Below are 507,032 nucleotides of genomic sequence, written 5' to 3'. Positions count from 1 at the left end.
GATTATGTATAAAATGGCACGAATGGTGACAATCTTTTGAAGAACACTTCAATAAAGAAATTGTTAAGGGATCAGCTTTGAATCTGGTTCGATTTCTCCATTTTGAACCTCTGCGATGGCATGGTAAACCAACTGTGTACCATTCTGGTAAATGGCCTTCATTGGTGTAGGTCTTCTGTTTCTTTTGGAGCACTTTAAAAGCTCCGAAATCTTTTTGCACAGACGAATACGTCGAGCTCGATGATTATGTATAAAATGGCACGAATGGTGACGATCTTTTGAAGAACACTTCAATAGAGAAATTGTTAAGGGATCAGCTTTGAATCTGGTTCGATTTCTCCATTTTGAACCTGTGCGATGGCATGGCAAACCAACTGTGTACCATTCTGGTAAATGGCCGTATTCCTGTAGGTCTTCTGTTTCTTTTGGAATAGTTTAGTTTAGAGGGTTTGGAATGCTTTCGAACAAGCGAATACGTCGAGTGGATTGACAAAGCCGTACAGGTAAAAATGGCAGAAAGCGCCGGCGGTCCTTCGAAGAACCCGTTAATAGATAAATTGTTCAGCGAACCAGCGGACGCTTGATAGCCACAATATTTCCCGTGGCCGTTATCAGCTCACGCCCGAGCGTTCTAGCAGTCGCGTTTACAGCGTGAAACACCGGAAGCGAACGCGATCACGAATAGAGCGGTGTTGGCTAGTCCAACTGTTCTGCGTGCATCGGCTTGGGTTTCGGGACTTAATTTCCAGTCGTGACCGGAGATATTAAAGCGGGCCGTGTGTGACGTCGTATGTATGCAAATTCGGCCCTCTGGAAATAGGATGGCGAGGGGGAACAGGGGCAGTTTCCGTCTGAACCTTCGCGTAACTTTGGTAACCGCGGATATCGTTCGCGCATGTGCGTACAATGCATGCGTCCTTAGGACCACGTATGCGTGTACGCAGGCTCGCGGGAAAGGACCACGCTCACGGTCAAACAGAATGGTGTGTACATCATGTATATTGATGGCGTGGCACACGTTCGATTCCCATGCCCTCTAAATATTGCGCCCCCTCCATCGTACACGCGATCGCTCAAAAGTTGACTCCGCGCGCTCGCCGCAATACCTATTCCCCGATTTTATAGAAATTCCAAAATCGAACGAAGTATTTAACACGCGACCAACGTCGTAAACACGTGACGCCCACGATCTCGTACGGAACGGTTCCAAATTTTTCATTTTCCGTGCATCGAATTCGCGAAGACGCATTCAGCGAATATTATTTGACAAATTTCTTCGTGCGAGCTCAGACTATGGTAAAAATTGTGCACAGTCTAGATAAATTTACACCAGTCGCTTTTAACACTAGGTTTACGGGACCCGTCAAAACGACGAGTTAAACATTTTTAATTTACAATTATTAAGATTCTACAGATACATCCGCGAGGAATTATTCAACTTCTTGCTATTTTTATAATGTAAAATAGTAGGCTTAGTATTAGGGATAGATTCTCGGTAGACGAAGTGGAAATTGCAAATCAACCCTGATAGTAATTCATCAAGTGCAATATGCTGTTTGAAAGCCACACCCCCCCTTTTTTGGTGTCGTGGCGTTAATTGTTTATCCAGCAGGTTCACCGTTTCCGTGCAATGCATAACAGTTTCCATTTCCTCAGCGCCCGAAAACGGAACAGAATGATCGGTTAGTTTCCTGTCGGCGTCGCACAATGGTTTGCTTTAACCGAGTTTAATTCGTTCCTTCGCCGCATGCGCCTTGCCGAAGAAAGAGGAAATTGCGTGCGTGCATGATATTTTATAACGGTACTCCAAATATTTTGTATTGCTCGCTGCGGAAGGAATTCTGCGGTCGCAGTGCGAACAAATTCTTTTCAGACAGGCTTATCCTTCTCCGGGGCCAAAAAGCGAAAGCCTGACGCACCTGTAACTGCAGTCGTTCGTTGCTTACTTTCATATTCGCGTGGCTGCGGTGTATACGTACGTACGCGTCCACAAACACACACACGCACGCGCGCGCATGTATATATCTGCTCCCTTGAGCAACGACAATCTGTATCAGCCAAGTTATTTTCCATTTCTGCCTTGTCGCATTTGTTTATCCCGAATTTGTCATGACGTTCCTGCGTTGGCGTTCCGCATCGCTGGTTTTTCAAAGGCGCCATCTTCCGCATGCATGTAATCATGTGTACGCGAAAACAAAAATGGAGGTAACTAAAATAAAAGGTGTAGCGTCTACAGCCTACAAAGTTACGAGAATTTTGTTCCAGCAGTTTGACAAAGCTTCGTATGAAAAAAAATGTTATTCTATAGTTTTGCTTATTTTATTTTACGTAAAATCACCCTCTTTCCAGTTGTGCCGCCGGTTACGTATCGCTCTGTATGACGACGCGAATGACGAGGAGCAAATGGGTGTTTGCAAGGTGTTAAGAGGAGGAAAAGTTGTAAGTAGTCAATTAACCCTTAGCACTCGAGTGGTGACTCTGAAGCACCACTAGAAATTGTTGTGGCATTACTTCAGAGAAATTACAAAAAATATTGCAAAATATTTGTTACATTACAAAATTTGTATTTAATAGACTACTAAACATTTAAATATTATACGTAGAAATCTGATCAGTTTCGTACGAATAAAATCAAAATATTGTAGGACGGAAGAAATATTTAGTTTTAGAATAAAAATAGCGCCGAGTGCAAAGTGTTAAAATTGTGAAAATCGTCGTTTTCAGAAATTGCTTCATTTTGAACGCGTTGCGTGAGTGATCCTCCTCGAGTTTCGTTCGAATATTCAACTTGTGAATGAATTTCAAGTGGAATCCGATTAAAGAAAGTCCGTTTCGCACGTTCTTCCAACGCGTCTCCGCTATTCGAGATATGTCATAGAGAATTTTCTGGTGTAAAGTAGCTATAGATCTTGCGTGTCTTTTGAAATCGAGTCTCGGACGCGTCCCGATCGTCTACTGGTCGACATGGATAAGTAAGGGGATGACAGCTACGGGTGTAACCGTGTAAGGGGTTGGCCAGCGTCAAAGAGAGATGATCTTCTATACATATATATATCCATACACATATATGTATATAGGAGTAGGAACGTGATTTGCGGTTCGGGACTTCTGAGTCCCGGATTTGAATTTATCTTGTCTCCTTCCCCATTCCTGCACCTGCTACTTCGATTCGATGTCCCCTTTGCTAACACCCATCTAGATCAGTCCTCAGTGTCCAGGAGGACAGTCAGATGTACTAGGAGATCGTCTTTCGGTGTGCACATACACACACACACATACACTCTTAGAAGGTGATTCATAAGGAGGTCAACGGGGAGAGGATTACGATTTGTGCGCAAATCGTTCCCTTCTGCGAAAATTGCTAGCTCCTCCACTTTCTTTAGTCGTAAAAATCGCTCCGCGAATATTTCTGGACTCTCGAATCTTTTATTCTCTCCATTCGAAGCACGTCGATTCGCTTTTAATTATACTCCTCTTCGGGGAATTGCTCGCTGGATGATGATTAAAGCAGCGGAGAGAAAAAGAGAAAACGTAACAGGGATGCGCGAGCGTGTGGCACAGGGAATGAACAACGAGGATCGCTAACGAAATCACGTGATTATGGTGGTACAATGGAGCCGAACTGTGTAAAATCATGCACGATCGTAATGCGCATCACAGCGCGACCTCGCCATTATACTCGAAACAAGCGACTAACGACCTGCCGCTGGGTACCGATTGGCCGAATTAGGCGCGATATGCGCGTACATAGTCGTGCATAACCTGCGGGGATGATAATTAACCCCGCATGAATGAGGTTTAATTGGATTCAAGAATCGACCCCTTTCGCAGCGCGCCGGGCACGGAAGCTTCCGCGGAATTCTGGCAGCCTTTTGACTTTCAAAGACAAAGTGTGCGAACTGGGGGAGTCCTCCGCATTATTACCCTCTCCGCTTCATGCTCCGGTATAGCAATAAATGGACCGTGCCATCAGGAGCTCGTAATAATTGTCAATTGTAACGTGTCACATTCCCGATGCTTACATTGCGAGCGCAATGCAACACACAGCATTTTTAAATTCGTTAAATGTTCTCACCATTTTGACCATAACCATAAATTCAATCCTTGTTATTAACGAATTCGAGTACTCTTTTTCTTAAAAGAGTAAAGTACTCTTTTTCTTAAGAGTTTTGCTTTGCGATTTCGGTCAAATTCAAAATATTTGCAAACATTCTCTTACACGCCATCTAGCAAAACTAGTCCTTACAGTAGCTTAAAAAAGCCTCGAGTCGTTCGGGCCAATTTAAAAAAAATCATTCTCTTTTAAAGGGCAGTTGATAAATTGAATTCAAAACTTGATTTATTCTACGAACAGTAAGGCAGCTTGTAACAAACGCTGCTTATGGAAAGTTAAAATTGCTGAAGTATTTATTTTTGACTTCTGTGTCCGCGCGTGCAGACAAGTCGAGTAGCATGATTTCTCGTCATTTAACAAAGTGAACAAGCTCCGTTCTCTCATAGCGAACGGCAGCGAAGGGGTTCTCTTCTATCTCGCCGCCTCTCCGAGTTATTATTAGCATTGTTAACCAACTAACTCAAGCGATACTACCCTCTGATGCGTGAGCCAGTGCCCTGCAGCTTGTTCACCCCTAATTGGCGTTCTAACGTAATGGTGATCCCGTCAAGTGATCACGGAACCCTCGTCTTCGTAGGACCTTCTAACCCTTTCACAATTGATGAGGATCTCTTGCCATTCCTGCTACAGTGTTTCCGAAAGCCGGTTATGTTCTTCGACGATCTGTCCATTGTTATGCATAAAATATTTCTCGCATAATAGAAATGAATAATACGATGCATATATGCATCAGTGTGTAAAATTGTAGTCTCAATCAAGTCACAATTACTATACGAGTTAATGTAATTACTGAACTAAGGACCTCTACGCAAGATCAAAATTGTTTGCATCAATTACAAGACGCGAGGACCGAATAGAAATTTATAATTATTTTTAGTACCGAGCGCGTGTAGCTCCCGTAAAATATATAAAATTACACGTGCCTTTTGAATCGAATTTCTGCTTTAAATTAAGGATTTCGAGTATCCGATTAAATAAATGAAATAATTCGAAGAGATACAATTTCAACGAAATAAATAGTGGTGCTTACAGTCTGATTCTTTTCGTTACGTTGCAATTATTTCACAAAATGTCGAGATTAAGCGGCGTTGGGTGAGTTCCTCCTACGTTTTATTATAAGGCCTGAGTTTTTTAGTAAGTGGTCGAAACGGCACAGTCGTCACGGTAAACGGGCGAATAAAGGATAGTTCCATCGAGCACGGATAGAAATGGGGGAACCGTGCGGATGAAAGTCGTTCGAAAGGACGAAAGCACGAGGCTAGCATGACGAGTCTCGGGTTGACGTTTCATTCCCAGCGAACTCCCGCACTATGCATACTAACTAGCCGTCGTCGCTGCGTTATACATGTCTTGCGTCTTTCTTCCCGGAACGTTTAAACCGCAGTTGATCCTACTTTCCTCGTTGTTGTTTGTTAGATCGCTGTGTTTGCCCGGTCTCCTCGAGGGTAGGCAGAAACAACGACAACGCCAAAGAATTGGTCGAACGCGGCCAACCCCTCGTTGTTTGCACGGAGGGTGCCGGCCACTGGTTAGTTCCCGCATTCGCCGATAGATGTGCTCAGTTGTTCTTCGTCCAATTTTATTCCCTCATCATCCCCTTTCGACCCCTACAAATTATTCCTCATTCTCTGCGATCGACTCGACAAAATTCTAAACAATACCACCTCCGGCCTGCCGTTTCGTTCGAAGACGATAGAACACGCTGGAAAATTTATTCGAATCTCGTGTGATACTTAGAGCGGTTCGAACGTCTTTTCTCCGCGGAAAGTTTCGGTATCGCCTGACAGAAGCAATACAAACTTCGGTGGACAATTTCACCCGCGAACTAAATGAAAAGCCAATGAAAGAGACCGGGTATCACAGGGTTGTTAGACGTAAGTATGGACACGTAAGGATAACACATAAAACATGTGAATTCTAGCATAACGGTAGCAGTCACGGAACCACGCTCGAATCGGCCGCCGAAAGTCCTATTTTTAAACGGTTTATTCCCATTACCCCTGGCAACTATCTCTCCGAACGGATCTAACCATTATTTTGGTCTAGTCTTGTTTTTAACCACACGCTCTCCGCCGCTAGGCGAACCCCGTCCATCCCACTCAGACGACTTTCCACCACCCCCCGCACCCCGACCTTCCCTTTCAGAAAGGATTTTATTTGCTTTTATTCGGATGTAATTGTTGGGGCCAGTCACCACTATCGCCACTGCCTAGCGATGCCTAACCATCCAATTCGCGAATGTTTCTCAGCCACGCGACCCTTTTATAGGATCCACCGGGCTTACTTTTCGTGTAGACTACCCCGGGGTCTCTTCGTTCGCCGACTCGAAGAAGCTATCCTCTCTCTCTCTCTCTCTCTCTAAGTTCCTATTAAAACTACGATGATTACTTTACGGGGCAACAAGCACAAACTGTTTTAGAGAGCTTTTGTTGTCCCACCGGGTCCTGAAGTGGTGTAATTCGACCCCGAGATTTGTTTAGAGTGTTAAGGCGAAACTTTCGAATACGTGCCCGGCGAGATTGAACTTCGTAAACTGCGACGCAGACCGAAACGTTGCATTTTGTGTGTATGCTAAATACAGTACGATGTGACGACATGAAAAATATCTTGTGTCATTATAAATACTGTGAACTACCTGTGATCCTACCATGTTTCCATCTTTCAACAACAATCACTGCGAATTGTGATATTAGGTGATCCAAATATTATAAAACAGTCAGTATCAATGAAATTTGGCATGCTCGCGTACACAGATTGCGCGTGGTTGCAGATTTACGAATTTTATGAAGGTGTCCCTGATAGTCCGTGCCTCTGTTTAAGTCTGCAAGCGACGTAATCAAATAAATGCTGCAACCAAAAGGAAGTCGTTATGAATGCTGACGAAAATAGATCGTTTCTGTCTTAAATAATGTTCAACACGCTTCGTAAACCTTGTTTTCAACGTTTCGGTAAAAAATAATTCACATTACAACCACCAAATCGGTCAGAGTTTCTTGATTTCTGATTTTACAATTATATCTTTTATAATTACTGAAATTGTGAAGTCTGTTTGAAATTTTTACTGTTCGCGTGAGTCAATAATAGTGTGCTGTGGATCCGACGTAGGAACAGATGATTCTGAAAAATTTGTAAGTGTACTTTACATTAGTATTTCACAATGTAGGTTTAGTATTCGTATGAATAACATTGGATACAAGGTTTTCTTTCATATTTTGCAACTTCACATTTATGTATGATTAATGATTTGCTACGGGCACAGCGACGAATGTCCCTTTAAATTTCGTTTGCCTCGAGGCACGCACACGATTATGTTCCGTTTCATCGACACGGTCAGGTGAACTGTACTAGTAGGCTTTTGTCTATACGTATAACTCCACACAATCAAATTTTGCAAAGACTTTAACGGCATATATCTCGATAACTATTTGTATGCGACGAATGGTTCCTTTCAAACTTTTTCTTTTCTCGATGTATAGCTGTTGATGTAAAAAACACTTCAACAACAATTTTCTTTGTTACAAACAATTTTGCGGCAAGTTTCTTTGATAAATGTCCACCGATCCAGAGGTGTAGATTCACCCCCAGGACGGATGACCATCGCTTTCTATACACCCTGTACACAGAACGCTAATAATTATGATCATGCCCCGATAGGATGATCTGATACTTGAAGCGTATACATTAAAAATCGGATTTTATCGTTACAGTGAAAAGTTTTGGTTCGTCGAACGGCACCGTCTTAAATCGACCATCGACGATTCCCATTCCGCGTATCCGGTTACAGGGTAATATTCAGGATTTAATGCCTCGCACCTAATTCCACGGTAATCAGAGAATAATCGACACTGTGTAACCATCATCCCCCGTGGCGCGGTGGCGTCGCGCCCCTCGAATAATGAATCACAAGTGACGCGAAGTGACTACCGTAGAAATAATCCGGATTAGAGACGCGGACACGTCCGCTCGCCGATGAAAACGAAATCTGTGAATGCAAATTCCGGACCGCACGATTTCCCTCGTCGAAACGGTCCGAGTGAGCACGGTGAAAGGGACAGAGGGACACTGGAACAGAGACAGAAAGGGTTTCTCTCTCTCTCTCTGTCTCCCGATGGAACGAGCCAGGAGGGTGGCGGCGAGTTTAATTATCGGGTTAAACGTAGCGAGCGCTGATTCTGATGAGAGTTCCGGATTCGAATGCTCTCTCTAGTACGTGACTGTCATCATGGCGGGCCAGTTAACTAACTAACAGTCCCGGACAGTTAGCAAGTACCGGGCAGGAGTCGATCTGTGGGGGAGATACGGCACGTATAAACCCCCTGCCATCCCACCCCGTTCCCTCCCCCCCTCCCTCCCAGAACCATCCTCGCGATGACATTGTTCGCACTTGGATTCATATTCAAATTGGCTCGCGCTCCGGTGCGATTGTGATTATTGCGATTATTACTACCGTCTATGTTCCGGCAATGTTTCGCCAGTGGCGCGGGGAGGATAGGGGTTGCCTGCTGCCGATTTTCATTCTGTTCTTAACCTGTTCCACCAACCCCATGCTGCTCCTCTTCCGAAGAGCGTGATCGAAGTAAATCGGTTTCAACGGGGCACAATGGATTCCCGTTGGAATTGTCGCGATATAATGAGAAACTAGGTGGGGGAAATTTAATCGCTGCTCGGCGAAATTTAACCAAAATCTGCTCGGCTAAATCTGAACGAGTTGCCCCCCACGAAATTATGACAACATCGAGCAAGTGAAAATGGTAGGAATGATTAAAGAACACAAGAATGTGATTATTCTCAATCTATCAAAATTATTAAAGAAGAAATGGATTCTTGCGATTCGCAATCTACTGGCAACTCGAACAAACGAGGTGAGAGTTACACTTTAAAAATTGAAACCGCAATAAAAAACAGTTGAAGCTGAACACTTGTGTAAATTACGGACCTCCATAGGAGAAATTGATCTCCCTTTTAAAAAATTATTTTATAAAAACCGGTACACAGAGGAAGATATATAAAACCGTTGAACGAACGTTTACAGTGAGAATAACGTGAAAACATTCTTAATTAATCTTTGTTGAATGTATCCTTCCGCTACGGAAACCGTAAAAGCGGAGAACTTCGCAGTCAGCCGGCGTGATTTCGCGAGCACGCGCGAAATCGACTGCGAAAGATGCCTGGGCGCATTAATGACAATAAATACGGACGGAGATGGCTGGGGGAGGGAGGGGGGGGGGAGGCGTTTAATGTAGCGCAAATCGCACCAATTAAGAATCCGATTAAAGGAGTTGGCAGGTACAGCGTTAAAGATTTGAAAGAGGAAATGGTCGGGATCAGAATCGCTTCCGGCCGATAAAGCAAGGCGTTCATTTATTAACGGTTGTCCCTCTCTTGAAATTCTTTTCGTCAGCCTCCTAAGTATTTGCTTTCGTTCTCTTTTGCCCCTGGTCGGATCGGTCGATTCTCCCGCGTTCTCCCAGGTGTTAGTTTTATGGCTCGTCATTTTTTTAAGTGCAAATGAGTTCCGTCGTCGCCTCGTACCTTCCATCACGCCCGGGATCTTTCCTTTATTTCTTTAATTTAAAAACGGAATGATTACACGGAGGGGCGGTGCGGGGGGTGGGGCGGCGGCTCGCCGGATTAAAAACTCTACCCCTGGAATCTGACCCACCCCCAGCTTCCTTTCATTCGCCTCGAACCCTCCTCGCCTCCTCGGTTTCTCTTATCCTCACTTCGCAGAACGACTTTTCTTATACAAAGCGAACGCGTAACCGTGGACGCGTTTCTTTCCCCAGATTGATTGCGAAGTTAAGTTTAATTTCTCTAGCCTCCGATCCCTCCCCCCCCTCCACCCCCGACCACCGGATGATACAATTAATCCCTGGCAAAAGCGTGCAATTTGGCCGCGGCTGTGTAAACCGGGCGCGATAGACAATAGATTCGTCATGCCGGCTGCACGCGAGAAACCAGAAGCTTGAAAGATTTTATCGTTCTGGTTTCGGAGGTACTAATTGCATCGATACACGCTGAAACTGTGCACGCTCCGTTGCCTAGTGGTCGCCGACACGTCCACTAGTGGATGGAGCTCCGCGGTAATCATCTGAATGATGTGCCATAACGGATGTTTGCTTCGCCCATAGTACAATCATTAAACAATGTAATTATCCACATCCTTTGTATCTTTCTCTCACCCTGCGATTAGTTGGATCCCTGCTGCCGGCACAAGCAACGCCACGGCAACCGTTATCTTCTTGTATCTCTGCTTTTATTGAAAAGCGGCTGTTTATTCGGGCATAGCTTGCAATGAACAGCTTTAGTTAAAAATACTTAAAAAAATTGTTCATCGAGCTAAGAGGAAACATTGATGAAATTTAGCAGCCGGAGTGACCGTGTTAACCCAATACACTACGATTTGTTTTACGGTATCAGTGACTAGAACTTTTTTGTAATTCGTAATTTCCTAAAAAAAGAGATATCTACTGTATGCCTACATGTTCTTCAATAGCTGTACATTAACGACGCCATAATAGAATTTGATTTCGGTTTAAAGGAAATTAATAACATACGTGTTTATTAGACTCTGTTCAGAATCTTCATCGCGAGTATGACTGGATGTTGTAGGGCAGGGGTTAATTAGATTTTGTGCAATCGATGTAGAAAGGCACGCGCGGGAGGAACGCGTAGAGGGTTGAGGCACGGGTCTAGCGTAGCCGGCGCAAAACTTCATTTTTATCGGAATCCGACATATGCATGCGTGTCGGCGCAATTCCTATCTCTTTCGGTGAATTCAAGTCGATGCACGAGGTGGCCTGTCGAAGCGAGAGGTACGCTCGTTATTAGACATTCCTGCGTTACCGACAGATAGGTTCATCCGACGTCCCACCCTATCACTCCTGAGCATGTGGACCTCCTGCCTAATCGGGTGTGAACGCGCCTTTGTAGGGTGGCACAGTCTGGTCGAGATATTGCAGGTTGTTTAATTTCGGTGCGCTCTCCACTATTCCTTTGTTTCGAACGTTTCAATTTAAATCGAAGCGCCGTCTGGTCAACGGGACCTAACTGTGTAAGAGCACGAGGCCAGAGGGGGTAGGGGAGGGGGCATGGCAAAAGAGGTGGAAGGAGCCCGGGACAGGAGGCAAGGGATCAGGCGCCGATCCGTTATTAATTAGATCGGCATCGGGCGGAAAAGAGCGGCTTTCAGAAAAGGGCCAGATCCGATATCGCCTCTCGGTTTCAGGAATCCCTTCGACGATTCTTCTTCTAGCCCGTTCGCCGAAACCCCGCGAAATTAATTGCCGGACAGCGTCGATGTTCCGTTCCGCTGTCGACACCACTCGACACACTTGCCGCAGCCTCTGCGATTCTTTGTTGTCAGCCTACGGACCGATTTCAGGCTCGAAACGCTCCCCTTTTCTCCACACACGAATTATATTATCTTCCAGCATCGATTATTTATACGACCACTAATGTGATACTGTATTACATCACTGTTTTCACAGAAATTCTCTTTACACGATTTTAATTCAAGATGAACTTCGAAAAATATTATTTCGTATAGATAAACGTATATAATGTATTTCCTCTACGATAATTGTACACTCTATCAGCTAAAAACTGACAGCTTCAAAACCGTCAACTCGTGCAAGTATTTCTAACATTTCGATCGCCCACAGTACACGTCGATTATTTCCACAATTACTTATTAGTGTAATATTTTATTACACTGCTGTTTTCACAGAAACTCTCTTTACACGATTTTAATTCAAGATGAACTTCGAAAAATATTATTTCGTATATATAAACGTATATAATGTATTTCCTCTACGATAATTGTACACTCTATAAGCTAAAAATTAACAGCTTCAAAACCATCAACTCGTGCAAGTATTTCTAACATTTCGATCGCCCACAGTACACGTCGATTATTTCCACAATTACTTATTAGTGTAATACTTTATTACACTACTGTTTTTACAGAAACTCTCTTTACACGATTTTAATTCAAGATGAACTTCGAAAAATATTATTTCGTATAGATAAACGTATATAATGTATTTCCTCTACGATAATTGTACACTCTATCAGCTAAAAACTGACAGCTTCAAAACCGTCAACTCGTGCAAGTATTTCTAACATTTCGATCGCCCACAGTACACGTCGATTATTTCCACAATTACTTATTAGTGTAATATTTTATTACACTACTGTTTTCACAGAAACTCTCTTTACACGATTTTAATTCAAGATGAACTTCGAAAAATATTATTTCGTATAGATAAACGTATATAATGTATTTCCTCTACGATAATTGTACACTCTATCAGCTAAAAACTGACAGCTTCAAAACCGTCAACTCGTGCAAGTATTTCTAACATTTCGATCGCCCACAGTACACGTCGATTATTTTCACAATTACTTATTAGTGTAATACTTTATTACACTATTGTTTTCACAGAAACTCTCTTTACACGATTTGAATTCAATATAAACTTTAATAAATATTACTTCATATTACAAGGTATATAAATAAACGTATATAATGTATTTCCTCTACGATAATTGTACACTCTATAAACTAAAAATTGACAGCTTCTAAACCATCAGCTCGTGCAAGTATTTCTAACATTTCGGTCACCCACAGTACATGTCGGCAAATATCAAACGTGCTAAAATCGACTAATAATGATCAGGTTCGCCAATAAATCGGAATACCTCATGAACATAAATTTCGAGAAGAAAAACGCGAGTTATTCAATATAGTACGTAATGTTTGACATGAAGCTGGAAGTCGTCAGGACACGTCCAGGTATGAAACTGTAGAAGACCATAAGTAACGAGATCTTGTGAGTGTATTACGTGCATCGCAAAGATACTGCCTACATCCCTCAAATATGATTTATCCTTAATGATAACGCTGCACCTGGTTTTAAACGATCAGCAAGGAATGCGCATAGGTCGCGAGGCGGGTGAAGTCAAAAACGAACAGCGCGGAAAGACTCGTGGGTACAGTAATGAAGAGGAAAAGTGACTATACCGTAACACACAAAAAAAAAATGTTTGCATCGTTCAATCCGTTTGTACTCAATTGCTAAAGATTTCAACATGCTATGCGCAAATACAGGCAACTTTGCATGCGCGAAAAGGAAAATGTGCACGATAAAAATGTTCCAGATAGGATTTTGAGTCCAGATAACTTCGAGCGGAAATGATTAAGCCATGAAGTAATTAAGCAGAGAGAACACAATGTGTATATTCTTTGATCGCATTGTGACTTGCGTTGCTTAGAAATACGCGCATACGCGCGACGCACATCTTTTTCTAGAATGCAGAATGTCTGGCAAAAAGCTGGAAGTCGTCAGGGAACGTGTGGAGCCGTGGCATGAAACTGTGGAAGGCCATAAGTAACGAGATCTTGTAAGTGCATTACGTTCATCGCAAACATTCGGCCGTTACATCCCTCAAATATGATTTATCCTTAATGATAGCGCTGCACCTGGTTTTAAACGATCAACAAAGAATGCGCGTAGGGCCCATAAAGTCGCGAGGCGGGTGAAGTCAAAAACGAACAGCGCAGAAAAACTCGTCGGTACAGTAATGAAGAGGAAAAAGGGCTTATCGCTAATGAAGCGAAACGCCTTCTTCAACGCCGAGCACGGCCACTGTCTTGTAAGAAGCCTCGGTACACCGGCCGTCGTGTAACGAGTTTTGTAACAGCGAATCGAATCGGAACTCTCGTGGAACCAAAGGCCTCCGCCAAGAATCGACGTCCTTCGGTATTAGAGTTCCACGCGGCTTCTTGCAACACGTGTTAATTAAAATTACTACCACGATACGCGCAATCAATGTTTGATATTCGCCGCTCGGGTTCGTTACGAATCGATATTATCCGACAGAGCAAGAACTATTAAGACCCTACAAAGTTGCTCCCTCCACCAGAACTTAATTAACTTCGTCGTTGTTGTTTTCTCCCACGCGGAAAGAACTCAAAAGGAACGCTGTGCGCGCTAATGCACGGTTTATCGAATTTCGCTTTCGCACTGCGGATTTTATGCAAAACGTCCGAAAATAAAATTAACCGATACCTGTAATTACATATCCGTAATTGTTCATTTTTTCAAACCGTTACATACTGTTTAAAATTCGTGTTGATATATTTTACATATTTTTCCAAAAGTTTTCAATATTTTTAGGAGCGACCCGAGGAATTTATATACGATATATCGAACGAGATTTTCAGTTTCTTCGAATGAAATTCAAGAAAAAATTTCTCAAATCGATTGCTCTCATTACTGATTATCTGGATATCGCAGAGATTTTTGAAAAAATCGCAAAACGAATTCGCGGTGTACGAATGGCTCTGGTTCTGTGCAAGTAGAATCGCGGACGCGTTTATCGATACGATTAAAGTGGATTAAGGTCAACGCTGGCTAATAAATAAAATATGATAAGAATAATAGTGGCAATTTCGCCGAAGGTAGTCAGCGGAGGAAGTCTGATATTACAGTGTAGCGTAATGCAATCTGAGTATTTGAATACCTAATAGTTTTCAATGCATACATTAAACCTTAAATGCCTATTACCCGGACGGTGTTGTCCTATAGCATTCGTCGATGCTAATTTTAGCTGTGTCGAATTCGAGGCCCACATACGTATATGTACATATGTACGTACGGTCCCGCCGTAATACCGTTTGCGCATTTACTTTCGGGTATATGCTGCATCGGGGCATGCATATCAACATCTCGAGAAATGAAAAAGTGTGCGCCGAGCACGACAACGTCCGCCGAGAGCTAATAGATGGTTTCGGCGATGTATTAAATATTCGGCGTGCATCGGGTATCGTGTAATGACGAGACTTCCCGACATTCTTACTGAACAATGTCATGTTAACATGAATCCGGGTTGACTAAAACGAGATGAAGTATATCCACGGGTTTTTTTTTCGGCCGACTTTCGCATTCAATTGACGTAAGAATCTTCGGATTACACGACTGCAACGATGCATAATTCCTTCATAAACTGCCAGGACGTTATTACGATGTATTCCGTGAAGCGATATATTTATATGAATGACTTTAAATAAATGACGCTAAATAGAATTATATTCTAATATATCGGATCGCTGCACCAGTGCTTGTGGTTTAAGTATAGTTCTATCCTGGGAATAAATTTTTGTTACGCACGCGTCTCACATTCTTTACAGTCTCAATTCTTTAATTTGGTTGAACGTGTCCTTTGTTTCAGGTCAAAGACTATTCTGTATCAACTTGAAGAGGCGATGAAACAAGGTCAGGAATTTGTTGAATTAATTGTGGTATAGGTAATTTTTATAACAATTTTATTGAGCAAGATAGTGCGTTGCATGTGTTTGGTCTGAATATTAGGTTTAAATAATTTTTGATCGATTATATTATGAGAGATGCAGGTAATTCAATAATATGGAACGTACGCATTCTGAAATCGATTGCACGTTGTTCTACTGAATGAAAATGTCAAATTTACAGTTTGGAATTCGACGCATTATGCAGCTGAAGTGGAAAGAGTGAATTTTATTCGTGAAATGATAGCAAGAAAGATTAGTTTACATGAGGAACAGCATGAACGTAGCGCAAAGTCTACATGTCTTTGTATTGCCGACTAATTCTACTTACAAGAATCATCGATAATGATACTAAGGGAGTTCAAAACGTGGCAATACGAGTAAAAATGTTAGCAGTAAATTAATATACGAGTAATACCTGAGAGAAACATTTAATGAATAGACTTTAGATTGGAAACGTTTCTGAAAGTGGCTATTTAGAGGAGGGTGATTACGGGGAACATTGAAAATTCAAGAATGAAAGCTCAGCGAACTAATTTCCTACGCTCGAATCAGTTTCAAAGACTGTGATCATGTCTCGCCGCGCGAAAGGAGAATTCTAAGTCCTCGATATGAGTCGTGTAATCCTTCGTAATGAACCTCTCAAGACTGTCAGGGAACGTTTCAAATATTTATCTGGCTAAAACGTCTTTCGCGTCCTAGCTTTTAATGGCAGACTACCATTCCTCGCGGTTTTAAGGAATTATTCAGAAACGTCACTGGTTCTTTTTATGTCCGAGAGCCTTAAAAACTCGAAAGAAATAGCTGTCGTCGAAAGAAATAGCTTTCAACAGACTTCGTAATATTTCCCCCCTTAATGAAGAGCTTTTATACGCTAAGAGCTGCTTAAATATTGCTAAGACTCAATGCGCCAAGAACGAGGATGAACTGAGTACACACTTTATTAACAGATCGTAATAAAAGGACAGTAAACGCGAAATTAAATTCGCAAATCGAACTTTGCATATCATTCAGCTATAGGATAATAAATATTTATATTTCATTTATAACTTAACGAACTGCAATATGTTTTTAAGTACTAAATTACTATTAATTATGAAATAACTGATTTCAATAAATGAATCTACCAAACATGAAATAAATTCCACGTAGTAGTAAAAAAATCATGTACTTTTTGATTGACATTATCTGTTTGTGTAGGGTATTGTTATTTAAACATACTGTCAGACATATATAGAACGTTTTCAAAATATTGTAACAACATTATTGATACATATATTTGGTAAAAAGAAGTTAATATTGATATGACATTTCGACCGGTTAATTTGTTATATTAAATTTGATTGAAATTGTGAACATTAAGATATGTGTAAGCAATTGTAAAAGTGTTTTCAAATGTTTTTTATTCAGCAACATAGTCATTCGGGAGACCGTGTAAACGAAACTATAAACATTGTAGGAATATATGAAAACTTATTTAACAGTTTTGACTATTTTTAATTGTATGTTTGCAGAGTGTGCTTTTTATTTCTTGCCATAAAATGTGCGCGTGGTAAATGTGAAGGTTTTTCTACGGAAGAAACTAGTTAATAAATCTCCCCATAGATGGCAGGCGGTACACTACTGCGTCCAAAATTATAGCGCCAGGTATACATTTACATTTGCAGTATAAGAACAAGCTGCATTGATTAATATAAATTTTCTAATAGCACCTACCCTTTAATTTTTGTGCCTCTAAGAATAAAAACTAATTAAAGATTGAATTTAATACCGCTTGAAAGAACGGGAAAGTTTATCGATAAACGAATAAACCGAAGCAACTCTAAAGGAAAATAAACTTTATCGTGATTCTCCCGAAGAGCAATTATGCTTTAATATAATTACGTAACGTCATAAAGTTCTAGCTAACATGGCTAATAGGTATGAAATGGCGGGAACAGGATAACGACCATTAATTAAGAAGTCATTTGTACGCAACGACGATTCTAATATATTCACCATTAATTCTATGCTGATTAGCTAAAAATTGGTAGATGCAACTGTCCGGCTGAATATAATGACAAACGATTATCTGTCATCGGAAAAGTGCAATTTTATGGAAGCTGAACTCCGGCATCGTTAGGTTGTATAACTGCCAGAGTATGCAGTATTAAAAACTTACTCTATTATGATACATGAAACAGATCTGATGTAATACTATGCATCCTTTATTTATTTTTCCTTTGGAGATATAAATCGTAAAATAAATTTTACGAAATATTGAATATAGTAACACTAAATTTTGTAGAAGTTTACACAAAGTTTTATTACATAATTAAATTACATTAATGTTGAAAACTAGCTTTTATTGAAAATTCACAGTTAATGTTATAGGAAATACATTGGAAAACATATTTTTTCCTATTAAAAAATGGAATTTATGACAATAGTCATATTTTGAAGATATGTTACGCAAATGGTCGTTAGTCCATTGTGAACAAGTCTCGTTTCGATCAATTTACTGTTCTTTATTTGTTATTTCAAGAACATGACGCAAAGTTAGGAGTAATTTAGCATTAAATAAATATTATGTATATTCTTTTACGTGATCATTGATCACAGTAATATGTGTAATGGTGACCTCTTTGAGCTTGTCAAGGAACGGCTTGTCAGAACGACAATGTTAATTACGAGCGTCTAGTGCAAATGACACGTAGGCTGCTGCATAATGATTCGAATTGTATCAATCACCTGAGGAATATTAACAATACCGCTCGTGATTAAATTTAATCAATGGTCAACTGACAGTCGTGTGAATGCGAGATACGAGCTGTCTTCACATTAAGATCAAGCAGAGAAATATTATAGAATATTCATACGTTTCATTGTAAATCAATTGTTTCCCAGTCCACTCATATTGATTGATTTTTGAATTAACAAAAATTAATTTTCTACGAAAAGTGAAATCTAAGGATTTTAGATATACTTAATAAAAATAATCCAAATTAATAATGAATAATGCAGTGTTCTCTGTATAAAAACTCGAATTTTATAATTAAATGGCTTATTTGCATTGCAAAGGAAAGTGTCCCTGTGATTTAATAAATTTTTAAAAATATTATTACTAGAAGTTGTTTATAAATTATTACTTTGAAGAAGAATGTCTGAAAATACTTTAAGGCTTAATATTTTAAGATATATTTAATTTATCAAAATGCTGTTAATGCATAGTACAAAATGGTTTCTTATAGAATTGTATATGTATATCGATGACTGTTGGAAATGTTATTGGAACAAAGATAAATATAGCAATAAATAATCCAAATGATAATTTGGGATGTGCATGGTTGAGGTTTGGTCTCGAGGCAACAGGAGAAAAAGGATAATGATGCGCGAATGCGATGGAACAAGACAGCAGCGAACCGTCACTCAACGAAACCATCACAGACCGTGTCCATTGCTATCTGCAATCACGTTACTAATTTCAAGCTGTGCAACTATGGAGACGAATTCTGTATCCGCTAACAATATTCGTGTCTGTCCACGATTAATTTTCGGATGTTGCAGCGAAACAAGCATAATCAAAAGTCTTATTTAATACCAAACACTTCGAACGTACAATTGTTATTCCAATAAAAAAGAAAAGTAGACGATTCCTATCATTTCTATAATTCTTCAATTTTTAATCTTTATTCGAGTAGAATTTAACAATCTTAAATTCATTTTCATAAAAATTCAGTAAATAGATCAATTCCGTACCAAATATAACTTTCATATTTCACTGATTCTGCTTCTTTAGAAGGCAAAATTTTTTTGTTGCTGAATAAAAAGCGTTCAATTATATTAACGTTTTTAATTATATAGGATTGGTAGAAATTCGTTTCTTCGGAAAAATGATATCAAACGCGAACCATTTTTGGAACGTAGCAACGAGGACGACGAAGAATAATTTTACAAAATCCTGCTTCTCTAAATCGCCGCACCGAGCACATAACTTGATCCAGTGGTACAGCGATCACGTTGGAAATTACTGTGATTTGATGCAATCGGTAGAACAAATCACGTGCAAAATGTATGTGCAACACGATCGCGGCATAATTCACGTAGGAATGAGTCTTACGAGCACGATTCTAAATAACGCGACAAATAAAGGCAGCTTGTTGTAAGGGTGGCTATCGTTTCGCGTGGTAAAAACAAACGTTCCGCGACTGAATTGTCAATGACAATGACTGACTGACTGAAAGAGAAGGAGAGAGAGAAAGAGAGAGAACGAAGGGGAGAGGGAAAAGGAGAGGGAGAGAGAGAGAGAGAGAGTGAGGAGGGAACTGGTTTAAATATTTTCTGGGCACGTGTTTTACATAGGTAGAGATATACTCGCTCCTCCGGCACGCTTGAATGTATAAGGCCCGGCCAACTATCTCGGGTCAGATCTCGACGGTGATCTTCAGCTCTCATTTTTTCGTATGGTCGCTATTATGCTCGTCCACGAAGGCCTCTCGGAAACTCGTTCGTGTGTACAAAGGATCTTCCGACGATTATTAATTATCACGAGAGAGAGAGAGAGAGAAAGAGAGAAAGAGGGAGCATCACTCGTACACGGAACAGAGGCGGATTTATTTCTAAGTAGCTGTTTATTTCATTGGCCGAGCAGTGCTGCGTACGCGTTTGGACGGTTTCGTTGAAAAATTCGATTCCCCTTGCGGGAAGGAATTTCGGCGGGACCGTGATCGGTTGATATACCGAAATCGGCCGGGCCGCGTCAGAGGGCTCGAATTTCACGAAACGATGTAATTAGTCCGGCCGGAGGTTGGTTCTTTTTGAAACAAAGTGTTCGCAGACGAAGAAGATTAATGCCCGGCCAATTGAGGCGATTTCGACTGGCGAAACGACGAGCTGCGTGCTCCCAATATAGGACTCGCCAGAGGCACGGGTAATAATTAGAATTAATTTAGGTGGAACGTTAAATCTAGGCGAGCGGTCCCTCGGGACGAGAATAACCCAACTGGCTCTGATTAGTCTTAATGTGTTAATTAGGGAAGATTACACTCTGCCAATTCCTCCACTCTCTGCCCGACGCGACGCGATGCTCGCGGTCCACGCACGGGTTTGTTCGACTGTCGCCAAACTGGACGGTAGATGGCCAAAGTCGGTTCTGCCAATGAGAAAGAGCAGGCGAAAGCAATAGCGGTGGGGCGCGGACGGTGTAGAGTTTAGCAAGTATCATATTTTACCGGGCATCAACGTACCGACAAGCGCACACAGCCCGGCGTACACACACAGCCGTGTCCACGCACACGCGCGTGGCAGGAGATCATTAATCACTATTATCTCGGGGTAATTTTTCTTCGATATAATTTCGTCTGTTTACCCTCGCGAGTTGGCGCGCGAGCTTGCACACCACGAAGACGAAGACAAGGCTCCGTTTCGAAGGGTGGCACCGGTTCTCCTCTTCTTCGTCTTCTTCGTCCCTCGTCCTCCTCCTCTTCTTCTTCTTCTTCTTCTTCCTCCTCTACGCCTTCTCTCCTCCGCTTTCTGCCCTGTCCCGCTCGTACCCGTCTCCTCTTCTTCCTCCTCTGATTCACGGTTCGCGATCTCTCAACATCGACTTTATGTGTACACATGCCTGCAGCTTCGTTAGCCTCAAACTCGACGTGTTTCCCACACCGATGACTGTGAAATCAGGCCTCTCTGCCTTTTCCTACGTGAAACGACCTTCTCGAACGTTTACGCGAACTACGTTCGCGTAGTTCTGAAAAACGGTCTTTAAAACCTGGCGCCTTAGAACCTGACGTCGACCGGAAAAGCTGTCTCTCATTTTTGAGAAAATTCTACTAACACGCTTCATTTAACTGTCTCCAATTTTACGATACTGTCCCTGACGAAAATTATTTGATTGAACAACTCAAGTGCCTATCACAGCAACTATCCATATGTTCAATGTGGAAAATATTCCCATTAACGATAAAGGCAAATGCAGTGACAAATCTCGTCGTATATGAAAAAAAATACACAAAAATTAATGTATTTGATATTTCATAATGTACAGAATGAGCTAATTAGACACTGATTTGAAGGAGAGTTTAATCACCCCGATGCATTCAGAAACATGCTTTAGGAACATTAAAATGTGTTCTATTGCTTTCTTATGCTATTTCAATTTTTTTTATAATTTTCACATAAAGGTAGACAGTCCGTCATTATTTGCTATAAGACAAAATAATTCATCATTTTAATATTCTTCTAAAATATCATTGACTCGCACTCCATATTTGTTTAATATACACAGTACAATTTTTCTAATATAAACTCAGATAATTCTATACAAAACTGTAGATTAATTTACAATATTGCAAACATAGAATGTAACTATGATTTGCATTGTAGCATATCTTATGCACTTTCTGAGATATGGAAATAACGAAGAGTTTGTAATAATTCGTATAAATATCATTTCATAATCTTGTCGAGTATGTAATTTTCGAATGTTTAATAACGATAGAAATCTGATGTTATAGATCTATTTTCCCGAGATAACGATTAGATTTGCATATAACGATGATAGATCGAGGGCAGTTACCCATGGACCAAGCATTAGGAGCTTGTATTATGCTCTATTGATTTAAAACTCCATTAATCACTAGGTAAATTAGACAGCGATAAAATGTTTATAGCCTTATCGCAAACACGGTACGAACTGCGAAAGAGCTGAAATTAATAATCAATGATGCGTGCAGCCAATACGCGAGATCCTAACCGCAGAACGATTTTCCTCTAATTTCTCGTAACTTTCTCAAGAACTTTCACGAATTATCACGGAAGCATGTCCGCTGGCGAAAAATGATCACAAATCGAGCGTAAAGATTTATGGTTTTTAAACTTTCATAATGCAAGATATTGTCACTTTCGCAATCTATATAATTTACGGACGACTTTATACTCTAGTAAACATCCGCTTTCTATAATTTCAACATTCGTCCACAATATTCTGTAATTTACACCCATCCGATGCATTCTCAAGCAGGCGAACTGCAATTGGAGAAATTGATTAGCTCCTTGAGAGGTATTCGCGTCAATATCGATTTCTGAATTTCACGTTTATCGCAAATTGATGAAAAACAATGCGTACGCAGGAATCACGTACGCTCGATGATGAGCGCAGCGCAAACACGAGGACGAGGAGCACGCATATATATTCCTTGACGCGGCGAGCGAATTAGTACAGCAATTTGTACATGGTTTCAACTGCTAGCACGGTGACAATGCTAAGTGCATATTCGTCGACGCAAATAATGTTGAAAATAGCACGGGGAATACACTGGTATTAGCTCGGTGCTACTTTTCCCATTCCACCGCGAGGGTAAAGTGCACGCGCGAGCATTCGCATTAACTGTGTAAATAGCTACTCGACTTACAAGTGGTTGGATAGGGATTAGTGTTTTAACGCCAGGAAGTAGACGGGAAGAGAAATAAACGGAAGTGGCGTCGCTAGTCTCGAGTAGCGCCGACCGGATTTTTGCCACTTCCCTTCGAGCCCTCGTGGGACACTTTTTCGACGACTCCGCGTGCCGCGATATACGTCGGCTAATTTTCCACTGGAATATTTCATTTTACCGAAACCGCGGCCGATGAAAATTAAATCTTACCTGAACATCGTCGCAGCGTCAATTATCTGAAAAGCGTCGCAGACTACTAATTAAAAATATGTGACTCTAACCAGGCTCGGGGACTCGGAGTCATAAACCCCGGAATGATCATCGACGCTTAACCGAACGATAGCGTTAGCTGCAAATAACGAAAGCACCACACGGAATTATATGTTTCGCGTTACATAAGGCGCCCATTACGCGTCGAGGCTCTCTTGTATCCTACTCTTTTACGCCGTCCTAGGAGCTAACTATCCTTCGGCCAAAGTCTAACTAAGCGACTCCGGGAGAGATCCTGTAGATCTTTCCACGAGATGATGGTCATTCGACCAACGAGTATAAATCACCTAAGAGAAGTGTCATCCCGGGGTCCCACCTATCCTCCCCCTCCTGCACCCCGCCGCCGCCCCCGGCATTCCTTCATTTGAATGCAACTCTCTTTCATCTGTCTCTTTTTGCTCGCTTTCCACCGTGACATTATGAAACATAGGCGCACGTACCAGTAAATGAATATTGTATCAGTTGTCTTCGTCGTCGCCCCTTTTTTCCGAGTCATTGTATCAAGGTCCCCGTGCGGCTGAACTCTCCGACGGGATGCAACCGTGGAGCACAAGGTCCTCGCTATCATTCCGCAAACACCTTCCCCGTCACGAGGGCCCGTGACCATAAGCGACGCGAGTTTGCCTTAGTTCTTGCGCGTCTCGTCTTTAACTGGCCGTAATGTCTCCACGTACGCGAACATTTCGGCACCGAAACGTGTCATCTCCCTGACCCCTTGCGCGCTGGAAAAGAATAGAAAACTACTTTTTTTCTCATTTTTATGAAACTTTCGCCAACATAATTGTGACGTTTTTCTGGTTGAAACGAGACCAAACACGGTACAATTCGTAAAATACTCGTTTCATTCACGATCGAGCGGAAGCTTCGTTAACAGCGTTGTGATAACGGAGAGTTTAGGCGTCATTGGTTCGGATAATCGAGGTCCTACTGAATCGTGAATCGAGCAAGCAAACGTACTCCGAATTGTGTGACGTTTGGTACCATTTTAATCAGAAAAACGTCAGAAATATTACTTTGTCTGTGTGTGTACAATTTCCTGCATGATCTTTTATCATTAAATGATCGAATGCAATTAATCACTATGAAGTCTTCCATTTCCGTGGTGCGCCTTGTATTTTACGCATAATAGGAATCGATTAATTATCCGACGAGAAAAGCAACAGACAAATGGGAAATTGTGTCTGAAATAGTATCGGAGCAAGCGAGTAAGAAGGATATATTGGATTGATCATTAGTTTGACGGTGTCATTAAAGAGCAGAGGAATATCGTTAGGAGGGACGATGTAGGTCATCTCGTACAGAGTACGATTTCGCTTCTCTTCGTTTAGAAATATGAGGAAGGTGCCCTCCCAAGTAGTGATGACGGTGTCGCGTCTCCGAATTTATCTTCGGCTCATTAATAAGGGACGACAACCATCGATAAGGAAGTAAGGACTCGGCTAGAATGGTCGAAAATGAAAGGCACGACGGACGAGTATCGGCGGAAACCCTGCGGCAGGTAGCTTCTTTTACGAGGAGGATATCCTAATCGCGTTCGTTGGACATCAGTCATTATCGTGCTACCGGGTGTGCCCGAGAAAATCTTCGACTGTCCGACGAATATCGAAATTGCTGATACAGGGGAACAGCTGATGTATAAATCCATACAAAATACGTAGGTTTAATTTTCTTTATAATCCAAATACAGTAGCTATGATTTAAGGAGTATTTTACCAAAGGGAGGAGAAAAAGAGGATGAGTTATAAAAATCAATAGAAGTATTTTAAAGTTCCGAGGAAACGTTCTCAGGGTTCGATCATGTTGGGAAGATTTTGGTCCGAGGACAAAATAAAAATTTGATCGCATCTTCAGGGACGTACAATGAAATATTTGTATTGTTTGATCACGTCGTCCTGGAAAGAATGTTACGCGGCAGAAGATAGCACGGGGGAAAAGAGAAAGAAGCCCGGGGAGGTTCATTGTATCCCCGGTCCCTAGTCAGATAAGTCATAATAGTGACTCGCCCGACGTTGTTAATAGTCAACGGAGGATCACGGCGAGATAGCGCGCTAATGCACGCATTTATTTGAAATATTAAACCACGAGAAAAAGAGAGAAGGAAGGGGGCAGATTCTCTTCTTGTTCTTCCCCTTCCCTCGAGATCCACGACAGCGGGAAGAGAGGCCGCGGGAAGGGAAAATTATAAATGACGATAATTAACGAAGATCTTAACCGCTCACTCCGTGACTACACGGCCCGTAACTGTGTGCATTCAGGAGTACATTGAAAGTTTACCGTGCAATTCTTTACTCTACCGAGTTCCAAGACCTCTGGCATCAAATGCTAGCCCTATTGTTACAATTACGGTGGGAATTGAAACAGTTTCGTGTTGCATAAAATTGACAAAAATTAATAATAATATCAGACGAGCTGTGTCAGGGGGAAACAATTTCGTTGTAATCCTAGCTGGATGACCTTTCCTGTCTAATAAAAGCGATGGTTACCGGTTGCCCTGATATTTCTCACAGTTCGCTCGGCGTGTTCCTAGAACGCTTTGATAAAAATACTTTGTCTGTTAAATATAAATCTTTAACAAGCTCTGCAAGTACCAAAAAATGTCTCTTCGCTTTAAAAGGACAGAAAATGATTTATATTCACCGTGCTAAGCTTTCCTGATCAGGCAAAATCTTTGCAAAACAGCGAGAAGAGTACAAACGTGCCTAATGAGCCATAAGCAATTGATAAGCAATAACAAAAGGAAATCCTGTGCGCGTACCTGTCACGCGCGTTAACAAGCGCATAAAACAATCGGCGGGCATTTCGTAAAAATTTCTTCCAGCAATTTTCTGTAGTTCCGAAGCGCACGAAGCCCGTCGATAATTGTTTCCCTTCGTCTGCGACGCGTATCTTGGCCTAAGAGACGAATCTCAGACGGGCTGATCAAATCAACGCTGAATAACAGCGACGCCACTAACTCATTCTTCCTCTCTGTCCTTCTATCTCTTCCCTCCTAATTATTAATGTGCTCGGACGAACGGATAATCCTCACAATCATCGTCGATGCATTCAAGTCCCTCTCTCTCTCTCGTTCTCTCTTTTCTCGCTCTATCTCTCGTTATTGAGCGTGAGTGATTAATTAAGAACATCTCACGACCTGATGATTCGCCATTCAATCCCTCCTACGCTGAAAACAAACTTTGAATACGGAGCTCGGGGGCCTGAATGTGTACAGCCAATGAAATTACTGTTTACCGAAGGCGCGTTGTTTGATCCGTTATCAATCACAGACGCGATCGATGCGGCACGAAACGTTACGGAAACGGTATCACTATACTTCCTGTCATCAGAGTCCGTGGCGGTTTCGTTCGTCCTACCGCCGGTATCTCGACTCCCAGTCTTTCGCCCAGTTCCTACAACGTCGAATGTCTCGTTGCACTTCGCGGAGTCCTCTCCCGGTATCGCTTTTGCAAAACGGGAGCACTTTATGCAAGTAATTTATTTTTTTTTCTATCGCACCTTTGTCAACGTATTCCTCAGAATTTTCTGATCAAAACGAGACCAAACACGACACAGTTCGGTTCATAGTTGCTCGTACAATTCACGATAAAGTGGAACCTCTATTATCCGAACTGATCGGGGTTAGTGTTTCGATAATAGTTACTAGAATGCCAAATTTAATGATTTATGTAGTGAATCGTGAGTGTATGCTTCAGTTTGAACTGCTTGCGTGTGAAAGATAATTTAGGTATCATTGGTTCGGATAATCGAGGTTCCACCGAATCGTGAATTGACCGAGCAAATGTGCTCCGACTTGTGCGATGTTTGGTATCGTTTTAATCAGAAAAATGTCACGAATGTCCTAGCAAGAGTTTCACAAAGAAATAATTAAAAATAGTTTAAAGAGTACACATCGCGGAAATTTCTTGCACAAATGTCACGACACTTACGGAAATGTGAGAGGCGACTTGAAAAATAATAACTGTAACGACGAGCCGTTCAAACGGAAAGGTTCGCGAGTCGTACACGTGTCCGACCGCTTTAATTCCGCGAAATCATGATTAATTTCGGATCGGCTCGAGCCATTGACGCGAGAAACGAGGCGCTGGTCGCGCCGAGAAAAAAAAAGCGTCATTAAGAGTCATGTTCGATCAGGAGTTTGGTACCATCGTTGGACCGCACCCTTCGCCGACGAATACTTGCTCGCTCTCTTGAAAAAATACCACACCCCCCGCCGCGAGGTGTTCCCCTCCCCCGGCCGTTCTCTCGCTCCTAATATATATTTAATCAGGCCCAAAAATACGCTCACGCGCGCATATAGAAGACGTTAAAGGCTGGACTCACACTTGAGCCGTTCGATGGCCACAAACACAGCCGGGCCGAGAACATTAAGCTGACACCCACACAAACGAGCGCCGCGCCGCGTAGCCATCTCCCTTTTTCTTTCGGCCCCTCTCTCTCTCTCTCTCTCTCTCTCTCTATCCGACCGAATTGTTCTATTTCTCTCTTTCGTTGCGGAGTGGATTCGAACACCTTTTTTGAATCAGAGAGGGTCAAGCGACTTGGCCGTAGATCATCTTAATGCCTCCATTGTTGTTTTAGGACGCCCGCGACTATACTGGGTGTTCGCCGCGACAATGTCGACGTCTCGCGCACCGGAGAACGAAGGAAATATTGGACGAGCGCGAAAGTTCGTTCCCCTGTTTCAAGATAAAAAAAATGCTGAAACGTGCACCATCTTTCGCTAGACAACGCCGACACAAAGATCTGTGCCAAATTTTGATAGGACGCCCGCCACCTCCGAGAATCGGGCACGAACTTTTGCACCCGTCCAGCAAACGAAAAACAAAAACCGGAGATTTTTATCGACGAAATTTTTAACCGTGCCCCTATCGTTTAATGTCGATTTACGTCCGGCCATCGCATCCGCGGCATCGAGCCTCGAACTTCCACTACATCTGCGACTTTATTGCGGCCGAAAGTGAAATTTCATTTTATGCTCGATAATCTCTCGCGATGGACCTACCCGAAACGGTTGCCCGTATACTCCGAGCGACATCAAATCGGCTATTTTTCACGGGACCGGTGCCGTATCTATTAAAGTTTCATACCATTCCCTGTAAAACCCTGGCATAGCTCACACTTTGTATCATGCCTCGCAAGCGGGAGCAGGTTTTATTTATTTTGCAGAATTCTCAAGCATTTCCGCGACCACAGAGAACGTCTTTGACGTCTTTCTTCTTTTCGTTGAAAACCTCTTACAAATATATTCCCTCTATCCCTCATTTTCAACCCTTTACTTTTAACATACCGTCAAGCTCGTGGCGAAGATTCTGAATATGATAATTAAAAAAAAAAAAACAAGGAAATAGAATTTAAAAGTGGACAATATCCAATTGAAAAATATTTAAATCCTCGGAAGAAAAGATGATAAAGCCTTCACGCAGGAGCGAACCTGTAAATGATACGTTGTTATATAGTAATCATTCTGAAGCATTTCTCGAAGCATCTCTTCCGTGAAGACATTGAAGCGCAGCATTTGAAAAAACGAAACAATGAAATTCGTTATTAATGTCTTGCGTCGTGTTGGCTTAATGGTGCCCGCACGTTCGGCGTTTACAAAATTACAATAACCTCGGAGATAAAGTGAGCCATTACAGTGGTCGTGTTTTACTCGCTGCGATGTAATTTTTATGGGGTAACAGTCGTTTATTAAAAAAGAAATCGCGCCGCTCCGTGTAGAAAGATGCTTGTGGCGTGCGCGCGCGCGGCAAGATTTTCGTGAGGCCTCTGAGATTCTGTTCAATTCAGATTTAATTGGTGCTCGCTGCGTTCCCGCGTTGTTCGTTCGCGTTCGTCGGTCTCGAATTACAATAATCACGACAATAAATTGAGCAATTACGGGGTCAGCATTGTACTCACTTTCGCCGAGACGAAACGGAACTCTTAAACGGGTATCGTGATCCAGAATCGCGTTTTCGGGGCGTCGTATGAAACCTTTCGGTTGAACAATTAAATAAACCTGCTTAAACAACTTGATTTTCAATGTTCCTCTTTTATGTATTTAATTTTTCTTCGAGTATCTTCGACGTTACGAAAATAGCGATAGCATGTTCTAGTAGACTTTTTTGACTATTACAAATTAATTTTGTAGAAAGATGTTCTTAACACGGTTGACCGGTGACGCCATTTAGCGTCCTTTATTTTTCGAATGTTATTAATGCTATATCTTTACCAATTTTCAATTCATTATTTTTTCATGCTATAAGTAATACAGGAGTCAATCACATTAGAAGTCAATCACAGTAAGTCCAATGTCCAATTAAATTATTTGTTACATTAAACTGTTAAGAATTATATTCTTCTAAACCTGTATATGCACTGGAATTTTTACAACTAACTTTTAAAAGAGTTATATCATTATTTCAGTTTTCATGTTCAGAGACATTGATCGGCTTCTAAGCCCTCCGCACCTAACATATAATAATGACAGTAAAACTGATAAAAATAATAATCGTAATAGTAATTCACGCAATTCCTAAAAGTGTCGAGGAACACAGTCCATTAACACCTGTGTGCAATCTTGGTCACGCGACCTGTATTTACCTGAACGTCCACAGTGATAATGTGACTTTCTTGCATTTCGAAAGGTCGTTCCGCAGCAACGTTTTCGAAGGCACAAAGCGGAGAGCGGCGAGCAAACGCGTGCGAGCAAAGTGGGAAAATTCATCATTTCGAAACCGGCGGTTAGGGTGGCGTTCGCGGGCGCGACTTTTGTATCTTAGCGCGGCGCCGGACGTGTTCGAAATAATCGGAGCCGTTTCTTTCGGGCTGTGCTCTGCCGCGGTCTGCTTTTTCGGTACTTTCCAACGATTTCAGGGCTCGGTGCCGGGCATCGGCGAACAGGAAAGGCCACTCTTGGCCGGCTTGTAAATTCGCCGCTCCTTGTAAATCCGCCTGTAATTCCGGGCAGGGACGCGAGTGCGAGAGCACCGCTAAGGAGAAAGAGAAGGAAGAGTTACGGCCGACATGAATCGCGAATTATCCTTGGAAACAGGCCGCGGTAGACGCCGGAGGTCGCAGTCGTTGACATCGGAAACTACTTCGATCTTCGATTGCCGATTCCGTGGTCCACCTGGCCGGAGATCGGCATCCGAAACGGTCCCAGAATCGAGGCAGACTTTCGCGCCCGAAAAACGTTACCGCCGAGCCCGGACTTACCACGCGTCGATTGCTCGCACCTGATCATTCGCGATCCCCCATCGAGATTCCTAGATCCATTCCAACTTCATCGAACGATCATCTGTGTAGGGTGGGCGTCTATTAGGTGTACGCAAACGTTTTAGTCTTCTTTTCAATTTTCTATTTATTTGGACGCAATAGCAAGTAAACCGTTAGATAAAAAGGCGGGAGATTATAATTAAAAAACTTTGCATAGGCCTAATAGTTGAAAATTGTAACTCGGTGGTTATAGAAAATAGTAATAAATTGTAGAGAAATGGTTTGCATAGTTTAGCAAGCTGTGTGATCTTATAATGCTGCTTTTTATGCGAGAGCATAAGCACTGTAAATAATATTTTAAATACTAAAAGTTCAGTACTAAAAGCTGTTTAAAATTAGTATGAACGAGGGAACTGTCTTTCGAAGCGCATTTCGAATAAACCACTTAAGAGGAGAGAGAGAGTTGTTGGGCAGAAAAATTGGAAAGAAACTGTCGGTGCAAAGGGTCGAAAGTTGCAGGTTATTTCGAGGAGTTCGACCCAATTTGCGATTTTCCTCCGTAGGATTTTCCGGCGGTCGTGATAAAGTTCGCGGTCCGGGGCCCGGTAATATAAATTATTTCGAGCAGAACTTATGCGATAGCCGCTATTGTGTGAAACATAACCAGCCATATTTTACGCGACGAAGTTGAGATATATGCCTCGATAAATAAACGTACGGGCGCTATCGTAGATAAACTTTAAGCATGACTCGATTCCATAGACTTCCTTCAGGAGTATACACTCGAAATTTAAGACCCCCGTTACATGCCGACGAATTTCATGCTGTAGGGTGTTATATGTGGCGACCGACATAAACCCGGCTCGCAACGACGTTTGCTATAGAGATTTCTCTGTTCTGCTCTTCTCACCCCATGTAGACTCGGATGAAGGAGGTTAAAGCGACGGTGTGTAGGGAAGTAGAAGCAGCGGAGTGGGTGGAAAGGGACCCTGGGCATATGCATAAGGGAACCATACTGGTCCTCCGACACCTTCGAACTCGCTAAACCCCTTGGCCCGGGGGTACTCTTTTTATTCCTCTCCCGAGCCTTTTTGGCTTTCACCCAGACACAGTTCTTTCGCTGGTTAATTAGATTTTGATGGCTGGCATGAGCATTTGCATCCTTTATCTCAGGAACTCGCCGTTCCTCTCGCATACACGCTCCGTCCCTCTTTCGGTATTTCTCCGTTTAACACTATGCCGAGGGAGAGGAAGAGGAACCACGGGGCTATCTCCTCTTGCTCGTCCCTCTGTCCTCCCTTCGTCTCTTTTCCGCGTTGTTCTCTCGCTCTCGGCAGGGGGAGTCGTTTAGGCCTTCGGATGCTTAACTCCAAAGCGATTTAGCGATCCAGGGGCCAAGTGTCAACAAGCCGGCATTGCTCAGGTACGTATCGTTTAACCGCGATATCCTGGGACAGGCCCCTTTGCTAATTTTTTGCATCTTCTTCTCGACGACGGTGGTTTCATGTTCGATTATGTGAACGTAATTCATTGTGCACGCTAATACAGTGGTTCCGGAAGGTCTATACAGAGAATTCTCGATATATGTCAACAACACGGGTCTTGCCAGCGTCATGTACCGTCCAGGAGACATACCCCAGCAGTGTTATGTTTATAAGCCTCTCGAGCTTCGTGGGCATACCCCACGGTGGTGGGGATAATTCCGCGACATTTGTCATCCAGGTCTTGGCGTCATATATAGAGAAATCACTGTACTTGGGTACCCATGACTTCTAATTTGTTTTTTAAATTGTTCGAATGCTCCTTCTTCTTTCGGTCTGTGGTGTCACGTATTAGAGGAAAATTTTAAAAAATTGTGGTGACTGCATAACTGATTGATGAAAATTATTTTCAAATGTCTTTTGAAATTTCAATCGTCTAACACACTTCTGAACTTTGATCTTTTCATCCCACAGTTCTCTATAAGTACCATAATGGATCGAATCCTGTTGTATCGGTGTAGTCGATCAATTTATGTCATTTACTAGAAAAAAAAAAAAAAAACAGAATGTGAATAACTTGATTTCTATTCTGATTGAATAGGTTCAGTCAATGGCATACTATAAAATGAAACGAAATGTTTCGCGTTGCCCTACACGACAGTTCCAGCTACAATTAAGCCGAACATATCGCGTCTAATTGATTTCCGTTCGGCGTTGCTGCTCATTTCCGTGGGCGAACAGGGCGAAACAACGAGGGGCCGTTCGAAGAAGGATTGATCGTACAGAATTAAACGATCGATTTTGAATCATTGAGCATTCAAAACAGATTACTCATGTCCTTTCTTGAACTAGATGAAATCCTCGGATGAGACTGATGAGGAGAGCGTTCCGCACCCCACAAATTCCGACACGACAGGGTCGGGGAACGAGAATACCTGGCATGAAACGTCAAAACACACCTCGTCCACCCACACGCTTATAGCCGATCGTTCGAACGCGTGCACACTAACGACGAAGATTCCTATGGAGCAACCAATGACTGGAATGACTTGCACTCGATGTCGAACCGAAGATCCCTCTCGGTCTTCGTTTCCCCCCCTGCGCCGGCACCGTAGCTCTCGCTCTCTCTCTCTATTTTTCTCCTTCCTCCGATCAGCCCGGGGAATCGTCATCTTTGTCAGCCGGGTTATCTTCTTCGAGGGAGGTGCAGGCTTAATTTAATTAATTCCATGCGCCATCTTGACAAGTGTGCGCCTCGTACGCGCATCCAAAGAATAATTTTCATACTCATCCACCTTCCTTTCCCTTCTTTCAGACCGTGGTCCACCACCACCACCACCACCCCACCCCAGAGAGAGCGCCTCGCTTCTTCACCTTCTCGTCTTTCTCAACTGCCCCCATACTCTCCCCTGGACTCGCTCGAACCGTTTCTTCGGTTATCAGATCCCCGATTCATACTCGTCAAGCGCGCGAGCGAGCTGGAAGAAAAAGAGGGGCACTGAAAAAAGAACGCATTTATCCGCTCCCATCTCTCCGGGGTCATTTGTCTTTTTGATGTCGCGCCGTATCTGATTCGTTAATTGCGAGACCTTGCGTGTGATCGACTCTCTTCAGCAACGGATGAGAAGTGGAGGGGGGGGGGGAGTAGGGGGGAGGGCAGATAGGCCGGGCACCCAGCGGATATTTGGAATGGAAAAGATATTTCGGACGATACCGAACGCCGACGAAGATTTATTGTAAAACTGTCGTGCGACTTTATCGGCACCGGATCTCTTGAATATTGAAAACTTCGAATCGCTTTAGCGGTCGTTAGAAGCTATTGACGTCTAATGTCGAAGTTTCTGGTACACCTCGTGGACGTCGTTCGGAATTATCCCGTGTAATACTGTTCTCTGTGACTTATGGTTACACGCCGGATCTTTGTAATAATTGACTTGACCGTGGTTCAGAGGAATTGGAAAAACAGGGAAATTTTTCAGTCGGTAGAACCTGTCTTTATAGAGGTATATCATTTTAATGAATCGCGTGTGTCTGTGTGCTGGACGTATATGAAATTTTTAGTTTGTTCGTACTTAAATCATTTGTGTGTTAATACGTTGCTTGTGGGCAATTATTTAATCCCTAATTCGATTTAACATTTTTTTTTTTTTGAAATTGTCATAGTTTGACAACGACACGTTCAAACGAATTAACACTTTCAAACTAGAAACCTCAAAAAATTCCAAGAAATCAAAGTAAGTTATTTAATGAAATAAAAATTGGAAAAAATTAAATGTATGCTATTGAGTAGTCCTCCAACTTTCTTGCGATTTACAGATCCTAATCAAAATTGGTACAATGGATATATTAACGTAAAAATTAATTTTGAAACCTGGACAAATAATTCCGTCGCCCAACAGCTGGTCAAAATAACAGCATTACTAAAATTTTATTCATAATAGACAGAAAAGTGTTAGCCACATCGCTGCCGACCATTTTTTTTTAAAATCAGTGGCAATTTGATCGCGTTCCGGACACCCTAATACGTCGTGCGCCACGAAAAACGAGTGAAAAAAATCCGGGTCCATTTTAGCGGCAGTAATCAGGTCAGTTAACACACAGCTACCCGTCACCTGATTACTTCCAAATGAGCGATCGCACGATTCGACCAGTTCGCAGGGCGCGATTATCTTCGACACCTGCGTGCCGTCACTGTCGTTACTTTGCAAATCACTTTCAATAATATCGTCGTGAGTGTTCAATCTTCGCGCCCGGTCGATGTCACTTTCTTCAATGGCGGGTCTTCAACGCGTCAGCGCGCGTTTTAAATTTGTCGCGTCTCTCGTTCGCTCTTTCCTCCCCCCACCCCCGAACCCCTCCCCTCGGCCGACTCTTCGCGAGCGTGCCCATTCAACGTTGTGGCCCCGTCGCCTCGCGTATCCCTATAAAAACGATATAATTTATTTATTACGGCGGGGGACGAGCGGGATTCGATTTTACGTGATTTAGTACGGACGCCTCGGAAATGATTGGCGTTTAAAGAATACCGGTAATTACCGACAGAGTCGGGGGAACCCGTAAAAGCGCACGGATAGGTCGAGGCATTTTGCGTTCCATTCCGCGGGTCGCTCAAGGTGATCCTGCCGTCGAGCATCACCCGAAGGAAGGAAAGGAAGAAAGACGGTCCATCATTTAAGTCGCTGGTCTCAAAACCTTTAGCCCAGATTTATGGGTAATCGAGGGGCTGCGGCCCGGAGAGGAGCGTCGTCTCCTCCGTCGAGACCGACGCACCTTCACGCTCGTCAATTCGCGCACGGAACGGGACGAGCGTACACGAGGGCCAGTTAAAGTCAAAAACTCTGGACACCGTGCACGGAACGGAATTTCTCTCTGCGTACACCGTGCTCGCGTAACCGTCGCTCGGCCAACAAAGAAAACGTCGAAGTCGCCGGTTCCACGCCGCTGGCTCGATTACGATCTCCATTCGAACGTGTCATGGCCCCGGGGTGGTATTTAAAGTCCCTAATTTCCGATCAATCAAAGAACTTTTTCGTGGAAGGAAAAAATGAATCATGTCGCGCTGGCCGGATCACTGTTAACTAGACGTACAATGCCCCGCATTAGAGAGAACTTCGCTCTCTCGTCAAGCGATGCTTAAGCTGGTGACCGCGGTTAGCAGGGGGTGGCACTCAGACCCCGGGAAAAGAAATCGACGATCAAGATTCTCCCCGTGTCGAAGGGAGACAGAGGTTACCAAACCAAGCAGGCTGCCGAAGAAGAAGATGAGGTATAACTTCTCTCTTCATCGGGGCACCGGGAGAAATAGAAAACGAAGACCGGCTTGTTGAGATTGGGTCGCTGTACGGGGTGTCAAGGGGGGTCCGCCGGGGTGAGAGATCCCGACGGTCGATAACTAACTCGGCGTGATCACTGAAAAATGGCTGTCAAACATTCTTGTCCTTTTAACTCGCGGGAGCACCCCACCCACGGGGGCCGACGCCTGTTTCTACGTGGTTCCTTCTCTTTTACCATTTCTCGTCGTTCGGCCCCGAGAGAAGGAAGTTCCTGGGCCTGGCTAATGGCTCATGAGCATGATAGATCGTCGCTACCATACAGAACGCCCGCTCGCCAATTTGCAGGAAACGACGAACACCGAAATTCTTTTCGTCGATGCCCGGACTCCAACGTAAATTCGTATGGTCGTCCTCAATGTCTTCTTTTCATTTATTAAGAAATTATGGAATACAATCGATTCTATCAATCCTGATTGACAACACTTTCCAACCACAAGTATGCACATTTACAGTGAGTCGTGACTGGACTGAAGACTTCCGTGCAAAATGAAAATTGTATTACAGTATTATCTCACCATTCTTATATACAGATTTTTGGAACCATTCTCTATTTTATTTATCAATATTTCAAGTCTTGGAGGGATTTATCGTAGAAATGAACAGATGGCCCGATGAAATAAATGGAAGCGTAGAAAGTAATCGATCACTGATAAAATAATGATCACCCTGTGTTTGTATATACTCGTGTTGGCTAATAACTTATAAGGCAACCTAATACTTTCTAACGTGCACAGTGTTTTACATAGTGTGTTATATTTTCGTCTTTCGATCGATCTGTTTCGCGCGAACAAAATGTTTAATGCTAATTGGAAGAACAGTTATTGATGTCGCTGATGGCGTTGGTTTTATAGGTGCTTGTCGCGAGACATTAATTGTTGTTTGGCGAGGAGGGCACGCGTCTAGCTGCCTGCGGTTGTCATTCTTTAATAGAAACGCCGTTTCGAGTGCTCTGTCTGTTTCGTCGGAATTTCACGCACGTATCCACACGCTGTTACAGACGATAGAACACAGAGACGTTGCTCGGTTAAAGTCACCAACAGCTACCGGCAAGATTATGAACGAGCACAACTTAAGAAAGGATCGCCATGTGCAAGGGTTACTCCCGTTATATATTTATTTTTCACCCCTTCTGTACTCGATCTTCTCTACCCTAACGGCCGGTATAAATTCTCCTATAAATGGCTCCTTAGCGACAACGTTGCTGCCAGTTTTCCGCGAGACAGAAAGAAATCCTGGCGACTAAACGAGGAAAATTCGCCCGCTAATTCCCCGTATTCCTTTCTTCTTTGGCGTCCCTTTGTCTATTGAAAATTCTGATCTAAAGAGCACGATGTATTCTCGACAGTGGTCCCTTAACAATATCGTCAAGTATTATAGACGAATATCAATTAGGTGTAATAACGAGACGTTGTGCTTGGATTGGAGAAGTTGTTCTTTAGTGATTTCTGAATAACAAGCCAAAAGATCTTATTATTTCTTGGCTTCTTTACGGTCTTCTCTTTTCACAATCTGCTCTCTGTGATGAACTAGAATTTTTAATATTGTTCCTTATACAATTACTCCAATAATTGAAGTTTGTCAGAGCTGATTTCCTGAGATCGACCTGGCTTCGAGTGTTTTAGTTTTCTCAAGTTTTATGGTCGAACAAATAATACACGACATCTTATCTTTAAATATTAGGTTTGCGATGAATTCATATAAATTATTTTCTTATTAAACAAACTGTATTCTGTTAATACGAGTTCTCTTCAGGGGAGAATATACAATTTATCGTGTATTTTTAAATATCTTTCTTTTTGTTATGAATTGTTGTTATACCTTAGCGCTAATTCCTATAATTCCTGTTTTTACCGACAAAAATTGGTAATGTAACATTGATCTCACGATCGAATTGAAACTTAATACGAAGGAATTATTAAAGGAACTTATTTCTTTTATTACTTAAAAAATGGCTAAAAATTTGGATGAGCACATTCTTGTTATCTTTTCTTAAATGACGTAAAATAATCAATTTTAGTGCCCCGTAAACCTATCATTAAACACTGCTAAACCGAGAGACTAAATATTTCCAGAACCGAACAAAAGAAGTCTCGCGCGCCTCGCACGAACTGAATTCCTCGATCGGGTGTCGTTTTACCAATAATTTTTGCTGAATCGAGTATCACAGAGTTCGAAACTCGCATCGATCGACAGCAACCCGTAATAGAAAATAATCGTCGTTAGCGGTTGGTAGATCTGGCGTGTTAATGAATTTAGAATGATCTCGATCGTTCACGAAGAGCGGAGATCTTTCTCGACAGCGGTACGTGGCATCTCATCCGCGAGTCAACGAGGATCGACGAGAGCCGGATGGAAAGATGGTCGTGGAAAGAGGGGGAAGGAAGAATAAAGAGTAGAGAGTATACGCGGAGAACATGGCGAACGAGGCCGAGAGAGGAGAGAGAGAGAGAAGCGGAGGCCAGGCTGGTCCCGCGTGTTGCCCGGGGGTGCCAACCGCAGGATAATAATTTTATAATTGGGGGAATTACTCCGGCTCGCCGTGGTATAGTCCCTGTACGTGGCGTGGGAGGGTCCACCGACATTGTTTCCATCCGGACGGACAGGATGGCGATCTCCTCAACGGTTGTATCTCCCTTGGGACGAAGCCGTGGGTGAGATATGGCCGCATAATCATCGAATCATTATATCCACTCTCGAAATACCACGGGGCCGAGCGAGGCAGCCACGGCCGAATTATAAAATTACGCGCAGCTTACTCGTTAAAAACATTATGAGCACTTTATCACAGGAACCGAAGCCCCTCGAAGTGTGTGTATACGAACGGCCGCCACGCCGCGCCGCATCCTGTTCTTCAAGAACGCATCCTGAGGGCCTTGTCGCGGGAAGGCCCGTTTAACCCATGACCCGCGGGCTTTTCAGGTCCTTCGCAGCAAGGAAAAAACAAAACACGATATTGGCAATCAAACTTTTCGACGTCGGATCGCGAGAAATTATTGGCGAGAAAGCTGTTACATTATTATATAATTTTCATTTCTCATCCTTAATAACACACATCGGGCACAATGAAACTTTGGTCGCAACATTCTCAGGCTAAAGCTACGTCCTCACTGGGCGGCTCTACTTTCGTAGCTGCGTGCTCCAATACCAACAGACGCTGATTTATTGAAATATTTGATCCCTCACGTCAATAATCGGGCACCCTGTTCTAATTTCTCTTTAAAACTTCTTTCATATTTTTGTGGACAAAAACAGCAAATTTTTATGTTCTTGGATGACCACAAACTAATTCAGAAACATAAAAATATGCATTGAAACTGTAGAGTACAACGTCATTGGGTATCGTAGAAAATTTTGGTTATTAGTATTTATTGTTACCAGTACACATACATAATATTAGAGAGTGTAAACGGATTAAAAAATTTTTGGCTCGCTAGAATGATTAGAGACAGAAAAATATTTCTGTTTGGCTTCTGATTTGTTTTACATAAACAGACAGTTTTATATAAATATTTGCAGTCTACTTGTCAGCGATAGAAACGAATGTTCAGTATTTTATTCGCCGGAGCTTCTACCGTTAATATTTTATTTCCGGCTGCTCCCCTCGTTTATGCATCTCCACGGGGTCTTCTTCATTCCAATGCCTTATTTCTGTTCACAATGACGAGATATCGAGCCCCTATCTTTCTATTCTAATATATCCAACGTAGAAATGCAATACTCCAGAAGAATATATTCCTCTCGATAGAGTCGTTATGCGCAAAGATTGCATACAGCTCCAGCAGGTGCAGCCTCTCCACCGGCAGGTCTGTATTCCAGTGTCTTCGTGGAAGGACGATACCTTTGCGAGTTGCGCGTTGTTATAGTTACGCCTAACCGAGCCTTGATGCCGCGCCGATGCAATTATCTTGAGTATCCTTAAATCTCGGTGTAATTTCGGCGTTAGTCTAAAAAAGCAACGGAGCTGAACCGATGATTATTCCTCCAAACATGTTCTTTGCAGCCTGACCTTTGCTTATACATTTTTTCAAAAAAAAAAAAAAAGTATACGCATTTACCGCGTCTCATCTTTGTTTGCCGTTCGTTACCGGAGTTATAAACGGAGTTCCACTTACATTTCAATTATGCAGTATGCTGTGTTCGAGAATTTATTGGCTGTAAAGAATTATATTTTCAAAAATAACCTATTTTCTATCCATTTGAGAAAATCAATGGCAATCTCAAAGAAATAGTTTTAAAAATAAAAGATTGTGATTGGTAAGAGTTCGAATGGATCTAGTCGTGGCTGCCATAAAATCGTCAAAAGTCTCAAAATCTGGCTCGCGAGGATTGAGTAAACGTTATTTGTGACCAACCCGATTAGGTTATTGGATACAAATCGACGACAATTTATCCCACGAAATTTACATTGCCCCGAGAAGACGGCTAGCTGTCAGAAGAATCGCGAAATTTGAATATCAACACTTTAATCGACAATCACGTCCGGACTCGTGTCAGTTTCGGCATCGACTCCGGGTGGAGCAATTTTCTGCGAGGCTCGTCTCGAATTAGATTCTACGAGTTCCCTTGTAGAATCAATTCCGAGTGTTCCGTCGTTAAGCTCGCAATTATAACATCTGATTCTTGAGCCGTAAGATATTTGAGGTTGAATGCATCAAGGGTGTAGAGATCGGCCGGGACGAATGATTGGGTTCGCACGAAGAATGAAGATGATGACGAAGAGAGAAGGAAGAGAAAGAAGGAAAGGGCGAGGGGGTGGGGCGGGGAAGAGAGAGAGAGAGAGAGAGAGATGAGGAAGAGGGGAGAGGTGGGGCACGAGGCGTTCGTATTTCGTGAGGCTGCTAAGGTCGCTGGTTAGTTGCTCGGAAATCGAAATAATGAGGCATCGCCTCCTGGGCATAGTCATTGGATCACGTGCCACTGCGGTCGCGATCATTTCCCATTATTATTGTTATCGATCGCCGGTGCCCTACCCCGCCCCCTCCCTGCCCGCCCGGCCCCTCTTATAGCGATGTTCCCCCCTTCGGCCGAGATATTGCGACGACTCGTGGTATGCCCACCGGCCGGCCAATGGAAATAACTCGAATAAATTTAACTCTCGATCTCGTTTCGGAATGTGCGTTCGCCGACGCGTCGGTCATCGCGGAGATCCTACGCGGACCGATCGCCGGCCACCCCGGGTGATTACAAAATTTTACACGATCTCTTTACCTCGATCCGTTCAGCACGAACGAACCGGGCCAGGCCACGTTCTGATCTCTCGCGGCTGCCAATCCACGGGGTTGGCAAATTGAATTACTATACACGAAAGAATACATCGTTGTTATTTAACGGCGAGCGCGGCCATCGCCGACCGATCGAACCGATCCCTCGGAGGAACGAAGTTGAAGCACGGGTTTGTACCACATCGAGGAGACGTGAAACCTGAAAAATGAGCTTCTCGTTTCGAGCATTTTGATCAGGATACCGGGAGAGATTTTAACGCTTTACTCACCGGAAACGTTGCAGTCCAAAGAGCTCTCTTTGCTTCAGAATTTGTTAGAACAGTTGCGGAATACAGTGTTTACTCGATATGATGTCCGAAACACGGGTCTAGCCAGGGACATACATCGAGCAGGAAATGCTATTCTCACGGGGTATACCCCGCGGCAGTGGGGATAGTTCGGGGACTTTTATCGGCTAGGCATTTGGGACATATATACAGCTGTACTACAATTGCTCTTATATACTGCAGTAGAACTCCATTTATATGAACTTATCGGCTGGGTTCACATAATCAGGTGGGTCATATAATAGGAGTCCACCTGTCTCCCACCACTGACTATGATTTTTCGTTTAGTTAATAGGAGTGTAGAAATCAATGTCGAGTCTGGTTCGACATAGGTTTAATAAATTTCTGAATGACTATGCACCATCAAAAAATAATAAATCTGACAGAAAATTGTCTGTATAAATTCCAAGATATAGGACCCACTGGAACATTTATAATTTTTTAAAAATAATTTTAGAGTTAAAACCAGAGCAACGGTATTTTTGAATTCTCTAAATTATTTCACTGTTTTGCGTGGGATCTATTAATTTTCGTGATAAGTGCGCAAAATCCGCACTCTGGTAATAAATAGTGGTTCGTGTAAAAATCGTGGTGTTTCATTGCTTGGGACAGTTGGCCGCGTTATGGCGATACAGAACGCCTCAGGATGCTTCCTAGTTTTCACTCGAGACGCGGAACCTGCCAATAAATTTTTCATCTGTTACTGCTGTATGCCGATCGTTACATTCAGAGTGTAGATCGAAACTTTGGCAATAAAGAAGTTCTTGGAACTCGTACGGTCCGTTCATTACAGCGAAACGAATCGACCGGGCGATCTTCCTCGTTGGTTTCATCCACTTAGGCAGATTCTTGAGCGAATTCCAGTGGACAGCTGGCCCATCGGTGAACGGAGTCTAATCTAATCACCAAAAACTCACTCCATGCAGGGAAACTCCCTTTATTTCGTTCGGCCATACACCACCCCTAGTCCTCTTCCTCCTCGAGCGGCGAGCTTACGAGAGTTAACAAACTTCAGGAACGCGAACCACAGCATGAGGAAGCCTCGAGAAATGGCGTTTCATCTGAAGTTATTAGCAAAGTTCTCATTGCGCGGAGCATCTTCTTAATTATAACTGTTAGACTCCAGCCCCGGAAGTTTCCAGGATTTCAGATTCCGCCCGGCTCTTTTTGATTCTCTTGTGATTGTTATCTTGCATGAGAAAAAAAGAAAGAGAGAGAGAGAGAGAGAGAGGGAGAGAACGGCGGTTGAACCTCTTCTTATCTTGGCAATCAAACTTAAAGTACTGCGCCCTGTTTGGAACGCTATATGCTCTCCAACAATTCAAGTTTTATGAGATCAATTTACATTTCGCTCCGCAACTTTTCGTAACGGTTCTCCCTCCTTGGAAGATGTAATTGTACGGTTCCTGTTATTAATGTTACTTTCCTACGGTTCGTTAGTTAAGAGAACTTTATAGACAACGAATTGAATAAATAAAAAGTATACTATCCCCTGAAACTATGAAAGCATATATAATAATTTTGATGTAAATAAAAAGCTTATAAACCAGTTAAAACATAAAATAATAGCACACGTAAAAGCAATATTTTTCTCACAGCGAAACTATAGTCTTCACAAATACATCGCGCTGCTAGTGTACGTGTTAACTCTTTCCCTTCCGGAAGTCTATTAATATATCACAGAGGAGCTTAACAATTCACTTTGAACTGGTTACTTATAACCTCGAATACCAGGCACGTGGTGTAGATTTCAAACTGAAATATTCATGTTATTAAGTAGAAATGCCATGCTACTTTTAATGAGCTCGCAATCCGTTTCTCGTGTACCACATTATTAACGAGACGGTAGCTTCGTTGTGCATAGCAGCAAAAGAATACAAAGGAAAAGGTTGAACCATAAGTTCAAAGAAACGATTCGATTATGTAGCTAAAGACGACCTAGTGGTTCAGTATTGCTATTGAAAAATCGATTTACACTTTGGCCGTTGGATGAAAGAATATAAAAAATATTAGAAAATTAAAGCGCAGGCACAGAGTACAATACAATCTTCACACATCATTGTTCACAAATTGTAGAGACACTTGCATAACAGGAACTGCAGTTCCTTGTGAAACAGCACGTAGCCATGTGAACGCATACTCACAAAAGTATGAAATAGGGGAAGTGGCAATTTGGTGTCTTGCTGCACAACGTGTCAGAGAATAGAGACGTATTTTCCTCGTACATCCTACAGAATGTATATTATGCCGGTTTTGTATTGTTCTAGCGTCGTTTCTTCTGCGACTATAGTAGAATGATTAAAGTATGCAATTACATATTTCTAATTTTATTAATTTCTTTACTTTTCTCGCAAGTTAAATAGCAATTTCTGGGTCAGATAGAAATATATATTCCACCTAAAAGCATAATTTGTGAAACACAAATAAATAAATAAATTCTTGCAACGCAGTGCTTCTCCCGAAGCGAACTCCTGTATTGTGTGACGATTATTTACAGATTGTTTAACACGTTCACTGGTACCCTAATTTTGGCGAGGGTGGCCACAATCTCTAGGTGGTCGCGGTTCTGCATCTCTTGCTCTCCGAGAGAAATGAGCTATAAATGAATGGCGGAGGCGAAATGTTTAGGCGGTCTGGTTGAAGGCAATTGGAGGACGGGGTGCAACGTCCGCGGAACGTCCGCGGATCTTCGCCGCAGAATCCGATGCATCGGAAAATTCTCACACATTATATCGGCGATCGCTCACGATCGGCATTGTGGCCGGTTGTTCGCGGAACCGTTGCGCATGGACACGCGATCATCGATGCGAACACGATCGAAAGTATCGATACAAGAGCTCGGATAGAGGAGACCTCTCCCGGCTGGCTGGCAGCGACGTCCTCTTCTTCATCATCGGCACCAGGCAACAACCACCGCGCGGCGCAGGTATGCGCGCGGCGAAACAGCTAAGTGCACCTCTCTGTTAGAGGGTTCGCGAGCATGAGCTAAGAGAACGTTGTATAATGACCGGTAAGAGGTCGCGTCCAGCCCAGGCCGAGGATGCGGGGACGCAGGGAAAGGAGGGAAAGTCGAAGATAGCCGATAAGTAGAAAATCGATGATTCGGAGGCATGCTAATTCCAGGTATACTGCCTACCTGATTATCATGCCCTCTCATGACGGTGCCTGCGCGCTGCGCCGTTGGCATTAATACAACAAGATATCGCGATCCCCGAGTCAACTATACGCGCGCACGGTTGATGACACTGTATTCGATCGCGTTACCGGAAAAAATCCTCATCGCTTAAATTGGCATGGGTGAAGTTAAACTTTATAATACCGGCGAGCCAGGGCTAGGCACACACCGTGGTGTGTAGGCTCCTACGTTCCGGAGCGGAAAAGAACGAACCATCGGCTTTTGCCTCGCGTTACAGATACCGGGTAAGTGTCCCTATTCGCGGCTACGTTCTTATTACTGACCGGTTGCCTCTTTCACGTTACTAACCACTGCCTTGTGATTTACTTCTTCGACGGGCTTGCATGAGTTACTTTGTCGTTAATAACTTCCTACCAGCTATAGAAATCACCGGAATGATAAAGGGGGAATGGAACTTTCCGAACAGATGGTAATCGACGAGCGGAGGAAGGTTGTTCTAGTTTCTAATACGAATTCTACGTAATTCTATAGGTGAGAAATTAACCCCTGGCGGACCAGAACTTCTTCCATCGTACTTCGCGATGGGTACAACGAATCCATTTTCTCTACTGGAGTAGATTGCGCGCTGAAGAGCTCGTTCTAAAAGTTAACAGAAGCTTTTGCACGGAAAATTTAGTTGATTTCAATTCGGGATAATTATTCTTTTCAATGGGTCGATATATCAAAACTCGGTTAACATCCCAACTAGTGAATTTACACAAACAAGTCTAATTACTGCGGATATTTATGCAAAATAAAAATGTTATTTTCGTTCGCAAAGAATTGGAACTGCATAGGTACTTATTATAGTAGAATCGATTTTTTAAGATCGTCGAATATTCCTCCAGTCTTCGTGTTCCATTTACTCAGTTTTGTCGTAAATGCAAAAATTAATCTACTAATTACAACTACGAACACATTATGCACCGCGACGTATAATGACGATTCGTTTCACAGCAGAGTATATGAAATTTCTCACAATTTGTGATAAATTTTACCGCGAAATGATACGTTTCGAGGCTGGCGGCAGCCGATTTGCTTCTCGAGGCACGTGAAACGATCACGCACCGAGCTGCGAAAAAGTCGTCGGAGCGCGTGCATTAAAATCGGTCTCACCCCATTCGGGGCAGACGTGTCATTAAATTCATGAACCGCGGACGCGCGCGCGCGCGCGCGGATGAAACAGTTCGGACGGGGCCGAGGAATCAAAGGAAGAAAAGAACTATAGAGGCCTAGGCGGCCTGCGCTGTATCCATCGTGGCGACTAAATACCGGATTTAATCGACACCAGGGACGAATCGACAGTTGGCGGTAATCGCGGCCAAGCTACCGTGGCAGAAGAGGGTCAGCCCGGGCCAGCTATACACTACACGTAGGAGGAGGGTGGACGGATGATTGTGCGGAGCGCGCACCGCGTATAATTAGCGTAATAAGTAGTTTTTTAAGGCGGAGCCCGCGCAAAGAGAAAACAAAGCGATGGCTGGAAGGCAGCTAATTTTGATCCAGGATCGGAGGACAAAAGGAGTTAAAGCGGGTGTGTACGCCGCGATAGGGGGCAGCTAGAGGGTTGGCGGGGGGGGGGCAGGGTAGGAGGGAGGGACAGAGGAGGAGGATGCCAAAAAGAGAAAGCGCCGGCCGACGCGCACATCCTCCCTCGTCCATTCATTCTTTTTCACCGGGTCCGCTCGGTTTCGAATCAAAAGGCGGGGGCACCCTTTGGGCCCGCAACAGCCGACTTTTTTTCTCTTTCTATCTCGCTTCGGCCCGCTCTATTCGATCCCCTTTAGACAAGCCAGCGCCGACAAAAGATCTCGGGGTGCGCGCGTGCACATCAAGACAAGGGACCGATTGGTGGGGGGACACCCGGCAAATCACGACAATGAGCCAACCGGTGTACGCGCTGCTCAAAAACGGATTAATTACAGTCTGCCTTGGTAATTAGCCCCGCGGGAACGACCTCTTGCTGGGCGTACCATTTTTTTCTGCCATCGAGATCCAACCGCCCTGCCGCCGCTGCTGCACGCGCATGCGCTCTCGGAAGGTTTTCGCTTTACAGCCGGACACTTAACTGTTCAGTTGCGACTAGACTGCGGACTTTTCTGCAGAATAGAAATTTTGCAAATCGCTTGTTTAGAAAGGGGAATTAAATAAAAGTGTTTCTCTTTTGATAATTTTAATGATAAGGAAATAGTGTGCCGATACATTCACCTTTTGAATTTTCATTTGCATCGCGAACGCATAAAATCATGCAACAGTACGTCGCGTTGTACCGAAATTCATTAGCAGCGCTCGGCAGTAGGTACAACCCTCGTTCGCCGGACCACATTTCCTTCGAACAATTTCCTACACGCATAAGCGCTCATTATTTCCGTAGAATTAATTCGTACGTACGACCTGTCGTGACTTTCAATGCCGTTCCTTTTCTCCACCGCAAAGCTTGTCTTCGCGTATAATCAGAACCTCAACTGTAATGGCCGTGATGAGGGGTTAAAGAAGGGTAAAAACGCTGGCGCGACACCCCCGAACTCGTCCCACGGCCGTTAATTACTGTGTTTAGGGATAATTACGACGTTCGCCGGGTCGTGCACTGCTTATTCGTCGTATTCTGTGTCTCCATTACGTACTATGAAATCGGCGCATACACGAGTACGTTCCGACATTAACCGTGTAGCTACGTGCACGCGTTTACCGCTCGAGCACGCGTGATCACCAGTGATCTACAAGCTACAAGCACCGCTGCAGATGTCGGCTTTGTGATGCTAATACACGGGTCTAATAAGTCTGCATTATTTTACCTTCTACATTCGACGGATACCTTTTTCGTTGGACTCTGTTCGTTATCTCTTCCTCGCTGATTCTGCACATGTTTAAAATATTACAATATTCTGCAATACTTACTTACTTATTAGTCAATTCATACTACGCTAATGAAAATGATTGTTTAAGACACATTATGTATATTCAAATGTCCTAATCTTTTGAATCGCTCATGCGAAATAAATTACTAGGGTGAATTATTAATTCTTATGAGAATATTTAATAATTACAGGGAACTCAAGCGTCAAGATAACAGCACACAATATTTATATAGAGTCTATACTCTAACAGTATAATTATCCAAAAAGTTGGATAGTAGTTGGCAAGCTCAAATAAATTTCTTAAGCTTGCCTATTACCGTAATTATTACTTAGAAGGATATCAAACAATTGCCGGGAGCTAAGGCGTCAAGATAAAAATTCAGCAAGATGATTTTCCAGGTCAGAAGCAACCCGGGCTTCGCTTCCGGTACCGTTGTGACACCGCTAAACATTAGCAGAACGAGATAAACGCATAAATTACCCGTCGCCTCGACAGGAAGACCCTCCGGCAAACCGTAAGCGCGTTATACTGTTTGCGGTATCGTTCACGCACGCTGATCCGAGCAATCCGATACAAGTCGGTGGCAGAAAGGTGCCTAGGACTGCCGCCGCTTTCCTTTTGTAATTTCTTCTTTCTTTTTCGCGCAGCTGCTCGTTCGACGGAGACATGCTTCCTCGAAATCTCGTATCAATTACCCGGTGTACGTACCGGCGCAAGGATAACTGGCCGGTGGTATAATTATGAACTTGTTAATGGTCCGTGTTCGACGATAGCCGCGTCGCGGGCACACGAAAGACACCCACCCATATAATTACACGTTAGCCTCGCATCTTTTTGGTCGGGCAACGCAAGCATATGTACACGATACGATCGCGCCGCGTCTATTTTGTCCAATTAAACGTTGCGTCCGGCTCCGAAAGAAACACGACGATCGCACGCACAACCGCAGTAAATTGAAACTTCGGATAATAGAAAATCCCCTGTAACTGCGCATAATGCGAGGTTATTACCCGCCGATGGAGTTGACTGCTCTGTTCACGCGAGATCGTTACGAAACCGTTCAAACGAATATATTTTATGATTCACCCCTAAAGTAATCTTTCCTTTCTTCAATGGTCAGATACAGTTTTATACCAATGCGTGCGAACCTGGTATGTATTTCAGCCTTTCGGCCTCCTTGTTCTTCTTCTTGCTTGCCACAATTTGCCAGAAAATATAATTACTCGTTTTTCAAAAGAAATTACACCATACAACAACCTTTACCCTAACTAGAATTTAGTTAGCATAGCGTAATAAATATTGACTTACCAAAACGAACTACGGGTGATTTATGTATATATGTCGCCAAGGCCTGGGTGATAAACGTCGCGGAACTGTCCCCACTACCGCGGGGTATACCTCGTGAGGAGTGTGAAACATAACGCGGTTATGTCTGCTGGATGATATAAGTCGCTGGAAAGACCCGTGTTGTTGACATATATCGAGACTTTACTGTAGATCGATTTAAGAATGGCAATAAATTATTTTCAGCTTCTTAACACGTTGACTGCTACGTCAGTCACAAATGACTGACAGTGAATTTTGACTGGGTTTAGAAATTCATTTTTATTACAAGATATCCAGATAAACCGAATTTTATTGGAGTCTTTCGAATTCAAAAGGGTTAAGACAGCATCCCGTATAACACATTTTAAATTTCTAGTTGTGGTTTCATTAATTAAATTACTCCGATTTTGTAGGAATCTCTGGGGTTGATATTTAGCACGTGTTAAAATTATCAAAGAAAGAAAGAGTCTTCTGTGTGGCTACTGTTTCTTGCGATCGATGCAGACAATTTTTATTTTGCGTGAAGATCCGAAGTCTACTGATCAGGTTCGGGTTCGATTAAAAAATGTATTAGATTTCTTGGAGCGTTGGTACGCGCTGTTAACGTAATCGAGAACAATTCTGACGTTTCGAGCGAGTCGAAGTTGTCCGGAATAATCCTTGCGTCGAGTGAGACGGGGAGGTTTGCTCGGGGGCACTCAGGAAATCGTGAACGAACTCGCGAGCACGTTGGAGCGGATTGATCAGGAATCTCGCATATAATCTAGCCGAAGCATGTCCTCTGGTGACGAGGTGCCAAGCACACTCTCCCGCCGATGCTCGGTCAGCTGTGAAAATATTTCTGTTCCCGGTGGCAAAAAGGGCCGGCGCGATGCGCCGTCTATACAAGCCGGTTAAAGCAAAGAACGTATGCGATTCGGCCGACCAACAGGTGCTTTATACGTGCCTGTCCGGCAAGAAGGATCGAGGAGAATCGTCCTGGGGTTCCCCGAGCGACTTACAGGAACCTTTTACACTCTTGACGCAGCCCTGTATAGACGTGTACATACGCAGCCCAGTCACGGTGACTCCCAAGCGGCGAGAATCCACGCGTGTCTTCGACCGTTTATTGGACTTCGAACACCTCTTGTCTTCGGCCGCCCCGTACGTGGCAGAACGTACGCGGCGACCCGACCCAACGTACACGTGTAATTACTTTGGACAAAGCGTCGCCGTAAAAACCTAAACCGAGTCGTATATATCCGAAAGCCTAAGGCCCCGATTCTTGGCGCGGCTCACTTTGAGACCCGGGGGTCACCCGTTCCACCGATCAAATCCAACGTGGATTTATGATCTCTATTGTCTGACAGATTCGCACCGATTCCCGATTCGATTCACGCCGAACTTGCCACCGGCCCCACGACCGGTTTCGGAAAATTCCGATTGCGATTTTTGAAATGCTACTTGCCCTGGAATCACCCGGAATTTTTCTCCGAATTCTCAATTTGCTTTTCTGTCTTTTCGTGAAATAAATTTTGTTGGCGAAACGTTCCAAAGAAGCGAAAGAAACTTCCTACTCGCAATTGTCGTGCAATACGTAGACATACAGAGTAGAGGTAGAACATGGTAATCTAATTATTAGGTAGAACGTTCTTTTTCACGTATCGAGTTTGAAGTACAGTGGTTTACTAGTTTCTGTGGTTCGCGTCTTTCGCCGTAAATTTTGTTGATTCGCCTTGAACAGTCTGGTATGCGAAATACGCAGCACTTCCTCTACTCGCGTCTCGAAGGAGTGAATCGTCGGTGGGATGGTGGCCTTGCCGAGCGAGACGGATTTAATCGAGGTATACGCTATTGCTTCGATGGCACCAGCCGTGTTAGTACCAACCAGGTCTCCTCGCCAGGTGTGCTGAAATCACCAGCAGCGACACAGGCACTAACATCAACAACAGAAACATCAGCAGCGGCAGTACCAGGAGCAGCAGCCTCGCTAACGACCCCGTAGAACATGGATGAGGGTGGCTGAAGGGAGAGGGAGGGGAGGGGGGAATCATGGGTGGGTTAAACTCAAGCTTAAATATCAATCAGCGGAAGCGAGAGCAAAGAAAACAGGAAGAGGGCGAAAGACCGTTGCGGAGGCGAGCCAAGAGAAAGAGAAGGAGAGAAAGGATGGAAACGGAGAGGAACGCGACAGCTAGTAAGACAAAGCCGGTGTGTGATTTGTGTGCCTGTGTATCGGGGTCTTCCTCGCGAGTGTTTAATTAGCAGCTTGGCAAACCAGACGCCATATACTCAGAACTCAATCAGATCCCTTCATAAGCGCACGTCTCTAGAGGTCTCGTATACATAATGTACCGACGTTCGGTGTTCGGCCTGGCAAAAACGAGATATCGGGATGCTGGGTATGGCGAGAGGGGCCAACGAACGCACGGGATAATTAAAGCCCACCACGGGAAATTTCGTTAGTAACATTATATGCCTCGTTAAACAATTTACCGTCCCACTACAAGTTAACCCTCGCGCCAATACCCGCTGCTTCCGAATTGTTTTTAACACTAGGGACACCCGTCAATGTGACGGGTTCTAATGTTTTTTAATTTAAAATTATTGAGATTCTAAGGATGCACACGGGAGAAATTATTTAGTAACTTTATTTCTTTGGGAATATATTATTTTTACAATTTTGCCAAAAATGTGGGTAGCACGTTCTTTTTATAAAGTAATGCAATGTTCCACTTGGGTAATAGCAACATTGCTGTAGATTTCTGTTTTCTTGGATAATTATTACAACTTTACGCATCTGTGAGAAAATGGGTGGATGCAATTTAATGCTATTTTAGTTGTACCCATTTTTAATTATAAGCATCTGGAATGATACAAATTTTTGCACCGTTATTTACAAGTATTGTGAGCAATAAAGACTAGCACGAATTGATTTTCGGAACAGAACAGCTAACTGTAAATCACGTTTGTGTAAGGAGCACAGTAAGACAATGCCGGGTGGCAAGCATTTTTTCTCGGAACATACAAATTAATTTGAAGAAGCTTTCACTCCCGGCCGTTCGTATCGCGGCAAGACGATGTCGGGGACGAAGGCCCGTATACATTGTGGGTGTTTAATTAGCAGCTCGGCTAACCAGATGCCATTTACTCAGAACTCAATCAGATCCTTCATAAGTCCTGCTCTCAGGTTGCCCGTATGCATAATGCACCGACGCCCGATATTCGTCGTGGCCGAGATGAGCAACGTGAGCGAAAGAGCAATTAAATTCGGGCACTGGGCCTGTAAAACGACCAGCAAAAACGCGTAAACAATTTATTTTCAAGCACTTCAGCTACAGTTCGCTTACGCCTCAACCGGCACCTATAAATTTACTTCGAATTCTCCTACCTTGGTAACGAACAAACGCTCTGATCACCTTGAAAGGGCCTTGAAAAAATCTATGTTTCTTTTCTTGCAATTTCTTGAAACACATCTTCAAAAATATATAGGTAAAAATTGGAATTCAAAACTGTGTCATTTCGTTAAGTAATTAGATATTTTATTTAATTAAAATGCTGCATCATTTTTTTTTTGTTTTGAAGCCAGTACCACTTTTTCTACATGGTCCTCTTGAAGGAACTATAAACTCTACGATTGTAGATATTTCGACTTAAAAAAATCAAGTTGCATAGTTCAAATAATAAAAAATATGTATGCAAAACCTCAACTCAAAACAGTCGTCTGATTTGTTTACGAAAATTTCCAAACGAGGCCTACAAAACGACGATCTAGACCAGAAGACCTCTTCCATACATTTCCATAATTTGCTATTATTCACAGTAATACGTATGCAAGTGTGACCATCTGCGTAACAAATATGTACCGGAACACGAAGTTCTGTTTTACTTGTTGAGATACTTCTATTTGAACATAATGAAAGAAATTGATGGCATTATTTTTGGTTCGTCCTTATGATGCAAATGGGTTAAGCAGAGGTAAACGATAAGGCGGGTTTTTCTTTTTAATTTGCATTGACAAATGTGCCTGTCGTAATAAGCTGGCAAGGCGAGAAATCAAAGGCGAAGGAGTCGGCCGTTGATGGGCAGTCCGTGAAGCTTCAACTAACTGTGTGACCACTCGAAATCGTTTTATCAATGATCGGTGGTTTTGACCCGTAATTACCATTTCAAATGCTTAGCTCGGCTCACCTGAGCCCACTTGTTGGCTCGGCGCAACTTCTCGTTCCCTCGCGTTACACCGGGTGGTCTTTTCGAGTTTCGGAGGACGGCTGGCGGTGGGTAAAGAAGTGGGGGTTATTATTTAGTTTGCTCGGTTCTATCTCTCATCTCTTCGTTCTCTTTCTCAATATCTCCTTCGCCCCCCCCCTCTCTCCCTTCTCCCCCCTCCTCTGCTTCTCTTTCTTTCTGTTTCTGTGGCTCTCTCTTTTTTTTCTCTTCTCCGAGTCTCTTCGTTTAGCTTTAACACGCATCCACACCCACGTTTATTCTCATTCTAATCAGCTCCGACGCCTTTTCTTCGGGCCTAAGCACGCATCTCGCCTCTTCGCGCCTTCTCCTGTGGTCGGCGAGCCCCGGAGGGCCGTATAGTTGCCGGCATTATTATTTTAGTGCTCTCCTCGCGTACCGAACTCCTCGCTGGAACGCTTCACATCGTTATACATCCTCCCCGCTAATGTGTCGGTGGTGAATACAATATAAACCAAGCCGGTACTCCCAAGCGGATGCACTATCGATACCAGGCAACACTACTAGTTTCCCGCAACGGGCCGCGACGAACCAGCACGATTTTCACCGAATCCGAAAAGTGCTCCAACACTTCTCCCATTCTCCAAACATTGTGCACACTTAAACAACAATAGTTTCCTTGAGAAAGAAATGGTACAATGAACCTGGAATCATGCTAACGTTCGAATCCTAGAAAAATATCACAGGTGAAAAAATGCCACAAGTTCAAATCTCTGTAAAAATATTAAACAATCTTTTTCGCGAGTGGCTGTACCACAAATTTGAAAATTGAAGCTTCCCCTTTGCAACGAGTCGTTGACGAAGAAATTGTTGATTCCAGACGTTCCAATTTTTGTCGGTAATGGCGACGGTCCACCGGTGTACCGATAATATAGGCTGTTTCAAAAACGGCGTATTACTCTGCCATTTTTTAATATTTTGTTCTGAGAATAATGGAGGACGAAGTTGAGAGTCACGTTAATATCTCCTGCAAAACAAGCGGAATTTTTCACTTATTAGTTACTGTTGAAACAAATTCCCAATAGCACATTTTGGGACCATCAAGGTAAGTAAAATGGTACGTGGTGCACGCCAACTCGGGACGACTGTGCAATTGTATTAGGCTGTCCGGAAAGTTCTTTTCGTAGTGCAACGAAAGCGCGTACAGACAACGTGACCATCGGTCGCTGCACTTGCCGAAGAAACTATTCTGAACTGACATCGTGCGCATTGATCGGAAATGAAGCGAACCTAATGCAATACAAAGGTTAACAGAGCCTGGTATCTACGCAGCCATCCGCTACTTTATTTTAATATTCGCGGCCGTGTCCCCGCGAAGAATCGCTTCGCCCCGTTCGCCGAAGGTGATATATTCGCCGTTTGTAATTTACGGGAATATTTATCGTATTCATAACAAGCCCCGGCCGCGGCTCGGCGGCGGCGGCAGCGGCGCTTAAATTAATCTGCGCGGAATGCCCGGTTAAATTATCGCCGAATCCGGCAAAAATTTATTAACTCGGAAATGATAAGTTATTGCCTTTAATAAATTAAGTTTGGCAGCGCGCGTCCGCCGCGGCGCGCTGCCGTGGGAAAGGAAAAGTACCGGTGCGCGTTGTTATCAATCACGTCCACGTGCTTCGAACGAAATCAGTATACCGGCGTCGTAGCGCTTGATTCATGGGGGAAGCACGCACCGTAATGAAAATTACGATGACAACGGATTGAACTTGCTAATCGCCTTTCGGATCGCTTGAAAGAAATCCGATCGATTTCGCAGCCCTAGCACGGCAAACCATTCCTCATGCATAGCTCTCCTGCCCCGGCCGGGATCGATTAGCATGCAGGCTACCTCGATCTGATGACTATACAGAGAAGCCGAGACCGAGGCCTAGTCGCACGCGAAAAATCGTAAAATGCGTATCAAATGAAAAATCCTGGAACGTGCCGGGGCTCGTACGAATAACAAGCGATAGCCACCTCACGGCAGCGCCTATAAATGGCGCTTTCTTCGGCTCTCGTCCATCTTACGCGGAAAACTCTCTTCGTTCCGCCGACACACCGGCGAGCTTTCAATGGTCCAAGCCATATTTACGTATTCGAGGCTACGAATCGGACGAGTAACTCGCGGTAAATCCAATGCTAATGACCGCCGCGGGAAATTTATACGATGCCTCCCTTCAACGAGATACACATTCGTGAGACAATGCACGACGATGAAATAGCGCCGCTTGTGACTGATACACTGCGCGGCGTTATCGTTCCTTCCTCCGCTGACGGTCAATTTATTCGGCTAAATAGATTTCCATCAATCTTCGACGGATAATTTTGGAGAACTGTTCGAAATAAAAAAGTACGTAGTAACCGGACACCAGATTCTTATATTTAATTGGATTTCAATCATTTCAATGGGTAGAAAATAGTGCAACAGTATTTCTTAACTCTTCAAATCCTTTCACCGTTTCACGTATTCATTTTTGTTATGAACGCAGGAAATCTAGTCTAGCAGTGAGTTTTCTATTGCAACATGTGCTTCAATAATGTGTCCAATCACTTCCCATAGCATCCTTATAATTTTAATAGCTGGAAACTATGGTATTGGAGGTATGTCTAAAATCAAATAAATATTTCAGATAGTATGAATTTGGAGGTAAACAATGATTGAAAATTAACCAACGTCCTACAATTTATAAATCGATCTGTGAAGATGCTTGAGCCCAATTTATCCACCGCTGACAGAACAAGCAACGCCATAGGGATACCTGCACACAGGGGTATCAACAATGATAAACTGAACAATATTAATTTACCCAGCCCTGAACGTTTCACAGTGCTCGCCGAGTATCCGCCGTAATGTCCATCAATATCTGGTAAACGTACGATGCGTCATGCGCTCGCTCGCGAGGAACACCGTGTGTCACATTCGCAAATTTATAACTCCGCGAACGAAATGGAACTCGGCGGTTGCCGGGCTAGCGCGGCGGTAATACCGAGAGGCATCGAGTATAGGCTCGCACAGTGCCATACGCTACCTCCCCCTCCCCCTCATCCCCCCCTCCATTCCGTATCATTTAAGTAGTTATTGTCGACCTGAAAGTATCGATGCATTCGCATGTCGAATGCCCATCACGCGCGCAAACGAATGGATAAATAGATCGGCGAGAGGACGTAGCACGGTAATATATGAGCCTGTAGAAACCGAGGAGAGCCGAGGGAAGATTCTTCGGTCGTATATATGCGCGCAGGGTGTATATAACGTGGCACCGTTTGTGTGCCCAGTTAATTACTCGCGTAGTAAATTATCGGGTAATGAGGTGCCGGGTTCGAGCCTGGGGCCCTCTCATCTTCCCTCTTACTCGGCCACGGGTCCCTCTCGCGAGGATCTACCTCGCACCTCTGCGGACAAACCCTAAAGGAAAGAAAGAGAACTAATAAATCCTCGAGGGCCGTAAGGAGGGATATTGTTAGTTGTAAGGTAAATCATCTCCGCGGCTCAAAAACGGCCTCCTCACCTCGAAAGAACCCTTTGCCACGGACCCCCACCTCTACCGCTCGACCTCCCCCTCCTCCTTCTCCTTCGTCTCTCTCCACCGAGACACCATCACCTTCTACTCAGCGTCCGAAGCCTCGAGGAGACGTTTCTTACCTCCGTTACCTCCGTGCACCAGTCTACATGGTACTGCAAAGCATCGCCACCTTCTCGTCTCTTCTGCTGCCATCCCCCCTCCCCCCCCACCCCCTCCCCGACCCTGCCTCCCCCACACACATACACCTTTTATCTTCGTCCCTTTCGTATCCTTCTTGCTTTCCTTCTTCGCGGTCAGTCCAGTTAGCGTCAATATGCGGACACATGGCCGCGTCATTAGCGTCATTGGATCCCCTAACGCCTGCACGATCGGCCCTTGTTGGGTTTCGCACCGAGATTCTTGTACCGGACGTTGATTTCTTGGTACGCGGGCGTGCGGGTATTTTGGTTCCGCGTAATCTTACGACTCTGTCGGTATGTATTCCGCCGGCAATATTACGAACATGCGCCACCGGGCACAAGTATGAAACCCGGTCCCGCCGAACCATTATTCCGGCGAGATTCAATGAACCCGATGGACCGACACTCGACACGACTCACTGTGCTCGACAAAATAATAAGACGCTTCACATACTCAGAGATTTCGTGTGATCCGACTGTCCCCGCAGAGCCACCACTAAAAATTACTATACCACAACATTCGGGTCCGTTCTACTTGACCGACTGTCACTTTCTCTGCTATGCTCTCGTCGACGCTGTTTTCCCAATACAGAGAATTCTCGATATATGTCAACAACGCGGGTCTTCCCAGCGACATATATAGTCCAGGACACATACCCGAGCCCTGTTATGTTTACACTCCTCTGCGTCCGAGGCCTCACGGGGTATACCCCGCGGTAGTGGGGATAATTCCGCGACGTCTATCATCCAGGCCTTGGCGACATATATAGCGAAATCACTATATATGTTTTCATCGACATTCTGTTCGCGCCGACTGATTATGACATAATCATGTACATTCGATTCGCGTGATTTTGCGACATTACCGGAAACTTCAAAATGCCCGAAGCGGCGAGGAAAATATACAATGTGCTGCATTATCATTGGACAGCGGATTCTGGCAGACATGGATGGGTTCAGAAGAAAATTGTAAAAACGTTAGAAGAACTTCAAATATACCTTCTTTCCAACTTAAAAAACATTTAAAAAGTATATTGAAAGAAGGAATACATTTTCGTGCTGGAAAAAATGTCTCTGTCTGTAACAAGATCTGCATCCTTTAATTGCTCTGCTATGAATTCAATATACTTGTGGCTGTCCGTACGGCCTGGTAAAAATTGATCTAATAATACGAATCTTTAATGTTTTAAATTTTATGTACTCATTCTTGTAATAAGTGCATAAAAGTCAATTGTGACTATACCGCAGATCCACATGTAGAAAAGGAATATTGTCAAACAAAAAATATATTTTGTTTGAAATGTTCAGCTTGACTGGACATTGTGGAGGTTAATTAAAGCCTCTCCGACCGAGTTGAATATTTTGAGTTGCAGCACGTATCGCGCGAAGGTGCTCGGCTATTTATCAAATCGACGGGATGACACAGCGAATCGTTGACACTTCTTCCAGGTTCTTTTCGTGATCAGTTAGTGTCAACACACGAACACCAAACTTCGTCATTAGTGGCATCAGATCTTTAACGCCTGCACGACCGTGGTTACCGGGGCCGTTGTGTTCCGCGAAACGTTGTATGGTTCCTGAAACAGAAACTCGGTACGTCACACTGCACAGGCATACGTTCCGTGAATGCATTAACACGTACGATCCGCCGGTCCTTTCTAGAGAGTACAATAATTTTCGTGACTAATGAACACACTGTATGCGTACGTTCCGAATCGTTTGCATAATGTGCAGTATTTCAGCGCGTTATGGAAATGAACGATATTACGTAACGTTAACACGTTGACCAGGCCCAGGCCCAGGCCGCTCCGCGCTCATAAAGATTTCATGCAGTTTGATCCTTCGGTTTTTAATAGAACCGGGAACTCGCCGGCACAGATTTATCACTGTAATAATACTTTTAACTTTCTGGAACATCGTCGATCCCCGACAAAGTTTTCGAACTAATCAGGATTTTTATATTCAGATAATAAATTGCATCTATTACACGCGGATCACCCGACGGGCCAAATGTTGGACGCTGCTTTCGAATACTTGATTAGCGGACTGCGGATCCTTATGCAAAATGAAAAGTTTCTTCGTCGATTGCGACAAATAGGATGGAAACTTACGGACGAAGATTGTCTAAGACATTAAAAATGTTTTACTTGGTCAACCATATATACCTAGCGGTTCAACCATATAACCTAGTGGTTAAATACTATAATCTGTCTGTGAGACTGATCCCAGTTTTCTGATTGATATCTCTTTCGATTTTGAGAATAGTAGATTATCATAAGTACCTAATTGGGTAAGTTTATCTACGGTAATTAAGTATTATGTGTTTGCAGCTTTTAAGACTAGACACGTGAGCCTATTGTTACCAATCAATCAATCAATCGGGCCTATTGTCATGATTCCTCAAAGGGTTAATAATTCTAACGAGTTCGAAATAATATATCCTAAAATTCTTTTAATTTTTCCACTGTTTCGAATTTCACCTAATTACTTTTATCACAAGTGCATGCAAATCGCAGTCTATTAATTAGTTGTTAGGTGAACAGTAATCCTTCAGTGAAATACGAATCAAAATTTTTGTTAAAATGTTAAAACGTAGAACTAAATAAACGTTCCTAGAATAGTACACATTTTTTTATTGAGATTGCGTAACGTATTTTATAAGGAAGGAAGCAGTTGTTAACAACGGAATGAAAGTCACTGCGAATAACGGTGAAATATATATTCTGCTTTCCAATTAGAATGCACGGACAGTCGCAAGAACAATATTCTGCGTAGCAATTAGCGATTTGACGCATCGTACCTTACTCAGCTTCGAGTTTTCACGGTTATAACGCTGATTGCTAATTACATTTCACTTGTAACAAGTCTAATTGAATAGTTTCTTCATCGTACTTTTGCACTATGCTACCAGACAGGAGTTGGTATATACGACTTCACCTCTGAAGGAATATTCATAAAAAATGTCGATTTTTCGATCTCTGCATAACTGACCAACAGCCAATGCATTAAAAACGTATGTTTTATGATAATCTACTATTGTCAAAATCGAAAGAGATGTTAACGAACACTGGGATTAGTCTCACAGGATCAGTCTCACATAAGGTTTATAGTATTTAATTATTAATATAATTATTTACATATCCAAAGCTCAGTACATATTTTACAATGCTAGATCATACTTTCTTTATCTACAAATTTACCTCTGCTTGAATGTTAAACAGATATTGGGCAAATACCTGATGGGTTCAACCAATAATTTTCAAATCTTACGGCTATTTTACTACACTACTGAAGTAACTAACATTTCATTAAATCAAGAAAAATTATACATAAATGTGTTGTAATTGTTTTCGCATGCAGCCCATTGTCAAAATGAAAGTTTCACGCTGTGCAATTTAGCATCAGCTGCATTAATCTTAACCTCACAAAGCGAATACATTAATTTACCTTACGAGTATGCCACCAGCATATTTTTCAGTCCAAAGAAGAAAAATTTAAGAAACGGCGTCACTTTGAACGAACAATTCATGTTCGCGAAAAGTTGTGCAATAATCGATCGGAATCGATCTCGCCGATGATTGGCAGGACACCGAGAGGTCACGCCGATCGTTTCGAACATCTGGGAAGTGGGGACGAGCGTTCTCGCTGGAAGCCGAAGGGTGTGGTTACAAAAATACAAAAAACAAAAAACAAAAAAAATACACAATAATGCAAACGGGAGACACGGCTTTCGACGGCAATCAGATTTATGGCGTATCCGCGTAAATCACGGCCGCGAATCGGCCGTTAGCCGTTGGTGGTTATTCGATGTTCGTTGACTCACAGTATATCCCGGCGTGTACACGTTATAATGATTGGCTAAACTGGCAATTACCCAGCGCTTCGAATCCGGCGAATTGTCATGCAGCCCGCGGATGCCGATGCCCGTTGTACAGCCGCAAGTCTGACTAGAATATTATACGATCCTCATAACAAAACTGTGCTCTCACCGCTTCGCTGGTCTCTGGGCTGATCCCTGTCCCCTGGCCGTCTACCCAGTCATCGCCGTACGTGGATATACTTATAGTCGCATGCGAGCACGACGCCGGCGACGGCGACGGCGTCGGGACACGGACGCGTGTTGCCCTAGGATGCGCTCTCCTCGAAAACTTGGCTTATGGTCGTCTCCGCGAAAGGTACGCTATCTCGGACGCGTTCGCACTCGCGAGCTCGGACGACGACGGGACGAGAGCCAATACGATTGTGCTTCGCCTACTAGTGGCTGACGTTATGGATTTTTCCAACAACGAGCCCATGGCATCCATGAGAACAAGGTGACTCGGTGCGATATGCCACATTCGGGAACGCGCCACTTTTCCATAATTTCCCACACCGCCAGACCAAAAAAGAAAAAAAAATACTGCGGGGCGTTCCTCTAATAATCGGTGTCCCCTTTACAACATAACAATTTTATTTCTTTTCTAACCGGTGGCTTCGAATGATCCATATTTAACCCTTAGCACTCGGGTGGCGAGTGTAAGGCGCCACTAAAAATTGCTGTATCATTATGCAAAATATTTTGTACATTATTAAATTTGTTCGTATTTAATAAATTACTAAACATTTCAGTACTCTACGAGTAACTGGCACCATTTTCGTATGTATAGTATGAAAAGTTATACAGGGTCATCCGTTTTTAAACGGTCAAACGTCAACGAGCTATAGAGGATCCCAAATGAAACAACTTTCACCCCTAACACTTTTTCTGATTCGGTCTTGATTTTTAGATAATTGCAAAAACCCGTCATTTTTTGCGTTCACTTAAGATTAAATATATTAGGACTGCAATTATGTATCTTGATGATTTTTCATTTGTTTGGCTTAAAATAAATAGGGGCACCATTTTTATTAAGTCAACTTTTTTGTATGACCTTTGGATCTTGGTTTTTTTTACATGGGGCACGCCGTGGAGACTGAATGAAATAACTTCGAATCAAAAAAAGTGTTAGGGGTGAAAGTTGTTCCATTTGGAGTCCTCTATAGCTGGTTCACGTTTGGCCGTTTAAAAACGGATGACCCTGTATAGAGAAGGGAAATATTCTAGGTCGGAAGAAATGTTTCGTTTCAGAGCTAAAATGGCTTCGAGTGCAAAGTGTTAAAAATGAATTACAGTGATTTCTCTATATATACGTCGCCAAGGCCTGGATGATAACTGTCGCGGAATTATCCCCACTACCGCGGGAAGCTCGAGAGGCCTCGGACGCCGAGGAGTGTAAACATAACACGGCTCGGGTATGTCTCCTGGACGATACATGACGCTGGCAGGACCCGTTTTGTTGACATAGTATATCCAGAACTCCCGTGGGATGCAACAGACGAATCTTTCCCCGTTCAGTTTCAATTTTTTCATCAATAGAAACAGCCGCGAGTGTATCAATCGGCGCGTTAATACTCGCAGGAGATTCGATCTCGCGATTCCTGCGGCACGTAGAACGCGGAGTGCTCGTTTCGCGAATTCCATCGGCGCGGGAAGGAATAATCACGCGGCACTCGCGATTCGTCGGAAGCATCGGGCGATCGTACGATGATCCGAGCGTTCCACGGGAGACACGTAAACATCGGTGCGCCCCGGCATCATCTAGCTTCCACGAAAGATAGCGAAACAAGGAAGTGAATCTCGCGGCCATTCCGGTTCCCTGGCACGGCTACGGAACAACAGAACAATACGACGCGAAAACGAGGGAGAAGGAATTGCTTCCTGGATGATCTAGTCGAAACTTAACCGGCGGCCGGGAATCTCTCGCGTTTTCCGGATCCGTGCTCGTAATCGAAAACGATCGGAAAAGCAAATCGTTCGGTGTAAAACGTTTCGGTTTCGGCTCGGGCGCCGCGCCGGTGAGAATCGGCTCTCGCGACCGGTTCACGAAGTACAGTTGGTTGTCGAACCGGTGCAAAAATCTCGTGCCCGATTTTCAGACGTGGCGGGGTACCCCGTCGCAATTTTGTCAGTGATGATACTTAGTATCGATTCCTAATAGCAACGTATGACTGCAATCAATCTTGAATTACAGTGATTTCTCTGTATATGTCATCAAGACCTGGATGATAAATGTCGCGGAATTATCCCCACTACTGCGAGGTATACCATGGAGATAACATGGCTCGGGTATGTCTCCTAAACGATACAAGCTGCCAAGACCAGAGTTGTTGACATACATCGAGAATTCGTTGTATTCCACGAGTGTTACAGATTTTTGCTGGAAGTTGAGACACGACCGATGGCACAAGTTACCTGACGGTGTCATTATTTCCTGATAGCGTACCGATCGAGGTTGCAACGCTTACGATCATAAAAACCGTCCACCGATTCGAGTGTCGTAAAAGTCTTTATAATCGACGAGCAAAAAGCTCGGTAGACGATTCGTTCTCGCCAGGTCGAGTATTTAGCTGTTACAGGAAAGACCATTAAAGCGAAGCTGGAGCGAGAGCTGCAGAATTGCTCTGACGGCAGCCTATAAAATTCAAAGGATAAATGTAGATTTCAGGGCGGCGTATCGTTTGACCCCCTCTGTTCTTTGGCTTTGAGACCTGTACCCGTACAAAATATTACGTTAGAACTGCAACGTGCACTTAACCGTGAAGAGCGGTACCTACCCGGCCGCGCCGCCTTTGCTTTCCTTCAAACGTATGGCCGCCGTCGACATTTCGCACGTACTCGAATACCTACTTCGAAATGCAACAATTATTGTAATCCCGAGGCACACATTCGCGAAACTGTTTGATGAAAGCGTAACGCGATTACTTGCGTCTCTCTGATAGAACCTTCTCAACACTTACGCCGATAGCCGGGTAGCCTAATAGGTGCCTATTTGTTTCTAAAATTGTTCGAATCTTCTCACCGAAATTACTATAGGCCTCTGCTTTCTTGGATAATTATTTGATTGCGGGGTTTATGCGATTATGACAAAAACGAGTCGGTGCAATTTGAAACATTCGAAGAATCTAAGAGCGACGATAACTTATCTTCCAGTTATTAAGATTGTTAAACCGTTTCGGGCAATTAATGCCAACACTTTTTACTTTGCACGAAGGCCCACGGTCTAATAATTAGAAATCGATTTACAATTTGAATACGTGTTGAAAGTGTAAAGTTCAATGTCGTAGAACATTTTTGCCACAAATTATAGTTGGATTTTCTAAGTTTCTAAAATATCTGTTCCATGAGAACCCTAAGCTTACTCGATATATGTCCAAAACACGGGTCTATCCAGGGACATATATCGGCGAGAAGATATTCTTTGATCCACGCCGAACATAGTGAAAATAAGAAATAATGAAAAATAAGGAAGTTTTGTTATTGGACTAGTAGTGATCTCCTGGTGTCACACCGACATACCCGATCCGTATTATGTTACCGAGGTGTCTCGAGCTTCATGGTCCCTCACGGGGTATACTCCGCGGCAGTGGGGATAGTTGTGGGACTTTTATCGGCTAGGAATTTGTGACGGATACAGAGTAAACACGGTACAGAATATTTTTCTAAGTGCAATTTCGAATAGAATTATTTAAGAAACGAGCGACAGCTGTCCGTTTCGCTCGCTGGGTAGAATAAACGGTTGGGCAGCGTTCGAATATTCTCGCGAGGCACGTCCGAATTTCGGCGCGGTCCGGCAACAAAGCTCGCGGCGCGAACGAAAATCCGGAGAGAGAGGAGCAACAATCCGAAATAACCGAGAGTAATAATAACGCTCTACGGTATTCTCTGTATTAGGGATAATTGGAGGATGAACCGCAAACGGCAGCGAGGGTATCTCGCGCGATAAAACTGCAGAACGGGGCAAAGCGTCGGGCAGGGAAGGCAGACGGAGAAGGAAAAACGCGAATTCCACGGTGGTGGCGCGTCCGGGTGCAACGAGTGGAACTTTGAAAGCGAGTTGTACAATAAGATCCTCCAGAAAGAGGGAGATAGGCGGCGCAGATAGAAAAGATAGAGAGAGCTCGGCAGGCGCTGGGGTCCAAACTACAAAGCCTTCAACCACCAGCCACAAAACTACCATGCGAAACGGCGACGGGCAGAAAAGGAGGATCGAGAAATAGGAGGACGAAGGAGATGGAGTACGGGGGATCCTGGGTGCGTAGGCAAGGAGCACCGTCGAGGCATTATCCACTTACAGGGAATTATCCTCTTTCTAGTGGGCTCTGCCAGAGGTGAGGTGCGCAGCTAGCACTCTTCCCCCTCCCTCCCTCCCATCTTTCTTTCCCCCTCGGTTCCCCACTTTATTCGGCAGCCGGAAAAATCGTGCCGCGGAATAGCCATCGCCATTGTCTACCGGAGAAACAGAGAGAAGATCCAGAAACGTTTCAACAAAGGACGAAAGCAGCGGGGCCAGCGTCTCGGCGAAAGGGCAAGGACTCTCCGGGGCAAACCGCGGGCAGTTCATTTGAGTGTTAATCGCCAGCCATTGGGCATAACGCCGAGCAGGTAATACGCGAAGGAGAACAACAGGCGTGGGTTCTTTCTACCCCTCCACCCCCCTCCTGCCCACCCCTGCTCGAGCCATCGCGTTTGTTGGTTCCGTTCCGAAACCCTCTAATTTCTTCTTGTCGTGTTCTCCTGCTCGAACTATTTGCCGTGTGAGTCTCGGCTCGAAACGGTCACCTCTCTCGCCTCTGCTTTGTTGGAGCGAGCACACACCACTTCGCGGCATTAACTCGAGCCCGAGAAACCACCACCGGCCACTGTAACTCAAACAAACGGAAAATTCGAGCTGCCCTTGCGACCGGTAATCGCTCGCAATTCGACCAAATTGCAAGGTCTACTCGAACGAGCCTCTCCGCCTGTCGTTTCGAATACGCTCTTTTCTGTAGCCCCTGCCCGTTTTCACGTTATTCGTAATCGCGGCCGGCCCCGATTTATTGCGTTCGCCTTCGAACGCGCCGATTTCGCGAGGATCGGTCTCCTAACGAAACGATCGGTGTTTGCTGCCCGGGCAGACTGACGGGCCGCCATTACACGGTAGTTGAGCTCCGGCAGACGCAGTTTCATTTTTCTCGCCGCGCGAACGCGAGAGAAGAGCTAATGTCGATTCGGTGTCTTTTCTTTCGACGAACAAATGAAACGTTTGGTACGACAACGGGCGCGCGCGAGCTCGCGGCCCCGCGCTGCGCTGCGACTGATTTACATACATATAGATGCGCACAAATGGATATTGTTTATGACTGCCGTTAAATTAACGCGAGCTCGAACGCGCATTTATGGCGCGAAACTTTACCAGCCGGCGACGCAGCTTAAAAGAGGTCATCGAAAGGACTCCTCGAAGTAATTAGAAACACTTAGCATTTTGAGGGTACGCCGATTTCGGAGCTCGTGGTAAATCGAAATTCTTTGTATGCGTGCGGGAAACTTGTATCGCCTCTTACAGTAGTTCTAGAAATTAAGTAATATTATATATCAAATAACCACGTTAAATATTTTCAAAATATATTTGCCTCACTTCAGCACTGTGTTAGTATTGTATATTTGAAAAGAGTATGAAATATCTCTTAACCGAGACAAGTTTAGGCACATCAACAGATGCACAACCTGTTAATCTAAATAAATTGTTCACTTAAATTTGAAAATTCGCGGGATAAGTTAATACGGTGTCTGTAACGAATTTACGAAATTGTCATTAAAAAGAAATGCTGACATCATCAAATAGTAGACTGACTTCGACGGAAATTGTGTGGGATTTTATCACCACCGTAAATAGTCCAATTAATTAACAGCGATAATAATTGCGGTGAGCTCGCCAACAAACGTAATCCAGTTCGCACAGTTTCACTTACCATAAAATTAAATTTATAGTCTACTTTCCACCATCGTGCAAAGAAGTTTCTCCATAACAACAAGAATCGGTTGTAACCGTCTAAAATCAAACTATAAATTATACGACGCCTTTTGCGGAACCAATCGCTGTTTATTAGACGCGTACTTTATAGAGCTGCACGTCACCGTAATTAGCGGAACAGCGCGTCCCGTAATATTTTTATCTCGATCGTCATTGGTCCCGATATCCGGCCGTTGATTCGGTAACGCGCAGCATGATGCAGAACGCGGGATCGTGACGCGAATTTTCAACGGTTTATCCATGATAGATAACGGAGTCGATTGGGATCGAATTCGAGGCGACCGTGTCGGGAGCTCGTCGGATAATTCTTCCAGATCGGACAGGTATACTCGCAATCGTGGCCACGGACAATGTAAACCTAATTCAGATTGAATACATTACAGTTTTCAATTATTTCTCGGAGGGGAACGTACCTTCAATCTGATCGTGTTTAGAAGTGACGAGAATGGTAGCTCAAACTGCCTATACTACTTTTCTAGTAAACTTGATTATACATATATATCGATATAATTAATAAACATTACTCTACTTTTAAGTAGGGTATTATTAAAATCTCTCCAACGTTTCCAGATGTATCATTTTCCCGCAATGTGGAACTGCTTGTTAGAACAATAGAAGTTCAAATTGACGTGATACGCCCTCAAAATACAATGAATTCTCGATATATGTCAACAACACGTGTCTTGCCAACGTCGTGTATCGTCCAGGAGACATACCCGAGTTATGTTTACACTGCTCCTCGGCGTCTGAGACCTTTCGAGCTTCCCGCGGTCGTTTATCATCCAGGCCTTGGCGACATATATAGAGAAATCATTGTATTCATTGTTCACCGGTAGAATACAATACGTCGAGTGATACGATGCATACAAGGCGCTCGTCACACTTTGCATTTTAATTTTGAAAGAGTGCTAATCAGGCTAATGAAACGATTTGCACGGAGCCAGAGATAGTTTCAGAGATTCCGAAGTGGAAATTTCAATTTCTCGGATGACGAGTACCCAGGAGCGTTCGAAAAAATGTCGTTTAAGTTCAACCAATTTTGTAGCATGAAGCAGCGGCGACGCGGAGTGCGGGATCGTGACACGAATTTTCAACGGTTTCTCCGTGATAGATAACGGAGTCGATTGGGACCGAATTCGAGGCGACCGTATCGGGAGCTCGTCGCGAGTGGACACGGATAATTCTTCCAGGCCGGACAGGTATACGCGCAATCGTGGGCACGGACAATCTCCCGTGGTATACCGTCACGGCGTGGGAGTTAAAATCCACGCACGCATAAATTATTCCCCCGTGTATACGCGCGATCGAAGGCGCGTCTCGTCGGTCCTGCGGGCAACCGGCGCATGGGTCTCCGGGACTCGGGCCGAAACGCGCGATAGGTTAAGCAGTTCACGTACCGGCTGGTAATTATGGATGCGTTTAAGCCGCGGCAGTTTAGGAAACTAAATAAAATAATATACGTGAGCCGGGGTTTTTATTGCCGGATTAGGGGTGCCGCTGCGTGTCACGGGCTTATCCGCCCGCTCGATCTCGTCTTCGAGACCGAACAGAAACCGAGAGACGCGGCCACATAATTCTGTCGGAAGTGGTCATCGCCTCCCGACATGCTCTGCATCACAGAATATTTAATAAACGACTGTGTGATAAACAGGTTCGACCGCGATCACCGTTCCCGCGATTTAAATCGTAGCTTACCCACGAGAACGCCAACACTCAGCTTTTGGCTTTTCGTTATTTTATTTTCTTTAATTCTATCTGCTTTTGTGCACACGAGTACGGCTTGACATTTTGGTGACGAGCATAGTGCCGAACAAGTGTACTTTGAGGAAAGGTATGTGAACTAGAAAGGATTGGGAAATTGATTTAAACAATTCAGCGTCGTGATCAACGCTATCTCCAAATCGTTAGGTGTGATACACTTCCATCTAATACTATTTGCTTCCTTGAAGCGGAGGATAGGCATGAAAAGTATTAAAAAGGCTATAATTAATCAGCGTATTATGGTAACATTTGCGACACTGGACACTTAATATTTGACAGATCCTCGAATAACCGTTTGGAACGCTTAGGTTGTACCAGAAGTTCGTTTTACTTTCGATTACAGTGACTTCTCTATATATGTCGCCGAGGCCTGGATGATAAACGTCGCGGAACTATCCCCACTACCGCGGGAAGCTAAGAGGCCTCGGACACCGAGGAGTGTAAACATAATAGGGCTCGGGCATGTCTCCTGGACGATACATGACGCTGGCAGGACTCGTTTTGTTGACATATATCGAGGATTCACTGTAATGCGCACGTGTCATGTAATGATATTAACCCTTTGCACTCGAGTGGTGACTCTGAAGCACCACTAGAAATTGTTGTGGCATTATTTCAAAGAAATTACAAAAAATATTACAATGTATTTGCTACATTACAAAATTTGTATTTAACAGATTACGGAACATTTAGATATTATATGTGGAAATCGGATCAGTTTCGTATGAATAAAATGAAAATATTCTAAGACGAAAGAAAAATTTAGTTTTAGAATGACAAAGGGTTAACACTAGGTTTAAGGGACCCGTCAATATGACGATTATTGAGATTGTGAAGATCCATCTACGTGGAATTACTCAACAAATTTATTTCTTTGGGTATATATTATTTAGAAAATGGCTAAAACTTAGTCACATTCTTCTTATTTTCATAAAGTAATGTAAACTACTCACTTTTAGTGCTCCGCGAACCTAGTGTTGCACGGGCACATCGGACTTTCGGGACAGTGTAATGTATTCAGGAGTGTTTGAAGTCCTGGCACCGTGCGACTAGCATTACGTGGACGAATGTGTCCAGAATCTGAAGGACAATAGTCAAAACGAAGGTTCCGGGGCCGGTCACTTGCAATTTATCGCGATGAACCCCTTACCCCCTACCCCTCACCCCATTCTTTCGCTCGAGCTTTTCTCTTTTCAGTAGTTGTCGAGTGCTGGTGCCCCGGTATTGCAAAAGGAGCTGCGAGAACGCCGCGACCGCAGCCATGGCGGTTATTATAAAACAAAAGACGATGCTTGATGCCGATAATAAAGAAGAGGTACGCGCGTCGAGCAGAGCAACGACGACGAGAAGAGGAGAGAGGAGTCGGTAGGAGGACGTTGGCGGTCGAAAGAGGGCAGAGGAGGGAAAGGATGAAAGAAAAGCGATATTCTCGAAGGTAGCGGGCGCGAAGGATGTGGTTCCACGCACTGCGATCGACTTAATTCGCGCGCTCCCGACTCTTTTTCCTTCCAGTGGTCTCTCTTCCCCTCCAGTTAGGTTGGATGTCCTCCTCCGGCTTCCATCACCCCCTCGTGGCTTTCTTATTTAGTACTCCTCGCCTCTCTTTCTCTCTCCGGCCTCGGCCGCCTCTCTCTCTCTCTCTCTCTCTCTCTCTCTCTCTCTCTCTCATCTACTCCTCCATCACTGCTGGCAGTCCGCTTACCGCCAATCATCATTTTCAATTCTCCGTGGTGGAGCGCCTTCGCCGTCTCCTATCTTCTTCCCCTTCTTCTGCTCGTGCCCCGGTGTACCTCTCCTCGGTCTCTCTCTTCTTCTTCTTCTTCTTCCTCCTCCTTCACCTCCTCCTCATCCTCCTCCTCAGCTTCTTCTTCCTCTTCCCCTGAATACATCGCCGCCTGTAAAAAACTTGGGAATATTATTCCGGGAGATCGAGGAATGGACGGACGCGGCCCGGGGGAGGCACAACCTTCGCGTCCTGCAGTCTGCGTGCTACGATTCGATGCTGAGACAACACGTTTCACCATTTTGCTATCCACGTCCTCTTCGGCTAGTATGAACGCGAACCCGTTCGTTCGGCTAGCCGAACTGCCCGGGCGGGATGCCAGGTCCCGGTGCCTTACGATTTCCGGCTGGAACAGGTCGCCGTGATTTCATTGATTTTGGTATTTCCACCGGACAAGTGCTTTCTTCTTGATTGTACCTTCTTAATCAGCTTAATGGCCGAGTTACTCAACGCGGGCGAACGGTGAACGATGCTCCTTTGGACCTGATAACTTTCTCACGCGTCTCTGCTTGCGCGCAATAAGAATAAATATTCTTGAGCAGCGAACGGGATTATTCGATTTGCATTCATTTAGGGAGAAATGTTTGTCTTGTTCTACTTAGCTTGGAAGAATACTTTTATAAATTCACTGCTTTCAGCAAAATCACTCGTTAACGGTATTTGTACGTTCTCGCTCTTCATAAATCATATTGATAAAACGTGGATTTCTGATTTTGAAGAGTAATTTGGTACTAAAATAAAGTTAAGCATATGTATACATGCTGTGTTAGAACAACGTATAAAATAATTCAATGAGGCATCGTCCCTGGACATTTCTAGTCATTTATAAGCGACTGCGTTGGATCATCAAGTAAAATCTTGCAAAACAATATTACTTAATATATCTACCCTGTGATTAATAATCGTTTCTGTACATTTTTAACCATTTCTAAGTGCCTCCTTCAAATCACGTAAAACAGTACTTTTCGAGATATCAACTCTTTAATGAATAATCGTTTCTATACATCCCTAGTCATTGCAAAGTCCTTCATATCACCAGACAAGCTGTAAAATACTATTACTAAAGATGTCGACCCTTTAGTCTAGCAAAGTCTAAAGGATGTACCCGAGCCTGTTAACTTCCAAATATGGAAAATATATTATTCATCTAACCCAAACTATTTCCATCACCTTTTAATAAAATGTCTAAAGTAGAAACACATTGCCACTTTTACTCCAACGAACAAACTGTTCCCAAAAAGTGATAATAAACAAATGAGCAAGTTGCTTCACGTCGAGACACCCATCCTTTCCGAGATTAAGGGATGCACACTTTGACCTTGAGAGTCTGACACTTCGAGCAGGCCGTTCCCCGGTGGTATGATGTGGCTCGCGGTGATTTCTTTTCAAGATTGGTCCTTTATGCCCGATTCACACTCGCACGGAAACACAAAGTCACCGTCATCGACCAGGCGATCGGCGGGTCTCGAGGAAGGTGTTCGTTAATATTCTCGTTCGCTCGATCTTTTTATTTTTCCTCGTTTTGCCCTCGCGTTTCCTTTTTTCCGTGCCCACGAAGCCCCCTCCCCTCTGTCCGTTGGTACAGACTGTTAAGAGTAAGGTGCTCCGACCGTTGCGGACTGGTCGCTCGGACGGTTCGATGGTTCACCGGTTGGTTGAACGACCTAGCCCGGATCCGCCGGCGCGTCCATACCGATCGCCTCCTTCTGTCTCCTTCTCCTTTCTGACTGGGCTCTCATGCCCATAAATACGTCCCGCGTACATATATCTGTCTCTTTTCGATACATTTTAACGCGGCAGGGTCGTACTTCCAGTCGGGCACACGCGGGGCGCCCACCTTTCAAACCGCGAACCCGTCTCGTTGATGGCTGGGATAACTGTGGACGCGACTTGCCGAGTTTGCCCGTGGTTCCTCGGTAATCCCTTACCGAATACGGAACTTGAATCGCGATCGAGCGGTTTCCGTCTGCCCGCCGCGATACTCCAATTTTTACCTAACCGACATTTTTTTTTTCTGAAAAATACGGGCACGTTTGTTGATCCCGGATAATCCGCCCCGTGCGATCCTTTTGCTTCTATTAATTGATCGAACAGGGAGTGAAAAGGGGACTCAGGCTCGGTGTAAGTCTGCGTCGAAATCGAGGCAATTAACACTTAAGTACTGCTGACCGTCTGTAATTATATTTGGAATTCTTTAATATTTGCTGATATATAAAACAAGAGTAATTCAATTTGTTCTTTATTCAGGAACAGCATTTACTTGACAACGCAATAAATATTGGTGATCTTATAAGATTAATTTTAGTCAATAATGTTAATTTCACAGTAGCAATTGATACTAAATGTACTCATGTTCGAATTCAGCTAAATATTGAGGTTTCAGAATACTACCGTTCCATTGCGAATATTATTTCATATTTAATCAAATATGATTATCCCTTTTGTAATTTTTGTTAGTATAAAGTACTGCTGAATTTTGAAAATTTCGTGCAGCTTCTGCAAAATGTACCCATTACGTGTGTTGATATCGCCAATAATTTTCATTTCAAACAGCAATGTGTTCATAAAAGTGTCTAACATTATAATAATAACGTTCACGAGGTATTGGAACTTTTAATTCATGTGTAGAACGTTCGAAAGCATAAATATTATGAAAAGCAGTGAACAAGTACGTTTCAAAGGGAACGCCACCGCAATTTTAGAAATCTCCGACCAACAATTACCGGAGATAATAAAAGGAACATAAACTGCTAAAGCGGCAGAAAAGAAATTGACATAAAATCAGCACGAATTTATGGAACCGACGAATACCATGGAGATTCACCTGAATACGTTTCCTTTCCGCGAACAGCCCTTTCAAAGGATCCAGCGATGAAAGCTAGTTCGTTAATTATGCTTGTGTCATGCAAAATACTATTTATCACGGCGCAAGCCTTCGAGTACACCGTTGAAAAGGCTCAAAAGTTGAGTGGAACAGTAAAATAACGGAATGAACGATCGGGAGAAAGAGCGAGGCCCGTGCTATTAATGACTATAGCTTCGAAGAAAAGGCTTTATAGAAACTATTGTACGATCGTCATACCAAGTCACCCTTGCCAACTCGTACGGCCCTTTGTCTCTTGACTGGCACGTACCTCGTCGCGCGAAAAGCTCAAGAGTGTTTCAGATGAAGGGCAAGCCTCCTCGATGGCTAACAATACCGCTAACAAGATCAAAACATTATTGTCTCGCTTTCTTCCGGGATTGCATGCTCACTAAATAGTCGGCGCGAGAGAATACAGGTGTCATTCGACATTTTTCCTATGCAATTGTATCATAATTACCTACACGGCGCAATTCTTTTAACGCTAGGTTCACGGGCCACTAAAACAGACTATTTGCATTACTTTATAAAAATAACAAGCGCGTGCTACCTGCATTTTTAGGAATATTTTTAAAATAATATACCCAAAGAAATAAATTTGCTAAATAATTTCTCACGTACGCATCCTTAGAATCTTAATAATTTTAAATTAAAAATATCAGAACCCGTCATTTTCACGGGTCCCGTGAGCCTAGCATTAAAATATAATAGTATTAAACACAGCATTAAAATAGTATTAAAATCGCGAGGACGGTAGAACCATCAAGTTCCTCGATTAAAAATAATAATTCAGTACGAAACCTCTGAGAGATACGACTGGAGAAGACGAGCAGAGAAATGCGATCGCGTCGGAAGTAAGATTCGAATGTCGGCCGGGAGTATGTAGAGATTTTTTAACGACGAGTTGAGCCAGGCAGCCGCGATACGATGGAAACCATCCCGAAATCGATTGCTCGTTCTTGCCAGCTTAGTCGTTCAATTCTTCATGCCTATTTGGTCCTCCTCCCATCCCTAACGGAACGATTGTCCTCCACAATGGCTCATTTGTTTCTAGATCACGACTTATAAACCACCGTCGTCATCGTCGTACGAAACGGCAGCTGCATCGCAGGCCAACTTGCCCGGGCATTATAACAGACAATAATGATCACGCGAATCGGTCCACCGTCTTATTTCATCGGAGGTCCTTCTCTCCTGTTCCTCTCCTGCGGGCGTGTTCCGGGACCGGCCGATTTACAAGAAACAGCGTTTCCGGTTCGAGGTATCGGTATTCGGTGTTCGTTTTCACGATCGGCCGGGCCACGCTCGAACGATCGACGACGATCGGAGCCCGGGGATCTCGAAATGTCTCCGATCCATTCCCATTACTCGCGGTTACGACTCGCAATTATTATCGCGATGGCACCGATCTTCATCAACCTCAACGACTGCCCACTACGTTCCTGACGTAATTCCGCCACCGTCTCTCTTCTCGTCTTTCGTCCGTCACGAGACACAAGATCCAAGTGTAGGTACTCCTTCCTTCTTTCTTCAGCGGCGGCCGGCCGGCCGAGGTCCTTCCTTCTCGCTCCCTCTCTCCTGCTGTTTTCTCTCTTCCTTCCCCTCTCCCTCGGTCTCTCGTTGATTGTATAATTGGGAGGCAACAACGAGCTACGTGCGTCACTCCGATGATTTAGCCTCCCCCTCGGCGTCTCTTCACCCTCGGCCAGCGGGCCCTCGGTCAATCACGTCGTAATTACTTTTAATGCTGGACGACTCGGCTGACACAATATCTAACCCGACGACGAATCGTTTCTCTCTTTCTTTCTCTTTCTCTCGCGATGCCTTCCCCCTACCCCCTCTCTCTCGCCGTCTTTCTCTTTTCGTCAATCTCCATCTCCTAACACTTGTCCTGTCTCTCTCTCTTTCTTCGTCTATCTCTTGTTCCGTTATTTTTATGTTCCCGTGTCTCTCTTTCTTTCTCTCTCTCTCTCTCTCTCTCTCCCTCTCTCTGGCCCTCCCCTCCACCCCCCCCCCGCAAGCCCCCTTCGTTACGTTATGGCCTATCTGCTTGTTCGCAGCATACTTCGCACGATCGGATTAATTGGTAATAGAGAGTGCGACGAAGACCACGCCGGGCAAATATTGCGATTAATATTGATAGGGCCACTTTGCTGGTGCCATGACTGCGCGCAAACATTGCGCGGACGAGAGAGGTGAACGGGGATAGAGCGATGACGGAGGGTGGAGCCCGTCGGAATCATCGGAAGGTGATGAGAGAGTTTCTGGACCAGAAACCATTCGGCAATTACGGGTTCGGTCTGTCGGGGTTTTGAAACGCTGCGATCCCGCAGCTCGGGTTTCTTTGCTCCTGTTCGGCTCACTTCGCAAACCCTCGCACACTCCTCGATAATAGTCGCGCGAAAGATTCTTGATGCTTGTCCGGTTCCGTTTCGAACGCGATAAACTTAACCGGGGAACATGCGTTTAACGAAAATTCGAACGATATTAATAACCGATTAATGCGTCGAAGCACTGCACAAGTTTTGAACGACGCGTAAATAAAAACCACGGAGACACGTCGGGTTTCTATGGGACAGATTACGCGAGAGCATCGGTAAATCGTTGCAACAAAATTGTATGTAAACATTGGTCGTTATCTCTAATACACCAATCGAGGCTGCAATTTTCTGGTATCGTCGTAAAGCGAAATAATTGCATGGTACACAATAATTCCCTGTTGTTTATTCGAACGAATTGGAATAACAGTCGCGGCATGATTATCATAAAAATGAGGATTCCTCATTAGGCGGACCCGGGGAAATCGTGGAACACGGTGAATGCAAGAAGGAGTCGCCGTAAGTACTGAAAAAGCGAATCACCGTCGATGTCTCATCGCGTTTATTGGGATTATAAAGCGTGCAGAGGAAGGAGGACAGGAAGGAGAGATTTGTTTGAATTATTCAAATTAGATACGAAATTGAATGCGTGCTCTGCTCGTGTGCAGGTAATGACGGCACTTGCATATAAATGGTAATTATTGTCATTATTCTGCCCCAGTCGTTGTGTCCTCTCTCTCTCTCTCCCTCTTTCTCTCTCTCTCTCTCTCTCGCTCTCACTCTCTCTCCTCGTCCGCCTCGCCCCAACTCTCTTTCTCCGTTGTTCCTCTCTCTTTCCGTTTCTAGAACCGTGCTCGCCATAATGTCGTGTGTTCCCATACACTAGTTGAGATAATTATCAAAATTGTTTTATTGTTGGTATAATTACGGGGGACATGCCATGGTTCCCCCTCCTTTCGGGCTCCACTCGTCTCCCCCGAACTGGCGAATATCTTCCTCCTTCGTCCACCTCGAACCTAACCACCTATCCGTCCACGTTACAGCCCTTCTCTGTTTACATCTCGCCACCCTTCGTTCGCGCAAACCATAACGCCGCTCGCCAATCATTCGCTTTTTCAAATTGTTTCGCGGAAAATCGGTCATACCTTCCGCCAGAACCGTAATTTCCAGATTGCGAATTTTTACGCATTTCCGGTCATGTGCAGATCCGTAATGCACGGATACGTGTTGGCTAAACCTTCGTTGCACGATTCTCCTCACGACCAACAATTATTAGAACTTCTCTTCAATCGTTTCCTAAAAGAAACAGAAAATTTACGATTACTATATCTCCACGTTTTCTTTCATGCTGAAGTATCGACAATAATAGAATAACATTTTATTTCGATTTGAAGGAAAGAAATATTATTACGAGGCTGACTGGGTGTGGCAAAGGATTAACAAAAATTAGTTTTATTCCATTTTTATGAACTGATCCTTGCAACTGAGAATTTACATATTCCGCGATGAATGGTGACCGAGTATCCTTTACAAGCACAACAATTGACAACATGACAATTCCCAACGAAATTGTTTCTTTTGATCACTGTGTTGGGCTAACTCTTTCAATGCGTGTTCTATGCAAAACAGAAATTCAATAGAAATTGTCGGCATAAAAATTGTGAAAACATTTATATACAAAAATTTATTTTACTGAATAGAACATCGTAAAAGTACATTAGAACCAATTGCACTAAAGGACTTGAACGATGCTTTCCAGTATTGCCATTCAGTGCAGAATTAAAAAATATGTTAAGCTTGATGAAAACCTCGAAACAGCCAAGTGCATCTACCTTATAAATATTTGGTATTCTAGGTGAAAAAAATTAAGGTTTCTCGAAAATAACCAATAGAAACATAAAATAATATTTGCACAAATGTATTCTGTAACGTATCATGAAATGAGCCGTCCGAAAACAGTCTAATAAAATTCGGTTACATAAAATTGTTTAAAAATGGGAACGTTATCTAATGACAACTGAACGGGACGAACTGTCCTCTCAATCCAATCAATTCAAAATAATGTATTCAACATCTTCACGCGACATGCAGATATTATTGTTACGAAACTTCGACGGCCCTCCAGCAACGCGCGGCCATTCTTGGTCGCAGAAGTATAGAGGCCGCGCGAAACAAAAGAAGTGTACATTCTCGACTTAACAAGGTATGTACAATAAAATGCTAAATGACACCGTCGAATCGAGGCCTTGTGCATCGACTTCGGTATCCCTTTCATCAGTCACCCTCGAATCGTTTTCAAAGCGCATGCACGAGAGGGTTAATCGGCACGCGTGACCTTGACGGAACAAAGCGAGAGTGTCGATGGTCGGTGGGCCCCTTCGAAATTAATAATGAAGTCGGCCGATCGGTCAACGTTCTTCTCGGGCATGGTTTTAATAACCGTCAGTGGGAGAAGGAGGCGGAAGAAGACGGAAAAGGAAACGAAACGTATTGTCGTCGCGAACGCGTCTTTCTTCTCTCAATTTCTTGCCCCCTCCTTTCTTCTTCCCTCGTTCACTGTCCCAGCGACATGATAACCGCTGGAGAGCAAGCTCTCTGGCGAGAAGGACAAAATCATAATAAAGCCAATAATTAAGCTACAATACATATATATATATATATATGTGTGTATATATATACACATGTGTGGGGTAGAAAAGAAACCGGAGTGGCTCTTCTTCTCATTGTTCGGCTCGGTTGAAAAGAAATGGAAGCAGCATGAGAGGAGAGGTCTGTGGCGCGACTGCGAGGCCCCGCAGGGAAACAATAACGTCGGTAAGGATCGCACAATACCGGAATTATTAACTTTCCACCGAATTAAAACCGTCTATCACATTGCCGGATCTTTTCTCTACTGATCACCCGGGCTTCCCTCGTTCCGCACTTTCTTTTTCTTTCGTTATCGCCCCGCCACCCCCCCCCCCCACCCCGCCCACTCTCTTTTCTGCTTTGTTCATCTCCTTCGTTTACCGAGACCCGCAACGCTCGCCCCCGTAAATCTAATAGGACTTATGAACAACAATATCGTACGTACGCTACTTTCTTCCTTATAATTCGAAATGATTTCGGGAGACCCGGGAAGAATGAATTATTCAAGACCGCCGCGCCCGGCTCCGTGGAAACTAATAAATGGACTGAGGGTATTTATGCGAGTTCAGGTTTTTAAAAAGATAGCGATCGAAACTTTATTACATTAATAAACATTTTTGTTAGGCGAGTTTTTCTCCGCTAATGTTCGTCGCGAATCACTTAAAAGCCGCAGTCCAATGCTAACCTTTGGGCAAGCATTAGATCACTCGAACAAATAAAAGAAGGACAACAGATGGAAAAATCACGGCTTTTTGCAATAGTGTATTCTATAGTCGTGTTGTCGTAACAGTAGTTTGTTTTAGCTTGCAATTCTTTTTATCCTCTCAGCCCACGTTCGCAATATCGGCGACCAACAATTAAACTCATAATATGAAGCAGATCAACAACGTCGAGTCATTAAAAACACATTAGACACCTTGCAATTACAATTGTTGAAGATTTCGCGGAACATTGCTAACGCTGCAAATGATTTCATCGGCCTATTGATTAACACACCGGTACAGTCATTCGATCCTTTGATGAAGCAGCTACATACGTATATTGTGGAAAATGTATGATGCGGAACAGTAGATTAAACTGCTTTCAATTTTAACTCTGTTAATATTAGAAAGAAATTTTTATAAGTAAATCATCTTGCAAGACAGTACAGTGAATTCTCGATATATGTCAACAACACGGGTCTTGCCAGCGTCGTGTATCGTACAGTTTATACTCCTCGGCGTCCGAGGCCTCACGCTTCCGCGGTAGTGGGGATAATTCCGCGACATTTATCATCCAGGCCTTGGCGACATATATAGAGAAATCACGGAAACGACGGATTCTATTTTTAATTTACGAATATTGAGATCGTAAAGATGCATCCACGAGGAATTATTTAACAAATTGATTTCTTTGGGTATATATTATTAAAAGAAAAATGGTTACAAATTTTACCCAGAGGTAATGTCATTTTTGCAATAAATGCATACAGTTTTACTTCTCAAAAACAGCCTGTCTATCGGATACACGGGACTCGACTCCGATCACGCGTCCCGATTTGTCATTAATTTGCTCGCGGCATCCGGCCGAAAGGAAAGAAAGCTTGTCATTCAGCGAGCTGGTTCAGTCGATCGTCGAATCGTCTCACGTTCGATCGTTGCTCGGCAGCATCGCTAGACCGGACCTTGCATCGGGATCGATCGTCGGATCTAATCGGGTATGATCGATCCGCGCGCGATAAGGTCATTCTAGTTACGCGATTCTGCATCGGTCTGGTCAAAGGCTGTCGGCGGTAGGGGGAGGGGAGGGGATGTTGGACAGAGGGTGGGCGCAATTACCGTGAGCTGAAAAGCGATAAGAAGAGGAAGAAACACGGAGCGAGGTTATCGAGGCGTTAAGGCGTTTAAACGATCCTCTGCCCCCTCTCCCTCGCCTCGGTGTTGAACGCACCGGGCACTTTCTCTTGTTGAGGGAAACGCGTCGGGAAAGGCGAGAGAGGCGGAATCGCGTTAAGACGGAAAGTCAACGGGAAAGGCGAAGACGTCGGGTTTGAACGGGCCTCGGGACGAAGGGAGGCACGGAGGAACGGGAGAGCACGAGGATGACAAAAAGCGATCGTTTCCCAGCAGAAGGAAGACGGAATGACAAGTTGAGCGTGGTGTTCGGGACAGGGACCGAATGAGCGAGAGAGAGAGAGAGTGAGAGAGAGGGGGGGAGAGGGCTGGTGTAAAAAGGAGGTATGACTCAGCCCCCCTCGTTCGCGGTCGACGAGGACACAAAGTGGACACAGCAAAGGTGGTAAGAGGGATCGAGAGAAGAAAAGGTGGCAAAAGGAGGAAACAAAAGGCGATCGCGTATGAGCGGCAATTAGCCCCTCTAATGGCGCGCGAAACAAAACAAAAGAGTCGAGCGTTGAGCTCAAACACAATAAAGCCACGGTACGCGAGGACAGAAGAAAAAGACGAGGAGGTGGAGGAGAAATAAAGAACCACGGGAACAATGGCGAGCGCGGGCTACCGCGCCGTGCTGTTGCTGTGTTGCTGTACCCGTCTCCTTCTTCCAGCCTTCCTTTATTTTACTCGCCTTTACGCTTTTTATGCCAAGGTGACAACGCCTACTGCTCGTTTCCGACCGGTTCGAAAGGGTTTCGCTTAGGAAAATTAAAAGTCGCTAATGAACCGCTGACACACTATGGTCCCCCGGCTCTTCTTGGGCCTCGTTGGGCCCTATCCACTCTTCGGTGGATATTTGAGCGACATTGTTCAGCATCAGCGAACTAAAACGCTCTGGGATAACTCAAGTCGAATGCGTCGAACTGTGCTAAACTAAAAATGTGGAGATACTTTTTGCTTGTCAAAGTGTTCGAGCAGAATGTATAAAATTGGTACAAGTTTTGGTTGCTTTTTATCGATTAAAAGTGAACTCGTGTCAGCGAGGAATAAAACGGAAAAAATGAAATTGTGGTTAATTCCATTTTTAGAAAATTTGTTCATTTTACGCGAACACCTACGCGTGTGTATCGGTTTCACCCAGCAACGTGCAATATGCTCTTTGCCATAGGTGCGCTCTGGATTGACACTGGGGGCAATGCTTCGGGGCATGTGACGAAAGAAGACACTTTCGTAGATGACAACATCTCGCAATTCCAAAACATGATTATTGCGCGCACTTTTATTAAGGCTTCGCCGGCTGTGTGCGCAGAATACCTAATTGCACCTGTAGGCTAATCTAGACTCCGTATCATGTACAATTTCTGTTCCAGAATATTCAAAATAGTTAGTTGCTCCTACAGTGTATTTGCCAACTGCTATTTCCACCGTTTTATCCAGCCGCGTGTCGTTCTTCGCTATCATACTCAAAATTGTGTAACAACGTTGTGCTCTGAAGAAGCAGATTATGTTTTGTCTTTTACACATACTTCCGTATTTTAAAAAAGCTTCAACCTCAATAATCGTAAGCCTCGTTGGTTGTGCCAGCAAATGGGTTCGGTGTATTATAAAATAAATGTGACGAAAGCAATCGATGACAAAAGAGGAAGCATAAATTGTAGACTTGTTGGAACAATAATGTAAAATGGAAGGTCTTATGTGACCGGCTGATTTCCTCATTAATTACATAAAGCTTAATAGTTGCGTGCAGACGATGCTCCCAAGTTCTACTGTTATATGATCTGACTGTAGCTCACGGAATTGTAGACTAGCGAGCTATTTTGGCCATAATACGCCAATCAGCCTGATATTAAATTCATTTTATCGACACAGTATCCTATTTTCAGCAATTTAAGATATTCAAGCGCTGTTAGACTATACCTTGAGTACACTTGAATTTCATTAACACTACGTTTACGGGGCACTAAATATTCTACATTACTTCATACAAATAACGAAAATGTATCTATTCAAATTATTAGCCATTTCTTTCACAACGTATATACCCAAGGAAATAAATCTGTTCAATACTTTCTCATTCGTGCATCTGTACAATTTCGACAATTGTGAATCTAGAATACTATAACCCGTTACACTTGCAGGAAAATTTTTGTTGTTACCTTCCACGTTGTCAGGCTGCTTTTCGAATCGTTGCATTGACGAAGAATGAAAATGTTGTTAAGACGTTAACAGGCCGGCGCGGTAGACACCAACGAACATTACGTACCGGACTAAATAAACACCGGCATGGTAAAACGATTTATTCATGCATCCGCAATGTTGACATCACTTTACCATCAACCCGATACATATTAGCAACGATAGGAAATGGTTTCTAGGGCAAGGAGCGGTCGGGTAAGTTTGTCATTAAATTCCGCGTCTAATGGCGTGGCTCGTCCACGTTGCCGCTGATTAGACATTCCTTCTGCTCCAATTCTTAAGGTACACTTTGCCTCCCCGTGGCAGCGGCAATCCTCCGTTCGTAACGCAAGAATGTTGGAAGTAATTATTCTCGTACCTGCGCCTCCAATTACACACGTATCCCGTGCCCGGCGCGCAGACCGATGCCTAATTGAACTGTACGTTTACCTCGTCATTACCGAGTCAATTACGTCTACTTTCCATAGGCCGGCACCGCCGGTACTTCATTCTGCTGCCCGCGACATGTTTGGCTGGCCGGCTAGTTCGTAAGTTCGCGGCATAACGGATTATATTATCTCTGTCCGGAGTCCTGAAGAATTCACCGTGTCCGCCTCATAAGGTCACTGGTACGACCCATAAAACGTTACGTCTATGATGTAGTACACGCTTTCGCGGAGCACATCCGCTCGAATAATAAAAACAGTGTATATCGAGTCTACGCCTGGCCCCGGGCACGTGTCCCCTTACAAATGTTCCTCGCCGTGGGTAAGCACCAAATGATCGATCCCGCCGTTATACTGCGCCTTCGTTCCCGTCGGTCGCTCGAGCGATTGATTTACATGACGAAATTTCATATCTCCAACTCGAATTTCTTAGATCGAACAACTCGACAATTATCCTCGAACGCTCCGGACTTACTATTCCACATTTCCCGAAGGTTGTTCCGTTTCGACTCATCGCCGACACCTTGTTCTCGCGCCGACCACCGACTGCATAAAGCAACCGCGTTCACAGGCCGCATCACATTTGAACGATATCAATTTACGAGTTACCCGCGCGCGGAGAATGTTAATTATACGTTAGCACACCGACTCGTAAATCAGTCAAGCTACGTTTTATTTATACAACGACCCGCGCACAAAATTGAGTTATAGCGATCTCGTGGTTATCAATGGACTCGTGCATCTCGTCTGCGCACGCTTATTCGCGAATCCCTCTCTCTCTTTCTCTCTCTTTCTCTCTTTCTCGGTGGCGATTTTTCCCGGATTTTTTCATTCCGACCGTGAGTTGTACGACACATATGTAGGCGATATCGGTCGCAATGCACAGAAGGAGAGAGAGAGGAAAAAAAAGGAAAAGAAGGGAAACCAGCGAGCCGTTGGCAGGGAGCAGCTGACGCCTCGAGTTCTTTAATTAAAACTGACCGCCTGCTTTTCCTCCTCGACCGAGCAATAACGAGATTTATTTCATAATACCTCCGAACTCGTTCACCACGTGGACGAGCCTTTGCAATTTCTCGCGAGACACTTCTTCCTTCCTCCGGGAAACTAAACTACACTTTGTGCCGCCAATTATACACTCGAACAGCCCCCATCAGGCAGAATCCTTCGAGAAATTCTCGTTCGACTAGCAGTGGTTTTGCGCACTGTAGCAACAGTGGAATTATGGGGGAAAAAGAGCTGGCAGTTTCTGAGAGAGGCGTCAACGAAAAAATGAATAATTTTGACCCGTGCCCTGGAAGGGTGAATATACAATTAAAAATTATTATATCGTAGATATCCGTGAGAATATTCTATTTCATGTACCTACCGCGATTAATCCGACCGACTTGCTCAGGAAATTCGTAATATGCACATAGGTCCTCCAATAATATTTAAGTAACATTCTCCAGCGACATTCGAGCATTATTGATTCGCAGCACAACGTATGCACACCAATTTCGTCTGGAGACACATATACCGAAGCGATGCGCGGGTAAATGCTTCAATCAGAATTCAACTATACCGACGATTATTATTCTTGTAGAATGTAGACCATCAAGTTTTAATGTTGCTTGAAATCCACTCGACATTCTCTTCTGATTAATCGCGAGGAGGGGAGCTGCAATCATTATTTTACAATGGAACAGTGATTAAAGGTACGTAATATTAAACATTGCGATTTACGGCCTCCCGGTAAATGTATGAAAATATGCTGTAAATTCATTTCGCGATTGATATGTTTTCTCGCTTGGAGCGATCGCTAACGAAAGCTGTCAGGTAGGAGGTCCGTGGCAAACGAATTCTAAAGAGGAGGCGTGAGAGTTTCGAGTGTTGCGAGGCGAGCTGGCAGCCAATTAGGGAAACCTCGTGAGATATGTAGAAAATATTGATTTGTATAGTCGCGCGTGCCCGTGGCCGGCACCGTGTTACAACAGCTCCGAGCTCGTCGCGAGCGTCGCGACGCGGAAATCAGCGGCACTATTGCTGGCTGCGCGAGAAGCCAAACACCTTCGGCTTCGCGTGCATCTTACAACATTCCTTCTACAATGTAGAACATCGCAAATTCCCTTGGTTAACGAAGAACCGGCTCGTAAGCTTCTGCTCGGCTGATTAAGTCCCCCGCTTAGATAATAAAGCTTCCCTGTAAACAACTAAGCAGAAACAATCGGTTCACCGTGGCGCTCCGATTTCGCGGAAATTGCCATTTTGTGGACAACGGAACGAACATAAAATTAAATATATCTAGATTTAGACGTTAATTCTCCAGTTATGAATTTATATGTGCAATATCAAATTTAGTTCATGAAATTGAAGCCTTTGTTAAGCATTTTGGATCCTGTATATTTCGGTCCACGCAACTATAGTACGTCAAAAATTGCACACGAGTATTCGTAGGACTCCCGCCAGGGAACGGTCACAAAATAAAGGGAACCATAAATTACCCTACCACGTTGATTACCTGGTAGCCGTGTATCACGTTATCACAATATTAAAACCTATCTTTTAAAGAAACGGGATAAATCAAGATTTGCTTTGATTTATCATTTTAGATTTTTATTACCAGCGCAAGAACGTTCGACTATGGCTGAAAAGTTCAACGACGAGGAAGTCGAAGTGTTAGATCCAATGAATTGAACTAGCTCCGTAATAGACTAAATCAGATCGGTATGCATCGGTATTCCTTCCATCGCAGATCGAACGTCAGTGATCTTTGAGATCTGTACAAATTATCCGTACCAGAAAAGGGGATGGTTTTATATACAAAAATAAGTCGAAAAAGTAAATTAAAATGTTTTCGTAGGAGGCTTTGTTTTCGAGAAAATCGACTTTGCGAGAAGTAGAATCGGTATGCGATGCGTCAGACGATTCTTGTCCAATTTGAAATTGGATTTTCTCGAAACCAGAGCGTCGTATGAAAAAAATTTATTCGACATTTCCGGCTAATTTTTGTTACGCGGTATCGCCCCCCCCCCCCTTTTCGGTTGTAGCCGCCGGTTACCGATCACCCTTGAGCGATTGAATAAAATAAGAGGGGCGTCTGTACGATGATGGTAACTTTCACCGACAACGTGATTTTCTTTCAATTGCTTTACCGTCCGGAATCTCGCAAAATCTGTTTACCGGTTCCGGTTTACTTGCGAGGAGATGTCGTGCCCGAGCCTTTTATTTTTTTTTCTGGTTTTGTTCTTTTTTTTTCTCTCTCTCTCCCTTTCTCGTTCGCGCGGAGGCCGGCCAAGCAATCGATGATAGTGGGGAGGAAGCACAATAAATTTTATTACGCTTAAAGCGTATCTCGTAAAATAATGATAGCACGGTACAGAGACTGCGTTCACGTTCACGCGAATGCGCCATTTATCGACACTTGCACCAGAGATTATCTCGACTCCATGGTACATGGGTGATGGCGTTGGTCAATTATCGTCGCCGCGCAGGAAATTTAATTGATCGTTATAAATGATCAAATTGCAGAGGAGGTGGAACTCGCCTGCTGCAGTGTATACCGTTTTCCGTTTTTCCTTTTTTTTCTCTCTCTCTCTTCTCTTCTACACGTCGCGTAGTATGAAAGTAATTTGAACTAAGGCACTTAGGGTATTAACGTTAATAGAACCACCAGAGTGTAGAGGATCAGCAGAAATATTGAAAAATTTACTTCTCGCTTGGTGGAACAGGTGTACGCGTGATAGCAATGCGGGGAAAAAACGTTAATCGACGTTTTTAATTGCACATTTAGTGCTACTCTAATGTATTGGCGCGATACAATATTTGCGAAATGAATATTCGTGGCTATGAACCACGAAGGAGGTGGTTGCACCACAAGTTTCAAAAATATATTTTTCAGGTGTACTAGTACATTGTATAGCAGAATATAATATGTTACATCATATCGGCGGTAGTAACAAGGATATTAATTATTAATAATGTTCATAGACAATTGGGACCAGAATATTATTATCATTATTTTACTAGAGACCCTTTCTTGAAAAAGAACCTCTTTCAAATACACCAAGAAATTATATTTTTCACCTTGCTGAAATGACCGGCAACGCAATCGTAATTTCCCTTGCCATTGAACTTTTGATACAACATTGCCGCAGCCAGGTGAGATCATAGAATTCTTCCGATTCCCCAGCGAGCCTAGAGCTTCTCTTTCTTGCAGCGAATTATAACCGATAAAGTAGCTCTGATGAGTGCAATTACGAAAGCCATCATAAGGCAGGGGTTTTATTAATCCTGTACGCCATTCGGCTCCGGCGCGAAGTGCTTGAAAAAGGAACGCGCGTGTACGATCAAAACGAAAATCGTCACCGCGGCCCCGGACCGTGGACGTCAATAACGAAACACGGTTGAGCTGATATCTACTAATACGCTGGTCAACGCACTCGTTATCCTTGTTCGCGAATTTGCATATTCATAGTGTTCGCGCGCCGCGGTATGTCGTAAGAATGCAGAAAAGCAAGCAACTCGGTTGACTGGGCTGCTTTCTGCGTTACGGCCCCAGGTTCCCGGGTTCGAAGCATCGTAAAACCATTTCGCTCTTCCCGGTTATGGTCGCGCGTTCCGTACGCACGGGATTTTTCGGTTCCCTCGGCGCGGCGCGGCGCGGTGAGGCGCAAACGGGTTCGCCCCGTTGCAACGCGTTCGCAACATTCTGTCCGGCTGCAATCCTGCAACGTCCCCTGAAAATGAGATCACGCCGGCGCTCGTCACACTGTTGCCGAAGATCGTCCGGGTGCCAAGCATCGATCCCGAGCACGATCTAATTAAACGCGAACCCCGGAGGAACGCCGAGCAGTCTCGCGAGCAGTTTTCGTAGCAGACCGCCGCCGTCCCTATAATTTAGATCTTTGATTTACGTTGCGTGGGATTTTTACACGACACTTCGGTGTCCTTAACGATGCCCCGGACAACTTCGGATAACACTGCGGGACAAAGTTCCCCGGCGAGGTCGTAACTTCGGCCGCGGTATTGTCATACAAGATAAAGGAATGAGCAGCAACTTTCCGAGGCGACGTCGGCCAATCGAACTTTCTCTACACCGTGATCAGTTTTATTCCCAGAAACGTATCGGCACCGGGCGGACTACTCGTATACCCGATTCCGTAACACTTGACGCCGGGAGATTGGTCGCCGGGTTCGAGCACGGGGGACGCGTGAACGACAATTAATCTGTAGGACGGAGAAATTGCTTTTTTTAAGATTCATCGATAGACTCCGCGGATCTTTGTGCGAAATAAAAATTGTTCAAGCCGACTGTGAGACGCTGAAGTTAACCCCTTGGCTGTAGTCAGTTCTTCGCGGTTACATAATAAGCACGAAATTCTTTATTTCGGACAGATTCTTAGTGGGAAGAACATTTACATTTACTTTAATGCTTAGGGATTGATTAAAATATGATTTCGTTTCGATCTGAAAGAGATCACTGACATTCATACTTGCTAGAGTCAGGTAACAGGTTTTATATTTGGGAAAAGTATGAGTCTTTTGCATTATGCTCTAGGAGAAATTTCACCTAAAAGTGAAAAAGCTGATGGAAGGTGTGCGAAACTCACCAGTCACGTGTGTAGTGTTAAAAATACGTTTTAGCAGCTCTAGTTTAAAGTCCGAAATAAATGACTAGCTTGGTGGACATTTATGTCAATGGGTTTATTAATAATGGGCATTAATTTGCACTGGCAAGATAAGTTTTATTAGTGTAACGGAACGCAGTAAAAATAACACCTTCATTACACCATAGCAAAGTGAAAATAAAAAAATTGAGCGGTAATTGCACGAACATAAAAGCAACGCAAATGAAAATACCAAGCTATAAATTACAGTATCTATAAATGTATATAATAAACTTAAACATGAGATCTGAGCTAAACAAAAAGTATCTATAAGGAGCAAATAGGATAAAAAATGTTTAATTTTGTAAAAGTAGTGAGAGAGATCTGACTGACACACATGAAATATTATTTTACAGGTATTTTACTCCATCGAGAAGAAATATTTATGGTCCATTGTTAATTGTTTCCATTCTTACGAAGCCCTTTTACAGAAAGAAAGAGCAGTTATTCTTTTACAAAAATTAATACCGCAACCAGTGGATTATAAATGATCTTCGCGCATCTGTAAAATACGCCAGGAGCTTCGCAGAGTTAATAAAGAAATTTTTAATAAAGAAAAGGTTGGAACTGAATGTCTTTTAGAAGGAAATACATTTTAATAACAGGGTGCGATATTGTATAAAAACGGGCCCTAGAATATAGTAGTATAACGTGTAGCAAGTCGTAGGAGGTTTTTATGTATTTGTTATTTTCCTCAATTATTCTCTACATTTTATAGTAGTCAAACATACAACGTATGAAATTTTAGACCTTCAACGGAGTGCATATTATTCATAAATTTTATTGGTCTGAAAAAATGTGGTTTTACTTGTTAAATACGACATTTATTCCCACACTTGAAAATATATTTTTATTACAACATAGATAAATAAGACTTTATTGTGAGTTTAGAGCGGCTTCATAATATTGAATAAATTTACCGACACAAACTTCTAAACTTGAACGACAAAGTAGAGTAAAAGAGACTATTTCATGGTTGAGGTAAGCGTCAATCGATTTTGCTTCATAACGCAACAAAAGTGACAAACGATGTCATCTTTTCTTATGCTTGGGACGCTCTACCTCGTGCTGTTTATTCTCCTGATTTTTACATGGCTCCAGCTGTTTACGTATTTTGTACTAGTTGACAATGTCCGAAGACGACTGTCGACTCGTTTACAACAATTGAAGACCCTCGTGCAAAAACCGGGTGAGTCAAGATTTTGAAAATTATGTCACGGAATGATCGCGAATATACAAAAGTATCTACAACTTCAACACGACACAGTTTCATTGAAATATAAACTCACCTAGTTCCACAAAAGCATCCTTACAGTCTGCGTAATTTTACAATAAAAATCTGAACGCACACTGTGATTCTAGTGTTAAAGTACAACAATGTAGATCAAACTTTTAATAAGTTCAAACGCATACTTTGGACTACTTGTGTTAAGATGACACAATAAATTTCGCTTTATGTACATAAAAAATTCTAAATATTGTAACGCCTACATCACAGGCATGGTTATCTAAAACGTGAACCATATTCGACCCCCGCGGTTTGAACGCAGAGTACCCAGAAACAATTCCAGCAACAAATACATTACCAAATTGACTTTTGTGCATTTCACACAAGTCTTGTCCAATTTAGTTGCATAAACTAAACTGACATTTAGTTGTATATTTGATAATGAAATTTGCCCCTTACTCTATAATTTACAGTTCATTTTAGAGCAAATAAATCAATCCCCTCAGCGACACTAAATTCGTGATAATCGTTTTTAACACTAAACCTACCACGGCCAGTCAAATTGACCTTTTCAAACTTGTTCGTACAATTTCCTACACACAACATTATCACATCGCTATTTATCTTTACGACTTTTGTTAAAGTATGTATACAATGTATTTTCCAGTATTTATTTCTTTTTTTTTCAAGAAATATATGTATCTTGTCCTACCTGCCGCGGCCGGTCAATTTGACCGCACGAGATAATATGGTATTTACTCTTCTAAACCTAAACAATCGGTATAAAAGAAAGGCTATTCTCAATGTGGCATGGCCAACTCAAAATAAATGAGCCGCCTTATTGAATGAGACGCTATCAAGTTAATCACGTGCCTGGTTGATAATACTGTTTCATGGCAAATGCATCGAAACCGCAAAGATGGACGACACAGTACAATTTTGTAAATTGAGAAGAGAGCATCGCAGTATTTTTTGTATAATTGAAATTATATGAAACTAAATTTGTATCGTCATTTTATGGAAGTTATTCATCTACTAATTCATTCAGCAACGAATTGACTATTATCTACGTTCAATTATATGAACAATAACTGTGTTTAAGGACCGGTCATTTTGACCACGCACGGTAGGAATGGGTATACAAGAAGTGTCGGTAGGTTTAGTGTTAAGCAAAACCAATAGCGGCGATCACCGATTACCACCGTTGCAGGCAACGTGTTAACCCTTTGCACTCGGCACTATTTTCATTCTAAAACTAAATTTTTCTTCCGTTTTAGAATATTTTCATTTTATTCGTGCGAAACTAATCCGATTACCACATATAATAATTAAATGTTTAGTAATCTATTAAATAGAAATTTTTGTAATGTAACAAATATTTCGTAATATTTTTTGTAATTTCTTTGAAATAATGCCATAATAGTTTCTAGTGGTGCATCAGAGTCACCACTCGAGTGCAAAGGGTTAACAAACGTGCCACAAGCGTCCCAAAAACAATCGCGGTCACTTTCCATCAGTCTTTCTCGGTCAAGACTGACGCCACCCCGCACAGTATGCGGCAGCGAAAGTGAAAGCGACCCTATCGCATCGCGCAACCCTCGGCACGAGCGAGCCTCAGGAAAAAATTTCGAAAGCGTGCTGCAGCACCGGAGAATCGACAAATATTTCCAGCACTAGTCCAGCCGAGGATAGCCGGTCGACAGGTTCAAGCGTTCGCGATTCCGCCGAAAAATCGGAAACCCGGTCGAAGTTGGCGAAAGCACGAAACGAAACGAAACGAAAGGAAAGGAAAAGAAAGGAGAGAAAGAAACAAGCAAGTTCCCTCACGCTCAGCTGTTCTGCGCGCAGACACGTGCGCGCGTGGCCTGGCGGGGGCGAAGTCGGATTGCGTGTGCGTGCATGCACCTACATGGCTAAGTACGGCTGTACCACAGCGAATCGTTCTATATACGTGTATCGGCGAGACGCGTCGCGCGTGTGCGCCCCCGACGCGACGTACGTGTACCATCGGCGGCGTACACGTACGCGCACGTACAGGCGGGCGGACGTACACACGCGTGCCACCGCGGGCGTCTGTCTGTGTGGAGACCCAAACGAAGGGAGGCAAGCCAGTAAGCTCAGGCGCGCCGCAGCGGCGAGAGCAGCCATTTTACTCGAATCCCGGTGGAAAACGTCGTGTGGCCCGACGTGGTTCGAGTGTGGCCGACGTGCGACGGACGTGTTGTCGTCGTCGTCGTCGTCTTCGTCGTCGTCCTCGTTGTCGTCTTCGTCGTCGTCGTCCTCGTTTCCTCCTTCAAAACAGCCTACAACAACAGAGAGCCTTCCTGGATAGAACTCTCGGGGATCGTCGCGAGTGCCCGCGTGTTCACCTGGACACGCTCGGACTTTCTTTCGTACCGAGAGGACCTTTTGTACGCGCGCATCGGCAGTTCTGGTGACAGGAGAACGTAGTTCCGCTGCGTGCACGTGTGCCACGGGGAGACAAGTGAGAGAACGGGTGAGGAAACGTGAGAGAGAGCCAGAGAGCGGTCACTCTCTCTGTCTTTGTCCGCGTCTCTCTTTCTCTCTTTCTCTCTCTCTCCTTTCTCTTTCTCTCTATTCTCCATTCGGTGTTGCTTTTACTCTTTTTCCGCGGGCCACGCGATCTCTCTCTCTCTCTCTCTCTCTCTCTCTCTTTCTCTTTTTCTCTATCTCTAACCCCCCACCCACCCACCCTCGCTTCCCTCTAGCGCCCCATCCATCCCCCACCCTCCCCCCTTTTTCTTTCCCCTTTTTCTCTCTCGGGTGACGCGTGCATACCTGTGTGGATGCTCGGAGTCGCTTCCAGAGACATGCCGCACGAGTGTGCTGCGGACACGAGGGAGAGAATGAGAAAGGAAATGGGAGAGCGTAGCACGAGGTGAGGCCATTCGTTCTGCGCAGGACCGTTTAAATTCGCCGCCTGCTTTGCATACCGCGTTTTCGCCGGCCCTACTCCGCCACCATCCTCTCCTGCCCCTCCCCCTTGACCCCCTCCGACACACACACCACCCCCTTCACTCGCTCTCTCATCTCTCCGTCTCTCTTTCTATCTCATTCCGCCCCCTCCCCCCTCCGCCGATACCTATGCTTCGCCGGCGACCCGCCCTTCGCGATTTTTCGCGACCAACCCCTTCTGGCCATTCGACGAATTTCACTGTTTCCGAATTTCCTCGCTGCGACCATTATCTTCTCCACGCGGATCCTCTTAGCGCCACCGCCAGACTGGCTGGTCTGCAACCCCCTTCGGTCTTCTTGGTGCGCCATGCATCACACGCTTCCAAAACATCGGGGTTCGAGTCACCTAAGCGGGACAAAATTTCTGCCCCCTCGTTGCCACTACACTACCGATCTTTAGGGAGAATCCGAGACCATAATTTGAGGCTCTTACGGCACGGTATCGTATAGTTATCGCTGCTACGGCTTTGCCGGTCATCAGTATCAGGGTGTCTTCAACCCCCTGACGATGTACCCCCAGCTGCAATGCTTGCGAAACGGTAGGAAAATAATTCCACCCGACAGAGAGACCATAATTGTTACTACCAAAATTCTAAACGTCCTGTCGTTAGAATTAACCCTCCTATGGCGGGAGTTGGGTCCACTTTTACCCAGTATGTTTCTAGCAGCCGATCTAACTTGATTGCTACTTATATCGACTGACAATGGAAATTTTCTTTATGCAAATCTTGTTTTGTGTTTTTTTTTCCATAAAACGATTCCTTCGATGTTTGCATTTCCAAATTAATTAATAAAGATGTAGTACGTTTGGCACGTTCAGTACACACCCTCTTCAGGGGTTGATAGATTCATATTGAAGGAAACAATATCAATTTTTTATTGTACCTCGTATTTGACATACATTAAAATTTTCGTAACAATTACTGCTTTGAAGCCAGTTTTATGAAACTGCGCTGTACATTGTTTTCGCGAACTATGCTTGCAACGTACAGTAACATCGAACAGCATCAGCGAAAGAAGGGATGGAATTTTCTTTTTGGAATCACGCTTGCAACATGTGTTTCAACACATTCGGCAGCGGCGACATGATTATTGACAGTAAATAAGGTACCGCCGCGAACGTGTCCGACTAATTAATAGAATCTTTCGCGAGGACAGGCCGAGATAAATCGCGTGTAACATGATATTTCTAAATTAACGAAGCGACGCGCATTCAAAAAGATCCGGGGACGATAAAACGTGTCTCGCGCAAGACCGTTCGCCAGCTAATTGCATAAAATTTTGAGTTCCGCCCGTGTGCGTTGCACCGATTTACTGCGCAGATTGCTAACTATATATATTTTGACACGAGTATACGATGCTCAAAAGTCGCCGGTTGTACGGCAACATTAATGCTGTCCCGCGTAATGAGCGACTTGGCTCCAACGGGCGCATATTTTCTTTTACGATGCCTAAATATAATCTTAACGATGTCCTTATGGCCTAGACCAGTCGGCGCTTCGAGAAATCTGAAATTCACCGAGGCCTCGATTCACGTTCATCTCTCCGATCTGATCCAGTTTTTTTCCCGCTTCAACCAAAATCCCCCCTCCCTCCCACCCTCCCCCGCTCCATCGAAAACTGTCGTTCGTCAGTCTGTTTTGTACGTTTGCTTGATCGTGATCATTGTTATGTATGCTCCGTGTACGCCGAACAAGCAGATGTCTTTCTCGCAACAATAATTAGACACGTCGCATCCTATTTTAACCCCTGGTCTTATAACAACGTGCCAGATTCGCGACAAAGATTTCAAAAGATGCTACACGTATCGTCCAATTTCACTACAATATTAGCGGACTGCGGATCTTCGCGCAAAATACGAACTGTCTAAATTGATCCTGAAACACAGAAGCTGAATTCAAATGTATTTCATCTTTCACTAATTTTAACGAAAATGGTAGGACAATGCTCTTGCACCAGCGTCCTACGGTTTTCCGTTTAACCTACTCGTTTTTCTCATGAACGCATAAAATCTGCAGTCCAAATATTATTCATACAATGTTTCTGTTATTAATCCTCATACGTCCTCCAAAAGCAGAATATTCATCCTTTTTCGTTTTACAATTTAATCTCACATTTGAAAGAAATGTATCAAACAACATGGTCGCATAAATGAAAACTTGACGATGTCCGAAAAATCGATGAATTTGCGCTCGATGAGAGTATGAGGTTTAACGCGTGGTCTTCAGAGTAATTGTATATTTTTTATTGCAAACCGTCAAGGATGAAACGGTTCGATGAATCGCAAGGCGAGGGGTTAACGTTCACGGCAAGAAGGTAATCGCTTGTTCGCCGATAGATTGCGTTGTACGTCTCGTTCTTTTTTTTTTTTTTTTGGTTCGTAAATGAATCTTAATAGTCTCTGGTCTGTCTTATAACCTGTCTGATTATATGCTAGAAATATCTACTTAAACCTGCACCGATTTCGGTGGGCCTGTAGCGTTGTGTTTCGCAAGAGAAAAAAAAAGAATAAATTTGTTTAAATGGTTTTACACCTGTGCCCTTGTCTGTTTTCTGTTTATTTAACCCATCCCCACCACCCACTATTTTTGCGCATCCGCTTTGAATTTTTGCAACGCAACCGCGCGACACGTCCGCCACCGATTAGCGTAGCTTGTGTCCGCTGCGAGCACGGATAAGTGGAAGTTTTCAATCGCGACGGACAATTATGTTCGGTCGCGCGTTTGAATGCTTAACGGGTCGGGGACACAACGAGACGGATTTACGTTTCGCTATTCGCGACTTGCCCCCCCCCCCTGCCACCGTGCAAATGTGTATCGCGTTACAAGAAACCGGATTCGGGATTAATAATCGACGGTGAAACTAAATTTGCGGATAGTCGTCCCCCCCGTTCCCCCTCCACCCGCCGCCAAGCTAGGGACACACGGCCGACCGCTTTCATCCCAAACGAATTATCGTTTTATCCGCGTTTTCCTGCCCGGATAAATTTCCTAGTCATTCCTCTTTTTCTAACGCTCGTCGCGATTAAGGATCGAAGTCACGTACCCGGCGAGCCGACTGTCGATCGTTCAACAATCGTCACGTGTCAGCCGATTTTCCCATAGAACCCGCGGAACGACTTTCGATCGATGCCAATCAGCGATTATTATCCGCATGCCCGGTGATCTTCGCCGGCATCGAGCCAGGATCTACCCGGGATCGAGCTAGATCGTGCTACCTTGCGAACCTGCGATTATCCCGAGAGCGGTTTTGATCGCATTGTGAAAAACTTACGCTCGCGCGGGGCTCGACTGCCCCGTTCCCATTCCGGTGTTGCTCTCTTTTCTTATGACATTGATAGAGCCTGATCGCCGGGTTGGCAATAAACATTTGGCGTAGAAATTAACTTGGTAACGTTCTCAAATTTCAGTTGATTTCATTGAAATGATTTTATTGATGGATTATATTGCTATTATGGAGTTATTATTATCTTCAAATCATTGAAATTATTTAGAAGAGGAACAAAGTGTCTGTGTGTAGATTCTGTGTCTTGAATGGACAACGTCGGATGAATTAATAGCATCAAGACAAAGAACAGATTAACGTACAAATTGCTTCTGTAACTGCGAAAAAGTCATTGTCACCTGCTTTGCCAAGGTATGTAGCTATTAAACTATTAAACTCACTATTGAGAAATTCGAGAATGAAACATTTAAATATAAAATGGTTTCGTAATTCGTTCAATCAAAAGACACCGAATTAATTTCTACGTCTACTAGAACGATTATTTAAAAATAAATAAATCCAATTGCTCGTCACGTTTTCGAGACAATATATTAAATATCATTTAATACGGACAGCGAGGATAATTCCAAAATGTATTCAAACTATTGAAGACCTTATAATCACTGCAAAAACGGTTTTAAAAATTCGTCAAATGAAAAATATTACCCCATTTTTAGGAATATAAACATACATATTTAAGATGCATATAAAGATGTTTAATTGAAAAATAATTTTTTTCCCCCCGAGAAAAGTGATTAATTTTTACTCAATTTAAAGAAAAAATCGTATGACACGCCTAGACATAAAAGCCCTAAGAAGTATTTAATTTATATGTTTCCACATTGCTTGTACAAATACGCATAAACATTGCTAACTGCACAGCGTAACATTTTAATTGTATTTGCTTTTGTTCGCCGTTTATTTGTTTAGTATAATAGTATAATGTAGGATGATACGTGGTAAAAGATGCGTGAAAAAGAGGTGAACTGCATTATCGCGTATTTCAAGTAGAAATGGTCTGTAGTAGACAGACGTCACAGGTAGACTACGTTTAGTACAATAGATCTCTGCATAACACGGTCGAAAAATTGTTTTCAAAGAACTGTATATATGCATTATATTCAGCAATAAATGTACAGTAAATATAGAAGACATTGTTTTATACATTTACTGTACATTTACTACCACAGGAGGAACATTTACGTTGCTAAACAATTTTTTGATCGCATTATAGGTTCTACTGTAACTACGTTCCTTACAGTACCTATACTGATGTCAACGATTAGAAACTAACATTTCAGAGAGAGAATATTTCTTTAACTCATTTACAAACAAATGTCAAATATTCAATTTATTATTGCAATTTTCCAGTACAGTGAATTCTCGATATATGTCAACAACACAGGTCGTGTCTCGTCCAGGAGACATACCCCAGCCGTGTTATGTTTACACTCCTATCCCCGTAGTGGGGATAATTCCGCGACATTTATCATCCAGGTCCTGGCGACATATATAGAGACATCACTGTAGTTTCTTTACATAAAGGGACCTCTATCTCTTAGTAATGATGTCAACCCCTGTATACCTACTGCAATACGAAGCCTGTAGTGTAACAACATTAGGAATTGTTGCAATTCGAATAATTCGTCGATCGATCAAGCGGAGGAAATAACAGCTCGGACATCAATTAGCGCGAAACCATGCTTCTTTATCGTCAATCCGCAATGGTTCTCCGAAGCATCGCAATTTCGCTGACGAAACACAGCCAGTCTACTTTTCCCTTTAATTGTCGTAGGAGCTCGACGAGGAACTTTCTTTTTTTTTCCTCGTGCCTCGCAGTGACATTTGCGTGTGGCCAAACGGGGGTACGTTCGGATCGACACGCTAGACGACAATTAACTCGACAAACCGTGCAACCGCCATCCTCTCACTCCGCTGTCGTTGTATCGGGTCCCTTCTTTGCAGCCAAAGAGGGTGTAAACCCGTCATTATCCTGATTATTCTTCCATGCCGCCTAATCACAACCTGTCACTCGTGTCATTGTTTCACTATGGATCATTACCGTTTTTTTTTTCTTTCTCTCTTTCTTTCTATTTTCGCAGTCGCGTCTCCGAATAGAGTCGTGATAGGCGATGGTACTGTTTTGTCGCGCCCCCCTCCCCACCTCCCCCTCACCATCAATATCATCGACCGTTCGTACCGAATTATTTAGCATTACATGCATGCTTTTTAGCTCGAGCGATCAAGTCCATTAAGCGGAACAGGGGAATAAATTAAAACTTTGCTCGCGTACACAATGTGTTGACTAAACGTTTCTTCTGTTTTTTTTCCTCTCTACAGTTTCCAACTTCGAGTTGCTTCTTCAACAGGGAGGGACGCTTATTAAAATAACTGTCGCGTTATTGTCCGTTCGCTGTAATTACAAGTTTTGAATTTTTTAAACGACTTCGGCAATTCTATGACACGCCGCGTTTCAAACTGTGGCGCCGCTATTTATAGACGTTCGTCAAATACTCTTATTAATAACTGCAGTAAATGTTCGTCGGAGCGAACCAGGCATGTCTTATTATAAATATACTCGTGAACGTTCAAATCGCTTGAAATATTCGTCTTCTACGTGCATAAAAATTTTAATTCTTTTTGGGATATTTCCTGTTCAGCCTTTTTCTTTTCGAGCGAACAAATCCGACTCGCAAATGAGCAAACGCGCGCATAACGTATATACAACACTCGATCACATCCGAAGTTAGCACTACATCATGTCCATCACGGAATCTATTTTTGTCCCCGCTGTCGGAGGAATATCTGGGGTCCTCGCTCGAGCCGATAACATCAACGAAATAATCGATGATCACCGTCGTAATGAAACACTACTGTATTTGGGGTTCCGGTGGTCGATGCTGTTGGTTCGGTTCGAATGACTTCTGTAAAGTTTTAATGAGAGTGACTGGGCGTTTTCGGGAAGACTAGAAGGTGCCGGTAGCTGGTCGATGATGGAGGGGAGAGAGAGAGAGAGAGAGAGAGAGACTATAAAACGGTTACCAGGATGAACGACTAGTCGCGACGCTGTTGCTGGTAGAGGAGGAAAAAGGGGGTGGCGGGAAGGAGCAAATGAACAAACGCGTTGATCGCGGAGAGCGAAAGAGACGGTAAAATATAAAATAGCGGGCGACGTGTACCAGTTAGACTATATGCTCTAATTTTAGGCGATTGCCTCGCTCCCTCACCCGAGGATTATAATTAGATACAAAAATACCCGACCGCCACCCACCCACCCAACCGACAAGCCGGCATGTCGAGCGAAAGCGCGGGTGCGTTCACGAATCCCGGATCCGAAAGCTGTACGAAGCGCCATTCGCGTTGTTGTACTCACATTCGTTCTGTTCCATTTGGTTGTCGTCGTCGTCGTCGTAGTCGTCGTAGTCGTCGTAGTCGTCGTAGTCGTCGTAGTCGTCGTCGTGCAAGCTAGCTTGTCTCTCGCGGATCGTCCAAGAAAAGGGGGTTCCGCTCCACTTCATCTTGTCTGGTTAATTATTCAGCCCGGCATTCTCTGTGACTAATTGTTAATTTTTAACCACTAATTCTCGTTTATTTCACCTGCGAGAAATCCTCAGTATATTATACAAGTATATATATATATGTATATTTCTCTACCCTTCGTCGGGTTGGGTTTCGCAGCTGTTCGTTGAACTGGACATGCAAATCTTCTAGCTGTTTCTTTTTTACATACTATACTGTTGCATATTATTAATATAAATACAGCTCTATTTTATAATATTTCTAATGTTCCACATTGTCCCAAAAAGTTCTTTCGCAATTTGTACGGTTTTAATTGTCAAATATCACGAGCATGAACATTTCACAAACGTGATCTTATCATATCACAAACGTGAACATTTGTTTTGTAATATTTTATTATTTTGCAAGCTTCCTCTTGCTTAATCGTGCAATTTGCAACCTTAAAAAGCTCTTTGAATTTGCACATTAATTGAAGAGAAAAAGAACTTCTCGGACAATTTAATGTATACAGGATGTCCCAGAAATGTTGTTCTATTTGGAAGGGATTCCTGAGGTCATTCGAAGTAACTTTTTCCTTTGCGAAAATGTTCTCCGCGGCTTTGTTGTCGAGTTATTAACGAAAAACGCGGACCAATCAGAGCCCCGGTTGCAGCGGACTTATTCCGGCTCGGCTATAGGTCCCGCTGAGCGTGACGTTGCCATTGGCCGAGCCGGAATCTGCCCGCTGTAGCCGCGCTCTGATTGGTCCGTGTATTTCTTGGATAATTCATTAACAAGGCCGCGGAGAATATTTTCGCAAAGGAAAAAGTTACGTCAAATGACACCAGGACTCAAGTACAACATTTTTTGAATATCCTGTATATTTTATTGTACATAGATGTGCATATACAGTGATGGTATTCGCTTTAATACTTGAGCTGCCATCAAAATGGCTGGTTCGTGACTGGTCTCAGTGTTCGTTGCAATGCGTGAGTACGAAAGCGTAAGGTGCCAGCGAAAATAATTATTTTGGCTTACAAATCACCTCCGCTACTTTATTCACACAAAAATCATTTACATCATACAACGTGTGCTCTTGTGCCAAACAATTTTTGCAGGAATTCTTTTTTGGTGGCTTCGAACTCTAGAACATTTTGATCGTAGCATATGCATGTATAAATAAATCTATTTATATCTCCCGATCAGAAGCATTTGTAAGGTTTCAAAGAATCGAGAACCGGTCATTTTGATACGTCCAGTAATTTTATCATTAATCAGATTTCCTTCGCGATTATTCCTAAAATAAACGACGGTTGAGAATGCGTTTGCACTTACTGCTGGGAAATTAGTGAATGGTTTTCGAGTTCGTAGGCAGAGTAGTTTGTTGTTAACAATATTTCCGTCTGAGGTAATGTCTTTTATAGTCTAGATGGATTTTCGTAGATCGTCGGCATGCGGTGGTAAAGCGATTCCTGGAAGTCTCGGATTGATTAGTCGGTAGAACTGGTTGTTAGTTTCTGAGAAACGAACGTGTACATGCAGCTGGTTAGTCCCGCTATGAGCGGTTAATACTTATTCACGAGGTGGATAAATAATTAATTAACGTGGCTGGAAAGGATTGGTCAAAGAATGTAGCAGCTGGTATCAGGAAACAACGCGTTTATTTACCCCTCGTAGAGTCTAGTCTAATATAAGACAGGCTCGTTTAGGATAGCAGAGGGGGTAACCGTCCCTAATGCAGAGGGGATAATTATTATACGAACCAATCGATACTTCGATGAACGACTTGGTTTTTCGTCGAAGGAAAAAAGCACATTCAGTTTCTTACGTCGAGTTCAATCGCACCGACTGCATTTTCTTCTGTTTTCAAATGGAATTTCTTATGCGAGTACTTGAAATTTCCAATACGGAAACAATAAAATACAGTTTTCTTTTATTACGGTTCTGAAACATATTGTACGCTGTTTACTAAAATTCATTTATTTTATTTTCTTGGAAATATGTAGATGGACAAATGATATTTCAATAGTATGGTAAACGATCATTAACTTCGCTGCCGTCCATAAAAACCATTTCTGAATCTAACGAGCAATAGTCACGTTTAATCGACGCGCGATCGACAAAAATTACTGTTGACGCAATAATGTCACGCTTTAAAACGTTTCGTCATGTTACTAATAAATTCATGCTTATTTACATACTTCCACGTATCGCCGGCTCAGCCCGGTCGAACTATTAATAATTCCGATAATTACCAATTATTTTTAAATGCCAAGAGTCTAGAGTTAATTTTGGTACGTGAGCTCACGCCCTCCCGCGCTGGCATCTTGCGTGTATGCACAATACTTAACTATGCACTGGCCAGTTAATATTGCAAATACTGTTTTAATCGTTTCCTATGTTCGATCATTTGACAAATTCCTCTGCAATATACCAGCAATTTTAATATACATTTTACACTTGTTCGCATCTCCTGAAACTACAAAGTATTCATATTGTGAATAATTTTACAAATATTAGAATGAGAAAACATTGGAATAAAAAATACAATAGACATTTCTAAAAATATACTAAAAAGCAACGACATTGGGCGCAACATAGAAATATGAATATTAAATGCTCTATACCAGAAACTGTATTGTAAATTTGAAGGAACTTTCTGTGCGGTAATATTTTACAATAGAGACAAAATGGAAAACGGAAAATGAAATTAAAAATATAGGTTAGGAATAAATACACCTAAACTGCGGTATAATGAGTTTAGAAAAAGCACACGGTTTTCACAAAAGCTTTCCGTAAATGTAGAATAAGACAGACTATACTAGACTGGAAACAATCGTGAACATTTTCAGATTTTTATGTGCTAGGAATGCATAATGTTCGAAAATTGATTACACACTCTAACCTACAAATTAAGAATCGTGCAGAAAAGCATCCCTCGCCTGAACAGCAAAAAGGGCGTCCATTTAAAAGACATCCTACCAAACAGCTTTAAAATAAATAGAAGATCAACTGATAAAAAACAAAATTGTGCAAAAATTTGCTAATTGCAGTGACCGAGATGTCCTCCGCAGTTTCCAGAAAGCCTACGTCCTCGTCGAATAGGTTTGGCCACTTGGCGTCTAAGGACACGCAAACAAGCGATTTGAAAGTTGGACTATAGAGCCGGTTAATCGCAAAAATAGTGATTTAGGTAGATCCTGGTGGCGGTAACGCGGCCTGAAAGTTTAACGAGGTCTGAATCAGGCGTTTCAGCCCCCGAAAAATTCTCCGGACTAGAATCGTGTGTTTCCCGGTGGGGTATTCCCGAGTAAAGGGAATGGCTGATGCGTCGGGGCATAGTTGTCGGTTGGTATCGGTTGGAAAGTGACTCTGCTGGTGAATAGTCGCGCGTATCTACGTCAGGTTAGGTTTGTTACAATACCAAGTTGGTCGATCCCACAGCCCTAGTTGATTGCTGGTTAAAAGATCACCGGAGTGTGACAGGGCCGTTTCTCTCTGGCCGGAGCACACGCGTGTAGACCGCGCACCGGTGACACACGGAGGACGAAGGAGACCGAGCAGCAAGAAGGTGCAGGGGGAAGGAAGGTAGGCTAGCAGGAGGAGAGAGAAGGTAGGAGTGCACCGAGGAATCATGGTCTCTAATTTTTACGGTGTACCCACATGCGCGTCCGATGTCCCTCTGTATATTTACAAGTACAAGTAGCCGGTCATTAAATCCGATAATTAATCACAATCGTCTCTATTAACGGGGAAGGCTTAATTGCTGTTATCCACGCCGCGATCCGCTACGAACCGGGCCGGCCGGCGTGGAAGACGAAGCCGGAGGTGGGTCCGGCCCAGGATGTGACTGAAGAATGGGCCCGTCGATCGTTCCGACCGCCTTTTCATTTCTTCGTGACGGCCGGCCTGTGTCTTTCGCCGGTTTGCCGGTCGCCGTGCGAAACCAACGACCAAATTTCACGGTTTAGAATTTAACGCCCAACTCCGGACGGATGTGTCGCGCGATCCCGTCTGCCTCTCCGTTCCCATGTCGGGGTAACTTCTACCCTCCTCGATCCTCGGCCTTCCTGCCTGCGTAACATTCCTTAGTTGATGCCCGAACTGAGTCGATGCTTTTCGTTTTTCTATTCATTAAGCTTCTCAGACCCCTACGCGGGTCCATTATCACAATCTTTGAGCAAGGAGCGAATGCAGGCTTCAACTCTAGGTTTTGAATCAGTCAAATGTACGTGCTTCTACTAATTTGTAAGCAAATTGTTTCGAATAGCCCTTGATTTTTTAAAGACCTGTTGTGAGAAATATATGAGAAAAAAGGGGTGGGTGTAATTTTAGACAGTAAAAAAATTGCAAGAATTTGGGAGAAGAAGGGAGAAATAAATTGCAATTTGGTTTCCGTGCCCATCAATGCAAACAATTTTTATTTCGCATAGAGTTCCGCAGTCTAGTAATTAGAATCGTGTCAAAAAATGCTGCGACCTCGATCGGGCGATATCTCCAGAAATGTAAAATTCTCCCATAAAACGGTGTATGTGTCCAATTTTATCGTTCCTCGCGAACCACCGCCGCCCGGCGAGGTCCGCCGCGCCAGTTCTCGGCGAAATGGCAGCCGGGAGGTGGTTAATTGTAATAAGGAGCCAGAAGAAAATCGTTAGCGAATGCGATCGATCACCGGGCACAATACACTCGTCTCGTCGCAAGTAGAACTGCGCAATAGGAAATTCCACGGTAACCGGTGACGTTCGATCCGGCTACTAATGCACAAGACACATAATAACAGGGTGAGCAAGTTATTGCGATACATTTTAATGCGCGGGAGGTATGCTACGTGTTTACGTCCACGTAACTCTCACGGCGGTGGCGTTCGAAGCTCCGCGACGCCGGAGGAATATGGTTACACAGACGAACACGTGGCCGGGCGTACGTGTACATGGTTTTCCAGACGTTGGTAGGTCCCGGCACAAAAACCCAGGAAGCTCTCGCACACCGACGACAATGCCTCGTGCACGACCATCTACTTACTTTAGTGGTCAGCGCGGAAGAAAAGAATTAGCTAGACGGGGGCGCGTCTCATCTAGGTCACCCACACGGACAACCGTGCTCGCCGACACTTACATATCGCACACACACACACACACACAGAGGCACACAGAAGCGCGCGAGCGCGGCTACACATACTCGAGGAGCCTCATTACGGTGCCACGGTGGCGAGGGGTTGTGCAGCAAAAGAGGCGAGCGTTAATTAAGAACAGACTCGCCACCCTCTAAGTAAGGAGCACTGACCAACCCTCCGCACCCCCTAGCACCCCCTCGCCGACCCACGTCCAGCTTACTTCCTTCAACTCGCCCCTGGCCCCTGCACCTCTCCACTCCTTCATGGTTGCTACTGCAGTGACCCCGCATCCTTCCCAGCTTCATTCTGAAAGTAAGAACGCCGAGAACTGTATAGGAAGACGGAAAACGAGGGAAATACGAGGAACGCGTTCATAGAACGAATGGAAAGCAGCCGGGATGGGATAGGGGAAAAAAATCGCCCAGTCGAATGGTGCCTAGGAATCTTCCAAGGAACCTGCATCCATCGGCAGCCTGCGATTTTGCGAATTTTTACACGGGAATATTCGACGGACGTTCTGTCAGGCAGAGTCAAAAAGTGAGGTGCATACAACAGACTTTATTCGTTTGAAAATCGATTTATTATTTGCGAACGATGTGTATAATTTTGTTTTCGAGTATTTTATCTATAAAGGAAAATGGTTCATTCCAAGGATTCGTTTACAAGACATTTTTAAGTTTAATCGTTTGATCGCTCTGTCGTATTGATTTTTGCCATTGCGTCGATTGAACGCCGAAGGGTACATCAGCTGGGAGAGTGAGAGCTAATGCATAGAAAAAATATAAGATCGACAAAATTTTTTGAGAAATTCCGCTTCAAAATGAACTTCCAATATTACAGGGAACACCTGTGCTACAAGAATTGGAAATATCGTTCACACGTTCCGGCAATTCTTTTACAAACGATAAAGTGTTACATCGATATTCTAGCGTGCAACGAATGGTCAGAAACGCGTTACAAGGTCCAATCTGATGTAATCTCGAATGCATGGATAGCAATTTTTGCTAGATATTAATAAAGAAATTCTGATACTAATTATTGACATTACATAAAAGTCCGTTATGATGTTTTCTGTTGATGTTTTTCAATTTGTATTTTTCTAACGAAATATTGTTGATAAAAACTAAATTGTTTGTTGGTAATGTCTCAGGGACATGACCACTTTTACTACTAATCAGCAGATTTCAATTAATCAATTTACCATTAATATTTCGAAAATTGTGAATATACTTTCTAACTTTTATACTGGGTGGCCCAGAAATCACTAGACCATTTTAAAATTGAATAACACTATTATTAAAAAAAAAACACACATTTATTCTTTCGTAAACAAATTCGAATTTCAAATGGACTAGTTACTTTCGAGCCACTCCGTATGAAAACTTCAAGTAATATGTTACCAGGACGTTTAAATTTTCATTTTAAATATGCAGAATATCAAAGAAAAATACGTAATTATTCGAAATGACAATTATTGCATGGAGTTAGTATTTATCAAGCTTCACGTTGAAGACGCGTCGGTATAAATGTTAAATAACGATAATGGATAACGAGGAGCGCTAGTGGACAGCGAAATGATTGATTTTTCCTCTGGGAAAATGAAAAGATTCGTCATAGATCGGCGAGCTTTGAAGCCGCCATGAAATATAGTGGAACGATGATCGGCCAATCTCATTGTGACAACACGAAGACACACATGTTGCCAGTGTCGCACAGCGGCGGTTCCTCTTGGGCGAAAAAAAAGTCACCCAACTGTTCATCCCCCTCGGAGCGTTATAAGCTGCCCCAACCAGGGGCGAACCGTGCCCGATTGTTTCCAACAGGTTTGCTAGCTTTTGTTTCAGTCCGTTCTCATGCGCGGCGGAACTGGTCATTGCTCGAACCCTAAAAACGGTTGAACAATGACCTTCAGGCCGTTACATTGCATCGCAATAAAGACCCCCATTTCCCAGAGTGCTGAGAGAGTAATCTTGATGGGGCGGGAATTCATTCTATGGTTTTAAATCCTATCGGCTGCCACTGTTGTCCGATCGTTGTTGATTCGTCGCATTCGTCGCTTCGTTCGTTGCTAAAACTCGACATATTTCACTCGTTAGTTATAAAATTGTTACAAGATACAGAAGCAGCATAGGCTTCCATTTATTTACCGAATAATTGTAATTGGTCGAGAACAACGTAAATCTAAAATTCCTTAAATGTCCTTACTGTCTTACATTTGATCTACTCGCTTTTGCCATGGATACATAAAATCTAAAGAGTACTTATTATTGACACTGTAACTATCGAACCAGTAAAAACGACTTGTTGAAATATTCATTACCTATTCATCCAGCAGGAATATTCATTATCTCTCGCGTAATTATAGAATGTATTCATTTCCGTAATTACGAAAATACGCTTCTCATGCGTTTTAATAGAATTCTCTCGTGTCCGCAAAGAATTTCATAACGCGAAATACTCACCCTTGACGAAGTGGAAAGTCGAATGGTGGAAGTATTTATGTGCATGGGAATCGGCTGAAATGACGTTACTGTTCCCTCATAATCGCGTGGACTTACGAGACGCGCGAACGTCACGGCTGTTATGATAAAACATTCATATGCATTCAATCAAAACTATGTACAGCGGAGACTGGCTGATTTTCTCATTTTCATACGTGCATAATGGGACATACACCTCTAGCATATTCACTACTTTCTTGCTGAAACGTGTTAATACTTTCTCGTGTCACGGGCATAATAGCAGTCAAACCAGGAAGAACAAATTTTCATCTTATTTTTCACACGACACAAAGACTTTCATTCAATCGTTGTAGAAAATATTAGATGATTGAAAAATGGGGTGAATTTAAGAAAGCTTTATTCCATTATTACTCATGTTTTAGATATTGTTTGTGTCTTGATTGAATGATGTCACAGTTACGTCCGAGAAGACACATTCGAAGAAATATCTGGATAGTTGTAATTAGGGCAGTTCATTAGCAAAACCTGGGCGTCAACTCGAAATCCCTGCAATAAATCTTTCGCTCGTTGAAAGGGTGCTGAGCGTCCAGATCGCAGGCGGGGAATCTCGAAATTAAACAAACGCTATATTGACACGTTAATCCTTCGGCATAGATGCATCTTCGGTGTGCATCGGAGGGGGGGGGGGGTGAGAAAGACGGAGCGGAGAAACGATCGCCACCCCCTTCTCCTCTCGAGATCCCGCGTTCTGTGGAGCGTCGAAGGAGAGGGAAGAGTAAAGGGGAAGGAAATCAGAGAGCAAGAGGGATGGCGAGAGACTTGGCAATCCGAATGAACGAACTACACCGCATACAGGGTCTTAGCAGGACTTAACGAATATTGCCGTCGATATCCAGGAGCCCCTTGTACGACGCTTCTTCTCATCCCGCCATCGAACTTTCTTTTGTCCCTTCTTGCGAAGACGCGTTACCCGAGGCTCCCGGTGGTTGATTCGACGACTGACCGAGTTAATTTAACGCGCACGTTAATTTGTTCCCCGGGATTTCGTATTCGAAGCGATCCCGGGCGACCGGCAATTCAATATTCTGTCCCCGAATCCTTTCACGGTTTGCTAATTCCAAATTCTGTGTTAATGCTGCACACGTCCCGAAGGATTATGGAAAACAGTCACTTAACCGCAACCCGCTCGTAGAAAGTATTTCATCGTACTGACTAAACGTCTCTCGTTGAAATTAACGCGGTAAAATTAGCGCGCCTCGTTACAGAATTAACAACCGACACCCTCGACTTGGTGGAAGTTTTTTGAATCTCAAGGTCAAAAGGCCAACAATTGTTTCTTTACTGTATCATGTTTTCGTCACAAGGATGAAAAGTGCAAGAGGAACGACGGGACAGAACTCAACCGCTCTCTTAAAAAATTATGGTAAAGTTTTTTTATTATTTCACCAAGAAATAATTCCCCACGGCTTCATCAATAGCACGCTAAATAAGCTCCATCTCACTGAGGAATGATTATATAATATAAATGAAGTCAGTGTGATAATGACAAACTGTTTAGTTTTGACGCATGGTTCCTTCTGCACTTTTTATCCTTGCGACTAGTAGTATACGATGCAATGATAAAAAATTGTTGACCCTTTGACCTTGAGATTCAAGGTCAAGTTTAGTTTTCAAACCGAGGATGTTGAATCACGCTGAGATAGTCGCGACATGTAATTGTTTTACACTTTGTGCAAAGTGAATTTGCAATTGGAACAGAAAAGAACTGCTTCGAAAAGCGACGTTCAATAAACAATCTTTTTTTTTTTATGAAAGTAAACGGTATCCATTGTAACCCGTTACACCTATTTGAGGCACTGTTCTCTTTCGGGAGACGGGTGCGCATCAGGGCGGACAGATAGAAAAAGCTGGGGGACAAGGTAGATAAATTAGCGGTAGTAATGAAGACTGAGTCCGACGTCTGATTAAACAAACACAGTGAGACACAAATAAGTGAGGGAAGTGAGAACGGGAAAGGTGAACGTTAAGAGGCGGTGGGCCGGGGGTGGAAGTCGAATGAGATTCAGAAAACGAGGGAGCCGAGGAGAGGCGAAGGAGACAAGGGAAACGAATCTGCTAGTCTGACCGCGAACATTGTCTTATTTTGCCCCTAATTAACTAAAGTAGCGCGGCACCGTGAAGACGTTCCCTCGGCCGTTCTTTTTTTTTTTTTTCGTCCATCTCGCGCGCCTTTTCTCTCATTTGTCTTCTCTTTATTCCTCCCTTTCTCCCTCCCTATTCTCTCTTTATCCACGCACGCCGGGTTTCCTTCCCGAAGACGAGCCCATCGCGGGCTTCGTAGAATGCCTGTTGTTTCATTTTCGACGCACGTCCTCAAAATGAAAATGTATGAGCGCGTGTAATACATAGAGAATAGTTTTGACCGGGCCGGTTAGCGGAGCATGAATCTCATCGAGTCGCTCAAGGCTGAAGCTCTCGAAATTACGCGGGATGAATTAAAAATAGCGATCGCTAAATTGTGAAAACAAAATCCTCCTTCTCCCCCCATCCCGCACCCCCACCCACCCCCTCGCTCTGCGCGGATTTATGACCGTTTTTTGAGTTTCCAGTCACGAGTTATTAGCCGCGGCCGTTTGCGAAAAAATACCAAAAACACTAATCATCGGAGGTACGCCCGGTACCCTAACCCGTTGACAGGAATAACGGCGGTAACATTATTTTTAAGACGCTTGCGAGTTTCATCATCGGATGTATGTATGTGTGCATCCGCGGACAATACTGGCTCGACTGTTCACACATTAAACGTCCCACACACTTTTTTTCCCAGACTTCTTCTTCCACACACTAATTTTTGCAAAAATTTATGCTACAACAACGAACACTCAATGGACTAAAAAAATTCACCAGACACAGTTGCTTACATTAAGACGTTCAAACACTATCCAAATTGTTAAGAAGGCAAACGTATACACATGGACAGAATAATTTCGTGAGCAACAGCAGCATGTACAGAGTGTGCCAAAAAAATGTATGCACAGTGTGATTCTTGGTCCATTCATTGTTTTCAATTAATTACACCCTGAAAAGAAAGAAAAATAAAGAAGTTGTGACTCGTTGAACAGTGTATACAGTTTTTGGGACACCCTGTATTTGATAATGTGTTTTTTATCGTAAAAAACTAACGCGAACAACAGTCTCAATACTTTTCAATCTCGTGCACTGTTCGTAAATTTTTGTAAATGAATTTAGCATCAACAGTCTTCATACGATACGCACAAGTTGAGATCATGGTCTTTCTCAAAATTGAATGTGAATAGTAACTGTATGTTCAACATTCCTGAGCAGTGGGCAAGGGTTAAAAGAGTATGCAATTTGGCATAGTGTAATTGTTTTCCAGAGAACAAATTTATTGAACGAAAAAGCTGTATTTAAACCAAACAGCTTTGCCGAAGTTTACCTTAAAAATGATCCAATTATTATTATTTAAATTGCCCGCGGTTTTCTATAGTAATTACAGGTCGAAGGTCGGAAAGCCCGCAAAATTACCACTAACAACGCGAGGAAATACAAGATGATCTGAAATAAAAAAAAAATGGGATACAGTAGGTACCCGACCCGTTCATTTTAACGCATTATATCAAGATTAATGCGATGAATGTACCGTAATGAGCGAAGGGGCCAGGGAATTTATAGAAGTAAAGCCGAAGTTTGAAATGAGAGAACCGGCGACTTTATACAAACTTCGCGAAGGATCTTCGATCGTTTTTGTCTCGGAACATATTTTATTTATAGTCACCATGAATCTTTCAACCGAGAAATTAATCGTGTTATTAACGATTGCCGGCTATTTTCGATCGGAGCAAGGTGGAGTTCGGAGAAGAAAAGAAGGCGCCAGGTGGTCGTACAACGATGCTAGGTATCGCGGTGGCTGCGAGTCAATTTATTTATAATCTTCGTATATTTCTTTCGTTTCTGTTGTTCTTTTCTCTCTTTTTCATTTTTATTCTCGAAACTGACCGCCGGAGAAGAATTAGCGGACACTGTGCGCACGCAGCCGACCTAATCCAGAACGGCGAGGACACGGCGTTAGGTGAAAAAATACGTCGGGACGGTAATAATTATTATCGAGCCGGCTGGATCGCGCTTCGAACGGGAGAGGAGAGGAGAGACGGAAGAGCGGGGGAAGGGGAGAGAAAAATACACGAATCCATGACGATGGGTTTGCCCGGCAAGGACGTTCAAGTTTAAACGAAAATAAAAATTTCCTCGCCGGTACTAATTATAGAATACGCTCATCGAGCAACCGCTGCTTGAATTACCGGTACACGTATACCGGGTGTCCGCTCCGGTCTCTCGTCGTCTTGAGAATGCTCGCTGGCTTTAAGGCTTTCCTGCGGAGGAGCACTCGGTACACCGACACGCTTCTCGCCCAATACACCGAGGGAAATTAATATTGTTTTTATCGACAGCCACGGGGATAATTAGATCCCGGTGTATGCCTGCTTGCGCGTACACGTTCCGACGGCCATGATCGAGGATCTCGTTCCCGGTGCCCCGCGACGTGTCATGAGTTCGTTCCCCGGCATCATGCCTTGCGCCTTTCGAACCAGGTTTAACCCTTTCGTTACACCGGTGATGGCTGCCAGTATATTATCGCCGTAGGAGACTCCTCGGCCCCGGGACTGTACTTTGTCTCGAGCTGGATACTGTGTCTGCTACTTCGCTGGACCGTATTTAAGCGTCCGTCCTTTTTATTCGAATTCTTTTCGATTAGTTCACAGATAACTGACCTCGGAACGGTACAGCCGGATAAGACGATCAAAAATACAATTAGACCAAATTAAGCGGCCTATGAGCCATTCGATAGAGCATCGAGAACAAGCGTGTAAAATTTCCACCCCGTATCTCGACCGGAAGGGTAGTTATAGAGCAAAATCAAAAAATCAGTTTTTGGATTATTTTCCCCGTTTACTTGTGCGTGAAAATTCTGAAAAAAATCGTATAGATGTCAAGCACCCAGGTACATAAATTGTAATTAATTCGGATTTTTTAGTTGAAAATTGTAATTATAAAAAATGTTAGAAAAATCCAGATTTCGCGTTGAAATTGAAGAGCGTTACAAGTATGGTATAGTAGTTATAAGTATTGTTTACGAATTTTTTCAGATTTTTGGCGAGGTGCGTCGCGTTAAAAAATCGCATTTTGTAGCAGAGCATACTACACCTGTGGGTATTTTGAAAAAATTCCACCGAAATAGAAAATTTCTTTGCACGAAGCTTGTATCACGAGTCTGGCTCGACGTTATAGGGGTTAAGAATTCATTGACGTGGAGATATAGATTTCGTTGATGCGCCCTAATAATTCGAGTACAGACTGTATCATTACTGTATCGATGCCATGGTAGTTGTGAAAGTGGAGTATAATGAGGCAACGCGATTTTTGTTTGTTTCAGATTTATGCCGAGAATGTGACGTCAGCAGAAACAGGGAGGACGAAGGCCGTGCTAGTCCCAGAACGGTGAGTCAGTGATTAATCAACAGCGCCGTTCTCTGTTCCGACAGTAATTATTTGACCTGACAATCGAAGTAATTACCGATCGTACGCGACACACCTATCCGTATACACGATCACTTATCTTTCACCGTGCATCGGCGTAGGCCGAGTTTCGCTATTAAAGCGTTCGCGGACGTATCACTTAGCAATCAATGCGGTTTTACATCGTAAACGGGCCTGGTAACAATATTGCATGCCTGCTCTTCGTGCAGAAGATCAATCCGGCATATAAATGATTACGTTAATTATGTCAAGATAAAGCATTCCATGAATATAAATACGCTCGGTCTCTATTCGAGCAACTAAATACATATTTTAAATTCCAGCGAAGTGGCGTTATTAAGAAATTCGAAATTACTTTGATAATACTGTTTCTTTCTTTACTGGGGCGGCGGCTTTCGACGCAGTTTGGTAAACAAAGCGTTCGTAAACCGGCTGGAAATTATTTCAGCCTTCCAGGTTCAGATTATTGTTATCGCTTAATTACACTGTGGCCAAAGTTTCTAATTACGTGGACTGAATCGATGCTTCCGTGGCACTGCGAAATAAATTTCAATTTTACGAGGGTTGACACACTTTACGACCATTTCTCGTTAATTTCGTCTACATTGTGCACAGGAAAATCGTTTCTGAGCTGTTTAACGTTCTGAAAAGGAAACGATGTAACCTGTGCAATCATTTGTAGATCTCTCTAATCTTTTTCTTATCTTCGATATGTAGACTGCAGATATTTATACCTACATATTCATTATACCTACTCTCAGGATTTTATGCATTTCAAACAATAATTAGTAGGTGAAATTTAAAACGGTAAACAGATTAAGAGGATTTAGGAATGAGGTTGTATTATATACTTTTATTTTGCCTCCCCTAAGGGTTACAATTCCTTTTTCCTTACATCACCTCCTTCTATCGCCGTCTTTCCATCTTCGATTACTCTAACTTATTCCTTACCTATCTTAACCTAACTTAACCTAACTTATATTTATACTTAGCTTATCCTAGACTTATATACTATATAGCGAGAAAGAGAGAGTTTATATACAATAGACCTTATATTTATGACTTAACCTAGCTTATACACAACTTAACTATGCTTATGAACTATATAGAGAGACAGAATGAGGTTGTATTATTTTCTCTATATATGTCGCCAAGGCCTGGATGATAAACGTCGCGGAATTATCCCCACTACCGCGGGGCATACCCCGTGCGGAGCCAAGAAGCTCGAGAGGCCTCGAACACCGAGTAGTGTAAACATAACACGGGGCATGTCTCCTCGACGATACATGACGTTGGCAAGACCCGTGTTGTTGACATGTATCGAGAATTCACTGTAATCATAATTACTGAAGAAGGAAAGACATTCAGCTCCTGTTTCTCGTAGTCGATGCAGAAAAGTTTGTAATCCATCGGTTAATTTTTCCAATTACTTTGCTAGAAGCGCAGAACCCGCCATCAGATTTGCAGTCCGAGGTGACTGTACGCGGACACATTAGATTTCGTTAGCCAGAGGAGTATTTGCACTGAAATCGGTTCGACGACGCGACCAGGGTTAGAGGAGAGTCCGAGAGAGGGGGAGAGGGAGAGAGAGAGAGAGAGAGAGAGGAGAACGATCCTCCGCGGGACCAATCGATAGGAATCATATTACCGATAAAACGAGGGTTCGCGCGAAAAGGAAAGGACTTTGTGGTCCTTGGCCGGTCTCGGAACAAGCGCATCGGAGGCCCGTTCCGCGCGTTATAGCCCGGAGCGACGCGGAATCACTCAGAGCAGCGCCGGCCGTTACTTCATTTTTGCGGAGCGTTTACAACGTCCTGTCCACTCGCGTGGCATCGTTGCTGGCATTTCGATGCATAATAAACGAGCGGTTAGCCCTGCGCCGCAGCTCACACCTCTGGCCCGTTCTTTTCTACGAGTAAAAGGGAGAAGAGATGCGCCCCCCCCCCTCTCTCTCTCACTCTATTTCTCTTTTGGCTCTCCTCTCTCTCTCCTCTCTCGGCCCCCTTTTCCACCCGAGCCGCGGCCGGCCGAGATCCTTTTCCTCTTCCCGCCTTACGTTCCACCGTAAGCAGACTATGCTGTCTCTCTTTTGTAAACTTTCTTCTACAAGGGCCGTATAACGAGATGCGAGAGCGAGACCGAGCTATCGTTCCCGGGGCCCCGGCGAGAGCGAGCGACTCTAACGAAAGGAAATCCGATTTGCACGCTGCACCGATCCTCTCCCGCCCTTTTTCAAACGCGCGCGACTCACCCCAGGACCAGCACAGCCTCTATACGTATGTACGCCTGCATATACATATACAGACGATCCGGATGATACGGTAGAGACGCGACGCAGTAGTTTTGATGGAAATTCGTTTGCCGCTTGTTACGTGACGTTGCCATTTCCTTTGCCCCCGGAGTCCTGCTTAACGCGCCGCCCCACACCTGCGAAGAATTTATCGATGGTTCCATGGAAATTGCCGCGGCCACTGAAATTCAGCCCTTTGCCCAGCAGACAGTCTTTTTTTGTACGTTGGACGGGACCAAAAAATTGTTTAACTGGGTACAGAGATTTCTCTATATATGTCGCCACGCCCTGGATGATAAATGACGCGGAATTAGCCCCACTACCGCGGGGCATACCCCGTGTGGGGCCACGAAGCTCGAGACGCCTCGGCCGCCGAGGAGTGTAAACATAACTTGAGTGTGTCTCCCCTACGATACATGACGCTGGCAAGACCCGTGTTGTTGACATGTATCGAGAATTCACTGTACTCCCATTCGGGGCTATTGTAGAAAGTTGATTAACAGCTGCATAAAAATTGCTCTGTATTATATTGGGATATAGTCGAACATTCGACACTAAACCTACCACCGCCGGTCAAAATGACCGGTTCCAGATTTTTAGTTTGCAATTACTGAAATTATAAAGATTAGAGCAAGTATTACAATACGGGCCGCACAAAATCTAAATAAATTCGATCTCGTCATTTTTATAAGACAACATGTATTACTTTTGAGGCTCGGTAGGTTTAGTGTTGAAACAGTTCAAACGACTACAGGACGTTTAAAAAGAGCGTTCAATGTTTATGCGGCGCATAGGACACGCCGTGCTTTGTAGAAAAGCTTTGGTAAACATACGTGAAATAGTCAACCGTTTCTGAGATATAAAGATTTTAGCGTCACGATTGTCTCACTCGCTTCTAAGTATCGTCGCATGCGATGTTTACGTCAGTGTTTATAAACCGCGTTCTTAATGTCCTCATTCAATTTCCATACGTGTACTTCATGACAGAATGTTTCATCGGTAATCAGCCAGTTGTTATCAACGAGCGACTGCAAATCTAGTATTACACAGTGACAAAGTATCGCGCTGAAAATGTCAGCATATTATTCTAATGAAGAAATGGCAGATATGCAGTTTATGTGTAGACCTACGCCACGGCTCCGCCGAGCTCGAGGCACTGTGGGTTAGGGGAAGTGTGGGGATGGTCGTGGACATTTAACCGTGGATTACTGTAGTCGGTAAGTCAATCATGGTACTACACACACAAGAATGTATATGGCTCAGAAACGGTTGACTCTTCGACCTATGTTTCCCAAAGCTATTTTACTCATCATAGTGCGTACTATATGCGCCACATAAATATTGAATGGTTGTTTTAACACCCTGTATATTCATGAAAAGGTGGACCGATTCTCGGGAAATTGTTGATATTGAAATTGTGATAATTACATTAACACTACAGGACCTGTCAAAATTACGAGTTCTACAATCTTTAATTTACAACTATTGTGACTGTAAAAATGCATTTATAGGAAATTTATTTAACACATTTATTTCTTGGAACATATTTTTATAAAATAATCCAAGCTGGCCACTTTTAGTGCTCCGTGAACCTAGTGTTAATAAAAATAGTCAAATGAAGTATTAAATTGCGAATATACGTTTGACAATATTATAGGCTGAATTACCTATCTGCATAAGTATATTTTTCGTTCTGCAGCTCTAACCATTTCATTAACTAATTACGTTGATTACATCGGAAACAAATTCTGCTCCGCTGAAAAATAGCGTGTGACGAAGTCCGACCATGGGAATTTCATTGTGAAAATGCCGGCGTTAGAGATTTCATTAGCCATTGTCGAACAAAACGTACTCGAATTACCAATCGATAATCGATGCTACCTGTGACACGCGTTTAACTAAAAAAAAAAAAAGAAAAAAAAGTGGAACCAACGAGTATCGGAACGATTATTTGCGCCGCGCGACGATAATGGATACGGAAAGGCGGTTTGAATCCGGTCGAATGGGCGTATGAATAGTCGCCGTTTAGCGTAATTATTGTCGTATTGTCTACGGCACAATGCCGGGCGCGAAATTGGCATGCAAAAATCGGATGCGATCCTATTGTCCGATCCATAGCTGCGGCAGTCTCCCCGTGCTCTCCAGTTTTCGAATATTTCGCCGTCAATGCCGCCGATTCGTTCGTCAATCGAATTTGGTTCGAACGACGTTGAAAGGAAGGAATTCATATTTCGCGAACAACGTGATTTTCGACGATCCATTTTTTCCAAATACACTTCGTAAAGCGTTACGCGCGCGATTACGCCTCAATTACTCCCCTTTATTTGAAAATGGGCTGCAATCCCGAAAAATTCCGGTAAAGTCCAAGATAAAAATTGTCGACCAAATGTTTATCGATTCGATTCGTGGAACGGTGTGCTTTCGTGCTGGCTGTGCCAATGCTTCTGCAACTCTTTGAATCACGAAAATTAGTATGAAATATCGTAATTACAGTGAATTCTCGATACATGTCACAAACACGGGTCATGCCAGCGTCGTATACCCGAGCCGTGTTGTGTTTACACTCCTCGGAGTCCGAGGTCCCTCTCGAGGTATACCCCATGGTAGCGGGGATAATTCCACGACATTTATCATCCAGGTATTGGCGACATATATAGAGAAATCACTGTACCTGCTACCGAGCATTTAATATTCAATCATTGTCGAAGTGTACGCGTGTGCTGTCTTATTACTTGAAGTTAAAAAGCGAAAACAGCTTTATTGGGAATTCCCATTCTTTGAAACACGAGAACTAGATTCGTGGAGGCTGGAGGAGCCGACTCGGGACGCAGCGCCGGCACGGTTCTAACTTCGAACAGAGCAACCGCGGACTTTTTGTGCGGCCAGATTGACGGCCATTATACCCCGAAATTGGGCCTTAATTGTGCCAGCGGTAATGAGCTGGGTTGTGTTCTAATGCAACGGTCCGGGCCGCCACACATTGTGTCTTATGACGCGGCTTCGATGTCGCCACGTAACGGGTGATCCATAAGTCTCTGCGATCCGCATTCCTCGGCGCTGATCGGTAACCGACTCCATAACCGATCCTTATCTTCTCTGTGAAAATTGTATTATTATATCTTCCAATTTTAATGACATCAGATGGGCAAGACTAAAATTATACATTCACGATGCCCACCATTTTGTATTTTCTGTGAAGGGGAGCCGACATTAATTTTTAAAATACTGCAGAGTTGTATTCAATTTCCATTCACATTGGTTGTTATGTAAAAATCAGAAGGCAAACTAGAAATTTCATCATCAGACATTGACGCATTAATGACATAAATGAATGCTTTAACACTGACTGCCAAACTAGAAACCTAAAAAATTCCATAAAATCAAAGTAAGTTATTTAACGAAATACAAACTGAAGAAAATTAAATGTATGATATTGAGCAGTCCTCTTGCATTTTATAGAACCCAATCCAATTTGTTACAATTAATATATTAACGTAAAAATTCATTTTAAAACCTGGACAAATAATTCCGTCACTCACATATGGGTGACATGGCAGTCAACGTGTTAAAGATCTTTTTAGTTACTAGTATGACAGTGAACATGACTCGAGTCATTTTGTGCACAGTGGGAAACGTGTTAAAAGTAAATAAAACTTCCCGAAAAGATTGCATAAAGGTCTACGAAACGTACTTGAAAAATCAGGCGAGGGTAAATAAGTGTCGGAAACCCGGTGTAAAAATTATTTATGTAGAAACGTGAAATGTAAAAGGAGATTCGGTTGTAGGGGACGCGTGAAACGATCGCATTCCCACGACGGAAGCGAGCGGTGTTCGTGGTTTTGTTCGGCTCACCCGGTATAAACTAGAGAGCGGTAGGGAATACTACTATGTGGCGACGTAGCATTATTTAATTGCTGTTCCGTTGTTTTTTCGTCGCCGGATAATTTGTGTACCTGCCGGCTATCTGCTAGTTCCTTCTATTCCCCCCACCCGGGGCCCTGGAGGATGGCGTGGTTCTGTTCGTGTCCTGGCTACGATCCTCTCCCGTCCTTCTGTACACTTCGGCCGCCTCAGATGTCCTGCTCCCTCCAATCTATATCCTCGATGTATAGGTTTTCTCGTTGAAAGAACCCGGGGCCCGGAGGAAAGCGAAAGAGCGAGACCAGCGGGAGAAAGGACGAGAAGGACGGGGGGACGCCAGGCCGGTCTACTCCTAATTGCGCGTAATTACCCATGGAGGCCAATTAGCTCCGATTGGCTGGATGGATGATCCGCGACTAGCCCGAGGACTCCGAGACTCCTCCAGGACCCATGGCTTCTCAGCTTGGATAAACTCACGCGAAAGCGGCTAACAGTTGTCCTCGTTTCCAGGATTCCTCGCTCTTTTTCCTCCCGTTGTCCTGCCGGCGACCACGGGGAAAAAAATTGCTCCAGCTAATTGCGGAAGATTCCTCCGCCACTAGACTTCACGGTTTTTGCTTCGTCGCGCGTGCAGGGTACACGGAAAATTAGAATAATCAACCTCCCTTCGTGTCCGCGCAAACGAGTGTAACAAGAAAATATTATTTTAGAGGCTGCTGCTCCATGTCTCTGTCAATTCTTCCCTTTTCAAATGCGACAATTAAAAGGTTACTTAAAAGCTATATGTTTGTGAAAGAATTTACAAATTATGGTTAGTATAAAAGCGTCTATTTGACAAATAAAATAGTAGCTACGCGCTAGGATTATTAATTCGGATAGCTTAAAATGTGGAATCGACTTAATTGCGAATTTTGATAAACCGAGACGAACTCCTTAGAAATATGATTTATGTATACGTCGACAGTTTGGATACGTCCGCGCGCATAAACACGTCGGGCTTGTAACAGTAGCCATATTTCCCTCGGACTAATACCGATTTTGATTGCATAAAATTGCAGTCGACTGGGAAAATTCTCGCGTAGCCAATAAAATGTAATGAGATTTAGCATCGTAAAATCAGGTTAAACGAAGAGTAATAAGGTTTTAGTTTAATCTCGTTATTCCATTGGCGTAAATGAAACAAGCCACGGTACAGCATAATGAACGGCGGGCGCGCAAATAAACGAGAGAGAAAAAAGAATTGGGCAGATGTTCGATCCCGGTCTCGCCAAGATTGTAATATTAGCAGGATCTCCTCTGATCACGGTGTTCCCACGTTCCTATTGCCTTTTGCTCTTCGTATCGCGGTGAACAACTTAATGGTGCTATCGATGTTTTGTGCGTTTCAACGTTACAAACCGTTTACTATAGTGCTGTACTATAATTACGTGCCTCTAATTACGCGCACAACACTGTCCTGCCTACTTTATTTGCTTTGCCGTTCCTCAGAGCATCAAACTCACATGCCCAAGGCACTTGCAATTTCAAGTGATCATAAATAATCGCACGCACATACGAGGCCGGGAGACGGCACATACGTAATGAGCAATTAACGATCGATTTCCTCGCCGGTAATTGCTTCATCGACGCGGAAACACCATGAAACGCAATGAAGTAATTGCTTCATCGACTTTCGGTTTCGAAAATCTTTGGCCGTGCAGCTTGTACTTTAAAGACTTTCATTTCCTCCGGTTCAAAACTATGTAATTTCTGTCGTCCACCGACGGCAATTGTCGTCTTATTCTTCGCCTCTTTTAATAACCGCGTGATTGCGAAACACGTCCTCCGCTGCGCACCTAATTAACGCGGCCGATCGCTTTTAATCGTTAATTTCGAGGTCTTCCGACAAATGCAATTTCGCGTTCTCGAAAATATTAATTCGACTGTGAGCGCTGTGCATTTACAGCTTATACTATTATACGCAAATTGCGTCGTTAAAAAGTCTTTAGCTGCGAATGGTGGGCTTTGAAAAATTATGGAATAATCGACGGTTACAAAAATGGGAAAATGTTTTCAATATCAATTTCTTGCGTACGTAGACGGTATTTCGGCGGATAGCGTTTTACCAAATTCGACAGACTTAACATCCCGATCAGATTTCAATTTAAAAAGAAACTCTGCTTTCCGTTCACTTTCCCTCTTTCTTATTCACGATTTCCAAACTCGCGCGATCCGCATGGAACGCATAAAAAATTCATGACGAGGCTCGGCGCAAGGAGCGCAGCACAGTTCCATCGAACTCACAGTCGGGGGCATATATTTATTTGGCCTTTATGTAAGCCGATTTTGTTGTCGCGCGTAAAGTGTACGCTTTTCCAGCCTGGAATCTTGAGGAACTCGAAACGCGTGGGTGGAACACGGACGCGTAGAGGAGCGGCGGGAGGGAGGGAGGGGGCGAGAATGATGGAAAAGGACGGCAGAACACGCGAGAAAAGAAAATAGCCGCAGGGAGGGAGGCTGGGATCGTGGACCTCGGGAACTGGACAATTCGTCATTAGTAAACAAATAGTTTAGCGACCGGTCTCGGGCCAGGCCTACATAAACTAAACAACAATAAGCCTCCGAGGAGAAAGAAATACCGACTCGCTACCCTTCGAGGTTCGCACACCTGGCTTCACCTTCGTAGGAGTTTACCTGCACGGGTGGGTGCTGAAGAAGTCAGGGGCGTGTATAGTTCGTGCGGCACCACGCCCTGCACCTGGACCAACGCCGATTCATTTCGACCGTTTAACGATCTCCTATGACCTCTGACATTTTCGGCCCGTCCTTGTCGCTGATTTCGCTCAACGTTGATTGCCTAATTATCTGGACACATTTTCTGTAATTTTGTCAGCCTTCATTTTTCATATTCTCCTTCATCAGCATTTACAATTTCAATTACAATTGTAGACCAACAAATCAAATCTGGTAATTTCGTTTGATATTATTATGTAACAAATAGTTTCAAAGCTTCTCCTTTGGCATGCTTTTGAAAATCCTGTTGACATGCTTTTAGAAAATAAAGTGGTAAATATTCATAACAGAAAGGCAGAGTTTTCATGAGAAAGAAAGAAATGTTTTAGCCGTAACTAATTTTCAGAAGTTTCGAAATTTTTTGTTTCTAAATAAAATTTAGAAATATTTGTCGCTTCTGAAGCAGAGGCAATTATTTACTATTACTGTTACTCTTGGACTGCGAATTTTATGTATTTGTGACACAATGGGTGAAACTGCTGAAAGATTAAAAGAGTGAGAATATCAACACATTTTTTACACTTCAATAAAATTACAAAACAGAAAAATAAACTCCTATTTGATTCCTATGCCCTGCAATTAATGCAACAATTTTTATTTTGCAAGTTCCGCAGTCCAGATGTTATTTTTGCTTTTTTTCTAGTTCAATTTTATGCCTAGTGCTTCCAGTTGTCAGATAATATTACAATATTAATGCCAATACTTGCGATTAGACTATGAGTCAGTGAACAGTACCAAATCGTTAAAATAAATAAACTAATTACTTCTGAGACACGCAAGCGACCGAAAAGTTGTCTCCAGGAATAGTTTCAGCGTGCTTCAGAAGTCCCAGGTGTTTCGAGGCCCAGGTACGTCCCTGTCGGGCCTCGGGTTTTAGTTTGGCCGAGATTTCTCCACCTGACCGAGACAGATCGGCGTTAAAAGGAATTACTCGGATTCATTCGTCACCTCGAATTTCAGAATACGACTCACGCCAGAGACATCTTTCGAAGTCTCAGAAAAAGGGCGTGACCGAGTGCTATGTTCTTTAATCATTCGACGCTAATAGTTCTCGGGTTTCCTGTTCCTCCGATATATCGATTCTTCGTTCACCGATCCCGATTCCGTGATATCCGGGGGAACGAATGGATCGCTCGATCGTGTATCCGAAATTTTTTCAAGGTGGATCCAAGACACGTCGACGCTACTTTTGTTTGACCTGAACAGGACGGTATGCTGGTTCTCGCCCAGGCAACCGAGGCTATTTGCTCAGAAGATTCCTATCGGGCTTGTGTAACTACAGAGTTCGCGTGGACTGCGCTGAATTACCAATCACCGTTTCCTCTGCCTAATCGCTGCCGAGCCTCATTTTCCTTTCGACACTTGGGACGCTGGAGATTTCGTTGGGCATCGAAATGAGACGAAGAATTTATTCGGAACAGTATCGATAAACAAGTGGACCTAACACGTCACCTACTGGCGACTGTCTAATAGATTTTGGCAATTTTGGTCGTCAACAATTAACAAGCCATATTTAAGAATGTAATCCTTTCCTTCTGGATTATTTTCTAAAAGACGATTTTTGTAAAACTGAATTCGCATTTAGATGGGAACGAGAAGAGTGGAACGAAATTCTGCAAATAACACGACAAAAGCGAGTTAAATAAATTCGATAAGCTTCCCAGAAATGTTGTTTCTCGAAATCGGATATACATTTAATATCCCGTTTAACCTAACAACAAAATTGACCGAGGCAGACCTTAATTAAAAATCATTCATCGTTTCCTGGTCGAATATTATGCATAAAAGAAAAGGAACGTTTTTCATCATTTTTCCGGTTTCACCGGAATGGTTTGCATGTCTTCCTAGGCTGTGGGCAACGTGAAATATAAAAATCAGTTTCTAGCCAAGGGCGACTGGACCGGGGGAGACTGGTCGTCCCTTTGTCCACCTAAGATCCTTGGTCTTTGATCCTCCCTAAACTACAGGGAGAGGAGCATCTCGATGGTCCCCATGGCGAGATTAGCATGACAATGCGCTCACCAGCCACTCATTATGGCCGTCCGTGATTCGGCGTTCCGTTGCAGCGTAAAACAAAATTCCAGCCCACGAAGGTCTTGGTGGCACAATAGGGGTTGACACCTTCCTTGATTCAATCGTTCCCGGTGTCCACCGTGACGCGTCCTCTGTACTCCATACCTTCCCCCCTCCCTTCCTCCTCCGGTTTAATTTTATTCCTAATTTTCTCTCTCTCTCTCTCTCTCACTCACTCGCTCCTTCCGCTCCCTATTACCACCGGCATCATCTCTTGTCCACCCTCTTCCAGAACAACCTAGCCCCGTCTCCCACGGCTCATTCTTTCGCCGAATGAATACCAAAGATGGATCGCTTCCCTCTTTCACAGCTTCGCCTCTCTCCCGCTTTGTTGTCCAGAAATCGCATGATTTTCGACGAATTCACGCATTTCACCGGGGCAGATACGCGCGCACAATGACCCGGCGCAGCGCGGCGTGATCGCCGGTCTAGCCTGTCCCTGATAGATCATTATCGGCATCCAGGGAATCGATTTATTCTCGACGGAGCTGTGCAAACTCCGCGTGTTTTGGCCAGTCACGATGCGACACTTCCTCCTCGCGAATAATAGCCGCCTGCCTTTTCTCCGAGAACCGTCCTTCTTAGCATCCTCTCGCCTTTCGTTTATTGCAATTGTCATCCCCGCAGAGGACTTGGTCTATGCAGTGGACGCTAATTCCCGTTGCGAACCTAACAAGAATTCATACAACGGTAAATACCAGTTGGAAACCTATTGGGATATACTGTACCAAAAATAATGTTCGAATAAAATATCTTCCATTTATTTAAAGAAAAAAATGTAGTACACATTGAAATTGCAAAGAGATTCAGAAAATTGAAAAGTGTCGACATAGTACTTTTGACCTGGTCGAGTAATTTACGGATTACGGGACTGATAATTTTAATTTACGGTTGTCAAGATTGTAAAGATGCATCCACGAGGAATTATTCAAAAAATTGATTTCTTCGGGTGTATACTATTTAAAAAATGGCCAAAAATTTGGACAGAGGAGCTCTTGTTATTTTTATAAAGTAATGGAAAATAGTCACTTTTAGTGCTCTGTGAACCTAGTGTTAGTACTGTGAACCAATTTTTATTTCCGACCTAATATTATTTCCAATAATATTCTATGTAGTACAGAAATAATTTCCGAGGTTGTTATGTTGAATTATTCGATCGGCAGTGATAGCATAGATCGAAATCGGCTGTCTCGTTCCGCCTGATTGGCGTTCGAACGACAGAAAATCGACGAAGTCCACTCACAGGAACGCGAACGGTGAAAATCCGACGGAATCTCAAATTACGATGATTCGGCGAGCAGCGGAGCGCGCCGCAGGTGTCTGGGCAAAGGTGCATAAAGGGGATGCAGATAGAACGATACAAAAGAGAAGCTCGATATTCACGAGACCAAAGGCAGCATAATGCAGATCCCGAATTTTCGGAAAACTCCCGAACTAATCGACGAGAACGACACAATCAGGCTTACCTGATGGACCGTCCCTTTCGGCCACCGTGAGAAACAGTTTTCAAAGTTCTCTCTGAAAGCCTCCGGGGGAAAGGGAAGCTAGAAGAAAACATCTCTGTAGGCTCTGCTTCCTGGAAGAATTAACTGACGAGAGGAAATAGAGTGTATGTGTTTACACCGGTGAAATTCTCTTCCACGTTTCCCCACCTGAATTTCCTGAAGAATTTGTTACATGCCGACTGTGGATCTTTATGCAAAATAAAAATTTTCTAAGTCTATTATAAAAATGTTAACAACTTTAGTAAACCAGAATTAACGTAACAGCATTCATCAATTTTTCCAATGTCTTCACAGCTGTGTATTTCATCTATTTATTTATTACAAATTCTCCAAGTCCTTCGTGAGAATGTTAATAATTTCAGTAAACCAGGATTAGCGTAACAATATTCATCAATTTTTCCAATGTCTTCACAGCTGTGTATTTTATCTATTTATTTATTACAAATTCTCTAAGTCCTTCGTGAAAATGTTAATAATTTTAGTAAACCAGAATTAGCGTAACAATATTCATCAATTTTTCCAATGTCTTCACAGTTCTGTATTTTATCTATTTATTACAAAGTTTCTGAGTCCATTGTAAAAATGTTAATAATTTTAGTGAGCCAGAATTAGTGTCGAAATTAAACGAACTGAGTTCGAATAATAGAAAATGACTGAACTGAATTAAAGAAGCTATTTGAAAATGTTCGGAATTAAATGGTGTTCTTATTAGGTAAGGGAAAGGAACACGTTGCAATTAGAGTCGCGAAGGAAGAAAGAAATTTTCCAATGTCGCCGATCGATATTTACAGCCAAGCACATTGGCAATAATTATAAAAAAGGAAGGAGGAGGTCTATTTCTGGAACAATTAAGTCTTAATTATAGTAGGGTCGCATGCACCCTTCCCTCACTTTATAATTAATATATGCACCACGATAATTATAGACCACATTTAAATTATTGATAAGTGACAGTTTCAAAGAATTTTATCGGCATTCTTAATACAAAGACGAATCTCCAGAACGCTTGGCGGCTTTAACAAGCTATTTACTTTAATCCGTGATAAACGTAAGGGCTCTCCTTGAAACATCTAAAAAGAATCTTAAGTGTTACTTCAACATTTTAAAGGCAGTTCCTTTTCATTCATGACTCGCTGGAGGGCAATGCAAATCTTTCCTTTTTAGCGGTTTTTAACATGAACTCGACGTATTAACAACACGCCTAATTTAAAATGCATATATAAGACGCTGTTGAAATAGACAGTACGAATTGATTCTGATTAAATCTATAATGATTATAATGAGAATTCAAGTTTGTATGTAATTTTTAAAATTATACTGCAGACATTATAGTAAACTGAGCTAGAAGTTCACGAGTAAATTGTTTAACACTAGAACTAACAAGACTGCATTTATCGAGACATTGTACTATCATTTTTATAAAATACGATAATTGTCTGCGAAAATATTTTTATAACCTCAATAATTGTAAGAATCTGAAATCCGCCATTTTGAGAAGTTTAAAACGAATTTTATTATAAATCAGAGTGACAGTTTCTACGAGTATCAGTGAAACAGATGTTTGTCTTTAAAATTCGTTGTATATTTTTATCGACAAATAGCAGCATCGTAATAAATGGACACGTGTTCCCAAGGTATTTGTTAGTAATATTTTTATTAATTTCTACGGTGAATAATTTGAGAAGATCGTTGGTCTACTTTGAATCAGCACCTCGTTCTGAATATCGCTTCTCTCGGTTACGTCTCTTCAAACACGTATTTCCATGACAATGGGGCGCTCGCAGGAAGAATAATTAAGCTTGTCGTAATCGTTCAGCACGGACTATGGTCAACGCGACGCATCAGCGTTCGGTCCTATTCAGTGGCATCGTAAGAATTCCCATCAGCTGCCACCGGCTCCTTCTTAAATCTTCAAGTACAGAAGGGGGACATTAAAAGAAGGGTCTCCGAGGGTGGCGAATTAATTTATGCAATAACGTACCGTCGACTACGCGGTACCGAGTCTCATTTCTTTGACCAGGTGATGACCGGTCCATGTCGCGACGGGCGACCACCCTTAAAACGTCCCTCAATTCTCCCTCTCCCTCTCTCTCTCTCTCTCTCTCTCTCTCTCTCTCTCTCTCTCTCTCTCTCGTTTTTTCTCTCTCCCGTTAACTGCCGAGGCGTGTGAAAATTCACGCTGGCCTTTTGTCTTCGTGCGTTTCGCTCCCCGGACAGTTTCATTTAGCTTTCGACTTTACCCCTCGTGCGTTGTTTACCTGTCCCGGTCGACGCTATCTGTGAGTGTGTCCACGATAAAAATATGATGGCCCGGGGAAAGGAAAGGCATAAACGTGCCAGCGACGCAGGAAGGAGGAAATCACAGGGAGATCTTAGTAAACAGGGAAGTTTTGAAAAATATAAACGACTATATTACGTTCGTATTGTTATTCCGAACAGGCAGTTCCTCGAGCCAATAGATAACCCCGTCTCCGGAGAACTGCCCCGGTTTCGGAAATTTTGAATTGCTCACGGCGGGTTGCCCGCTTAGAATCCCTTCCTCGAAATTTTGAGTTAAATCTGGAATCCCACAAAACGGGTACACGTCTCGACATATTCGTAACATTCTTTTGTGTACAGTAAACATTTTATAATCACGTACAATTTCTTTCTTTTCATTTATTTAAAAATATATATATTTACATCTGCAAAATATTAAAAATACATATGTAACACTGTTCTTCATATAATTCCAGCAAAGTTACAAATATCTTCTTGATACACAGTAGGTTTATTCGATTAATTAACAGAGAGAAATTTTTACGTACACGATGTACGAGAAAATATAGTAATTTAAATAAAGTACTTCAATACTCGGGAAGTAAATATTACAGATGAAAAATTCAGAGTAGAAAATTAGAGAATTATTTTTCCAATTGTGCAGAACAGAAAATAGCAGGAATAGTAAGTGATTAAGCGATAGAAATTTGGAGGTTAATTTTAGGATGATAAATAAGATACCCTAGCGACGTTCATCTTTAGGGAGGAGCGACGTAATCTTTAACGTCCGTGCGACCATGGAAAACGCAAGTTTATCTCGAGTCCCGATCTGTTATCTTATTTACTCATGTTCTTCGTCTTCTAGGGGAGGGCGAGCCACGAGACAATGCGAGCATCGTAATCAGCCGTGAAAATGCCGAGGTGCCCCTGAATTCGTTAATCTCCTTTCTTTCAGTTTCGCAGCCGTTGTTTAGGGTGCTGGTGATACCTCACGAAAGAGAAGATTCAGCACAATGCTCTTTTGTCTAGCCCTCTTGCCCCAGTTTTTCGGTGCGTGGCCAGTCTCGGCTTTCCCTTCGACACGGTATAATTGAATTGTCGACCGAACAGTTCCTTCGTCTTTCACCGACGACTGTTGCACCGAACGGTCACGTCCAGTTAGCCGGATGAGCATAATTAATTAAGCGGAATTTTTCCTTCAGTGATTATTAATAGACAATGTTGTCTCGACTGGTTTAGAAGCGTGCGACGAGCGTGAGAAGGAAAATTATTCAGACGGAAGCGTTGGGAATATTTACGATTCGAGAAGAAACGCATTAAGTGTACAAATTAATTCAAGAAGTTGTTTCCATCTATTTGTTGTTCAACCACAAACAACCACAATACATTGAATCCGTCATTATCTGTGCAATTGCACAATTTTACAGGTAACTGATGAACTTAAAATTGCGAACGAAGTTAGAAATTGATTTGATTGTGAGAGCCACGAATTAATTTGGTCAACCAATGTTTTCAATGTTAATGTTTAAACCAAAGGGAACTCGTAATATTGACTGATGCCTGCATTTCGGAGCGCTTCTTCTAGATGTGTCATAAGGAGAGTCAGAGCTCCCATTCGCCATCTAAACTGGGCGGACGCCTCGGGTTCAGAGAAACGGCGAGCCGACGAGATCCGGAGGAGTTTCGGTTGCGCGGGATCACGTCACTATGTCGAAAATACTACGACGCATGGGATCCTTGTGCTTTCGTCGGCATTGAACCAACTCTGAAAAGAGAGAGAACGACACGTGGTCCCCATTCATGGTTGCCGGTGGTACACTACGACGGTTCGAGCATGTTAGCTGGAGGTCGACCACGAAGTGGAGGTCAAAGGGAGAGTGACGGAGAGAGGGAAGAGCATAGGTGGCGGGTAAAGGGTACCAGTCACTCAGTATAGGTGAGGGTGAAACGAAGAGTCAGTGGGGCTGTCGCAACCACGGGGATAGTACAGTCCAGTACCGGTGCTGCTACACCACCACCACCACCATCGCAATCACTACTACCGATATCGCCATTGTAACCGCTCTAGTTCGAGGGTAGGTGGCGGTTTCGACCTTGTGTCGGTACACGCGCCGCGATTCTACGGCGTGTTCATGGAGGGCTATAACCCTGGGCTGTAAAACTTACCAGAATCCAGTTCAGTCGATCTAATAGCCACCCCTTTCGCATCGAGAGCGGAGCGAGCCGATGGGAGGACTTGACTGGGTCATGACCTCGCCACAGATTCTTTCGGTTTCGATCTATCGACGGCCCTTTGCAAACACGCCCGCGATCGCATTCCTCTGCAAGGGTGGATAATAGGGGCGGTGGCCGCTCCCGTTTCGCATCCCCCAAACAAATACGTGTGTTCAATGAAAAATCTTTAACGTGTTACGCTTTAAAGTTACTATCATTTTTTCCCATAGATTACGTATTTAATACACTTTTCATAAAAATGGTCAAACATAAAACTGTGCACATATCAGAAAACTTCAAGGATACTGTTAGGACACAGGCCTCAACTATCCGTATTAATCAGTAGATCACGAGCGTTCGGATAATAATTACAGCGATTTCTCTATATATGTCGCCAAGGCCTGGATGACAAACGTCGTGGAATTATCCCCACTGCCACGGCTCGGGTATGTCTCCTGGACGATACACGACGGTGGCAGGACCCGTGTTGTTGACATATATCGAGAATTCACTGTACTCGGTATCATGTTGCCTAGTTTTTCCAAGATTAATCGTCGCTGTTCGAGCACGGTTGGCGAGTATTTCCGAGCGCATAGGTACATTGGTAGTCGATCTTTTTCCGCTCCCTTGATTCATCTCCCCTGTCCGCGGCCGGGGACAAGTACCGGACACGAAGGTCAACCTCCCTGTGCCCCTACCCGGCGTTATTCCGTTTTAGAGTCCGGCCGGAGGATTTTGAACGATAAATACGCCGCGCGTATAACTCAATATCAGGCCATAAAAAATAAAAGAAAAGGCGGCAGGCAAAAATGCCGGTGGATCGACTTGGAGGGCAGTCCGAGAAGCGAGGCACTAAAAGGGGAGGATATTAAGAACCACCGCAGATCTTGTATATAAGAATCCGCGGTACAGATGGAAGAGCGTAGAGAGGCCCCGAAACGAGGAGGAAGAAGGGACGATAAAAGGGAGGATAGTGGGAGGATAGAGTGTGGCAAGGGACGACGGAGGCAAGGATGCTCACGTATGAAGCAGGACCTCATAACTCCTTATAATGTCCTCTTCTGCGAATGCCTAGCATACACCCCCGTTCCCGTGCGCCGTCTCGGGGAACACCGTGAACACACCATTGACCCTCTTCTTCTTCCTCTTCTTCCTCTGCCTCTTCTGCTTCTCTTCTCCCTCTTCCTCCAGTTCCACGTGTTCGTCGTTGTCGTTGTCGTCGTTCTCGTATTCCACGCGAAAGTGTGGGTGGTTTGTGTATATGCGCCATAAGGCCTGGGCTCTGCAGCCTCCTTTCGCCCCCCCCCCTGGACCCCTTGTGCCCCCTTCCTACCTTCCCCCGTTCGCGTCTCTCCCAACCACCCCCCACCCCACCCACTTCATGCCCTCCGCCTCTTCCCTCGGGAGTCTGTGTACTTTTATATGCCCTTCCATACCTTCTCCAAGGGAATAAGAGAGTTAATCTTGATATAATGGACGCGACTGTCGCGGCCCACAAGACAATAGTCCAAGATATATCGTTAGCTTCGCCCTTTCGCATCTCGGCGCCATTATACTGGCACGCTCGATTCTCTTTCTTCTTCGTTTTCTTCCATTTCTTATTTCGGCTTCACGGGGTGTTACGACGCACTCTCGCTTTCGAGGCAATGATAATGCGAGCCGCGGTATATGCGCCGCCCGATGCTTTCGATTATACGCCGACTGGAATGTATACCGGCTACCTTCTCCGCCGAATCCCCCGTCCTCCCCCCCCCTCCCAATTTTTTTCGCGGCCGCTGCCTATTCGAACCCAATTGTATTATATTTCTTCGCTCCCCCGAATCTTAGCATCGTCTGATCGCAACTGTTCGACCCGCACCTACCCGTCAGCTCTTTCGAATGATTTGTCGCGAAGCTTCGATTCAAATATCAAATTGCGATACACAGAGGACAAGCATCACATTTTAATAATATATTGTTCATTTGATATTCACATAATATTCGAAGGAATTCTAGTTCCAGCTTAAACATATCTATAGAAGAAGCAGAGCTCGTCGACCAACATTCTAGAATCTATTTAAACATTTTATTATTAACCCGTAGCACTCGAATGGCGACTGTAAGCCGCCACTAAAAATTGCTGTGTCATTATTCCAAACATTTTTTACATTATTAAATTTGTTTGTACTTAATAAATTACTAAACATTTCATTATTGTACGAGTAAATTGTGCCATTTTCGTATGTATAACATGACAAAAAATATATAGAAGGGAAATACTCTAGGTCGATGTTTCTAGGTGTTTCGTTTTGGAGTTAAAATAGCTTCGAGTGCAAAGGGCTAAAACACCCGAGCGTTCTGAGGCCCTTCTTGCATTCAACAGTAGAATTCTTTAGTTATTATTAATAGATTGCAGAACTTTATGCATTTATGGCTTACAAAAATTGTCAAATAATCCGAGAACATTGTTTTCCCGATATATGTCACCAACACGGGTCTTTCCAGCGACATATATCGTCCAGGAGATACTGTTATTCTTTGATCCACGTGAACGTCGTAACCGACCTGTGTCGGTCAAGAATAGACTGTGTGTCCAAGAATAGTTGTGCAACGTTTATCAGCCAGGTATTTGCGACATATATCGAGAAAAGACTGTACCTTGGATCTACAAAGCCTATTCCCACTAAAAATAAAATTTTATGTGATTCCACCTTCTTAAAATTTGTCTACAAAAATTGAAAACTGCATACACATCCGCAGTCTAACTATTAGATGTACACTTCGAAATTTGTTTATATCGAAACATGAGTACACTGTTACGTTAGTTACGAGTAGGCGCGAAAGATTTGAGGGATTCAAAGACTTATTTCTAGCTTACTGAAGTCATTGAAGAGGGAGAGAAATTTTATTTCGCATAAACATCCAGTCATCGGGAAAACTGGTGAAGATGAAAGAGGGAGAGGGAGGCAGACAAAGAAAGAAGACGCAGATCCGCGATCCACATTGGTGGAACTCTCAAAGGCCTCGCTACTTTCTCTCCGTCTTCTCGCCAGCAGACTCCCCCGCAAAATCATAATCTGATCTCGTATTAAGGATCTCCTCTGCCCCTTTCGGCCTGTCCCGGCTCCCCTCTCCCTCCCGGCGTGTTCCTCTATTTTTATGCAGATCAGAAGCGAGCGCCCTGAGGTGGGAAGCTATGCTATAAACGCTTTATAATCTCGATTTCGCTGGCTCTCGTACGTGCCGTTCGTTTCGAAGGGCAGCTGATGCTCTTGGAGATCCACGTACATGCTCGTGACTAAAATCGATTAATCCAAGAGAAAATGAGGGACCACGCGAGAGCAGCAGGTCTTTGATCGCGAAGATTGACGAACGAGATTTTGTGTTGTAAACAGGTAAACGCTCGCCGATGGAGAGAGGCTGCCAGTGCTCATGGGAATTACGCCGAATGGTTTCGGAGGGATCCAAGGCCCGATGCCCTATGCTGCGTAGATCTGTAATTTTATACTGTTACGTTGTGGCATAAGCCGGCAACCGTTTCGCATAAATCGCGAAGCGGTCCAGAACGCATCGGGAACGGTGGTTGCCCGATCAAAAGTATTCACGCTTCCAATGAACCTTTGGCCAAACGTTGCTCCGTCATTCAAATCACTATGCATTTTATACACATTAAAACACCATGCATTTTATATTTTACTTACTTCAAATTAATGCTGAAGAGATAGGAGAGATTTCAAATAGAAATACCGTTAAAAGAACGCGAGGATACCGATATATAATTTTATAAAAGAAAGAAAGGAGATTTTATTTGGCTCCCGTCTTTTTCAATCGGTGCAGACGAGATATTTGGCATAATAATCCGCAAGCGTTACAATCGTAAGACGCGCGTCTGTAACGCCCGAAAGGTAGCACCAGGATTACTATATATGCATATTATTTTTTCTTTAGTTCGAGTTGATGACGGAGAGAAGCGAGTTCTCCTTCGTGAAATTGCTACCTGGAGGAACGATCTCCCATGCCCGCGTTTTTGTCCCGCCGAGGCGTCGAAACGGAAGAACAGTGTCCGTTAGTGACATTCATGGGGTCGCATTAAACGCATTCAGACGTTGCTTAATAATGAATTAACCACCCCTGGGTCCGTTGGCCGAGAGGCAATGGTCAGGACATGCGAGGATTTCGCTGCTCCTTCTTTCATACAATGGCTTCCGGGCTCGTAGCATCGCTTCCCGAGGGGAGAAATTATCCATGAAATATTGAGGGACCTTGCGAGCATTACCCTTCGCTTCAATTGCATTGCGAATACCGCGTAACCAGCACTTATGACATTCAAGTCAAACGTACAGGTGGGCCAACCGTAATTCTATAGTTCAGGATCCTTCCATCTTCTACATTGTCGTGCAATTCACAATTTTGCCTAAAGTCTCTTCACCGGTAGCAATTTGTACTACAGCATGGTCGGGGTCAATGTCCTCGCAAACCATCGACTCGAGTTCCTGTGAGAAATCTCTAGTTACTGCTGTACCGTGCATTGCTCAATTTTTTTTCAAAATCCTAATCTATCCTTTTCCCTTATTATTTTTCATATTTCTATATTTTACATTTTTGACATTTAAACTCCACGTGGACCTTGAGTCATATTTCCATAACAAATATTTACTCGAAACATTTTTCGTATGCCACCAACAAAGCCAATTGTTAAAAACAGGCTAGAAGAGCGCCATTTCTGGTCGAGGTGTTTTGAAATCTAAATAAATAATCGCGTGAGCAATGCACAACAGATAGGGAACGTCCGCGCGACAGTTGCTCCGCCATTCGCCAAATTGGAAACTACGGGAAAGAAAAGAATTCGAGGAAAACAAGGAGTAATTCTTCGAGGGGGGGGGGGCTCCTTAAAGAAATGTTCCCGGTCGTCTTTGTCGTCCGCTTGAATTTCGAAGGTTGCATTAATAACTCTCGAGCGAATACGAACAATTGTCTCCGACCGGTAGCAGCCAAAAGTGTCCATTATTTTTCTCCGACGAAAGGAGATTCCCAAGTGGAAAATCGGCCAATAGATTCCGAAATGTTACTGGGCGAGGACTAAGGGCGACGATGTCGATTCGGGCGTCTGTGTGAGTGCGGGGGAGTGGTAGGTCGATAGTAGTGGTGATAGCGGTTATAAGAATCTACTTGCCAGCACAGGCGGCGTATTTTGAGGGCGCCCTTCTTCTTACGGCATCTCGAAGGGGTAGTTGGCATGGCCATTAATTCATCTGCTCGTTGATTGCCTACCCCCTCTCGCATCCCCCACTCTCTCCCGGTATCCGAGACCATATCTCCGCACTTTTCTAATTAATTTCTAACTCGAGGTTACTCGATAGTCCTATTGGTCTATGCCCCACCACCGGCACGGTTCTTCGAACGCTTCGCGAAGAGGGAGCGAGAGGGATGAACGGAAGAGAAGGGGCGGGGAGGGGAAAACGCTTGTCGTCACTTTTATAGGCTGGCGTGATCGATGCGAAGACAACAGAAGAATGTAGCGACTACGTTCTGGGGATACTAGAGCAGCCTGTTTCGTAGTAAACCCTTGTTAATTTTTGGTTCGGGTTACAGCCCGGGAATAAAAGGATATTTCGTGCTTTCGCTGCTTCGTTAACGGATAACAAGACCTCTTCCGTTTCGTTTATCGCTCATTCGGTTCCTCTTTATCGATGCCCTCTAATTGCTTTCTCCAATTATTGTTACTTAACAAATTCAACGCACACGCTAGCCAGCAATCCTTCACAAAAGACAGCTTTCGATTGAGTTTGTCGTGCGACACAGAATGTATTATTAACCAATCATTTTTGAGTCGTAATTCATCATTTTTACCCGCAACGCGAACGAAAGTGTTGAATAACGCTTCGTATAGGTATAGCGTGACCGAACGCATAATTTTGAAAAACGACGTTTTGCTGGGACGCGTACTAGCACGTAGCGGAATTCCGCTGTAATGGATGGCCAGTTAAAGTACCAACTCGGTCTCATAATTCTACTGAAATATCTAATTAAGGAATTAATGTAATACCGCATCGCGAAGAACGATTCATTCGAGGTTAATTACTGGCCGCATCGTTGTTAACGTGTCAGGCTAACGTGAGAACTCATTTCCCTTTCGCACTATAGCACGCTGCGCGCGTTATCAGATCTCTTTCATCAGAGAATTTTATGCGGCACCAGTTCAGCGGAAATTTCATTCTTTCACGTTTACGGACGAATCGAGCTGATGGAAAGTTGTATTGCATATACAAACACCGGCAATAGGGAATTGTTTACTATTTCGTAGAGTTTTAGAATCCTTAAAACCCTAGAACGTCAATTTTTCGAGTGTAGAAATAGTAAACTAATTTAACACTAGATTTACGGAGCGTTAAAAGTGACTATTTTACATTACTTTGGAAAAATAACAAGAATGTGTCTATAGAAATTTTTAGACATTTTTTAAAAGAATATATATCCAAACAAATAAATGTGTTATAGAATTCCTCGTGGACGCATCTTTACAATCTCAATAACCGTAAATTTAAAATACTTGAATCCCGTGTTAAAAATATTTGAAAATAATATAATACTTGAATATATTAAAAATAATACTTCTAAAAATACTTGTCACTTTTTAAGAGAAAACTAACAGTTTTCATTGCATATTTATAGTATGCAAATATACAAAAGACGAGTACAGATGTCAAATGTGAAGAATTGATGACAATGAAATGCTTGCATATTGTATGTCACTGTCTTCTTTATAAATTTCTTTTCTCTCGTCTAGAATAATCGAAGATAAAAAAAAAACACTGACCTTGCAGGCGTCGAAGCATCGCATTTTACGCAAAGTAATTTTAGAAAATGTTTACCTCTCTAAATACGCAGATTTATGTACGATAGCCAAAGTATCTATTTTTTAACATTCTGCAGGCTTATCTCTAAAGTAAACTGAAAAGTATTATTTTTGTTGCTGAAAATTTGGATTCTGTCCAACGTTTGCACTATACTTAAACCGCTTGTCATTCGTTAACTAATGCTTGCGCTAAATCCAGATTTCAAAAATTTATTTGCTCTTTGTGTAAAGGTATAAATAGTCAAATTCGTCAGGCTGAAACAAATGTAATTGTACATTACATGATATGAAACGAATTCGAACGGGCAGGAAGGCTCATTACTTTATTTAACATTACACATATTTTCGAAGGAGCGAACTCTGGTCAATATGTCATTATGTGAATGCTCAATTTAATGGCAAGAACGTAATTAGTTTGAAGCATCAAATATGGACTCCTTAATGTAATTTCTTTTAATGCAGATGAAAAATTTAATAGAAATAAAAATAGAATAGCTATATTACAAAAATTGTATAAAAATAATTCTAAGAATTATTATCATATTAAAAATTGAACAACACGGAACAAAATGGCGGTTTTTAAATAAAAAATTGATTGCCGGAAGTAGCAATTTAAAATATGCTAGTAAAGGGCAAAAAGGATACAGTATAAACTTCACGCTATTATATTACAAAAATTATTATTATATTAAAGACTGAATAACGAAAAGTCACTTTGTCAAAACAGTGAACTTGATAAACACAGATACTAGAAATATCTACATGTCTTGATGGGAATTAAGAATTTTCGTGAACTCGTCAAAATGCAAAAATACAATTTCAATGTCTCGTAAACAATGGACTGTCAGCAGCACCGATTTGAAGTATACCAGTGAATGACACGTAGAAACGGTACATGCAAGAAAGAGATTCCGGCCATCGGTGTAGAACCGTCTCGAAAGCGTTTCATTCCTATCCATTAAGCATCGGTTCGTACTCGAATAACTTCACTTTCGTTCGACTATCTATCGATCCTGGTACCCGCAGGACATCGTCGTAACGTCGACAGTCGAGGAGGACTTTTCGAGTACACTTGGTTCACGGATCCGGTGAGCAAGATTTAAAGGGTTCGCGTAAACAAACGGGCCTGCCGGTGCTAACCGAAAGCTGCAACAGTTTTTTTATTTCACCTCGACGTGCTCCTTCCTCTCTCGCTCTCTCACAGCCTAAGTGCCATTATGCTGGCACAGGCTACACCCTGTACGCACACGTAATAAAGCAACGAGGGAGAAGTGGAACGAGCGAGAGACAAAGAGAAAGAGAGCGAACCGTGAGCCCGCGGTGGGCAGACTTCGGCATTGTGATGCAAATGTGTCTAATCGGCCGAGCCAGCCGACCATATGTCCGTTTGCGCGCAACGAGCGCCAGCGTCACGTTGCAGCGAGATGAACATGCTGAACCTAACCATTAACCATTATTACGTACTAATGGCGATCGCGAGCTCGCTTAGTTAAACATATGACGAGAAGCGTCAGCCACGCTCTCTTCCTACCAGCCAACTTTGCCTGACTTTCTTTCAACCGAGAATAATACCGTGTTTTCGGTTTTGGTGTTGTTCGGCGAACTTTGTTTGGCAGGTCCTACGCGGACTTCTGTTATTACCGCCGGCAAAAACCATTCGATCGAATACACATCTGTTGCAAAAAGTATTTGTGAAACGAAGGAAGTTAATCAAGGCCGACAGAGTAAAGTCAAATAGTCTTATTTGTGCAAGTAAAATATTTGGTTCGGTGGAAAATTCGTTTAAATCAAAATCTAAAATTGATAGCAATAGGAACACTGGTGTAATTGTAATTGTTTAAAAGAAGGGCCACTATTTCGCGACGTAAAACGAAATTTCCATTCAATGTTAATGGGAAAGTATAATCTTATCTCTTAAATATGCTGCAGAAGAAGTTATTGTTCTACATTTTTCATTGGTTTCGCTTGAAATATAGTCTGCATCTTTATTTATTGTTCTAAAATTAATTACATTCACAAAGTACATGTTGTGTGTTGGTATAATCGTAGTAAAATAATCATAGTAAAATAATGAGTCTATAATACAACTTTCTAGTCACATATTTTCTCATGATAGGTTGTTTTCAAGAAAGTGAATGTTAAAAATATGCACATTCACAGTTATAGATATAATACTTTAATCAGAACATACATACTTATTCTCATTTATACTTACACATATCACCATTATTACATTATTTTTAATGTTAAGCAATCTAGAAATTTTCAGAAATTACATTTTCCATTTTCAAGTTTTTCCCTCTTCCAATTTTTTATATTGTATTCATAAATGGTATTATATTATGACATACTATGTCTATATTTACATAAGAAATATTTCATATGTAATTTTTGATAGTAAGAGACCTGTAACAATTTCTACAAAAAGTTCCAAGTTTTAAGATTAGTACTGCCGTCATTTGTACAATTTCTTCACAAACGGATTTTCAAAAGACGAACCAAGAGTGCACAAAAATTTAAATTGAACAATAAATGTATTAAAGCCACAGTACAAAAAACATATTTATTGTCTACCTAATGAATAATGTTTCTTAGAGTGCTGCCAAATGCAAGCAAAACAATAAGAATCTACTATAGCAACATTTGATTTCAAGGATGGATAATTTTCCACAAACTCGTCATTGCGTACAAGTGGCGTTAACAATTTAATGATCGACTATAGAGCCCACTTTGTTATGGCAGCCATAACGTTTCGAAAGAACAGCTACATTAGCCGAACCCGAGAAGGAAAGAACGTGCCCTTAAACGATCGAAGTACTATATACCGTGTAGTACAAGAAGCGTGTCAGTTCGAAACAAAGGTAAGCACAATCTAATTTTCCATCGTGATTGCGTGCAAACCGTTTCTCCAATTTCGACCGAACTTCCCGTCACGATCGCTTCGTCACTTTCTGCGCCACTTGTCGTTGGGTCGCCGGGCGCCGATATTACCGATTCATTACGCGATTGTCCCAACTCCGAACCGGCTATTTAGAATTTTTTTACAATCGTCCAGCGATAGAAATGAGGAAGAGAGAGAGAGAGAGAGAGAAAGGAAAAAAGGCGTCGATCGAGCAGAGCGCCGACCGATTTCCGTTCGCGTTAACGGTTCGCGGACAGCAGTTGGTACGCGGGAGAGCTTCACAGGCATTACCGTGCCTCGACGTATATTTAGGCCCGATTATTTATGATTACGATTATTCCGGACGGCTTTCGAGCGCTTTATTGAATGTTTAGCATGTGCTGGCCACGCTAATTCTGAACTGAGCGTTTATAGCATGAGGGTATCTCCTCCTACGTGCTCTCCTTAGACGAGCTTTCGCTCTGTCACTAATTCGCCCCGTTCGATCAAATTACTCGTTCGCGAAACTGCCTCCTCCTTCTCCTCCCGAAACCCGCCCCTCCCCTCCCCCTCACCCCCTCGTTCCGTTTCGTTCCTGCCCTCGACCAAATCGGTTTTGCCCCTTTTTACCCTTTCCGCCGACTAATGATGATCGTTAATCCCCCTTTTTAACCGTTTAACCCTTAGCCCGTCTCTCTACTTTCTTCGAGAGATATCTTCATTGCGATTTTACATGACAATTATATGCCTGAAAATCGACAACGATCCAAATAATTAGGAAGAGACCGCTCGACTTCTGCTCGACTCGTTCCAGTTAAGTACTGCAATTTGTCGGTTATTAAAAGATCCTTCCGTGCTGGCTACTTTGAAACTGCGAGTTTCGACAGAACCGAGCGGATTAATGATTACGATTGCTGTATGTGTTTGTTGCATCGAATATTTAAAATGTGAATGCTAAGTTCAGATAGTTCAGAATTAAAAGGGATCACGATATTCGCTGTTCTAAGCCAAACCAGTTTGTCCCCGTACAATATTGCGTCCCAGCAAAGGTATTTTGTTTGAACATTTTCAGTACTAAACGATTATTGTCACAACAATCTCTGTATAAATTTTAAATTATGAGTAACACGTATAGCAACTTACTTACTTTTTGATGAAGCAAGCTGATCTCATTGAGTTTGGGCGTTGTAATTACTGTGTTATGACTGTGATTGTTACTATAAAATTATATTTTTGAATGAAAATTGAAGATCTTACAGGTCAGCTTTGCGCTTCAAAGCGATACACAAGAAACTTGTAAACTGTAATAGCATCTCTTGGTCGAAACGCATTATAACACTTGCATTCTAAAATTATTTTTAATTGCGTATGCAAGAACCTACTAGCAGTTCCGAAGTGATCATAAAAATTCGATCACTCCCGTCATATTTAAAATGCAGCATGAAGAATGTCGGCGATTCTGAGCTTCTAAATGGAGAAGGGACGAAAGGCAGGATCCTTCGTTTTGCATTTTTGGTGTAGAGTTCAGCCGACCTTGCGATCTAAGAAAAACAATGAGGAGTTAGAGCGTACTGCTGGGATGTACATGACGCGAACGGCCAGCTATTTCGGGTTGGAAATGTTTTGCGCTTCGACGTTAACTCCGCGACGACTTTTGCTCACCGGCGTAGGAGGCCAACCATTTATTCAAAATAATTACTCCCGCGATACTCGAAGACGCGGCACGGGTATCTAGGACACGCGGATGCCAGTTATTTTCGGAAAACAAATGTTTCTGGCTTCGGCTTTAATAAATTAGCAAAACTTTTGTCTCGCCGCGCCATCCAGCATCCAATTATTTCGAACAATTACCAACGCCTCACGGTTAGGTGTCGCTCGGATTAGAAAATGAGAAAGGACCATAACTCGCGCGTTAACTGACAATCAAATGAGGTATCATAGGTGCGGTGCTATGGTATATCGCGCGGCATATCTTTCCGGTTCGTAATTCTTGTCGCTCGAGGAAATTTTAGGCCCGAGAAGAAAATTGTATATATACGCGAACGCGCTTACGATTTAATTCTATGCGAGTCACGATATTTTCGTGAAACTGTCTGTGTATGCACTTCTGTAATAACAGTGCTTCGACATTTTTATCGTAACACCGTCGAGGTGTTCGTCCATCCACGGACATGGCAACCAAGATTCTGTTTATAAGTCGGCGAATAGTATTCACGCGAGTTTCTTCAACTAACAATTCTGTTCAATTAGAAAAAGGTCTGGCAATCAGTAGTTTTGAACTGCGATCGCAAGGAAAATTCAAAATTGGTGTAGGTGAATGGTTCACAGAATTGACAAGTCTCCATGCCCGTTTACCTAGCGATAATCTCTTTCTTAATTATACAGTGCTTCCTTAGCACTGGAACCATAGTCGCCAGATCAAGACATGTTCCCCCACTCTAATTGCCCCTTCTACCGCGCTATTCCCCCCACGCTTCCGCCGCAGCTGGGTCACGTGACGCGTTCCGCCTCTGTCGTGTCCGTGCCACAATGTCACGTGACTAACTTGGTACTGGCAGAGAGAGGGGGTAACTATTTCCCCTCGATTCGTGCTCCTTCCCCTCATCTGGCGGCTATAATTGTGGGGACCGTCAAACTACCGGGTTCGAAATTTCTTAATTTACACTTATTTTATGGGAAATTATTCAATAAAATTCTTTCTTTGAACACAGAAGTTAAAACAGTTTGAGTAAACACATGTTGTACTTATAATGTAATATACCAGTGTGTTACATACCTTGTATGTAATATAAAGTAAGGTGTTAATAAAAAATTAATTGTTTCTTGAGCAAAATATTTACTGACCGTAATCGTTCCTATAAAAAAGTGGGATTTTAGTAATTAAGAAACATTTAGAATCTTTTTAACCGCTTTTTTTCGTGGATAAAAAGCATGCACTGAAAACTGCATGTTGTCTTAAGACAGCAATCTCATGGATATTAGTCGTGCACATTTTTTTTTATTGTCTAGGTCAGTATCAGTTTGTCACATTTCTTGTGAGCCTATTTTTACCTGAGGAAGTCGTGGAAAATGTATACGTTAGCAAATTAATAAGCCAGTAACATGCAGAGTAACAAACAAGTATTAATGGGATAGTTGCACTGAAATAGTGGACTGAAGTTGCAGTATCACGCAGTTCATAGAGCTAAATTACTTTAAACGGTTCGGTAATGTTACAGTCCTGCTATGGTGTACATTGTGGACGAAGAGACAAGCAAACATTAACCCTTAAGAATATTCTTATGTTTCTATTAAGTTAAGTTCTTACTTTACGCACAGTTTTTTTTTTATCAACTTACATTAGCAGTACAAAATTATATTAAGATATAAAAGCTTTTTTAGTAAAATCCGTGGAAGATTGTTGTCACCGATACAAGGGTCCAATAAGGTAAACTCTGCGAAAGAAATTTGTTGCTACCAATGGTGGGTTCGAGAAGGCCCGCGCGATTAATTCGCAATTTTTTTTTTATCAATTAACATTAGCAGGATAAAACTATATTAAGATATAAAAGCTTTTTTAGTAAAATCTGTGGAAGATTGTTGTCACCGATACAAGGGTCCAATAAGGTAAACTCTGCGAAAGAAATTTGTTGCTACCAATGGTGGGTTCGAGAAGGGCCGCGCGATTAATTCGCAATTTTTAATTGTCCTCCGGGGACACCGACAAATTATTCGCGGACAAACGCACAAACGAAACGACTTCTCGATAGTCGGGGCGATTATTCAAGCCTGTGGAAAGTGTCAGTGACTTATTTAAAGTAATTGTGGACCGTTATTATATCTTTCGTTACAAAACGGCCATACGAAACCGTGCCTTAGGTACCCGGGACCTTTCACCCCGCCGATTATTACGATGGTATCGCGTGAAAGGTGTCTTTGCACTCACGGCGTTTTCCACTCGCGAGTCACGTGTCTTTGCAGAGGAAAGAGAAAGAGAAAGAGAACGAGATGGGCGTCGTCGAACGAAGAAAAAAGAGCGGCGTGCAACCGTCGTATGCTTCATCTTTAAATAGCAATGGACATGGTAGACGCGGCAAAATCCATTTCCAAGTAGGTACGGATGTTCCGAACGGACCACCCACGGTCACGTTTCCTCGGCTGTTCGTCTTTCGCGTGGAATCGCCGCTTGTTCTTAAATCCCCCGGCGAATTAGAATCGAATTTTCCTTACTTCTCGCAAATTGCTTAAACCCCCCCCCCCTCCCCCGCGCTTCTTCTGCTTCCACGCCGGAAATCACGCGGCGTTTTAATCCCGCCCGCTGGCTTGTAATCAACAACGCCCGAAATTTCCACCGAATTTCTTTTCGCAGTCGAATACGCGAAATTCTGGCGCACCGGAGAATCAATAGCATTCCCTGGCGCGAATTACGCGTGTACTTTCCAAGGGGAGTGCGGTTATTTCTGACGTCATCGAGACGTTTGTGTAATGAACGCTGCCCAGCCTCTCCGCGTTCTCACATTTCTCTCGGGTTCGAACGCAGATCGGAGACGACGAGCACGGATTGCTCTCGGTGCTCATTGTTATTCGCCGGTTCACCAAGCAGCGGTTTTCGGAAAACTGGAAGTTACATCGAATGAAGTCGCTTTTCGTTCCAACGATCACTTTCAATAATAACGGTGAACTTTCGTATCAGGAGGCGAACGCGAACTTCAGTCTTCAGAGCTGAACACTTCTTTCGATTTCTTCTACTAACGATGCAAAAACTGATCGGAACTAATAAATATGCAAACTGATCGATAACTGGTGGTAGAATCGAAGAAGGGGTGACTCTACCTAAAAAATTAAGTCGAGAATGTACAGTAAAAATGTTTCATACGAGGTTCTGTTCTCGAGAAAATCGAATACGAATCGGTCTGACGCGTCTGTTCATGACCTACCTATTCTACTTCCTACAAATGCTGAGCACCGTCGGTCTGGACAGATTTTCAAAGTCGATTTTCTCGAAACACAAAGCCCAAATTTTATTTTAGATCTTCGATTAATTTTTTAATGTAGAAACACCCCCTTTTCGATTGCACCGCCAGTTACCCTGTATATTTAATTATACAGATTGTTAAAGTCGTTCTACGAACTTGTATGTTTATCGTTCGTAGGTTAGCGAGGTGCTGCAATACACGCTGAACGTTGGTAGGCGAACACATCTGACATCATCGCGATACTTGTTTAATTAACGGTTGCCGATCGCTTCTCAGGTCACACGTGACAAATAAAGCGACGGGAGATCTCAAAGTTATATGTCAGGGAGAGTGCAGTCAGCATAGGAAACCGTAAAATTTATGGAAATAGCTACCACGAAAGTTTGAAAAATTCAGTCCCGATACTTTTTGATCAGAGTCATCATAGATGGTAGTGATCTAGACTCGTATTTAACACTAAACCTACCGACATTTCATGTATACCTGCTTAAAAAAAATATATATGTATCTTAACCCTTAACGCTCCGACTTTTAATTGTGAATATACCGGCAACTTCAATTTATTCTCATCGTACTTCGACTAGCAAGTTTTTAATTGTCGGATTTTAAATGCTACAATGCCGTGTAAATAATAATATTAAAGTCATTCAAAACAATCTTTATTCATCTCAGAAGTAATATAATTTTGATTACAATATTTATATCAATCGGTCGCACATCGTTGGTGCCTGAGAGGCACACTTGGAGCGTTAACGGTTAACCCTTTGCACTCGGCGCTATTTTCAATCCAAAACTAAATTGTTTTTCAGTCTTACAATACTTTAATTTCATTCATACGAAACTGATCCGATGTCCACGTATAATATCTAAATGTTTAGTAATCTATTGAATACAAATTTTCTAATGCAATAAATATTTCGTAATACATTTTGTAATTTCTTTGAAATAAAGCCACAACAATTTCTAGTGGTGCTTCAGAGTCACCACTCGAGTGCAAAGGGTTAATATAGAAAGAGACTTTAGCCAATTGGATAGTAAACAAAATATTTTTCTCTACTTAGAAAAGTTTTATTTACATTTACGCATATTCAGCACACTCAAGTCAAGAAGTTACACGGCGATACAGTAACGTTCCGTACAAGAAATTCTAAACGAAATTTCAAAAAACGGTCATTTGACCGCGCGTGGTAGGTTCAGTGTTAAAAGAAGGAATTAGTATGACGGCCGGATCATTGCCCACGGCGGCGAATCGGTGCCGCGCGGGGAGGATCCACAGATCAATAACTGTCTTTGGCCACGACACTGATTTTCGATGGTACCGCGATACTTGGTGACGTCATCGCGGCATTTGTTTAATGAGCGGCTACCAGTCTCTCTCTCTCTCTCTCTCTCTCTTTCTCTCTCTGTCTCTCCCCACGTCGTCGTTCCTACTCGAGCAGAAATCGCGGCCAGAGGGAGACAGCTAGCGGCGTCCGTGGAGGGGGCGTAGGGAGAGTGAGAAAGAAAGAGAAGAAGGGGAGAGAGGTAGTATCGTGTCGGACGCTGGACGAGGCGCACGCTCGATGCAAAGCAGCGCGTGCTGTCACGCGTGGAAACCAGGAAGCTGTGTGTGTACCAGGATCACGGGTGTTGTGTGTCCTGGGCGTCCGCTTCGTCCTGGTCGCAAAGCGAGGCTCTCGCCCGGACTCGGTTCCGGTCGCCCGGTCGTCTTCCGGTCTGTCCTCGGGGGAACACGTTCGAAAACTGGTCGCAGAGACCGTGCGTCGTCGAACCACGCGGCACACGTGAGCGGAACGAAGACGAACCACTACCGAGCGCGGCCGAATGCCAACGAGCGGTCACGATCGTTTCTCGGGGTACTCTGCCTGGCCGCTGATTGGCCGAATCCTCGAGGAAGTGTTTCGCCGTCTACGAGGGCTCGGACCATACCGCCACGTGAGTTGAGCGCCCGTGGAAGTGACCCAAGATCTATCTAGGCGATTCGCGCGCCTTTTCACCGTTTTACACAGCACCGTGGATCCAACCGAGCTTCATCCACTTGTCCGCAGCCCGGATACATGTCCCGAGCCACTGGCTAGCACGACTCGTTGAAGCGGTTCGCTCCGGGGAACGTTGACATCCCGCGAGCCTGACAGCCTGCGAGGAAACTGTGTCCTCGAGAGAGACAGTCGATAGAGCTAGAACACACGAGCTCGAAGTCACGAGAATTTCCATTCGGAAACTCTCGTATTTCGTCGTCCCGGTTGCTAGACCAACTTTGCTACTCGATAGAACCACCAGGCTTCTCGCGTTTCCAACTCGAAGCCAGTCTATTGTCTCGGGAAAGAAGTACAGGACTTTGGTCATGTCTCTAGCTTGAGAGGATAAGACAACACCGTTCGCCCTCCCCGAATGGGTGTGTTGGCCTACGTCATCGTGGGTCATCACGTGCCGAGCCTAACCTAGGCCAATGTCTTTACCCCGTATGACGTTGCGCCTTTCAGCCAGTGTCCTCTAGACGGTCATTTCCCTACTAAACTTACCGTCCTCGACTCGACCGCGAAAAACTCTTACCATGGGCATCGAGAAGCGTCTCTGGAACAACGATCACGAACCGGCCGGATTACCGAACGATCTTCGGGAACGCTCTTTCGCGAAGTTGAAGGCAACGATGATGCGTTGAACGGGTAAACACGGAACGTCGCGGAACTGTTTTCGTGACGCACTGTCTGGTCTCGGTGGAGGAGGAGGAGGAGGAGGAGTTGGTGTCTTCTTCGAGTGTTCTAAATAGAAGTGCATGGTGAATAAAAACGTCTATTGGGAAACTCGGGGTGTCCATCCTTGATTTTTGTTTCGTTTTTTTTTTTTTAGGTTGTTTGTTTTTGTTCTTTTCTTCTTTTTTTTCTTTCCGTTGATCGTCGTCCCCGCGAATCGAAACTCTTTTGTAAAACTTTGCCGGCATTGCGAAGGCGATTGGTGGCCGGTGCAAAAAGTGTCGGCGTATCACGTCCTGCTTTTTACCAGGAACGTAGACATAACCTGCCAGTGTTAATTGTTAGGCAAGAAACGCGTAGTGAAACTCGTAGGTCAGTTCGATGCCGGCATTAACGATCGTACGGTAACAGCATTACACAGCAAAAACTTGCCCGCGAGTAATCAAAGATTACGTATTATTGGAAAATAGTAGATTTTCGAAATGCTCCGCGTAACGACATTGTCGCATGTTTCATGACGTTTGTGTCCAATAACGATGTGTACACGTATAATCTGCTTTCAAATGAAAAACACACAGAGGTATCGCTAGTTTAATGACAAGTAGGATAGGTGCGATAAAAACGGAAGCTGTTTTCAGCTTTTAAAGGTGAATTAACAAATTGTCGCGTACAAGTCGCTTAGAGAGCAAGTGACTCTGTGATCTGTCGGGAAATTCGACGGGAATTGGAAACGCTGTGCAAGTTTCTGGAAAGTGACAAGCAACTACCGTGGTGTCCGATGTGTTTAAATAACGTCTGATTCAACGGAGTGCTAAGTTCTCCTCCATTCTGGTACGTTGGCAGCCATTTTTATCGTTAATTGTGACTTTAATATTGTTAGCCAATTTATTTATTATTTTTATTTACATCACGATTTTAGGAAGCACGGTCTGACGATTGTGAATTAATAAAACTTTGGTCTCCGAAATACATCAGTCGCCATCTTTAGACGCCATCTTTATTAATTTCACCCTTTACATCCTGAATGATTCTCTGATTATCTTTCACCGCTTTTACTCTTTATTATTAAGAGACACATACGTATAATTTAACGTATGTTTTGTAAAATTATAGATAAATTAAACTTAGACAAGGTTAAAGATTACTTGTTAATTAATAAAAAGTAACTTCTTCAAGTTCTAAATTATTGTTACAAACTGCATGTGTCGACCTGATGGTAATTGTTAATTAGGTGATGGCGTAAATGCATAAACTAAGCAATTTCGAAGAAGAATTAAGTTGAAAAATTGGCTCTACATTGATAAAGGTTTGATTTCAGTTGCGGTCATAGGACCTAACGTTTTTTTTTTATATAAACAGATCGTACAATTTATCTGCATGCTTAGTATTTCGCACTTTTGTTTATAAATGAATTATTGTCATGTAAGGAACACCATTGTGACTAGTATTAATTACATTATTCATCAATTCCGTGAATTAATCAATTGAAAACGTAGAAAAAAATTGTTTCATATAACAATTTTGTTTTTGAGAAGAGTAAGTTTTAAAATTTCGGTGAACACGCGTGCTGTCGAACAGGAGTCGTCTGACGCGTCTGTTCATGACCTACCGATTCCACTTACAAACGCTAAGCCCGCGAACTTGAATTTTCGAAGTCGATTTTCTCGGAAACGAATCCTCGCGGGGGAAAATTTTATTCTACATTTTCGACTTCTTTTTTCTTTTTATGTAGACCCATCCATTTTTCAGTATTGCGTCGTACACGAGTATTGCCGAAACGTATCGAATAAATCGAGTTTCAAGAAGTACCGCGTGCAATCGTCCCTCATTCCTAATTATCGTGAACCTGTACGAGCGGACACCTACTAGCGGGAAACGCGTTCGAAGAATAGTATGACTGCTCATCCGATATAATTGAACGGAAAGGTGGGAGAGCGGCGAAACACACGCACGCTTCCCTTCACGTACAGTCAGGCCTGTGCGGAATCCGCAATCGCGGCTGTCGCAATATAACGCCGATTGGCAGTAATTCATGCACCTTGCGATCGATCATTTGTTAATATAAATTACAATCATTAATTTATACATACATAGTAGCGGTAAAAAGTGGCACCGGACGTATGTCGCGCAGCATGCTCGACCGTATTACCGCATGGAAACGTACCATTCCCAGCACTCAGGAATAACTGCGCCTGATTTCAAGCGTCGTTCTTCATTAAGCCAGTCCGTTCTAATTGAATGAGCCAATAACAGTTAAAGAAACGCGTATTTTCTTTTCCCCCTCTCTCTCTCTCTCTCTTTCTGGAGAAGCATTTTTCCATGGTAGGGTCTTCTCGGTCCATAGATCATCGAAGTATGGCGGACACGGGATCCTCAAGTATGTCCCATTAGCGGAGAAGCAGACAAAGTAATGAGGCTAAGACTTTGTTATACGCGCGAGTATAATGCGACCGACACGAAAATACTAGTGTGCCAGGTTTGAATGAATAGCTCAAGTACGCCGAGCACATCGTTGCCCCGCGTGTGTTCAGTTGGCGAAACGTCAGCCGCGCCGCTGCCAGAAATTTCCTTGGTACACTAACCATCGTAAAGACCGGCTAACGTAATTCCCCGCATAATGTAAAAATAAACAACGTTCAGATAACTGAAACGTCCTCGCGGAGGGTAGTCGCGGCGCGGCGCGGCGCGACGCGGTTGCGATCGCAAAATCGCACAACGGGCCGCACCGGCGAGAAATCGCGACGCGCCGCTCTTCCAAAATGCCCGCCAACGCGACGGTCTCTAATCGCGCTCTGCTCCGTAAACGGACCGAGTTAATGACAGACAGGAAACAGCGTTTAATTAAAGTACGCACTTCCGGTAGGAACGTTTTCACGAGACCGCGTCGCAGCCCAGCAACAGTCGAAGCGACGACCATTGCGTAATTCCGAAGCGGAGATAAAGGAACGAATTATCGCACACGCGACGTTCCCACGTTTTCTTTCGGTATTGCCCGGATCGAGAACGCGTTACGGAATGCGTAGATTGCGTTTATGGCACTCGCCAAAATCTGCGGTACACCTTATACATTCCGGTGAGAGATCGGAGGTGAAATAATTAGCGATACCGCCTGCGTTTGTTCTTGCTGCTACCCGACAGCTCGATGCCAATCGTCCCTCTCGCTGATTCTTCCTACTTAATAATATTAGCGTGGTGTTCTTGTATTCTTTCATACAATCGGTTCTACGGTGCCAAGGAACTCGGAATTTGACGTTCGGTATGTGAGAAAGAAAGACGATTTGTTAGTAGTGAACTGAGGATTTTGAGCAGCAGAAAGATTCAGAGAATTGAAGAATATAGCTGACAACTTGTTAAAACTATTAAATATACTTATTTAGTTTGTATATCTTCAAACTGATTTGAACAATTTTTACTGTGCTCAAGAATCCAGTACTATTATTATTATCGGTGTGAATTCTTCCCAGAGCAGAGTTCTTGAGAAGTTAACAAAAATTTTTCCTCTTTTACATTCTCAGTTACAGTTTAAATATGTTCAATTGGCCATTTCCTATGGTGTGAGTTTTAAAGGTTGAATTAATGTTTAAGTATATTACAAGCAAAGTTCAATAAACTCGCAATTGTCGCAATAATTCTTTGCACAAAATTGCATTCGAGATGAATTAAAATGTATATAAATCATCTTCAGTCGTTCTTTTTCTTTAATTTCTTTTTTATATATGCATAATAATGTAATTCCCAATACAAACTGATAAGAAAGGAGCTAAATATTATTATAAAATGATCAATTATATTAACTACTAAAATATTTAGCCACGAACCTAAGTGTATCGAATAGATTGACTTTTTTGGACATCGTGTAATAAATATTTAATAGAAATAACTCAACATGGCATTGAATACAATACTTTAAACAAAACTTTTACTAATCGTTTAATCGTTAAAACGAAAGCGAATTCAAGTCTTCTGCAGGTGCAGTAAAATTGATTTAACATCGTCTTAAGAACCTTTCTTTTGCGCATTTAATGAAACGGAAATGACAATGAATCAGTTATGGCATTTATACGATCGAACCAGTATCTCCCCCCTAGTTTTTGCTGAATATTATAAAATATCGTTCAATTGGTTATCAAATACGATCGTATCGATCTAGAGCCGCGAGTAAGATCGTTTCTCGATCGACGAAGTCACACGGCACATCCGCTACGCGCAGGAACGTGATCCAGCGATCCAGCAAAAACGATTGAGGCTCGTCTTGCCGAAAAACACTGTTCGCAGGGAGAAAACGATTTCTGTAGATCATAACAAACGGACGGGGCGGCTCTGCTCTCGGGTGTAAATGATTTTATCGCCGAGTGTTATGGGCGCAATTAACGACCAGCAATTATTCCGTCGTTCGCTTTTTACGCGCGACCGATTCCTGTGGGAAAGGCGACGTTGTCTTTAGCCCGTGAAAACATTTCATTGTGAATCTTTACAATGTATACACGCACAAGATCGTAAAAAGAACGGCAAGGTGAAATTAACAACCAAATAAATGCTATAATAGAATTTAATTGAATTAGATCTGTCACCTTTATTTCATTTGTATATTATTTTTCGTGGATATTGATTTCTTGATGGCTACACACGAATATTGTAGGAATAAGAATGTTTCAATTGAGAATAGCGAACTATAAATTAAAATTGTTAACAATTCCGCCGAATAGAAGGCTAAATAAACATTTTTACGCGGAAACGTTCGTTGTGTTATTTGACAGTCCCAGAAGACAGGTGTGCACGTGTCGCAGTTTCCGCTAACTGCTGCCGAACATCTGAAAAATAAACGCAATGGTTCCTGGAACCATTTTTCCGCAGAGGGCGCGCGGTAAATTTCAAACTTGCTGGCAACAAGTGTTTCCCTCGTGTTACACGATTGCACGGCTTAAGTTTCAGCCACGAACGTACCAAATTTCCGCAACACCTGTTGCGAAACATTTCGAATTTGCCAGCCAGCGAACTTTCCTCGTCTCTCTCTCTCTCTCTCTCTCTCTCTCTCTCTCTCTCTCTCTCTCTCTCTCTCTCTCTCTCTCTCTCTCTCTCTCTCTCTCTCTCTCTCTCTCTCTCTCTCTCTCTCCTTCGCGGCTCGAGGCTTAATTTCAGAGAGATTATTATTATTATTATTTCCTTCGTATCGTCAGCGCCTGTTCGTCTCTATTTTTAAATATTATTGCCAGGTCTCCACCCTCTCCCTCTCTTGCTCTCAAATTCCAGACTTCTTCTCTCTGTCCTCTGCTCCGTATTATTCACGGGCTATTTATTTTTTACCAGCGTTAATCAACGCCAATCTCCATCGTTCGGACAACCAACACGAGCAGACTGTTTTCCATTAAATAATATTTAAAGCTGGGAATGATTCAAAGCCAAATATCGTCCGGCAAACGTGACGCCAGCGCTTAGGAATTAGTTAATTGCGTCTTACCGAACTGTAGCTATTGTTAAAAATTAGTCATACGTCGGTGTAAAACGTTCAGAAAGTTTAATAACAAATTCTTCGAACAAGTAAAATATGACTTCATATTATATTAGTTAACAATTAATTTAACTCGATCTTATTAGTCGATTTAACTAGATTAATTTAAATTCGATCAAGGGAAAGATTTGCAAAGATGTTGCAAATTTCGCGCTCCGATTCGAGAGGCGTCACAATTTCGCCCGATATTAAGACGCTGCTGTCTGTCAGCGCTTCGACGGTCTGTCCTTCGGGATCGCGAGCCGACGCAGATCATGACTAACGAACCATCGTGTCCACGATATTCCGTAATCGTCTCCTCGTCAATTAACACCGTCCCGAACGCAGCGCTTCATTACGCCACCTTTAAATTATGCACGCGTGTAAGAGTAGGAAACGCCGCGGCGGCGGCGGCGGCAGCGGCGGCGCTCGACATGAGTAATTCTTTTTCTGGAATCGCGGTATAGTGTCATCCGTAATTTCGTGTTCTCTTCGACCTTGCTCCAGAATTTTTCGAGCCGTTCGAAAAATTCGCTCCGGCGAGAGGCGCGATTTATTTTAGAAATCGCTCTTCACTTCTTTTATTTCAAGAACAATCGCCAGCGAACGGCGACACGAATTTCTCGGATTTCAATGAAGCGACTCACGGCGGAAAATCCGCCGCGGAATATTTAATTACGCCGGATAAATGGCCGTAAGCGATCAGTCAATGAATATTCGAAGAAGTCGTTATTTCGCGCGTCACCTAACAGAACGGGCCGGGATTTACCGGAATTTTAATCCACCTGTAATCGATAGTGGCGAATTAATGGAAAGCAGGAGGGACACCGTCTCTCATTCCGGCTGATACGATTCAGCCAGAAACATCGTTCGCTTCGTTCGAAGATGATTCATTCATAAAAAATCTTCGACTCGCCGGCCACGGCGCATACAAATTGCCGATAAACGTGTTATTAAATTCACACCACGCGGAATACTAAATTAAAGACCGAAATAAGTTAAGCGTTTCGCATTTCGAGCCTCTGAAAACATCGATATTTCAATGATTTATACGCGGTATTGCCATTAATAACATAATGGAGCTGAAAAACTCTCGACGACAAAAAAAACCTTATAAATATTTGGAAAAATGCTAACGAAGGAAGTTTGAAATTGAAATTTAGCAGGCGCAACATCACACCGTCTAACGATTTTTTGATCTTTTTGCTTAATTGTTATGTGCCGCCAAAATCAACATTCCATTTGTATCGATTTATATTGTCAAAAAAGTTGTATTTTTAATTATTCTTCGCGAAAAGAGAACGAGTGCACAAGATTCGAAAGAAAAATAGTCTTATAATTTTTAGAAATTTCTAGAGATCTAGTTTCTCACAGATTTGCGCATCTGGAGTACAATAGTCGTCCCAGATAAATACGTGCCATTTTTTAACGATTTATTGTCAGTCGAGCAGCTTTTTATCGTATGTTTTATTAGTTTTTTATTAATTTTTAATTAATTCCAAATGTAAATTTATGCCTGTCCTGTGTAATTATCAACTCTTTTATTCCCTGTTACTCAATACCTTTTTTTACCATTTTTCTGTCGCGGTGCTCCAACGCGCATGTCGTCCTTCACTTTTTTCTTCCGTCTTCGCAATTAAACAAAATTAACTTTTCAGGTCTATCAGCACGATCATAAAATTAATTGTCACTAATTGGTTTCAAAGTACAGCGCAGTGATTGCGGTTTCACATTTTTCTGGAATGCATCAATTTATTTCAACAATGGAACAATCACGGAGTATGGTGAAAAAAACATGTTTACAGATTTTTGTACGTCTCTCTTTTTCGGAAAAGTAAATGTTAGAAAGTCCGCGTAAACACAACCGTAGGCAGCTAATTGCGAACAAGAATCTGGCCGCTGGCTCCGAACGATTCTGCTCCGTGATAAAAGAACAGTGTTAAAAGCAACGGAGAGCTAAAGTTTCATGCGGGAATCGAAATAAGGAAGAGACACCATGGTTGACGTCGGGTATAAGATCCCATAAGGACACCTGACTGCGGCCAATATTTCACCGGCAAAAGTCGCGTGTAGTCGGGGCTTTTCGTAACTGGAAGCGTTTCAATTATTCCCGCAATAATTGGCTGGCAGCATTGACTTTCGTATGGTAATTATCTCGACACTAAAATAGGATGCACGGTGCACTTTTAACTCGCTCGAACCCAGCATGCTCTCTTCGCGCCATGGTAGGGGCAGAAGGGGAGGGGGGATCGATCTGCGGGTACGAGAGGGATCGTGGGCGAGGATTTTACGAGCAATGTCGTCGGTACCTTTAATTTACCGTCTCGTCCAGTCAGCTGACATCATCCTGCGCGAACTCAGTGAAATAAATTTCAAGTAACTCAGGGACTATGAACGGCCTTCGATGCTGATCATCCTGCGTATCACCTTAAAGTAATAATAAACAACGGTCTCGCCGCGTCCCGATGTTTCTGCAATCTTTCTGGATCCTTCTTGATCTTTCGTCTCGCCTTCTTGCATCCTTTCGTGTTCTCTTCGGAGAACATGCAATTTAATGCACAAACTTGTATCGTCTATTCAGATTTTACTTCGAGGAAACATTCGTTGTAATCAACTTTTCATTCTTTGTTGTTGGAAGAATTATTCTAAATGATTTCTCTTGGATAAGTTGATAATATTGTTCGGATAAAATCATTTTTAATTTCACTCTTTCTGAGCTCGAATACAGTCTTCGAAATGCCCTCGTATATATTTAATATTTTATTTTTTACTTAACTGATATTATTATTAAACTGCGGATTTCATGCATTTATGGTAAAAATTACTAGACGACGTACAAAACTGTAGAAACATTTCTAACACCGTTATATAGCCCTCGTTTTATTAAAATTTTTAACAAAAGAAACACATTTTCACATCTGTGTGTTACGTTCGATCCAGACAATTTTTATTCGCATAAAAGTTTCAATTATAAATTACTACTCTTATTTTGTATTACAACCACGATTACAGGCACCGCTGCTCAATGCCACAGCGATAAAGATCGCTTGGATGAAAAAATGTCATGTTTGAACCTCCTGTTTTTATTCCGGCAACAAGTAGAATAAGCTGTCATCGTCCGGCAACTTATTACAAGAATAAAATGTTGGAATTCGTTTGAAGCACTCAAGAATACGGGTTCTTTATATTCACCGTGGACTATTTTCTCCATTTCTATATAACTTTGCAGTCACTAAAACGTGCATCTACACACATGTACGACCGTCAGCAAGACGCGGAAGCGTTAAGGAAGTCGCGATTGCAGAGGCACGCTTCCGACAGATGCATTCTCAGGTGTCGCATTTAATGCACAAGATAGCTATTGACACGTAGCAGTGACCGAACGGGGACTATGAAATCCGTCTCTGTCGTGAAATTTCAGTCCGGTGTGCATCGAGTGGACGAGATGGGGACGAAAAGAATTAGGAATTTTGAAAATCACATTCGATTCAGTTTGCCGAGAATGTTATCGATTCTTGTACGGAACTGGATGAGTTTACAAGAGAAGATAAATGGGTGTTGTAAAATGATATATTGCAATACGTAGGAGCGCGTAAACAAACAACAGACTGTCTGGCCTGGCTGACATTCAAGTTCAACTTCTACAAACGCGACAGGAATTTTTAAGAAATTTTTATTCGCTATTTCCACGGTTTTTCGGTCTGCGCAAGTTCAGGGGTATCCTGAATGAATGATCGTCACAGGACGAATTTTTTTGGAGTCGGTCGAGCTCGAGAGTTCGTGGAGCTGTCACGTACGTAGAAACGTGTACGTCGCCCTTCGTCGAGCGAACGTGGCTAATTACCGAGCCGCGCATAATTGCCGCAAATTAAGGAATTTAAGCCCGGGACGTTCGAGGCGAAGCCGGCCGCTCATTAATTGGCCTGGTTGATTGCCACTTGCCGTCGCTAAGCGCTAGATTGTAAACACTCGGTCCGTTAATTGTCCGGCGAGTGTCGCGCGAGTTGTCGTTGCCGCGGCCCCGAGCCGATAATTAAGCCTCCCTCGGCCGCACCAGCCGGACACGTATATAACGAAATGCCGCGAGCGGTATTTTCGATCTCGCGAGTAGATCTTGAGGCACCGCACCGGCTGTCTGGCTTGCAGCGAGCCGGCTACAATCTTAACTCGTTGCTACCTCCTGCAATACGTTGCCTCGTGAGCGCTGATTTCGCGCCGCGCCGCGCCGCACCAACCAGCGCGGACCGGCGACGTGTACAGTGCTGCGCAAAAGTATCGGCTCGTCAAATGTCTTTTTGCAATACTACACGCTCGACCGCGCCGACACTCGCATTGTTCGCAGGGTTTCCGACTGTCTCGATACCGTGATTCAAATCGGAAGTAACAGTTACACCGACGATTTTTATCAGAAAAATCGGTAACTTCATTTATTAACACTAAAATGACGGATTCGAATATTCTTGATTTACGAATATTGAGATTGTAAAGATGCATCCATGAGGAATTATTTAGCAAATTGACCCCTTTAAAAAATCTCTACAAATTTTGATAGATACATTGATGTTATTTTTATAAACTAATGTGAAATAGTCGTTTTTAGTGCTGCGTGAACCTAGTGTTATAGAATATAAAATTTCGACACTCAAACGTCGATAAGGGTTTAGAACTACGGTGTTCACTCGATATATGTCCAAAACACGGGTCTAGCCACGGACATATATCGGCCAGGAGATTCTTTGATCCACGCGACCTTACACGACCTTTCGACGACCGAGGTCTCTCGAGCTTCTTGGCCCCTCACGAGGTATACCCCGCGGTAGTGGGGATGGTTGTGGGACTTTTATCGATTTTATATTTATATATTATATATATATATAGTAAATACTGCATCTTGGTACACCGATTCAACTGTTTTAATCGGGTAACAAAAAAAAAACAGCTATCCGAACAATTTTTGTGTGAAAGTTACCAAAATTACGCTAGCTTTGTCAGTAATTGTTTTTTTTTTGTCTTCTTTGGAGATGTCCTTCAATATTGGATTTATTGCTCATTTCTGTGTTTTTCGAAACGCTATTAGCAGATATTCTACCATAATGATTAAGACTTAGCTGTTCGATGCACGATCCGGTTTTATAAAGAAAATGCTTGCCCTCAAAGTATTAAAAAGTTCAATAGAAGAAGCAACCGGATAATTATCCATAAATTGTCTTGAATAAATGAATAAAGATAAATAAGGCGTGCGAAGCCCGATTGTAGCTGTGTGAATTTGAAAATACGATAACTGTACGGAGGATATCCGTTCGAAAGAAATTAACAGCCGTAGTCGTGGCAACGCGAAACGAGAAGGCGTCCACGATCGTCGCGTTAAGCAGAAGAAAGAAAGAAAGAAAGGAAGAAATGGAGAAAGGTTCAAGGGAACGAAGTGTCGCAACGAGCAACCAGATGCGCGCTTCTGGTCCGGGCAATTAATAATTAAGAGTCCCTGGCGGTGGGCAAAGGGGGGAGGCCAGTCCGTTAATTAATCGAAGCTGCGTAGCCGCACGAGCGCTAATTACAATTTATAATTAAGCAGCTTAAGCGCTGGCGCGCGCGCGCGCGCGGTCCTTCGCATGCCGGTTTGGTCGGGCTCTGTGCAATTAATATGATTAATCGTTCCGCGAATTGTTGGCCCGGGCCGAAAGTAACGGCCCCCGGGTTCGAATTTAAAATCGGCCCGGGCACGATTTACCAAGCATAAGTATTTCAGATCGTCGACGATACGAGCCTCGATTTGATTGGATTTTCTGGAGTTGGCTGTAACGAAGAATCGCGTCTCGTCATTAAGATTACTGCCATTTTATGTCTTATTCCGCTTAATTTTCTTCCATTGGTGCCGCGCACCCGCAAACACAATTTCTCTTGCTTAATTGAACGCACTTTGTGCTTTATCGATGACACTAAAAATGATGAACCAGCCGGCCGAAGGGTTTTCGTGATTACTCTTTCGTAAGCCGGTCATTTCTACTCATTTATGACCCAATCGAATTTTCGTGTAATTTACTTTCTATGAATTTCTCTTTAAACAATCTCGCGGTATAAATTGGAAAGATTAAATTATTTTTCTTGTGTAATTTTAAACGTAAATTAATTTTGCATATAATTTCACATTCTATGCATAAAATATTGCGACACACCTGTCACAAGTTATGACGAGTGAAAAGAATTCCTTGAACTGACAGTCCTTGACATTGTTATACATTTAAAACGCACTACACAGTTGGATTTAATGTGTACAACGTTGCTGCCTATTATGGAACGCAATTGTCAGTTTTCACGTTATCCTCATCAATCTCGCAGAGTTATTAAATAACTAGGATTATGTTGAAGCCAGAGATACGTATCTAATGCGTCGTCAAGCGAATGACAATGGGAGTGAATCGAGTATTCTACACATAAAACTTATTTTATTATCTGACACTATACAGGGTGTTTCGTTGAAAACAAACCACTCGAACGTCTTCCGTTGTGGCGTTTTCGATTTCACGGAAAATAAACATTCGACTTTAAAGGCGACGAAGGTCAGTTCAAGGACATATGTCGTTATGAACGTAATTGAATGGAGTTTAAAAGCTTTTAACACTTTGCACTCCCATGTTGAATGTAACATTTGATATTTTTAAATGGCCACTTGAACTGTGCATTGTATGAAAAATTGTTAAAAATTAGTGCCGATTAAGGAACTGTCTTTTACGGTACATTTTAAATGTAATAGTTAATCCGAGAGGATGCTGTTGGAAACAAAATTGCGAACAATTCAGATTGCAAAAAGCTGGCGATTAAAAATATTACAAAAAATTGAAGAGAAATGGTAAATTTCTTTTCTCTTTCTCTCTTGAATACAGCGAGAAACGACGTCTCCGTGTACCCAGTGCTGTCGAAAGAGCAGAAATTGCGTGCACACCATGAAATTTTCACCGTATCTGCAGTTCCATCGATAACGCAACCGTGCACAACAATTATTACTGAGTTTAGAAAGTTCCGCTAATAGCAAATCACATTTATCACAAAACGATAAATAGCTGTTTCACGCAATATTCTCTGTCCGCATCATTACAGGAAAGGTTAAATGCCGGCAGAACGCGTAAAATATTCTCCAGCGGAATTAATCAGCCAGAATGATCCACGAAATGTTAACAATGCTTGCCTCGCTGATAAATATTCTATTTATCCCGGTGTCGACGTCGTTCCCGCGTTTCAGCCACCGTGTCATCCCGTTTCTTACGCAATCGAAGTGTATTTATGAAAGTCCGAATCACGGGAAACTATGGAAGCGTGGCCGACGATCGCCGCCTGGCAATGCCTTACTCGCGTTCGGAACAGACGAAACATTAATTACGACGACATGATGCATGGAAATGCTCTATCCGGCCCAACGCGTAATTAATCGCGGCAGGTGGAAGATGATATTGATTTCGCTCGAGTCCGCTCGCGATTCGCCGGTTTCGCGATAGAAACGCCTGCGGTAGGGAACAACGGGGCAAGAAAACGAGAAAGAAAAATCATCGTGCACGAGTAGGAGGAGAAGGGAGGGGGGGGGGGGCGGTGAAAAAAAGTATCAACGCGTGACCGATCACGACTGTTACGTTAATTAACGATGTAGATCGTGTTTCCGGGTCGATCCGGGCCCACCATAAATCTGCGGGACGCCGCGCCGCGGATTCACATAATTTATCAAAACTGAAAACGATCGTCGGGACGAGCCGCGCGGTCGTTACGGTCGCGCGGCGGAATTATTTCGCGGAAAATAACTGTTATAAATTCCTGAGCAATTCCACGGCGAAAAGTGCTGATACAACCAACGGTTTCCGAATAGAATGATAAATCTATTGAGCAGCCGACTAAGTAAGACGGAACATTAGTGCATAAATGAGCAGAGGAGGGTCGTCGAGCGGGATCCGCGGGCGAAAAGCGACCCCGAATGGCGATATTATTAATGGAACTTTGTGTTTAACACTTTAAGGCCTGGATCGTCTCGTCGTTCTCATGACCGCAATTTTTATTCTTCGAGACGGTGCAATTAACACATATCTTAAAACAGTGTCTTGCTTGTGCTCGAAAGCCTATCATTTGAACGTAGTTTAATTAAAAATAATATTGATTCGAAGAAGAATGGTTTATTGAGGAATTCTCAACTGTTGATATTTGATTTTAAAAAGATTATTAGAAAGTTGCCGGTAAGTGTTAATAAACAAAATATAATAGAATACCTATGCGACGTGGCTAATAACCTTTGCTGTTGATGCGACTTAAAACGGCTACAAAGAAAAAAAAAATAATAAAATTTAGAATATGAAGATGGATGTCCACCGATTACTTCAACTTGTCGTATGACTGAATATTAACGTTACGATCCGTGTTCCAATAGACATTTAATTATTATTTAAAAGTCGAAACAACCACGATTCTCGTAACAGGCTTGAATTATTTAGTTATCTTTTTAATTGTACAAGAACGTGTGGATGAAATATTGCGATGTAATTCTGCTTCGCATTATTAAGACGTATTAATAATTGTAATCAGTTATGCGCAAGCAATATGCAAGTGAAAATATAACTGTAATAAAAAAAAAAACAGGTGATGTTAAATATGGAAATGACAATATGATAATCGATTACACGAAAAACGTTGTGCAATATATTGAGTGCTGTAAGAAACTTGGAGTTTCCAGTTCTTTATGAAGAGTTTACATTACTTTGTCGTGAAATTATACATAACAATAAAAAAAAAACATAAACCATTTCTGCTAAACAATTTTTATTTGGCGTGAATTTTTGTGTTTACAAATTTCACGAATTTCTTCGTTGCTCGCCATGAAGAATTAAAATTTTTTATGAATATTTTTTTTTTTAACTAAATTTGTTTATGAGTAATTTCCACTTCTGCTTGGAAAATTAACTCTTACGACAATTCTCAAAATTTTCTACTGTGTCCAATAACAGTCGTTAGATTTCACTATTTCAATGCATATTTTTGTATCGCAATTAATTTACTAATATTTTTGTGTCTCAATTCATTTACAATTAATTTATTAATTAAAAAACTTCAAAGGCAAAGTAAAAAGTGTTACCCGGATAGCCAAGTATTCAAATGAGTGTTAATACATTGACTTATTAATAGGTTAATTGTAAAACTAATGAATTCGAATTGATAATTGTGAGAATGTCTACGCTGCCAATCGAAGACCGTATAAATGCATAAAAATTACCGGCAAATTTCGAATATAAGCAACATGATCGCGACGATATTTTTCGTCTATATCCCCATCCATTCACCCCACCTCGTGATTAGAGTGCAAACGCACATTAACACTGTTGTACATATCTGGAGTTCTCGTCACGCTTTATCGCGACGAAGGCGCGAGAACGTTTCTTCGGTATGTAATTCATGAAAAGAATATTCAATGGAAATGCTCGGCCATTGGCAATGGATATGCTCGACGTGCACCACATTGCAATTTACAACGATCTAATCGCGGCTAAAGTTCAGGGCCGTACGAAATAACACCCCTGCGACGCATATTTCTACACATTCGTCAAAATGCAAATATCTGCCACAGTTTCGATACAGAAGGTGATCGAATCGACATTCATCCTCATTTCACTAATTATGAAACTACCGTCGTGAGTTCGCTATTTCCTTCGTCAACGCTGTGGTCAAATGACGAACAACTTCTTCTGTTATGAAGAGGGCTAACATTTATACTCATTAATTTTCATGGATACACAAATTTAAAAATTACATTTTTCGTTGTCCATATTGAAAAGCTTCAAAAATCAAGTTAAATCTAAATCCAACGTCGTCAGATGAGGGGAGGGTGCACGAATCGAGGGGAAAACGTTACCCTCTCTCTGCCAGTACCGGAGCATGCGCGACAGAGACGGAACGCGTCACGTGACCGGCCCGCGAAGCTTGGGGTATAGAGCGGTAGAAGGGGAAATTAGAGTGGGGGAACAAGTCTTGATCTGGCGGCTCTACATCTACGCTCCACAGAAGTTTGGTGGGGGCACCCAGAAGTAGGGAGGGGAGTGATGTGTGGCTCGCGAGCCGCAAGTTGCCCGGGCATAGACATTAATTTTTGTTCTTTACAATTTTCGTGGGCCGAAAATGATAAAACAGTATCTCTAGATTCTTGAAATGTATTTGTAACGTTGTATTGGTCTACTCGTGACTGTATTAAACAGCGACAAGGCCACCTCTGAAAATCGGGCACGAACTTGTACAGCCATTCAATATAATCCGATATATGCGTGCGTTGTATATTTCCAGACGTTATAAACTTGCCAGTTGAATTATTAGCGAGCGGTATAATGGAATTTCCTCGGATTATTACCCTTGGCCGGTGCATCGACCGTGGAAGCCAACCTACCCCCGCGTGGTAGGAAGGTCGGTCTAGCGTTCGTGAACCTCGACTAGCCTCGATGAGGGACACCGTGCACCTTGGCCAGGTGGGTGTGAGTTAATTAGAGGCCATACTGTACGAAGAGCACCCTCTTACAGTCTCCCTTAGCGGCTTTCCAGTCCCAACCGTCATCAGGATAGAGAAGAACACCGTGGAAAGGTGTTGCGGGGGGGTGCAACCGCCACTGGACTCGTCGGGGTAATATCCAGTAGAAGCTGTAGCCCGACCGCTTATTAAAAACATCTAGCCATGGTCAGCAATCTCTTTTCCACCCTGAAAGAGCAAACGCTCTGCCGCGTAAATGTAAGTGTAGTTTCTTGCACGCGTCTGCGCGTACAACGTAAATGTTGCGGGTTATATGCGCGCTCGGGGGTTAAATTCGTGGCTTATTACGTCCCCTAAATGCCTGTATGGGAATTATTAAATTTCCCGGGTTTACGGCGAACCTTAGGTACCATTGCCTTGCATCATCCCCCGGTTGTTTATTAGCTGGAACTCTTCTTTCATAAAAGGCCCCCGCGATGATTGGAAAGATGAAGACATGTCACACCGGAAGGATGCACAAGGTTTCACTATTCTTTTATATTAATCATTCGGTGAAAAAAGCAATGCAGTCGAATAGAAATATCTCATTTTACTAAATTAACCCTCGACTGCCGAGTGGATGATTTCTTAAACGAATGGTGATTTGATTATATTTATTACAAACTATTAACCATTCGGGGGTAACGTTACGTATCGTTACAGATATGACCACAGTAAAAATAAATAAAATACGATACGTTGGAATCAGCTGATGTAATTTTTAGGACACGCGTTACAGTTCAATGCACAAATGTCATCTCCGAAGGGTTAACGTCGAAAATTTATTCTACACAGAAAAAAATGTTTCAAAATGCACGTGGCCGACGAGGGTCAACCGTTTTCTAATTAGACCCGGAATATTTCTGCAGTGTACGATCGAATGAGTTTTATAGAAATATTCGTATAAGTCAGGGACGTTCGATGAGACGCTATGAAAAATGATATTGAACCATGTAAACTGGCCGATTAAATTTTTAAACAACCAATTACCGTTTCCGTTCGAATAGATAGGGGTTGCGGGACATTTCCCAGGCTCCAGTTCCACACAACGTAATTGCTTATGTTTGTTGCATGTATCAGAGCGTAAAAGAGACTTTTCAAGGTATCGGCGGGCGTTTCATCATTAAGGCGTAGACCGTGAAATATTGAAAATAGACACACGCTCAACGGTGTATCGGGTGGACCCGATAAATTTCTAACGGAATCGGCTCGGCGCTTCGAGCCCGTAGTTCTCATTCGTGTTACATGCCCCTCCGCTCTCGCTAAACATCCGTACACTGCAGGAAATTGTTGCAGGGTAGCATGACACGGTTGTAGGCGCCATTATCGCTATCTGCATTCGTAATCGTACGACTGCGCGCGGGCAACGACGGTTTTCATAGAACAATAGAAACGGAACAGAGTTGTTTATCACGCATCTTACGGCAAATTCCTGCCTATCCGGATCAATTTGTTCGGCGAAACTGAGTACCCGCGGCGTCCATTTCGCTGATTACTTCGCTGCCCCGGCCTTTCATCGGCGCAATTATTCAAAGTTGAAACAATTTCGACGTGTAATTTGGCCGTGTATGTTTCCATAATTGCGCTCGTGAACGTGCTAAATTCGTACGGGTACCCTCCGCGCTCGTTAAAAACTTCAATCGGGTTGCTCCAGTTCGAAGTTTCGCGGGGAAAAGACAGCCTCAAAAATAGAAGCTTGGCAGCTTAAAAATTTTCATTTGCGCAATAATTACTGGGGCTGTTTTATTGGCTTACGGTATATTTAACGCATAATTTAAACATCGGTCGATAAGCGCGTATTGATTTTTCAGAGAAATCGTGCGCAACGCCACAAGTAAAACGGAGTCGCCGCGCCGCCCTTATAAATTAGCGGATCTGAAATAATACCCCCGATGGTAAAATGGAGTGGTCCCGTTTTCCGAGAGAAGCGTTCTAAATAATATATTTTTCAATTTCGAAACGTTGTGCGGAGTTTCCATCACAACGGAGCGTCGTGGCTTCCGGCGTGATGGCGCGGCGGTAATGCAGCGACCCTCCGGGGGGTTGGCGGAGTTAACGAGACGTCATAAGGGCGATGCTATAATTGCGTCAAAGGCGTATAACAGGAGTAATCGTACGGGCATAGTCGAGCCCGTAACAACGTATCGCTGGGAACACGAACGAAGAGAGAACCGGCAGAGAGAAGGAACAGCTCGGCACCGTCATGGGGGGAATCAAACGAAATTAAGGAAAGAAATAATGCTGTATAGGAGAAAGTAGTGGTGTCGGACGGAGGATCGTGCATAGAGAAGTGCACAGGCTCGTGGAAGAGCTTAGGTACACGTGTTGATGGCCGAGACTCATCCCTAATTGTGCTTAATGACACCGTGTCCTCGGGGGTGAAACCGCAGAACGCGCTCTCTCCTTTCTCTCTCCCTCTTACCCGGTGGATCTTCTTTCCTCCAGCACACGATGCCACCCCCGGAACGGTTGTCGGCAAACCCCTCGGTCCTCGGACGAGGAGGGAAAAGCCTGGACGGTCGGGACATGTGTCGTGTTCAAGCATCCGGAAAAGCACACCGGGTTATCTAGGATCCGGACCAAAATACACGGCACACGTTCGAGGGTCGTTCTTTCTTCCTTCGATGCACGATACTCTCTTACGAGGGCGACGATCCTGTCACGTTTACCTGGATAAGGGCCAGGCTTTATTGGTCTTTTAGCCGGAGGCTGTATATCTGCTCGTTAGGACGAGCGTTTGCATACGCGCCGCGCCACCCGTTTCGATTGCACGCGACCAGTAACTATTGCTTCCGGTGGCTCCTTCACGGTGATTCTCGTTCGGCCTTCTCCGCTCTGGCAGCTGCGAAACTGCAGTTCCCACAATTTTTCGGAACGGGTTTCCGGACATCGTTATCGGGAAGAAGCTTATTTCATTCTTAATGAGCGGACCTTTGTGCGGAATAGAAATTTATTTAGATGTCGAATTTTACTTCTGAATCAATTTCAACGTCATTTAATGTGACTGTCAAGCATTCCTAATTTCCAGTCATTATTCTATGAGAAGTCCTGATTCCACATTAATAACATGAGAGTGAACGTAAACGGCAAACTAATTTATACGCCGTTTGTATACAAGATCACGAGTAGAAATAGTAGAAATGCTCAGCGTCTGCAACGGCCAGCTTTTCAGCAAGTAATAGATCGGTAGTGAACGAACTTTAGTCGTCTACTATAACGTACCAGAAATGTAACATAATTCGCTAAGCAGTTTTAGGCAAAATAAAAATTGTCTGCATTAATTCCAAAATATAAGAACTACATTATATACATTTAATTTTAATGAATTTTAAATAATCCAACAGTATTTTTAAATTCTTCAAATGTTTCCACTGTCTTGCATTTGGTGTGCTCAAACATTGTACACATTGCAGTATAGTATACATTGGTGTACGTAGCAAATATTTTCCACCCCGGCGAAAAAACTTGAGATATGTAAATTTGATGGACAGCCTCTGCGCACCGTTAGATCAATTTGCAGGCTGGAGTTCTCTGTTCGAATCGCTGAAGTCGTCGACAATGGAAATTAAAGTTCATAGGATGGTTGGGCAAAAAGTCGTCGCGCGGCCTCGAAGAACTTATCGACGAGCAGCAGGCTCGAGGCAGTAGGAGCCATTAGCATAGAAATCAATTATCCGATTGATTTCGATCGGCGCAAAGTTTTACAACAGGTGCGCCAGTCCGGTACAATCAACGTTCCAATCTCGAGCCCGCGAAATTACGGTGGAATTTCCCGGAATCGAATATTGCCTACAACCTTTCCGGGGCGCTAGGCGTTCTTAGAATCTAGCAATTAATCGACCGTCAGCCGGCCGGAATGCTGGTGCACGATAGTGAATCAGGAATGGGTTTCGCCGGACACAGAGAGGGATGAACGGCGCGCAGGGGAGGGTAGAACCGTCGAGCAGCTACGTTATGAATACATTATATCTCCGGTTCCAAGGGATGCTGGCACATGCGCCGACAGGGTAGCTCCACCCTGTACTCCACCGGGACTCTGTGTTTCTCTCCACCTCTTCCGACTCCTCTCTCTAACCCCCCCGCGTCTGCACCCCCGTTGGCCCCCCGTCGCAGCCCGCGCTAATTATACATGCGCTAACCAATCCACCTCCAATGAGGCTGGGCTGTCGCCCTCTCTACCGGAGAGGGTTCAACCACTCTTGTCCTCACTCATTGAAGCCTGGGTGGAGCATGGACCTTCCTCCGTGCATACCACGCACTTGCTTTGCTTAATTACGCGGAGGCGTTAACTAGCTCCCAGCCAACCCTTGGTTCGCAACCCTTTACACCGCGGGAAAGGGAGCCAACGGCGTTGATTGGCTTTCCGGCAGCCTCGTCATCGAGAAACACCTACCGAACTACTCGGAGAAGATTTTCCGGTGTGTTTCGTGCGCGATCATTCTTCGGGGGGGCATGTGGATTTTGGCCTGTTCTCGCACGATCGTTTCGGTTGCTCTGCACCTCCCTGAATTTACGAGCATTCGAATTGGCAGCTTGGAACCATTTTCAAACAGTCTTTCAGCCGGCCTGAATTTATGATGCTCGGGACCAGCGGAGATTCGCTCGCGCTCTATTAAATATTGCGTCCATCTAAACGATTCATATCTTTTTTTTTTTTTGTATGCGTTTCCGACGAAATCACCGTCTCGGATCGATTCAACCCTCCGAAAGACAATTCCGCTTCGAACGGAATTGAAAATTAAATTGGTCGATGAAAATAATTTGATTTTAATTTTTAGCGCGTTCGCGACTGACCGCGTTACTCTACACTAACCATGACTGTGACAAAAATGAGTGAGCGCAATTCGCCCTTATTCCCAGAGAGCTGAAATTTGAAATCCTTCGGTGCACAGGTCAAGAGTATCCATTTCTTGTAAAAATTTTGAGTTTTCCTTGGTTAATACTGTATGGCACTGTATAGCGTAAATATACCCCTAGTAAAACGAGAATTCATTGAGGGGTTCCAAGATAAGTTAACGAATGAATAATATTTAAACAAATCAAACTGAGGTCAAAGTAGATGCACCAGAAAAATGGTAACAAAAAATCGGGAAAAAGAACAGCGGACATTTAAACGGAGCATTTTAATGTTCCGTAGAACTGGGAAAAGATGCACGAAGACAGGTTTTGCAATGAGACTGAAAATTCGACGGCAGACTATGAAGAAACAGAAGATATTTGCCTGAAGAAAAATTTTACTACTGCGAGGGTTAGGGTCAAGCACTGAGACTGATCGATACGTATAGGTTCGCAGAAACGACCAGATTGGGCGTACTTGGATTTTACGCGTTTCTTAATATAATCTGTGCCGAAACAAATATTCTATACTTTGAATAATATTAGAACAAGTACACTGGGGTCGGTATCTTTACTGTCAAATCGACAGTTTTTGCCGTTGAGAGATCCGTCGTCGAACGATTGCGTCGCGATTCGGTAATTTCGCGATCGCGCCGTAAAAGCCGGTTTTTCGTGGTCGAAGGTGTCGTAGGAAGCGGCGTTCGGTTTCCAGCGATAATTAAATTGCGAACGAAGGCACAAAGACCGGTCCTATTTTATATTCATTGCTTTCTATCCCATTAGGAGCTATCACCGATTCAATATTCTTCCACGGCGCGCTCTCGCGAGTCCCTTGGACTCAATCTCATATTCGCAAGACAAACACTCACCCTCTGGGCGATCTTAACAGATGCTCCACAGGAAGTAACGACCTCACAATCTCCAATTTACGAGCCGGCACTCTCCGCGAGCCGAGATCCTCGAGGTCAAAGATTTCCTCGGCTCGATCTTCGTTTCCATAGTGGAAATGACCGGGACGAGCTTGTACCCGGCGCAACGAGATAAATAAGAAGCTCGAGGAGCAGCCAGAACGGATCGCCCCGGAGAAGGACGGAAACAGGAGAGAGCCAGCCGGCCCGGGCAGAACGAAACAGAGGGATCGGAAAAAAGCAGCGAGCGGGAGAGAGTGAGAGAAAGACGGGGGAGTAAGAGGGAGAGACAGGGACGGAGAGGGACAGAGAGGGAAGTTTGGCGTCTCCCGAGCGTGAAGGACGAATGCAGGCTCTCTGTTCGTTCCGAAGGAGTCTAGAGAGCCGCGAAACGCGGATTCGACAAATCGAAGTCTGGCCCCCACGCGAAACGAGGCTGGGGGGATGGAGGAAGAGGGACCTCTTCGAGGAGATGGAGCGTCGTCGGTGCAGGTCGGAGTAAGAGGGTGGGTGGCGGTGTGTGCCGCCTTCGGCGCGCAGGCCCTATGCAAAATAGCAAGGCTGGTGGGGTGACGGAGCCGTTCCAGACCCCCCAACGGGGCAAACAACCCCTTAGTTCTGCCGTAGCGGCCGCAGACGCCCCCACCACGTGTGTGTCTCGCGCGAGAGACGCCTCTCGTCGTCGTCGTCGCCGTCGCCGCCGCCGCCGCCGCCGCCGCCGTCGTCGTACGTCGTCGTCGTCGTCGACGGCAGCGCCATCCCGGTCGTCATTCTTTCGCTCTCGATTTTTTAAACGATCTCGATTTTCTGCCGTTTCGTCCATGCCGGTCTTTTTTTTTTGACGGGTGAAACCGCGCGCGCGATCAACTCTCCGGAAAACTATACCCTAAGTGAACGTGTGCCCGTCCGCGGAGAGATCCCGAAACGAGGAAACTTGGAACCTTGGAACCACGCCGAGAAGAACCGATTCGGATGTACCCTCGATCAAGAGTAAGATTCCCGCTTTGCCCGTTACGTTCGCGAGTAAAGGACTCCCTTTTCGATAGCTCGAGAGCAAGCGTGGGTCTACCCCATGTCGCTCTCGCGGCGTTGGGATTAGGCTACTACACTCGATGCAAGACTATCGTGATCGACAGATATATTTTTGAAACTGCTTCCACTTGGAAGAGTGAATCACTAGCCAGTTTATGACAGGTGCCGAATGTAATCGTGAAATTTTCACCCGTTGTCGTAATTTCTGTAACGAGTCAGTCCAGTGATGCACGCCTCAATCACTATCCAATAAATATGAATATTACACGATTCTTTTAAATTAAAGTCAGTGTAGGGAAACAGTAAACATAAATTCGCATCGCTCTTCGGTGAAATTGTTAGGAATAAGGAAGTTGTGACACGTTGACATGTCACTCATATTTGAGTGAGGGAATTATTATTTCTCCAGACTGTAAAAATTAGTTTCTGCAGAGATAGATCGACTTGTGTTCTGTGAAATGGAAGAATATTGAAGATATAATTAACCCTTTAGGGACGACGCCCGACTGTCGGTTTCTTTCTGTATGGTCGACGATGGGCGATACATTAAGTGTTACCATAATCTGTAAGTGGTGCAAACTCGTCGATATAAATTCTATAAAGCAAGCAACAATAAGTGCAAATGTGTCGTACCTAATAATCCATCCCTGCAGGGTAACACCATAAATCCCTTCGAGGTCCTATGTCGGGTCATACTCGACATTGACTTTTCCTATAGTTCCTTATATTATTAATACGCATCACATTCATCAATAATGTTAGAATGTCACAAAAATGATCTGTTCTAAATAGGACTAGTACAAAATATACCTAAATAGGAATATTAAATAGGTTGCTTTAATTTAATCGAATCTTTGTGGTCGGTGATCAGCGTGTCAGTCGTAGCAAAGGGAGTAGCTATGGGAGCTATCGTCTAAATGATTATTATGAGAACTAGATACTCGTAAAACGAAGGAGTGCTTCGAAAATCGTTGACAGGAAAAGTTGGCCTCGACCTTCGTGCCGCAGTCTCGTTTCGCAGAATCGCATCCGAGCGAAAAATCTTTTTCGATCTGCTGAATTATTAATCACAGTGTTTCCGGTTTTTTGAGCAGAAACTATCGTGGCTCGATCGAGAGACACAGTGCCCTGACGGCGGCGGTTCGCGCGGCGTGAAATCAGCCACGGAATTACCGTGGCAACCTTGAACTAATAAGTCTCTCATCAGCTGCAGCGACATTGCGGCGCTCCCAGTACGTTAATAAGAAAACATTCTACATATATATGTATATATATATATATATATATATGTATATATATGTATATATGTGTATATGTATACCTAGGCTAGTCCCAGTTCTCCATACAGACACGCCGTTTCAGAGTCGTAAAGACACCGTGATTTCGGTGAGGCATTTTTACGAAACATCGAGGTCCCATAAATCATCGGACACCTATGAAAGGAATTAGCGACGTGATTAGTGTTGTTTATGCGATCCGGCTGACCATAAATCTTCCGCGTACATCGAAATCGTTGCGGGAAGGTTCGCGTCGCAATTAATTCTTTCCTAATTTGTAGGAGTTTTAATTGATTGGATCTTTCGCGCGTAGCTCCTTTCCCTTGTTGTTTCTTTTCTCGAATTTTATTGCATTGTAAAATCGAAACGGAACATTTCTCTTTCCAAGGACGCTCCACTCGAATTCTCCTTGTTGCGTAGAGAGCGTTCAGTTCGTATAAAATATGATGATCGCGATTAATCACGCGGCAAAAACTAATTGCGACAAATTATTTAAATTACGTTTGCTCAACGACGCGACTAACGACGAATAACTTCTACAGTTTTTTTTTTCTTTTCTTTATTTGGTCGACGTTTTGCAATTTACGCCAATAATTCGTCGGACACTTTCTAACGGTTGTTAAACCCTGCCGCGTTGCGATACACTTCGACTGTCGAGATGCCGATACATAGTGTTCCTTAAATATTTTCCGTCGATGACGAATACGTTCGAGGCATTCGTTAGTCATGAGCGCGTATTAAAAACCGTTTCCGTGTTATAAAACAATTAATCAAACGACAGGCGATTGTGATACGGGCGCAAGAGAATCGTTTAAAATCCGCTCGCAGAGATTAATTCCGTGCTCCTGAATACGATTACGTTAACGAATCGCCTTACCTGTAGTAAGTGTAGAATGAATCGGTCATTTTCAGCGAAACGACGCGGGACGAATTAAATGCCGAGGGTTCGAGAGGTCAACAAATTAATCAGCTTTCGCGGTTTACGCAAACTTATTAATTCATCATCCGAACAGCGCCTAACCCGTGAGAATAATTTCCAGTGGAACTTTCTATAGCGTTTCGATATGGGGTGGGAAACCATATTTCTTTTTTTTTTTTCTGTTTATCCGCGAAGCCGAAGTTTTAATCGAGCATTTTTATAGACACGTTCCGTGACGCCGGTCGATTCGGCGGTAATTATAAAGCGGCCAGGTAAAGAACATGAAATCGATAGGAAACCGTTGATAAGGGAGCGTGATTAATCGTCGATCAATTAACAGTCGCGTAGACCCGCGCGGCAAGGCGAGGCGAGGCGAGGCAAGGCGATTGCGCCATGCGCTAGTCTCGGAGCCGGACATCTCTCATTAATTAGTTATTAACGGCGTGCCGCGGTAATTACCTATGCAAATTCGTCCTCGGGCCGTTCTACGCCCATCATTATCTCCCGGCAACGATTTCACAATACCACCTCCGCTCCGTTCGGCCAGCGTCTCGTGAAAAAGTGCGGGAAGGTGGAAGGTCGAGGCAAAGACGAATCATCTTTGGATGTGTCGAGCGTCAACTCCCGCCGATTCCGATGTTCACTCTCGAAACCACGAGACGGTCTGTTGTGCTTTAACGACCGTTCGTACATCGATCATACGAGGAATTATTTATCGCGTGCTTCGGTATTTACATTACAAACGTGATCGTTCGGCTCTTTTCTTTCTCCCTCTCTCTCTCTCTCTCTCTCTTTCTCTCTCTCTCTCTCTCTCTCTTTCTCTCTCTCTCTCTCTCACTCTCTTTCTCTTTGATGGCTTCGTGTCACAGAGAGACAACGTTGCCTCGACGCCTGTTGTCAAACGGCGAGAGCGCACGCGTGCATCGCGGGATTGATAATTCACCGGGTCGGGAAAATTCGATAAGTAATATTTCCTCGAAAAGTTTCTGTCCGAGCGCTCGTATATTCCGTAACTCGGAGTACGATCGGGGCTCTCCTTGCCGGAGAATGAACGGGAGATTCCGTGAATAGATTTCTTTTATTCCCCGGCTAAGTATTTCCGTAAAGTTTCGCTCCGAATTATCAATCTCTGCCAGTATCGACTCCCGGCCGAAAGCCCGAATGTCAAACTTGCTCGGTGGGTTACAGCGGTTCTTTAGCGAGGTATTCTCGTGTGGACGGATAAAAATTGTCTGCTCTCACCGTTACGTTGTTTAACGACGATTAAACCCTTGAGACCTGTTGTTAAACCGAGCAGACAAATATTACACCACTTTCGCATTAAATTGGCTCATATAAACAAAAATTTGGAGTACTCTGGAGAATTAATGTAAAATGGTCACTTCCACTGCTTCATAAATCAAGCATTAATGTAACTATTTTCGAACGATTGCTAGTATGCTCGAAAGACAACTTCTCGATATGTGTCAACAATACGGGTCTTGCCAGCGTCATGTATCGTCCAGGAGACATACCCGAACCGTGTTATGTTTACATTCCTCGGCGTCACGGGGTATACCCCGCGGTAGTGGGGATAATTCCACGACGTTTATCACCCAGGCCTTGACGACATATACAGAGAAATCACTGTAGTACGAAGCAATATTCGATGGATTGTTTACGAATAAAGATTTTGAAGTCTTTGTCAATTCAGAAATTCAAAAATTCTCAAATCTTTATAATTAAAAAATTGCTTTCGATGTTTAAAGTTTAATTTTCTTAGCGCTAACGACGACCGTTTTGCAGCGAGAAGACTCTCCTCAGAATTCTGCGAGCAGCTCGCTTTCGGTCGGCCGGTCGCCCGCGTGATTGTGCTGCACGTGGTCATTAGTCCTTTTTAAGAAACAAAAAGCTCGCAAAACTGTACGATACGCCACCATTGGCGATTTGAATAGCGACGCGAGGGCAACTTGTTTATTTTCCGTTGGCGAGCCGCGCGCAGAGGCGGCACTCGACTGCCGGTCGCGTCGCGTCGATCATTTTCACGATCTACGATCGATCGCGCCGGTACTGGCGGCAACGGGCACCGCGAGCGCGATAATTACGATAAAACCGGCGCCGGCAAAGCGGAGTTAATTATTCAGTGCCGTGCGAGTGCCCACGTCCTCTGTCCCACAAAGGGAAGTGACTCGAAGCGATTACCCTTCGATGCGAAATTTCGATGGAACCAACTTAATATAGGATGATAACGTACGCACAGTTTTTCGGAGGTAATGAGCGAAAATTGACCAATCATTTCCGATGCGCAGTCGGCAGGAGTTTCGGCGACAATGGCGGGACATCTTCTGCCGCCTTATTATTTTTAATGAGATTTTGTGTTATGGACATCTTTATTACAGGAACAGTCTGATTTTCAAATATTTTTTGTAAAACAATTCATAGTTCATACAGCACACCAGCTAGCTTGGTGTGATCGTAAGTCAATTGGTATACATATGTTATGAAGTACAGTGTTTCCTCGATATATGTCCGAAACACGGGTCTAGCCACGGACATATATCGGCCAGGAGCTAATATTCTTTGATGTACGCGATCTCGCACTCCTCGGCGACCGAGGATTCAGATCAGATTAGCTTCTAACTCAGCCAATGCCAACGCCACGCTCCGCGAAACCGTCCGCTGTAGCTGCGCTCTGATTGGTCCGAGTTTTTCGTCAACAACTCCTGAACGAAGCAGCGGAGGACATTTTCGCAAAGGGAAAAGTTGCTTCCAATGACCTCGGGGATCATCCGTTACAAGCAGGTACAAGATTTTTTAGGACGAACTGTATATCTCCGTGCGACCACTTGTGGAATTTCAGAGACACCCTGTACAGCTCTAGGATTCGAGAACCGTCAGAACCGAGAGAAACGCGTAAAGAGAGCTCTGAAATAAGCAATTACAACTTCGAGTGTCGACGAGATTTTTGAAACATTCTGTCCGTAGCATGAAGGAGCACGGTGTCTCGGGATTGGTAACGATCGCCGTGCAAATGATCCAGCGGAGGACCCAGGTGGCTCCGGGAGGGTCACCGCGGGCGGTCCAGGATCGAGTAAGAATGAAGAGGAAGAAATGAGGATGACGGAAAAAGAGGGAGGCTCGAGTAACGCGCGCGCTCTCTCGACGAAAAGAGACGGTAGGGAGAGATAGAGAGAGAGAGAGAGAAGAAGCGAAGGAGAGAGAAGGAGATCTTTTACGGATCGACTACCAGAACGATGAAATCGGTGACGGAGAAAGGGGCGGACGTAGGCGGTCATTTGTTGCTGTTTATTAATTCGAGGCGAGGCGAGGCGAGATACGTCCAGTTTTGTGCGGTTCGGTTGCTCGTTTCGCCCACGCATAAATTTCTCTCTATGTGTTTTTCTCTTCCCGTAATAACGCACACGTAGTGGCCACAATGCCGCGCGTCGGCCTGATGATAATGCAGGACATCGTAAATAAAATATGCCCGATAGTAGGTGAGAGCCGGGGCTCCGACGAAATTCCGGGACACCGGAGCTTTTCGAAGCCGAAGATCGGTGATTGTTGGATCAACGACGAGCAGCCGGTGGACCCGCAAAAGCTTCGTAAAGATGGTAATAAAAGCGCTGCTACTAACATGTCAGTCGCGCGGCTCTTTATTGGACACGACATTACCTTATTCGACCAGACTGACCGGCACATTGTCTCGTAGAAGGGCCACCTTTTTTCGCGGGCACCAGCGGCCGTGTAAACGGTCACGGTGCTTTAACTTTGTCGGTCAAAGGTTGCATAGCTGATGCATCTGCGTCACTTTTTGCCCCCCTCGTCGTCACGTGCACTTAGAAGCTTCTGGACCTTCTAGTATTTACATCTTCGTTTCTTGTGGTCACGCGGGGAATTATTTGCTCTTTAACGCGTCGACTGCAACACCGCAAAAATCACAAAAAATTAACATCAGTAAGTTAACGATACAAGTATAGAAAAGACAAAGTTCTCATCCTAATGAAATTTTGCTTACAATAGATTGTAGTAAAAATTAATTTTCTCATTTGGTAATATATGGTTATTGCAAATATTATATCTAGAGAATTGAATATGTATATTGCTTTTAAATTATTTTTGATCAATTCTTTGTGTGAATAATAAATATGTATAACTTGTTTCGTGTCATATTTATATTGGTAGTAATTATTAAACTGTGGATCGTTATGCCAATTCATATCTTCATACACTATTTTCTAAGATCCAGGATAAAGAAAAATATAATTTTATCAATCAGAAAATTTCTTGCAATTCGAGTAGAAAATTTGTATTCTGCATAAATAATCGTATTCATGTTCTGAAACGAGCACACCCTGAAGGAATCGGTAATTATGACAAGAACAAATTGGAGTGATACCGTATCCCGACGAATCTAATTTAAAAAAAAACAAACGTCCATTAGGACAACAAAAGCGCATCGCCCACGTCGAAGCGAAGAACGACAGCGCTGACACGGTCCGTAAAACAGGAAAACAATGTCCAGAGAAGAAAAGGTTCTTAATCCGGCAAATATTTACAGTCGGGGGTCCTTGAAAAATTTCTGAAATGAGAACCGGCAACAATGGAGGAAGGGATAAGGTCCTAATCAGCATAACGTCGTGAGATCGAGGAATGCCCAAAGACAAAGGGAACGCTGACGACGAAAAACAGGGAAGGGACCGGGGACCGTCGACACCGAGGGTATAATTAAAGCGACGTTAATTAATTGTTAGCACAACAATGCATCCGTGTCGGAGGCAGGAACGTCGACGGGGAGAGAGGGGTGTAGAGGGTTGTCGGGCCCCGGAGCCTTCATAAATTTACATGTCTTTCGTCGCGAGAATCATTTTTTACAGCCGTTAGGAGAGTGTCGGCGGTTGGTGTGCGTGCAGAAGAGAAGCTGCGCGGACCTACAGCAAAGCATGAGCTATATTACGAGTCCCCATGGTGTTGCTCATAATAACCATCGATGTCTCTCCGTGGGCATGGAAGCAGCCTCGAGGTTCGATCTTGTTATCCGTCTCCGGTCGCGATCGAAATACTTTAATTCGATCAATTTTGTAGCTCGATAATTATGGTCTTTTTATATCCACGAGCGGCGTGCCCGCGCGCACCACTGTTATTAACAAGAGTTTATCAAATTTTTCAGCCGCCGAGAACCTGTCGGAAAATGTTTTATCAGATTTCATACTTCGCGCACCGCTTAATTTCGTCCGATCATTCATTATACTATTTTTCTATCCTGAGCTTTTTTAAAGTCCCGTCAGCCTCTTGGGCTTTACCGGGTGACGTAGTCTGCATGCTATTCCTGTCGGTAATTTTAAGAATTTGAAGATTTGTACAATTTTATAGTGACTCGTGGCTCTGGTATACTGCACCTATTGTTACGTTGTTTCTGTTCTTCGATCTATTTTTAGCGATTGAATTTATTCCACTTATGACCAAATTGAGTAGGTCAAATGCAAAACAGTGAAAACATTTAAATGTACAATTTTATAAGACGTCGCTTTTTATTTCGAAATAAGAAAATCACCTCTTCTTCTTCTTCATCCGAAATACGACGAAAGCCGGTCCCGAGTCATCGCCTTATATCGAATGAAAACTGTGAATGTCGGTGTAGGTCAGAAATGACATAAGTCTAGAACTCGGAGGAGTCGAGAATAGAAACTAATGTTTGTATGAACCTTGAAATGAATGCAATTTTTCTCTTGCATAAAAGTCTGCAAATTATTGTAGCTGGTATTTCATTAGACAAGAATACTCTGCTTTTTCGCATAAAGAATATGACCCGTGCATTCCGCGGTGATTCGGCTGTTACAGAGGGTAACTATTTTCGTCAGTAGCGACGCGTCGTTCGTTCGAATTTCGAAAAATTTCGCATAATACTCCCGGCATGCCGGCCAGTCGTCCTAAAAGAGATACGCGATCGTAACGTGAGACCGAGACGTGGGTGGTTCGTTGCACGAGAACCGATAGGTAGTTATTTTTAATGTCGCCCCCGAGCGTAGCAAGGAAAAAAAAAGAATGCGGTTATAATCGATACAGGTGCTACTGAAATTAATTCGGCGCTCTTCGATCGCGCAGGATAAACGCCGCCCGCGTTCCTTCGGAGAAATATTTTCTCCTCTTAATTTGTAAAATGCGAGCGTGCCTAAAAAATTTACAAACAAACATTTAAGTAGATTTTATTTTTGAATCAGGATTTTGTAACTTTTCAGTTGACGAATAATTATTGAACAAATGCGTGAATTCAAAATTGAAGTATTTTTCTTACGCGTTGAATTCAATGAGCGTGGGAGAAATTATATCTCTCGTCGACTTTATTTTAGTTATCGAGTCTAAATGTTTTCGAGCAAAGGAATGCACGTCCGAAAACACAACAATGTCTTCTGCTCAGACCAAACGCCTGCAACACCTGTTCGCAATAAATCTGTATGCTTAAACATTTTTTTGAAAGATCACTTTACCTAAAATATTAAATATTGCCCACTAATTTATTTATACGAACCGACAAGCGCAAAAATTCGTTTCTAAATTCCGGTAACAAATATTATTCGGTAGAAACATTCCAAGCCCCTAAAGCGTGAGATATCGAAACGAGCGGAGAAGAAATTCGCGCAGAAGTCGAGCATTAGCAAGAAATTTATTCGTCTGCCGGGCGATTATGACAGGTGCAGTTTCGCGGCAATCAAATCGGAGCGTGTAGATGATGTATCGTAATCGCCTGACAATTAGTGTTCGGCCGAGCCAAGAATTCGCTTTGAATAATTTTTAGATCGGCCGGGGTTTATCGCGGAGGGATCTTGAGGATGATTGGCGACCTGTTTGACGGTACAGAGCGTCATAGTCCAGTTCGTGAATTTCACACTTGCACGATATGGGCATTAGTGTTTGTCGGGGCTCCGGCTTCGTTATATCTTTCCACGCACACTCCGTGCTCACTGTCACTCGTGTGTTTCTCTGTTCCAGGGCATAAGGGAGCGGAAGGAGCGTAGATGAGTTCTGCTGTCTGCGTCCTCGGTAAGTCGTGAACAGCGAATATAAAGAGCGTATAAAATGTCTCTCGGCTCAGCGCCGGGGGAACTTATACGTGTATATTATTGCAACGTACGCGGAATCCGAACTTCTATTTAACTAACGAGCCAATGCCGTTATAAACGTTCGAACGTAACATTAGATTTCTCTGGAAGTAATACCCGAGTATTTCATCCATTCAACATTCTTTCGGCACCGCGATTTTTGGCGTTGGCTCAAATTCCGCGATGATTTTTGATTTTACGCGGAGCAAAGATTTTATCAGCTTTCGCGAAGAATTAGTTATTTTATATTCCTGGCACAATATTCGGTTCTCCAAATATATCTTACCACTCTTGACATTTTCGTAAGTTAACATTTATTTATTCCACTCAATACAATTTTTGATGCTCACTTTGACCATTCTGAGTTATTTGTTTTGCATGCTTGGCGCAATATTCAATTTTCGAAAGTTTTTAAAGTGAAGCGACGTTTGTAAAGATTCTTCCAACTCAAAAACAAATTCGGTTTGTCCGTCCAGAATTCTGTTACGTTAATAATAATTGTTTTTAGATCCTTCGTTTTATAATTGCTCAAACAATGAGCACAATAATATTATTGCCGTTTTACGCGTTAAACGGAAAAAACGAATCAACAAAAATAAAACCTAATATAATTTCGTTATTTACTCGAACACGATTATAAAATTTTAACAGCATATTTTCGAAATGCTTCCGATGAACGCAAAAGCAATCGATTGTCCGTACCTGTTACGCAACAACACCATCTTGAATTCGAAACCATCGTGGCTGGAACAGACGCAGAAAATCAGCGTTCTAATCGTCGCGATTATCGGAATCGTCGGTCCGTACACGCGCATCGTTCATGATCTACAGCGCAACCCGGACGAAAAGAATCAAGAGAACCTTAACATATTAGATTGTCCCAAAAAATTCGTTTTCGAGGAAATACGCACGATGTAAATTCAAATCAGCTTTTTAGGGAAGTAAATCCCGCGGATTAGTAAGAGAAAGGTTAGGAAATAATGAGTCACTATATTATCGCTCGTGTTATTTAACACTACGTTTACGGGACGCGTCAAAATGACAAGTTCTAATATTTTTAATATACGATTATTGAGATTGTGAAGATCCATCTACGTGGAATTACTCAACAAACTTATTTCCTTAGGTAAATATTATTTAAAAAATGGCTGAAAACTTGGATAGACACGTTCCTCTTATTTTTATAAAGTAATGTAAAATACTCACTTTTAATGCTCCGTAAACCTAGTGTTAACAATATTAAACGTTCCCGTTGAGAAAGAGACCTTTGGGAGAACTTAACATATTAGCTACCGGGAATCACAATTTTTAAAAGCTCATGGTCCATGGCTGTCCACAGCTATCATGGCTGATCCATGGCTCTTCATTGGATTTTTCAACAGCGACAACAATTTCGATGATAATGTAAAAAAAAACATTTCTATGGTTCCGTTTGGTACAGTGCAACTACCGATAGATTCGTTATCTCCTACGATTAAAAAATTTGAAAAATATTTTCGAAATGCTGTAGCTTCGCCATATCGGAAAAAATCGATTGCTCGGACCTGTTACACCGGAAGACCGTCTGAAAATCGAAGCTATTGTGGCTGGAACAGACGTAGAAAATCCACGTTCTAATCGGCGCGATTATCGGAATCGTCGGTCCGCGATGGTACATGCGCATCATTTATGATTTATGTGCAAAACGGACGAAACGAATCGATACGCCGAGAGGCCGGTGCAGACGGTCCGCATCGAAAGAAATTCTCGATCGGATCGATTCGTACGAGAGCGAGATGGGCACGGGACGGGGTCGGTCGGCCGGTGTGGAAGGAAAAATAGAGAAACGGGAAACGAAAGCGGCAGAAGTAAAATGGAGGAGCGAAGAAGCCAAGAGAGGGAAAGAGAGAGAGAGAGAGAGAGAGAGAGAGAGAGAGAGAGAGAACCGGAGGGAAGGGAGAACCAGAGAGAAGCGAGAAGAAGAAGCTCGAAGAATGAAGGAGACGCGCCCCGTTGCCGGACTACCTCTTCTTCCCCATAAATACGGATTTAGTCGCGCGGTTTACGACCGAAAACGTGTCGAGCTTCGCGAGCTGGGCCGTGCCTAAATTATTAAAGTCGTAAACGATCGAAATCGTCGTTAAGCGCCGCGCGAAGAAACCCATTGGGGCCCTGCCTCCGCGCGTCTCCTCGACAAGGATCATTTTTCTCGGGGTTTCATTGTTGGGCTACGGTCAACCGGGCCCCGACACACACCTCGAGCTTTTGTCGTTGCGCGACAATAAACGGGCTTACTTGTCGTACGCGCGGTTTTCTGCGACGGATCCTGCCTTTAACCCGCCCCTGACGGACCGGGCATAGATCAAGCTGGAAGGTTATTGGCACCGGTAATCTGGAATGGCACGCGTAATAGTGCTCGCCTCGATGAGTTGTTAACGCGACGTTCGCGCCGGTGAAATATTCCGCGCAGAGTTTGCCCCGGGATTTATTGCGCACCGCCGATCGCGCCGCTGACTTTCCACCGGATTCTGTTTTAGTCGGCAGTTAAACCTAAACCGGATTCGTTTAACCCCCTTCGGTCCTGAGTTACGTTTCTCCTTTGTTTTTGCTGTTATCCGCGGTCGCGATGATTTGAGGCGGTTCGCGCAGGGTGGTCCGCGGATCGACGCGGGTTTTCGTAGTTTAATGATACTGCTTAATTTAACATGTTTCCAAGAAATGGATACTAGAAATATAACAAGAGCCAAATAGGAGCTTTAATGATCTCGATAAGATGAAAATAATATAGATATTGCTAAATCCTTCTCACCCTTTCACTCATGTTTATCGTAAATGTATAAAATCCGCAGTCTAATTATAAGTACTGCTATATCGAAAATATACCTTCAATTTTGCAACTTCCAGAGTGAAAAAGTGATTGCTACAAGTACTCGCAACACGATATAAAAGCTTAAGTCAGTCGATTGAATAGTGTACCAGTATTAACCGGTTCAAGTTCAATAGCATTTTACCAGTTTAATTAACCAATTCTTTAGTGAAGCATGTACGATGCATAATAGTTCTATTTGTGGCAATTATTCTACGAGAGGATTAAATGAAATCCAACACGGTTCTAAATATTCTTAACAATCAGCCTGTCGGTTAATCGAGCACAACGTTCTTTGATCTTTTATAATATCGATCAAATGCTTCTCAACTTCATTAATAATGCTTAGTTTCGATACAGGTTGAAAATCGATCGCATATTTTCTAGAACAAGCTGAATAAACAGGGGAACACGCCGTCATTATGTTCTTAAGCAAATCCAATGCACTTAATTCATTCCGTGCGTTCGCTCGAAACGCTTTAATTGCACTACGATTATCCGCCATTATCGAGTGATTAACGCAGGTTTTGTTTGTTAAAAAGCTGGTTTACGTAACCAGCGTGGGCTCGAACGTTGAAGATGAAAACCGACGATGCGATGGCGAAAAAGGAACGCGCGAAGTTTAGAAGGGGCAAGCATAATTATCGCGTAAATAAAGGAGTATCGAAGGAGTATCGTACGATGTTTTGTAATCAAGATCGGAATAATTGCCGATACCTTAAACAGGAAAATTAAAAAATTATTCAACGATGCTTGAACTGAATTAATACTCCGCTTGGTTGATTGAATATTCCACTACTTCTTAAAGAACAATTAATTTCGTTGGATTTCAGATACATTTTAGATTGCACGAGCATGTTTAAAGCAACCTTGGATTCGTGAAAACGATTTCATGAAAGTTTCCATCGAACGGACTATGTTAAAGCTCGTTGAAGAACACTGCATTACATAGAATGTTAAATTAATTTTATTATACATTGAAATTCTTTGAGTCTCCGTCTCAGGCATAATACGACTTAGTGTTCGATCAATACCAAATTCTTAATTATTTAATTGTCCTATTAAACTTTTGAAAAGTCCGTATAAGCAAAGGAATTTCATATTTTTAGTACCTTTGTTTTCTCGGACGACGTAATTATCGTCTTTTAGAAATAAGATCATATCATTTACTCAAAAAAGAGAAAGGAGTTCATTACCTCCCAAAATGATTTACTGCAATTAAGTCGAATGAACGTGATTTTCAGACATGGATATATAATTAGCAACAGCGCTTTTGTAATACCAAACATGTGGCATAAAAGAACAGAACGATCGCAGAGAGATCGATCAAACACAAACTCCAAACTCCATCTGCTCCATTATGCATATTATATCGTAATCGTTATTATCGCTGAATTATCATACAAATTACATTGATCATGTAAATTACGACGAAAAGCGGAAATTGAATTCTTTTTATCGTCAGTCGTGTTGCTAACAAATTAGTTGCCGTTCGACGTATCTCGCTTTTAACGTCCCCTGTCACAGACGTCAATGAAATTTGGCATGCTCGCGTACACAGATCGCGTGGTTGCAGATTTACGAATTTTATGAAGGTGTCCCTGTTAGTCCGTGCCTCTGTTTAGTCTGCAAGCGACGTAATCAAATAAATGCTGCAACCAAAAGGAAATCATTATGAATGCTGGCGAAAATAGATCGTTTCTGTCTGAAATAATGTTCAACACGCCTCGTAAACCTTGTTTCCAACGTTTCGGTAAAAAATAATTCACATTACAACCACCAAATCGGTCAGAGTTTCTTGATTTCTGATTTTACAATTATATCTTTTACAATTATTGAAATTGTGAGGTCTGTTTGACATTTTTACTATTCGCGTGAGTCAATAATAGTGTGCTGTGGATCCGACGTAGGAACAGATGATTCTGAAAAATTTGTAAGTGTACTTTACATTAGTATTTCACAATGTAGGTTTAGTATTCGTATGTATAACATTGGATACAAGGTTTTCTTTCATATTTTGCAGCTTCAAATTTATGATCCGAAGGGGCAGGGTGACGATGATTTGGTACGGGCCCAGCGACGAATGTCCCTTTAAATTTCGGTTGTCTCGAGGCACGCACACGATTATGTTCCGTCTCATCGACACGATAAGGTGGACTGTAGTAGTAGGCTTTTGTCTATACGTATAACTCCACACAATCAAATTTTGCAAAGACTTTAACGGCTTATATCTCGATAACTATTTGTTTGCGACGAATGGTTCCTTTCAAACTTTTTCTTTTCTCGATGTATAGGTGTGGATGTAAAAAAAACTTTAACAACAATTTTCTTGCGGCAAGTTTCTTTGACAAATGTCCACCGATCCAGAGGTGTAGATTCACCCCTAGGACGGGTGACCATCACTTTTAATACACCCTGTACAATGGAATCGTTTATAGAAAAACCCATCAGAAATTTTTCGCTGAGAAAATATTCATGGAAAACAGTTGCAAATGGCCGTCGACGGGTGCTCTCGTTACCGGTGTCCAAAAGCGGCGTTACTTTCCCATTCGTTGAATTAGTCATTGACCGATCGTATCGATCGAAGCGCAAAGCAGAAATTTATGGAGTTTCTCGATTAACAGCTGTCCGACGACGACGTTCTGTCTCCGGCACGTCTGAGATTAAAACTGTTTCTGGGAATGTTGCGCGGCTCGGACAACAACACATGCATGCCCGATCCTCCGTGTGTCTCGTACGGGAACGATAGGTGGCACGCACTAGGTGGCTGACTACAAAGAAGTGAAATCGATTTGCAATTTAAATCCATCGGCGTACGTGCCCACGGGTCATCCGATTACTATACGGCACTGCGCCGATCATTTCACTGAACTTGGATAGCTTCGATAACAGCGTGCATCGACCAGAAGATCCGCGCGAGATCGAGAGTCGGGCAATTCTAAAGATCGCGGATCGTGCGAACCGCCAACGTTTCCGACCCGACAATTTTCATAGATACCGGTCGCTACCTATCCTATACCCTCGCTCCGCTAAATCGACACACAATTGGCATGGTGCTCCGAAATTTTTTCGATCCCTCGGTACACCGATTGCCACCGGGGATTTTTACGGGATCTCTGAATCGATTGAGGGCGAGGAAAAATTATGTGGAGGCTGGATCATCCGACTGCTGGTAGCTGCAATTTATCGTATTATAATTTTATAGAATATAATATGAAAACTGTTCGTTTTGCAGAAAAAATTAGTTTACTTACGAGTCGACTGCGGATCTTTATGCAAAATAGAAAATATTTGCGTCGATTGTAAGAGACAGGGGCGAAATAAAAATTTCTTTCTTCCTTTAATTATTTTATTAAGCTGAAACCAATACGCTGGTGCCCTTAAATCTTTTTAATATGTCCACTGCTTTAACACGTTGGCTGCCATGTCACCTATATGTGGCTGAGGGAATTATTTGTCCAGGTTTTGAAATGAATTTTTACGTTAATATATTCATTGCACCAAATTTGATTAGGATCTGTAAAATTCAAGAAAGCTGGAGGACTACTCAATATCACACATTTAATTTCTTTCAATTTTTATTTCACTAAAAAACTTAATTTGATTTTATGGAATTTTTGAGGTTTCTAGTTTGGCGGTCAAAGTGTCAAATTGTGCTTAACCACTTTTGTCATAAAGATCCGCACTCTACTTATGAGTGTTCAAACTTTGCTCTTCGAAGCAGTTACCCGATAACGATTCGAAACTCGTCTCCTGATCGAGGCATCAAACTGATAAAAATTTTTGCTGTCTAATAAAATTAAATAATATTAGTATACACAATGCGCACACCTTTGTAAATATTCAACAGTTCTTTGCTGACTAGTGCCTGAAGCATGCACGCCTATAGGCATATTTCAAACAATGAAAAGAAGAGCCGTCCTTTAAGAGTGCGGGTATCGAGTGCAGCATCCCCTATGCATGTTCAACCCTCTGCTCTTCGTGATTTTCTTCGATATTGTCTTCCTCGGCGCTCTCGCCCTTTCCCCTTACTAACTCGTTCCCCTCAATGATATTTCCCTATCGATTGATCTTCTTTCGTGCTTCTCTTTCACCGTCTACGAATCCCGTTCCCCTTGTCTCTATTGCTTTCATTCGATCCTTACTTTATATTTCGATCGATTTCGTTATCGCTATTCCAACCGACTGCTCGTACTATTGCAATTCCTTGTTCTCCTATTTTCGACTCATTACTGCTGAGAATTTCCGTGCTATCGGTGTTACACATAATTCCGTACGATATAAATAGGCTACGTGCCCTATACAGGGTGTCCCAAAAATGTTTCCTTGAAAAGGGTGACAGCTGAGGTCATCTGGAATAACTGTTTTCCGCGGTTTCCTTAAAGAGTTATTATCGAGAAACCGCGGACCAATCAGAGCTCGTCTACAGCGGACGGGGTCCGGCTCGGCGACAGGCCCCGCTGAGCACAGAGTTGGTATTGGCCTAGTCGGAATTCGTCCGCTGTTGCAGCGCTCCGATTGGTCCGTGTTTTTCATTAATAACTGGTTAACGAAGCCGCGCAGAACATTTTTGCAAAGGAAAAGGTTTTTAAGAATGACCTCGGGAATCACTCGAAGGAGTACACTTTTGGGACACCCTGTAGAAGTCCTACAAAATTGTTATGCATGGTCCGATTTTGCCCGAAAATCACTGGAAGAGTATCGCGAGATAATCGGGACAATTGTGGCCCGAACCGAAACCGAACGTCTTACATCACCGGTTGTACGTCTCCCGAGCTCTCGGAGAGGCCGAGGTCACGAGAGGAGCACGAGAACGATTACAAAAGAGATTGGCAGGTGGTGGGGCCCAGATTCGTCCCCATGTATCGGCAAGAATATCGAATGTCGACCTTCCGGTGGGCCCTCGCGGCCCGTTCGAACCGTTTTCGATCGGTTCGATCGAGCCCCCATCGGTGCCCTCTTTCTTATAATGTTTCTCACGTCTGCACAGACAAAAGCCAGCAAATTCCACCGTGAAAATCCGCGCTCATATTGGGCCACAGCCTCCCGTGACAAAGAATGCGAGCGAGTGGAAATACGTGCGAGAAGGCTGGCAACTCCGCCGTGAAATCAGTTAGGAAATCACAGGGTCCCGATCGCTGAAGAGAGCGAACCAGAGTGAGAGAGAAAGAGAGAGAGAGAGAGAGAGGGAGAGAGAGAAAGGTAGGTAAAAGCGAGAAACCGAGAGAGATAGGCTCGCCTTCATTTTCTCCCTCTCTCGCTCTCTTCCTTCGCTTCTTGCCTCCCATCGTGCGCTCCCCCCTCCCGCCACGGGGTCGATTATTAATTTGTAACGAACCGGCGCCGACTGTTATTATCCTATAGTTACGTGATCATGTGATTACACGCACACGCAACGCGCGTCGCTGGCTGCGTGATCTCGAAGGTACGACCGGCCAGTTTTGACTTGACGTATGCTAACAGCGAGCGAATCGAACGAAGAACGTTCGTATACGCGTCGCGAACACCTCGTTCGCTTCACGGTGCCCGCTGAAAACTGGCATTAGGTGTTTTGCTAACCACACGTCTTCATAGACGCCTGTCTATTTTCCCGGACGGGAGATTCTATCCAGCATCGCGCAAAAATAATTGCGGTTTTACACCGTCCACTTGGGAGCTACCCGTCTCGCCGGAGACATTATCCTATTGACACTTGTCCGGGTTTATGGGCTTTTAACCCTTTGCTGGTCGGTGCGACCCTTCCCGCTCATTTCGGAAGTTGTTCCCTCAATTCTCAATTATATTCTCGCGTGTAATTCAACGGCTTATTCGAAACAGTTCAGAAGCACTACGGTTGGTTTTACGAACCACGTGGTAGCATCGATGAAGGCAGTGGAAATTAATGAAATACGTAACTATTGGGGTTAATCGGTATAAGAAATATGATTCGCAAAAATATTGAAGTCTGATATTGAATTGTGATACAGTAGGGCTACACAGGGTTGTAGTTTTTTTTTTAACAATTAATTTCCTTGAAAATCTGCTCGCACGTAAAAGTTTGTTCAATGGTTTCCGATATGTTGACCGAAATGTATTTTGCAACTAGAATATTAGAGTATTTGAATTTTATTCAGTGCTAGCATGAATTATTGGTGGGTTGCGCGAGTGTTTGAATGTTCAGAGTGGACGCAAGTGCGTATTGCCCCGTGGGGCACTGCTCAGGCTCCGCCAGGGGCAAAAGCAGTGAAACCACGCCTACTCCGAGCTACAAGAAGGGACACAGGGAGAGAAAGAGACAATAGGACACTCACAAGGTCAAGTGTGCCTCGCTGCTCTTTATGCTATTAGCAATCCTTGTAAAGGCCAAGATTCAATTATCGAATCTGTGATAGAATCATGCAGAAAAAAATTTTTGATGCTTTTACAGACGATTCTATTTGTAGAATGTTGGAGCAAAAACGTGTCTACAGTTTTTCACCTGCTATATCATGCAAACGACGATCCGATGAAGTAGAGGCTTTGTGCTTTAAAATGAGTCCAAATTTATTACAATATTTTTTTTTTTTTTTAAGAAAATTATCATAGTTGGAACTTCTCGGGAAGTTTAGTATTCGAATACTTTTTGGATTCGCTGTGTCTCCGTAAAATGGGACGCTATAAATGGAGCATAATTTGTAGATATAATTTGAAGGATAAAAATGGTTGAAATATTGTCCGAGACTCTGATATGCAACTGTTTCTGGTATTCGATCCGTTCCTTTGAAGGAGTCTGTATAATTTCAAGAATTAACTGCACAATCTTAAGCCGGCGCCGGTAGGTTCAGTGTGAAATGACAGTATCGTTAAAGATCGAGGTGTGGTTCAAAATCGCAGCTCCGTGATTAGGATGCGTGACGGGTTATAGCTCGCGACACGTCGAAGCGACAGAGGAAGAAACTATCGCCCGAAGAAGTGACGGATAACTGCCGCTAACAAATTCGATCCGTGTGCAAACATGGCCCAGGTCGAGCAGCGAAGACTATCGATTAGCCCTTCCCGGAAGGCAGCGGCCGTCGTGTAATCCGACTGCCGTCTTCGGACGGAATTATTTCGACATCGATTTCGATCATCTATCGTTCGATGAGGAGAATTGCCCGTCTCATCATCTCTCCGGCTGCCTAGTCGTGAAATCGCTTTATGCCTCGCATCGGATCGACCATCTGCGATCGATAGACAACCGCATGAATATTAGAGAAGAACCGATCGATTTTTCCAACCGTGTATATTTTCTCGAAACGAACAACTCGATCCGATCTCGATCGCGAAATTAATAACGGGCCTCCGGATCTGAACGACGCCGACGTCGTTTAATTTATACAGTGCTGTAAGGACGGTTTGACACTTGTAACTTATGTCATCGTGCAAATTATCGTTTAGGTATCGGCAACGAGTAATTATAGTTTTACATACCTCCCAACGAAACGCTAATAAACATTTGTCAATCATCCTTCGCTGCTTACGAGACTTTTTTATCCGGCGTTGTGATCCGCTGCAACATGCAATTCCGAATGATTGAATTAATAACGGTCCGTTTGAATGACAACGTGGTGGAACAACGTCATTAATACAAACGAAGCCTCCTGTTTTTATTAAATTAATATTTTCTCAACTTCGATGCGATTCGTAGGAACCAATCAAAACTCTTTTCAAATAGGAGCTCAAGAGCTGCACTTTATTCTATTCACAGACAAACCAGTGTACTAATTTTTATATGAACATATTAAATAGCCAACGACAGATATCTTCTTTTTCTTATTTTCAATATCGAGTTTCCTCCCCGGTAATGGATGGAAACGGTGACAATAATTTCTTTGCGCGATACATAACCGTCGGCTATCGCAATTAAGTAGCCCGGAGGGAATCGTGTGTCCGACGAAAACCACGGGCAACGTGGCCGGTTCGGAAATCTTCGAAATTCAGGGAGATACGGTGTTCCAGCCTCGCCGATACGTACGCGTAAAGCGCGACGTCGAGTCGCCTGCGGGTAATCGGATTTCCCGGCTCTGCCGGACGACGATGGCAGCGATAATGGAATTACCGTGGGGTCAGCACTTAATTACCTCGATGTATAGTCCGCCGCGTGGAACAACAATTCGTTTTCGCCGCAGGAGACACATCGCCGCGGAGACGTTTCCAAGACGTTCGATGCACCGATTCGCGGAACGGAACGCGTGACCCGGTTATGCCGATTCCTTCCTCGACCCGCCATTCCGCTAGCCACCACCCGGTGGTTCCGCTAATTTTTCCTCGTTTACTTTCCACCCCCACACACGCCCGCGTTCTTTAATTCCGCAGTGCGATACCCGGTTCCGAGAACGAATTCCTATTCCAGAACCCCCCGAGTCTCTGCCTCGGCAAACAGCATGTTTAAGTAATTGCGACCGAGTGGACATCGACCGACCGTCTCTGTAATCCGACGACGCGGAAAACCGACGGGAAACGATCTAATCGATCAGTCTCTGGTCGATCCTCTACATCCCTGCTTCTTACGCTCGCACGATTTATCGGAAAATCGTGGGTGGAATTTCCACGGTTCTCACCGAAAATGATTCCCAACCTCTTGCACTGTTACACTCCAGCCAGACTCGTGATGAAGATTTTGAACAAAATACAGGGTGGCCCAAACATGTTGTATTTCCTTGAAAGGGGTAATTCCTGTGGTGATTTGAAAAAACTTTCTGCTTTGAGGAAATGTTCTCCGCGGCTTTGTTGAGGAGTTATTCGCAAAAAACACGGACCGATCAGGGCGCGGCTACAGTGGACAGATTTCGGCTCGGCCAATGACAACACGCTCAGTGCCGGAGTCCGTCTGCTTTTGTCGCGCCCTGATTGGTCCGTGTTTTTGGTTAATAGCTCCTTAATATTTTCGCAAAGGGAAAAGTTATTCCACGTGACCTCAGAAATTACCCATTTCAAGGAAGCGCAACATTTTTGGGACACCCTGTATACGAAATGTGTATGTTACTAATTTCGTTTAAAGCGAAATAAAATTCTATTGTTGTCAATGCACATGTGAATAGTTTCTATTAAGCCTAGTATTAACAAATATAACGGCCTTAATTTTATTTTTTCTTGTTCAAGAGCAAGGGGATCCACACAAAATTTTTTAAATTTTGGAATGAGGCTGTTTGGATTATAATTAAATGAACGTATTATTTCACCGGGGTTGAACACTTCCAATTTAGCCGATCTCTGGTTTAATCAAATTTGCTTCGTGACATAATTCCATTCCATTTCAGAAATTAACGTCGCCATTTGGACCGTGTAAAGCAACTGCATTTTCATAGCCGATGGTGACGTGCAAGTCAGTTATATCGATTACCGCAAATAAGTATAGATGCGAAAACCGCGCCAACCTGAATTCACAATCTCCGTTGCACGTTCCCTTACCTAGATACGTATTGCCGTTTCGTCCGAATGTAATTCCGCCATTGATCCAATCACATTAATCTCATTGGCAGCCATCTGTCGCTGGTACAAATTCAGAGCAAAACTGTAACTCGGTCGCAATTAAAAACGGAACTTGTTTGCCGTCGATTAATTGACGTTTCAATTAACATTTCGTTTCAGGAAGTGGCGCGGATATTTTTGAGATGTGACAATATCAATTAGTCGCGTAACATTAAATGAAGCAGGTTCTGTATTTTTACGATGGTAATTTTATGCAAAACAACACCGACTACGATGTAACTTCGATGTACCAAGCGTGCCACTTATCCGAGGACACGGTTTTGATCACTTCGGAATTGGCAAACACGTCGAAATGATGAATGGGTGATCAGTCTGATCCGAGTGTCGCATTGACATTCGAATTCTACATCGATGTGACTCGATACTTTTATTTTTCTTTTTCTTTTTTTCGTAAATCGATCAGAATTAATGCGATCCGATCAAGTCTTCGATTTTTCAATATGCAATAAAGTTGTTCGTCCTCCGAACGCACAGGTTTGTTTGCGTTTCGTTCCGACGAGATCTGCACCCGGTTAAAAAAAGCAGTGTGATCGAACGCTGTTCGCGTTGTTTTCTAACACGGTTTTAGACGAAACATTGTCTGGTCAATGTAAAACTGCGTGCATCACTAAACAAACTTGCTTGATTCAACAAAAACTGAAAATAGAACGGCTCGATTTTATTTGAATCTGCTTGAATTCCTCGTTTCGACGGAACAGGTGCATAAGATTCTACAAATTTCTAAAGTGAAAATACTTGTTTTGCTGCCTTCACACTTTTGGAGACAGTGTAGTTGTTAACAACGTCACTTAATATATTTACGGAGTAGTTAAGAATGAACAAGACACGACTATTTAATTAAACAAATAACTTAAGGATCAGATTACATTTTTCAGATTAAATATTTATTCTCATTAAAATTTGATTCAATAAAATTCATTGAAAACGATAGACTACTCATATTAAGACATACATTTATATTATCAGTGCTGAAGGTTAACACAGTTTTGTTTTAGGTCATCTCATAAACAATGCGAATTCTTTTCGACCTGCGATCATGTTTCATATATTCTCACTATTGTCAATACAACCTGTAAAATAATATAGGAGATTAATTGAGTCGGCTCATATTATAAAATTGTAAAAGTAGCATTACTTGTGGGAATAATGGTATTAATTTTGTAGAAAGTGTACCAGGGAATTTTAAAGACTATGATCATTATTTCGAAGCATTGATCGGTGAAACGTTCGAAGAAGAAATCGCAAGAGGGTCTTCGCCGGTCGAAGCAACCTAAAACTCGTCCCGGCGAATATTTCGTTCGCACGGTTTCATTTAAATTACCATTCGCCCGACCAGAGGGGTTCGGCAACGCCTCGCGTATAATAGTCCATTTTCTATAGACTATATCCCATAGTCTGTTTCAATGTCTCGCCGATAATTGCGACGCGGTAACTCGAACGAGTTAGCGTTTCTTTAAGGGATGGATTTCGAAACCGGTTTCGCATTATGCGCCATTCTCACCCCGAGGCGCCTCTAAAAGTTCGGCCGGGTTTTTATTTTCCATGGCAAAGGGGTGGTCAAGGAGACGAGCCGATCGATGTCAGTAGCCGTGATAATTCTGGTTGACGGTTACTCGCAACATTCTCGAACCGGTCCTAATTTGAATTAACCCCACCGCTCTTCTCTGATTCGATGATACGCTTCGTTCACGCATCGAAAATTCTAGGCTTTATTCCCAGGTTAAAATCGGATGCGGCAAACATTGAAAACTCATTCTATAAATAGCGACAGTCTTGAACCGGTCCTAATTTGAATCAACCCCACCGCTCATTTCCGATTCGATAAAACACTTGAACATTTCAAGTAATAGTTGAAATCCAGAAATTTTACATTCATAGCATCTGAAGCTACAATAAAAGAAAAATTACGACATTTACTAATACAGTGATTTCTCTATATGTGTCGCCACGGTCTGGATTATAAACGTCGCGGAATTATCCCCGCTACCGCGGGGTATACCCCGTGAGAGGAGATAATATCAAACAATACATAAACATAACACGGCTCGGTTATATCTCCTGTACGATACGTGACACTGGCAAGACCCGTGTTATTGACATATATCGAGAATTCACTGTACTTCTGTTATATTTTTGGTCTGCGAAATATAAAGAAGATAAGAAGTAAATTTTCTATTTATTTTCATTTGTGTGAATCTAATGTTTAAAATGCAAAATCGGACAATACAAAATACATAACGGTTTTTATTAATATTATTATTCCATCTAGCATATAATAATCTAATCTAGTTTAAAATATCCACAAATATGTAAAAAGGTTTGTCACAAAAGCATACTCCGAGTATATAAGAAGTGTACAGACCCCGAACAGTTTCTAAAACTACTGTTTTCAATTATGCAGATGTGAAAAAAGTCATACCTCGAAATGAAAACGGATGCTACTATTTCGATGATCGCCAGCACACTCCCGCATCTGGCAGCTAGTTACTAATCAATTCCTGCGCGAGCATCAACACTGTGATTACATCGCATACCGACACGTCACAGCGCAAACGGCGCATATACGCGTGGAATTCAAGTGCGCGTACACCTTCCGCTGAAATTCGAAGTCGTCTCTAATACAGTAATTGCTTCGAATGATGGAGGGGGGTGGGGGCTGGCATCGGTTCAGATTGCGTTCGTCAGCAAACCGTTTCCGTTCGCAGCCGGATGATTTATCTGCTTCGTTTTCATTTCGCATCCTCATTTTGCAATGCCGTGAAATTTTCACGCTGCGCTCTTCTCGCAGTAAAGTCGATTTTTCTTGACGCGAGCTAAATTTCGCTGACCTTGTGATGCTGGATATTCAATTCGCTGTTGTATCTCCTGCATTAGAAATTGTATCATGCCGACAATGAAAATTAAAATAGTGAAATCGAGTAGGTAAAATTCCAAACACTAGATGACACTCTATGAAAATAACAAGAACGTGCTGCCCGAGTTTGTAGCCATTTTTTTTTTAAACATGTACCCAAAGAAATAAATTTGTTGAATGATTCCTCATGGATGTATCTTTCGAATCTTGATAACTGTAAATTAAAAATGTAAAAAAGGTGTTAAAAGGATCTAAGAATGTCGGTATATGATTTTTGAATCTATCAAAATTATTACGAAGAAAGAAGAAACGTTTCATTTGGCTTCTATTTCCCAAAAACTTTTAGTGTTAAAAGGACCGAAGAATGTCGATATACGATTTTCGAATCTATCAAAATTATTACGAAGAAAGAAGAAACGTTTCATTTGGTTTCGATTTGCCAAAAAATTTCTATTTCAAGTAAAGATCCGCAGTTTGGTCGTAAGGTGTTCAAAGCTGAAGTGTTCTGCATGAAGAATATAAAAGTTGGATGAAAACCGTTTCCGAAAAGGTGGTTTTCCTTGACGGCAGCAGACATCCTCGCTGGCGTTCCTTCTCGGCGCGCTCATTACCACCCCTTCTAATCCTGGGTGGTTGTTTTTTTCTCGACTGCAGTATACGAGGTCTAAGAAACACGACTTCGTCGTAGTCGCGCGGCTGGCTCGGTGGTGTAATTATGCTGCGCAGTGATTGGCGTGGTTCATGGAACAGAGGGTGCAAGCGTGGCTAAGCACGAGGGTAGCAGCAGTCTTGGTCGGGGCGCGAGAGAGAAAGAGAGAAAATGAGAGAGAGAGAGAGAGAGAGTAGGAGAGAGAGTCAGGGGTGGCCGTGGGGGCGAAGGAGAGGGTTTTTAGCTCGAATTCATTAGAAGTAAAAATCGATAGGCGACGCTCTCGCTGCCTCCGCCGGCAACGTTTCGCTTGGCAAAAAGAATGTGAGAGCATTGCCACCCCCTTCCTTTCTACTATACTCGCAGCTCTCGCCCTGTTGTTCTCCATCTTTCTCTGGAAGCCACCCTCACACTCCTCGCCGCTTCTTCTTTCCCGCAGAATTGTAGCTAACCGGGCTGCTTCTGCGAGGCGATACTCGGTGCTCGAAAAAAAAAGAAAGAAAGGAAGAAAAAAAAAAAAAGAAAAGAAACTAAGAAAAGCAGCACGAGCAACGATGGAATTTTACTGTCACGACCGGGGGTGGGCGTTTATTCCTCCTCCTGCCCTTTTCGGGGAGAGCCCATCGCGTTCGAGCGGAAATCTGTTTTCTGCCCGTGGTGTGCTACAAAAGTTTGATAGGCGTTCTTGTCTCGGCCGAAGGTTAACGGCTCGAACGGTTGTGCGTACGCGTCAATTCGATATTTTACATCCTCGAATTATCGCCGCGAGAACGAGACGCAAACCGCGTCGGCCAGGATAGAATTGACCGTCGCGCCGCGCGATGTTTCCGCCACGATCAACTTTTGTTTAAGGCTGCCCGAGCGCGGTATAAGCTAAGACGTGTCACCTGGAACGAAGAAATTATTCATCGCTGGCACCACATTTCATATTAATGCTCTGCGTACGATATCGCAACGGGTGTCGCTTACTTTCGTACCGTGCGATGCGCGATAGAAGGCAACGGCGATAATATCTTTCGTAACTTCTGGCCGCGGAGCCGGGACCTGACAGTTATGCAAAGCACATCAGGCTTAACCTTGGCGTTCGGGAATACCGATCGATCAGGATCGAACGCGTCAATCTTTGACAGTGTCTCTGTTAAACGATCTTTAGTCGCCCTCCCCCGCCACGTCTTTCTATCGATTCTCTCCGGGGGTCGAGCTGTCTTTGTTATTGTTTTTCGGAGTCACCCTATAAACACACTGACGGGTGTACGAAAAATATAAGAGGAGAAGAGAGGGAGGGCAGATAGGGGGACCGACTGCGGTGAAGAAGTAGCAGCCGGAGAAACGCGGAGCCTGAGGGGGAGGGGCGGGGAGGGGGGCGGCGGCCAAATTAACGGTAACCACTTCGGCTTGGTCATTAGAGAAAAACTTTCTTTCCACTGGCGCCAACCAATCCGACCCCAAGGATCCCAGGACCTGAGAGAATTTTCAATCGAATCGCAATCCTCGAAACGCTTTCGCCCTCATTTTCACGTAACGAGGACGCGTCGACCCGCCGCTTACACCCCATCTAGCAACCCCCCTCCGCTTTGAAATCTTCCGCCTGTTGTTTCTTCCCTGAAATACGCAATTCCGATTCTGCTCCGAAGAAATACGCACGCCGAAATATCAGCTAAACGTCGCGTAAATAATCTTGTGTTTCTGTTTCTCAGCCAAGTCAACCCTTTTCTGTCACATGTGCCCATAAAAAACCTTCCCAGTGAATAATCGTCTGGATAATTTATTATTTGGCGAGGTATGAAATATCGTAGCCGCGTCGAGTAGCAATTAAACGTCTAACTCCCTCGTAGATCGAGCGCCCGGTAAATGAAAAACGTGTGAGAGAGAGAGAGAGAGAGAAAGAGAAAAGAAGGAAATAAGGTTGCGCGAGCGAAGTATGAAAAGGTGGAACGGATCACGCCAATGGAAACGGAGAAACTGTTCTTTGCGTAGGATTCCTTGCCTCAATGTCCTTCTTTGATGAATCCACATCGACTCGGAACCACCGTCTCTCCTTCTCTTAATTACGGTCCCCGGAGAATGGGGCGGCAATGAGGGGAGGACGGTGGCGGCTATTAACGTCCGACGATCGAAGGATAGCGCGCGTTAGAGAGAGGCAAAAGGGGTAGGTGCGCGGGGGTTGGCGGTGGTGCGAAACGGCGAAGTGGATCTTAAATGAATAGAGAAAGAAACTTGGGTACTTTTATGTATTCTGTACTCGACGTGTGCGGTTTCGAGGATCGGGAGGAATCAGTCGCGACTCGCCGACTGGCCGAGAAAGCTGGAAAAGTAAAAATGGGGCGCGCGGGGGCTGAGGGTGGCAGGGAGGTCGGGGTGAGGAGGTGGATCGAGGAGGGGTTGTGGAAGCGTCGCTCGTTGGCGGGGATAATTAGACGAAGCGAAAAGAGATACGAGAAGACGAACGGAAAGAGAGGAGAGGCGACTTCTGGGTAAAGCGGCGCCAGATAAGACTTAATATTTGATCGTGAGCCCACCCTTGCATCGCTCTCCGGCTCGACCCGCAACCCCCTCGTTCCTCGATCGATCCGCGCCCCTTACCAACCCCCGCGGCAGCCAACTATCAGGGGCAAATCTGTTGACACTACCGGTCGAAACCTTGTTTCCGATTTCCGTGGGATCGTTCCCGTGGAGATCGACCACGGGCGTCCTTGCCCGGCCGACGCGACCATCCTGACGCCACACGCTTGATTAACGCGCACGTGTCTCCTGCCATTTCCTTGGACTTAATATAACGACACATCTCGCTGAAGGCTGCGCTTCGATTCTCACAGCGAACCGTTCCCGTCGTTATGAAAAACGATTTTATTCCAATCACCACTCCGAAACTTCTGCTCCACTTTTCACTCGAATGACGCTCAGAGTTCCTACAGGGGGAATATGATTTCTCTGTTTACAACTGCTACAATGTTTTGTGGCAACATGTTCAAAGTTTATTTTTATAAATAAGTGTTCTCAACAAAGAAATTTTTATCATGTTTACAGTGTGTAAATGTTACAGCAACATTTCTTGGTAATTCTTGTCAGGTAAATTAATCATATAATGTTCGAATTACAGCATCATCCATTTTTCAGTGACGCACCGATTTGCAGAAACTAAAAATAAAATTTATACATTGAGTGCAAGGTGCACAAAGAGTTAAAAATTAATTACTGTCGCGAATACAAATCTTTGGTACTTGTTTCACAAATTACTTCCGTCTTGTCCAACTTTGGTTATGAATAATGGGAAAAGAAATTTTCGAACTATTATCAAAGGATCGAAGAAATTTCACCTTTCGTCGACTTGGTTTTCCTTTTCGCGGTACTCGAGCTTCGCGAAGGATAAAAATAATTTTACTGCGGTAACGTTATTTAAAGAAATTCAGAAGAATTCTAAAGAAAGATTAGACGTGGACTCGTTTAATTTTAAGTTCACCGGTTCCTCCGAATCGGCAATTAGAAAATTACTTTGGAAATGTTCGACGCTTCTGAAGACCCGGTGGTGTAACTTTAAGGATCGGCCGTCGCCTTGCCTTTGTTCTTTCGTGCCCGTCGCGGAGTCACGAAATTCGTTATGTGCAATGTAAACGGGTTTCGTGACTCTAAAAGCGTTTGTTTCATTGCGCTCATTTTAATCGGGGACATCGTACTTCATAAAACTCCGCGCACACCACGTGAACCAACGCCGTCGGCTTACAGGTCCCATTGATTTATTCAAAAAAGGATCGTAATTCTATCCAGCAATTACGTATCAGGAAAGAGTTACTGAAACTAGCTAATCATAGTACTAACGTGCAATTATAATCGCAAAACGGTCACATAATATTTTTTCTAAGACTTTAATGACTTTGATAATTCATTGCAATGCGCTGGCATTATTTAGCCACGCGTGCTCGACATAATAAAATACGTAGCATACGTAGCATTTTAATTCTTACAATTAAATTAACAGATTACACACTACTTTACTACTAGATTAGATTATGAATGTCATTGACTGTGTAAAATACGATAAAAATTTACAATTAAATGCTTTCTCGATGTACGAATTATTTCGAAATTTTCTTTTCGTAATCAGAAATTGTATGGGTACGCGCAGTATATTATTTACAATAACAATGCCGGGAAATAGACAAATTAACTTGAGTTGAAAAGAATTGTTGGAAATATATAATTTATTCTGAGAGTGAATGAAGCTGTTCTTAAAACGACTTTTTACAGGAAGAGTATAGTCTAAAAATATTGATTATACATTGTACACCTACTGAACATGATTCAAAAGTGTACTAAATGCAATTGTTGAATGAAATAAGGAGCACCAGGCGCGTAAGATATTAGTCAGCGTTAAGTTTTTGGAAAATTGAGTAAAAATGGGAATAAAAATGATGAGTTAATTTTTATTTGAATAAAATACAATCGCACGGGCAGAAACCGTATTCCTCGAAACAGATAGTATTATCAGGTACGACTACCGCGCGAAATGGGAGGAAGTTGAGTGGTACGAGGCAACATTTGCCGCGAAGTACAATTACAGATTTCGTGTACCCGGTTGGCGCACGAATACAAAATTGGATTCGAAGTTTACATTGTAAGCCGGGGAAACACGTTAGAAGGAAGGGGCCCCCGGTTCTCGGGAGAAGGTGTACGTGGTATCCTGTTGGCGTACACGTAAGATTTCACGAAGTTTTCTCGGAGGATGCTCCGTGGCGCGGTGGATGCAAAGTAGCCGCGGGGCACCCTCAAAGAAATTCCATGGCGAGGCGGCGAATCGATTAGACGCCGGTCAACTTCGACCCTGTCGAACCGCAGACTCGATATTCCTTATTCCTCCCCCAACCCCTTGGCTCTCTCGGTCTCGGTCTCCTTTCCTCCCGGGACTCGGTTCGAGCGTATAATTATCAGAGGCACGCGAGCCCAGAGACCCTCCGTCGAGAGGGCCTATGTAAGCTCTCTTCCTCCTGCTCTCGCAGCCGCTATTCCGCGCTTCTCTTCCTCGCCCTCGCCGCGTCTTTCCCGCGTCTACTCGCGCAGTCCAGGCCTTTCGTTCGCTAATACTAGGAAGAAACCTAGACTTACCGCGGGCTTCGGCTAGGTTCCCTACCAGGGGCTCGACCCCGTGCTGGAGGAGCCACGGCGCCCCATTACCATACGATTTTCATGTTAGCGCCTCCGGGGCCCGAAAGCTGCACGACCGCGCATTATACTTAACTTAACCCGAGCCGCAGCTCTCCTGTACACACGTGAGGATTCGGGACGTGTACACGTTTCCTGCGAGCGCGTACCCGTGCGAGACCCGTGCGCACTGCGCGCCTGTTTCGCCACTCCGGGCGACGTCGGCGTAGGTGTAGGTGTGGCAGGACCATGGAATCCCGGCGTAGATAATTGTACAATGCTGTAAACGGTTTACTTCTGCTCAACGGCGTAGCCACCAGGGGCTCGCCATACTACCACCGAGTTTCACCTCCACGCCGGTCTGCACGACTCTTACAGTCCACATTAATCTGAAAAGCCACTTGACAATTTTATAGAACTTCAAATGAACCAAAATTAGTATACAATATCAGGCTAATGTTAAATCAATCCTACCTTTCACTACCAGACTGTGATAAAGTGACAAAAGTCCCGAAGAGTTAAAAAGTACAGCGATTTCTCCATATATGTCGCCAAGGCCTGGATGATAAACGTCGCGGAATTATCCCCACTAGAGGCCGAGAGGCCTCGGACGCCGAGAAGTGTAAACGTAACACGGCTCCTGGACGATATACGACCCGTGTTGTTGACATATATCGAGAATTCACTGTATTTGCATGGAAGATTTCCAATTTGTAGACGTATATGTATCACGAATTTGACGAAGCTCGTACAGACAATTGAACATCATACGTCTTGTACATCGTATACGTCAATGTTCAATCTGGCAAAGTTTAATACATCGAAAACAGTATCGAGAAGGAAATGTATACTTTGCAGCGGAAATTCTGTTCTCGCGGCCGCCCCTGGGCTCCGCTGGGCCCCGTTGCATTCACGCAAATGTGACTACGCGTGATTACGTGTGACCGCTGCGAGGCACTTGCAACAATCGCGGAGATACACTGACAGGCAGCTTTATTTGCCTAATTACCTGACTTAACCAGGGAAAATAGTAGTGAATAATACCTCGCGATGGCTCGGTTAACTACGCGCGGGTACAGTACGCTGGGCGTGTTTCTTTGCGCGAGCGCGCGCGTGTGTACAGTGTACGCGTCAGTCTATACGCGTGTACTACGTGCACGTGAAAAATGTATGCGGTGCATATTAAACCGGGAGAGAAGATTAGAGGTTTTCTAACGGGTATCCCGGTGTTCTTTCCTGTGTATCGCGGTAATTTTAGTTATCTCTATTAATTTTTTATTCGACAGCGCCGCGGCAAGGTTATCGGTATAGTTGTACGTAGTAACGTTTCCGGTAGATTCGCTCACCTGTGCATCGAGTCCCGTGTATTATTCCTTCGATCCCTCGCGAACGCAAAACCGGCGGCGTAAAAGGGAAGCAAACCGAGTGGGGAGTTCCGTGTTTAGAATCCGTAAAGCACCGAAGCGTACGCTTGCATGGTGCAAAACTGTAAACGGCGATCGTAAGAGCATACAGAGCTGTCATTACTAGATAATTATTTCTCCATAAAGTAGAAATAACAGTGGCGCGGTCGAGGGCCGACCGTTACACCTTCAATTAAAACATTTAAAGTTTACACGTCGCGCAATTTGCCGCCGGCGAATAGATTCGTACGCTCCTTCGGGATTATGATTACCAGTGGCTCGAAATTTCTTCGAAAAACACTCATTTTGCGAAAGCAGTAATTTTACAACATATGCCTGCGAGAATTTTGCGGGCTCAAATTGATCTCGAAGTGCTTAAAGTTACTTGCATTGTGGAATGTGCGTGTCAGTGAATTTACTGCATTTTTATTCTTCAACGACAATCTTTATTTTGCATAAAGAGTCGCAATCCAATGATTAACTGAATTACATTTAATGTCGCGGCTTTCCTTCGTTCAATTTTTTCAACTTCATCCCCCAGGCCTATTAGCGCAGGAAATCTGCTATTGATCAGGTTTCGACTTAATATTCGAAGAAAATGGCTGTTACCGATACAAGAGTTTCTGGCTCGATAGGCAGAAAATGTTCCAGGGGTACACACTATCAATTAGTGTCGTGTCGAGGGCTGGGAAATAGAGTTCTTCGCAGAGGAAAACAATCGGGAAGGGGCGGGAGGGGAGGGGGGGATATCTCGTGTTTAGAATCCGTAAGGCTTCGGGCGTTCGTTTGCACAGCGTAAACGACGATCACGGGGGCAGACCGGCCGGCCATTGCCAGACGATTATTTACCCTTCTTTCTGTAGTCTCCTCTCACTGGAGCACGGACACACCGCGGCTAGGTGCGCTGTCGTTTCCAAGTTGGACATGAACTGCCATGACACCGGTTAAAGTTTAACAAACACTCCTACGGCCGGAGGAGGACAACAATTTTATGGGGAACAAGGCGGTCAACTGCGTCGCGACGGATCGCTACTCCACCTTTTATTTACACGCGAGACGGCCATCGCATCTGGATATTAAAATCGGCGGAAACTATACAAGGGACGAGAATGAGGACGACTGAAGGAGTTCCATCGCTGCGGAGCTGCAATTCTAATTTTGATGGTCACCGTCGATAGCCAAGGTGCCCTCGAAATTTCACTGCGTGGATCAAATAAAATTCTATTCTACAAATCGATACCTTTATCATGAAATTCCGTCGAAATTATCTTCTGCGGATAAACAAGAATTGTCATTGTTTCACTAGCCGGTTGTTTTTTAAATGAAACCCTACAAATATTGTTTATATATTCGTGGCTTTGAAATGTCGATACAACGGTGAAGCCATATTTATAAGACCGAAAACACTGCCAGAATGAAAAGGATATAAGCAATTTCAACATAAAAATTATTTAAGACAATTTTATGAATTCGGCATGTACCTTGGTTACTTCTCATAGCATTGTTTTTTCACATGTTTAACTGCTAAAAATCTTTTGGCTCGTGCAAAATTTTTCAAATTGACCCTTGGCCAGCTGAATCGGCCATTTGGACGTACTCCTTCAGGAGCTCGAATTGCTTGATGATAGAGCTGGTTGAAGAACGCAGGATTTTCCTTCTTCGCAAAAATTTTTCGATCCTTAAAGGGTACAAAGTTACGGTCCTGCCGAGTTACTGGATGCACCGTGCTTATTCTAAAAATTGAATTTTGGCGAGGGAACGCTGCACCGTGTGCCAGAACGCGCGGACATTTTGATTGGTGTCGATGAGAGAACGGTGGGCGCGTAACAAAATCGTTGTCCGTTCCTCTACAAAACTTCATTGTTTTTCTGTCGGTGCGAGGCTGGATGGCGAGCGGAACGGTGAACGTGTTAAGTCAGGGATCTATCGCGACATCGCCGAGCGAAATTGTGCGAATAAACCGACGTTGAGGTACGCCGATCGGCGTTCCCGATAGATTCTCCCCGGTCCCGCTGTAAACCTGGCGTCGTTACTGTCACCCACGAATCTCGGGGTAACTCGTGCACGTTGTCCCGGCCGTCTCGTGGACGACCGTCGCCCGTTGCGCTCGGAAAGTGTTCCAGAGGTAGCGCGCGCAATTATTGTCATTGTCACCCACGAGTTTCCATACTCGTCAGCGTACGACGGAGTAAAATTCGATTTAACGCGGGGAGCCATGGGGGGCACGAGGGGGGTCGTAGCGACAGGTCGAGAAACGGTCGTGGAGGATCGAGGAATCAACCAATCGGCCGGTCGTACGTACGACAATTATTGCTATCATCGTCCGTGGATCTCCGACCGTTGTGGCTTCGCGTCGAAAAAATCATCGGGGTTCCATCCCGGCGCGGCGGATCGTGGCACGCGGAACGATCGGTCGTTTCGAAAAAGCGGAATCGCGCGATCGATCGACGGTTATTGCGATCGACGAGCATTCGGGAAGCGAGGCGCGTTCTGCCCACGAGCCGGCGAATCCCGGAACGTCGATCCGGGAATCGATTAACCGTCGCGATTTTTCTTCTTACGCCCCGGACAAATTGCCTAATAAGTTATCACGGTTCGTAACTGTCCCGCCCGCGAGATCGAAGCCGGACCGTATAACACGCGACCAACGCGCACAAAACGGCTCTTTTCCGAACGCAAACGGCTCGAATCTCTCTTTCCCTATCGACGATCGTCTTTGCAGATCGCTTCCTACTGTTAAGCCGTACTAATGCGCGGCCGTGGGAAATTTATCGAGCCCTCCGAAAAAAAAAAATGCAAACGGCCTGTCCCCTCGGGCATGGGACGCGCGTGATGGATCTCGAAATTAAACCTGCGTTTGCTGAATTTTTCTGTCGTAGCTCTGTCGACTGATGGAAAATTAGGATTCATACCTTTCGCGTTTTTCTAGTTTTCTTGATGGATTTTATTTGTAATTTGTAGACCGGGGATTTTATGCGCTTGTAACGAAAATGAGTAGGAGATACATCAGATAATAAAAATAATTGGAGAGTTTTAAAATATCGATCTGTTATTTTCGTCCTACTAAACTTATTAGGAAAAGAAATAAATTTCATTTGGAGTTATAAGATGTATTGATAGCTAGAGTCATGAGTAGACTGCGGATTTTATGCATTTATGGCGGTGAAAACATTTAGAGAATTTAAAGAGACTGTTCAATTATTTTTAACTCTCGAAGAGAGTTTAACAATTTTACGTAAAATCTCGCAGTCTGTTTGTCACTAATAATACAAGGCACACATTGCTGAACTAGTGAACGTCCATAAACAGATTGAAGTGTACCGAAAGAAATTATTTCGCCTTCTCGAACATAAAATATGAAATTGCCAGGAGAAAAAGATTCGGAAAACCGTTCGCAAATGACGATGGTCGGATAAAGCGGAGTTTAACAGAAAGAGATGTGTCATTAAAATTGTATAAGAGGACGATCATCCCTCCGGTCGGTGCCGGGCAAGGGTTAATCGCACGCGACACCGTTTCGGAGATTTCGCGTGCGTTACGTGAAGAAAATCGGTCGTGTTCGGTGTTTTACGGTCTTTTTATTATCTTTTCGGGGTTCGATCGATAAAAATAATCGAATATTACGATTCGAGGAGGACGTATACAGAAACGTTTCACGGATCATCCTCTCGCCGGGTGATGTTCAATAACACCGAAGACACGTCGAAGAAAACTATGCCGTCGTAAAAATTTCACATTGCAGCTGGTCGAGAGGGAGAGAGAGAGAGAGAGAGAGAGAGAGAGAGAGAGAGAGAGAGAAAGAGAAAGAGAGAGGGTGGGGAGGCTGAATTCTTGATCAGCATAAAGTACAGCGGGTATTAAATGCAAAATTGTGTATATGCCACCCGTTGTGCTCTTTTTGTTCGACCGGATGCTGAAAACACTTCGAGGCCCGGGCCCCGGGTGATAAAGCTGCGTTCCAACAAGAAATAAAGGAGATCGCGAAGATCTCACTGGCAAATCCGAGATCGTCGATCGATCGTTCGGAACCCCCGGCAATAATTATTATCGTTGCCACCCACGAGCCGACCTTGCGTCTTTGAGCAAGAAGCACTTCGGGCTTCGTGGAGAAGAGAAAAAAATCGACGGGGGAGGGGAGGGGGGGGGGTGGTGGAAGACGAGGAAAGAGAAAGAAACGACGCGAAGTCGAGGCATTTACGACAAGGCGCGTTTCCAATAGTGCCTTCTAAGCTTCCACTCTCTTCGTTGCTCGTCGGGAACCCGCTCCTCTTTCTTTCGCCGTCGCGAGACGGCCCTCCGGTTTTGTGTGGGCGAACGAGCGACTTTATTGGCCGGTCCACAATGCGACATTTGCAGCTTCGTGTCTCGTAGGGTCGCTGGTATAACACGGTCACTTCTCGGGGAGAAAAAATTGCCGTGGATTACGTAGTCCCCGGCAACGAACCCGTTTTTCTCCGAATCGGATTGCTTTCAATAAGCGCCGCGCCGTGGCGCAAAGACCGCTTGCAACCGCAACTAAAACGCGCCCAAGTTATCGCCGCGGCCGAGTTAGGCGCGTCGCACACTGGTGCCGTCTCTGTAAAATAGAGGTGGAATCTAGTTAAAAAATTTCGTGTCGCTAAATTCGCTCAAACCAGGTCTTTTCGCGAGCTGATACTTGATCGAGATAGGCTGATAAGGGCATAGATTTATATCTCACTTGTTTCCAACACGTGCAAGGAAATCAGTGGCGGCTCGTAGTTAAAATTAGTGGGGGTGCTGTTCCATAGAATTTCAGCTTCCGCCGCTGGAACTTTGTATCTTTTTATTATATTAAATGTTATCGATAATATCGAGTGAAAATAGGGGGTGCTGCAGTTCCACATCGTTAAAATCTCAATAATCGCGAATTAAACCATTTTAACCCCCTTGTTTTGGTAAGGCTGCCATAGTTCCGGTGTCAAATATCCTCGTCATTCTCAAAAGTCAGGCCAGCCGGTGAAACGGGCGCAGTTTTCGAACCCGAGGACCCGCAGGTTCGAGTCGATCTCGTGCCATCGAGATTTATTCTGGCACGCGCGATTCCAGCAGCCAGGAGGGATAAAAAATAACGATGCAAATCAGCGGAGGGCTTATGGCGCGTATCGGATAAAAAAATTTAAATTCGGTCGTGTGTCCTCGTCGCGGCGTTTGCAGACGCACGCGGCATGTCTCGGACCGGAGGAAAAAGAACATTATTCAAATTCGTCGCGTGGAGATTAGAATTAGAATCGTCGATTTTTGGACGCGTGCCTGCGCATCCGTGGCTGCTGCGCGGCTCGATCCCGACCAAATGAAAAGAAGAGGGAAAGAGAACGAGGAGAGGAGAGGGCCGTCTGAGACGGGGCGGAAAGGAAATATTCAAATTTTCGACAAGAGACACGAGCCGGAAGTAGCACACGGCGCTTTGTGGCTTCCTGATTTATTTGCATGGGGCGATAGATACACTGGCGCAACGTTCCCGGGATTATAATTGTAGTCGGGAACGCCGACAAGAGGCTGGAACGTGCGCGCAGAATTTATTTCCATCTTTAACGAGAGTCGGAGAACCACTTGAAAACCGCGCGAAGAAATATGCGTTTAATTAGATGCCGCTCGCCCGCGTTCGCTCGAACCTGCCCCACCGATTTGTCGCGACATCTCTCGAACGAAGCTAATTGAAAAAAATATTTCAAGTCTGATAGTCCGCCGCCCTCTAATTTTGAAGATGTTGTACGCAGCATTTCAAAAATATTGCATTATCATAGGCTCTGGTATCGAATATAATATTATTAAAAGTAAATCAGAATTTATGTTAAAATATTGCCAGTAATTTCTACGGGCGTCTACAGCGATTTAGCGACTAAACTAGAATTCAAAAGAAGCATTTCAGAAGTCGCAAGGGGAAGAAGTACGTTACGCTCAATCGTTGAATCTATCGAGTCTATCTATCCATGGATTCGATTTTGCAACATGCTCCCCGAAAGTGGTTCAGCCATACGCGTTCATTTGCGTGCACGTAACCGGGCCGCATGACTCGAATAACCGTTACAAAACCCCGAGGAAAGCGAAATCGAAAATGATTTATACCGCGATAGCCGTTACGCGTATCCGAGAAATCAAACGCCTCGATGGGGCACACCTCTCCTAAAGGGCGGCCTAGGTTTCCATCCGCACCGGGACCTTTCCCTATGCAAATTCAGCCCTAGATCCATGGCAGCACGCGACCCGGGGCTGGCTTGAATTCAAATTCAAATTTCCCGGCGGTAGAGTATATCCCGCGATTTTGCATCGTTAATTTCCATGTAAAGCGCGCACTTGTTACCCTCTAACGTATGGGGGCACGGGTGAAAAAGCAATACCTGACTGGCGCGCGAAGAAGCGGGGATTTTTATTTAGTTTTATTCATTCTCACAATGAAGAACCGATCGTTGCACACGACCCCTGAAACCCAAAATGTTCGGCGCAACGATGATCAGAATGTAATCTGAATTATTTGAAGCGTCTTCGTGACTTCAATGAATGAGGCGAATGACGTGAAAAGTGTTGAATTGAACTACTTCTGCTACTGGGAATGGGTTACTTCGATTGTCTACAATTATGCTCGATGTAAAAAGAAGAAGCATGTAGCCGAGACTGGAGACTCAATCTTTCCAGGGTCAAGTCGGAACGAGAGTGTCAAGCAGATGGACAGCGATGCACAGAAGTAGAATGCAGCTCCGTGCACGTTCCCCTCGAAATCCGCGTTCCCAGTTTTACCAGAGGAGAAGAATTTTCGGTTAGCATCGGTAAAGAAATTCTTAGGCGAGTCAAACGCGGGCTGTGTTTCACTCGGAATTCCCACACCTATACCTGTGCCCTTAATTCCTCGGCATTGTCCCCCAGCTGGTCCAGACAGATACACCAGGCCGGAGGAAGCAGATACGCGTAGAGTTGTCACTTCAGTTTCAGCCAGGTATGGCACAGGGAATGAATGTGCATGGATCAGTTCGTAGATCTGCGATTCCTTTGGTGAATAGGCGGTGCCGGGGATCCGAAAACGAAGGGGCTGCTTCCCTTCTGAGACAATAATAGAAACAGTACTACCACCCCTGGCACGGCTCGAATGCCTTAAAATACATGATACACGACCAGCCTCCGCTCCATTTCTTCTCTTTTCTTTTTGTTCCCTTCCGTGCAGCATTTCTCTCTCTCTCTCTTTCTCTTGCTCAACTCTTCTCTCGTTCTCTCTACCTTCGTCGATACAATTAAAGTACGTTGCGGTCTTTAAAGCGACCCCCCGCCCCTGGCATCTAAACCCCTCCGGGTGCTATTCCGATTTATGTACGCCAAGTGAAAGGGTGAAAGAAGAAATCTGGGCCAGTGTTCCGGACGGCGGCTACCTGTTCCTACCCTCGGATTCGTTGCCAGCCCAATAGCCGATCGCCCAATCGACCAGCCTCTTTATTCTACCAATCTAACCGAGTCTTTATCACCCCTTCGGTGCATCCGATGCCGAGCCTCGAACAGCCTCCGTGTGGATTTTTTGATTTGCGGGAGCCGTTGATCGCTAGCCCACGGTGCATAATTTCGTCTGATTGTGGTGAATACGTTGCACCGAATTCGGCCCGAGTCCGCCGGAAATTCGCGTTTCTTTTTCCTTTATTCCCCGCGCTCGTCACTTATTAGCGTGTTTGCCTGGAACGGACAAAACTGCCTGCCGCGATGACTATATTCGAGACGCAGTCGGACAACCGCTGACCAATGTTACACGTTGGTGAACGCATCTCGATTTTGCTAAACAACTTTGCTGAACATTCCTTTTTTATCGGTGCATTGATTTAAGGAAATCTTCTATTTATAATATGAGTTTCGAGGCGTTTGCTTCTACCGAAACGAGGACAAGAGAGAAAGAATTCCAAGAATTCTATTTGCAACTCCGAAACGTGCAATTTTATGAAGTTTATTATTACCGGCACACACACAGAAAAGATATTTTCGAGATTACACTCTGAACGCGTTGACCAAAAGCAGGTTCTGCTTTGGAATATCGGTCGAAAGGGTTAGCGCATTCGTTCTTCCTGCCGCATCTTGGAGATTCTCGTTCGAGAAGACAGCTCGTGGGAAAACGAACGAGCGAATCGAAGCACGGCACATTTTTCGCCACATTCCTCCATAATTCATTTTCGCTCTTCACCTCGTCCGTCCTTTTGCCATTCTTCCTGGACACGGTCGATTCGTGTTTATTCATTCGAATTCCAGACAGCTCGCGAGTCTTGACAAGCGACGCGGGACGCTCGCCTCGTCAACAGTGCTTGCCCCCCCCCCCCTCCCACCCTCCCTCAGGGCATCTTAGAAAATCGAATTCTATAAATAAATTACACGAAAATATATTTTACGATCGCTTCATCGCCGAACGCGGCAATTTTACCGAGAAATCCGAGTAATTGCCTCCGAATTATTCTACGAAATCGAAATCGGGAACGGTCGAGTGCTTTTCCTGAAGTAGGACGTTACTTCATCTGTTTTACAATCATTCGATTGTGGATTTTATGCGTTTGTGGCAAGTTGGTGCAATTTAAAACAGTAGAGAGATCAAAAGAATTTGTCGATACATTATTCCCGTCGATGTTGCTTGCAATTATTTTGCACACAGATCCGCAATTTTACAATTATAATGAACGTTGCACGTATATGATTCTTTAATTGTCCTACATCGCAAACGCTGTTTATGTTCTGTCTCGTTACTGTGTTTAGCACAAATTACCATTTTGTAGCGAAACATCTTTAAATTCGAATTAAGAAAGTATCGGTAATTTGAGGAAAAACGGACAAGTGAAAATACTTTAATAGAAAAATAATACGATGGAAATTCTGATTTTCGACGTTGCATATTTTTGCAAGTTGTGTTCGACTTCTAAAGGAATGCCGTGTATACGAACATGGATTATTTTCGAACGTATTACCGCGATTAATTCCGAATCGATAACTTGCGTTTTTGTAGACTAAACATGCGTCACATTTTTTTGCCACGATTTATTTATACTACTTGGTAAAATACATGCATGACTAACAGTCTTGGAACACAGTAATGGGTATATCAATTCTTCTGCATAGTTTGACGAACTGTACTAATATTTCATTTTAAGAAATGTGAGCAGTTTAAATAAATTTAAACGTTCAAACGTATTTAAACGTTTTTTACCGCGTTTTTTTTTTTTAATTGTTATATCGGTACGCTTTATTTCTTGCGTTTCAAAGAAGACTCGATTAACTGACGCCCATTGTATCGAGATATGTGTGTTGCACTGACTATTGCCGCGAAATCGTCCGAAATGGAGGAAGAAGTGATTACAACCGTTGTAATAGTAAATCAATTAAATTAATTTTCCAGTATAGATACATAAATGTTATGTGTATTTTTGGTCGGAGGAAGGCTTTTTCTCATGGTAGCTCCGGTTTCGTCGACGATCCAAATTCGAGTTAACCGTGCAGACGGAGCGCATCTTTTCATAGTGATCCGTAACGTTTCCCCCGTACCACGGGAACAAGACCTGCGTATAGATTCTTCGAAATTAATGGACCGCGAGATTAGAGGTTATTTGTGAGCATAGGAGAGCCTAACGTTCCATTCCAGTGGCATTCCTATTGTTTACCGACGTGAACCGTCGTTTTGCAATGTACAGACACAGTTTCAGCGAATTGTTAACATTTTATTAATTTTAATATATCATTTTATTTCTATCATCTTTGAGTGTACAGTTAAATTTCTCAGATAAAAATACTACATCAACTGAGCGCCAAAAGTGACTAAATATTGCACGATTATGTTCCAAACAAGTGTGTCCAGTAAGTATCCACAAAACAAGACTTTCGCAACTTTTGTAAAGACCCGACTCAATTGCAAAATGAAGAATCTGAAATCCGTCATTTTGTCGGCTAGTTGTTATAATAATATTTCACCCGGCTGAACGTACTTCGTGTTCCAACGGTTACGAGCATGACCGTTCGAACGCTTACACGCTCGTATATTATTATCTCAACAATTGCGAAATAAAGAATCTGAAATCCGTCATTTTCTCGGATAGTTCAAGTGTTAATAGAACATTTCGCCGAGCCGAACGTACTCCACATGCCAACAGTTATAAGCGTAACCGTACCAATACACCGCAACCTACCGCACACGATAGATCCCAAGGCTCTTCATCGAAGGTGCGATTCGCATGCTCTCGTGTCGCGGAATATTCAAATAATCACGGACACGGTGTGTGTGTGTGTGTGTGTCCCGGGGCTAGACACGGCACAGCGAAAGAGTTGTGTGTCGTTGTGTGTTGTATCCGCGTCGGCACAGATACGAATCTCTAAACACGTTAGATCAGTATCACTTAAACGATTGTAGGATGTGGTACGGTATCTCGTGGCGTATGGACGTCAGGCGATTTTTCTAGGTGTAGCTTCCTGCCTGACGTCACAATTAGCCTGATTATAATTACGACAGAAAAAGACAGGCTGACGGCGCTGCTCGGCGAACGAGCGTGCCCTGAGACGGAGCGAGAACGAGAGAGAGAGAGAGAGAGAGAGAGAGAGAGAAAAGGTGTGGGAGAGAGCGTGACGACGAGAGAGGAATGCGCGAGAGGGTCGGAGGAGGGACACGCATTAACGGTGTGGCGAACGGCGGTCGAGCTGACAAGCGAGATAATTAGGTGGAACGAGACAGGACGTGCGCATTAATTAATTAGCCCAATCTAAGTCCACTTCGCTTATTGCGCGCGCCCGTACACGAACTGGACACGACCTCAAAACCTATCCGTGCCGATTTCGAGAGGCACGAAACGGACTCGCCTCCTCGCGCTTCGCATATTTTTTCTCGGCTCCCCTGATCCCTCCCGTGCCCTCCGACCCCCCTCCCCCGGAATCCCCTGAACGCCACCGTGCTCTGCCCCGTTCGATGACAGGGGTCTAATAATTCGCGCGACGTGACGGTGCCACGGAATTCGCGGTACCGTGAGCGATTTTGCTTGTCATTAATCAAGCTTAATTTTCGTTCGTTACTTCGAGCCGGATGTCCCGTTTCCCTTTCTTTCGTTCCTTTTCGATCCATTCCGCTCTTTCGCTTTGCCAGCACCGCTTTCCGCTCTGCTCCGTTTCGTTGGAGCGAAGCGCGTCCCGAAAATTCGTTTTCTGTTCGACTGTGAAAAATTTGAATCATTTTTTAGCTCACGACAAGTTCGCGAGATCAGAAAATATCTTAGCTATAATATTAGTTACTAAGTTATAATCAGACTGCGGATCTCTATGCAAAATAAGAATTGTCTGCATCGATTACAAGAAATAGAAACTAAGTGGAATGTTATTTCTTCACTTGCTAATTTTAACAGATGAGAAATAGTATATTGACATTTGAAATTTTTTAAGTTCTCCTACAATTTCAAATTTTATCTACTCATTTTGTTATAAATGCATAGAGATCCGCAGTCTAGTTATAACGTTAGTTGTTATGTTAGCTAATAATATCGATCACGCACATTGCAAAAAGTACTAAAATATTTTCTATGTTTTCTTAACACTTTGACTACCCCATTTCTTTTTACTAAACTTGAAAATCATATTTATATTAAAATCTATTAGAACCTCGGTAGAACATCGATTATCCAAACTATACAGTGGACAGTAATTTAAGTAAATTGCTATCTGTATTGGTTTGTACTCTAATCAGTATTGAATATTCGATCTCCTCAAGTGTCTACTCCCCTAAACCCTTTGCCGTAACATACGAGTGCCTTTCGTTTGGGACGAAATCAAATTCTGTTCTTTCGTGATCAATATTCGAGCGTTGAAATAAACGTAGGCATACGATGAATATAAATGATCTTTTTTCGTCTGTGAAATGACAATTGATTAAGGACAAAGAAAGAAAATGTTACGGCAAGGGGTTAAGCGGTAGAATATTAGTAGGAGCATTCCGTACCCTGGCCGAGTTCCTGAGCGGCGCGCACGACAAGACAATAGACGGTATCGATTGCGTCGTGCACTTCGGAATAATTATGAAACGTTTAAACTCGCGTTCGAGGCGGCAGCTAATTACGAACACCTCACGAGTGCCGCATTGCAGTGTTAGTTAACCACCGGCGGCGGCGGCGGGTCAGCAAACAGTTCGAACGAGCGAGCAAACTGGTCTCCGGCCGATTTCGAGCGGGTCCTGGCATCGTTCTCCGCCGTCGCTCTCTTGCCCTGAAAAATAATTAATTTATGCTAACGAATGAGAAGCGTAACGGCCGGTGCTCTTAAATTCGCGCCATTGAGCGGCCAAGTGTCCGTAAGTCCCTCCACCCGGGTCGTCTCCTTCTTTCTCCCTCTTTCTGTATTTCTTTCTTTCCCCCCTTGTGTTCCCTTTAGTTTACCCCCTCCTCTCCCCCTCGCCCCTTGTGTTCCCTCATTTTCTGTCTCCGTCTATCGGCCTGTCTCCGCCGAACTATTCGAAACTGGTTGCAGTTCGAGGAGACCTCGGGTCCCCAGCCTCCCTCCGGGAACTGAAGAAAAGAGATGCGAACACGGGGAGAGGATCGCTCGGCGTCCTCCACGAGTATCTCAGCAATTAATTTTATTGGCAGGAATTAAACTGTGTATTCCTTTCGGTTTTTGTTCCGATCCGCTTGAACCGCGACCGCTTGATTTCCTTCGAGATTTCGTCTACGCTCGGCAAACGGGTTAATGTTTAAACAGTCGGGGGGCGGCGCGGGGGTGTAATCGTGGTCGTTTTTCAATTGGATGTTTAAATTGGTTCCGGGAACGACATCGGACCCGGAAAATTAATTCCTGCCGGCTCGTTTTCTTTCGAATTGATCCGAGTTTCTTCATATTTCCAGAACACCGCGGCCCACGGAATGATAAACAATCTCTGTCGTTGCGGTTCCACGCTGCATATTAAAATTCATGGATTGATGTCCGCATTTGCCGATGCTCTTTGCACTTATTCTCTGATATCATTTTTCAAGGTCTCGCAATGTCGACATCCGACTTTTGACGATGATTCGAAACTACATCCACCGACTATGCTATTCTAAAATTCTAAATGTAGACATACAATAATTTCAAATTTTCCTTCCCCTCCAGGAAATTGTTAACACCAGAACTACCACTTTCATTCAACGATTATTAAAATTGTAAGGATGCTTTTCTGGGAATTTATTGAGTAAATAAATTAATTGGGATGCTCCAGGAAATTGTTAACACCAGAACTACCACTTTCATTCAAAGATTATTAAAATTGTAAGGATGCTTTTCTGGGAATTTATTGAGTAAATAAATGAATTGGGATGCTCCAGGAAATTGTTAACACCAGAACTATCACTTTCATTCAACGATTATTAAAATTGTAAGGATGCTTTTCTGGGAATTTATTGAGTAAATAAATGAATTGGGATGCTCCAGGAAATTGTTAACACCAGAACTACTACTTTCATTCAACGATTATTAAAATTGTAAGGATGCTTTTCTGGGAATTTATTGAGTAAATAAATGAATTGGGATGCTCCAGGAAATTGTTAACACCAGAACTATCACTTTCATTCAACGATTATTAAAATTGTAAGGATGCTTTTCTGGGAATTTATTGAGTAAATAAATGAATTGGGATGCTCCAGGAAATTGTTAACAGCAGAACTGCCACTTTCATTCAACGATTATTAAAATTGTAAGAATGCTTTTCTGGGAATTTATTGAGTAAATAAATGAATTGGGATGCTCCAGGAAATTGTTAACACCAGAACTATCACTTTCATTCAACGATTATTAAAATTGTAAGGATGCTTTTCTGGGAATTTATTGAGTAAATAAATTAATTGGGATGCTCCAGGAAATTGTTAACAGCAGAACTACCACTTTCATTCAAAGATTATTAAAATTGTAAGGATGCTTTTCTGGGAATTTATTGAGTAAATAAATTAATTGGGATGCAGAGTGTAATATAAATTTGGCGTGGTCAGAATAAATACAGGTTTGTCATTTTTATAAAGCAACACTTAGGCACTTCCGGTGCTCGTTAATTGTCTAGTGTTCAATAGTAAAGTATAGAAAAAAAAAATCACACGACAAGGGGTTAGTACTAATTTTGGCAAAATGTAAAATGATGTGCAAAATTTAAGCTCAATCCGATTTGACCGATTTTTGGCACTTCAGCTGTAATTGATAATTGCTTCATCGATAGTTTATTGTTAGCCAAGATTTTCTAGTTTTAGTATCTGGTTTTCCATAATGGCATTCAAAGGTGTGGTTTAGTGCAATACACTTGCTGGAATAGTTTAGTACCGGTAAATCTTTATGAAAGCTCCCATTTTCGTACATTACTTACCAGCTGTCTGGCCTGTCGTTACCCGCGCTGACTAATTGTATGATAAATAACGGGAGTCGTTACTGTCTATCACGTTTCCGTTCCCCACCAATTATGCAAAAACGAAACAACTGGAATAAGTAATTGTGGAATACCGCTTAATGCCGGCTAAGTTTTACAAATACATAAATGAATATTCTCTCACGCTGTTATAGTAAACAATATTAGTTATGATTTGGTCGAATCCCTCGTTGCTCTTTCCGAATTACCTTATTTACTTCTGATGTTTCTTTGTATTAATTATCGTTACAGTGTTGACGGTGTATACAATCCCAAGGCAGTGTACGTAGGGTCGGTCAAAGCAATTAGCGTTCAAAACTGTTGTCAGTCAAGCCTAACGCCAACGAATTCTTGTTGATGAAGCCAGTGCTCGTGTAACCTGTGTTTGTGACTCCAATGTAGCTCGATTTTGATATTTCTTTAACGGTTTAGGCATCGTACGCAATGAAACTGTCGTTTTCCACCAATTTGTGGAACTTTTTCGTGATTGGCCGGTCCCTTAATAAATTATCGTGATACAAAATAGTCTGCGTTATGTCTCAGAGTGCAAGATACATATTTAACAGTGAAAGTTTCCGCGCAGCCGTTCTTTAGTTCTGAGGCAACATGCATGCACATCAACAAACTAATTTATCCCGACAATATTGTCTGAATTTTATAAAAATTAGAATATTTATTGCTGTAAAAGTAGAATGAAAGCCCTGTCAATTTTTACTAATACAGACTTCCATAGATTTCTATCATGGATCCGTATAAATTTTTTACCAAAAATATTTTTGTTTATATTATTTTTAATATTTTAATACTTTGCATATATAAAAATCTCGAATTCGTTAATTACTTGCATATGTGTACGAATATAAAAGAGTCAAGAGTAAATCGTTGACGATGAAGAATTTTGTGATCAAGATAAGGTGTGCACGCATACGATCAGAACTCAAGTTTTATATTAATATTTTACATACTGGAGATGGGCTTTTACAATCATGGTTCGATAAATTAGAACTTTTTGGCGCATTTTCAAGGTAAGTAACGTAATCGAATCATATCTTTTTGGATTGTGAATTGGAAGAAAGGTGTTAAACTTTTTGTAGATACAGTACAATCATTTTAAAAGCTATTAATAGGCTTCCGGTGGGTAAAGAATTATTTTAACTTAATTGTGTTCGACTATGAACGATTGAATTTATTTGCAACTTGCAGTGAACGCGGATGTATGGTTAATCGGCCACGAGCCCCTTTGTTGGTGCGGTCGAGTGTCACTTGTTCAGAAATCACTGAAGAAAATAAAAGTTTTGAAAGAAGCTGCACGAGTATGAATGCAACGGTTCCGGTCCTAGTAACAGTTTCGAATATTTTAAGGGGTTTCCGAGAGAATGAGCGCCGGGGTACATTCATCGTCGCTCTCCCTCGACGGCCATTTTCGCTTAATCTCTTTTCCCGGGAAAATTAAGTCGAATTCAGGCGCAGCCGTTCGAACATAACTCAGTAACAATGCATCGGTGCGAGAACAGCCTACGTTACACAGTCTCCGTCCTTTCTACCCTCTGTGCCCTGCACATTTCACCCGGGTGTATTCCCAATCCTAACAGAAATCGTCAAAACCACCCTCTCTCTTACCTGTGCATCCTGTATCAACGAAACAACATGTACAGTTTCATATTTTTATTCCTCGCGAAAAAAATTGCTTTTTACTTCAATTTTCAACTGTAATACATTTAAACATGATTTTCTTCAGCATCCTTTTTAAATTATAACTGGGTTGCGAATTTTTATGCATAATGAAAATTTTTATATTTATTGCTTTCCTTAATAATTTTATTGGAAATGATACAACAGTATTTCGGAATTTACTTATTTCAGTCGTATTTATTAATAACATTAACCCTTAAAAAGCGGATGCGTAGCAACTAGACCCTCTCAAATTCTCATTAATATTAATTTCTTTTTACATATTTTTGATTTTACATCTTTCAGTTGAACGTTGACTAACAAACTATTTCGAAAACCAGTTCCGAAATAGAGATTTTACTATATTTTCTACAAGCTCGCAAGAAAATGAAAGATCTAAGATAATGCAAATTACATAATCACTGTACACTTATTTTTAGTGAGTCATTAGCTAGTGTTGACAAGTAAAAATAACGCATCCATAAACAATGGGAGGCAAAAGATAGTAAATATTTGCACGATGAGCACAACATTCCATTACGATCAAAGCAGTTCTTTAATGCCTGCATGAAAGGTCTGCGGTAATTAACATCAGTAAGAAGAAAGGACGCTCTTAATTAAATATAGCGATACTTATCGAGGTAGCGTGCCGCGCGAGGTAGTAATTCCATCAAGCTGTTGTATAAAGTTAAAGTAAAAACCTCACGAAGATGTTCGTGTTCCTTAACCAAAAAAAAGTTAATGTAGTCATTTCAATCACCTAGACGAACATTAACTTTAGTAGCAATTACAACGTTCATAGATAAAGGGAGTCCGTGCAAATAAATTGGTATAGTACATGTACAATAAACTTGAGATTGCTGAGAGCAACTGTTGGTCGCCTTTCTGTAAAAACTGTTGTAACAAAATTCATACTGAAATTCCGAATCAAAATTAAATTTGTAGAAAAATATATTATTACTGTCTGTCAATGCGAAAATGTACATTTACCAGATAAAGCAATTTGTTTGATAAAACGAAAACTGAGAAGCTAAAATTTACTAGCAAGCTTGACAAATAATTCCGTCATCCAGATATGCGGATTTTTATATACAAAATAAAAATTGTCGCTATTCAGCTACATAAACCTTTATTTCTTTTCTGAATAATTATAACCAGATGAAAATAATACAGCATTTTTAAATCCATTAAACGTGTTTTCTATTTTAGATTTGAGCTACTCATTTTTCTGAAAAATATAAGTACCTCTTTAACTACAAATATAAGTATCTAAAATTAGTGAAAAGAGATAGTTCGTTATTGCATAAATATTCAAATGGATTTTTGATAGACAGTGAATATATTTTTCAATAAAATCAGAGCGGGAGGAATTCGGAAAAGATGCGGTAGTAAAAATTGCGAAAAAAATTCCACGGTAAAACCGGCAGTGGTTTTAATCCGTGGATCCATGCATCCGCGAAATCTCGGACATGAAATCAGATGGAAGATGGAAGATTTCACTGAGTCTCGGGTAAAGACGTAGAAAAGGGGGTGCCGGCAGATCAAGCAACCGCTTGAAATTGCTTGGACCTCCTCGCGCACGAAATTTTCAACATGAATCCAGGTCGAGGGGGTGACAGTGGTAAGTGGGCGGGGACGATGAGAATTTTATAACGAATAAAATTTTAAACGCCTTATAAAACCTGGCAAGTGCGCAGTAGCAGTTTGTAATATGGCTCGTATATCTGTTGCCCGTGCCCCGACTCGTGTACATAAAGTTTCCCCCTCCTCTCCCTTCTTTCTTCGTTCGACGCGTTTTTGTCATCCCGCTCTGTCTGCCATTCTTTGCATTCCCATACGTCACTTCCCATCCTTAGAATCGTTTAGCGAATCGGTTTTTTATCAGATCCTAGAATTACCGATTTCTTACAGTTTTATGGATTCGTTTTATGAATTCCTCCGCGTTATTCCCAAGCACCGAAACATTAACGATATTAATTCATTGCTTTTTTAACAAAACGGCTGTACAGTTTAATTCTCTTATTGCATGCTTCTGTTGATTGTGCAAAGTTGCTATGGGACGCCTGCAAATAGTCAGGATTGTTTAAAACAAACTACGTACGGAAGTTACGGTGAGCATGATTGACCATTCGATATTGAATACACTCATATTTTACATGTGCTCTTAACTTTTATGTTTAATAGAAATGTAGAAACGTCCCCGAGTTACTACAGCTAATATACAAAGTGATTTACAAGTGGATCTTTGTGCAAACTGAAAATTGTATAAAGGTTCTTTCTTTATTTAATAATCTTAATAAATTGAAAGCTATGCATGGACGTTCTTAAATTCTTTTGAACTGTGTAATGCTTTAAATGTCATCTATTCTATTTCTGTCTTAGAAGCATACAGTCTGCATTACTCATTTTAATAATGCACGTATAAATGAAAATAACTGAATAAATTTCTTTATTTAAATATAATAATCGGGCACAGTATAAATTTATTAGATCTTGTAACGTTTTAAGTTGCACCAGGTGGCTTTTGTCACAAATGCACAAAGTCTGCATTCGAGGAATTGTACAGTTACAAGAAGATATAGAAATCTATAGCAACAGAATAATTTAGTATGGGCATTTTGACAGAACCTGTGGAACATAGGTTTAGAAAATATTTGCAAATTAACGAGACACCCGGTACGTTAGTTGCTCGTGGTTGGCGATAACATCGAGAGGATTTCTCTAACGTTCGCTCGCATTAATCACATTTCCCAGAGGCATGTCGAATTACTTAATATCGATCGGCACCGGTCTGAAAATTAAAATCGCACGTTTTTCTGGATCTGTTCTCGTTGTTGCCACGCACCGAGAGAGGATCTCCCGCGAAGGAGCATGATATTAAAATAGTGGCGCAGCATTGTGATATGCATGACGGCGTAAAATGATAACACTTAGAAACGGCGGCGTAATCGATCCAGCGTGATTAAGAATAAACGCGAAACACGATAAAGGGACGATACGGGGGAGAGGAGGGGGGGGAGAGATCGGGAATAAGCGTGCACGAGAGAGAGAAAGAGAGATCAGAGGAAGCACGGTATAATGGCATAAACCGGTCAACGAGTCAACATCGCGCGGCCTGCGACGGGTGACTGAGAAGTGGGATATAAATCAAAACATTCGGACATTAGAGAAAATTGAAGACTGAAAATTGAAGGAACAAATTTAATGCCCCGTGAACCCGTGCTTTTGTTTCTTTTGCCGCGACGCGACGGCCCGTATAAAAATTATGACACGGTACAGAAACTTCCATTGTAACATTACTTTGTGTTATTATTTCTTACCACTCTTTTCGAACGCGGCAATTGCGTGCCGAAAGCAATTTCACATTTTATTGACATTGTTGGCGAAATAATACGTAACTAGACTGCCGATTTCATGCAATTCATCACAAAAAACAGCTTCAATTTGGAACACTAAAAAGATTAAAAGACTAAGGTTGTCGATCAATTATTTGGAACTTTTTAACATGATTGCCGCAAAAAAAAACACACAATTCCCAAGAGATTCCTGTTTCTTGCAACAGAAAATTTCGCTGGAAATTTTTAGCAAAAAATTGGACAACTAAAAATTTCGACATCAAATGATTTTTAGCTGTTCATTCGATTTTACAATTACTTTATCCATGTAAAATGTTAACAACTGGAAACAATTGTTTGAATTGTTCGAACAATTTTATGAAACGTTGTCGATGGTTGTACGGCAATGCTTTTAACAAAAGTTAATGTTTTATGTGATAAAATACACGGTGCATGCTTTTATCGATGTTTTTACTTCACACGTTCTTTTATGTTTGCATGATTTTTATGTGGAAACGTATTTCTTTCATACGTGTGCTTGTTTTCTTAATAATCTTCCATACTTTTTCATGATCACTGTACGTATATAGCCGGGCGAGCTCTGATTGGCCAATGAGTCGCCGAAGTGCAGCATCTTCTCAGAAAGAGAGAGTATACTGCGTTTTTTAATAAACGGTATCTGGATTTAACGCCGCGACTTCGTGCAAATAAGTCTCGTGCTTCTGCATATTTACTCGTGATATTCCATGCGATTTACGCATCTATCAGGTGTCTGACATTCGTTGATCAATTCTGACTCATCCGCTGGAAATTACCATAAAATTGCCTCGAATTATCGCGCATTCGGCGCGCATTAATGGTAGAAATTTCACCTACGTTCTACATTTCATATTTCAATGTAATTTTTCTATTCAATCGAATTATCGAACAATGTATATTGGATTTGTAATCATTATTGATCGTTACCAAGCCGTCCAATGGATGTTGTACGCGTCGGTACCTCGTCGATTGTGAAACGAATAACATCGATTGTATTTTTCCTTCAATGATAAATTATGAAACCTTGCCGGTTTCATGTACAAATCCGTTCAGTAGCTTTTGAAATATAGCTTGTATAGCTTTTGATATAGTACACAATATCAAAAAATTAAGCAAGAATAAATGCCTCGTAGAGAATTAATATCTTATCTAGAAAACATAATTTCTGATCAATATACTTTTCTTACAATGTAGGGTGAGGGACCCGATTACTGTGGGGGTACCAGTTGCCTATATTAATTGTACTTATTTTTAAAGCATAACGAATATTAAAAAAGAGATATTTTAAATGTAACGTATGAGGGTAGGGGGTAAGAGACCCAGTTACTGTGGGGGCACCAATTGCCTATATCATTTGTACTTATTTTAAAACACAATGGATATTAAAAAAGGGATATTTAACATTAAAAACATTTTTAATATTAAAGCATTATGCTTTAAAAATAAGTGCAATTAATATAGGCAATTGGTACCCCCACAGTAATTGGCACCCTTAGCCCCTACCCTCATACTTTACATTCGTTAAATTGATGCGTGGTCAAGTGACAGAAACAAACTGCTCCAATAAATAGTGCACAAACTTTTACAAATATTATGGTACAATGTTGCAAAAAAGTATGCTTGAATTTGCCGGGTGCTCGTCCCTGATAAACGCTGGAACGGACCCGCGGTGCACACGGTACTGGACAAACAAACCGTACAAGTCCCAGCAAAGGTTAACGTACGCTGCACGAGGAAGTAAAAGCGTCTATAGTTCCTGCAGGATTCGCTGAAACCGATACAAATCTTCGGCATTAAATCGCGCGGACGAGATTTGGAAATTATTTTGGATGAGAAGCTCGTCGAAGCAAAAGGTCTATCGTTCACAATCTCAGAATCCCATTCTGTTCGCGTAAATTCTCATACAACATGTATGTGCGCGGGGCTTCCTACTTCTAAACTATGTTTTATTTATTAAATTCGAAACAGTGACCTTTCACATTTGTTTCTAGTAGAACTAATTAGATTCCGCGCCGCGGAAAAAGCAGCGAAATTACCATGTATAAATACGCATCGTTGAATTTAATCGTACGCTCCATTTTGACAAATGTCGAAGCTGTATAAAACATCGCGATCGGTCCGCACGATCTTGACGCGGCCGATTCGCAAAATAGTTCGGTTATTTATTTGTCGAGAAATTGTAATAAACCGTCCGAAAGCGGACGTTGTCAGGAAAAACACTTCATCAAGCAGACCGAGATATACGCGCGTGTGTGCAGGCTTATTAATTATGCTCGGACTGACCTGGCACGTGCATGTGGGTGCGAGCGAGCGTGTATAGGTGCGCGTGTGTCAGCAGAGGCAACGGACAAGGTGCCAGCGGAGAAAAGCTCACATCAGTGAATCAGTATAAGTTGTATGGTCAATCCCGTCGATATCTCGGATGAAGATCGACGAACGAGCTTCGACGGCGAGTATAATTAATTACCGAATAAGGAGGAGTCCCGGGATACCACCCGGCGGGAACTAGTCAGCATATGCTCGTCATAATTCCAAGAAAACTCCCTTCGACCGTCTCTCTCTCCCGATGAATGCGATTGTGAACGTTTGGCCCGATACTTGACACTTCCCTGTTCGCATCGGGCTGCTAAACCCCGTCCAATATCACGCGTTTCAATTTTTTAAACAACAATCACCCAGACGCTCGAACCTAATTGAATAGAGCCTCAAGAGGTTCTCAAGACCTTCGTGCGAAAACCGAGAAAATAAATTTTTCGAAGAAACATTATTTTCTAAATTTTACATATTTTTATACGCTCCTGATTTGCTCGGTACAATAGCGTGCGTGTCTCGATAGCAGAATTTTGACAGGCTCCACGCCGACGTATATTATCGGACGACACAACCATAGCCACACCTTCCGGGCGCGAAATTAAACTACATATCTCGCGCGCAGGCCCCAACTAAGAACACCTGTCACGAAATATTAGGAAGAAGGTAGCCATTAAAAACGACACGAAATTTAGATGCCGGTTTAAGCACCGCGTACGCGTAAAACCTACCGGGGCTGCTGGTCGGGGGTATTATAAAACTGGCTTATGGCCCGATAAATTCTGATCAGCCTACTGAAATCCCCGAAAACCGCGTCCCGAAGTGTTCGTTCGCTGGGGGCAACTACCCCCCGCGGACGGCACCGCATTATGCTTCGTCGCATAGTTTATCTGTCATAATTCTAGGAAGATCCGGGTCCAGTTAGGAGCAGACACGAAACCACCGAGAGAAAGAGAGAGAGAGAATGAGAGAGAGTGAACAACACGGGACGTCTTCTACGCGGAGGGTTAATGTATGGAAATGCATTCCAGCTCCAGAATGACCGGTGTCATCCGTGTTGCTACGGCCCTGTGGCACCCCAGCTTTTTCGCTGGACTAGTAAATCTGTTTCGTAGCATCGAGAAGATGATCCGACACACATCTTTCGCCGTTGCTTTTTCCCTTGACACTCTTGCGCGCGCGCGCGCGCGAGCGCCCTTTCACAGCCCCGTTCCTCTTCCTGGCTTTTTCAACGAGGCCTCCTCTGTCTCTCCACGCTGCGCTGGAATCTTCCGCCGTCAAATACCTGGAAAAGTCCATTCAGAAGCGGGACGATTCCCTTTTGTGTCTCCAACCGTCGCTTTTAAAAGCTAGTGTGACTCCGAGGTCGCTGCGATCCGTGGCTCTAGATCGCTCGGATTATTTGTCGAGAGATTACTCTGACGATTTGCCCAGGCCTGCTCTGCCCCTAGACACTTTTTCGGCCTTCGTGGACTCCGAAAGTTTGAACGACGGAGAATTTTCTCGAATTTTAGTCGCGCGTCGCTCGGATTTCTCCAATCCGAATTTGTTAGTCTTGTGCTTCACCTCAACACGTTCCAGCCGTCACGTACCACGTGACCATAAATTTGATGGCGGAGCGTTCTTTAAAATTGTTTCCATGAATTGGCTTCATTCATTCAACAGAATATCGCAACTAGACTGCGGAAAAGTTTAAGAACGTCGGTAGATTATCATCGGCCTATTAACCACTTAGCTGTTGCGCACTCTTTGAAAAATGTGTACCTAAATTGCGTCGTAGAAATTAACCATACAGCTGTTTTCACGAGATACTCGTCATAACACAAACTATTGACATTTCTTCGTGACGAGTACACTCGTCAACAACTGCCAACTGGCTAAAATTACTTTGAAAAAGACAGACAGATTTATATCTACCGTGCAGTTCGTTAAATGAACAAATTACAAGAATTAAGAACTTACAGGAATTTATATTTTTCGGGCAATTATATTTATAAAGAAAATTCCATAAAATTCTGACCGAATCGATCTCAGGTCGAAGAAGAATAAAAGAATAATAATAATAGGAACAGGAGAAGCGATCGACATTTGAACGGTGTCCGTCCCGACAGGCTAGAAAATTTATTTTCCACGGTACTCGGTTGACGGAACGGCTCGTTTAAATGATTATCAGTTGCCGGCCTCTCCCCCTCGTCGAATACCAAAACTGTTTTACAACGGCGTCGCGACTGATAACCCGTGGGCATCATCACACCTTCCCAGGCTATCGCGCGGGGCAAGCTCGTTGGGGGAGCATTAACAGCATATTCTAAAACTCCCGAACATCCACACCTCTAATTATTTCTTCAACCGTTATCTGCCGGCGCGGATCTCTCGTCGACGGTCCCGGCGAAAGGTGTTTCGCACCCCGAAAAGCCGGTCAATCTGCTTGTCGCTGCGCGATCTTTCTCGCGCAAGGAGGACGCTGAAACCGCGGGAGATTCCCGGCGGAGAACGAAAACGGCAAGGCGGTCTTGTCACGGGCGAAAGTGACGCGCCTTGTTTACACACCTGTGTGCAGTGTGTGAACGGTCCATAATAATGCCGGCTTCACACGAGCGGTTTCGTGTGCACGCGTCGACGAACCGGGCATGGGTCCGTGTTCCTTTTCTCTCTTTCTCTCTCTCTCTCTCTTTCTGCCTTTGAACGAGAGTGAATCTCGTTTTCTTGCTTTCTCTCTCTCTCTCTAGCTCGCTCGCTCGCTCGTCTCTACCTGGGCTAGCTCTCGAGGAGAGATCGAACGAACAGAGACAGAAGGACCGGAGAAATGTGGAGAAGAAGCAGAGCGGACGAGACGACCGAGTGATCTGACGATCCTCGGACCCGGCCCGAAAGGTTTTAGCGGGGAAAATATAAAACTATCGAGACAAGAACCTGGAGGATCCTCACCGGCGAGGATGGGGGGGAGGGGAGGGTGAGATAGGTTCTTTACAGACCAGTTGGTAGCACCTACAAGACAGCCGACATCCCCGCCCTTTTGCGGGCCAGATTTGTAACAGTACCCGGCAAACCAGAAAGGAGAGATCTTCCTCTTCCTTCAACTAGCATGTAAGATATGACGTGCCCGGACGAGCGCTCTGCAGAAGGCGGGATACACCGGGTTTCTGCTGATAAGCTCGCGTTAGGAACGATAACGGATAATTGATAGGGTACGACACTCGGTTTTTCAACCGGGGAAAATTGATCGGAGTAGGAAGTCCGCTGTAGAGGCTTTGAATATATTGATCTCGATGGAAAATACGAGTGCGATTAGTCGGAATTAATTCACATCTTGCTGGTTTTACGCCCGAAGGTATTCTTGAGTGAATTGAACGAGTGGGTTTTAACTTGCTTTTGACGGAAATTAGTGCGATTGAATTTATCATATACGCAACCGTACCTACCGTAATCTTCTTAAAGAATATCTATACTTATAATTAGTTCTGTTTTGACAATTTTGAACACTGTATACCCACAACTTATTGTTAGCGTCAAATATTCGACGACTACTCGAGGAAGGGGACTTATTAATTTTATTCATGCTATTCAATCGTGTATTACGATTGTACGATTATTCCAGTGTAATAATTCTACACGACGTATTTTGTAAAAATCAGGACAAGTTCAACTTATCAAGTAGAAAATTCCTCGTGGTGAGCATACGGCCGAGATGTTATTAATACTTGCTGTACATGCTGTACATGCATAACAATCGCGAGTAATAATAAAGCTAATAAGCTTTCACTTAAGGACATTGAATGTTTCACAATTAATTGAACGATCCGCTGAGTCACTTTATGGAATGCGATCGCTTCTACTGTTACGTAATAGTTCTTGTGTGAATTCTAACAATTTTGTACTGCGAAAGAACGGAAGATTAACGGGCGATCGAACAATTATGATATAATTTATTATGTAAACAGTGGCAGCGCTAAAAAAAACATTCGCTGGTAACGTCCTCCAATTTTATTGGACGCCATAGAAGATTCCGGTCGAAACGATTTATCAAGATTTGAAAAACTCGATACTTAATGAATCTAACGATAAAATAATAACTCCAGCGGCGAGCCTCTTTGGTAATTACTTCCTTTGAAATATTTTTCGTGCAGCAAATAGTTGACCAGTAATTCAAGGAGATCAGATTAAGTGAACCATCCGGTATAAGTCCCATCGTGAGCTTATGAATTCATAACCTACGAGATTAATGTTTCGAGCATTCAATATATTATAATACATTCCAATTGATCTATTTATAGATCGTTCCACGCGAACGATGAATCGAAATGGAACCAAGAAAACTGGTTGAAAATATTCAGCGTCTACGCCAATCAATTAAATATTAACGTAGACAACGTGTTGATAAGAATAAACAATGTAAATGGTTTGTATTTTTCCAGTAGGAGTTCTGACAAGGTATTGGCTGATAATTAAATCTTAATAATGGACTCCCTATCATTATCATTTTTATAAGTATTTATGATCTCTATATTATCATGAAATGTTATATATTATATAAGTATAAAATATTGCTGCAGGAAATATATATTCTTTTCAGGATCCTAATTCCCTATTTGCAGATAATTTATATTATTTTATATAATTGAATTATTTTAATAATAACTACTATATCTACTATTATATATATTAGTCCTTATATGGATAAATAAGTTCTGGAATTTAAATTTACTGAAAAATCGTAATGTTGAAATTAATTCAGGCAATTAAAGAAACCAGCACAGTGGCTAAAAATATTCATATTCGTAAGCGGAGATAGTGTGCTAGAGAAATAGGTTCCCGCGTATCAATTAAACGCTAGCATAGAGAGCATTATTACGATAAAAATAAATAGCTCCGACGATCGATGAAAAGGTTGTCGGGAACGTGTATTTTTCCAACGAGAATTCTGGCAAGGTGTATAGAAAGGCAATTAAACCAGTCCTCCCCGAATGAAAGAATTTAGAAGGGGGCAACGGGAGTTCAATGGATCTATAGTTATGCGCAGCGTGCGAACGGCGTGTACGCGTGAAAAGAAAGGTTTTACGTTTCTCTCTATAATAATGTTTGATCAGCCTATCGATTCTCTCCGCCGACATCGAGTCAATACATGCACTGCGCGCTCGGGGGAATTGGCTTCAATCTAAACGAGCCGTGGCCACAGACACGGCCTAATCACTACAAGGATATTAGCTAATCTCGACCAATTAGACGTAATGGCTGGATTAAGACGGATCGCACGCATGCTAAAATTGAATATTATATAATCCTTGTCCAGCGCTCATGCCACGTTTCCCACGTACGTATCACGGAGCTGAAACGTCATTAGCTGTCGGCTTCTACCTACAATCGTCGTGTATGGGATTCGAAGAAAATCAGACTAACGATCTTCTGGAACAATTTTCTCGAGCGTTACGCCGCTCCGCGGAAAGCTTTTGTTGCTCCCTAGGTCTAGCCTGATTTAGTGGTTGTTAACCGGGACCATTCCGAGATCGTTCGCGAAATTAGGGGAAGCGGTATCTAGCGGTTACCCTGGTTCTCACAATTAGCGAATTTGTCATAGGATGGGAAGAAACGGAAATTGTTAGTGACAAAAGAGAAAAAAATTGAGCAAAATGATCTTTTCAAAACGAAGGAGATAAATAAATTTGTTAACGCTAGGCTTACAGGACCCGTCAAAACGACGGGTTCTCACAATAATCGAAATTGTAAAGATGCACGAATGAGAAATTGTTCAACAAATTAAAAGAAATGGCTAAAAACTTGGATAGATACAGTTTCGTAATTTTTATAAATTAATGTAGCAGCGGCACATAAATCTAAAAATTAACTGGGGTACCTGAACTGCTGTTAGAATTTGTAACATATAATGGAACACGTTTGTCGAGTAATAGCTTGTCATTTTTTGTTAGAAAATGTCTGAACCAATTACCTATACCATTGCTGTCTATTGAACCAGATTGATACGATCGACGTTCGATCGGACCTGTTAATCAGCAGCTCGACGATATTACAATCCGAGAACGGAATCCGCGAAATTCCGTAATATTAAAATCCTCTTCGAAGAATCGGTTGGGATCGGCCACGCCACCGGCTCCGGGCAGTAAAAATATTCAAATCACGTAACAACAGCCGGCGCACTCACTAAAACGGCAACAATGGGCCGCGAAATAATTGGAAGCTGTAATTAAAAAGAGTGTGCAAAGCGTCGACGGCGATTCACGCGCAAGATGGCAGATAGCGATGCGGCGGTGTCGCTTCGGGCGTTAATTATGGCCATAAAATGGTCGCGGTGTGACGGTCCACCGTGAATAACGATCGCTCGGAACGGTTACGTTCGCTAGAGCCTTATTGAAGACCATCGAGGATCCCGGAAACGTTTATAATGTCCGACAAAAACCGGACACGCAACGATGGTAACCGATCTTTTTACCGGGAACAAGGAAAGATGGGGTCCCGATTAGGCGTTGTCTCTCTCACGGGCAGCGAGGACTTTCCTCTATCGATCCTAATCGCGATCCGGCCTCTAATTCGTCGTTGGACGATAAGGAAAATCTTGGTTGAACGGCACCGAGACATCTGTGTTTGTTGTGGAACGTCTGCATGTCGGTCACTCCACTCCGGAGAGGTAACGGGCGAACGACAGTAAGGGCGCTATTATCGACTGTTTGCCATACCTTACCTTGACAACGATAACGATAATCCGAGGAGCGCGTCAACGAGACGCGTCGCGTTAAATGGTTTGGCGGATCGCCAGCGCGCGGGACACTAAAGACGTAAAATTATTGAATAATTGACAGCCCGTATAGATTGGAATCCGTGATTTAGAGCTCGACGCGATCTTTTTTTCTTCCGATGGCGACTCGACGACGATCGTGCACCGGCCATTTTTACTTTGCGCGCCGTTTGAATGGCAGTGAAGCAGAACGTTACGTTGGACGTCTGCGCGAGATAAGATAAACGCGTAATTTTTATAACTTGCACTTATTGGCCAGTGAACGTTTTACGGTTCCATAAATACGTTGATTTTAGGGAAATCAAGCCGGCGGAGTTGATGTTCAAATGATAAACATTGTACTCCGCGGGCGAACCGTGCGCGAGCGTAAAAACGTTACGACTCCTCGCGAGCAAGATACCCATCGCTCGCGACACGGTTAACCGTGCCAATTGTAATTTATTTAATTTTTATCCGTTTGTTCGCAGCTGAGGCGTTAATAACGTAACAGTCTCGAGCCGTTCACAACGCGGTTACCATTTAAGAACACTCTGGAAACTGATTTATAATCAGTCGGGTTATTAAAATGAATATTTTATTCGAATCAGAACAGCGAGCACCGTCAGATTCGATAATAAATAACTATTGCGAGAAGCGTAGACGCAATATACTAGAATGATCGAATGGTGTAATAATAGAAAATGCCTGCTCGTTTGCGTAAGCGAGTATCTATTTTCGATTCTTCTCTTTGGGAGGGTCAAAAAGTGAAATAATGCTTTTATTAAACTAGTTCTCCAATGTAAATTAGGAAGACGTAATCAGGAATAAGGAACTTTGTTCGTGTCACAAACCAATTGATTATTGACTTGTTTGAACAAGTTGGAACGCACTCGCCCTCCAATAAATGTTATTTTGAAAAATAATGTTTGCTCCACGAGAAAAACCGCGTACATTCAAGCGAAACGGAAGTTATTCGCGTCGCCAAGAGATAGAAATAGCTTGATTAAAAGTCCTATCTTTGTTCCCGGTAGTTTTCTCATTACATCGATAAAAGCTATCCACTATCCACATTTATTCGTTACATCGTCGTTCGTCGTAGTATACCTCGCTGCACTTTATAACTCGTAGGGTCGAAGAACCCCTTTATAAAATCGCGCATATAAAGAAAACGCGTAATATTACTGCTGTGTGAAATACACGCTTGGACTCGTCGACAACGATTAAAAATAAGTAAGAAATTCTCGCGTCGATTGAAATTAGTAGATTTTCGTATCTTTTCGTTATATTATATTAACACTAGAACTACCGAAGCAGTGAAAATGACTGGTTCCTAATTCTTTCTTTTACAATTACCGAAATTAGAAAAATACTTCACAGCTTGGAGCACACGATAGAATAAAAATGGGATGAGGTTCGAGTAGATGTATTACAAAGCAATATACATCGGTGGCATTCGCTCGGTAGATCTAGCGTTAAGGGGGCCAGCAGGCATTTGGCCTTGACTGTCACGCTATGTTATCCTGTGCCTTTTTTCTAGACATTTTACGTCTTAAATAAGTAAGTAATCAATTAAAAATGCATACCACCGTGTTCGTACATGTCTTTGCTACGTCTGTATGGAGCCATTTTTTCGATACGAACACTAAATCTCTCGAAATTAAGAGAATCCTTCAGCGGCAGCCATCTTGTGATGTCATACTTGCTTCAGAATTCGAGTTTTCTGCCGAATATTACAAATTACTCCACGATGAGGTAGAAATTCGCAATTTGGGCTCTATACAGACGTAGATTGGACTTTTAGGAAACACAATTGACCACTACTGAACTGCTCGTTGCAATATTGAAGCGGCAGTTTGTCTAGATTTTGACCCTTGCATACGTATATAATAAGTTTATCCTTTCGCTCTTTAATTTATCTTGAGGAAATAATAACCAAACTGAGTTTCACTGTAAACACAAGATTAAAGTTTTATTCGCTATTTACAATTATTTACATTGGTTACACTGTAAAAACAAGAAACGACATTAAAAGCTATTATTCCACAAAGATTTATGTAAGAAAGTGACAATCCTAATCAATTAGATTTTGCAATGCGCGTCGCTTTTCTCTACTCTCTACTCTTATCAACTGTCAATCCGCCATGTTGTTCTACAGACATGCGCAATACATAACAAATTCAAAATCAGTTTTAAAAGGAATACGATAAATTTACATAACCTCTGTCGTATTTCTTTTACACGTACATGGATTTCAAACCATGCCGGCCCCCTTAAACGTTATCGGTAGTATCAAGTGAAAATGGGGGGTGCTGGAGTTGAGCAGTGGCTATACGCGACTGTTAACAACATTTTCCGTGGGATGCATTGTCGGGGGTAAATTCGGACTTGGACGGTCCTCGGTCGGCGGCACGTGTTGATCGGCCGGTGACTGACCTGCGGCAATCGATCCGGCCGTGAGGAGAGGAAAGAAAGTGGACACCAGAATTTCCAGCAGCCTGAAATTCCTCGAAGCTGATCCAATCGACAGGAGAAAGATCTCTCCCGGCCGCGGACGGTTTGTCGGGCGGTCGAACGACAAGCGTTCCCCAAACACAGAGGGACAAAGTCAGCCCCCGGGGGTGGAAGGCAACAAGTGACCACAGGCCAGACACACACGGCCTTGGTCCTGTTCGCTCCCTCGGCGAAGGCCCCCTTTCTCTCGTTCTTGGTCGACGACCAGTCTATCGTTCGTCTACGACAATCGATATATCGACCGTCCTGGGAAAGGCAACGTTACGTCCGGCACACATGAGTTCGACTTCCATAAGATTGACCGGCCCGCGCCGATGCGCGTTCCCGTGCGTACGTTTCGTGCGTGCTCGTGTTGGACGCGCCCGCGCGCCTGCGTTCGTTTTCCGAGGAAGGAAAAAAGACGAGCGAACCGGTGCCTTACGTGGGTTGTGGTAGGCCACGGACGGGCTCTCTGTTCATCCGTCTTTTGTGCTCCTCGAAAGCCTGCTATCTAAAGTAGACGACCACGACGACGTTTGCTCCGCTCGACGAAAACCGAGCGCTTTGTACCTGGATCTATCGCTTGTAGACGCGCGAGCATTTCGGTGCTGTGTGCGTTTCAGCAGTCTTGCGGAGGATTGTGTGCCAAGGGGTTGATCAGCAGTATACCGGTTGTGTCAAATATTGGGTCGGAACGAAAGTCCGAGGCGTTTTTAAATTAAATTTCAAAGATAAAATTGAGATATTTATTTATTCATAAGTTGTCTCAAAAAGTAATAGAACAGAATGGGAAATAGGACGTTTCCCAAAAAAGAAATCAATTTCATTTTTCTGAACTTTAATTTGAACACTCTACTCTATAAAATTTGACCAAGGTGGTTCAGAGGCAGGTTAAGTAATATTTATGTAAAGATGCTTAACGAAACGCATTTTTGAGCCGTCTTTATGTTTTCGTGTCCCCTGCTTTTAAGTTGCAATATCAGATGTTTGCTCGAATGCAACGCAAACTTAAGTACCAATTAAAGTGTTCCATTAACAAAGCAGAGAAGAAACAGTCATGATAGCTAGAGTGCTACAGTTACGTGCAACGTAGGAGGAGACGTCGTCGGACGAGTAAAACGATAATGTCGACGCGGAGAGTAAACAATCGATGAACCGCATTAACCTATCCAATCGCAAATACAAGCACTCGCGGAAACCCGGTTCTTCTATTTTATATGTATCGAGCAAAATCTGGAACTAGAATGGAATAGCTGATTGCAAAAATCTTAAGTCGCACACGTCCGATAAGTCATTCTGAAATGCATTTTAAAAACGAGAATTTTTACGAACATACAAGTTTAGTCTACCTAGGTACTAGCAGTTTAATTATCGCAATCAAGCAGCGCAGATTTGAAGAACTACAATTTATCAAAAAAAGCTGAAATATGTATTGGTGGTAATTGTAGAAATCTGACTAAAGCCTCAACGAGAAGATTTTTATTGACGAGTAAGGAAATAAATCATTCTAGCCACGTTTCATCTGGTAAACTATTAAAAAAGATTTCAATAAGAAAAACTGAAGCTGACTTCAATAAATCTTAGCATATTGATTCGGGTCAGTGTATTTTAAATTTAGAGCACGCGAGGAGCTCGAAATAGAACAAATGATTGACGGTATTACCAGTAATGTTAATTAAAACAGCAGTATCCCTCGATACCTTTATGTACGAAAATTTGCATAAGCTTCTGCGGTCTAATGTTATATCGCCGCACATGCAACATTCTACAGTTAATAAAGGTATCTCAACCCCCCCAGAAATAGTTGCACGAAACATCCGCCGGTACTGGTCACCCACTCTTAATTTGCAGTGTGGTTCCACCAATTATATGTTATTTTTAATCTCAGAAATTGCAACAAGCCTCAAATCTCCAAAAAATTATCCGGTCCAGTAATTACTGAAACCGTTGCCATGTACTACAAAATGCCATGATCTATTAGAAACTCCAACAAAAGCCAGTGTAATTCGATTAATGAATCAAAAGCTAGAAAGATAAATGTATCACAGTGAAACCGTCTGAAAATAGTGTCACCCAAATACGTCGCGGCAGTCAGCGTGTTAAGCGTGAAATTAGGCAACCATTAAAGACGACAAAATTCCAATCGTTGCAAGTAAACTCGAAATGGAAGGGGTTAGGGCAGCCGAGGTTTGAATTTTCTCATCTAAAATAGAGAATAGACGAGTCTCGGCCGTCGGAGAAGCGTGAGAGTTCAGGAAGGAGCGGAAAAGGTCAAAATTTTAATCAGTGACCAAACGAAGGGTCCGGGAGGGAGGGGAACGGGAACTAATGGACGACGAACGGAAGTTTGTTAGCGGTGCGCGGGCGGCAGGACGTCACGAGGTGACCGAAGGAAAACACCGAGCCACTGTTATTTCTTTCGGGTTTTACACGCCGGCGTCCCGACGCGGCAATGTTTTAGCGTATTGATCCGTTGGGGTTTAGTTGAGTCGTGGTAAAAGTGGCGGGGGTAGTTGCCACGATAGAGAAGAGGGACCGGTCAGTGGGCGGGAGGGGTAAAAACTGGACGGCGGTACTTACTCGCTCATAATCACCCACCCAAGCCACTCCGACCACCTTTGACGCCCCCGCGCCTCAAGGTGCATTTTCCACGAGTGCATGTGCCGAACACCGGTTTCTGCAATGCCTGCACGCGCTTCCCAGGACCGCCTAAACAATCGGAAACTTCCAGATCCTCTTCAACTCTGTAGAGAAACTCGGGTCCGCCGAATCGGGACGCTCGAGGGGGTATTCTCTGGTTCTTTTTATCTTCGGCTATTTCTAGGAATTTTTTCAGGAAAACTACTACACCCTTTGTGTCAGGATTTTACATACGTATTTACGGATATTCGAAGTAGATCAGTTATTTTTTTCAAGTTGAAAAAGTCATAATTACGTGAGTTATATATTTTTTTTTTTATTGACTCTGCTTTGACGAAACGTGTGTGAACGTGCCTATGGTCTGAACTGAATTCATTTTTTGAAAATGAGAAACCCCCTCAACACCAGATTTACGGGACCCGTCAAACTGACGGATTCTAACATTTTTAACTTACGTGTATTGAGATTGTAAAGATGCATCCGAAAATGTCTACTGCCATTAACCTTCGAAGACCTAGAACGAGACCGACGTCATCGTTTCAAGGTTTTGCGAGGGCATTGCTTGAAATGTTCTCGAAATGAAGTGCCATGTTGCATGTACATTCTTAACACGAGCCACGTATATGTGTGTCTTTAAAGGGCAGTAAGGAAGGAAGTAAAGAAGTTTTTAACGACCCCGCTGTTATTTATGTAGCACTTATATACTGGATATCCCCCATTAAACTTCGTACTTTAACAGTGTGTTCTTGCGGATAAAACTGGGGATGTACTGTATGAAATTTGCTGTAAAAATTGCTTCATTGAAAAATTCTGTCGAAAATATTCAACGCGGCAACGGAATCCATAATTCATCCCGCCATAAGACAGCCGACTTCGCTATGACTTTGAAACATTAATTGCATTGCTCTGCGCATTTCTCAGTATTGTCCCATGTGTTTTATAAACGTAATTATTCGTCGCTATTAAAGAAATATTCAACCTTCGATTTTATTTTCTTCTGGCATTGCGCTATAGTATGCAATTTATTGTCACCGACTGACGTACGTACAACAAGGACATTAAGTTTCGCACCTACGTCATGCAGTTGTTTTAGATACTAGTGTGACGTTTGTGACATATAGCTCGCATTACTCGCTTTAAATATTATTTCAGACTGTTTAACTCGAACCAGTCGCTGAGAATGAGTCTACATTCTTGATGTGGCAAAATCGATCCGGAAAGTTGATAAGTCTTTATAATTTATAATTTGTACCATTCGAATAATCCAACAATTACATTCAAAGAATTCCCATCAGTATCAGTGACCTTAATTCTCCATTCACTGGAAGCACGTTCATGTTCACCACTAATTTTTTCACTGTTCCAGGCTTTCAGAAAATCTAAGAAAATTCTGGTATACGTATTGAAGTCTCTATTTTAATACAAAATTAAAATGTCGAACGTTTAACGCATTAATGGTCAAAAAATAAATAAATATTAGAAATTTAAAAAAATTCAAGAATGAAATTTCGCTCTGGGCATGAACGAGGTCGGGTTAAATGAAACCAAAATGTAAATTGAAGAATGATGGGGAAATAGGAGTGCTAAAGTTAGTGGGAAGAGCACTTCGAGCAAAGCCGGTAACAAATACGCAAAGCGCGTGGAACCGATTGCCATGATCGAAGGCATAGCCGCGGCTCGCAAGAAGGCGCTGTTAGATGAGGATTTTATTAGTTAGTGAAAAGTAGTTCCCGGAAAAAGGCAATGAGCTCGTTTTGCAATGGCGACGCGGCGAAGGCGACGCGAATCGATAGAGGCTGTAACGCGAGTGGCTAAAATGACGTTGCCCTATAGCAGCCGGCTACCACCCTTCTTACCTATGCACACCCTTAAATAATTGCGGCTCGTTCGCGCAAATTATCCCGGTCTTTCCGCGTCGGGCAAAGTAAAATATAATAATACTAGCTGTTCAACGCGGATGCGTGCGTACATACAGAATGCCCGAGTGTCTTTCGCACCGTCTCGATGCTCATTTGCCACGCGTCCGTGTGCACTGTCCGTGGCACACGTATGATCGTTTCTGCGTAGGCACGTTTCGGTTTCCAAACACCTGAAGTGTGAACATGTATTTAAGTCCCTTCGAGTATCGTAAAATTCGAACGAACGCTAATAAGCGACCGCTCTGTGGACGGCACGTTCTTGCGTTGCTAGCCCGGAAAATCATCTGCTCGATTATCAACATCGTTAAAAGGAATTTTGGGAACCGTTCGTTTGAGATTTTTATGAATTGTAGCGAATCGTCTCGTTCTCACGTCGCAAAGGTAATTATTGCGGATCATTGCGAAATTTTCTGTTACAAAATTCTTGAATAATCTTAACACTTTATGTAGTTGCCAGGTATTTTCTAATTGGTTTTCTGGGAAATCGAAAATCAACAGTTTCTCAACAAATTGTTTGAATTTTATTCATAATTCAACAAATATAGGTTTAGGAATTAGTAACTACTTCTTCTGACGTTCTTATTTAAAAGAAAATTATCGAGCTTTGTTTACATGAAGCTTAGTCATTAAAGTTCATTGCTTCAGGTGTATCCTTAATTTCTTTCAATCTGCCTACTATTTGAAATTTCGCCTATTCAATTTTGTCATAAATGCGTAAAATTCGCAGTCAGATTCGAATCAATCGTGCGCAGGTTAATTTATTAATTGATTCGATCCCTGGATGTATGATATCATGTATTTGAGTACGCGTTAATGTGTTCGAGTACTCGAAACTACTATTTCTTTATATTTTAAATAATTCAACATATATTTGTAATATGCAGTATCATGAAAAGTGAGAATAAAATTTATCTTCTCTGATTACAGAAGGAGCCTATACTTCTATGCTGGCGAACTTCTTTGGTGAGTCTATAACGCAGTTATGTCAACTGGTATTTTAGTCATTTCTGTAGTAATCGTAACGTTCTATCAAACAATTATGAATATTAAAAAGTGGAATCGGCATTAAATATGACTACGACTTATGGAGACATACAAAGTACACTAGAAATTCGATTATCGGAATTAATTACGAATGTTCGGATAACAGAACAGTTACTTAATTTCAATAAATTGAATTGTACAATAAATCGTGTTGTACAAGAATAGTTTTATTCGCAGATTCGGATAATCGAGGTTCCGCGTACCATCAAGTTAAATTTACAAAATCATAAATACATTAATAATTAGCACAGAAAGCATTGAACGAATTAAACATTTTAACGAGAATCCTGACTAAAACTGTTAGGAGCGCATTAAGAAAATACAACCGAACCCCCGTTCCCAAGAGAAGAAGCCCCGAAAATAAATCGAGAGAAGTATCCGTCGATAGTTTAAGATCCTCAAAGAAAGTCACAAATAGAAGATCGACTTTTGTAGGACACTGACGTCAGACAGTAGTTCCAGACACTCGAAAACATCGATAAACTCGAACTCGGGGCGGTTTCTGCAGTTTCGGAGGACCCGGAACGATTTCGCCGATTGTTTGACGAGAACTATGAATCGATCGCGCGGGAGGAAAGACGACAGGGGCGCGACGGGGGGCGGTAAGGAGTCTAGGTGGGGAAAAAATGTCGCGGAACAATAAAACGAGTTCGGGGCGCGGGCGCGAGGAGGCGACAATTCCGAGCGGAAAGGGTGAATGGAATTTCTCGGGTTTTTTTCTCCCGCGGACACGGGGCTTATCGGCGAGGAAAATCGGAACAACCCCGAGGTAGGCGCGGCGCGAACGTAACCGTGTAACACACTCGAGGTGGTCGTTGGTACGCGTGCGATTACTTACTCTCCATCGGCGAATTAACGACGAATCACCGATGGGAAAACCGGTTGCCCGGCCGAACGGCACGCAGCCTAACGACTTCTCTCCTCGGCTTCAACGGGCATTCCAACGGCACGAGTTTGCCCCGCGACGCGAATTAATGGAAACACGCCGCGGTATGCCGTGCGCGCTGATAAAGCGGAACGCGCGTCCTTTCCTGCGTATCTCTTTATCCTTACCCGATGCGATCCGCGCCTCCGCTCCGCGCCGCTCCGTTCCGCACAGATCCGCGCCGCATTTTGTCCGCGACCATTCCGCGATTACGCAGATCCCGCTCGATATTTACCGCACCGAGCGGGTGACACCTTCCAACTGGTCCGCCCGTTAAGACACGGCTTCGACGAACAGAAGAAGCTCCTTCTATCTCGCATCTCGTTACAGTTTTGTGTGCTGGAAATTATGGTTACGCCATGCTGTGGACGAACTTGTGTGAAAAGATGGCTCAAAGATTTTCCCTTTCGCACCGCATTACGGTTTCGGTGATTCTGGTGTTAAATAAATGCCTGATCTGTTAGGAACAACAGGGATAGGCATTTTTGTCTTGATTGAGATCAGATCTCACCGTAGCGCCCACTGTCCGCTTCCAGTAAGCGTTACGGTGGAGCAACGAAGACGAAGATGCGCGCTGCAGGAAAGAGTGGGAGAAGCAGGCGCTTGAGGGGCCCCTACCGCGCCCATCACTGCGGTAGAGCCTCGCTCGTTGCAACCTGGTTTGTTGCACGGAGTCCTCGTTCGGCGATCCCCGAGTTGTTGGTAGTTCTGGAACTCGTGGTGGGGGAAACACGGTGCAACGAACGAGGTTCTACCGTGCTTACCAGAAATATGGCCCAAAGTATCCAGATTATAAAATTCCATATAAAAGATCAACTTTTCCCCCATTTTCTTCGCGATAAAGATCTCCTGGAACAAGAGGAGAAGGATAAACGAGCCGACATCGGTGTGAACGAAATTATTTACAGTAGCTCTCGAATAACCTCGATTCCGTTTAATTATTCCGTGGAATATTGGCGTTCGGATAGCATCTGGCGGCGGGCATTCAGAAAGCGCGCTTTCCTCTCTTTCTCTTTCCGCTGGCATGACAGGTAGTAACGCGACTTAAATGAAGCGATTCCATATTCACGCATGAGCGCGATCGTAGAAGCTCGGCGAACGCGAACACGGTCGCGAGATAGAAAGAAATATCAAAGGAAAGAAGCCAGCGGGAGTGTACGCATCTGTTTCCTTTGCGGCGAAATTTCTTCCGCGTCTAACGGCCTTACGCCAGTGACGATAAATGATTTCGTTCTCGGAAAATGAATATTTCCGTTCGCCGCGTATTCAATTGAACACGCTCCGCCATCCCGTTCCCATTATTCTAGCGGATTAACCGTAATTATCTTTATGTGCCTGAACCCGTCCACCGATTAAAACTTATATAGCGCCGTCTCGCGGATTTTCTATGGTCCATCATTAAAATATCCTAGGAACGGTTCGCTTCTTGCATGCGAGATTACAAAATTCATCGCGGTAGATGTAACCACGATGCCGATGGAACTCTTCTAATAGTAATCAATCTGTCCGGGTATCAGCCCCCGGTGGGAATTAATATTTTATAGATATGGTGTTATAATGTGCGTAAAAAAATTGTACAGGCACATTCTGAAGGTCTTATATTACAACTTATCCGCAATCAAAGGCACAATAAAATCACGACGGATTCCGCGGTTAAACGTGTCATACGTCCCCCATAAAATGTCTTGAATACGATTCGCTTCTCTCGCCCCTCGCGGATAAATTACTCGCAAACGACCCTAATTGCTTTTCCCGATTTTTCCCCGTTTAATTATCTCGCGTAGGTTGGACGTGTCGCGCGGTTTGTGACGAAACACCTTCACTATTTTCTCTAACGGGCACGTTGAATCGAATGAAATATAATATTGTGAACACGATTCCCGAATCGTGCGAATTAACGATCGTAAATCGGCATATCGTCGGTAGAAATCTGAGTCCGGCAACAGCTTTTCTTCGAGTCTAACGTCTTGTTTCCTTTAATCTTCTGGAACTATTAAGACGAGAAATAAAATTTTATTTCAGTTTCTCCTCGGAGTCGCCTTTAAAACGCACAGGCTCGCATGCGTGTACGCGATTCAGCAATCGTGCATAAATTAATTCAGCTCCGCGGAGGAGACGGTTTCTCGTGCGCGCGCGCAACGCAACGTGCCTGTCAGCCGAAAAACCGTAATAGCGTGTAATTCATTGGCCGTATAACTTATTCAATATCGATCTCCGCGGCGCATTCCCGGGCTTCGTCCGTCAGCAACAATGTAGCGAAATTAGCTTAGGTTCGTTTTGCCTTCCACACGGCCTAACGACTGCGAACCGAGCATTCCAATGGCACGAGTTTGCCTTGCAACGCAAATTAATGGAAACAAGCCACGGCGCGCCGCCGTGCACTGATAAACCGGAACGTCCATTTCACGGGCATCTTCGTCTCCTCTCTTCGAAACGACTCGCCGTGTTCGAATTAAACGATTTCGTGTTCACGCGTGGCCGCGAAAAAACCGCAGTAAAATTGCCTGCGTAACGCGTCCCGCCTTTTTTCCTCGCCTCGTTTCCTACCTCGTGTTCCTCGGCCTCTTCTTTTTCTCTTTTTCTTTTCTTCTCTCTCTCTCTCTCTCTTTTTTTTTCTTCGTTCCTTCAAACCGAGTCATAACTTGCATGATCATTGGCAGTCATAGTGCGCTCGGTTTTTCGTCCACCTTTCTTTCGTTCCCCTGTAAAACGGAGTACCTCGGCGACGACGGTGATTGAAGGAGCTGACGTCGAACCGCGACGACGAAAAAGACGCGAGTCGAAACCGTTTCGAACTTCCTTTTATCGGGAACAAATTGGTCAAAGGGGACACGATTCGTCTGAGCAGATTAAAATTTCTCATTCGACTGTCTTGATTACACTACGGCGACCCTCCCGTCTATATTGACCTTCGATCAATTATTCTTCGCAGCGGAAAACGAGAAGTATCTCGGGAACTCGTCATTTCCGGCGAAAACGAAGGGCACACTCGTATTCAGCGCGCCGAAGCGAGTAGAATCGTGTGTCATAGGTGCCATAAGCTTGGGGTGGTAATTCTGAAGTTCAGCCAATTTCGGGTTCTCTTGACTGTAAAGGCTAGAATTCAACAGAATACCATTCTATAATACTTCTATCTTACTGGGAAAATGGTCAGAAGAAAAAATTCCATTTTATTTTCCATTCTTTTGACTATGAGAATCTGAATTTAAGATTGCGCCAGCACGTGCAAGAAAACTCTGGACCCAGTCACCGAGGACTTCGGTACAGCTTGATCAAGAAAATTGTTTAACCAGTTATCTGCGGAGTTGCATATTAGTCTTTGTAAACAATGTTTCGTGGCGTTGTACGAGAGTCGCAGACACGCCTGCGTACGCGATCGCCGAAAGCATGCTCCGAGCAGGGAGCAATACCACGAGCGAGGAAATTGATTATCGCAGAAACAGGAAAATCTGTTGTCCGCGAAAGCACGGTCGTTGATCGAGGAGAAAGCCTAGGAGCGTTTTATTTATCGGCAACCGCATATTCTGTTGTTGTCCCGGAGACTTTATCCACGCTTGACGATCGTACCGGCCGGTGATCACCGTTGAAAACCGTTACTACGAGGAAAAAGCAGCTCCTACCCTCTCTTTGGCCGTCATTTTTCTTTGGGTCTCCTCTGCGGTGGAACACCGTTCTTCCAATACGGCCGGCGCGGCAGTACGTTGCCACGGACAGGCTAACGACATCGTCGCTTGTCTTTAATGGACATTCCGCGCGGTGATTCTACCCCGCGATTTGAATTAATGGAAACACGCTGGCATCCCATTTGCACTGATAAAGCAATAGACCTCACCGGGATCGTCCCTTTCCGCGCGTGTGTAGCGCCTCTATCGGGCCCGGGACGATTCCGGGGCCGTTTACACGGTACCGAGATGCTGTTGGATTAAGCGATTATGCGTTCCCCCGCTTATTCGTGGCTCGAACCAAAGCATCGATCACGCGAAACCGTTTCAACACGCTTTCCAAAACGGGACATACCGTAATCGAAGTTTAAGCCTGCCGCTCGCTTGCCAAGCGTCTTGTTTTACAACCGGGAACGCGCGCGTGTGAGCGCTCGAAGACACCGAGTACGCAACTCGGCAAACTTCGCGTTAATATCTATTAATGTGATCGATCTCCGAGCCGAACCGGAAACCGCTGCACCGGAAATATTAATCGCGCCGGTTTCACAGTGAAACAGATTTTCATTGTAGCCGATCGATCAACGCTTTGCTCACGGATCAGACTCGTGACCAAGATTTCGAACATAGGCTACGGAAATAGGCTATAGGTTGAAGTAAAATTCTATGTCTCTGTCATCGATCTTCGAGAATCAGTGAAAATATGAAAATACAAATATACGTTTTCGCTCTTCTAGGAAGGCGAGAACGACAAAGAAACTCTAACTGCGATGACTGTGATATATAGACTGCGGATTTTATGCATTTATGACAAAAATGGGTAAGCACGATTTGAAGCAGTGGACATATTAAAAAGATCTAAGGATGTCAGCCTATTGGTTTCAACTTAATAAAATAATTAAAAGAAGAAATAAATTTTTATTTCCTGCGTCTTGCAATCGATGCAAACATTTTTTATTTTGCATAAAGATCCGCAGTCTAGTGGTAAATTATCACGAACTGTGATCATTTGGTCTCATTTTAAAGCTTGCAGACTTTACTTTTGCCATTCACCATGCAGTTTGTGCGAAGACGCTTTCTTGAACGAAAATAATATTACAAATTGAAACGTCAGTGAAAACATTGAAAAATTTTTCTCGTGAAGTATTTATACAATATAGAAAAAATATATTAACACGTAATTAGAACCCTTTCAACAATCGTAAGCCCGCGAAATGCTAAAAATGTTTGTCTCGCACAATAAAACAGTTCGTACCGATTTGTATCAGACTTTATACAATTTTCACGGAATCATTGAAATAAAATCGGAAGTATTGAAAATAAGCATTCAGTCAAATTTTGAAATAATCAATGTCAGAAAGTGTTCTTTCTCTTGCAAAATAGAGCAGTCTGAATATTTATGTCGCGTCACATATAATTTAAAATGAAACAGGTCGAATATGCAGTCTTTAAAAATGCCCTACATCCCTTCGCTGACGACAAAATAGAAAAACTTGTACAATCCAATGAAAAGAAATTTGCCTTTCATGTGTAGATTACGCCTCCGTCCACAAAAAAAGTTGCTGATATCGATTTGTGTCCTACTAAAAATCACGCAACACTTTTCAGAATCAGGCCTTGGTATCGACAGAAACGATCAAGTTGTTAAGGCGACCTGATTCGGAAGCTTAACCCTAAGCAAAATTCGCGATAAACAACGTATTAAAGACAAAGCCGTAGATCAGCTTGCAAGAACAAAACTGGGATCCCGTTGTCTGTTGGGAGGTAATCCTAGGCCGAGTCAAAGCACAGGTGACAGACGAGTCAGCGTTGAATTAGTTTCAGCGGCGATTAATGGTGGCTGGATAAGGTAATGAGCTCGTGCGTCCAAAGGATGGAAGCGAACCGAGAACGAGGTAATCCTGCGACCGGTATTGTTTCACCAACGGAAGTCACTCTTTTATTACGAGACACTTCCTGCTCCATACGGGAGCGCATGGACGACATGCCTGTTTACACCGTATACATGACACGTGAACACAGGTAACACATATCTCCCTCTCTCTCTGTCTCTATCGCTCTCACTTTTTCGCTGCCACCGGCCGTCCACTCTTTCTCCATCTTTCACTCTTCCTCCTAGTTTCTTTTTTTCTCTCTCCGTTCTTTTTTCCGCCGCGCCGGACAGGTATACACACCGGCAAACACGGCGCAGAAATGCATACGCACGCAATCCGTTGCTCGGCTAAGGTCTCTGTCACGCGTAATTAGGGGACCCGGGAGAGTTAGTCTCTATGATGAATTAAAAGAGAAGCAATAAGAGGCGAAAAACGAAACGGCGAGCAAAAAAATTGCGTCCCGTTTCGCGGTACTATCTCTCTCTCTCTCTCTCTCTCTCTCTCTCTCTCTCTCTCTCTCTCCCTCCCTCTTAGCTCTTCCTGTGGGAGAACTCGTTCCTCGAGGGGAGCCCGCGCGCGGTAGCGATAAAAACTAATTAATCGCAATTGCGAAGGATTCTGCAGTTTACTGTAACACGTACGAGCGGTATTCAAATTGCCGCCGCGCGCACCTCGAGACCGGCCGAGAGTATGCGAATGACCTTGTAATTGAGCTAAGTTATTCGACATTAAGAATGTTAATGAGAAGCATAATTGTTTCGCGAATGTAATAACGATGCCCGGGATGTTTATATGACATTTCAATCAAGCGAGCAAACCATTCCGACGTGTAATTAGACGGACAGAAAAAAAAAAGTATCGTGAAAGTGGACTGAAAAAGAAAGTCGAGCCGGAAAGAGGATTTTCATCCATTAGTAGACGCTGTTAACTAGCTACAGCAATATATATCTATGTCGCAGTAGTGAGATAGTGAGCTGACTCGTATGTAAGAGATTCTTGTATACGTGCGCGTTATTAATTACGTACGGTATTACAGCTATTAAGAATAACTGACTGACGCTGACCTTTTTTCGTGATACAGTGTGTATTCGATATATGTCCAAAACACGGGTCTAACCACGGACAAGTATCGGCCAGGAGATACTATCGACCTTCTTGACCTCTCACGAGGTATACCCCATAGCAGTGGGGATAGTTCTCGGACTTTTATCGGCTAGGCATTTGCGACATATATAGAGTAAACACTGTACGATTGAAAGATTTGGTTATTCTTCTAACAAGTGAAAATTACAGTTTTTCACCATAAGAAAAACTTCATTTTTAATTACTTTTTGTTGCTTACAATTGCCTTAGACAGTTTTTACATGAACACGTCTAGTCATCTAACAATAATTTTTATATTCTATAACAATTCACTCTATTGTTTCCCAATCTTTGTGGATTAATGATACACATTCAATTTGGAAAGACTACTTCAACACGCCATCATTTGTCAAATGAAAATGTTTTAAAGATGAAAAATTCGCAACATTTTAAAAAAAGAGTTCACGAGAATGCTGAGAAATATGAAATGTTTCGTCGACACGTTAGAATCGCTGATTTAGATGTTTATTGGTGGAGATTGGACAAGGAACGGAATACTTTGTGAAACGATAGGAAACTACAGCGGAACGGTATTGAAACGAAAGAATGAGAACACGCGAGAGCATTCTGTCGTTTGCGTGGCCTAATTACGCACCCTGAATTCCTGTAATTATAATAATTAGCCTGCCGCTCCGTCATGCCCGAATCGACGCGCGGTCCCCTCGGCAACCACGAACGGCCGTTGACGCGGTCGAATATCGTGTTGGAATCTCGATTCCAGGAAAACCTTCGAAATTCGTCGGTTGATTCTCCGGCGAATCCACGGTTCCACTTATATTCGGTTCGTGCTCGCTCCTAATTCTATCCACCTGTCCCGGAGCGACGTTATCAGGCCGGCGGAACGAACGTAACGAAAGATCAGATTAATACCGGTGTCGTCGAAAGAGAAAGGTGATCTGCCAATGTGCTCGATTTCATTAACTGTGAAGCTTGCGTGGAGCACACGGGCAACACCGGTCGATTGATTAAATCCGATTTCACGGCCAATCAATCTATAAACACTGGTACGCCGCGCGCGCGCGCGCGCGCGCGGTCTTCCCACCGGCGGCCATAAATTTCCATCAACTATTAAAGGAATTTCCCCCGGTGCGCCTTATCGTTCATTTATAACTGTCCCGCGAATGTCTCATTAAACACCCTGTTTTCTCGGAACGGAATCGCCCCGGCGCAGAGACAAGAGCCAAAGAAATCTCAAAATATCAGCCGACCTCCGCGGGCGGAACACGTCGCGGCGCAGGGGGACCTGCGAGAACATGGGTACAGGACAATTCGCGTCGCTCGATACAGTTCCACCACTCGTAAATAATGTACATGTGTTAACAATTGTTGGACACAGTGGGATTAACTCGTCTTTTGGCACGCGAGCCAGACGCGCCGCTCTTGCAACAATGGAGTCGCGCGATGAGATGTTTATTGCACCGCGAACCCTAAGACCGCGTCGTGTGCGAGCAGCGACGAGAGGCTCTTCGAAATAGGTGGGCGGAGTTTGACACCGAGACGCGATAATGATCCGAGGAGGATTTGCAAGTGTTCCACAGAATGTCGACATGACCGCAATTGTCTCGGCTAATTTTTAATTAACCCCTCCCTGTACAGTGACAGGTCAGACTCGTGACGAACACTTCATATACGAACGTCACAGTGAGTTCTCGATATATGTCAACAACACGGGGGTAATTCCACGACGTTTATCGTCCAGACGTTGGCGACATATATAGAGAAACGTATTCCTCTCTTTTAAAATGAAATGAAATTGTTCTATCGTCAACATTCGAGCATCGAAAATCTGCAGAACTGTTTCATTATTAAGTTTCGTAGTAATTTCTAAGTTTTTAATTTGCGTCTATTGAATCATCGGCAAGAGGAGAATGAATTTTCTCTGCTTGCTCCTAGGAGGATCGGACAAAAAGCATAATGCTCATGCTAATTAATTATGTCGAGAATCCATTATCCAGGTCGAATGCACTCGATGCAGCAGCGAAGGGACCATGTCCCAGGCCGAGCGGGGGTGTTCGAGCTGCTTTTCTGGGAAGACACATTATAAGTTTTTCCCCGGAGTTAATTTCGTCGGCGATAGCTAAATCCTTTTTCTCTCCTGCTTCTTTTCCACCCTTGGTTTCCTCCTCTTTCGCTCTTTTATCCCTGCGCACACCCTGTCCCTCTGCAACCTCCTTGGCCGTGCTCGAACTAAGAGCGGCTAAGAGTTGGTAGGAGCGTCTCTATGGTTAATTAAACGCATAGATCACCCCCTCTCTAGCAATCTCCACCGACTCCTCCTTACGCTCACCACTCCCCACGTCACTCTCCGCCCTACCCCCCGTTCGGTCTTTCCTTTTTTTCCCCCCCAGCAACCCTGCAAATGCGCCACGCTTTCTTTGCGCTATGAACCTGCACGGACGCCTAATTTTGCGTTGTCCAACGCTGTACGATTGGAAAAATATATTCCTCGGCTTTGTTTGCAGCTTGCTGTCCTGTCGGCTCACTCTCGTAGGCCTCCTCCGATTTCTTTTAAAGAACTATCATCTAAATTAACACGGTACGGGTTGTATCAGAAAACTTTTTGACGCATTGTACAGCATTTTAAGGGACGCATCGAATGAGCAGAATTTGATTTTTTCATGTCTCATTTTTTCTGAGATAATATGTTTTTTCAAAGTCAACTCAAAGTCATCATATTACAGGTTCCAAGAGGAAATGTTCCGAGTATTTTAGAAAGTCTCTCACCTCACACAAAATCAGAACAGTTTATTTTATAATATAAAAATTGAAAAGGCAAAATTAATTGTGACAATAGCTTTTGGTAATTAATATTTACATTTGATTATTTCTTTCTTTTCGAATGATTTAAAAAATTAACTGTGCTTTTTATAAGCACACCCCTCGTCGATCTTCTTATAAGCACTACCCTACCATATTCGTGGGATAAATGGTAGTAGCCCGGTTTCGCTTTAGTCTTATAAATGTGAAGAAGGGGGAACAATCTGTCAGCTAATGAGGCGATCGCTGAACGTGTCCACTGCTCCAACACAGTTTGTCTAACAGAACAAAAGGAAATTTAGAACGCAATAAACTATTTTATTTAGAGTCTATAATATAGCATGAGAAATTATTTAGGGCGTATTATAATGTGGGTGTTATTGTATTTGTAAAATAAAAACTGTGGTATTAGGGGATCAATCGCAAATCCAAAATCATAATTTTTCAACCAGGAAAGTTTACAAGTTTTAAGATGAGAAATTATTATTATTATTTCTATTGCATTAAGTTCCTACTAATTTGTATTCTCTAATTTTTTACAAAATTTTAGCGTTTCACTCGATATTTCATCATATGTTTAATATCCTTAATTGTGCTTGTATACTATTGAGAAATTTGGAATTTTTTTTATGAACTATATATTTTCTTTTACTTTCTTTTACTTGTCTAAAGTCTTTTTTGTTATCTGACCTTTTGGTAGCGGAAAAAGTGCATCAGGCCATCTGGTTTTACGTCATATTCCCCTAAATTGATTTTCACAAACTTGACAAGACCGGAGATGTTTGCGTGATCTCGTTTACTTGGTCCACCCTGTATAAACGCATTACCAGTTCCGAGCAGGACGATTGCAGGAGGGAAACATATATAGTTTAGATGGAAATATCTAACTTTTTTATTTACAAGGAAATGTGCCTCGACGGAACACTAACTGGAGCATCTGTAGAATACTTTCTAAGGTTTTCGGTTAAAAAATTTTGTTACATCTCCAATAAAATTCACAATTTGATCTAAGAGGACATAAATCATTATTCTATCATGGTTAAGAAAGTGTAACACGTATCTCTGTTATATTAACAACATAAAATCCGTGTACTTGTTTCATAAAGTTGCAACCAAATAATTATATCAGTAACAAAAGATAATTTTTCCACGGAACTGAATACTTTGATATAGGATTCAGCTTTTTTTTTTATACTTTACACATGCACAAACGAAAGAAGAAGATATTCTAATACTATATCTCCCGCTCAAGTTATTTCTTCTGCCATTATATAATTTCGAGAAAAGGAAAAAATATGTCGGATAAATAATGGGTCGATTGTTGCCGGTTGCTTGCAGAATATTTCTCTCGTAAAGGTTTTATGGGTCCGGCCGGCCTCGGTGTATTTTCACGGGATTTTTGAAAAACGGGCTGGGCACTTGGTTCCGTACACCCACGTAATGTAAGCGAAAGAAAAGGGGGGATCGGGCGTCCGGCATTACATACCGGTTTCTCAAGAAGGCGTAACCTCTGCCCGAAACTACCGTCTACGTTCATTATCGTTTACGCGGGCAAACCCGTCATCGATTCCTCGCCTGCTCGCCGCGATCGATCGTTTGACCCGTTTGCCGTGAAACGCACGCTTAAATACTCGCTACGCGATTTATTCGGACTTATATATTCGCGTTCTTATTTTAACGCGATAAAAACCCGCGGCCGTCGTAGCACGCGCGCGCATTATTTTAAACATTTTACACCGTATCGTTTCGCGCGCTACGAGAAACCGCATAAATTCGCTCGAGGCAACAACGTAAAAATGTTCGTTTCTTTCGAAGTCGCCTGACGCATATCGCGTGTGCCAGGGAGCCTGTAATCGCGCGGGAACATCTGGATAAAAGAGGCTCGGTATGCTTTTTTTTTTATTGTTCATTTTATTGTAATTTTTCTACTTAATTCGAGCCTCGTTATTTTAGTCTTATGCTAATGAGGGAGGCTCGTTAACCATAACCCCCCGGCTTTATGTGTTATTGACAAGCCGCGCGCACCACGGTTTACACTTGCAACGTACAATACCACTTTGTCGATAGCGCGTCCATTTGCATCCGTTCGGTTCAAGGGAAATGTCACCGTCTGTTTTTATATTTGTGAAATTTTGGTTTTACAACTCGGTTTACAAATCGGTGCGAATTTTTCGGTTTGCCGAAGTGGTATTAAATTGTGGAATTTATTTACTGGCGTTTTCAAAAGTTAACCGGATTTGTGTGAGGATTCTGGCACCAGTAATAAAACAATAATGATCCATTCACTTTTTTCTAAAGAATTTACCAACTATAACTTATTTCAGAATGCTTAACCCTTGGATGGCGGGCCATTTTCATAATTGCACAATTAATATCCCTCAAAACCATTTACTTGTCAATATTTTTTAACATTTGTTTTCTCCAGGTAATTTTTTCAGGTAGATGTCTGTCTTCCTATTATTCCTGATGGAGAGACTGCGGATTTTATGCATTTGCCAGAGAAACGAGTACTGTTGCCATTTTCATCTCGTTAAAATTATTACGAGAAGAAATACATTTTTCCTTAACACTAGATTCACGGGAGCTGTCAAAACGACGGATACTAATATTTCTAATTTACAATTATCGAGATCGTAACGATGCATCCATGAGAAATTATTCAACAAATTTATTTCTTTGGGAGGAAGAAATTGAAAAATTAAGAAATTCTTTTTATTTCTTTTATATACTATAAAATGAAATAGCTAAAAATTTGAATAGATAAATTCTCGTTATTTTCATAAAATAATGTGCAATGGTAATTTTTGGTGGTCCCTAAACCTAGTGTTAAACCTTGCTTGTCGTAATCGATGCAGCCAATTTTTATTTTCCGCAAAGATCCGCACTCCACCGATGGAACGTCAGCCAACGTCGATGATTTACTAGAAATTGTGCAGTGAAACGTTGATTTTTATTCTCCGCGTGGAAATGGACCGAAGATCCGCCGTCCAAGGGTTAATTTAACCCACAGCTGATACTTTCCCTGGTTCGAGACGGGAGAAGCTGCGAGCCGAAGAACCGAGGAAGAAGAGGCAGAATTTTTCGGCGGATCTCGTCTACGAAACCGGGCCCTGTCTCCGTCAAGAATTACACAACGAGAATCTCCAATAACTCGCATCGAACCGTCGTAAATAATGCAGCCGATAGATACGTCCCTGAAGCCGAAAGAAAGAGGTTGTGGAGAAGAAAGGAGGGGGATGGGGGACGGGGGGATGCGGAGGGTGGTTCGGAGGAGGAGGAGGAGGAGGTAGATGGCCAGCAGGGCAGAGAGGATATTCTTATGAATCGATGAAAGAACCGTGAGCATGCGCGTCGGAATCTTAATAACTCATGCGGTACCACCTCTTCCTTCTGTTATCCAGACCCCCTGCCGCTGTTATCAACCCCCGGCATCCCTGTTTTCCGTCCGGGGAACAGATATGCCATTGTAATATGCGCGTAGCCGGGGACCCGGGGTAAACACGAGCGCCTGGACATTCCAGGCGTAGTTTCGCGAATATTTCGAGCATATTTGCAGAGCGGAGGCAGCCGAAAACACTCGTGTCGGTCGCGCCTCCCGCATTTTTCCTTGTCACCGTGGCCAACTCGAAGAAAGAGGGCTCGAGGGCTCGCGAGGGCCGAGGGCCGAGGGCCGAGGAAATCCTCCCGGTAGACGCGCTCCGATGCACCCGGTGTATACCGCGCGCTCACGCACCTTCGCCGTGGCCATTTACGGTTCCTTTTTACGGTCATACGTGCGGTTTTAGTGCGACCTGTTCGCGCGGATTTACTGCCTGAATACCGTACCGCTCCATTTTTATTCCTCCTTCCTTTCTCCTTTTCTTCTGCTTCTTTTTCTCCTCTCTCTTTCTCTCTCCCCCTTTCTCTCGCGAGCGCTCTCTCCGCGTCGCGCCTTTTTTTCAGGCGTCACGGAGACGCGGAGAGCTTGCGGGGTTGTTCCCCGTGTCGGTTGCGGGTTAATTAGCTTTTACGCACCGCGGGTGTCGTCAGGGAGTTAGTAAATAAGGGTATTTCTGCTAAATCCCGGACACGCTTCTCTGCATTTTACAACCGCTGTTTGGATCCGCACTTCGTTACGAGGCGTCGCGCCGGACCGGCCGGCAATTAATCGCCGGACGCGAATGTAAACGAAGTAGATCTCTTTGCACGGCGAACACCGTGTGAACTGTGCATCGGTGTCGAGATTGTCTGTTCGTGTTTGGGAAGTTTAAAGAATCGATCGATTGACCAGCTCTCGACGTGGCCTGCACGGTTTACCGTCGGATGTTTTGAACATTTTATGTTGAGAACAAATTTTTCTTAACCCCTAAGTGGACCTTCAAAATGTACTTTACAAATACAATGATCCGATTATATTTATATCTAATTTTCATCTCTGTCGAAATGATAAAGAAAACTGTGGTGAGACAGAAAAATTTCATCCAAATGCACAAACAGTTTTGCTTCCCTTTTTTTTTTCACGCGGTAACAGCAAACGAGAAAAGAGAAGGAGGAAGCAAGATGGCCGCCAGTTAGACATTAAATAATTATTAGCATAAATTTGAATGGGACCGCGTCGGCCCAAATAGTTCACTCTAGGATTAATAATTAGAGTTACCACTACTGAATGACAAAAATTGAGAGAAATTTAAAAAATGACTGAATGATTTCAACAATTTGTCCAACTCTATTTATTTATTATTATTTCTGTAGACAGACTTAGAATTTAGTCATAAGTTCGTTAATTTGAAAAGTTTGGCCATAGAGATCCGACAAGACACTTACGACTGGCATACGATGGCCGGTACGATTTAAAATGATCGATAGATCGTTCACTCGTTAATAGATCAGTTATTCCATCAGTAGATTGGTCAAGACACTATTTTATTTATATATACATTCATTTTTTCTTTTAATGAGCATCAATTAGAGCAAATAAATACAGTATAACGATTAAAATACGGTACGTGTTTAATTGAAATTGAATGCAGTACAAACTACGTAAACCTAATGGAAATCAGCAAGCAGATAATTATGCTTAAGGATTGCTCTCCTGGTTGATGTAAATGAGTCATGAAGTGAATCAATAAAAGATGAAAGAGGCTAATTGATTCGGAACAGCGGAAACCGTAAAAAGATACGTATGTAACATTTAGTAATTAACTTAATTGCAAATAAAAACATGATTCTTTTTTCATCGGAGAAGTCTACGTCAATCGATGCCACATCGAACGTCAGACGTCAATAGATTGCGAAACTCGAGGCACAATACGATAATAACAAGGAAAAATGTGGAATTTAATAAATATTAAATTGCAGCTGGTAATTCAATCAACAGTCCATTCGAAACTGGGTGGTTAGAAAATTGATTGTACTCCCGAAGGCTTACAATAATATTTTTATCATTGTTCTCGAAAGAGGCGGATACACATAAATGTCAAACAAATTGTAGAACAAGCCGTTTACCTTCAAATTCATATTTATTCGATTCAATATTAATATTCAAGTTTTTAAAACAAATGAATTATCATTTTGAGCCTTACCGTAACCTCGCCTCACTGAACCCTACCAACGATATCATTTCGCACACCCTTTACACTTCCGAACTACTTCGCGAACGCTTTACTTTATAAAAAATAATATGACATTACGAAAACGAATAAAATAAAAATTACAAGATTAAATGAATCTACATTCCAAGCGATTTTTACCGTAACATGTGCCTGGAATTGATGTTAAAAATGTTGATTTTGCATAAGGATCCGCTAATCATACCTGATCCAGAAAATCCATTGACGATCATTCTGAGGTGTCGCGTCCTCGTCTGGCGGGTCGAAGCGGGTCCCGATGACACCTCGTACTCGGGCGCGCGAGAAAAATCATCAACGGTTCGATCCAATGAAATGGAAATGACACGTTGGGTTAAGAAATGTTCCCGAGAGCATGGTGCACGGGAGGAGAGGGGTGAGGGGACACACGTCGAGCACCTCAGTCCCGTATGTTTCTCGGCCATTGGGACGAGGGGCGCGGGACGAGCACGCGAACAAATTAGCCCTCTATCTGAAACAACTTCTTGGAATAGCCGTTACTCACGGGCGAAGATCAGGACCCGTATTGCCCGAGCGAAACGACCGCGACTACGGGACAAGGAGGCCGCAGAGGACTGGCCGAACGAGAGGAGAGGAAGTGTCGGCGAATAGAGACGAGAGAGAGAGAGAGCGAGAGAGCAGGAATGCTGAGGAAGAAGAAGAAGAAGAAGAAGTCGAAGAAAAAGAAAACGAAATAAAATGCTGGACGGAGCATTTCGAATTTCCAGCTCGAATTCAGGAGGAGGTAGGAGAGGCCAGGATATAGGAGAGAGAGCAGACCGAGGATCTGCTCAATCCAGGGATAAGCGAGTCGTTCCGAACAGTGTTGAACAGGAGTGAATATTTATACGCGGCCTCTTCCTTCGCACCTTTTTTGCCGTGCTTGTCCTCCTCCTCCACCTCCTCGTTCTCGTCCTCCTACTCCCCTTCCCCCTCTCTCTATCACCCTCTCTTTCTCTCTATCTCTCTCTTCTCTCCCATCCTCCTCCTCGTTGTCGCCTTCCTCACGTTTCCACCTTTAGGTCCCATGCGGTATCTCCTTGATTACCCGGTCCTAATTAATTCCTCAGGCTTTATCTTTATTTTTCCCTCGCCCCGGCCGCAGTCGCCGACAACACCGCGCTCCCCGACAGACCGATCGTTCCTGAGAGAAGCTGGAAAGTACGATCGGCCAAGGACCAGCAGCGAAGGACCCGAGAACAAGATAGGAATAGTCGTCGACGCGTCTAGACTTTGGACGGGTCGTCCTCTAACCCGTAGAAATATTCCTGCGAGCCCGATAAAGCCGTGAATGATTGCCCGATCTTCATCGACACGTTTGTTCCCGTCGTTTTGCCTTGTTCCTACACGGGCCTCTCGAATCTCGGGCTTGGGTGTCTTTAATCGTGTTTGATCGCCGATACATAGACCCCTTATTTTAATTAATCGAACGTTGTCCGCCGGGATCCTTATTAACGCTCGGACCATTCAAACGACCGGCTTGGATCTTTTTAACGCTTGGTTTACGGGCCACTGAAAGCGACTATTCTACATTATTTTATAAAAATAACAAGATTTTATCTACCAAAATTTTTAGCTATTCTTTTTAATATTAGGGGGGCCCATAAGTAATCAATTATTTGCAAAGAATTTGTTTTGCCTTTAGTTCTGTATACCCAAGGAAATCAATTTGTTCAATAATTCCTCACGCATCGTTAGAATATTAATAATTGTAAATTAAAAATATTAGAACCCATCATTTTAACGGCCCCGGTGAACCTAGTGTTATTTATTTATTTTTATTTTAATCAATCGAACGTTGTCTGTTGGGAACATTATTAGAACCATGTCATCTGTCTAAATGACGGGCAACGTTTACGTAGACGTTGCGTAAGATTGATGTGTAAATAATGGTGTGAAATGTAAAAACGGATTCGAAGTGGATTAATTTATTCATAAGATATAAACAGTGTAGAACTTGCTACGGGCGCGCGATAGCGTGCTCGTATTTTTCCGTTTCCTTTTACTCTGATTTCGGAAGAGAAAGGTAAACCAACGTCAAAAGCTGGGTCAAAGCCACGTTTTCAACTTGGAGAACAAGTTCGAATCGCTGTTACAAAGTACACACCGCAGGACTCCGAAGATACACGTGTTCACACGTATTTCTTTCCCCTCCGGGAACAGGGAAGATGCAGCCTGTTCTCTTATTTTACTCTTCCACTGATCAGTGTGTGTGTGTGTGTGTCAATGAAATTCCTGGTGAATATTTTTATTTTGTCGCCGACAAACCAGCACCTCTCCACTTCATAAAATAATACTAACATTTAATCTTGATCAAACAATTCCATAACGCCCCTATATTATTAAGATTAAAATTTGCACGTTATGGAAATTAAGGTGAAAGAAATATGTTATCTCATTGAGAACCTTCGACATATTAAACCCCCGTTAATTTTCGTACAGCTCACAATCAGCTAGAACTTCTGTCCGCAACAATGAAAGCTTGTTCGAAACGTGATTGCACGTGAATTACTCTGAACGAACAAAAAGTAGATTCGATTCGAAGGTGATGCGTCAGGAAGCTTGAAAAATGTGTGGCAGAGAGTAATAAATTAGTGCACGTAGCTCTAACGAGATCAGCCTTGATACGAACACGTGGTTCGCACAATGGGCCCGTAATATCTATCGCTGATAATGCGCTCTGAATATTCCCATTGATGGCACTTCCTTCGAGTCAAAAGAAAAATGACGAGGATAATAATATTGATGATACGATCTCCTTGATGAACGTGGCAACGAGATACAGCCGTGTACATACGCCGGGACGCACGTATCACTTTTAAACGCCGGAAATGAGTTATTAGCGGTTGCGCGGCGCGCGCACTCAATTGTCCCGATTTGGAAACCTCTAATCTGACCCCCCTTTCCGGCGACGAATTTAATCCTTCGCGTTTCCGTGTCTATCGGTACTATTTCAGGCGTCCCTTTCTCACCGAAATCAATTCCCCCGGCTGACAAAATCATATTCATCATACCAATCGTACGACTCGGATTCCCACCGAAAATTAAAATGATTGCACAGCGAACTCGCGTAATAAGTCAAATCGTGCAACGAACGTCGTTTCGCAACGCGAAACTTGATCGTTACGTTGAAAACCGATTTTTTATTCGAGCGTTAATTTGACGACGTAATTTATCTGCATTTCGCAGCAGCGATAACTCGAGTTTCAGACTCGTCGCAAATCAAAGCGGTAACGATTCCCTCCTCGTGTGTATTTAACACTGACATTGGGAAATATTAACGCGTGGTAAATATTGACAGCTCGCAACAAGTTCGACGGATTTACTCGCGAAACAAGTTCCCGTTGTATCGCCGCGATCTCGTCGGGTTCCGCCGTGTTCGCGGAGCGCGAATAAATTAAACGCGGCGAGAAAATTCGCTAACCCCGTGATCGTTGCGAATCTAATTAACATTAACGGCGGAGAGGCGAGTACGTAAATTAGCCGGGCAACCCTTCCGTGAAGTTTCAATTATCCCCCGGTAACAGTGATGGAGTTTAACGAGATTCTTAGATGGTGCTTGAAATTCAAAGGACGACGGCACTTTACGGTACCCTAACGAAGCCACCTGCCTGGCACCGTCCGCCCTGTTAATTTTAATCGGGGGAGACGCTTTCACGTGAATTAGACGGGGGTAGGAGGAAGAGGGGAATACTAGTGGACGGTTCTACGACTGCAGCAGGCCGCTCGTAAAAGACGGTTCGTATCGAAAGTGTCGTCGCGTCGGTGGACTCGCTTGGGAACCCTGAGCACGATCAAATGAATCAACAGAGACAATTAATACCCAGCGAGGACGCCCTGGAAAAGCGTCGGGACGCCGCCACCCCTGTCGGCGAATATATGGACAACAAATCTATCTGTCTACTCGGCCCAACACCACCAGACAGCGCCCTGCGAATTTCGCAATTTTCCACTTTCTTACCGCACAATAATCCACTCGAACACCGATTCACCGAAATTAGGAATACAACATTTTTCCAAGCGTCAATGTTACACTCTAATTACAATACAACTGTGTACTCAGATTCAACATCGCGAATTTCGCAATTTTCCACTTTCTTACCGCACAATAATCCACTCGAACACCGATTCACCGAAAGTAGGAAAACAACATTTTTCCAAGCGTCAATGTTACACTCTAATTACAATACAACTGTGTACTCAGATTCAACATCGCGAATTTCGCAATTTTCCACTTTGATACCACTTTGATTTACCGAAATTAGAAATATAAAATTTTTCCTAGTATCAGTGTTGTATTCTAATTAAAATACAATTGTCTACTCAGACTCAGCACCGCGAATTTCGCAATTTTCCACTTTGATACCACTTTGATTTACCGAAATTAGAAATATAAAATTTTTCCTAGCATCAATGTCCTATTCTAATTAATATACAACTGTCTACTCAGACTCAGCACCGCGAATTTCGCAATTTTCCACTTTGATACCACACAATAATCCACCCGATGAAACATCGATTTGCCAAAATCAGGAATACAAAATTTTTCCTATTATCAAGAGAAGAAAAGAATGTTGTTTTGACTTGAAAGAACAGAACAATCCTCTTCCTTCGTACTGCAAGGCAAGGGGTTAAAAGCATCGTGAGAAATTGTTTCTGGTTAGTGTTAAATATCGTTGATCGTCGGGGTAATTAAGTGTTTTAAAGATGACACGGAATGACACGGTGGCAAACAGGCGGACGCGAGAAGAGCTCTTGTTTTATGGACTTACAAATCCGTAACACTCTGCTAACCCAGGAAGGGATGAATGTCGAGGAGGGAAAATCTCTGCTCATTTAACGAGCCCAAGGGTTCAACCCTTCCGATGCTTCCACCCTTCGACAATATTTAATGCATGTTTTAAGCGTAATTAAATGGCAGAGGGTTTATCGTCTCCAGCCACGTTCACCCTCCCACACAAATTATCGTATTTAACCCTCGCCGATCTCGTCTCTCGTCGATTGTCACCCCACTGCCATCCCGCTACCGTCGCTTCTGGATACCTTCGTCGCTCATAATATACTTTTCATTAGCCACGAACCCTTTCGCGGAGTGGATTCAATCTTGGAATATTCATCGCCTCGCAACCCTTCTCCGTTGCGATACTCCCAACACAAACACGTCCGTTTCACAGCATCATTCAACAGGTTTTAATTAATGTTGGCGCTCTTCCGGTTGCACTTGGACCCCTTTCACGCGCACGTTCTTTTTAATATTCGTTTCAATATTCTCCTTTCAATGACAAAGTTTCTTTCTTCCACCGAATCTGACAGTAATCGATTCCAAAAATAATTGGAGGTGCGACGTGTATGGCTTTATGATTTTTTTACAGCCTTTGACTTGCCATTTTTGTTCTACTCGTGTCGCTGGTAAAGCAAAAGGCCGATTATTTAATAGTTAAACTCTGATAAAATCTTTAATTTTGCAGATTCGGGCGTACGAGTAATGTCAGAAACGTAAAATTTCATTTTTGTTGTATTGAATAAGGAGGAGGAGATTTCATAAGAGAAATCGTTCTGAATGGGAACAATCGCTTGACTTTTCACCTCTCGGCTGTTATCTCGGTGTAATATCTCTGAAACGCGGCCCGAGGCCATGGTATATTCACGATACGGGGTTGGCCACTCACCCTCCGACGCCTCTCGAAGCTCTAAAGCCAAGAATAACCCTTGCTTTGCATCTCACCTGTTGCTCGACACCGACCCTCGACACTCCTGGCGGTACTTTAGGGGTGGCTAATTAAAGAGTCAGACGGTGGCTGGTTTCGCGGTGTTTAATACACCATTGCTTCACCCTCCGGGCAAGCCCCATTTCGCCTCTCCTGCCCGGGCACCAGGACAGAATCCAGAAGTCCTCTCGCCACCCCCGAGGTTTTTGTTCCTCTCGGTTTCACGGGCCTGGAATTAATTAGCAGCTCTAGTTAAGCGGGGGCGGATACCGTAGCGGCGACTCATTTAAAGGTTGTTTATTTTAATTTCACCCCATCGGGGGGTGGGGAGGGGGCAACCACCGAGAAAGCCCCACGGTTGGTGACTTTTTATTACTTAATTAACTTCTTCTTCTTCCTCCGTCGCCGTCTTCTTCATCACCTCGGGCCACCGCAAGGCGATCGCCGGCACCCCTGAAAACTCTTCTTCTCCTTACTATGGTCCGCCACCAGCATCCCTTCCACAAACTGTCCCACGTACTTGCTCTCTCGTCTTCAACATCCTCCTACTTCTTCAGCTCTCGTTTTCTTCTTTTTCTCACTCTCTCACTCTCTCTCTCTCTCTTTCTCCCTCGTTTTACCACTGGCTCGGCTATTTAAACGAGACTTGCGTCGAGATTCTTCGCAGCAATCATTTCCTCGTTATTTTTCATCGTGTAACCGGTGCGACCCGCGCGACTCACTGCCTAATTATCGCCGCGAAAATGATCCTCTCTCGGTAGACCGCCTTTCTCTCCCCCTTTTTGCTCCCCGCGACCCTCCTCTCGCCCTCGCCGCCGTCGCGAACCCTGTGATTATAATGCCAGCGGATGCGCGTCCCAGAGTCCTTTCGGAGCAACGGGACGGAGCGGGAGAGAGGGAGAGAGAGAGAGAGAGAGAGAGAGAGAGAGAGGGAGAAAGAGAATCGTTTCTCGTGAAATTGCTGACGGCTCTCTGCATTTCTGCACGTGAAACCTTCCTCGAGCGGATTCGAGCGTGCCGCGCTGCAGTCGGAATCCTGGAACGCGGCGAAGGAAAGCCGGCTTGCGTGATGCGCCGCGAAAGACACACGAAATTAGGAGCTAACAGTCGCAACTTCGCTAGGTGACCCATTCAGCTGCCACAATTCGAGGGATCCGCCGGTAAAAAAGAAGACCCTGCGATGGGACCAGTCCGACTCCTACATTTTCAGGGACTGCGATCCCTCAACTGTGCTAAAAAATTCTGGGAAGCAGTCCCGAGCCTCCAAGTTTGCTGAATGATTTTAAAATTAATAATCAGGCTGCCGGCAATTTTTACTAAAATTCACCTTTGGGGTGAAAACAGGTCTTACCTATTTAAATGCTGGTACCGATAGAAAATAAAAATTGTGCCCATTAAATTCGGAACAACGAGGGTCTCTCCTCCTTTTGTGAGACGCGATGTACCCACGGAGGGTTGAAAGAACTGCGTTACTGCAAAACAGTAAACATTTCGAATTTGTCTCGGGGTCGCAGTGAGGAAGCAACAATGGCCGAGCAGACTCATCAAGCGCGCGGTTTTAGCCTCTGCTCCGCGTAACAGGAATTAATTTCACGGAGAGAAAAGAATCCCTGGCGGGGGTGGCTTCTCGGTTAAGAATACAGTGAGACGGTAAGAAAAGAATACCGAGGGGTGGGTGGGGCGAGGGTGGGACGAGAGAGGAGGGAGCCTCGAGATTATTTCGTTATGTCTCGAGGTGAGTCGAGATGTCGGGCAATTAGCCGTCGTATAATTATCCCCCTCGCCCTTATTAGCCCGGGCCGTTTGAGGTGGCAGCTGTTGCCGCGATATTCTGTCGCGGGAGAGCACGGGGCCCCGCACACCAATAACAAAGTATAATAACGGGATATCTTCCGCCATTTATTTTAATATTCCGCCGGCGGCTGATAAAAATGGGGGAAGAAAGTTCAATTATCTCCGGACGAATTTTATCGCCTCGCGTTTAATCCGTTTTGCTAGCCCGGCCGGTGTTTCGACGATTAACAAGCATTATATAAATTACTAAATTAACTTTCACGACGGGACGCGGACCCGCGAGAAAACGGGAAACCGGAATGGAAGAGTAATGAACGAACATCCGGATAATACGTCCGTAATGAAAATTAAAAAAACCTGCGGCGGGGGGAGGGAGGGAGAGGAGAAATCTGAACGCGAGGGTAAGAAACTTGTTCAAGATTCTCCACCCCCATCTTTGTCTCGGTGAACCGCGCTTTCAGAATTCTTCCTTTCTTGATAATTATCCTACCGTCCAAGCAGTCCTTAATCTTTGAGCTCGCCTTTCAAGGAAAGCTCCTACCGAATGAATGCCCGGCCTCGGCGAAATAATATTTTATACACAACAAAAGCGGCCCTCGGTCGGCTGCTGCCCTCTTTCACCTACACCTCCAACCTTCATCCTCCACCCCCTGCCTCGGTGCGATTGTTATCGCGGAGACGTTACCTAGCACCTATACAGAACTGGCTATTTTACTTTCCTCCATCCCTTTTTTTTTTCTCCCCCGTTCATCCGAGGAACCACCGCTCCTTGATAGCGTACTCATCCCCCCTCCCCCCGTATATATTAAGAGATTGGATAATTACGAGAGATCGAATTACGCAACGATGCGTGCGGAATTTTATAGTAACACGTTCCGTTTTTGCAAAACCCTCGGGTTTTTTTTCGACAATCTCAGAGCGTATAAAACACTACGGAGAATTTCTACTCGCTGCTAATCTCCCCGGTATGTTTTTAACCCTTTGCACTCGAGTGGTGACTCTGAAGCACCACTAGAAATTGTGTGGCATTGTTTCAAAGAAATTACGAGAAATTTTACAAAATATTTATTACATTACAAAATTTGTATTTAACAGATTACTAAACATTTAAATATTATATGTGGAAATCGGATCAGTTTCGTATGAATGAAATGAATATATTCTAAGACGGAAGAAAAATTTAGTTTCAGAATGAAAATAACGCCGAGTGCAAAGGGTTAATATTTACAAATCCTACAGACGAACGAACGCATTAAACATGCAGGAATAATTAATATTAAATAGAAATAGGCGTGCCCACTGGTGTGCCATATCGAAAAGGAACGGCACAAGTTTTTTTAAATATATTATCGTTTATTTTAAAGTGGTCGCGTTAACAGCTAGGAACACACTAACAGCATTAGCGACCACATGGTTTACAATCGAATATAGAAGAGAAGGTTAATATTTACATTGCGGTGTTGAGACCGTAAATGGTTGAAAGAAATTATAAGAGATTCGTGTCGTACACCTGCAAAGGTAACGCGGTGTGACTAAAAGCAGTCCGCAATTCGAGCGCAAGCGAACATATTCGGAAAGACACTTTTTTATCAGCAGGAACTTCAAATTTCTCTCGGGACCGGTTCGAGCTTTTGTCGAGCGTATCGATCGGTCCAGACAAATTCTGCCCGGTTGTCCGTTGGCCTTACAATAGAAATCTATCTTTCGGAGTTTCGTGGATCGGATTTCGTGTATCCGCTTAGCCGGGGTCTCCGATCGCGGTCGGCCGGAGTTAATCGTCATTAATCTTCATCACCGTATTCCCGATCATTTTTCTTGCACCGGCGCGCGTCCGGGACGCGCGGCCGGTCCACGCGGCATCTCATTTAACCGTATAAATCACGTTGCTTAAAACTAAGGCCGGGAGAAGCTGCGTTCTGGCCGTGGCTAATCGAGCCCCGCAAACTCCCCCGTTCCAAGGGGGCACGGAGCGAGAGAGAAATAGAGAGAGAGAGTGAGAGAGCGAGCGAGTACCGGTGACATAGAGAAGAGAGAGGGAGGGGGAGGGGGAGGAGGAAGAGATGGCAGGAGACAAGCGAGAGTCGGTCGCGCGAAATAATTTAAATCGCGCATACCGGGCCCCGCTCGATCCTCGATCACGGTCAAGATTTCGTGGGGTCACGTGAGAATGCGCGGCAACAACGAGACTCGGAGCAGCGGAGCCGTAACGAGGCCGTGCGCGGTTGGTTTAAGCGCAATTAATCTTCGTTAAGTAAGCGAGCGGACCCTTCTGCTTGCATCGCGCGGACGCCTCTTGCACACAGACAGCCAGGCAACTCGGAACTCTGTCCACCAACACCGTCGCCAACACAACCAACACAACCGACACCATATCGGCCCGGCCCGGCCCGTGACGCCTTTCTCGTGTGGAGAGAGAGAGAGAGGAGAGAAACACCGTGAAGCCCGTGAGTCGCGAGCAGTCCCATATCTCTCGCTCTCCTCTCTCGTCGAGCTCGCGTGCGCGATTCCCTTTACCCCCGTAATTCGTTCCCCCGTGTTCCCCCTACCCCCCGCCCCGTCTCTCGGTTAGTTATGCTCGTACCTCATGTACGCACACACCCCGGAGCTTTGATTAAATCTGAGTAATTAAGGGAGTTAACCTCGACTTAACTTGACTTAACGCAGTCACGCCCGCTTGCCCACCCCTCTTATTTACACCGTTTACACGCTGCTTTACATTGTTCGAGGAAACGGGTGTCTTCGCGGCCCCGTTTCCACGGGATCCCACGGGCTCGTCTTGCCTCGTTCCTTCGGCGGGGCCCACGCCATTCAACAGCGAGAAAGACCGAGGAGAGCCCGGTTCTCCTGCACGCACGCACGCACGCACGCCTCCCCGGTTAATTGCTGCACACCGCTAATTACACAGCTCCGTGCCCGTGAGGGGAACCGGTGCGTGTAGCGACATCGTTCCCGATGCAAATGAAGCGCGTGGGCTCCCTCCGCCTCTCTCTCTCTCTCTCTCTCTCTCTCTCTCTCTCTGTCTCTCTCTGTCTCTTTCTCGACTACCCTAATCGCGCCCGGAAGGAGCAGACCGGATTCTCGGTATCGGTTGACAGAAGTGCGATTGTGCGTTGAATAATTACAGACCTCGGTGGCTTTGCTACGACTTGATCAGCCGGCGACCAGGAAGCGGAACCCGCCGTATGCGAGTTCTATTCGCATACGCGCGGACCGGCTCGTCGCGGATCATTTAGACCTGTGCGGTCTACGGCCGCTTCCTGTAACAAACCGACATCTCCCACTATGTTTCCGCCATTAGCGTTTACAAATACCGCGGACAGACACCGAGGATCGTGGCGCGCTTGTTGTGGGATCGGATCCAGTGCCGGACAGACAAACAAGACAAGCGTCTGGGACCTGGATTCCGCGGGGGCCCGGCTTCAGCGAAGGAAAAAATTAATAAATTTTACAAGAATAAAAGGATCTTTTTAATTAATCTTGAATGTTAGAAATCCCATGTGACATTATTCAAGATTTCTTTCGAAGCAATTTGCATAAATGGGGCCCCAATTTGAATTTTGTCACTTCGGCGTTACCCGGGGTTCAATGGTCCAGTTACGGCGCAGTTAATTCAAAGCTTGTATCAAACTCCAGCAACCGCTTAGAGTAGTTAGCAAACATAATCTAAATCTCGATCAACTCTCCCTCATTTTATACTATTTATTATCTTGTTTTAGTATCCTCTCGTTAGTAAACTAATCGGTTACTTGCGAGTAGAACGTGAAAAATACTAACAAGTTTCTTGCAATTTTAATCCAGAAAGTCCAACAATGTATCACTCAGAACGCAAAAGAAATCATACTTCTAAATATTTCTGTTTTGAAACATACAATTAAAAATTCAACGTGCGTCCTTACAATAGGAAACAACAAAATTCTTTAATTACAGCTATCCCTGATATCGGATCATATAATCGATTATATTCGTTAATTATTCGCAATATTCGAACACGCTCAAGTACCTAATCAAGTATTATAGATATACAACAAGCTTGCACCGAGCGTTTTACGACTAGACTGCGGATGCTTATGCAATTATAAGTTTTTGCAGGCTATTTTATGAAAACCAGAAAATCAGCCAGCTTCTCGTTTAATTTATTCAAGATATCATTAGACTCCGGATAAAATAAAAATCCCCGTTTAATTAAGCTGCCTGCTACACGTTAGACAGCCGAATGTACTATAAACGCATAAACATCCGCAGTTTACTTACCGCTTTACGATGTTTTTATCTTCTTCGACACTTCAAGAAGTTAATTTAAGTGTTGCTAAGCAGCCGAGGCGAGGGAAGCCTGCACAGGCCGAGTAGCGCCGGTTTCGGGCATTTTTCTACGCGTTTCATACTGCGATCGATTAGCATCGCGGAAGGATAGATTACATGCCGGATAGCCGTATTAATGACAAGCGATTCGATTCGTGTAGGACAACTGATTCTACGAGAGCGAGTCCGAGTTACTTAGATTTCACAGCGGCCAGTTAATATGAAAGTTGAAATTAATGCAACTAGTTTTCTACAACGGAGAACATTTCAGCTTAATCCTCGGCTGATAAATGATCTCGAGTGTTATTAGGATCTAGAAAGTAGAATTATTATACTAACGAAAAGAATTGGAAATACGAAAGCGTACATTAATTGTAGCCAGACGTTTCTTATAATGCTGCTCATAGTGAAAACTATAATAAAATTAAACTTTATTTATACAGAGCACGTTGAGCATTTGCGAATGAGTAAAAAATTGCATCGTTGAGAATTAAACAAATTTGTCGGGCAAAGTGGCAAAAATGGTACGTGAAAGAGACTGTAAAATTTTATACTGGTGCTCTAATGATATGGAGGTGTTATGTCGCGTTGAAAGACGAATTAGCGCGTAAATAATGTTTCTGTTTCACTGATTCAATTTTCCTCGCCACTGTAGACTGGAGACGTTACTCTGTCTATTATTAGGGGAACCCATAAGTAATCAATTATTTTGAAATCCAAAACAAACTTTGTAGTAAATTCAAGTTTTTATTTCTTAATTTATTATATAATCTCCATCATTATCAAGGACAGATTGTCATCCTTCTTGCAAATTTTCAATCCCCCTCTTATAGAAACCCAGGGTTCGTGAAGCAAAATATGACTCAAGGTGCATCCTTGTATCTTCTACAGAAGTGAATGTTTTATTTCTTAAATAATGCTCCAGAGATCTGAAAAGATGATAGTCAGAGGGAACAATATCCGGTGAGTACGGGGGGTGCGGTAAAACTTCCCATTGCAATTCTTTGATTTTTTCCTGAGTGAGTTTCGCTGTATGGGGCCGGGCATTGTCAATTTGCAGTATTACACCTTTTCTGTGGACTAAAGATGCCCTCTTTTTCAATAGTTCTGAATACAGCCGTTGTATTTGCTGACAATACAACTCAGCAGTAACTGTTCCTCCAGGTTTCAACAACTCAAAGTGAATCATGCCACGACAGTCCCACCAAATGCACAGTAACACCTTCCTAAGTGATAAGCTAGGTTTAGGGGTTGATATTGCGGTTTAATTTGCAGAAAACCATTGCTTGGAACGCTTTATGTTATCATAAAGAATCCATTTTTCATCCCCGGTAACGATTCTGCTAAGAAATGGATCTCTACGAAATCTGGATAGCAATGAAGTATAAATTGATCGACGAATATTCTCGTTGGTCTCAGATAACTGATGCGGTACCCATATTCCTTGCCTATATGCCTTTCCCATTTCGTGTAGGTGCCTTTGTATAGTTAACCACGTGGACCCAAGGCTTCTCGATAATTCTTGTATACTTAATTTCGGATCAGCTTCCACTAGAGATTTTAGGGTGTCATTATCAAATTCAACTGGTCGTCCACTTCGAGGCCTGTCAGAGAGATCATAATCACCAGCAGCAAACCTTCTGAACCAACGTTGACACTTGTTGACCTTCAATATATCTCCATAAACATCGCAAATTTTCTTTGTCGTTACCGTTGCACTAAATCCCGCATGAACATGAAAAAGTATGCAATGACGAATACGATCCTCGGAAAAAAGTTTTATTACAGGGTTGTAAACAAAAATTATATTTTTTAGAATATTTTGAACACAGGCTGCTTCACCGAAAACTGTAAAAAGAATACGTGTTTCCTCTTCAACGATCGGTACGGAACTAAAGACAAAACAAATTCGTTGCGAATAATTGATTACTTATGGGTACCCCTGATATTTAGCCGACAGGAAGCGCTGCGAAGAAGAAGGTCGCGAAAAACGCGACCGGAAGAATTCGCCGTGGGCGAGGATGAGTGCATAGCCGGTTGCAAAGCGGCCGAGTAATTAAATCGATCGTTCCAGGCCGGCGGTGACATCGGTATGCTCCTGCAATTCGACGCCTTTCGCTATCCACGCTATCGCCCCTTGTTCCTCGAGGAGGCGACCTCCTGTAAAGCACACGCAATCCGAACGCGCGGCACGCATCTCCAGTCATGGCGTTGCAGAAACGTCGCGACGCATGAGTTCCGCTTGCATTCGAGCGTAAGAGGAGAGGTGCCTCGCCTAATTAGCCCGCTCGGGTATTTCCGTCGCGTGACGTCACGTGAGCTCGTTTGCCTGGCCCGCGGCCAGCTTTTCCGCCGAACTATAAACCATATTCACACCCACGCAACACAATTAGCCGGCGACCACCCAGGGAATTATAATATCCACGGAACCCTCGCGCGCGCGCGCGCGCGCGCCTCGAATGAAGAACGGCGCGTTTCGGCTCCGGCTTCACAAACCCGAGGAGATACAGACAGAGAGGATCAGCCGGACGCGGGACAGGGGTGGATAACACCGAAACGACCGCCGTTGGAAGTCGCTGTAATCTCACCTATGAATTTCAGACAGCGGTCTCCTTCTCGCTTCTCTATTTCACTCGAGTCTCGTCCCTCGGATTCGCCGACGCAAAGAGAGCGTGATCAATAGCCTGCGGATCATTATGCAAAAGAAAATTCCCTCCGTGTCATCCACAAAGGCCTGGCCCGAGCTCTAGTTTATTCCCCCTGTATCTAAAATACGTTTGCGCTACATATTTCGTTCAATTTTCAGCCCAGAAACTCCTTAAGTGCTTTCTTGGAAATGTACTTCAGAAGACTGGTCCCTCGTTGGTACTAATGTTCGACAATATTTTCTACTAATTATATTCAAAATAACTGAGTACGCGCATATTGCATATTTAAGTGAAAAAGGAATTGATATTACGAAATGCAATGCGTATTTACACTGACAACTCAAAAATACCGAGGCACGACGTTGGAGAACAAAGGACTAGCGATAAAGGGAGAACAAATAAATAATTTTTAAAAGCAGAACTAAATTGTGCTCTGCAACAATTTGATTATTAACATTTGATACGTGAAGACAGTAAATAACAGAACACATTGATAGAATAATGAACGTTATTGAAGGTACATTTATTGATGATTATATGAAATATTGGAAAATGAGTATTGAATTTAAGATGCAATGGTAAATTATTTAATAATAGTCTGTACTGTATTTGACGTTTTATAGTAATATAAACACTCAGAAAAGTATATTGTAATATCTCCAAGGGCAAGAAGAAGAATACTTGAGTATACAAAGTTCGTTGCTACACTTTGGGTTCTTATGCACAACAAAAATAATCTGTGTCAACAGATTCATTAATCATTTGTACGCGCACAAATATTTGTCATTCCCACGGAACGCTTGCTAACTGAACGCTGGAGACATAAATTTTCTATAAACGTTGATGGAGATACTTCCAGAGCGAAATTAAATTTGGTTCCACCGTGAAAAGAGAAATCTGTGCGAAGCTTGGATTTCCTGTACTTTTTACTTAAGAGATAAGCTCCGTGTTTTAGAGCCTTGTGGTGGAACGGTGTCGTAAAACCTTGGAGGGGATGCCGGTAGGTTGTCAGGGGGAAACAACCCCTCGAATCGGCCCTCGAGTCGCGGTAGTCAGTAGATCGTGATGCCACGGGAGGAGACTCGAATTTTAAAGTAGCTAGACTAAAACCAAAACTGTCTGATGCCCGTTCACTGTTTCTCATTTCTTTAGAGAAATTCTTTCTCAAACACCCTATTATAATTGAACTTTTACTTAACTCGTTCGTTACTGCGTCATTCTTGCTCGGCTTTTAAACATTTGACCCATATATATTATATTAGTTTCCACATCATGAACTTAAACTTATTATTAGAACACATATTTTGAATTCATGCACCACCGGTGGCCACGCACGGCATAGAACGTGTTAATGTTAAGGGATGACTCCAAACTATAATACAAACACAATTCCAAAAAATTTGGATATTTTCAAACACCGTAATAAAATAAAAAATAAGTATTTCGAATTTATTTCAATACTAAAATAAATTTATTTCTACAGATAGAAAGATCGAAAGACGTCCATAGCTTACTCTGTACTTGAGAAATAGTGAACGCGTTAATACCACAAAAACATGCTAAAAGATGCTTCCGGACAAAACATTGAACTAAATTTTATCGCACAGTTCTTCGGGAAGTTTTGCACCTAGAAATGCCTCGTAATCTCCGGCTCATTATCAAAAGCCCGTCAAACCAAAAATCTCCGACCACACGCGTCTCCCACGAAGGAGAATCCGATCTTCCGCTCGACGGGGTCGAAAGCGTCTCCCCGCGCGAGCTTGGAAACGAAATCTGGGCTGGGCTGGGCTGGGCTGCTGTTGGGACCGCGAGAAGCGTGATTTCGGCTGATCAAACGTGACGACTATCGAAAAATGCCGTTCGCAAAGGGAGGAAGGAGGCCGATAAGGGGGTTGGCGAGGGTGGCGGGCGGGGGAACGAGGAGAAACCGAAAGACAGTAAAGTAGAGAGTGGACTGGGTGGCGAGAGGTATGCGCAGGGGGTTGCCCCGAAAGTCCTTTCGCTAAAAAGGAGGGCCTGAGGGGTGGTCGGGGAAGGGCGGGAGGGAGGGTTGGGGACGAGAGCGAGGCGAAAGAGAAAAAGATGGGAAACGGCCGTGGGAGGAAGTAAGTATTGATTCAGATTCAGCTAGTTAGCTATGCTCGAAGCAAGCACATCCCCTCCACGGATCTTCCTCGGTCACCTTTTTCTCCGGCTCTGGCGAGCACGATCCCCTCGCTTCTTCTTCTTCAGTCTATTCCGTGTATAGGGGATGGACGGTTAGCGTCGTCTCGGTGAGGAGACGCCGTGGAACACGGGAGGAGACGGTGGAAAGGAGGAAAGAAGGTGGAAAGATAGAGGGTGGAGAGCCGCCCCGCGGAATAGGGTGGAGCGAACGGGATCCGCAAAAAGGAGGCGTATGTAGAATGGGAAAACGTGTAGACCCCGCGAGAAGGTGCAAGATGTAGGAGGTGACAAGCATCTCCTTCGATCTTTCTTCCCTTTGTACCCGCTCGTTCCTCCTGGGTCCCTTGTTACCCTCTTTCCCCCTTTCCCTACTCCTCCCGCTTGTCCCCTCGCTCCCCCTCCCCTGTCGAATCCTCTGTCCTCCTCTAGTTATCTGTCTATCATTGTAGCTCCCTCTTATATTCCCATAGCGACAGTCTAGATGCACTCGGCAGCCATATGAGGCGTACCTTAAAGCGCATGTCGATATTTCTTACTCGCGCGGAGCTGGACTGGACGAACCTAAACCCCGACGCTTTCGGCATGCTCACTGAGATTTATTTGCGAGGACCGACCAATTTACGTGGAGCGTCACTATCTCCATTCGTCCACCGTGAAACGCAGGGAATTATAGAAACAGCCACTGATTCGTGGTGTAAACAATTTTTGTTCGTGTTTCTCATTTTCATCAATGTCCTAGGTTGTTAACGACTACTTTTGTCTTCTAAATAAGGTTCTTGAGATGTGTATCATTGATGAACTGCTGCCAGGTTGTGTTCATTTGATAGGATGTGTTCACTGAAGTCGCTAGAATTTCGGAAAACTTTTATTCGTTTCATACACTCAGATTTTACGAAGTTACAAAATCTGACAGAGAGTATTTCCCCATCGCAGCAGTTCTTATTTCCTGATGATTAGAAAAATAATTAAAAATTTATGCATTTGGAGATGCCAGAGAAACTTAAGAATACAGATTATTAAGTGAGAAAATAAAGTCTATTCAACTCCAGTTTTGAACAGTCTTTGAAAGTTTATACATATTTTGCGTGAAGATCCGCAGTCTGGTGATTGTTGTAGGTATCCTTTGTGTTGCTTTCTACAATTCCGTGTGTTTGCCCCGATACGAAAATTTGTTGTGTTTCCAAGAAATTCTTCAAAGCGATGCAGTTTCACGGTCCAACGGATCCCAGCGACAACGCATGCAAGCAGCGCAAGCAAAAATGGGAAACTTAGCGACCGTTCAAGCGTCGCGACGCTTCGTTCTGCCCTGTGTTTCGTGGTTGTCAGCTTTACGGGCGTCCCCATCTCGCGGAGTTTTCTGCAACCAAGGCGTCGCGACGCCTTAGCGGCTAATAAGAGACGCTGTCCGAGCCGAGCGGCGTCCACTCGCGTCGCAGCACTCGCTGCAGACACACCTTGCAAGGACGTTTCATTTTTTTGTTTCTCATCCATCTGACCACAGTGAGCACTTCGCTTGAAACGTTGTTCGTTCGTCGAATAAATTTTAACTGGAAAATATAACACTCGCGGCACTGTTGCGAAAGAAAAAATTTTCTTTTCTTTGCAGAAGCTGTCCAATTACAATTGCACATGTTGGACGTGTCGCAATGGCACGCTGCAACAGAGTCGATGAAGTAATTGCTATAACAAATCTTAGTTATAGGAGCTACGATTTCGCTGCTCCGCAAAATAATTTTCTCGCTGAATAAAAACATAACAATTTCCATGGTTAACTCAACGTGTCAAGCACTATTTTATTCTGGCTTGCGTGCACGGGTGAGAAAACGTTCGATTTCTATGCACGGACGTATTTATGTCTCTTAAGCCGTATCGATCACTCAAGATTTATCTCCGAGCAAGGAAAAGACGTTGATGTAAGATCGTGACCACGTCGTGGACTGTATTATAAAACAACGCATACTTGCTGCTTTTAATGCCCCCTTTTCTCCCCGCCTTCTCTTGCTCGCATTTATTGATCCTTAGAAGATTTATAAACACAGCTGGATAATTACGGTCGGGCTCGGCCACTTCGAAAGACCTCCCATCGCTCGGCAATGTTAGTGCTTAATAAAATTGCAATCTTTTCATATGACAATTTCAGCAAAAGAGTGAATTTGATCTCTGAGATATGTCACTACGAATTCTTTTCAATCACACTACAATTACATCGAAATGCAAATTCATATTAAATGTGCTGAGGTAATTAAATGAGTTTCGTTTAGATTGTCAAATAAACTTTATTTTATGAGGCTAAGTTTTTAACTTAAATACATGATTAAAATAACAAAATATAAATCCTCCATATACATATACCTCTTCAAAATTATTTGAAAAATTTCTGACACTATTGTCTTGTTTTCTGCTAAGTGATTTTATTTTCGCTAACATTTCGCTGCTTATGCGATTGATATGTTAGAAGCAAGCTCGTCGCTGAACAGCAACGCCGTGCATTCAGGGCTAACGAGTCGTTTTATGAGAATAATCGATTACTTCGATAAGAGGCGTATAAGCATAGCGCGCGAGCCAAACAGCAAGATCAAAAAGTAATTTGCAAATTTAATTTCGCTGTCGCGTGGAGCGCATCGACCCCGGCCGATCGTATCGGTCTACAAAACATCAACCGGTTACTATTTCGTCCGATTACGTAGTCGGCCATTTATCCTCTGTCCCGCAGCAACGGAGAAGTGTATTTCGCCCCCCCCCCCTTAACAACGATCAGAATGTCGTTAACAATAAGAAAAATTGCTGGCAAACGGCCGCGCATTCCCCCACAACGTCAGTGTCGCTCTCGACGAAATTGATATCGGTGCGAAATCATTATTGACGCACACTACATTGGCTGCAATTTGCGTAACGATAACAATCAGCTTTAAGTGGAACAATAGACCGACGTGATGGTAATTAGTGCCGTGTACCGTCTGGTGTGATGACAATTGCGCCAACAGCGATGGTAAATGGTAACATTAATAATAGCCGCCGATATAGGGAGGCGCGCACAACATACAACACAGCATCGCCGCGAATAATGGAGCGTTATTATTCTCTTCCGTTAAATATTTAAATTGAATGGGACGGCTGACCGATTCGACTGCGATCGTAAATTGATTTTCAAAACGATTTCTGCGTTACGCAATCGTTGTTTCGTTCGACGAACCGTGTCGTCGGGTTTTCGATCCTTTGCCCGGCGTTTTACGCTTACATGGATAATTTTATTGTAACGCGGAAATATTTATGGCCCCGACACTCGTATTTGCTCGGGTAATGCGGGGGTACAGTGTTTAACGGTGGAACGTGGTAACTGGCGTGTGGACAATGCCCATGTTGATGGCCCTTTTTCGATTTTTCCCGTCCGAAATCCGACGAACCAAATTTCCACACCATCGGGTCGCCAGTTTTCCCAGCAATCCTTCCAGGAAAATTTTCGAGCGCTCTGATATTACGCAAAACTCTTCAAAACTCTACTAACTTTAAACGGGACCCTTCAAAATGACGAGTTCTAATATTTTCAATTTACAAGATTCTAAAGATACACCCGTGAGGAATGATTCCTCAAATTTATTTCTTTCGGTAAAATGTTATTAAAAAGAAAAATGGCATATTCTTGTTACTTTTGTAAAGTAATGTAAAATAGTCACTTTTAACGCTCCGTAAACCTGGCGTTAACAGATGTCTATGATCTACAGCTTTGTGAAGAAATTCAACTGCAACAGCGATTGGCCAGGACAGTATAATAGAATTCAAAGAATAATAATTTATTAGAAAAAATCTCGGGAGCGTTTGTTCAATTGCAGACATGATTTTGTTAGAGGACGCGATTGTAGAGACGCGTTTCCGCGGACAGGAAAGGGTAGAGGAAGAAACATGTTGATGCTGACACGATCATCCAGTAGACTGTTGCGAAGCGCGAGCTCAACGGACAGAGAGGAACAAGGGGGCCGGGGAAAAAAATATCTTGGAAAATTTTTATCGGGTCCCGCGCGATACGGCCGGGCAGGACCTCGGCGAGCATTGAATATAGGGACAGAGACGAAACGTTCTCAAGGCGGCTCGACGACGCACGGTCGACCTTTATTGGAATATTTATGGCGGCTGCCTGTACGAGACGAATTTTTATCGATCCGCTCTCTGTTGCTGCGCCATCGATGCTAGGTTTCGGCTTCGATCTCTCTGTCGACGGAAATCGCGATATTTATTCATAAGCTTTGGTTAGAACGCGCACGGATCGCGCGCATAATAAAGCCCGTGTATTGCCCGGCCGGCTGTCGCTTGTGCTATCTTACGCTTCCACGTTGATTCGAACAATGCCGGACATCTTGCTCCAATTTCTTTCTCGCCGGACCCTCCATTTTCAATCGTGCTCGGCCATTCGTGTTTTGACGCCTCGAACGCCGCGTCAAAATCGCGTAACTTTCCGTCGCTCGCCGATCATTGTTATCGCGTATACGCTCGCGGGGATCATTTGTAACACTATTTCATTTCGTTTTCATAATCGAGAACCAAACACTCGGTATTCACTATTTTCATGTAAACTTTTATTCGATTTTATAATATTAGATTTTATGCACTTGGAAGAGAAATGTGAGTGACACTCAGAACTGTATAATTAAAAGAAAATGCTTGTTAATTGACAAACCAGTAGCAATTTTCTGTTTATTCGTTTTCTGCGATTGTTGCACAACAATTTTAGTTTGCACTAGGATCCATAGGTCTGGGTGCAAATTTTGTGTTAACATGGGAATGGAAAAATGTTAATTTGACGTAGCAACTTTTCGTATCGATAACCATTGTAATAATAGATATCTTAACGTCACGAACGTTTGCTTCACATGAATATTAAGATAACTGATTCCGCTGTTAAATGCATTACTTTAATAGCGTACTGAAGAACCCTGCGAAGTTATTTCTCCGCTCACTATCCAATTAAGGCCTCCATACTGCGAATTCGGTCAGGAACATCATACTATAAACTATATTCTATTACATTAGATTGCGTGTCGCATGCGAGAGCGCACACACTGAAGCTGGCAAACCTACAAAATGTTAGAGAAGTGTAATAACTCTCGCCAAGTAGAATATTTATAACTGCTTTATGAAAATTCCAATTTTCATGGATTATTTTATAAAAACCAGGGCGAGGAACAAGTTCGATTTATCGGCAGGAGAATTCCTTCAGAATAGAATAGATGTTAGCTTGTATTTTAAAGACATATTAATATTAACTTTTAAAAATATACACACGTGAAACTTGCAATGTTAAACAGTTTACGGTAGAGTTAAACTCCGGGGAGAAAATGCTTCCTCCTTTTTCAACGGCCGAAGAATATCCACCACGAAATGGATCATAATTCAACGCTACCAATATGTTTTCCGGTGTGCCCTCTCGCTCTTCCATTCCGCCTCATCCCGGTGCTTTGTTTTTTTTTTTTCCGCCCCTGCCTCGAAACGCTCCGAGAACCGCCTACAAACTTATTACCGGCTCTCTGGTGCTAGGTGTTATTAAAAATTAGGGAGTGGATTCTAGACACCGGTTGCAAGTCACCGGGCCTAAGTAACCGAGAGACGTGGCTTCGTAATTAAAAAATTACAGGGACGGCTGGGGCCACCGGTTTGTTAGTTTTACCAGGGGCGAGAGAAGATGAGTGTGCGCGTTCCGGGGTGAAAGTCAGGTTCCTCGGTTCATTCATGGCGCCAGGAAACGGGGGAATACTATAATTTTTAGTTTTATCCACGCCTTATCTGTTCCCTCGTACCCGGCCGCCGTCAGAAACTCGCGTTTCCTGTTTTATTGTAGCACGAGAGGGAAACAAAAGCATCGGAAGGATTAGATTTTGATTCGTTTTTATGCATTCATTCAACATGGTACAGCTCAATGTAGTCAACAAGCCTCTAATTCTGTTTGGAATCTCATAAAATCCTTAATCGCGTATTCAGTATTTTTTCCCAAACAATTGTGGTCCAGTTGCTGTATTAACATTCTGATCGAAATGTCTAGCATCGTGTAGTTTTTATAACACTTCTTTCATTCATGATTGTTTATCAACCCCCTGCGTAATTAGACTGCGACAACAACGAATCTCCATCAAGGAGTCAACACATTTACAGTTCTCATTATTTATACGCGATCTTAGTAAACATTTCGGTAATTGATCAATTATTATATTATTAATGTTATTATTATCACTTTTTAATGATCACGTGCTACCGAAGCTCACCAAAAACCAACCAAAAAATCGATTTGAACCCAATTGAAAAACACGAAAATACAAAATTTAATTTTTCATGACAATTAACGACATTCTTTGATAGCCAATCGCGGAGATGGATTCCCGCGTGTACCCTAGGCAAACACGCAACGCGAACGTTCGAAATTGTGTGCGATAAATTGCAAAGACAATACAATAGACCAAAAAACCGAGAAAACGAATGAATTGTCTGCGCGGCCAAAACAATAGACGAAGAAAAAAAGAGAGAAAGAAAGAAGAAGAGGATATACTTAGCAGAAAAAAAGATCGGTAGGTAGGAGGAGGAAGAAACTCCCGCAGGTTACAGGGGTCCTCGCGGAGGGAAGGAAAGGGAAAAAGTCGCAGGTAAACCTTCTGCCAATCCCTTCGTCTTATTCACGATACTTTAATATCGGATATAGCAATAAATTACATATCGACGTAAAAGCGGCTTCTCTGCTCTCTCCTCTCTCTCTTTCTCTCTCTCTCTCTCTCTGTCTTGCTCCTAGCAACACGGCACGGAATCCTGAACCCCTTGTGTCTTCCGCTCGGGACCGTCTCTCTTTTCCTCCCTCTCTCTCACTCTCTCTCACTCTCTGTTTCTTTCTAGCCAGCGGTCTTTCTCTTTCTTGCTCTTTCTTTGTATACACGTGAACAGGCGGGGTAATATAATCACACTTAATGACACTCGATACGAACTTGTAACATCGGCATTGCACGAGATACCGGAACGATAAGGAACGTGTTTCGGGACACACAGTGCTCGTAAGTCCCGACATTACATTGGGACCACGGCACCGGTGCCCGTGCACCGTATTTATGCATTACGTGGTGGCTAATCTGGCCGGGCTTAAACCCGCGTTTAATTTAGAGTTTGCTCGCTTGTAATATTTAATGTCCAGTGGCGAGGATATCGTTCAACAATGCGAATACATTGTACCGAAGACGCAACGGAATTTAAGAGGGCCGAATCGAGAGAGTCAACCATGCGAACGGTTCCGACGATTCGGCACCGGGAAATAAATTCGACAAATTTTTGGAATCCTCGCGCGAACATTCCGTCGTTACTTTCATCTTTCCCAAAAAGATTGAAATACGCAAAAATCTACAAAACCCTAATTTCTCGTATGTCTATAAAATATTTGCTCGAAATACCGTTCCTCGATCGAGCGTGTGTTCTTCGCAATTGGCATTGTCGTCGTGCAAGAATTACAATTGTCCCGTTTCTGGCACGAGTCGCCCGTAAAAATGGATTTCTAAAAACTTTCCAAACGAACACACGGCGAGCAGAGTTATGTGTAAATAACACGCACCGGCAGCTCTGTGTATTAGCATTTTGTAATTACCTTATCGAGAGGATCAGGCTGTAGTATACCGTATCGAGCTTGTATCTCTGTTACGTCCTTCGCGCCTTTGTGACACGCGAGCGATTATCGGGGCTTCGCTGTGTTCATCGTAAACGTCCTGACGCGGAGGATTAACGCTCGTACAATTTTCTTACCGGCTGGTGATTCGTGGAAAAAAATGTCTCGATTATTAAATTAACGTTATTGCTTTTCCACCGCGGGTCTGCTAGTAAAAATTATCGACGGAATCGGTTCTGGGAATAGCTTCTTACACCCTGGTGAAACAGTGTTTCTCAACAAAGAATGTATAACAACTGGACTATGGATTTTAGATATTCGTAGTAAAAATGAGTAGTTACAATTTGAAATAAGAATTAAAAGAATTCGGAAATATCGACGTGTTATTTTCGACGTACCAAAATTAATAGAGAGAAAAGACAATTTTCAAATGGCTCTAACATTTTGTAAAGATCCGTGATAATGATGTTACAAATATTGTGATTTTGACTCAAAATATTCGTTGAATGTCCGCTTTGAATTCAGAGCAGTTTTAGTTACAGAACTCAATTGCTACCAGTTCATTAAATCCTCACTAGTACAGTGATTTCTCTATATACGTAGCCGAGGTCTGGAAGATAAACGTCGCGGAATTATCCCCACTACCGCAAGATATGTCACGTGACGGGCCCCGAAGCTCGAGAGGCCTCAAACGCCGAAAATGTAAACATAACTCGGGTATGTTTCGATATATGTCGCTGGCAAGACCCGTGTTGTTGACATATATCGAGAATTCACTGCATCAAGTGCAATTAGAAGCTAAACGTTCGGTAACGTCGTGTTCCCAAATTTTATTTTGTCATGCATTCGCAGTGTTTCCATATATCAAGTGAAGAGTAAACAATTTCCACGATTGCAATTGTTGGTGCAGCGGATACGGTTCCGAGGATTGTTCCTGGCGACAAGCTGAAATTTTCATATTAGTTCTGAAACTGTTCTCTCGCGTCCGGTGTAATCGGATTTGAAGGAAGCTCTATTGTGTCTTCCGTCCGTTTCTTTCTCTCTGTCTTTCCACGTCTATTTTCCCTCCGCTTTTTTCAAGCTTTCACCACGAGATTTTAAATTAGAGGCAAATCCGGTACCGTTAACGAGGACATAAAGGCGAACGGCGTTCTCCCCCTCTGTCCACCGTTCCTTCGTTTTTCTTTTTCTCTTTCTTTTCTTCTTTCTCTCTTTTTCTCCCCACCTTCTCCGCGCGCTGCCTGTATCCGTCTCGGCGTACTCAAGTAATTTCATTTTACTGCATCGGTTACCTGACGCGCAGACACCTACAGACCGGTTCGAGACCACACGATCGACACTTCACGCCCGCTCTTCTCTACCTGGTCATCGTAATCGGCTCGGAGGAATTTACGATACTGTCAAAGCTAGGACCATCTCGATCGGTTTGCCCGATAAACAAATACTAGGCCGAATTATCTAGGCATTCTTCCCCCTCCGTGCTAATGAGCAACGCATACAGTTTCAAGAAGTATTAAATAAAGCTGGTTTATCCATTTCCGTCGGTAATTACCTTAAAATTCAATCTGCTACATTGGATCAGGCCCGACGGTTATATAAATAGACTTATAGTGCACGTAAATATTTAATTATCGACATCGAACTCCCGTGTATATAGATAATTAACAATAAACCTAGCACTAAACAGAATTGGTAAACTATAAAAATGGTAACATTGTATTTATTTAGACGCTTCAATTAGGAAACTTGTTCTGTCATTTTTTCATGAATGCATTTTCAGAGTTGCGATAATTGTCGAATAAAAGAGCAGTCATTTGACCAAGGTCAATCAGTTGCATATACATGAATGAAAATTGTATTTTTATATATTTTACTCGAACCAATGCATGTATAAACGGTAAAAAAATATGATCTTTCATTCAAACCAATGCGGTTTTAAATGATGGAAACTATGGAGAATCATGTAACAATCACTTTCATTTTTTAAAATGGAAACATATATTTTGCTATGCACTGTTCTATGCAGCTCTACATTTTCCATAAAGAAGTATTAACCTATTTTATAAAAACGAAATTATGGTAAATAAAATCTGCAGAATTCAACATAATCACAGCTGAAATATCTCTTAAATTATTAATTTTTCGACGTACAGGGGTTAACACATTTTTGCAGAGAGTGCCGAGCTGCATAGAAAGATATATGTTTCTATTAACAAAAAAAAAACGAAGGTGACCTTGAAATCTTTGAAAACTGGCGGGGATAATGATGTGCCAATGTGAATTGGACCACCCTGTATTGATGCTCGGGAATTACAAATGTACATTTTGCGATGACAAGATCTTTATGCAAAATAAACATTTTCTGTCTGAATTGCAACAAACTGGGTTGAAATAAAAATTTAATCTCCTACCGATTATGTTTAATATATTGCAAATGATACAACAGTACCTTTAGATCCTTCTACTGTTGTTACTGTTCTAAATTACACCTACTCATTTTTCTCACAAATGCATAAAATCCGCAGTCTAGCGATGAAAGACAAATGAAATTAGGAGAGCGGAGGGCTAAAGATGAAGAGGCACTAACGATCATAGCTGCAACATTAACTAACGCAGACGAAGAGTGGAAGCGAGCAGAGAAAGCGAAGAGGTCGACGTGGGAGAAGGAAATTCTTGAGGAATGAAAAACGCGAGGCTTCCGAACGATCCGTCGCGTCGTGACACGCTAGGACCAGTGACGTCATCGTCCTTTCGTTTTATCGCGAGTTACGGGCGCGGGCTTGAGGAAGGTCAGGGCTATTCTCCCGACCCCGAAACGATTCTACCGTGCATGTGCCGTGACCACGCATGGCCGTAGCAAGACTTGCTGGCGCCTATGTTGGGGCTGAACACACGCGCCCGCTCGGGCACACAGACACAAGCGCGCGCGCGCGCGCTCGCGCTCGCGATCGCATACGTGCACGCGTATGCCGGCCATACGCGCGAGTAATCGCATCGCGTGTGTCCAAACGTGTACACACTCGGTATATGTGCACCTAAGCACATAAGTACAGCCATAACCGCCAGCTTCGTGAATGGAGGAGCAACGGACGATCAATGCTCCCTTACGTTTATCTACCCGCGTTTATGTGCGTTTCACTGGCCGCCGCGCCGCGCCGCGCCGCGCGCAGTTAGCTCCGCGTTTCTGGACACGTATGGTATAGTCATTGACGCGAGGGCTAAGTAGACATTTAGTCTAGTTTCAGATGCGTGATAGCTCCTGGAGCACATTAACGTTTCATGTCTACATTCGCGACGAAGGGCCCCGTAAACCTCCATCGTTTAATTATGGAGATCTTGTTTACGTCCTCGTAGGGGACCGCTGTTAGGCAGTTTTTCGATTATTAGTGGGCTGTATTCGGGATACTTATTAGCAGCGTCGTACGTTCAGGGATAAGTGGACACGTGAATCTAACTTGTTTCTAGCACAGATCGTTGCGTTCCAAGATTAATGATAGAGTTTCGACGCTGAGGAATTCCGTGGTCCTGCTGATTAGACATCCGGAAGCAGCTGTGGGGGGTCCAGACTACGCGCGGACGCTGTAAAAGATGACATAGCGGTGATGATAAATGATTAGATCGTTCTCTACGATGTCTCGTAATGGGGAAATCGAATCTACATAAACCACGCGAAATTAATTACCTGCTTTGCGTTGCCGTTTGGGGCGAGAACTATTCATTAGGGATTTCGTGAAGATCTTGAAGAAAAGATAAGAAAATTTCAGAGAATTTTTATGGTTAACCGATTGGAACTATTCTTACCAAAAAGGCTATTTCACTATAAACAGACAAATTTGATGATGACGAACGAATTCAAGTGAACGTGATAAATTTACAAACTTAATTAATTGAGTAATTATATGAAAATAAGTGATAAAAAGTGCACCACAGTATGAATAGATTGTTGTGCGATCAGTGAACTATTAACTAATGCAAATGTCCTTGTACATGCACCAATTCCTCGAGAAACATTTAATATATGTAATCAGTTTGTCCAGTTGAACCACGTAGAAATAATTTATCTTAATACTGTATATGCTTGTATCGAGCAGCTGATGGACGTGATCATACCAACGATTTACTGTTAATCTATTCACAGAAGGACACGTATCAACGAACACTAAAATATGATAGCCTCCTGGCCGGTGGTGGAAAAAGGCTCGGGACACAAGCGATTTTGTCCATGAAATAGTAATGCACGCAGCCGGTGAATTTGGAATCCTCCTCTCGGAAAGTAAAAATCTCCCCCTTGTGTTTCCGCTTATTTTTTCATCACGCATAGTATGTTCTGCGGTCACGACGCGAGCAGCACAGAAGGGCAAATAGCAAATGGTTCGCAAAGTATGTAGCGCGCTTGAAATATACATGTTCGCGTTGTTATTCGTGTCCGTGAATTACCATCGGACATCTTGGGCCGATAGTTTGAATTTGCACGTCGATTGTGAGAAACTGCGAATTACTTGAAATTGATGAAATCAGGGCGAAAATTCGCTCTTAAAACTCGAAAGAAATCCAAAATCTTTTGATAATATTTAACGTATTTTATACAGTTAAATGACAATGATGAAACGCTTAAATTGATCACTTGTGACATTGAACGATTTAGGGTAAGGGACCCAATTATAATACTATGGGGGGTATACTTGGTAAAGCGTAATGAATATTAAAAAAGAGATATTAAATTTTTTCATAAAAATCAGTAATATAATATATGTTATATATCTCTCTTTTAATATTCAAAGAAATAGGTATAAAAATAAGTATAATTAATATAGGCACAGTAATCGGTACTGAATAATATTAATATTTTCGAAGAAAATTTGAAAATAAACTTCGATAGGTATTTGTAACGATTTAATTTATACTCATAACAATGTTCGATTTTTTCCTACGTTATTGTAGCTCAACTTCGGCGCCAGCTTTTTATTGTTTTCTTGCGGCGAGCTAATTTTTGTCCGAGTGGTGAAATAAGCACGAAATCATTTATTTTCGAATCTCATTCTTTGTCGCGTCAGAATCCATTTTCGTTTAATATTTTTTCACACGTTACAGTTACGGCGAACACATACACACATGTAACCATGCACTATTATAGTTTATGTGCCCGATCCGTAAACAGGATTACCGCGCGCTGTAAATACACATACACTCTTATAAACTATTATTATCTTACGCTCCAAGCACGTTACGGCATTATATCGTTATACACCTGATTGGACTTTTACCTCACCTTTGCCACAAGCGCTACGAAACACCGGCAAAACGAACTTGCGCGATGTCTATTACTTTCGCTATCAAAACGTATGTGTTTCCCATAAAATTGTTTGTCAAAATGGACCGGATATTCCCTGTCGACGGAATATCGTTTTGAAAACACGTGCGTCCCAATTTTACCATTTTAAATCCCAGGACCTTCCAACATTTTATTTTTACATAAGACGATGTAAATTTTAGGAAAAATAAATTAAGGTTATTTTGTCTTTTTTAAACTAGAAAGATAAACGAGCATTCTCGCAGTAGAATTTACGTGAACTCGAGTTGTTTTACCCTATCGGGATTGATTATTAAAAAAATATTCCAATATATATTCTTTTATCCAAATATTTTCGTTTTCTCAAAAAAGAAAGCTTGCCCAGTTACAAGAAGATGTACGATTGAAAATATTTAAACAAATCTGTGAAATCGGTCTTTGCAGTTGCTATTGTACGAATGATAATTGATATCGGGAAACTGATCGTTCAATTATCGAGAAACTCGGTTCGCCTAAAATTTTCGTTTCTAGAAATTCGATTAAGGCCCGCGTTAGAGGCCCTTGTAAACGCTTAGGTTGAATTATCGACCAGGCATTTTCCCGGGTGGTGGTAATTAATAATCCGATTGAGACGACCGAAAGCAACGTGTAGACTCGTCCGAGGGACATTAAGTTTAAGACGATTCTCGGTGCCTCAGGACTGTCTTCAATTAGCCAAAAAGCGTGGAAGCGCTGTTAGCGCGTGTTTCATCGGAAGGTTGCTGGTTCGGGTCAGTCGAAGGGTCGGTCCCAGCCGGTAAGGGACTGATCTATGTTAATTGCGGGTACAACACTGTAAACAAAGGTAATAAATAACTGGCAGGAACGAGACGCCGCGCCGAGGCCTGGCCGAGCAGGTACTTGCCTGCCTAAACTGCCTCGGCAGTTACAAGAGAATTAGGATTACACGCCTCCAAATAATAATGGTGTATACAGTGTTTCCCTGCGTGTGACACGGGGACACCATTCGCAGACAGACAATGGTCAGCCGGTGGCGGGTGGTGTATTGTCCTGCCAGTTTCACCGAGAGTTTTGGGGTGTTCATGGTCATCTACGAAAAAGCAGGTGCTGCGCGTTCATCGAATATCCCATTGGGGGTCGTCCGGCAACGAGGACCCTCCAAGCTTTCTCTCTCTCTCTCTCTCTCTCTCTCTCTCTCTCTCTCTCTCTCTCTCTCTCTCTCTAGGTCATCTCGCTCTACACTTTGTCCACGCTTCTTTCTGCCATCCTAGTCCCTATACAATTATGGAACTGACCAGTGACTGGCGACACTTGATGATGCGCCTCATGGTTGGCAAGTTGTTCGAACCTGTCCCCGCGTCCTTGATCCTGGAATCCATCGGCACCGCGATTCTCAACGATCGTTATTGATACGCTATCGGCCAGCTGGATTTCAGGTCCCTCCGGAACTTTGCCCTATTAACACGTTTTGCTACCTTAACTGAACATTTTATAGACGCGATACTTTATCAACACCCTGACGGCGGCCCTTTTTGTAGCTATATAATCGACGATGATTAGAATCGTTTACAGGCTCCTTCATGTTGCAGTTTTAAAACTACTTCTTATGGACACATTAGCATTTTATGTTATTCCCAATGCAGCAGACACAGTGAATACTCGATGCATGTCAACAAAACGGGTCTTACCCGAGCCTAACACAGGCCTATGTTTGTCGAATTTCTCGGCCCCTCACGGGGTACACCCCGCGGTGGCGGGGGTAATTCCGCGACGTTTATCATCCAGGCCTTCGCGACATATATAGAGAAATCACTGTATATAGTTTAACCGCTGAAAATTGAGTGCATATTTTGATAGGCTGGGTGAAAATGGACCCAGGCACCGGCTACGGTGGGATAACTCTTGCGTCAACATCTGGGCACACAGATACTTATCAACTTTTATCTTCAAAATTGTTCGTACGTTCCCGATAACGATCCCTGCTCGATTACACAATTTTTTCCAGAAAAAGCTTAATTAGTCATCGACCGCGGGATAGCTAGTTAAGTGAACAAAATGGCAAAAGAAAGTACACTTACCCCACCGTGTACGAACCTAATATTTTCGAAAGAAGTCTGCCATTGAACATTGATTTATTTTATGCGAACGACGAGAATCGTCGCGGGGTAAGCCGTGAGAAAAAACGCGCGCACGTCAATGAACAGTTAGGACTAATTGGTGGCGAGGATGAGGAACGAGAAGGGGGACGGGGAGAGGGTAAAAGATCTAAACGGGGTAGAGAGAGGCGAGGAGAATGACGGCGCGGTGGAATGTTCGGCCGACAGGATGCGCGAATGTTGTTTAAAGTCTAGACACAATGTAGGACCCCCGAATTAGTGGGCTCGCTGCGCCGCGGTGCTTCTACGGTAATTAACAAAATTAGCCGCAATTAGAGAGTGCTCGGTGGACCGGCGCGGCGCGGCGTGTCCCTTTTTCCTTTCTCTCCTTGTCGGTCGGCGAACGGTCAGACGATTGGAGCCAACGACGACGGTGGAACGGGAGACGCCCTCGAGTGGCGCGTTTACGCCAAGCCTTAATGACTAACCACATCGGTCGAAAAAGTATCTAAGCACGAAACTATGGGGAATCGGGGAATGATCGGGCTGTGATTACCATCTCCTCGAGGGAACGGCGAGGAGAGACCAAAGAGCGGGAGGAAGGGGGGCAAAACGAGCGCCATTTTACTCGGTCCGATTCAACGTCCGGGAACCGTGTATACACATATACGACTGACTGATTGGATTGTCTAGTTACCAGATTTGATGAGATCATTCTTGCGGCGTTGATCAGCCTCGTAAACGTCATCGCGCGGAAAACAGTAATATATTTCGGCGGCGAGGGGATACGCCGAGCGCCGCCGCGTAATTGTGAGAAATGTACTGATAAAATACGATGTGTAATTCCGTTTATACGATTGCGCGTCTCGCGGCCGGCCTGCGTGCACGTCAATTCGGCTTTTCGTCCGGGAACGTGATGCATAAATTTTCTCGACAACTTTACCGGCACCCGGACGCTGAGAATTCTCGGTGCCCCCAGCCGCAATTGTAATGAGTCGATGCCTCGAAATACTTGTTACGATTACTGTAAATTTCACGGCGCCGATTTTTTTCCTGCCGCCTCTGAGCCGGGAGTTTGATTCGACACCTCTTAAACGCTTGTTCGTCTCGAATTTTATGGGCAAAGATTAATCGCTCCCGGATTTATTAGCTATTCGATGGGATTTAATTGAGCAGCATTCTTTTTTAGATGTTTGCCCAAAAAGAATTCCACTGCGAAAACAAATAGTGAGAAGTTATAAACAGACGGCGGATCTTTACGCGAAATAAAAATTTTCTGCCTGAATTGCAACAAGCATATTTTCTTAATATGTTTCATAGGTTGAAAATAACATAACAGTATTTTTAAATTCTTCTAATGTTTTGACTCTTTTAAAGTACACCTACTCATTTTTGTCATAAATGCATAAAATCCGCTGTCTAGTTAAATGTGTACTATAATAATTGTTAACTGTTCAAATATAAAATTCCTAGTGTCATGAATGGAAAAATTAATTTTATGGTGATTATAGCACACGTGCTTAAGGGGGAAAGCTGGAGTGATAGAATGTAGATGGATAGGGGGACAGAAAATTATGATAAAATTTTAGATAATGACATGCACAAAATTAATTTGGTTTTCTTTATGTGGAGTACACAATCGTGATCGTGAACGTGCCAAGCATAAGACGTCGAGCTTGTCCGGGTGAGACGATCCCCATGGTTTAGCATGTCACAGGCCAATTATGTTTGGGGGCCCGTTGAAATTCAAAGAACGTTTTGTTGCTTAAGTGTAGCTAAAAAAGATTCTTTAGAGCTAAAGATTCTTTCAACTTGAGATTTCCTTCTGCGGTACTTTTTCTTTTTCCGATGTCCTCGAGGGACGTTGAAATTGTAGCAATTTGCGTTCTACGTTTTCTAATTCGCTGAACTATAGCCTACAGCATACGAGCTATTGAGTTCATATCATTTAGCGGCAAGCATTTTTAATTTCTCAATTGAAATAAAAAAGAAAACGCTGTAGTATTAGTTTAGAACGGTATTGAATTAAATTCGTTTAGCAGAAATTACTCAGGTGAAACGAAGAACTAATTGGCAATGTTATTACAAAAAGTGTGCGGCTAAAAAAGCTGAAAATTAGAAGTTGTTTATATCGTACACGAAACACAGTCGACTCACCCGCAGGGCCATACCCAGAATTACTATAATTCGGTTCTACATTTCGAACAATAGACCCTGCTTCGATAAACGCCGAATGGAAAGCCGTGCTGCCAATGGTCCACGGAGAAAGTGTGAAAACCGAGTTATAGCCCCGAGTTATGCGAGCCGAGGACCGTTTTAGTCTGGTATAAATTCGTCGGTTTCTTTTAATTCTTGTTGGAATTCTTCGGGGAAGTATTATTTCCACTAGGCGAATAGAAGAAATGTAAAACGAGCGCCCGGGGATTGTGTTTTAGACGTGGCATTCACCTTATTCCTTGTTCGCATAGTTTAGACTGGCAACCAGATTTATTTGAATATAAAACAAAATTTATTATTCGATTATTACGATAATACGAACAACTATATTTTTGTGTCCGAAACTTCCTCAACCACTCAATCGTGTACAAAAAGAACAAACATTGTCTTTGAATTGTAGTTGTACAAAAAAAAAAAAATATACAGAAAAATTTTCTGCATCAACTTAAAAAATTGTTCTTTTTCTTAATAGCGTTAATAAATTTGCAGTAATATGTATAAGAGTGTTCTCAAATTCTTCTCTGGTGTCTTCACTAGTTTGTATTTCGCCCATTCATTTTTGTCATAAATTCATAATGATAATTTAAATGAATGACGTGTAATTATTATAATCGTTTGGTTGCCGTTTTTCTATGTTACGCGTCGCCATTTTTGTTGGAAAGATAAACCTGAAACGAGCAACCTCGTGAGAAAGACCTGTTTAGAAACAGAGAGATCCCGAGGCAACTGGTGGTCACCTTTCTTGCAGCGGTTTTCACAGTACCAGCAAGGACAGTAACGCTAACAGGTAGTGGAAAACGGGATGTTTCCGCAGAGAGAATGAAAGGCTTAGAGGGATGGGTGTCCGTGGAACGAAAAAATATTCGCTCCTCCTCGACAAAGGCCGACGAAATCCTTCAGCGTTTGCGGGGCGCGCAGCCACGAGGACGTAAGAACAATATTTTACTTTGAATACCGATGGCCAGCACCTGCTGGTGTCGAACAATTCTACCACCAGGTCCAGCTACCTGATGTACAACGACCGACTCTGCCAAAAATCCATCTCTCTCGCTCCCCGTCCCTGCCGCTCTGTATCTCGCTTTCGTTTCCTGTTGCTCTTCGGGGCCCTGTCGTTGGAAAGAAAAAAAGAGAGAGAGAGAGAGAGAGAGAAAAAAAGATCAGGATCATCTTCATAACTGTGAACCGAGGAGCCGGGAAACAGCGGACAATGAAGTTCCAAGCTGCGTGATCCTCTCGCACACGAAGTCGATTTACTATTGGACAATCGTTGTTTAGCCTCCTCCCCGCTTCCAGGAAAGGCCCTCGGAGCTCGAAACTTTCTGTCTATAAAAATTCGCGGAAACATCCTCTCCTCCAGCCGCTACCTCGAGATGATAGGCCATTCGGTGATCGGGACTTCTGGTCAACAGCGTTTCGAAGCTCCCGATCTCTTGGACTCTGTTCAAGATTAACAATTGCCACGCGAATTTAATGGAAACTGAAGTTCTCACCTTACGCAGTAATCTAGTTAATATCGGCTTTGATAAATCTTTCTCAAGTAGTTCGCTAGCGCAGGTGACCGATGACCCCTGTGTTCAACGCGTTAACGGTCCGCGCGATCGAAACGGGGAAACTAAAATCGGTTGGAAGCAAGGTTTAATTGTTTGCGTCGAAACGGTATGCAAATGAACGGAAAGCTGGCCCAGCATCCACCGGGCGAGAAGACAGTTGAAATTCAAACTCTGTGAGAAGCTGTTCGCGCGTCGAGTGTCCGCAAACGGCGGTCGCGCGCGCGCGCGCGCTTTATTTATCGTGGCCCGGCGACAAAAACGGTCGCGGACCACCGAAATCAGGACCAGTTAGTCGAGATTTATGATTTCCAACAATAGCCGTCGCAACAATCTGATATCCGTTGGTAAACCGGCCAACACGGAGGAATCGGTAAGAAGGTCGACAGCTCGTGTTCGTCGGGTAAGAAGGGTGAAATGAACGGCGCCCGGCAGTCTGGTCAGTCCGGTTTCCTTCCGGTTCAAAAGTTGCGCGGCCGAGTGGCCGTGCGGTGCGTGTTCCTCCTCTCTCTCTCTCTTTCCGTGGACTTTTCTTCTCCGCCTCATTTTCTCTTGTTCCTTTCTCTCTTATCCTACCCTCCCGGCCTCCTCGCCCCTCTAACCCCCTCCCTGCTCGAAGCCACCGGTGTCCGAATCCTCTCCCGATACCTTCAGGAACCATTCACCTGGTAACGAGACGCGTTGCGTGCGTCTCACGAGTCGCTTCGGGGGTACGAGCCGACAGAATGTCCTTCGAGAGGGTTGTTTTCCACCCCTGTTGTGTCGGGTACGTGCTCGATGCACACGCAACTAGGACGAGACCCTTCCAGGCCGGGCCGAATTCTGTGCATGCGCGTGAGACCACGTAATTTTCTGACGGACTACTCGCGCTCGCATAACCGGAGCGAGGGTGAGGTCAGGTTTTGCCCCGGTACATCTGTTTCTTGGATAGTTCGAGTTCCGCTATGTTCCTCGCGCACGCCGCGCCTCGAAACTCTGACAACCTTTATTCTCGAACCGAGCGTCTTTTACAACGTCATTTTCTGAATGTCCGCGCGAACTCGCAGACTCAACGACTCGTTATATCGTTTGTTTAATTTTATAGGCTTTTAATAGGTGTGGGATCTGTTACCATTTGAAAACAGTGCTCCTCAAAAGTTCTGTTAGCACTTTTGTCTGGGAGTCCTCGTAAATAATTTACGAATGTAGCGAAAGAAAATTAAAAATATCATGCTGCTCCTCTAGAGTCTAAAGTTTAGACCAACTCCGGTTCTCGGATCGCAGTTCGGAAAAGGCAACGCTATTTGAAAAATGGGTTAACCGAAGGAAAGAATGTATCTCCGTCGCGGATAAAAGGTCCGCAGACTATTTCATTATCGCCGCCATGAGATTCCGTTTCTGCGAGAGACGGTTCCCACTGTCTACGGTGCACGAGATCGTCCGAAATCAAGCGCGAGCTCGTTCGAGTGCCGAGAAACCACGTTTTACTGCCCGGCGAAATTTCCATAGGATTTGCCGCGCGCTCTCCCGAACGTTTCAGCGTTTGAGGCACAAGCAACGCTTCATCGTGCGTAGCAGAAAAGATCCTGAAATCGTTCGGATAGGCTACCGAGGTAAAACGATAGTAATTTGATTTTACGGCGGCCAGCTCTGCTAGAACACGATAGAATCGTTTCGGGTTCCCAAGCGTCGGCGTCGGCGTCGGCGGCGGCGGCGGCGGCGGCGGCTGCCGATCCTGGTCTGCGCCTTTTTTTGGCGTAACCTTTTCCCACCGTTTGCTGAACGATCGCCGGCTACCGTGTCGTTGTTTAACTCTTTGTAATATTTCTCATAGTTCAGGACACGGTCAGCAGGCTCCTCAGTGCCTCAGCGGCGACGAGGAATGCATGGAGCCCGGGCGCATACCGGAGAATCGCGGAACGTTTTGACGACCCCATAAAACCGTACCATCCCGACGAACCATCTCTTTCTCCACGCACGCCCCACCATTTTCGCCTCTGTTAAAATTCCATTTTTTCTTCGCTCTACTAGGCTCGGCTTCCGATAAGCGACTTCCCTCCGTCCGGACAGATGAATTTCCACCGGTTCCGGGTTTCAACTTTACGTTAGACCTGCCATTTCTCATAAGACTAGGTTTATGGACCTCCAAAAGTGACTATTTTACATTACTTTAAAAAATAACAAGAACGAGTCTATCCAAATTTTTAGCAACTTCTTTTAGAATGTATACCCTAAAAAATAACGTTGAATAATCCCTCATGGATGCATCTTTGTAATCTCAATAATCGTTAAAAATCATAAAAATAACAAGAATGTGCCTATCCAAATTTTTAGCAATTTTTTTCAAAGAATATATACTTACTCAAAGAAATAAAGTTGAATAATCTCTCATGGATGCATCTAGTGTTAATTGTCCTACCTCTTTCTGTTGAGTTGCAATAATTGGACGTTGATATTTTAGGAAGTTGATCAAATCTATGCTATTAATATTGTTTGTTACATGCAGGAAAAGTGGAATTTATTTACTGCAATTTCAAAATCGAAGTTCCAACAGATACAGTAGTTTAAAGTAAGTACATTTCGCAGAATGTGCACTTATCCTACTATAATTAGGTGTGCAATATTCGCTGACAGTTCTAAACGTTCTGAAAATTATGACCACAAATTTTGTAAAAATAATTTTGAAATATAGAATCAATTTTATTGCGTTAGGATAATACTTCGCCAAAATTCGTTAAAGTTTGCAAAACCAGGGGACTTATTGGCTGCGAAAAAGAGATCGAAATATATTTTCTGAAAAGGAAATAAACCATATTGAAATGCATAGGTACTTTATTGCTAGAAATAACTCAAGAAATGCAGTTAAACTGTACTACAAAATTGAGAACGTAAAATTATAATTTTTCTTTCGCCTTTGCACGCCTCCGAGCGACCAAACGTGAATTCTGCAGTTCCTTTTTTTTTTTGTTAACATTCATTGTGCAGTTTACCGCCGGCAGAACAATTCATCAGACAACATGAATAGGCTGCAGTTCCCGGCTCGGCGTTTTCAAAAAGAGAGACATGCGTCTTCGACCGAAAGAAAAAGTGATTTTGTGGAACGGAAGGAGAAATCGGTTTAAAGTCAGTTTATGAGTTTCCCTTTACAAGTCGAGACACCTGGTCGAAGGCCATCCCCGGGTCCCGGAATCCTGAAAGTGCAGTAAAACTGACCGAAGACAGAGCAGGGATCCCTTTTTGAACGAATGGTGCCTTCTCCCTTTCGGTCCATCCATTCACAGATTTCCACCCTACTCCCCCATCCCCCTCTTCCCGCTCGGTCCTTGAACAGATGATTCCACCCTCCTCGATCATGATCGCTGCCTTTTGATCGATCGTCCACGGAAGCCTAGGGCCTTGACTATTTTGTTAAAATTATCATCGATATCAGGAAGTTTTTCATAATTGCGGCCGCTTCTTAAAAATGTCAAAATATCAAAGGATTCTTTTATTCTAAGTAGGAAAATTCACAAGCCAAAAATTAAGTTATTCTTTTTTCAATATTGTCTCGCAGTAGTCGCATCTTGACATACTGGTCCACAGCCAGCAACAGCGCGAGTCGCGATGGCGGTTACTTTAGGTTAGATCGCGGGAAACACTATGACTGACATTTCGCTCTTTAATCGGTTGAGAATCTCGGCGAATAACTACGTATTGTTTATACAAAAATTCGTATCCGTCAAAGCCTCCGTCCAGTTATCGTCCACCATGCTACAGTCTATTCGAAAACCCGGTGCGTATCGTTCTAGAAACCGAAAGCACGTCCCGAAACGCACAAGTCCCCACTTAAAAGTTCCCTGTCGATCGCGGCGGCGGCACCAGGTGGAAGAAAAAATGTCGCCGCGATAGGTGACAGTAAAACGTACGAGATCGCGCGCGACCCGGTAACGAGAACGCGACTAGACGCCGAAAACGCACTTGTCTCCCCGGTCGAAACTCGGCGGAATTGATCTAACTTGAACGGCCGGAGATGCGAGTCACATTTTAACAGGTCCTGAAAAGGAGAATATCATGCACAGGCACACCGATAAACTCTCACAGGGGCGAGCGGCCTCGTCGGGAAGACGAAAAAAAAAAAAAATGAGAAAGAAGAGAATAAAAGTATACGCAACGAAGACGTCTACCGGCGTCTCCTCCCGTCGGAAATCCTGGATCTTCGATCGAGTCAAGCAGACGATACGTCCGGACAGGCGAGCAAAGAGGGAGAGAGAGAGAGAGAGATAGAGAGAGAGAGAGAGAGAGAGAGAGAGAGAGAGAGAGTGGAGGCAGAGAGAGCCTACCCTTCGGAGAGGAAAGTTTACCGGAAAAATATCCGGGAAGTTGCAAGGCAGAAGCGGCGACTCGCGCCTGTTCCCCCACCTGTGAGCCACGGTGTCTTAGCGGAGTCGTCCTCAGCTTCTGCGCTGTCGCCGAAGCGCTGTCTTTGGCCGGCCGTGTCCACGCGCTATGGTGGGGGCAGTTGGTGGGCTCGGGAGGGAGAAGAGCGCTCCGAGGTCTCCCACCAAGCAGAGACGGCGCAGCATCCAGGGTTCGGTAGGACACGCCCACTCGCATCAATAGGTCACGCCCCTTGGCCCCCACCGTCGAGCCGCGGCGCAGCTGCCGCGGAGCCGACGGAGGAGAGGGGTGCGCGAGCACCGCTTGGTGTGGAGGTGAACAGGAATGGTGGGGATCGCGCGGACCGGACGCGGAACGCACTCGACGGACCCGGTGTTGGTGGAGGGGTGGAAGCGGCTGGCCGCGGAGGGGCGGGGAAGCGAGCAGTTCGGCAGCGCGACCCGACGTGGGCACTTCGCTGTCCGGTCTTTCCTTCATTAAAATATTATTCTGTGCGTAGAGAGAGAGAGAGCCGCGGAGCCCGGCGAGCCTTCGCCGCCGTTTTCACGCAACGAGCAACGCACTCTCACCACCCCCTCGTCACGGGTCCTGCATCGTTTGCGTTTACCGAGGGGTTGGACGCGCGGACGTGGACGTTCGTTGTTTTTTTTTTCTGCCGGCCGGGCTACTAACCGCCGCCACACCATTCGCCAAGGATTATCGTCGAATTCGCGCGACGCGTGTGCGCGAGGCAGCCAAGGAATCGGTGTTTCCCTGACAGTGCGCGCGACCCGTAAACCCGTACCGCCTTGGACTCGTTCCGCGGTCTCCTTAAGCTGGCCTGCCTGTGTGTGTCATTTCAACCAAACCCGGAACCCGTGCCGGAACAACAGAACGCAAACTGTACCCGAGTCTGGGCTCGTCCGCATACCGCACGGTGTGTACCTACCTTACACGAATCAGGAAAACGTCTGACCGGAAACACCGGGGACCTCGAATGATCGACCTTCACCGCCGACAGATCCTGCCGCACGTTTTGGACAACGAGTGTCGAAGTGTCGGGACGCGCACAACTCTAAACGGATAGTTAAGCCGGTGGTGGTGTCCACGAAGTCCTCTTTTCATTGGATTCTCGAGGGTGGTGGTTGTCCCTCTGGAAATCGGCTCGGTGGGCTCAGAACCGGAGAACTGTGTGTTGTGCTTTCGAAACCTAGAATTCCTATTTTTCACCGCGTTCCTATAATACAAAAAAAAGGTGCTTCACCGATTCAAGTTCCTCGTCCTCTGTCCATGGTGCGAGAAGCCTCCCCGGCTAAAAGTGTCGAGACCTTTGATCGCTGTTTGTTCGCCGGGAAAAAGGTAATATAATCGTGCTTGAAGAGTACAGTGCTTCGAGGGGTAACAGTGCAACTGCTGGTTATAGAAAACTGGCAGCTCACGGGATATGAACCCAGGTACGTGCAGTCTATCGTTTCGCATCAGATAAGTGTCCAACGTGACAAGTGAGAGACGGGGGTCAAAGTGGTTTACTAGGATAAGTTTCGCCCCGTTCGCCCGACGATCCCGTCGAAATTTATGTTGTGCGGCTCCGGCCAACAACCGGCAGGACCGATGTCCCTTGTGCTGTGACGTATGCTAATGCTGTATAGTGGGGTCGCCTAGCCGCGATGGGACCGATGGTGTATCTCCGCTCGCCCGCGACTCAATCGATGTGGTGCACAAGTTTCTTTCCGAACGCGAGAAATCGCCGTTCAATGTCAACTGTCGCTAAATCGTTACAGTGACGCGCGAACCCACCTTGCTAAAAAATAATCGACGAGCGAATCCGTACGCGCAATTTCTCCCCTGTAGTTTTCCTCGGTTCTTCGTTCCATTCCTCCGGAACGACCTCTGTACAGAAGTTAAGTAAACAGGTCCGAGGACCGCGTCGCGACTCTTATCGAGGGAGCTGTCTAAGAGAATCGTCGTAATCTCTGTTTTTAATACGGTCGTTTGCCGCCAGAAAGTGAAAAACGTTAAGTGGAAATGATATACGGGTGCGAATACTGTAGAAACTTACAGACATGCAGAACATGTGTACAAGGTTCACGGGTGCACGCAGATTTTCTAGACTGTTCGGAGACAGTCCGCAGACTAGCATTCTGTCTTCCTGTGGTATGGAACATCGGAGACAACGTCTACAATGTGCAGCAATCGTGCAATCGCCATGTGGTCGAATAAACGAGATTTTCACTGAAACGAGTGTCCGTGGAATGTAAAGAAACAAACAAACAAGTGGCCAGATACATATCTTAGCGTTGCAGTCAGTCTTATAGAAGCCGGAATCGAACTACGAAATTTAGTATCATTTCTTCTTATTTACGGGCCGGTTTGCTTTAATAACATTTCTGAATCAACATTCGATATTCTTACAGAATTCCTACACCCATCGTTGGTATCTTTACTGTTTATTTTCGGGCCAGTTTACTTTAATAACCCTTCAAAATCACTCCTCGACGTTCTTACAAAATTCCTACACCCATCGTTGGTATCTTTACCGTTTATTTTCGGGCCAGTTTACTTTAAAAACCCTTCAAAATCTGATTCTGTTCTCGAAGCAAATTGTTACAAATTCACGTATAAACATGAACGTCCAAGATGTTTCTGTTTTCTTTTTTTTTTCTCTCTCGCAAGTTCAGAAACATATTATATCCTGCAAAGACCATAGCAGCGATGGCTGGGACGCTAAAATAACAGTCCGAACGTGGGCACACGACATTATACGTAGCAAACGACGAACAGTCGCATACATTGTCCTCGGATATCGTACACAGACCGACTGCAGACAATGTCTGTAAGTTTCTACAGGGCTGAACTCCTGCCAACATTGTCAAAATCTAGTGGGGCATTACCGTATCTCCGCCCATGAGTCGGTTCGCCTAATTGTCCCATCTGTGTCGCCTCTGTGAACCCGTAAGATGACGACTGAATCTCCGGTGTTGCAACAGATCAGAAATTTATTGTGACTCCTCGCTGTAGAACATCGAATCTGCCAGATGTGGGTGTCACTCTTCAACATCTCTCCTTCGACATGAAATTCTGTGAAAGCACGCGTTAAGGAAAAATATTTATTTCCTACAGGAAATCGGTGAAAGCAGTTTTCAGTAGGACGAGGCTTTCGAGGCATATTGAGCCATACCTAAATCTGTTAAATATCGTAAGCTGGTGGTAGAAATATTTCTAAAATAATTCGCGGGGTATCCGAAGCTGTGATTGGATGATCGCAGGGAGTCGCATATCGGGACCGCGAAGCGGCACCGGGTCCTCGTCAGGTTGGCACGAGCGTCCTCGTTCCTGTTGAAATTTTAACCGGTTCCGTCGTCGTTACGAGCTGTTGTCGCAAACGTTCGTGCTTCGGAGGTGCGTGCAGCGAGCACCGGGGCCCGGGAACGCAGTGGAAACGCGTGCGACACGCCAGATTTCGATTCGTGTGCAGATAAGGGAACCGGTATTAGGGGGCCCTCTCGAGCCGGCGCGGCGAGGCGCGATACACCGTCGCGATTTAGATATCCAGGCTTTTGTTTACCAACACCGGTACGCGCGAAGACGGCGCCCAGCCTGGACGGGACTCTCCGATTAAGATCCGCGAAAAAATCCGAAGAATGCCGAGTGTGTTCGTTGATACAATCGGATCCGTCTGTCAGAATGCGTGCAACAACGTCAACCACTCGGAGCGTTCCGAGCCTCGAGTGGAATCGTGATGTACGATTATGGGTGCTCGCCGCGTGTAACGCCACCGATTTCAGGTTACTTCTACCCGCGCGAATCTTATACGACCAGTCGATCCGAAGCGACGAGAAGAAGCGTCCCGGCGCGGCGCGGCGCGTGCACTCGCGAGGACGCTGAAGGTTCCTCGAGGTAGAAGAGCGGATAATTAGCTCTGGAGAACACAAGTGGCGCGCGAGAGCTTCTCAGAAAATAGCGTCCGCCTTTCGCGTTTCTTTTCGAGGAAACGAAATTGCAAAGAGCCGAGAGATGGATCCTTTCAGACCTCTCCACGACACGATGGACCGTTTAAGCATTTAAGTCCCTAATTACTCGGCCCGGATGATCGCGGCTTTTCTGAAAAGAAGTTATTCGACCAAAAGGAACCGGGCTCGACAGTTCTTCTTCCCGGTTTCTCGAGTACACTCTGAATCGAACTCGCTGGTATTTCACGAGAGAAGGATATTCGATCGCTTCTCGTGGTATCCGTCAAGGGGTCTAAGGAGATCCAAAGGTCACCGGAGGCCGCGCGTTCCCTAGATCCTCGGGAACGAATTATCCGTTCCGGGAGGCCATTGTTAGCCGGCCGATCCATGGAGAAGCACGTTTGTGTTTCCATAAACAGCGAATAATTCGGTGTCGTGTTCGGTTGCCAAAACGTTGTAGCAGCCGACCTTTCTTTCGCGGGACAGTCGTTTCTGTTTCCCAAGCGACGTCCCCTTTCCCGGAAAACAGCAGAAGAAGGAATGGGTCTGGCCGTGTAGCGACTCCGCTTGACCTCGGTCACAAAAGTCGAGCCGTGAAAAATCCCAGACATCTCGCCGGGAATTTATTTCTCTAAATCGAACGGGAAGGTTAATTAATCGTAAATAATCGGAGCCGAGGCGCACCGAGAGCGCCGCGCGGAGCTTTCTCGGTTAGAGTCTCCGGACCGTGTTGTGTCCGTGGTGCGTGCGCAATTAATTAAACCTCCGTGTGCAGTTCGCATCCGCGGAGCTTTCTCGAAAAACAATTTACCATTGGGGTCAACGGTATCGCGTTGCCGATGTTTTCTCGTGCGTGCGCATGCCCGGCCTTTATTCGTCGCCCACGAACCAACGCGCCTTCCACCCGGCGACTAATTAACCGCGATTGATATACGCCCGGTCCCCGCTCGCGCCTGCGTTAGAAAGTCTAATTGCCTAGACCGCTCGGCAAACGGGAATGTTATGAACGAATCACGAAATTTATCGCAAACGAGATACCAACGAACAAACCACGGCCGTTTACTCCTCGGAACATGCAAAGTCTGATTCACCGATTCCCACAGTTGGTTTTCGATTAGAACGCACAAATTCGAGAAACAATGCTGCAATTTCGGAGAATTCCGAAACTCGACCGAAAGACGTTTTAACGATATACCTGTCGAACACTAAACGCAGATGGCCAGTGTTGCTTTGTCAGAATGACAAGGTTCAGTTTATCCAGACTTTTCGCTATTTATTTATTTTTTTATTATTAAAATAAATAAATCTGAGACCCTAGGTTTACGGAGCACTAAAAGTGACTATTTTGCATTACTTTGTAAAAATAACGTGGTACCCACATTTTTAGCAATACTTTTAAAATAATGTATACCCAAAGAAATTAATTTGCTGATTAATTTCTCATGTGTGCATCCTTAGAATCTTAATAATTTTAAATTAAAAATATTAAAACCGTAAACGTAGTTTTAGAGACTTGTCACTTAGACGTGACAATTTGCTACAAAAGTAAAATTTTAATAATAATAATAATAGATTGCGTCAATTTCAAGGTGTTGGAGCCAAATGAAAATTTGTACCTTCCATGAATAACTGTAATATGTTGATGATAACACGTCGATACTCTTAAATCCCTTTTATCTTCCTGCTGTTTCATGTTTTATCTACTCATATTTGCTATAAACGCATAAAATACGCAGTCTATTTATTACTATATTTTCTGTTATCGAAATTTATAAATAGACTGTGGACCATCAGGAATTTACAACGAAATTGAGTAGTTATAATTTTAAACAGTGGAAAGATTAAAACAAAATTAGGACTGAGAATTTATCATTTTCAATATGTCAGAATAATTAGAGAAAGAAAGCAACTTTAAGGTGACCTTTGCTTCTTGCAACGTATGTAGATGTAACTATTGTAATTAATCTACGAATAGGTTTCCTCTCGTAATTAATTTTTCTCCATTTCCAACACTTATTCTCCACAGATTATTTATTAGTCTTTGAATGAACGAAGGTGCACACCCTAGTTATTACTGTTAATCAGCCTCCCAAAAAATTAACCATCGTTGGCACCCTACCCTTCAAACTCTAATTCGCAAATTGAGAGACAGGCGACGCGAAAAGAAAATGTTTCGGCATCGTTGACATTTTTCTGGAAACGACCGGCTAATCGGTAACATTGCTGCAATTTGTTTATCCGGCAAAAGAAAAGGGTGGGAACAATCCCCCGGGGGTTAATTAATCGCGATCGGTGTACACGAATAAGCGGATTTTCTCCTCGAACTGCTTTCTCGATTACTTGGTCGGTCTCGCACGCCCGTTTCACAAACTAATTAGATCGACGAACTGCGCGCGCTAGCTTTTCGATCCATCCTGGCGAGGTCCGCGGGTAGCAGTGATTTCGTAAGTCGGTTAATTAAAGAAACACCGTTCACCGGCTCGTTAACGCTCGCCCATTGGACGGTTCCACGGCGAAAAAAGAAACTCGGGCAACGCGAGCTCACAAAAAAACGTCCCACTAATAGCGATTCTATGATGAAGATCTTGGAGAACCGTTGCTTCTGGCTTTTTGTTGTCGGTGTTCGGTTGCTTGTAAGTCACACTACTTCCTCGACATCGAATTAGGCGAAGGAAACTATGTTCTATTTATTCTTGTAACGATGCGAAAACCGGCAGGCTCGGTTATATTATTTATGCGAACGTTTCGTGGTAATCTGTGCAAGCAAACTGCTCGATTTAATTAAAAAAATTCGAGCTCTGTTCCCTAGCATTTGTCATGACTTCTCTCGAATATTCGGCCGACCGAGTATTTCATCCTCGATGTGCTTTGATTCGCTCGAGCTTATTAACATAAACCTGCTCGTTCAGGCGATCCCGCGTTAACTATTAACCTGCCCATCGCAGATCGTATCAGAGCTGAAATAATTAAGCAGTCGCTCCTCGAGTCAATTTTTACGATGCAGGTATTTTTACGCATGCTGATCAGGCGCGACCACGTCCGTTCTGAACTTCGTACATTCAAGTTTCTTTCAAAGAAATTTTTCTGAACAAAGAAAGAAAATGAATTCGGAAAGTATCGTGTACCTGGAATCGCTTCCCGAACCATCGAATCGGTATCCTCGTAACGTCGCGCGCCTCTCGGCGAGCATTTAATATTCAATTTCATTATATAAACTTTAGCCTCTCCGCGCAGCCGAGGTGGAAAGCGTCGTGTGTAGATACAAAGTAAATGATTCTCGCCGGCTCTAATGTCCCGCGCAAAGAGCTTCAGGTTCAACGAACACTCGCATTCTCGTAGGAAATATCACCGAGATGCATTTAACAGTTCCCAGTGGTTCGCGCGATAAATCATTAGCGATTGGTAGAGGGAATATCGCTCGGTATAATATATTATCGTCACTCGGCCCATAATTTAGACTCGCGGAAGAACAGTCGACGCAGCGCAATTAAAATAGTAATAATTTATTATCTTGTTTCGCCTGCGACTCGTGTTTACGCGCGAGTGCAACCGGTGCGCGCGGAATATTGTACATGTGTATATATGTATACACACTATATCCGTGTTGTAATTGAAAGCGCGATCAGCTCCGAAAATTCCGACGTCAGATTTCGCAGTTGATGGCTCGTTATCGACGGGAATAGCCGCGTCGCTGCGACCTCAGGTCCATCGCGGTGTGTCTCTGACGAGTCCGAATCCGACGGACGCCGCGCATTGAAATCACCGTTGCGGCCCACCAACGTAGCCGGAAATAGATCTTCGTCTGGCCCGGGATGAAAAAGCCGTCGGTGCCACCACGAAACGCGCACCGTTCCGTTTAGGTGAAATCTCTCCTCCCTCGTCCCGCGATAGAGAAAGAGTGGGAGAGAGAGAGAGAGAGACGCGGTCGTCTGTTTAATTCATCGAGGAGGCACGCGTGAATAATTTTCTGACGTTCCCGAAGGCGTCAATCCCGAATTCCGATGCTTTTCATTAACCATCCACCGGCTCGTTACGACGAACGATAATATATGTCTCCAACGACGTGCACGCGTGATTTCATAATTCTCGATAAAGACGGAATTTAGACGGTCGCCCGATAAATATTTAACAGCGTCAAAGTCGACGTAAACTTTCTGTTACACTTGGCAGCTTTAATCGATTTGAAATACTGACACCGAGAAGTAATTTGCGAAGCATTATTATAAATCAGTTATACCTGGAAAAAAAAAAGAGAAACGAGTTTGTTCGATGTTTGCAATTTACATTGCCGGGACGCTAATGGAATTTCTTTTCGTTCTTTTTGATCGTCTTTGTAAACGCGTCGAGCGTTTCGAGCGATAAAAGTTTCGGATCTGGAGGATCAGAGAATGTCGAAGGAGCTAGATCTGTTCTGTAATTATAAATAATTGAGCTTGACATTCTAGATTTGGTATGCCGCGGCTCGGATACGTTCGTTAACGTAATCAGGAGAAAGATTGTAGCCGAGGCGGATCGTTAATTGCGACGTGTCATCGTAATACACGATTTCGCACGAAATACTACACGGGGTTCCGGCTGGGAAGATCCTCGGCTTGAACCAAATCCGAAATTAGTCGGGCTATGTGTTTCCGACGACTCGAAATGTAATCCAGTTATCTCGGGTGATCAGGATCCATTAAAACGGCCCTGACTACTTTCTCTATCTGAAACGATCGACCGTTTAATGGACACCCCGAGTGCCGGGTTTCGGGCCGGTTTTCGATTTGCGCCGATTCAATTAAAAACCGAGGGTGTTCATTCTTCGACTCGCATTTACCGTGGACGGCGTTAATTGACGTGACGACCGTGGTCATCTGGAGGAAATAAGGGAAAAAGGAACAAAAGGCGCTCGGACCGGTGTAGGTAGACGGGTAAAAAGATTTCCCAGGTGTCGGTGGAATGCTGTCGGGTTAAAAGTTTACGGTCAGCGCAAATATTTTTCCTTTTGCCCGAGAAAGACGGTATCGTTTGTCCCCGGACCATTCGAAAACAGCGTCGAAGCGTCGTCGTACGTTTCGACTCGAAATATGATCACCGAATAATTAACAATATCTCGAGAAAAACGTTATTGCACTGTCTAGCATTTTAAATTCTTGTTATTGCGTCGAACGTAAAAATTGCACACGTTTGAAACAAGTATATTGCGAGTTTAACACTTACTTTACGATCTGGTCGTTGCACTCGCGAGAGTTGCGAATAATTTGTGGAAAAAAAATTTTTTGAAGTTGGAATTGTCGCAATACTGATTGTACTCGATTTAAAATCGCCGCCGTCTCGGTGCTAAAGAGTTACAACCGTGACGCCGACGATACTCGGTGTTTCGTAAGTATGCAGCGTTGTGATTATCTCCAAGTTTTCCTTCTTCATTTAAAAGAACGTGGCGAGAACATTCGAGGACACAAGCGGATCGTAAATTTTTTAACATCTCCGATTAAGCTTCGTAGCGCGACAAAACTCGAAGTGGGTGGTCAGATGTCCGAGTCGTTATAACTCCTATATCATTGGTCATTATCGCTCGAAAGGCTTTCGTTTTGCATTTCTAGCCGGCTTGGAAGCATCGTAAATCTCCGTCTTGAGATATTTCTCTCACCTTTTGACGTCTAACCAAATTAAACCTATCGGGCGAATATCCGTGGAAATGTATAATTCGATGCATTAACGCATTTTCTAAAGAACCGAATACAAGGACCGTTCGAGCACGATAAAGCACGATCAACGGAACGAATTACATGATAATTATATTCGAAAGCGGCGAGTAAGTCCGCCTCCGAAAGGAACATCTAAGGGAAAGAAAAGACGAACGAACGCGAGGAGAGTCGATTTTTATCGCGAATTAAACGCTGCGCAGTCCCCGCGTTTATGCAAATGCTCGTCAAATTATCTGATCTGTTCCCGTTTAAATCATTCCGGACGTCGCCGGTGTCCCTTTAAAAATTGCCAGCATCGGGACAAGAGGGAGATGGGGCCGGGGTTCGGAGAAGTGCTCTTCCGCGACGAATATTTACTGCCGAGACGATATTGTACATCGAACGACCTTCCTTCGCTAATAAGCACAATTTGTGATGAAGGGTTGACTCGACTGTTGATTAAGAATTCCTGTTTCGTGCTTGCTCCTACTTCTCGGTGCCTTTCGTTCTTCGGTGGCTTTCGAAGCACCCTACTCTGATATTCATAAAGAACAGAGGCTCCCACCCCCGTTACGACAGATTTGCATGAAACTCCCAGAAATAAGCGCGATTGATCAACTAGCGTGAGTTAGTTTCGCGTGGCCGCGGACGCATCGTAAATGTTATGTCCGATTATTTTCTATCTACGACGTCGAACCTTCGGTTCTTCGTGCTCTTCCCTCCAACCCTGCCCCCTCCCGGTGAACGCCACCCCCGTCGTTTAGCCCCTTTCGACCCCCGGGTTCTTATCTTCTACCCCCGGGGCTTTTTTTCGTCCCTTTGTCTCTAAAATCCAGCTACCACGACGCGGGGGCATTTGCATAACACCAGTCGAGCTCCCCCCCCCCCGTCCCTCTTCTCAGACAATCGTGCCCCCTCCCGGGGGCAAGCTCGTCTCGCTTTTAATAAGCGCTTTTACTTCATTCCCGATTACCAATTCTTATTTCGTGTCTGGCCTCGGTTTTCCTGAACGGCACACGAGCCACCCTGATCGCGTATTCATAAAGCTCCCAGGATCTCTCTCTCTCTCTTCCCCTCCTCTACCCTCTCTCTCTCTCTCTCTCTCTTGCACTCCTCTCTCGGTTACCGTTCCGATTTGCATGAAAGTCGCGCAGAATCTTCGAGGAGAGCGAGAGCCCGAGGCGAGGAACACGCACGAGCCCCGGCCGCGGTCTCGCCCTTCGCTTCGCCCGCGATCACAATGGGAATAGATCCACGATCCAGGGATCCGGCAGCCACGTTTACGCCTTTACGCGTGCAAACTCGGGACGCGCGCGCAACCCAATGTCGCGTATTATCATAAAGCATTGACGCAACACGTGCCGGGCATGTGTCCGATTTGTCGGCACGTTTTGACGCGCCTCTGCATTCCGAATGGGATATTCGTCCGCGCTGCGCTCAAAGAGTTCACTGCGCGCCGCACTCCATTTCGGGGATCGTCGATGGGGTACCTGCGTTGGTCCTACCGAGCGGATCGCGCGAAATCAGTGTACCTTCCTTTGTCGAACCCGTTTATTGCCGTAGATAACCCTAATTACTAGCCGAAGAGCGGCTGGTCCCATCAAGCTCAACGCCTCGCTTTAGTCCTTCTATTGGCGGCTAGATAACTCCCTCGACAATTACCTGTGATCTAAAACTATCGCGTGTCCTTCTTTTATTGTGGCTTTGGCTATCGAGTCTTTCATATACTAATTATGAGGTTCGTGCATGTGGAACATTTCAAATTCGACTTTAACCCTTAATTCAGCTTTTACTTTTAATTCCTTTAACATTTCTTTGTGGTTCGAAAATACCATGAAGACTCGCTGAGTTTGCATTCTTTGGACACCAGAAAATTTATGGGGGAATTGTTCCAGTGATCAGCCATTGAACACTAGAACCACCGAAAATTAGTGGTTTCTAACTTTTGTGTGTCGACTCATTTGTGCTCATAAATGCATAAAATCCGCAGTAGAATTATTCTTACAATTTTAAGGTAACTCTTAAAATATCATGACTTCGATTGGTAGATATTGTTGATGTACCCCAACGCAAATTATTAAGGTTGCAGCTAACGAACGCAAATGTATTCGCACACCGTGGTAAAACAGTACTTGAGCTGTACAAGTTGAAAAATGCTTCTGCCAATAAATTTCTGGCACCCATTTTCGATTACACAATCATTGGGGAAGGCAGATGTTTCGAGTTCGTAAATAACTTGCTTATGCGCGCGTATAAAAATACGTGTACCGCATTTATCCACTTTCGACTTTCTTTCGGAACAACATGGTTGCAAACACGAGTCAGCCAATTTTCGTCGAGAGGTACAATCAATTATTCACGTTACCGAGCAAAATTGCCTATTGTTTTCACAGCATTACGACGATGGCACGATCCATTAAAAATCGATAAAAACTTTAACATTCGCCCGATAGATTTCGAGCGTAGAAACGGGGCGAAGAAAAATTCTCGTTACTCTCTGGAAGGCATCTATCGAACCAGTTTTCGAGATCTCGTTTTCGTGTTGCTCCGAAATCTACCTGGAGTAAGCAGCGCGTTCTTTACGATATCTCCGCGAGTGTCCGTGTTACCGGACAACGAGGGAGAGCCATGAATATGACTGAGACCCAGTATTAGGTGCCTTTATGTCGGCACAATGCCGTTTATTATCATAATCTATTATCGCGGCTTACGTGAACGTGCTTCGACTGGTCAGTTACTAACGCGAATCCGGGGTTGCAGTCGATACAACTCGAATCCTTTCACGCTCGTTACTCGATGGTCCTCATGGGATTGTTCACGAATATCTTCTCCTCGAACTCTTTTTTTTTTATCAAACTCTTTATCGGTCTACTTTCAAATTTTAATCAAGCACCTCCATGAATTTTTCAGTGGTTCACAAAATTTGTCTCGGTAATAATTATGTACTGTGCTGTATACAACCTATTTTCAAATTGACAAAATTCATCTGCGGCTTGATTGGATCACATGAAATCGATATATCATCATTATCAGAATTGTTAATGGTAAACTAAATTTCTATTTGGTTTAATTGTAATCAAGGCAATAGGTTTTTATTCCCCACGTAAATCCGCAGTCTATGTATTTTATTCCTCGAATTGTTAACCAATTGCAGAGAAGATAACATTAATTTAGAATAAATAATTTCTCAAGTTGCGCCCTCGTGGCATGATTTATCGACACGAAACAGGGCGCTAAGCTCATTGAACTGCTGCACTTAATCTTCGGTGCATGGGCTAGTTTTAACGTTGTACTTTTCAGGTAATGGCATATTATTTAGGTATAAAAAGCGTGAACGATGCTAATACACATGCCCGAGATAGCCGAGGAATATTCTGCTAAAAAGAAATTACTTTGTGACGGTAAATGCCAACAGAATCGTTAACGGTATATTTGCACAGTAGAGGATCCTTTATGGTTTTCCCAACGTTATGTATTTTTTTTTTCCCTTCAGCTTGTAAGTTAACAAGGGTAATTTTTCATATTTTTGTTTTAATCTGCTACTGTTTGACAAATGATCTCTCGGGCAACAATATTATAGCTACTAGGTAGTTAATTCGCGAGGTTAGCCTTAATTCCGGTATTTCCTCCAGTTTTGTTGGCATTGTGCGTCAAAGTAGTGGAACACGTTTGTTTAACAGTTCGTGTCGGCTTGATTGTAAATCCGTGTAATCCCGGCGCTGATATAGGCTCCGCTGGAATATTTGCCCGGGCTCATGCTAGGAATTAATTATTCGTAACAAGTCTTAACGAGCTTCCTTTATCCCTCAATATAAACTAAAAACCGTCGGGGAGCAGGGTTCTCCGAATACAGCGTGTATTCAGTGTTCATTTGATTAATATAAATCAGTCGCGCAGCCGTGCTGTTAATGGCGCGAGTCAGTTGTATAAGTGCTGGAATTAAATACCGCTTAGCATTCTTTGGATCGGCCACATGAACGATTATACTCTTATCTTGCTCTCGAACATTCATCAAGAGGCAACGCTCGACACACGCGACGACTGCTCGTGGACGAATTGCGGTTTTTGCGTTGCATTATCACTAATACGCCATGATTTCGCGTGTTTGCTGCGCGCGCGAACTTCCATCGTGGATTAACAATAATTTCTCCGTTTATTCACCAATATGCCAACACGCGTATCACGATAATTCGCGTAAAGTACCGAACACAATTGTATTCTCGAAATTTTAATCACAGCTGTTTTCTTTGCTTTACTCGGAGCGGGTACTTACAAACATGTAGATACGATCTAACGATTCACCTAGTGATCGAGCGAATTTTTATCGCGTTTTAGTAGATTCTTCGTGGTTGTTCACGCCAACGTGGTGCTAAATTTGGATACAATTTCTCTCCGTCGGTGAGTCTTACCAAGTCTGTGAAAAACACTGGCTGCATTAATTTAAAATTATAATTAATACCGCAATTTCATATTGAATAATTGCAATAAGATATTGAAAACATTATTATATCGTCATACAAGATTGTAGATTTTTAAGAACAGTTTTTTGCTTATATTAATAATTAAAAAACCTCAAATTTCGAGTTGTTGCAGTGAAAGTCCATTTGTTCTTGTTACGTGACGAATTAAAAAGTTTTTATCGAAAGCTAGTCTGCAAAAATTGATAAACAGCTCATTCGGACCATGATCGTGGTACATTTGATGTATCGATACTTCTACATCCGCAAGATAAATTTTGATCATTTGGCAATTTCTGAATGATGGCTAGATAACCATCAATGCTCGTTCGCAATTCTTTTGCCCATTTAAAACTCCTACCAGAGAGGCCATTTTGAATCGATCGAGGGGCCGAAACAGACTTTGCCAAACAACCTAAAAGTCGGGCCAGAACTCGAGTTATAACAATACCGTGGACATCAAAAGTTATCACAATATATTAACGACGAGGACTACTTTAGCGGTTTCGCAATATTCGCTTATAAATGAAATTTTTGGCCAGACATTTCTGAATTTAGCATGCTATGAGATTTTTCCACAACTCCCGCGTCATGCGAGGGCATATCAACGAAACAATACTAATCCAATGAAAAAATTCTTTCACTTAAGTATTCCTTTATGAAACTTTTATAAACGTATTTGTCAAATTCTTCTGATTAGTATGAGTCCCAACACGACATAATTTGAAGCACATTTGGAATCTCGATTATCCGAACCGATGATATAATTCTTCGTTATCCATTTATATAAAGCGAGTCATACATAACACGATTTATTGCACAGATCAGTGAAGATTTAATCCAATACTGTAGCTAGGTAACCGTTTCATTAGAACACTCATGTTCCACTAATTAGTATGGATAATGGAGGTTCTACTTTATCTTGAATTAAACAAGTGAATGCGATCCAAATTGTGTCGTGTCTGGTGTCATTTTACTCAGAAAATGGTCGCGAATGACATGGTGAAGGCTTTATAAAAAGATAATTAAAAATGAAAAAGTTTTTCTCACTGGGTTAGTGCTTGTGTATTGAATAGGTTACGGTTAACGTTTGCTGTCCTTTTCTACGTCCGCGACGCCTAGCGTTAATAGGTCAAGGGACGACATCTGTACACGGATGTGAGTGACACTTGGGTCCCGAAGTTTTCACACATATCGAGGCATTACCGTGTTCCGAGACTGCTTCGATCAGGCCAACAAGGTCCGTTGAAATTGTTTCGATGTGGCCGAGAGATTAGTGGAACCATGCGGGCCTTCTAGAAAGGGGGCCACCGATTTGATTCATTGTGTGTCCCTTCTCGAAGGTGTTTATGTTATTTGATAATTACCGCGAGCGGTCGTGCGAGAACCCGCTCAGCGAATGGTGGTCATTAGTGGCTTAATTATATCTTGGCGGCGATTATTCCGGCATTTCTACGTATACAGGCGCAGGCTGGCGCGCTCGCGTTCACGCACACAGGCCCGCTCGTTTACATACCTATATACGGTCCTGAGGGGGACTTAAGGGTGGCGGGGTAAAGCGGGCGGTGGTGGGGGGAGGAGGTGAAGGCGAATACGAGCATGGTAGACTTTAAAGGCCATCCTTGGACGGACCCTCGTAAAAACGCACTTTGTTGCCTCCTTAAATCCTGATAATTCCACGCTTCGGCTCTACCCGCCGATTACGGCGTAATCGCGTTTCGGCGGGCTTCCCGCCGAGAGCGAGAAGACCTTTTTTCGTTACGAAACGACTGCGTCTCATTCGGATTAATTGCGACGCTTTTGTTACTCGGCGACTGGACGCGACGCGACACGACGCGACGCGACGGACGATTCCTGTCACGCGTCGTACGCGCGACCCAATCGATAAGTATCGAATTTCTTGGCCGACGAACGGAATTTGACGAGTACAGTAAAAAAGAAAAGAAGGTGTACGGCATTCGCTTAGGCGTGAACGCCTCTCTGGCTGACATCACGTCTTTCGAATTTCGCGCGCTTGCCGCTGACGTGTATTCGCACGCTAGTTCACCGAGGCCATTTTAACGACTGCTCTTCTTGTTTAGAAAACTATGACTTTTCTTTGTTATATTTTCTTACATATGTTGCACTTGAATTTGTTTAAATATTTGCTTACAAGTAATTATGCTTATACATGAAATTGCATTATTGTCGACTGATCGAAAGTATTTGATCAAACTATTCATTCTAATATGGAATTTATTCGTTTATTATGACACGCGTCATATTTTAAACTGGGCAAATGCTAGTGAAGGATAGTAATTTCCGTCTGAGAACATGAACGTACAGTATTTAGATTTTTGGTGAACGTATTCGATTTGTTCGCTCGAACAATAGAGCTGTAGTTTGTTGTGTGGTGATATCAGGACGATAAGGGACGCTGGTGCGAAATTCGAATGACCGCAGTCCGCCGATTGTTAATAACGGCTTACACCCTGCGAAACCGACAGGTAGCCTCAAGAATTCAGTTAAACGAAGAAAGAAACGAATGCCGTGATTTAATCCTCGTGGAAAGTCGTCCTCATGCTGCGATTTGCATTTGTAAACGCGGCTTAAGTCACGAGAGCACGTTTTCCGGGTTCAACCGGTTATGGTCGTCCTTTTTGTTGCATTATTAGGTTCCTATTGTGAATTAATATTTGAGCCGGAGCCCGGCAAAGTACTCCGACAAATGAAAAATAATTTAACGAGTTCAGTGAAATCCGATACGAACACGGCACCACCGATACTGTTATATTTTTTAATCGTGTCGATTCAATATTCATAAGTTTGTCAACGTAACTGATTCGTTCAGACGAAGTTAAAATAACATTTCCTTACGCTGCGTAATAATCATTCGACTAATAACGGCTCTTATATTTCGAAAAATGTTCTATTATCCGCCGCCAAGCAAAATTGCTACCGAGGAGTTTCGTTACGCATGGAAATTATTCGCAATTACGCACGTCGGCGTTCCATAATATGAGGAATGCGATAATTTAGTCTTTTTTTTTAGCCGGCAAAAGGCAATAAGGTTCCGTTCCGAATATGGGCGCCAACCATGGTCCCCGGAATTTTTGGTATAAATGCGATACAGATAATTGCAGAATAAAATTTCCCCCGTTGTTCGGTCATTAACGTAATTATATTTTACCCCTCGGAATTATAGTGATCCTGATGAAATAGACGCAACGAAAACGATCCCGAGGCGGGTCTCTCAATCATTTTAATTGTATCTTTTGGATTCTCCTCTAATTTTTACGGGTCGTGTTAGCCGCGCATGTGAAAAATTAAAGGGACAGGCTCCGCCGTGTCCGATTTAATTGTGCCGATTTCCGGTCGGAGTGTGAAAGTTGATGGGACCCGGCACACAATGTTGCTCTCTATCTCTCTCTCTCTCTCTCTCTCTCTCTCTCTCTCTCTTGACTTTTAACGATACCGGAACGAACGGTCCGGAATCAGTAAAGCTCGCACGTAACGAAAATCGATGCTCGAACCGGGTATCGATCGGCGCGGTTCGTTGAATCGCTGATCGTCGAACACGAAAAATTGAAACGAGGAACGGACCAAGAAAACGTACGAAATTCCAAATCGAAGCTCACGAACGATTTCGCGGAATTTCGCTCGGTGGAACGGCATCCTCGAACGTGTGACGGTTAACCGGCAAAACAAATTCGCATTCCTGACACTCCGCGACACATAAACTGCAATTTGCGGATCGTTTCAGGTGTGCGATCGCGTTCGCGCGCGCTCGCTCGCCCCTTCTTTCCTTTTCTTTTTCTTGCCAAAAGTCGGGTGCGTGCACGCGATACCTATAGATTTCTAGCGGGCACGATTTACGAAGTTGAACGATCCGTTCTTACGTTCGGCGATCGAACGCGCTGGCCTGCGAGGTATCGCGAACCCGTGAAATCACATTTGTAACCGCGCGACGAGACACGACTTAATGAGCTGCGGGAATGTACGCCATTCGACAGAAATTTAACCACGCATCTCTTATTTGTCGTTAACCAAATTTCCAGATTTGAATACACTCGTTGTGCTTGTTCTCTGACCAGATAATTTACTTAATAGGAAAATCGAAATTTTACTCGAATTTTTCATACTTTCATACCTAAATCCATTGTAATCTTTAAGTAACAATTGGTTAACCAGTTAGCTGTTGCGACCTCTTTGAAAAATGTGCACCTAAGTTGCGTCGCAAAAATTAACCGCTGTTTGAATTATAGCTGCTTTGACGAGTATACTCGTCATGAAGAAACGCGTTCATGAAGTGACGAGTATACTCGTCAAACACAGTTAATTGGTTAAACTCCACCTTGGCAACCCAGAAATGTATAATTTTTGAAAAACTGGTGAAAACCAGTAGATTCCTCGCGATGAAACTTCGATTTTCGGCATTTTCTCATCAAGGTCTGCAGGATTGTATAAAAAAAAAGTGAAAAATTTCTGGGTTGCCAAGGTGAAGTTTACAATTATCTTTTGTACATTTTCGGGCCCACTTCAGTCGGATCTAAGTTACTCTTATTCCAGTCAACGTAAATGGTCAATAATTTAAACTGGGTCTCAAAAAATTAGAATTCAGACGGAGCGTTTATAACTCTGGGTCAAAATGGACCCAACACTCGCCATGGAAGGCTACTAAGAATTTATACGAATCCAACAATATAGACTATACGATATTCAAGAAACTACGATCAGGCACACAGTGCCGGGCCCGTTAAAAATGAAAGATCGTACACCGCTGATTGGCTAGTTCGTTAATTGCTGGAACCTTGATAACCTTGCTTCACTTGCAGTGTTTCTTGCGCGGAACTGCGGAGGCTTAACTGTAACGACATCCTGCTTATTCAAATCGCAAAACAGAAATTAAGACACCAATTTCGAGCACAGCGGCGCGCGTTCTTCCGGCACACATAAATCTTTTTCTAATCGTGAATGACAATCGATCGTGGGCCCCGAGTGGTGCCGGGAGAGGCCGATTTTTCCAGAGGGTTGTCCAGTTAAAACAGTTTCGATGCCACCACCTAGAAATCTCGTGTCGGCGCCGCTATTAATAGACGAGCGTGTGGTTGGCGATGCGGACATTAATCGACGTGTCGTTATTCGTGCATACGCGCCGTGCCTGGCATGGAAAACAATATTTTACGCCGGCGACAATAGTTGTCGGTTGGTCACACTCCTCGCCTCTCTTTCTCTCGCTTTCTCTGTTCAACCGTAGCATTCTCCTTTCCCATTCTCTCTCCGTTGCTCCCGCGGCCGGCCAACACTGCACGCTTATCTCCATCTCCGTTCACCTTTCCTCCGACGTGTTCGGCCTCCTTCTTTCTCCTCCTACCTCTCGTCACGAGCACACAACCGGGGCCTTTCCTTCGGATGGGCCTGAAACTCTCCACTCTCGGTATCTCATCGTCAGTCCCGTCATGGCAGAACAGACGGCCGAAGTTACGAGCCACGTGTGTCCCGGCTCGGCACCGCACGGCGCGGTCCGCACAGTATCTTCTCCTCCTGTTGTCCACGTGTGCATGCACGCCGAGCGAACTGGACGAGCCCCATTTGAATGCTCACCGAGCTCCTCTAATAAATGCCTTGTAATCTCGGATATCCGGAAGCCGGATACGAACGATTTGTTTCAGTCGAAAGGGGGCGGGCTCCGCTCGAGGATCGAATTGATCCTTCGAGCATTTCGCGCCTCTGCGACGAGTCCGAATTTTTAACCTTTACCCCAGGATCATCCCCTTTCGTTCTACTCTATAAACTTTGATCAGTTCTCTGTTATTCGTTTGTCCCTTTGAATCTGCTCGGCCCTTCAGGCGAACCATTGAAAATCTCCTTTAGGCACGAGGCTTGCATTTTTACTCAAAGTTTGTACGGTTTTCATTGTAATATGTGCTTAAATAAAGAAGTTAATTCAGTCGATAAACATTGATTGAGACTGCAACGATGCATTGAAGGGACAAAATAAGCGACAACGGATGACGAATATCTAATACAATTAGACTGTGGCTTTTATACAATTGTAAATGCATAAAGATCGCCCCGTGTAATTATGCATAATTATGTAATTATTTTTCGCAAACCTGAGCACGCTGCGAACAAAATTTGCAGGCATGACGCGAAGCGATATTTCATTGGTCGTGCGGTCCCGGTTAAATCGATTTTAACAATTTAAGAGGCGAGGTATAGCGAAATGCAGTTTCATCCGTCACTCAGTTCACGCATAGAGAGGAGACAGACGCGTAGCGGTAAAGGCCTAATCGAAATCGATCCCATTTGTTTGGCGGAGACGGTCGAAGCTCCGGTCTTCAATGCTTTTGTCTCCTAATCTTTAATCCGCAATCAGGGCCCATTGTGCGTGGGCATCGGGACTGCAATACGCGCGCGGACGTGTGTGCCCGTGGATATACGCTAAGAAGGATTAAAATCATCAGAGAGAAAGAAAAAGATGTATTGAGGCTGATGGACACTGGGGGAAATAAAAGGGACAGAGTCGCGCGAGGCACGTCGGGATATCCGAAGAAAGCACCGAGGACCTGTTATACGGGTTCTTATTAAATATTTTATCTTTCCGTAACAATCCCCGCGCCCGTCGAAATTTATGTAAACTTATACAATGTTTCGCATGTTACTTGAGCTGATAATTAACGCGTTGATTGGCGCACGGCGCTGTTTAATAAAAGTACACGAAGCCAGAACGTTTTGGTAAAATAAGAATAGGGAACGACAAGATTTATTATGGCAATTTATCACTCATACCTCTTGTAGATCCTAACAAAGTCTGCTTCGGTTAATATATTATAATAAACATTGATATTCAAGGTTGATCAAAATAAATCAAAGTTGATCAAAGTAGATATTGTGAAATGCGGATCTTCGTGCAAAATAAAAATGGTTTTTGTCAATTGCAAGACACAGGAGCCGCATAGGAATGTTTTCTTTTCTGGGATAATTTAAAAAAAGAAATTGAAAATTACATATCAGTGTCATCTGACCCTATTAATCTTTCCACTGTTTCAAACTTCTCAGAAATGCATAGAACCCGCACTATAATTAATAATTAATTGTCCAGTCGTCTTCGAAGCTTTTCGTCAGTGTTAAAATCGCCAATAAATAATAATTGTTTCTCTCTAATCACGTGGCAGTTCCAAAGGAATAGAAAACTTTTTGCAAAGTGCGTTTGGAACACGAACGGCAAACGAGGCAACAAAAGGTTTCAAATAGAATCGAATAAGAGGCAATAAAATTGAAATGAAATATCATAAGATAACACAACTCGGTTTTTCTGTTGCGAGACGAAGTGGTTCGGCGTCGGAGCGAAATAGCGACGATTTTTCTGACCAGTTTCACCCGGGGCGAATTTTTCTTGTCTTCCGAATTAGCATGCGATTCTTTGTCCGAGAAAAGACGAATCAACTCACGCCTGGCGGGACCGGTGATCATTTGGTAGACGGGGGAGGGGCGGGGAGGGTAGGGGAAAGGATATTCAAATAAGTTGATTCGTTAGTCTCCGGGATTAATTTGCTACGACGGTATCGGATGTGCCCTCGCATTCATTAGGCGGACTGTTGCTATACTTCTTCGTAGTACGAGTCGTACATAGGGAAAGGGCTTGCGCTTCTACGGTTGTCCTGACGAGTTTTGTGGGTCTGCCATGTGGATCACGATGACTGCACAGCGACGACCCTATCGATTCGCTCGCCCCGTACACTGTCTGAGATATAATTACAAGCACCGCGGTCTCTCGTGTACACGTCGACGAGAATCGAAACTGTCCGGACGCTCCCACGTCCGGAAATTCTTCCAAAAATAAATGTTCTGCCAATTCTAACCTGCTAAATCAAGAGGAAATTTTATTGCACATCTAATATTGTCCCATCATTTTCTACTGAAATTTTTTCCTTATATTCAACTAATTTCAATACGTATTCTGTCCTTAGAGAAAACGTCGACTTGCAATGATCGAGTGTCGTTTCACTTCCATTCTGTGAATTATACAATCTTCGAATAACCGTACTCTCGAAGTAAACCGTTCTGCAAACATTTAAATTCGTTTGAGCAGTGTATTTTGGTAGGACTGAATTTTCTGCACTGCAGTTATATTTATCTTGTTAATATATTTTTATTTGTCTTTCCTTTCTTACAACTGACTCGGACAATTTTGACCGAGCATAGAACTGATCAAAGACAGAAAATGTCGCGACTGACGAAGATGATTTTGCATAAAGATCCGGAGCGTACTCGTGAGCATTACTTCGGCTTCGTAATGAGGGATGATAAGAGAAGGCAGAACGCCCGGCAGGCGTTTATTTCTGTACAGAGAACTGCTTATTCCACGTTATTTTCAACGGCGAGGAAAGAGAAGGGATGTCCAGACGCAGCTTTGTCTCCGCGTTATCTGTATCTATAACATTTACGGCTTTGTTATTGGCGCAGGGATAAAAATGCTTGAAACGAACATCGCGGGTCGTGGCCCCGGCGCGTTCGTTCGTAACAGGGTGAGAGATCAGATCGCGGATAAGATGTGTCCGACCAGCAGATAGCCATTCGGGCCCCTTCCATGTCACAACTGGTCTGGCACGTTTTGCATTGCGTTCGTTCCGCCAACCCCTCCGGGCGATCGAGGTTCCGTGATTTTTTTTTCGTCTTCGCGTCTTGCCAGCCTAGGATTCACGATCCGCCGGTCTAGTTGCACGTAAACACCGTTTACTTTCGGCCTTTTAGCGCGTTCGATCGATCAGCGAATTTCTGTTCGATCCGCGACTTAAACTGTCCCCGCGGCCTGTCACGACGACGGCTTAATGCCCCGGCTCTCTAGACGTTCGGTTCACAGAAACGGCTCCGTGACCATTCCGCGTCGTTCTTCGGAATTGTCAACTTGCTATAATTAAACCGGACATGCACAATTTACCCGTCCTTCGTGTGGCTAAATTCTTGAAAACGCACACCGACTCGCGGAATTGCTTGCCCACTCATTAAACAGCGATTAAGTAATTAAATCGCTCCGCGATTTTTTCCTTGTTTATACCTCTCGCGAACATTTTTTTTGGCCTCGGAAACAAAACGAATCTCGCTGCGTTCACTGTGTTCGTCGAAATTGAAAATGAAAATCCTTGACCGGGCGTTGCGAAGATCATGCTTAAATAATCGTTACGTTGGATGGAACAGAAATACTAACGTGTCTGCAAGATGTACCGTCGAAAATGTGTTAAAAAAAAAAAAAAAAGAGAAAGTTGACAAATAAGCATCGTCGATTGTGGGTCTGTCGTCCAAGGGTTAAGAATGCCGGTAATTATAATATCATATTAGCTGACCGAAGGCGAGGAGGATCATTTTGCGTTGGCTGTTTTTGTGGCGCATTTTTTAAAGGATTATCTAAGCTGTTCGTTTTTATTTAAATATTCGAGTGGTGAGACCGAAATGTTCGAATTTTTTTTTTTGTAGCAACCTTGTCCGAAGACAGCGACCTCCGGTGCTGTGACTTAATGATGTAGCGTCAATTCGGTGTGGGCGCCGCTTACACACTCTCTCGCTCCCTTTCTCTCTCTCTCTCTCTCTCTCTCTCTCTTCGGTTCGCGTCTCTCCTTCTCTCTTCTCCTTCCCACCTTTCTTACTCTCCCGCTACACCTCGCATATTTGGCGCGTGATGTCGCGACCAGATTGGTTCGACATGCTGTACGAATGTAAAGGTCGGAGCCGTGAACGAACTGTTCGCGAAGACGTCCGAGCGGATCCTTAAACTGACGATGAGATGGCGCAAATCGGGGCGGACGTACAATAGCGCTTCCTTCGTTTAATGCCATGAGACCAGGAACGATAGTTAGAGCCAATTAAATCATAATCTCGCGGCGCGGTTGGCATCGTTGTGACGCTACCTTGACGTAAACTGGACGCGATTTAGGCGAACCGAACGGAACAGTTTGTCCTTGTCTCTTAACTGAACATCGAATTAGTCGAAAGAAATCTGATTAATCCCTCCTTCGATTCGTATTCGTGCTTTATTCGTCTGCAAATATGCAATATTCGAGGAGTGCACAGGGCTTGAGACGTTGGTTGTCGAATCACTCCCCGCAGAATATTCGATAGAATATGAAAAAATATGAAACTAGCAAGATCAAAGTTGTGACTGTGTTCCTTTAACCCTTACACATCAATCGTAATCAAAATTAATTTTCTTCAATATATTACAGTAATATATTAATACTATTAATACTGTCATATATATTACTGTAATACTGTAATACATTACAGTAAATATTAATTTCTCAATCTGGTGAGACAATAGTGTGTGACCGATGTGGCATTCAACGCGTTCAAATAGCTGAGAGCCCATGTTTCAAGATAATCGCGAGAAGAATGTTGGAAGTGTTCAAATATAGATATTTTTAACAAGTAGTTGTTAAAGTTTATTGCTATCGTCGCATATCTAATCGAGTATCGTTTGATAAATTCGAGAGAAGCATGGGGGCTGTGGTGGAACAGTGGAGGTGAAGTAACTGCTTATAATTTTATGAAGTTCGTGCACGCTCTCTCTCTCCGTTTTGCAATTAGCGGGTAACATTAAGCTTGCAACCACGCATGTTAATCGTTATTACGTAAGATGGTATTATCGGACAATTATCAATCGTTACATACGCGGAAGCTTTTTTATTGATCCAAACAAATCGACCAGCTCCGTACCATTAATTATTTTGCTTTATCGACGAAGCCTTTGGCGAGACTGTCATACGGACAAATCCAATGATATAGTCGGTGCCGTCTCGGCTCTCCGATAGAAACTTTCATTTCAATGTCTCTATGAGAATAAAGCTTCGTACCATTTGAAAATTTACTTCGTATCACTTTGTTCTTCTCGAAATTAATTTTCTTATTATTGCGCTACGCGCCACAAAATTTGTTAAATCTTTAGGACCCCTGTGTATGAAATTTAATATTAATAGTCTATAGTCAATTTTATTGGGATTTAAAAGATGAAAGAAAAAAGAAAGATCGAAGAACTAAATTGTATTTTTTTGGGTTTTAGATTCGATAACTATATTGCTTTGACATTGTTGGACTTTTTGGGGTTGTGATATCCTTTGTAGCAGCGATTGTAGTTTAAAAGAAGGCGCAAAAATTTTAACTGAAATATAATTTTCACGACATTACAGGTATAAATAAAAGAATGTATACTTATAAATAAACTTTCATAACATAAATTAAATTTTAAAGGTGGGCGTATTTTGAAAAGGATTATTTTAAAGGGGGATGCGATAGCATAATGTTTTGGGAACCACTGTTTTATAGAGTCATATTCGATTCGAGCACGGTGTGGGAGTTAAACCTATTAAAATTACAGTGGGTAATTAAATTATTAGAGCTACAGTACGAAAATCAATATCTTATCCATGTGACGAATAATATTACCTGTATATTTGCGATTTACAAGCATCAGTAAAAGAATAATAAGAAATCAGAGTAGCAAGGTTTTACCAATCGACTGTTTCAATATAAAATCATTAATCAGAAGAAGACGAATTAGAAAACTTCATCAAGTTCAGTTCTTGAGGAAAGCAAAACTGCTGATAACAATAATTGAAATAAACGTGTACGGATAAAGTAAATAGAATAAATGAAAATGTATTGTCTCTCTTAACACTAGTCTTACGGAACACTAAAAGTTGCCACTTTTTATTTTATAAAAATATCAAGAATATATTCAGCCAGATTTTCAGCAGCTTTTACCATAATATATGTTCCAAGGAATAAATGTGTTAAATAAATTTCCTACTAATAGAAAAAAAGCTAGAGAAAACCCTTTCCTTTTTACTTATAAACTTCCTATATATTTCCATGTTTACAATCGCAATAATTATAAATTAAAGAGTGTAGAACCCGTGATTATGACGGGTCCCGTAAACCTAGTGTTAATAATTTCAATAAACCCTCGTTAACACGAAAATCCTCTTGTATTCATTTTTGTTATAAAATCCAGCCTATCGATCGCCCATGGTGATATCGGAAACTCCATTTTCTCGATCGTCGATGACGTGTACGGCGTAGCATTTATTGCAGAGGCTATTCGCTGGAAGTCGCGCGGCCTAACGATCCGCGCATTAAAATTAGAAGAACGCCGTTAGTTGACAGTTGTATCGAGGCTCGCGATGAGATGTCCATCGACGATTGTTCGAAAACGAACGGTTCGGTGCGACGAGTCGAAGCGAAGCGGCGCGGCGCGGCGAGACGAAGCGAGACGAGACGAGGCGAGGCGAGACGAGACGAGGTGAGGCAAGACGAGGCGAGGCGAGGCGAGGCGAGCAGTCGGCCTCTTCTTGGCTTCTTTTACTCGTTCGGTGAATCCAGTGGAAGTGACGCCCAGCGGGTTCGACCGACAGCCTTGAGATGTCTGTCGGTGATTTAAAACACTAGGAGCTTGCAATGTGTCGCCGATCGAATGAACGTGAACGCTTACACAAAGGTCCGCGGTCTCGTGTGTACGCGCATACCGCTTGGAAACTCACCAATCGTAATTCTTAAAGACAAGATCGGTTGAGTGATGGTGGAACGATCCCGGGCTCTTCTGCCCCGTATCGACGTTTGCATGAATCATTGCCCGATTTTCATCGACGTCGGCTCAGCCTTTAGTGGATCGAGGTCGTCGATCGGTGCTCGATCATTTGTTGGAAAAGCCGTGCCGCAACCGCTCGCTCGCGGAAAACCGGTCGACCGATTGTTTAATTAACCGGCGGAGTCACCGATCGCCTCTCGCGATCGGATGCGCGTTATCGGCCATTGTCATTTTACGATGCACCGCTCCCCCCACCCCACAGGTAGATATCACTCAATGAATACGTCAGACGGACGTTTATCGACGTCGCCGACGTTCCCGTAATGGCGGTTCGCTTCGCCCCGACGTTTCTCTGTTAGAAGTTTTCGCTGTTTAATCGAGAATGCGGTTAATTTACGCGCGTCCACGTGGACTCTGCTTTTTTCGTGTCCGCCCGTCCATTTGCGATTTCATGCGTAACGCTCTCGATCGTCGATACCGTCGGCTGGTCGGCAAGCCGGGATCGCGCGACACGACAGACCGTGTTTAAATATTATCGCTAATCATACGCGACAGATTATTATACTGTTATTACGGAACGCGCGTTTCTGTCATTGAAAAACGCACCACGGAACAAAAAAAAAAAAATCCTTATCTTCGCCGTCCCGTAAAGGTGTTGGACAAATTTTAATGAACACTAATGTTAAGTGATAGCGGATATTTATATCGCTGTTTAGGCTAAGAATTGCCCGGCTTCGGCGTTATGCGCTTCTAATGTAAATACGATCTTAAAAGGTTCTCGCTTTAAAAAGCCTGCTTCTCGGCGGAAATATTCGACTATGTTTTGCACCGTGCTTGGGAACATTTAAATAATTCCGTTGTTTATGGGTACGTGGAAAAGACTACTTGTGGATTTCACTAACACGTTCTCAGATTGGTGCAAAACGGGCGAGATTTTGCTTTTTTACGGGTTCGATTTTATTACGATCAACCCAAACGAGTTTATTCGTTTTGATAATTTAGAGATCGAAGGAAAATGTTTATTTTCAGTCGGGAGCATCGTGAAATTCTTAACGGACATTGTCTGAGCTAGGAGAATGCAAATTCCTCGTTATTGTCGATTGCTAATTGGAGAGATCGGTTGTTCTAGCGACAGCGACCGGGTGAAAAGAGGAAGAGATTCGGTTTGGCTGATTCAGGGAATAGACGGCTTAGAATGTAACTCGAACAGAGTGTACACACTCTCAGGGAACACGCTGAAAACGCAGAACCAGTTCTCAGCTACCTTATGCATGAAATCGATCAATCGTTGTGGCGAAACAAGATCGGTCTTTTAGTTCGTTCCACCGTTCGAAGTTTATATGAATCATTAGTTGACTTTTGTCGTGCTCGGTGTCACGTTCTAATATACAGCAGCTTTTCGTTCTTAATCGCCGCAGGAATTTTCGCGCAATTTTTCCCCACGATAATTGCGAGGTCGTATTTTGTCTTGCGCTCGTGCTTTCTTTTTCCTGGTTCGCCGCGCGCATTGGAATATCGTGGGGCATATTTATGCATTCGCGGTTTCTATTTCTAATTTCGAATTCCGCTGGGATTTATTCGCGTAACATTAGCTTCGGTCTAAAAATAACTTCCGTTTCCATTTTCCGAATTTATTATTATCGTCGACCCGTTTTCGTTTATTTGCGAATTATCCAACGCCTGGATACGAGTCGTTTGGAACCGTTCGATCGAAACGATAAACCTTTTGGAGAGTTTTGAGCAAGAATATGACCGTAAAATTTATTTAAATTAGATATCTTTACACTATCCACGATGGTCTAATTTTGCAGAATTTTAAGATGGTATTTTCTTGATCATCATGGAACGCAGGAATTTACTGTTTGGGGAAATGTTCAGCGGCAGTTAGGTTTCCTGCCTTACCCGTATACGAATGAACCATTTCGCTGCTTTTGTGCGACAGAAAGTGTCTACCTGTTGGAGAACTATCCTCGGCAAATAGAGACAGAAAGGTACAACGCGTTGCCCGCTAATTACCAGCCAGGTCATAATTGTTTAAACTTTATTGTCCTTTTACTATGCCTCTTGTGCCGGCTTTCGAACGAGAATCGTCGGGTATTTCTCTACAAAAAGACTAGAGTTCACCTGCAGTTTTAATCTTTTTACAAATCTTTATAGTACAATAAGCAAACGAGCAGAACAAGGGAGTCCCAATTACCTGGCCAACCTTTTCCCGCATAGCTTCAAAAGACGGTGGATTTTCTAACGAGATGTAAAACTTAATTACAGGAAAGTTTTAATTGCATGCTAGAGCCCATTTTTCCTATTCAGAGCTTGTACTGAAGGTTGCGTTATAATTACATATTAGGTGTTGGAGAAAGTCGTTTCACTCGGTGATCCTTATTCTCCCATTTCTTCGCGAAGGCTGTCTAAATCGAAAAGCAGTCTCGATTAATCTACGATCTAAACATTTATATTGAATTAGAATGATCGACTTCAAATTAAATGAAGCTCTAGATTAAAATTAAGATAATTTCTGGAAAACATACATTAATCATCGTCGAATCCGTTACCGTGCTAATAAACGATACAACATCGCCGATAAAAACATAAATGAATTTTATTCCTTATTTGCTTCTGCGAGTACACGTTTTATGGAGTTGCAGCTATTCATATAATTTTTCAAATGTGGCAGTGGGAATAGTTCTGGGACTATTGTCTGCTAGATATTTGTGACATATATCGAGTAAAGACTCCATTGATCTTCCATTATATTTCAAAGAACACCCTGACCAAGGATGTTTAAATATTTTACCGTCCCGACTTTAACACGTTAACTGCCACGTTAGTCACATATAATTGACAGTGATTTTTGACTGGGTTTAGAAATTCATTTTTATTACAAGATATCCAGATAAACCGAATTTTATTGGAGTCTTTCGAATTCAAAAGGGTTAAGACAACATCCCCTATAATACATTTTAAATTTCTTTGGTTTCATTAATTAAATTACTCTGATTTCGTAAGAATCTCCGGGGTTGAAATCAAAGCAACTATAAACGCGCAAAATCTGCGGTATGCGGTGATTCTTGATAACAAGAAATAGCACCATGATCGTTCACTTCGGCCACGTTCTCGACACTTCTTCAAGGCGATTTCCATGAAGAATCAATCAAGATTGAAAACTCGTAGTGGTCGGGACGTTGAAATTCGTGGTACACACTTTTCGAGTAGTGGACGCAGAAGCGTACACGCGCGCTCGTGAATTCCATCGAGCAGAACGCTCGTCGCGACCTTCCTTTCACAAAGTGCGCACAAATCAATGTAGACACGCCACCGTCTTACGCACAGAAGTTGTATATGCTCGGTTATTACATCGCTCCGCGGGAACCCCGTTTTTTCTTCCACCTTCTAAAAGATGTCCGTCAACTTGAGAGAAGCGTGCCCATACAAGAACGCTGAAACGTTCGCGGAGCTGTTTCGCCACTCTTCGACGGCTAAAATATGGGCGCCTGCTTTACCGCTTGCCTGACAACGGGGAAACAATTCCGTCCGGAAAATGGAGGAAAATTGACAGTCGCTTTACACACATCAACGGTGACGAATCGCTTGTCAATTTTCGATCATTACATCTCCATTTAATTTACACGCGATATGATCCCAAGCATAGGCATTTCATACATCATTTTCTTTCAAGAACTTCGTCTCAACTGAAATTGTTTTTGGATATTGTTTATTATTCCGATTTTTTAACACTAGATTGCCGGAGCAAGTCAATTTGACTCATTCACGATTTTATTGCTATATATATATATATATATAGGAAAACATAAATCATTTTTTTAAAAACATAAGTTGGTTTTTAATAGAATTATGAAGGTAGGTATCTGATCACCCTTATTATCATACACTACCACCAATCTGTCAGAGGGAATCACTAACTGACCAGATACTTTCTTTTTCATCCGGCAATCTAGTGTTACACGAATTGGTCAAGTCCCTACCGATTTCCCTTCCTTCAATTTGTTCGAGTTAAAATCGTCACAGGGTCTAGTTTTTCAATCGAATGTGCAGCAAATGTTACGTGACAATGGGAAGACGTAGTTGTTGTTTATTGTTGAAATGAATTGAGTACTAGTTAGAAATGCCAGAATTCTTTTGTGTTTTGAAAATGGTGATTTAAGTCGAAAAAGTAGATCGAGCACACAATATAAGTACGTCAAAAACGTTGTAGTTGAAGGATTGAAATGACTTTTTAGAAATACACTGGTAGTTAAATAATTCGTTGAATTATAGAGCACTTTTTGATTCACCGTGGACAAGAAGAAGTCTTGCAATAGGCGTCCGACGAGTGCAGTGTCAAGAATTTATAAGATTGTCCTTCGAGTGTGTGTATCGCAAGTAAACAGATGCACTTAACATATTAGAGCATGATATGCGGCTATGGCAATAACCGAGAGGGATGTGATCGGACATATGGACGCTCCGTCGTCACACGAGGGCAACGTATAGGTGACTGCGTGGGTTCATCAGCATGAGAACGTATTCCGCGTCGCGTGTACTCACTACCACGCCGCCTCTTGCTCCTTTAATGAGGGAACATAATTGCTAGGGTTAATAGGAGTCGGTGCAGGCTGCGTGATATATTATTAACCCAATCGAAGTCGCAATTTGGCAGCTTCTCGAGACGCTTGTTGCCAGCTTGAAAAGTCAAGGTGGCCTTGACGTTGTTCGTACGCATAATTCTGGCGTAAAACTGTACAAAACATAAAATTACCGAGCTGTCTTAAAAATACTCGGAATTTGAAATATTTGGAAATAATATTTCACCGTTTTAATTCTGTCTTCGCTTAATTGCGTTATTCTTTATCAGACTTTGAGCAATGCTATTTGCCGATTTAATTTTTAATAAGTATTTTTCTCCGGCAAGCATTCAACAGATGTTATTCACAATCTGTAAGGTTATTTGAGCAGAACCTTTGTTGGTCGAAAGAGACAGAGTTTCCTTTGTTACGCGACAAAACCAGTGCAGGTGTGACTCCGCCTTACCTGTTCCGAGAAGAGGAAATTCACCAAAATTTCGTGTTTGCCAAGACCACTGCAGTTTCGTTTTACAACAGTCTTCTATTCCCCGAGACAAATCCGGATGTGATCACCGTATAAATGTACAATTGAAAATATCATCGACGAAAAATTCGCTCTAGCTTAATTAAGAATCGAATCGATCAGGAATAAATGCCGGGAGAGAATTCAAGAAATTAAACGAAGTGTATGATTTTCGGAAGCACAAAGTTCTGGAAAACGGAAAGCGAAAGAATGGAAAAGGAAACTCTAAGACGAAAAAAGCTCGGGGGAACAATAAGAGCCAAGAATGAAAGAGCGGAGGACCGAGGCGGAACTGTTGCGGAGACACATCTTCAGAAATTATACAAAATCTCGGAGACCCCGAATAGTATTCTGAGCGCGGCCGACAATAGATCACCATGGGACAATTGTCCGGCCGATCCTGGAATCCGTCCGTGGTTCCGAACAATAAAATAAAATCGGGCTCGATCGATTCTTTCCAGGAACGGAGCAGGATTCATCTTTCGCTATTGACGAAGACGCGGCGTAGGTCCTGGTTTGCGTGTTTATATCTGCTCTCCCGATGCGAGAGGATCTCGGCAACAATGGGTCTCGAGGAGGAGAGAGGAGAGGACGTAGAGAGCGAGAGAGAGAGAGAGAGAGAGAGAGAGAGAGAGGGAGCTGGTCGAAGATGAAACACGGATGGTGCTTTTCGGGTACTCGGTGGACAGGATAACAATGACCGGGACCAGTCAGCCGCGGGCTCTTTACGAGCGATGGACAGCACCTGGCAGAGCGACCTGCCCCGTTCAGGGGCACGATTTTACTATCGAAATGCCTGTGTCCAGTCGGGACACCTGCGCTCCAGGGAAAACTTTTCGACGAGGGACGATGCCAGGGCCCATTCAGTGAACGTTTTCACAGAAAAGGTAAACCCGACGGCGACCTTGGACCGAACGCTTAAGTCTGGCGAGGGTAACGCTCCGGGGAACATTTCTTTAACAACTCTGCCAGGATCAGAATTTCGGCTCCGAGAAAGAGGTCAAAGAATCCGCCCGAACCGCGTATTAGACTTATCCCTTTCCCTAAGACTTTGGAAATTATTTCTCACCGATCGCCGATAATATTCGGCTAACAATATTCACCAATGCAGAAGATGGATCACGCGAATCACAGCGTCGAGTCTTTTGAAATTATCTTTCAACCAACAACGTTTGTCGATGTAGAAGAAGATGGATCGAACGAACGCAGAAACGCGTAATTTTATAGCCGATCGGATATTAGAAGAAATTTAGAATGGAATAAGACGTCTGTTCAGGGGCTTCCAACAAAACGCTCGAAATGCGATTGTACGGATTCTGGCGCAGTTGCGTTCATTATACCGATCACGTGTGTCTACGCCGGTACAGCGCGTTATAATTTTATTAGAAATATTACGCGGCACGCAGTCTCGAAAGTACTGCAAATTTGAAACGGTGAAAACAATCGCAATCATCAGTCTTCTGTATAGAATTTTATTGCATTGTTAAGAGAATTATACATAATGGTGGTGAGATTATGTTTTAGTATTTTCCTTCCAAAAATATGGAATAGCCATTATATGGTGGAATAGATGAGAGATTTATTTGCGTTTTTCGTCTTTGGTTTCTAATACACTACTAAAACCAAATTGAGAAACCTGAGAAATGAAATAAAAATTTCAAATGATTATTTGAAATTGACCCAATTTCTCAGGTTCGTAGAGGTGATTCCTTAATTTTTTGGGGAGAGTATTATAGCACAGGGCACTTTCTTCTGTGGCTCCTGCAATGATGTTTAATATCATGCTTTTATTTCAACAGTGTTCATTAACATGTTTTCGTGTACTATCCAGTTCATAGTGTTCGTGTTTCTTCGAATTTTCCTATCGATTCGACTCGAAGTCTTGAAACGTGCATGCTCAAATAGAAAGAGAAAAAAGTGAGTAGACACACGTAGATTTATCAGTCTAGAGTTCGATATCGCCTCGAGATTACGACAACACTTTGTGTAAACATAATACTAATATTTGAACTCCTTATCTGCTAATCTTAACTAACTTATTTTTTTTTTTAAGGGAACATATTTTTACTGTCTCATCGTTACTTTCAATTTCTACTTTCTCCAGTTTTTTCCCAAATAATTTAAGAAAATAGAAATTTGCAGAAGGTTCAACCGGACTGCAGAGTTTAATGCAAAATAACAGCCTAATGATCTAGTCGACAGTGATTAATAGACGGTGGATTTTATGCATTTGTGGCAAAAATACGCTGGCACATTTCCAAACAATATTAAGGATATTTAGGAACCTCTACGTACTATTTGCAACTTATTAAAATTATTAATCATTAATTTCTTATTTTTTCTTTTTATTTTTTTTTTAAAGGAAGGAAGAACTTTTTATTTAGCTCCCGTTCTTTGCAAGTGACGCACAAAATTTTTATTTTGCATAATGATCCGCAGTCTTCATAATTTTCTCTAAGGAAAAGAAAACTGATGTCTATTGTATGCTTATATATTTTTTAATGGCCAAATATCGATAACTGGGAAATGGAATTTTATTTCAAGTTAGTTGACCTTAATGACATACATATTTAATAGACTGTGTTCAAAATCTTCAGAACGAATCTGATTCGATATTACACGTCAAGCGGTTAATAATTTTAATCGGCTACAGATAATATATCGACGTTAAATTCTTTTAATCTGTCCACTGTTTTAAATAGTATCAACTCATCTATGTCATATGGGTGTATTGACAGAATTTTACTTGTGTCTCTTACCACTAGGTTTATGAGACCCGTCAAAATGGTGGGTTCTAGTATTCTTAATTCACAATTATCGAAATTATAAAGATGCACGAATGAGAAATTATATATTGTAAAATATTGTTATATATATTGTAATATATTGTATATATATTGTAAAAGAATTGGCTAAAAATTTGGATAGATACATTTCCTTAATTTTTATAAGGGAATGTAGAATAGGCATATTTAGTGCCCCGTGAACCTAACGTCAACACTAAACTTACCACAAGCAAAATGACCGGTTTTCTACTTCACAATTGCCAAATTTATAAAAACGTTTTCATAGGAAATCACTGGATTGACTTCTTATGCAAATAATAATGCAAATTACAATGCAGATCGTACAAAGTTTAACCAAATTCAATCTTCTCCCTTCTATAAGACGTTTCGCTTTTATATGTTTTGCGCCTGGTAGGTTTAGCGTTAACTACCGGTAACTGCTCTCCACTTTCGAGAATCGGAGCACAATGCTCATGTAACTCGCGCGCGAGCTGTCACGTTCGTTAGCTGTCGTTGGGCATCCGGCGGGTTTAATCGAACACCTTCGTGAATGTTCGAAAAGGCAGTGCAATTCGTTGATTGTTAGCGGTCCCCTAAGGCGTAAGAAGGCCGAAGTTCGCCACCCACGCGACCACGGGTGACACACCTTGGAAATATGAATTTGCAAGTTGGCGTGGGTGGTTGCAGGGCGATACGCTCCGTATCGCCTTTAGTTTCTTTGCGTCGTGCTCCAGATGACCGTGTCTCCTCTGGAAGACGTCCATTGGCGGACGGAACCCTCCCACGCGACCTTCGGGGCTCTTGCTCTTCGTCTTATCTCTGCTCCCTTTCTCTCGCTCACTCTCACTCTCACTCTCTCTTTCTCTCCCTCTCTCTCTCTCTCTCTCTGGACGCCTGCATAATGCTTACAGAGACGCCAAAGATCTATCGAGATAGCGGTCGGGCAATTAATCGTACGAATTAATTAATCGGATCACGGTCGATTCGTATCTTCCGACCGAACGAGGAAGTTTCCTCCGGGCGTAGGCGACCCTAACCGCACGCGATCCCACGTCTCGATAAGGGCGGCCTCTCCGCGACGAGAGAACGCAACCCCGAGGAACACAGGAAACCAGAACATTCCTCACGTCCCACCTTCGAAATAGGATTATCTTCGTCCATTCATCCCTTCCAGGGACCGCGATTCGGTATGTATCACGTGGGCGTTGTGTACACCGACCAGGATTTTCACGCTCGACGAAACCCTGCCCGCTGGGCATTCCTCCCTTTTGTCATATTTCCAGGTTTCCTCCTGGTTCTCCCCGTAACGCTTATCGCCCATGGCCTTACGAGATACTAACATTTCGCATTCATTGTCCTAGCGTTCTCGCGCATTCATTCAGTCTCGTAAACGCAAGAGGTCGCGGACGCTGTTTGCACAAGGGTGACGTACAGCGAAAAGTATTTGAGAATTTTTCAAACTCGAGAAATCGATGAGAACCTGTTGTAATTTTGTCAAAAGAATCGAGAAAATATGTGTCTTTAACACTTTGACTGCCAAAACTGGAAACCTCAAAAATTCCATAGAATCACAGTAAGTTATTTAATGAAATAAAAATTGAACGAATTATGATATTGAGTAGTCATCCAACCTTCTTGCATTTTACAGATCCTAACCGGTACAATTAATATATTAACGTGAAAATTCATTTTAAAACCTGGACAAATAATTCCGTCACCCACATTTGGGTGACATGGCTGTCAACGTGTTAACAAGCCTTAACGGTATTTGGTAAATATTGCCTTATAAAAATAACCGTAAATTTATTGAAATTGTCTGTAATTTAGTAGTATAATACTATTTTCCATAAATGCATTTTTATAGCTTCAATAATTGTGAAATATAAAACCGGTCATTTTGACGGTGGGGGGTTCGGCGTTAAACATATATTATGGAGAACATAACAGCTGCAAGATGCCACCAAAATGCATAATAAAGGCGCTACCTGTTCGATCTATTTCACTGTCCGCGTCGGCCAGCGGACTTCAACTACCGCGCGCGTCCGATCTCTCGAGGATCGAACAAAGATTCCAGTTACTGGCGGGATAGGCGCAAGAATCGATCATTTAACGTGTGACTCACTGTGTATACATCGATCGCAAAGTTGAGAAGTCTGTTATCATCGGGCGTTATCGACGGTGGCTTCTTTGCCTCTCTTTATCCTTCCTATGCGCCGCAGACTGCCTTAATAATGACACGTTGTTCCGAAGGAAAATTACAGACGTCCTTACGAAACAAGTTACCCAGTGTGAATCCCTACACACACGATACACCCGGTACATGCTCGCCAACTAATGGTATATGAATAATTGAATACCCCCCTATCCAACCCGTATCTATGAACGACGAGTACATCGCTTCGCTGCAACACCACCAATGGGTGCACAATTGCCATATGGTTTGGTACAATTTTTTGTTTTGCTTGTTTGAATCGCTTTTAGCGCTACCCAGGTCCGTTCCGTTTCTGCATATGCCTTCCCTTCGCGGTAGTATGCAAATTGCAGGCACGGTGGCAGAATGTGTCTCGGCGCGTTTCCCTTGACTTTGAAATTGCTCTTTTCACTCTATTTAAAATAATCCCGAAAAAACTGAATTGTTCTCAATTATTTATAAGGCCAGGAAAATTGTGCTTCCAAGTGTCTTCGGAACAGTGAAGGTTCAAGGGGAGTCCTAGCACCGGACGCTGCACGTTTCTCTTAAGTGAAACTATACTTGCACGGTATAACAAATTAAAGATATAGCCACCGTCCGGTATTGGGTGCCGCCCGACAATAGGGGAGCTCTCCCTACGCTGTTTTTTTTTTTAAATTCTTATTAAATTGTATAGTCGCGAAGTTTTCCTCATTTCTGCCGTTGAAAATTACACTCGATACCTTCGTTTTGTATTCTACCCCCTTTCGCCTTTGCGATACGTGCTGCAAATGTTCCGCAAAACGATCGATAAGTCTTTAAGGGTTGCATCGGGCGGGTAATTCAAATTCGATATCTGTGTCAGAGGATTTGGCGGGATGATGAGGTTATTACGGAACCACAGTTTTCTAGCAAACGAATAAATTCGGCAAAAACTTGTCGGATTATTCACCGGCGTAACCAACGTGCTCCCAATGTCCCGTAATTCCGGTATAACTTCTTCGTAGTCCATTTCCGCAAACTGCCGATCATTTCCACATATTCCGAAATTATCCGGCGGGTTGCATGTCGCCGGATAATCCCCGTGGGGAAACGCTTCCCTAATTTCGTCCCAACGACGATACAACCGTTCGGATACAGAAGGCGTAACAATTGCAGGATATCGTCGCAGGGATATTTCCAGGGATAGTAACATTCGACAATATGATACGTGCAATTGTCTGCTCACGGTTCGGGTATACAGATCGTCGGAATAACTCGAACCGGAGGGATGTTATTCGACGATCCGTGGGAAAATCTATGCGTCAACGCCTGCAAATTAATTTACTGATAACTCGAAGACAGTGTAGACTTCGAGGAAATAATTCGACAGCCGATACAAAAGAAATACGATATTTCTGTTTCGCGAAAGAGGGTCGAAAATGGCGATAAATCGACAGATGCTGTCGCGCCGCAGATAAATTCGAACGAACGGCTGCTTTACACGAGATCTAATTGAAAGTTGAGAATCCACGGAGAAGATTACGAGGGTACACGTGACAATTGTTCGAAGGACAGTCAATAATTAGTAATAACGCGGCCAGACAATGTGCCCGCATTTGCCGATGCAATATGCAAGAAACGCGCAGCACGGCGCCAAAGAGTCACTCTTGCGTTCAGCCTATGCGAGGTGCTCGGTCCGTTTATTTAATAAACTCCGTTGATTGTATAAAATCTGATCGCCCAACGAATCTGTGTTTTCGGATCACCGTACAATCTACACCGATTCGTATTGTTCGTATTCGTAATTATTGATGCGTGTAATAATAGCTTAAATTATTCCTAGATTTCCAAAAATTTCTTTTTCTTATTACTTGTGGACTCTTATAAACATGTGTGCTATATGGCCACTATGACAGTAGATAACAGCGTGCATTAACACTAAACCTACCGAGCATTAAAAGTAACTGATACATGTTGTCTTATAGAAATTACGAAATTTAATTTATCTGGATTTATTTTGACACATGCTGTACTGAATATATTTATTACAATATACTGAATATATTTTGTAATTGTAACATAACAAATATGGAACCGGGCATTTTAACTGGCGGTGGTAGGTTTAGTGTTAAATTAATTTATCCAGTCGGTGGTAACGAGCACGGTAATTATCCGACGAAACCAATGGATTGAACCGGAACTAGCGGATAAATATTATTTGAGAATCGAGCGTCGAACCGAATGCTCGCAATTGATACTTTCTCGGTCGCAAACTGACGCTTCATTAACGACGATTGCCACCATATCCCGGCTTCGTCGAGCCGTTTCTCTCCTCGTTTTTCCCCGTCCAGTTCCCGGGATCTGTCACAGAATTTTTCACGCTGATCCCCCTGAAATAATGAACGCGATCCTCTACCTATGCATCCCCTCGGAGCGACCGGAGCATCCCTGCACGTACAGACTTCTTGTTCTTCGAGCAGAGCGTCTGCTTTAACGATCTCGTTCGGCTTCAGGAATTTGACGATCATTCCGTCGGTTCCATAGATGAACGTTAGTTTCTTCATCCGCCGCTTTATTATTAACTGCCCGGCGATCTCGAACAGTTTTCCGTGTTCTTTGCGCCGCGTCTCGCATTTGTCCGGGGGACTATTTGATCGTAATGAAGTGTCGCGCGCGCACGAGTTAATTGCTAAAAGAAACACAGTTTCATCGATGCGTCGAAGGTTGCTGTTCTTCAACACCAGATCTACGGGACCCGCCAAAATGACGGATCTTAATATTTTTAATTAACGAATATTCTTCCGTATTCGTGAGGAATTGAACAAATTGATTTCTTTGGGGGTATATTATTAAAAAAGTGGCTACAAATTTTGATAGATGCATTCATGTTATTTTTTGTTAAGTAATGTAAAATAGTCATTTCTAGTGCTCCGTAAACCTGGTATTCAGCACATAATTTACCATTCGCGTCGATTATCCGCATCAGACGATTCAAGACTGAACACTGTTCGGTTATTTTCTTAATAGTAGGCGCAGCTTTATTGGTAAATTTTAATGGGTCACAACTGTGGCATACAAAGTGAAAACGTCTCTGATTAGAGTCTCCTAACTGGACTGCGGATTTTAGGAGGAACATCGGACGAATTTAATATTACCTAGGAGATTTACAACGTTAAAATGTTAAAATGATTAAGAGAAGAAATCTTCTTGGAATTGATACAGACAGTTTTTATTAATTATAACGAACGAGACAGTCGTCAACGACGCGTATGATAGAATGGCAGATGCCTCGTTATTTCATTATATTATTTATGTTTAACACTAAACCTACCACGGTCAAAACGACCGGTTTTCTATTCCACAATTATTGGAATTCTAAAAACGTTTTCATTGGAAATTACCGAATTCGTTTCTTTATTTAAGCACATATTATTAGACGTGTCATTTTTATATGTTTAATCTTCTATAAGACGTGTCATTTTTATATGTTTAATCTTCTATAAGACGTGTCATTTTGATATGTTTAATCTTCTATAAGACGTGTCATTTTTATATGTTTAATCTTCTATAAGACGTGTCATTTTTATAAAATGACGACTGCGAGAGGTATTTTGGTCTGAAAAAAGTTAGTTTCGACATCGAAGTGTATCGAATTAGAATTGAATTTCTTATTTCACGAACGTAAACGTTTTGTCCGACGATGATAAATTATCAATTAATTTTATTAACGCGAAAATGTTCCTTAAGAACTCCCGGTGCATGAATCACCGGTTCCCGAAGGCCCGTTAAATCGCGCCGGTAGATAATGTGTTAAGCGTCCGCGCGAGCGCACATAATGAACAGCTCGCAACAAACGCACGTCGGTGGCAATAAAACGAATGATCGCCGTGGCCACTTTCCCTTTATTTCTCGGAACGAATTTTCATTCGCGTTTCCCTCCCTTTTAATTAGCGCCGATTCGCGGCTCTCCGTGGCTGTTCGGGTCGCTCGTAAAGGATCCTGGTTTCGCAGCCACGGCCTGTAAAACAATCGCGGTGGTATGCGAGTCGCCGGTGGACGCGCGCTTTCACCGTAAAGGGTGAGATACGCATCGCGGGGCTGGAAAATGGCAACGAGGGTGGGCGAGAGAGCTAAGGTGGGTTGCTAATGAGGCCGCCGCCGCCGCCGCGACACAACACCGCTTGATACCGAACAGAACAGCCCTTTCCGGAAGTGCGTAAGCGTTCTTGCGACGAGCTGTGCTGCTAACAGGTTTTGCGCGCCGCGCCGGTCTGGCTCGGGCTTATCGCCGGCCGCGCAGAAAATAGTCGAGCGAGAAGAAAACGAGACGCCCGGCTCCCGTGTTTTTGTTCTTCGGTTCGAATTTGCATTTCGCTGTTTTATCGACGATTTCGATGCCGAGAATTTTGATATCGCGTTTTCGATGCGATGTCTCCTCGGCTTGCGTAACGCGCCACGTACCATGGTAGGAATAATTATGCGGGCGATTGGATGTATTTCGTGTCGGCCGCGTTAAACAAGCTCCGTCGTTGCCGAAAAAAAGGCTGGTTGTACGCCTATCGGTTAATATGCTTTCTAAGTAGTTTCATCGTTATACGATTCGCTGTACCTGATTACGCGCATTACATGTTCGAGCTATAATGCAGGACCGATGAACGAACGGAAGTGTACAGTTGGCCTCAAAAGTGAGCGCACCTGGCATAGTTGCGAGCCGTACTCTTGCCGGAATGTCGACAAATTGGAGCAATCAATGATTACCCACAATTTCATCGAAACGTGTATTTTTCAAATCTGTCCGATCGGTAGAGGGCAAAGTGCGCGCGGTTTCTTTAATTTTACTGATCAGTATTAACACATCCCCGTTATTGTTAACATTAAACCTATCGTCGCCGGTCGAAATGACCGTTCCAAATTTTTTATTTTATAATTACTGAAATTGTAAAGGTGCTTCCGTGGGAAATGATTAATTAAATATATTTAGGAGAGCATGTATGATAATTAGACTACGGATCTTTATGCAAAATGAAAAGTATTTCCATTGATTGCAAGACACAGGAGCGAAATAAACATGTCTTTCTTTCTTTAATTATTTTATTAAGCTAAAACCAATACGCTGGCGCCCTTAAATAATTTTAATATGTCCACTGCTTTAAATGGTGCTTACCCATTTTTGTCATGAATGCATAAGATCCGCAGTCTAATTATGCTACACTTTTAAGGCTCGGTGGGTTTAACAAGAATTCCGTCTCCCATTCCTGGAAGTTGTGGCACTGATTTATAAAGAAATTTTGACATTATCGTATGGAGTGCAACGAATTTGTTTAGGGCCTACAAAATGCAAGAAGGTTAATACTTTCAATGTCATGCATCTTTTCAACTTTTATTTCAACGAATAAATTAACTGTATTTTACAGTATTTTTGGAGCTGCAGCGTAAAGACTGCGACAGGAATTAATCAATTGAAAATTGCATTGCAACGCATAAGGGACTATACAAAATTGATTCGAAGGCGAGAACGGAAAGCAAAGTGTCCTTCGTAGTGCCGCATTGATCGAAACAAGACAGGAGGGGTCACAGTGCCGGAGTTAATTGACAATTACAAAGAATCGCAGTTTGGTGAAGTTATAAAAACCAAAGTTTTTCGCGAAATGGCCACGAGGAGTTTCGTCGATTGATTGCAGTTTCAGAAGGCGAGTAGAAGCGAAGGCTCGCGAGGACGAAGTCTATCAAGTTTTGCGCTCGCTGTAGCGACCGGTTCGATATTATTCGCTGCGAGATTATTTTTGTAACCGGGCGTCGGTACACGGTGCTCGCGTTACCACACCGGCGTTGATGGATCTGCCGTTGACTCGCGAAGCGATCCCACGGGTTCAGACAGATATGGGCGTGGAGCATTTAAATCAATTTACGGACACGCATGAGTAGCCGCGACGAGTATTTCCAGCGTTCTATAAAGCCGCTTCCGATACACGGTCGATTTCAATCGAGTCCTCCACTGTTTTCGTATTCGAACCTCGAATCACGTCCACCGCACACACGACACTGTTAAAAGGGAGATGAACGAAAGTAAACGCGCGAATCATGATCTCGATCGGGGTCCTCATCTCTCTCTATCTCCAACGTTTTATAAAGCCGCTTCCGACACATGGCCGATTTCAAAATTACTGGTTTTATATTTATATTTTATTTGTCTCAACAAATTTAGGGTTGCCATTTTTATAAAGCAATACTTACCAGATACTGTTAATGCTTGGTACATTTAGTGTTAAAAGAGAAATGAACGAAAGTAAACGCGCGAATCATGATCTCGATCGGGGTCCTCATCTGTCTCTATCTCCAGCGTTTTATAAAGCCGATTTTTAAAGTGACCGGTTTTATATTTTACAATTATTGAAACTGTAAAAATTCATTTCTGGAAAATGGTAAAATGAATTCCCTTGTCCGAGCTTTTATTCTATTGAAAATTGCGGACAGTCTCAACAAATTTAGGGTTGCCATTTTTATAAAGCAATATTTACCAGATACTGTTAATGCTTGGTAGATTTAGTGTTAAAAGGGAGATGAACGAAAGTGAACGCGCCAATCATGATCTCGATCAGGGTCCTCTTCTGTTTCCATCTCCAGCGTTTTATAAAGCCGATTTCAAAATGACCGGTTTTATATTTTACAATTATTGAAACTGTAAAAATTCATTTCTGGAAAATGGTAAAATGAATTCCCTTGTCCGAGCTTTTATTACATTGAAAATTGCGGACAGTCTCAACAAATTTAGGGTTGCCATTTTTATAAAGCAATATTTACCAGATACTGTTAATACTTGGTAGATTTAGTGTTAAAAGGGAGATGAACGAAAGTGAACGCGCCAATCATGATCTCGATCAGGGTCCTCTTCTGTTTCCATCTCCAACGTTTTATAAAGTCGCTTCCGATACGTGGTCGATTTTAATCGAGTCCTCGACAGTTTCTTTGGATTTATCACTAAACTTACCAAGCACAAAACGTGAAAATAAAAGTGAAACGTCTTATAAGAAGATTGAATTTACTTAAACTTTGGACAATTTTCAATATAATATGTGCTCAAATAAAGAAGTCAATGCAGTAATTTCCTATGAAAACGTTTTCATAATTTCAACAATTGTGAAATAGAAAACCGGTCACTTTGACCGTGGTAGGTTTAGTCTTAACGAAACGCGTCCTCTGCACCGAGGACTAGATGAAGGTACATGACAGTTAAGATGAAGAACGACAGTAAACACGCCAATTATGATCTCGACTAGGTCCCTTTCTCTGTCTCCATTTCCAGGGTTTCATAAAGTTTTTCGGATTAAACGAAACGCGTCCGCTGCACCGAGCACCAGCCGAAGGTGCATGAAGTTTAAGATGAAGAACCACGGTAAACGCGCGAATCATGATCTCGACTAGGTCCCTTTCTCTGTCTCCATTTCCAGCGTTTCATAAAGTTTTTCGGATTAAACGAAACGCGTCCGCTGCACCGAGCACCAGCCGAAGGTGCATGAAGTTTAAGATGAAGTGAACGCGCGACCCGTGTTCTCGACGATGTTCCTCTTGTGTCTGTTGCGCGTAACGTTGACCGCGACGTCGGTATATAGAGTCACTCATCAATGTTTTCCGACCTGACGTGTGCGTCATCGGAGCAACCCTGTGTTCACGGGTATAATTAGCTCTACATACGCCGCGCCAGAGCTTGTACATTGTACATAAAGCACTTCTACCTACGGATTCTCTTAAAATCGAAGCGGACGATGCCATCGGCGCGGCGCATCGCGAGTTACGCTTGCCTCGTTCCCGGCAAAAAATTACACGTAGCCGGCGGAGCGAGCCGAACGGCAAACAGCGATGCGACGTGGACGTTTACGATGCGCCTCGACAGTGTAATATTGTTGTTCCCCGTTTCCACCGATAATACTGTTTCCTTATTCCGTTGTGTTGGCGGGAAAGTTATGTCGGGCTTTCGTTCGGCACCGCGAGCAAATCGATTCGCGCGCCGTTCAGCACACCACCGTTTCGAAATTTATTTCGCGCCGTATTTATTTGATCCGGTCCCGGCCACCGTCCGGCGGCAGACATTGCTTTCCCACCGATCCGACATTCAGCGGAGCTTTCGGGAAATAATAATTAGACGTACAGCTGAATAGAGGGATATAGGTGCAGTCGAGATGGTAGGTAACACTCGAAGAAACGAAGTCGAGAGCGCGGCTATCGATTATATTATAGATACGAATGGTTCGCCTCGATTAATTCGTACACGAGGCTCCTCGCGCACCGTTATTTCACACGCCCACGCTCTACGATGATATACCACCACTCCGGAGGCCGAGTTTTATGCTTCTTGAACAATGTGAATTATTCAGACCGGCTCTCTCTCTCTCTCTTTCTCTCTTTCTCTCTCGAATAGGCTCTCGGGACCCAGGAACCAAGGCTTATTACCGATTCGCCGAAATCCGCGTGGATCATAAATCAACCGAAAGTCGTTCCTTTCCGCGCGAGACATCCGCTAACAGAGATCATTAGCGCCCCACATCGAAACCCGGCTGCGAACCCAATCAGTATCGTACGCACGTGCTGCCCGGCGAATGGAGCGACGCGCGACCAGCCGATAAAAAATCGAGCACGGTGAATTATGCGAGCGTCGCGTCGGGGAACCGATCGACGCGCCTTTTATCTTAAAAATTTTCGACTCGGGAAGCGCGTTCACGGCCGAGGAACATTCAAAGGGATACACACTCTTTCGAGAGAGGCAGAGAAAGGAGAGAACGGTGTAATCAGCGAAGCGGAGGCACACGGGCAAGAAAACCTTGCCGATCGCATTAGGGGATGTTTTTATAATAATCCCCGGCAGGGAGGCGGGTAGACAACAGAAATCCGGCCAGGTAATACGTGCGCACAGCGGCTGGACTGGCGGATACGTACACATAGAATCGCTCGGTAGCCGCGGCTAGCTAGCCTGCGTAGTCGCCATGTCTAATTATGTTGCATTGATTTTGTCATTAGCCACCCCTGCGACCGTTGTTGCCGGTGCATGGTCGACGTCGAAGCAAAAACACTTCCCAGCGACGATCGACGACGAACCTCTACCCTGCGTGCCACGCTCGTCCCCTTTACCAGCTCTCTCTCTCTCTCTCTCTCTCTCTCTCTCTCTCACACTCCTTTCCTCTCTCTTTCCGACACCGAGTCCGAGCCGGCTGTTGGAATTCGGGAATTCCAGAGAGAGGGTTTCCTTAACGCGTCGAGTGCCGCTTGTTGTAGGTACCACCGGTGGTACACACGAGTTTACGTGACGGGATTATTTCGTGGGGTCACGCAGGGGCGCATCGTTCCACTCGCAAGCCCCAACCCTGCTGTCCTCCCCGGATTTGGGTGGTCTAAAATGGAATCTCAATTGCGGTAATCGGTGTCGTGTCCAATCAACGAGCGACACTTTTACTTCCGAAAATATTGCACGGGCGCGTGACAACACGTGGGGCCCGCCTCGGGAGCCAATTGTACAACTGTGAACGATGGAAAAAGTTCATATAAATATATGCGCTATCTGTCTTCGTTCATGACACAGAGCAAAGAACACAGACCGTACCTAATTAGTCGGGATTCTTGAAAACAAATTACTTGTAAATAAATGACAAGCCTAGTAGCCTTTAGGAGATAGTATGCTAATAATAACAACGCTTAAAACTAGGTTTACGGGGCACTAAATACACCTATTCTACATTAATTTATAACGGAAATGGGTCTATCAAAATTTTTAGCCGTTTCTTTTACAGTATACTGTGATTTCTTTATATATGTCGCCAAGGCCTGGATGATAAACGTCGCGGAATTATCCCCTCTGCCCTTGAGGGCCCACGAAGCTCGAGCAGCCTCGGAGTGTAAACATAACACGGCTCGGGCATGTCTCCTGGACGATATATCGAGAATTCACTGTATACGCAAGTAATTAAAGTTGAATAATTTCTCGTTCGTGTACCTTTACAGTTTCGATAATTGTGAATTAAGAATTTTAGAACCCGTCATTTCGACGGGTCCCGTGAACCCAGTGTTAAGATGGCCGACTACTGGCCTTGAATGGCTGACTACTGGAACGGTAACTACTGAAACCCTAACGCATTTTGTAAACGCAGCAAACTGCTCTCAATCCTCTTGCAACGCGGTGCAAATATTGCGGCAATCCTCCTATTATGCTTATAACTAGACAGCGGATTTAATGCATTGATCCCCTCCACGTGACTCTTCAACAGTTCCGTTCACTCGGTTGATAACAAGATTTCGCATAGTGCATGTCTTCGGGACTTGCTCTATTTATACAATTAATTCTGTTTGATAAACGAAGACGGAGGAATTGTTTATACGAGCTTAATTTTCAAAACCACACGTTCTGTAACACCTCGTGCTTGTGCATGTCGAAGAGACAACACGGGAGAACAGTAGAATTGATAACTCTGCCATCCCTCATCTCTAATCTCGACTGTCCGACCATTCGTCAGTTGTACGTTATTAAATATCTTCTTATTGCATTGTTTTGCCGATTCTGTCGAAGATACCGCAGTTCTCGAAGCTCCAAGCACAGCACCGAACGCGCCCATCGTGTACGAAACAGTTTGAAGACCGTGCGGCTATGCTTGAACAAGAACAAGAGCATAATGTCAGGGGGTATCGAAGTATTAGGCGCGCATAATAAGTCGGTATCTTTACGTCGAATCGATTGCAATTCCGTTTAACGTTGAAATACTATTTCCGTGACATCTTGATCCTTGAAATGCCAGATTTAACCCTTTGCACTCGACGCTATTTTCAACCCAAAACTGAATTTTTCTTCAGTCTTACAATATTTTAATTTTATTTATATGAAACTGATCCGATTTCTACATATATTATTTAAACGTTTAGTACTCTATTAAATACAAATTTTGTAATGCAACAAATATTTCGTAATATTTTTTGTAATTTCTTTGAAGTAATGCCAGAACAATTTCTAGTGGTGCTTCAGAGTCACCACTCGAGTGCAGAGGGTTAATATTCGAAAAGCAATGTTCGAAAAGCACGACGTTTCTCCTCGAAGCTTATCAGTTACGTAAAACACAAACTCGATCCGTGAAACAACAACAAAGAACATCACGATCTCCCGATTTTCAGCTTTAACGCACACAGAACAATCGCGGAAAAACTTTTCAGGAAAAATAAAATAAAATCCCCCTAACGAGGGAGGACGACTTCCTCTGTATTCGCACGCTCCTCGCAATCGCTCCTCCGCGATTGCTCCACAGAAAATTGTTCAATCAGCTATCGGTATCTCTGGTGGAAACTGAACCGTGGCTCCGCGTGCAACATGATAGATCGGTTCCAGCAATACCTCTCCGCGTTTAATTATGTGAGTCTTCCGACGAGCAGGTTGAAAAAACCGGCGCGGCCCACGAGCGGCTGGCAACCTAATTTTCCCGCGGCGTTCAATTAGCCACGGTCTTGCCCGATCAGAAACGAATGTTCCACGTGGAAGAGCAGATCTGCGAGAGAGAGAGGGAGGGAGAGAGAGAGAGAGAGAGAGAGAGAGAGAGAGAGGCGGTTTCGTGATTCGCGAAGCGGCATTGTTTGGCGTATCCTGCGTTCCGCCTACGATCGTTGGCCCGGTAGGCGGGAAAGGACGAAGGAAGCATGCGTACCCCGCGAATCCTGGAATTCGCTCCTCTCACGGATTGGCTTAATTGCGGGGCCAGGACGTTAACCGGGTTAATTGGTGGATTCGCGTCTGAGCCGCCACGTGAGTGTACGACGAAAATTCGATGAAATCTAATAATCGGTGACCGCCGGACGAGCCCGTGAGAGGAGAGGAGAGGAGAGTAGAGGAGCCGGCCAATATACCTCGACGGCTACACATGCGTGCGCGTGCGTGTTACAGGCAAGTTTCTCACGGTGCACTCGAAGAAAATTATAAGGGATGAGGTTAAACTCCAGGTTACCCCGCGGGGGTAAGAGAGCGTCGAACGATCCTCGAGCGGGAGTGAAAGGGATGCGGCGAAGGAAGAAATAAAGAGAGAGTGAGAGAGGAAGGGAGAGGGAAGGAAAGAAAGGAGAGGCGAAAGCGTTCACCGCTCGAAGAGGGCAAATCATACTTAATTGATATCACAAAGAGGCTCTGGTTGCGCTCACCACCTAACCCAACCTAACTTCATAATCGCCAGCTCCTTCGCCGGATTAAACGCCGCCCGGATCCATGTTGCACGTAAATTACGCGCGCCTCCTCCGTGTGCTCTGCCCTTCACTTATTACCGTTGTCTTCGAGCGAATCTCTTCTTTCTGTTCTCCCATCGTTGCTCCTCTTCTTCGTTCACCCCCCTTCGTCGCGACTCTCTGCCTCCCCCTCTTTCCAACCTTTATTCCCTCCTTCTGTGTGTCTCTCTTTATTTCTCTCTCTCTCTCTCTCTCTCTCTCTCTCTCTGGCTCTGTCTCTTTCTCTTTCGGTCTCGATTTTCCTGCTCTCGTTCGATCGCGAACGGCCATCGCGAATCGCAAACTGCGGATGCGCAATTGAAAAGCCATCGATTAATTCATCGGTCGCGAATTAAACGTTGCGGAGCCGCGATAGCTGCGAGCGAGCCTCTTCGCGATGAAAACTTCCTGGAAATTGTTTAATTAGGAATAAATAAAACGAAAAATGACGGAAAGAGAGAGAAATCGAAGTCGTTCATTTAGACACACCGTCTTCAGAACGTTCGTAAACCTCTGGATATACCCACACATTTTTGCAGATATGCCTATTCTTGCTATGTAATTATTATACCGAGCATCGTTCTGTTATAGCTTGTAAACATGCTCGAAGAGTAATTGAAGTATCAGTTCAATACAGTTTTTGCTTATTCTTTATTCGTCAGAGCTATCATTACACGAACAACGTTCAAATCAATTTACCAAAATATACGGCCTTCCATTATGCTTGCCTCTAATAATAATATTTTTGTTAAGAGAAGGCGCAAGGTAATCTCTTACCGAATATTACAATTTAGTTGCAGATACGTTTCTTCTTGCAATTGAATTTCAACTTTGGCATTGATACAAGTAATCTGTATTAACATTTCTGTTTTAATCTGTTTAATAATAATATGGAACAGTATGTAACCAGTAGATTTTTATCCTGAATAAGAGGTTTGCAAGAGATTCAAGTGAATTAAAAATCTATTTCTTTGTTTAATAATTTTCTCAGGGAGGGTTTGCTTAATCGCTGTTACACGATGTTCCAGATGTTACGATAATCTCTTGATGACTTCCGATATGACTTTCGTTTCGATGCTATCTTAAATTTTTCCAAGGCGAGCAACAACGCGTGGAAACACCTATAATCAATTTGGAAATATTCCTCGGAATCGATACGATGCACATACGTGGTCCCCGAATGGTTAAACAGCCGACGGTAAAATAACGCGTTAACATTTACGAAGGGTTCCACTTGAACTCCGAAAACGGGGTCGAGAGATCCCCCCCCCCCCCGATTCGAACGCGAAACGTCTTCGGCGCTCGGTCGGTGAAATTGCCGGCCGCCGATTCGATAATTCCTATACTCGATAGTCATTAATTGACAGTCGCAAGAAGTTTCCGTGACGAAGTATTATCGTGGATCGATGACCGTTTCGCGTCGATGCGTTTCGAGTTCTTGGGACGCGTGGGCCCCCGGTGCCCCTTGTGTTCTCGATGCGTGCGCTCGGACTTGTTCGGCTATTCGATAGGTCTTATCGTACGCGGGTATTAGGTAGAAAGTCGCCGTGTTTAATAACAATAATGAAAGCCACGGGGCGGGAGATTAATCACCGGCCACGGAGCCGCGGAGTGTTACGTTTAATGATCGATATCGTTAAACGGATTACGGGGTGGCAGATTTTGTCGGGGTTTCTTGCCAGTGGTTCTTCAATATGCACGGATAATAGCCCGCTCGTTGTATGACAGAGTCTCCGGTATCCGAACCGATAGCGACAACAAGCTTCGCTGAAATAACTTTTCGGTCGATGAAAACTTCACAAAATTTTATACCGATTGTCTCGTTCTTTCCCAGTTTCGTCGACACCGATCCCTTGTTGCGAACCTTATCCTCCGTTCCATTCGCGCCCGATGTTTCTCGCTCTCCTCTCCGACACACTCGAGGAGCGAGCGACCCAAAGGAAGATAACGCCCGGCGATTCTCGGAACGCCTATCTTCCTCGATAACAGTCGTGAGGTGGGCCCGAGTCTACGTTAATTGAGCGAGGGGACTACTATACATCATTATGATCACCGTTCGTTCGGCAGAGTACACGGAGATGCACACCGTGTGCGAATACATTTGCAACGAGAAGACACTCAGCTTCGCGCGGTAGGAAAATTAGCGGACGACTGCATTGTCAAATAGGCAGAGTACTGTGTAGAGATTACTTCCAAAAGGTGATGAATAGACTGCGGATTTTATGCGTTTATGACTACAATGAACAGGTGTAATTTAAAACAATAAAATTGTTGGACGAATTTAAGGCCACCGTTGTATTATTTTTAATCTATCGAACATATTAAGAAATTCAATTTTTACTTCAGCCCAGTTTTAAGATCCGCAGTCTAGCGATGAACCATCCCCTTGGATACCGAATGCAAAAGCGCTTACAGTTTATGAACATCATGATTACGTCCTCGGTGTAATTACTAAAATGTATTTGAACAAATTCGGGCGTGCTGAATTAAACGATTAAGACTAGAACCAAACTTGTTGCAGTTAGAGAAATTGAATGTTACGTGAAAACGCATTGACGAACCTGCGCAAGTTTGTTAAAATAATTCAGGAGGAGATTTCGAACGCGACGGCCATCGATACTGTTCGCAATTAGCGTCGAACGACGATTACTTGTGTTATTCGCAGAAACACAGAGAGGAACCGACCGAATCGGCCTCGATTCTTGGTCTCGTCGCTGCGGTGGCACGCAAGCTCGCCTGAGAAATAAGCAGGCACGATATTCAATAAATAACGAGACGCGTACGAGATAATTGGGGGGCCATAATTGCGCGCATCTTGCGTATTTCGTGCCGCGGCGAAACGCGCGACCGATCCGGCCATGCTTTGGCCCCGCGGGGCCCACCTTCGATATATTCTTTCCACCACCGGCAGAAAAACACAAAAGGGACTTTCGCGTGAGAAGCCCGCGTATACATCGGTTCGGTTTCCGGTGAAACGGCGCGACAAACAAAAGCCCGGTGCGCCTCGTTCGCGGTCGTCCGCTGAATGTTTAACTGTTACCCATACCCCCGGCCCGAGAACCGTCAGGCCTCTTCTGCGTCTATCTCTGTCCCGTTCGTATCCCCGACCCGTGTTTTTCCCTTCCGTCATTCGGTACAAACTCATCAACCACCTGTGTTCATTTCGACTTTCTCCCAAGCGACGATTATGCTTCGCGTCCACCGTTCGTAGTCGCCCATTTTGTTTGCCGCCGCGAGGCCGTTATCTCTGCGCGACGGCGACACGCGTTGAACCCCGTTCGAACACCCTTCGATCCCATTACCTTTTCTCGTCGGCTAACCCGAAAATCCTTATTCCGTTAACCCTCCACCGCACGGATCGCAATTTTTACTTTTCTAATTGTCTTCAACCCTTGCACGTTCCTCAGCGCGAAAGTTCACTTGCTTTTGACTCTGTTGGGAGCTGTATCGCTTCAAATTTGGCGCTATGAATGAAGTTGCTAATTTATATTACTCTGAAAATTATTTTATTTTTATGAAATATCAAAATAGAGCAAGTTATATCGATCTAGGTATTGTCCTAGGATTTTTTTACACTAGATTTACGGAGCACTAAAGGTGACTATTTTACATTGCTTGGTAAAAGTAACAAAATTGTAGTTACTTCGATTTTCAGCCGTTTTTAGTATAATATGTGCTCAAAGAAACTTGCACTCTTAATAATTGTAAATTAAAAAATTTCGAGTCAGTCATTCTGTCTCGTAAATCTAGCGTCAAAGAACAAAGTGTCAACAGTTTCAGTGGCACTGCTACAAAGAACTATAATTTTGTAATAAGTAAAAATTATTGCAGTATCGTGGAAATCTGCAAGGCCTAGGGAATTTTTGCAACAACGAATTTCTTATTGAAAAATATACAAAGGGAAGCGTGCAGCGGGAGGCCAGGGGCCAGCTGGGGGTTTCGCGTGATTAAGACAGGGCTCCTAATCGAAACAAATGTTTATCGAGAGAACTGTTTTTTCGAGGAAACAGACTAATCGTAGAAACGTTCACGCGATCGGTTCCCGCAGCCACTAGAAAATCGCGTACATTATTAATCGTGGACGGGCTTGGCCAGTCTTTGCGGTAACCTTCAGTAATCTTCAACAGCGGCCGATAAGAAACACGGTAATCAAATTCATCGATCGCATTAGCGGTAACAATGTTTCGCGGAAAAAGGAATCCTCTATGTTGCCGATGAAAAGGCAGAGAGACACCAGCAATCGATACGTCGGTTTAATGAATCCTGGAACCACGTAATGATCCATCGCTCGTCACACCGTCGTACCCTGCCGCTGGTGTTTTCTTCAGCTTCTAGGATGATTACAAATTATATGCTGCTCGGAGCGAAGGCGGAAACGCGGGTTTCTTTCTTTCGAAGCTTCCCCGCGCGAACACGTTCAATGGGAAGCGAACATTCAAGAACTCCGACTACATAAATCAAACTCGAATTTCTCGGAAACATAATGGCATATAAATTACTATAAAATTTTTCACGACTGCCTCGAGCGCAGCGAAATTCTGTTTAACCCTTTACCGTGGAAGCGGATTTTTACGAACTCGAATTTTGTTTCTTCTCACTGAACAATATTCGCAATTTCTTTGGAACTTTGCAGTTCAATCAATTCAGCGTGTATAATTGGTTTCATGAGCACTTTACTTACCGGCAATTTCCCCAATAAATTATCCAGAAATGATAGCAATTCACAATTCAAGAAACTTTTAGAATCAATAAAAATTGTAACAACTTCTTCTAAAATTACTATCGAGCTCCTTTAAACACACAGCTCGGTTATTAATATGGTAAAGTGTTAAAAATTTTCTCGCAATATTATACACTCTAATTAACCCTTTGCACATTATGACATTAGGAGTATAGGATCGATGGCTCCGAGTGCAAAGGGTTAATATTGGTTCAAGTAATTTTGTGAAATTTCCGAGACTTGAATAGTTGGGTTGAAATTCTGTTGGGAAAATTATTTTTAAAATCGGAAATTTTGCGAACATTCGTAGTGCAAGTATACCGGTGTCGCTGCACATTCATTACCGTTCAGAAGTCAACGAGTGAGTTCCCAGCTTTCTTCTGGCAGCGGGTTCTTTCTGAGCGAGCGAATTTCGCTCGATGCAAACGAAGAGAACATTGGCGGTTTATCGGCGCGAATCAGCGGAACAGCCACGTGTTTATAATCAAGAATTCGCATGGTCTCGGAGCAGTTAAGATGGTATCTTTTAATGAAAGGCTAAGGACTGATGAAAGTAGAGGTTTCTATTCAGATCTAGTCCCGATCGAGCCGGGTTCGTCAGTGGCCGTCCTTTGGTTCCTAGCACGGCCGAAGCGGGTGATAAATTAGCTAGAAATAGGTAACTCGGGGCAGGTGATGTTAGATTGGCAGATGTTTCTGGTTACACAATAGTGGAGCCCTAATCTAGCCGGTATCGCCGTTACTATATATTTTTTCCTCTCGTAGGCGATTACGCGAGCCGCGTTAATGTCGTTATAAATTACGTTATTATAACGGTCGTGGTTCTCGTTCAATTTTTTATTCGCTCTTTCCTCGTGTACATTCAGCGAACGACAAGCCGAAGTGCTTAACCTCAATATAATTAGCGTCGCAATGCCGCGAAACTTTTTCCTTTCCAGAGTTAAGAATTCACCTGAACTAAACTCGTTATCCGGAAAGTTTGAACTCTTTTCCCACAACCGAATTGATCAGCCGAACGTTTTCAACAAGTCTGACATTTAGTTTCGATGATACAACCGTATTGGAACACTGTGTGCTTACACGCGTTTCGCAAACCTACGTGCAACACTTTATCGAAATTCTCACGCGACGATTGCTTTTTAGGCGTCAAGTACGATCTTCTTTTCTGTCTTCAATCGTTCATACATTAACCCTTTGCGCACGTGCATCTATTCATAGTGGTCCGACAAATTTTGACATTTTCTGCGACTGCGAACAATTTTTGACAAAATCTCCAAAAGTATCAAATTAATTTTCCTCGCACTTAGCTCTCTAGCAACTCATTGAAAAACGAATAAGAGAAATCGAAAAATTCGACAAATTTATTATTTATTTAGAAATTTAGAAGAGTTAATACAAAAGTGGTGTATTTCTGTGCTTAACACCACATCTTGCGAGTTGGATCGTCATTAAATAAAATGATTGTAATATAATTTTAGCGTGGCTCGCATAAGACAAAGCTAACATAGTCTCACTCAATTCTTCATTAATTGTTCCAACTAGCACCATTTTTGCATTGAGCGGCTCAGCGGATAGTAGCATGAATTTTCATCGGGCGTTCAGCGAGCGAGATAATTCGATAAACATAATCGCGACCGCCGCGCGATCGGCATTGGTTCGAGCGGTTAGATCAAGGATAATCGGAGGAGACGATCGCGCGCTATAAAAGTGGGGTCGAAGACGCGCGGTATAGTAACTGTGTTGATAGGTGAGAAAGTCGAAGGGCGAGATAAGGATAGCGAACGGGAGACCGCATAATACCGTGCACGTATGTATCATGATGTCCAGCGGTGCACTTGCAGCCAACAAGAAAGGAAACCGTGTTCAGGGAGGGGGAAAGAATCCCGGCGGTTGCTTCCACGGGATGAGAGAGATTCAGAGGTCCGTCATGCGTTACCATAAATGCATAAATCCGAATACGCCCACTCTCCTCAGGGTTCGTCCGTTAGATTCCGCGAACCGTCTTTTTGAACAGGATAATCCGCGGCTGCAGCCTCTCGCTCGTAGTTGTGACTAGATCATTGAACGCGCATCCGCTACCATCGAGAATTTATCTACGATCATTAGGGTGCCTATCGCGGAAACGTATGAATGCAACCACAGGGGATATCTGACGGCGGCTAGGTTATTTGAAAAATCCCCCTCGTAACGTCTTCGTTATCTGTTTGCGGAACCAGACAATTTGTCGTTCTACGACTAGAAAAAAGAAAAAAAAAAAACCGAAGAACTAGTCGTAGATCGGCACACTGGGAAAAGAAGACGCCTTAATCTGTGAGCACGCACAAGAGTTACCATTCATTCCCTCGAATTTCAACGATCTCTCTTTCCGTTATGGTTTTCCAGTTTGGCCGACAACGAGCTGAAGAGAGACGTCAATAACCAATCGATAGATAAGCATGGTCGGCGGGCCGCAAACACAGCTGGGTCCACCGAGAAGGGCCCAGGTAATCCGAACACAGGATGCCTTGTGTTACCATGCCGAGTCTCTTCGGCGTTGTGTACCGACCCGGGGCCATCGCAGGCTTGATCCTCTGTACACGCAGCTTGCCGCGTTTTCTACGTATTTCGCTATCTTTTCACTGTCCCCGGAGCCGGCGCTGTTTGCCCGGATTAACCGACTAGGCCATCTCGCAATACTCCTCGCGAAATCATTCCCTCTTGGACGGACGAGCCCGAGACCTCCTGCCCTCTCCCGGGCGCGCAGCACCGAGGACGAACGTCGGACGTTGCAATAGAAACCCGTGAAAACGACGCGAATTAGCTCGAGTCCCACTAACCCACAAGTAAGACTTTTCGCTTGTACAAGAAGCCCGGGCAAATATGAAAAATTATTTCATATTAGCCGAAATGGCCTGTACAGACAAACCGGGACGTCCGTTTCGACGCCCATCAGTTGTCTCGTTTTATTTCGCGTTTAACGCGCTTTTTTCTAACTGTTAAGAAACCTACTACCGCTCAGACGTCGTCTCTCGATGACCATATTCATTGAACTGTGATAGCCTACTTCACTGATCCACTATCAAGACTTTGTCTATACCAGAATTTGTTGTGCCGTTTGTCTTCACCGTTAAAATGTTTTATCATCTCCTTTGCGAAATAGTTAAACGATTTAACAGGAGAAAGACGCGGAGACTCTACATATTATGCTGAACAAGGATTTCTTAACCTTTTCACTAACTATGAACACTTATGAAGACGTGACGAAAGTAAAATTGAAGTAGCGTAAATACAATATAGTGTATAGCAAAAAGCGGTTACTATGACACATTAACCCCTTGCCCTGCAATATCGAGTCAGACTCGTGATGAAGCTTCGGAACGGCGTCTAATAGATATGTATATTATTAATCTCCAATAAATATAAACTATCTTTTTTTTCTATGAAATTCTGAACGATGAAGAAGTAGTGAGATTCTAGTAGTGCAAGGGTTTAAAATGATCTAGTTATTCGTTGAGTGAAGAAGAAAGCGGATAGTTACTTTTGAAAGGTGATCGACTCCTTCGAGGCTCCAACCCCCAGTCGAAGGGTGAAACTGAATCAGTTTAATTTGACTATGTTCAAGTAAATTGCGGGATACCGTTAAGTATATCTGATGGTAGCTGAACCGATATATTAACGAAATATGTTGTGTGTTGTAGGTACGACCTGGGGTTGCGTCGGGGTAGCTAGTAAAGTGTCTGTTGATGGTGAAGAGGTTACGATTACCGATAGACTGCGATTGAAGAAGAGGGTGGGGAGCGCAGTATTCGGCAGGAGGCGGAGGAGGAGAAGAAGAGTAAGTCGAGAGAGTGTAGGCGCAGGCGCCGTAGGTGATGTGAGGCTGGCGCCCGCCTCACGTTTGGGGTGATGCCCTCCAGTGAGCCTCATCCCCCCCAGTACCACCTTCAGCACCACAACATTCCTCCCTCGCATCTTCAGCAGCAGACGTCGAACGCGATCGGGCAGCATCAGCTTTATCAGCAGCTGGTGGCGGTCCATCATCAGCAGCAACAGCAACACCAGCAGCAGCGTGGTCAACAGCAACACGGCGGGCCTTATCAAAATTCACCGTACACGCAGCAAAAGCAGGAGATGAGCCCGGAGGAGGAGGGGGGTCGAGGGGGCGGGTCCCCCCCGGCAGCGGGGGCTGCGCTGCACCAGCCCCACCACCCCCGCACGGCCAGTCCACCCTCGGGCACAGAACCCTGCACCCGCGATGCCATACCAACGCCTACACCGATCGCGGACACTACCACGACCACTACCACTACTACTATGACCATGCAATCGCAAGGGCAGCAACAGCAAGAGCAGCAAGGTCCGAGCCCGAGCCCAAGTCCAACGGGCGGCGACGTTGAGAAATTCGATGGGAAGATCGTCTACAATCCCGACGGTTCGGCGTACATAATCGAGGGCGAGAGCGAGCTGAGCGAGGACGACTCCCTGCCGGACGGTTGCATCGTAGACGGGCGCGGTGTCTCTGTTCCTCATTCTTTAGTATTTCCTCAAATCGCGAGCGCGTACTACGTGTCAAGACTGTATGCCCATCAGGCCTACCAGCAGCAGCAGCAACAGCAACAGCAACGTTCGGCGGCCCAGCAGCACAATCCCGATCTTCCCGTAATGCACAGCTATCGGGTAATTAGCTACAGAAGCGCGGAGGGTAGCAAACAACCGCCCCCGCCCCCGACAGCGCCTCCACCGCCTGCCGCGTCGGTACCCGTCAAGCCTATTTTGATGTGTTTCATATGCAAATTGAGCTTCGGGTACGCGAAGAGCTTCGTGGCGCACGCCCAGGGTGAGCATCAGCTAACCCTGATGGAAGACGAGAGGCAAGTGCTGTCTCATTCGACGGCGTCGGCGATCATCCAGGCCGTGGGCCGAGGAAAACAGCCGCTCGTCAGCTTCCTCGAGCCCGTGACGAATTCCACGTGCCCGCAATCGTCGCCCGCGCAGATGCAGAGCCAGCAGCAACAGCAGCGCGCCGAGTCCAACGAGCACGAAACACCGACGGCGACCAGCACGCCGACCAGCACGCCCGGAGTCCCGAGCAGTCCACAGCAACAGCAACAGCAACAACAACAGCAGAGGCCGTCGCCGAGCACGCCCACCACGCCCACGTCGCATTCGAATCATCCTCTATCGTACAATCATCAACAGCCGCAGCAACATCAATGGACCGGGGCGCAGGTGAGCGCTGCCTCCTGGGCCAAAGCACCGGACGCCATGCATTACACTTCACCGCCGCCGCCGACCTCGTCGACCAAAGGCTCGCCGTCCTCTTACGCTGCTCTGACACAACAACCACCGAACTTTCTGACGGGCACCACCATCGGCGTGTGTCCCGAACACATGCAGGGCAGGCCGAGCGGCGTCGAGTGCCCGAAATGCGAGCTGATACTCGCGAGTAGCCGATTAGCGGGTCCGGGTGGACCGTTGGCAGGTATTCACAGTCGAAACTCGTGTAAAACGTTAAAGTGTCCGAAATGTAATTGGCATTACAAGTACCAGGAGACCTTGGAGATACACATGAAGGAGAAGCATCCCGAGAGCGAGACGTCCTGCATCTATTGCATCGCTGGCCAACCCCATCCTAGGTTAGCGCGGGGCGAGACTTATACTTGCGGGTACAAGCCGTACAGGTGCGAGGTGTGTAATTATTCGACCACGACGAAGGGTAATCTGAGCATTCATATGCAGAGCGACAAGCATTTGAATAACATGCAAGAGCTGCAGCAGGGCGGAGGCGGCAGCTCGGGCGCCAGCAATCCATCCTCGTCGCAAGACGCGCCGATGCCGACGAGAAGTCCGCACCATCAACAGAACCATAGTCCGCACATCGCCGGCCAGGCCGGAAACCAAAGTAAACCGAAGCCGACGTTTCGCTGCGACGTCTGCAACTACGAGACCAACGTGGCGCGCAACCTGAGGATACACATGACCAGTGAGAAGCATACGCACAACATGCTGGTCCTGCAACAGAACGTGAAACACATGCAGACCCTGTCCGCGTTACAGTCGCATCACCAGCAGGCACAGCATCATCATCAACAAGCGCAACAGCAACACCACCAGCAACTCGAGCAGTTGCTCCACCTGGGCGGCTTGGACAAACCCCAACATGCCGAGGCGGCTCTGGCAGACATGGCTTACAATCAGGCCCTATTGATTCAAATGATGACCGGTGGTCAGCTGCCACCGCAGCTCCCACCGGAAATTATGGGCGGCATGGCGAGTATGGGCGCGATGGGAAATCTTGGTGGGGACGTTGGACTTTCACCGGACAGTATGGATCCTCCTCCGGAACCGGCCGATCCCGACCCGTCCCATCTCTATCAGTGCTGCGTCTGTAACAATTTCGCGACCGACTCGCTCGAGGCCCTGACCCACCATCTGGCCGTGGACAGAACGCGGACGCGCGAGGGCGAGATCCTCGCCCTGGTAGCCGGCCACTTCGTCTGCAAACTTTGTTCCTATAAAACTAATTTAAAAGCGAACTTTCAACTACACTGCAAAACCGACAAGCATCTGCAGCGCCTGCAGCACGTGAACCACGTGAAGGAGGGCGGGCCGAGGAACGAGTGGAAGCTGAAGTACTTGGCCTCACCCACGAGCGCCGCGCAATTGCGTTGTCACGCGTGCGACTATTACACTAACAGCGCTCATAAACTAGCCCTCCACGCTGCGTCCCCGAGACACGAGGCCGCCGCTCTGCTTCTTCGTCATCTGCTCGAGGCTAGCGCCAACGTGCCCACGCAGGGGAAACTTTATCATTGCGCTCTATGCGGGTTCAGCGCGAGGCACAGACTGCCGCTCCTGCAGCACGTCCGATCCCTCAGACACCTGCAAATGGAGCAACTGCATCAGCTTCATCGGCGGAGCGGCATACAGGGCAACGAAACACCGCACACCGACATCGGCGACGTTTTTCAAGTCGTCGGCGATCCTGATGCACCGCCCGCGCAACAATCCAGTCCGACCACACCAACCACTCCGAACGCCACCAGTGTCAACAGTGGTGAGTCGATCGACTATCCTCTCGAACGCTTCTTCACTTTTAGTTTGTCGTTTGTTTGGCCGAGAAAGTAGTTCCTTACTTGACACGAGTGATGTGAATCAGAGTAGCTTTGAAACAATAAGATCCATTCAATCTGACAGCATATTCGGTTCGCAGAGTGGAGAATCTCGGTGACATCGATCGGTACAGTGTTTTTTCTATATATGTCGCCAAGACCTGGATGATAAATGTCGCGGAATTATCCCCACTACCGCGGGAGAAGCTCGAGAGGCCTCGGACGCCGAGGAGTGTAAACATAACACTGCTCGGGAATATCTCCTACACGATACACGACGCTGGCAAGACCCGTGCTGTTGACATATATCGAGAATTCACTGTGTATCAGAGTCTGGGTTTCTTTTAGCATTTCTCGCAAGTATTTTCAAACTACTTTACGAACGTTCTGAGCGAGTCTTTAACGTTTCTGTCGTGTCTCGTATATTTTGAAAATTTATTTATAAGATTCTATCGATATTAGTTTTCGAAGTCGAATAGCACTTGACCGTTTCACTTTTTGGTTACTGTAGTCGATGCAAGCATCGATCCTTTCTCGTTGTCACGGGCAGCCACTAACACTTTATTCCCTTCGTACACCTTGTACCGATCAAAACACAGGAAACGTATTACGGCTTCCGAACCGCATAATCACACGAGCCTGTGCTCTCCTTAAAAACGAGAACTATGGAGCATTTTGTCGGACGTTCATGAATAACTTTGCAACGCCTTTGTTGCGACGCTGCCATTTACCGGAATTAGTTTTCTCGGCTTATTAACAGCCATCTGTTGCCGATCTGCTTACGATTCAGGATGTCGATGTCCGGCACTTGAACGAGCCGTTTTTCTTTCTTTCTTTTTTCCATTTTTATGAAAAGCGCCCGAGGGTCAGGAGAAAATTTCCAGGTCGTGGCGAGCGTTCAGAACACCTTGGTGAATTCAGTGTTTTCATCGATTATCGCGTAATTAACAGGCAATGACAGTAATTTAGCGTGGCATATGGTCGTGGCGTGTGCCGCCGCGCCACGCACAATACCGAACGTTATTATATCGGCGGCCTGTACTTACATAAATATATGAGAGAGGACCGTGCATATACCAGGAGAAAACCAGTAGCACGCGTTGCCACGTCCCGTTGTGTTCTCGCAACTGGCGCTGTCCGATGTAAATGCGGTTTCGGACAATACCAGACCACGCGAATAGGCGGTCGTTCTTTATTTCTTGTCTTGCTTTCGCCACCGGCCACGCTTCTTTCGCCGGGAACGAACCATCGACAATTTCGTATTGCCAATCTGTAATTTCGACGGCATTGTTACTCTAGTCAAGGAAGCATCTGCGATATCTGCACACCACCGCGACATACCACTGTCTACGCGCACCTCGTTGCTGCCAGTGTCGCTTCCCTTAACGCGGCGTAACGCGAACTTTTGATCATGCTCCCCTCCCCACGCCCCTCCCCCTCGCCGCAAATAAGATTGTTAGGTTGAGTCACTACTAAGCAGATTAAATAATTGAACCGGTAGCTCGCGTGGAAATCAATGGGGAAACAGAAATGGGAGCTTCGAACGATGCAACGTGTTGTGACCACAGTGCAATTGAAATTGTGAACAGAATATCAGTTGCTGCTACTTCTCCTTTGAATATTATTAGAAATTTACTTATCATACATTGAAGACGATAGCAAGATACGGAGAATTTTCCATTTATCGGTGCTTAAGTGAACTGACCCATGTAATTTACCATACATCAGGGAAAACCATTTGGGATAGTAGAACATGATCATTTATGTTGCTTTCTGTACTTGCCAAAGTGTTGTTACCGTTTCATTTTCAATTTCTATGAAGCCAGAAATGCTGTCAAACTTCACGTTTAAGTTGCAATTTTTCGGATCCGTTCGATATATACTGTCGCAAAGACGTTTGATTTTCCGCTTACAGTTCTCTTGTGCATGCGTACATTAACCCTCGGATAGAGGGTCCACTCAGACCCAGGCTTACAAACGTTCCATATAGATCAACCGTGTAGTCGCAAGTTGAAATGATTCGATATTCACATCGGGCCAAATTAACCTTCAGAGCGCCGGCATATTTCCACTGGAAGCATAATTTTCTTGACCAACCAACATTTCACGTAACAAGTTCTTCCCTGGCCGCTATAATGGCCCGGCTCTCTGAAGGTTAACGAGAAAAATGTCGTAAATGAAGACGCCCAAGGATTAGACCGAATCTATGACGCCACGACTGGCATGAAGTGATCGAAAGCATTGCGAGGGTTAACGTAGTTCTAGAATCGTAGTCGAAGCACTGGAAGTTCCCTAGCATAAGCGAGTCCCTTTTCGATGTTTCTAGAACGACGGGAGGAAGGTAGCGACTGCGTGAACGAGGTGAAGCAAGAGCCGGACAACGATCAGGAAACGGAACAGGAACCGGAGAACGATCACGAGGACGTCTCCTGTCCGTATTGCACGTATCAGCCGACGTCCCGCGAGGAGTTGCGGCAGCACTTGCAGGTGGCTCATGTTCAAGACACGGACGAGAAAACGGAGACGGTGAAGGAGGAGCCGCCGCCGGATTTGTTGTGCCCGTTGTGCCAAGATGGCTTCCGAGAGCGTTCCGCGCTCGAGAAGCACGTGATGCAAATCCACTCGGTGAACGCGGACGGTCTGCAACGGCTTCTGCTGCTGGTCGATCAGAGTCATTGGCTGAACAACAACCCGAGGAACACGTCGACGCCGGCGGTGACGACGCCGACGTCGCCGACGACCACCGCGAAGCCGCCGCAAGAGGACGACATGAACGAGCGCGGCGGCAACGAGGAGATCGAGGAGATCATGCGGTGCACCATTTGCGGGCGAATCTGCCGCTCCCTGGAAGAACTTCAGCAACACCATCGGGAGACACATCCGGCCACCACGCCCACGTTGGCGGTCAGCGAGAAGCACGTGTACAAGTACCGGTGCGGCCAGTGCAGCCTCGCGTTCAAGACCCTGGAGAAGCTGCAGCAACACTCGCAGTATCACGCGATCAGGGACGCGACCAAGTGCGCGCTCTGCGGCCGATCGTTTCGCTCCGTGCAGGCGCTCCAAAGACACCTGGAGTCGACGCACGCGGACATGCACGAGGAGGAGCTGGCGCAGTACAAGCAGAGCCTGCTGCACGCTCATCCGCTTCTTCAGGCGCTCACCGAGGAGAGTTTCCGGAGGCAGGGGAATCTGAGCGGGGAGCAGAGCGTGGAAGACGACACGAGCAAGGCCGAGGAAGAGGAGAGCGACGCGAGCGACTCGTCGCCGTTGCACAAGGAGCAACGTCTTCTCGAGGATTATCTGAACAGCCAGCCGGTCGCCGAGGACTCCTATCACGATCCCGGGAGGAAGTTCAAATGTCATCGTTGCAAGCTCGCGTTCACGCGACAGAGCTACCTGACCGGGCACAACAAGACGCTGCTGCACCGCAAAGGTGAGAAGATGTCCTACCCGATGGAGAAGTACTTGGACCCGAACAGACCGTACAAATGCGACGTTTGCAAGGAGAGCTTCACGCAGAAGAACATACTGTTGGTCCACTATAACAGCGTCAGTCACCTGCACAAGTTGAAGAGGGCGATGCAGGAGCAGGGTAACAACAACACGCTGATATCGGTCGTGCCGCCGGCCAGTCCGACAGAGTTGCCGGATTCCCAACTGGATCCAGATAAGAAGCCGTACAAGTGTAACATCTGTAAAGTGTCTTACACGCAAGGCACCACCTTGGACATTCATATGAGGAGCGTGCTGCATCAGACAAGAGCCAGCAAACTGCCAGATCTCGCTGCCAGCGGTCAATTGGACCTTGCGCGGCCGTTGATCGAGCAGCCGCCGGAGTCCAGCCCGAACAGCCCACCTGTTTGCATGAACACCAGCGGCACGGGAATGCTGACTTGTCCGCGGTGCAGCGCTCTGTTCGTCAACCAGGAGCAGCTCGCCACGCATCAACAGCTCTACTGTATCTTCAGCAATCCGTTGGCATTGTTTCAACAATTGGCGGCGACGCAGCAGCTCGTCCCATCCGCCCCGGCGAAAACACCGCCGCCGACGTCTACGACACCGGGGCCGCAACAGCACATGCAGCAGAGCGTGCAGCACGCTTCGCAGGCGACGCAGGACATCCTGTCGCAGCCGCGTCACAAAACGTCGCACATGTACAAGCATCTGTTGGAGAGCTTCGGGTTCGACCTGGTGATGCAGTTCAACGAGAATCATCAGCGACGTCAGCGAAAAGAGGAGGAGGCTGCGGCCGCGTACCAGGCACAGCAGGAACAGCAGAAACAGGAACAACAGAAGCAGGCTCTGGCCGCTCAAGCTGCTCGCGAGAAGGAGGAGGAGCCGGAGGAGCCCACCGACGACGACGTGATACCGGAGCTGACCAGAAGTACGTGCCAGCATTGCAACAAGGAGTTCAGCAGCGTTTGGGTGTTGAAGGCGCACTGCGAGGAGGTGCACCGCGACCTGGTGCCCCGCGAGTTTCTCGAGAAGTACGCGCAACAGTTCAAGTGCGAGTACGAGAAGAAAAGCGTGGTGGTCACCGTCGCAACGTCGTCGTCCACGTCGTCAGCGCCCAGAAGCTCCACTCCCGCGACCGGCCAACCGCAGGATCTCAGCGCCGATAAGGAACAACGCGACAAAGAGAAGGAGGAGATCGCTGAGAACAAAGAACGCGTCAGCAAGACCCCGGAAGCCACCTCGACCACACCAGCAACGACGCCCGCGTTGAGCAACACGCCCGTGTCGAGCACCGATTCGACCACAGCCACCGTCTTACCCGCCAGTCAGACACACCATTCGCAACAACAACAGCAACAACAGCAGCAGCAGCAACAACAACAACAACAACAGCAGCAACAACAGCAACAACAACAGCACGCCCAACTCACACTGGCGCAACAGATGTCCGAGATGCAGGCCGCTTTGAACGCTATGGCGGCTTCGCAGTTGCAACAACAACTTCAGCAATATCCTGGATTGATGATGGGAATGATGGGTCTCCCGTTAGGGTTGAACGTTCCTGCGCTGGCTGCCATGAACCTGCAACCACCTTTGGTACCAATGATGCTACCACCACCGCCGTATGATGGCGCTGCCTCCGCGTATCCTCCCATCAACGCTCAAGCTGATCTTCTGGCTAAACAACACCTTGCTCTGCAACAACAACAGGCAGCTGCTGTGAGTACTTTTGTCGTCCTCATAATGCTACGTTTTGTTTGTTTCAAGTGGTATTGGGTCGGTCATTTTTCTGTGTTCCTGTCACCTTTCGTCACACCTTAACCCTTAGTACGCTCCTCAGGGTGAACATTCGCACATTTTGTTTGTTTCGTTTCTTTCCTTGATTGTGATATCTTAAATCAAGCACAATTCGTTGATTCAAAGTGCAAAGGGAAGTGGATGAAGTGTTTGATATCTTAGAGTCTATTAACGTAATTTCTGTGTGTTACTATTTCTGAGTAGCGTGTAACGGTTAATTACTATTTATTGTTATTAACTACTTCTAAGTTACCGAGTAGTCAGAGACACTGTCGTGTATCTTTTAAACTAAAAATAATTTTTTGATATCTTGGTTCCAAATAGCTTACAAAAACTTTGCATGTAGAAAACAGAATGGGGCACGTCAAACTTAATCGTAACGATTGGAGGTTTCAAATTTTCTAAGGATCACGAATTAAAATAAGGAAATAAAAATTAGAAAATTCGAAATAAATGGTCTAGAATAGCATGAAAAATTTAGCATTCTTCTAGCTCCATCCAAAGTTTGTTCAACGTTTGAAGATGCACGAACGCTTCCCCAAATCATTGTTAAATTCCACATTTCCCAACAGAACAAGAAATATCATTATTTTATTTATGTAAATACGACTATTTTGTTTTATTTACTTCACTATTCACTAACCAAGTCTCCACATTATAAACTACACATAGAACATTCATAACCAATGCTTTTGTTTGTGCGCTTGTTACGGGGATCGTTGGTTGGTTCGAGTTTTGAGGTAGCAGGAATGTTGTGACAAAATTATTAGTTGATATTGCCATCCTCTTGAATCTCCAAGAGCTTCGAGCCATTATAAACAGTTATACCAACCCATTGCACTCGAAACAGTTTCAACTCCACAACCAAGATATTTGTATTATTAGAGGGTGTCTCACCTAACTCGAGCATCTAAAATATCTCGCGTGTTTTTTTATGATAGAAGAAGAAAATCAGAGGAAAATACTAGTTGGTTCAGAGGGGCAAATATGATAGGCAAAAAAATTTGTTCAAGGTTATATTTTTTGAGATTTCAAGGCGAGCGAAGTTTTTTTCAATGGAATGATATATTATTATTATTATTATTATTATGATTTATTATTGTCGCTATATGATAGTCGAGGAGAATCCAACGACCTCTAAATATAAAGTAGGACACTTGATGTAACTAGTGAAGTAACGATGACATGGTTCCCCTAGGGTTTCAAGAAATGCGAATATTGCAACGTCATAAATTTCATCCATACCATATTTCCTTACATCAGGAACTTCATGTCAACGACTTTGAGAATCGTGTTGCTTTTCGTACATGGACATTGCAGCAAATACAAAGAATTGAAACCATGGACACCTATGAATACACATAATATGCATTATAGTGATAACAAACTCAAGGTCACGTGAAGGTCATAATATTACAGGTCGTCGGATTCGTCGTGACCTTGGCTATCACATAGCGGTAATAAAAATATAGCATTCCATTAAAAAAAAACTTCTATGACCTTGAAATCTCAAGAAATATAACCTTGACGTGTTTTCCTCTGACATTTTTCTCAATCATATAAAACACCCGAGATATTTTAGATGCTCGAGTTAGGTGAGAACAACCAAAGCCAACGCAGATAGAATTTTTCCGTGTTGCAGGCAAGCGCAGCTGCTTCACAGAAACGAGCGCGTACGCGCATAACAGACGAACAGCTAAAAATCCTCCGAGCGCATTTCGATATTAACAACTCGCCTGGCGAGGAGCAGATCCTGGACATGGCAGCGCAAAGCGGGCTGCCGCCGAAAGTGATCAAGCATTGGTTCCGAAACACGCTGTTCAAAGAACGTCAGCGCAACAAGGACAGCCCGTACAATTTCAACAATCCCCCGAGCACCACGTTGAACCTCGAAGAGTACGAGAAAACCGGGGAGGCGAAAGTGACTCCGTTGAATTCTAGCGTGTCCGGTAGCAGTTCCTCGGACGACAAAAGCCCGAACAAGCAGGCGACGCCGCCGCCGTCGACGGCGAACGTCAACGCTCCTCAGGTCACCGAGATAAAGCAAGAGATACAGGAACAGCCGCAGTGTCACGTTCAACAGCAATCGCAGCACCAAGAAGAGCAACATCATTCGCCTGGCAGCTCGGGGGGCCAGCAATCTCGGCCGCATTCCCCGGCGCTCAGTATGAGCTCCGTGTTCCCCATGCACCACGACGTCTCGTCACACTCGTCAACGACAACAAGCGCGCCGAGCACTCCCATGCTACCACCGAAACTCGGACCGCAGAGTTTCGCCAGTCCCACTCCTGGGCCAGGCGGTGTCGTGCCAGGCTCCATGACAGGACTAGCTCTGACACCTCAGAGATCTCTCAGCCCGGGTCGGGGACCGACCGATTACTCCTTCAGCGGAGGCTCGAACGGCAACAGCTCTTCGGGCAACAGTTCTGGCAAACGCGCGAATCGAACGAGATTCACCGATTACCAGATCAAGGTTCTCCAAGAGTTCTTCGAGAACAACGCGTACCCGAAGGACGACGATCTCGAGTATCTGAGCAAGCTCCTCGGCCTGAGTCCGCGCGTGATCGTCGTTTGGTTTCAGAACGCGAGGCAGAAGGCGCGCAAGGTGTACGAGAATCAGCCGGCCGCCGAGCCGGTGACACCAGGGAACCGCGAAGGAGACGACGGATCCGGCCGTTTTCAAAGAACACCAGGCCTGAACTACCAGTGCAAGAAGTGTCTGCTGGTGTTCCAGAGATACTACGAGCTCATCAGACATCAGAAGACTCATTGCTTCAAAGAGGAGGACGCGAAAAGGAGCGCGCAAGCGCAGGCTGCCGCGGCGCAAGTCGCCGCCGTTCTCAGCTCCGAGGACAGCAACAGCAGCTCGACGACAACCACCACGAACGTCACGTCGAACAACCCATCCGCTGCGCCCGCACTCACCGAACAATTGCAACAACCTCTGAACACCACCGCGTCCCCCCACCATCAGCAACAGACGATGGCACAGTCGCATCAGCAACCCCAGCAGCAGATGCAGCAGCAACAGCAATCCCAGTCGCAGTCCCAGTCGCAGTCTCAGTCGCAAGCCGAGTCTAAGGAGGGGAGTTTCCAGTGCGACAAATGCAACCTGATGTTCGGGCGATTCGAACTGTGGCGCGAGCATCAGCTAGTACATATCATGAACCCGTCCCTGTTCCCGCCCGCCTACCCGCCAGACTCGCCCTTCGGAATCCTACAGCAACAGGCGTTGAACGCTACCACCGGCGTGGCGACCGACACCCCACATCCCTTGATCGCGATGATGCAGGACAGAAAACGAAAGTACGAGGACTTCGACGACGGGACTGGCGGCGAGTCTCGCTCGAACTCCGAGCACAGCGAGCAGCCGAAGGACAAGCGGCTGCGGACGACGATACTCCCGGAACAATTGGACTATCTGTACCAGAAATATCAGGTCGAGTCGAACCCGTCGAGGAAGATGCTGGAGACGATCGCCCGGGAGGTCGGTCTGAAGAAACGCGTGGTCCAGGTGTGGTTCCAGAACACTCGAGCTCGCGAGCGCAAGGGTCAGTTCCGCGCGCACAGTCAGGTGATCAACAAGCGTTGTCCGTTCTGCCCGGCGTTGTTCAAGGTGAAGTCCGCCCTGGAGTCGCATCTCAGCAGCAAGCACGCCGATCAGGTCGCCCGCGGCGAGGTCAACATCGACAACATCCCCGACGAGGAGCTCTCGATGGAGTCCGCTCCCTCGAACCCGAGCACGCCGAACATGATGCCGCCGCTGTTCCCGCCGTTCAACACCGACATGGAGGCGTCCCTGAAGAAGTACTACGAGGAGTCGATGAAACGATACATCAGCGAGCTGCAGGCCCACGCGAGCAACGGCAAGCAAGAGGCGTCGAACCACCAGAGCTCCGGGAACAACAGCGGCGAGTCCCCGTTGGATCTCAGCAAACCGGTCGATCTCAGTCGGCCGATGAAGCTGAGCCTCGGCGGCCTGAGCAACCTCCTCGACGAACAGCACGGCATGCATTTCCGCGGCGGCAGCGACTGCGGCCCCCTGACCGACCTCTCCGAACGCAGCATCTGCGACGACGACAGCATGAGCGAGACCACAGAATTCTTGGACGACGAAAGCGGACCCGCGAGCCCGGCCTCGAGCACGCAGAGCTCGCGACAGGGCTCCGCTTCCGTGGGAACCGGAAGCGCTGCCGTCCCGGCGGTGACCGGCGCCGGCAGCGGGACCGGCCAGTCCAGCGGCAAAAGGTATCGCACTCAGATGTCAGCGACTCAGGTAAAGGTGATGAAGTCGCTGTTCTCGGACTACAAGACACCAACCATGGCGGAATGCGAGATGCTCGGTCGCGAGATCGGCCTGCCGAAGCGTGTGGTACAGGTAAGCACTACAAAAGACTCTTGACTCTTGCTAGACGCGATCGTCTTTCCTTAACTGTCCGGATCGAAGAGTTTTACCACGCCCTTTTGCGAACCCAGAAAGATATCGAAACGGAATTTGCACGGGAGAATGTTAGCAGATTAATGGTTGCGCATTTTTAACCTCTTGGCTACCCCTTAACCTCTTAGCTATGTCACTATACTGCACCCCTCCATCTTTTCGAACGGTACGCCATTATAGTTGCTCGCGTTGAAACTGTTAACCATTCGTGTTGGGTTATCCAAATCTTCCGAATGAAAATATATCAAAATGTCAACCCTCCGACGCGACGCACACTGTTCAATGCTAAATAGTCCAACTTCCAAAGTTTGAATTCTAAATAAATTTTTGCCGGTAGCCATTTGCAATAATCTGATAAAATATTTTTCAAACAAAGATTGGTCTGTAAGTACGCGATAATAAATTCCAATGAAATAGTAGCAAAAAGGTTTTCATGCAATAAAAAAATAAAGACCACTTCAATTTTTTTTTAGCAACATTGAGTCTTTTCATTAACCTATTAGTACCTTCGTGGCTTTTTTAAAAAAGTATTAGGAATTTTAGGTCGAAAACCGATTAGTTTAGGAATTATTCATTTTCTGCCGTCTCCTACAAGAGTTTGAACACTGTGCGACGGCGGAGTCCGGGTCCATTTTGACCCAACGTATTAAAACCTTCGGAGAGTTAATCACATTTTTTATCATTACATTGAATCAGTAAAATGGTACATTAGAAATAACAGAAAGACGGGTTTGCAAGAGATATTTTCAAAAATGAAGCTGTGAAAGATCTCAAGTGCGAGAGTTGAAACTGATTCAACTGTCTTTGTATTTTAACGTACGTGCGATTTCGGTACTAATATTCCTTCCGCGTTTAGTCTCGCTGTAGCTAAGAGGTTAAATTCTTCAACTTAACCGAGAACTTAATTTTAATACTTTGTTCGGTGTACGTCGAGGCTTAAATCGTACGTTTAGGAAACTTTGCGGAAAAGTCGAATAGCGTTGTTAAAAGTTGCGTCGGAATGTGCTTTAAATAAATTTCACCGTGCAATCTCGGCCAGCACGGTTTAAAATGAACGCAGACAGAAAGACGACTAGGATGTCGGCTTATACGCGTTCCGTATTAATCTATAGTCTATAGTTTAAAATAGCCCTAGAAAAGTTTCTTTGTACCGATAATAAGTACCGACAATAATGCCGGGACGTAAAGTGACGTAATAGCGACAGTTGAAAAACGGTAATTTGCGTAGTGGAACGAGGCATAAAATGATCCCTGCGTTACATTATTAACGCACCGCGAACACGACACGTAGTTTTTAGTCAGCTGCGTCGACTGTTCGCGGCGGGAGAGAACGCTTCGCTTAGAGTCCTGACGATTCATTTTAAAAATGCTGAACGTCGAGCGTCCCTCCGGATTGCGATTCTGATTAAACCTTCTTAATTTGTTCATTTTCAAGGTCGGTGGACAATTAGGAAGCAATGCAAATTCGGTAGATATCGCTCGGGGAAAGTTGATGGTTCGGCAAAGTATCGCTACTAAATCCTTCGATCCGGATCGGTGTGCACCAATGAGCCCTTGATCTAATCGAGCGGACTGTTCAGGTCTGGTTCCAGAACGCCCGCGCCAAGGAAAAGAAAGCTAGATTAGCGGCAGGCCTGCCGGCGGAAGGTTCCGCGGTGCAACCGCATCGCGGCCCGACCGGGCCCGACGAGTGCCGACTCTGCTCGGTCCGATACTCAGCGAAATCGCCTCTGCAGGAGCACGTATTCTCTCGACGACACATCGAGTCGGTGCGTGTCGCTGTCGAAGAGGGTAGCCTGGTGCCGCCGACGCCCGGCGCACCGATCGTTCCCGCCGGCAACAACTCTGGCCCGGGGATGGGCAACGCGTCGGTGGTTGGCGCCACCAACCAGCAAGCCAGCCAGCAACAGCAATCGGACGAAAACATGATGTACGGATCCTTGTTCCTTCACCCTACGGCGATGTTCCAGCCGCAGCAACAACAACACCCGGGTGCCGCGACGCCTAGTACGGCTACCACTACGCCCGGTGAGTGCCTCGCTGACCTCTTGTAAAAGCGACCGTTCGACACGCGTCTCGTTCGAAATTCGTCCACTTTTCAAACGACAAGGATTCGTATACCTCAAGAGTCTCGAAACTCGTCCGTATTTCACCGTGTATCGATCGTCGACTCTTGATCGCGAACGTCCGAGACCGCGTTCTCTGTCTTTCTCCCTTTCTTTTCATCTTCTTTCTTTCTTTTTTTTTTTTTACTCTTCGACTGCCGACACGAGCCGTTCTACGAGGCGTTCGTAGAAACTCGCGAGAATCTCTTCCCTCTATTCGTTTCGCTATCTCGAGAACGAATTTCGAACTTGCGCGAGCTACGTCGTTGTATGTTGTGCACGTGTTCTTTGTTTACCGCGTGTATTACATACACCTGTACAATTTGGCCCGTGTGATACTCTAGGGGGCCCGACGCTATATGGAATTTATACAGAGGTTTCGAAAGATCTTTACATGTATAGTGCGAATATAATATACCCAGAGCTAGGCAATACTGAAAGTTCCTATCAGATGACTATTCTAGCGTAAAACAAGAATGCGAGAGGGCGAAAGAGAAGTATAGCGTGCCTGTGCGTGTGTTTGAGTCCGTTTTGCGAGTGTGTGGGGAAAAATAAACGCGTCTGAGAGAGTATGATCGAGAGAGAACGCAAGAAAGAATGACAGAGAGATAGAGAGAATAGAATAATTGACAAAAAGAAAAATAGAAGCGTGAGCAAATAGAGAGAGAGAGAGAGAGTGTGTGCATCGAGCATTAGCCTTTAAACAAACGATCATCGCAAACTGGAGAGATACAGATTATTACGAACTTTATTATTATATTTTATAATGGATTCTTAGTACTATCCATTTCGATTATTACTCGAAGCGTTTGATGCATTATAGTATAGCCAGAAACAAAAGAACGGAGACTACACAGCTGTGTGTACGACATCTTTTAATTCCTACGTAGCGTAGCGAAGTATTTTGCTCCCTCTCCTCTCGCGCCCCCCCCCCACCCCCTATACCTTTGTTTCTCCCTGTTTCGATTTTACATTATTATTATTATCATCATCGTCATCATCGTCGTCATTATCCGCGAAGCCATTCCAAGACCGTGACCATCCGGCACGGGGGAAAACCTTTAAACGTGCTCGTGTAGCACGCGCCTGTAAATACTTCGCGAGCGTTCACTGTTGTCCGAGGCCCGGATAGGGCCCCTTTTAGAACGAACGGTCCCGATTCTGGCCTCCGCGTGGAGTTACACGTAATCGGTAGAGAGAAACGCGATCGAGAACGCGACGCGTTTGCACATACATACATTTAATCCATCATGCCCCCCAACCTCGCGTCACCCTGAACCCTAAGCGTCTCGTTTTCTTTCTCCCCCGCTCTCCCACCCTTCCCTGTCCCACCCCTCCCTTCGCGTCGTCGCGACGTAAGAGAATCCTATTTGCCATTACGACGACATCGATCTTAATCAGGGCTAGTACTAATTACTATTATTATTTTATGCGTTAGTTATTTATGAGTTCCCGTTTTGTGATAGCCACACTCTCGCCCGGCCCCGCACGCTATCGACAGCGAGACTCGCTCGCGACTGTCTTCTCAGCCTTGGGCAGCCCCCGACGCACGTCCATTTTCCTTTCGCGCTTACCCTCTGTCTATTCTCCGCTCTTCTCGAATCGCGTCGTTTATTATTATTCTCGTTTCTCCTTCTCCCTTTGATTTGTTCGATTTTCGCCGCGAACCCCGTGCTCGCAGCCGACGAGGGTGTGGCTCCGTTTCTCGCTTTTTTCCTTCACCGACACACGAGTTCAACACGACACACGCGCGATTCCGTTTTCGCGGAATCACGGATACGCATAACACACGATACATGTGCACGTACATGAAACAATGTTATGTATGTCGGTCCTACTATTCTTGTGTATATAGCTTATTATTATTATTATTATTATTAATTATTATTAATTATTATTATTAATTATTATTATTATTATTATTATTATTATTATTTTATATTAATAATATTATATTATTTTTCCGTTCTAGTCTAAAATAAAGCTATACTATCGTAAGATTAATCCTTGGTTTTTTTTCTTATTTGACGTTGTTTTCATCCTGTGTTTCATCCCCCTGGCACCCAGTTCTTTTTCTTTTGCTGTTTACTTTTCGGGTAAGTGAGCTACGGTGTTGTTCAACAAGCGTTCTTCAAGGTAATAATCGACCAGTATACGAATGTAGGATTGTTTATTGTAATAATTGCCACGTTTGTGCTTGAATAGACGCGGTCTCATGCGTAAAACGTATGGCACGATCTTCTCTGCGTTGTGTGCGTGATTTTCAGGAGGATTTTCTATTAACAGTGTTGTGTTAAATAAGTTTTAGTTGTACAGATGTGGGATGCGTTTGAATTGAATAATTTGTTATCGGAGCTGGTAGGAAGGATGGCATTGATTGATATAAATTATTTAGTTATAGGTACCGTTCCTCGAGGTGTTTCACAGTTTTATATATTTTCCTCGTAAACGAATTTTTACTCCTTCGCTAACGTTATTTTTCAACTGAAGGCAAATTCTATTTCACCGTCACCGCTGTTCAACAATTAGCGAAAACATAGGAGCACGTACAGTCTAAATTTTCTTTTTCTTCTAGAAAGTTGTACGCGACGAAGATGTTCTAGTCAGAAGGAAAGTGTCGGTGCAAGGAGTTAATTGAATTAGTTTAATTTCGTAGGAATCTCTAGGTTTACGCGTGCAATTACCGATACGGTTCGAAATTACTCGATTCTTTAGACCCACCTCGGAGATTTCATTAACCGGTGAAAAAACGATTGGTTCCCGAGAGGGTGCGAGCGCGGGGGTGGGGGAGATCCAGGGCGTACAGCTATTGACAACGATGACTTCGTAATTGTTACGTGACTTATAGCCGACTTTCTAAGGTTTTGTCGATCGACCGGCCGGTAATTAGTCGCGGTACTTTTTCGAGGCGTCTCCGGTATAACAATAGAACCGATCTATACACGACGATGCGTGGGGAGGTGGATGATTGCGAGTTGCGGGGACCATTGTACACACGGTCATGGTCGGCGTTGACGGGCCCGTTCACTGCCACCGACACCACCGCCACGAAATTCCCTAAAGGACGCGATTCACGCGCTGAATGGAACGAGACGCATTCAAGGAAAACGAGAACAAAGGGTTCGGATATTCACTCGGAAAATTGATTCCTTAGTGACGGCGACGCCGTCGTCGCCGCCGCGTTTCAACTTTGCCTCCTCGTCTTCGCGTCCTTTGTCGCCGCGGCGTCGCAACAAAGGCTTGATATTCCTTGGAAATCTAATAATCCTTTGTTTAGCCCCTCGCGTAAACATTCGACGCGTGAAATCCGTCGATGAAACTCATTTTCTGCGGCGAGGACCGACGCTCCTTATTAACATTTTCTACAGCCCTGGCACGAGGCATTCAAAACGTCCATCATCATAATCATTCGAATATTCGACGTGGGAAATATTTTCATTACAATACAGGCTAATGAACCGGCAACGCTCGTCGTGCGTAAGGGATATATTGATCGAAAAATTAGTTTGCTTGCTTTTTTAAAAAGTAGAGGATAACTTTACAATGATTTCTATTACTAGGTGCTTTTTGCAATCCGTCGTCAGCGTTCCTAAGCTTTTTCTCACAATTTTCACATAACCACGAACAGTTTATTATTTTATGTTCAGTAAAAGGAGAAGAGACTTCTGTCATACTTGCTTTCGATATTTTGAATTTTTTAATGGTCGCGTTCACGATTTTGGTCGAATATTTTTCCTAGGCCGAGTAGATTGTCCACCAAAAACTATCAATAAAAATGGAATTGCATATCCAGAGGTTAACTATTAAAGCGTTTCTTTTAAAAATTGTACAGACAAATCTCGATCCCAGTAATGGAGTCCTTTCAGACTTCGAAAACCTTCGATCCCGATTAAAAATATGAAAATTGTGCTGTTAAGTCAAAAAACGGAGTACAAACGGTTTCGAACGGTCGCGTCATAATACTATCTGCCTCTGATCTTAAAGACCTCTTGAAAATTCGTTCAAACATTCATGTGTATTCACCGCGCAATAAGCATATGAATACGCGCAGGCATAAAAGAGGATTTCAAAGTGACGATATTACATCGTCTTTGGAAGATCACGAATGGCGTACCGCGTGCGATTCAGGGGCGCCGAAAGGAGGATAGGGTTCAAGGTGATCCACGGTCACGTGTGCAAAGAATCGTTCCTCCGCGTCGATTCGCGCATGAAAACATTTCGGGAGGGAAGGGGGGGGGGGGTTAGTTGAACAGGGAGGGGAAGAAGAAAAAAATGTACGTAAAAATTCATGAAGCTCGTGTTTCCGAGGTATAGTTCGCTCGCGTGGCTCGTGGCGGGCCACGTGTCGGCGCCTACGACGGGTTAGGTGTGCGCGCACGTTATTTTGAAAACGGTGTCGTTAATAGAAGAGGCGGCTCCCGGGGTCGCTACACGAAATACCGGTACGTGTTTTGTAGCGAACCGGGGAACGATTATACGTGCGATTCGTGAAATTATGCAAAGCACAGGACGGAGCCGCACAAAGGACGCTGTTGATTCGCGTGCGCGGAGGGTGTGTAAACGACTCGCATGGCAGGCACGTGGCCCCGTCGACGAGGGAATGCAAATGATAACTGGTCTCGAGGGTTGGACATTCTTTTTGTTCGGCCGACGAGCCGTGCGCGCGCGTTCCGGGCTCGCACGAAAATCGCGGAACCGAGAGTACGCGGTCCCTGCTCGTAACCAACGAGAGCCATCACCCTACTCGAGCACCGTTTACGATCCAATTAGCTTTACATCTGACGGAGAAACGGTTCCGTGGTAGCTTTGTACGCGCGGAACGAACGCAGGCTAATTACTCGGCCGAACTGCGAATTGCCGCGGGTAACTCGACGCCACGGTCTCCATGCATTTCTGTGCAGCCGATCTAAAATTAAATCTCCGACTTTTTCTACAAATTTGTAACTCGGCGAATGCGAGTAGAAGCCTTTTTTCGCAGCCGTCATTCGTTGAGATGAAAATGCGATTTTCCTGCCTAAGTATGTACCACACAGGGTGTTCCGTAAATGGTGGGAAAAATTTTAGGAATAGATTCCTAGTGGTTAGAGAGGAAAAAAAGTTATATCAACGTAGGTCCGGAAAAGATTAGTTACCGAGTTACAGTGAATTCTCGATATATGTCATCAACACGGGTCTTGCCAGCGTCGTTTATCGTCCACTGCTCGGCGTCCGAGGCCTCTCGAGATTCGCGACCCCTCACGGGGTACACCCCGCCACTTACCTGGTACTTTTTACTCGACACGGTACTTAAGCTTTATGTAGTTGTAATATCCACGGATTTAGAACTCTCTCGATTCCAAATTCCATAAATTAGTCCATGGAAGTAGCTGGCCGCATGATCCTCCGGTAGTCTGGAACTCAGGACGGGGATAAAAATTGATTACGCTCGCATTTATTCCGACACGATTCGCATATACAATCTAAAACTCTGTCCGACAGAAGGGAAGCAAGAAATCAGAATTCCATTTCTCCTCGGTACAACAAATTGCTCCTCCAACTTCTGTCCATTCCATCGTCGACTTCGTAACTTTGAAGTGAACTCTTCGAAGACGACCATAAATCTAACTCCTGAGATTGCAAACCTATAGTTTTATTATTTACATAACGAAAGATCTGTACGTATTGTTCATTTCTTCTTTATTTATTACGTTATATAATATAAGGTTGCCTGTCCAGTCAATGAGCATAATTCATATTAAACGAAAAAATAACATTTATACTGCTCTTTTGCTTTTGGTATAATTTTGAAAGAATCATTATGGTGAAAATTAATTTAGAGAAATTCTAATAATATTTTAATATTTGTACTTTAGGGAATTTCCAAGTTGAAATTAATTTTAAAAGAATTGTTATGATGAAGATTAATTTCGAGAAATTCTAATATCTTAATTTTAACTTGAACTTCAGGGAATTTTGAAGTTGAAATTAACTTTAAAAGAATTATTATGCTGAAAATTAATTTAGAGAAATTATTCGAGGTCTTTTCTAACGAGGTCTTTCTTCCAACCTATTCGACACTACATTAATTTATTTAGCAGTTGTCCAAACGACATCCCAGGTATTCAAAGTTAGTAAATCGCGACGTCTACAATTTGTATTTTGAAATGGTTCGATGATCCTAGTTTCTTTATGTAATTATCATTCAATAGAGTACCTCAGCTCATTGATTAGAAATTGATGTTCGTTGGTGATTTGGCCCATTTTTCGTTCAATCCTAGATTTTTAATACAAGCTATAACCATGAAATATTGTTAGAATTGGGTTCTGGAATTTAAGATCTTAACAATGAGCTTTCCTATAGAATACTAATTTGACCAGCCTTGTGGGTCAAGTGTTTTTCCCCGAGGAAAAATATTCTTACCGAAAAAGTTGTAAAAGGGCGCAAAGGGCTAAAGCACACGTCGGTATCGTGAATTCTGGACGCCGCGTGACACCTTTCCGCGGCGTCGCTGTAGAGGTAACGAACCCTCTCGATCTATCGTTGTCGCAAATAGGGTGTTTACATTGAAACGTCCCGCGCGATCTGAAATCACAGTAGCGTCAAGAGCGGTCGTAGAATCGACAGCCCAAACGAGTTCACCTGGTAGAGGATCTCCCGTGGAAGGGCCTTGGGGACGCCACCAGGTAAGAATTAGCATGCCGTGAGGCACTCGAGACCCTTCTTTTTTCTGTTCTGCCGCCGTCGGGAACCCTCGCGGTCTTCGTTTATTCGCCTTTAATCCCTTTGGCTCGAACGCTAGGACCGCACGGTCGACTCTAAGGTGGTGGCAGCGGAGGAGTATCTCGAATTCGTTCGTCTCTCCCACTTTCTGCATCCTTTACCTCCTCCTCCTCCTCCTCCTCCTCCTCCTCCACCTCCTCGCCCCTTCTCTTCTCTCTCCTGTTTCTCCTCCTCCTCTCTGCCCCCTCTCTCTGTTACCGTCCGCGTTCCATGTCCTTCTCCTTTCTTCTGCCGTGTCCCAGGCCATATGTTACCCGATACACGGCGGAGCTATTAATTATATCGATCTATATAGGCAGTGTAGTTAGCCGTAGCAGCGAAAAGCAGTACCAGGTCCCGCAACGCTTTATGGTTCTTCTTTCCCCCTCGATCGTTTCTCTTCCCCTCCTCGTCTCTCTCTCTCTCTCTCTCTCTCTCTCTCTCTCTCTCTCTCGCGCTGTTTCTCTCCCCGGCAACGGGGTGAGAACCTAAAAAAATGCTGCAGTCTCTCGCGCGTTGCACAGAAATACATAAAACTCGGCCAGAGGCATAAATCATTAGGGGCCCGCGCGGAGGAAACTATTATGTGACTCATGCCGGGGTACAGAGATCAGACCGTGGAGATCCGAGGAGAAGGGAGCCGAAAAAAATATTGCTACAGGGGCTGAGAGTTCACCCTAGGGTTGCGGTAATCGTCCTCGATGCCGCTTTTCCGTCCCCGGTAAAAAATATGGAAACCGTTCGATACCCCGGCCACGGATTTATTCCGTTAATCGAGCTCCGGGATTATCGATCCGACCGCGGTTCATGGAAGCGCGAGTCACATTCGGCGGTGCCATGATCCATAAGTAAGCAGACGTTGGGCGTGAGAACAGCATTTGGTATGCCATTGTCGTTTGCCGGTTGTTAATAGATTAAACCTAGCCGAGTCGATCGTAGAAAATGGTTTCTTTTCGTAATAATTTCATTATTAAAAGCATCTGAAAAATCTAATAATTTTTACTGGAAGCATCTCGGTAATTTTACAATGATGATGGGATAACAAATGTGAAATTGGTCGTTTAGCTGGTGGCGGTGCTGTTCGATAAATCGCTTTCACTTTATTTAATTTTTGCGGTCACCGAGACGGCGGCGGAACACGTTGGAACGTTTCGAAGTATTCGGAGCGGCAAAGAATAGCACCAAAAAGGTCGTAACGAGCATAATTGGGAATACAAAGGGTCGAATCGTTTCGGAAAAAGAAAACAGAATACGATCTGCGCCCGTTGGAGCGTTCCCGCGGATTGTTTACTTTCGCCGAACGCAAGAGCCGTAACGAGAAATTCCTGGAAGAATTTCTTTCGGGCCCTTGGCTCAGGTAGACTTTGCGTCGGACAAGGTGCTGAGAGGAGAGCCTGGCGTGAAACGAGTCACGAGACCGCGTTCGTGAATAAGCTAGTAAAAGTAGCGAACTATGTATAGAGGCCGGGGAGACGACTCTTCCCTCCGCGCCGCACTTTTTCAAAGGCGCTACTGGAATCCGGCAAAAAACTCACCGGTTGGCTACTGGTCACTCTAATGCTCGCCTATAACGTACCCAGGTGATTTTCAACGCCGGCTCGTCCTCGATGACGATTACGAGGAAGCGTCGCGTCGCGTCGCGTCGCGGCCGCTTTCGGTGACCTCGACGCCGCGCACTGCGCCGAAACCGGGAATCTAATTGGAACGAAAATCTATTTTTCATGCTTCTCAACTTCCAATTACATTCGACAGAATGACTCCATTTAACACTGCCCTGTCGATCATGTTTAAGTGACAGAACTATTTCTCCAGACTCAGAAATGCATTTTTCTGCGGTCGGCGAAGTGCGAAAATTTTGAGAAAGTATTAACAATAATAATAAGTTTATTTTTTCAGCCTCTAGGCCACGAAAGGGGACTCGGTTTACAATAGAAAAATTTCATTCGTCTATACAGCATTCCTTTAAGCCTAATTTCTAAAATGAAAATAAATGAACTACTCCAAGGGATTGAGAAAGTAATTAACACCACAAATCTTCACTTTTCAGTTTCTGTTATTACTAAATAAATCGGTTTGATTTTACCTAATTTTTGTGGCGGCTGAGTTGGCGGTCAACACGTTAGTGTATTATAGTTGTCATTGATTGGACAAAAGAATTATAGTAGTCAGTGGGATTGGAACAAAAAGAATCGAGTGCACAGGAAGTTACTTCTGACCGTGTATTCATAAAGAAACGCCGTTGGTACCTGTTCTTTTGCAACCTAAATTTTCGGTTTTCTCCAGCCAGCACGTTCGAAACGTTGCGCGGCGTGAAAACGATTCCGGAACGGTCGACAGGTGTCCAAGTAGCGCGATCAAAGATTGCTCGGACGGAGAAACTCGTTAGAAAAATTGTATCCAGGCGACAGACAGAACGCCATTTGATTTTTTGCCCGCGAATCACGGCCGTTTATTTCACTTTTCCCTCGTCAGTGTAATTATTGTCGCTGGAATGCAGCAGCGGCGTTTCTCGCATTCGCTGAACGAGCCGGCTCGTTCTCTTTCTCCTTTCTTGAGAATTATAAGCGAACCGTTTTGGCGATTCGTCTTTATTACGCTGCTCGGGGGAAAGCGTGATCGGCAAAATGTGATTTTTTGCCATTTATAATAATTATACAGCGATGATTATATGCATTTATGAGAAAAATGAGAAGGTGCAATTTTTAGACAGTAAAAATATTAAAGGAATTTAAAGATACCGTTAAATTATTTTCAACCTACTGAACATATTAAGAAAGAAAACAGTTTGTTGCTATTCCGATAGAAAATTTTTATTTCGCATGAAGATCCGCTGTCTTAATAATATAATATAACATTCTGTTATTTCAGTCGACACAGCAAAATACAGTGTGTTTTATAAAATACATCATTTTGTAAGTGTGTAATATTTTCCTTGAAAATGAGTATTATTTTTCTACACTTTGCAGGAATTACAAACTTTTTAAACGTAACAGAACATTAACCACGAATTTGCAATACTTGTCACGAAATTTCATATGACTCCGTTTTTGCAAGAAGTATAAAATTATAGTTGAGAGATGTAAAATTATAGTTCAGATGACTTCAACATTGTATTAATGAGTTCAATGATCGTAGAATACTTCAGTGTGCACAGAAGTTGTCAGCAAGACGAATCTAATTTTTCGCCAAAGTACACGTTCTATTTTCAACCCCATTCTCTGAGAAATGATAGTCGGCCGTGGCATTGCGCATAATTCCCTTCCGCGAAATTAATAAAAATCCCGACAATAATTCATCACCGCTCCAACGCGACTGGGTGCACGGCAAAAATTTCACCGCAATTGTGCGTGGATGATGCCAAGGCGACCGAATTGTTACGGGCGGAGAACGATGGTACCATAAACTCCGCGAAGGCAACACGGCGAGACGAGTTATGGCAATGATGCCGGGAGTTCCACGCATGACTCGGCACGATGCAAGTACCGATGGACCTTGAGGCAATCAAAAAAGAGTAAAGTCGCTCGGTATCTTGATGTGGACCGAGCAGTCAGCGATACAAAAGAATCAATTGCTAATTATTAAAATCTCGCACCGTTACAGTTTTATGTAATTCCCTCTGCAAACGACGACGATAACTTTTCCGAGGCCGCTTTAATTAAATGTGCGACGTAAACGTTGTTGCAAAAGTTGTTCCAGACTATCTGCACACGTATATTTTCATCTCGCGTATCTGGTTAATTGAAAATACGATTTTATCATTTTCTAAGAAAATTACGATGCTAATTTAAACCTGTTCGGTGGCTGTCTTGTATATTTCATATTGCTTTTACCAAACAAAAAGTGTAGAAAACTTATCATTCGTTAAATACAATGACACAACATTGGTGTAATTTGAAACAGTGAAACTAGTAGAAGAATTGAAAAATACTGTTATATTGTTTTCAACGTATTAAACATGTTAAGAAGGAAAATAAATTTTTATTTCACTCCAGTTTGCTGCAATTCAGGTAGAAAATTTTTTTTTGCTTAAAGATCTAAATAATAACATGCGATGACGCTGAATATTTCCTTCTAGCTTTTCCATTCTCAAATCCTTGTTGCCGTCGATTCTATTCTCGAACTGTAATTTATTGTTACATCGTTTAAGCATGTTCAGATATATTATGGAAGTGTCTTGCGGCGTTGCAAATACCTACTAACACGTTGATGTTGAATATTTTATTAAAGTAGAAATTACGATAATTTCCATCGAAGTCACCCTTGACATTTGACTCTGAACTAAATAGGATACGCGATATTTGCCATCGATCAAAAGTTCAGCTCTCCATTATATTTTCAATGTGTTTTCACCGTGACGGCTATTTATACAAACATTTCGCTTCGATGTATGTCCACATTTTCTCCGACTCTGATTTAAAGAAACTCTACAAACTTTTAAAGTTTTTATAAAGTAGGAAACGAATAGTGTAATAAGTAATCGGAATAATTAACAATGAACAGAGAATAATATTGAGAAAATGGTAAAAAGTATAGGATACTATACAAACTGTATCAAAAGCTAATAAATCTTCATTAAGAGGAACGTAACGGAAGAAAGTCATAAATGTTACAGTAGCTTCTTGTTCGTGGCGAGTTGTAGGTCGCGGAAGATTGAACCTAACCTCACAGATTTGCATTTTTACTAGGCCATGATTTCGAATCGAATGGAACGTGTAATTTCTGTTAAACGTATTAATAATTCCCGTGGTTCGCAACATTTACAAATTAAGCGTAATATATCGGAATATTACGTTGTACGGTGTAATAGAAAAATGGTGATTGTACAATGCACACAGAGGTATCTGCATTTAAATCTAGCAGTCGCAGCAATCAAAGATCGCTTGCGTCGAACTCCGTCATTTGTATACAAGATACGGCATCGCTCGCACGTGGCGCAAATCGCCCTTCGTACAGCTGTTTAATGGAAGCTTAGGATATACATATTTATGTCTAAATCACGCGATTCGAAAAACAGGAAGGAACTCGATATGTTTGCACACGGAGCTTGAACGAGAAAATTGTTTAAACTTAACCACACGCGGAATATTTTATTCTCTACAAATGTATTGTTCGCGGAATGTATTATTTTCTACAAATAACAGCGTGACGGTGCTCTAATTAATTCTTAGAGGCGAACCGCATGATAAAAAAAATTACGAAACCTTTAGAAATATAAGTCAAGATCTGTAAATAATAATCTTTATTTGTCACAAATTCTTTGAACACATTTTCGATCCACTAAAATTGACGTGAAAGTACCTGCTCGACGGGAATATTCTGTATGACATTTTCCTGGTAGCATTGGTACCTTACATGCATGGGTGCACGTTACATTTTAAGTGAACTTTACGAGTCACGCAACATTTGCAACATGTAATAATCTTCTTCTATAAGAATAATTCAACATCAAATGAAATGTAACTTCATCGTCCCCATGTTATTATGAAGTACGACGAAACTTCTCGGATTTCCAAAGTGAAGGGAAACTCTGCATTACCCAGAAATCATGCTTCACTTCGTTTTTTTCTGATTTATTATTCAAAATGAGGAGGGATGTTTCTATTTTACCTTCCCTGTCTTCATTGCCATTCGAAGAACAGGTACTATATTATATGAACAAGAAATGGCTTTCTTTCAATTTAACTTAATAATCTGTAATTCTCTGATTGTAAAAGAGAAATATCCGAGATCCGTCATATTAACGGGTAGTTCTATTGTTGATATCGACGAACAAAATAACAAAAATTTCAATTGATTCCAAAATTCCAGAATTTTTCTTTGTCCATTCCCATCGTTTTGCTACAGTCCATGTCTCTGAATATGAGTCAGAGTATGAGTCCCTGAATATGAGTATTTGATAAAGAATTAAGCCATCGTATTTGTCGTTAAACGTACTAGAAGATTGAATTTATTTCGAATCAGCTACGATTTTGATACATGCCAGTTTGAAGAGGTTAATTCAATCATTTCCCGCGGAAGGATCCATCTAATTCAAATAATTATGAGATAAATGAAATAAAACGGATCCGGTGGTGGATTCGGTGTTAAACAGCGTCCAGAGAATGATTCCTCAGCGAATGACGCGGCTGAAGGTGCAGCGGAGTTCCTGCGAGCGTGTAGCCGCAAGAGGATGAACGTTGGCCTGGGTGACCGTTGGACGCTCTTGATTTTTCAGGATCTGGGGTAAGCGTGCTCGAAAGAGTATCTAGCCACGGTATCTGCTGGCTAATACCTCGGTAAGGAGGTACACGTAGCTGGGCGCACGGTTGGCGGGTTCGGTGTCTTCAGGGTCCAGAGGCGACCGCAGATCGCAAGCCCCTGCGCAGCCTCTGCTCGCAGGCTACCGCGGCCGAACACGCCGGCTGACGGTGGTTGATGTTGTTGCCTGAATTATACTCTGATTATACTCCGAGTACGCGGCGGCTATGATTAAACATTAAACAACGCCATTACGCCGAGTCAGAGGGAAACGGGAGAGCACGAGAGGTGGTGGCTCGCGTGCGAACGAGGGAGAGAGGCAACGAAGAAGGATCGGAAGGACGAGGAAGAGGATACGGCTGGGAGGGTTCCTCCTCGTCGTCGTCAGGTGACCGCGGTCGCTCGTGTCCTCCTACGAGTTCAGGATTAGCTTGTAATTCCTTCGGCTGGCCGGGCTTCTTTACCCCTCCGCGGCCGCTGACTGTTGCTGACTGCCTGCCTAACCAGAAACAGGAATACCGAGAAGCGTAATTAGCTATTCGCCCGCGAGAGGAGCCTATTTGCTTTACTGCATTCCGCGCGCCACCATTCAGGATGAAACGGGCTTGACAAGAGAAAAGAAAAACAGAGGGAGCAACGGGCGAAAGGAGAAAGAGACCGAGACCAGCCACCCGGAGAAAACCGGCGTACTGCACTCGCGATTACCAGCCAAGGTTGATCCTAACGAGCCGGATCGGCCCGAAACAACGATAGATCGAACCTCCGACACTGACGATTGCGGGACCGACTTTTATCCGGCCAGCATCACGCGAATAAATTGAAACTGGATGATTGGAGAGCCGATCTTCTGTCCGGGGATTAGCACAATGTTCCGTATCCATGATTAGGGGAAAATGGTTAATAGTAGTGACGATCTAACGTCTACGAAATTGAGCCACGGATCCGCGGATCTTTGTGCGAGACAATTGAACAGGTGACAAGTAAAGCTTTATTTTTTCCTTTAATAACGTTCTTTTACTGTTTTAAATTATACCTATTCATTTTTGTCGTAACTGCATCAAATCCGCAATCCACTAATCACTAATAAGGAACGTCATTCAATACTGATGAAACTCTGCAGACTTATACAGGGTGCCCCAGAAAGAGTGTAGGAAAAAGAAAGCGGTGATTCCTGAGGCGATTCTGAGCACATTTTTCCTTTGCCAATTCGCGCGGAACTGCTTTGTTTTCGAGCTATTAACGAAAAACACGGGCCAATCGCAGCGCGGCTATACTGAACGGGTTCCGGCTCGGCCAATGACAACGCCCAGCGGTACCTGTCACCCAGGCGGAACCCGTACACTATAGCCGCGTTGCGATTGGTCCGTGTTTTTCGTTGGTAGCTCGAAAACAGAGCGTTTTGGCGCGAATTGGCAAAGGAAAAAGGTGCTTGGAATGACCTCAGGGGGGCCTTGACCTCAGAAGTAAGGCCTTATTCTCACTCGCCCTGGGACACCCTGTAGTTCAGTGAAAAATATTTCATAGCGACCAATTCAGACGATTATTGTTGCACAAACTTTCCCGCTATCTAAGAATGATGGCGGTGCTGGCTTCGGCAACAATGGGTACCTTTCGAACGCGACACCGGTGCAATAACTCGACGCGTGTCTATACTACGGCCGGACCGTTCTCGTGTCACACATTTCCCGGTTTCTACGCTTTTGCGAGTTTCAATCGGTTTGCGAAATCGGCGGTGTCGCTGTCCAAATCCGAGCAGGCACTGTCCATTCGTTAACAAGAAACCAAATGAGAAAGCAACGCTCCCGCGGTGTCGGCTGGTTGCATCGGCGTTCGCATAAAAATCCGTCGAACGTTGCAACGCTTCTTTCCTCGTTACCGCAATATTACGCTCGAATCCCGTGGTCGGGTTAGCCCGGAATCGGACCGGAGCACGAGCAAACTCATTTCCTTCTCGCGGCGCGCAGCGGGAGTCGATCTTTTCGTCGGTGGACCGCGAACCGGAAGAGACTCTCCCGCCGGTTTAAACAATTTTCCCCGGGATCATGTCGCTGATTCTTCGGGAGCGTGAAACGTGACTGCCATCAAGCTGTTCATCATGGTCCGCGTCGGACTTCGGGTCGGCCGGCGTAATCCACTTTAATGCACTCCTTACCCTGATCTTCCTATCTTGTAGCGGACGGCCGCGTCGTGGAAACGCGATTTTCGAGTTGCAGCCACGGAGCCGTGATGGAACGAACGACCAACGAGAGTCGCCGCGGTTCTGCTACGTGACGTTGCCACGTAGTTCTACGTCGTCGCCCGCGCCTCTATACGTACCGCAAACACGGTTACCTGCAGGCCGACTCGAATCGCATGACTGAAGCACGGAAATTATCAACACCGATCTCGCCCCAGACCCTAAAATTCTGCTACTGGAGTCGCGAAGCTGTAGAAACTACAGCTGAAAAGCATCAGATCGATACAAGAAATTTTTACATACAACACCAATTGTCAATGCTAATTAAGTACTGAATTATGAAAACACTAATCACTGGGGTTCGATATGTCCATTTTATTTTTCTCGTTTATTAACTTGCTTGAAGTAGCATCTGTTTTAAAGCTTCGAGTGTATCTCGCTTAGAGGTCTGGGTAAGCGTAGATAATAAAAAGTTTTGAAGCTATTAACAAAATGAAAAGTATGACACGTCGCAGGAGCTAAATATAAGTTTATATTTTTCACCGATAATTCGAACGCAGCGAAAGTAATAGAGCAACACACTCTTGAAGTTTTCTAGATTGTTCTGTGTTTTAAATTGCACCAACTCAGTTTTGTCCTAAATTGCGTAAAATCCAGAGACCACTGATCATATGACGTGTCTCGGACGTCTTTGTCCAAGAGGTACGCGAGTGCCAATACGCTATTTACGTACTCGCATGACGCGCAGCTATAAAGTCAACTATAACTCTGTTGAAACCTCGAATTTCACGCTGAAACTTTATGAACATTCCAGATACAGTAAATGTTATCGATGCATGTAACTCGATTTTCCCGACCCCCTTAATTGGGTTGAAACATCGCACCGCGTCTCGACCGGTCGTAAAGAATATTTCTAATTAAGGCGCGCATTATTCGAACACTCCTCGCGTGTCCTAAAGAGCAATAAAAACCGGGAACAACAGTAAGCTAAATCAAGCTCGTGTTACTTCGACTCGCATAGAATCGCACCAATTTATTTTACACATCGAGAATCAACTTGACGCTTCGCGTTACACGAGCAGCGTGAATCTAAAACACGGCGGGACTCCTTAAGCTGGTTTCTCGTGAAATTGAAATCGGGCATAACTTAGCTGAATATAGAAAATCGCGTGGACAGTGCTGCAAATGACCAGCGGCGTTTCCTTTTCGTCCGGCAACGCGGCCGACAAAGAGCGATTCTTTCTTTCCTCGTTCCGAGCAGGTTTTCCTGGCTGTCGTTTCCTTTTTCTCGGAGCGTAACGATCCACCGTCGTCCTAACTCGCTTATAATAACTCTCTACTGGCCGGCTAATGACGACCCGGGGTCCTGGCATTATTGTTTCCGCGGCAGATTGCACGGCCGCCTCCTCTGTCCACAATTATTTCGATAATTCGGCCTCGGTTGTTCCAACGCCGGTTGTGACAAACTGCGGTATCATTGGCTGCACCCTTGAATCTCGAAGTGAAATCGTTGCCGCGCGCGGACTCGCTGCAATTTATCTCCATTCCGGCCGAAAAAGGATCGTTCTAATCAAATGATCCGAGCGATCGTTCGTCGAAATAATTGCCGATCTTTCCTATTTCTACGCCCATGGCTTCGACAGCCCCAAATGCATATTCTTATCGAACCAGTTTCCCCGCAAGCTCGCGGGGGTGAAACCGCGATTTTTATTAAATACTTAAAAGCTGGAACCGCAGCGGATCACTAATGGCACCGTCGAGTCCGTTACTCATTCCGCGAATCGACTCACCTTGAGTGCCATAAGCAACGTGGTTGACGTTTCAATACCTCCAACAAAACAGTAAAAACATTTAACGCTAGATTCACCGGACCCGCCAATATGACGGATTCTAATATTTTTAACTCGTGTATATTGAGACTGCAAAGATGCATCCGTGAGGAATTAACAAATTGATTTCTTTGGGTATATATTATTTAAAAAGTGGCTACAAATTTTGATAGTAATGGGAAATAGGCATTTTTCATGCCCCGTAAGCCTAGTGTTAAAAATTGTAGATATACTATTGTATTATTTCCAACTCATTAAAATTAAAAGAGCTGTACATCTATGTAGTCCGGGTGTTTGGAAATTAATACATTTTTTTTCGCGAGTGTATGGTCTGAGGTTCTCAACACCGTAGAGTGGTGTATCTTTGAAGTGAAAATCTTTGGTTGCGTTAATGCAAATATGCTGTAGCCACGAGGTCAATCGCGGTGATCTATCACGGTAAAATCCGTCGAGCGCAATAAACAGAAGCATAAACAGAATTTACGTGTATCATTTTCGGATTAGTTATGATAACGGGAAGTTTCGGGATACGAATCGTCGGGGGAGCCCGAAGAAAGGAATTAAAGATGGCCGTGATCGCCGTTGGATCATCGCCAGAAACGTCGAACGTAACAAAGTTTTTCGAGCTCGGCCGGCGTCGATAAGAGATTCAACGGGGGTGAAGGGAGCACGTCGCGTATTAGGAATTCATATCTTCGCCTGGGGTGGGAGGCTTCTCAAGTGTGATCAATACAGAGTTATTTTTATGAACAGCGATACTCAATCGAGGGAGGGGCACTCGGAGGATACGATTCGGCGGGAGTTATCGGCGCGTGCGTGAAATCATTAATTTGCACATCGAAACTCCCGGCTAAACTCCTCTAACAAGTTGACAATCTACTGCCGGCGCGCTAGGCGGGAATATAAACGGCAGTGTTTAAAATTGAATTGTTCGCTGGCTGACGAGGAGAAAGTACAAAACGCGTTGCCGTGCGAAAGAATCGAGACATTGTCACGCGAGGATTGCAGATTTTCGCGTTCCCCGATGGCGGGAGTAAAATTTTAATGTTTACGCTTTTCACTTTCACATTTATTGCAATCTCTTCCTGCAATACTTTCTCGTATATTTGTTCTACGAATCTTAATGAAATTTCGTAATTTTATGCTTTCAAAAAGCAAATATATATTTGATTTTGATGATAAAAGTCTAACATCTTTAATTTACCGCTACCAGTCTGAAAGAAAGAAAAAATATTCTGCATCAATTGGGAAAAATAGGAACTAGATATAAAAGTCTTTTAACAATTTGAATAAGTTGAAAATAATACATGGACGTTCCTAAAAATTCCTGCAATATTTTTACCGTATAAGCGAAACACAAAACTAGATATTAAACAGATTTTACAAGATTGTTACTCCATTGCGGGCTTATGAAAATTACTAATAGAGAAAATTCTACTTTTACTTAATATTTCTTGCAATTGAGTGGAACAATTTTGATTTCGCATAAAAATCCTCATCAATGTTAAATTCTCTGAACGGATTTATCGTTTCATTGAGTTTCACGGATCAGGTTGAGCTAGAATTGCAAATATTTAATCTGCTAGAAATATTTACGGAACAGCAGCATTTGAGAACCGTCGCGAAAATGCTTGTTCGCGCAGTTTCCGATATTCTTGGCATTCCGAGCCTTTTCTCGGTTTGAAAGTCTGTTCGGGAATGGCGGCCGGGGGTTGGCGGCGGGGGTTGCAGACATACATTAATAACCACGAGATAGGTATCTCCCGTATCCAACGTTGGAATAAGGAGATACATCCCTTGTATAAATGTGTGACTAACGGGTGGAAGCCCGCGCAGAGCTTGTTAGGCAGAAACGAGGAAAACTCGCCCTACAATCCTTTTTACTTATTTTCGAAGTATCCGCAAGAGTCTACCGTCTCCCCCCTCACCCCTTTAGGCTGAATTATTCCTTTCCTGACGTAAGATATCTTTCGATCAAACTCCAACGAAAGCTGCACATCCCACGCCGGGAACAATTTCGCTTCTCTCTCGCGAGCTTTATTTGAACGCGGGTTTCGAATGGAATTTTCTGACGCTCCTGTCATTTGTATTTCTTGCAAACGGTACGGATATTGGCCGCGTAATATCGCCGGAAGTGTTACCTGAAACTTTCTCGTTTTTATGTGGAATTTAATATTTCTATTACAGTCTCGACATTCAATTTTATTTTATTTATCAGCTCTCCAAGTCAGGGAACAGAAATGACATGGAAATGTATTTCTTTTCTATGTAATAAGTGGATAGTAAGAACAAAGTTGTACTTTTGCCACAGGTGACAGATATTTCATTCTTTATTTAATCATTTTGATGCATTGACAATAATCGGTATACTTGAATCTAGCTAATTTTTCTACGTTTCTGGCTTCTGGAAAGTTTCAATTACGTTAGTATTATAAAACATTTAGTTTTAGTTGCGGAAAAATTGCAGATCGTTCCAGCCATTAACGGTGGCGATTGCCTGGCAGACGAGCCTTTCTTCAATTCTCGTGCCGTATGAATTATATCGAATCGAAATTGGAACGGACGGATTAAGTTATTTCCACTGTAGGTGTAATTAGAATTTGAAAAGATATGGTTCCGTGGTTTGTGGAGCTGTTCGCAGCTACCTCGAAAGGCGTGGATCGTATAACTGGAGCATTCAAAGAGCAATTTGCAGAAACGATGAGCGGCCTCCAATTCCCCACGCCCAACGGATCTCCGGATCCGCAATCAGCGTAGCCACAAAGTCTCGTGATCAAAATAATTACCTCACACGTATTACACCGATCAGATTCCGCCAAACATGGGTAACCGAGTTTTCCAAGATGGTAGATCACTTCCCGGACATAAATCTTGCCGAGCGTCTTGCGCTGCTAGGAATGGCGGCATTCAAACCGATCGTTCGGTAGCTTACTTCAAAAACAGTTCCACACAAAACTATGAAAGAATAGTAACCGTATCAAAACAGAGCTTTCAAGGAAACTTGTTGAAATGAACATAATTATATTGTACCTTTAAAATTAAACAATCAAGATCACAATGGAGTGTTAAATTAGAGACTGCTAGAGTAACAAAGTTTATATAAATTCGTAATCATAGCTTCCAATTTAGCGGAAAGAAAATTAGTATTGCCGTATAAGAGAGTTCCAAGCGGAAGGTGCATTTACGGCTGAATATGCGAGTTTTATTTAGATACATTACTACTCCTTGTTCACGATTCGAGCACGGCGCGACACCAACGCTACCGCTCAGTAGATTCAGCCGCCGCGCCGAGCCGAGCCGAGCCGAGCCGAACCGGGGTCAGCTGTGATTGGCCTGTCTTTTTCGCGAATAACTCGAAAACGAAGCCGCGTATGACATTTCCGCAAAGGAAAAAGTTTCTTAGTATGACTCCAGGAATCACCCCTTTCAATCGGAACATTTTTGGGACACTCTGTGCACGAACATACAAACTTACAATTTGTATAAAAAAGCGGAAGATAATTCTTTCATTAGAAAATCGTTAATTGATAAAAAGGACGTCTTATTTTCATTTTGCTTCATTATCAGATGTGTCAACCGAGAGTCTAGCTTTCATAGTAAGAATACTAACTGAAACATATCCAACCTTTCACGCTGTCTTCGTGAAATAAATATTTGATCAGTATTTTTTATTTTTTTATTTGATCGCTAGATTTGATCGCGAATCCCTGCAATCTTTTCAAGGACAACAACGAAACAGGGACTTCCGTCGCACGGAAGGATTCCTCGCGTTCCAGAAAATTGCAGTAACGCGTTGAATACGTGTTTCTTCATAGTACGGGGTCTACGGTAAACGCAGAAAAATACGTCGCGTATTAACAGCTCAGGGATCAGTGAGAAAAACTCTCCGCGGCGCGTATATAAATCGGAAAATTTCGACGGGCGGTTATAACGCGGCGCGCGGAATGCGAAGGAAGCACAAGAAGAGCGTTCTGTTCCCGTGTCGGTGAATCAGCTTGGGCATGTAGTTGGCGAGGATTCACGGATTCGCGGCGTATTATCGGTCGAGCGATTATCTCGCACGGATTTTAATAGAGACAGAGAGGAGGAGACAGAGGATCCCCGTGTTGTCGGGCTGCTTAGCGGCGTAAAGGGCCATCTCATCAACTACGTGGATATGGGATTGAGGGTGGAAGGGGTTATTGCATGCTCGTTTTCTCGCTCTCTTCGCCGGGCGCGCCGGTCTTTGCTCCTTTCTTTCATCCATTGCTCTCGGTCAGAGAGGCTCTCTCGACTGCACGCCTGTAATCTCGGTAATGCCTACCGTAAGGGACACGGTAACTCGCGGGATCTGTACCCGCTACGGCCTCCGTATTCGATGCTTTATGGCTACTATGCATCGTATCCTGGGCGGTTAAGGCATCGTGGCCTGAATAGCCAATAAGATTCCGCGGGGCACGCGAGAATCGCGAACGCCACCGTGTGAATTCGAAAATGGAACGCGTAGAGAGCCGGTCGCGTTCGACTACGCGAACAGTGCTGTTGGCGTGCGCGCAACCCGAATCCTGCCGATTAGGTTTCGCCAAACATGGATTTCCCCTTGTACGAACTTTTGCTTCCCATCTCTTCACCGCGATGAAGTCATAAACCATATGTTTATTCGCCGGCTCGCAAACCATCCACTATGGTCCCTCTAAAGAGAAACAAAGCTACTTAATTATTTTGAATAATTTGGCTTAAAAATTGTATTGAATCACCGAAAGTGTCTTTATCATTTCAATAACAAGTAGGTGGTAGGCTCAGTGTTAATGAGGTTAAGAAAGTTATTGAATACTATTTTTTAGTAGGCCTAATATGCCCCGTTTGTGCTACCAAAAATATTGTAGCTCCCTCAGCCCTAACAGAACAATCATAACGAGCGTGCGGCCAGCACAGCGCGACAATCGCTTCTCGAGTCGGGTCCGACTAATTCCACAGCGTTGGAAAAATGTGCAACTTCTCGGTAAATTAACCGTGGTCGCTCGTTCTGGACTGCTATAGACGAGGAGATATCGATTAGCGAACAATGGCACAGAACGTCCGGTCGGTCGGTCGGACGGTCGCAACAGCATACCGTTGCATAATAAATACCGCCGGGAGTTACGTGTAATTATGCGTTTCTTCCCGCTGGCAGTACCAAATAATAAATGGCGAAAGTACAGGAAGAGGCGACACGGTCCCGTGTGACGATCGTTTGTAGAGGCGGTATGAAAATCCTGGCACGAAGACGGATCCGCGATCTAAGGTTAAAGAGGCATGCCACGAAGAAACAGCGCGGACGTTGCCGAGTGAGGGATTCGCTATCGAAATTTTTGCAAACGGGAACAGGGGAGAGGGGAGAGTGGATCGGCCGTGTCCGTGAACGACAATGCTTCACCGGCTGCATGTCATTAAAATGTTCGTCATCGTCTGGTAGCACGGATCGGGAGGAAGCGGAATGCAAGCAGAAGAAATAAATTCGTCCCCCACTCCCCCCCCGTTGCCCTCCCCCTCCTGGCCCCACTCTCAAACCCGACACGGGCTCGAGTACTCGTTCAAACCCCGGCTGGCCCCTAACAAGGGAAAAAGGATTCGAAGGATTTCGAGCAAGCAACGTCTATCCAGCACATTATACGCGCGCTCACGAAAAAAACCACCCGCCGCCGCGTCCGCGCTCGGCCACGGCTAGAAAGGGGTTCCATCCTTCCACCAGGATCAAAAAGAGGACACGATCGCTAATAATATCGGTGGAAGCCCAAGAATCCGCAAAGAGACGCTCGTCTGCGTGGCGAGCCGCCCGTAAATCTGCCCGCGTCAGCGACAGAATACTCGGGGTCTTCTACAGCTTTGTCCATCCGTCTATCTATCCGCTTCTTCCTCCGCCCAACCCCGCCGGCTCCCGGCTTCTTTCCCTAAGCCGGGGTGCTGTTTAACCGGCAATTATTGAAACGCCGCAAATTTAGAGAAACGACTCGGCCCGCGCCGCACCGCACCGTTCCCGATCTCCTATTCGTGCCGCATTCCACGGTCCCACCGGTTTGTTCTCCGAGGATTCCTACGGGCTGGATTACGCGAATTTGCGTGATTCGTTGCGCGTGCACGCGTCAAACAAAAGGTCCGCTCGGATCCCGTGGTTTTCGAATGTTCTCGGTTCTCTCTCGTTCGGGGGTTTCAATGGCGTAACAAAGAGATTGATTGACAATGATTTTGCGGAAAGAGACCTCGGAGAAGGTCTCGCGAGACTTATATTTTACCCTTCCCCCCCCCCCCCTCAGACGTGGACCATTATTGAAAATTTTTCATTCACGTTGGAAGGATTGAATTCAAAATTTTATATTAACCCTTAGCACTCGAGTGGTGACTCTGAAGCACCACTAGAAATTGTTGTCGCGTTATTTCAAAGAAATTACGAAAAATATTACAAAGTATTTGTTACATTACAAAAATTGTATTGAATAGATTACTAAACATTTAAATATTATATGTGGAGATCGGATCAGTTTCGTACGAGTAAAATGAAAATATTCTAAGGCGGAAGAAAAATTTAGTTTTAGAATGAAAATGGCGCCGAGTGCAAAGGGGTAAATAAATAAATTTTGTACAGAATTGATAATGTTCTGGGACCGCTCGCTGGTTTATCTATCAATTTTTTAGAACTTATTTTTCAAGGTACTTAATACTGTTATTGTTCCTGATGCAGCAGCTGTTTATCTTGGTGATTCGTTCGAAAGCGAGCTATTAAATGGCGATTTTGAGTTCCACTGTCGGAGGGTTAAATATGAATGTTATTTTTTTTTTGTGGTAAATTGAAGTAAAATTGTGTAGTAAAATTGTGAAGTAAAATTATCAAGAACAATGAATAATATGGGAAGAGTAAATAATAGAAATTTATGCAACAAATATTGCCTAGAGTTTTAAACTTATTCGTTCTCTTGTTGCCCATTTGTCCTCTTGTGTAGTTCAAGTTGCAGTTGGCAAAATGACTAACAGCAGATCTACAAAGAACTTATACTGACCACAAAAGTAAATGATACTATTCAATCGATTTAACTATATACATTTGGACAGAATACTCGTATTTTTTGTATTCCCATTTTTCTTTTAAACGTGTTTCACAATGAAGAGATTTATCTCGGTCAACGGAACCAATGGAACAATAAAGAGATTTGATAGATGACATAAACACGTATCAGTTTATTTAAGTAGCTTCAAGTAGAATGCACAAAATCTGTTCTCGAATCAACAAAACCGGAATAAAGAATATCCTTCGAGCGGGCACGTATGTGTGCAGGCACAGAGGTTTGGTTGTATTGATCGGAGGGTATGCGGTGCACGGCAGAAAAACGTCTCAAATTGACAGAGGGGTACGGCAGCAGGTTAATCTGGAGTCTCGGTCTCTCTAGCGTTAAAAGATAGCCAAAGTTGCGTCGGTAAGCCGGAATCAATGCAAACGATCGTTCTCCCTCTTCCCCCCTCCGGGCCCCCCGGTCGCGATCGAGCTCCAATCAGAAATGATCGGGCAAGTTGAACGAACTTGAGCGCGTTACCAATAAGCGTACTGTTTCTCCCTCGTTCGTTCGATGAAGTGCATCGGTCCGTTGATGCTCGAGGCGGAATTTGGAGCGCGTGAAAAATCTATGCCGTGGCGGGCACGGGGAGAGGGGGAATCGCGACGGCTACGCCCCTGGAAAGAGGTGGTCGCCATCCACGGTAGGAAGGAAGCGCAAGTACTGGGATTGGTTCTCGCGTACGCGAGACAGAGCTTCGACTCTCGGTACCCGGAGAGGGTCCACGATGTGACTCCTTCTCCTTCTCCACCTCCATCCTCCTCCTCGATCAGCGTCCTCCACCACCGCTTCCTTGTCCACCGTCTCTCTTTCTCCCCTTTTCTCTCTCCGTCTGGTGGTCTCTCTCCTGAACTGGTGGGGACAGATTCCCTCTTGACGCGCCGCGAACCACGTTGAGCTGCACATTTTTCTGCATTTGCATCGTTTCCTTCTTCGTACAGCTTTCGCGCACTCGAGCACTCCGAATCAAGGTCTCTGTTTCGACGAGCACGGAACGCTCATCGTTCGCTTAACCCTTCGAGAACGAGGATTTTTGAAAATATTAACCCCTTGTCTCCTACCTTCACCGCCTCTCCCCCTGTCTCCCTTCTGAACTGGTTGGGATACCGAATCAAGAATGCTCCAGGAATCTGAAAAGTCCAGTAACATTTTTGACCCTTTGAAGCAGAAGACTTTTTAAAATATTAACCACTTACATCACCTTCTCCACCTCTTTTTCTCCCTCTCTCTCTCTCTCTCGGTCTCTCCGCGAAATTGTGATAAATAAACTACGTCCCACGAGATGTTTTCAATTGAAAGAAATACTCGCGATATAATAGCAACGATTGAGACGTCGATGCCTGCCAAGAAAAATAATCTCGAGCGTCGATTGTCACATATAGTTGACACACGATGGGAAAGAAAATCAGTATTAGTCGGCCGTGATAGCTGTGGCGCGCACAGACGACCACGGTAGGTGAACCGATCCTAAATCATTTCTTCTGCCGAGGATTAATGGGCTTTCACCGTTCTTCACGGTCCCCTGTTGATTGTCGCCACACCGTAGCAAGCGTATGGTGACATTTGCTTTAACGATCTCCTGGCTCCGTAGCTGTTACCGTTCCGCCACCTTTGTTCCCTCCCCAGAAAATTGTTTTCTTCCCGTGATGGAATTTCGAATCGTCGCTTGCGCGATCTGTTTTACCCAACGATTATTAACTTTGCATTTCACAAGTTGCCAAATCACGGTAGGCGAATACAAGTGCTTTTCTTCTTCTAAAAATTGAGTGGAGTTGTGCAGAATGCACCCTTAAATTTTGACAATCTCGCGACAGTGTTTTTCATCTGCTCATGTCTATCACAAATGCGATTTTATCACAATCCACAAAATTCGCAACTGTTTGTTTTCTGAAATGGGCGAACTCCTCCCCGACTTCAGTGACCTTGAAATACGTTATCAAGGTCACCATTCTGAATCACGTTTTACCCAGTAAAATGAATTGTACACCGAGTTTCGTGTCCGCACTGCAGGACAGTTCTAAATATGAAATTTTTTCAACTTAAAAAATATACCTAAAAGTGTTCCAGTGAATTTTAATTGCATTGAAGATCCCATTGCAGGGCTTTTCAACCAGAGGAGACGATACCTACGTCACGCGTCAGGGTTAGAACCGTTCGGGAACGGTCGGACGCGTTAAATAATCGTCGTGCTAAGGGTAAATAGCGTGAACGGCTTGTACGCCCTACGGAGAAAATAAAAGGCGGCCGTGCAATCTGAAGCTCGCTTCCGTTGCATGATCAATCAACACCGAGAGCCGCTCGTTCGTCCGACCTTCGTGCACCCGATATCCAGTAATTTTCAATAACGCAAATCAGATTGATTATCCCGAGGGCTGCAACTTCGCGCAAGAAGTTGGTAATGCCGAACCGCGAAATTGCGTTTCCCAGAAATGTCTGCGGAATGGCGGCAATAATAAACAGGTAGCCCCTCGGAGCAAGCGTGCCGCGCGAACATAAAGACCCAAATGACTATCTTCGCGAGAGACACCCCGGTTTTTTCCCGAAGTGCCGCGGTCCCGTCGACGTATGTCGAGTACCGGCAATGCCAGATGAAAACGATCGCGCGGGGCACAGGAACGCGATCCCCGAGTCATCGACACCGAAAGGAAATCGATTAGTCCGTGGAGTATTCGCCGACAACCGGCGGCCGATGCATTATCGATGCAATGCGGGCCCTCATACACATACATGAAGAGAAAATGGCGGCTTTGGTGGAGAACCGCGAAGGTGTCGATAGGATCTGCCTCTCTCTCCCTCTTCTTCTTCTTCTTCTACCTCCTTTTCTCTCTCTCTCTCTTTCTCTCTGCAGCCTCGGATCGTCTGCGGATGGTCCGGCATCGCTGACGTCTCTAAGCGCGCAATGAGAATCCGTGGTAATATATTGATAGGACGCCGACGATATTGCTTTCGCATATTTATGCCGGTGCCCGTGGGAATCGTCTTGCGAGATAAGCGGAAACGTTATCGACGCCGTGGAATCGCGAACCTTCCCCCTCCGCCGCCCTCATCCCCCTTCGATCACTCCAAATACCGTTCCCTCTAGTACATCGGTTATTATTTCGTCGATAGTCGAAGATCAGAAGCTTCTTTAAAATGTATATAATATATCACAGTCACGCCTCTTGCTCTATTTATATCTTCTAATACAGCTGTATCAACGTTTAACACTTATCGGCGTTCATTTGATAGTATACTAAGAATAAATCGTCGACTGTTAGGACGTCCCAATAAAGTTCATGTCAACAAGATTGTGCATCGAAGCGTGATCTTGAGAAACATGATAATTTCTGTTGGGACTAATAATCTTCAAACGACGCTATGTCGCGTCCATTTTGACCGAACTTATCGGAAATGTCGTGCGATTCATCTGCTTCTGATAGCCGGCCGGTTAGTTTAGCTACACTGTAACTAGCTTCGTGTTTATTTTCTCAGTCGTGTCCGATATCTAACGCGTGATTTTGAAAAAGTGCACGACAAATTTTCAATCCTTAATCAAACCGTGGGTACCTTTATATTTGTTTAGTTAGTTTTGTGGCATATTTGACAACGTATAATGTTAGAAAGGTACACTTCAAATCGTATATCGAACTCCTCCTGGAAATGTTTGTGTAGGAAGTATACTAACATTTCTTTTTTGTGATAATGAGCTTGAGGGTAGAGAAGTATTTCAAGCAAGAAATATCAATGGACTTCTTCAATATTTGATTTTAATCCTACAAATTAAAATTACTGAAAAATTAACCCTCATACGTCGTAGATTATAGTGAAGCTCATCAACCCTCAGAGTGAAAGTTCACCCCTACTTTTACATAGGTACTATAAAATGATGGATCTGTTTCTGTTCTTTAAAACACTATAAATGAAACATAATTTGTTGATTCAAAGTATAGAGCAAAAATAGTTGAATTATTATACTAGACCTATAACCCTAATAAATATTATTTCCAACTTCTTAAGATTATTCGGGGCAGAAAGAAATCTTCTATATAGCTTCTGTTCCTTGCAATTAATGCAGACAATTTATATTTTTGGCGACATATATCGTCCAGGAGATACTATTATTCTTTGATCCACGCTGATCGTCGTACCCGATCCATAGTATGTTTACATTCCTCGGCGTCCTCGGCCTCTCGATCTTCGAGGCCCCTCGCGCGGTATACCCCGCGGTAGTGGGGACGGTTCTCCGACTTTTATCAGCCAGGTGTTTGCGACATGTATCGAGGAAAGACTGTACTAGGATTTGACGTGACAATTTCTGAGGAGCATACGCGGGTAAACAGAATCGAAACATTTCAAATGTTCCCTTCTCAAAACAAAATGTTTGTTACCGCATAGCTTCGCTTAAAAATTTGATTTTTCAGAGGGCCTCGAGAACGGGTCGAGGTGCGCGTGTTAAAAGTGTACCCGGACTCGGTGTAGGGAAAAGTAAGAAATGAGAGCGTAATATCGAGTAATTTAGTATTTACATCTGCCGGTGAAATTTATCGTCGCAAGAAATTCGCGGCGAGTATTTCGTAATATCGCGGTCGTGTGGCAACGTGGCTCGCAGAGGGTCGCGTCAATCCACTCATAAAATAGCTCGGCGTTCAAATGTAACCAAACTGGCTCCCCGAACGGTTGAGCGCACGAGTTCCCTCGTAAACCAGTGGATTTCGAACGATGTTTCTCCGCGGCTAAATCACCGATACACGCGTTCCTGTGTGTACGGTTCTCGGCTCCGGGCCCGGGCTGAAATACGTTGCTCCATTTCGGAACGGCGGGGACGCCATTGAGACTGGAGAGGACGGACGACACTATTGTTAGCGAGATTCTAAGGAACCGTACGTTTTCTGGATGCTGTAACGACTTGGATCCTTACGGGCACACCTGGCTGGGTGGCATTGCTTTTTCGGGGACACGCCGAATGAACATAATGTGTGTAGACCAGAGGCATAGCTTCTTTTCCAGAGAGAGAGAGAGAGGGGGGGGGGGGGGCTCTTGTCCCGCACACCCCCGACGGCGGAAGCGCAGATGACAAAGTGTTTTCTCACCCAAGAGCAAGAATAAAGAGGTCCCCGATTCTCGAGATTACCTGGCTCCCGTCGAAGGGACCGAAAATGAGACGCGATATCAACGTTTGCCATTTAAAAATCTCTCGAATCCGATCTCTCTCGAAGCGCCATTCACACCCCCGAGAATCGATTGAAAAGAATAATTTATCGTGCGCGCCCGGATCGAGCGCATATTCTTTTATGTGCTCTTAGAAACGTTGGACAATAAAATTGAATTGTGCTACGATGAAACGGGGGTGACAATATTATTAAATTTATCTGGATCGTGATTCTGTTGCGTTCAACGGTTCGAAAGTAGTGGGAATGAAGTTAACATTTCTCGAATTATATTCTTTCGAAACTGCCCTTAATCTCTTGTCTTGCGATTTATTTTATAGCTGCGGTGTTATTATTTTATAGCTACAGTTATAGTTTTAAAAATGTACTCTTACATTTGGAAATAGCATAAAGTGAAATGAATTTGCTTTGCTACACAACAATGTTAAAGAAAATGGCCAATTAATTAAGACGAACGAATATTCTTTTGTGTGCTCTTGCACTGTCTAGGAACACCGTGACATAAAATAATTTGACAATGAACGAAATTACTAATTAATTGTACAGTAACATTGACTACCAATTGTAGAATTGAAAAGAATGCTTTATTATTCAGCGATTGAGTAAATATTTTTATACGCAGGACGTTACACTGCTCGAAGTACAGTGACGCAATAATATTCGGAAACTTTTAAGAAGGCGATTAGTTTTTTAAGATTGTACCAAACGATTTGAATTCTGTTGTAGAAGTCAGAAGGATTCTGACGTGGAACAGAAATTTTGCAAAAATTGCAATTGGGCATTGGAATATTATTCTGAGTGGTTGCAGATATTTGGTAGATTGCGTACGAGATGTTCGCCGCGGAATCCTAACTGGATATAGCATGGGACAAGTGGTTAATCGAAACGACGTTCCGTTTAAAGTTGTAAAAATTACAGGAATGCGGCGGACTCGGGCCGAGTCGATAGAATCGAGCGAGAACAATTCGATAATCCGTGTGAGAACGCGAATACCCGGTACGGGCGCGTTATAACGTAACTGGTACCATTTACAGGCCGAATTTACGGCGGCCATGGTCGAGATAAGGGACCCGGGGACGGGCCGCGGCGCGGCGCGGCGCGGTCGGGCCCCGCTCGGGCCCCAAGAGCCCGCGTCCGATTACAAAAACCGGCGAACCGGTGGTCCACTTTCGATCCACGATTCTACTCTCCACGCCGATCGGAGATCGTCCGCGACATCCAGCGACCAGGGAGGAAATTATAATTGAGTCCAAGATTAAAGGTTTGTCCTTATTATGCTTGGGGCAGGGTGGAGGCTCGAAAAGACCGAGCCGAGTGGCGAGAGGGATCCAGTTTTTACTACCTTACCATCCTCCGCGTCCCAACCACCCGTTCCCCCCGTCGCGTACGGAGTCAACCGTCAGCCCAATCTTGATATATCTCCTACCCGAGGTTGCCCGTTGGCTTTTCATTGGGCCGGTCCTGCCTCCATTTATATCGCATTACGAGACCAGCTCCTTGGAATCCTCCGAGGAAGACCCAGACCCACTGGTCTCCTTGTATCCTGGACACTGCACTCGTTTGCCGGGTCCGAGATGGTCCAGGTCAGGAGTAAGGTCACACGCGCAGAAGGCCGTTTCACTTTTCATAGGTCAAAGATCCTCGGCTGCTCCTTCTCCGTCGATCGGGAAAAAACAGATCGTTATGCGAAACAAAAACCCGCGTAATTTCCTGACTACAATTTAACTTTCTGAACACAGTGTTCTCTCGATATATGTCCATAACGTTGGTCTACCCAGGGACATATATCGGCTAGAAGACACTATTCTTTGACACGCTACCGGACGTAGTGGGGACTTTTATCGGCTAGATGTTTGGGACAAGACTGTACAGGCTTTTTACGAAAATTCGGGTTCGATAGAAATTAGAAACTCTTCGGCCAGCCTTGTACAGCGAAATTCGTGAAAAACAGACGAGCGGAATAATCGTGATCGATCGTGGGTTCGAGGCTGAGCATAATTCGATTAACTCCTGACCGTCCCGCGTTCCTCCCTATCAAAAGGCAAGGACCAGGACAAAAAATAAATCAATTTGTTGATTGCGCAACGACGCGACGCGTCGCCGGAGAAAGTGACTGTATTTTCGGCTGGTTCGAGCCGATACCGGCCGCCGTGATCAGGGAAGAATTAATGGTCTTTGGATTGTCTTTGAAGAGCGGAAAGCGAAGGAAGGTCGAAGACCAATTTCAGCGAGATGACAAATGACTCACGGATCTTCGACCATGTTTAATAGGGTGCCATCTGTGCGTCGGGGGGGAGCCGGCATGGCGCACAGAAAGCGAAAAGTTCCCCGGTCGCGGCGAAACGGCACGGCGAAAAAAGAATAGAAGATGATGCGAGCGAAATTGATAATCCCGGCCGGATGTAAACGATTACGATGCACTGTTTTCTTCCCTCTGTGTGTCGCGCTCCTTGAATTTCGACGATGCCTCACCCCGAGGGGACGCGAAATCGATTCGGGACTTATACTTTGTTAAAGTGCGACCGCAAAAATCATCGCAGGCGTCGCGTTTGCGAAACCGGTTTCGCAAAACGATGACATAATGAAGCTCGGACAAGCGAGGGTGAATATAATGTTTTACAAATTTAAGTGTCTCCCGCATGAGCATCGCATGAGCCGCGGCCACTATAATTATATTTGTCGGGGCCAGTGGAACGAGAAAATTGCCGCGAGGAAAGGGAAAGTAGCAAAATGAAGTTTGCTACATCGGCCAGCTCTCTCTGTCTGTGTGTCGTTATTCATATAATTAATTCGTTTTATTCGAAAAACGAATATTCGTCTGCGTCGATGGAGCAGGTTTAAATATCGAGCGGCGGGGACGTCATTATTAAATGTCGGAAAGACACGATAGGAAATTGTTGTGTCATCGATCGAGTTTCAAATTGATCGCGCTGATTTACAAGCGGCACGGTGTTTATCTGTATTTATTATTTCAAGTTTAGCGCATACCAAGATGATCTATGAGCTGCATTAACCGAGTCTTGTTAAACGGGGCCCGAGGGCCAGTGAAGGTTCGACGGGCCCATGGTCCTTCGCACCGATATCCTCCCCCGAACTCTCGCCCTTCTCTCCCTTTCTTTCTCCTTCTTTCCTGATCTCTCTCTCTCTCTCTCTCTCTCTCTCTCTTTTCTCTCTCGCGTTTTCTTTCCTTCCTCGCAGAGCTGACCGAGCTCCATGACCTGACCCTTCATAAACTAGGGCCCAACTGTGCTATATTTTAAATGCATATAGACGTAGGCGTGCATGCTGTTAAAATAAATACAAGTGCCGTGGGGGGTTCCGCGTGGATCGGTCAGGGCATAAACGCTGATCCACCGACACCTCATCCGTCCCATCCGAAAAAAGAAAACGGCAATCGTAGGAGAGACGTTCCTTTCTGGTCGCGATTGTGTCACACCTCTACAGACGCTACGCTAGTCCAACATGTCTCAGACATACAGGGTGACTTCAGCAAACTCTTCAGCACGGTTTCAATTTTCTGGAATTTTTCACTTACCCCGCGTTAACACTTTCCTACTTTATCGACCGAGTTTACCATTTTCTCTGTAATTTTATTGTGATATGTCGTTGGATATAATGATCGCTTACTGGATTAGAAAATTAATGAAATTAAAAAATTTGGAAAATTATGGCCAATTCTTGCAAAATAATTCGATCCTCCAAGAGGTAATACCAGGCACTAACATTTTATTAAATAATTGGAACACGACTGAAAGATTAAACGTATTAAAGATTAAAAGTATTCACTAAAAATCCCATAAAAATAAGGAACAGGCCTTATAAACTATTTCAAAATATTTTGTCAATAGTTGCTGCTAGAGAAATGCACTGGAGTAAATATAGTACACGTAAAAATCTTAACAAATCCAAGTGACTTTTATCTCCCTATGAGAAATGTCCATCACGAGTATTATTTTCGTTCGAGACGAGTTAGGAAGTTTCGCTGGAAGCGAATTATCGGTACCCGAAAGAAGCCGGTGGCAAGTTTGCAACCCAGCATACCGCTAGACTCCAAGCTGTCTGGGATCCTTGGTGAATCCTTGGATCGCCTATCTTCTCCCGGTTTATTGCCGTTTGATTCTTTTTTTTTTTTTTCCTCCGGCCTGCTCCGCGGCAGCGCTCGTACCTCAAGCTGGTCGTCAGATTCTTGCCACACGGCGGCATCGGCACGGTCCGAGGAGAAGATCGGGAGAAAGGAGGAAGGACGGAAACTAGCCGTGCAAAAACTTTCGACTACCTAGTTCTCGCCGGGCTGGCGTTTCGATCTAGTTAAACCCATCGGACGGGTTGACACTCACCGACTCGGCTGCTCGTTTCTTCTCAGAGTCACGTATCGAAAATCGCCGCCGATGGAAATTATCGTGATCACCATTCCGCCTATCAAATCGCCCCTCGAATACCACCGATCAGCTAAAGACTAACACATTTTTACCGCGGCTCCTGCGAATCGCAAACTTCCATCAAGTTACGAAATTGAATCATTCCTTTTTGAAATTACAGTGGAACCTCGATTATTACATTTAAGAACAGTTGCTTAGCTGCAAGATTCAATTTTGATTGATTTGTACCTTTGTATTTTTAGAATTCCGCGTAAGCTTCCAAATAACAAAAAATAAATGTTTATTGATTTACAGCTTCACAACTCCCAATGGGGAGTTCCTCTTAAGCTTCTAAGTAAAAAAAAGAATGTTTATTGAAATATAGCTTCACAACACCCAATGGGGAGTTCCACTCAAGCTTTCCAGTAAAAAAAATGTTTATTGATCTGTACAATAAATAACATTGTACATATTTAGAGAAAGCTATCTAAATTTGGAACTTGCTGGGATAATGGGGACTTATGTATAAGAGACACGTAGGCAACGTATAATTATTATCTCTTAACACGTTGAATGCCATGTCACCCATATGTGGGTTAATATGTTAATTCTACCAAATTTGATTAGGATCTGTAAAATGCAAGAAAGTTGGAGGACTACTCGATATCATACGTTTAATTTTTTGCAATTTTTATTTCATCAAATAACTTACTGTGATTTTACGGAATTTTTGGGTTTCTGGTTTGGCCGTCAAAGTGTTAATAGGCGGTTGCGCAGCTTCTAAACTTTTGAAGATCGTCTCTTTGTGGAATATTACAAAGACTTTCAATGCACACGTGTACAGTAACATACCGCCACGTTTCATTGGGTCAAATGAAACATCGCAGCAGTAAACATCAGGAGGATTTCGCTCGAAAGGAATTGTTTCATTAAACGCATCTCCCGTGCATCACGAGCATGCAGCAGAAACGGGCGCACCGGTGCACGGCCATCGTGTGCCCGAAAGAATTTATTGCATGGCGCAAGAGCGTGTTAACCAAATCTTCGCAGTGACATTGTCGGTGGAGCGCAACACGATCAGTCAGCACGTCATTTTATCGTTGGCGGGGTCGGTGCGGGGAGCGTGTGCAACAACGCCGAATCGGGAGTGCATCGGATCATAAGCTGATAGTTGAAATATACACAAATGATTTTGTTGATTCAATAATTCTTGTTCCATTGGCGAATGTTGAGAACAGCATCGAAATTACTGACGTGAATACTGATCGTAACGGTGGTAGTAGAAAATATTGTAGCAACCTTAGCGAGTACAGGACTCCGAATTTTGATTGTTAATTTCCAGCGACTTGTCTAGCAAATTTTTCGGAAATGTCGAATGGAATTTTGTGCACGCTTTGGGAGCTGGTGGCCCACTGTGGACACAGGGGTCCAGAGGAAGTGACAGAGAGATGTACCACGGGGAACCCCCTGATTGGCAATGGAAGGTGGTGGCAATACGGTGGTGCGCGACTTCCTCGAAGGAAGGAGAGGGCGCGGTTCTACCGCGCTGAGGAATCCTGCGGTAACACATGGAAGGATAGAGTTATTTATTGTTATGGCCGGCTGCTCGACGTCGTTGTGTGTGGGTGTCGGGAGGGTTAGGGGGGCCTCTGCTTCGGCCGGATTCCTTCTTCCTCTTTCTCGTCCGTCCTTTCTTCTCTGGCTCGTACTCGCCGTTCGACTTCGGTATCTACAAATACAGATACCAGACTCTCGGTGCTATAACACAGTCACAGTCACACTACCGCCCTCTCCCTCTCTCTCTCTCTTCATCACACCATCGGTCTCTCCCTCTCTCTCTCTCCCTCCGGTTGGCCGTCCTCCTTCCCTTTTCCTCTCTCCAGGGCGTTCGTTCTTCTTTTCTGTCGCGCTCTGTCAGGGTCCTTCTGCAACGTGTGCAACGGGCCGCCCACTCGCGGTATACCCCGCTGGGTGTCCAACACCTACCTACATGGCCGCGGCACAACTGTATCCGTCCCAAGTTCTGCTGACCCGGTCCACACACCGCGATTGCCGCTAGCATTACCACCACCATCACCGCAGACGCCGGCTACGGGGACCACCGCACTAAATTTATCCTACCGAACGACTTTATTACATTACCTCAAACGTTTAATTCGAAATTATTACTTAGACGGGACACTAACGGTAGAACCGGGGGCACACGGGGTACCGGAGAGACCATCCCGCGAACCCGCTCGCCAGGAAGATAGCTTTGATTTACAAGCCGGTAAAACCTGACAATCCCGGGCCCCGCGGATCGTTCCTCGATCTTCCGTCGTTTCACTTGCTACTCCGGCTCCGGGACAATTACAAGCTGCTCGCGTAAAGCTGCTCCTTCGTTCATATTGTGCGAGCACGTTCCGATCAACAGGAAAAGATTCCGAGTCGTTTAGTTTATTTATTACTCTATCCACACCCGGAACTTATCAACCTCTCTGCTGTGCAGCTCGATTTTTAAAGCGGATTTCCTCGGATTTTATTGCTCACCGAATCTTTACGCAAAAGGTTCGCGCATCGATTGTAACACAATGGAAATTTATGTCTTTCGTGAATAATTTTAATATAGTCAAAATAATGCGTTAATACCCTTAAAGCGTAGGGCGTATTTAATAAACATGATAGTTCCAGTATTTTGAACTGTGATACTGTGCTAGACGACGCACCCCATGTTCGATGGGGAATCGATCACCATAACGGACTTAGACGTGACCGATACTGCCTAGGACTGATCATGAGCACATCATTTGCACATTAATAAAAAGGTGTAAACAACGAAATAAACTGACGTATTACTGAAGTAATGAGTATTTTCCACCCTCGAGTGAGGACTGGTTTTCACCCCTTCAAGGTGACCGACGATAAAGAAAAATACGTGTGAAATATTTTTCTGAAGATCACCTCCCACGTAAGTTTCATGAAAATGTTTTCCGTTCTTATTAGTCGACCGATTATTCTACCACGGACCAATCGGAATGCAAGCTTTTGCATCTTGTAGAGGCCGTTGCCCCGGTGGTCCCGTTCAGAGAATCGTTCGAATTCGTTCGGTCGTTACTCAGAGGTTTTACGATAAAATTCTTTTTATCATAATTCGTCGGAGTCGATCGCAGATCGGAAGTTTCGAAAGCGGAGACGAGATCGATAATGGTCGAAAAGTCTCGCGGCCTCGGTTCCGCAGGGAGTCGTGACTTGAACTCGGGTGTCGGCCACGAACGAGAGAAATATTTTTACGAGTCTGGCTGAGGTTAGTCTCAGGGTTCGACTCCTCGCGGTGGAATTATAATTTACAACCCTTTACCTCGGCTCCCTTTCTCTCTCTCTTTCTCTCGATCTCCCGGCCCTTTCTCTCTTTTCACACGTACTCCTCGGGAAGATTGTACTCCGGCGCGGTTGCAGGAGGGAGCCCTAGCCCTCCCCGAGCCCCGGCACCGGGCTTAATGGTGTCTGTGCGTCTGTCTGTCCGTTCGTCTGCCCCGACCCCCACCCAGTTTTCTTCGTATTGAAGAGTACGTGTAGGTTGTTAGTTGGCCAGTTTATGCGCGGCTGCCCGCGTGCCCTTTCGACTGCATTTGCTCCTCTCTCGGTTTGCGTTTGCAAACTTTGCCTCCGCGCTGTCCCCGCAGCGAGCACGCGAGAACTCGAAACCGAGATGACGTATCGCCCTCTAAGGCCCCCGGTGCCGCATCTGCGCAACGGCCTGCCCGTGCACGGGCCCGAAATCCACTCGACGGGCCCGATTTTACGAGGAGATGCGCAACCAAGAAGCCAGAGAATCGCGCGCACGTGAACGCGTCTCTTCTTCCACGGTTCCGAGCCGAAGTCCCGGCCTAGGAGGCTAGAAAATTATTATTTTCAGAAACTTCTTTCCATAACGAAGTTATTTGCCCTCTAAATTTTTTCAATTAGGCTCCCCATCGTTTTGAATGTTCTAGTTAACTCCTGAACGTAGGACCATTTTTGTACAGTTCGATGCAAAAGTGGTGTAAGTCAATATTTGCCTGTTTGGTTTAACGTCCGTGGGGTTTAATCATCATTAAATAAAATAATTGCGATATAATTTTAGCGTGACTTGCAGAAGATCAACGTGACTGAATTCCTCATTATCCAATGTTTAACTGTTTCGACTTGCGCCATTTTCACGTTGAACGGCTCGATTGATGATGTTTAAAACCGATTTATATTTTTCTTGCAGACCCATTAGTCGCTCTGTTGTTTTAAACGTAACAGCTATCCATTTTACTTCTGCATTCGTTGCGGGATTTTAATCGAAATGTTAGCTTTGAATATCTTCGGGATACGAAGAATTCGAATCAAACCACGCCTTCGAATTATTTCGTACATGTTAAATTTATAATTAATTATTTGGTAACAATAATAATAGCATGAGTATAAACAACTGCTTTAGCTAGAGATTGTGTTAATAGAAAACGAATATAATTACGATAATAGTGGAAACGCTGCCTAACATTCCTTGTAATTTGAGAAAGCCGTTGAGTGATCTTCCTCGAAGATTCTTAAGTGGCGTGAAATTTAGGGCCCTTACACGGGCTACCGATTACGGTAGTCGGTGCATGTTGACACAACCGGAGAAAAATGTATGGAGAAATTCGAATCCTTTCGTTCTTAAACGCTTTTACGGGTACTAAAAGAATTTTAAAATTCAATTTTAAGTTACAACAATTTTTACCAAAACACTGTTCGAAGGTATTTATTATATCTTATGGTATATCAATAACTACTTATTTGAGTATACCTACAAAAATTCAAAATAGTCATAAAATTAAATTTGAATTTCCACAATTTTTATTGAAACACTGTTGGAAACAATTCCTTGTCTTTACTCGTGCGTGTTACTTCTCCAAAAATTCGTAAATTTTCATAAATCGGTAAAAAATCGCCCACGTCAAATTCTCACGTACTCTGACTTCCGAGTACAGTGCGAACAGGTGATTTCACGGTGATAACGCGTAACATCGTTTCGATAAACGGAAACACGCTAATCTGCGTTTTCCGTTCGTCGAAAACAAAAGCGGGAGATACAAGACGAACAATTCCCATTTGCATTACACGCTGCCCGAGCCGAACATTTCAAGTGGCTTGTGGTCGATGAAAATAAAGAGTCGTTTATGCTAATACCGATAAACATGACGGATGACATAACAACGCGATACCACGGAAAGATTTTGCGCGGCGATTACAATAGTGTTGCTGCCAGCAACCGATTCGAAACTGTTTCTCACTATCTCTCTCTCTCTTCTACGATTTCCAATTTATCCATTGTTTACCGCACCGTGAATCGCACCCCGTCTTTGTTCTCACATTATCTCCGTTATGCTAAACCATCCGTGCCAGGGAATAGCATATGATATACTAAGATGGATCCGATAGGTAGTCGTATGTCCACGTGCCATCCGAGTTTTCGCATAGCCCGGTTAGGGATAAGAAACACGATAGACCCGCTGTATTGGCATGCCAAGGGGAGCCAGATCCCCCCCCCCCCCCACAAGGTGGATCAATGATCCAGCGTAAACCATTTGCCCCTTCGACACTGGTTTTTGCAGCAGTTGCTTCCCCGAAATCGAAAGATGTTAAAACAGTTCGGGAAAATTAAAACAGCGGGGAACCGACCAAGAGAAACATTCCTCAAACTTGAAGATCACTATCTCGAAGTGCGTTCATGAAAGTCAGTGGAATCAAATCTCTAATTCCATTTCAATGATGGATAAGTAGACTGTGGATAATTTCTTATTTATGACGGCAGTGACCAGGCGAAACACGAAACAGTGAAGACTAGAGTGGATTTTTATGCAAAATAGAAATCAATTGCAAGCCACAAGAGCCATTTAACACTAGATTTACGGGACCCGTCAAAATGACGGATTCTAATATTTTTAAATTGCGAATATTGAGATTGTAAAAATGCATCCATGAGCAATTATTTAACGAATTGATTTCTTTGGGTATATATTATTTAAAAAATGGCTACAAACTTTGATCGATACATTCATGTTATTTTTATAAAGTAATGTAAAATAGTCATTTTTAGTGCTGCGTAAACCTAGTGTTAAAAAAGTTGAAAATTATATAATCTTTCCACTGTTTTCAATTTCTCCTACTCATTTCTCTCGCTAAATCTGTAGTCTAGTGAAGACAGTAGATGAATTAAAAAATATTGTTAGCTTAGACGTAACGAAATTGCTAAGGTGGAGAGTGGATTTTTATTTGACACCTGTTTGTTGCAATCGAGGTAGGCAGTTTTTATCTTGCACGAAGATCTGCAGTCTAATAACGCAACAATTTTATCCAAATCTCAGATCTCTGATTAGCTTATTGTCTGAATATGTTCTACGTGCAAATGGTTCAGTCTAAAACGATTCATGCGCAGCACAATTTATTATACAACTCAGTGAGAACTTAGTGTAGCACCGAAACTAACTGCTCAGCACTGCTGAGTGTTTAGAGTAGTGTTTAGCAGTGCTTAGTGTAGCACTTGAACAAAGTAATATTTATTTTTATTTGTACTTGAGTCCTTCTGTTTTTAAGCAATTTCTGTCAAACCCTTTCGTGAGTCCTGTCTTCATAGGCCCTAAACGCTATGCTTAAAGTGTTAGCTCTGGAGACAATAAGAGCAGGAGTCACAATTAGAAAAGTAAGGGTGACCATTTGGGAAAAAATAATGTCATCCACTCATCTAACCTGAAACGATCTTACTAAAACCATCCTCTAAGGGTGTCTCTTACCAAGTGAAGACGAAGCTTCGTCCACATACTACGCATAGCGATCTACCGGCCTAAGCTTCCAAATAACGTTCATGATCATCCATCGACGCGAGTTCCTTCTCTGAGTGCGCACAACGGAAGGCAACGAAAATTTGGATTGCCCCCAAACGAGTCTCACACGCAAAACAACACTGCCCCCATCCGGGGGCCGATTTCACGTACACACACGGCAGAATGAGCAATGAAGCTGACCAATGGTCCGTTACTAGCGGACCGGCACATTGTTACGCCGCACGATGTATAGTGTTACCGGGATACACCAGGATGCGTTATTGTGTACGAGGTGTTGTTACGTAGGTGTACGCACGAGCAAGAGAGAGAAACAGTGGGACAAAGAGACTGAAGATGGTGAAGTAGGAGGACGAGGTGGAGGAAGAGAAGGAGGAGGAGGAGGAGGAGGAGGAGGTGGAGGAGGAGAAGGAGGAGGAGAAGGAGGAGTGAAAAGAGCGGAGACTCCGTGGTAGCGTCGGTAACTCTGCCAGGCGACGCGTCGTAAACTTTCGCCTCCATCGGCGAGCGCCTTCGCGCCTTCCTTGGTCCACCTTCCTCCTTCTTCTGTGCACCCTTTTTCTTCTTGTTCCACTTCTTCCTCCGTTTCTTCGCTTCGGCTCTTCTTCAGGCCGGGCCGGGAGAGTCGACCGGGAACATTCCCCCACGCACAAACACCTCGGCTGCCTTCCTATTCTTCTCGCGCGTATGATTCAGCCTCGCTTCGGTTAAACGCTTATGCAGATTGCCGATAGTAAACGACCGGCTCGACAGAAATAGAGGCCAGAACGGCCGAGGACAGGGCACAGTAGACCGGACCCCGACGGAAACGCGCTGCCATGCCGCCGCGCCGCTCCGACCCGCGCCGACCCGCGCCGACCCGCGCGACTTTTAACGCGACTGACGCCGACCGGCCCGATCCACTCACCAGATTCGGATCGGATTAGGATCTAATCGGTTATGGGAGGCGCGTCTCTCTGTCTACCAACGGGTTATTCCGTGCTCTGAATGCTGGCCGGTTCTTGGACCGATACAGTTCCGGTTTCTTTACGAAAATCGGTGTGCAAGCCTCCGAAATTAATTGACAATTTTAACACTAGAACTACCGAACCAGTCAAAATGTGGATGATTTCTTCTTTCACGATTACTGAAACTATGGAAACGTTTTCACGAGAAATTCTTTAATATATCTCTTCTTTGGAGTACATGTTACCATAAAAATCGTATGAAACCTGAGCAAATTCAATCTTGCTGTTGTCATAAAGGGATAAGTCTAAGTCACGTTTAGGGCTCGGTAGTTCTAGTGTTAAGCAGGCGGTTCTCCGTCCAACAGAGATTTTGATCTGATTAGGATCGAATCGGTTGTGTGAAGCGCCTCTTTGTGACTGTGAATCCTGTGTTTTGAACGTTCGGCAGATTTTTTAGTCCGATTCGATGCGCTTTTGCCTTAGGTAAATCGTTCTAGAGTCTTCGAAAAGACTCGAGAATTTTAAAACTTTTAATGCGTCTGACGAGTCCAACCGAAATACTGATTCGATTAGGACCTGATCGGTAATGCGAGGCACGTCTCTGTGACTAAGAATGGGTAATCCCACGTTCTGAAAGTTGGACAGAGGTTTGGAACCGATTCGTTTTTGTTTACGAAAGTCGCTGTTAGGATCTAATTAGTAATGAGTAGACAGCAGAATTTTATGCATAATACCAATTTTCTGGGTCTGTTGCAACAAACAGTAACATATATGTCATCTGCCCTTTTGTAAGGTCATAATGCTTTGCTGCAAACACTATTTCGCAATGAACAAAGTTAAACCGCATTTCTTCACTCAGCAATGTTAAAATTTATATTATATATTGATATCTTAAAATTTTTCTGTTCAATCTTTAGATTATGTTACTTATTTTAAACAACCGAACAATACATCGACTACCTTTTATGTATACACCGGTTATCGAAGTATTTCCCGAAAACATCGTAAAAATTTGTATGTGAAGTTTAAAGTATTCATAGCGGTGTCCTGAATAATCATCAAACAATTTCCACGGGATTCGTTCGTTGAATTCCATTAAAAATCTGATCACGATTATTAGCATCCTAAAAAAGACTTAATTATCTCACGTTCATCGTAAGATCATCACGCTCACAAATAAGGATTTTAACCCAGTCATTATTCGAGTCACGTACACGGTGTACCTTATACTTAAAAATGACATTGAGCACGTATCGTGGAACTGATTCCTCAGCTCACGAAGAATGTGTCCACTTTTCATCTGAAAATCGTAACGTTATTGTTACTTTGAGAAACATTCACCAACCTAACAATGATCGTACTAACAATGACAAATCCTCTCGAGAAAATATAATATTCCTCAGTTCGTGAAATAAAAATTCCCCGAATCCCCCAGCAAATAGATCGAAAAATCTTTTAACTATTTACTACCATAGTCGCCAGATGAGGGGAGGGAGCACGGAATCGAGGGGAAAAAGTTCCCCCCTCTCTCTCTGTCAGGTTAGTCACGTGGTATTATGGCACAGGCACGACAGAGACGGAACGCGTCACGTGACCGGGTCGTGGGGGGAGGGGAAATTAGAGTGGGGGAACAAGATCTGGCGACTACGAGTATACTATAGACATTGAAACTTGCACAATCACTATAAAAGGTCTTCCGGGCAGCTAATATTGCGTTATTACGTACACACACGTGACAAATAGAAATTCAATTCAATCATTCTTGTACACTGCCAGCGGGTTCTAAACGAAACTGGAGAACAACAAACACATTGAAAAACGAAAATCCCGTAATTGAAACTCAGATGTGTGAAAATTGTGTATAATCTCACCGATCGTTTCTAGTCGTTAAAGGTCAAAGTCCTTACGATAATATGCTGGTTGGTAATCTCCACGTGATGTTCGCTAACTGGCAGTGAACATGATTGAAAATTTCTGAAAATACGTTTGACAAGAGGAGAGAAGTCGTGCGGCGGGACAGAAATTCGAAGATTGCACTAACCATCGACGCATCCGTCGCTCGCCGGTCGCTTCTCATAAATTCATTAGGACGACAGGCTTAATGGGGAACGCACGCTCTCGCGGATCCTTGCACACGTGTCCGCCGAATATTTATCCAACGATTAGGCGGCCGAGAGAATTCCGTGCAACGGCCGGCGAAGTAATTTGTCGCCGGTTCGACTCGTCGGTGCGGCCAGTAATTAATAAACCAGCCATCGGTTACTGGAATTACCGGGACGCGCGAAGTGCAACGGCAAACACTTTAACTCTCGTTCACCGCTGGTACTAATTGAGACGCTCCCTTGAAAGACAGTCGTTGCGAGGTCGCTAACGGCCGGTGTCAACAATCAGAGGAGCTTAATTATGCACGCCTCTAATTACCACTGCCAGGCGTTAAGCTAAAAGGACGGTCCGTCGAGGGGGTGGTGGTGGGGCGGGGGCGGGGGTCGAAGTAGAATCGGCGATGCTCGACGGTGTTGGCGGCTGTTTTCGTGGCACGGTCTGGTTCCCACTTAACGTTTCCACTTGCGTCACCGTCGCTTAATTTGTTTAACTAATCAGGACAGTGCGTTAACCGTTTAATTACACATAGGTGCCGATTGGAGGTCACCCCTCGAGCTAATCACGGTTGTCCGGCTGAAAGCGCTTCGTGACCGGATCGTGCTAATTGTCACCGCGCAACCGGTCGATACTAATTGACCGCGGAAGAGGAAAAAGGAGAGTCGGAGAAAACGAGAAAAAGAGAGGCAGAGAGGGAGAGAGAGAGAGAGACGCGCGGTTGAACACGTCCGGTTCCTTTTATCCCGAAACGTAGCTTCGATTAAAGTACCCACCTACAAACTGGTTGTATTATATTCTGATTAACGTCTCGAGCTCGTGAGGTGGTCCGCTTCAACCTTCAACCCCCTCCCCCTCCTCCTCCTCCTCCTCCTCCTTTTTTTCCTTCGCGTTGCGTTTTTATTCGGCTATGATTATATTCAAGCAGCGGAACGCGTTACATCTCGCCGTACATTATCGCGGGATCGGCGCCCTCGCAGATAAGGGACGAGTAATTGCAGCCCGCTCGCGAAAAATGACGCCAGTCGTGTTAACATGATTTCGAGAAGAATGGGGTCTCGGATTTAAATAATGAAACTCGAGATTGCCGAAGACGAGCTGTTCGAGAGCGTCCGGGAAACTAACGTTTCTTCGTTGATGTTAATGAACGAAACTCAGGCTATTACTCCGGCTAATTGTCGTGATACATCATAAATGGATTAGGATCTTGTTGCAACTGTGCGTTTGCAATTTGTTTGTCGCATGACTTTTCGTGGAAGAATCAATAACGTCCCTTTCGTTCGTTTGGTGCAGTATACCTTCAGGGACAACCAGAGGACCACAAAATGTCGGATACTTCCGTGTCCAGAACCATTTGCATTCCGAATTCCGCCCTTAGGTCTGTCCACGTGACATCGAACAGTTTTATCAGTTATTCTACGCGATTCCCAGCTGTACTATTCGGCGCATAAAGAAGTTCGCCGGCTACGTGATATTTCGTGAATTTTCACAGTGAACATCCGCAGCTTCGTTAAAGAGGATAAACGAACAAATCGTGTTCCCTTGACATGCAACATTCTATCCGGGGTTCGAACAACAAATAGGAATTAATAGGAAAGAAATAATATATTCTACTTATTTTCAAACAAGCAGAAAATAGAATCGGACCATCATAAATTAAACAAATAATTGTTTCAGGGGGATAGAATTTATACTATTTGTTCTGAAATAACAAGATATGTAAAATGTCTTCTTCTTTCCCTCATAGTTTACAATGATTTCTTGTCCCAGACCAGTGTAATTTCAATTAGATCAGCGAAATACTTTAGATAAAATTTAGATGTATTTAAATACTTTTCCATTGAATTTCAATAACTTTTACTTATGTACAGGCTGTATAAAAAGTGATGGCCTTTCAAACTTTCTCCTTGCTCGGTGTACAAAAGGTGTTGTAAAAACAAACTTTAACAACAATTTTCTTTACTATAAACAATTTTGCGGCAAGTTTCTTTGACAAATGTCCACCGATCCAGGGCTGTAGACTCACCCCTAAGACCATTACTTTGTATACACCTTGTATATCTTTCACGTAAAGAAATATCGTCAATATATTTTCACTAAATATTTGAAAAAATTCTACCAAGATAGAATGATCTTGCTATACCGTATTAGAAGAAGATATCCTATTCTGTCCGAGAGAATGAACGGAAGTCCTAATCAAAAAAACAATTACTTCGACTGCGTCTCTTTGGCGCATTGTCCGAATAATTCCCCATTATACCGGAACCGTTTTCATCGAGCGCGGCCGTGGTCCCCGGTGTGTTCATCGTGCCGCGATCAGCTGGATATGAAATCCACTAAAATGCGATATGAGCTTGAACAAAGGATTTAGGTAATCCATCTACGATAAGTTGAACCCCTCAGTGGTGGTCAAGCGATGGCGGCGGTGGCGGTGGTCGCAGCTCTCGAGTATTCTGCGGAAGAGCCTCGTCATTCTCGAGAGCGGGCCGTATGTACCGGGTCACGTAGGATATCGGGGTACAAAAGGAGGCAGGAAAGTTAGATTAAAGCTAAGGGACCACTGGTTCGTTTCTGACGAGACAATCAAGTAATGCCTGCTCGGTATGCCCACCGTCGGACAAGCCGCGCCTCTGGGGTGCCGTAAGCCACAGGACTGAAACGAAAAACCGCGTACCACAGCACCGTCGCGGCACCTACAGCCTCGCTCTCTTCCCTTTTTCCAGGGCCGCGAGCTTCTGAATTCTTCATCGCCCCGGGACGTTTTTAACGGTTCGCGCAGGGCTTAGTTTGAATGGACAATCCGAGGGGGTGGGACGCGCAAAGATCTTAGGCTGGCGCCGGTCTAAGCGCTCTCGGTGATTTGTCTCCTCCTATGGCCCGGTGGGATCGCTATCAATGTCCAGACCGTTCCCACTGCAGCAAATAAGTGAAAATTGGTTTATTCGCTGCCCTTTGCGAGCTCCAGACTGCCAGACCTCCGACATTCTCTCGCTGCTTCCTGCGAGCTGCATTTCGCCAATTTTTCTTATCGACTAAGCGGCGGTACACCCTCTGGTTAAACGAAGAATACTCATTCTTGAAGAACAGCATGTCCAAAGTTTTCTCGATGCCAAAAATATCCGAAAGGCTACCGATTTGAGTCTGAGTAACTAGCTTCTTTAAAAATTGATTTTTTTCCTAAATCGGCTTTGACAAATTCCACTCTTCTATACGGAAAGTGCAGTTTTTAACGCACACTCTGTCACATAAAAGTTTTATTATCCCCAGTCCTCAGTTTTGATTGAATATCGGAAATTCGGTTATTGTAATTGCGAAATGAAATTAAGATACACGTGGTAGACAAGACATGGAAAATTTACGAATCAGTAATTACCTTCGGGCGAACGCTATTGCCCCAACGACGCTGTCATGTCATTTTTTAGTGCAACGTGCTATTTGGAAGTTATTCGAGGGTGGACACCCCCTATTATTGCACAGCCTATAATATAAATGCGAAGTGTTACACCCTGACTCACTGTGTTTCAAACCCTTTGACCCAGAACGTTAAAATTTCGCGTGAGAGTCTCTCTTAAGTCGTACGTGTTCGCTAAGAGAGCTTTTTGTAAAATTCATCCCTCAAAGGGTGAACTAAGGGATAAACCGCGGATAATGAAATTTTCAATTATTCGTCTCCTGGAAGTTTGAAAAGTTGGTGTAGGGTTTAAGGAGAGAGTTTCAGCCCGAACGTGAATACTGACGTGAATAGTGACGTTTTAAAATGTAATGCGTTTATCAATTAAAAAGAGACTCAGGCTTAAGAGATAATTTAAATCTAAAAATTTCTAGGATATACAGAATAGGTATATGGCATGACATATTGATTACGTCTACAGTAAAACCTTAAAATGTGGGACCTTATTAATTTTGTCCTGACATGCAGCACAGTATATTAGTGCATAGAGAGCAAGCCAATGCGGTGTAGCACATTACATGTACATTATTATTAATCATCCTCAGAACTAATTGCACAGCCACGCGAAGCACGGGGAAGTTGAGTGAATTAATATACAGTGAATACTGCACAAATAATTTCAATTTATATCGGTCATACCTATGGGATGCTTTTAGCGTAATTATGAGGGACTGTCTCGCGTGACGTAGTTGCGCTATAAATTGCAATTGCTCCTTCCAACCAAACGAAAGTTTATTCGAGTAAAATTAAGATTAAACGTCAGAACGAAGCTCGAATATGAAGCTATTAATATACAGGGTGCCTACAAAAAATTATCCGTCATTATGAGTAGGTACGTTTATTTTCGTATTACATGGAATTGGCGCCAATAGGAAGAGAAACACAAGTATAAATTTATTGTACAATTTGTACAATTAATGGCTATACTTTCAGCTTTAAGGCTGACAGTAGCGAGAAGCCAACGCTGCTGAAGACGCTGCACAGTGACAACACTGTCTTCGCAAATTCCACCACGTACCAGCTACGTTATTGCGGGGCCACTGCCATTTTGTTGCAATGAGACATACCGTAGTAGTCAAAATAGCAATTCCATTAGCTGATCGTTCTCACGATACCGGAGCGCAGTGCTTTAATATTCATCGCTACGAACTTGTGCCCATTTTACATGCACACAATCACAGTCGACACTTATAAACATATTTCTCCAAATGTCTCGTTTAGCATACATTCTTTAAGAGGGGATTTCCATATAACAACGGTACAGTCATTTTAACAGTTCTTCCTAGTAAAATATTATAAATGAAAAATTAAATAAAAATTTAGCTTCTTTAAAACTTTTGTTACAATTTCGTACGAATCCACCTAAACATTTTTATAATATATCCTCCCTGAACAAATTCTTTTAAATTGGCAACGACCCTCTCACACGATTAATACGAAAAGCTTCGTTATTTATGTAAAAATAAATCATTTTCTTTCGCTTGTGACAGGGGAATTCTCTCTTAGAACGTTACACACGTTCGCATTTTTTCCCCTGATTTCGTGTCTGCGCGTCCATTTTCGCAGAGGCGTTAATTACCTGGCAGTTCGAGAAAATTGATACATGTATAGTGCAGTTAGGTTGATTCGCGACCGTTCATCGACAACAAGTTCCCCAAACCACTTCTGTCCGCGCATTCTGCTCCGCGCGCTGCGATCTCGAGTCATTAGGAGTAATTACCTTCGAAACTTTTATTACGGTTCCGGCCGGTGCTTGCATCGTCATTGTAATCGCTAGACAGTCCGGCCATCGCCGTGGCAAATCGTCGCGCAAAAAGCCAGCGAGACAGACAACCGCCTGTACATAAGGCGACAAGTAAATAGCTGAATTGTAAAAGCTAGTGGAAAAATTAGTGTCTCAGGCTGTTGCGCCGGTAAACGCTGCTAATGCTCTCGGAGGGGAATACTGGGACCGCGGTACAACTTGGAAATCATTGCGCGTTATTTTCTCCGCGATAATATTACTTAGAAAATGAGATGAGAAAGTAACGTCTGATGATGATGATTCGCGAAAGTCCGATGCTAATTGCTTCCTGTTCGCGTCGCCGCGTCCGCTTATCAGGTTTTATTCAGGGGATCCTCGGATACGCGAAAAACCATTAACTTCGCCCGTAATTTGAATACGTTGCGAGCGAAAAGAAACGAAAGAAACGCGCGCGTACCGCGAATTAAGACGAACATATTAGTCGAACGCTTTGAAGCCAGAGATGACTCTGCACCATGCTGCAGAAATGAATGGAAGGCAAACCTCGGGACGAAAAAATGATAAATTTCTCTCCGCGAGCGCGCGCGCGCGCTCGATATTAATTTATCATATTTGATGACGTCGTTCGAAATTTGTTAAAAACGAGCTTTTCATTATTGATTATCCGATTCATTCACCGTCACCGAACGGAAACGCGTGCTATGAAATTGTCGAAACTTTGTTTAAAACTCTGTTCAATATATTTACAAAAAGAAAACTGTGAGGGCATTGATAGGACTTGATAAAATTGTTACCTCATTTTTAGCGCGTTGAAATCACTGAAAGACACATTTCCATCCGACTTGTGCTTCATACAATCGACATGGACAACTTTTGTTTTCCAAAAAAGATCCGCGGAAGAATTTTTCTGGGATCGTGACAGAAGAAAAACAGATTCTCGCCGTAAAATGTTGAACCGGCGAGCAAATCACCGGAGCGCGTTCACTCTGATTGTTAATGCGCACGGTCGCTCGGCCGCGAGTTAAGCAGCCACTTTATCTCGCCGATGTCAATAAATTATGATAAATGATATTGGACTTTCCCCGATGAACCGAAGAATGCAGCGGAGAGGAGACGGTTGTATACGGAATACGAAACCGGCGAGCGAATGTTCCGTGTTGCCTGATGAAGGGTGACTATCGAACGGCCGATGACTCAGAGCTTTTTTTTTTTTAGTATCGCTGATGATAATTCACGTCAGGGGTGCGCGACACGATCGGCAATCAATACTTTGAGCGATACCCTCCCCTGGCACTTTCGGCGACGATAATGACTCCACGCGCTAACGTTGTCCCCGGGTTATGGTAACGGGACGGACGGTCCGCGCGCGGTTTTTACACTGGGCGACTTTAAACTCTGCATCTCGTTACGCTTCAGGCTCCTTAAATTTCTCTCGAATATAAAATGTCACAGAGAACAATTCGTACGATAGAACTATAAACTTTTGCAATCTAATACAGTGTCTGCTCGATATATGTCCAAAACACGGGTCTGGCCAGAGACATATATCGAGTAAGGACTGTAGTAACTTCTTGAATGATTCTTTATGTTGTTCGGACGAGGCCTAAAGAAAAATGTTGGCAAATTCTGAATAACATTAGAATTGTACAAGAGGAAGTGGATATAAAAATTATTATTTCCATTTAATCGTAACGGGATTGTTTTAATACTCGGACGAATTTAAAAGTGTTCGAGACCCGAGGGCGAGGTAACGTTAACACGATTCTGTAGCAAATTCGTCGATAGACATTCGGATTCGATCCGAAGTTCCGGCCCCTGGGGCAACCGGGCTCGTAAGAGTGGAAGCCCTAATGACATTCTCCCGATCAAAGGAGGCCACCCTCGAAATAGTCAAGGAAATTTAAAACGTTTCCTTTTTTAACCAAAAAGGAGCGAAGAGTGACGAGGGGGTCAATGCTGATCACGTAAATGTGTACGTGAACCCCATCCCCATCGCAACCCCTCCCAAACACAATCCGTCCCTCGTCATTTTTCCCATTAACCGACACACCGCGCCATCGATCAATCAACGGCTTTTGAGAAATCGAAGAAACGGGTCGCACGCTGAATCAAAAATCGCGATTAACTTCGTGACACAAATTTTAACTGCGGAACGTGGTTTATCGATTTTTCGTTGCTCACATAATTATTGTACAATTTTTCCCCGTCATTTTTAAACTTTAAAAAACCGTATTTCTCCTTGAAACAATTTCAAATGTTTAGAAAATCCTTCGGTAAAAATTGCTGAAACTTGCACAATATGATGTACCTTTAAATGAGGTATTCAATAACTTTTACAGAAAAAATCCCCAAAACTGAATTAAAACCTAAAATAAATAAAATACGAAAAATAAGTTTTAGGTTTACCTACTAAAAGTAAATTTTGAGCGCATTAATGTACAGTTAATTCGTAAATCTATGTACCTAAGAAAAGATAGCTTTGTTAAAGAGATTGCTAATTATAAAATAAAATTGTTGCTCGAACGTTGAACTGAATTATTTCCACAGTTCGTAAAGCAGTTTTTCGTTACGCAGATTGAACTTTTCGCGTAATATGGTGGTACCGTCGAGCAATGCAGAAAGAACTGGGTAGGAAATGGAAGGAAAGTTAATACATACGGAGATCAGTGACATCTCTTTACGCGGTCAAGTACATAGAAGGAATATCAAGAAGTAGAGAAATATCCTTCTTACTGATCACGTACTGCGATCAGCTTGATCGAACGTACCGCGGCCAGATCGTACAACAGCCAACGGATAATCATAATGGGAAGAATTTCACGGATAATGCGTGTGCATACGAGATTCACTCGGAATCAGTATGCAACGCGTAGTCGGAGAGTTACACTTTGTCATCACCCTCTATGGAATACGTATTATTCTTCCTACTGTCGTTGGAATCCGCATCAATTTTTATGGTAACTCCGAGAATGATAACGAGGATTTCCAAAATTAAAATTACACCAAATAGAAATAATATAATACAAAACGAATAAAATAATTATATTTTAACTGGTGTTCAACGATCCAAATAATGGTAAGAAAATAATTGGACTGTTTTTCAACCCACTGAGAACTTTTTGACAAAATAACTAACTTAGTAATTAAATTAAAAAGTGTACGAAACAATTAATAATTAGGGAGTCATTTCTTTTTTATACATCTGGTCAGAGGAGGAAGAAACGTGTGAATGTGATTTCTCATCTCTTAAATCGTGCATTTATTTTGTTTTCGTAAATGCTTCTAAACTATTATAACATTTCCAGCAGGATTTTTAATTCTATTGATTTTATTTCTCTTTCCGATTTATTTCCTTAAATGAATATTTCCGAACTAAATAAAGCCATGTAGATTAAATTGTAAATGACAATACAGTCTTTTTTACTCACACTATACGGAGGTTTACTTGAACGAAGAAGCGACAGTGTAATTTGCGAACTTCTAACTGTCTTGTCCCTTGAACGTTTTGGATAAATGGGGACTCAGTGTACTCCAATTAATAGTTGCTCGTCTTAATGTCGCCTACGAGAGCAGGTCGCTATAGCCGGTCTAGGATTTCTAGGTCGTCCGAGACAGTCTTGGGCCACGAAAGTCCATAAGATGTTTAGTCTATTCTTATACCTCGTCTGTGGTCTTGGTAATCGATTGGTAATGCCGCGGTACCCCATCGAGTATAAAGAAAATAAGACTATCGAAAGACGGAGAGGCACCCTCTTACCGATCACGTACAAAGCCGAGCCGTATCGGACGTGCTACGAACATCTGGATCGTAGAGCAACATAATCATAATGGGAAACGCTTTGCGGATAATTCGTGCGCGTAACTACAGAGGATATATCGATCCGCCGATGTATATGCGCCGCGGTGCACGTGCACGTCAGAATAATTTGAAAATGCCACGCTGGAATTGTGCGCGATCGCACGTACACATTGGATCGTAGACGATCGAAATCACTGTCATTTGAATTCCTCATTTTTTTCCGCCATTCATTCTCTCTCTTTCTCTCCGGTATTATTCATTTTATTAATCACCTCGATCGAAGGCGAGGCCAGCGCGGACTACAATTGCACGGCGAAGAGCGCTAAACGGTACGATTCGAAAATGCAGTCAACATTTTCGAACGTGTTAACGATAACATTTCTTTGCAACACGAATATGTGCATTCGTATTGGTTAGAGCCGTAAGATTCTAGAGTCTGGGGCAGGGATGGGCATTTTTGACTGAATTGTGCGCTCAGTTGTCGCCAGACGAGGGGAGGGGGCACGAATTGAGGAGAAAAAGTGACCCCCTCTCTGCCAGTCACGTGACCGAACCACGGAAGCGTGGGGAATAGCGCGGTAGAAGGGGAAGTTGGAGTGGGGGAAGAAGTCTTGGTCTGGCGACACTGCGCGCGCTGCATGAAAGAGATGTTGGTGGGAGAAGCAGGCGTTTGAGGGGCCCCTACCGTGCCCGTCACTGGTCTAGATTCATTTAAACTGATTTCTTTTTGTTAACATATGTATATTACAGGAGTGGATAACGCGATGTATGTATCATCTAAATTAACTTGAAAAATGTTGAACATTTTAAATGGACTTCTACTGTACAGAAAATGACGGCAACCTAACAATTTGTGCTAAATTATATATTGAAGCATGAAAGTATCCTAACTCTTACATTTACAACATTAAAAAAGAGAAACATCTGTAATTATAGTAAAGTATTTCGAGCAGTATGGTGTGTATAGCAAGAAGGTATATAGAGTTGACAGTAAGTAGAGCGACATTTATCACGAGTGTGCACCATTGGTGGATTATGAAAGTATTCTTCGTGTCACTTTATATTAGCATTTTATTGGGTTATCTTTGACTAGAGTAGTCAAGTTCTCGTTAACTTACACCATTCGAATGCTATAGCAATTTACTGAACATATCTGTACCGAATATAATGCAAACACCACGGCTTCGAGTTATTCTTTAAACTAATAATCGCGGTAGTTCTTCCTTATTGTAGACGATATATTATTTCGCGATTTTAGTTTGATGTGAATATTTCATTCGTCAAAAATTCCACATGTAGGCGTTCGAATATGCTCTCACTGTGCTTTGTATAATTCTATAGTTATACGAATTTTATAGGCGGTCTGTAGAGTTCTTGAAATACTGCCGTATGTATGACACAGTCTCAATTTAAATACCTCCGAGCGCTTGTTACATGCTATAGAAAGAAAATTAAAGACTGCAGTTACTGTATCAAAAGAGATACGTTCCTGCAAACTATCATTATCGAACTTCGCTAGTCTGTGAATGCAAATATCATTTCTATTTTTACAGTATTGTTTAAAAAGGGATCATCCAGTCTCCCTTTAAATCAAATGTTCAAGCTACACTTTGAATATCTTTCTTATATGCCCAAAACATTCTAATTCTTATATACAATTTTATATATATATAAAGATTTTCACAATTTTTAGTATGAGTAAATTGTCAATTCAATTTAATCCACGACAGTAATGTTTTGTAAAAGTTACTTTCGATATCACTGCAACAAGTACATTCGTAATTTACAATACTTATAATTTTCTGTGCGAATTGATTCCAATTGAATAAAATGTCGGTCATATTTGTGTCTCGAAGTAAATAAATGACCCTAGTTTCATTCAATGGAAATGCGTTAAAATAATCATAATAATAAGAAAGATGAAAAGAAAGACATCATAATTTCTTACCTATTTACTTGAGACTGATCCACAAACGCACAATTCTTGTTCAAGTACTATAACTAGACTGCGGCTCTTTGTGCAAAATGGTAGCAACCGTGTCGAACCTCTTTGAGGATCTTAACAAGTTAAAAATAATTGACATCCTCAAATACTTTTAATCTCTAACCGATTTTAAATACCACTCGGTTTTCGTCATAAGCGCACAAAGTCCGCGGTCCAATTCTAACATTTTATGGAAAGACGAGATTTCTTTATGGATTTCTTTACGGAAAAAAAAAGATTCAGACTTTTCTAACCTAACTCGGAAACGTCCTCGAGCCGCAGTTGCAGCGGCCTCCGCGTCGTCGGTATAATTTCGAAAAGCGTCCAGGATCGCAGGCCCAATTTATTGCGACGTGCCTTAGATCGCTCGCAAAACCATCAAGGGTTAAACAAACGCGGAGCTACGAGCTTATAAATATTGACCGATGGCGCCATCTGCGCTTATGTATGATTCCGCGTAGATACGCGTGCACACGCGTGCACGCTGCACACGAACGCGTATAGACGCACTTGCACACACGCGCGAGAGCAACACGCATAGAGTTATTCGCGCACATTTAACCTATGTGATGTGCACGTACATTCCGCAGACGCATTGCCGTACACCGGTGCACATATAAATAATTTGATATACGATTATGCATGTATGCCACGCGCAGTGCCCTACACGCACACACGGTCGCTAATGGAATATTCGCGAGCAGAGAGAAAGGGAGAGAGAGAGAGAGTGAGAGAGAGAGAGAGAGGGGGAGAAAGACGTAGAGGGAGAAAGAGAGAGAGAGAGAGAGAGAGGAGTCGCGTCTTTACATTTCAAATAAGTCGACGCTCGTACTCTCGGGCATTCTCCCCTCGCCGGGGGGTGGTGGCGAGGGGTTCGAGGGGAGGAGGGGAGGGTTCCTTCTCTTCCTTATACGTATTCATTATTGGTACGCGCCTGGTTATACCGCTCGAAACGTGCGTAGCCAGCCCGAATTCTCTTATTTGTCATAAATCAACGCCGGATCACGCAACAGTCCGAGAATTCGTGATTTCGGTCCGCGCCGCTGACGTGGGACGGATTTGCGATGCGAATTCTTACCGACCAGGTATTCGATTGTTTCTTTTTTTTCTTTCTCTTTCTCTCTCTCCATATATATATGTATATATTGTATATGCCCCTACTCTCTTTGGCTTTTCTCCTTTTTTTTCTCTCGTTTTGATCGCACAGGAATTCGCGCGGTACCACTCAGCCCCCCCCCCCGAGCCTTCCACCCCTGACTCGTTTCATTTCGGAGTTCGTTCGCGGATCGTACGTCGAAGTGACGGAACGTCGAATTAATTCGATCGCGAGGGCTCGTTCGACTCGTCGATCCGAGCTGGCGGGCTAACGAGGAGCGCGTCGTCGTAATAAATTTTGCAATTTTGTTGCTGTCGTGACGAATGACGGCCATGCATCATGCGACCCTTCTTCTGCGCTTTTTCAACCTATCGGCGCTCAGATTTCGGCCCTTCGGACAGGAAGTTCCGCTGCGCGTTAAAATTCTAGGTCGAGGTCGAGTCAAGTCTAGTCAAGGTCGAGGGATTCACTTCGAATTTGTTTCACTTTCGAAAATCGTTTTTGTGCTTGAATCCACTATAGGGTTATTCATTTAAACTTCTTCTCTAAAATAACCCTTCAAAAATCGCTGTATGAATTTTTTTGAGTCCGCACAAACTCCATCTAGAATTCATAATGGGTAAAATAAAGTAGGAATTTCTAAGGTCAGATAATCTGGGATATCACGTTAATAAAGCAATTCGCGTAGGAAGCGTCTATATACAAAATATCCGATTATTTTATTAGTTCTTCTATAAGAAATAAATGTAAAAAATCGCATTTCTGTTTAAAAAGTGAAAGAAATTTTCTGCCCAAATTGCCCGCAACATATTCAGAAAATTCGACGGGGAATTTTAAGTTGAAGAGGAGGCTCGATCAGCGTTCCTCCTTCGCTAGTTGTTCGAATAAAATTGAAGAACCCGTGAGAGGGATTCGGTCTAACGAAGCCCAACCCAACCGCCGTCGCCAAGGGTTGTCTCGTTATCTTTTACAGATAGCAAGCCCACCTCCTCCGTACCCTTTCAACCTCATTCGCTTTCCACGTAGAGGAGTCGGTTCCATAATCACGGGAATCCTTATTTATTGGGAATCGATCGTATTCAAATCCCCCCAGGTTTCTCCTTGGACAAGAACTGACGGGAAACTCCTTTCTTCGGTCGGTTAAGAATCGTGGACCAGAAAAAGAGATTTATCCTCGCAGCATGGCCGCCGGTCTGGCCTTTTTCACGGTGCCTGCTGAAGAAAAAAAAAAAAAGAAAAGTCCAATCCACGATGAAGACAAATCCGAAAGAAGATGAAATTTTCTTGATAACGCGTGATTGACAAAGCTTTTTCATTAAGCACATTCATTGATAGACACAGTGTCACAGTGTCACCATAAAGATTATCTTTTATTTATTCCAATACAAGTCAACAAATAAAATTATTAATTACACGAATGCACATTCAGTTGATTAATGCTATTTAGAAATTGCTGTAGGAAAAGCGAGGTTTGCAGTAACAAAAATATTCGTAAATTCTGTCAATTGCAAACTCTTGGAGGTTGAATAAAAAATTTCGTTGTATTTTATTGTTGAATACCGATTTCGTTTTCGTGAATAAGGACTGCATTATTCACAACGATAAGTCGAGTGGTGGTATCTTGCTTCGGATACATTTCAGCGAAATCAAATTTCTTTTTAATTATGACTTTTACATTTAACGAAACGGTGCTCTCGTACCTCGGCGCAGAGCTCGGTCATTTAATATTTATTTGACATTTACATTACGGGAATCGTAAAAAGCTTTCAGGCGCGTACAATTACTCCATTTGCACGCGGCTAACCCTGAAGTCGAGATGGAGCGAGAAACGCACAGGCTTCTCATCGCATGGGAAAACCCATAAAATCACGCCGCCCGAGAACGTGAAAATGTAAAACATAACGTTGGTTGAAGCCTAAAACAGAGGAGCCCAGGTGGACGGCTATAAAACGTGATAAAGAATCCAACGTTATCTCACGGATTGTCGTTGTCCTCTCATTTTTTTTTTCTTTTTACGGAGCGGCGACGTCGTCGGGGCAACGCCTTTAAACTTTAAACGCAAATCTTACGCTCGAGCGGCCGTATGATTGACGAAAAATATGGGAATGCGTGCCAAGCAAGCCGCATAATGCGTCTATAATTGTGGTTTCGAAGAAAGGACATTTTCATTGCGCCTGGGACCCCGTAAAATTTCGTAATTTGCCTTCGTCGCGTACGATTACCTCGTAAATGTCGTGGGACTCGAGTCGAATGTGTCGGTACTTGTTAGGCGTTACTTTTACGAGCTTCTCTAAAATGATTTCTTCTAAATGAATGAATTGCTATAGGCAAGACTTTTACTGAAAATAAGTCTCGAGCATTACGACTACTTTGCTCCCTACCTTTCTGGAAAATGTTGACGACTCTATAAGATAATTGCCCAGTAGTTTATTAACTGTTATGCGTATTTTCTGCTAATTTTTCAACTCCTCGCCGTGCAACTTTCTTCGCCGTTACTACGATCAGACCTTCGCTAGAAGAAAAAGACAATTGACGCGTATTATGTACTTAATAGCAGTTTACTTCGATTTAAAAGACGGGACTTCTTTATTTTGCTTGGCGCTTTTCCGATAACCACTTTCATATTGCCCGCTCTTTACCAAAGCAGTATTAATTAAATAATAAAATCTTTTCCTTCCTATTGGCGCAATAAACTTTGTAGTGCAACAACTGTTCGATAAGACTAAGTACCAAATAATGACACGCTTTCGATTAACAGGAGATAGAGAAAACATTAACCATTTACGTTGAGCGTTATGTCAAACCAAAAAAAAATGAAAGAACGAAATGGAAAGAGAGAACAGTTTCCGGTGATCTTTTCGAAACGTACATAATTACTCACGACTTTATAAGGTACAAGATTCTCGGAGAAAGTCGCATTAACTCTACAAATCACCTTTCTCGTCGCACGCCTTCCGATGACAGTCAAAATGATAATGAGGCTCACCACAATGTCGTACGCATTAATACTCCCGCCTTCCTTTCAATCACACGCGACGAAACATGAAAACAACATTTTTCATCGGGCATTATTGATTCGAGGCGGTGAAAAATTAATTGCTATCCTACACGTACGGAAATTTGTGATTGGAGATAACCGCCTGATACATCATTGTTATCAATGTTCATGCATGCTGTCATGTTTACTGTATGTGTAAACTACTACCTCTGGTGGAAAATGTTCGACCATAATTGCGATTATAATTGTTTAAGGTTTTGGATATGAATGTAAAATGTGTGTAGCACAATGTTCCTGACTAAAATAGTTTCTTCAATTTAATTTTCTTTGTATGTCCAAATGGTTCGTGAGCTAGAGAAACGAGGCACGAACGGGGTTTAATTTCACATCCAGCAGAATAAAACAGTTTTAACAACGACAGCAACGGAATTAATTTTCTACAGCGTTGTAGAGTTTCTTCCGCCTTTTATACAATATCTCGGTATCATTACATTGCGTAACGACGCCCGGCGAAACCCCTCGACGCGCGTGGAAGTATTATAAAAAGGAGAGGCGGCGAAGGAAAAGAGGGTCGCGAAAAGAAAATTGACTGAAGAAAAGCCGCGCTCCGAAGGCAGTCAGCTTCGGGACTCGTGAACAAACTTCTCTGAATTCCTTTAGGCAAATATTGGATCGACGCGCGTACAGGGGCGTAAAAAGTACGGGGGCTCTTAGGAGAGCCTTTAGGGCAGGGAAAATGAGATTTTTCTCCGAGAGCGACTCCGCTGCGCGGTTTTCGTGGGCACGGAGAATTTAAAATTAACTCGCGTCTCGCCGTAACGAAGCATTTTTCATGGCTGCTAAAAAGACTGCTAAAAAGCCTGTACATTCAATATTTAATACACAGATATCTCTTCAATTCGATCTAAGTTGTTCGATTATCACATATTTCAACAATTTTTCACGTCAGAATTTTGATAAGAAAATTGATCGCCTAACGCAGTTGAGTTTTTTAAATTTATCAAGTCGACCCTTTGCACTCGGAGCCATTTTAACTCCAAAACGAAACATTTCTTCTTTCTACGAAAATTCTTCAAAGAATTTACTTGTACAGTACTGAAGTGTTTAGTAATTTACTAAATACGAACAAATTTAATAAAGTCAGATATATTTTGAAAAATGATACAGCAATTTTTAGTGCCGCCTTACATTCGCCATTCGAGTGCTAAGTGTTAATGCAGAACGAAGATTTGCTAAATTTTTAAATTGAACTTAATGTAACTATATTCCGTGGTTCGATGCTCGAAGGATTAATCTCCGACATTTTCCACGTTCCTCCGGACCCGCTCCCGTTCTCCCAAGATATTCTTTCATTATCGAAGGTCAACATAGCGAAGATACTTGGACAATAACCCGTAGGCGAATTTCTGCAGAGCCGGAGAGGGGTGTAGCGCTTAGATGACAGACAAGGAACGCCGTGAAGGCCGTGGTGGCTCCCGTGGGTGAGGGTTGTTGGTTGCTCACCGCAAGGGTGGAGGGAACGGCAATCATCCCTACTTGATGAGTTTTTCTTATTTTCCCGGCGGAGTTTTAAAAATGGCCGTTTGGCATGCAAGCCGCCGCCCCAGCCCCGGCCTCCCGGATTTATTTCGATTACTTTTTTCTAATCGCTGTCACTTCACCCTCGCCGCGTGCCCGATCGAGAATGTAACTCTAGTCTCCGATCGGTTGCCTTGGATCCATGAGGCTATCACTATAGCTCCCCCTTTCTGCGTTCATTCTGGAAACCGTTAAAGCGATGTGCACGATATTTGTGAAAAATTAGTAACACGATAGAGTAAGACAATACTGATTTCGCGATAAAACTATTTTGTTCTCGATTATTCTCGGATGAAAATTTGATCGGCATACTTGTGACATTTTTCTGATTAAAATGAGTCCAAACACGATACAATTTGGATCACATTTGACTTGTTTAATCCACGATTCAGTAGCACCTCGATTATCCGAACCGCTGACATCTGAACTCTCGCGTTGCACACGCGGCACGATTTATTGTACAAATCAATATAGATTTAACCCTTCGAGGACGAATACATTTAATTCTCAAGTCGCAAACAAATAATTTATCATTGTTTACAAGAGATCAATGTACTTATTTTTTCCCAGAACTAAAGACTTTGCTTCTTGAAGAAAATATTTAAAGTATCTTTAAAAATCCTCGTTTGTAAAATACTGTATCCTGAATTGAACAAGTAAATATAACCTAAATCTAAAAAAAAGGATGTAAGGAAAAAAATGTAGCAAATAAGTTGGTAAAACTGTGAGAAAAAAATAAATGAAAAACAAAAGTTTTGTTACTGGATTAGTATTGCTAAAAACTGTTTCGGCGGTGCCAGTGAACACATTATATATAAACAAAGTTTTTCCAACGTCTATCCACGTTAAAGTTGAAGGCCCTAAGGGGGTGGACTGTCTGGCAATCATCGGGCATTGAACGAAAAATTACATTAGTAATAGGCCATTGATATTTCATAGGGCTGGATCTTGTAATGTGGTCCACATGTGTGTACCGGCTCACGAACCTGTTCCCAAGAGATCTCAATCAAGGCGAAAAATAATTTTTCTCCCAGCCCGGCCGAGGCAGGCTAATAATCGTCGGCGGGTCTGATCGAATTTCGTTGCGCGTTCAATAAACTTGTATCATTTATACTGGCGGGAATATTTATATTCCTTTCCTCGAGCGAAAGTATCCTATTGTTACTGCATGGCTGCTTTGTCTGGCTTGCGTAATTTCGGGGATTGAGCAAACCTTTTCCATCGAGTACAATAAACCCCGGGAACATTTGCAATTTATTGTAAATTTGATTTACGGTTATTCAAGAAAGTAGAATTTGCCAATATGATAGAAAAAGTTTTGAAGAGGCCTGATTTAAAGGTTAAATTGTGCTTCCCGTTGAATCGAATTAAAATCGAATTACGGAGTTAATTAAATCGGAATGAGCAGGATGAGAAGGTGAAAAAGAGAGGCAGGGAGGGAGGGGGAAGGAGAAATTTTTCGAAGGTTCCGCGTTCGTCGGAAAAAGCGCAGACGCCGAAAGAAGGCGGATGGTTCCGATGGGTTCTTCCTCTGTTCCTTCTTCAGCCTTTCGTCACACCTCCACACCTCCTTTGTTTTAGCTGGTCCGCGTCGGTTTCGGTTCGGTTTTTCATCCGGCTTTTTGTCCGCGCGTTTCGCCACTTAACTCCGGTAGTGTCACGTCATCGCCGTGGCTGTCCAACAGCTACTAAGGACTCTGTGTGGAGATATTAAAGGTATGCGGACAGCGGCTGCTCCATCTCCACACCACGGATTCATCCTGTCTTCCCTTCTTCATCTTCTTTCTCCGATCCGAGTTCCCTCTGCGTCTCTCTCGCCGCAGCTCGCCGGGCCCCCGGTCTCGGACGATCCTAATTCCACAAAACAATGCTGATCCGCGGCTCGTCCCTGACGATTAAACACGATTCCGAATCGCCTTCCCATTCCTCGAATTAAACGCGTTCGCCCAACAGCCGGGGGAAGCTTTAATTTGACTATGGAAACGATGCCTGCGGAGGTTCGAAGAAATTTTTTGCCCGGCCCGGCGGTTTCCTTTTCGCCATTAGTCGTGCTTGTGGCTGATGAGATCTTTTGTGTTTACCTGAATTGCCTCGGTTTAATTATTTTATTCGATGGAACCTATCCGATATTATTTTACCACTTTATCACTAGCCTCTCACGCGTTGATGGCAAAAAGGAGTTGGTCAAATGTAAAATAGTCCGAATATTTTGGAAATTTCAAAACACTGTCGTTTCCAACCTGTACCTTCGCATTAACTCGGGCAATTTTTAGTTTACATTAAAAAGCAGTTTTTAGACATTTTTGTTAAAATAGTAATCCCACTTAAATGTCTTGAACAATTTTAATGCAATAGTTGAATTCAATGTTTGTGGTGATTTAAGGTTCAATCAGTTTTTTAAATAATATCTAACAATCTTAAGATGTGTGAAAGTTAATTTTATGTGAGTCGGTTAAAATAATTCAGAATATTGCATTCAGTTGGGAGAAAAATTTCTTTGACCGGTTGGAAAATTCCAAGCAGCAAAGCTAAACTAAAAATGCTATTAATTTTTGATAATATAAATGCTTTTCGGTGTCTGAAAAATTTGCACATGTCATGAATGCACAAAGATCCGCGCAGTCCATTACTCCACGTTGACCGTAATGATTTATTTGGTCGCAATTAGTGGTAACTTTACGCGGACGGTTAAATGATCACACCGTTTAACGTTATTATTAATTTTTATTGTAGTTTCGCTTGCAGGCAAAGTTTTATAAATCCGTGCGATTCTCTAGGTGCGAAATACTATATCGCGTAGGAACGTGGCGGAGGAAGAATTAACAAGAAGCTTTATTCAAGTTGAAAGTTTAAGTGCTGCAATTGAACCGGAGTTTAACTTGTCAAATAGAGAGATAGTTGTCTATTATCAAAATGACAGGTCGTCGTATGCGGCGATAACCGTTCTTAAACACTTCTACGAATTGCGCTGGAATATTCCTTCATTTTACAATGTCCTCATCGTCAGGAAATCCAGGCTGTTATCGATTCATGAAATCAAATGCACGACCTCGACCGTACAGAGGGTAAGGGCCCCAATTACTGTGCGGGTACCAATTTCCAATATTAATTATATCTTATTTTTTTCATTAAAATCAGTTATACATTCCTTTTCCAATATTTACTATGCTTCAAAAATAAGTATAATTAATATAGGCAATTGGTACCCCCACAGTAATTAGGTTCCTAATCGAGTTCAGATAATTTCAAAAAATGTAGTCGATTGTTAAATGTTTATCGAAGAGAGATATCTATTTTTAAATTCATGCGAGGCCTATCAATAATTTGATTGGTATTCTTAAATAACTTTCGGACAATTAATGCGTCCATTAGAGAGATAAGAGGCGAGGCATTTATCGTCGAGTGTCGTTCGTGTATAATCATCGAAATTTTATTGTAAAGAACGCGCCGAATCCTATTGAAAATCAGCATTATAGGATTACCCATTCTTGGTTCCAGAAGGTCTGGCCTCTCCCAATTATCCCGAAACTTTTGTCCTTCCGCTTCGGAGGGCCCTTGGTCTCGGTCAATACCTTTCCCTTCTCGGTTCCTCGCGAAAGGAGCACAAAGGAGCGGGCTCGTTCACGATGGACCTACGATGCACTGATTAAAAATTATCACCCAACGGCTACAAAAGGGGCACTTTCCTGCTTTACGCTTACGCTCTCTCTCTCTCTCTCTCTCTAGCCTCGTTCCTCCTCCACCTATTCTACTTACTCACCTACCTTCACGCTTCTTCTTTCTTTTACTTCGAAGCAACTTCTCTTTTTCTTCGAGTGACTTCCCCTTATTTATCTCCGCAGAGTCCCCCGAAAGCTAAACACGCTGTGGTCGACTTAGCGACCGGAGGAACTTATCGAACGAAGTAAAACTTTACCGCTGTATTTCCGAAAGTTTTCGTTCGAGGGGGTAGAAGCTGGACGGAAACAATGTTGCGAATAAATGAATGCGTTTGCCTATCAAAACGCCGTAATCTAAAAAGTATTCGTTCCGAAGATATACGGCCGGGCTCGACAGCTCGGAGCCCACACCGCGTTCTTTAGATAAATGTCTATTTTACGTGCGCCCAGTCTCTGATTCATTGAAAATGTTTCATGCTCGGGAGGAATCCTTCAACGTTATTTTCGCAGACGTTTTATTATTTTGCTGGGCTGCGCACTTGTGGCAAAAGTGACGCAAAGACCCTTTACAGACGTATCTAGAGACGTATTATTATCTTGTTAGTCGAATTTAGGGACAAGAAGAATTATGCCTGCGAATTTTTGTACGAAATAAAAATTGCATTCGTTACACTTCGTTAAATAATTTTAATCGGTTGGAAACAATCGAATAGTATTTTTGTATTCTTTAAATGTCGTGACTGTTTTTTGATCTACTCAGAAAGTTTCCTAATTGGCTTGAAGACAGCTATGAAAAATATCAAAAAATATCGAAAGTCCAAGTCGTCGACAAACCAACGATCGGCGTCGTTGTCGAAAGGGTTAACAAAGATGGATCTCCATACGAAATGAATCGCCATGTACGTTAATTCGAATTGGTGAGTTTTACGTGTTTGTCATTAGGGAACGTCGAAACGTGATCGCGCAAAGCTAACGAAAACTGCGTACCTCGTCTGCGCCGGAGGCTCATAACAACAGTATTCAAATGAACCGCAGAAATTACGTTGCTCCTTCTATAGGACGGAGTTACATTAAGAATTGATCACTCGGATCGCGAACACACGACTACCTTCTGCCGCGACGTGATTCGAAATTTCAAAGTGCGCTCGAACGGCTGACTTTTACGCTCCCCCGGGATGATTACAATGTTACGGTCCCGCCGCCATTGCGTTCGCAATACTTGTTACCGTCTGCTTAAACCACTCGCGCACGAACTTACGCGACGCTGCATTCGAAGAAGTGCCTGTAAAACGTTCGACAGAATCGCGGTACACTTTTCTGCCTCGTTGGAGCCCTCGTTTGCCACCGGTGTGATTAGTCCAATCGCAAAAAACACGGAACGATTCTCATTTAGTATGTTAACACTCGGACAGCGGACCATTATAATAATTCGGGGCGTTTGGGACTGTTCACTGCTTTATTTATCAGGAGCACTAAAAATGACTGTTTTACATTACTTTGTAAAAATAACACGAATGTATCTATCAAAATTTGTAGCCATTTTTTAAATAATATTTACACGAAGAAATAAATTTGTTAAGCAATTCCTCATGGATGCATCTTTACAATCTCAATATTCGTAGATTAAAAACATTAGAATGCGTCATTTTTTAAATTATATATACCCAAAGAAATCAGTTTGTTAAATAATTCCTCATGGATGCATCTTTACAATCTCAATATTCGTAAATCTAGTTTTAAACATATTTTTGGTGGTACTTATTGTAGACGCGTTTGTCTTTGTGTTGTCTGTGATATAAGGGTCATGTCAAGGTCAAGCAAGGTGCATTATGCTGTGCACTATGACTTTAAACAGGAAAGAACAGCAGAATATAATAAATTGCATATTACAAATATTGCATATTACAACGTGCGATCAATTTGCAATGAGCTTACAATGATAATAACGTTCTCCATCTACCTGGTAAATATTATCGCATATCCATCTGGATAATAAGTGAATTGTGCAAATATAATAAATCATATTCGTACCGGTCTTTTTATTAAAATTTTATTCAACCTCGTCGAAGCAATAAAAAGTTCAAATTAAATAAAATACAAATTTTAAATATGGAGAACATTAAACAAGGGAAACAAGGTTCTTTTAATTCGCGCAACAGATGAAACGAAATTTTTCAACCTGTTTTAAATTAGTATTTAACACTATAAATCGAGTGATGATGGAATGAAGATTGTTATTGTCGAGATTCATGAGAAAAGTGGATCGCGATCGTATCGGTGCGGAGCGACGATATTTTCTCACCGTTTCGTTTCGATCGCAGTCCGATCCATAACAATCGCAGCACACTTTTCAATCGATGAGGAGGGGGAGAAACAAAAAAAAAAAAAAAAGAAAAGAAACAGAAAAAAGGTAAAGAAGAAAGGTAACTCGCTACCACCTCTGCCTCCGTATGGATACTCGGGCTCAATCTTTTCGGATCGATTCTTCGTTTCGGACGTATACACGAATACGCCCATCGGCATTCACGAGCGCCGGTCACGAAAGGGGCCGTGACTCGCGACGTGATTCGCACGTATCGTTGCCCTCACGATAATCCCAATGCCAGTGAACTTTCAATCCCGAAGAAGCTTCGGGCTAACCTACGTCGAGTTCTCGCGTCCAGACCGATCGGTCCCTCTCCAGGGTTCATCGACGGTCTGATGTAATCGAATCGTAAGGATTAATCGAACTCAACTGTCCTGTTTGATTCTACTATCGACCGACAGATTTTGACGTGAAAGAACAAAATAACTGTCTCGATTACTCGGTCGAAAACAGATCTGTTATTTTACGTTCGTAACTAGACTCCGGATCCTTATGCAAAATAAAAAGTTTGCGCATCAATTGCAACACGTGGCAGCTGAATATAAATCTATATTTTTCACTGACAATTTTAACGTAGTGAAAATGATATATTAATACTCTTAAAGCCTTTTAAAATCTTTTCACTGTTCTTAATCGCACTGCTCACTTTTTTTAAAAGTGCATAAAATCCGGAGTCTATTCACAACCGACCTCGGAAGGGCTATTAACACTAAACTTACCAAGCATTAACAGTACAGTGGTTTCTCTATATATGTCGCGCAGCCCTGGATGATAAACGTCGTGGAATTATCCCCACTACCGCGGGGTATACCTCGTGAGTAGACAGTATGTCTCCTGGACGATATACGACGCTGGTAAGACCCGTGTTGTTGACATATATCGAGAATTTACTGTATCTGTTAAATATTGCCTTTTAAAAATGGCAACCCTAAATTTATTAAAACTTTCCGTCATTTTCAATACAATAAATGCTTGGACAAGGAAATTTATTCCACTATTTTCCATAAATGAATTTTTATAGTTCCAATAATTGTAAAATATATAAAACCGGTCATTTTGACCGTGGTAGGTTTGTTAAAAAATTCCCGGTAGATAAAGCGTTAATAGTACAGTGCTATAGTAGTTATAATTTTCTTCGCATAGCTAAACCTCATTGACATTAAAATTCTTTCTACCATTTCCCTAACTTATTTCTCTTCTTTCTCTTTCGTGCTCTTTCTCTCTCTCTCTGTTTTCGGTCGTGACGACATTGTGACAAGCAGTAAAATCGAGTTACTCTTATTACAACGCCCCGTTCGTTTTTTTTTTTAAATTTTGTTACCCCGTTTTGTTTCCATTAACGTTCGCGGCGCGCGTAATTCATTTCATCGAATAAGTTTCGGTAAGTTGGCAGCCGAAAGATTTATTTTAAGAATGTCTGACCCACGATGTGGAAGGACTCACTGACCGTTGGAATGTCTTCGGCGTAGAATTATCCTCCGGGATTGAAATGAGTTCTGGGAATTGGGGTACGAGAGTTGGCTGGCTCCAGTACCGTTGTAGAGCCTAGGAAATTGATGGCTCCTCTAGTACTCCGCTCTATTGTTCAACCTGCTAATTTCAGACGGGCGATTTGCTAAAAACATTTTGTCTCTGTCGCGTTTTATTTTCGTTATATCGCCGCGTCCTTTGCCCGTTGGCGAGTAGGGCACCGGCGGCGGAATATTTTCGCGCGGGAAAATCGACGAGAGCGCAGTTTCGGGAAGCGTTGCATCCAGATCGCAACTGCGAGAGCTGCCGTCGAGGGAACCTTAGCGCGATTTGGCAATGCGCGTCCTCCGCCACCTGATCGCACTATAAAAATCTTATCGGTGATCTTCGTGCCGCTCGGGTGGGGACGTTTAATATTAATGTCTCCTCTCGCGCGGTGGTATCCTCGCATCCTTGCACACCGGGTGACACGGGAATACGCGACCCTATAGTACCTTCGCGAACCTAACATCGTTTCCATTGATTTCTTTATCGAATAGCTTCGCTAACCTTCTTCATCTTCCAAGATGAAAAATTTTGGGATTGTTTCTCTACAAGTGATTGAAAAGCATCGCCTTATAAAAATGTCGAGATTAAATTTAACGAGTGATTTTTGCTTCAATATATGCTTCTGTAATTTATTCGACTATCGCGAAGGCAGCTTTACAATTTCAGAGAATAAAATAACATCGTTTCCATTGATTTCTTTATCGAATAGCTCCGCTAACCTTCTTCATCTTCCAAGGTGAACAATTTTGGGATTGTTTCTCTACAAGTGATTGAAAAGCATCGCCTTATAAAAATGTCAAAATTAAATTTAACGAGCGATTTTTGCTTCAATATATGCTTCTGTAATTTATTCGACTATCGCGAAGGCAGCTTTACAATTTCAGAGAATAAAATAACATCGTTTCCATTGATTTCTTTATCGAATAGCTCCGCTAACCTTCTTCATCTTCCAAGGTGAACAATTTTGGGATTGTTTCTCTACAAGTGATTGAAAAGCATCGCCTTATAAAAATGTCGAGATTAAATTTAACGAGCGATTTTTGCTTCAATATATGCTTCTGTAATTTATTCGACTATCGCGAAGGCAGCTTTACAATTTCAGAGAATAAAATAACATCGTTTCCATTGATTTCTTTATCGAATAGCTCCGCTAACCTGCTTCATCTTCCAAGATGAAAAATTTTGGGATTGTTTCTCTACAAGTGATTGAAAAGCATCGCCTTATAAAAATGTCGAGATTAAATTTAACGAGCGATTTTTGCTTCAATATATGCTTCTTTAATTTATTCGATTATCGCAGCTTTACAATTTCAGAGAATAAAATAATTTTAAAATCCTGACCCTTTAAAGCCAAAACGTTTGAAACTAAAAATACTCTTAAGCCCTTCAATTAGAATCCCTCACGTACAAGATATTGCCCTCTGTTTCTGCATGTATAATTTTGTTGGTAGGAGTTAAAAATTTCTTTCAGCGATCAATTTCGAAAGTTTTTAACGATATGTTTGTGCCACTTAATTCATTTGAACCTGATTCGGAGCTCGTGGTCTGTGTCCTTTGAATAAAAAATACTCAAAATCATCGTCTATCGTGGGTTGCTTTTCAAAGTTCATTCTCGGTCGATTTCGTCAGAGCGACTTTTACGCGTAATTGCGAGTCATCTCGCCCAGGGACCTTCCGCAAGAGCGATCGTTACACGCAAAGGTCGCCGCGTAATTTACGAAGGTGTAAACATTCTTCTAACTGCGATAATGAAATGGAAACGATACATGGGACCTGTGATAGAGACCCGAGAAACTCGGCAACGACTACGATTAGCGAAAAATTAACCTTTCTGCATGTTTGGTGCGATAGAGACTCGGAGAAAGCGGGACACGAAGCTGTTTAATTTATACGGGACACAAATACTGCTTTTATAGAAAAAATTGATTATCATGCACCTGTGCAGTTCTGTGTGCCATTTTGTAAAAGCTTAAATTTAAAAATTAATTTAATCATCAATTTCGACATTGATCGTACGAGAGAATTGCCTATTTTTTTCACGAATATTAGTATCCATCTTAGATGCTAAAAATAAATAAACTTACCCATCGATATTCAGAAAAGGAATTATTTACTAAACTACTTATATAATCAGACTCTAAAGCTTTGCGCATTTATAAATGATAAGAAAATTGTGAAATCTTCTGAAATATAACATCAGCAGATAATATGTAATAAACAAATGACAATAGCAAAGCTGTATGCATTTATAGCGTATAAAAAATTCAAAAATCTTCTAAAATATCAAATAACATTTTACTTTGTTATTGATTCAAGGGAGTTTAGAACGAGGGAAATACAAATTTTCTTGATTCTTATTTTCTTAAGCGCTCTTCCATAAAAATGTAAATGAAGTGTCTTATTATTTGAAGCAGGTGGCTTTCAGTTTTTCATTGGTAATGTGTGGAAAGGTCTTGAATTTGAATATATATTTTTTGAGCGTATCTTTTCATTTGGAAGAACCGGGGATGGACAAGCGTGAACGGACACCCGGTATAAAATGTTAAAGACGAGCATGTGGGAGAACCGTGCACCAGGTACCAACGTCCCATATACACCGGTATAACGTATGAACACCACAGGGCCGAGCTGGTATAGGAGTTTAATTGGTGGTAATATGAATCCGCGTAATATAAACCGCCATCAGTCTCTCGACAGGAGAGTAAGCGAGCGAGAAGCCCGGCAGAGGCGAAAAGAAATGACAGAGATGAGAAACGACGGGGATCGAGGACGGAAACGATGTCTCCACCTTCGTAATACCGACGACTCTTTTTATCACTGTCGCGAAACACGGTGTCCTTTGAACGTTCCGAGCAGCCCCGCTGCTCGAAAAGCGAAAGTAACGGGGAGCAATTTAGATCGAACCGATCGCTTTGTCGAGTTAAGAATTAGGTGTCCCATACTACTCGGATGAAACCGTGAGGCGTGGGGGAGTGCTAACAAGGTTTTTAAGCGATCGCAATTCCCGTCCGACCCGACCCGTTCATTTCTAAATTCGAACACGTCCGCGTCCTCTCAGTTATTGACTTCTTCAACGCCTAGCATTGTTGCACGCTCCAAAATGACGGATTCGATATTTCTTATTTCTTACAACTGTCGAGATTATAAAAATGCCACTCTCAGAAATTGTTAAATTAATTTTCTTTCTCTGGAGAAGTACTGTAATTAAAATCTCATTGATACAATTTTGATTTCACTGAAAAAAAGGGTCATCAGTAGATTGCGGATTTTATGCGTTTATGAGAAAAATGGGTAAGCGCAATTTAAAGCAGTGGACACATTAAAAAGATTTCAGGGCACCAGCGTATTGGTTTTAGCTTAATAAAATAATTAAAAGAAGAAAGATATTTTCATTTCGCTCTTGTGTCCTGCAATCAATGCAAATATTTTTTATTTTGCATAGAGACCCGCAGTCTGGTCGTACAAACATTTCCAATATGTGCATTGCGGTACATGTGCAATTTCTATAGACAAAACAATTATTTGCGACTGGAATGCGGATCTTTGTGTAAAATCAAAATAGTGCGCAACAATTATAAGAAAGAGGAGCCAAATAAAAAATTCTTTCCTTCTTTAGTCATTTCCAAATTTCCTTAATCTTTTCCCTATTTTCAATTGTATCTACCAATTAATTATTCTCGTAAATGCATAAAATCTGCAATGTACTCTTTACAGTTGGCTCCTAACGGATACAAGGAGTTGTTAAAAATTCATTGCCCAATAAACTAGCTTCGTTTCCTATTCTAGTCACTGGTTCGAAAACTGGTTCCTCGAGGTGTTCACGCGAGGCTTGCACGTTCCAAGAAGTAATTATCGAAATCCAGCGTTCCAGAAAAGTGCAATCGCTGTACAAGGTGCTATCATTCGAAGAGACAGAGAGAGAGAGAGAGAGAGAGAGAGAGAGAGAGAGAGAGAGAGAGAGAGAGAGAGAGACGAATCGACACAAATTGCTAAGGACCCGTAGCCTTAAATCTGAAGACGTGCGCGCGAATCTCGGTCGAGCTCTCAACGAGGGACACATAGGAGTTCGTTGACTTCCGGCAGTCGTAACTCTCGCGATCGCAAGATAAATACCCGAGTAGAAAAAGATTCCGTGGAAGGCGTTTTCCTGAGGGAGCTCGATCCCGCCATCCCTCAGAGTCCATCTTCCCGCCCTCCTACTCGCACACCACCCCTGCGCATTTTCTCTAATGTATTCACAAATCTTCCTGCTAGCGCGACGTTATCATTCTCCGAACAGCCTCGAGCGTCGTTCTAGAGGGTAGGTGTGTGTGCGCGCGCGCGCGCGCCGCGTGTGTCTGTGCGGGTGGGTGCGACAGCGCGAATACGAGCGCTGTCTTTTTTTCCACCCTTGCGAAGGGTGAAGGGTGGAATTCATTTCGCGGCCCAACGCCCTCGTCGCCAGCTAGCAGCGGCGTTCGATTGCTTCGATTATCCTTACCTTATTCCTCGAAGCTCGCCAGCCAACCCCCTGCGCCCACCTTCCGCCTAACTGCCATCAACCACCTTGACCCGGCAATCCTCTTTTTCTTCCTCGATTCTCGATTCTCCATTCTCGCTTCGGAACGTCGACGGCCGACTCGATCGGTCTCGCGACTCCTCCAGCTAACCCCTACTCCCCTCTCCCCCCAGAGACGATTCCCAACCCTCGGCAGCCCACCCCCGAAATCTATTCTTCGGGGGTGCAGGTGCCCCAAAATCCCGGATGGATCTCACCTACGTCGGAGGGCTGATTCTCCCGCGAAAGCTTCGTTCGAGAGACGCAGATAGCGAGCCCCGGAATAGGGTTGAAATAGAAATCGAGGAACGAATGAGATCCGAAGGGGGTCTAGGAATTAGGGTTCTATTGCGTCGATGCTCGGAAATTCTTGGCGAGCTGTTACGCGATATCCCTATGGTTACCGGCGTCTAGCGTTGGTTTACAGTTCACTGCTGTTTACACTTTATATACTGTATATTGAAAATGATTGACCAGCTTAACCCTTTGCACTCGAAGCTATTTTAACTCCAAAACGAGACATTTCTTATGATCTAGAATGTTTCCCTTGTATATGTTCTTTTTCATGTTATACATATGAAAATGGTGCAATTATTACATACAAACAAATTTAATAATGTAATCAATATTTTGAATAACGATACAGCAATTTTTACAGTCGCCATTCGAGTGCTTAACAATTCAGAAGAAAGTCGTCTTGGTACAAAAATATTCTTTGCAAAGTACTCGTCCGTTAATATTCCTCAAATTGTGTCTCGCATCTTCGTTAAAGGAGATATTGATGTGGCTACCTGAAGCACCTGGGTATTAATTATTTGTCTGCCCCTTCTATGACGTACTTCGTGCACACTGTTTCGCGATATCCTTCGCGTCCTCGTTATCTCGCGAAGATTTTTATTTCGAAGCCGATTAATTCAGCGACTGGTGATAGATTGGCAAGTGATTTGAATAAGCACCGGACATTTTCAATGTCGTACGAGTTGGTCGAATTGCCTGGCACGAATATAAATCAATAGTAATGAATAGTAAGATATTATGTCGTAGTAATAAATCAATTAATAGGTACATATACCAGATTGTGTTTATATTTAGTAATCATTTCGTCAGCCAAGGACAATTCGCCAGTTACGACAGTGTCGCGGCTCGAAAAGTAAAATATTTACGTGGGTATGTACATAATGACCGGCGTCTAAAAAATCGTACGATATGAATCTTCCCATTTGCGGACACGTCATTATTGAAAAGTGCATTCAAGTAAAGTAAAAATTACATATATAAATACATATTTCATAAATAAAAGAAATTTCTACCGGAGAATCTATCCAGAGAAAATTAAATAAAAAAATATTGAAAATCAAGTCGAATGAATGCACTCATAAATATTTCAACATTATCTAGCATTGACCTTGTAACGTCAAAAAACATGCATAAATGGTCATTCAGGGAATTCTAAATTAAATCTTAATGAATAAACAAATTTTTCAAACGTAACTTCCAAGCAGTTTATACCATCTACCAGAGTCCAATGTAGAGAATACATTTTCCGTTAATAAACGAACAAAATTGACGTTTCTATGTTCGAATATATCATTTGACACTGAGCCGGGCCAGAGTAGAAATTTATTCATAATCGACTCCGCGAGCAAGGTCTGGATTCTGATCATTTCTGTAGTGTAAAGAATATCCCCCATAAGACTGGCGTGTATGGTGGCTGGCAGGGGGTTGGAATTGCGTCGTCATTCCGGAATATGAGATTTTTAGGAGCGTCGCTGGAGGGGTGGTCGTAGGTAAAAGGTTCGCCGAAGGATGAAGGGAGAAAAAGGTCCAGAGAAGAGAGAAATTCGCGAGCGTGTATCTGGACGAAACGGACGTTCAGGGGTGGATATAATGGGCGCAACGGGGGGAAAAAGTCTCTCCGCTATACGTAACGTACACGTAGCGCATAAGCAGACGAATCTAACCACGGGAAAAACCGCGTGTTCGTACGAAGAAAGCCGCTCCGGGGACATTATTGGATTCTGAGCATTCCCCGAGTTATTAAAATTCGAAGCAAACCGCGGGAGCGGAGGACGGGGAATATGCGGCCAGAACGAAAAATCCCCCGTTGGGAAGTGGGCTGGGACGCCTGTCGAAGAATATTAAAGTCTCGATACCCTCCCCGTCCGTCGATCTTTCAGGAAAACGCGTTTTCCTGTAAACCTTACCCGGCCGCCATTTCCTTCCTCGGTTTGTTAACCACGGCCGAGGGAAACTCGCCGAGACTTATTCGCCTCGATAATTTCCCTCGGAGAGAACCACGCTAATTCGGCCCGCTATATCTGAAAAGTTCGATACCCACGGCTCATTTCACTCGCGCTACCCTCGTGCGATCAATTAGGCGAGCGTAGAATAATTGGAATTGTTAGGCGAAACGTTATGCAAATTCTCGTTCGCATTCGATACTTTATTAAAATTAGAAGTACTTCACTGGCTAAAATATTTCCGATCGTGAAAACGGGGTGGATAGTGTAGACGATTTTTATGTATTTTGTAATACTAACTGGATTCAGAATGCAAATTAGGACTTTGTTAAACTGTGAATCCTTTAGAAGTTATTTTAACGAATTAACAGCTCTTTGCGTTATTATATACCATGTTCAATCATTCTGTAACTTTTCTCCTCCCTTTTCAATGTTGCTGAAAAGAAGGAAAAAAAGAAATAAATTTGAATATTCCTTAATATTAAATAATTCTCCAAAGTAAGTGCTCTCACATCTTCTTAATATAAACTCTACAGTATTATCATATTTACAACATTTAGCGTGTGGCAATGTATAAATTGACTCAAAATTGAATTACTAAACTGCAACGATTAATATGTCGTATAAATAAAAATTACGAGGCAAAATGGAATGTTTCTTGTTTGAAAAAGTAGTTCTTTAGCCAAGCAAATAACGCTATTAATTAAGTAAAAGTGTACAAATGAATGAAACAATAACAAAAAGGTGGTCATCGTTGCCTAACACCGTCAGAAGCAAACAGATTACGAAATAATTTTCGGAACAGCCAATTACGTTATACGCGAAAATCTATTAGCACAATGAAAAATGGTTTCGAAAGACAATCAAAGTTAAGAACATTCATCAAGCTAATTGTGTCTCAGGGGAACTGAGATACTGCGAGGTTTTTATCAGCCGACACCGCCCACCCTCAGTCGATCCTATCGGGCTCTATTATCGAATCAAAATGATCAATCATCAGGGTCAATAACAAATACACGGCAAAAGTGGCTTTCTCGCCGATCTGGCAAACACAAAAGGCGATAGCCGGTTTTCAAGAGGGTCCGGTGAAAGGCTGTAGAAGTCACCGGGGGCGGATTTAGAGAGGGAAAAAGGTGGTGGCTTGTTCTCAAGCTCGGCCAGGGGTGTCTATCATACGTGAGCAAATGCAGGGATTGCCGGCCGTAATCTGTATAATCGCTTGCCCGTCCATCGATCATGTTTTAACAATAAACTTAATATGATTTTGCGTCAAACCGCCTGGAAAGCTGGACACGGTCTATGTGAACGTTTCCAGCCCATCCCTCGATACGCGTACACACTGTTTGTGCAACAAAGGAAAATCTATTTCCGCGGAAAATCCTTTATTTCTGTAAAAGTAGCACCCTTACTATTACATATACGCACAACTTTTACTCTCTTTCGATCGTTCAAGGTTAATGACTTTAATTATAACTGATTACGACCTTCCGCCTGTTTGTGCAATTCTTTGCTTGCTGTTCGTATAACTAAAAACCTTCATTATCGAATGAGTAAAAAATGTCTGCTATTTATTAAATTTAATAGTGAATAAACTGATGAAATAAGTATACATCACAAGTTCATGTGAATAACATTTTTATTATATTTCCTGTGTAAATGCTGCTTTTGTCGATGAAACAAATTCATCCTCCATTCTTGTGTTTGTAAAATAATTTGTGATAATGAAGATTTCTATAAAGGTCGAACAATTACAGTTCCAATTTCCTTTGAAAGCTTAAAAGTGAATCATGATTGAAGCTAATTAAATGGATTGAACAATTTACTCTTTTACGAATTGCCACTGACAAAAGAGTTTCAGCTTTAAAATACAACAGACACAATAAGTCATTCAGAAAAATGTTTATTTTTCCTGTTCTTATACTTGCCATTGATAGTTTCTACAAACGCCTTTAATTTATTTTTTGGAAACAAAATCTACCAGTTAAAATATTGTACTTCTTTTGCAGTATAAATAATATTGTGTACGTCAAATTGTATTTTCCACAGAAAATAAACAATCAATATCGAATTTCTGCAGCAACGCGTTTGTTTAGCAAGGTGATCATTTGTACGGTTTCTACGATCACTGTTGAAATTAGAACTTCGTTAACATTAAAGACTTTGAAAATTATTTTTTTCATACTGCTTTATGCATTTACGAGAAAAATGAATCGTCATCGAATATGTGAGCGCACGACACGCACAAAATAACGCACACGGTCGCCTTAACATACACCATTGCTCCAGTGATGCAATTATTTTTCTACCCGGTGGATCCGAGCATCTCCTTCGGCCAAACAAGCTAAGAGTCCGGAGAGCAAAATCAAATAGCCGTTCTTCGGCGACCTAACGAACAAATAAAAATCCCTTCCGCGCGTTACGTTTTCCGGTGCGTTAGCCTCGCATAATAGCTCCGACGAAGGAGGCAGGCTAATGGTACGCGGGCGAGACGAGTCCCGAGGAAAACGGCAAACAATTTTCCCGGGGTGTATAAATAAATGAAACGCGGGGCCATATTTGCGTACGAGCGTGAGCCGGTTCGCAAATAAAACGCAAGGATTAAAGATTGGGGTGGCGAGACGGTGGTTCCGGGGCGAAACAAGGAACGAGACGCGCGCGAGAGAGAGAGAGAGAGAGAGAGAGAGAGAGAGAGAGAGAGAAAGGAAAAAAAAAGGAACGAGCAGCTCTCCGATTCCGTTTGATTTTTGGGTTTGCATTGCTGCCCGCCGGCCCGGAAGAAAAGCCTTTAGAGAGTTTTTCCAGCTGGGAAAGCCGGTCGAATGTTGCGCTCGCGTTCTTCAGTTTGGAAGGAGAGACTCCTCTATTCAATCCTCTCTTTCATTTCCGTGATTGCTGTTTTAAATAATTGCATCTCTGTGCCCGTACCGCGGCCCGTCACCCTTTCTCGGCTCGACTCGTTTGTGCAAAATATTTCGAATCGACCACGCCCATAGCCTATTCACCCTCTGCGGGCACACGTAGTCATGTTTTTCATCGAGGCTTCGGCCGGGTTCGCCGGGCAACTCGCGATTTTTAATTAAATACCGGTATCGATGGCCCGGTATCGATGAAAAGAAAATTTTGGCATCCGGTCGCGCCACAACACGTTGCCAAACGGGGATTCATAAAATTGGCCATCAGCCGGCCCGCTATAGAAAAAGTCATTGGCGGAATTGAAATGGCCGTTCGATCGTTTCCGTGTGTTTCCGTGAAAATTAAATTCGCTTGATACTTTTCCTTTGAAAAACCAGAAAAACTGGGGAAAAGGGTGGGGGAGCTTCTGTGGCTCCGTATGCGGAAGTATCTGTGTGAGTATGTGTGTGTGGGTTTTTTTCTTCTCGTTCTTTTTGGAGAATCGGCAACGACCAGGTAACGCTTCGATGGAGACTCGGCAACCCTGGGAAATTAGAAGCGTCTAAGGGACCCACCGCTTTTGAGGGTGTTGTGCCCTCGTCACTGGATATTTTTTAACGAGCTACTGTGGGGGAAAATATCATATTTCTGTAAAGGCTCCCCTCTCGGTTAATCCCCCTTGAATTTCAGTCACCATCTCGAGCCGGTAAACGATCGATCCGTCTTGGAACCGTCTCTCTTCTATTGTCTCCGCCGCGCCGACGATGGAACATGGGGAAACTGTTGGGAAAATTTACATTCTTGATCGCGTACCCGCGTCAACTCTCGTGACGGCCCTGACACGAACTGGAATCACGCTTTACGGCATTTTTACTTCTTCATAGTTTATCGATTCTTTAACATTTTCATACGCGGCAAATGTGACTCGTTTCAGCCCCTGACCGATAGTCAGTCTTTTTTGAAAACAAACTGCTTACAAATATATATCTACTGACAGATTAGTATGCATTATTAACCCTCAGATGGCGGGAGTTGAGTCCATTTTGACTCAAAGTTGTAGGCATTTAATTGAAATCCTAATCTTTTAGTAACAAGATTAAATTGTTGGTTACTTATGTTGAGTCTAATAATATTTTGTATTCCACATCTGAGAACATTATCAATCCTCAAATCGCGGGAGTTCTTTTAGTAACAAGATTAAATTGTTGGTTACTTATGTTGAGCCTAATAATATTTTATATTCCATATCTGAGAACATTATTTACCCTCGGATGGCGGGAGTTTTGATCACCATTTTGATTCAAAGTTGTAAGCATTCCATTTAAATCCTAATCTTTTAGTAACAAGATTAAATTGTTGGTTACTTATGTTGAGCCTAATAATATTTTATATTCCATATCTGAGAACATTGTTAACCCTCGGATGACGGGAGTTGACTCCATTTTGATTCAAAGTTGTAAGCATTCCATTTAAATCCTAATCTTTTAGTAACAAGATTAAATTGTTGGTTACTTATGTTGAGTCTAATAATATTTTGTATTCCACATCTCAGAAAAATGGAAACAACATTTCACTAAGGTTTGGTTAAAAAAGATTGCTTCGACTTGTGAACGGCTCGATTAAAAATCTTCCAACGATACTATTGTTGAGTAAAATGTAACGTATGATGTTAAAATAGGATGCAGACGGTACTTCAAATGGAACTATTAATCGTGCAGATCGTATCTTCAAAGATACAGTGTTGCCACGTTTATTTGGTCGACAGGTGGATAAACAAAAAAGCGTCCATTTATAGAATGCACCATATCCAGTTATTTATGGTGGCATAATGATTGAAAATGCTAAATGGTTTCTGAAAGTATAATATATAACCTGTAAAAGATGCTTCTCTTAATGCATCGAGGAATGTGGTGCTAATAAATCAAATAAGCAGGAACGATTCCATGTTTCTCTTTCATACTTTGCGACTTGTGCTCCAAAAAAGTATTATCTCCTGGAACTTGGAAATTGTTACCTCCATAGTGATTCTTGCTCTATTTAAATGTCTAAAGTTAACAAAAAAGAAATATAGGAGTCGAATAATTTACATAACAAAGTCGAGTCTGTAGACGATAGTTTAGATAATCTACCATTTCATCCATTAAATCGTTCAACTATAAAGTGTACAATTCAGCTGATAGATAATATTTCAAAGAAAAAAAATTTTTTTTTAAAACTCACCATTAAGAATTAAATGATTAAAATCCTATTACATTTTATAACATAGACCAGATTTATTACCTGAATGAAAATGCAATGCTTAATGTTACATACATTAAATAAAGGCAGTTCGTTGTATGGTGAAACTGTGCATCGAAACGCTCCATCCACAAGATGGTAGCCACATAAGAAAAATCGTTTACGAGCAGACGACGGTCGCCGAGGGGCTCCGGAACAACGGTCGACGATGCAAACAATTTTCCCGTTTGCATAAAGATCGTCGGTCTATTTACAAGAACGAGTGAACACGAACGTCAAGCAGAAACAAGCATCGGTGCACCTCGGGCACGGATCGTAAGAAAAATTGTTTATAAGCAGACGACTGTCGCCGGGGCTCCGAAACAACGGTCGTTGATGCAAATCGGTGTCGTAGGCGTGTCGTTCTTTACCAAATCTCGGCCGGTGACCGTGTCTCGGTTACGCTAGAGATTACGACCGGTCGGGGTGCTGCGAGAGATAAGGGTCGAAGCACAGCGGCGCCGCGTCGAGAGACAAGAAGCCGAGACTCGTGGCCGATTTTTTCGTTCGGCCCGGGATCGGTAGAAAAGGAAAGTCCGATTGACAATGCTCGCCGGCAAAAATCTCTCCTGTTCCGCGAAGACCGCTGCGTTTCCTTACGGGGGCGAAGAGTTGGCCGCCTGGTGAGCTCGCAAAACTGCGATAGAGGTGGCGAATAAAATAGGGGGGGGGGAGGAGTTGGTCTAAATGTAAAAGAGGGGAAAAAGGGGGATAGGAGAACGGTGGTGGCTCGTCACGTATCACGCAGCGGTGGCTGTCGTGTTTCGTGCGAACCGGCCCTTCATGATTTGAAACCGTTTGGTGGAAGCAGCAACGAGACAACGACTTCGCGAAAAGAGGAGAGGAGAGGAGAGGAGAGGAGAGAGCCCGAGATGAAGAAGAAAAGCGAGAAAGGGGGGCAAATGAAAAGAGAAGGAGGCAAGAGAAACCGGGCGGATAGATAGAGAAAGGGAGAGTGAGAGAACGAGAGACAGACGGAGAGAGAGAGAGAGAGAGAGAGAGAGAGAGAGAGAGAGAGAGAGTGAGACGGGAAAAGGAGGGGGTGGGGTAGAGAATGAGAGAAAAGGAAAGAAGCCCGGAGTGCTAAGCCCGATGCGAGAGTGGCCAGGCTAAGCCCAAGGCAGAAAGAAAGGTTTTATCTGCTCGCAGTTATTTATCGCTTTCCGTTGTAGCGCTGTCGTCGGGGCACGACCAATCAGAAGTCAGTATCCCTGGGTACCAGTCCGCGCCATCCGCATACATTATCGTGCGGAGCCTCGGCCATTGTCTTTCCACCGTTGTAAATCACATTTTATTCCCTCGCTTACGGTTTCGTTTTATTTATTTGTCGGAGAAACGTATCGCTACCGTACTCGTGGCCAAGGGGCGCGCGCGCGCGCCAACCGCTCGCGTTCTTCGCTATAAACGCTATAAACGCGCGCATACACAGGCACACATACACACACAGACAAATACAAGCAGAAAGTGAAAGAGAGAGAGAGAGAGAGAGAGAGAGAGAGAGAGCAACAGGGAGCTATACACGGGGACACGTATGAGGACACACACGGCTCGGCTAGCACGGGGGAAGACACACGGTCACCCGATGGAAACACACGCTTCCCCGTGAAATCCGTGTAAGGGGAACACAGACGCATAGAACCGAGAGGGTACTGTCGTGGCACTTGCCTCGCCTCTATCCGGGGCCCCCTTGCAGTATGTGTGAGAGGGGGTTGTTGGAGGCAGCGACCATACGACTTCGATTTTTATTAAGCACCCGGACCGACCGACCGACGTCCTCGTCCTCGTCGTCGTCCCCGACGACGACTGTTTAACTAAATTCCATCGCGAGATCACCCTGCTGCTTCGTGCATCTCTCCCCTGTTTCCCCCCCCCCCTCCCATCCCTCTTGCGTTTTTTCTGGCGCCCCTCAACCCCTCCCCCGCCCCTTACTATCTTTCTTTGCGAATCTTTTTTTCCTGCACGCTTCGCAGGAATAAAAGTGAAAGGATCGCCCAAAGTATGATTTACGGAAACGATGCTGTGATGAAGCTGCTTTCCGATTCATTCTCGGCTAACCCGAACCGCGGACCCCGTAAACACTTTTGCCGCGGATGCGCGCATCTTTGCATCTTTCCTGTGACTGTACGCTGCCATGTGTTGCTCTTTCCGTGGAATGACGCAACTCAAAGTTTGTAGGTTTTGAGCGTTCGATTTGAAAATTTATTCTCGTTTGTGTCTGGTCGTCGGATAGGTATTGCGACTATTTTCATATTTTAGGAATGTAAAGTACTAGTACATGATTGTGACCGTATAGTTACCTCACATTTTTTACAATTCGTAAAATTATTTTTGTATTATTTTTTGAAGAGAATCATTTTTTGTTTTATTTTATTATTTTATTTTTGTTTTTTTCTATTTTATCTTTTAAAAATGTGAAACGAAATTTGCTTCAATGGTAACTGGTGACGCGTTACTATGATCATGACGTGGAGGTGATTATTCCCCGATATAATTGAGAATAGTTTACTTTAAGGGTAAAAATGAGTGTTCGCCAGTGAATAAAAATCATAACGATAATATTCTTGGAGAATTATTGCAATTAATTAAATTAGAATAATTCAGAGAGTTCAAACTCTTTTCTCAGGAAGTTATGATTACACTGCGGGATCTTTATGCAAAATAAAAATTGTTCGGATCAATTGCAAGAAGCAGAAAGCAGATTACAATTTCTCTTTTGCTTTAATGGTCTTAATGAATTGAACATAATATGGAACACAATATGGATTTAAAAATTATCTCATTACTGTGAACAAGTAAATAATATATTTTATAAAGTTTGAACTTTCCTTCCTAACGAAGCCGAAATTAATTGCTGCTTTCTCAACAACCACTTAGCCCTAACTACTTCACAAAGTACACACAACTTAAAAAAGAAACTGAATAAAATTATTCAGCTATTGTTAGCTTTAAACACACGATTCTGTACACGACACCGGAGCACGAGTTTAAGCGAGAGTCGATGAAAATTTTCATTAGTCGTCTGCTTAACAAATTCCCATGAAAAGAAAAAGAAAAAAAAAACGAAATTAATCGGTTCTTTATTCGCGGTTCGCGTGAAATAGCGTAGTAAATCGGAGATTTGCATAAATGTATATTTATTACTCGAAGTGATCGTACAGTGGTTGGTTTATTTTTAATGAAGAATCGTTCGAGCACCCGACTGGTTTTAATTTAAATTTTAGAGGCTTTTTTGTCACTACGGGCACATTAAAATGGCAGGGCTGCATGATGGTTGGGATCTTACATGAAAACGATTGCAAAAGTAGAACACTTTAGTTAATATCTTTTATCGACCAGCGATTTCATACGCGCAGTTTGCGCCGCATGTTAATTATAGGTTGCGTTACCTTACGCCGATACTTAACTATGTACAGTGTTGCCGTACAACGCAAGACGAAGTACTTCGCTCACGGAGAAGAGAGTCAGGGTTACGCGAAGTTTAAAGCAAGAAAAGTCAAACGAAGTTTCCCTTATAGTCAACCGTTTATGTATTCAATAAACTCCATCGTCTTGTTTCTTACGCGTACTTGCAACAAACGATTTTACACATCTGACACCGTACAATGTCACTGTTTTCACAGTGTCAAATATCCAGCATTATTTTTCAACTTGTTTCCCGATTATTTAAGGATGAAGAGTTTTACTATTAGGATGTTACTGTTCAATTAATATATATATATATATATATATATATATATATACTTTTATTTTGCCTCCCCTAAGGGTCACAATTTCTTTTTCCTTACATCACCTTCTCCTTCTATCGCCGTCTTTCCATACTGTTCAATTAATAATTTGCCTTATATCGAAAGAAAACTGTAGTGAGGGTGAACGAGTACAGTGAATTCTCGATGTATGTCAGCAAGGATATAAGTCATCTCGATATAAGTCATCTCGGCGTCCGAGACCTCTCGAGCTCGCGGCCCCTCACGGGGTATACTCCGCGGGAGTGGGGATAATTCCGCGACGTTTATCGTCCAGGTCTTGGCGACATATATGGAGAAATCACTGTATATACAGGTTGCGATCAATCGTGCGTCAAACCACGGATTTCGTGTTCGGCAAACTGGGTATCGTCGCGTTTAATGCTACTTTACTAGGAAAGTATAAATCACGTAACACAAACGTCTCCGTCCGTTCGCTATAAACTGGACTCCGCGTGCCAAGAACGAAACGACAATCGTCTGCGATATGAAAATGAAGAGCGACATTATTGATCCGTACTACTTGAACACGATCACCGTTCAACGTTTACTATTGTTATTCTAACAAGCCTGTAGCGCGAGCGGGAATGCGAGGTGCCGGTTTCCAAGGCGAACAGAGTGAAACAGTCTCGAAATGAATTCTACGTGTTCACAACGGAGGCGTCGGTTTCGAGGCGAGAGAGAGTCTGGCCTGCTCTGTAGTTTCTCCGAAACAGTACAGAAATTATAACGACGCGACCTGTTACTGATTTTGCGAACGCATTTCTCCAAGTAACGTACAAGTCGATCGAGCAATTCTCCTTCGGTGGTTACGAAATTTTCCATTCGTACATGTAGAGATCGTATCGTTGCTCTTTACTCAAAATTTGTCCGTCTGTCGGAAAGAATTAAGTTTTCTTTAAAGAAAAAAAAAAAAAGAAAAAAGAAAAAATAGAGAACCATCATCAAGACCGAATAAAACATCAAATGCTTGTGATAGTTTCAGCGGTGCAAGTAGACCATGCAGGCCAGGTTCTCTCCCAGCCTCAGTCGCGTCCTGGCCATCAACAGGTCAGTAACAACGATAAACATTCAAACTTTTAACGCGTAATCCGATGGTTACCACGGTGAAGCGTAATAGTGTGTCTGCACCTTTTGGTATTATTGTATTTTTTCTTTTTTATTTTTTTTTTTCTTTGACCGTGCTCAACACGTTGACCGCCGTCCTGTTTCGATGACGGAATTGCTCCTGCAGAATTTTTGCCCTGATCGATCGAGCGTACCCGAATTTGCTTACGACCTGCGAAATGCCGCAGAATTGGAAAAACTAATTAACGTCAATCTTAGCTTCTCTGTATTTATTTTGTCGAGTAAATTGCTTTGGTTTAATCTAATCCCTGTGGTCGCTGATTCGGCGGTCAACGTGCCGACACATTGTAGACGAGTTGCTATTAATACCGAGACACAATTGTGTCTTTGTGCACTCAACATTTTTATCGGTGGCATAGATAGCATGTGGAACAAATATAAACTAGAATGTTGTTTGTATTTAAGATACAGAATTTCTTCGTCTTGGTCATAAAATGCTTCAAAAGCTTTTCTGATTTGCTAAATATTCGATTGAATTGAATTTTTGTTTTAATTTCATGTACTCTTTTCAAAACTGCCAAATATGTAATATTGATGCTGCGCTACTGAATATAGGAATTTATATTGTAACGTGTTATATTTTTCTGTGGAAGTAAATTAGTTCGCATACGTGGAGCCTATAGAAAACCACAATGGCCGATTACAAGGCGTAAACGCAATTGTTTATTTAATTGGTGTCGGCGAAAGAGAAAGCTGCCGGACACGGCTGTGCCAGTTCTGATACCTTACGTATCGTGGCTCGATCGTATGTTCTCCGATAAAGCTACTTAATTGTTTAGTTGCCCCTAGTTTTTTCTCTAGAGTTATCGTTCATTTCACATGGAAACGTATAATCAAAGACAAGAACTTTAAAACAATAATACCACTCCAGCTGTGCACTGCGAGGGGGAACTCTAAAAGAATTCCTCCACTTTACTGCAAATTGTAACCACATGTACAGCGAGATGGTAGCAGGTTTCAACTATTGTATTCACCGTTGCGTGAAGCTACATTTCCGTTGATAAATTGTTGGGACTTTCGTAAACAAAATTCTTTAGACATTTGTGAAACAGCCACTTCTATCATTGTTTTACTTGTTCTCGAAATTACAAATGTTGTTTTATTACTTGTTATTATTCAAAGAATTACTTGTGCTTATGTTCTTCGTAACACTTACGAAAAACAATTAAAAAAAGCTCGTACGCACTGATCGTGGAAAACTTTAAACACAAGTTTAATTGCAAATAGCCCATTTTATTGAACACTATTGAAACCAGTAAAAATACAAAAAAAAATGTTAAATAATCAACTGAAAAATTGATTTAAAACCTCGACATTTTAAAAGTTGTAATTATCTTTTCTAATTTTGCCAAAATGTTTACGAGTGCTACATTTGAATGCAGTCACTTCATGTTACATAGCTGCCATGTTTTATATTATACAATTTTAACAAATGATTGAAATGTCTCGACGTAAACAATAGGGAATAATGTTGAAATTTAAATGAAACAATAAAAGACACAGCGATTTTTTGAAAATAGCTTGTTTCTTGGTTTTATTGACCTTGGAAATTTGAAGTGTTTCCTTGTAAGCAAGAAAAATCATTTTCTGGGGAATATAACTTTCTTCGACTGTAAATATTTCTTAAAAATATGAAAAAATATTTCGTACAAATATCGCCCCATTCGTTCAATTAAAAAAATAAAAGTAATAGAACTTTTTTTAATTTATTAGAGAATAATAACAGCATTTTACACGACAGGAAACAAGCCCTTATAGTAACAGAGGGCAGAAAAGAATTTTATCAATCTCATGAAAGTTTTCAAGTAAAAATATAGTTATACTTCGTGTAACATGTTTCACCGAGTCCAAGACGGTCGAAAATCGGCGGAAGCTTAAATCATCGTAATCCATTTTCACGGTCGTTTCTGCATTGCAACCCCCAGCGACAGAATCGCCACTCTAATTACTTCCCCGAGCCCCCATAAGCCACGTCCGCGTTTTTTTCTTCCTCGTACCGGTGGCTGCCTCCCCAAGCGACTTTTTTTTCATTGCGTGCAAAATTAGTCTAACCTCAAATTAGTTGCCCGCCTACCCTCGAAGCCTCCCTTGGTTCAGTTTTTTTTTTCCTCGCTACGAAACTCGAAACCTGCACCGGCAACCTTGTTTTGAATTACGTCGCGCGACCAGAAATTTTCTTTTTTTGCTGTTTTCCCCTCCCTTTCGGTTCCACTCGAGCGTGCCTCACCCTCCATGCAAATCAGCGTATCGCGAATCTCCCGCACCCCGTGCTTAAGGGCGTGTGTGTGCATACGCGTGTCTGTGTGTGTGCGCGCGCGCACCGTGACTCCTCTTTTCGAAAGGAAATACTCCAGCCGAACAACCAAACATCTCTCTTCGGGGGTTTGTTCATATAGCCGGCGAGATGGGGTTGAACTAACCTGTCGCGTGTCGACGGACCAACACAAACCATAACACGCCTATACAAATGGTAAATAGCAGATTTGAATAGCGAATAAAAATTTACGAAACAATGCAATTTTCTAGAAAATAATATTTTTCCAACATTTCATTTTTGATATCCTCAAACACAATTTCAATGTTTAGACTGTAATGTAAATGATATTATTACGTTAATTATTTCTACGTTCGCGAAGTTCTTACCATTTCACAAAAACAATAATAGTGTACTCTCGATTCAAATGGAAATAAGTCAAATTTGCCTTTTTATTAAGTAATTTTAACTGTCATAAGGAAATTATTTTATTTCATCACATAGTATTGCATTATTTTCTTACACGTAATTGTTGAATACGTACCACATTATTTTCCAAGATAAATCGTTGATACTGATGCTATATTTTCTTATATGTTACAATTCTGAAAAAAAACTATAAGATTACATAATGGTGCAGTGGGTTCGAAAAGCAGCCTGATACAAGATGATGAAATCGAAAAGTTCGTTTTCTGTAATTACTCTCTAAATCGTGGTATTATATATACACACATTTTCAGTGCAAATGCGCAAACCACAGTCCTCCCTCATAACCCGAAAGATGAAGTCAGAAATGGTCTAATAAACGAGCCACGATGTCCTACGAAAGTGGAAGGATATCCAATTATCGCTCGTCAGTAGTCACGACATCCGATAGCGCTGGAATTGCAAAAATAAATTCCTTTGTTGACTGAGAGAGGTGGCACATTGTCAAAGAGGGACAAGACGACGGGGGGCGGGGGGGGATGTGGTGTCAGGGAAGGCGGTAGGTCCAATAATAAAACGTCTCTGCTTTGAACTTCGGGTCGGCAATTCTTGTTGTCGAAGTTCGATCAGCTTGAAACGAGGCGAAACGCGACGAGCAGACGAAAAATAAAGCGAAAAAGAATGAGTGGCGGAGAGAGCGGAGAGGGGAGGAGGGCAAAGGTGACGGGAAAGGTGAAATGCAGGTTGTTAGATGGCTGAAATTATTCTTTCCGGAAAGTCTCACTCCGTGTATCAGGGTTGCACGACGATCCCGGTGACATATCGACTAAACAGCGTATCACGTTCGATGAGAGACGGCGTGGAGCGTGAAATCGACGTACCGATCGAAACACTTCCATCTTCCCAGCTCGGCCCGCGCCGCGCCGCGCCGCGCCGCTCCGCTCCGCGTCGGTCTTTTCGCAATCGTTCCACGAGGTATCTCGTGACTGTTAGAACCGTGTCTGGGTGGGCCGAATCCAACGTGTATCAAAATGTCACGGCGGGACACGACAGCTCGTCGGCCGGATTAAAACGTTCTAAACGGAAACGAATAGTAATTGCTCGAGAGTAAATAATCTTCCCCGTTCAATTTTGCGGACGATGCGTCATTCCCAATGAAACGAGCCACACGCGACACAGCTGCGATCCGTGCGACTTTCCAGTTGCGAATGGCCTCGGTGACACTGTCCAATAAACTTTAACCGCGCTTATGCGTTCCAACAACCGGTGAACCTTACAGATTTGCCCGTTATTTGGCCCTACAGGTTTTTCCCCATTGCGTACGCCCCTGTTTAATTTTTATGTCCGCCTGAGAAAAAAAATATGGAATATTTAATAGTAAAAATATTTTTACTTTTACAAAAGAGTAAAACCTTAGATTTATTGAAAGAAAAATAAAATCAAATAAAGAAAGCTATTTTTATTCAGCTCCTGTTCGTTATAATTTAGACTGGAAGGAAGGTGGAAACAAATAAAATCGAATTTTCAGTGGTAGTGACCTTCGCAGATCTGAAGGAAATAAAAATCTTACTGAATTCCGTGGAATTTTATATTATAGGATTTTTTGAAAATCTTCAGAAGACAAATGCATGAAGATCCGCGGTCTAGTTACGAAGAAAGTATAAATTGAACTCTGAATGTGTGCGTTGGTGAAAGAAGGTAATAACAGTCGTCGGTGCGGTTAGGAGTGGACTAGTAATTGGAAAAGTGATAATTTGCAATCTGATAATTTGCGCACCTTGGTGTTTGCGTACGGCACGTGCGGCTCTATGGAGACACACGTGGCGTAAAATGGTATACGCATAAAATGCCCGCTCGCACCGCCTACAAAGTAAGACGAAAAATTAGAACGATGATTATTTTATCCGTTAATAAACGGCTCCCGCGCAATGCACGATATTCAAGGCGAATGACCGTTTCCGCGCATTGTACAAGGTCAGGGGTTATCCCTGACTCTGCCACGCGTCACCTCTTTGAAAAAAAAAGAAGAAAAGGAAAAACTCTGTAATGATTGTTCGTGACACGAAGCTATTTTTTTCGGCGCCTCCCATCGTAAGAACTGTGGCAATCGTGTGTCCCGTGATATAGGAAAGTACAAAGCAGGCATGTAATCGGAATACATTTGCAAGAATCAGTAAAATGAGTACGCATTTTCCTGCGATACACTTCGAATAATGAAAGGTGTCTTTGAGAAACGTAAGGAAACTAATTTCTTGTCCTGCCGAGCGGGAGACTCGTGTAATAACAATTTCGACGAAATGATTAACAAGAATGACGTACCTTCGAAACGTCACGACATAACGAAAGTATTATCACGGTAACTGCTGTATCTGCAACAACAATTCTCGATATTATTACTGACAATAATGGCAGGCTTAACACTGGAGTTAGCGGATGTAAACGCTTGGTCCGCCATGTAAAATACATGAAGGAGAAAGTGTATGCCTGGGTCAGTTTTTGTTTAGTAATTTTTTAATCATGATACAAGTATACATTCTTCGTTGTAGTTTGCAATCGAGGCAAAACTACAAGTTGACTGTTTCTCCCAAGGTCACTTAATGCACTGAATCATTTCTTTGTCGTCTGCAACTAAATTCAAATTTTGTATGTAAAAAATAATAATAATATAAGAAAAGCCAATATTCAAAACTGTGAGTTTCCGTTAACATCCATAGTCTAAAAATAAATAAATTATCGAAGAAGACGTATAGTTTGAAAAACGTTATGTCACATTTGTTGAAGTACTTTTTCGAATTGTATAGAGAATGGACGGTAACTTTGCAACAAACGGAATAAGAAAAAATGACACATAACATAGTCATTTTGGAAAATACGATGTTGTCTACTTGTAGAAACTGTAACATAGAACTTCTTCCTCTGTCATTCGTAGCCTCTTTCTTATTAGGGGTACGCGACCTATCATCGGCCTACCCTTGACAATACGGTAGCAACCCCTGGCGGTACCTCGTCATTACTTCTAACTGGCTTAAGTTTATTCGTGCATGACATTGAACAAGAGGAAATGTTTCGTTTTTGTAAAGATAGTTTCTATAGTAAAATAGTACCCTCGATATGCTCGCATATGTTCAGTCGGCAAATGCGAGCTACAGTATACCCGTTCCACTTAAATATTCGAACTAGTATAACTATCCCAAAATTGTTAGGTCGTTCGGAAAGCTTCCGTGCACGGTGTTTTTCTTATCCACTTTCCTAGAAATAAAATCTTTGACGAGCTGGCGAATAAACGGTCTTCTTGTGGAATTTTCCTATGGCAATGCGATTGAACAAGTATGGACAACTATGGTCTCCATAAGATCTATGGCTCCAAAAGAGTAGAATTCTTTTGAGGAGACATTTTTGAGGAACGTCTTTATGATTTAAAGACAACAGTTACTAAATGTTATTGGGAAGACAAGGAAGTTTTATAACGATATTATTAACAATGGCAAAGTTTTTAATAGTTCTGAGAACATTTTACAAGGCGTTATAAGCTCTTTTGATTGAAATTTCTATTTTTCTCCAATAAATATTTTATATACTTGTTACAGCCAAATATTTAGGTAGCTAAATGATCTTTTATTATTATATATAAAAGTAACAAATGGACGTTTTCAAGGTTTTTAAAATGGAGGTGTGCGTAATGGGGGTGTAATATGATTATGTAACAATTATTAAGCCAGTTTATCAGATATTTCGACTAAGAAGATATAAGCACGGAGTATAAAAACAGCTGGGTGGCCTCTAAAAAAATATACTACCCTGCTGCATATGAACGGCCCCTCGATATAAGTTTTTTTTTACCCCATGAAATATCCTCACCCACCCCATAATTCGACTCTTCTCGCTCTGCGTGACTATCGCGCATGGTTATTACCAAAAAAGGGGGGGGGGGCAGGCATTAGTACCATCCTCCCTCCCCTTCGTGACGCCATAAATATAAAAATATCCCTAACCCCTGGGACAACTTCCTATCATCCGTGTGAGAAAACGTGGCGCGTGGAAAATACGATTCGAAACCGACATATGGAACTTCGTTTGTTTACCGCGGATCGTTAACGTCCCCCCCCCCCCTATTTAAAAAAGAAGTTACTTGTTACAAAATCAATCGCACATCATGGGAAAAAAGTTCGTGTCCCAATGTATTTTGCTCGATGCAAAATGCGAATGGCGACTTTGAGGTGCTCCTAAAAATTATCATAATCTCCACTGTTCTTGTTGTACCCTCGAATGCGGAACTTGGGTCGATCTTGACCCAGAGTCACAAACGTTCCACCTAAATTCTAATTTTCGAATAGTCAACTCGTATCGTTAGCTGTTCGTATTAGGCCCAATAGGAAGATCAACGTTGACCTCAAAGAAGTCTGTGAAAACATGTCAAATGAAATAGTATAAAAATCGTTTTCGTCCTTGAACTAATACACAATGTGCTGTATTTTATATCGATAAAATTGTTCGATAAAAATTTGTTCAGAGCCCGAGGAGAGGCAACGTCTGGTGCCCCTTTTACCGAGGACAGGGGGGCTTCGTGGAAGGGTGACAAAATCACCCTTTCCACGTATATCCGTGCGTGCCGCAAGGGACGATAGCAAAAAATAACACCGAGGTATACCGCATAGCCAGCAGTGCCTCCGGGTGTATAGCCCTGCTAATGTATCCCAGTGAAACTTATTGTTGTACGCTACACCTTTTTCCCTCCCCGTTCACATCTTTCCTTTTTCTCGGCCTCGCCGCGACCCCTAAACTACCTCATAACGGAACGCGTCCCTCTGTATTACGATCTACATTCATTAAGACATCATTCTGCCGCTGGCAATTCCAACTACACCGTAGCACATTCAAAATCGAAACAAGATAATCGAAGATGCTATTATGTTACAACCTTATCTTCCCAACCCTTTAAAAATAAGAAATATATTCAGTATATTAACATTATTAAAGACATAACGACGTCACTTACATACGGGCACCTATACAACAATGATTAACTAAAATACTAAACTGAAGAGACATTAGACAATTTTATTCCAATATAAGATCACACATTTCATTTCGAAATAAGAAACTCGCTATCCCCTCTTCTTCTTCTTCATCCGAAATAGGACGAAAGCCGTCGCCTTATATCGAAAGAAAACTGTAGCGAAACATCGGCGTGGGTCAGAAATGACTCCGGCACAGGCCTAGAAGTTGGTGAACGAAGAAATACATTTTAACCGAACCCCTGTTTCTTACAGTTGACGTGCTCTTTCTTTGCGATCTATTTATTTCGTTGAAAAAAGGAACGACGCGACGCATTACGCAACAAATTGTACGCGAAATAAGGCGCGTCCCATTGGTCCGTCTAATCTCGTAAAACATAAAATGTGAATCATCGGATATTGTCGCAAAACCGCAAACGCCTTCGCCAAATGTTTCCCCAGCGATTCGGACATTAATTGCCCCGCGCTGTAGCGGGTGTTGCGAAAAGAAAAAGAGCGACGGTCTGACAAAGGCCGGAACGAAGAAGCGGCCGCTATGGAGTCATAAACATGAGTTATATTGGCTGTTAGATAGTTGAATCTCAGTATTCTGTGGCACGCTTTTGGTCCGTTAATATCTTCATTACTAAATCATTCCCGCCCTCGACCGTGTTCACGGGCTCCTCATACCAGCCGCTCTGATAGACAATCACGTGGATGGGAATTTCTGGATTCTACCCCTAAGTATAACCATTTTCATCCGCCGCCGCACATCTTCTTCCACTATGACGGACCATATTCGATGGCCGGAAAGCCGTGCTGTTTCCTCCGCGAAGATATTGGAAACCCAGAAAGCTAATAAGACAGGATCCTCTCGATAGGGGAACAGAAAAATTAGAGTTTCAACGGTAACGCGTATTAAACGTTCATTTTACATTTTATTTAGGTGGCATCAAGAGGCTTCTAAACCTGATTTTTGTTAAAAATATTTCCATAAAATCTATTTAAAAAGTGCTGATATTATTAAAAACGTGGTAATATTCTAAACATGTTATTTAAAACGTTTTAACCAAATCCATTTCGAAGGCGATAGTTAGACTGCGGATTTTATGCATTTATGATAAAAATGGGCACGCACAGTATAAAGCTGCGGCCATATTGAAAAAATTTAAGGACATCAGCGTATTAGTTTCAGTTTAATAAAATAATTACAGGAAGGAAAAATTTGTTTATTTGCCTCCTGTGTATTGCAATGAATTAGCATAAAGATCCGCAGTCTAGTGATAATATTATAATCTATTAAGAAGGTGTTACCATTATGACCCATTAACATTACACGGAGTATAAAATATTATTTTTTATATAATAATACTTCCAATCCCTAAAGGTTGACTTATCGTGTACCTTGTTAATTTTCCTACACGATTTGCAGTTCAAATATTTGCGCATACCTGCAAATATACAAATGGCTGGATTTTTCCATCTGATATACATTATTCGAAGCTTTTTGCTATCAAAATAGGTGAAAAAAGAATGCTAACATCTATCGTAAAGAATCTTTCCATAAAGCAAAAATTTGCATAAATATTCGCCGGCTAATTATGGTTATAAAGTGTAGATAAAAGTGTACAAACTGTTGAGAATTCAGCAACTGGCATAAATCGGTTTGCTATTCCCCTCGTCGAGAGGATTTCCATATAATAAACGTTAGCTAGCCGTGGCAGCGTTTGTCCGAGGAAAATATGCGGAAAAGAAGTCCCGCCGAGCCGTTTTACTGTTCACGTTGAACAAAGGCTGGGTTTAAAGCGGTCTCGATCGGGCATTATACTGAAAAATTGCATGAAAAGTACGTGTCCGGCCGACGAACGAGTGGAAAATAACGGATCCGTTCTCGGGCCCAGAAAAGCATTCTTTCTATTTCTCCCCGTTCGCTGGCATTCCAGCAACCTCGCCGGTCGCGAGCCTGCTTTCTACCAAGAATTAAACGGCAGACCTTAAATTAAACCGTTCATACGGAGGCGCACGTGAAGCCCGACGCTCGCGATCATTCGCATTGACCCGCGGCAGGTCTCAACAGTGTCACCGTGTCGCATACAAATCGCGAAAATTCATGCACAGGTTGCGCGCACGCAGAAAAAAACAAATCAGAAGAGCAGAAACTCATGCTGCGCCGAGTGAATGAGATCGAGGGCAGAAACGACTTGTAAAACGCATCCTACTCGTGATAGATAACGTGATTTCCTCCGCGACTCGAGACCGGAATAAATGAATAAATGTTAAATAACTTAGGGAACCTGCAGCTCGGACGTGTTTACCGTCCTCTAAAGTGATTTTCCGCTTTGATCCAGTTACACGGGACGGAGCGTGTTAACTATTATCAAAAGTCATTTATAATTACTTTCGTCGCGTTCAAATTATCAAGAATTTAATTTGTAGCGATTTGCCATTAATATTTCAGGAATTGTAAATACAATATTTCCCAAAGTTTGAGTTTCGATGTTCAGAAAAGAAATCCACCGAATCCGATTGCGAGAGTGGTCGACCGGATGTTTGCGAAGAAGTTACGTTTACAGTGGCCGTGATTATGTAAATCTGCGCTCTGTGCCCGAAGCGGGCAGCAACGGGGCGCTGAAAGAAGTAAAGCGACGGATTTCAATGGGCGTTTGAAGCTCATTAAGAGCCGGAGCACAAATAAAGAGGGCCAGAAAAGATCGCGTTAACGACGTGCTCGACAATTAACCGCGACGGAAATAAGGTGGGGCGAAGGGAGAGGGACGGGAAGGAAGAGAGGTCTTCCTGTCGTCGGGGACGACGGGGCCGGCCGGGGACAATTAATTAACGCCGTCTTAGCCGTTCAATTTAGGGCGCAAACGAGTTGAATCCTGGCTTACCGAGAACGGCCTGTACAAACGTCCTTCCGGCTGCAACCTGTTGCTAGGGAACCAAAGAGGTGGCAGAAGAGAAACACGAGGACAGGGTGGGATGATGCCCACGGTGGCTGATAGGGTGGCAGTGATGCTGCGAGCTGGCAATTAAGCCATCAACCCCTTAATGAATGAACTCCGTTCACAGACGCCGACCTCTGGCAACCCCATTAGCTAACTAACCCCGGAGTTATTTGCATATCTGTCGGCGAGGGTGAATCGCTCAGATTCGCCGAGACAATTACCAACGACTTCATGGTCAGGTGCTTAAAGGCTTAAAGCCGAGGAATCCTTAAAGAGGTCCCGCGAGCTGGTGATCGCGCCACAAGCACTTTTTATCTCTCGGCTAACGAATCGGACACCTCAATACCCTTATTTTAATTAACAGCTAATGGCCAATTTGCAACGATACCTCTGCGCGTTGATTTATAGCCCTCGATGCACCGTTCTGCATACGTAGGCGTTTAATAGTCGGTGTAATTTGTAAAATATTCAATCCTTTCACTTGTATTCCGCTTGTAAATTAACTTAACAACGTGACAATACTATTTTACAGATTTCAGTTTTCAACATTCAGTTTTTACTGTAGAAAATCAAATGTGTATTTTATGTGAATCTATGTTATTTACAATCATTAAACAACAAATAACAAAAATACATTAAATAACAAAAAGCAATTGTTCTTTCCTCGGGGAGGGATTTGAAAAATAAATTTATTTATTATTAGACAGTAAATTGTAAGAATTTATAGGGAACACATAAATTGCAATAATATGCTCAGTTTAATAGGCATTAGGAACGTTTTCATTTGTTGGTCAATGTAAGGAAGTCATGAGCAAAGATATATTCGCGTATAATTGTGGTGCATCAATCTAGAAAAGTCGATTCCACGCAGACACACGCACTCCGCTTGTTACAAGCGAAACGTGAACGAAACGCAAGGTAATATTTCAATGCACATGCACCGTAACCCGTATTAGCGCATGGGTGGTAAACGTGATGGACTGTTTCCGGCCGGAGTTAAGAAGTATTTAATTAGTACAAGTTAACATGGTCGTCTATCGCCCTGCTCAATTTCACACACGGGCATACCCCGCATTGCCTTGGAATAAAAGATTCTGTCTCGGGGCGTGAAAAACACGACGAGATAGTTCAGCTCTTTTACCACGTGGGTCGGTTTATCTGCGAAGAAGATCTTCGGGCACGGTCCGAGCAAAGTTTTTTCTACACGGGCTCCTTTACGAGGGCAAAAAGCTTGTCTTCGCGTGCCCGCAATTTCCGCCATTTTTAAACACTTCTTAATTATTCAACGTATACTTCGATTGTGTCTCATGTGTTCTCTTTCATGAAGACAATTATCAACTTTCAAATTTTTCACGACTTGTTGCAAATATGATAACTGGCCTGCAAAATAAAAATTGTTTGGATCGATCACAATAACTAGTACATAGATGTTCTTAAATTTTTTTAATTCATCTACCACTATAAATGCTTACTTTTATTGTAAATGTATAAATTCCAGTCTAAGTACAAGCTCGATTCATTTAGATTTTCTAGATTATTTGCAGACAATTCATTATAATTAGACTGAGGATTTTTATGCATTTGCAGTAAGCATAAACAGAAAAGACACAGTAAAATTTAATACTGTTTTTACATAAAGATGTGCAAGATTGTTCACAGATTTTTGATGAAGTATTCATCAATTTTTGCAACACGTTGGTTTTGATTTTGGTTGTGCTCGTTGGCAATTTTCAGGACACCCAGTACACGTGCCAGAGTGTTCAAACAGTCGATGAAACCTGAACAAAGTAAAATAGCATTGAAACATAAACATAAGAAAGAATAAAATTCAATATTGTTTTAACTTAAACGTCGAGCATCTACCGAGCTTCTTTCAGCATATTTTTTAAATACAGTATTCATTAATTTTTTTTGGTCTTGTTCATGGTGCAGTCTGTAAAGTGCAGAGAAATTTCCAGGACACCGAGTACACGTGCGAGAGTGATCAAACAGTCGATGACACCTGAACAAAGTAAAATAGCATTGAAACATAAACATAAGAAAGAATAAAATTCAATATTGTTTTAACTTAAACGTCGAGCATCTACCGAGCTTCTTTCAGCATATTTTTTAAATACAGTATTCATGAATTTTTGTTGGTTTCGTTAATGGTGCAGGCTGTAAAGTGCATAGAAATTTCCGGGACACCCAGTACACGTGGGAGAGTGTCCAAACAGTCGATGAAAATTGGCGAAAGTGAAATAGCGTCGAATTAGTGAAAAGGCGAATCTCGAAGGGACGAGTGTTTGTCGTATCCGCACGATTCCGGGGCATCGCGTGTCGAGACGCACTTTGTCCACCTAACTCCCTATACCTTATCCAGTCCTTAACGCGGGAACGCTAATTCGTTGATTATCCTAATGACTGTCAGGGAACCAGCAGGAAAGAAGAAAACCACGTACCGTGACCCCTTTGCTTAATTTATTCCGAGTAGCCCCTTTGAACTCACCGACGGCGTTTGCATATTCTAAGGATTTCGAGCGCCCCGGGTCCGCTCTCTCCTCGCCGATATGATTACGCCATTCCCGGCCCGCTGATTCCCCAATTAACCAAGCATTCAATCAATATCGGGGGGGGGGGGAGAATTAAACAACCGACAGCCACGGCCGGTACGTTACTGCCCTCTACCCTGGAAATCTTCATTGCTTATTACAGCACCGAGCCATCTAATAGTTACATGCGCGAGTCTTGATCACGATAGGGCTTCTTAATCTTTCCAGACAAATCTGACGACCTACTTTCTCACTTCCTCTCGTCTGCGCTTTATTCCATTGCGTGGCGAAGATATTGCCGAAGATTCAAATGTGCCTGTTTTTCCAAACACTCGCCACGCCGCGTCCCTCGAACGCTCGATCATGCCAGGGAAAGTGCCTAAACATTTTTCTCCAGTGCACAGCAATGCTGAACGCATGGTGTCGAAATTCCGAATCGTTAGGAATTAATTAAATACCAGATGGCAATCGATTTTCTTCGTTAATGAAGTCTCCAGTTCTACTTACATTTTAATCTAATACGAATTTATAAAATCCGCTGTCTAACCATTGTAATATACAGCGTTATTATTAATACAACAAGAATATGAACCTTTATGCAAAATAAAAAGTTTATTAATACTAAGTGACTAATACTAGTGACATATATATTAATACTCTTAACATTTTTTAATCTTTTCACTGTTTCAAATTGCACCTGCTCATTTTTTGGTATAAATGCATAAAACTCTAGAATTGGTTAAACAGTCTTTCAATTCGTGCCCGCGACCAAAAGATTAGAAATAATTTGACTGCAGGTGTCTCATAGAACTGTAGCTGATAAAATTGACAATATTTCAATTGATAAATTATTGCGTCATTGTATGCAACATAAAATTATTACTTTGCGTTATTATTAATACAACAAGAATATGAACCTTTATGCAAAATAAAAAGTTTATTAATACTAAGTGACTAATACTAGTGACATATATATTAATACTCTTAACATTTTTTAATCTTTTCACTGTTTCAAATTGCACCTGCTCATTTTTTGGTATAAATGCATAAAACTCTAGAATTGGTTAAACAGTCTTTCAATTCGTGCCCGCGACCAAAAGATTAGAAATAATTTGACTGCAGGTGTCTCATAGAACTGTAGCTGATAAAATTGACAATATTTCAATTGATAAATTATTGCGTCATTGTATGCAACATAAAATTATTACGATAAGACAGAAAGGTACATAGTGGCGCAAGTAAAAAGTCTGAAGCAGATTTAAAAAAAAATATAAGAAGAAGCAAAATCGCTGAATTAAGTATTGAATATTCACGAATTGGAAAAAGCGCAAGGTTCACGATAATGCGAAGCGAACGAGCATAAATACAATTGATAAGTGAAAGCGGCGTATTAAGACGACAGTAGCGGGCGAAAAGGGGGAAATAATAAACGGTTTAGCAGCGTCAAAGAGCTCGTACACATCGGGCCAGTGCGCCGCGTACAGAAACAACACAACGAAAGGTATGCAAAAGTTGTTCGATAACCCTTAATTCGACTCGGGTCGTTGAGAGAACGGTATATAAATGCGAATTTAAATTATACGGGTACCGGTTGCCATCTCGATAGGGTTTCTTAATCCCCTCTGGGAAACACTAACGCCCTACTTTTACACTCTCTATTCAGCCCCCGGCTTAATTACTTTAATCATGTGTCGGTGTCGCGAGCGAATCGACCAATCGCGGGACAGATTTAATGCTCGGTTACAGCAGAATTTCTTAACGCGAGCCTGAAAGAAGAAGACCCTAACGTGCTCGAAGCAAACTCCATTTCCCGTGATAAGTACCGCCCGTTCATCCAATTAACGCCTCGAAGCATTCTGATTACGGGGCGTCGCCGATCTTTCATTTCTTAATTTCGGTTCGTTTACGACGATTCCGCCGTCGTCGCGGAATTTTTTCCCCCAAGAATTTCGAGTTGATCGTTCAAAATGCGATCGTCGCGCGTCAAGCATGCATTACAATATTTTACAAGTTTGACTTTATATCCGCGTTGCACGCGAAATGGCGCTACAAATGAATATCACTTTATTTGGAAATCAAATTATGTACATTTGGATTGCGTCTTGACTCAGAGTCGCCAGATCAAGACTTGTTCCCCCACTCTAATTTCCCCTTCTACCGCGCCTAATTCCTCACAGACCCGGTCACGTGACGCGTTCCGTCTCTGTCGCGCGTGCTCCGGTACTGGCAGAGAGGGGGCAACTTTTTCCCCTCGATTCGTGCTCCCTCCCCTCATCTGGCGACACTGTCTTCACCGCTTTGTGGCTAGCCAATCGTGCTACTCTCATTAATAAAATTCTTTGTGTGTAATAATAATTTACAGATATAATAGTTAAGCTTCGATCCTAGAAAGACAAACTTTCTTATCTGCGTACAAAACCGCTTATTTCTAATGTCCGTGAAAAATAATATTTTGACTAAACTGGGAACGGTTCTGAGAAGCAAAATCAACAAATTAATATTTTGTTGCTCGAGAAGCACCTATGTAAGTATTTCTAGGTTTAACGCGGAGGTAAACATAATAAAAATTAAGAGCGTGTTGTTTGCACGCGACGTTCTACCGTGGAAAACGATATCCTGAGCAAAAAGATGGCTCGCAACTCGGATTTGCAACTCGCCTCGCATTCGTCGCGAAACCGCATTTGCGTTTCGTTTTGCACTGGATAATTAGCATCTGGGTATCGATTACCGGCTAGACGAGTTCGATGGGACTTCCTTGTCGAGGCGATAATTAAAATTCAGCTGGTCGACGGAAGAAAAGGAACGAGCCCGGCGGCAACACAGAATAATCATTAAATTGCCGATCGTTTTCCTCCTCTGTCTAACCGTAAATTACGAGATCGCAGAAATTTCATTCGTGTCGCGAACCTCGTTGTCTTTCTTTTGCGACGGTAATAAGGGAGTGATAATAACGGGCGGGAGCAGCTCCGATATTAAAATCTTTCTCCTTGGCAGGCTTTTGAGTGTTTCCCCAGGAGAAGGAAGTGGTGCTTCTAGCATTGTTTGCGGGGTCGACTCGAATCCTCCTAATTAGAAAATTCTCGTAGCGACCCCGTCTTCGCGGGCGCCTTCGTCGCTACGCGAACCTTTTTATTATACGAAGGCGTAACAAGGGGCCGAGGGTGCCTCGATAATTATTATTCAAATATTTTTCTTTCCCCAGACCCGCCGCATTAATATTTACAATGGTGCCCCGACAGTCATCCCTTCGCGCAAGGGGTTTACGCGGCCGCCCCGCCGTCAACCATGGCTTTCTTTCTGTCAGAAATTTCGTTACGCCCAGGCTATCCGACAAACTTCACGTAGTCAGTTTTTGTTTGAAAATTTAATAAACTTGCTAGATATTCTACTCCAATACGAATTCCTCGTTTAGCGGATTAAACCTTTCATTTTAGTTATCAGCGAGCTCCTCAAAATGACACCTTGTTACATCACTTCGAATTCCATTCGATCATTATATCCAGACATTTCTGAAAAATTTTTGAAGTCGAAATTTTCTGACCATGAAGCTAAATGAAAGTTTAACCCGCTACCGTATGACTCTCTTCATGGCTACACTTCATCCCTGACAGTTTTAAATAAGAAAAAACAATTTATATTTATGACACGGCTGAGTTTACTTCAACTTTTAAATGTTGATTATCAAAGAAATAAATTGTATTCCGTTCTAAAGGTATAAAATTCATATTCAGCTTTCTGACTCGTCGTTACACGGCAAGGGGTTAATAAAAATAAGTCAGAAGCAAAGCAATAATATTTATAAATTCATAGCGGTAACGTCTTCGCGATTACCGTATCTTATTCATTCGACTCTGTCATAAAATTGTGCAGTCTAGTCACGACAGAAGATCCAATCCAGTATGCAAAATGGCCGCGAGCGCAAATTGAAGTTTCGCTCCCGCCGAAAAAATTGCATTCCGTGCGCGTTTGATCCGCGCAACAAGCCGAGCGTGCCCGTTAGTTGTAACGAGCCAAAGGAATCCTCTCCAGTCGCATGTAAAAAGAAAAAAAAAAAAAGAAAAAGGAAGAAAAGGAAAACGCGAGCGCACCCCCTTTGGGTGCTTCCTAACGATGTGCCAACAAAATACGGACCGCGGATAAAGGGCTGCTCGAGAAGGAGCGTAAGCAGATTGACGAGAAGGAGATCGTTGTGCGTGAAGGTGGAATAAAAAAGTAAGGGGGCGGACGAGGAAGACAAACATAAGAGGTTCGGGAGTTAGGTTTAAGAAGCAGACAGTGAAAACCGTTTTCCTTCTTACCACTCGGGAGCGAAGACGATATTTCCTCGCCCTTGAGAGAGAGGGAGGGGGAGGACGCGTTCCCAACCCCTTAATTATCCGACTGACAATTATTTTTAACGACTACGCGATATCTTAACGAGACCTAATCCGCCGACGTGGCGTCTATTAAAGAGCCGGCCTCCTCCGTCGAATGGTAAACGGAATGTCGCAAAAGGGTGTCTCTACTTATCGTGTCTTTGTAATCCCCCGTCGAAAGGTCTCTCCTTACCTTCTGACTTCTTTCCTCGAACACCGAGTGTCAACATTTTCCGTTGCCGCGTTAATTGACGACGGAAGCGACGTTCATCGAATCGTAACCGTTCCCCCGGAAATGACAAAACATAGATCATAACTTGAAAAAGAAACTGAGGTTAATTAACACTAGGTTTACGGGGCACTAAAAGTGACCATTTTACGTTACAGTGAATACTCGATATATGTCAACAACACGGGTTCTGCCAGCGTCGCGTATCGTCCAGGAGACATACCCTTGCCCTGTTATGTTTACACTCCTCGGCGTCCTAAATCTCTCGAGCTCCGTAGTGGGGATAATTCCGCGACGTTTATCATCCAGGCTTTGGCGACATATACAGAGAAATCACTGCACTTTATAAAGCTAACGAGAATATGCTGCCCAAACTTTTAGCCTCTTTTAATAACATATACCCAAAGAAATGTTGAAGAATTCCTCATGGATGTATCTTTGGAATCTTAATAATTGTAAATTAAAAATCCGTCGTCTTGACGGGTCCCGTGAATTTAGTGTTAAAAATGTTTCATAGACTCATCGATTGAGAGAAAAACGGTTCTTCCCCGCTCGCTATCCGTGGTTATCTATTCGCTATGAATTCATGAAACGTGATTGCACAGAGAAGAACGAACGGTTGAAGCGGTCCACTACACCACGATCACATGACAGAGTCCACTCCTGTCTTCAATCCCTATTACAACACAATAATTACCGCACGATAGACGACTTCCCACGTCCGGCACGCCTCGCTCATTAAATTGTCGCTTAACGATGGTTACGAGTCTACGTCCTTTATGGTTATCATCGCGTATATAGTCATAACAGTCGCGATATATTATAGTTAACCTTATTTTAATAAGCACCGATCGTAACATCCGCATTTACATCTTAATGCTAAATCGCGTTCAACGACAGGCTAGCCATAGCAACGAATTATTGTTTTTAATGGCCGTACGATCGTTTTTACCAGATTGACCTTGGCAGAAATCCTGATGGCGTTTTTACATTTTCGTATTAAATGCTAGGTTCATTAGACTGTCCGCTCGTTCACTTTTCAATTCACCGATACGTGGGCATATTAATGCGAATTGACGATTAAGTAAAAATTAACGAATATTTTCGCTGAACACTGTAATCCAGAATCGTTAAAACAAATTCTGCACGGCGCGAAACTCGGGGGACCCGGTTCGATCAGAAAACGTCGATCATTAATCCTTATCAACCAAAGTGGTCAATATTTCATGTGAAAAACAGGGGTCGCAAGAAACGTTTTAAAATTAAATCTCGCGCCAACGTAAATAGAGAACGGCACAAATAGCCTGGTACTTAAATTATGTAGAACATTCATCACGGGAGGACTGCACAAGAAGCGTCAGAAAGAAGCTGACGACCAGTGATGTTAGCAACTCGCTGGTAAACTTGAGCAATTAACGATTCGATCTCGGACAGACGTATCTAAATAGGCAGAAACGAAGAGATTAGTGTAGCTGCTGGTATTTAGCCAGACAGAAATCAAGTGGTGATCACCCGGGCCCATTGATGCGAGCCTAGGAAACAGGGGTGAGACGTAGAATGAATGGTGGTCTAAAATTTCGTCGAGACGCGGCTGCGTTTATGGTGTCGCGTCGAGGATGCTCGTGATTAAACGATCGCCGGACGATTATTACCGGAGGAAACAACGGTTCTATGGCCGAGATCGAATTCGTGAAAGGAGCCCCGGGAACTCCGAAGGGCAGACGGCCGAAGGTGAAATAACGAGGTGAATCTGCGCGAACGAGATCCGCCCCTGACTTTCGATGCTCTCCGTGTGTTGCTCTGCATTTAAATAATTAAAGATCCGACGGGACGGATGGACACACGGACCCGTAGTATTAATGGGATAATCGAGCGTTCAACGTCGAGCGAGAAGAGAGAAGAGTAGCCCGGAGTAGGGGAAAGGTTGGTGGTTGGTGACGGTGGTGGTGGTGGTGGACGGGTGATAATGATTTTATAGTCAGCTGAACTACCCGGGGGAGGAGGGTGAGAGACAATTGACTCGATAATACGGGTCTTCCTGCCTGGCACCCGTTGATACCGACGGCAAATCAAGTGCGAACACCCGACCAAGAGAAAGAGAAGAACCGAGGGACAAGGATAAATGTTCCGTCCGCTAATGACCCTGGTGCCTCTTTAGGGACTGCTTCTCGACTTAGGCTACCGGTCGAAGACCTTTCCTATATACCTCTTCGTTACAGGTCGAGGAATCAGGTACCTGACAGCAAACTCCACCTTCTGGCTTCTGCAACACCCTCTTGTTATGCAGACTCAATACGGATCCAGCTTTCCGTGGATCACTCGCCTGATCGCCCGGAGAAACCTTCTTGGCCTATGCTGATCGCACCCGCCTTCCAGATCCACGTTGCTCACCGAACTCTTTCAAAAGGCCTGCAATAATTTGCAAAAAGACCATTTTTCATCGTTTCACGAAGATCACTTAGGAGACTCGGCTACTCTGACTGCCTGAAAAAAGTTCTATAGTCTATTTCAGCATGTGATGAACGAACACAATTGTACAAGTTATGAAATTATTATCACTAGACTGCGGATCTTTATGCAAAATAAAAACTGTCTGCATCGATTACGAGAAATATAAATCAAGTAGAATGTTATTTCTTCACTTGCTGATAATAGATGAGAAATAGTATATTGACATTTGAAATTTTTATAATTTTCCTACATTTTCAGATTTCACCTACTCAATTTTATTATAAATGCATAAAGATCCGCAATCTAATTATCTTCATATCTCTTGCTTATAGAGAGTCAAATGGCGGACCTCGTAACTGGATTTTGGATTATTCAAGTCTAAAAAATAAAATTTTTCCATTTGTCATACCTCAATGTTTTGGTATTAATGAAATGAATTTTTTGATTATATTCAAACTCAATAACGTTTTCAACGAAAGATGTCCTACAGAGAAATTGTTTCACAATAATTACTCGGCTCGTGTCTAGAGAATATAATTGACACAAAGAGGAGGCAATGTTAGGATAATTTTTGTTCGTGATTTTATCGAACACGAGAATTAATATCAAAAATGTTTGTCAACTGAACGTTCGTATATTGTTAAGTACTCGTAAAGGCTGACTCAATTTCTTTCTTGATTCAAGTCCTTTCTACACAGTATGGCACGCACAGGTGTTAAAAACAACACCTGCCTCGAGAACATAACTCGGAAATTACCGCATAACAATATTCAATATTGCAACGCCGTGTCGCTCAATGTAGTTGCTACTATTGATATAATACTGCTTCGACATTTACGAAGACAGCTTTTATTACCATTCTCATTCCGAAGAAATGGAACAAGGTGCATGATGTCACGCGCGTCACTATACATGTGCCAATGTTCCTGAACCGAAACGCATACTTAACCTAAAAATGAAAAGAATAGATATTTGTTTAACATTGTCTATAGTCGTGAAAACTACGCCATTAGAAAAGACAGATTATCAAAGTATCCTGAAATGAAAAATATTTAATTTTGCAGAAATAATTATATGGAATTATTTTTCGAAAAGGGTACACAGCTGGATCGAAGTATCCTCGAATAAAAAGCACAAATTTTTAAAAAGAGTTGGTGTGTATGAAAAATCGAATAATTTGGGAGAGGAATGATAGCGAATGACGCAATCGAAAATGGATTACAGAGGAAACAGATTAACGCCGGAATAATTTGTGCCGCCTACAGGAGAAACAAACATGATTTTATTCGAGAAAAGCTCCGATAAAAAGGAAAGAATTCGGAGAGAAAGGGACCTGTCTGCCTTCTCATGCGGCGAACGCAAAAATAGCCTCGAGACATGTCAATAATTAATTAACAGAATTTATCGATACGCCACCGCCGTTATCTTGTCCGATACGCGTACGAAACGATTTTGTGGCCGGGCAGGGAGATAAGCCGTCGTCAATTCACTCGGCTGCCTCGTTCTCGTACAAATTACGACTTCCTCGTGATCCTCGACATCCAACATTTCCTGAGGGAGGTGCAGAGAGCCCTTACAACGAATGTCGTTCTCCGTATCGACGTCAAATGGGTGGGCAGGTGACTCGGAACGGTCCAACCCAAAATTGGGACCTCGAATATGAATGTCGTCCATTTAGTAGCATAAATAAGTATTCCCGAATTTATTCCTAGCCTCCTGAACCAGGTACTCCCACTTTCAATAAAAACGAACTTTATTTATTCAGATTATCGCGAGCCGCCGGTCGCCTCGATGCTTCTTTAATCAAATTAACTCGTTACACTTTTACTGTCTTCGTTACCAATTAATACATTATTTTCGGAAATATTTTTCGAAATTGCATTTCTGTCGCCGCCTGTAAACTTTACGGTGAAAAATTCATGTATTTACTTGGTAAGTATGTTCGAACTGAAATACCAAAAAACGGGGACAAAGTTTCTGTTTTATGTTTAGAATCTAACGCTGGAGAAATATTTTTAAAAGGTTGTCTTGCGGCTCGTGTACGGAGTCACTTAGTTCCTAAACAGAGAGTTTCCAAAATTCTTTGATTTTAGTCAGCTCTCTAATTTGAAACTCTTAAAACAGGAGTAAATATTTGAAACCTTTGAGTCAAAGAATGCTGAATTATTTAGCAAATTATGAATTAATCAGCAAATCTATGTTAAAGCAATATTTTCTTAACAGTGCAACCAATATACAAAATTTTTATTCCCATATTTTCTACAAATACTTACATTGTAAATTAGTTTTCGCGTAAAATTGCCAAATTAATTCAGCTATTCACGTACCCGCACAAAATCAAAGGAATTGAAATTGCTCCAATTTACTGAAGTTCTGTTGATATTTTTGCCGTTTTCACTTATTGATTTTATTAAAAAGGGGGGACAGGAGAAAATTAAACTTCGTAGAGAACATGATGACGAAACGCGACCGCGCCGAGTCGCTTGCAATTCGTCGCGCCGCAGCGTCAGATTTTATTGAAACTTCCGCGGCGGCTGAAAAATCGGCGTTTACGTTCACACGGGGCGATCGTGGACGCGAACGGCCGATTTTTTTCTTACAAGATAGCACTCGACGAGGCCGACTATTGCCATCCCCAATCATGACCGAACCGTTTCTAACGAAGTGCCATTCGCCGATCCAGAGATACGCACGGCGAAGGAAGAGGAGCGCGAAAGAAAAGAGATAAACAGCCCGGAGGAACGAGCAAAGAGCCATTGATCCTGGTGGTGGGACACGGTTGAAACCGTGTCCGGGCAGCAGTTCGAAGACTTGGACATCGGTCCCTTGACGTCTCAAGCGGGAGGGTCCCGCGTCGGCCGAGATAACGAAATTAGCCCGGTCGCTAATTTATTTCCTAATTCTCGCGGGAGCGGAGGTGTGAAACAGCCGTTCTGGACCGTGGTATCCACGATAACGGGCCTCGGGATGCGGTATAAAAAGGAGGTGGAAAGGGTTTCTCCACGTAGGATCGGCGTGGAAAGAGAGGTGGAACGGGAACGGGAACGGGACGGGTACAGGGGCCCCGTTTGGATAGAGAAAGAAGGAGGGAAAATGGAAGGAGAGTGAAGAGAAGATAATACGAAGGCAGGAATGCACGCCCACGTTCGCAACGTGTTTTCCTACGTCGGTGTGCGCGATGGTCACCACGTGAGAAAGCGCCTAGCGAGCTGCACACGGAATGCACAGTTGTTGCATACTTCGCGTACCATAGTTAGAGATGCGCGGATGCATCGATCCCGACCGTGGCATTGATTTCTCGCCGATCGACCGCTCTTCGGGATCTCGCCGTCCTCGACGGGATTACACGAAAATCGACCAAACCGATCTCACTCCATCCAATTTTACGAGTCGATCGTGAACCGGACTTTTTCTCTAATCTCGTACTTGAACTTTTCAAAATATTCCCCCGAAACCTCCTTTCGCAATGTGCACCAAACGCGATCTTCTTTTCGTTAATGTTCTACAATTTTCGAAACTTTCGGGCGGATTTTATACGCGTTCATGGCAAAAATAGGTAGGCCTTGAAACGGTAAAAATAGAAGAATTGTTAAGTTTACTGTTGTATTATTTCCAACAAAGAAAATCTATTTCTATTTCACTCCTGTTTGTTATAACTAGACTGCGGATTTTATGCGTTTATGACAAAAATGGGTAATCACAATTTGAAGCAGTGGACATATTAAAAAGATTCAAGGGCACCAGTGTATTGGTTTTGACTTAATAAAATAATCACAAGAAGAAAGAAATTTTTATTTCGCTCATTTCAATCAGTGCAAATATTTTTTATTTTTCATAAAGATCCGCGGTCTAGTTATAACTCGGACAATTTTTATTTCGCGTAAAGATCCGCTGTCTTATAATTAATAATATTTAGGACCGCTTTGTTTATCAATTTTGACAATTGTTCTTAACATTCAATTAATTCAACCAGAAATTGACTAATCAACTAACGATTTCGAGACTTCGGGTCAAAATAGACCCAGGAGCTCCGCCGTGGGAAGACTCGCCACAGTTATCTGCATTTGCAGCGAGTCGCGACCGGATAATTAAATTTATCGCATAAAAAATAATAATTCTCAAGTGGCATAGTATTGAAAAATAAAATCAAATTAAGAACGGACAGTAGTTCAATAAAAAATATGAGAAAGCAATTCGTAGTTCATTTCTCTAATTGAAGACCTTCCGGAAGACCGTTGATTCCGTGGAACGCTTCGGTAATTGCTGGAGAGCTCTCGGCGCGCTACAAATTTTCAATCGAATTCGTAAAATACGCGCGTCGAGCGTCGTTTAGAATTCCATCTGAAATTCAACGTAATCGACGTCCGCGATTCGATTAGACGCCGCTGGCTCGGTTCAGCGAAGCAGAATCAATTTGACAAAGTTCGCCGTGTCGTTACGCCCTTCCAGGACATCCATTAAAATTCCTGAAGGCGCTAACGACATTCCCGATTATTTTGTTCGACGCCCTTCGAATGCGAGTTTATAGCTGTCAGGATATACAGACATATACCTACTTACCAGCGGAGCCCACGGTATTGCGTCTGACACGGAAACTCGCTCGTAAATTCCCGCCGAACAAATTTCCAGCATGTGTCGCGGCTATCTTAGGCCCAGTGCTTCTCAACCCTGAGCTGCGGAGAGCAGCATGATCGGATTGTCTCCTAGCTTGTCGAGGAAACCGAACATGCGTTGACAGGCAACAAAATCTGAACCGTCGACAACCAGGTCTCATCGCGTTTGATTAAACAGTGAAAATCGACTGTCGTTTTTTCGTACGCGACTTCGGAAAATTTAGTTGGCTTTTATATTTTTTGGGACAGTGGAATGACACCGACGAAACGTTCGACGGATTCATGCTACGTCGGTGACGTTAAAGAGACCGATGAAATTGGTATAGGACAGCGTGCCGGAATGGTAATGAGAACCGCTGGGACTTGGGAGCGGCCGGCAATCAGAATCTCGTACGTAGTCACACATTTAAACAAAAACACACATCGAGGTGGTACCGAAGCACTACTATCTCAATCCGTACGCAAATGAGCTCCGCTGCCCTCTAAGAAGACGAGGCAAGAGCGATGCCCGTGTAAAAGTGCTTCCTTGGATGTGCAAGTGCGTGCCGCTCCGTGTGTTTTACGCGCATAAATTGAACACACGTGCGCGCGACGATACCCCGTACACAATGCCCATAACCGTGATGTTGATCGTGTGTACGTAGAGGCGTGGAACAGTAGGAGAGATTGGGCAGAAGGGAGGGCAAATCAAAGCCACTCAAAGAAATAACCAGTGCTCATTAAGAGTAATAACCCTCTCTTCGGTCGGGCCGATTGTTTCAAGGGTGTCACACGGATCGGGCAGCTGCGATACTGCGCGTTACTTAACGGTCTTCCTTATTATATTATTTGATTCGGGGTTGCATCGGGGGTCCAACCGCGGTGACCTTGCTCGCCGAAGAACCCTATTAACAAGACAATCCTACAGAACGTCAAGTGATCCTTACTTCCTTTCGGCTAGACGCAAACCACGCGCGCCCGCTCCGTGTGAAGTTTTTTTGCTCTTCCATTAACCCGTTCGCTGTTGCAAACACCGTTCACGCGTGTCTTGATTACGACTTGAACATTTATTCTTGCGGCTATATATTCGACAAAGCTCCGGGCCTGGTGAAGGAACGCTTGGAGTAATCGCAAAGTGAATAAAAACATTTATTTTTGCGAAAATACATTGAACAAATTGCAATCACTAGACTGCGGATCTGTCTGCAAAATAAAATGTTTACGCATCTTTTGCGGGAAAGGGGAATTAAATAGAAATTTCCTTCTGCTAATAATTTTAATTACGTGAAAATAATTATCTTTTTCCATTATTCTAATGCTTATACTGTTTTTTTTTAAATTTATTTTTGTGACAATACATTGAACAAATTGGGCTGAAGTGCACGAGACGAACGGAAGTTAACTGCAATCACTAGACTGCGGATCTGTCTGCAAAATAAAATGTTTACACATCTTTTGCGGGAAAGGGGAATTAAATAGAAATTTCCTTCTTCTAATAATTTTAATTACTTGAAAATAATCATCTTTTTCCATTATTCTAATGTTTACACTGTTTTTCTTTTTTAAATTTATTTTTGTGGCAATACATTGAACGAATCAAATTTTGTTGAGACCTATGAGGTAAACCAACGTTGAAATTAATCACTGTGGTGCTTCATGCAAAATGAAAATTGTCTGCATCATGTGTGAGAAATTGGAGCCAAATGAAATTGTCATTTCTCCTTTAATAATTTTGATAAGTTGAAGGTATTTTGATATTTTCAAATTCTTTTACTGTTTTATACTCCATCTACTTATTTTTTTCACAAATCTATAACAGAAACCTCATTTAATAAAGACTGTACCAAGAGATCGGATCGATTAAGTAAAATAACGACGAGAAAAGTAGAAATTTAATTGGTATAGTTATTTTAATAACAATTTGATTCCATATTTGGCAGACAGTGTGTACAGTAGCGATTACGTTCTTTAACTGTTAACAATTGTGAAGAAATATCCGACTTCGGAATATTTCAGCAAAGAATGTTTTTTTTTTAAGACACGAGTCGTTGAGAAAATAATAATACATGTTTGAAATAAAATGAAGGGTGTTACGATAAAGAAAATCAGTTTTCGCTGAAACGTTTCGCGAGATTAAAACGAAGCTTTGGTTTTACGATCAGCTAACGACGACGCAACAATATCTTTCCAATCTAGTGTAGAATTTCAGTTATTTTATGGGAAGCGTCGCTCGGTTCGGATTTCGCGGCGTTTATACTAGGCGTATATAGATTATAACTCACGCGATTACAGCAACTAACAATCGCTTTCGCGCGTCACGGTTGAAATAGTCCGAGACCTTATAATGAATTTACTACATTCTTCGCGAAACGCTACGACCTATAAAAGATCGGGAAGAGCTAGCGGAGCTATAGTATAACCAAGACGCCGGTCGGCGGAGATCCCTCCATTCATACGGCAACATTTTTCTCCTTTCCTTATTACGTCGCTTTACCTTCGTTCTGCATGAAGACGAAAAGAAAAAAGAAGAAGAAGAAAAAAGAAACGATTCCGTCCATCCCAAGACATAAAAACACGGATTATTTGCTCTTACGATCGTGGCAAACCATAATCCAGACAGCCACGAGGTACCAGAAAGAAGCGTTAGTCAAACAGAACGTTACACGAGTGTCAGGGGTTCTCATTGCGATCGAGGCTACCGGGATAAAAAAAAAGATTGTTCAACGTTTCTGTACCGGCGAAAGCTATTCCTTCTTCTTTCGACGATGATCAAACTTCATTGTTGGTGCCTGCCGTAGACAGGAAACAACGATAATAACGCGACTCTGCGCCGCTCTCGATCGTGCCGATCACGACCTACGAAGCTCGATAATTACAGACGAGTGTCCAGCGAATGAACACGGGTATCATTAACACTTCCTGCCTCGTAACGACTCCTCGTCTGATACACGATACACGCTGTACCCATGCGCGTCACTGCGTAAACCTGTCAACCTGCTTAATTGACATCGAACACCGAGCCCGTACCGTTAACAAGCATTTAATCGAACCGCTCTCGAACTATTCCCCGAAAACTCGATGTTCCCTGGAATCGGTTATAAAACCGTGCGTCGTATTCCCCGACGTGCGAACCGAGACGAAACTGGAACGCAACTGGAAAGCAGCGTAATCGAATTAAAATTAACTCTCCGATGTACCCCAATCTGTTCGGCCGCCGGTGAAAATGATATTGAATTCTTCTCCGGCGTCGCTTGTGGTTGTTCCCTTAATGCGCGTTGCCCCGCGGCCAGGTTGATAGCGACCAATTTACCTGTCTCGCCGAGGCAAGAACGAGTTCCATATAAATTCCCCGGCGATTACATCGGTGACGTTATTATGACAAAATCGACAGAAATCAATTTCTGATGCACCCTGCTTTTCTCCGATTTTCACGGTTAATTCTGGAAAGACTAGAGGCAAGCTTCTCGAGCTTCGAAACTATAGTGAATTCTCGATATATGTCAACAACACCGGTCTTGTCGTGTATCGTTTAGGTGACATACCAGGTTCGAGGCCTCTCGAGCTTCGTGGCCCCTCACGGTACCCCGTGGTAGTGGGGATAATTCCGCGACGTTTAGCATCCAGGCTTTGGCGACATACATAGAGAAATCAGACCTGGGCAAAGTTTCGAGAGAAAATATTTAAAATACTAGTTTAAATAGTACAATTTAATGTGGTTCACATAAAATACTACTTTAAATGGAACGAAAAATGTCGGCCAGTAAAATATTTTTATTTTGACAACCAGATACGTAAAATAAAATATTTTACTATTCTATTTCAAATATGTATTTCAAATATTTCCTTACAATGGAAATAAGTTGAGCAAATAGTTAATATTATAAATTATAGTTTTTAACATAAGAAACTGTAATAGTTAACAAAGTATTACATGTAGCTTAATTACGAATATTTGCATGTAACATGTTGATAAACAGACGACAATGTCGTAATAACATTACACGTAACATAATCTCAGAAAAGTATAAGTTACTATCAACTATTTGAGATACTATTTTACACAGTCCTACAAAATAAGTCTCAGTATTTTCAATATTTTCCAAATAAAATACTATTTTTAAATAGCATTTCAAAAAATTTTTCTTCCAAGTAAAATAATTGATTTGCATGATTATAGGTATGCTTTAAAAATAAAATAAACTATTTACTATTTTCTATTTCAAATACTATTTTTCCCAGTACTGAGAGAAATCACTGTATTAACCCATTCTGGTTCAAAGTGTTTCTTCTCTTTTATTTCAGAAATTGCTACAACATCATTAATGTTGTCATCGTTAATGTTGTCTAATTGGCATGCTATAATTTACTAACAGTTGAAAAATTCTATTATTTAGTATTCCTTAATTCCTATTCCTTAATACACAAATCCGTGTAGCTTGCAGTACAGTGTATTGGTACGGTGTTTATGGCACGCTTGTCTAGCATTTTTAAGAAGTAGAACCGGTAGGTTGTGACCAGACACGTCACACGATTCCTCTTCCATAGCTCGCGCAGTGTCCCCAGATTAAGACTTGTCCCCCACTCCGCTCTTCCCCCACGCTTCCGCCGCGGCCCGGTCACGTGACGCGTTTCATCTCTGGTAGAGAGAGGGTAATTATATTCCCCTCAATTCCCCTGATTTGGCGACACTGAGCACGCGGGTTCGCCGAATTTTCAAACTCGATTTTCTCGAAAACGAGGCGTCGAATGAGAAAAATTCATTTCATACTTTCGACTTATAATTTCACGTAGACTCACCCCCTCCGCGATTGTACCATCGATATTGCAACACTGTCGGTAAGAAAGATTCCTGAAAGTATCTGGCCAACTTGTAATTTCCGGCAAGAAAGTCACACTGGTATTCAGCACACCAAACCGAGTAGAATGACGTATAAAAGGTGTCGAAAGCTTGAGGGGGACAATTCGAAAGTGTTACCTAACCGTGCGCTACCGTAGCTCGAAGATAAGTTAACCCTTAACGGACCAATGCCGCCATATAAGCGGCATGGCACTTTTACATACTGGGTCCAATGCCGCGTATATGGCGGCAAAAATCAAATTTAAAGCATCTTGTTATCCTATTACTCTGAATATACATTAATAAATTTCCACTAAAATATAAATATTTTCCTTTCTATACCTGATACAAAAATGTCGAGTCCACGGTTTCTCTTGGTATGAAAAATGGCTTGGACCTGGCAAAGTACCTTGTTTCCCTGTTGGGAAGTAAACTTGAAATACTGTTGGACCGTGAAGGGTTAGGTTAAGAGAACCTGTTCGCACAAAGTCGATCTCGCTAACAACGCCGATCCTTTCGTTTGGTTTCAGTAGCGGCTCCAGGTTTAAGCAGCGTGATGCACGGTAATGGTCTGATGTCGTTGCACGTGGAGGGTGGCACGCAGGTCCAGGTGCCGCGCTCGTTGATGCAGGCGTTCCTGCAGCAGGATCCGAACCACCCTGGCCTGGAGACGGTTCGGTTGCCGACACCGCCGTGCGGCTCCGACGAGAACGATCCTCCGCAACATTGTCGCGAGGTGGAGACCGAATTGTGTCTGGTGTGCCGCCGATGCGGCCGTGCCTATCCGCAAGAGTCGACGCTGCTGACGCACCAGCGTTCCTGTTATCTAGGCAACCAGCAGCGTCGCGGTGCACTGCGTCTGGTCCAGTCGCGCTACAGCTGTTCCTTGTGCGACGGGAACACCCCAACTAGGACGTACACGACCGTCAGCGAATGGCGTCGTCACTCCGAAACGTTGCAGCATCGGGCTCGGCTGGAGGCCAACCAGGAACGACAACAGCAACAGCAACAGCAGCATCAACATCAGCAACAACAGCAACAACAATTCGGCAACATCGGCGCAGACTCGGCCGCGCAATGCGGCGAAGAGGTGCATCCGCTAACAGACGAAATGGAGGACGTTGTCAATCAGATCACCTTGCTGGCTGCTCGCGCGGCCGCCGAGAGCACGACCGGCCAATCTCAGGGTAACGAGAGAGCGAACCCGGACAACAACAACGCTCCCGACGTGAAGAGACAGAAACTGGTGCAGGAGGTGGCTGCTCTGGCCGGAGCGCGTTAAAAGTGCGCGCCCGACGGAGGTGAACGAAAACGAAAAAAATGAAAAGAACACGCGGAGGTGTGGGGTGCGAGGCTTTTCGTGGAGGATATGGGATATGTGTATGTGTGTGTGATAGGTCCGCGGAGAGATGCGCGAATCTCGCCCCGGGTACGCGAACCATTCTCGCGACCGGGACGGGAGAGACACGGGCGGAGAACGCGTGTTCCTTCGAGGGGAAGAAAGAAGGACCCGAAAGTGTGTTCGATGGGTGCTCTGTGAGGGATTATTACTCGATAACGAAAACAACGTTCCTAACTGACTAGATAAACGGGGGAGAGAGGGTTCCAACCTAGGCATGAGAATTGTCGGCGAGAGGCTTTTTCTTCCGCTCCGGGCACCAGGGAATCTCTGACTCCGGGTACTCGTGCGTGAACGGTGGACCAAAAAAAAACAAAAGAAACGAGAAAATCGCTCCTAAGAGAGAACCGCATGGCGAACCCCCTCTTGTTTCCGGGTTTTTTTTTTATTTCCGTTGCGCACTGCCACTGTCGCGCACCACCACGGTTGTATTTTGATTATTTTTTATTGTGACGACTGTAATAGCGTGCCACCGAGCAGCGCGTACACCAAAGTTCCTTCGATTGAGAGAATGAAGAGATTTTTTCGAGAGAGAAAAAATAACGAAAGAAAGAAAAAATGTGACGGTTACGATTTAAGGTACACGGGATGCACGGACCGGGAGAGCTTTCTTCGGCGGAATCGTCGATCGTCGAGAATACCGATCGATCGCTTAAGATAGAAATTGTATCCGTGAAAGTAACGCGGTTCCGCTCGCTCGCGGCGCGGCGGGAAAGACTCGAGAGTGAGAAAAGGAAACGCGATATCGAAGTGGAGAGTTCGAAACGCGTTATTCGCGAGACGGGCGAGAATTACGACGGGGTGAGTAGACGGATCCCTTGACGACGACGCCAGGTTATATGACGCGTCGGGGTGGGCTGACTTAAACGTTCCTATGTAAAGTAATAATAAAAGTTTAATGCAAAAAAGAGTTACTAAGAAAGAGCAGACGTTAAGGGCGCGGGTGAGGTAGGGTAGAGGCACACGGCATTCGCGAAAGAAGAAGAAGAAGAAGAAGATGAAAAAAAAAAGAAAAGCAGAAAAACTAAGTCAAGTGCCGCGATTATTACGAATACGTACATACATATTCATCTAAATCTTCACTCTCTATCTCTCTGTCTCTCTCTTTCTTTTTTTACGTGCGTGTGTATGTGTGGTTTACGCAGAGAAAGAAAAAAAGTATAATACGAGAACAATGTTGTCGGAAGGACGCGAGAGGGAGCGATTAGTGTCGTCGACGACGACGAGCAGAGAGAGAACACGCCTTTGCGAAACGAACCGATGGGAGACCGACGGGAGAAACGAAAAGAGAGCGACGCCATCGCGTTCCATTTCACTCGAAACTGACGGAACCGACGGTGTCGCGGAGCGACGACGGGCGACGCCCGTTTTAATGATCCAGCAAACCCGTGAAAATCGACGACAGAAGAGAGAACCTTCGACCGACGGTCCACATGCACACCTTTGCACACGAACAGAGACGCGCGCGTGTTCACTCGACAGGTACACACAGGAACAGAGGCACGCGTGCTCGTACACACTCGCGAACACACCGGGCACATTATGCATATACGCGCGTAAACATTATTCGAATTTACATACATACCACAGAGGCACCGAAACACGGACATACATACACATACCCACGTGCATACACACATACACACACAGAGGGCACGGTAACCCCCCCTGTAGCTGGGTGGAGTTTTAAGTATGACGTTTCGCTAGCGACTTGGCGAATTTTAAATGTTACTCTCTCTCTCTCTCTCTTTTTCTCTCTCTCTCTCTCTCTCTCTCTCTCTCTCTCCTCATTGTTTCTTTCCTGGCCGAGAACGGCACCGACACTCTCTCGAGACAGCGTTCAAAAACATAATCGATAAAAACACGAGAAACAAAACGGATCGATGAAAACGCGAATGGCGTCGGCGAGCTGTCCCCACGCCCCCCGCCCTCCCCCCTCCCCCAACCGCGTTTCACGAAACAAGCAAGACCCAGCAACATGGTTCCTATATTTAATAAATTATATTTAATAACGCTAAAGAAAAAAAAAATGATTAATAATAATAATATTAATGATAATAATAAACATAGTAATAATAATGATAGTAATAAAGAATCATAGTTATAGCTATCAATTAGCTGTAATAATCGTGCTAGTGGACCGGTCGATTATTGATCGGTCGGAGTATATCTAACGAAGAGAACGCGATCGGGGCTCGCACTGCTGAGAGAGAGAGAAACGAATTTCGGCAATTGGCTGATCGCGAACGGTTTTTCTTGGCGCTCGTTTTCGTCTTTTCTCTTTCTGCCCCACCCCGCTGCCCCCCCCCCCAACTCCCAACCAAAAGGAAAAAAGTAACCGATCGTCTCGCGCCTTGGGGACGATCGATGGACGGATTTATCGATGGGATCGGAGCACACACGCACGGACTGTTTTACGGTAGAGAGAGAAAACAATGAAAAAAAAAAACAAAGAGAAACGTGTACGGGTGCGGATGACGGTTTTAGAATACGACAAAGGTAAGCACACCATTTCGCGACGCTTAGCCGGGATTTATTTCGATCGAGACGTCTCGAACAACGTTTGGGGGGGGGGGGGGTCGCGAGGCGATCGAGAGAGAGAGAGAGACGCGGCTCTCGATCGGCGAACAAAAGAAGGGTTTTGTAAAGATCTGCTCGGGAACGACGATGAATTCACTATTAGATTGTAAGTTACGGTTAATTACAGCTAAACTATAGTGTTAAGGGGGAACGAAGGACATCGGTACTAGGACTAGGCACACGGACACACACGTGCACCAATATCTATATATATATATATATATATATATATACATATATTATTTATACGTGTATATGTATGTGCGCGTGTACGTGTTTGTGTGTACGAAAAAATATTTATATATATACATACCGTATATATATATATATATATAAATAAATGAATAAATAAAATGAATATATATATATAAATATATATATATATATATATTTAAGTAGATGAATATATATGTGTGTGCGATATATATTGTATGTGTGCGCGTATACATATGCACAATATATGTCTCATATATACATATATAATGTTGTAACACGCTCTAGAATCCTCGCGGGTATTGTCCGGTACGGTGGACGCGTATGCGCGCGTACGTACGTCGTCGTGTTTCTCGCGTTCCGAAAATGATGATGACGATCCGCGCTGTTCTCGACGGAAGGAAGGCGGAAGGCAATCACGGGGATAGATCAGTATGTCGGTGGGAGAGACGTTCGCGAGAGCGTGCCGAAACGCGATGACCGTGGTTAGTTACGTCGTCGCGGGCCGCGAACGACGAAAGAGAGTTTCGAGCGATCGCAAAAGATAAAAGGAGCTCGCCGTCCGACCGATAGGACGCGACGCGACGCGACGCGACGCGACGCGGAGGCGATACGCGATGACGACAGAGAGAGAGAGCAAAGGCGTAAAGGAGAACGGGACAACCGAACAGACGACGAATTCAGTTTCGAGAAAGTAAATCAGGAAGAGAGAGGGTACGGGGGGTGGAGGAGGGGTGAGAAGCGGATGGAAAAAGAGAAAAAAAAGCATTAAATTATAAGCGGTCGTCGGGGCGTGTGAAGCGCGATGCAACAATTATTTCTAAGGTACTAAGCAAACTCGAGGTTCCTGTCTGTAAAAGATGCTTTTTCTAATGTAACGTTGATAACGGCACTTATTAATATTATATTTGAATTATTATTATTATTATCATTATTTTTTATTATAGATTAACGACAATTATATTTACATATATGTGGTCACGTATTTATTAATTATCTATGTAAAACGTTACAGCGTTGATCGAAACTGAGACGAAGACGAAGAAGAGGAGGAAGAGAAAAAAAAAAAGGAAAAGATGATAACGTAACGACGAGTACTCTCTCACACGTACACAGTTCATACGACAGAAAAAAGAAAAAGTACACGGCACGTTTACAGAGATACATCGAGATACAATCGTACGCGTGTGATCGATCAGAATTCGCGGATTCATCGTCTTGCTCCGTGCATAGCCATCGATCCTTTCTTGATCATCGTATTCCGAGCATCGAATCGAGCATACCTTTGTAACTGATACCTCGCAAAATATGACAATTGTTACTATTCGGTGGTCGCGGACTAATTAATCTTTGTAGATAATTCGAGTTAGATCGTAGCGGTCCTGCGGGCGCCATAGGTCTCGCATTTTCGTCAACCTTGAACGCTCCCATTGCGATCGAGACAAAGCTGCGGTGAACTCTGTACTAGTGCAAACATGGCCGGAAATATTTTCGATTTTCTTTTTTTTTTTAGTCACTTTCACGGGCGATCGTCTCACTGCCTTTAAACGAAATATATATTCATTTCGATATTTCTATCGGTGTTAACAATGGATTGATCTATCGATCGTAAAACTGTGTAACACGGATTACAGAGAAACTGGTGCAATGCAATGATCGCTGAACAGTGTGGAACTGGGGAGTGTAAATACTACTACATATTTTAACAGTTACCCCAGAAGTACGTTGCGGTAAGTCCTAACCGGAAAAAAGAAAAGTTAAACAATCCGTTTGTCTATGTTTTTACGATGGCTATCAGAAAAATTATAAAATCTTTTAACAAGTTAAAAAATTAATCGACAAATCGATTGAACGTCCTCCGTTTTCGGCCTCGTTAGACGGTCTTCGCGCTAATCGGATTGCACTAATGCAGATTTTACTAAAATCAGTATCACTAATCATAGCACGAGAGGTGTGTATTCCAAAAGACGACGCGATCTTTTTAACGGTACATTTTTAAGAAAACGGTATACACTTTGGCGCACAAAGGAGTAATATCATGTTCCTTTCGATCGTATACATATTCGTACACACGGACACGGGCATGGACACGAGTACACAGATACACGTGTATGTATACGCCAAATGTTTAATTTTTCTAATTGATTCGCCGTCATGCGACTGCACGATGATCATTGGGAAATCAACGAACGCGCAAGTGGAACGCGATACTTCTCACACAAACACACACACACACACACAGAGAGACACAGACACATACGCACTGTGTACGTCGAAAACGCATACACAAACACGGCACACATTACACGTGAGAGACTGGCACACATACACATGTAAAACACGAGGAGAGATTAAAAACACACGCGAAACCACTAGACATATACATACATTGAATTTGTTCGAGAACGTTCTCGAATCGATATATCGCATAAACGCGCGTAAGTTCTCAAAACGCGGTAACGTACGTGCGCGTGTACGCAAAACTGGATCTGGTTTTGGCGTTTTGAGTTTCGAGTACGGGAGATTGCGTGATAGAGTAACCGAACCTCGCTACTAGCTGTTCCTAAAATCAACAATGAATGAGTGATAAGCGTGCGCGAATAATTTAAGGAATGATTAAGAGTCGGATGCGATGGAAAATGTGAAAGAAAGATATTAATTATGTTGTGAGACTAGTGTGCCCTCCCGCCGCCGTTTCTCGTTTCTATCGTCGCGCATCACTGTCGACCCGGACAGAACGGCACGCCATCTTGTTCTTCTCGCGGCGACAAATGTTTCTCATGATTTATTCGAATCCGCGTGATTCGAAATCGCCGTAGCTTTATTTCCGAAAATTATAGAATCTCTCTCTATATATATATACGTACGTATACATGTGTGTATGCACACAGTGAAATGCCGGCTGATAAAGGGCGATTTTTATTTTCTTGCGACCTCAAGGACAACGCGAGAAGACATTTATACTCGACGACAGAACGGAGGAGTCGGCGGCGAGAAAGTTTTTCAGTTTTCTAATCTCGTTGAGTTTCTACGATATATGTTAAAACACTAGTATTTATTAGTAAACACCATTGGTTGTTTCTGTTGCTATTGCAATAGATTATTATTACGGCCATCATTATTATTATTATTATTGTCATGATTATTATTATTATTATTATTACTATTATTATTGTCGCTACGACTGGTGTTTATTACTATTATATTGTGAGCATTATATAATTATTACGGACTATTATTGCGGTTTCACATTATTGTCGATTGGATTGTACATTTGTTCGAGCGACTTTTCATTGACTATTAGTTAATAACGGATACTAATTGATAATGATAGCGACTAATTCTTGTGAGAGATTGCCATGTGTATATCTTATATGTACTCACTATGGGGCCCCGTGGCCGAGGCGGCGCCGCCGCGGCGTCGGGACGCGGGGCGTCCGAAACGCCGGCTCAAACACCCCGACGATGTTGGCGCCGTGCACCGAACCCGCGGAAATTACGAGAGCAATTTAACCCCGCAAATCTAATCGTCGTGTCGCCGAACGGTGGTAGGATTATACTCTTCTCGGACACGATGCGTTTCTCCTCGCGCTTCGCGCCTCGCGCCCGCCCCTTTTTTTGTAAAACGCCGAGGCGCGGGGAGACGTCGAGACGAGAGCAGATAAAGAAAAAAAAAAAAATAAAAGAACGAGCACACAAAGAAACGAACAAAATGAAACAAGAGAAAAGATGAAGCAGGAGGAGGTGGTGGAGGAGGAGGAGGAGGGGAAGGGAGAGAGAAACGATACGGATACGGATACGGATACGATACGATACGATTACTCGACGGGCTCTGGATAAAATAGAAAAAGTAAAACCGAACGGGAAATAACTGAAAAAAAAGAAAGAAAGATGTAAGGAAAGGGCGCGCGAGCACGCGCCGTCGTGCGCGGACACTTCGTATTCACCGAGAGATGCGTAAGAAAGACGTGAGAAACTTGCAACACCCATTGTTTTGCCTCTGCTCTGATTTCACACGATGATTTTCACCGTCGCTCGACAATTTCTGTTTATAGTTTCCCTCGCTTGAGCGAGACCCGGTGTTTACGGATGTGGATCGCCGTTGTGTCGCGTCTTTCGCCTAATTTTCAATGTACAAATCGCGAGGACGAGGACGAGGACGAGGACGAAATACCCGACAACGAGAGACAGAGACGACGCGTTCGCAGCAGACGTTCTTTCTTTGTCATCTCCGCCACCTACGCTCGCCCCCTTGTGTACAAATATATATTTATGGTGCCATATGTGTTATGCGCGCGCGAATAGGGATCCCCCTTATTCGCGGGCGCATCTAGATTTTATAATAGAGAAAAGAAAACGATGAGGAAAAAATGAACGCGCGTTCACGTATCGACACGTACACACACACACACACACAGACACATCGCACACACACAACGCACGCACGCACAGGCACACGAACACACCCGGTCACACACGCAGCTACATACACGTCCACGCTCGAGGGCACACGTGCGTACACGCAACCACACGTACATAAGATACACGTGCCATGCAAGATGGCTGTACCTGTATACGTATATAAATATACGCGAGCATACAGTGATGCACATATTTACGTGCGATATTCCTATAAAGAGTAAATGAAAAAGAAAATAGGAATTTAAGAGAGAGAGAGAGAGAATGCGAGGAAGTGTGCGGCTAAGGCGCCAACATCGTGCGGCGAATGGGTGCGGTGCAATCATGTTCCTATTAGGTTTCATATCTAAGCGAGTAATTATACCACTAAATATAAAAATGATGAAGAAGGATATAATGATATTATATATATATTATTGGATATATATATATACATATATATATATATATACATACATACGATACGATTATATAGATCTAGTCTATAAAACTATAAAAAAAAAAAGAAAGATTCCCCGTTTCCCTAGATTCCTTCCCCCCTAAAAGAGAGACGAAAAAAGAAGATGCAACATATTTTCCCATATACATAAATCCTTTCCTCGAACGTGTAAACAGGACACACACGCACGCGCGCACACACACGCAGACGAAATCTGGGATGTGTGTACGTGCGAGCACGCAGCAGAAATTCGCGCGCGCGTGCGAATTTCTTTCGGCGTACCCCTACGAGCTGGATTGGACCGGAATTGTTGTTCCGCGGCGGCTCGTACGAGTACCGGCAACTATCTAAAAAAGAAAGGAAAACAGAAAAATGAACCTCTTTGTCTAGGAAGTAAGGCAGGGCATACGAGTTTTTTCACTAGCCGCGATAAACGAGAAAAAATAGAGAGAGAGAGAGAACGAAAACAAGAAGAAGACGAAGACGAAGACGAAGAAGGAGGAGAAGAAGTTAAAACGAGCGCGTAGAAACACACAGAGTTTCCCGGTGTTTCGCGCCGGATTGTCGATGTTGTAGAGCGGCCGTCCGCCGAAGCGAGCCATTGAATCTCACGTTTGTGCCAGGAAATCGTCGCGATTTCGGAACGCAGGATAATTAATGGGTGGGGCCGGAGTTCACGGGAAAAGAAACACTGGGTCGGGAGAAGATTCGGGGGCGAGGTGTGTCGCGAAGCCGATGAGCGGGGGGCGAGGAAGAAACGTGCGAGGAAAAGTGAGAAACCGAACGAACGGGAAAAGGGCAAAAGCAACTTTGGTTCCTAACCGCGTCGTCCAAGGACAACGCCTCCTAGGATAACACCGTGTTCACGTTACTCTAGAAGGCTTTGCCTGAAATCAACGCTAAAGAAGAAGAAAAAGAAAAGAAAGAATTTCTCTGAAAATAATCCGAGTACACCTCGTTTCAATCCCATTTCCCCACCGCCGTCGCTTCATTTCCCCGTGGTTTCGGTAATCTACTGCCGCTTCAAATACTATTCTCCCCTAACCGGTGAAATGCCTCTCTCTCCAGACGGTCGCGCGAGACGCGTTCTGTTCCGTTTTCGTTTCTACAGTTGTTATATAAGCCGACGGAGATATCGCACTTTGATAAAGAATTTTTACGAAACGACGACGAATGGAAAGAAACATGTTTGAACAGAAATAAAGCTTCTCTTCGGTAAGAAAACAACGTACATATCACTTTATTCGTCGAAAGGATCATTTTCACTTGGCCTCGATTCGGTTTCAAACGAAAAGACAGGAGAGCCCTCGGTCGTGGAGCTCGCTCGAATCTGCGTTTCGCTGTGAAGGGAGACTATGCTTTGGAGGCGAGTAGATCGCGCTACAGTGAGCTCTCGATATATGTCACCGGTCTTGCCAGCGTCGTGTATCGTCCAGGAGGATGTTTACACTCCTCAACGTCCTGACGGTACCTCGCGGTAGTGGGGATAATTCCTCGACGTTTACCATCCAGGCCTCGGCGACATATATGGAGAGATCACTGTATTAATCGTGGGAGGCCAGCGAGAGCTCTGATTGTCTCGTTTCCGAAAACTCGATCATCGATCCGCGCGCACATTATACCCCGGCCGAGCGGGAATCGTCGAACACGAACATGCCGGATTTTATTTCATGCATTTCCGGCTCGCGGAGTGTCCCATTTCCGAGTTCCTATATTAGCTCACCTGGCAATTTGCATAAAGACGCGAAACACGACCGCTTAGCGGGCCAAATACCGCGTTATCACGCGACCGCAGGTAACGCGCCCCGTACCACCGATGACCCCGGTGCTATTTTTCAATGATATCGCATTATGGGTTCAACCTATCGAACAGTTGTTAGTCGTAGCCGACCGTAATCGATTCTCTGGCTTTCGCGACAGTCGAAAATTATCCCCGCGATCTCTCGGATTTCTGCCTCGCCTCCCACTATCGTGAACGGACAGTTATCGGAACCCTACACCTGGACACCGTTTCGTTCACCTCTGCCCTTGTCCCTTGACCAAACTCGTCCCTCTCTAGTCTAGTACTACGTCCCCGAAATCGTGCAATGTCTGTTTGATTTTCTCAGTCCCGACAACAACAACAACAACAACATCAACAACAACAACAACAACTAAAGTGTACTAACTTCGACGTATTCTATTAAACGCTAGTTTATCAGAAAATCGACTTTTCCGTGTCTTCATTGATTTCCTTGGACACTGTAACACTTGCGGCTTGTCTTCCTTTCTTTCTGCGACTTGCATTCCGTTTTTCGTTCGCCGACGATCGTTCTGGACGCACCGTCAACATCGCACTTCATCGAAGCGGACCAGGATAATTATTTTTGTAAGTATACAATTTCTTGAGTAATTACCTCGTCTAGAATCCATGAGATACTTCTGTCAATTCAATCGCGGAGCGTTTCCTTTCATTTTGTTTCTCAACCTTCGTACGCTCCTCAGGTGAACATTCACCAATTTTGGATATTTTAGAATTATTTATTTTTCTACGCTTGAGTTATTGATGCGGAAATTATAAACCGACTGGACTTTTATGCAAAATAAAAATTTTCCAAATAGAACTTTCTCTTTAATAATTACGATAGATTGAAAACAAGTGACATTCTTAACCCTTTGCACTCGGCGCTAATTTCATTCTAAAACTAAATTTTTCTTCCGTCTTAGAATATTTTCATTTTATTCATACGAAACTGATCCGATTTCCACATATAATATTTAAATGTTTAGTGATCTATTAAATACAAATTTTGTAATGTAACAAATATTTTGTAATATTTTTTGTAATTTCCTTGAAATAATGCCACAACAATTTGTAGTGGTGCTTCAGAGTCACCACTCGAGTGCTAAGGGTTAAATCTTCGTGCTAACCTAAATTTCGCCTACTCAATTTTCTTACGAAAGCGCATACAATCTGGGTATGAATAAAACACAACTGGTTAAATTAAAACGTACAACGAGCATGTATAACTGCTTCTGAGAAGCGTCTAATACGTATTTCTGTTAAATGTATTCATTATTTTGCATTTCATTTTCGTAGAAAATTACAACAGTCTCTTTTAAAATATTCATTGTATAAATTATGAAAGTCTGGGCTTCGTTTCGACGTATCGCCGCGAGTTCGGTTGGAAAAATGGGAATATCTGGGATCGCCTCATGATTCAGGAAAAGATTTCATCTTTATGCGTGTAAATAAATTGCTGACGGAATACGACAAACGCCCGGGAGAGTCGCGAGGAATTTCGCGATAGATCGACGAGAGGATCGAGGGTGCGGAATAGCTCTCACATGGAAGAGGAGGAGGAAAGGAGGATCGGCGTCGTCTTCGCGGAGAGTTTACTCGCGAGATGAAACGCAAATTAGGTTTAGAGGGGGATCGAACCCCTGTTGTATCGAAATAAAGGCAGCACATAAAATACATGCGACCCCATCCTCGCCGTTCGTAACCTTTCGATGGCGGACTGCGACAGCGAAGCATTCTTCACCTCCATCGGCTCCGGTCTCTATCTCAACCACCCCAATTTCTCCGTTTAAGATACCCTAACCGCCCCTGCGACGAATCCCTCTTGCAAATGCTATCAGCGAACTTTTCTGAAATATCGGGAAACTGAAATTTTGATTAAATCGTGATTTTCCCTAACCGTTGTGCTACTTTAAATATTTTCCGAGCACACAGACCCGTGCAATATGAACTTCGACTAGTCAAAACTAATATAACAGTACTATAATACAATATACAATATATCATATATAATATATAATACTCAGTATACAACTATACTAATATATAGTTTTTCTTATGTTTCTACTGCTGCATATTTGAAACCGCTTTCGAGCAAAATTAACGCTATTAACTATTATACACAAAATTAACTGTTTATACATTTATTAAATGCAAATTGGTTTGTAGGAACCAATCAGGAATTTGTTACTCTCTTTAATAGTCCTAGCAAGTCGCAAGTGATATTCTGAAATTGCTTTAATCTTTATATTGTTTGAAGGTACACACACTCATTTTGTTTAAACTCGTGGCTGCACATTTTAAAGTACAAAACGCAGATAAATATATCATAGTAAAAAAAAGCAATCGTCCTCGAATCGAATTTCTAAACCGTCAATAATGAAGTAATAAATAATGTGGAATACAGTACTAGTATAATTATGAAAAATTAAAAACTTGTTTTTTAAACATGTTTACAATATATTCGTCGTACAGCTGCCACAATAAAAGTACATAAAACTAAGGCAAGAGGTAGAAAGCTCTACCGAGATTCCACCGAACAGGACAGAAGCAGAAACGTACAACGTTTCCCTCTTATCTTTTCCATTTCCACTCAATCGCATCGAACACTTTAGTATTACATACTATCCAGCAACCAGGATATTTGAAACAATTTCTCCGGGAGTATGATACGTAGCTACTTATTTTTCTTCTTTAAACAACAAAATTAATTTTTTTTTCTTCCAAAGAAAAATAATATTAATGGAAAATGTGAAAGACAAAAGGGTTATTCCTTATCTCGTCGAAAACACGAGACGATTTAATTTTAAACGTTTTAATCGCCTTCTGAGCTGCACTGCGTTTTCTGTATAAAATTCTTATACAGTGAAATAATTTAAAAAATTAGGAAACCGCAACTGTAATAACTAGAATGCGGATGTTTATGCAAAATAAAAATTTTCTGTCTGCATTGCAACAAACTGGAATGAAATAGAAATTTATTTTCTTTCTTAATATGTTTAACAGGTTGGAAATAATATAACAGTAGTTTTAAATTCTTTCAATGTTTTAAATTATGCCTACTCATTTTTGTCATAAAAGCATAAAGTCCGCAGCCTGCTAATAACCTATCAATTTTTCAACTCACAAATTGTGTAAAATTGATGGCCCTAAATGGGAACAGTCCCTTAAGCGCAGAGATAAACGTTTTAATCACCTTCTGAGCTGCACTGCGTTTTCTGTATGAAATTCTTATACAGTGAAATAATGTTTAAAATTTGAAAACCGTAATTGTAATAACCTATCCATTTTTTAACTCACTAATTGTATAAAATTGATGGCTCTAAATGGGAACAGCCCCTTAAGCGCAGAGCACGCAGGAAAAAGGACGGTATATGATTCGTTCTTCAGCAATGTTCTCGGAACAAGCACCCGGTATATAAGGAACGTACATCTTCAGGTGTTGTAGCATATAAGACTGTTATACCTACATATACGTTTACCAGCAGGTCGTATCTTCTCGTTAGCCGCGCGATGAAGCTACCCGCGCGGTAGAGTCACGTTTTTAATTTCTACCGAGGCTGGCCTTAGTTCATTTTCACACCCCCTCAGTGGGCGCCCCGATCGCCGGGCGTCTAATAAGTAAATAATAACTCGTTCCGCCACATAACTCCTATCTCCGACCTCCCCTTAGCCGGCCGGCCAACAACAGGCGTTCTCCACGCAATTAATACAAATTCCACGGTGACACGTCGCAACGAGGCGACATTTATCTGCAATCGTCGCGAGCCTAAGAACCCGAAAAAAGAAAGGCTTGCAAATCTCACGCGGGGCATAAAACAAGCTGCGTCGCGCATTCAAATGCACTTCGTCCTTCGTTCACTAACAAATAAAATCATTCCGACGTTCGCTTTTCTATAATTATTCCCTTTCACAACAAAAACGATTTACGGTCGATCAAAAAATTATTTCATTCGAACACAAGTTTTCTAGGACTATTAATCAATATTTTTCTATTTAAAATTGTCTTCTTCCGTGTTGTGTGGTGAGACGTGTCGTATTTTTTAGAAGTGACTCTTAGTTTTTACAAGAATACGTTTTTTTGTGGAAAATTTTAGCGGATTTTTATACAAAATAAAAATTGTTTGCATCGATTGCAAGAAATAGAGAGCTAAGTAAACATTTTTCTCATTAATAATTTTTATATGTTGAAAATAGTACCTCGGCATTGTTGAACTTTTTTAATCTTCCCACTATTTTGAATTACTCCTACTCGTTTTTGTCATAAATGCATCAAATCCGCAGACGTACTCGTTACGTTTAGATTTGCCATTTCGAGAGAGGCGAGTATTAAGTACAATTGAATTGAATCACTGGATTTTTAAAGTACATTTTTTTCCCACTTGAGGATTAAAATGGCACAGGGGAAAAAATTAGAACAGAACGTATTTATCGATAGAAAGCTATTTAGATCTAGCGTGCGTGAACGAAAGCTCGACGGAAAAGGGATTGGCAAAATTACCTTCTGGCTCGTATGAAAACGTGGATGTATGTCGCAGAGACCGAAAACGAAGGAAAAGAGGGGATGCTGGAGGGAGAAGGAGCCCAACCTCCTTAGAATGCATGTGTTTGCCTTTAATACATTTTTCGACGATGTTGACCGAAGCGTATCTTCAACCTGTGTACGTGTGTACGCATATGTATGTGAGTACCAACAACCTACAGGGTGCCGCTAAAATATTCACCTTGTCAGAGCCGGACCGCAAAATGTAGACGGCAATTTCCGCGGTGGCGAATTCAAAGCGGCGAACGTGCAGACCAATGGGTAGAACGAGTGTCTTAAAAAAAAAACGTTCTTTATCTGATTACACCCTTTCAGAAAAACGTAATCGAACGGTCAAGTTTAAATAAACTCAAATTATATTAGTACAGCAATTTTTTCAAAATTCAGTGCGAACACTGGACCCTGAATTTTTATGCAAAATAACAATTTTCTGCATTTACCGCAAGAAACAATAGCCACTTGGGAATTTCTTTCTTTAAGAATTTTAGTAGATATAAAGTAATACTGTTGCAAATTACAGATACTTATTTTTGCAATAAAATCTGCAGTCTAGTAATAACTTTACTAAAAGAGATATTTATTTTTAAAATTCTTGAAATTTTTGGGGCATTTTCTACACTGTGTATAAATTAATCAGATTAACAAGAATTATATTTAATTTACTGCTGATCAAATACCCCATGTGAGCAATGCAGGGTTACTAAAGTTTTATTTTGAATTTGTTGAAACCTTCAATTTCAGTGTTTATTTCTCGGGTAGTTGAATGCCAATAAAAAAAAGTTATAAAAGTATTAAATTTAGATTTCTAATGGCCATTTTTTAAACAGAATAGAACGTCTTTCCGATGTACTTGAACAGTTTTACTAAGAGTCAATTTTACAATACTGATTGATTTACTAATATAGGAATAATATACAGAAAATTATTATACAGCTCAGTGTACACGTTCATTCGCGTGCTTGGCGCAATCGATAGTGTCCTCAATCGTCGCTATCAATATACTGATGACCGAATCGGAACGTGTAAATATTTTTTTACAGCTGTAACACATGTTTACGCAAGGTAATTGCTTCTTATCGAATCATTAAGACAAGCTACATTAACATAATCACAGTTGCAAACTGAGATAGTAATTTCGGAAATAGCTTCTCCCATAAGTGTTCCGGTTCTGGGCAACAGCCAACCGGCTTCGAAACGATTTCACGGAAAATTATTCGAGACCTCAGTTTGGCCGTAACTGTTAGCAAGAAAAAAATATGTGTTATTAACGATGCGCGTGCAATCATAGCTCTCGTAATTCGAATTAAACAATCAGTTTAAATTCGATACAATCATAACCGAATCGCTGGAAGAATTTATTCAGACCATTCATTTTACCGTATCTAATTAAGAACAACAATATTATACGCAAAATAAAATGTCTATTGAATTATGCAATTATTACAAACTGTTTCAGTTGGACAGTCATAAAGCGAACACACTTTGAACGTAAACTTCCAATGTTAAATTTTGCAATTCAAAAAAACATTATTAAATTCTGAATACCTTTAACTAGAGACATTTATTACATTGTTATAATAATTTTTATGAAAACTGTGGTGTGTCCGTATCTGTTGCCTATACCTGCATGCTAACCCTTTCCAAAAGAATTTATGAAAAATAGAAGGTAAATGTCAGAGAATATTTATATTGAATTAACTTTGCAGGGTTGTTTAATTCTTTTTATTAGTTCCTTATTAAAAATGGACAAATGTGTTCCACTGTCGTGGAAGGGTTAAATTCTCTACGAAAAATGTAATATTAACCCCTTGCGCGAGGAAGGCTCCGGACAGAGTCTAATAAATATTTATGTCATGAATTACCTTTAAACCGAAATAAGCTTTGGAGAAAACGTAGGCCCGCAATGAATATAAACTTCCTTTTTTTTCATGACCGTTGAAGAATTTCTAATCGCTATAACCACAAAATAAATAGCAGTGCAATGGGTTAACAGTTGTAATTGCAAGAGCAACGAATGGCTACTTGCATCTGCGTACAGCGTTCAAAAGTTTCGCAGCCACGGAGCGAAAGCTATTTGGAAAATGGCACTTCCGATGACCACGGCACGGGTGCCGACGCTAACCCACCTTTGTGGCGATTTCACGTCGTGTTGCTTTTGGCCGCAGTTCCGTCACCGGCCGGAGATCCAAAGGGTGGTTCAAAGACCATCCGACGCTATTTTCCACTAAAATCATTCGTGAAGGATCTCCTTATCTCACTATGCAAAAGAAAAGAGCGGAGGAGATAGAAAATGACAATTCTCCTGGCCTCTGTGTCGCGGGGAAACGTCCTGCGCTCCGTCCTCGTCTACCTTCAAACGACCTCTCTGAAAAGCCCCGAGTAACGAAGGGAAGGGAAAGGGGAGGGAAGGGACAACGATAGCATGCGACAAATCTTTTTCTCTATGCGGGGAACATCGAGAGACAGATAGATGCGGGCCCCGAACGAAAAGGGTGAAACAGAAGCAGGAACAGCACTTGTAAAAGCTATGCCAGGAAGAGGCAAAGACCCGAGAAAAGGTAAGAGACGCGGGAGACGGAGCATGGCAGAGAGAGAGAGAGAGAGAGAAACGCTACTCGCGCAGTGTTTGTCCAGAAGGATTCGTAGGAGTAGTGTGTTCGCAGAGGCCGGCAGAGGGTGAAAGGGTGGTCACCCCTCTCAGGGCTACCTACGTAGGTGGTGGTTGTTGCAGGAGAGGTTGAAGGTGGGGTGGTTCCAAGGCAGTCCTCTCTTAGAGCATTTCAATATATGGCAAGGGTCTTTGAGGTTGCGGGGGTTGGGGTGCTCGAGGGCAAGAGGAGGCACCCACCTTCGTGGAAGTGAGGGGCACAACGATGGTGTGGGGTGAGAGGCGCTATTGATTCTTCTTTTAATCTCGTCGCGACCCATCCCCCGAGTCGACCTGAGGTTCGGGGTGGCTTCGGGGGAGGGGGAGGGGGATGGGGGTGGTGGGTGGTGGGTGCACGGTGGGGGATGGATAGGGGGCAGGCGAAGAAAACGAAAGAAGAAGGACCGTACGGCCGAGGGGTGGCAACGCAAGGTCCTAGGATTGGGTGACACGGACGGGGCCCCGAGGGGCGAAAGGATGGTCTTACTTATTTGAATGTGTCGTCGCGCGAGACAAAAACGACGCCGGCGAATCTACGGAATCGATGTGCCGTGGCATCGCTACGGGCCCACCCTTATCGCTGTTCGCCAAAATCGTGGAAAGTTTCTCGCGCGGAGACGGCCCACGCACGTGTGTGCCCCGCACACGCACAACGAGATGCCGCTGTGAGATGATATTTATGCATGTATTGATTGAGCACCAACGCCGCGCCGCCTGCCGCCGTCTAGCATGCCACCTTCGGCTCACGCGAAACCGACCTTGATGGAAGACGTGCTTTATATGGCACAATCCCGCGTTTCCCATAACCTTCTGATTAGGGGACAGGGTTTTATTCGATTCGCGAAAAATAATCGCGGTCTTTGTTCTTGAACGTCACAGCCAGAGTAAACGCACCTTATTTTGGCCCTGACCCAGTAGTCGCCCTTTCTGAAAATAAATTACTTAGACATAAGACATGTCTCCTCTTTATGCGAAATATTGCAAAAATATTTGCATCGATTGCAAGACACAGGAGCGAAATAAAAATTTCTTTCTTCCTTTGATTATTTTATTAAGCCAAAACCGATACGCTGGTGCCCTTAAATCGTTTTAATATGTCCACTGCTTTACATTGTGCTTACCCATTTTTGTCATAAATGCCTAAAATCCGCAGTCTAGTAGTAACCAATTTAAATTATTAGTAAATGTAAAAACGAGTTGCATATTTAATATTAGATAAAGTTTAGTTTTAGTTTTATACTCTTTGAATATTTTGTTTTCGTATAATGTATTAGAAAATAATAGAAACATTAAAAATTGAATCTCTACCATACTATTAATTGCAAACTCAGATTACAAGAATTAGGCAACCTAAAATGAACTTTATCTGCTTGTGGTTCTCAGTGACCCCAGTATACCAGTTAAGGGTGAGTATTAAGACACTTTTAAAATTTTTCTTCTTACTTTTTATGCCTGGAAAGTGATCTAATATCTTGTTGACTTCCTTTAAGCATCGAGGCATATCGTAAATTACTCATTTCTCTTAATCTCTTATAGAGTGTCCAAGTTTCTGTAATTACGACATGTTTGGCCCAACACATTTGCCCGGCAGCGTGTGTTCGTGTACCGACAGGGGCGTTGCGTTACTCTTTAAAATGCTCCCGCATCTGTATTCGCAGTAGACATCGGAATTGGGAGCGCACAGCACGTGCCAGCTAGGTATTAAAAGTCCATAAGTATGGGCCACATGCAACGTATAAAAATTCAGGAAACGCAATAAGCGCAACGAAATAAAGTCGTGCAGTTTCTCCCGTTACCCCGCTATCCCCGCAGTCCTTCTTATACCACTTTCGAACTGTACGTCTACGCGTACACTCCATGCCATCTTTTGAACGTCTTTCACAATTTGCTCGGTCCTCTCTGTCCAGCCCACGCCGCCGAGGAGGAACAACGGGAACCGCTGTGGTGGGGCGAGAAAAAATCTGCTCCGCGGCCGAAACAACCAGGGTGCATCGACTGAGAGACGTAGGGATGAATTGTGGAATGGGAATTCGGCGGTGGAGATGACGAGAAGACGGGGGAGTCACCCTATTTTTTTCTGCCCTCGTCCCGGCTAGGGTAAGATATTGATTTTTTTATTTTATAATTAGAGGCTCGCACCCCCCTAGCTGCCAGAAAAACATGTCACCCCGCGAAAACTTTAGCGCGTTACCGAATTGCAGGAACACCTACTCCAGCACACGATACAGGAGCGATTTGTTTCATTATATCGACGCGACAAACTTTATTCTGTTTTTTATTTATATATTTCTCAGCTCAATTCTTTCGTTCTAATGTGCTACACAGTTTTAGCGGTTGTGGCCCCAAAAATTTACATAAGCTAACTGTTCCAGTAGTCAGCCATCTTGAGGAGGTAGACCACCTTCATCGTTTGAAAAAACGGCTAGCTTAGTTATGTGAGGCGAAATAAATATTTTCTTGACGAAGCGTGACTGTTCAAGGTGACACGTTCCGTGTCACGTGTACCACCGGTGGTGCACGCTTTCAAAATATACTATAATTTCATAACAAATTTAAGACTGTATATTTTCTTGTCGAAATAGTTAATGATAATATATCAATCTTTAATCAAAGCATTAACGCTAAACCTACCAGGGTCAAAATGACAGGTTTTATATTTCACAATTATTGAACCTATAAAAATTCATTTATGGAAAATAGTGGAATAAATTTCCTTGTCCAAAGCATTTATTATATAGGGTTGCCATTTTTATAAGGCTGAATCGAGTAAAAATGGTCACACCCCGAACAGCAGGAGTTAGGTTGATTTCGGCTCAGAGTTCGAAATGTCCCGTCTAAACTCTATTTGCTCTGGTCAAGTCATCATCTATTTGCAGTAGGCGCAATGAAAAGATGAGCGTCTAAGAAATCATCAGAAGCGAACGCCTCGCGAGAGTTAACGCTCTCCGAAGATACTCGTCGCCGTACCATTAACCCGGGAATGTTATAGCAGGCCGTAGGTACTGCCAAATTGAAATCGCGTCTGCTCGTGGAGGTTTCGTGACACGCGGCACCCCCAGGATCAGCTCGGCGTAACCGTCACTTCCGATTCCTTTCAAAAAATCAAAGCCACCCCCATAGGATCTCGCGGCGGTTCTCAGTAGGAAGGAGAGACCAGTAAAAATCACAGTGCGTCGGGTTTCTGCCGCTCTCGTTTCTCCATATAAGATACCAAGATTCGTAGAATTTCCAGCATCGAGGGAGAGGGGTGGGAGGGAGAGAGGGAGAAGGGGGTGGATGAGACGTAGGTGGAGGAAGGCGGACGAGGAGGAAGAAGGAGGAGGGGAGGATGGAAGATTCTCAGGCATGGGGCGAGTTCACTCGCGAGGCAGAGGGTGCCGTGGGGTATGGGAGATTGCAGCAACCCTGTAAAGTACAAAGAACCGGCATAGCCGTGCACACCCTCCTCGCATTTACGTTTCTCCTCTCCCTTCCTCTCCGCCTCGACTTTTCTCCCCGCCTTATACTCTCTTGCCTCTTCCACTTCCCACCCTTCCTCCAGTCCCGTCGGAGGTGACAATTCCTCATCTGCCTCTGCTCACACCTCCGCCCGATTCCTTTGCAACCCCTCTGCGATCCGCAGAGACGGACGAACGAACGAACGAACGAACGAACGAACGCGAACGAACACACATACACCGATTTATACAGACACGCGAGCACATACATACGTACCGTACGTACACAGACGTACGCAGGCCACGTATACTCGTTGGTTTCCCGTTCGCTTAAACGCACCGACGCGGACGAACACGCACGCACTTACCGACGACGCGACGCGGCACTCGGGTATACCTCTGCACACCTACACGAGCATACATAACGAGTCGGCTTGTCACACACAGAGTATAATATGCAAAGACCCGCCCCCAGGTTGCTATGGAAACTCAGGAGCCAGCGTGAGAGGTGCCCTGTACAGGGTGGAGGTCGGGTGGAGGGCCAAGAAAAGGAGGTTCGACGAAACGAAGGAAACGAAGAGAGGAGACAGGCACCCTTGGAAATTTGTATAACTACCCCCAGGAGCGGCGAGCGAGAGGGAGAGAGGGAGGGAGAGAGAGAGGAGAGAGAGGAGGAGATGGGTGACTCTCTCCGTGGAAGGCGGGGGCACACACATCGATCCAGGGAACCACCCCGCGCCCCAGGCTCCTTCGTCATCTCTCAGAGCTACTGCCACCCGTTCCACCCCCTCTGTCGTTTTCTTGCTTTACCCCCGTGCAGGGAACTCTGCGCTGCATGCCTGCAATGCCTACCCCGGCGAATGTTTATACCTGCATTAAAACCACTCTTTCTTCCCCTAGTTACCGATACTATGCCGCAACCGTGTCCCGATACGCCGGGATGACCACACACGCGATTAAATACATGGTCTCATTCCGCATCGAAAATACTCGAGGGCAGATACATCGGTCGCGAAAAGAACGAAATAGATGGAATCGAAACACTTTTCCCGAGTTTGACTCGATTCGGACTGAATTCATAATTAACTGTTTATCAATTAAAACTTGATCTTTTACTCGTTCAACCGCCTGCACTGTAATATCCAGCTAGACTCGTGACGAAGATTTCGAACAAGATCTGCTAAATATGTTATTAGTGGGCTGCGGATTTTATGCATTTATGACAACAATGGGAAAGTTCAGTTTAAAGCAGTAGACATATTGAAAAGATTTAAGGGCATCAGTGTATTGGTAATTGGGTTTTGCTTAATAAAATAATTAAAGAAATTTTTATTTCGCTTCCGTGTCTTGTAATCAATGCAAATATTTTTTACTTCGCATAAAGATCCGCAGTCTAGTTATTCATTTTCATTAAACCTAAATCAAGTTCGCTGTCGCCGATATACAGGGTGGTGTCTACAATTCAGCCCCCTCGACTGTCAGTTCGTCGAAGAAAGCTTTTCTGCGCCAGATGAGTCGCTATTTAGTACCAACTTTTCAGTTCAAGGTCAACTTAAGGTCACAGTGCAGTGGGTCATCGAATTCGTCTTAAAATCACCTAAAAAAGCGGAGATCTAAAATCTCGATAATCGTAAACTTAAAATTCCAGAACCCCACATTTTGAGTTTAAAAATATTTTAAAGCATGCGAGTATAATAAACAGTGCAATAATATAATTAGTAATGACTAATAATCAGAATTGCTGATGACGAATTAAACCTTAGTGCGTACAGAGAATATAATAAATAGACTGCGGATCTTTATGCAAAATAAAAAATGTCTGCATCGATTCGCAGGAGCGAAATAAAAATGTATTTCTTCTTTTAATTATTTTATTCAGTTGAAACCAACACACCGATATCTTGAAATCTTTTAAATATGTCCTCTGATCTAAATTGTGGTCAACAATATGATACTAAACGATTAGACGACATTCAATTTGATCACATACAGAGATAATATTAGCATAAATAAGGGAAGTAATCGTTCGCGCGTGGCGCACAGACAACGGAGAAACAGACTACCCTGGTTGGGGAACGAACGAATCATCAACACCAGGAAGTCCGACAAACGAAGCACGACCTCCAGAAAGAAGATTAGTCGATCGGGCCTCTCATAATCCGAACGTAAAACAGATCCATGATGGAGAGTCGCTCGCGGCGAATCCTGACCAGGGATCTACACGAGGGCGATTCTAATCGAATTAACTGAACTTTCACCTAGCCCCGGTGGTCACCTAACGACCAAGTTCGTCGCAATTACAGAGTCCTCGGTATTTCGAGAGCCGTTTCCCTTTTTCATCCTCGCGGTTTACAGATTTGCCGACCGCATTCCGTTCCTGCGTTCGCGGGTACGACCGGCATCCTCTTTTCACTTCCCGCGGCGATCAGCTTGCACACATCGCTCTGCGCGTACAGCCAACGCTATAGTCAGCGGCGAGTTCCCGGACAACTTAGAGCAGTTGCTACCACAGGACAGAGCGTAATAAGTTTTCGTCCATGCGGTTCGAAGAGGGACAGAGAGAAACGGAAAGACGTTGCCGCCGCGGCGATATGCCCGGTGGAATCCATTGGCTCGAAGTCATAATCATCGTAACGATAATTATGTAGGTAAATGCTTGTCCGAGAGGGATGCAGCGAAGACGAAGAGAGGAAAAGGGACGAAGATGAGTACCGATTCCGCCGCTGACCAGCTGCTTTATTCGATCCTTCGCTAATTACCCTCGTAAGCATCCAGTTAATTGCTACACTCGCCGGCTCTCGGCTCGATCGGTCCTGGCTTTTTCATCCCCCTACCCACCCGCGATCTTTCCCTGGTTCCCTTTGCCCTGTTTTCTACCTCCTCTACCCCCTCCCCCGGTGTCTTATGCGACTCTCTACGAAACCTCTCACCAAGTAGGAAGTAGCAAAAGTGTAACGTGGGACCGAGTGTTCCTTGCCGTTCGACGTAAATGCTTCCTCCTTCGCGGAGCGCGATCTTTATCTCTTTCTGACGAACTATAACGCAGATTCACTTCCAAAGCTCCAGATTGCCTTATCGCGAACGGCTCTGCGATTCGTCGATACTATTGTCGGCAGTAGGCTGCGAATGCTTATGCAAATTCGTTTGCAGATTCTGAAATCTGTTATCATTCAGTTTTATTAATACACCAAGCTCGCGAGATGCTATTAAATTGTTCGACAAGGTCACATTCCAATCTGTTAACACGTTTTGCACACCTGTTGTATTTTGTAGCACTCTACATTTTAAATCGATTAACACAATATCATTGGCTCGTGCGCGTCAATTTAAATACCTTAGATATCATTGATTGTCTTTTGGAGGAACGGGACCCGTAAGAATGACGGATTCTAATATTTTTAGTTTACAATTACCGAGATTGTAAAGATGCATCCATGAGAAATTACTCAACAAATTTATTTCTTTGGGTATATACTGTAAGAAGGAATAGCTAAAAATTTCGATGGATAATTTCTTGTTATTTTTACAAAATAATGTAGAATAGTAATTTTTAACGAGGGTAAAATATTCACAGGGTTTTACAATTCAGTGTTTGCAAGTGTGCAACGTTTGAAAAAAGATATTGTTAATTTGTTCTTTCTAAGTGACGGAATTACAACTATACTTAAACAGTTTAAAACGTATGGAAAAAGTACTAATTTAGTTTTACTGTTACTTTGAATTTTAGCGAGTGTAATTCTATTTTTATAGTTAAAAATGTATATCTTATGACATTGTAAAACGTCCATGTATCGAAATAATTTCTCGGCAAGAGTTTTATAAATTACAACAATTTACGTGCACGTTATTCTGCAGCTACAAATTAAATGAGAATCCCAACCAATGAAACGTACAGCGATGAAACGTCCGTGTCCGTTACAGACAATCATTAATGTATTAACCTCCATAGTTATTTTCAACGCGTCACCAGCAGTAACAAGACAAGCATTCATTCGAGTATTCGAATTCAAGGGGAATGATTCGGCAGATTCCTAATCAAGATCGTTGAGATACTACTTCGAGTGTGTTAAGAAGATTAATTGCAATATTATACAAAATATATAGTACGTAAATAAATATACTGTAACGTCAAATCTAATAAATTAATGAAACTTCTTGTTCATAACTTACTAAATTCAAAAATAACTGCCATATATATCGAAACCATTGTTTCATTTCATTCGTAATAAATGCGTGGTAAGATCATTTCGGTTCGCATAACAATTATTATTTTCTATAAACATAGATTCCAAATTAGTATTTTAAAATACCGCATTTTGAAATATGGTATTTACAAATATTGGTTGTAACACAAAAACGTTCGGTTAGATGTATAAATATTTAGTAATATTAACTATTTAGTTGTGACTCATTGCAAATAACTGTGATTAATAGACTGCGGATGTTCATGCAATTTTCAATTTTTGTAGGCAAATTTTAGGAAAGTGGAAACAAATAAAGTCTAATTTTTAGCGGCAGTAGCCTTTGTAGATCTTTGTAAATTCTGTGGAATTTCATGGTATAACAATTTTTGAAAAATTTCAGGGGCCATAAATGCACAAAGATCCGCGGTCTAATTATTAAGTATAAGCCACTGAAGAGTTAATTCGTTGAACGTCCAAAAACTATGGTCAATAAATCATCAAGTACAAAGAAAAATAAGTCGAAAATTTAGAATCACGTTTTGTCATGCAAGGCTCAATTTTCGAGGAAATCAACTTCGAAAATCCATCGAGCTCGCATGCCTAGCATTTGCTACTTCTACAAGAAGTAGAACCGGCAAGTCATGAACGGACGCGTCAGACGATTCTCCTGCTCAATGGCACGCGAGTCCGTCGAATTTTCAAACTCGTTTCTCTCGCGAACAAAATCTCGAAGAAACAAAATCCGACTCCACACTTTCGACTTACTTTCAACGTGCTATCGTACCTTCTCGATTGTATCGTCGGTTCCCGGTCACCCAGTATATAACGACCCGTACACGAGACGACTCAAAACGAATTTCAGCGACCGAGCCGGCTATTAAATCGCAGGAATCCTAGATACACCGTAGCCTCGAAGTAATGATGCGGCGCTTTTCGTGATCCCTAATACCAGTTCGGAAGGGCGCGAATTCAAATGAGCCGAAACGACCACGGCACGGTTACCGGCGCGCAAAAATGCACGGTACGCGGATGATTACAATGTTACCGCACGGTAGAACATAGAATTGCAGAATCGAGGGACAGAGAGAGAGAGAGAGAGAGAGAGAGAGCAAAGAGAAAGGAGGGAAGGGAGAAAGTCGGAGGGAGAAGGAACGAGCGAAGGGAGAACAGAGTGAAGGAACACCGCCGCGCCGGACAAGGGCGAGACAAAGAGGCGTCGAAGAAAGGGCGAGGGCTGGAACAGGACAGAAAGCCTAGAGATGCAGTATGTGGTGTGTGCGTGGCGTAGGTGGAGACTGCGCCACGAAGCCCTACGGGCAGAATTATCATACCCACACACTGACACAAGGCCTGATCTAATCACACTCCCATATACATAAAATAACTGCTCTACGGGGCCCGATGGGGCACACCGTGTACGATCCGGGGAACGAAGGATCGAGAGGGATCGCGAGAGCTGGACAGAGAGAAAGGAAGAGAGAGAGAGAGAGAGAGAGAGAGAGAGAGAGAGAAAGAAGGAGAGCGAGAGAGCAAGAGAGGTGGATTGTTTTCAGCTGGGACTCAAGTATAAATTGGCCAATTATTCGGAAATAAGGTAATTATATAAGAAGGGAGTGATCTCCGATCGCACGGACTCGAGTAGAAGGAAATGAAGGGCGAGGTACGGGGGCGCGGCGGTGTTCACGGGGAGGGAGAGAAATCGGGTAGGGGGGACGCGATGGGGGTGAGAGGGGGAGGGTAGCAGGAATCGAAGAGAGAAATCAAAGGCGATTATCTGACTATGAGGTAGGAATCGTTGGCCGGGCGTCGGGGCCGCGTTCTCTCTAAGAATTATTTGCCCGTGGGCTCCGTCGTTGCTCGCGGTGCGAAAGGGCTCGTTTCGGAGCGGCAGATGTTTTTTCCAAATGGAGACGAATTAGTCGATAAATAACGATCGATCGTGCCCGGGACGGGACGCGACGCACCGCTA

The 507,032-nt window shown here is 43.4% G+C and overlaps 1 protein-coding gene across 7 annotated transcripts; it reads left to right on the top strand.

The window, feature by feature from the left end:
* The first annotated feature begins 236,296 nt into the window (after positions 1 to 236,296).
* On the top strand, positions 236,297 to 487,504 carry Zfh2 (Zn finger homeodomain 2). Of its 7 annotated transcripts, none has more exons than XM_076791353.1 (7): positions 236,297 to 236,543; positions 237,090 to 237,125; positions 350,166 to 353,524; positions 355,906 to 358,754; positions 360,457 to 363,210; positions 364,851 to 365,298; positions 479,953 to 487,504. In XM_076791353.1, exons 3-7 carry the CDS (start codon positions 350,374 to 350,376, stop codon positions 480,702 to 480,704), a joined length of 9,954 nt encoding a protein of 3,317 aa, XP_076647468.1. In that variant the 5' UTR covers positions 236,297 to 236,543; positions 237,090 to 237,125; positions 350,166 to 350,373; the 3' UTR covers positions 480,705 to 487,504. The 7 variants fall into 7 exon arrangements, with proteins under 7 accessions (XP_076647468.1, XP_076647472.1, XP_076647473.1 ...); XM_076791357.1 differs by lacking the exons at positions 236,297 to 236,543; positions 237,090 to 237,125 and adding exons at positions 293,355 to 294,348; positions 449,657 to 449,727 and having other exon boundaries at positions 479,956 to 480,120; XM_076791358.1 differs by lacking the exons at positions 236,297 to 236,543; positions 237,090 to 237,125 and adding exons at positions 293,355 to 294,348; positions 449,657 to 449,727 and having other exon boundaries at positions 479,953 to 480,088.
* The last annotated feature ends 19,528 nt before the right edge of the window (positions 487,505 to 507,032 follow it).

The sequence above is a fragment of the Halictus rubicundus genome, chromosome 8 (genome assembly GCF_050948215.1).
Source record: "Halictus rubicundus isolate RS-2024b chromosome 8, iyHalRubi1_principal, whole genome shotgun sequence".
Taxonomy (NCBI): Eukaryota; Metazoa; Arthropoda; class Insecta; order Hymenoptera; family Halictidae; genus Halictus; species Halictus rubicundus.
This window is presented reverse-complemented; position numbering and strand designations above follow the sequence as displayed.

Excerpts from the sequence above, each read along its gene's own strand:
- Zfh2 (XM_076791353.1), top strand. The coding sequence starts at position 350,374 with ATGCCCTCCAGTGAGCCTCATCCCCCCCAGTACCACCTTCAGCACCAC. Across the intron at positions 358,755-360,456 it reads AACAACAACAGGCAGCTGCT|AATTTTTCCGTGTTGCAGGC; the intron begins GTGAGTACTTTT and ends CAACGCAGATAG. Across the intron at positions 363,211-364,850 it reads TGCCGAAGCGTGTGGTACAG|GTCTGGTTCCAGAACGCCCG; the intron begins GTAAGCACTACA and ends CGGACTGTTCAG.